This window comes from Heterocephalus glaber, unplaced genomic scaffold (genome assembly GCF_053883595.1).
Source record: "Heterocephalus glaber isolate CG9 unplaced genomic scaffold, H.glaber_assembly_v1.0 deba00001226, whole genome shotgun sequence".
NCBI classification, from domain to species: Eukaryota; Metazoa; Chordata; class Mammalia; order Rodentia; family Bathyergidae; genus Heterocephalus; species Heterocephalus glaber.
Genome location: NW_028258219.1, coordinates 214683 through 676969, shown reverse-complemented (window position 1 = coordinate 676969; position 462287 = coordinate 214683). Strand labels below are relative to the sequence as shown.

At 50.5% G+C, this 462287-nt stretch overlaps 9 protein-coding genes, 2 long non-coding RNA genes and 1 pseudogene across 62 annotated transcripts; 5 read left to right on the top strand and 7 right to left on the bottom strand.

The window, feature by feature from the left end:
* Positions 1 to 26900: 26900 nt before the first annotated feature.
* On the bottom strand, positions 26901 to 28076 carry LOC147828211 (uncharacterized). Its single transcript, XR_015451161.1, has 2 exons — positions 27959 to 28076; positions 26901 to 27244 (listed from the first exon to the last, which is right to left on the bottom strand). It is a non-coding gene; the product is annotated as an uncharacterized LOC147828211 (long non-coding RNA).
* Positions 27482 to 46687, top strand: Stk25 (serine/threonine kinase 25). Of its 4 annotated transcripts, none has more exons than XM_004868490.4 (12): positions 27482 to 27598; positions 27783 to 27865; positions 40771 to 41001; positions 41486 to 41542; positions 41987 to 42095; positions 42892 to 43049; positions 43137 to 43322; positions 43579 to 43724; positions 44051 to 44165; positions 44450 to 44521; positions 45583 to 45719; positions 46058 to 46687. In XM_004868490.4, exons 2-12 carry the CDS (start codon positions 27836 to 27838, stop codon positions 46095 to 46097), a joined length of 1281 nt encoding a protein of 426 aa, XP_004868547.1. In that variant the 5' UTR covers positions 27482 to 27598; positions 27783 to 27835; the 3' UTR covers positions 46098 to 46687. The 4 variants fall into 4 exon arrangements, with proteins under 4 accessions (XP_004868547.1, XP_004868548.1, XP_004868546.1 ...); XM_004868491.4 differs by having other exon boundaries at positions 27498 to 27592; XM_004868489.4 differs by having other exon boundaries at positions 27502 to 27657.
* A 181-nt stretch (positions 46688 to 46868) lies between these two features.
* On the bottom strand, positions 46869 to 171635 carry Farp2 (FERM, ARH/RhoGEF and pleckstrin domain protein 2). 12 transcript variants are annotated; one of them, XM_004868482.3, is made up of 27 exons: positions 171479 to 171635; positions 151896 to 152106; positions 120652 to 120756; positions 119642 to 119684; positions 118107 to 118185; positions 110038 to 110135; positions 107585 to 107699; positions 104113 to 104260; positions 95058 to 95153; positions 90319 to 90482; positions 89580 to 89648; positions 88560 to 88617; positions 83165 to 83426; positions 70056 to 70234; positions 65364 to 65453; positions 64780 to 64913; positions 64067 to 64148; positions 59375 to 59612; positions 56668 to 56798; positions 53229 to 53297; positions 52454 to 52543; positions 50137 to 50219; positions 49465 to 49589; positions 49135 to 49298; positions 48053 to 48160; positions 47571 to 47722; positions 46869 to 47409 (listed from the first exon to the last, which is right to left on the bottom strand). In XM_004868482.3, the coding sequence occupies exons 2-27, from the start codon at positions 152076 to 152078 to the stop codon at positions 47295 to 47297; spliced, it is 3180 nt and encodes a 1059-aa protein (XP_004868539.1). In that variant the 5' UTR covers positions 152079 to 152106; positions 171479 to 171635; the 3' UTR covers positions 46869 to 47294. The 12 variants fall into 12 exon arrangements, 11 of the variants coding, with proteins under 11 accessions (XP_004868539.1, XP_004868545.1, XP_004868544.1 ...); XM_004868488.3 differs by having other exon boundaries at positions 47571 to 47596; XM_004868487.3 differs by having other exon boundaries at positions 49516 to 49589.
* On the top strand, positions 123248 to 126150 carry LOC106008015 (nuclear distribution protein nudE-like 1 pseudogene; annotated as a pseudogene).
* Positions 171636 to 174443: 2808 nt separating the features above from the next.
* Septin2 (septin 2) lies at positions 174444 to 216276 on the bottom strand. 4 transcript variants are annotated; one of them, XM_004868476.4, is made up of 13 exons: positions 216070 to 216276; positions 207521 to 207550; positions 205563 to 205683; positions 192961 to 193047; positions 190573 to 190696; positions 189369 to 189503; positions 189069 to 189186; positions 183589 to 183690; positions 183047 to 183192; positions 181265 to 181348; positions 178769 to 178826; positions 177137 to 177239; positions 174444 to 176395 (listed from the first exon to the last, which is right to left on the bottom strand). In XM_004868476.4, the coding sequence occupies exons 2-12, from the start codon at positions 207527 to 207529 to the stop codon at positions 177138 to 177140; spliced, it is 1086 nt and encodes a 361-aa protein (XP_004868533.1). In that variant the 5' UTR covers positions 207530 to 207550; positions 216070 to 216276; the 3' UTR covers positions 174444 to 176395; position 177137. The 4 variants fall into 4 exon arrangements, with proteins under 4 accessions (XP_004868533.1, XP_012922358.2, XP_087066962.1 ...); XM_013066904.3 differs by lacking the exon at positions 216070 to 216276 and adding an exon at positions 215751 to 215861; XM_087210836.1 differs by lacking the exon at positions 216070 to 216276 and adding an exon at positions 211605 to 211722.
* Positions 215922 to 278571, top strand: Hdlbp (high density lipoprotein binding protein). Of its 11 annotated transcripts, none has more exons than XM_021247352.2 (29): positions 215949 to 216110; positions 216940 to 217051; positions 247544 to 247608; positions 248875 to 248987; positions 250877 to 251034; positions 251466 to 251681; positions 257371 to 257577; positions 257730 to 257945; positions 258591 to 258797; positions 258991 to 259098; positions 259804 to 259908; positions 260282 to 260360; positions 262193 to 262332; positions 263787 to 263891; positions 264115 to 264228; positions 265401 to 265487; positions 265604 to 265735; positions 268738 to 268956; positions 271118 to 271339; positions 271417 to 271635; positions 272122 to 272260; positions 273699 to 273844; positions 274620 to 274724; positions 274915 to 275049; positions 275854 to 275997; positions 277314 to 277499; positions 277574 to 277690; positions 277870 to 277998; positions 278087 to 278571. In XM_021247352.2, the coding sequence occupies exons 4-29, from the start codon at positions 248912 to 248914 to the stop codon at positions 278171 to 278173; spliced, it is 3798 nt and encodes a 1265-aa protein (XP_021103011.1). In that variant the 5' UTR covers positions 215949 to 216110; positions 216940 to 217051; positions 247544 to 247608; positions 248875 to 248911; the 3' UTR covers positions 278174 to 278571. The 11 variants fall into 11 exon arrangements, with proteins under 11 accessions (XP_087066949.1, XP_012922354.1, XP_021103011.1 ...); XM_087210820.1 differs by lacking the exon at positions 215949 to 216110 and adding an exon at positions 216429 to 216554; XM_087210821.1 differs by lacking the exons at positions 215949 to 216110; positions 216940 to 217051 and adding exons at positions 243524 to 243604; positions 245149 to 245207.
* LOC101714495 (uncharacterized) lies at positions 235133 to 243319 on the bottom strand. The gene is made up of 2 exons (XR_206242.3): positions 242863 to 243319; positions 235133 to 236178 (listed from the first exon to the last, which is right to left on the bottom strand). It is a non-coding gene; the product is annotated as an uncharacterized LOC101714495 (long non-coding RNA).
* A 14824-nt stretch (positions 278572 to 293395) lies between the features above and the next one.
* Positions 293396 to 310177, bottom strand: Ppp1r7 (protein phosphatase 1 regulatory subunit 7). Of its 6 annotated transcripts, none has more exons than XM_004868471.4 (10): positions 309970 to 310177; positions 306942 to 307070; positions 303167 to 303222; positions 302487 to 302552; positions 301849 to 301979; positions 300549 to 300711; positions 298949 to 299065; positions 297915 to 298019; positions 294840 to 294926; positions 293396 to 293702 (listed from the first exon to the last, which is right to left on the bottom strand). In XM_004868471.4, the coding sequence occupies exons 1-10, from the start codon at positions 310019 to 310021 to the stop codon at positions 293526 to 293528; spliced, it is 1083 nt and encodes a 360-aa protein (XP_004868528.1). In that variant the 5' UTR covers positions 310022 to 310177; the 3' UTR covers positions 293396 to 293525. The 6 variants fall into 6 exon arrangements, with proteins under 6 accessions (XP_004868528.1, XP_004868530.1, XP_021102957.1 ...); XM_004868473.4 differs by having other exon boundaries at positions 306960 to 307070; XM_021247298.2 differs by lacking the exon at positions 309970 to 310177 and adding an exon at positions 309498 to 309641 and having other exon boundaries at positions 306960 to 307070.
* Positions 310178 to 310781: 604 nt separating this feature from the next.
* On the top strand, positions 310782 to 342431 carry Pask (PAS domain containing serine/threonine kinase). Of its 11 annotated transcripts, XR_015451153.1 has the most exons (20): positions 310782 to 310900; positions 318368 to 318593; positions 319424 to 319656; positions 320548 to 320718; positions 321898 to 322038; positions 322587 to 322721; positions 324593 to 324850; positions 325223 to 325364; positions 326376 to 326532; positions 328204 to 329615; positions 330541 to 330722; positions 331053 to 331253; positions 331855 to 331980; positions 332081 to 332215; positions 334669 to 334868; positions 338143 to 338276; positions 340112 to 340258; positions 340684 to 340913; positions 341919 to 342167; positions 342263 to 342431. XR_015451153.1 is itself a non-coding variant. In XM_087210818.1 (18 exons), the coding sequence occupies exons 2-18, from the start codon at positions 318401 to 318403 to the stop codon at positions 340845 to 340847; spliced, it is 4098 nt and encodes a 1365-aa protein (XP_087066944.1). In that variant the 5' UTR covers positions 310782 to 310900; positions 318368 to 318400; the 3' UTR covers positions 340848 to 341662. The 11 variants fall into 11 exon arrangements, 3 of the variants coding, with proteins under 3 accessions (XP_087066944.1, XP_087066942.1, XP_087066943.1); XR_015451152.1 differs by having other exon boundaries at positions 341919 to 342431; XR_015451154.1 differs by lacking the exons at positions 340684 to 340913; positions 341919 to 342167; positions 342263 to 342431 and adding exons at positions 337286 to 337484; positions 337569 to 337683.
* A 525-nt stretch (positions 342432 to 342956) lies between these two features.
* Mterf4 (mitochondrial transcription termination factor 4) lies at positions 342957 to 349663 on the top strand. Its single transcript, XM_004868469.4, has 4 exons — positions 342957 to 343227; positions 344372 to 344870; positions 347933 to 348117; positions 349045 to 349663. The coding sequence occupies exons 1-4, from the start codon at positions 343132 to 343134 to the stop codon at positions 349408 to 349410; spliced, it is 1146 nt and encodes a 381-aa protein (XP_004868526.4). The 5' UTR covers positions 342957 to 343131; the 3' UTR covers positions 349411 to 349663.
* Positions 349664 to 352074: 2411 nt separating this feature from the next.
* On the bottom strand, positions 352075 to 410320 carry Sned1 (sushi, nidogen and EGF like domains 1). Its single transcript, XM_013066898.3, is given in 32 exon segments — positions 352075 to 354638; positions 355340 to 355358; positions 355361 to 355422; positions 359578 to 359665; positions 360197 to 360313; positions 362736 to 362840; positions 364116 to 364198; positions 364276 to 364420; positions 365418 to 365699; positions 366242 to 366354; positions 367514 to 367697; positions 368587 to 368883; positions 369213 to 369326; positions 369777 to 369890; positions 370112 to 370225; positions 370729 to 370842; positions 377870 to 378043; positions 378270 to 378383; positions 378510 to 378626; positions 378840 to 378956; positions 380540 to 380656; positions 381193 to 381306; positions 381513 to 381614; positions 381836 to 381961; positions 387484 to 387597; positions 387688 to 387801; positions 389408 to 389521; positions 389751 to 389876; positions 391556 to 391718; positions 392131 to 392271; positions 392851 to 393138; positions 410072 to 410320. Coding segments are annotated over 32 exon segments (4242 nt in total). The 5' UTR covers positions 410285 to 410320; the 3' UTR covers positions 352075 to 354601.
* A 1770-nt stretch (positions 410321 to 412090) lies between these two features.
* Crocc2 (ciliary rootlet coiled-coil, rootletin family member 2) lies at positions 412091 to 462036 on the bottom strand. Of its 10 annotated transcripts, XM_021247331.2 has the most exons (31): positions 461564 to 462036; positions 455455 to 455605; positions 454731 to 454879; positions 453450 to 453556; positions 452195 to 452360; positions 449321 to 449424; positions 448714 to 448911; positions 447545 to 447641; positions 447347 to 447460; positions 447060 to 447248; positions 446783 to 446982; positions 446433 to 446564; positions 446030 to 446174; positions 445567 to 445713; positions 445117 to 445347; positions 440454 to 440647; positions 438080 to 438207; positions 437583 to 437752; positions 436970 to 437125; positions 433008 to 433121; positions 431011 to 431154; positions 427537 to 427754; positions 426887 to 427046; positions 426403 to 426570; positions 425575 to 425932; positions 425235 to 425413; positions 424556 to 424676; positions 424112 to 424245; positions 416414 to 416518; positions 415725 to 415802; positions 412091 to 415044 (listed from the first exon to the last, which is right to left on the bottom strand). In XM_021247331.2, the coding sequence occupies exons 1-31, from the start codon at positions 461639 to 461641 to the stop codon at positions 414958 to 414960; spliced, it is 4722 nt and encodes a 1573-aa protein (XP_021102990.2). In that variant the 5' UTR covers positions 461642 to 462036; the 3' UTR covers positions 412091 to 414957. The 10 variants fall into 10 exon arrangements, 9 of the variants coding, with proteins under 9 accessions (XP_021102990.2, XP_021102989.2, XP_087066938.1 ...); XM_021247330.2 differs by lacking the exon at positions 426403 to 426570 and having other exon boundaries at positions 461564 to 462035; XM_087210812.1 differs by lacking the exons at positions 426403 to 426570; positions 461564 to 462036 and adding an exon at positions 456139 to 457053 and having other exon boundaries at positions 453450 to 453550.
* Positions 462037 to 462287: the final 251 nt, after the last annotated feature.

Here is a 462287-nt window from a genome sequence, read left to right as displayed (position 1 = left end):
CAGGGTGGCTTCCCTGTTTCCCTAAGGGACTGGAGGAGTGGGCTCCCTGGGGGTGGGACCAGCCCAAAGTACGGCCCCCACCCCTGGCAGCACCCTTGCCAGCCCTCCATGCTGGAAAACATTTAGAGTCCAACAGGCCAGAAAGGATACAAGGGTTGCCCTTATCATTTAGGACACGTGGCTGTGCATCCCCTCAAGTTCTCCCTCCCTGGAATGTACCATCCGTCGTTCTTGCCACTTTCTGCAGCACTTCTGCAAGTCCTCTTTTCTGAATGGGGTGTGATAAAAACCCAGTGACTGCTGTTGCCGAGCGCCTCCCGATGGAAAGCAGCTCATAAAAACATGACGCTGTGTCCTCCTCCACCTTATTCCCCAGAGCTGGCACCGTGCGACTTCCGACTCTGCCCCAAGGTCAAAATGTCCAGGAAGGAGAAATGTTGTGCATCAGTTCAGGTCATGGAGGCAGCCAGGACAGTGCAAGTAAAGACTCTCACAAAAGAAGATTCCAGAGCTGCTTCCGAAAGTGGCAAGCATGATGGAACCGGCATGTTAGAAGCAAGGGGGATTCACGGTAATGTGTCTTTTTTTTTTTTTTTTTTGGTACCGGGGATCGAACTCGGGACCTTTCGAGGCAGGTGGCAGAAGCACTGAGCTAAATCCCCAGGCCATGGTAATGTGTCTTTTGCTGTAATAAAATTTTAAACTTTAAACACACACAGTTCTTGTCGGTCGCATTGCATGCCACAGTTTTAACCCCCACTGCCACCAGGGCTGAACGTCCTCCTGTCCCTCCTTTCTCACTGGGACTCTTGTCCTCTCTGGGCATAGAATTTGCTCGCTTTCCCTGGGATTGTTTCTTTTCTCATTGAGTTGTTCGTATTCTTTATATATCCCGGATATCACCCGTCATTTATTATAAACACTGCAAACATTCCTCCCCCAGCTTACCCCTTAAGCATTTCTTTTCTAGCACAGAGCTTGCCCATGTATCATGACAAATGTCTCCCAGGGCCTTCGTCTGGACAGGGCTTCCCTAACCCAAGATCACAGTCTGCTCCTGGGCTGTGTTCCTGGACTCACTATGTTGTTTTGTTTTTTGGGGTTTTGGGGTGTTTTTGGTACCAGGGATTGAACTCGGGTCCTTGCGCTTGCGCAGCAGGCAGCTAAATCCCCAGCCACGATGTGATTTTTAAAGTGGTTTTGTGAGTTTGCTTCGTGTTTTCTTCCTTGGATTGGCTGGTGGGCGGTGCAGCACTTCCTGCAGAGGCCGGCCTTCCCTCCAGGGCCTCTACAAGGCCATGGACCTGGCCCTGCGTCCGCCCACCTGCCCTGCTCCGCTCCTCATCTGATTGCTCCGCTCCTCACAGTCTGATGCTTTATCACTTGCACTGACACCAGGACTGCAAGTGCCACCCTGTCACCTGTTTATTGTGCATTTTCACCCAATTTATGTCTTAAAGACTCCAAAAGTTGCACAAGACTTTCAGTGAAAAGTGACTGTTCCTCCAGCGTCCCGGGCGCTGTTTTCAGCTCTGATCTCGAGTCACCACGTGGTCCTTAGCCGGGGTCCACGCAGAAATCTCTTTGCTTCCCATCATGTTCTGCTGACTTCCCCACCAGAGACAGGAACTGCACTCCCAGCTGCCCACTCACTTTCTGCCCCCCCCGCATCTCCCACCTGGGTTTAGGTTGCATTTGGATCTCTCAGCTTGCAGATTGCCCACGGTCACACACCCACCAGGTCACACACCCACCAGGGGATGCTTTGTCTCTAACATCTCTCCTCCGTCCTGCTACTATCTTTCTTTTCACTTTCATTTTCATTCATTCATCCTTTTTTTCGGAGACATGGTCTCACTATGTGGCCCAGGCTGCCCTTCACCTCGCAGAAGTCCTCTGCCTCAGCCTCCTGAGTGCTGGATGACAGGCGTGTGCCATGGCGAGCTACACACGGTACCTTCCTTTGTCTGAGGACGGTCGTCTTAAGGGGATTTTTGGCGGTGGCATTTCCACGTTCCTTGCCTTGCCCCTCTTTCTCCCAGGGTGCGTCTCTGCACCTGGGTTGCCCTCTCTGTGAGTTCCCCTCGGCTGCCCTGTGCATGCTAAGTCCAGCAGCAGCCTGGGGCAGTTGCAGCCTGTGCGGCCTGCATTCCGGGGCCCTGAGGAGATTTTCATCTGGGCAGCTTGCTCCCTCGTGGGAAGGCTTCTGTCCCCCCCTCCCTCACCATCATGTCCACAGCCAGCACCCCAGATCCAGCTTCCCCAGGGAGGGAGGTGCAGGGAAGGGTGCAGGGCTCCGACCCCTCCTGGCACCTGTGCTGTGCCCTGAGGCTCACCTTGCACCTGGGGCTGTGGCAGGTTGGCAGGGACAGGTTTCCTTCCTGCCTTGAGAGGAAGACCGTCCCTGCTGCAAATGTGGTGGGGCTGCTAACGCATGGGCAGGCCGGGTGCCAGGGTCATCTCCTTTCCCTCACTGGAGAGCACTGCTCCTTCCCCTGGTCTGGGGATGATGTGGTAACAGGGTGTGACATGAGCAGGGACATGATCCAGGACTGACACGGTGCCTAGGCTGGAAAGAAGCCTTGGTGGGAATGTTTGTTACACAGCAGGCCTGCTGTGCTGGCCACTACATCTGCCCAGCCAATGCCATTGCCAGCCCTCAGTTCAAGGTCGTAGAAAACATTATAATCTCTCACTCACGCTTGTCGGTCACCAACCTTCTTTGTTCTTATGGGGTCCCCTTGTTTAAGATCCCCTCACTGTCACAGTAGAAGGCTAAGGAGCCACTTTTAAATGGGATTGTGGCTACCACTGCCCACATTACTTTACGTCAGCCCCTGTGCAGACTCTACACCTGCTTCACTGGCTTCTCTGCCTCCTTGCCCCTGGCATGCCACCTCTTCTGGGTGTGACAGTGCTGTCCAGTTGCTCTCAGAGCCGGCTCATGGGAGCAAAGGTCTGGACCTTTGTGGGGTTGCAGAAACCTGAGTTCACCCTGCTGCTCAACAGATCATGGCTCAGGGTAGATTTAAGCCTGTCACGCAGGGTCCTGATGACTGGTGACACACAGCAGCCTGGCTTCTGCTCCATGCTGCCTCATAACCCTCCTCCCATCCCTTCGTGCTGCCCCTCCTGGGTCCATTTCCTAACAGACCATGCAGACCTGGACCCAAGGATGACAGGCTCTGGGAGCCAAGACTGGGGCAGGGCCCTGCTCTCTGGGAGGCAGAGGAATAGCACGGCCTGTCCTCGCTCTCTGCCTGCCAACAGCCCAGACATCCCTGGGCTGGTAGCTGTGTCACTCTGCTCCCTGCCCCTCGTCACATGGCATCCTCCCTCTGTCTCCGAGTCCAGATCTCCTTCTCCTTATAAGGACATCAGTCCCTGGGCTGAGGACCCGGCTAACCCAGTGTGACCACATCTCAGCCTGATCACACCACAAAGGCTGCTTCCAAATAAGGCCAGGGTCCCAGGTGCTGGGACGAGATCTTGGACACATCTTTCTGGGGGACACAATTCAACTACAATTCAACTACCCTTCTCGGTTTTTAGGATTTGACTTTCCACTCAGAGCTCTGAAATATAACCATAATGTAAGATGGCGAGATTTGGTTTCTCCCTTGTAATCTGAAAATGTTCTCTTCAGTTTTGGGGAACATTCCCTCTGTGTATGTCTTTTGTTTCTGTCCGCCTGTGTGTGTATGTAGCATGTGCAGTTAGTTATGTGCTTGTGTGTGTGTCTGGGATTTTCTGTGCCATGTCTGGGATTTGGATGAGTGTGTCTGTGGGTTTTTTGTTTTTTATTTTTTGAGAGAGGGCCTCAAATTGCCTTGAATTTTCGGCAATTGTCCTGCCTCAGCCTCCCTAGTGCTTGGGTTACAGGTGTGCCCCCCATCCCCAGCTATGCATCTGTGTGTCTGTGTGTGATGGGCCGTCAGTGTGGCTGGTGTCTCCTCCACTCCGTCTTCTCTGCTGGCCTCCTGGAGCTCCTGGTGGGTGAGTGTTAGGCCTGTGTCTTTTCATTGTATCTCTTAACTTTTCCTTTACATTTCTGTTCTGTAAACTGCTTCTCCCACCCAGGAGATTGAGCCCAGGGAGCACTGAGCTATGGCCCACCCCTTTTTATCTTTTATTTGGAGTCTGAGTATGCTAAATTGCCCAGGCTGGCTTGAACTTTCCATCCTCCTGACTCAGCCTCCTGAGTAGCTGGGACCACCATGCCAGCTTAGAAAAATTTGTTTCTGGACTCAGACTTCATCTCGTAGATCTTCTTATCTTCAGCTGCTTTGGTTCTCAGCCCATTGACCGTGCTGTTTTATTTCCGGTCACACTTTACAGCCATGCTCATTCCGCACGTCCACACAGCATTCCTGGGCTCTCCCCGGACATCTGCATGTGTTCTGGAGCACTCTGGTTGCTCTCTGTGGCATTTTCCCAGGGGTGGGAGCAGGGGGATTTCTTCCTTCAGTGGGGCTGCTGTTTCCTGTCTGTGTTGGCATCCCTCCAGCACTCAGTGTGGCAGGAACAATAATGGCCCCCATGCTGGCCTGGCCCAGGTCCCCAGATAACTTCTGTGACAAAAGGGACATTGTAAGTAGAGTTAGGGCAGGGCTCTTGAGGTAGGGGCTGTCCTGGATTTTTGGGGGGCCTCAAGGTCACACAGGGCCCTTGTCACAGCTGTACTAGAGTCCAAGAGTTGCTGCTAGGGGGAAGCAGGTCAGACGATGAATGTCGCTGGCTCTGTGGCTGAGGAAAGGCCACACACCAGGAATGCAGGGGATTTGAGATGCCTGAAGGACCAGGAAACAGATGCCCCAGAGCCTCTATAGGAATCTCTGCCAACACCTGATCTTAGCCTACTGACTGCTGCCTTGACTTCCATCCTTCAGAACCACAAAAGTGTGTTTATTTTATTTTATTTTTGGTACCAGGGATAGAACTCGGGACCTTGAGCTTTTGAGGCAGGTGGTGGCCCCCCTGAGCTAAATCCCTGGCCCAACATGTGTTTGTTTTAAGGCATTAAATTTGTAGGGCATTTGTTGCAGCTCAAGCTGGTCGCTCCGATGTGAACCAGTGTCCTGCTGCCATTGTAACAATTCAGCCTGCTGGAGAGGAGAGGAGCACCATGGGAACCACAGGGGTTGTTTTTTGGGCCCCTCAGAGGCAACTCATGCATGAAGACAATGGATCTTTTTTCTTTTGGTACCGGGGATCGAACTTGGGACCTTGTGCATTTTTTTGTTTGTTTTTTTCATTCTGGGAATGGAAGCCAGGGCCTGAAGGTGCTGGGTAAGTACTCTACCACTGAGCTTTACCACAGCCCTAGATATTCATTTTAGAACATTTAGAAAATAGAGAAAAATATAAAGAATTTGCACAAAATGCTCATAATCTGGTTCACAGGCAATGATTCCACATAAACAACAATTTGATGGCTGTGCCATATAGTCCCTTGCATGAATGTATTAGTTGGTTACTTACATCATTAGGTGTTAACCCATTTGCACATTTTCACTATTGAACTGGGCTACCATGTGTCTCCTATTTCCTAGCAAGGACGCCAAAGCAGAGTTGCAAGGTCCGAGCCTGCGTCTAGAGCATCTGATGGAGGAGCACTGTCCTCCTGGGTCCCCAAGCCACGGAGGGCCAAGGAGTCTGTGCTTTGTCTGGGGAGGGGGGACAGGCAGGTGCACAGCTGAAAGCTGATAGGATTCCTTGGTGCCGAGAGAGAGGTGCTGGCACCACAGGCAGGCTTTGGGAGGAGGCTCCTCTTGCAGATGTTGTTTGGCCTCTTATGTGGGTTGGCATCTGAAGCCATCCAGGGCCCACAAAACTGGGTTTGAATGTTTCCAGCATTTGAGTTCAGTCCCAGAAGATGCAGATCAGCCACTGGTGAGGACAGGGGTGACCCCAAGGCACTGCCCCAGCACCACCTCCTCTGGAGTAGCCTGTGGGGACCGCCCAAGGCAAAGGAGGGTCTGGGCTGTGGCCCCAGAATACAGGGAGGAGGTGGGTAGGTCCTACCTCCAGCTGGTCAGGTGATCATTGGGTTTTGTGACGTACACATCCATCCATCAGCCCTACTCTGGCAAACCCAGTAGCCCTGCTGGAGAGCCTCAGCGGGCACCCTGGGCTGGTAGGGTTCCCCGGGGGAGCAGGCCTCTGGCAGGGAACAGCTAGGGAGGACTGGCCTCCCTCCACCGCCCTTGGATGCCTGGCACAGGCCCCTCCCTGGAATGGGAAACTGAGGTTTGGGATGGGCGGGGCCACAGCTGGTCAGCATCCCTTGGCACCCCAGGTCTGGGGTCTCTGCCGTACAGAAAGGTCCCAAGGGGCGAGGTGGGACAGATAAGCAGGGGGCACATGTCAGCGGGGGACAGGTCAGCGGGGGACAGGTCAGCAGGATGGCGGTGCCAGCAGCTGGGATCTGGCTGGAGCCACGGAGCGAAGGACCATGATCCCTATAGGCGGGGGATGGCGGGGATTGGGGAGCAAAGGGCACAGTGTCACGGAGGAAACGCCGCCTACCGGGCTGGAGGCCGGGTGCAGCTCCGCAGACCAGGCCGACCAGTACACAAGTGCGGACCGCAGCCACATTCTCACCTGGGCGGAGGCAGCCCCGCCCTCTGCCCGGGCCCCGCCCTCGCCCGTGACTCCGCCCCGGCCGGGCCGGCTCCCGGATGTGACCACGCCCCTCTGCGGTCCCACCCCTGCGTGTGGCGCGGTCCCCGAGGCAGGCCCTGCCCCGGGCCTCAGAAGTCCTTCTTGGCCCTTTTCGACAGTCTCTCGGATCAAATCATCACAGGCGTGGACCTGTTAGGGGCAGAGGAGGAACCTCGCCGTGCCGAGTCGCAAAGCCTTGGGGCCCGCTGACCCGAGCTGGGGTCCCTCCCCGGGGCCAGACCCCACCACAGCCGACGCAGGTGGCCCCGTGGGCAGCCTGCTCCCTCTCCCGTGCGTCACCCCCTCCTGACGTCCCGCCCGCTTTGTGCACAAATGTGTAGTTTTAAGCAGTCAGCATTGTTCTGAGATTTCAAAGTGAGACCCGCAGCCAAACACAACATAGTTTTCACAATATCACAGTAAATTCTGGTGGTGCACGCCTGTAATCCCAGCACTCTGGAGGCTGAGACAGGAGGGTTGCAAATTCGGGAAAACGTGGGCTACATAGTGAAACCCAGTCCCCAAAAAGCAAAAATGATAAACTGATTGATGATGATGATGATGATGATGATGATATGATAATTACAGAATCCATAATCACTGAGTGAGCACAAGGAGCAGAGTATTAAGGCCTACTTTCAGTTCAAATGAGTATTTGCATTTATATGAAATGAGCGCACGTCTGAAGCCTGACTTTCACTGCTACTGTCCCAAGCGCGTTCCTGTGGCCTTCATGTTCTTACAGCTGTGTGGCTGGGCACCCACACCTGGGCTCTTCACGCTCTGCTCCCTGGCAGCTCCGCCTCTTCCTCAGTGTGTGACCACAGCACATTGGCAGGAGAGGTGAGGCCTTCCGGGAGCCTGGAGGCTGCCATGGGTACCCCGCCCTCCAGCTGGGAGGAAGGGGGCTCCAGGTCCCTGCAGGACAGCTGCATGGCCCAGAGAGAGGAGGACTGGGCCTGCACCCGGCGAAGAGAGGAGAGGGGCAGGCCTGGTGGTTGGTGGAGACGAGGGGACTGGCAGGCGCTGTGGGCTGGCAGGACCCAGGAGCCCCGCAGGGTTCCAGCCTGCTGGGCCCACAGGTGGGGTGTCAGGGACTCTGGGGACCTCGTCGCACATTGGGCCCACAGCTCCCCAACTTCCAGGGAGCCTGGCTTCCTGTGTCTCCCAACCTCTCATCCCTCAGTTCCCTGGGCCTGTTAGCGGTGGCACCAGGGAGGACCAGTGGCCCTGGGGCTGTGGTTTCTCCAAGCCCAGCAGCAGCTTCTGCGGGTCAGAGACATCATTAGCCCCTGGGGCAGTTGGACAAAGGTGACCTCGGCCTGTGGGAGGCAGCAGCCTGCGGCACAGGACCGTTGCCAACTATCAGTCCCAGGAAAGGGCACAAGGAATGGTCAGACAGCTCAGGAGGGTTCAGCCAGCCCAGCTGGGGCTGTGGTCACCCACAGGGCAAGGAAGGCAAGCACAGCAGACAGACCTCCTTGGGGTCTCGGATTGAGCAAACTGTGCAATCTTCCATAAGAAGTCCTGCATATGGACAGCATTTGGGAGGCTGAGGCAGGAGGATGACCACTAATTCAAGGTCAGCCTGGGCTACATAATGAGTTCAAGTCCTGCTTGAGCTACACAGGGAGACCCTGTCTCAAGAAACAACAAAAAAAAATCATATTTGATGGTATTCAGAAATTTTGTTAATTTGAAATTTTTATTGTAAGTTAACATATGGTAGAACTGATTTTTCTGTGTTAAGTTCTGCGAATTCTATATGGTTCACATAGCCCCCACCATAATCAGGATACAGAGAGGTTCTGTCACCCCACACAGCTCTCAGGCTGCCCTGGCTCCTGCAGACCACAGCTGCCCTTCTCGCTGCTTTGTCTCTTCATTCACATCTTGTGGATGGAAACGTGGTCTGTAAACTTGAGAAACTGGCCTCTTCTCCCAACTGCCTCTGAGGTCCCCACGTTGTCACCCGTGCCTCTGGTTGTTCCTTCCTGCTGTGCTGTGGTGTCGCAGTGTGCAGATAAGCTGCACTTTGTCTGCTGCTTCAACAAACATAGAGGCCGTCTGGGGTCTCTAGGTCTTCCTGCTACGGTAGACACTCTGCAGACATTTACATACTGGGTTTTGTGTGAAGAAAATTATTTCCCCAGAATAAATACTCAGGGTGGAAACACTGGTCACACATTGTTGAGAAAGGGCCCAGCTGCGTTTGGAGGGCTCCCCTCGGCATTGCAGCCACACACTTCGAGAGTTTCCCGCACAGGTGCTCAGCCAAGGACCACAGACTCTTCTGGGACTCAGGACTTTCAGTGCCAGCACCAGGGAGTTCCCAGACAGACACAGACAGCTGACCTTTACCTCACTGTGACAACTGGTTTTGTGTCATTTTGGCTGGGCTAAGGAGCACCCAGAGAGCCAGGAAAGCTTGATGTCTGGGCATGTCTACGAGCAAGTTTCTGGAGTTGGCGAGGATTTGGTCAGTGGACTGACCCCCAGGCAGCATCCAGTCCTCTGAGGGGTTGAGTGGACCGAAAAGCAGAGGAAGTGTGAATTTTCTCTGCCTGAGCTAAGATATCGGTCATCTGCCTTCAGACACCCACCCACCAACTCCTGTGCTCATTGGACTGAATCACATCCCTGGTTTCCCTGCGTCTCCACTTTGCAGATGCCGCTGTGGCCTTTCCAGCCTCCGGTCACATGATCTGATTCCTTGGTAAATCTCTCGCCTCTCTCTTCTCTCTCTTCCCCCTTCCCTCTCTGTGGGTGGTCCTATGGTGCATGATGTTTCGGTCAGCAGGAAACCACATTTTACACAATATTATATCTTCTAGTGACTCCATAGCATCTTAGCTTGTCTAAGTCTACACTATGATGTTCCCACAATGGCACAATTGTCTAATGATGCATTTCTCAGAATGGATCCCTATTGTCACGTGACCTGGCTGTGTATATTGCTTCCCCTTATCTGAAGGGATGTGTTCCAGTGGGTGCCTGACACCCTGGAGAGTACTGAGCTGAGGCAGATTATAGCTTTTCTTATACATACACATCTGTGAAAAAGCATAACTTATAAAGTAGGTACCTTAAGAGATTAACAGTAACCAATAATAAAAAGAACAGTGATAACATACAGTCACGAACATTATGCAAACATGTTCCTCAAGTATCTTGCTCACCCCTCTCCCCTCGTGACATGGTGGCATATATATCTACCCTATTGGTTCAGTTTCTCTGGAAACCCTGACTTAGACACTTGGCATTATCATATTTTTAAAAATTTATTTTAGCAACTCCAATGTGTGTGGAGTCAGCCCTTCCACCTGGTTTGGTGACCATCTCCCCTGTGCTGCCCATGCTAGGTGTCCGTTTACAGGCTCATCTGTTGTCCTTCCTTCCTCTTTACTGAAGTGCCTGTCCAAGCCTCTTCTCACTTTTCTCCTTGTTGTTTGTTTTCATTGGGAGTTCTTCATATATTTTTTGTCTTGTGTTGTTTCTTTGAGGTAGGATCTCATTATAGGTTCAGGCTGGCCTTGAATTCACAGGTAGACCAGGCTGGCCTCACATTTGCAGCAATCCTCCTGCTTATGCCTTCCCAGTGCTGGGATTACAGGTGTGCATCACCACATCCAGCTTCTTTATATATCCTCCCCTCCCTGCCCTGTACCAGGGATGGAACTTGGGACCTTGCGGTTATGAGGCAGGCGTGGTGCCACTGAGCTAAATCCCCAGGTTTTCTTTATATATTCTTCATACACATCCTTTGATGGCTATGTGATCTACAATTCTGTCTTCCACTCTTTTTTATATTCATTTTTATTTATTTATTTAGAGATAAGAGTCTCACCATGTAGTTCAGGCTGGTCTTGAATTCACTGTTTTTTGGTTTTTGGTTTTTTTGGTACAGAGGATCAAATTCGGGTCCTTGTGCTTGCAAGGCAGGCGGCGGAACCACTGAGCTAAATTCCCAGCCCTTGAATTCACTCTGTAGTCCAGGCTAGCCTCAAACTTTCAGAGATTCCCTTGCTTCTGCCTCCCCTCCCCAGTGCTGGGATCATAGGTGTGTGCTACCTTGCCCAGCCTGTCTTCCACTCTTTAGCTTGTCTTTCCATTTTCTTAAGTCATTCTTACAATAAAACTTCTTTGATTTTTTTTTTTTTTGGTACCAGGGATCGAACTTGGGTCCTTGTGCTTTTGAGGCAAGCGGTGGAACCACTGAGCTAAATCCCCAGTCCACAATAAAACTTCTTTACAGGGCCAGGGATTTAGCTCAGTGGCATTGCACCTGCCTAGAAAGTGCAAGGTCCTGAGTTTGATCCCCGGTTCCACAAAAAACAACAACAACAAAAAACTTCTTTACAATAAAACTTTATCATTGCTTTTCTTTTTTTGTGGCAAAATTTACATAAAGTGAAATTCACCATTTTAACCATTTTTAAGCACACAATTCAGTGGCATAAGTAAGTTTATGAAGTTGTATAGCCATCATTGCTGCTTCTGAAACCATTTGTCGCCCCTCACAGAAGCCTGGAGTGTTAGGAATGTTTCCCATGACCCTGTCCCCCAGCCCTGGTAAGTTCTGTTCTACTTTCTGTCTCCACGGATTTGCTTATTCTTCATATTCATGTGAGGGAAATCATGCAATAGTTGACCTACTGTGTCTGGCTTGTTTAATAAACATAATGTTTTCAAGTTCACCCATGTTGTAGCATGTACCAGAACTTCACTACTTTTTAATTTCTTTTTAACTGTGGCAGAATACATGCCACATGAACTTTGCCATCACCATTTTCCAGGCCAGTAGGGATGATTATATACACATGGTTGTATAGCCAATCTCTGTAACGCTTCATTTTCTCAAAATGAACCTCTCTCCCCATTGAATATGAACTCCTCACTCCCCCAGCCCCTGGCAACCTCCATTCTACTTTCTGTCCCCATGAATTTGAGTGGAACCACATAGGATCTGTCTCTTGTGACTCCTGATATCTTCGAGGTACGTACATCCCATCCATGACGTATGTAGCATGGGCAGAATTTCCTTCCTCTCTTAGGTGGATGGGAACATTTTGTCTCTCCACAGACATTTGAGTTGCATCTCTTGGCTACTGTGAATAATGCTGTAGCGACCATGGGGAAATATTTCTCCGAGATCCTGTTTGCAATTTGGGGGGGGGGGGTGACAGAGACTTGCTGTGACATTCAGGCTGGCCTTAAACTCACAGTGTAGCCCAAGCTGGCCTCAAACTTGCAGCAATCCTCCTGTTTCAGCCTCCCAAGTGCTGGGATTACAGGTGTGTGCTACCACATCTGGCTCGTGTTCAAATTTTGGAGATAAAGCCAGAAGTAGAATTTCTAGATCATGGAATAATTCTATTTTTACTTTTCTTGAGGAATGTCATACTCTTTTTCATAGTAGCCGCACCATTCTGTGTCTACACCAACAGGATCCCAGGCTCCTACTTCTTTCTCCATCCTATTTTTTCTTTGATGGCAGCTGTCCTAATGAATGTGAGGTGGGACTCATTAGTTTTTTGGTTTTTGGTTTTTGGTTTTTTTGGTACCGGGGATGGAACTTGGGACCTTGTGCATGTGAGGCAGGCGGAGGAATCACTGAGCTAAATCCCTGGTCCTTATTAGTTTTTTTAATTTTGATTTTGGTGTAGGGATTGAACTCAGGGCTTCCACATGCCAAGCATTATTCTCTGATCTGCACTTCCAGCCTTTCATCGGTGCTTTGATTCACGTTTCCCTAAGGAGAGTAACACAGAGCGTCTTTCTGTGTACCTGCTGGCCACTGCTTGTCTTCTTTGGAGAAATGTCCACTCAAGTCCTTGGCCCATTTTAAATTCAGGCTGTTTATTTTCTTGTTGATGAGTTGCAGGGGTTCTTTATATACCCTAGATATTAAAACCTTATCAGGTATATAATTTGTAAATATTTTCTCCCAATCTGTGGGTTTTCTTTTTATTCTCTTGATAGTGTCCTTTTTTGACAATATTTTGACATACTATTTAAGAAACCATCACCAAATCTTAAGTCATATAGATTCCTGTGTTACTCTTTTTTTTGGCAGAGGTGAGGTTTGAAATAAAGTCTTGTTATGTATTCCAGGCTGGGCTTGAACTCATGGCAATCCTCCTGCCTCAGCCTCACCATCATGCACAGATCTTCTGTTATTCTCCTATGGCTTGTGCTTTTGGTATCAGGTCTAAGAGCTCTTTTCCCAGGTTACAAGGATTTTAGATGTTTCCATCCATTTTAATAGTGTTATATTTTACATTAAGACCTATGAGCCATTTTGTGTGAATTTTTATGAAGGATGTGGTTCAAATTGTCCCCCCTCCTGTACACCAACATCCATTTGCTTCAGTGCCCTTTGTTGAAGAGACTACTCTTTCTCTATTGATTTGCTTTTGCACCTTTGCCAAAAACCAACCATCTTTTGGAGGCTCTGTTTCTGGATTCTATTGTTCCAATGACCTAGATGTGTATCACTTTGTTCACAGTGAGCCTCGAAATCAGAGCATGTGATTCTTCTAACTTCATTTTATGTTCTCAAAATTGTTTAGGCTGTCCTAGTTTCTTCACTTCTCCAAAATAAATGTTAGAACCAGCTTGTCTGCATTTATTATAGCTTGTCCAGACTGGGAGATGCCAGACAACGAGGACAGTCCAGTGGTGCTTTCCTCTCCCACCTGCTGTGGCTTCCTCTCCAAGCGCTCGAGCTCTGCGCCAGGCCTCTGTGCAGCCTTAATGGCTGCAATCCACAGGAAGGCAGGTGGACTTTGCCCACTCCTCTGTTTCCTGGAACTGGAGCCCTCTAGTTAATTTTTAATAATGTGATAATGGTAATATGGTTCCATTTCAAAAGACTTTTATCTTTTAGACATACAAACGGAAGTATGTATGATTAAATGATTTTTAAAAACCACAGTCACAGAATGTTTTAAAAACATAGCAGATTAACAAAGAACAATTTGATAATAGAAAAGCAGCCTGAGACAGCAGTTTAGACACTGTCTGCAGCCACCTTCTCGGGGTCCAATCCCAGCTTCACCCTGGCCAGAAGGTGGCCTTGAACATGCTGACCAGCCTCTGTAGCTGCCTCGGATCATGATAAAGCCTTGTGCCAGGTGTGGGAGGACCAAGTGAGTCACAGTATGGAAGCACTCAGAATTTGTTCCATGATGTAAGCTGTTTGCGACTCACCGGGGCGGGCGGGGGAAGACAGCTGGTCTCACATCAGTTACCATCAGGAGGGCGAGCTTCACAGAGGACAATTTCACTTCATTTAAATCCTTCTATTCATCCATCCAGTTCCCTTCCAGGAAGTCTTCTCTGTATAAGTGAAATTACTGCTGGTGTCACAGTACAGCCACGGTTAGGATACCACCCTAAGCGTTCATGCACAGTAACCCATTCCATCCACGTGGTACAGGCCAGTTTATTCAGGGCAAAAGCTATTGTGTTATTAGAAAGAATGGGCAGGCCTCAACCTTCCTGTTGTGGGGATATCTGTGTGTGTTTAGGTGCAGTGGGGTGGGGGTGGTGGGCGACCCTTTCTATAAAAATAAAGAATGGAGTACCTTTTCTTACTTTCTTTTTTGTTGTTGTTTTTTCCTTTGGTACCTGGGATCAAACTCGGGTCCTTGTGCTTGCAGAGCAGGCAGCAGAACCACTGAGCTAAATCCCTGGCCCACCTTTTCTTACTTTCTAACTTTTATAATCTCTACATAGGTATTATTAATGGTTTTAATAATAAGGAAATAAGACAGTCCATATTACCCAAAATGATTTACAGATTCAATGTAATGCCTATAAAAATTCTAATATTATTTTTCATAGAAATGGAAAACAAATCCTAAAGTTAACATGGAATCACAACCAAAAAATACCCAAAAAAACCCTAAATAGCTAAGGCAATTGTTACCATTAATAGTGATTATCAACTTGACTGGATTAGGAGACACCTAGCAGATTAGTAAAGTACACTTCCAGGTGTGTCTGTGTCATTCTCCCACGAGTGACTGTATCTGGCTCCTACCCCTTTCTTTTCTGTGCACTTATCAACCTATTCTGCTTCCTGGCTGTCATGAAGTGAGAAACTGTTTCTGCCTGTAATCCCAGCACTTGGGAGGCTGAAGCAGGTGGATCAATTTGAGTTTGAGGCCAGTCTGGGGTACATAGTGAGTTCAAGGCCAGCCTGAATTACAAAGCGAGACTAGTCTCAAAAAACAAAACAAAACAAAAACTAACACAAAGAAAGAATGGAAGGAAGAAAGAAAGAAACTTTGTTCTGCCACACTCTTCTGCAATAATGTTCTTGCCTTGGAGCTAGCCAAAAATGGACTGAAATCTCTGAAGCCAAGAGCCTAGCCAGGGAGTTAGCTCAGTGGCACTGCACCTGCCTCACAAGTGCGGGGTCCTGAGTTCGAGCCCTGGTACAGAAAAAAAGAACTCTGTTGGAATTTGAGTAAGGACCATTCATGTTACATTCTGGCAAAGAACAAAGAACTTGTCTACATCTGGTCCATTTCCTAAGATTTTTCATGGGTCTGAATTTCATTATGGGAACTAATTGATTTGGCAGAGGAAATTTCATGGCAGCCCAACACTCAGGTTGTGGCATGGGTACTGCTGGCTTCTTTTAGCCAGACTTATAGTGAAAATTAGGAGTAAATGAGACAGACATGGTGGTGCATGTCTGTAATCCTAGCACTCTCAGAGGCTGAGGTAGGAGGAGCACAAGTTTGAGCCCAGCCTGGGCAACTCAGCAACCAAGTAAGACCCTTGTCTCAAAATTTAAAAAAACCCAGAACAAAAAACAAAAGCTGGGGATGTAGCTCAGTGCAAAGGTCAGGGATTCATTCTCCAGTACTGTCAAAAAAATTTAGGAACAAAAAGCAGAACAGATTGCCTTGAAAAACTTGAAGTTTGGCTCAAAAATGACCATGTGTTAATTTGTGGTCAAAGGAGGTGTGTTTGCTGAAGAGATTAGTACCATTAAAAAGACTAAATATTTTGAACAAGGACAAGAAGATGCTTTGAGAGCATCTAAGGAACTCACAAGACCCCACCCATCACAGACTCAAGGGTACAAAAGTATAAACTTTTCATTTGAAAAGAGAGCTTGATGGGCCAGGGATTTAGCTCAGTGGTTCTGCTGTCTGCCTCACAAGTACAAGGACCCGAGTTTGATCTCCAGTACCAAAAAGAGAGGGGTGGGAGAGAAGAGCTGGGGATTTAGCTCAGTGGTTCCACTGCTTGCCTTGCAACCAGAAGGTCCTGAGTTCGATCCCTGATACCAAAACCAAAATAAAACAACACAACAAAAAAAATCCAGAGCTTGTTGGAAAAGAGGCATCACGGGATTCATTTCTTCATGCTCAGCTATCCAGGCACTCAGAGGCCACTGCTTCCATAGTCCAAGGAGTCCTGGCTACTGGCCAAACTAGGGACATACCTTAGCATCATCTGTGTGAGGATGATTTTTCAGGCATGCAGAATGTAAGAGTTGTGGGACCAAGAAGCTTTCACTCAGATTTAAGAGGAAGGTCTCGGAGTTCCAGAAAAGAAGCCACTGAGAGGGCAGTGCATAAAACTGTGGGAATGAAGCCAAAGTTGTAGTGGAGATCCCAGGAGTTTGGAGGTGCCAGGAATGTGGAATATATGCCAGAAGAAGGGCACAGGCCACAAGTGGAGCTAGCCGAAGAGACCAGCCATGTGGGCTACAACCAGCAAAGCCATAGCCGTGAGGCCTCCAAGCCCTCACACATATCTCCTCACCCTGTGCCTGGAAGCTGGACCTGGAACTACTGGATTTACTGTTTGCCCCGCTGTGTTGCAGTCTTTTTTTTGGTCTTATTCTTTTTTTTTTTTTCTCTTAAATTCTTTTATCTGTACATTTTAGGTATACAATACATTTACATTCATCAGTAGGAACTTGTACCTTTACATGATGTATCTTGGTTCTTTTTTTTTTTTTTTCGGTCTTATTCTTTTCTATTCCCCTATTCATTTCTTTTGGAATGAGAATGTTAACCCCGTGCTATTGTATATTGGGAATTAGTAACTTGCTTTTTTAATTTTATAGGGGTTCACAGGTAAGAGTTTGCTCTTAGTTTCAGAAGAGACTTTGATTTGGACTTTCGAGCAATGCTGCAACTATTGAGTTTTTGTGGAAGCAATTATTGCATTTTTTGGTTGACACAGGATAGTTGTATCATGTTAGGTGGAATTATGAGACTACTTATGGTTTAAGGAAATGTGCTTGGTTGTTGTCTTCATCACATACTTGTCTTTCAGAGAAAATACCCATAATCCATAATTTAACAGAGGAGGAAAGGTTTGTTTTGGCTCACAGTTTCAGAGATCTCAGCTCATAGTTGGCTGGCTTCAAGTGAGAAATGGCATGGCGGAAGAACATGGCAGATGAAAAGCTGCTCAACTCATGGTGACCAGGAACTAGACAAAGAAGGAAGAAGTCTGGGAGGAAGATATACCCTTATAGTTTATACCCCCAGTGACCAGCCTTCAACCAGGCCCTACCTCCTAACAGCAAGTCAGATATAGCACTCCCATAATCCTATCACCTTCCAAAAGCCCCAAAAGTCTGAACATATGGGGCTTTTAGGGGACATCTAGATCTAACCTACAACAACTGTCCAGTTGACAAGTTGTAGATTGTGACCATTCACCATGATTGTCAACTTAACTGGATTAGGAGGTGCCTATAAATTTGGAAAGCACTGTTATGTTTATTTTTTCTCACATTATGGTTTATATCTAGATGTTCCTCCAAAACCTCTTGTGCTCAGGGCAAGATGATTAGATTATGGGGGTGGCATAGCTGTCAGGAGATGGGGCCTGGGAAGACGGAGGTCACTGGGGGCACGGCCTAGAATTATATATCTCTTTCCTGGGTCCTTGCTTTATTCTTTGCTTCCTGGATGTCATGAGGTAAGTAGCTTTCCTCTACCCAGGCCCTTCCACCATGCTGTTCTACTTTAGAGCCAGCCAACTATAGACTGAAACTTCTACAATCTGTGAGCCAAAATAAACGTTTCTTTCTTTAAGTTGTGGGTGTTGGGAATTGTGTCTCAAGGACAAGAAAGTAACTAAGCACACTTCTGGGTGTATCTGGGTTGAGAACGGGGGTGAGACCCTGGGGATTGTAACTGATTCCTAGCCCTTGCCTCTCTAGTACACTTTCCAATATGCTCTACTCCCCAGCCCCCATGAAGTGGGAAACTCTGCTCCATCAATTCCTTCCACCATGACATTCCTTACTTGAGCCAGCCAGTCATGGAATGAAATCTCTGAAACCACAAGCCAAAATAAACCACTCTTTCTCTGAGTTGCAGGTATCAAGAATTTTGTTCCAGGAACAGAAAAACTAACCAATACAGCAGTCCTGAGGAGGAAGAACAAGTTGGGGAGGGTGGCACATGCCTGTGATCCCAGCATAGGGAACCTTGTATCCAGCTACTCCACGGAATCTGTCAATCAAGTCTAGAAGTCTTTTGGAGGAGTTTTTTGGGTCTTCTATGTAGAGTATCATATCATCAGCAAATAATGACAGTTTAACTTCTTCCTTTCCTATCTTTATTCCTTTTATTTCTTTCTCTTGTCTAATTGCTGTGGCTAATGAGTCCAGAACTATGCTGAACAGGAGTGGTGATGGTGGGCATCCTTGTCTTGCGTGAAAGTTTTCAGTTTTTGACCATTTAGTATGATGTTGGCTGTTGGTTTTTCATAGATAGCCTTAATCAGGATGAGATAAAGACCTTCTGTTCCAATTTTCTGTAGGGTTTTTATCATGAATGGGTGTTGGATTTTGTTGAATGCTTTTTCTGCACCTATTGAGATGATCATATGGTTTTTGTCCTTGACTCTGTTAATACAGTGTATTACATTTATTGATTTACGAATGTTGAACCATCCTTGCATCCCCGGGATAAATCCAACTTGGTTAGGGTGTATGATCTTCTTGATGACCCTTTGTATTCTGTTTGCCAGTATCTTGTTGAGGATTTTTGCATCTGTGTTCACTAGGGAGACTGGCCCATTGGGTTGGGTCTTTCCCTGGTTTTGGAATCAAAGTAATACTTGCTTCCAGGAATGAATTTGGAAGCTTTCTTTCCCTTTCAATTTCCTTGATAAGTTTAAAGCGTAATGGTGATAGTTCTTCTTTAAATGTCTTGTAGAATTCAGCAGTGAAGTCATCAGGACCTGGGTTTTTCTTTGTTGGTAAATTTTTAAATTAATTTTCAATTTCACTCATTGCAATTGGTGTGTTTAGAATTTCTATATCTTCATTTAACTTTGGTAATTTGTATGTATCTAGGAATCTGTCCATTTCTTCTGTTTTCCATTTTATTAGAGTACAGGTTCTCGCAGTAGGTATTGATGATCCTCTGGATTTCTGCTGGATCTGTTGTGACTTCACCTTTTTCATTTTTTTTTTTTTTTTTTTTTTTTTTTTTGGTACTGGGGATCAAACTCGGGTCTTTGTGCTTGCACAGCAGGCGGCGAAACCACTGAGCTAAATCCCCGGCCCAAGACTTGAGGGGTTTTTTTGTTTTTGGTACTGGGGATCAAACTCAGGACCTTTCACTTGTGAGGCAGGTGGCAGAACCACTGAGCTAAATCTCCAGCCCTCCTTTTTCATTCTTGATTGCATGGATTTGAGCCTTTTCTTTCCTTTTTTTGATAAGATTGGCCAAGGGCTTATCGATTTTATTTATTCTTTCAAAAAATCAAGTCTTTGATTCATTTTTTGTATTGTTCTCTTAGTCTCCATTGCATTGATTTCTGCTCTCATCTTTATAATTTCCTCTCTTGTACGAGCTTTGGGTTTGTTATGCTCTTCTTTTTCTAGGAGCTTGAGGTTCTGCATTAGGTTATTTATTTGAGTTCTGTTTTCCTACTATGGGGATTCACTGCTATGAATTTCCCGCTTAGAACTGCTTTCATTGTGTCCCATAGATTCCTGTATGTTGTACTGGCATTATCATTTACTTGTAGAAACTGTCTAATTTCTTCTTTAATTTCCTGTGACCCTTGGTTGTTCAGGAGGGTGTTATTTAATTTCCATATGTTTGTGGGAGTTTTGTAGTTTCTTACATCATTGATCTCCAATTTTATTGCACTGTGGTCTGATAAACTACAAGGGGTAACTTCAATTCTTTTACATTGACTTAGACATGTCCTATGAGCTAGCATGTGGTCTATTTTGGCAATGACCCATGTGAAGCTGAAAAGAATGTGTATTCTGATTTTGTGGGGTGGAACACTCTATAAACATCTATTAAGTCCATTTGTTCAATAGCTTGGTTCAATTCTAGAATTTCATTAATTTTTTGTCTAATTGTGATAATGGGGTATTGAGATCCCCCACCACAATTGTATTAGAGCTTGTTTTTTTATGTTCATTAATATTTGTTTTGTATAGTTGGGGGCATTCATATTTGGTGCATATATATTTAGGATTGTCATCTCTTCTTCTTGGATTGTTCCCTTCACAAGGATGTAGTGACCATCTTTGTCTCTCTTAATTAGTTTTGGTTTGAAATCTAGTTTGTCTGCAAATAGAATTGGTACCCCTGCTTTTTTCTGAGTTCCTGTGATGTGGAGAACTGTTTTCCATCCTTTTACTTTCCATCTATTTCTTTTTGAGTTAGGTGTTTCTTGTATACAGCATATTGTTGGATTTTGCTTCTTAATCCATTCTGTCAGTCTATTTCTTTTGATTGGTGAATTGAGACCATTAACATTGATGGTTATAATTGATAGATACTGATTCATCCTTGTCATGATGTTTCATTATTGTTGGTTTTTATTTCTTGGTTTTTTTTCTTTTTTTTTCCCTTTCCCTTTAGTTTCTTACCTTGCCTGGTGGCTTCCCTCTGTTGGGCCTCATGGAGTTGTGATCTTCATTGCCTTTTTCTAGGATATGGCTTAGGATTGTTTGGAGAGCTGGTTGGTGTTCATGAAATTTCTCAGGTGTTCTTTGTTGTGAAAGTATCTAATTTCCCCATCAATTTTGAAAGATAATTTTGCAGGATACAACAAACAGTCTAGGTTGGAAGTTATTTTCTTTTAGGGCTTGAAATACTTGACTCCAGGCTCTCCTTGATTTGAGGTTTTGTGTTGAAAAATCTGCCATGATTCTGATAGGCTTTCCTTTATAGGTGATGTTTCTTTTCTCTAACTGCCTGCAGGATTTTGTTCTTCTGTTGGGTTTCTGGGATCTTATTATGTGTCTAGGCATAGATTTTTTTTTATCATGGCTAGTTGCAATTCTATATGCCTCACCTATCTGTATGTCCAATTCTCCACCTCTGACTGGGAAGTTTTCTACTATTACTTCTGTGAATAGTTTTTTTTATGTCAATTGTATTTTCTCCTGTTTTTCCGCGGACTCTTATCAGTCTTGCTATTCTTCCTTGCATCATCTAGCAGCTGCTGGATTGATTTCTTATGGTTCCTTATTGTTTTTAAGAAATCTGTTTTCATGGTCTTTAACTGCAATCCTGTCTTCTATATCTGATATTCTATCTTCAGCTTCCCTTAATTTACTATTCATGCTTTCAATGGAGTTTGTAATCTCCTGAATATGTTTGAATCTGTTTCATGGTTTCCATTTCTTTCTTATGCTGGGGATTCATGGCTTCCAGCATGTTTCTGAGCTCATCTATTTTTTTTAATGTTTCTGTTCTAGAGGCTCTAATTATGTCTTTCACTCTGCTCACCATCTTTGTAGTTATCTGGGAGATTATTTCTGCTTTGAATTTTTCTAGAGCCTCATCCGTTTTCATACTTCCTGTGCTATCAGTTCAGGGTGTCCAGGTGGTTATCAGACTTCTCCACCTTCTTTTTCTCAGAAATTGCCTTTTGTGGGGTGGAAGTCTGAGTTTGTGACTTGCTTAAATGTCTTCTCATTTTTGTTTTTGGTACTATCAGTTATAAGACAATGAGTCTCAGTAAGCCAGTCACAGACCCATGAGATTCAGGCAGATTTCTGGCTGCAAGTCCCAAATTGAGCTCCCTGTCCTTCTGCAGGGTTGAACTCTGCAACTCTATTACAGGTTCCAGCTGTCTTTCCCCTGAAAATAGTCCAGGTTCAAATGGGAGGTGATGATCCCTCCAACTTACCAAGCACCGTGGTCTGGTGTGCCTATATTGCAGAGATTCTCTTCACTTTTCCAGTGCGCTTCAGTTTTCTTCAGGGAGCCTGAGAGAGGCCCTCTGTTGTTCACTTTTGCAACTCAGGACAACGGCCTTTATATTCCCCTGTGCCTCTGTAGTGTGGAACTAGGTAGTTGCACATTCAAAAGGCCAGAGGTGGTGGTGGGGTTTGGCTGTTGTTACAGGCGCCCGTGCGGCCAAGCCGGCGGGCTGGTGGGCCTGCGTGGTGTGTGTCCTCACCGTCTCCTGGATACAAGTGGGCGGGGCAAGCCCGAAGGAGCCGACGGACCAGGGCTCAGCCACCCGCGTCTGACCACAAGGCCAAGGATTGAAAGTCTTTAGTCTATTCTAGGACCACATGTAAATATTTCATAGCCTATCTGTAGAAAAATCTTAAATGTTCAAAGTCAAAATAAAGTGATTACGTGCTTATGACTAAGATATTATTCTCTCCTGAACCCACAGAACCCATCATGTGATTTCCTCACTGGGGTCGTGTCTTCTAAGGAGATAAATCACACAATCTCCTGGGCTGGGGCCTGGCTCAAGTGGTGCAGCGCTTGCCTACATGTACAACCCCTGGGTTCAATCCCCAGCCCCACAAACAAATGCATAAACTACTTGTTGTGGTTTTGTTTGTTTTTGGTACTGGGGATCCAACTCTGGACCTTGTGCTTGCAAGGCAGGCAGCGGCACCACTGAGCTAAATCCCCGGCCCTACTTCCTGTGTTTTATACTCTTCTTATGATGTGATTTCACGCTCTCTCCCATTAAATCAGGGTGAGCCTGTTATGATGGCAGAGCAGATGTTACTTGCAGACATAGATCACAAGAAGGCCATATGCTTCTGCCCTGTTCTATCAGAATGAAGCCCTTGGAGGGCCAGGGATTTAGCTCAGTGGTTTCACCACCTGCTGTGCAAGCGCAAGGACCCGAGTTCGATTCCTGGTACCAAAAAAAAAATGAAGCCCTTGGAAACTCTTGCTCAGTATTGGCTTGTGCCTTCCTTCCTAAGTCCATATGCCAAAGAGCAGCAGAAGACTCCAGAAAGCTCCTGCTGTCTGCAGCAGGAAGCAGCCATCTGCACAGGAGAGCCCCCATCCCTAAGCTGAATTGGTCACTCTTGACCAGTGGTGGTGAACCTATGTCTCCAGTGCCGCAGCCGGCTCCCTGTCATCCCTGAAAGCTCTAAAAGGTTCACCATCACTCGTCTTGACCTTGACTCTCCGAATTCCAAAACAGTGTGAATTAAGTTTCTTTTGCTAAAGCCACCTAATTCACGGTGTGTTGACCTTCCCACCCCTTCCACACTACCATACCAACCAAGGCTGCTCAGCAGCTAGAACAGCCCTGGAGGCCCCGGTCCACAGCCCTGGGGGGGCACCCACCTTTATTCAGCACTGGAGGCAACTATCTGAGTCACCCTGGAGTGTAGCCCTGGGGACAGGAATGGGCTATGCTCATCAAGATCTGGAAACTGCAGATTCTTGTGCAAAATACATGGTGTTGTAAGCAGTGGAATTTTGGATGTGTTGCTATGCAACAATAGATAACAGACATAATTGCTTGTAAGTATCTTGTTTTCCTGAGTACTACAAATGTGAATGCATCTGCCCTGGATTCTTGAGCTTGGCAAACATTGCTGGGTTGACAGTCATATCACCTCTCAGTGTTGAATGTGTCTCCCCTGTGCTCCTCCAATGCTGCTGATGAGAGGCAATTCCCTGAATCCCCAGCCTTGAAGAGCCCTCCCTCCCTCCTTCATGGGGCGTAAACCCAGGGCCTTTGCACTGAGCTACATTCCCAGTCCTTTTTATTTATTAAGACAGGGTCGTGGCCCCGGGGATGTAGCTCAGTGGCACCATGCCTCCCTTACAAGTGCAAGGTCCTGAGTTTGATCCCCAGCACACACAAAAAAAGGGTCTTGCCAAGTTGTCCAGGGTGGGCTGGAACTTGTGATCCTCCTGCCTCAACCTCTCAGAGTGCTGGGATTACAGGCACTCACCACGACACCCAGTTCCTTGAGTACATCTTTGTGTTTTCTCTTCGGATGCTTTCAGGCTCCCTCACAGATCACTCCCCTCCTGGCATGTCAGTGATGTGTCCTGCTGCAAGTTCTTTGCTACTCGTGGTATGGGGTGCACAGTGCTCCTTTCCACCCTCAGGGGACAACTTCCAACTCTGGATAGCATTCTAAGATGCTCTTGGAACATTCTTCCCCTCTGGAATTCCTGCTAGTTTGACTTCTAGGGTGATTTCCTTACCTTTATCTTTCTACTCAGCTTTTTAAAAAACAAGTTGTTGTCATCTTTTCTAGCTCAGGGGTTGGCCAAGTCCAACCAAGAGGTCTTCATGTAGCTTCCGTCAGGTGTCAGCTGGGGCCAGGGCCGTCCACAGTCCACCTGGGCTGGGCTTCTGTGGTCATACAGGCATCGGGCATGGGCACTGGCACAGCACCAAGTGCGGTGTGCCCCCTTCATGGGTTCTCACATAGTCAGGGGTGATTCCTCAGAGCTCATGATCTCTGGGTAGATTTCCTAGGGTGACTTCTCTAGCAGTTAGCATACCAGTGCCCACTTAAAAATAATTTGTTGTTGTTTTTTGTGGTAGCAGGAATCGAATTTGGGTCCTTGCACTTGCACAGCAGGTGGCGAAACCACTGAGCTAAATCGCCAGCCCTGTTGTTGTTTTTTGAGACAGGGTCTTACTATGTAGTTCAGACTGGACTTGAACTATGTAGCCCAGGATGGCCTCAAACTTGCAATGATCCTTGTCTCAGCCTCTTGTGTGCTGGGATGACAGGTGTGTGTCACTGTGCCTGGCTACTTTAAAATAATTTTAACCTATCATAATTTTATCTTCTAGCTTTTCTTGGGTGGTTTCTTGAAGCACTGTGCTTGTGAGTAGGGGATATTTTCAACCCTCTCTGATGTCCTTAGGCAGCTCTGGAATGCTCATTTTTCTGTATTTCTTGTTTTCTCTTTGGTCACTTTTTTTTTAAGGAGATAGGGTCTTGCTGTGTTCCCCAGGGTGACCCTGAACTCCTGGATTCAAGCAACCCTACTGCTTCAGTTCCCTAGTACCTGAGACTACAGGTGCACACAGATACACCTGGCTTAGGCTATCTTTTTGATTTACGTTGGTCACTTTTGTTGGCAATCTTCCCAAAATACCCTTAGCTGTCTGTTGAATCTAAGTATCTGGCAACAAGTAGCAGAAATAGAACTTACATCCAAGAAGAGGACTTGCTCAGTGCTCAGCAGAAAGCCACAGTACAGAGACATTCCACACCTCTGGGATGCTGCCTGCCCCTTTCCAATGCTCATGCCCAGTGGACTGGGAGCTGTGACTGTATGTGAGGGTACAGAGGGCTGGAGAGTAGTGGAGCTCTGCTGATTCACAACCTGGTCTCCTCTTGCCCCCAATTCTGGGGCTCTGTACTCAGCAAGGGGCCTGGAGGCCAAACTTCCTCCCCTGCCCCACTGTCACCAAGCTTTGCCTGTGAACATTTGGGGCCCTCACTCTTCACTCTGCAGAGTGATCCCATGGGCCCGCTCTATCATCTCAGGCCTAATCGGAGCCTCGATCTTGACCCAGGCCATGCCAGTGGACCTTACCTCTCTCTGTGCTCCATTTCCTGTCAGACAGCAGGTGGCCTTTGACCTGCAGTGCTCAGAGGTGGGCTCACCCGGCCCCAGGTTCTGTCACTACTTGGAGCATCACCTTTTCCCATGTGGCCATCGACAGGATGCCCCAGGGCTCTGTGGGTGCATTGGAGCCTGGCCGTGCTGTTCTCACAGTGGCCTTCTCTAAACATGTCCTCCATGAGTCAAGGGCAGCTAACTTCCCTGCCTGACTTGGAAGAGAGCTGAAGCGTCCAAGTGACAACCTCAGGGTCCATGTTAGTTACTTTTCTCTCACTGTTGAGACAAAATATCTGATACCCAAAGTTAGAGGGGAAGGGGTTTATTTGGCTTACAGTTTGTAGAGGTTTCAGTCCATAATGAGCCAGCTCCAAAGCAGGGATGGCAAACAGGCATGGCAGAGCAGAAATGTGGCACACACACAAGGCAGCAAAAGGTAACGAGAGTTAACAGCATCTCCCTGCCCCTTTTATCTTGTTCAGACTACTTAGGGTGGGCAGCACTCACACCCTTAATCCTAGTTCCCTAGAGCCTAGCATTGCATCATGAATCAATTTCAGCTTCACACACTCTAGATCAAGTCTATGACCACATGAGGCTTTGGGGGGACATCTAGACCCAAACCATAACAGTCCCCTAACGAGGGAAGCCCAAGGTCAAGACTTGATAATGAGCAGTCCCTCTGGCAGTCCAAAGTCAGTCTGTGCCAACCATAAAAACAGCAATTTTCTGAGTACCTGCAAAGGGCCAGGCCCTTCACATAGTTTATCATTCTTAAGGATCTACAAGGAAACTACTATTTTCATATTCCCAAAGGGAAGTGGTAGAAAAACTAAGATTAAAAATAGAATTGGTAACCAGGTATGGTGTTGCACACTTGTAATCCCAGCACTTGGGAGGCTGAAGCAGGAGGACTGCTGAGTTCAAGGCCAGTCTGAACTTCACAGTGAGATCTTTCCTCAAAAAATAAAAACAACAACAAAAAGGACTGTTTAAACTGGGCATGGTAGGACTGGGCTGAAACCTCAGCACTCATGAGGCTGAAGCAGGAGGATATCCCGGACAAGGTCAGCTTGAACTGTCAAACAAGATCCTGTCTGAAAAAACGAAAAGCACACAAAAAGATCACCAAGTTAGTAAGGTGTAGCAGTGCACACATGTAATCCCAGCATGCTAGGAGGCTGAGGCATGGGGATCACAAATTTGAGTCCAGTTTGGGCAACCTGGCAAGACACTGTCTTAAAATTTAAAAAAGGCATAGGATGTAGCTCAGTTCGAAAGCCCTAGGTTCAATCCTCAGAACTGAAAAACCAACCCACTGCAAATGGCAAACCGCACCAAAAAAAAAAAAAAAAAAGAAAAGAAAAGAAAAAGAGAGAGAAAAGAAAAATTTCCCAAACGCCAAGTCACAGGGAAAATATTAAGGTGTGTGAGACGGAGAGGCAGGGACACAAGGGGCCATCATGGATCACAGCCAGAGAGGTACCCTGTGGAAAAATACACCCTGGTGCAGAGTGGAGGCGAACACTCGGAGAGGGGCGCGGGTCTCCTCGCGGGCACGCGGAGCCTGGCCCGCAGCCCCTGACCCGCAGCCCCCAGGCTCGTCCCGCTCCCGCCTGGCTCGCGCTGGGGGACAGAGAAACGGAGGGGCGAAGCACTCGCCCGAGCAGGGGTCCATGACCGGCGGCTTCTCCAGAGTCTGCGATGCTCGGCGAACACTGAGGGTCGCGCTGAGGCCACCGGCCCTGAGGGAGGAGAACCGGGCAGGTGGGCGCGCAGGACCAAAGGACCAGGGGAGGCGCCCCTGCACCCCAGCGCGGCACGACTAAGGCCCGTATCCGACCTTTCTGGAGCCGAGAGGCGTCCCAGCAAGCCGCTGTTGCGCCTGCGCCCGCGCCCGGCCGTCGCCCACCCCCGCCGCGAGGCCTGCCGGGAGTTATAGTCCGTCGCCCGCGGAGTCCGGGTATCGGGCGGGCGGTAGGACTCGGACTCCCAGACAGCCACGCGCCCGCCACGACACCGCCGCCGCCGCCGCCCTGGCTCCCTCCTCTGCCTCGCGGGCTGGGAGGCCGGGGCGTTCTGGGAGACCCAGGGTGCGGGTAGGATCCTCGCGGGTTCTGCGGAGCGGGCCGGAAGGCGGGAATGGAGCCCCCCGGAGGTGGGCGCGCCTCGGCGTGCTGGGCGGAGCTCTGGACGCGGCCCGCTGAGCGGGCTGGGGGTGGCGGCGGCGGGTGGGGATTTCGTGACGACCCCTCTGACCGCGCGGCTTTCCGTCCCCCGCAGGGACCTGAGGCGAGCGGGCGCACGGACTGACGGCCGGGCCGCGGCCCGCGGACATGGCTCATCTCCGCGGCTTCGCGCACCAGGTGAGGGCGCGGGCGGGGCTGCGCCGGGCCAGCGCCTAGTGGCGTCGCGGTCCCCGCCCCGGGTAACTGAGGTGTCCAGCCTCTCGTGCTCACCCAGCGGCCCAGGGCGTGCCGTGTGGAGCGGCCAGCGGTGAGGGCCGCAGAGCCGAACGCGGAGGGCTCCGCTGTTGGTGTTTTCTTGTTTCTCCGAGGCGTCTGTGAGACGAGTGAGTGCCTTCCTCTGCTGAGTGCCCTCATCCAGCGCTGGGCTTGGCTGTCCCCGCGCCTGGGCCGGGCCCTCCCGTCGTGCGTGTCCCCAGAGCCCGGGGCCTCTGCCCTTGTGTATTCCCGCAGCCCGGGCCCCGGCCGTGTGTGCCCCAGAGCCCGCCCCGCGCCCCGTGTCTGGGTAACCCTCCACCCCCGTCCGCCCTCTGTCCCGGGAGCTCGGGCCTGGGGCAGGAAGCGTGTCCGCCCCGCGGCCAGGAACTGGAGTCAGGCAAGCGCGACACCGCGCAGCTGTGGGCAATCTCCCGGACCAGCCGTGTCCAACAGATGGGACCCTGGGCTTGCTGAGGGATGCTGAATGAGACTGACACATTTTCTTTTGGTTTTTGACATGTTGTACCTGGTAATTACATGACTAAGGCGCTTTAAGATTTTTCTAAGTAGAAAAACTGTTTCTAGCTCGTTTGTAAGAGCTACAGAGTTAGTTCCTGTGGACCACAGACTAACAAATGGGAGCTGCGAGCTGCCCAGTGGGCGGGGGCTCAGGGGTGCTGACATGGACCTCACCGGGAGGAAGTGTCCTGTGTCCTATCAGAGACTTGGTTTTTGACAGTGAAACCCGGTGAGGCTGCTGTTTTCTCCTCACGGTTGCCATGGTGTCCTGTGACTTGTCCCTTTGTGGGATAGTAGGGTAGACTCCCCCACAGCCTGTGCTTCCATATCGGACCTCTCCCTTCCAACTATCAGTTCCTGCCCTGACCTGGAAGGCCCAGATGGCTGTGGTGGAGCATTGTGTGGTGGTCGGGATGTCTCTGGTTTTGTGCATTTGGTCCCGTCCCCCCCCCCCCCCCCGTGTTGTGGGGTGAGCCTAGCAGCAGACATGGTGGCAGGCAGTTAGAGGCCTCAGATCTGGCAACCTCAGAGCTGATGTAGGTAACTATTGCCGGTTGAGTAGCCTGAGTGATTGGAAACACCACATGCATCACCCAGAAGAAGATTGCAAGGTCTATTTAGTTTGCTTTTTTTTTTTTTTTCCTCTCCTGGTGTAGGGAACAGGGGAAGGGGACGTTGCCAGGACCTCTGCATTAAGTCCTATTCTCCTGTGAGCCATGGCAGCACACAGTGAATTACAGGAAAGGTAGACAAATGAGACTGAGAAGAAGCTGAGCTTTGGGTCTGATCAGTGCTGCTCTGGGCAGCAAAGACAAGAAGCCCTAGCTTGCAGCACCTTTTATTTAGTACATCCAAAGAAACAAATGTAACAAATGAATAATGTAGATTTCAGTATCACATTGGGATGGGCAAGGTGTAACAAAAGACTGGGTGGGGGCGGTGGAAATCTAAGAACAATGAGGAACTATGCAGATGAAGATTTAGTTCTTCCCAGGGCGTCTCCCGCAGGTGTGGTCTTGTCCCGGAGCGTTACAGTTACAGCATCAGCTCGTGGGATCATTGAGATCTCCCTTGTGACCTGAGGCCAAAATGGAATTATGTCTTGGAGTGTTATAGCTGGCCTGTAGGCAGGAGAACTAGGCCTACTCAAATGATTTTTCCCTAGAATTATGTAGCATTGCTCCCAACATATCTCCCTTTCTTTTTGTCTCCCTTTCTTTTTGTTTTATGTGAAGGTGTTTTTAGGAAAAGTGAGCACACCCAACAATAACTTGACCCTATATATTGTGAGGATCTATGTATAGTGTGTTTGACTGACTTAGCTGTCTATAAGCATAATTTCTATTAATTGGGGCTGTAAAAGGATGAAAAATCAAATAATAAATTTATTATTTTTTAAACAATGTTGGCTAAAAAAACCTTAAAACTTCTGCTGAACTCAAGTAGCTATTGCCTTATATAGTTATACTTTTCTACAGGATGTTCAAGACCAAGTTACAGTGAGACCTGTATTAAATAAAGTCAGTCTCTTGCTATCTAACAAGGTCAATTAAGTCTCCACAGGCACTATCTTGGAATCATGCATAGAGCCTCTTAGCTCCTCTGTCAGTGTCAGCCATCAGGATATGTCACGCCCTTGCTTGACCATGTTGCTTCCTGTGAAAGCATGGGAGATTTTTTTCCTCCAGGTGACATTCCTTTGGCACACTTTTCATTGGATCTTTACTGTTTTGGTGTTCAGCAACCTCCCTGCTCAGGAGGTTGGGTGACTCACCAAAAATGCAGGATTTTGGAGATGGTTCCCTCATGTCCTGGATCTTATTGTTGCAGTTGACCTTGGAGGGCCGGGGCCAAAATATTGGCTGCCTTTTTAGTCCAGCTACCTCTTCAGTTTTGGTCTCTAAACTTTGGTTGTTGAACACCCAGAAGAGAAGATCAATAACATTAGCATTGTAAGAGGAGTAGTGAACTCAACTATTATAATTTTACCTGGATATAAGCATTTTGGAATAAAATATAGTTAAACTGTTATTATTGCCAATGATAGTTGCTGTTGGGGTTGGATCCCTGAGTAGCTATCTTTTTATAGGACGTCATCTAAGGAAAATAAATCAGCATACAAGTGTGCCTATTATCATAGGTGGCTGGAGCATAAGAGAAGGGCAAATACCTGAATCAAAAGATTATTACCATAAACAATATGTTGGAAGACCTATACAATTAGAGGGCATGAATGAATACATTTTGAACAACAGAAAAGGAGCAGTAATAAGTATCACAGTTACATAAAACCTTATGTTCTTCACTGTAGTTTGGTACCAAAACCATCTTTGTAATAACACTCCCTTTTAATGACACAGAAATTAAGCTTTTGAAGATGACCAATGTGGACATATTACAATAACATATTTAGAACTTAACTGATGTAAACATTTTACAATAACATTTAGCGTTTAAACATCAATGATAACCAATGTAATCAATTTATAACATATTGAGACAATATTTGTTGTGGTGTGTCTCCCATAAGATTATAAAAATTACTAGGGGGTCCTTTTAGTGAATTAAGACCAGAATAATTATTTTCTGGGTGGCCACTTCTTTATTCACCAAAGGGAGTACCCACAGTCTCTATTTATTTTGACAAACAAGGAATAAGAATATATATATCTTCTTATTTTACAACTGCTTTTTGTAATTTGATTATTGTATGTAGGTGACAATGCACATTGCTTTTATAAAATAAATCTCGGTGGCACTTTGATCAGTTAGCAACTTGGGGGAAGAAAGGCGTGCCTTTAATTTAATAATATTTACCTGTAAGTCAATCCAATAACAGGTGAATATCTTTTAAGGAAAAAAAAATTTTTTTTTTTTCAAAAGGTGGAAAGGAAAAGAGAAAAAAAATTGAGCTCAACTGTACAAACAGACAGACAACAGACGAACATATAAGACAATTTATAAAATTAGAGTGCACGCAAATATATTTGGCCAAATTGAATTATAATATCCTTTTTATGATTATTAGATTTATAATTGAATGACCGGTCAAAAACTTTGGAATAGTCAATTAACAGAGATCTCTTGAGATTAGAATCAGAAGGAATGAAAGCACTTTTATATCTGTAAATATAAAAAGAGCATTTTGAAGTTGTCCCCCACCTTTATAAATTTTTACCATAAATCTATAATTATCATTCCTCTGGGGGCATCATCTCAGTCCTGGACCCTGCCATGGATTTATTGGTTGTCCCTGGTGAGGTGGATCCCTGAGGTGCAGCTGGCTCATCGCTTTCAGCCAGGGTGCTATCACTCATTTTGCGAGATGTTGGCGTTTCCACCAGCGTGACCCACGGTCTCACGTTCTGGGAAGGCAGCCACAAGGTTTTCTCATTATCTGTTAGGACACAGGCAAAACCTCTCCCCCAAGTTATTAAGGCATCGGGGCCATTCCACTTACCTGTTTGTACATCTTTCCAAAGGACTTGTGGTTTTTGAGTCTTAACCATGCCATCCATTTGCCAATGGAGCATAGCAGGTGGTTGTGTGGACCTGCTACAGGATTTAAAAAATTGAGTACAAAAACAGCTAGATCTAAACGAGCTTGTGGAGGCAGCTGATTTCCTTGTGATTGTTTAAGCAATTGATGTTTGAGGGTGGCATGGGCCCTTTCTACTATGGCTTGTCCTTGTGGATTATACAGGATACCAGAACTATGCTTAACATGCCAAATAAGAAAGAATTTTTGGATAAATTTATTAACATATGATGGACCATTGTCAGTTTTAATATTTTTGGGCACTCCCATGGCAGCAAAGGCAGACAAGCAGTGTTGTTGAACATAGTGACCTTTCTCACCAGAGTGACATGTGGCATGTATCATGTGTGAAAATGTATCTATAGAGACATGTACAAATCGAGACTTTCCGAAAGAGGGGATGTGTATCACATCCATCTGCCAAATCATATTGGCAGCTAGGCCTCGAGGGTTAGTTCCCTCAGGGGGAATGGGCTGTGGAATCTGCTGGCAACTAGGACAAGCCACAACTATCTGTCGTGCCTGAGCTCGAGATAGCTGAAAATCATGTTGTAGTGCCTTGGAGTTTTGATGGAAATAACTATGTGATTCCTTAGCCTGATCAAAAGCATCAAGGAATCCTATAAGCTGATCTGCTTGTGCATTGCCATAGGAAAGTGGCCCAGGAAGGTTTGTATGCGATGGAATATGTCCAATATAAAAGGGAGCAGTTCTTTGACGTATGGCCTTTTGTAATCTTAAAAACAAGTTTCATAACTTGGGTTCTAAGGTAGAGTGGACCATAGCTCCTTCCAATCTTTGAGTCAAACAAACTGCATAAAAGGATTCACTTAAAATATTGAGGGGTTGGGAGGGAAAGTTTTCAATCACAAATAAAATGGCTAGCAACTCTGACCGCTGAGCAGAGAGACCAGGTGTAGGCAACACATAACTAAAGGAAGAGCTCCAAATTGCTGCTTGGCCCTTTGAGGAGCCATCAGTGAAATAGGTTGAGGCACCTTGTAATGGCTGAAATTGAGTAATCTTGGGGAGAATAAATTCATGTCGTGAAAAAAGCTGAAACAGAGGATCACTAGGGTAATGATTATGTGTCCAATGAAATCTGCAAAGGCTACTTGCCAATATAAAGCAGTCTGTAGCAGCATCTGCATTTGATCCTTATCAATTGGGATAATGATGAAATGAGGGTCAGCACCAAATAATTGTCGGGTACGATTAAATCCCAAGGAAACTATTTTTGCAATTTGTGGTAGATATAATTGTAGAGATTTCACTAACTGATTAGATAAAAACAACCATTCCATGGGAAAGACCCGTTTCTCGTACCATTGCCCTATTAAGCCTGTAGGTGAGTGGGGGGGTGTTAAGCACAAACAAATAAACTGGATAATTAGAGTTGATATGAAAAACCTGACGGTTATGTATGCTTTGTTCTATTAATTGTAACTCCTTTTGTGCCTCCAGAGTTAATTTTCGAGGGGAATTAAGATCAGAATCTCCCTGTAATATTTTGTATAAATTTTGCAATTGAAAAGTTGCTATCCCTATCTTAGGCCTAATCCAATTAATATCACCTAATAATTTTTGAAAATCATTTAATGTTTTTAATTTGTCTGTCCTAAATTGTACCTTTTGTGGCTTAACCGATCGTTCTGATAACAAGGTACCCAGGTAAATATAAGGCTCAGATAGTTGAACTTTTTCAGGTGCTATGCACAATCCAAAACGCACTAAATCCTTCTTTGCAACAGCAAAGGCCTGTAAAAGTAGCTGTTGTGTATTTGCAGAGATTAGTATGTCATCCATATAATGTGTTAAATTTACAGTAGGGAATAATTTACGAGTAGCTTGAAGAGCCTGTGCTACAAAAAGCTGACACAATGTGGGGCTGTTAGCCATTCCTTGAGGAAACACAGTCCATTGAAAGCGCTTCATTTGTTCTTTAAAATTCATGCTAGGTACTGAAAAGGCAAATCGAGGTTGGTCACTTGGCCACAAAGGAATGTTAAAGAAGCAGTCTTTTAAATCTATAATTATAAGCGGCCACTTCTGGGGGATTGCCACTGGGTTCGGTAAGCCGGTTGCAGTGCCCCCATTGGAATGAGGCTTGTATTACTTACTGCACGTAAGTCCTGAAGCAAACGCCATTTGCCTGACCTTTTAGGAATAACAAAGATAGGTGTGTTCCAAGGGCTCACAGATGGTTCTAAATGCCCCTTGTTAACTTGTTCTAATATGAGTTGTTGTAGAATGGTTAGTTTCTCCTGTGGTAGGGGCCATTGATTAACCCAAATGGGATCATTTGATTTCCATTGTAAAGGCAAGGCTGTCTTGGGTGGAGAAACTACTTCAATAGCCCCAACTAAAAATTTTGATCATATCCAATTCCAAAGCGATTATTTTTTTGTTTCTGTTCTATAAGCTGTGTTGTTCCCTGAAGTTGCTTGCCCAATCCTTTTCCTGGTTCATATCCCATTTTAGACATCATCTGTTGGGCCGGTGAAGTTTCAGGGGGCAAAGTAGTCACTAAAATTTTCCATTCTTCCAACAAATTTCTGCTCCATAAGTTTACAGGTATGGGAGCTATTTAAGGACAAATATATCCCAATTGACCATCAGGCCCTTCATAAGGCAGAGGAATGGAGCTTTGTAAAACTTGTTGGGGGGGGTGCCAAGGCCTACCAGAGATGTTTTAGTTGGTTTTTTCCCCCAAGATGATGGCCAAAAACATGTGCCAGTCACGGACACATCCGCGCCTGTGTCTGTCAATCCTATAAAGAATTTGCCATTCAGTTTAATTTTGCACATGGGGCGGTTTTTGGAAATCACTTGGGTGAAATAAATTTCTTCTTGAGGAATTTCTGGCTGAGGACCCTCTTGGGAATTTTTAAGGCTAACATTATTTAATTGTGGTTTAGGCAAGAGCAACAATTGTGCGATATAATCTCCTTGTTCTATTACCCAAAGTCCTGTGGAGCTAACAGGAACACACAATTCCAAGGTACAATCAGAATCAACAATAGCTGGAATAACAGTAATGCCTTTCAAAGTTAGAATTTTCCAATTATCAAACCAATGGTTCCGGGGGGGTGGGGGTCCATGAATTTTTGTGGGGATAGATACCGGAGTCTCAACTCCCAGTAGGTGAACTCTCTGAGCAGCAGGAAGATCTATTCCTGAGCTCCCCAGTGTTCCCCTGATGAGGGAAGAAATGTCCCTCCGGACACCCGTGCTGTCTGATTTTGTACTTGTGCATGGGTCTTAACTGGGTACTGCTGATTCAGGGGGACTGGAGCCTCCTGGCCCTGATCTCCTATAGTTTCCTGGGCCTAATTTCCATTTTCCTCGCAGCAGTGTGCCATCCTTATCATATTTGGAGTGGCAGGCTTTAGCCCAGTGAATGCCTTTTCAACAGCAAGGGCAAAGGCCAGGTGGTAACTTATTTTCTCTGGATGCCTGACTCAGTGGCTCTGGGTCAGCTTGTAAAGCCACTTTTATTTTGCAGTTTTTTCTGAGATGCCCCATTTTTCCACAGTTAAAACATTTTAAATCACTGTGTGTACTGCGTAAATGTTGGGAGATGGCTTGAGCCATCAGAGCTGAATTGTATAAAGGAGACCCAATATTCTGGCATGCCTTAATGTATGCTCCAAGATCTTTAGAGGAGCAAACAGGATTTATTGCCTGTTTGCAATCCATATTAGCATTTTCATAGGCTAGCTGTAAGATCAGGATGTCTGCTGCCTGGGAATTAGAAATTTGTCTCCTAACAGTTTGTTGTAATCTTGCTACAAATTCTGTGTAAGTCTCCACTGGCCCTTGCATAATTTGAGTAAGATTCCGTCGGCGCACCCTCAACTGGCACAGAAGCCCAAGCCCTCCGCAGGAGGTCCTCTAGCTGGTGGAAGAGTAATGCTGGGCAACAGGCCTGCCTGCTTAAATCCAAAAAGTTACCTGTGCCCAATCTCGACTGAGCAGCTCCCTGAGCATTTTTATGAGCCTGTTCCCTGATTAAAGAACCAAGTTCCACCTCAAAGTGGAGATACTGAGCTGGGGATAGGTACGTTTTTGCAAGGTGAAAAACATCATGAGGAACCAGAGAATAAGTCTGAAGTACATTGTCCAACAAACCTACTGTATAGGGGCTTTGGACACCATTAGTTAGCACACTCTGCCTGAGGTCCTTTAGGATGTTAAAATCAAATGAGGTGTGAACATACATGTCCACCTCTGAGTTGTCAGGATCAGGCAAAACTGAGACAGGACAGCACAAAGGGTCTCCCACTGCCTTGCCTGATGTCACAGCCTTTTGCAGGGTACGGCGATAGGGAGTGGCCCCTGAAGAGGGCTTCACAAGAGGGGCAGCTAGACCTTTGTGAGATGGCTGAGGGGCTAGAGAGCTAGGGTCTTCCTCAGCACACTGTGGTGGTGGAGCAGAAGCCGCAGTGAGATGAAAGCAAACTGGAGAAGAAGCCGAACAAGGGGAAGCCTGGACAGAAGGGTTGGTGGGGGGAGGGGTAGCAGAGGTTTCCTGAACTGAGAGAATTTGAGAGCAGAGTGGACTAAGGCCCAAGTGGGGAGCATTCGGGGGGAGAGACGATCACCCCTTCACCGAGCCTCACGGAGAACCGTACCTACACGTTCCCATGCTATTAAGTTGTCCCTTCCTGGGGAAAAGATGGGGCATACATTTGTATGTCTTTTAACAAATCTATCACAGCACCCTTAGGTACTGGGTACATAGCTTGCTTTAACAGCGACTTAAGTAATTTTGCAAAGTTACGCTGTTCTGTTGACAGAGACTGACCCATAGTTATAACTCAGCAAAGATAGAAAATTACCCCCAGCTGGACACTCTTACCACCAGTGTCCCTCGTCTGAGTCCGGAAATCGTCCTGGGAGATCTGTGTGTTGTCTCTTTTACTCCGAGTTTGTCTCACAGGCGAGTTCACTTGTGGATCCGATTCACATCCACGTTGGGCGCCAAATGTAGGGAACAGGGGAAGGGGACGTTACCAGGACCTCTGCATTAAGTCCTAGTCTCCTGTGAGCCACGGCAGCACACAGTGAATTACAGGAAAGGTAGACAAATGAGACTGAGAAGAAGCTGAGCTTTGGGTCTGATCAGTGCTGCTCTGGGCAGCAAAGACAAGAAGCCCTAGCTTGCAGCACCTTTTATTTAGTACATCCAAAGAAACAAATGTAACAAATGAATAATGTAGATTTCAGTATCACCTTGGGATGAGCAAGGTGTAACAAAAGACTGGGTGGGGGCGGTGGAAATCTAAGAACAATGAGGAACTATGCAGATGAAGATTTAGTTTCTCCCAGGGCGTCTCCCGCAGGTGTGGCCTTGTCCCGGAGCATTTCGGGGATCATTGAGATCTCCCTTGTGACCTGAGGCCAAAATGGAAGTATGTCTTGGAGTGTTATAGCTGGCCTGTAGGCAGGAGAACTAGGCCTACTCAAATGATTTTTCCCTAGAATTATGTAGCATTGCTCCCAACATCCTGGTACTGGGGATTGAATCCAGGGCCCTTGTACTGAGCCACATCCCCAGCCCTTTTAATTTTTTTGGACATGGTCTAGATAAGTTGCCCAAATTGCACTCTAGCTTGTTATTCTCCTGCCTCAGATCTCTGCCTCAGCCTCCAAGAGTGCTGGGATTACAGGTATGTGCTGCCATACCCAACCAGCTTTCCTTTATCAAGTTGGATTGTTAACAGGGCTCTTCCTCGCTTGTAACCCAGGCCAGAAGCACAGCCAAGAGGTTCCTGTCACACTGCTTCAGCCAAGGCTTACCCACACTTGTGGTGTCCAGAATTGTGGGACTTAGGGGTCAAGGCTTTCTCTTTCCCTGCTGAGCCCAGAACTCTGACTTTTGGGTCTGCTGCTTTGTCCTCCGCCAAGGCAGTGGGGGTCTGAGTACCTGGCCTGGCAGTCCTCTGGGCTGTGGTCTCTGTGGTGGGCTAGGCCCAACCTGGCCTGTGTGAGGAGCAGTGCAGGGACTCAGCAGGGGACAGACCAGAGCTGTAGGATGTGGGGCAGGAGACATGGAGTGGGACAGTGTTACCAGGCAGTGTGGCTGTGCCATGGTTCCACTTCCAGGTCCATTCACGCTGCGTTAGAAGGCAGGGGACTGCGTCCTCAGATTTGTAGGAGGATGCACCCTCAGGAAGTCCCTGGGGCTGAGGCTTGGGCTTGGGCTGGGCAGGCCTGCAGGCTGGCAGCTTGCTGGGTACCATCCTGGGGTTGCTAAGAAGGGACTGGTGCACTGTGTGGTGGAAGGGGACTTGAGCGGGGCCACTGGGCCTGATGGAGGAGAAGCTGCCAAAAGAAGTACTGCTTCTCAGCCTTTGTCTTGTACCTGGCATTCAAGACTGAGCATGGAGTAGGTGGTCCCTACCTAGGAGAGTGGTTACTCCCTGTCTGCACCTAGGAGCTGGTGAGTTAGTGACATTTTCTAGCCTAGAGGGCCTTCATCTGGGACAAGGCCTGGCTCTGACCCATGGTGCTGCTCATCTCAACCTGAAAACAGCTGGCTGACTCAGCAGCTGCACTGAGTGAGTTTTCCTGGCCTTGGAACACCGGTCAGCAGGAGTGAAGAGACTGGGAGTGGATGCCACCTAGGGACACCTAGCAGTGTGCAGCCTTCTTTCTCCAGCCACAGTCCTGGCTTGGGGACTTCCTGGCAGCAGGTCAGCTCTAAGCATCCCTTGCTGTCTCCTCATGTGCACCATGGGCTCGACCAGCTGCCTCTTCCTTTGTTGGCTAAGCTGGGGCACTGGTGGACAGCAAGCCAGCCTGCTCAGGATACCTGCTTGGCTGCTCACAGAGGCCAGCTTCACATGCCCACATCTCACCCCACCAGCCTGGCCAGGAAGGGTTAGGTGACTTCTGTGTTGAGTGGCTTCCATGCTGAGAAGCCACTTTTGGTCCAGGGACCCTTCCCCAGCTCCCCCGCCACCCCCATGCTCACTCTTCGGAGCTCCTGTCACCTTGGAGTCTGGTGCTCAGTGTCAGGTAAAAGGGCCGAAGACCAAGACCAGACCAGGCCACAACAAGCCTTTATTAGGGGAATAGATCTGCCGGGCTGTCTCTGAACAAAGGAGAGACAAAAGCAATATGGCTGGGGCAGGGACAGTCTTTTATAGAGACTGGGGTGGGGTTTGTAGGGGCTGAGGCGGGGTTGAGTGAGGTAGTGACTAGGGAATGGAGGAGCCGGTGATGTCACTAGGTGGTAGGAGGTGAGCGAGTATTAGGTTACTCTCTAGGTGGGAACAGGGGCATACTGGGAAGAAGGGTTTGTTCTTTGGTGGGAGCAACCATCTTGGCATGACATCACACAGGGGAAGGGGCAAGGCACCATAGGAAGAGGGCAGCTACTATACATAATAGCTGCTGAGGTGGTGGGAGACCTATCAGAAGGGTGTAGAATGGCTGGTGCCATCCCCTTCTTCCTTTGTCCTTGGTTGCAAACCCTGGGAAGGCAGCTATTTGACAACTTCAGGTTGAAGTGTAGTCTCCCACTGGTCCAGTCGAGTCCTACACCAGCCATTCTGGGGGGTGGCAGTGCCTGAGGCTACCTGTATGCAGGTGTCCCCAGGGGAGTGGGAAGCTGTGTCCACTCTTGGAGGACAGGCCTTGGCCTTAGCATGGCATGGCAGATGCTGGAGCAGTGAGCATTTATGTCATGTAACAAGGTGTACTTTTGCCTTTTTATGCCTGGCCACTTTTTTGTGGCACCAAGATGCTGTACGGGATAGGCGATGTCTACTGGAGGTGAGACCTGGCAGAGCTGGACAAGACTTGAGGCCCCCAGCCCTGAACAGCCTACTTGGGGCTGCTGAGCCTCTGGTGCCCTCTGAGAAGATGTCAGTCTGTGGTAGAGGAAGCACAGCATTCTCAGGAGCCTAGGAATGTTCGTGGGTGGCTCTGGCAATGACCTTGGAGGAGCTTTGTCGTTGCAGTCATGGCCAGTACAGAGGCTCTGTAGCCATCTCAGCTTAGTCCTGGCTCAAAGTCCAGAGCAGGATGTGGGCAGAGCATACACAGACCTTTCAGACTATATCCTGATGCTGGTACCTTTTCACTGTGTGCTTGGCAATTCTGAGGTCTCACTGGTTTAAACCCTGATGACCACCCACATTGGGCAGTGTGTTGTTTGAATATCTAAAATGAGTACGAGAAAAAGCATTGCTTTCAACTCAGTGCTGTTGCAGAGGTGCAGCCACTGGCTTAGAGGTGTGGCTTTTCAGGGGTGTGGCTTTTAGGCCTATAGAGAACATAGTTGATTTATGCTGGATTTTATCTTTAATAGACACTTTTAGAGCAGTTTTGGGTGTATGGCAATTGTAGGCTTGTAGTTAACTCATTACTGATGTCTGGTGCTGGTGTTTGAGACATGGTCTTTCAGGATTTATTGTGTCACACTTGGGATTTTGTTTTTTTGTTTTTGTTTTTTAAGGCAGAAGTTTGCTATGTAGTTCAGGCTGTCCTTGAACTCACTGTGTAGTCCAGGCTGGCCTGGGACTCAGAGCTCCTCCTGCCTCAGCCTCCCTAGTGCTGGGATCACAGGTGTGGCCACCATGCCCAGCTAGTTTGTTTTCTAAACAAGGCATAAAAAGAGAAACCAGAGGGAATTGAACTGAGCTCCTTTGGGCTCCTTGCCTGTGTTTTGCACTCACCCAGCAGGGTGGCCTGTGACACTTCCTCTGACCAAGCACTGCCTAACTTCTGTGTCCCATGTCTGCCCCCCACACCTCTGCAGCACTCTCGAGTGGACCCCGAGGAGCTCTTCACCAAGCTTGACCGCATTGGCAAGGGCTCATTTGGGGAGGTGTATAAGGGCATCGACAACCACACCAAAGAGGTGGTGGCCATCAAGATCATTGACCTGGAAGAGGCTGAGGACGAGATCGAGGACATCCAGCAGGAGATCACCGTGCTAAGCCAGTGTGACAGCCCCTACATCACCCGCTATTTTGGCTCCTACCTGAAGGTTCCTGCAGGGAGCAGAGGGTCTGCAGTGGTGGGGAGGGGGCTACACACTGTGTGCTGGGCCCTTTCTTCCTCTCCAGAGGAACTACATGATCTGCCTGGGGTCCCACACCGGGTGGTGGTGCTCTGGCGCACAGGGGCCTCTCAGAGGGGACAGAGGCCCTTTGTGTGGAGGTCATTCATTCTGAAGTGGCTGTGATGTCTGGGCTGCCTGTGCTCACTGACTAGGCCAGTGAGGCCAGTGAGGCTGCCTGTCATGTGGCTGCATTGGACCAAGTGCTTGTCCTGCGTGCCATCTTCCCCGACCACAGGCTGAGCCTCTGGCCTGGGTCTGATGGCACTCAGTCTGTCTACCACATGTCTGTGCAGGGATATGGCGAGAGGGTTCTCTGTGTGACCCAAGCCCTGGCTGCCTCTGGGGTGTGTGTGCAGGGCCTCCTGGGCCCACTGCCTGCTGTCAGGCACTGATGGGTTCTCGTTTCCAGAGCACCAAGCTGTGGATTATCATGGAGTACCTGGGTGGTGGCTCTGCACTGGACCTGGTGAGTATGGACTGCAGCAGTGGGAAGCTTGCTGTGGGCATGTAGTGGAGTGTCCCAAACCCTCCAGCCACCTTCTGTGTGTCTTAGAGCTGTAGTTGTGAACCTGCCCTTGTTGAGAGGGGTGAGAGGGGTGCTGGGCCTCTGCTGGCCTCGGGACTGACAAGGATGGTGTCCTGTCACATAGGATGGGGGAGCAAGGAATCTCTGGGTATGTGGGGCCCTGCTCTCAGCTTTGTGTGCACAGAAAGGGTGAGGGTAGCTTACATTCTTTAGAAATAGCCTCTGACCCACTCCCACTCCCGGGGTGTGAGAGTGTTGATCCAGAAGTTGTTAAAGGAACACAAGCCCAGCTGTCTTAGGGCACCCTGGCCTGGGCAAGGTGGTGGAGCTCAGGGGCGGATGTGGGTGTAGGGGCTGAGGCCCGGCCCTGCCACCTCCCTCCAGTTGAAAGCAGGCCCCCTGGAGGAGACCTACATCGCTACCATCCTTCGGGAGATCCTGAAGGGCCTGGACTACCTGCACTCCGAGCGCAAGATCCACCGCGACATCAAAGGTCCTGCGGGGTGGGCACAGCTCTGTTCTGTGCTGGGCCTGCTGACCTAGAGAGGTCAGGGTGGGGCGAGTGGCTGTATTGCCTGAGGTCTGGGATGCAGGGAGCCCTGCGGCCACCTGGAAATGGTGCTGCTGTCTTGCTCTGTTTCCAGAAGATGTTGCCCTTAACACAACCTTTTAAAAAATTTTTTCTGTGGTGCTGAGGATGAAGCCTAGGCCAGTATTGTCCCATGGAGCCTCTCCTGAACCTTTACACCCTTCTTAGTCTCCCCTGTGCTCTGGAGAAGCCAGCTGTGTCCATAGGGTGGCAGGGCTGGTTGAGCCTGGGCATTGTATCCCTGCCTGTGTGGCAGGGTATGGCCCTGCTGAGCACACCAGGCTAGGCTGCCCCCTCCCCCAGCATGTGCCCAGGGCCTTGTGGCATTTCAACACTGTGGTGATGCTGCTGGCAGAGGCAGGGACTTTCTGAATAGTCCCTGTGGGCTGTGGGCTTGGGTCAGGGTCTCTCCTAGGAGTCCTGTGGCTGCCCTGCAGTTGAGATGTCATGAAGGCCAGATGGGGAGGCCTGAGCTCAGGTGGGGTCTCTCGGGATGGGGCCCCTAGCTTATGGGCCCTGCTGCCCTGTGGCCCAGGATTGCCTGATTCGGAGTGGCAAAGCAAGCAGAGGTCCCAGGACAGCCTTGCTGAGTCCCCAGGGACCAGGTGGACGCCCTCCTGGCAAGAGTGGCATCTGCTTCCAAGCAGGGCTTCCTGGGGCATGTGAAGCCGTGGGTGACAGCCCCGTCCTTGTTGAGCAGCTGCCAATGTGCTGCTCTCGGAGCAGGGAGATGTGAAGCTGGCTGACTTCGGGGTGGCAGGGCAGCTCACTGACACACAGATCAAGAGGAACACGTTTGTGGGCACCCCCTTTTGGATGGCACCAGAGGTCATCAAGCAGTCGGCCTATGACTTCAAGGTGGGTTTGGGGTAGGGGGCCCAGGACTTCTGAGGCGGCCAGGTGGGGTGCTGCGTGCCACAGCTGTCCCCGTGCTGCCCCCTCTAGGCCGACATCTGGTCCCTGGGTATCACAGCCATCGAACTGGCCAAGGGGGAGCCGCCGAACTCTGACCTGCACCCCATGCGTGTCCTGTTCCTGATCCCCAAGAACAGCCCACCCACACTGGAGGGCCACCACAGCAGGCCCTTCAAGGAGTTTGTGGAGGCCTGCCTCAACAAGGATCCCCGATTTGTAAGCTTGGTTCCTGGCCCTGGCCGGCAGGCAGGCTGTTGCTGGGGAGGACACTAACCTGGGAAGGGGCAAGGCCCTCAGGCGTAGCTTACCCCCAGCCTCCTTCCTCCTAGTGACTTGTTACAGTGAGGGCCTCCCACCCTGACCCCCATGCCCACCCAGCTTGCCTGTTCACGCTAGCCTGCAAGGGCGGACCTCGGTTGTGCTTGGTACCTGGCTGTGCCTGGCACCTGGTGATCAGCGTGCACCCTAACAGCGGCCCACAGCCAAGGAGCTCCTGAAGCACAAGTTCATCACACGCTACACCAAGAAGACCTCCTTTCTCACAGAGCTCATTGACCGCTACAAGCGCTGGAAGTCAGAGGGGCATGGTGAAGAGTCTAGCTCCGAGGACTCGGACATGTAGGGGCCTGGCTTATCCTCGGGGACTTCTGCTGCATGCTCACCCCACAGCCTGGGTTGTGCAGGCCGGGTGGGGTGTGTACTCCAGAGGCTGGGGCCTGGTGTTGTGCAGGGGCCCTCGGCTAAAGCACAGGCCCTCTTGTGGCCCCACTCATGTGCAGCACACACCTGCCCCAGGAACAGAGGGGATGTGCCCCAGTAGAAACAGGTTCCGTCTTGCTGTTTCCAGAAGACACTGCCCATAACACGACCTTTTTTATTTTTCTGTGGTGCTGGGGCTGGAGCCTGGGGCGCTTCTGGCCCTGCTGACTCAGCCTCCCCTTTAGAGATGGTGAGGCTGAGGAAGGGGAACAGGGCCCCATTTGGACATTCCCCCCGACGATCCGGCCGAGCCCACACAACAAGCTGCACAAGGGGATGGCCCTGCACAGCTCTCAGAAGGTCTGTCCTGGGGTGTGCTTTGGGGCTGCAGGGTGAGCTGGGGTGAGGCCTGGGCCCCAGTGAGGAAATGGGGCCAGGGTGGAGCAGGGGATTTGGAGCCAGGAGTGTTGTCGGGCTGGCTGCAGTTGCTCTGAAGCCTAGGCCAGGCATTTGGGGAGGATGAGGCCCGTTGAGCGCTAAACTTGGGTGAGACCTACAGGCTTTGGGGTCCTGGGGGCTCCAGGCTGGGCAGGAAGCCAGTCTTCTGCCCCCACTCACCCTGTGCCTCAACTTCCTCCTTACAGGCTGCGGACCCTGTCAAGAGACAGCCTCGGTCGCAGTGCCTGTCCACACTGGTCCGGCCCGTCTTTGGAGAGGTGAGGCTGGGGTTGGGCCTAGGTTCATCCCGGGGTGGGGGGTGGGGGGGCTCTGTCCCTGCAATGCCATGCTCAGTGTGCTGGCCCTGCCAGCATGGATTCTCCACACAGCTAAGAACCACCACAGGCCCCTGGGATGAATGTACTTCCCTGGCAGAACCCTTTTTTGGTTAGTTTTTATACGGGGGATAGAACCCAGGAGAGCCCTACCAGTGTGCTCCAGCCCCGCTTTTAGATATTGAGACAGGGCTTGCTAGATTGTCTGGGCTGCCCTAGTTGGCATGCTGCATCAGCCTTCTGGGTAGTAGGGGGTCACAGTCGTGTACCCCATTCCCAGCTCTGGCAGTTCTAGCCCCCTGAGATAGTCTGGAGTCTCAAGGTGCCTCTGGACAAGAGCTAATGTTCTGTGACAGAAGACATGGAGGCTGGTTCTTGGTGCTGGGGTCAGTTCCAGGGCAGGCAGCCTGAGGATGACTCCCTGGTGGCCCTGTGGTCTCTCATCACTGCCACCCACTGATGGGAGGTCAGAGCCATCCCCAGATGTATGATCCAGCTGGGACCCTCGTGTCTGGAGTAGGGGCTTCTTGGGCAGGGTCAGGCCAGGCCTCCCTCCAGGGAGCACCGGCTCCCACTGCTGAGAGTGAGGAGCTCCTAGAGGGGGCAGGGAGGACAGGGTGTAGGTGGCGTGTGGACAGGAACACTGCCCCATAGACTGCTACAGGAAGTGTCTATACCTGAAGACAGCCATGCAGGGACATCCGTGTCCTGGGCAGCCTGTGGGTCTGGCCTCAGCCCCAGCAAGAGAGGCCTCCATAGAGCTGACACCCGAGGGTGGCTGCTGCCTGCTGTGTAGCCCAGTATTGGATCTGGGGTGTGTGTGACTGTTCCTGCCTGGGGTCTGGGCTGCACTGTACTAATAATCAGGCTGGATCTGTGCGATGGGTGATGGGACCCTCTGCTGGGAAGAGGGAGTGCGGAGGCTGGGGGTCCTTGTCAGTGCAGTGGGATGGGCTGCCTGTGCCACACCACTACCTGCCGGCTTCCCGGCCTGGTTTTTGCAGCTGAAGGAAAAGCACAGGCAGAGTGGTGGCAGTGTGGGCGCACTGGAGGAGCTGGAGAATGCTTTCAGCCTGGCCGAGGAGTCCTGCCCCGGCATCTCAGACCAGCTCATGGTGCGCCTGGTGGAGCGTGTGCAGAGGTAAAAGGCAAGTGGCTGCTTCCATCTGTGGCCTTGAGCCCCATAGGGTGGGGAATGATGGCCCAGGCCACAGTGACTTCCTGGAAAGGCCTTTGGCTGAGGGACAGGGATGGGTTCAGGCTTCCTTCCCACTGCTGTACTGTCCTGGGGGGGCCTCCTTGCCCTCTGGGCACTGATTTCCACTCCCATGAGACAGACGACCCACCTACTAGCCCTGGCCAGTCAGTGCTGCTCCCAGGACCTACAGCACCACAGACATCTGCAGACAGCACACCTGTGGCTATGGGTCTAGCTGCTGGGGCATGTGCAGCACAATGCTCGGCCTTTCTCCCCTGCAGGTTCTCACACAGCAGGAACCATCTGTCATCCAGCCGCTGAAACTGCTGCTCTTCACGGAGAGGACGGAGTCTGCTCTGCTGCTGTGCTGAGCATGGAGAGAACCATGACTTGGAAGTCCCCCATCCCATGCTGTGTTGTGACTGCAAGGAGGTGTCAGCCTGGGGCCTCACAGGCTGGGTCACCTTCCTGGCCAGCATAGCGTCCAGTGTCCCTCTACCTGCCTGGCCAGAGCTGTGCCTGCAGCAGAGCCTGTGAACAGGTGTCCACTGGCAGCCACAGAGCTGTCTCAGGCTTCCCCCAGAAGCAGCCCCATGGCTTTGAGGAGCGGAGTGACTGTTGGTCAGCTCTGACCCCTTCCCTTGGGTGGGTTGGGGCAACAGGGCAGCCTGTGGGGCACCCCAGCCTACCTTCCTCTCCTTCCCACCCCAATGCTGACTGCGGGGGCTCAAGATGATCCTAGATCTGCATTGTGGTGTCGGATCCGGTACTGTGTTTTCTCATAAGTACTCGTGTCACCCCAAATGTGTTTTTAAGAAGATCGAGCTGTTTCCCTTGGTGTCCTGAGGGTAAGGTGTTTGCTTCCTGGAGCACTGAAGGCCCCCATGCTTCCAATAAAGACCTGGATGGGAGAGGCTGGTGTGCGGGCCTGCCAGGTGGGTTCCTGCAGTCACCCTTGGCTCACTGCTCCCCAGCTGCTGAGGTGTCCCAGCTGGCAGTGACTGCCGTTGGTCTCCCTTCTGCATGTCTGTGTGTAAGCCCTGCGGGCTCCCTAGAGAGCACAGCGGGCAGGGCAGAAGGCGCACAGGCAGGTGAGGGGTTGACATTTATTTATAATCACATGCCTAAGCAGGAATCACGTGTTTGCCATGGGAAGCTAAGAAGGTGGAGGCCCCACCCTCCCAGGGCTGCAGAGGCTTTAGTTTCCTCCTCTTCAGAGATAGAGGGGATGGGAACGAGAGTAGCTTTTGCCAGACTTCTGGCTTCCTCTGACCTGTAGACCAAGCTCTGCGTGGTCCTGCCTAAAGTCCTGTGGTCCTTGTCCCCAGCCCAGGCCAACTGTCTCTCCCACTGAGGTCTCAAGAGCGAGACCTCCATGTCTGTCCAGGCCTGCCCTGCACCGAGGGTCACCCCACTGTCTGTGCCACCTCTGTTCCTCAGCTCAGCCTGAGGACAGGGATAGCCATCTCTGGTCCGTGCAATCCTCTGCAGCAGGTCCTGATCTAGCTCAGGTGGGCTTTACTCCTCCTTCCCCTTGAGCGCCCCCTCCAGCCCTGAGCAGGGCCATGGGCTGTCCTGTGCCGGGCTCGGGGCACCACACGAGCTGCTGGCGCTCTCAATGACCTCCATCCACCTGCAGGAAGGGCCAGCTCATCAGGCCAGTGGGCTTTTCTCACAACTTCTCAAGAGCAACCCAAAGTGTCGCTCAGTCCTTGCTTTCCAGAACTGGAAATTTGCCTCCACCCGCATCCTTGGAGGTACCAACCAGACCCAGTCTGCTCCCTGGGAAATCACCTCTTGAATGTGTACTTGCTCTCAGCCTGGAAGAAGTAGACATGGGATTTGAACTGGAGCTTGAAAACGTAGTCCTTGTGGATGCCATCTGCTTCCCTGGGGACGCTCACGCTGTAGCCCAGCAGTGGGAGGCTGGCTAGGGGGTGGTCATCCTGTAGGTTGGCATAGGGATGTGGGCAAGGCCATTGCTCTGTCCCACCACACCCTACAAAGTGGCCCCCTGGATACAGGGACCCAAGGCAAGGGGGCCTTGATTCCTGTTGGACTCAGAAGGCACTGGGAGGGTGGGTAAGCAGTGGGGAGCCGGTGCCCTGAGCCACACAGAGGACACGGGAGAAGGGTGTGTCCTCAGCCCAAGGGCCGGGGATTTAGCTCAGCGGTGCCTCACCTGCCTTGCAAGTGCAAGGTCCTGAGTTCCATCCCTGGTACTGGGGGCGGGGGGGGGGGGAGCCAAATGCTGGGCCCCAGTGCAGTGCACATACCTGGTGAGTCTTGTAGAAGAACAAACAGAAGTTGGTAAAGACCACCCAGAGCTTCTGCCAGCCATTGGTGTTCTTGAATTTTCTTAGCAAGTATCCTGAAAGCTGGTTCTGTCAGGAGAAAGCACACCCCAGGCCCATCTCCTGACACCCATCCTGGCTTCCACTGCTGAGGCCTGGGTCTTGCCTGCCTGTACTGTGCACAGCTTCTCCCTGCAATGCTGTGCTCAGGTGTAGTCTTTTTTTTTTTTTTGGTACCGGTTTTGAATTCAGGTCCTTGGGGCTTGTGCAGCAGGCGGCAAAACCACTGAGCTAGATCCCCGGCCCTCTCAGGTGTAGTCTTAACAGGCTGCTGAAGTTGAGAATGTTGTCTCAGGTGCTGAGTGGGACCATGAGAAAGGCCACCACCTCAACAGCCCACAGACCCACCCAAGAGCAAGAAGGGAGACGAGGCTCGGGTGTCCAGGGCGGGGGGGGGGGGGGCACCCGAGTGCCACACACGGACAAGGGCCCCTGCTTGGCCTGTCGTTGAGCCCAAACCCCATGTGGAGTGGCAGACCGTCCCCTGTCCTGCCCATGAAGTCTTGTCCCTCAAGAGGCTCCACACGTGTGTTGGCCGTGGACCCCTGCCAGCCTGCAGAGTGGACCCTGTTCTGACAAGAGCCTGTGACCTGGCCAGGGACCCGCTGGCTCTGACCCACAGCAGTGGCACTAAGCGGGAGGTCCTCTGCCCTGACTCTGGAGAAAGCAGGTACACAGTGGGGCCAAGGGAGGGAAGTGGGGTCCTGCCAGGAGGGACGAAGTCACCCTGGGCTGGAGGTGGGGGGCCATGTGACATGCCAGGAAGCCACTGGGGGCCAGGGCCCAAGTTGATTCTTCTCAGCCCCCAGATAGCTGCCTAGGCTTTGCAGGCGAGCTGTGGTCTCTGCTGGATTTCTTTCCCCACAGGACACCACACATGTAGATCTGGGGGTGAAACCCCAGTAAAGGGACTTTTCCAGACTGACATGCTGGGGGACAGCAGGAGGCAGCAGCACCCATGGGTGGGCAGCATCCACATATGCTGGCGATCGGCATAGTCATACCTCAACGGCGGCGCTGTGGTCTGCCCTGGACACACTTGTGTTCCGGTACCAGCACACGTGTATCGTGGTGTTGGCCCGGTGCTGGCCCAGTCCTTCCAGGGAGCCTCCAGGGCCCTGGGTGGGGTCTCCTGGCTCCTGCTCCAGCACGACCTCGTCGGAGGACCCTGGGGGAGTGGGTAGTGCTGGACACCCTCCCCTACAGCTGCTCCCAGGGGGTCCTGGGTGCTCAGGCAGCGGCTGGCACAGCAGAGCCCCATGGGCTTCTGCCTGTGACCAGAAAAGCTTCTGTGGGTACTGAGGAGTTGCCCAAGGGTATCAGCCAGGACTCACTCGGGGAGCGCATGCACAGAGGACTTCCTGGCAGCCCTGGGGACACATCACCTCCGCTGCTGCTCTTGGCTGCCTGGATTGCAGTGCTCAGGTCCAGCACCCACTTCTCCTTTTCCTGCCGAGTGCTGTGGGGACAAGGATGAGGCTCAGTGGACTGCGTGGCCTGTTGCGTGGCCCTCGGGGCCGGTCAGGGCCCTTGTTCCATCTGTCCCACCTGTGGAGTAGCAGAGAGAAGAGGGAGAGGGCTAGCTCGGACTTAGAGTCGACCTCCCCAGGGCTGGTCTGTTCCTGAGACAGGGCTCTTAGGGTCTCTGAGGCTGAGACAGGCTGGCTGGGATGCATGGTTAGCTTCGCTTGGGGAGGGGGTGGCTCCTTGCAAGTCACCTCGCGTAGCCACAGGCCCTGCCCCTTGCTTCAGGCCAGAAGCCCTCATGACCTGCAAGACCAGCCCCATGGGGCCTGTGGGCTGCCTGTCCTTGGAGGCCCTCTCCTGTGAAACTCCAAGCCAGCGAGTGTTGCCTGCCCAACAAGACAGGATGTGCCTTTGGCTATGGGACTGGGAAGTAGAGCTGAGTCAGACTCTGAGAGGCTCCAAGGTATCCAGTTAGCACAGGAAAGCCCTCACTCTTGTGCTGGGGCCCACTTGGGATGGGGACACAGAAGGTGCTTTACCTGGCTGCCACCACGATTGTTTTCTGAGCTGCATAAATGGTGAAGCAGTGAGGAGCAGGCCACTCATTCTCGCTCTCTTCTACCTGTGGGTGAGAAATGCAGATGTCTCATAGGCCTGGCTGAGCCTGAGCACAAGAAAGGACACAGGTGATGACCAGCACCACTAGGCAGGTGCAGCCAGCTTGGAAGCCCTGTGCTGTCCAAGTCTGCACAACTACAAGGATGGCCACAGGAGGTACACTGGTGTCCCCACACTATGGCAGCTGATAACCAGGAGGGTGAGCTCTAAACTAGAGGATACCCAAGTACTCACTGGTGGGTCCAGCACTATTAGCTGAAAATCGAGCAAAGGAGAAAATGTTGAGCATTTTCATTTAAAAAGGGAGTTGGGGGCTGGGGATGTAGCTCAGTGGCACCTTGCCTGCCTGGCAAGTACAAGGTCCGGAGTTTGATTCCCAGTACCGGAAAAAAAAAGGGAAGAAGGAAAAAAGAAAGCTGGCCACCAAAGCCCCATCTGAGCTGGGGTCGGGGAACAGTTCAGTTATGAATCTGGCACCGAGGATTACCAATGTGAGATGCAAAGAAAAACCATGGCAGACTAAGGTAGACATGATTCTATGAAATAATTCCAAAGTAAAGCATTTCCAGACCAAGCCAAGTACAATACAAGGAGTTGACCCTGGGCCAAGTACAGTACTGGAGGAACACAGGGATGGCTTGCCCTTGGAAGCCATCAGCACCTGTGACCTGACCACACTACTCAGAACCGAAGAGCCAACACCCCGTTCTGTGTAGTCAGGAGTGAGGCCCATGATGTGTTCCCAGGACTACCAGGATGCCAACCACCAAGCCTTGAACTGGCAGGAGGGAGTCGAGTTCTGCAGGAGAAGGCCAAGTTGCAGGTGGAAAAGTAGTTCCTACCTGTGAGAAATGGGACCTGTAAGTGTTGGCTAGCAGTATGGTATGTGGAGGTTTCACAGATGTGTACCAAAAGACCATAGGCCTTTGGAGACCTGGGCCACAGATGGGGACACAGAGTGAAGGGACAGTGTCCTGCGTGCTGAGCCATGGGGTCAGGAGCAGTAGAAGGGATAGGGCACAACCCTTTCCAGGCTGCAGGGCAAGTGCACCAACAGCCGCACACCAAGCCTTTGCCTGCGCACTGTGCGCTCTGGGAGCCATCCTGGGGGACCCCAGGGACATGGCGGGAGGCAGAGGCCCAGCAGTGCCTTGCATCCTGTGATCGGTGACCAAGTGAGTACCCTGCAGCATGGCTCCCTGTCACTGCTTGCCTCTTACACAAGAAGCCAGAGTGTGAGAAGATGCTTGTGATGAATCCCAGAAAGTGACTCCACTGTGGCAGCCAAAGTCACAATGCATGACGCTGGAGGTTGCAGGTAATGGGGCTTTATCTTATGTTTTCAGATCATTTTTTTCTATGATAAAATGGTGTTTTGAAAGGAGACTAAAATAAGGGGCCTGCTGCCAGTGAGGCAGAGGAGGCTATTCAGACCACGTGTGCTAAGCCAGCAACAAAGCCAGGCCAAATACTATAGCTGCATGGAGCCAGGGCCCCACCACAGAAGCTAAGCAGAGCACATGCAGGGCAGACACTGAGGAGGGCAGAGGGAGGAGGGCCTGCTGTGTGCGGCAGTGGTGGAGAGTGGGCTGGATAGAGGAGGCCACTGCAACAAGGCATCCTGGACCGCTGGCAAAGCTTCAGTCCCCCATCTTACTGCGCCCTAAGAGAGGAGCCATGTGAAACCTACAGCCCCCAGATCTGCACCTTTCTGTGACCTCAGGCAGGTTTTTCATCAGCCATGAGCACTGAACCCCAGTAGATCACATTAAAATGAGGGGTGTCTGCTCCTCAAAAGGCAGCACAAGAGCACCAGTGGCCCACAGCTGGCCCAAGGAGATGGGAGGCACATGTGTGATGTGGACAGAAGGCTCTAGCCTAGGAGAAGGGACAGAGATTGTGACTGGGGGACAGGATTCCATTCCTTGGGATGGGCAGAAAGCAGCTGATGATGCCTGTGGATGAAGGTAACAAACATGGGTGGCCTGTGGAGGAAGCTGGCCACCAAAGCCCCATTTGAGCTGGGGGTGGCCAGGCTGGTTCTGCCTGGTGCTGCATCAAAGGATCTGGCCAGCCTGGAGGGCCACATGCTGGCTGAGGACAGGAAATCCAAGCATCATCAGAACAACCTGAACGTTGAAACCTAGAGAAGCCCTGAGGGTCCTCTGGGGCAGTGTGGCCATCACAGCTGGGTATGAAACTGCTACCACATGAGGGGAGCAGGGCAGCGCCACTCACCAGCATGCCACGCAGTGGAAGGAGGCCTCGGAATCGGAAGTGGCTGCTCCCCATGATGCCCTTGCTTGTGTACAGCAGCATGTCAGAAAACTGAGGAACAGAAGCCTCAGATAAGTTAACTGTGAAAGCACAGGACAAAGCTTCAACACCCAGTGAAACTCCTGGGTTCCAGGTGGCCATTACATGATTATCAGATCTGTGTGGCTTGCTGCCAATTTCTGGCAATAAAAGGTATTTGATCATTTTTGACCAGAGGTAAGTAGTAAGCACACAAAGCAGCTGGCCTGGTGGGCTGGTGTGGGCGAATGCTGGCTGGGCAAATGTCTTAGTGACCTCACCCACATAGTTCAGGCTGGAACCCCTGTCTGGGTCCCAAAACTGGTACTAGGAGAGCAGCCTGGCAGAGCAGGACACACTGGCAGGCACTTGGCCCCGTGGTGTTTCCCGGCCAGCACTAGCCTGTCTGCCACTGGGTGCTAGAGCCTTCCCCAGCCCCACTGTCCGGACGCCATGCCCTAGGCCTCTGCTGGATCTGCAGACAGTTTCCTGGAGTGTGGAACAGGGGAGGGACCAGCTGGGTGGGTGGGGCAGCTGCTTTCTCTTCCTCACCCTGGGGACCTCCCTGGCTGCCCTGTGACTCAGAGCCAACCACTCAGACTGAGGCAGCCAGGAGCTGAGAGGCACAGGTAGGCGGGCAGGCTTGGACTGTGCATAGCCATTCTGGCAGATCCATGCCCCTTCCTCCTGGCGTGTGGGGCTCATGCTGGGAACCTACCAGGAAGAACATCCTCTGCTGTAGGCCCTTCTTGGTGAGCTTGTGGAGGCAACCCTCACGGATAAACTCCTGGAAGACAGGCGAGGGGCGGCCAAGGATGAAGACAGGCTTTACAAGACTCTCCATGGAGACCCTGCTGGGGTCCCTCCACCCCCCAACAGTACCCTGGTCACTCACGGCCCATCTGGCTCTGACCAGCAGTCCCCAGCTGTCTACTGAGCACCTGCCCTGGGCCAAGTGCTGGGGCCCTGGGCCATTGACACCGAGCAAAGGGTAAGCACTTGCTATGGAGAGGACACCGGAAGCTTCAGCCACAAGGGTATCAGACCAGGTGTGGCAAAAGCTGGGCAGAAGGGGCGTGAGAATGGGCAAGGGTCTGTCCCCCACATCCCTGGGCAGTTTGGGTTACCTGCCCCCATGGCAGTAAATAAGAAGAATCCTAATATCGCGGAGTCTTTAAAATCCCAAGGAACGAGGCTATGCTGAGGGGATGAGGGGTGTCCATGTTGTGTCCTGGGTAGTCCTTGGTGCAGACTGGAGAAGCTCCGCTGCCCCTCTGGGGAGCCCTGCCCCTCACTCGTCACCTCTCTGCCTGTTCAGGGGGGATGAAGCAACAGTCCTGGAAGTCCCAAAGAGCCCCTCGCTCAGATGGGTTCCAGAGTGCTCCTTTCAGACACAGGAAGAGCAGCTTGGGGGCCCTGGGGATGCGCCAGGGCTGCCTGCCCTCGCTGCCCTCCGTGTCCCAAGGACCAAGAGGGAAGACAGTACAGAATGTGAACAGTGCAGACGGGAAGGCTGCCTATGGGTGCACATGCACTCCTGTGGGGCTGGCTGGGCTACTAGGCTTGCATCTCCACGCAGCCCTGCTTAGAGGCCCTAGCCATACATTCCCTCAAGGCCGAGGAGCAGATGGGTCCGAGCGGTCACTTTGCCCTGGTGGCAGCAGTGAGTCCCTCTGCAGAGCTCAGCCAGCTTCTCCTCAGAGACCCTGGCACTCCACTGAACTCCTGAGATGGGAGCAGTGGTGCATGACTGCAACCCTAGCTACTCAGGAGGCCGCGGCACAAAACTGCAAGTTAAGGGATGGGGATGTGGCTCAGTGGTGCAGCACCTCCCTGGAAAATGCATGGTCCTGAGTTTGATCCCTGGCACCGAAAAAAAGAATACAGAAGATTGCAAGTTCAAGTCCAGCCTGGGGAATTTAGTGAGATCCTGTCTCAAAAAAATTAAAAAATAAAAGAAAACAGAAAGAAAAGAAAACCTCAGTGGTAGATCACCCCTGGGTCAATACCCAGTACTTCAAACAAACAAACAAACAAACGCACTCTGGAAGTGAGGAAACCTGCCTGCATATTCTGTGATTCATTCCTTGGAGCTCACACTTACATCCTCAGTACTTTCAACCGAGCTAACACAGAAGTACAGCTGATGTGCACACTACACGCATTTGTACTGAGAAAGGAAACATCACCATATAATCTTTGAAACAATTTTCTTATGTTAACAGTACTGAGTTCAAAGAAAAAGGCTTTGGTGACAGAAAGCAGGCAGTCAATAGCCATCCAGACCCATGGAACAGAAGTGAGTCCACAAACCCCACACAGTTACGGTCCATGGATTTTCTTATAAGGGTGACAAGATAGTTTAACAAATGGGCAGGAAACCCGGGATATCTGCAGGCGAAAGTATGAAACTGGACCCCAGCATGCCATATAAAAAATTAACTCAAAATGCATCAAAGGCCTGTATGTAAGAGCTAAAACAAAATACTAGAAAAATACCTGGGGGCCGGGGATTTAGCTCAGTGGTTTCGCTGCCTGCTGTGCAAGCGTGAGGACCAGAGTTCGATCCCTGGTACCAAAAAAAAAGAAAAAGAAAAGAAAAATACATGGTTACTCTTCATACCATGGGTTGGGCAATGGTTTCCCAGACACAACACCTAAGGCCCAAGCAACTAAAGATAATGACTTTGAACAGCATCAAAATTAAAGCCTTTTGGGGTGGGAGATTTAGCTCAGCAACACAGCACCTGCCTGACAAGTGCGAGGTCCTGAGTTCAATTCCTGGTACCAAAAAAAAAAAAAAATTAAAGCCTTTTGTATCATAAATGATACCATCAAGAAAGTGAAAAGACACAGAACCCATAGGAAATATTTACAAGTTATATTCTGATAAGGGTCTAGTCTTCGGGACAGCTAAAGAATTCTTAAAACCCAATCAGTTGCTGTCTTACTCCTGAGTTATAGGAGGTTTTTATATATTCTGAATAAAATAAAAGGTAGGTCAAAGGATGTAAACAGGATTTCTCGAAAGAAGTCATAAAATGTCCAACAATCGTTATGAAAAGATGCTCGGCATCAGTAGCCATTAGGGAAGCACAATTGTAACCGCAGTAAGATGTGACTTCCCAGCCACTAAGATGGCTGGAACAGAAAGACAAGGTGTGGAGAAACTGGAAGCCTCCCTGGCTGCTGTGGGAATGCAACGCAGGGCAGTCACTTTGGAGAACAGCCTGGTGGCTCCTCAGAATGTTAAAAAGTTCCTGTATGACCCAGCAAGTCCATGCCTAGGTATGTGCCCAAGATTGAACACACATGTTCATACAAAAACTTACACATGCTTACACTGGGAACGGTGGCACATGCCTGTGATCTCAGCACTTGAGAGGCTGAGGCAGGACTGTGAGCTCAAGGCCAGCCTGGAAAATACAGCAAGACCCTCGTCCCCAAAACAAAGGAGTAAATGCTGGTTACAACAGAGATGGACCTGGGAAACTTGATGCAGAGTGAAAGAAGCCAGACATAAGAAGCCACATAATGTGACTCCATGAACATGAAGGGCCAGAATTGGCAACTCCTTACACACGAAAGTCGATAGCATTGCTGCCAGGCCGGGAGGGCCACAGAGTGTGGGGTGCAGCTTCACCTGGTGATAGCCGCCTGAGTTGTCCCCACCACGATCACCCGAGAGGCCCTGCCTGTTTCCCTGTGCAGTTTCCTGTTGCACTATCAATAAAGCATCAGAATGGGACCTGGGCTGCAGGACAGGACAGACCTCGGTGTGGTCAGTGCCACAGGTGTACTGATGTTTGAGGGAAACCAGGTGGGCATCACATAAGCCCCTTCCCTCAGGCCCAAACAGGGCTGCACTAGTCCTCACGAAGCTGTGCTCTGCGGTTCTGGGTCTTCCTACCTCTCTCCCTCTCATGGTGGCTTGCGGGTGGCTCTCTACCAACGGTTTTCCTGGGACAGAGAGTGACTACTAATGGCTCTGGGGATGAAAACATTCTGAATTAGTGATGATGGTTACATAACTTTGTGAATTCACTAAAGACCACTGAATTGCACACATAAAATGGGTCAATTTTGTGATATGTGCATAAAGTCTCAAAAAAAAAAAGGAACCAGCTCAAACTCTTTCCCAAAATACAGCCACTCACCCTGCCAGGAGCGATGAGGTTCTCCACCCCGACCAGGTCCCGCTGCAGCTCCATCAGCCTCTGCAGGTTCTCCAGCTGGATGAGACTGTGCTGGAGAGTAGTGGTCACCTCCGTGATGGTCTCCAGGGCATCTGTGTGAGAGGCCCCTCAGTGCAGCCCTAGACCCCGCCTGCCACCATACACAGGAGCTGGCATCTCCAAGGTAGGCTTGGAATAAGGTACTGCACCAGACTCCCTGCAGGACAGCTGCCCTGGCCACGGCACTCCCAGCAACACCAGGAAACCTCAGCCCTGCTCTCCCACACTGCTGATGGCCGATGCTGGCCCAGGAGAAAATGGTTTATTGTGCTTTGAAGGATAAATGCTTTGCACCTCACAACAGATGGAGAAACTGGTGCCCATCTTATAGTTAAGAGGTTCCTAATCAGGAAGGAAAACTCGCACAAAACGAAATCACACTAAGCGTGGCCACCCGGTCCTGAGCAGGCCATGATGGGAGGAGCTTCTCGGCCACCCAGTCCTGCCTCTGCATCTCCCTTACTGGAACCGCTCTTCAACTGCTCACCCGCTGTGTGGGCCGGCATCTCTGCTTCCCACAACCTGCCTCACTGGGCCCTGCCCCATTCCTGGCCACTTGAAGCTTTCAGAGGAGGAAGCAGGTGAGTGGGAAGCACTCGAGCAGGTGGCGCTGATGACGGGTAAAAGTCTCTCACCAGTGACGCAGCATGGCTCTGGGCACACAGGGAGAGCTCCAGAGGTGCACCGTGACCTCTACACACGGTGCCCTCCCAGCCTGGCCATCCTCAACACCAGCCTGAGGCTGAGCCCCTTCTGGCACCCCGCTGGGCAGAGGCTCAGCCCTGCACAGCTGCCCGGCGCCCTGAGTTTGCCCCGGACAGTGCTCGGATGCCAAGTCCACGGGCAGAGCACTGGGAGCCTGCACTGCCACATGGGTTCTGAGCACTGGGGCCCTGGATGCAGTGGCAAGCTGGGCTCGGGATTCAGACCTGACGGCACTGCAGAGTGACACTGGGGCCCGCAGAGCAGGTGAGTGACGCTGGCAGCTACACTGCACACCCAGCAAGGGCCAAGCACTGCTGGGGAAGGAAGCCCCATCAAAGTTAAGGCCAAGCAAGGATGCCTTCTCCAGGCGGGGATCTAGCTCGGTGGTTCCGCCGCCTGCCTTGCAAGCGCAAGGACCCGAGTGCAATCCCGGTACCAAAAAACCAAAAACAAACAAAACAAAACAAAACAAAAAATGCCTTCTCTAGGCCCAGCCTCAAGTTCCCCTCTTCTGAGTAGAGTTCAATGCTGAGTTCTCAAGAAGCTCTTGCGGGTGGCGCCTAGAGACCATGCCTTTCCTAACAGGCCCCTTCCCGACCCAGGCCTGTGGCCAGGGTGGGTCGTGGTCAGGAAGGGCAGCTGACAACATCTGTCGTCTGTCGCCTCCTGACGTGGCTGAGCTCAAACGAGTTGTATCACAGCAAGAGTTTACAAACCCTTGCAGAAATAGCCTCGTGCTGTTCTCCCATCTGCCTAAGAAACTGGTTTTACTGGTGGGAAATGGCATGCTGTGAGGCACAGCTACACATCCACAGTCGCATGTCCCCCAGGCACGCAGTGGACGTGAGCCACTTCTCCACACCTGGCATGTCTTCCTGGTCACCTGGAGCCCTGGCCATCCTCTCCTCCCAGCTGCGTAACTACTGTGGGTTATGAATGGTGATGAGAAACATCTTAACCATGCTGTGATGATTTCACATGTCCCTCAAATGCTTGGAATTTTTTTTTTTAATGAGATAGGGTCTTGCTATGTAACCTTGCCTGGCCTCAAACTCACAGCAGTCCTCCTGCCTCAGCCTCCAGAGTGCTGGGATAGTAGGCATGTGCCACCATGCCTGGCAGCAAAGTTTTTAATAATTTTCTTCTTTTTAACAAATATAATTTGGAATAAAGGGGAAGAGAGCTGTCAACTTCCTATGATTCATTCTGTTTCTTAGGAGACACCCTTACTTACACACATGCAAAGCTATAGAAACCAACTAGAAGGAACTGCTATATGTTTTTTCATCTCTACTTTTTGTAAGTTTACTTCTAGACAATTTCCTGCACTGGAGTCCTACATGTCAGTTAAAAAGGTTCAGGGCCAGGGATTTAGCTCAGTGGTTCCACCGCCTGCCCCACAAGTGCAAGGACCACAGTTCGATCCCCAGTACAAAAAAAAAAAGGTTCAGACTTCATTTCTTGTCCCTTTAACACAAATCGAAAATGACAGTCCAAGCACTCAGAGGCTGAGGCAGGAAGGTTGCAAATTTGAGGGCAGCCTGGGCTAAATAGTAGTAGCCTGGACTACGTAGTGAGACTCTGTCTCAAAAGAAAAAAAAGGACAAAGACAAAGTCCACCTATGCCAGAAGCTTCTAACAGGCCACCTGGCCCAAGTGTTTCTCAGGCTTCCAAGATAGGAACACCCATGGGAGTCAGGTCACTCTGGGCTGGGCTGTGGGGAGCCCTGGCAGCAGGAGGCCACCCTGGTCACAGCACACACTCCTTGTGTCCTGCTTAGGGCAATCAGTTCTCCTCTGTGCTGCTGGGATCTGCTCCCCTGCAGGAGCTGAGGGGAGGAGGGGAGAGAGGGGAGGGAAAGGCTAGCAGATCCCCTCCTACTTCCCAGGCCCCCAGCCCGGAGCACACCGCTCCCACACTCACTGACACAGTCGGCATAGTCGTGGTGCCCGGGCGTATAGTGCCTGCACAGCCGGCTCAGCAGCAGGCGGTAGTGTACCAGCCGCTGGATGGGCTTCAGCAGGAAGGTGTTGAGCGGCAGGTAGCAGACTTTTTGGAGCTCGAACTCTTTGTACACCGCCTCTAGCTTCGTACCGTGCTTAGTGGCCTTTTCCAGTTCCGCCAGGACTTTGTCATGTCTTTGGAAGTAGCTGGTGAAGTCCTGCGGGGGCACAAAGGTTTAGGTGAGGAGACCTGCAGTGAGGGTCTGCCTGGCAGAATGCTCAGTGTGGGCAGCTGGTGATCCTGACAGGGCAGAACAGGGATGGGCAGTGCAGCCAGAGGCTCTGCAGCCTCTTCTTGTCTTTGCCATCTCAGACTCCACTCTGACCTGCATCTTATTCCAGCATGGGGGTCAGGGCTTCCCGATGCCCACTGCTCACTGCCCCAACGTTTCGGTGTTGAGTGACCAAGGACCTTCTTTCCACCTTGGAGATGAAGGATGGAAGCCAGGAGGGCTATAGCTCACCTCATGGTACACAGCTCAGCCCAGCCAGAGCTTGACCCAGAGCATCACTTGCGAGTGGGGCAGAGCAGTCACACTGACTCAGTTACTGGGGGCAGTGAGTAACGGGGCCTGACATCTTAGCAACACGTACTGATGTGCCCACACGTGGACTGTGAGTGTTCCAGACAGACTCACTGGTCCCTACTTCGAGAAGGTTAGATTCCTATGTTTAGTGGAACACTACAGGTGACCTGTGTGGTAGGATATGCTGTATGAAACAGATTCGTACGTACGTTAATTTTAAATCAGTGTGAGTGGTTTTGGGCTGAGTAGAACTTTCTAGGTAACAACTGGCTCAGAAACCCAAAAAAGAATCAGGACCGGAGGGGCTGAGCAAGACAGAACTCTTCAGGCAGGGTGTTGTGTAGACAGGGACAGGGGAGGGATGGGGAGTCACCGGGAAGCAGTGTGATGCATGCAGGGTTCCACATCTTGAGGCTGCCATGCGGTGAACTTGCGTGCATGGGAGGGGAAGGGGAGACCTGGCCCAGGTCTACGTAGCAAGAGCAAGGCTCTGGGCAGCGACTGCATCACCTGTGAGGTGGATGTGAACCCTGGCGGTTTTAATGAAGCGGTGTCTTGCTTCTCTTGTGGTGCTGACTATGGCTATCTACAAGTCGCTTCACTCTTGTGTTCCTTGGTACACTGCCTTCAGGGGTGCTAACATGCTCAAGAAAAAACCCGAACCATGAGCCCAGCACCCCAGTCCCATAGCAGATATAGGAATGCTGCTCTGAGGGGAATGTTAAGATGGGAATATCGCTCTCAGGCAAATGAAGTTCTGAGAGGAACCCTGATCTGGGGAACTCTGTCCTATGGAATGATGATCTGGGAACCTTGTCCTGAGGGGAGCAATATTCTAGTGGACGCTGTCCTGAGGGGAACATTATTCTGAAAAGAAGCCAGCATGAGGGAAATAATTTGCTGAGGGGGACAGTGTACTGGGGAACCCTGTTCTGAACAGAATGCTGTAAAGGAACCCTGTTCTGAGCAATGCTGTTTTTCGAGAAACCTGGATGGAAGGGGAACGAATTCTGAAGGCTAACCTGTCCTGAGGAGCACCAGTTCTGAGGAGATCCTGCCCTGAGGGAAATCCCATCCAGGGACACTATTCTAAGGGGAGTGCTCTTCTGAGGGGCACCTTATCCCGAGTGGAACTCTATACTGAGGGCAAGAGTGCTCTTCGGGGAGCCATGTTCTCAGAAGAACAGTTTCAGGGAATGCTGTTACGAGGGGAATGCTGCTCTGGGAAGATATTCCAAGTTGAAACCTGTGCTGAGAACTCTTGGAACTGAACTTGAGACCTTGCACTTGCCAGGCAGGCGCAGCGCCACTGAGCTGCATCCCCGGCCTGGGAAACCTGCTCTGGCGGATATCTGCTTCAAGAAACTCTATTTTGAGAAGGAACCTGCTCTGAAAGTATCACTGCACAAAGGCAATGCTGTCCTGAGGGGAGCTCTGTTTGGGGTACCCTGTTCTGAGGGGAACTCTGTAGTGCAGGGAGCCTTCTCTGAGGGGGCCCTGTTTCGAGAGGAATGCTGTGCTGAAGATGTGCTCTGTGAGGAACTAACTCTTAAGGGGTACAATGTTTCGAGGGTAACTTCTGATGGGAACCTTGTTCAAAGAGCACTGTTCTGAGGGAAAGTATGTGCCAGAGAAAAGCACTCTGAAAGGACCTTGGTTCTGAGGGCACTTCCATGGGGGCATGCGATTCCCCAGGGAGACACATTTTGGGGAATGCTCTTCTGAGAGGACCCCTGTTCTGAAGGGAGACTTGCTTTGAGAAGCGCTGTTCTGAGAGAAGCAATGCTCTGGGAAAAGCTATTCTGAGGGGAACTATTTTCTGGGGAATGATGTTCTGAGGCTAAACATGCTTGGGAGACTCCATGCTGGAGTGAATCCTACTGAGGGGACACTGTTCTAAGGAGAATTCTATTCTCAGGGAGGGCTGCTCTAGGGGGAGCAATGTTCTGGGGAAATGTTAATGGGAAGCCCTTTCCCCTTTCTGAGAAACATTTTCTTGATGGAAAATTTCTTATGTGAGAAATGCTGCTCTGAGGAGAACTTTTTTTAAAAAATAAGAGCTCAGTTCTGGAGAAATGGTCCTGAGAGGAGACATTTTGGGGAATGGTGTTTTGAGGAAACCCTTGTTATAGAGAATGCCCTTCTGAAGAGAATGCTGCTCTAGAGGAATCTTACTTAGAAAGGAGCCCTGTTCTCAGGGGAACATGTTCTGAAGGGAGTTCTCTTCTGAGAGGAATAGTATTTTGAGGGAGGATTTCTTCTAAGCAACTCTGTTCCAAAGTAAGTCTGTCGGGCCTGGGATTTAGCTCAGTGGTTCCGCCACCTGCCCCACAAGCACAAGGTCCCAAGTTCCATCCCCAGTACCAAAAAAACAAACAAAACAAAGTACGTCTGTCAAGGGGAAAGATTTTCTAAAGGGAAGCTGTTTTGAGGGGAACTTAGTCCTGAGGAATGCTGTTCTGAGAAGAAGCATGTTTTAAAGTGTGCTATTACAGCAGAATGTTATTCTGAAGAACTCTGTTCTGAAGGGAACCCTGTTCTAAGAAAAGTGCTATGAGGGGAAGACTGTTCTGAGGGAAATATTGCTCTGAACAAAAAGCTGCTTCTGAAGGGAGTGCTGTATGGAGCAACCTTCTTCTGAGATGAGCTGTTCTGAGTGGAATCTTATTCTTAAGGGACCCTTTTCTGAGGGAAACCCTGTTTTGCAGTGAGCTCCGACCTGGGTGGAACACTGCTCTGGGGGAAGCTATTTTAAGGAGAACTCTACTCTGAAAGAACCCTACACGAGAAGAGCCCTTCTCTGAAGGGAGTACTCAAAGGGTGCTGTTCTGAGGAGGATTTCATTCTAAGCAATGCTTTCCAAATGGGACCTTGTTCTGAGGAATCCTGTTCTGAGGGGAACTCTGTATTAGGAATTACATTCTGAGGTGAAGGCTTCTCTGAGAGGATTGCTGCTCTAAGCACAACTCTGTTTTGCCTTTTTTTTTTTTTGAGACAGGGTCTTTCTATGTATTTCAGACTGACTTTGAACTCACTGTGTAGCCCAGACAGTCCCTAAACTCACAGCAATCATCCTGCCTCAGCCTTCCAGTGCTGAGATTACAGACGTGTGCCAGTATGCCTGGTGGGGCAACTCTGTTCTGAAGTTAACCTTGTCCTAGGGAAACTCTTCTGAGGGGAACATTTATTTCTGGGAAAAGCTATTTTGAGAAGAAATCTGTTCTGAGGAGAACCCTATTTGAGGAATACTGTTCTGAGGAGAATAATGTGATAGGGAAATATACTTTGAGGGAGTCCCTTCCGAAGGTATGTTGGCCTAAGGGCAACCTTGTTTGGAGGAGCGCTATTAAAAGGAAGGCTGTTCTTAGGAGAACACCACTTGAAAAAACTATTCTTTTGTTGTTGTTGTTGTTACTGGAGATTGAACTCAGGTCCTTGCACTTGCAAGGCAGGTGGCAGAACCACTGAGCTAAATCTCCGGCCCAAAAAAACTATTCTTCGAGGAACACTTTGAGGAAGGTGGTTGAGAGGAATGCTATTTTGAGAGAAAATGTGTGCCCAAGGGAAACCTGTTCTGGGAGGGACCCTGTTCTGAGGAGAATGCTGCTCTGAGCAGGATTACTGTCCTGGGGAATCCTGTTCTGAAATGAAGTACACTTTGATTGGAACTTTGTTTTGGAGAACACCATTCTGAGGGCAACTGTCAGAGTTCTAAGGGGAAGGAAGCTTGCTCTGAAGTGAGCACTGTTTTGAGGGGACACCATTGTAAGAAGGCTGCACTTAGTGCCACTCCATTCTGAGGGAACACTGCTTTGCTCTGAGATGAGTTGTATCCTGAGGGAAACTGTTCTGTGGGAAATCCTGTCTCAGGGCGTGATGCTCTGAAGGAAATAGTGCTCTGTGGGGAATCTTCTTCTGAAGGGAACCCTGTTGTTGAGAATACTGTTATGAGGAGAGCTTGTTCTTGGGGATGGTTTCTGTTCTGGGAAATGCTGTTCTGAGGGCACTACAGAGGAGAATAACAGATCTGTTTTCACCCACACCTTTCATGCTAGGCCTGGAGTTACAAGAAAAGCTTGACCTACCTTTAACTGACGCATGTTTTTGAGTAGGATGTCCCCAATTCGTTGATGATCATCTTTCGTATGGGCAATGGAGAGCCCTTCCCTGGAATAAAGAAAAACAAGAGGTTCAAACCCTGTGGAAGCTGGCAGAAAACACCATGATCTGATGGCAGCTTTACTAGCTGCCCTATTCACAATCATATGAATGATGGGATACTTTGAGGTGGAAGGGCCTTTACTGGACAAAAATAATTACTACATATCTGGTGATTCTCTAAAAAACATTCATAATCAGGTAAAAAAGTTCACCCACTTTTTTTTTTTTTTTTTGGTACCAGGGATCGAACTCAGGTCCTTGGGCTTGCGAGGCAGGCACCGGAACCACTGAGCTAAATCCCCAGCCCCTAACTTGCTCCTTTTACTTTTTTCTGAAAAAGGATGAGTAAAGGTTATTGTTAAATTTCTACATCTCTCCATAGGACTTAAAAATATACTTCAGTGAAATGATGGTTCCTCTGAATTAGTTTCTAAAGTTGGAAAATTCTTGAGAGCAGTGATGCTAATGAGAGTAGGGGCCTCCCCATGGGGCCAGCACTCAGGGACTGCCCATGTGTGGGTCCAGGGCAAGGGGCTACCAGCATGTACAGTAGGACTCCCAGAAGTGGGGGCCACCCAGGTGAGGGTCCAGAAGGTGGAGGTCTGCTATGTGTGAGTCCAGGATGCAGCATTTTTACCAGACCGCCAGCCTGTGTTCCACCTCATGCAGGAAGCCTCTGTGGAATTCATAGACAGGATCAATGTTGGAGAAAAGCAGGGTCATCAGGGCTGCAGGCATGGCATCCTCCTTGACTACTGCGCTGCGGAACCACTGTGGGAGGAGCTTGGCGTGACAGGAGGCATGGCCTTTGCTGGGGACCAAGAGACCATGCCCCTGAGGGCCTATGACCACAGGACACCCAGCCAAGACCCTCCAGACACTGCCTGTGAAAAAGGCTCAAGCTAGCACTCCAGCCAGTCCTTTGCTGACCATCCAGTCTTCAAATATAGCAAACAGTTCTAAGTCAGAAGTTTTGAATGGACACAGTCTCAGGTTTACAGCTTCACAAAAACTTGGACCTAATATTCTGACCCTAGACATCATGTCTGCACTTGATCTTAGCCAAAAGGCCAAGAAGCTTAGACATCATGTCTTAAGAGAGATACAACTTAAACTTTAGACACGTAGCAATGATTATCAGGAGATATTTCTCAGGATGGAACATCTATGTTTAGAATTAAGACATATTAAGAAAATTAAACAAGGACTGGGGTTTCATACCACAGTAATAACTTCTAAATCCTTTAGGTATGTTCGTTCTGTAGCAAGAATCTCCTTTGCTATGAAATAGGCCTCATCTTCTGGCATGTGCTGAAAGAAGGGGAGATGACCATGAGCACATCACCCTTTGGGTTCAGGGAAGCTCTGAAGTCTTTTTTTTTTGGTACTGGGGATCGAACTCAGGACCTTGTGCTTGCGAGGCAGGAGGCAGAACCACTGAGCTAAACCCCCGGCCCAGTTCTGAAGTCTTTAACACTTGCTTTCTTCTGCTCCAGTAAACACCAGCATGGGATCTTTGGTCACAATTCCTGAAGGGATTTACTGTACTTGTAAGCACAGTCACAATTAAGCCCAGGCAGCTCCTTCACATGTTTTTCTCTTTATGTTACCCTTTGGAGAAAAGAATTGCTGTTCAAATATTAATATATGTAAACAGGGCTTATTATTAGTTTTCTGATGAAATTATTGTTCATCTGACACTGCTAGTGGTGCAGCTGGTTAACAGACAGCAAGCCTCAAATATGTGAGTATGGCATACAAGTTTGTGTGAGATGATAAACAACTGAACTCAACTTGTAAGTCACTAAAATGGCCAAACAGGATATGTTCTAAAGATGCCTATAGCAGAGCACTAGGCTGGCTGATGCACTTTCTGAGTATGAAGTGGACCAGACCCCAGAACCCAGGCTCAGCTTTCAGCAGCTCTGTTTTCTCCAGGGTAGGCCCAAGATGGATTGTCCAGGCAGCTCCAAACTCCCCATCAGGGCTGCCTGTGCCCAGCCCGCGGTGCCTGGCTGCCGAGTTAGCCATTGACCTACTCCACACCTTGCCCACTTGGCAGTCCTGGCAAAGCACGAGCCTCACCTGGCCTCGTGGTGCTGTTTTCTGTCCTCAGAGGGCCTCTCCCCACCCTGAACCCCTCGTCCCTCCTCTGCCACCTGCTAGAAACCATGGTCTTGCTCTATCCCTGCATAGCTCACCCACTCCCCTCCCCTCTCAGATTGTGGATTTCTTTAGGGCAGCTGGTCTATGTGTTCACTGTGCAAAGGTAGGTTTAGCATGTCAGCTCCAAACGAGCACCGGGGACATGTCCTTGAGCAAAGGTCCCTGCTCCCGCTCCCCCACCCCTGGGGAGCTGGCAGCCAGCTAAGAGGAGGCATAGAAAACAACACAGACGAAAGGGGGGAGTCACAAATCATGGCAGAAAAGTGGCAGAGAGAATACAAAGCAGAGCAGGGATGGTTTGCAGCCTCGCTTGGAGATAACAGGGTGGGCTGTGCACAAGGCAGAGGCCCAGAAGCAGGGGGAGTGTGAGGGTGGTAAAAGGGGATGGAAACAGTTACTCCAGGGGGAATGTGGGCCATTTGCCTCTGGGTGCTTTGGGCTCTCGGGGTCTCTGTCAATGCATTTCATGTGTCTGGACTCAAAGATGCGAGCAGACAAGGCCGGCCAGGGAGGGGCCTTAGCAGCCATGTGCTCCAGCCATGTAAGATGGCACTGTGCATATGGGGGACGGAGCCAGCAAGGTGGCAGCAGCAGGTCTGGACCGGAGCCAAGGGAAAGATCAGTCGCCATCACGCAAGGTGGGGAAGGTAGGGAGAGTTTGGGGAGGAAGAGTGGGAGCCAAGTCTGCACACAGGAGGCTGGGGTAGGCTTGAGAAGCCAGACGGGAGCAGTGAGCAGTTGAGCGGGCAGCTGGAGCGTCCGTTCTCCTCCCTGTGCCTCTGAGTTTTAGTTCAGGACATGCGGGTACCTGCAGAGCACCTCGTAGCTGAAAGGGCGGCCAAACTGCACCCATCCCATGTGTCTTGGGGCCCACTAATAACGCTGGCTGGTATTCTCCAGCTGCCCCAGGAACCCGTGGCCACTGAAGCCCCTCAGAACTGGGTCCTGCTGTCCTCTCCCCCAGAATCCTGTGGCAACTTCTCCCATACTCCTCCAAGATGACTGGCAGCCATGGGATGGCTCTGGTCCCTGCAGTGTCCCCTTAAGAGCTCCTACACTGACCCTGGAGCATCAGCTTCCAGCCTTCACACTTCTATTTTGTGCATGTGTGGTGGTGGTGAGTGCTATCTTATCTCTAGCTGGCTTCATAGTCCTGTGAGCATCTGGTGTTGGAACTGGCCCTGAGGGGCCCATGTCTGTGGTAGGGAGGCACTGGCCTCCCCGCAGCCAAGGACCCGGGGCTTCTGGTTGCTTCCCTGGTGTATCAAGTGGGAGAAACCGGGGCGAAGGGGACCAGCTGCAGACTCTGCTCCCTTGCGGACCCAAAGGGTCAGGCTATTCCTTGCTACTCCACACAGCTAGGCAGCCGGAGGCACACAAAGCTGGGCAGAGCTGACGCACAGGTGGGGCACTGAGGACCCCAACCCCGGTCCTCCGGACAGCACCAGTGAATCCGTCCTGGTGTGGTGGTGAATGGCTGTAATCTCAGGTACTTGCAGGCTGAGGCAGGAGGGCCTGGGCAACTCAGTGAGGCCCCATTTCAAAAAGCCCAAACCAAACTACACAACACAAATGAAATAGTGATTCTGGGGCTAGGGCTCCCAGTAAGCCTGTGGTGGCCTTGCTGGGAACACAGGTTCACAAGGTCAACACAGGACTGGGGTGGGAGGCCACCTTGGAGTCTCAGGGCTGACCTCAGGCACTGGCTCACCCAGAAGCCTGTTTGCTCAGTGACCCCCGAATGCAGGTGATGGGCTGGACAGGTGTTAGTGTGAGGAAGGGCTGTCCCAGCCACCCAGCAGCCCTCCGTGCTCAACACCAGCCTTGTCTGTGGATGCTGACACGGGCAACCGCAGACAGCTGTCCTTGGGAGAAGCGGGAGGAGAAGGCAGACCAGAGCTGCAAGCCTCCAAGTGCTGCCACGGAGGGCTTGTCCTCTGTGAGGAACGGGGGCCTCATCCTGCTGGCCCCAGACACAGTGCTGTCCTCAGGGGTCGTGAATAACGAGTGGCTTTGTTGGTGCCAGACAACTCCAGCGTGCCAAGTAGTCACCCTACAGAGCACCTTACAGTCAACTGCTGTTAACATACTCAATAACAAATTAAATTTAGCTTTAAGGCTGGGGACGTGGCTCAGTGGTAGACTGCTTGTCTAGCATGTATAAGGCCCTGTCTGGGTTCAGTCCCAGTACCGCAAGAAACAAAACAAAAAAACAGGAAAAAATTTAGTTTTAAAAAGATTTCCTCAAGCTAACATTTTTTTAAAACCAAAGAAACAGTGAAATAAGATTTTCATTAGGTTTCTAAAATAAGCAATAAGCTATCCAACAGGACAACTGCCTTGTGGCCAAACAGGCTAAGTGCACAAGTGGCCAGCAGGGGCTCTGCAGGCTGGGAGTCGGGGAGGGACTAGCACAGGAGCAGAGCCAGGGCCAGCAGCCACGCCCATCAAGGGTAGCCAGGGCGCAGGGAGGGGGAGCTGGCCTCACTGCTGCGCCCCTGGGGAGGCCCAGGTTGCCTGGGGCTACCAACTGGGAATCCAGGTCTCAAGACAGGATGTTTTCTCTGGTCAATTCCGGATACCCAGTGCTATGGCTTGGCTCAGAATGCTCCTCACGGGCTCACTGTTAAAGGCTTGGTCTCCAGGTTGCCACTGCGAAGGTGGTGGCAGCTTTAGCAGGTGAGGCCCAGTGAGAGGTCTTAAGATCACTGGGGGGTGTGCTTGGGGGGCAGCGGGACCCCAGCCCCTCTCATCTTTTCTTGCTTACACCTGGGCTGTGGGGTGAGAGGACTGGCTTCACCACACCCCACCGTGACATGTCAAGACAGCCCCAAAGCCATAGGGCCAACTAGACCATGGAATGCAGACTCCACAACCAGGAGCCCAGAGCAAGCTCTGGAAGCTATCTGGCTGTGTGGAGTGGGGGACAGCGCCTCTCCTGTGCCAGGACCCCCGCAGGCCCTGCCCACTTACTTCCAGCCGCTGCTCAGGACCCACACTTCTTCCCTCCGGGCCTTCCAGGGACAGTAAAACCCACAGCTTACTATTTTAAGCTCATTCATTCCCTAAACCTTTCTTTTTTTCTTTGGTACCAGGGATCGAACTCGGGTCCTTGTGCTTGTGCAGCAAGTGCCGGAACCACTGAGCTAAATCCTTGGCCCCCCTAAACCTTTCTTATGTGCCCACCTGCAAAAGCAGACCCCAGATGGACCCCACTGCTTGACCACCTGCACCATGACGCGACCGTGGCGAGGCCACAGGGTGGAGAGGCTGCCTTGGGGTCGTGGTGACCCCTGCAACCATGATGTGCAGGCTTCCGAGTGGTCACTGCAGACTCTGACGTGTGTCACCACCAGCAGCTGGAGAGGTGCTGCTCAGCTCAGCCTTCTGGGCCTACAGCAGCCTCCTGCACCCCTCCAGCCCCGGCCCGGCCCCCCCCATCTTCAGCCTGACCCTAGCACCCAGATCTTGTCCTACCACCAAACTGGCAAAACGGAAGCAGGGAGGGAGGGAGGACCCCAGAGGAGGGAGAAGGGTGAGGCGGAAAGCTCCCCCAGTGCATGGCCTGTCCCATCCCCACCCAGCCCGACACCTGGAACCTACAGGCACTGAAACTGCTTGTTAAATGAAGAGGACACTTGTCAGCACAAGGCACTGGGCATCTGTTTCTTGTGCCTCAGGCTCATGGGGTGTGAGCAGACCCTTCCCTGCCCTGGGCTCCCCAGCAAGCCCATCCCAGCAGCCCACCTTGTGCCTCAGCTCCTCCTGGTCTTCTGTCCTGGGTCCACCAGCATCACTAAGAACAGGGCTGAGCAGGGGGGATGAGGCCAGCTCAGGGGGGGCCAGAGCCACCTGAAACACAGGGCTCAGGCTCAGTGGGCTCTTCTGGCTGGAAGGAGAAGGCTGAGGACTGTCCATCGCAAGGCCTGGAAATGAATGGGGTGGGGTGGGACAGAGATGAGAATGCCATGGGGCTGGCCAAGAGCGGTGCTTCTCCCCAGCACTAGCCTGCCAAGTCTCCCTTGTGAGTGGGCACTCTCTGGGAGGTGCACAGGGAGCCTGTCACACGCAGGTCCACATGTGACATGAATGAAAATGGGCCGATGGTGTGGACTGCCAGGGTCCAGCGGGGGCCTCAAAACTCCCTTGTGTCTATAGGGTTTCCTGTGGTACAACTAACCTCCAAGACTGGAAAGCTAAAGGCAGCACCGGGGCGGGGCTCGGCCCAAGACCTGAGTCCCCAGAACAATGCTTGCTAACCTGGAAGGCGTGGCCACCTTCAGACCACACTTACTGACCACTCATTAAAAAACTGAATCATACAAAACTGTTCAATTCATGACTATTTTTTCTTGGATTTTTCACTAATGAATTTTATTCGTTTACTTATTTGCAGTACTAGAGACCAAACTCAGGACCTCGAGCTTGCGAGGCAGGTGCGGCACCACTGAGCTACAGCCCTGGTCCTAATGAATTTTATTTTGTTTCTAGAATTGTCACAATAAGTAATACTTTTTACCCCCTCCTTAAAACAGTAGTTGCTTTTGAATACAGAAGTCCTAAATTTTCAGCCTAATTTTAAGGAGGCTAAAGATGAGGTATATTTCATCATACATTTCATAATACAAAAATTTCCTTATTTTTTAATTCTCAAAGGTTAATTTCTAATGTTTTTTTCTGTGGGAAATCAGTAATTATTAAGTTCTAAATTTTAAATATGTCTTTAAAAGAGTTTTATAAGAGAAATTTAAATATTATTTAAAAACTGCTAAAGATAGAAATTTACCTTACACTTTCAATAAAACTACTGTTATTTCTAACCATGATTATTGAATCAGCTTACAAAATGCTGAATACAAGTAACTCAATCTGAAGCCCCAGCTGCAAGGACGCCACACCAGGGATCCCCTACCCCGCTGGCTTCAGAGCAAGGTTCTCACACTGCATCACTGGAGTGCAGTGCAGTCACCTGGTGACCAGTTTAAAGCCAAAACTTGGTCAACCTGCCCAGCACACCTGAGCGTGCAGGCGGTGAGTGCAGAGCAGCCTCTTGGGAAACAGGCAGCGTCCTGTTGTCCCTGGGTGGGTTGGCACTGGCCTGCCGAGCTCTCCTGGGGGAGGAAGCCTGTATTTTCACATTGACAAATGCAGAGATCTGCAAGGGCTTTGTCTGCTGTTAGGATTCCGCGCATCTGGGTTCTTCAGACGAACTGCCAATATTTATGAGAGCAGAACTTTCCTCTGGAATTTTCTACAAGATACATTTAAAACAAGAGAACACTGACATAAAAAACCTAGATGTTGTTACTATATGGAATTATTAACAACCAGCTGATTAGAATTTACTTTTATTACACATTTAGTTAAAATATGCTAAACAACCTTAATGTGACATAAAATTCTGACTGCTGTGTTAGTCCCTGTCCTGTAGAGGGCTTCTTGTGTTGAGAAGGGGTGTTTCCAAAGATGTGCTATTTAGGACTTGAGCTCCCAAATCCTCTTTGGCCTTAAGCCAGAACTGAATGATGAGGCCCATTTATGCAATTAAAATTCAGAGAAGTCTTGCAGCTACTAACATCTCTCTGTTCTCTAAATGCTATCAGCATGAAACAGCTATGATGTTTTGAACTCGGTTATGAAAATCAAAGTTTGCCACTTCGGGCCTGTGTCTCCAGGGCTTCACACAGGACCTCACTTGAAAAATGTGCCTCCCATGGCAAGTTCTAGTGGACAAGAGCTGCTGCAAGATCCGACTGCTTTTAGGTAGAAGGAAGTGACACGCTAGGAACTGGCCTTACCCTGGGAAGTGCTGGGGCACGTGCTTCTAGGATCTTGCCAGGGTTAGCCAGCAGGCCACAGCCAATGTGGTGAACGGGAACTTCGAAGCAGAGATGCATTTCTCAATAAGCAGCCCCTTACTAAAACTCATCAAAGGAGGAAACTCTCCTTTAGAATAGACTGCTTGTTTGGAATAAACTACTTTTGATTCAATGGAGGTTAAAAGTCATCGTTTGGTATTATTATCGTAAACAGTTTCTATTTCACCAACAGTCGTCAGTGAAAAATTCAGTGAATAGAGTAAAAGTACCATAAAGTGCCACAAAACATCTAGGGAAACTTAACCTGTTCGCTATAGCAAACCTTAGAAACCATACCTACTTCAAGTTACACAGACACAGACCCTGTAGGAGGCAATCAATCCATGGGGAGTGGCTGGGTTCAACAAAACAAAAATCTATGTTGGGCTATTTTGTCAAGTAAGGGGCAATAAACATGGGACTGTGCACTGTGTGCGTTCAGGCTCCAGGCCCTTGACCTCGTCCCTGGAGTACTTTCAGCTGAAGCCACTGAAAGCACAAGAAAACCAGCACTGTGGTCAGCAGGGTGCTCTCCAGAAGTGACAAGAGACAGCAGTCAGTGTGGTTCAGACTCTACCACTCTTGGCTCTGTGAGAATAAAAGGGCATTTTTTTTTTTTTTTTTTGGTACCAGGGATTGAACTCGGGTCCCGTGTTTGTACAGCAGGCAGCAAAACTACTGAGCTAAATCCCTGGCCCATAAAAGGGCATTTTTGTTTTTTGGTACTGGGGATCGAATTCGGGTCCTTGTGCTTGTGCAGCAGGCGGTGAAACCACTGAGCTAAATCCCTGGCCCATAAAAGGGCATTTTTGAGGGGCCGGGGAATTTAGCTCAGTGGCTCCGCTGCCTGCCTCGCAAGTGCAAGGTCCCGAATTCAATCCCTGGTACCCCCCCCAAAAGCAAACAAACAAAATAAAAGGGCATTTTTTTTTTTTTGAGATAGGGTCTATGTAGTTTAGGGTGGTCTTGAATTCACTGTGTAGCCCACGCTGGCCTCCAACTTGTGATCCTCCTCCCTCAGCCTCCTGAGTGCTGGGATTACGGGTGTGTGACACCGGGCCTGGCCTGTGATAATATAAAGGGCATGTGGCCCAGCATTCCCTGCCTTAGAGAATCCTTTACATTGAGAATGCATTTTCAAATTCATGGGTTAAATGCAGCTGTCCTACAAAAATTTTAAATGTTAAAAGGAGCCAGAGAATATGTTTAGCCTTAATTGATATGGTGAGCAGTTAAAGAATCTTTAAAGAACAGACCCCTACATCCAAGGTACCAGCAACCATAGAGTAGACTCTGTTGAGTTACAGAAGTCCCTATTACAAAATTCCTTTAGACACTCTTGGAGGACACACCTACTGTACACAAAGACAATGCTCAACTATCCACTATATTGTCAAGAATGACTGATTTCATTACATGTCTGGTTTTTTTTTTTGGTACCAGGGATCGAACTCGGGTCCTTGCGCTTGCAAGGCAAGTGACGGAACCACTGAGCTAAATCTCCAGCCCATGTCTGTTTTTTTTTTTAAGGCACTGGGGACTGAATCCAGGGTGTTGCACATGCCAGGCAAGCCCTCTATCACTGACTGAGCTCTTTCCCCAGTCCTTTCTATCATCTTAGAGACAACGTCTAAGTCGCCCACACTGGTTTTGATGTGATCTTCATCCCTCAGCCTCCTGGGTGGCTGGGATTGCAGGTGTGTGACACAGCATGTGAGGAATTCTTCAATTTCCAAAATTAAAATATTTGAAATTGAGAAGTATGAACAGCAGTTATGATTTACTGAGCTGTTTCTGCTGGCAGCAGGTGTGCGTAACTGTTCAGTGAGTGTGCATGGAGGGGCTATGTCACATGGGTGTACTTGGAAAGAACATCTGAGCTGCTCTCAAGGCTACAATGCACAAGGTTTGGTTGTCCTCAAAGGACATCTGACATTTAAAACTCTTATTTCAAACTGTCAACAATGACCATCTCTGGAAGGTGATTTTCTTTGTGGAATTCTTTATTCCTAAAATTTTCTCAGCATTTATCTGGTAACCGTTAAAATGTCACTTAAAATATGCTATACTTTGGTGCTTACCTTCAATTCTGTTAAGACACTGCTTTATTCTCTAACTGGAGATGAAAGATGCAGGCCTATCACGTGCAGAGGGAAAGGCAAACACTTTTCACAACTTGGCATGTTCTTCTTTAAAACGCTATAATGAACAACCCTTGAAAATATCGGCCTAACAATGGATGAAGAATCAGCTCCCGTCAGGCAAAATTCAAGGTAAAGTTGAGGGTTGACTTGAGGACAGGAAGTGCAAAGAGGGCCAACTTTGGCTCAAATAATGGATCAGTCATCCCAGAAAAGGGCACAGCTGAACTGCACGAGACAGAGATAAGCATGGACTGGATGAATTAACAAAAGCTTATTTCTGGCTTCACAACTGGACTAGGATGTCACGGGTCATTTTCATACTCGAGCTGCAAGTACAAGAATGGCTCCTGAGGATGGGTCCAAAAGTCAGTCACCCCCTGCTCTGCATTTATGCAGTGTTCATCTCCCTGCATGTCACTGTCGCCCTCGTCTGCAGAGCAGGTGTGAGGACCCAGTCACAGCGGCTCTGGCCGGGGGGGGGGGCTGCAGGAAGACGGGGTCACACAAAGTTCTGAGCTGGTGCTGCTGTTGTGTATGTAGGTCAGAGCTCAGCCCACAAGTGCAGAGCTCCCAGTAAGCACTTCTCCCTCACGTTTTGTTCTAAATAAACAAGACGTTTTCCTTATTAAGAAAAACAGGCGACCTCTGCTGAGAGTCATGGCTGCTTCCTGCTTCCATGGTGCCCCGAAGGACCTGGTGTTTGACCTCTACCCTAGCTGCTGCTCAGAGCCAGCAGCCCTTCACTGCCACCTCATGGTGCCCTTGGACCACCCAAGGCCGCCTCTGCCTCCTGCCCGGATGGCTCACACCCTCACAGGTGCATCAGAACTTCCTCCAGGATGCCAAGGCTGGCACCAACCGCAGGTCCACCTGGGACTCCACACGCCCCATGTCTATCTGACCATGTCTCATGATTTTGTCGTGATGATGTGGCTTTGCAGAACATCACCAAATACTTTCTCCGCCAATCTCATGAGAGGGGACACACTGGGAGCCAAGGGAGCTGCAGAACCAGCACAGCGGGCAAATCTTCCTTCGGGATGTCAGAAACCAGCTTCGTGACTGGAGAGTGGGCTGACTGCGGTAGGGTGTGCGCTACCGTGGAGGGTGGAACTGCACCAGCTGGCCAGACAAAAACAACCCCACTTGCATGCATCATCGAGACTCATGATCTGCATGAGGGTGAAACCCATCACAGAATAATCGGGGGCCAGGTAACCAACTTGCACAAGCGGGGAGCCCCTGAATCTACCTTGGCAGCATATTTCTCTAACAAGCGTGTGCTGGGAGACGGTGACATGGAGACTGAGCTTTGGGCTAATGTTCCCACTACCAAGGGGTGATGTCCTGGCCACCAGGCAGTGCAATTGTGTTGGGGTTACCTTTGCCAAAGGTGGTATCAAAACATCTCTGAAGTTCTTTAATTTGTACCATTCTTTCAAGTAAAAAGAAAAAACAGGGATACTAACATACAGCAAGTTGCGCCTCGAGTCCCTTGTCCAGATGAGCCACCTGCCAGGTGTGATTTCCTCCAGCACTCAGACAGGTAGTCTGGTGGTTTGACATTTTTGTTCTAATAAAATGGATCCCAGGGGGCTGGAATGTGGCAAGGTGGTAGAGCATCTGCCCGGGACACATAAGGGCCTGGGTTCAATTCCCACTACAAAAACCCACCCCAAAGATGTATTTTTTTTGTCTAAAACTTTGAGATGCAGCCTCAGACCCCAAAAGACTGAAGGTCTGCAGGATTCCTTAGGAAAGACTTCAGAATTGATGCACTTGGAAAAATCTCAAGGCCTTACAGCTTTTACCACTTCTTCTTCTTTTTTTTTTTTTTTTTTGGTACCGGGGATCGAACTCGGGTCCTTGTGCTTGCGCAGCAGGTGGCAAAACCACGGAGCTACATGCCCGGCCCCAGTTTTACCATTTCTATCAGTCACTCTATAGAACTAATCCTAACACCCTTGGGAGCGGTTTCTCGACCTGCGATTGCGCACTGCAGCGCTTCCCCAGGCACCACTCACTACCACCATCACTGCGTCTCTGGGCAGTGGGCCCTGGGTGGTGGAGGTGTTGGCCGGAAGCAGCCCCACAGGATGGGGGCTGCACCTCTTCTCTCTGTGGGAAGGGACTGCCCACCTGGCGCTCTGGAGGGTGCCTGAGCTTGCTCCAGTGGGAGTTCTCTCAGCATGTGCTGCAGGGCAGAGCTGGGCTGCAGGAGGGCTCGTGTGGCCCACCGACCACCCTGCCCACTGGGCTCCAGGTTCCTGGAGATGTCTGGCACAAGCACTGTGGCTCTGCACTCTGAGTACCCAAAGGGTAAGGTAAGGCCTCACTGCTGCCGCCGCCCAGGGAGTGAGGACAGAGTCCCCACACACCTCAAGGCATGAGTGGGGACAGAAGTGTGGACAGCTCCATGGAGGCAGCAGAAAACCTGTGCTGGTCAATGGGTCATTCAGGTTTGGAGCCAAAGCATGCCCAGAACCTGGGGCAGGCCTATTCTTGTCACCTGGGTTGTCTGGGTTCTAGCTGACAGCAACAGGCACCATGTCTTTGTGTTCAAAGTTAAGAAGAGCACTGCTCTGTGAGGAGGGAAGAACGCACCTCTGTGGAGTATGCACCGCTGCCACAGGAGCTGCCCTGAGGCCTGCACCATGGGCACAGACTCTATTCCCTACGAGGCCCTGCTGGAGCAGGAGACGCTGCCAAGCACCGGGACAGAGAAGAGTGGAGGCGCTGTCACCACACCCTGGCAATATGCACGAGTGTCAGGGAGCCTGTTTGGTGCTCAGAAGCCAGCACCGTGAGGAAGGGGCCAGTGAAGAGGCAGTGAGCATTCACAGTGATTCCAAGGGTTCATTTAACACGTGAAATCATCTTTGACTTACATAAATAAAAAACTAAGCAGAGGGGGAAAAAAGCTAAAAAGCCCATTTTAAAATTCATAGTAAATATTTCCTTATTTTATTGAATAAACAATTTAAAAATTCTTGATTAGTACATATCTGCAAGTTTATAAATGGCAATATCAATAGAAAACATATTTATAAGTACCACAAACCAGACAACAGAAATGTCTCTTTGAAGAGTGAACAAGTTCAAATGCATAAGGAAATTCCAGCTCCTTTCTCTTCATTTCTTTTTTTTTGGTACCAGGGATCGAACTCGGGCCCTTGTGCTTGGGAGGCAGGCGGTGGAACCACTGAGCTAAGTCCCCGGCCCTCTTCATTTCTTAGGGAATGCAAGTGCTTTCATGCAGAAGAAAGGGCCTGGTGCATGAGAGCCTGGGCTATGGTGCGGGAGGAGCCAACAGCACCCGCCTGCCAGCGGTGATGGAGTGTGCCGGACACGCAGCCCTGAGACAAGAGCCAAAGTGAGATCACGCAGATGTCTCTCCGTGGAATTAAGAAAAAATGTCAGCACTCTCAATCTAAGTCCCCAAGAGGACACGACATGGTATTTTCGCCTACGAAGTAACTGTTCTAGTGTCAGGTCTCCTTTGGTGTTCCAGGAGGGAATACGAGCACTGGGCAGATACCACATGCATGCGTCAGTATCAATGGCACATGGACGCGTAACAGGAGGACACCGTGCTTCGTGTCGCTGTGTGCTCAGGCCATGCGCGCCGGTACACATGTCCACCAAAGCGATGAAAAAGGACTGCACTGCCTCTGGCAGGATGACAGTAATGGGAATGACCTAACTAATAGGCTTAACAGGTTTTCACGTTAAACCTTTCTGGTGTGCTACTCCCATCCCTTGGTCATTGGCACTAGTTAAACCATAGCTGTTTGCTGGAGCAGGGAATGCTACTGTGATGCATGTAAAGAATTCCTCTGTAACATAAGAAAGGCACACACCAACACTAACGATTTAACCATTACACGGTATACATCGCTGCATCTCTTTTTTTTTTTTTTTTTTTTTTTTTGGGTACTGGGGATTGAACCTTGTGCTTGCGAGGCAGGCGCCAGAACCACCGAGCTAAATCCCTGGCCCCATCGTTGCATCTCTTAATGTACTGTCTTGCTAACACACAGCTGCCGCTGTCAAGGACTGGAAATGTGCGTATACTGGCTTATATAAAATACCTGGATTTTAGAAACACAAATACAAAAACACACTTGATAACTAATAAATATTCCACCCAAGGCAGAATATGTTGTCAGCGGCGGACATACTGGGTACAACAGGCATCGCCTGCTGGTAGCTCTGCACTACGGGAGTTGCTACAGGGTCTCCTCCCCACCTGCGTGCTGCACCTGGCTGCTGTCCCATCTGCGTGCACACACCAGCTCCTGTCACCTCTATGACAGTGGCATCCTGCCTGCTGCCCGTCCCACTCTGAAGTTGACACTGATCAAGGGCAGTCTGCACGGTGGACTCTGCAGCACATGGGAAAGGAGCTGCTCCAGACCGAGGTGCGTCTCAGGCCGTGCTTCCTTCCACCCCAGCTCCTGCCCAGGGTCAGGGTGCATCAGCCACTCCCAGGCCAAAGCGACTGCCCAGCACAGGGACGCAAACCCAGGACGGGCCCTGCGCTGCCTCTGGGCCCAGCCGGATGACCCACGATCCAAGCACATATACCATCTCTCATTCGGGCAGACAAGCAGTGCTTTGGCTCAAGCACCGGCAGGAGCTGCTCCTGGCTCCTAGGCCCAAGCCTGCACTCTGCTTCCCTGTCTCTAACTCCTCAGAGTGAGTCTTGTGACCCCTGGAAGTGGTACGGACTACTGTCATATTCACAACAGGCCATAAGCAGGGATTCAGAAGGCTGATTTTTTTTTTTTTTGGTACTGGGGATCGAACTCGGGTCCTTGTGCTTTTGAGGCAGGCGGCGGCGGAACCACTGAGCTAAATCCCCGGCCCCAGAAGGCTGGTTTTTGACTAGAGTCTTTCAGTACAAAGGAAAAGCTGTGACACTCAAAGTGTTACTGACACTGCATAAGCAAGGCTCTTCACAATTTCTCCAAATTGTGCCAGAAAGTTCAACCTGACCTTGAACGTCATACTTCCACCAGGGCTATCCAGAGCACCTGGCCACACAGGGCCGTGTAAACTGTTGAGTCAGGCACTGTGCTCTCAGCAGTGACCTAGACCCCAGGCATCAGGAGTGACAGACAGGCAGGCTGCCCTGGTTGGCGGCTGCACCAGGTCCAGGCACCTGCAGGGCTGGGCCAGGCGGAGGTGCTGTGCAGGACGTGCCTTCTCCTACGAGGCCCTGGCCAAAAGGGGGTGGGGGTGTGGGCTTGCTCTTCTAAATAAAACCTAACAGTGCGCTGTGCTGGATAATGATCTGAATAAATCAAATATTAACATGCACTGTAAATATGACCGGGAATTTACCTATGTTCGCAGGATTAGGTGATACAGTATAACACCATATTGCAGGGCTACAGGGGAAAGTGTGTCCTGTTTCAGACATCCGTGCAGGAATTCTGAGGAAAGTAACCATTTTCTTTAAAGTACTTCAGTAACAAAACTCAGAAGATGAGAGAGAGAGAGAGAGAGAGAGAGAGAGAGAGAGAGAGATGGAGTGCGTGTGGCCAAGTATCAGCAATGCTGAATTGGGGTGGCAGGGGCATGTTATACTTTTCCTTCTCTTTGTATATTTGGGAAAGTTCAGAACTAAAACACAATACAAGTGTCTCCAGAAAGTGAGATTCTACTAACAGAAAACAAAAGCAACAAACCTACCTCATAGGAGGCCCAGCAGAAAATGGCTGAGAGAGGAATTTATTGCGGCTCTCCAGGACAGGGCCTGAGGGGATCTGCCTGGGGTGGCTCCCTGCCTCCAAAGAAAAGGCTGGCTCCCCACAGCACTTGCTGCAGTATGGCGGGCACCCCAGCCTGGCAGCAGAGTGGTGGTGCCCAGACACGAGGGTGGGCTCCCTTTATGGAAAAAGACAACGTTTGTCACTTCACAGCAGCAAAGGGGACATCTGCTAGGTAACAACAAAGGGAAAAGCAGACATTGGCCACCCTATGGAAACTAAGATTTAGGAAAATCATTTTAATGTAATACATATTAACCCTTCTCCATAACACAATCCCAGTGTTTATTTTTGGAGTGGCACACTGGGAAGAAACAAATTGCTCTCAACAGCCCGGTTCTCACCAGTTGCTTCCAACCACCTCCAGTTCATCACCATCTTCTACCCCAGGCACATAACAGTCCACAGGCAGCAATCAGCCAGCATGGAAAGCTGCACCTTGCTTCAACACTACTGAGAAGATAAGCCTAAATCACGAGGGGACAGAATGAACAACAACTGAACACACAGGAAGCGCTGGCCAAACAGATCGGCAAAGTGATACGACTATAGTTTACATTTAATGAGGCCACAAAAGTGGAAAATTACACGATGCAGTCAGCCTCAAACCCCTTGTTCGTTTACGACCAATGATAATGAGCAAAGAAACACCGGCGTGTACACGATGCCCAAGCTCCAAGAGACTCCGAGCAAGGACTTAGCAAACAGAGCAAATCGTCCAGGCAAAGAACTGGAGTCTTGCACATGAATGGAAAGAGTGCTTAGGGTTTCTGCAGGACATTTTGGGGGAAAACCCCATAAAATATGGTATTACACTACTAGGTAAGATCAGAAAGGACAACCATCACCAACCTGGACGGGACAAATTCAACAGTGTCTGACCAGGGCTGGCCTCGGCCTGGTGTCTGTGTGGCACTGGGCCGGCTACATGGCAGTGGTTTCTCCCCATGTCCGCTGACAGCACTTGCAGTGCACCCTAAGGATCAGCCCAGATCTCACAGCGAGTGAGTGGCTCAGGGAGCCCTCTCCCAACAGTACCCTCAGGACAACCTCAGCACACCGCTCACCGACTCCTCCCCCTGTCTTGGGACACAAGGATGTCCACGACGGCACACAGGGAAGATGGCTGGCAGCGTGTACTGCAAGGCACCTGATGTAAGGGAAACATCATTTCTAGAGAAAGAGTGAGCTCAAGCCATTGCACACTCTGGGACATTCCTTGTATCATTTTTACCTAACAACTCACTGGCAACTTGTACCATGACTCTCAGGCCCACTCATGGGTCTGGGTCCACTTTGCTGCAACTGTATCATGCAGTACATCCCCAGTGAAGATGAGCAGAAGGAACACTTCACATTTACGTAGTGGATTTTAAAACCAATGCTCCTGAAAGCCGACCATCTAAACACAGCATTGCCTCTGGCCTCACGTCAGAAGGGAGAGGAGGCCTGTGGGACTGGGACAGTCTGAAGGGCATCCCTGGCATGCAGAAGCCTGTGGGCCCCCTGCTTGTCCATGGTTAGCAGTCCATGGTTAGCAGTCTACGGAGGCATTCTGTAGAGATTCTGTGCAGTATATTAGCAAGGCAAATCAGAGAAAACCTTCACCCTGATTACGGGCAGCCTGGTTTACCAACAGGCCCAATAGAGTCTGTGAAGAGCAACGTGAGGGCAGGGTGTGTGTGTGCAGCTCAATGGTGCAGCACATGCCTAGCACCTAAGAATCCCTGGGTTCAAATCCCAGCACTACCACCACCACCAAGAAACAAAGAAACCTTAATCAGAGCTGTGTAACATTCAAAGCAGACAGCACCGCTTTTTACTTGAATCAAAATATGTACCAAAAAACCAAAGCCATACAGACTAATTAGCCTCCAGGACTAGCTGGAAATGCTTGTCTATTCTAAACCAGATGTACAGCTTTTAACACCATTACAAGTAAAACTTACTTCACTGACATTCAAAAAAAGGGTAATAAACCAGGAATTAGGAAAAAACCTGAATATCTGGCCTGGACTAAACTATTTCCTACATCTAAAGCAAATGGTTCTCACCCCTAACTGCATGGATTTGGGGAGGGGCCTCTCTACGAAGGAGTCTGAGTGGTCAAGATGAATTTTTCCCTTTCTGATCTCCCAGAGTCAAATTCTTTAGATTGTTCTGAAAATCAAAAGGGACTCTCTCTGTACCTGTCTGTGTGAAAGGGTTGCTGAAGAAAAGGCTCATGTCCGGGGGGGCCTCAGTCTCGGAGCCCCACAAGCTCGAGTCTGTGCTACTGGAATCTTCGGCTGCTGTGGGTGGGTAGCTGAGCTGCTCTAATTGGTCGATGATGTCAGAGAACTGAAAGGCTGAACTGGACTCGGAGCGGACCGAGCAGGCAGGGAAGTTGACCATGGAGCTGGCCTCAGACTGATTGGCGGAGCTGGAGGTGTGCAGAGACAGCCCGCTGTGCAGAGGCAAGTTATGGAGTGAGCTGTTTTCGGACTGGTTGTTTCTGAGTGAGCTAGTGTCAGAAGGACTCAAGAGGCTCTGCATCAGGCTAGCCTGCGCCTTCACTTCAAATAGCTCCGAGGTGTCTGAGGGGTGCGGATTGCCATTGAAGTCACTTTCTTCCCCAAATTCAAAATCATCTTCTGCATTCATGTCCACTGCCTCAGTGGAGTACCTGTCAGGGCTAGACTGGGCAGACTCCGAGTACCGGAAGGGAGGGGATGCAGTGGGCTGGGCAAGGGCTGGGGCCTCTGAAGGGAGCAGAGAGCTGTATGCAAAGGAAAATGCCTCTGAGCCTCCAGCAAAGAAAGAGATGTCTGCTGGGTCATCATCTATGAACTCCTCGGACACCTGCAGCTGTGCATTTGTCAATGTGAAAACAGGGCCCCCACCACGGCGCTGCCGGCCACCCCCGTACTCCCCCCAGGGCAGAAACGAGCCTGCAGGGGCATCGGCCTCCCCAGTGTCATTCCCACCAGCAGCTCTGAGCGCCCCGCCTGCCCTTCCCACACCTAGGTCTAAGGCACTGAGACTCTGTCCCGTGGGACAGACAGAACCACGGCTGCTCATGACAGAACCAAACCCGACACCTGGACTAGACTGGAGCGCAGGGGACCGGGGAGGCTGGGCTGATGGGGCGCTGGGGCCTCCAGCTGCTTCACTGTTCCTCATCATGGCTGCATTCTTGACAGCTGCACTGATGCAGGGAGCCAGGGGATCCATGAGGGAGCTGCTGCTGTCCTTGAAATCAGGTAGGCCAGGTGGGAGCAAAGGGGAGGTAGCAAGTGGATAAGAGGAGGCGTTTGCTGAAGACAGAGAGGCAGATCTTAAGTCCTCGGTGAATGAGATGCTCTGAGGGTCAAAATTAGGGGGAAAAAAAAGAATACAAAAAATTACAAATCACCATTAGAGGTTACAAAGCCAGCCTGGTGTAGTGCTGCACGCCTGTAATACCAGCTGCTCTGAAGGCTAATGCAGGAGGATCACAAGTTTTTAGGCCAGCCTGAGCAATACAGTGAGACCCTGATCCAAAATAAAATTTAGAAGTACTGCAATGTACTTTAGCAGTAGAGCACTCGCATCACATGTACAAGGGCCTGGATACAATCCCCAGTATTACAACCAACAAACAAAAAATGGAAATTGCAAAGCCAACTATTTGTTTGTCTGCTTGTTAGGAAGGATAAGTGATCAGACTGTCCCTTTAGAACAGAAGATTTGTAAATGTGGATGGTGCTGCAAACCAGCCCAGACCGTACTTATAACCCCTTATAATTGTTTTCTTCTCTTATGGCATGAAACTCGCACAGGAAGGAGAACTGAACAAGGGCTGCCCACATCTCTAGCGCACCCCTCGACACCCACGGTTGCCAGCACATGCGTTTGGCATGCAGTTTCACCTACCTGGACAGGAAGCGAGTAATTTCCCTCAGCCAGCAGTGCCTCCACTGCCCCATGCCAATGCCAGGGGACAAGTCCAAGCTTAGAGTCTGAGGCTCGGGGGGGACACAGACCTGTCCACTATGTGTGCAGGGAAAGGCTGTGCAGTCAGTGCACAGGAACCTGGGGGCATCTCAAAACCAGAAGTGAGGCGAGTCACAAGCAGGGCACAGGGACTGAGGGCAGTGAGCAGCCACACGAGGCGTCTCCCCAGTGCCCGAGCTGTGTCCTCCCTGAGATCCCGCACACAGACACAGGTGGGTCCTCTCCCGTGCTAAGCACCCCTCTTCACGTGTGCTACACTGAGATGCAGTCATGCATCAAGAAAGTCCTCCTATATTCAGCACCACAACACCACTAAGAGAGCATCAGACTGAATATGCAGGGGCAGAACCAGCAACTTCTGTGCAGCTCATGTGGGCAGTGCACACACGGACGTGAGCAAAACGCCACGGCCAGAGGCCAGAGCCAACCACTGAGAAAACAAAACAGCATTTATGTCATGGCCTATAAAGTTAAGCTATTATCCAGTGTTTATCATATCATCTTTTCTTAACCATCAACCATTCTCATTTTCTGTGGCTTTTAAAATACAATGTGAGGGCCAGGGATTTGGCCAAGTGGTTCTGCCACCTGGCAAGGTCCCAAGTTCAATCCCCAGTACCAAAAAAACCCCCACCAAAACCCAAAAAACACACAAAAAAACCCCAAAACAAAAAACAACGTAAGCGGGCCAGGGATCTGGCTCAGTGGCGCCCGTGCCAGCCTTGCAAGTGCCAGGTCCTGAGTTCAATCCCTGATACCAACAACAAAACAAAACAGAACAGAACAATGTAAGAGCCAGGGTGGTGGTGCCGACTGCCAGTGATTCCAGTATGCGGGAGGAGGGGTCACTGCGAGCTCCAGGCAGCCCGAACTGCACAGCAAGACCCTTTCTCAGAAAAGCAACATAAGTAATGAGTCAATTAATTTAAAAAGCCCATGTAAAGAACTGAAAGCTTAAACGTAGTTTTAAATTTTTTTCTCTTTTTTGAGTCAGGCTTGCACTAAGCTGCCCAGGCTGGGCTCCAACTTGCAGGCTTCCTTCGTGCCTCAGCCTTCCCCCTCCCAGCACTGGGATTTGAGGCACACGCCACCACGCCTGGCTTTGAGATTTTAGGACAAGGTCTCTAAATACGATTTTTAGACTCTTCATACTTTGAAATTAAATTTGAATTTTACAAAGGAACAATTAATATATTCACTTTTAATTCCAAAGGAATTTTCAAAGACACACCTGGAAGAGTTAAGAGTTCTGATTTAAAAGACCCACTAGAGAGAAGCTAGAGACATGGACTTTAAGATGCGAGGTTCAAGAGGAGCGCCTGGAAGTTCCATGCAGTATAAATGACAGGCCATCAACAAAACACTGCGCAGAGACAAGCATCGGACAAAGGAGACGCCGCAGCCTGAGGAAAGAGAGCCGACAACACTGCCCCAAAGTGGTCAAATGCAATACGCACTCATGCTCAGGAACGCAGGAAGACTGCTGAGATAGGCTAGAACAGAACGGTCAGCACAGGGGCATGGACAGCTGCTGTCTCATTTGGGACATTCCTCTGAAACATTTTTTAAAAAATTTATTGAGTGTCTGTGTGCACATCAACGTTTATCCATACTTTAACAAAGTTGTAACCACGCCAAACACATAACAGCAAGAATGTCCTCACGCTGCTATGCATTTTTTAATTTTTCACTGTTTTTTTGGGGGGCATGCTGGGATTGAACCCAGGGCCTTCATTCACACCAAGCTATAACCCTAGCCCCTTTCCATTTTGAGAGAGTCTAAGTTGCCCAGGCTAAGCTCAAACTTACAGTCCTCATGCCTCAGCCTCCAGAGTGCTAGGATCACAGACGTGTGCCACCACACCTGGCTTCATTCTTTCTCTGCTCTTTACACAGACAAATGGACTTAACTGTGGTAGATCCACACACGCACAGGACGTGCTCTGATCACTCACTCTCCATCCCCTCTGCCCACCACCTGCGCTGTCGCACATTTGGGGGCACATTTCAACGCACCTAATGTGCTCATACACACCACCGACCCTCAGCACCACTCCCCAGCCCTCTTCCTTCCTCCCTCTTGTCTGGTGAGAGCCTCCTTTATACTTTCTTGCCATCTGTTTTAGATTTTACATATTAGGGAAAATGTGGTATCTGTCTTTCTGACTCTTAGTTCACTCAACATGATGGGTTCTGATCCACCCATTTTCCTGTCAATAACAGAATTGTGTTCTTCCTTATGCCTTATGCCTGAATAATACTCCACTGTGCATATCCACCACATTTTCTTTATCCACCCATCTGCTGATGGACGCCTAGGCCTGCTCCGAATCTTGAACTTTGTGAATTGTGCCACAATAAACAAGAGTATGCTGTATCCCCATGGCATGCTGACTTTAACTGCTTTGGATCAAGTGGTAGCTCTAAAGGTTTTGTTTTTTTTGTTTTTGGTACCAAGGATCGAACTCGGGTCCTTGTGTTTCCGAGGCAGGCGGTGGAACCACTGAGCTAAATCCCCGGCCCTGCTCTAAAGGTTTTTAAGGAACTCCATACTGATTTCCACAGTGACTATACTCATTTAAATTCCTACCAGCATCATCACCAGCATGTGTTTCTTATATTCTTGACAATGGCCATTTTGACTGTGATGGAATGGAATTTTAGTGGTTTCATTTGCATTTATCTAATGACTAAAGATGCTGAACATTTTTCATATACTTATTTGCCATTTGTGCTTTTATTTTGAGGAGTGTCTATTTAATTCATTTGTCCAATTACTGACTGCACTATTTGATTTTTAGTGTTACATTTTGGAGTTCCTTATATATTCTAGATATTAATCTCTCTTGAAAAGAATAGCTGGTGAAGATTTTTCTCCATTCTGTAGTCCAATGGCGGAGAACCTATGGCACACATGCCGCAGTGGGCATGCAGAGCCCCCCTCTCTGTCGGCACCTGAGCCAAGCTGCCCCAGGATACCCCCAGCAGCTGAACATTCAGGTTTAACTGCAGTGTTGTCACTTTGTGGTGAGTGGGCTTTGGGTTGCAGTTTGGGGACTTGGTCTCTAAAAGGTTTGCCATCACTGCAACAGGCTGTCTATTCTATTAGTTGCTTTCCTGGCTGTGCAGAAACTCTTTAATTTAATGTAGTCCCATTTGTTGGTTCTTGCTATTATTTCTTGTGCTATTGGAGTCCTATTCAGCAAGTCTTTGTGCCTATGGCTTTGAGTATTTCCTGTGTTTTCTTTTAGGAGTTTGAAAGTTTCAGGTCTCTAGATCTTTGATCCATTTTCAGGTGATTTTTGAACAGGGTTAATGGTGATCTAGTTTCCATGTTCTATAAGTTAGATACCCAGTTTTCCCAAGCCATTTGTTAAAGAGGCTGTCTTTTCTCCCATGTGTGTTTTGGTTCCTTTGTACAGAAATCACATGGCTGTAGCTGCAGTTTGGTTTCTGGGTCCACTAGTCTGATTCATTGGTCTACACATCTATTTTTGTGGAAGTACCTTACTGTTTTTGTTACTAGGGCTTTGGAGTAGAATTGGAAACTGAGTATTATGATGCCTATAACTTTGCTCTTTTTGCTTAGAAATGCTTTGGTTATTCAGGGTCTTTTGTGCTTCTATATGAATTTCAGGCTTGTTTTTTCTAGTTCTGGGAAGAATGTCATTGGTATTTTGATGGGGACTGTACTGAATCTGTAGATGGCTTTTGGTAATATGGCCATTTTGACAATATTAATTTTGCCAATCCATAAACATGGAGGTCTTTTTATCTTCTGGTGTCTTCTTCACTTTTTCTCCTCAGTGCAATGACATTTTCATTGTAGAGGTCTTTAACCTCCTTGATTAGATTGATTCCTGATCCCTGTATTTTATCTTATTTGAAGCTACTGTGAATGGAATTGGTTCCTTGATTTTTTTTCTCTGTCCATTACTGATATATAGTAAAGCTATCTGTTTTTTTTTTTTTGGTACTGGGGATCAAACTCGGGACCTTGCGCTTATGAGGCAGGCGCTGGAACCACTGCGCTAAATCCCTGGCCCTAAAATTTCAAGAACTATACTGCATAAGAGTGGTGAGAGTGAGCCAGGGATTTAGCTCAGTGGTTCCAGCACCTGGCTCTCAAGCGTAAGGTCCCAAATTCGATACCCTGTACCAAAAAAACCCCCCAAAAACCCCAAAGTGGTGAGAATGGATATATATTCTTTAAACAGCCTCAGTAGTGACGCAGAATCCCACTACCTGGATAAAGCCACCATGCAGCTAGAAGTTACCCTGGCAAAAGGACAGTTGTTCAGGACCCCTCGTGGGATCTAAGCAACACCATGATGCACTGTTCAGGGCTCACAGCTTTGGTTTCACTTAGGTCCTTTCTAAAGACAGAGTCCCAGAGCAGGAACTGCTGCAGGAGCAGTTTTGGCATGGCTACATTACCAGATGATTTTCCAGGAGTGCATATAACTAATACTGCTTATGGTTTCACCAGAAAAGACTGACCTGCTTTGGCAGGTCTGCAGTCAGAACATGTATTGATGACCGGGTCTTGCTGTGCCACCTGCAAAACAGAGAACAAACCATGAGTGGCCAAATCTTCCTCACCCCTATGGCCTGTTTCTAGTGCAGCAAGTATGAACTGCATGGGCCGGGGATTTAGCTCAGTGGTGCTGCCACCTGCCTTGCAAGTGCAAGGTCCCGAGTTCGATCCCTGGTACCCCTCCCGCCCCAAAATGTACTGCATCCATGATGAAACGCTCACATAGGAATGACAGGAGAATCTAAGCTGGGTGTGGTGGCATAGAGCTATAATCCCAGCCCTTGGGAGGATGGGGCAGGATGATTGTTTTGAGTCCGAGGCCAGCCTGGGCAACATAACGAGTTCAAGGCCAACCTGAACTACAGAGCAAGGCCCTGTCTAAAAAAAGGAAAAACAGGGCCGGGGACTTAGCTCAATGGTTTTGCCGCCCGCTGTGCAAGCGCCAAGGACCCAAGTTCGATCCCTGGTACCAAAAAAACCCAAAAATGATAGGAGTATCTACCTAGAAATGGGCAGGATAACAGGAAGTAAGAATCCACAGAAACAGAGACCCCTCAAAAGACAAAACTGTATACCCATACAAATGGAAAAATTCTAAATGAATTTTCTTTCAGATTGAAATGTTACCATACAATGTAAAACTATTATATATAAGCTAAGCTATATACTGTAGACTAGAAGCTAAGAAATAACATCTATATATGTATACAACATCTATTTAGAGATATTACAAATCCATCTTTTAAAAAACTAACAATTCAGGGCCGGGGATTTAGCTCAGTGGTTTCGCCGCCTGCTGCGCAAGCGCAAGGACCCAAGTTCAAACCCCGGTACCAAAAAAAAAAACCAAAAAAAACAAACTAACAATTTGAGCACTGAAAAGCAACCTTTTTGAAATGAGTTTTATTCAAGCAAAGATTAAAAATATGAAATTATTAATCTTAAAAGCACATGCTTTAAATCATGAAGACCACAGAACTTACCTTTCGTATGGAATTCTTTTCATCCCACCATCTTTAATATAATCTACTAGTTGCTTCTGTGTTCTTCCACTGTGAATAGAAGTTTAGGTCTTTAAAGAAGAACTAACCCTAATTCACAGCATTAAGTCTTTCAGAGCTAAGGACAGAGGGTAAGTCAAACTTGCCCATCCTCTTATAAATGCACACAGACAGTGGACCCTCGAGTTATGACCGGCCTGACACATCAACAACTTGGGTTATGACTAGAAGTTTAGTTTTAACTCATGACCAAAATCGTGAATGCCGGCCGCTTGTTCTTCCAGATGGTCTCAGATACAGACAGATCTAACCCTTACAGAGTTCTGGACGGAACATGACAGTGTCCTCTCCTGTGTGGGGTTCACTGAGAAATCCTGGGCCAGGGTCTCTCTAAGGACACTGAGATCTGCCTGTGCACAGGAGAGACTCTGAGGGCTGTAGAGGAGCCTGAGCCTTCAACTGACCAACCTGAGTTACAACCAGCCCTCAGGAATGAACTGAGTTTGTAAGTCAAGGCTCCACTGTATATATTTCAGTTATTTTTTATATTTTTAAAGTGTAAACAACTTTGTAGGCAAGCTTTTTAAAAGGCCTGTTTTCTTCCTATTTTACTTGGTATGCTTTCTCCAGCTACTACTGTCTTTTACAAGAAGTACCCATGAATTTGACTCTTACCCTCTCCTGACCATGGCCTACCATGCCCCACTGACAAGGGCCTTACCTGTATCTAAAGGAGGATCCCCGGCTGAAGAAGACGGCTTTGGCCTTTGGCTTAGGCTGGTCAAGAAGCCTAAAAAAGGTGTGGTACTCCACACAAATCTTCCAGAAGTTCTTACACTCATCTCTGCTACCCAGCAAGAATTCTAGTGTGTCCTGGTAGGGTCCCTAGGAACGAAACACAAAGATTCAAGTAGTGACTTCCACAATAAAGTACTGGACAAGTGCAAGCAGATTTTGATCACACAGCAGGCAGTTCCACAATTAAAAATCAACCAGGAAGCTTTCTAAAAATTGTACAAAAAGACTTCTGTCTCTATTTACTGGATCAAGAGCAGCAAAGCACAGTATGTAGATTCACTGTAGAAACACGCGCTGTATCTGATGCCATGCTCTGAGGCATGTCTCTGTCATCACTCTCTTCCCCTGCACCCTTCAAGGTGCTGGATGATGTGTGGTTTGGTTTTTTATTTTTTGAGACAGGGTCCTGTTTTGTAGTTCAGGCTCATTTTGGACTCACTGTGTGGCCCAGGCTGGCCTCAAACTCACAGCCATCCTCCTGCCTCAGCCTCCCGAGTGCTGGGATTGCAGACGTGCGCCACCATGCCTGGCACAACATAGTTTTTAATCTAGAATGTTTGGACATCCAGGAGATGCAGTCTTCCAGCTCACAAATGTAATCATGAGGAAACTACTGCATTCTCATAATTATCTCTTACGACAGGGGTCGCCAACCCTGGGCCATGGCCTGTTACTTCAACTTGGCCACACAGTAGGAGGCAAGTGAGTGAAGCTTCCTCTGTATTCCCAGCCATTCCCCTGGCTCACTTTTTGGGCTGAACTCGGCCTCCCTCAGATCAGCGGGCATTAGACTCTCACAGGAATGCAGACCCTACCGTGACCTACACACGAGGGATCTAGAATCTCATGCCTGATGATCCGAGCTGAGCTGAGGCTGTGACGCCAGCCCTGAGGAAGGGCTGCAAATACAGACCCACACTAGCACAGTGGTTTGACTATGCAGAGAAGAACGAACCCACTGCTTGCAGGCACTGTCAGAACCCTGCCAGTGGGTGGGAAGTGACAGGCAAGCTGCGTGCGGTGGCAGGCTTCACGGTGGTGAGGGAGGGGCTGTGCTTCACTCATGCAGCTGCAGCTGCTAAGGCTTGAGGTCACTCTTACACTTATGTTAGTCTGCGCACGGCCTGTCCATGATTTCATTTACCGCGTCCATCCACATCTCTCTCCCTTACCATGCACTTGGCTCAGTTCTGGTTTATGTAAGCCCACAACTAACCCTGGCCAAAATGAGTGAAAAACAGATGTCACTGGAGAGCTTCCTGGAAAAGGAGAAAGACCCAATGACAGGACAGCAGAAGACTCTGAGATGCCAACAGAACCATGCTGCATTTAAAAGAAAATACCAAGACTCCTACTTAGATTATGGGTTCGTTGCAACAGGTGATTCACATCCTCCAAGCCTGCTCTGCATAACATATGGTGATGGGCTACCCAAGCATCCCACATTAAAAGCAAAACCTTTGGAATGTTCCAAAAGAAAAAATCATGAATGTGAAGAAGAGACACAATTATCGAAGGCCATCAATTCAGTAATGTGTCTGCTCTGAGAGCATCATTCCTAGTGGTTTATAGCATGGTTAAAGCTAAGAAGACCTTTACCATCGGTAAAGAGTTGATCCTGTCTGCTGCTAGGGACATTTATCGTGAACTTTAGGAGAGGCTGTAGTTCAAAAGGGGGGCATGTGCTCCTCTCGACTAGTGCACGAGGATACATTATGCACATTTTTATTGCCAACCAACACCACAGCTGCAGAACTACTCAAGTCTTTTTCCTGATTACACATCAGGAGAAGTGAGCTGGTCATTGTATGTCAGCACATGAACACATGGCACAGGTGCTGTGACTGGATGCTTTCTGGCTTCACTGCTCAGGTCAAAGAGGTCACTTCTGAGGGCTGGGGATTTAGCTCAGTGGTTCCGGCGCCTGCCTCGCAAGCGCAAGGTCCCAAGTTCAATCCCCGGTACCAAAAAAAAAAAAAGAGGTCATTTCTGAATGTGAGCCTACTCACTGTGTCATCCATAGAGAAAGGGTGGCTGGCTGAAAAATGATACCTGGAATCAACAACATTTTGCAGGATATGATTAAAATGGTCAACCACATTAAAGTACAAGCCCTTAACTTATGTCTATTTGTGTAGCTCTGTGAGGAGACTGGTGCAGAGCAACATGTCTTCTCTTATATAGTGATGTGAGTGGCTTTCTGAAGGTAGATCACTCAACAGTTTCTGAGTTATGAGAGCTGCTCCAGAGATTTCTTTTAAAAAACAGTCACCACTGGTAGCACATTTGAGTGACACAGAAAGGGTTGTAAAACTTGCTTACTTGTGTGACATATTCAACCCACTCAATGAACTCAATCTGTGCCTTCAGAGAAGAACAACTGTGTTCAAGTTGGCAGATAAAATGGCTGTATTCAAAGTCAAACTGGAATTACAGGGGTGGCAAGTGAACACTGGGATGTTTTAAACAGCATATATTTTAAAAGAGATTGAACCAGGACCTTCTTGCTTCCAGCTGGTGTGTGGTCACTTATTTTAGCTTTCAAAAGAGTTGGTGCATTACTTCCCAACCACAAAAGACCCTCAAATGGGGAAGGAATGGATCTGTGGTCCATCTGTAAACAAGCCAGGTGAATCAACTTTGCCTGTGCCAGACAGGATCAACAGCTTGAGATCACAAATAATGTTGGCCTTAAAAGTATGTTTGAGACAACTTCAGACCTCAAACTCTGGATTCAAGTCAAGATGGAATGTCCTGAAGTTGCCACAAAAGCACTGACAAGCCTGCTTCCATTTCTAGCGCCCTATCTTCATGAATCAGGGTTTCCCTGCAGTGACAGCAACTACAATGAGATTATGCAGACTGGACATGAGTAACACATTTTGGGTGTCGATGTCCCTGACCAGCCTCAGATGAAACCATGGAGTTGCAGGAAAACAAGCTCGGGGCGCCCATTAAATCTGGATTATGGTGAATTATAAATTATTTCATTAAACATTACAATATAATAATAATAAAGAGCACAATATATGGGAAAATTGTCTTCCCTGAAACCTGTCCCTAGTGCCAAAAAGGCTGGGGAACTTCTGCCTGCCTTAGGATAATTCCTAGAAATGAAATTCTGAGCTCAAAGACAATACACATTTTGGACCTTTCTGATGTGTATTACCAAATTACTTGGCACAAAGACTGTAATACTTTGATTTTTCTATAGTCTTAAAATCTATGTACTTAAGAGATATAAAATATAACTCTGCCAAGTACAAACATGGCCCTGAACTTTGAAATATCATGTAATTCCAATTAATAGCTGCTTTGGTAAACTGAGTAGTAATTCTCTCCCTTCTCAGAATAATTTCAAGAAACACTCTTATAGGTATAGAAAAAAAGTGCCTTTTATTTGCATTTTGTATGTGTGTTTGGTATTCCTAACATGAATATGTATTCGTAACATCATAAAATGAGTTATTTGAATAATAAACAATAAGCTATCCCATGGAGGCTCTACCAAAAGCACAAATATCCACACACAACATGTGCAGCTGGAACCTGACAAATGCCCTGCTAGCCAGAGACCTCTCAGGGGCCTAAGTAGAGCCTTCCTTCTGACTGAATCTGCAACCTAGCGTATGCCTAAGCCACTACAGGCTGGCACCTCAAGCTTTAGCCCCATCAAGGCTCAGCTAATCCTTTTATTTTCTAAATTTATTTGTATAAAGAAAATGCAGGGCCGGGGATTTAGCTCAGTGGTTCTGCCGCCTGCCTCACAAGCGCAAGGTCCCGAGTTTGATCCCTGGTACCAAAAAAACCCAAAAAACAATTATATCCAAACTTTGGGCTGGGGATTTAGCTCAGTGGTTTTGCCGCCTGCTGTGCAAATGCAAGGACCCGAGTTCGATCCCCGGTACCAAAAAACAAAAAAACAAAGAAAATGCAATAAGTTTTTTTTTTGGTACCGTGGATCAAACTCGGGTCCTTGTACTTGTGCAGCAGGCAGTGAAACCACTGAGCTAAATCCCCAACCCAAAAATGCAACAATTTTAAATATTGAATTTTCCCAACTAGGAGACATTTACTTTTTCTACTTTTAATCATTTCAGTAATTCATATGTGATTATAACTTTGCTCACAGGCAATCTTTAATAGGAATATTTACTTCTTGATCATCAAGGCTTCTTCAGTTAGAGCTAGCCTGAGGACAATTTCTGAGCCACAGGGACATGAGACGACTTGCATGACCTCAATTCTGGATAAAAGTTCTCACTGTACTTCGAGGTAGGGCCCATTCCCCCCAAGCGTTCTCTGTTGGCTTCATCACCTATGGAGCAACATGGCTATGATACTATGATAGCCAAGGTTCTTAGAAGCCCTGGGAGCCTGGCAGACACACGCTTTCTCTGGGGTGCAGCCCTGTGGTGCGTGGAGGACCAACTTGCCAGGGGGTCAAGGTGAGGCCTGCTGGGCAGACTGCCCTTAGACCCTTCCGGATGCCAGGCCCAAATCTTGTCCTTAAATTCTTGTGTATTTGGTGCTAAAATGATTTACAAAGCAGTTTAGGAAACCTCTCAAAAAAACAAAACAACAGAAAATCCCCAAACAAAACTAAGAACTTCTCAACATCAACATTCTAGCAGAATGAATTATCTTATAATTTATACTTACATGGACCTCTGGGTGGAGTTTGATAAGAAACCTTTTCCTCTTGAAACTTAGTTTACGGACCTTGGACCAGTTGAAGGTGTTGATTTTGGTGGTGCCCTGAGAAATACAAGAGACTGATGTGGTTTCTAAAGGCACACTCCCTTCTGGTGACCATGAGACAGCCTAAGTTACATCCTTGACAGATGGCACAGCAGCCTGCCTGAGATGTTATGATTTTACTTAGACTGACTCTCAATTAAAAGGCCAATATCAAACATACTTATCTGTTTTAGAAAATGATTAATTTTTTTTTTTTTTGTACCAGGGATCGAACTTGGGACCTTGTGCTTACGAGGCAGGCAGCGGAACCACTGAGCTAAATCCCTGGCGAAAATGACTTAATTTCTTTAATAAGGCTTTATGACACTTTTCAAAAATCAAAGTTAACATTATACATTTTCAGCTGGGTGTGGTGGTACATGTGTGTAATCCTACCACTCTGGGAGGCTGAGGCAGGAGGACTGCCAAATTCGAGCCCAGCCTACAAAATTCAGTGAGAGCATCTCAAAATAAAAAAGAATTTAAAATGGGCTGGAGATATAGCTCAGTGTGAAGGCCCAGTTCAATCACAAGTACCACAAAAAACCAAAAACGCAAACCAAAACCAAGAAAAAGGCCATTCATTCCCCCTTGAAGAGGAAGGTACGGAAGCGCAGTGGTGCCGGGCGAGCGGGCAGTGAGGGAAAGCCTGACGGGGCCCCCAGTGCCATACGGCAGGGAGCCAGCCAAGACTTCCGGCTCCCTGCGTGCGACGCACACACAGGTCGCTCTGAGCAGCTCAGGGCAGTGGCGCCCCAAGGGAGTGGCACATGCAGTGCACAGAGCATGGCCCATGGACGCCACTCTCCACAGAAGCAGCAGGCTCCTTGCAGACAGCTGATGCCAGTGTGGAGTCTTAAACGACAGAGCAAGCCAGAGGGGCCTGTTGAATAAGAGGAAAACAAATACTCAGAAAACGGGGACAGGTCAAAACAACATGGGAGCTGGTGCCAAGTGTGGGACAATCGAAGATGAAGAGGGAACAATACATCATCAGGTGACAGACTTGAGCCCTGAGTCCACGGTGACAAAGCAACTGAAAGAGGCCCTCTTTGCAGCAGCAGGAAGAGTTTAGAGCTGGGCATGCAGCACCAGCCAGCAGCTGACGGGGCGACTGAGGTGAGCGCTATCTCCACTGAACATTAAGCACAGGCCTCTCTGCGCTGTTCTTCCAGCTTTTCTACAAGCTTGAAATGAGATTTTTAAAAGCACTGAGACACTTTCCCAGCACTGTATTTTCTACTCTTGACCACATCACCGTTTACTCTCTTCCTCAAACTGTAGAAGGCAGCAAGGTAGAGGATGTGCTCCCTTCAGCCACAGCTCCAAACTCTGCAGCCGTAAAAAAGAATGAAGTGCATCACAACACAGATGAGCTCTGGGCACAAGAAGAAGCAGTCAGGAACAAGAGGACACACACTGCATGGCCCCATGTGGAAGAAACACCTACAACAGGTAAACCCACACAGACAGACATGTCCTGGTACTTGCCTGTGCTGGACAGGACTGGTGGTGGGGGTTGGGGAATTATCGATACCAAGTATGGGGGTTTGTTCTTGAGAAGAAGAAGATATTCCAGAATTAGACTGGAACTATGGAACTCTGTGAATACCCCAAAAGTAAATGAAATGAATTGATGAGTTTTATGGTATATGAATTAGATCTCAACAAAAACGATCCTGAGTTAAGAGATGTCCTCAAAGACAAAATATAAGCTCTAGGGCTGGGGGTACAGCTCAGTGTGAAGCACTTGCCTAGCATGCACGAGGCCCTGGACTAAATCTCCAGCACTGCAAAAACAAAGCAAAACAAAGGGTCTGAATGCAGACAGAAGCATCCTAGGTCCCAAAAAGTCGCCCAAACACATGGGTACTCTAATTTCTACTCAAAGTAAAATAATGCAGGGTTTCCAACTATGTCTTCAAGTTCCTCTCCTAAATCGCATCCTAAAAGCCAAAGCAAAGGATCAGCAAAAGGAAACAAAACAAGTTCCCATAGCCCAGCTCTCCACACTGCGCTGCACCCCAGGTAAAGTCTTCAGGAGTCAATGGCCAACAGACAGGAGACGTGCAGTCTAATCAACGGCAAGAACCTGTAGGAGCAGCTGTCGAGATGTGCACCTATCTCCAGCTGCTGCCTGTGCTTCCACTTTCCCTAAATCCGGGGGTCTCCGCCACAATCCAAAGACATAAATGGGAAACTCAAGGACCGTCAGGGCCTCCATCCACTGCACCTACTTGACAGAGAGAGATGTCATCCAAGCGCGCCTCAGTGGGAAAGGGCACGTTTAAGACCACTAGAGCGTTTCCTACCCTGAGACCACGCTGCCTGGCCTTTGGTCACCATCGCGTCCTCAAACCTACCCTTCCCCAAGCTGCCCTAGTTGTCAGTAAAATTTAAGTGTAGCATTCATATCATCCTCACTACCACCATCATCACCTAGATGGAGTTCCAACGCGCTGCCCAGGCAGGGCTTGAACTTCTGGGCTCAGGAGAACTCTCCACCTCGGTCTCCTAAGTAGCTGCAACACTGCGGCCTGGGCGAGGCCAGGCTCCAGTGCTTAGGTTGCCAACAGTATAAGTACTGTGTGTTAAGTTGGGCCAAGGTGAATTATAGCTATACTTGGCTTCCTATTTTACTTTGAACTTTTCATCAGTTACTAACGGCCTCTTTTTACTTGTTAAAGTTCATATGTATACATCACCAATTCAGCCCAAGCTTCCTACGAAACACTAATATTCTCCAGTATGGGCTAGCACAAGACATATCTCAGGGAAAGCAGGCATGCTACTGAGCCAGGAGAGTTACAAGTTCAAGGTGAGCCCTGGCAGCTTCATGAGGCCTCATCCCACAATAAGGCGCTGGGTTCAACCTCTATCTCCTCAAAAAAAGAAAAGAAGAAAGATAAATAACGCCTGGGTCTCTCTCTGGCAGCTGATGCTGAGAAACTTCTCTCGGCTTGGGCACAGGTTGTGCTTTCCTGTCCTGTCGCTCACATGGGCCTCTTTCTTCAACTCTCACTCTCAGTTTATTCTGTCCTCTGGTGATAACCTGAAGAAGGGTGTATAGAAGTTAAATTTTCTTAAATTTCCGTATCTGAAAAACACCTTCTTTCCTCGCTGTACAAAAGTCACATTAGACAGGACACAGAATTCTAGGTTGGAAATAATCTTCTAAGTTTCTGAGGTTTGTTTGTTTTTTTTTTGAGACAGGGTTTCACACTATGTAGTTCAGATTGGCCTTGAACCCACTATGTAGTCCAGGCTGGCCTTGGACTCCTGGCAAACTTCCTGCCTCAGCCTCCTGAGTGCTTGGATTGCAGGTATGTGCCACCACACCCACCCCATGTCTTCCAGTCTCCAGGGTTGCTGCCGACAAGCCAAGGCCATTTTAATTTTTTTTTTTTTTTGGTACTGGGGATCGATCTCAGGAACTTGTGCTTGTGAGGCAGGCACCAGAACCACTGAGCTAAATCCCCAGCCCCCATTTTAATTTCTTTTTCCTTTCCTTTCTCTTCTCTTCCCTCCCCTTTCCCCTATCTCCTCCCTGGATCGTCCCTGCTATCCTGAAACTTCTCAATGATCTATGCCAATCTTGGCTCACCGTCATACTGGGAACTTGCAGGCACCTTCAAGCTGGAGATCATGCTTTAGTACTGGGGATTCCTCCTCATGTGCTTCCTTCAACAGTGTCCTCCCTTGCCTACACTGTACTTGCCTCTGGAATTCCTGTACACTGGATGTTGGACCTCTTGGGTTGCTTTTTTCATTTCCTTTACCCTATCTTTCTTCCTTTTATCTTTTAATCTCACTTGTGGTGATTTCCTCAACTTTATCTTGCAGGCATTTTCCTTCTGCCAACTGTTCCATCAGCAATCCTATTTCTTACTCTGCAAGCAATTCCCTGTTCTCCTTTTGCTCCTGTTCCAGCATTCTGCTCTTATTTCAGAGATCAGCATCTTCTACTTCTGAGTTTCTGAAAAGGAACTGTGGCAGTACACAACTGGGCTATCAGTGAGGAGTCTTCCTCTCACTCTTCTCCCAAAGCCTAAAGCTGGAGTCACCCTTCTGGGGCCTTTACTGTCCCCAGCTTACTCTGTACGGAACACAGTGTGTGTGGGTAACATTTCCCCCCGAGCAGCACCGCATGCACTTCTGGATCTTGTGTGTCTACAATGACGTATCTGAAAGAATGTTTCATGCGTCAGCATCTACACAGAGTCCCACCCCCGCCCCGGCCCCGGCAAGGCAAAGGGTATTCAATATTTTTTTCCATTTAGTTTATTGGTACATTTTAGGTATACAACAGTTATATTCATCACTGGGATCTTGTACCTTTACATGATGTATCTTGGTTCTTATTTTTTCCCCAGACCTCCCTTCACCCCCTCCACTATTCCCTAGTTACAAAGACTTTGTTTCCTTTTCTATTTTTTCTTGTCCCTTCTTTCCTTTCCCCTTCCCCTCCCACTTCCCCTATTTCTTTAAACATTTTCTCCCTATTTCACAATATCAATTATACATTTTGATTCTTACACTTTCAGTTTCTCACAGCAGAGAAACTATTTGGTATTTACTACACATGTGTGTCCTATTTATTTCACTTAAGAGTGCATCCATTTAGCTATAAATGACTCTAGCTTCTCATTCTTTATGGCTGAGCAGTACTCCATTTTATAAAAAAACCCCACATCTTCTTTATCCAGTGGATGGGCACTTGGGCTGTTTCCAAACCTTAGCTATTACAAACTGTGCTGCTATGAACATGGGTGCACAGATATCGCTGTGGTATGATTCTTTTAATTCTTTGGGGAAGATCCCCCGTAGGGGAATAGCTGGGTCAAATGGGACTTCCAATCCTAGTTGTTTGAGTTATCTCCATATTGATTTCCACAGTGGTTGCACTCCCACCAACCATGGAGGGTTCCTTTCTTCCCACACCCCCGCCAGCATTTGTTGTTGGTTGATTTCATGATAGCAGCCATTCTTTGTGGGGGAGGTGGAATCTCAGCATTGTTCTCAATTTACATCTCTCGAATGACCACTGATGTTGAACATTTTTTCATATGTTTATTTGCTGCTTTTACTTCTATGACTGAGAAACGTCTGTTCATTTCAGATGCCCATTTTTGAACTGGGTCTTTATATTTGAGGAGTCTGATTTTTTTGAGTTCTTTATATATTCTAGATAGTAGTCCGTTGTCTGAGGTACAGCTGGCAAAAATTTTTTCCCACATTGTAGGCTGTCTCTTAGCTCTGTTGGTGGTTTCTTTTGCAATGGAGAAGCTTTTTAATGAGATCCTATTTGTTGATTCCTTGTGCTAGTTCCCGTGCTGAGGATTTGTTCAAAAAGTCCTTTCCTAAAGCAGTGTTATTATCTGTGAATCCACTCACTCCTGACTCATTTTTATATCCTTGTCACAATGTCACTTTGGTACTTGCAATTGAATCTTTCGTACTGTAATCAAGTTTTTAATTGATCTGTAATCAATTTTATAGAAGACTGGTGGTGGAAAAAATAAATACAGCTTTTAATGTCTCAAAAAGTCCTTTCCTATGCCAATGTCTTTGAGAGTTCTACCTAACTTGTCTTCCAGAAAGTTTAGTGTTTCTGTTTTAGTATTTAGATCTTTAATCCACTTCGATTTTAGTTTAGTGCATAATGAAAGATATGGATCTAGTTTTAATCTTTGGCAAGTTGAAATCCAGTTTTTCCAACAACATTTATTAAATAGGCTTTCTTTCCTCCAGTGAGGATGGTTTGCTCCTTTGTCAAAGATGAGGTAGCTGAGTATGTCTGCAGTTGTTTCTGCATCTGCTAATCTATTCCACTGATCCCTGGGTCTGTTGCTTTGCCAGTACCATGCTGTTTTTATCACAGTGGCTTTGTAGTGCAGTTTCAAGTTGGGGATTGTGATACCCCCTGTCATGACTCTGTTGCCTAGAATTGCTTTTGCTATCCTATGTCTCTTCTGGTTCCAGATGAACTTTTGGATTGTTTTCTCTAGTTCTGTGAAACATATTGTGGAATTTCAATCGGTATTACATTAAATCTGTGTAGCAGTTTTAGAAGTATGGTCATTTTCACTATATTGGTTCTTCCTATCTAGGAAAAGGGGATGTCTTTCCATTTTCTTTTTTTTTTTTTGGTACCGGGGATTGAACTCAGGTCCTTGTGCTTGCAAGGCAGGCGGCGGAACCACTGAGCTAAATCCCCGGCCCTCTTTCCATTTTCTTATATCCTCTTCGATATCTTTTTTCAGAGTGCTGTAGTTCTCAGTGTAGAGGTCTTTTACTTCCTTCATTAGATTGATTCCTATATATTTCATTTTTTTGGATGCTATTGTGAAAGGGATTGTTTCCCTAATTTCTCTCTCACTGAGTGTTATTTGTGTACAAGAAGGCTACTGATTTTTGAGTGTTGCGCAAGGACCCGAGTTCAATCCCCGGTACCAAAAAAAAAAAAAAAAAGAGTTTACATGATTTTTGAGTGTTGACCTTTTGTATCCAGGTACTCTACTGAATCTGTCAATTAAGTCTAGAAGTCTTCTGGCGGAGGTTTTTTTGTAGAGTATCATATTGTCAGCAAATAATAACAGTTTAACTTCTTTCTTTCCTATCTTTATTCCTTTTCTTTCTCTTGTCTCATTGCTGTGGCTAATGTTTCCAAAACTATATTGAACAGGAGTGGTGATAGTGGACATTCTTGTCTTGTTCCTGATTTTAGCATGAAGGTTTTCAGTTTTTGACCATTTAGTATGAGGCTGGCTGCTGGTCAGAGTCCTCATTTTTTGTACAGCTGCCCAATGCGCCATCATATGGGTAACTGCCATTTATTTAACTGGGTTCCTAATGATTAATTCCTAATATTTTATTATTACAAAAAAGGCTGGAATAAAATCTTTTTTTTTTTTTTTTTTGGTACCAGGAATGGAACTCAGGGCCTTGCGCTTGCCAGGCAGGTGCTATACAGTGTAATAAAATCTTACAAAATAAAAAGTCTTACATTTCCCATAAAGGAATGCTCCTACATTTCATGAGCATAATACAAGATCAGGCAGGGCTGGGGATTTAGCTCAGTGGTTCTGGTGCCTGCCTCACAAGCCCAAGTTCCCGAGTTCGATCCTCAGTACCAAAAAAAAAAAAAAATACAAGATCAGGCAAATTTCCAGTCCTGACACAATCTAATGGATGAAAGATGAACCCCCTGAGGAGAGGGTAGATTATTGTTCTGTTTTTCCATCTCTTCTATCCTTGGCACGGTCCAGTTTTTTCTGAATAAATTTGCCACCTGTCCTTCACAACGCAGACTTTCCTCAGGCAGTGGCCACTCCCTGGTCATCCTTGTGCCTGCAAGTGGGGCCCCTGGAGAGCAGGGGCTGTGATCTCCATGGTCAGGACTGATTCAGCCAGAGGCACTGGCAGACCTGAAACCAGGAGGAACCGCGAGGAGGGTGGATGACATGTTTGTGGTCGAAAAGGGTCTCCATAGACTGCTTACCAGTTCATGGAGATAGGCACTAACTTCATAGTGAAGTTCCAGGAAACCCAGGGGTTGAGGTCCGTGTCACCAGTGGGGACGGACAGTTCATGGTGCCTCCATGTGAGACAGCCTGAAGGTCACAACATTTTGTGGGGGTCCAGCTGGAACATGCCACCAAATCTAATCACAGGGAGACATCCATCACACCACAGACACATACACTATTAACAATAAAAGGGCAGCTCTTTTAATACTGCACTGCTACTGGGGCTAAAGGAAAGGCCGTGAAAATGGCCCAGCACTGAGGAGACCAGAGACATGAGGGCTAGATGCCCCACCAGGCCCCAGCCTGCAACTGGCCCCAGAGAACAAAAGCTATAAAAGGACACCAGTGGGCCTTCTGACAAAACTGGAAAATAAACAACACAACAGATAAAGAACCAGTGACGACCTCATTGTGGATGTGTAAGGGAATTGCCCATTCTCTGGAAATACAGGCGAAGGGACTCAGGTGAAGATGTATGCCACTCACTTCCTAACACTTGAGAAAACACAGGTGTAAGGCGGGCAGGGGTATGTGCAGGTGGGAGGAAGCACAGGTCCTGAAGCAAGGGGACTGCGTGCTGATAAAGAGCAGGTCTAGGCCAAGCCACAGGGTAGCTCTGTGCTGTCCTAATTTTCTCAGCTCTTCTATGGGATTGAGAGTGTGCATGAGGTCTTTGACCACGGGGGGTGGGTGGGGGTGGGGTGTGTGTGTGTAGGGTGCACTCTCCCAAGCTAGAGGCCACCTACACAGGGCCCAGTGACGCCTGCAGGTTCCCATCCAGCTAGCAGACTTGCAGAGCAGCCAAGACATGGAGGCTGCCCCCGCTCCGATGGCTGCAGGCTTTCCTGAGCCTGTCCTTTCAGGGAGTCGCCTCATCCCTCCTCTGGACTCACACCTGCAAAGAGACCTTGACTCCTGTAGCAGAGGGAGCAGCCGCTCCACCTCCTGTCTGAGCTGCAACAGCTTCTCACACAGGTAAGACCAGGCTCTCTGTTTCCAGTTCCAGCACCCTGGCCATCCGAGGTAGCCAGAGTCCCTGTGACAGAGCTCTCACAGCCTGGCAGTTTCACCCTAGAAATGAGACAGAGCCCAGGGGAAGAGGAGAGCTGCAGTTTAGGACTCGAAGGGAATGCCTTTAGTTCAACACCAGAATGCACACTGTGAAGAGATGGGCATCCTGGGGCCAGGGCAGCCTGTGGGGATCAGTGGGTAGCTGGGAGTCTGGGGGCTCCAGGACAGTGAGAGTAATCACACTGTGCTAGAGAAGGACAAGAAAAACCATTTCTCTACCTGGTGAAAGAGAGCAGGCATCATGCAAATTTCATCTTCCAGATCTAACATCTTCTTCATCAGACAAAAATTTCCCAATAAACATAGCAGAAACCTGACCAAGCTGCATTGTCTCACCATATCACCACCCCGCCATGCCCCTGCCCCTTCCTGCCTACCTGGAACACAAGGACACCCATGTGGGAAACAGCCAGGTTAATCTTGGTCCCCTCCCTGTCGGAAGCTGTGTGAAACCTGATGCCGTACATTTCCAACTTCCGAGCAATTTCCAGCACCTGGAAATCTGACTCAGCAGGCGTCTGGCCCCTGCAAGGAAGGACAGCTTGACTGTTATCAGTGAAACACTAGGTTTCTGAAAGAACCAAAACACATTAGAGAAGTGATCAGGAAAACTAAGCAAAACAAAACCAACTGACCAACACACAAAGGAGACTGTTTTCAGAGAGTAGATGGTTTACTCCTTTGTATTTACCTACGACAAACAACACGCCACACATGCAGGCCAATTTCCCTCTACCCCTCTCTATTCCAACTCACTCACTAAAATGCAGACTGTCTCCTGTGGCTATAGTTTGCTTGAGTGACGTGGTCATGTGCAAACTGTATACTGCATGCAGCTGTCAAGTTTTGGTTGTTTTTTTTTTTTGAGACAGGGTCTCACTCTATAATTCAGGCTGGCCTCGAACTCACTATGCAGCCCAAGCTGGCCTCAAACTCACAGTGATCCTCTGCTTCAGCCTCCCAAGTGCTAGGATTATAGTCATGCGCCACCATGCCTGGCTGTGGCTGTCAAATATTAAATAGAGGAAAAGCCACAGATGATGCAGTGTCTTATGAAGTCCATTTTAATACTTTTAGAAGTTATTTTCATAACAACACTTCCAGCCATTAGAACACAGTAAAATGAACTTATGAAGTTGAATGAAAAATAATGACAAAGCGAGTGGTTTTATCCACAGAAAGGTCTCCCTTGTGCAACCTGAGGTCCAGTCACCAGAAGACAGAAGCGAGCCTGTCCCGGGCAGTGTCAGCCTCCAGGAGTGATGCTCTTGGGGTCTCAGAAGGGCAGAGGGAAGGTGCTCCTGCCAGGGTGCCCATGTTTAGTGCCTGAACCCACACATGAGATCTTCTCATAACATGTTTTTCCTTCTCTTTACTTCAAAGGCCTGAGCTTTGGAATCTTTAAGAAACAATGCAACTATGTGGGTTTCTTTGGTCCATGATTTCCATTTAGGGATTAGGATACAGAAGCCTGGTTACTGACTTACAGAGGTTTTTTTGGGGGGTGTGTACTGGGGATAGGACTCAGGACCTTGCGCTTGTGAGGCTGGCGGCAGAACCACTGAGCTAAATCCGCGGCCCATCTGACTTACAGTTTAATAAGTCATCACTGACAAGAAAGAATGCTCAGGATGAAGTTCCAGTTCTGAAAGTTACAGTTATTAGTAAAGCCTTCAGTGAACATTTTTAAGACTTTCATTTCTACCATTTAATGCATGATCAATAACCACTAATGGAACTACTTGGGAGGCTGAAGCAGGAGGATCACTAAGTTCGGGGATAGCCTAGACAACTTAGCAAGACCCTCTATCAAAAATAAAACGGGCCGGGGCTATAATAGCTTTGTGGTAGAGTACCTGCCTAGAATGTTCAAATGAACCCTGGGTTCAATCCCCAGGACCACAAAAAACAAGAATTAAAAAATTCCACAGGGCCAGGGATTTAGCTCAGTGGCACTGCACCTGTCTCGCAAGCGCAAGGTCCTGAGTCGGATCCCCAGTACAAAAAAAAACCCCCAAAAAACCCCAAACAAAACAAAACCAAGCCAAACCCACCACAAAGTACAACGGACACTTAAGGAGAAGACTCATGAGTTTGGTGTCTAAAGGAGACATGGGCTCTAACAAATGTAGATTTTGTTCCTCCTCCCCCCTCCTTGTAGTCTTTTGTGCAGTATTAGGGACTGGACCCAGGGACTCATGAAGGTAGACAAGCACTCTACCACTGAGGTACATCCTCTGTTAAAATTTTATTTTGAGACAGGATATTTAAGTTGACCAGGCTGGTCTTTACCAGGGATCGAACTCGGGTCCTTGCGCTTGTGCAGCAGGCGGCGAAACCTCTGAGCTAAATCCCCAGTCCAGGCTGGTCTTAAACTTGTGACTCCCCATCTCAGCCTCATGAATAGCTGGGATTACAGGCATGTGTGACTATGCCCAGTGGTTTTGCCATTCATTTCATTAACTTTGTACATCTAATTGAAACAGTAGTCATCATTATGAACTCCCAAGTGTGAGTAGTCAACTTTAAATTTCCTGTTGTTTCCAAGATTCAAAATACACATGGTAAAGTCAAGAAAGACACTTCTGTAACATCCCATCTAGTGATTATAAAGGTGTTTCCAGTGGGTCATTAAGAACTGTTAGAATCATAAGATAAATGTACACTATTGTCTTTTTTTTTGGTACCGGGGATTGAACTCAGGACCTTGCGCTTGCGAGGCAGGCGTGGTGCCACTGAGCTAAATGCCCGCCCACTATTGTCTTTTTAAAAACCTACACAAAGAATAACTAAAATAAGCAAAGGATGCACAACAGCTTTGGATGCTGTGGTAGACAAGTTAGCATCCAGAGACAGGGCTGCACTTCCTGCCACTCGGGTGTGTGTGGCACTGAGCCTGGCTGCTCGCATCACCTGGCACTGTGTACACCAGTCCTCAGCTGCAGCTGGCAGCGTCCTGCCAGACACCCCCCACCCCTGCTGGTGCTCCGCCTGGGTGCCGCCTGCCCTTTCATCTGCCGGGCCCTCAAAGGGCTCTTCCACCTTCACTGCACCACCCCACTGAGTGGGCACTGCCCATGACCCCAGCTCACGGTGCAGGGGCTGTGTGATCCTTGTACTGCAGGGATCTCGCTGGCAGCTGTACTCATGCACATTCACACACAAAGTGCCTGAGCCAGGCACTGTGAGAGGTGACACGCACCGAGTCCATCTCACAGGGTAGACAAAGGCCAGCAGCCTCAGTCTGTGCTATTCCAACTGCCCTGCCAGTGCCGTGACAGGGACCAACCTGCAGCAGTGGCAGGCATCCACACGAGGCTAGGGAACAGAAGGGCCATCAGGAGGGTCCAGCACAGCATCACGCGGGCATTATCTAACAAAGCAGACTTGCATCTTAACAGCCCCTTCACAATGGCAAAGCAACTGTCACAGGCGGACCTTCTGCCCTGGCAGAGTCCCAGCCCACAGCAGCCCCTGCTCTCGGGACACTACTCTCCAACTGCTTCCATCCCTCCAGAGCACCAGGGTCAAGGCGGATGCCAGTGTGGTGGACACTCAGTCGTGTTGCATTCTGCACAGCATGGACAGGTTCCACTTGAAGGAGGAATCTTGCCATGCCGAGGACCTGGCACATCTTTCCAGCTTCCTTTATGCTGGGAGCAGCTCCTGCCCCGGCAGGGCACTCTGCTTGCCAGCATCCTTCTCCCCAGGCCCTGAGGTCCTTGCCATCCCTTCCTAAAGCAGCAGGGCCTGCAGGAATGACTGCACACTGGGCCCTGAGGCCTGGGTAAGGAGAAGGAGAAGCCCTCTGGTCACACACCATTCACAATAGCGTTGAGAGCGACTCACGTGTGCCTCCGATGGAAGGCCAGGATCTTCTCGAAAGCCTGCTCCTGGCTGGGCAAGTACACATTGGCTTTCAGGTGCTCTCGGTCCAGGGTTTCATCGTAATCTCCTATTTCCGCTGAGATGAGACAAAGAAAGTCTGTCACTTCGATTGTGAAATAAATAACAAGCATGTGCATGTCAAATGTGCACATTAACAGTAAAAAAGTATCACTAAGCCTGCAATAAAGTATGTACTACACTGCTAAAACCCCCAAGATTCTGTATTTTTCCTTTTATGGTGTTCAAAGCAAATATAATGACAAATAAAAGGAATTGTTCTTAATTCCCGACGACTCTAGACAGGGGCTCTGGGAAGGTGGATAGCAAGCCTTGAGTCTCGTGTGCAACCAAGCCATCAATCAATCATCGATGGTCCTGGGGACTGAACTAGGACCTTCACACTGACTTACATCCCCAGTTGTTGTCTTATTTTTTTAGACAGGATCTTGCTAAGTTGCACAGGCTAGGTTTGAACTTGTAGGCCTCCTGCCTCAGCGCCCCCAGAGCACTAGGATTACAAGCATGTGCTACCATACCTGGCTTTCATTATTTTTTAAAACTACACTTTACAGGGGCCAGGGATTTAGCTCAGTGGTTCCGCCGCTCACCTTGCAAGCAGAAGAACCCGAGTTCGATCCCCAGTACCAAAAAACCCACAAAAAACAAAAAAACCTACACTTTACATTTAAGTGCAGCAGGGCATGCTGTACACTGATGACTATTACAACCAGGATAATGCACTGTTCTTTCAGGTAGGTGTATTTTTTAATCTATGTATGCATTTATTTAGAAACAGGGTCTCACAATGCAGTTCAGGCTGACCTTGAACTCACTATGTAAGCGAGGCTGGCCTCAAACTTGTAGCAAACCTGCCTTATCCTCCTGAGCACTGGGATTACAGGCATGCACCACCATGCCCAGATCAGGAGCATGTATTTTAAATCGTATTTCTCCTTCAGGGCCTTTCAAATTATGTGTTTGTAATTTCATCTATTCTAAGTCTACAAATGTTTTTAACACTTCTACCCCAATGATTTTAAGCAATATACTTTTCTCATTCTCATACAATTCTGAATTTGCAGGAGGGTTGCAAGTGCAATGTGGCGCTCGCTCCCTGTGGATCCACTGGAGAGACCCCACGACATCCAGCCACTGCAGCTTCTGTCCCTACCAACAGGGACAGTCTGACCCAAGCATGGCACAGCCATGCATTTCAGTGAGCTGCCCATCCCAACTGAGATCCTGTCCACTTTGCCCCTTGCCCAACTGTCTCTGCAGCAGGAAGACCAGCTCAGATGCTGCTACAGGACTCTGCTGCCTTCCACCTAGGCACACTCTGAGGTAAGGCTGTAGGCGGACGAGGCATTAAGAATTGCAGTCCAACCAGCCTTCTAGCAAGCGGACCCAACCAGCAGTGTGCAGAATGCTCTGAAAATCTGTCTATCCAAGAAGGCTTCAGGCCCAAAAAGAAAAAGCCAAAGTCACAGTGAAAGCACTCGTTAGCACAGTCAAGTCCCACTGCACAGGATGGCAAAGCCACAGGAAATGTGCTACCTGGAGAGGGTGCACCTGAGGAGGACTGGGGTTTACAAACAACCCTACACTTGCTGGTTCCCAAAACTGTCTGTGTCAGATGTCCTGCATTAAAATCTTGGGAAAGTCAGGCTGCTGAGCAGGATGTGCTGAACTCCAGTCCAGAAGCAATGTGAGCTGATCCCTCCTCCGGCACGACAGTCAGCAGCCGGACGGGGTCCTGGGCACATGCACCGCTTCTCAAGAAATCTCCACTTCTTCATCTCTGAGGCAATGAGAGTTCTTCACACCCTCTGCATTGCCTCTTGCTCCATGTGAGGTACTGAAGGAATGCTTTCATCTTCCTTCATGGTTATACCAGTCAGAGCGGACTGTGACCTTTACTCCTAGGAGGCCCCTTTCTGGATAAGCTGAGACTGCCTTATGGTCTGACTCTCAAATGAAAATATACTGTTGTTGTTGGATTGATTTGTTTTTTAGTTTCTTTGAGACAGGGTCTCACTACATAGTTCAGGCTGGCCTTGAGCTCACTATGTAGCCCAGGCTGGCCTCAAACTCATGGTTAGTCTCCTGCCTCAGGCCTCAGCTTCCTAAGTGCTGGGATTAAAGGTGTGTGCCACCATGCTGGGTTTTATATTGTTAAAATGTATAAAAGCACCAATGAGAAACAAGCCAAAACAATGTGGCTACAGATTTTGGCCTTGAGCCTCTGGATAGAGACTACTTGCCACAAGGAGTTCGTTTGCAGAAGTGAGCTGCATGCAAACTGAAATGCCCCATTCTTTAGCCAGGCCCACTCCCTGTCTGCGTGTGCACCTGTAGCCCAGTGTGGCTCTCTGAGGTGTGGTGCAGTGACACTGCCTGGCGGCTGCGATACAAACCCTGCAGCAGGTGGGATGTGAGCAGGGCTGCAGTAGTGGCGGCACAGGTCAGGCGCTCCTCCAGCAGGTCTCTCTTGAGCTGCAAGGCGAACAAGTACCTAGAAGGGGTCCACAAGGAGACAGGGGTCAGATCCCAGCATCTTCTTACACGGCTCAGGCGCATCTCAGCAGTCAGAGAGCACAAGGGACCGGGAAGCAGCAGGAGAGAAGTGAGCAGCATGCAGGGCCCTCAGCAAATAGGCACAAGCACGATGGGCTTTTCATGCAGAAACTGGGACCAGGTAAAAAGCAGGAAACTAGTGATTCAGCAGGCTGAGTCACACACATCAGAGAGAAGGTACTGAGTACACAGGCACTTCAACACACACAGAAAGAAAGGGAAGCTGTCATCCACACCATACACTATCTGCAGGAACACTTCAACAAGAGGAAGCTACAAATTCATATTACAAAACTGCACTCACAATTCTGGATGAAACAGAGAAATATAAAATTAAGACACACCCTCAGAATACCAGGATTAGAGGTCCCATTTGACCCAGCTATTCCCCTGCTGCGTATCTTCCCAAAAGAATTAAAAGAATCATACCACAGTGATATCTGTGCACCCAATGTTCACAGCAGCACAGTTTGTAATAGCTAAAGCTTGGAAACAGCCCAAGTGCCCATCAATTGGAGACTGGATAAAGAAGACTTTTTTTAAAAATAAAAAGTACTACTCAGCCATAAAGAATGATAAACTATTCTTTATTTTTCTTTTCTTTTCTTTTTCCTTCTCTCGCCTGTGTCCTCTGGCCTCACTGCTAACCTTCCCCTATCCTTCTACTATCTATCTCTCCCTCCCCAACTCCTTCTAACTCTCCATCCTGAAGGGCAAAGTTGATATATTGAAGACTTTATTCACTATAAACATATGTTGGGTTGGTCCTCGATTTTGATTTAATTCACAGTTAAAGGTGACAGATTAATAGCTACCACAAATTGTCATTTTCTAAGATGTACTTGATGCTATGGTGTTGCTGATTGTATCACTTGGGCTAAGGTGTTGTGATTGATCTAATCAGTTGTCCTTCCTGGTATAATAAAAATGAGATAGACTCAGAGTCATTAGAGACTCAAAACCTAAAGACCAGCTATATCTGGAAGACACCTCTGAGAAGCAATCATTCCATAAGGGTTCTAATTATAAGTGACAAAGACACTTACAATAAGCAATTTCGAAGTATCAACCCAGGAATTAAACCAAGGACAGTACCAAAAACAGAAATGAAAAGACATTTAAGAAAGGCTCAAACTCAGACTTCCACCCCACCAAGGGTAAATTCTGGGGGAAACAAGGTGGAAAGGCTGATAATCAACCACCTGGACACCCTGAACTGATAGCACAGGAAGTAACAAAACAGATGAATGAGGCTCTAGAAAAATTCAAACCAGAAATAATCTCCCAGATGACTACAGAGATGGTGAGCAGAGTGAGACATGATTAGAGGCTCTAGAATAGAAACTGATTAAAAAAAATAGATGAGCTCAGAACCATGGCTTTTTTTTTTTAGCACTAATACAGTTGTAGTGGGGGACCTCAATACCCCACTATCACAAATAGACAGATCATCTAGACAAAAAATGAACAATGAAATTCTAGAACTGAACCAAGCAAATGAACAAATGGACTTAATAGATGTTTACAGAGTGCTCCACCCCACAAAATCAGAATACACATTTTTTTTTTTTTTGGTACCGGGGATCAAACTCAGGTCCTTGTGCTTGCGAGGCAGGCAGCAGAACTACTGAGCTAAATCCCCGGCCCTGAATACACATTCTTTTCGGCTGCACATGGGTCATTCTGCAAAACAGACCACATGCTAGCTCATAGGACATGTCTAAGTAAATGTAAAAGAAGTGAAGTTACTCCTTCTACATTATCAGACCATAATGCAATAAAATTGGAGATCAATAACATAAGAAACCGCAAAACCCCCACAAACACATGGAAATTGAATAACACCATCCTAAACAACCAATGGGTCACAGAGGAAATTAAAAGAAGAAATTAGACAGTTTCTACAAGTAAATGATAATGCCAGTACAACATACAGGAATCTATGGGACACAATGAAAGCAGTTCTAAGCGGGAAATTCATAGCAGTCAATGCCCATATTAGGAAAACAGAGAGAGTTCAAATTAACCTAACGCAGAACCTCAAGCTTCTAGAAAAAGAACAGCGTAACAAACCCAAAGCTCGTATAAGAGAGGAAATTATAAAGATCAGAGCAGAAATCAATGCAATGGAGACTAAGAGAACAATACAAAAAAATCAATGAATCAGAGTTGGTTTTTTGAAGGAATAAATAAAATTGATAAACCTTTAGCCAACCTTATCAAAAAAGGAAAGAAAAGGCTCAAATCCATGCAATCAAGAATGAAAAAGGTGAAGTCACAACAGATCCAGCAGAAATCCAGAGGATCATCAATACCTATTGCGAGAACCTGTACTCTAATAAAATGGAAAATACAGAAGAAATGGAGATTCCTAGATACAAACGAACTGCCAAAGTTAAATGAAGAAGATATAGAAAGTCTTTTTTTTTTTTTTTTTTTGGTACTGGGGATCAAACTCGGGTCCTTGTGCTTGCGCAGCAGGTAATGAAACCACTGAGTTAATCCCCGGCCCAAGATACAGAAATTCTAAATACTCCAATTATAATGAGAGAAACTGAAAATGTAATAAAAAATTTACCAACAAAGAAAAGCCCAGGTCCTGATGGCTTCACTGCTGAATTCTATAAGACATTTAAAGAAGAACTATCACCATTACTCTTTAAACTCATCAAGGAAATTGAAAGGGAAGCAATACTTCCAAATTCATTCCTGGAAGCAAGTGTTACTTTGATTCCAAAACCAGGGAAAGACCCAACCAAAAAAGAGAACTAGGCCAATCTCCCTAATGAACACAGATGCAAAAATCCTCAACAAGATACTGGCAAACAGAATACAGAAGGTCATCAAGAAGATCATACACCCTGACCAAGTTGGATTTATCCTAGGGATGCAAGGATGGTTCAACATCCGTAAATCAATAAATGTAATACACTGTATTAACAGAGTCAAGGACAAAAACCATATGGTCATCTCAATAGATGCAGAAAAGGCATTCAACAAAATCCAACACCCATTCATGATAAAAAAAACCCTACAGAAAATTGGAATTGAAGGTCTTTATCTCATCCTGATTAAGGCTATCTATGAAAAACCAACAGCCAACATCATACTAAATGGTCAAAAACTGAAAACTTTCATACTAAAATCAGGAACAGGACAAGGATGCCCACTATCACCACTCCTGTTCAATACAGTTCTGGAAACATTAGCCACAGCAATTAGAAAAGAGAAAGAAATAAAAGGAATAAAGATAGGAAAGGAAGAAGTTAAACTGTCATTATTTGCTGATGATATGATACTTTACATAGAAGACCAAAAAAACCCCGCCAAAAGACTTCTAGACTTAATTGACAGATTCAGTAGAGTAGCTGGATACAAGGTCAACACAAAAAACAACAGCCTTCTTGTACATAAATAACAGACTCACTGAAAGAGAAATTAGGGAAAAAATTCCTTTTACAATAGCATCCAAAAAAAATGAAATATCTAGGAATCAATCTAACAAAGGAACCAAAAGACCTCTACTCTGAAAACTACAGCACTCTGAAAAAAGAGATCAAAGAGGACATAAGAAAATGGAAAGGTATCTCCTGTTCCTGGGTAGGAAGAACCAATATAGTGAAAATGGCCATACTTCCAAAACTACTATATAGATTTAATGCAATGCCGACTGAAATTCCAACAATATACTTCACAGAACTAGAGAAAACAATCCAAAAGTTTATCTGGAACCAGAAAAGACATAGAATAGCAAAAGCAACTTTAGGCAACAGAGACATGACAGGGGGTATCACAATCCCCAACTCGAAACTACACTACAAAGTTACTGTGATTAAAAACAGCATGGTAATGGCAAAGCAACAGACCTGAGAGGATCAGTGAATAAATTAGAAGATGCAGAAACAACTCCAGACATACTCAGCCAACTCATCTTTGACAAAGGAGCCAACCTCACAGAAGGAAAGATAGCCTATTTAATAAATGGTGTTGGAAAAACTGGATTTCAACTTGCCAAAGATTAAAACTAGATCCATATCTTTCATCATGCACTAAACTAAAATCGAAGTGGATTAAAGGTCTAAATATTAAAACAGAAATACTAAACTTGCTGGAAGATAAGTTAGATAAAACTCTTGAAGACAATGGCATAGGAAAAGACTTTATGAACAAAACCTCAGTAGCACGGGAACTAGCACAAAGAATCAACAGCTGGGATCTCATCTTATTAAAAAGCTTCTGCACTGCAAGAGAAACCACCAACAGAGCTAGAGACAACCTACAATGTGGGAAAAAAATTTTAGCAGCTGTACCTCAAACAAAGGACTACTATCTAGAATATATAAAGAACTGAAAAAACTCAGACCCCCAAATTCAAAGACCCAATTCAAAAATGGGCATCTGAAATGAACAGACATTTCTCAGACAAAGAAGTAAAAGCAGCAAATAAGCATATGAAAAAATGTTCAACATCACTGGTCATTTGAGAGATGCAGATGAAAACAACACTGAGATTCCACCTTACCCCAGAAAGAATGGCTGCTATCAAGAAATCAACCAATAACAATTGCTGGCGGGGGTGTGGGGAGAAAGGAACCCTTCTCCATTGCTGGTGGGAGGGTAGACTGGTGCAACCACTGTGGAAGTCAGTATGGAGATACCTCAAAGAACTAGGGCTAGAGGTCCCATTTGACCCAGCTATTCCCCTGCTGGATATCTTCCCAAAAGAATTAAAAGAATCATACCACAGCGATATCTGTGCACCCATGTTCATAGTGGCACAGTTTGTAATAGCTAAAGCTTGGAAACAACCCAAGTGCCCATCAACTGGAGACTGGATAAAGAAGATGTGGGTTTTTTTTTACAAAGTGGAGTACTACTCAGCCATAAAGAATGAGAAACTAGAGAAATTTATAGCTACATGGATGCACATTGAGGCGACACTCTGTCCTAATAAATAGGACACACATATGTAAATACCAAATAGTTTCTCTAGTGTGAGAAACTGCAAGTGTAAATAAGGATTAAAATGATTACAATGAGTAACTGGTAATTTGAAACAGGAAGAAAAGGTCCAAAGGGGTTGGGAAAGTGGGAGGGGAACAGGAAAGGAAAGAAGGGAAAGGAAAAATTATGAGAAAAGAAAAAAGTGGAAACGAAGTCTCTGTAAATAGGGAAGGGTGGAGGGGGGGAACAGAGCACGGGGAATGGGAAAGAAATAAGAACCAAGATACATCATGTACAGATACAAGCACCCAATGATAAATGTAAATGTACTGTATACCTAAAATGTACCAATAAAAGAATTTAAGCAAAAAAAAGAAAAAGATAAACTAGAGACATTTATAGCTAAATCTATGCATATTGAGGACATATTATTAAGTGAAATAAATAGGACGCACGTGTAAATACCGAACATTTTCTCTGGTGTGAGAAACTGAAAGTGTAAATGAGGACCAAAATGTATAATCGATAATATGAAATAGGAAGAAAAGGGGCAAAGGGGAAGGGGAAGTGGGGGGAGTAGGGGAAAGGAAAAAATATGAGAAAAGGAAAAACAGAAACAAAGTCTTCGTAAATAGGGAGGGGTGGAGGGGTTGAAGGGAGGGCAGGGGAATGGGGAAAAATAAGAACAAAGAGAGATTATGTAAAGGTGCAAACTCCCAATGATGAATGTCATCATACTGTATATCTAAAATGTACCAATAAACTTAATGAATTTTTAAAAACATGAAATTAAGACGGCTTGAAACGTGCCTGAGAACATTTTTAATATTTGGTCTTGACTAAGATCTGAGAAGCAGGCACTCTGGAATACCACTAGAGGGAATGTAACTAGAGAAGGCAACCTGAAAATATTTACAGCACTATAGGGTGGGGGCACATGCCTGTAAATTCAGCACTCCGAGAGGCTGAAGCAGGAGGAATACAAGTTCAAGCCCAGCCTGGGTAATTTAGGGACTTAGTGAGACCTTGTCTCAAAATTTAAAAAAAACTCCCACCCAAACCGGCTGGGGATATAGCTCAGTATGAAGGCCCTGGACTTGCTGAGCCTGTGTTATTATGTTCCAGGTACTCTTCTTAGAGCTAGAATACAATCTACTCTCATTGGAATTTACACTTTAGCAAGTTATTACAATTTATTAAATTCCAAAAAACAAAATTTTAAAGTGGGCACGCTTTAATTCAGCACTTCATTCCTGTAGCAATATTCCCCGAGTTCACAAACAGAAGTGGACAATGAGATTCTTCACAGTGTTTTCAGAGAAAAAGTGGAGACGATAACCCAAGATATGCTAATGTGAGCAGGACTAGCAAACTGGGTGACAGCTGTACATGGGCATGGTATAATCTTCGGGGTGGTGGGGGACAAGTTGCTGTCAGTGGGCCTCAGGAGCGCTGCAGCCACCAGGGGGCACCTGTGCCAGTGTTCACCTCACCCAGAGAGCAGGGCGAGTGGGTGGGGCAGGGAGCGTCTGCTTTTTATTCTACATAGCTTTATCTGAAAAACTTTTTCTTTTGACACAAACATGTATTTTGAGGGGGTTAAGACAGGGTCTCGCTACGCAGCTCAGGCTGGCCTTGAACTCATTACGTCGCTCAGGCTGGCCTCCACTCACAGTGATCCTCCTGCCTCAGCCTCCTGAGTGCTGGGATGACAGGCGTGCACCACCTCTTGGGGCACAAATGAGGACTTCTAATAAATTAAAAAAGAACCTTCTATATAAAAATGAGAAAGAAGGAAGTGACTATAAAACTAACTTCTAGTCCGAGTCCTGAAACTAAGGTCCAGGGATTTTCAATTTGAGGACATTTTCTGTTTTCCATAGTTCCCAGGAGTATGCACTTAGTGACCTCATGCTGTCGGGGAGGCTCTGTATCCACGCATGGAACACTTCTGCTGTCCTGAAGGTGAGGTCCCTCCGCGGAACGGTAACAGCCCGATGGGCTCTCCCTGCACCTCGCAGTCAACGCTCCGAGACTGTGCTGTTGCTGTCATCTGCAGACCTCCCTCCCTCCCTCCCTCTGGAGGGGGGTGCAAAAGATGAGGTGGTTTTCTCAGCAGCCTGTTCCAGCTGGGACCTAGGGCTGAGTCACTCTGCTGCCATGGTGGCAACATCCTCTCTTCTCTTCACCTGCCTCTGGCCTGAGGTTTCCAGGTTTTTATATTATTCCCCAGGAGAAAATTAACAGATGCAGGATATAAAAGTACAGTAAAAAAATCTCCATAATCCTATTGCTCAATGAGTACTTTTAACATTTCTTTCAATCATTTCTGCAAAAAGGCAACCTTGAATTAAAAAGAGGAGCACAAAACAAATTACCCAAAATAGTTTTATTCTATATATTCATAAGGACTTATCACACAACATACTTCTCCCAATTACGTGGATTTTGTCGATACATAAGTAGGTAGGTGAACTTTTATTTTTCAGTACTGGGGATTAAACCCAGGATATTCACAGGGAGCTATATTTCTAGTCCCTTTTTACTTTGAGACAGGTTTCATTAAATTTCCCAGGCTGGCCTCAAACTTGCAGTCCTCCTGCCTCAGCTTCTGAAGCGCTGGGATCACAGGCATGCGTGACCACACCTCACCTGGTCCTAGGACCTCTACACACATGCTTAAATCCAAGCACATCTGGAAATCATCTGTTGAGCATCACCCTAAACAGCATTCCACTTTTCATCCTCAAGTCTGCATCACAGACCTTTCTTCTAAATTCTGCTGCACATCTGAGCAAAAGTCAACTGCCAAAACGCTTCTTTTAAATTACTTGACACTTACTACTTTTTATGTGTACACGAGCTCATGTAACACTGTACAATGCCACTGCCTCGTAATCATTCATGACAGATGAATGAACGCAACCCCAGTGATCAGCAGCTCCAGTTCAGCTCAGCTCTTTACCTTGTATATTCTTCTTGCAATTGGCCAGGATCAGGTGGGAAAAATTTTACAGCTAGGCGAAGCACTGCATTCTTTGGCCCTACAAAAACAAAAAATTTTAAGCTTTACAAATAAAGTCAATCTCTATACTCTCTCCATATATTATTACAAGGCTAGTGTTTTCAAATGAACTGTTAAAACAATTTTTTTCAAATAAGATAAAAAATTTCCTATGCATAAATTTATGAGTCCTAAGTGCCAATCACATATATCAAAGAGAAATTTCAAATCTTTTGTTATAAGTAGAGATGATGCAAAAACCCTTAAAAATAAGTTGAAAGCTGCACATTAAAATTTTAAAATATAGGCTTGGTGGTGCAGTTCAGCAGTGCAGTGCTTGCCTGAGGCCCTGAGTTCAAGTCCCAGTACTGAGACAAACAAAAACAAATTAAAATATATGCCTATTTATATTTTAGGGTAAAATGATAAAGTGAAGGTATTTATACCAATTAACTGTAGTAATAAAAAATCCATTATTTTTGAAATCTTTCTATACGTAAGTAAAAGAAAAATGTCATGACTCCTTACTATAATGAACCAGAACAATCTGACTACTATAAAGAAAAGACACATGGGATAGCTGGTTTCAATATCCTCATGTCATAGAAATTTAGTAATAAGATGACCATGTGATTTTCAGCAAAAAGAGCTATTTTCTAACATGTGATGGCAAATAGCCTTAGCTTATCAGCGCACAAATTACTTTTACATAATCTTTTCTCATCAATTTAGTTCTCAAAAAAAAGATTTAGACAACTACATTTGAGTCTTCAAGGTAATATAAAACTCGGTAGCATTACTATGTGCCTTAAATTTTAAATTTAATAAAGAAACATAAAATTATGCTCACAATTCTGCTTATAATTACACAATATTAATAATTTTATTAAAATAATACTTAAAGGTGGGCCGAGGATTTAGCTTAGTGGTTCCACTCCCTGCCTTGCAGGTGCAAGGTCCTGAGTTCGATGCCTGGTACCAAAAAAGAAAAAAAAAAAGGCTCCAAAAGACATTGAGATGCCTTTAAATAGTTTTTTTTTTGGTACCAGGGATCGAACTTGGGACCTTGCACCTGCAAGGCAGGAGGCGGAACCACTGAGCTAAATCCCCGGCCATAGAAATTGCATGTTTTACCTACTGGTAAAAAACTAGAACACTGAACAATATATCCTGTGACTTTTCTACCTCTATTTACTTTCTGGTGGAACTGGGTGTCGCCTGTGCCGGGCAAGCTTTCTGCCACCGAGCCCCAGCCCCACACATCTGTGGCTTCTTAGTCTGGATGGAGGCACTTGGAAGCTCTAGTTACACTGCTGCCCTCACCCACCCACTGCAGTCTGAGAACTAAGCAGCCAAGGAACTTCCGGTTACCACTGCCAAGGACCACAACCATGTGGCAGAAGGGGATGACACATACGCGCAAGTGGGAGTTGGGGCATTCCAGAAGAAGGCATCTTAAGTGAACGCAATTGTAAAGAGTTAAACACAGAACTTACTTCGTATTTGCTTAATGACGGGTTTCATAGGTTCAAGCCAAATCTAAAGGGGATTTAAATAGGAGAGAAAAACTATTAAATAATTTCTCCCTTTAATAAATATGCTACGAAATACAAACATACTTATAATTAAGAGAAATATTTATGACAGGATTTTTTTTTTTTTGAGACAGGGTCTTGCTATGTAGTTTAGGGTGGTCTTGAACTCACTATGTAGTCCAGGTTGGCCTCAAACTTGCAGCAATCCTCCTGCCTCAGCCCCCAAGGGCTGGGATCACAGGTGTGCACCACCACACCCGGCAGAGGTATGACAGGAAGATTCTAACTCTTCTCTCATACACAAGGCAAGTGTTGATACACTGTCAGGAAAGTCAGCAGAATGGAAGGACACGGAAACTGCTGTCAACCTGGATACCCCATGCCAACAGCACCCCGCTTCGCTATGCAGAGCAGGTCCCAGTACCAACGAGGGGATGTGCACTATCATCACACAAGTTTGGAACACACTGTATCTGTAAACAGCGACAGAGCAGAGCCTCAGGGAGGCACAGCTATGCAGCAGAGGATGGGTGTACGACAGCAGCAAAGGGCTTTCTGAACAAAGGGGCTCACAGTGGTTTCTTTGCAAGAATTACATCTGTAAATACCGAAGCTGCACAATTTCTAAGGTTACACCTGTGGAGCAAACTGAGGCAGAATCAGTCTGTCCACTCAAGAACCACTTTCACAGTGCTCATGGGGTAGGCGAGGGGAAGGACCAGAGCTACTGTGGTAACTCGTGCTAATGGACAGGTCGAGGGGCACAGATTCAGGCTTAGACTGGAGGCAGACTTACGCATTCCCAGTGGCTGAAAAGAAAACATTTTAAGAGCACAGTTTTGATGAGAATGATGGCCAATTACCAAGTACCCTGCTTACAGTAGGTCCCCAAAGGCTCTGTACCAGGCCCACCATGAATGCTCTACAACACAGCTAGAGCCCATTTCCAAAAGTAAATCAAAAACTCATACCCAGTAGGACTGGATGTTTTGAAACTCCAACCCGAAGTAGTCGCACTCGATCAGATTTAAATGCTTCCACAGCTGCGTCAGCAGAACCTGGCCGTCGCACTTGGGCTGTGAGGGAACAGGCGAGAAGCAGTGTGAGGGCAGAGGACAACCAGGGTGAGGGAGCATGGGCACATCGCCACCCTCACCAAAGCCTACTTAGCTGCATGCTCTGCTCCGCCTTCCAGTAAACAAGATTTACGAACTATACAAAGCAAACACATGAGTATCAGGCATTTGTACCAAGAACCTGATAGCAAACTACACAAAGCTAAAAATCTTCCATTTCACATTCTTAGTGCTTTTGTTGTGTTCTTTTGTTTTTTATGGTACTGGGTCTTGCACTGAGCTCCATCCCCAGTCCTCTTTTCATTTTGAGACAGGGTCTCGCTAAGTTGTTCAGGCTGGACTCAAACTCCCAATTCTCCTGCTCCAACATTCCAGAGTGCTGGGCTTACTAGTGGGTGCCATTACACCTGGTGCTCGTAGTGTGTTTTAAGGCACATTTCTTTATAACTGAAGGCTACAGGAACCATTCTAAGTTTCAGTAAGCATCTTATCAAGTAATTTTTATACCTGCTATAAAGCCGAGTCACACAGTCTGTATTTACACAGGATCCCAGTGAAAGATTTATTATCGATAGCCGGGGATTTAGCTTAGTGGTTCTGCCACTTGCCTTGCAAGTGCAGGGTCCTGAGTTCAATCCCCAGTACCAAAAAAAAAAAAAAAAAAAAAAAAAAAAGATTTATTATCGATAGTGTTCGCAGCAACAAGAAGAGAATGAACAGTTCAGAAACAAGCATCTCTATCAGAAGAACCATGAAGAGAGAGTCTGTTTTGTACTTGCCACAGCAACAAATTCCAAGAACTAAAGACTAGAATAAAGCAGAGGAGGTGATACAACTCTGGGAAGAAGTCTCCTTAAGCAGAGCACAAAAGCAGGACAACAGACTGGCTACACAGAGAAGGGACAAACACAGTTACATTCTAGACTCACACTGAAGAAATAGAATTTACCTCAAGTTCTTTTGAATTTAATGAAGAAATAAAATGGCCAGTAGGCATGAAACAGTACTAAATCCCGTCCTAACAGGATTGGTTAAAGCAGTGAGACTCACTGCTCACCCAACACAGAGCACTGGAAGCACGATGACGGGACAACCACTGCCATGTGGTTCCAGGACAGTTAAGTCAACCTGACCTCTTGGGGGAAAATCTGAAAATACTTTAAAAAATGTAAAGCACGCATTTCCCTTTCTCCAGGAAGTCCACTTCTAGAACTTTCCCTACATACAGTCTCATAAACTGCACAGAGTTAATTATACAAGGGGAAATTCGGTAAAGGACGGGTAAATAACAGACACCTGTAAGGGAAAATTGTGGAGCCCTGAAAAAGAGACCTCTCTGGGTACCATGGAATGAAGTCCACAACATACAGGTCAGTGAGGAAGAAAATTAGAAGTCTCTATTTCTACACACCCACATACAATTTATACACTTATATAATAAATTTGAAGGCTGTACATCAAACCTGTAAAGGTAACCACCATCACAGGACTGAACCAAGATGGGAGAGGAAAGGGCTTTTGTATTTCTTCATTTCCTTGATTTCTGAATCAGTAGGCCTAATCTCAAATTAAAAGCTACATTAATCAAAACATTATGGTACTGGCATAAAACTAGACAGAAAGCAATGGAATAGAACAGAGAGACCAGAAATAAACTAAGGCATAGCAGTCAGCTAATTTTCACCAAGGACACACCCTGAGTCAAGAATGAGCTCTTCAATAAGTGATGCTGGGAGAGCTGATGTCCACACACAGACGAGTGAAACTAGACCCTGCCCTAACACACCACACATGGAAATCAAGACAAAACACAGTAAAGACCTCAACATATGACCTGAAACAGTAAAACTCTGAGAAGCAAATACTGAGGAAAAGCTCCCTGATGTTGGCCTTAGTAATAACTTTGTGGATACCACACCAAACTCACAGGCAACAAGAGCAAAAATAGGTGACAAGTGGACTACATCAAATTGAAAAGCTTCTGCAAAGAAAAGGAGACAGTCAACAGAATGAAAAGGCAGCCTATGGATCAGGAGAAAATAGTATCATGTCATAATCTGCTAAGGGACTGATACTCAAACTATATGAAAACTGACAACTAAATAGGAAAAAAACCCAAATCAGTGGATTAAAAAAAATGGACAGAGGGCTGGGGATGCAGAGCAATGGTGGAAAGCTTACATAACATGCACAAATCCTGGGTTGGATTCCCTGTACCAAGAAAAAAAAAAAAATGGCCAAGAAAATTCTGAGAAAGAAACGAGGCCCACATGTACCTAAGAATTAAAATTATTGTTATTTTTTAAGACAGGTTCTTGCCATGTAGTTCAAACTCTTCTTGAACTCACTATATAGCCCAGGTTGGCCTCTAACTCCCAGTGATCCTCCTGCCTCAGCCTCCATGTGCCGGGATTATAGGTGTGTGCTATCATGTCCAACCAATAATTAAAATTACTGAAAAAAATCTTAGTAATTAAGAAATGTGGTAGTGATGAATGTCTACACAGGCAAATCAATGCAACAGAACAGGAAGTGAAGAAATGTATACTCAAATATATAAAATACAGACATGTCTGATAAAAGTGATGTTTAAAGTCAGTGGGGGGAAGCCAGGTGTGGTGGCACATGCCCGTAATCCAGCACTCAGGGGGCTGAGGCTGGAGGATCACCATGAGTTTCAGGCCAGCCTGGGCTACATAGTGAGTTCAAGGTCAGCCTGACCCACATAGTGAGACCCTATCTCAAAAAATAAATAAATACATACATACATACATAGAAACAAACCAAAAAATTAGTGAGGTGAAAAAGAGATGATTTAATACTACTACTACTGGTCTGGGGGATAAAACGGGCAGTATCCTTACCTCATCCTTTGTAGCATAATACATTAAAAGTGAGTAAAATAGTTAAACAAAAACATCTACTGAAGGTACTGCAATGAGCTAATTCTGTTGGATTCTCCAGTGAGGGAGAGGGCCATTTCCAGTGTACACCAGAAGATAGGAGTCACAGTTGGAGGCCTCAAATTAGACCACACAGGGTAAAAACAGAAACCTCTGGGGCTGGGTGTGGTGTTGCCTGCACTGTAACCCCAGGCTAAGGCAGGACGTTGTGAGTCTGAGGCCCTGTGTGCAGAAGCACTGTAACGTCAAAGACTTCTGCAAGGACAGAGGAAAGACATTTACAGCTCATATCTCAAAGAGCTAATTTCTTTACAACATACTGGACTGCAAGAATCAGCAAGGAAAAGGATCTCACACCAAATACAAAGCCGGGCAGCATGTGGGCTGCTGACCACACTGGCGGAGCCGGGGACTCTGGGGCCTCCCTGTTCTTCTCTGTCCAAACACAAAAGGAAAGAGAAAAAGGAAAGATGGGCAAAAGGATAGGCTGCTCACAAAAACAGGAGCATAAATTATGCTCAGCACATAAAAGCAGCTCACTGAACTCATAATTAAGAGATACACAAATCAAAATTATACTAAGATTTTTTTTTTGTCTATCAGACTGGCAAAACTCAAGAGTTTGAATGTACTTTATGTTGGAGAGTGTGGGAAACAGGTATGCTCACAGGGCGCTGGTGAGAGAGAGCAAACTATAAGGCCTAGTGAGGCCAGGCTGATACTGCCCACCAAAATTGAAATGTTCATCCATTGTCTCAAGAAGCGGACACCAGGGCAGGGGATGTAGCTCAGTGGCTCCGTTGCCTGCCTCAGAAGCGCAAGGTGCCGAGTTTGATCCCCGGTACCAAAAAGGAAGGGGGGGGCGGGGAAGAAGTGGACACCATTCCTAAAAATTTCACTCCTAAAATATATTTCCCAGGTTAGATATGTTATGTTCATGTACCAACTCCTCATAATGAATGTAATCATTAAGAACCGCAAATATATACTAATAAAAATTTTTTAAATCAAAAAAGTATTTCATAGGTGCAAAATCATGCACATGAAAGTGTTACAGTAATAACTCTGGCAAACAGTAAAACATACTCTAACTCTACCAGTATAGAACTCCCTAAGAAATTCTGGCACAGGTAGACAATGAAGATTCCAGGCAGAGTTAAAAAGAATAAAGCTGCTTTCTATGCACTCAAATGGAAAGGTTGGAGTCACAGAATGGCCTCCGACACCTAGGCAGCCCCTGACATGTCCGGGAGGAGCCAGGCGAGGAGGCTTTCTTGATCCTGGAGTGTGAAGATATACCAGAGTTTTCAAATTTAAAGGAAGAAACTGGGGCCGGGAATTTAGCTCAGTGGTTTCACCACCTGCTCCACAAGCACAAGTACCCGAGTTTGATCCCCGGTATCAAAAAAAATAAATAAATAAAAAATAAAGGAAGAAACTGCTTATTGGAAAGGGCTTTCCTTGAAGAGCTTTCCTTGAAGTACAAGCAAAGCTTCCGGGAAGCTCGGGATGAGCGAGTTGAATTCCAGGAGGAAGCAGAGAATAAGAAGCAGAGTTGGAGGCACAATCAGAACAGGCAGAGCAAAGAAACAGAGACCTGCAAGCTGATAACCAAAGACTGAAATACGAAGTGGAGGCAGTAAAGGAGAAACTAGAACATCAGTACGCACAGAGCTACAAGCAGGTTTCTGTATTAGAACATGATTTAAGTCAGACCAGGGCCATTAAGGAGCAGTTGCATAAGTACGTAAGAGAGCTGGAGCAGGCCAATCATGACCTAGAGCGAGCAAAAAGAGCAACAATAGTTTCACTGGAAGACTTTGAACAAAGGCTAAATCGGGCCACTGAAAGAAATGCATTTTTAGAAAGTGAACTTGATGAAAAGGAATCTTTGTTGGTTTCTGTACAGCGGTTGAAGGATGAAGCAAGAGATTTAAGGCAAGAACTAGCAGTTCAGGAAAGACAACAGGAAGTGACCCGAAAGTTGGCTCCCAGTTCTCCGACTCTGGACTGTGAGAAGATGGATTCTGCTGTCCAGGCTTTTCTCCTCTTGCTGGCTATGCCTGTTGGCAAAGGAACAGAAAACAGTTTTCCTTCCCCAAAACGCTCTACCAAATGTTTTTTAAAACCAGTCCACTAACTCCTTCAGCTAGGAGGTCAGCACCAGACATTGTGGGGGACCTCTTACAGAAAGTAGGGGCTTTAGAATCCAAGTTAGCAGCTTGCAGGAATTTTGCAAAGGACCAAGCAGCACGAAAATCTGATATTTCAGGGAATGTTAACTGTGGAGTGATGACTAGCAATGGCACAAAGTTCTCTGGGTTCGACAAAGGAGCTGATCTGCACTGGGTGCACCAAAGTGGTTACTTGCTGAGGAATGCTCCCCTGACCAGAGGAGGCCAGGAAGAGCGCCCTGGGCATCTGGAGGCAGGACCCCTACTTCTCCACTGACAGCTCACAAGGGGGTTTCCTCAGCTATGTCACGATGGGGATGAACCTGATATTTCTTAAAAGCCCATCAGTCTAGAAAATGCTGGTATCCTGCCCCTAAACCTGTGTCTGGAGCCACCCTTGTGGTTGCTTCCTCTGCATGCTCTGGTGAACAACGTGCCAGAATCTTCTTGGCAACCCAGAGCACTCCTGCTCTCCGCTGGGTTTCTGCAGTGCAACCCAGTGCAGTGACCTGTGAGGGTGGGAAACAGATCCACACATGGAAGCTGAGGCCATTCGTCCAGTTCTTCCTGAGGACCCTGGGAGAAGCAGGTACCGGGGAGCCCGGGACTAGCCAAACAGATGACCTATGGGCTCACTAGGTGAGCACGACAGTGGCACACAGGATACAGCTTCTGCCTCAGAAGAGGCGCAGGCAGGGAGACCTGGGAGAGCGGACAGGGGTGATTAAAGGTGTTCGTATGAAGCATAAAAGTCAGACCTCCCTCAGCCTAAAAAGGGACAATCCAGGCTGTCCTTCACTGAAGTAGAACAGTGTACATCAGGGAGAAAGAACATTTATCAGAGCTTTGCTCTTCGTTTCTGTGTGTGTGGCTTGATTTCAGATTCTGAATATGGTGTGTTTATTTTGAGACAGGAACTCAGTTTCTGCAGAATAGCCAGGGGTTTTCTGTTAAGTCTGCATGCCTTAGCTCTTCAGCCTGACACTACAGTCTGGGCAGGGATGTCTGGCTCCACTTTTATTTTTTTTTTTGGAGAACCTCTTTCCATGCATCTGTTATGTTCAGCTCCCTGGCCCCTGTTCAAGCAGGGTGCTGGGGCATGGCCCCCTGTGGTTGGCTCTCTTGCCCCAAGTGGCTACTAGGCCAAATTCTCCTAGGAAGTTTTTCAGGACGGAAAGGCTGAAGTAGCCCCAGAGAGGTCCAGGCCCCTTCTTTCCTCCTTCCCTTTGTGGCTTGCCGCTCCCTGTGGCTGTGCTGCCATGGGGCTGGGGCTGGGCACTCCACCTGACGCACTCTGGTGCTAGTGCTTGTGTAGGGCTGGGCTGCCTGCATATTTGTCACAGAGGAAAGGCTATTTTGTGTTGCTTGCTAAATAGTTTGTAACCAATTATTTTTCTCTTCCTTAATATTTATGTACATTGTAAGATATTTGGAAATAATAAAGTATAAAGTAGTAGAAAAATTAACCTTGAGGGAAAAAAATAAATAAATAAATGGAAAGGTCCCCAGGATGTGCCGTTAAGAGAAAAAGTCAGGTACAGAAGAGCACACATGCCACCACGTGCGGTGAGAGTGTGTGTGTGTGTGCATGCAGGTGCGTGTGAGTGTATGTGTGATGGGGGAGGAGAAGCACCACACGGCTGTGGTGGGGAGTGTGCGCACACTTGTGTATGGTGTCTGTGTGTGCAAGTAAAACTGCAGGCTCTCTGAAGACCACAGTAAACTGGGAACAGTGGCTGGTTCTAGATACCAAACTGTTTAACTGTATATTCTTCTATGCTTTTCTGAAACTGTACCATGAACATGCACTAAATCTTTTTTAAAGCCTATACATTAAAAAAAAACACAACAAAAAAACAAGGCTGATATGGTGGAAAGGGCTGTGCACATACAAGCATCAAAACAGGGTATGGGGCCAGGGATTCAGCTCAGTGGTTCCGGCATCTGCCTCGCAAGCACAAGGACCTGAGTTCGATCCCCGGTACCAAAAAACACAACAACAACAACAACAAAAAACAGGGTATGGGGCCAAGAGGCTGAGGCTGCGGAAGCAGTGGGCAGACCCCTGAGGGAGGGGCTGTTCCTGGAGGGCAGTCTGACATGGAGGGCCAGAGCCCCAGCTCTGCCCATGGAGAGTCCTGGGAATGGCAAGACCCCAAAGCAAGGAGCACAGTTCACACACAAATGCTTGGACAAAGGTCGGCAAAGTCCGGGGCAGGGAGAGACCGAGACTAGCTTAGCCGATCCTGAGCCAGAAGCAAGGAAGCCTCACTGGGATGGAGATGGGTCCAAGGATGGAGCAGTCCTCGTGGGCCAAGCCTGGTATAGACGATGGATCACAGCATGTAACAGCAGGATGGGTGAAACCCCCCGAGCAGTCCACACTGCTACAAGTGAATAAATTCAAAGTCTGAAGAGCAGTGAGTTGTGTAACTGGCTTCAAGAATTTCCTCACTGGGCCGGCGATTTAGCTCAGTGGTTTCGCCGCCTGCTGCACAAGCATAAGTTCGATCCCCGGTACCAAAAAAAAAAAAAAAAAAAAAAATTCCTCACCGTGGAGAAGCCTGTCAGACGCCTGCTGGTCTAGTGGACCCAGATACGGGTCAACGACAAGTCTGTGCAACGTAACAGGACTGTGAGGACTCAGCACTCCTTCTGTGCTACCCCTGCCAAAGCTGCATGACCCAGTCCACCTGCAAGGAAACCATGAGGCCAAACTGAGACTCACCTAACAAATAACTCTGTGACCTTTGTATTACTAGTCAGCTTCCTGTTGATGACAGTATACAAGAGACACTTCATTTATAAAGAGAAAAGGTTCACTTTGGCTCATGGTTTGGGGGTCCTAAAGTCTAAGGATGGGGGGTGACGCCTGGGCCCGAGGAGGCAGAACATCATGACAGGAGAACACAACACAGCAAGCTGCTCACCTCACGACCAGAAAGCAAAAGGAAGAAGAGGAAGGGTCCAGGGTCCCACAACCCCTTTCAAGGTCATGCTCCCAATGATGTAAGGACCTTGTGCTAGGCTCCCCCACTTTCCAACAGGGCCGCTCTGGGGACCAGGCCTTTAACACATGGCTTCTGAGAGATGTTCATCCTTGCCAACAGAGACAGGGATGTGACTGTGGACTGTAATAAAGGCTGCTACTGGAGTGCGCGGGGAACTGGGACAAGGCCTGAGCTAGGTTGCAGCAATGGTTCCATGTTAACATCCTGCAGTAGTGCGAGGAAGGGCCTCCTTGTGGGCAGGAACTACAACTACAGCACAGGAGTGTGTTGGGGCACAGCGCAGGCAATTCACTAAAGCAGTTCAGCAAAAGAAAAGGTTCTTGACTATTCTGCATCTTCTTGAAATTGCTTCAAAATAAAAAGTTAAAAAGATTTAAGATACAGAATCTACACACAAAATGTTAGCATAAATTTAGAAAGGTCACAGAATATCAATACATAAAAGAAAGCAATGCCACTTGTACAAACTGCTACGCTAAGTATCATAAAACACTGTTGAGAAAGTTTCCACACTGTAAAGATGGTACCCTCCCTCCTGCAGACGCCATCTCCCCCAAGAAACTTGTCAGTTCAGTGCTGTTCCAATGAAAATTCCAGCAATGGTGTCTGCAGAAGCTCCAGCGCATTAGAAAACTGCACCAATCCTGGTGTCACCTGATGCTTCTCGCAGGAACAGGAAGTTCTACACAGGCAGGGCGGTGGGGGGCGGTGAGCTGGGCTGCCTGTGCCTGGACAGCCAACTAAGCGGAGCCACCATGTCATTGCCGGGGCTGGACTGCAGCACTGTCTTTCTGCCTTTTTTTGATTTGGGTACCAGGGATCAAACTCAGGACCTTGCACCTGCAAGGCAAGCGCGGCACCACTGAGCCAAATCCCCAGCCCACTTTCTGCTTTTTTTTTTTTTTTGGTACCGGGGATTGAACTCAGCTCTTTGCACTTGCAGGGCAGGCGGCGGAACCACTGAGCTAAATCCCCGGCCCCTTTTCTGCCTTTTTTAATGAAGAGGACACAAGCTTGGATTATCACTTGCAAATCTTCAATTCTAAATGAAAGAGATCTAGCTGGGCACAGCGGCACACACCTGTAAGTAATCCCGGCACTCGGGTGGACTGAGGTAGGAGGACTGCAAGTTAGAGACCAGGCTGGGCAACTTGTCTCAAAAAAAGAAAAAAAAAAAAAGGACTAGAGATTCAAAGACCCTGAGTTCAATCTCCAGACCCAGAGGGGTCAAAAAAACCTAGAGATCTGTGGGAATCCTGTGACTTGATAATGTAAAAGACATCACAAATTGGTAGCAAATCTTCCAAAAGACTATATTCAACTATGTCACCAAGGTGAGTATTTTTCCTAGTCATTGTAAGTTATTTGAGATGTTAATAAAACTGTCAGTTTGACTACTTTTCTGGACAAGTTTTCAAATATTTCTGAAGGCCTGAGTAATTATTCTATCATAGACGAACTTGGGAAATAGTTACCTTGTGAAGTACTTGGAAGAAATTTCACCTAAGAATAAAAAAAAAAGTCTAAATGGTCAGAACCCAGGCTCTTTTTACTCCTAAAGAATTCTTAAAAAACAATTTTTTTTTCTGGTACCGGTGATGGAACTCAGGACCTTGTGCTTGGGAGGCAGGCGGTGGCACCACTGAGCTAAACTTTAGTTTTTAATAGATCCACTGATGCCTTCCAGGACTTCATGGTGGCATGTGAAACCATGACTATGTGACTTCATCAACATTCAGACCTGAGAAAGGGAAGGCAGCAGGTTGCACTGGTGACCCCAGCTACCAAGGGCAGCCCAGCACACCCAGCTACCCAGCATTCTTTCCTCTTGGAACTGGCCTCGCTTTTGGAGGCTTACACTGAAATTCTGAAGAAAGAACCAAATCTTTAAAGGCAGCTGAAAATATACAGATTAATGAAAAGGATAATCAGATGAGTATATTGCAAAGGAAGTGTTTCAGAAAGTGTGACTGTGGCTGCTATCAATACTGCACCTTCACATACTGGCTGCTAACTGTTCCTATTTGCTTTGTAACAGAGTAGCCTTAAACAAGTTCCTGTTCTGTCACAAGTGGCAAAATTATCTGTTCTTGCTACCCATGACTTTACATGAATGATTCATAAATTGGAACACAGTTTTTTATTGCAAAACTGGCACTGAATCAATTATCTGTGAAGAAGAATGCATGGAGCGGGACTATTTTCAGGGCTGGAGAGTGCTGGGGTCTCACTGATGGGAGAGAGCACGGGTCCCAGCTCACACTCAGCCGTTGCAGGGCTCCAGAAAGACCACCCAGCTTTATTTTTCAGTGTAATGTGCAGCCTGCAGCCACCCCGGTCTCTGCAAGTAAATTTCAGCCTGGATGGTGGGGGTATTAAGTTTTTCTCAAAGGGACCTATAAAACAACCTTTTTTTTTTGGCCCTGGGGATCGAACTCCAGTCCTTGCATTTTTGAGGCAGGCAGCGGAACCACTAAGCTAAATCCCCGGCCCCCTAGGAAACAATCTTAAAAACAAAAACTCAGCGTATGAGCAGCTGTTTGACATGGAAAGCAATGGGAACTAAGTGGCTGGAGCAGGCACGTAGCTTTGTAGCTGTTGATTAATGAGGAGTCGACCTCAGTCACTTCCTAACATATGCAATGTGATCAAAATGTACAGTGCACGTTTACATTGAGAAAATTATTACAGTAAGACACACTGCCACTGATCCCCTCAAACACTCCCCTTGCTGCTGCAAAGGCAGGGAAAGAAATCAGTCGGACATAAGTCCAGAACCCTCCCTGCCCAAGATGCAACACAAAGGCACCCCTGAAATCCAGTTTGGGAGGTGCCCTTTCCACAAATGGCGCCAGGGGAGATGCAGACCAGACGTGCTCCATTCATTCACAGGGGCCACGGAGCGCGAATACGACGAGCTCAGGGTAAGCAAGTGGCAAGTGTTTCTCGAACCCGACACAAAAAACCCTAACAATGGAAGACCAGTAAACGCTGGGTTTGTAATCCCCACTCCGAGAGGGTGAGGCATGAGGCTGCAAGTCTGAGCCCAGCAAAGGCAACCCAGGAGACTTATCAGACCCCGTCTCAAAGTAAGAAGTAAAAAGGGGCTGGGGATGTAGCTCAGTGAGAAGGCCCGGGTTCAACCTTGGCACTGCCAACCCCTCAACCTCAAACGTAAAAATAAAAAGTTTAAAAAGGGTAAAAGAGTCTTTGGAGTTCATGAAAACCAGTTTTTCACCTTTGATAATAATTCCCTCGCTAAAATCTCTAAAATGTCAACTTAACATACCTAGAACTCAACTCTACCAGGTGGCTGATCCTGCTGTTAAACAATTTTGCTTGGAAAGAACTCTTAGCCTTGGGTCAAAATATCTCTCCAGCTTCTATGTCCCTAAATCCTCATCTGAGGAAGCTCCTCGAGATACGGCCTCGTTTGCCAAGGTTCCTTTTAAAAGTCAGCCAGATCAGAACACACTATTAGAGACACCAGAGGAGAAGGGTTCAGTGCTGTACCTACACAGGGGAGTCCAATCACCTAAAACAGACCATTGTGTGCAAACTGAGTTACTGGACAGTGATTTTTATATTCCACAAAAGCACATATTCCAAGGACAGCATGTATAACAAAATACACACTGATCTAGTTTAGTTTTTAAAGAAATTAATTTCAAAGTGCTGAGGGCCAGGGATTTAGCTCAGTGGTTCCGCCATGTGCTGCGCAAGCGCAAGGACCTGAGTTCAATCCCTGGTCCAAAAAAAAAAAAAAAGTGCTGAATGTAAAAAAATGAGACCATTTTTTAAGACATAAGTTTCAGGAGAGCAGGAACCATACTCTGAACTCTGTCAACACTTAACAAATCAACATACATGTGGAGAGTTGCAACAGAATGAGTTCTCCCTTCAGAATGATGCTAGGTAATTCTTTCCTTCTTTCTTTCTTACGTGTAGTTGGCCTTGAACTCCCGGGGATTCTCCTGCCTCAGCCTCCCAAGTGCTGAGATTATAGGCATGGGCTGCCACAGCTGGCCAATGCTAGGTAATTCTTGAGATTTCAACTCAAATGATAAAAAAATCAGCCAGAGATTCTCAGACTCACAGAAGTTCTTTTTACATGGTAGACTAATAGATGTCTATTAGTGAAGAAACAGATCACTGAAAAACTAGAAGCAACACTTCAATTATGTTCTTCAATACTGAATTCAATGTAAAATTTTTTTGGTGTTTTTTGAGACAAGGTCTCACTATGTAGTTCACACTGGCCTTGAATTCACTATGCAGAACAGGCTGGCCTCAAAACTTGTGGCAATCCTCCTGCCTCAGCCTCCCAAATGCTGGGATCACAGGCATGTCCCACTACGCCCAGCAATCAATGTAATGAAGATGGCACAATTCATTGTGACCAGAAGTAACAGGTGGCATATGAGGTACACTGGACCCACAAGAGGGATTCTGCACACTGGGAGAGTTCTACATGGGCCTCGGTGGCCACGGGCTCCAGGCCTCTCCTGGGCTGCCCCGTGGAAGACAGAGGTGTGGTTTCCAAGGATACTTGGGATTTTAGGGTGATGGTGACTGAATCTAGAGAGCAAGCCAGAACAGGTCTGATCTTTAATGAGACAGAAAAGTAAGGCAGAAACTGTCTTCAGCCTCTGGCTTTTGGGTGTCCGGTCAGGTCATTTCCAAGCTGCACGGGCAGAGGCCACCCAAGGCAGTCACCTCCTGCTCCACACTTCATCACACAGTCACGAGACGAGGGCTATGGAGCTGGACTCCCGCTGGTTTCTACCTGGTAGGTAGTGCAGGTCTCAGTTTCCTCACTGAAGGATAAACACAGTTCTCATGAGAGGGTTTTGTGGGGATATAATGAAATCATGTAGGAGACTGCGTGGCACCACGCCTGGCACAAGATGGTCTCCAGCGTCCAAAGCCGGCCTCACCTACAGTCACATGGTGCGGCGCAGCACGCATCACAGAGGAGGAACATGAACATCCGCACACAGTGCACCCAAGCCCCTCCCATGTGGCTCCCTGAGGAAAGCTCCTCCAGTGTACAAGCTATCTTCTGCCTGCGAGAACGTAAGCCAACAGGCGGGACGGGCAGCCCTTCGGTTCTGCAATAGGTACAGTACTCGAAATGGCCTCCCATCAATTCTCCTGCGAGTATGTATGTAAGACAGGGCTGAGATGTAGCTCAACGGTAAAGCACTTGCCTAGCATGTGCAGGGCTCTGGGTTTGATACCCAGTACTGCTATATAAAATAAATATATGTCTACAAAACACAAAAATCCACTACCTTTTCCATGACATATTTTAAAGATACCAACTTTTCAGAGTATTTTGAACACTGCTTGTCAAAATAAATGTTCAGGGCTGGGGATTTAGCTCAGTGGTTCCCACGCCTGCCTTGCAAGTGCAAGGTCCCGAGTTTGATCCCCAGTACCAAAAAAAAAAAAAATTTTCAGTTTCACTCCTGCTATTTTTATAGATCCCTGACCTGGACTATAGTTATAGTTCATTAAATATTACCATCAGTTTTATAATCAGTGTCATTTGTACCAGCCACATGTCATTTTTACCCTCAATCTTCTATACTAAAAACTTATTTCTGTTCCTAAAAAATACAGAAGCTCAGCCTCAGTTGGGCTGTAATACCCACTGCATGTTCCCAAATTACCAAAAGATCAGATGGAACAAGACTCTCCCTGGACTAAGCGGCAAGGCCTCCTAGCCACTTACACCCTTCGTATCCCAATGAAGAAAGCCTGCACCTGCTAAGCTGCACCACAGCCACATCAGAACTGTGCAGTCCAGCTAACAAAACACTCCCTGGCAACACCCTCACCTTGCCTGTGGGCTTGTTTGCCTCAAACGCCCACTTACAGCTCACGTGCCAAGTTGTGACTTCCCCTCTGTCAGGAGCCCCTGTATTTTTAGCGTCCTTACAAGACTTTCTTGTTTAGTAGTTATATCAACCTCAACCCCCTTCTCTGTGTAACGACAGTAATCTTGAGAGCTCACAGGAAACTAGCTGCGCTGACCCTAGACTCTCTCAAAGGTTCAAAGGTCACCAATACTTTTTTTTTTTTTTTAGGGTACCAGGGATCAAACCTGGGACCCTGCGCTTGCAAGGCAGGCGCCAGAACCGCTGAGCTAAATCCCTGGCCCCTGATACTTTTTGATAGGCATCTCACTTGCACTGGGGCACACTTTCAAATCTTAGGTTCTTGCACATTACTTAAGTACTAAACTCTTCACTGCCTGCACTAAGAGCCACAAGGACTGGTGTGCAATCTGGGAGCATCCACATGGCTACTTTCACTCTAGGAACGACTCTGCCCTGCTTGTGTCCCCTCACCCTGCGTTCTTAGACTAAAGAAACCAATGTGCACACAGGTGTGGGCAAATATGAGCGTGCCTGCCAACAGACCCTTGATAAGCTAATTCTTTTAACAAATGGTTTCTCTTAAACTACTCAAGGAAAGTACAAAGTCAAAACCCCCAAACTCAGACCTGTGATACAGGCCAGCTATTTACTGCCCAGCTTCCTGGCCTTCCTGGTGATGCTGGAGCAAGACCCCGTGGAGACTTCTCTTCCACCAGCTGGCTTGCCATCAGAGGGTGCTAGAGGGGTACCATAGGAAGGGCTTCTCCCTGTTTCTGGGGCGTTCTTAACAGCTGTGTGCAGGACAGCCCTGGCTTCTGGGACTGGTCCTCTAGTCGTGGCCTTCCAGCCTGTTCCTGCAACACCGTAGTAGACCTCTCTGCTGTCCAGTGAACTCCAGGGATAGGGAGGAAGGCTTTCCTGGTTCGCTGCTTCCTTGGGTTTCCTTGCCCTCAGCCCTAGGAGGACAGCTGCTCCTGTTCTTGTGCTCTTCAGTAGCCTCCCTCTCCCCATAGCAGTTAGTCCCCGTTACAAGTTAATATTTATTTCTGTTAAGTTTCTCTGTTCAAATTACTGGTACAGTTTCTGTCTCCTGCATGGACTCTGAAGAATTCAATGGACTCTGGAAAATGCCCACAGACAGCATGGCCTTAGCATTCTTAGCTTACAGAGAAGGCCCCAAGTATGGGGAAGAACACCCAAGGCACATTGGTGCTCCTGCGAGTTGTCTAACTCAAGCTGCCAGCACAGCTGCAGGGATCTGCTGGGAGCAGAAGCTCTGCACGAGTGAGCCAGGCTTAGAAGCAGGAGGGCAGCAGTTACACAGAGGTGTCAATAGGTGTCGGTTCTGCTAGCTCTCTACTCATACCCCTAAATCCTTCAGAAAGAGAAACTCGCTTGCCAACATGTGGGAAACCGGACTTGGAGCCAAAGAACTGTGATGAGCTTCCTAACAGAGGAACCATGGGAGTGTGGTGGGACAGGTCAGTACAAGGTGCTGTGAACTGCTCTCCCATTAGCCCTGAGGAGCTGCTCAGCTTCTCCGCCTTAGAAGGGCACATCAGAAAGCCATGTCCCAAAGTGATCAGGGCTCAATCACTGCAACCCTGTTTCCAACACATACAGTACGTGTCACATACCAGCAGCCAGAGAAGCAACCTGCTGTGTGCTGATATGCGTAGGTGCTGGGCGGCCAGCACATGACTCTTCCTAGTATTGGTCCTTCACTTGGCATCAGGGGAAGAGAAAAACAGAAGAGCAGCATAGCTGAGCAGTGAAATTTCCTGGGCAGTGGGCCACATAGGTCGTTCCTTTCCTCCTTGCCAGGAGAAGGCTGCCTGTCATTACTTGCATGCACTTGTGGCACCTCACAGAATGGAAACCAGACTGTCAGCCTGCCCTGCCCACTCACTTGCGGGGACAAGGACGAGGACACTGCCCACCCCCTTGGCCAGCAGCTAGGCAGCAGCATTCTCGAAAGGAAGACCTGCTGGGAAGTCAAACCTCAGCCCTTAAAAAGTCAGTAAGACCAGCACCTACCAGCTTGGAACCTCATTTGCAAAACTACACAAACAACTAAGAGTGACCAGACACTTCTACTGAATCCTAAACCACAGACACCTATCTGGATAGCACAGCAGATGTGCTACACCTAAGAGGAAAAAGAAAAAAAATTTTGAGACAAGGTCTCACAGTGTAGTCCAGGCTGGCCTCAAACTCCTAGCAATCCTCCTGCCTCAGCCTCCAGAGGGCTAGGATTACAGGCGCACACCACCACGCCCAGTAAAAGAGTTAAAAATTAGATCCTTAAAATAGTCAATGTAAGAGGTCAGTGTATTCATAACATAAAAGAGAGCTTAAAACAACCAAACAATAAAGAAGGGAAGCTAAAAAGATGACTAGAAATTAGACCTCCACAACAGCTGGACAGATTTGAACTGAAGTAGTGGTGTGTAAAAATAAATAGATGTATTTTTCTAGATATGGAACTGATTAAAAAAAAAAAGTCAAATTCTGGACTCACAAACATGTCCAATAGGAACTCCAGGAGAGAATGCTACAGAAGACAATGGGAGTATGACAATCCAGTAAATACTGGGCAGGTCCAACTCTGAGGTAGGCTAAGCTGTCATCCCCTTGGCCATTTGCTGGAATCATTAAAAATAAAAAAGGAGACTAAGAAACAAAAGCATAAGCTCCATTTCCAGTGAAACTGATAGAGGCACCTGCAGCCGGAGTTGGCCCCATGCTGTGGGCACTGCAGGGGTGCAAGCAGCCCCCAGGGCAACTCAGCAGGGCCTCCCAAGAGCACACCGGTAAGGGGAGGGTGCAGCTGCGGCCAAGGGACAAAACCTAAGTGCTTTGTTGCCACAGCGAGGATAGAAGGCGGTAGAAATCTGTGTTTGAGGAGAAGAGGTGAAGAACTGAAAAAGCCAGATATAGACACACACACATCAACCTTGAGACACAGAGACATTCCAAATTTCAACCAGTTTATAATCAGCTCCCTCAAGAACTCTCTTAGCCAGGTGTGGTGGTGCACACCTGCAATCCTAGCATTCAGGAGGCTGAGGCAGGAGGACTGCTGAAAGTTCGAGGCCAGCCTGCACTACACAGAGAGTTCAAGGTCAGCCTGAACTACACAGTGAGATCCTGTCTAACTACAACGAACCTTCTTCTATCTCTCAGCTCATCTCCTAGGAAAACTATACTTTTTTTTGCATAAAACATTTTAATTATTAAAGTATGTGACACTCAATATTATTTTGAACAATTTCTTCCTATTTCACAGTATGTATCATACATTTTGGTACTTATTTACATTTTCAGTTTCTCACACCAGAGAATTTATACATGTGTGATTAGCAACTGAAAATATATTCTTTTAGACTGTATATCACACCATGATACACTGTATTTACCATTGTTATTCTAATTGCTTTGTAATGAAAGTTTATTTTTCATAGAAAAAAAAAAGAACCTTTTTTTTTTTTTGGTACTGGGGATCGAACTCAGGACCTTGCACTTGCAAGGCAGGCGACAGAACCACTGACCTAAATCCCCGGCCCAAAAAGAACCTTCTTAAAGTAACCAATCCATGAACAACTTATCTGCTTCAGAGATGGGTGATCAAAATAGAATAGGCAAGCTGGGCATAGTGATACATGCCTATAATCCCAGCACTTGGGAGGCTGAGGCAGGAGGATTGCTGGGAGTTTGAGCTCTGCCTGGGCTACATAGTGAGTTCAAGGCCAGTCTAAACTACACAGTGAGACTTGGTCTCAAAAAAAAAAAAAAAGGAAAAAAAAGAAAAGAAAGGAAGGAAGAAAGAGCACTGTGAATATTAAATGACACTGAAGATAAAAAGAAGAAACAAAAACTGTCAGGACACTTGACCAATGGTTCTTGTAAGAGATGAAAACTAGGACTGAAATTTCACCATGAAATTAAGCTAGTTAATAATAACAGCAATTGGCTCGGTAATGCAGTACACAAGGCTATGATGAAGAGCTCTAGAAACAGAAGGAAAGAACAGTAATCCGTTTCTGTCTTCCTGTGTATTAGCTGTGTAGTCTCTGGTAAAATTTTAAACTTGGTTACTTTTTATTACTGAGCTGTCCAGTGACTGTCGCTCAGGATGCTGCTGCAGACACAGACCACAGAGTGGGTGGATCAGCCAGTACTGACTTCTCAGGGCTCTGGGCAGGAGCCCGAGATCGAGGTGGCAGCACACAGGCTGTGTGCTGAGGTCCATTTTCTGGGCTCTAGGCAGAAGGAAGAGAGCAGGGAGAGGAAGCAAGCTCTGTTCCGTCTCTTCTCATAAGAGCAACTGTTCCTCTGTCCTTGTCCTCCTCCGCTACCAGCAGCTTACCACGTGTGCCTGCACATGCCCTCCGGCCACGTCCTTCCCCTGCCCCCCAAAGAGCACAGGGGGCTTCAACCCATGGATTTTAGGGGGACAGACATTCAGCCCATAGCATAAGTTTTTTATTTTTATTTATTTATTTATTTGGTACCAGAGATCAAACTCGGGACCTTGCGCTTGCGAGGCAGGTGCTGGAACCGCTGAGCTAAATCCCTGGCATAGTTTTAAAAAATATATTCTGGATGTTAAAACTTATCGGATGTCTCACTGGCAAATATGGTCTCTCGTTATTGTTACTTTCTTCATAGTATCATTAGCAGCATTTTTTTTCTTTGGTGGTACTGGGGACTGAAACAGGGCCTCGCATAGGCTAAGTAAGTACTCCACCACTGAGCTACACCTTTTTATTTTGAGACAGGGTCTGCTAAATTGCCCAGGCTGGCCTTGAATTTGTCATCCTCCTGCCTCAGCCTCCTGAACAGCCAGGATTACACCAATATTCCAGGCTGTTTCTTATTTTAATGAAGAGTAACTTATTTTTCTTTGTCTCTTGTGATTTAGGTGTCACATGTAAGAAACCACGATTTAACCAAACTCAAGGTCATCAAGATTTGTTTGTAGGTTTTCTTCTAAGAGTTCTGACACCGAGGTCTCTAGTACACTTGAGTCAGTTTTGCACATGGTGTGAAGCAGGTAGGGGTCCAATCTTACTCTTCGTATGTGGACGCCCAGTCATCTCAGTATCATTTGTTGAAGGCTATTGGTGCCTCAGTGAATTGTCTTGACACTGTTTTGAAAAACGCCAACCGGCCATAAATGTGAGGGTTTGTCTGTAGACGCACTTCCATCCCCTTGAGCTACCCATGATTCTTCTTACGGCTGAACTACTCCCTCCATTACCGATGCTCGGGTTAAGCTGTGATACAGGAAACGCTAAGTCATTCAGCTGTCTTCTTGAGACTGTGCCCTTTGTAGTTCTTCCCATCTCTTAGATTCCATATAAATTTTAGAGTCAGTTCTCAATTTCTGCAAAAAAGCCAGCTGGGGTTTTGGTGAACACCATGGCGAATCTCTTCCTTCACATGTGGACACTCTTTCTCCTCTCGACTTCTCCTTACCTTCTTCCCAGTTGCCCTGGCGAGAGCCTGTGCTCCTGGGTAACTTCGACAAACTCTCCATAACTCAGCTTCCTCAAGTAGAGACCAGAGCGACTAAGAGGTAGCAGTGGGGACTAGATGAAAGAACATTCAGTAAGTTCCAGAATAGGCCTGGGACATGGTAAACACTCAGTGTTAGTCACCAGGTTCAGGTCAAGAACATTTAAACAAAGGAGTCAGAATGGTTGAAGATAAATGACACAGGTACACCAGGTATACTACAAACAAACAAAGCAAAGGAACCTGGATTTGATAGAACGAATGATTGAATTTAGGTAAAAAAGGCACAAAGTGAGAGAACAAAAAAGAGACATTCTATAAGAGGAAAACAGTGCTATCCTCATCAAAATACAACAGTTATGAATATCTGTGACCAATTAACAGTGTTGACATTCATAAAATAAAAATCGTAAGAGGTAAAAAGAGAAACAGACATGAACACACTGACAATGGAAAGATTAAGTTTGCTCTGGAAGCTGTGGGTGCACACGAGGCACGCAGCAAGACACAGGATGTCTGTAGAACCAGGGGTGACAAGCCCACACGTCCAGGCTGATGCATGTCCCCATTCTTCCCTGGGGACTGAGCTCAGGTAGCACTGAGCCATGTTCCCTGTCCTCCTTATTTTTTGAAATAGGGTCTCACTAGGTTGCCCAGGCTGGCCTCAAACTTACAGTCTTCCTGCTTTGGCCTGAGTCGCTGGGATTACAGGCATGTGTGCCCACCTAGGGGGCTGTTTTTTTATTTTGAGTATATTAATTTTGTAACTTGGAAAAAAACATGAAAAAAACTTTCTAGGGTGGAAAGCATAAAACATACAACAAAAATACTATTTTATAAATCCATTTCATTTGAATAATTTAAAACAGCAATAGGCTGAGGATATAGCTCAGTGGTAGAGTGCCTGTCATGCACAAGGCCCTGTGTTTGATCTATAGCACCACAACCAAAAATAAAAAAGCAACAAATTTCTAAAACTAGTATGCCTTCCTTTAATGCTCTCAGTTCTCTAAACTTGCTTTCTCCAAGTAGGTAAGAACTGAAAATTTGTCATAAGCTCCTGCACTCTCAGCAAGATCTAACGGAAGATCCCAAGATGTCTATTTTTATTTTTTTATTTTTTGGGGGGGATTGAACTCAGGACCTTGCGCTTGCGAAGCAGGCAGTGGAACCATTGAGCTAAATCCCCGGCCCTCTATTTTTATTCTTTACCTTAATATGCTAACAAGTTCCATTGCATACAATGCTGGGACAGGTATAATTACAACTACATTTCTTAATATGATATGCATGCATAATTATACTTAAAATATGTTACTGTTTCATGTTTTTAAAAGATGTAAGGTTGACATTATTAAAACCAAACACAAACAGCTGTAAAGCTCAGCACCACTGATACAATGTGGGTGCAGCACAGCAGGCCGCCAGACTCTGAGGGGCAAGATGAGTGTCCCAGGACCGCTCCACCCTCCCTAGCACCAAGGCCCTCCAGACAGCGAGAAGCCCTGGAGAAGAGAAGCTCCCAGGAACGCACGCCCGCTGGCTGCCCAGGCAGCCACTGATGGCTGGGGCAGTGCAGGGAGCAGCACTGGAGGATGCCACGCTGGAGGCAGTGACCAGGGCGGGCTTGCAGCAGCTCAGTCACTGGCCCACGGGAGGCCAGGCGCAGACAGCAGGGCTCTGCAGAGAACAAGTTTCTGGAGAGCAGGAAAGGGGCACAGCAGCATGGTCTGATGCGACCCGAGAGGAGAGGGGCTGCGGCTGTGGCACCTGAACGAGCACAGCCGGTTTCCGGAGTGCCCCCGCATCCTGGCAGGGCTGAGCACAAGCCCAGCCCACGACCTTGGCACGCGCACGCACACACACACACACACACACACACAGAGTGACACATGAGAATGCGTGTGCAATCCTGCCCAGCATAGATGAACTATGGCAACAACCTCACTGCTCACCAACAGAAACAGGAGGAAGTTCCAGTGCACTGAAGAGTGGCAAAATGAGCCACGGTGGCCCACGCCAGCTCAGGTCACTGCAGGTAGTGTGGAAAGCACTGTCCCTGCAGGCATGTGCACGGCAGCTGAAGAAAGCCTGCAGAGTGGAACCATGCGCCCTCTGACCTCTGACCCCAGGGAGCCCCCAGTGGGAACAGAAAGGAACCACTGGCACCCCACACCTAGCTGCAGGTCCAAGAGGGACACTTGACCACATCTGCTCCACCCTCCGAATTTGCAGACTGAAGAGATGCACGTCGGCTCTGCCTGTTCTGATCGGCCCAGATGGAAGCCAGGTGCAGCAGGTACAAGCACCCAGGGCATGGACGCCTAGGAGAGGAGGGGCCTGTCTGGAGGCATCACCTGCTCCCTCCTGCTCCAAGGGGCAACCTGTGTGGGGAGTCAGGTCAAGACAGCAGGTAACGGTATAGGAATTTGGCTCAGTGGCATAGAGGCTGCCTCAAAAGTGCAAGGTCCTGGGCCGGGGATTTAGCTCAGCGGTTTCGCCGCCTGCTGCGCAAGCGCAAGGACCCGAGTTCGATCCCCGGTACCAAAAAAAAAAAAGAAAAAGTGCAAGGTCCTGAATTTGATCCCCAGTACAAAAAAAAAAACCCTAAAAAAAAGCAGGTACCTGAAATATCACAGAGGGACGAAAAGAGCTGAAAGAGGAGGGCAAGCCAAAGGCAATGTCAGGTACACTACACATGGCTCAGCTTTTCTAGCCTCCTACCCACGAATCACATTTTTTCTGGGTAAAAATGGGGGCACTACAGAGGTAAGAACAGAACGTGGGGTGTCTGAGTCGGGCTCACAGCTCAGATGGGTCATCTACCACCTGCACTGCTGGGGGCATCCCCATATCTTCTGGGGACTGCTGTTGAGAAGGGATAAGCTGCCCGGGTGCTGTAACTCTTAGGTGTTCAAGGGATGCAGTTACAAGTCAAGGTTATCCAAACGACAAGTTTCTTCTCCATCCTCTCCTCTGCTGGGATCCTGAAGTAACAGTAGAACAATCTGTTCTACAACCGTGGTTATGGGACTTTCTGTGACAGTTCCCTGTTCTTTCCATCTGTGAGCTGAACTTCAGCAAGCATCGCCACTTTATGGATCTAGCCTAGACTGTGACACACCAACCCAGCTGTGTGCACTGGGGCATGATGGGAGCAGCTGCCACTGGCAGCTCCACTACCACAGCCAAGAAACTAAGGATAAAAACATGCACATTTCTGCCACGTACCACCCTACCACATTCCTGGGCATCAGGGTAAAAAAAAATCATTTTTCCATGATAAAATAACAGGTTTTAAAATCTAGGGCAGAGTCACATAATAACTGTGTATCCCAGAAACACAGAAGAGCTTTTGTATAAAACCTATATTATTCCCAAGTTTCAGATGCTGAATTAGTAGCTTTTTCATTTGAGGTCAGGCCAAAATAAGTTCTAAGGCAGTTTATTTGCCATATTTAGGGCATTTATGTGGGAGCGATGACAAACATCTGTCTACGATACTTTCTGGAATTCTATTTCTTCCTGGCCAGAATGAAAACATTAAGCTTTTACTGAAATAGCAAGTTAAAAGTCTCCTAGTGTGGAACTTCATAACTGAGACTTTGTCCTATTTGTCACCTATTTAAACTAATGCTTCTGCAATTCTTAAAAGAAGAAAATGAAAGCCCACCCTAAAAATGCTGAGTGTACTAAAGGAAAGGGGAATGTGAGTAAATCATAAAGAGAACCATCATGCTCGCTAGAACTTGATTCCTACTTGCTACTGGAGGCACAGAACAGTCACTCTCTCAGGCACTCGTCGGCATCCTAGACTTATTTTTTTACAGTGCAGGGATCTGGACCCAGGGCCTCACGCATTCTAGGCAAGTGCTCTACCCTGAGCTACATTCCCCACCCTAGACTGTTATTTTACTCATAAACACCACTTTTGACATAGTATTAACTTTCAGACAGTAGAAAAACTGTAACTCACATTAACTTCTAACTTCCAAAATGGAGAATTACGAGCTAGTGGAGGTGTAGCTACCCCAGACAGCCTGCTCTCTGAAGCCCCAGAAGACTCTGGGGTCTCTCCCTCCACAGCACCAGCAACAGAGCTGGACATCTTTCACCCCTGACACAGCCAGACTGAAAACGTTTCTATTCCACAGCTTAGCACACGGACAAGGTAAACTGGCACACAACTTCCAGTTGATTTTTTTTTTTGGTACCCGGGATTGAACTTGGGTCCTTGAGCTTGTGAGGCAGGCGGTAGAACCACTGAGCAAAATCCTCGACCCATTCAGCTGATTTTTAAAAAATTTATTGGTCAAAAACAAGACTCTCTAGAGTCAAGGTTGGAATTCATTTAATCAACTGAAGCAATTCAAGACTTTACTAAATTAAAAAAAAAAAGCCACCAACTGACCTTTGGGTGGCCAAATATTTCATCAATATATGTGAAAAGTCACTTAAAGCAAGACGTAACAGGGCCAGGGATTTAGCTCAGTGAACTGCCCCTGCCTCACAAGCCCAAGGTCCCGAGTTCAATCCCCGGTACCAAAAAAAAAAAAAAAGGAAAAAGCAAGACATAATGGATACCTGCATTCACACACAGGGCTTACCCTAAACCATAAAGCTTTCTGTCCCTTTCTCTGCACCACTACCACGCATGCCCTTTCACACCAATAGAAGTACTTCAATCTGGTTAGGGTCATTACAAAGAACTACAACGCATATCTTATTTCATTATCTTACAAAATCCTAGTAAGTCTGAATTTGTTCAGCAAATGATTTATACAGATGAGGGTGATCATAAATTCTGACAGCTAATACCTATAAATGAGATAAATACTGATTTAAAAATACAGTGTCAGCTGGATGCAGTGGCGCACACCTGAATTCCAGCTACTCGGGAGGTGGAGGCAGAAGGACTGCAAGCTGCAGGCCAGCACAGGCAACTCAGCAAGATCCTGTCTCAAAAACAAGGGGCTGGGGTGTAGCTCAGTGGTAGGGCTTCCCTGGGCTCCACTAGCAGTACTGTTGGTGCTGGGGGCAGTGTCAAGAAAAGTCTATGTGACACTCTAAAGACTTTAAAATGTTTCTAAGATTACAAGTAGGCCTCTGCCTTTGTGCACACACGCAGCTGTGTTTTCTCCACAAGCTTCAGAGCTTTGAGCTGCACACACAGTATCCTTGATTGCGGTGACCAAGCTCAGTGGCAATGTCAGCTCGGTCCTTGCTCACAATCTACTCCAGGAGACACCTCCAAGATAGCGTCTGTTTTCCCTGTGGTGCTGAGAATGGAACCCAGGGCTCCATGCAGGCTAGGCAAGGGCCCTACCACTGAGCTACTCTCAGCCCCAGATAACTTCTTTTTTCAAGACCCAGATAATTTTTTAATGATAAAATTCTCATATTTTTGGCTCAGAACCCTTCCTTCTTCATTCACTAAAAGTAACCTTTAAATATCACTTTAACCACAGTTCAGATAAACCCAGGGCCAGGGATTTAGCTCAGTGGTGCTGTGCCTGCCTCGCAAGCATAAGGTCCTGAGTTTGATCTCCAGTACAAAAAAAAAAAAAAAAAAAAGACTAACACAATAAGATAAACCCATTAGGATGGATGACTAGAATGAAAAGGGTAGAAAATATTTAAGTACTGGCAAGAATGTAGAGAAATCAAAACCCTCCTAACATTGCCAGTACAATGTAAAATGGAGCCACCACTTTGGGAAAGATCTGGAGAGTCCTTTAATGATTAAAATTTAGGGTTACCACATGGCCTAACAATTCCACTCCGGAATGGGAGAAGGAATGAAATGAAAAAACATGCCCCCACAAAAACTTGTTACATGGATGTTGATAGCAGCATCCAAGCTGGAAACAATCCAAATGTCACCAACTGAGGAACAGATAAACAAAATGTACATCCATACAATGGAATTTTATTCACCATGAAAAAGAACTAAGCACTGAACTACACATGCTACAACATGTATGAACTTTAAAAACATATTAAGTAAAAGACTATACACGATCCCATTCATATGAATGTCCAAAACAGGAAATCTACAGAGATGGAGAGTAGATTAGTGTTCACTTAGAGCTAAGGGGAAGAAAAGAAAATCAGGTGATAGTTAAAGGACGGGGGGTTATTTCTGCCAAGATAAAAATGGTCTAAAACTGACTTTGGTGATAGTTGCCCATTTCTACGAATACCAAATAGTGCTGAATTATGCTGCTTAAATGAGTAAATTGTATGGTATGTGAATTATACCTCTATGAAGCTGTTAGAAATTTTTAGCTAAGGGCTGCGGATTTAGCTCAGTGGTGCTGCGCTTGCCTGGCAAGTGTAAGATCCTGAGTTTGATTAACAGTGGGGGGGTTGGGGGGGAGAGAAAGAAAGATATTTTTAGCTAAATTGGGAATGTGGTACACACCTATAATCCCAAAACTCTGGGAGGCTGAAGCAGGAGGATTGCAACTTAGCCATAGTGTCTCAAAATAGAAGTAAAAAATCTATTAAAAATCCAAAAAATTTTTTCAGCTCCACTTTACCCTTCAACACTAATAAGCATTGAACATGTAAGAGTGAACCTAGCTCTAGCTTCAAAGCAGTTTTGCTCAAGGGTATAAAAATGAGGCAGGAACAAAGCCCTGCCCGGTACTCAGTCAGTGCCACTGATTTCTCTGCCAGCAGTCTTCGATCTGGAACCATTTCACATTCTTGCAGCCATCTGCAAGCACAGGAAGCACCTTCTCATCTGCTCCCTCTGGGGGATGGGTAAGACTGGGACTTTCGGGCTGGGGATGCAGCTCAGTGGCACCGTGCCTGCCTTGCAAGTGCAAGGTCCTGAGTTCGATCCTGGGTACCAAAACCAAAAAACCAAAAAAACCAAAAAACCTGGGACTTCCAGGCTCACCTTTCTGAAGGAAACTGAATGAGGACAGCAGGACTGCCTGAAGACAGACGTAAGACAGTGTGGACAGATGCGAGCCTGGCATACAGGGCTTCAGGCTGCTCCGTATTTTCACAGCAGCCAAAGAGGACTTGAAAAAAGCCACTGAATGTCAGATTCTTCTCTAAATTAAAATGGTCCTTTAAACTTTCAGTATCAACGAGGGGATCTGCACACCCCCACAGGATGCCAGGGCTTCAGTCATCTGTACACAGCTTGCCAGGGGCCATGTTAGGTCCCCTCCCTAGAAAACCACCGCAGCTTAAGACTTGACTGAAAGAAGAAAAAGTCAAGCAGACAGACAGAAAGACAGGTGCATAAGACCAAGAATCCTCACAACAAAACATAAGTGAATCTGAGGTTAGACAACATTGTGATAGAGGGAAAATGGAAACCCTCTTAAAGAAAGCACGTTAAGGGGCTGGGGATTTAGCTCAGTGCTTCCGGTGCCTGCCTTGCAAGCGCAAGGTCCCGAGTTCAATCCCCGGTACCAGAAAAAAAAAAAAGAAAAGAAAGCATGTCAACCAAGTCTAAGTTCTGATTTTACTCCTCTGATGTGTATTTCCTAAGCTAGGCCTCTCCCCTCCCAGAATGTGTCCTCCAGAGAGAAAAATCAACCAGATGGCCAGGACCTGCTCCTGCCTGAGACACACGTGCCCAGCATGGTCTCACTGGTCTGTCTACCCACTCCCTGCAGTGCCTAGTGTGCCCCAGCCTACAGGCTGGAAAAGCTACCAGACCACAGCTTGTGTCTCAGTTTAAACATAAGGAAGGGGCCATGAGAAAGAATATGACTGACACGAGCGGACCAGGGACGGTGGCCCAGGGATGGAGGCCTCAATCCAGAGATGGGCCGTCCTGGGGCACAGTGTGGAGGAAGAGACAGGGCAAACTGCCTCTCAGGCCGGGAGTTCACTCTACCGAAGAGGGGCTCCTAGGACCAGGGTGTCAGTGTTACTTGCAGAGGCTGCATTCTTGCTTCACCGGCAGCTGTTGCGGTGGACTGTGAAAGATGGCCACCAATCCCTTGCCACTCTGCCTCCTCACCCCTTGAATCTGGACCAGCCTGGAAGCTTGCTTTGGTCAATGGAACATGGCAGAAGTGACACTGGACAATTTCTAAGCTGCGGCCCCAAGACATCTTGCAGCTCCCACTCCTGCACTGAGAATGTTGCCATGACCAGTTCACAGGAGGATGAGATCCACACAGAGAGGCTCCAGCAGGGAGGGTCCCAGGCCTGTGAGGTCAGCCCAGGCCACCAGTGCCTCCCAGCCAGCTCAGCCTCGAAGAACTCCCAACCAACAGTATGTGGGAATTAGGAAGTGCCTTAAGCCACTCAATTCTGGGGTGGTTTGCTACTTTGCAAAATTGACTGCTACATCAAGGAGGCCATGGCATCTGAAAGCACAATACCACTAATTTGTTTGGTGCCCTGGTTCATGAACTTGATTCTTTCCACGATTCTGGTTACAAACCAAACTGGACAAGAACCAAATCAAATTCAATGGTTAGGTTCAATGTTGACCTTATGGAGAAATCTGATTCATTTTGCAACCAGAAATGTGGGAAGAATTAAGTTCATGAACTGAGGTACCACTCTAATATAATATATGGTATTTTAACTCCAAAAAGTGTGCATCAAGTCAGATGCAGTAGTGTATGCAAGCTCTGGACAATATATTGAGATCCTGTATCCCCGCTGCCAAAGAAAAGGAAAGGAAAAAAGAAAAGTATGTATCAATGAGTAACACAATGTAAAAAGATGTAAAAGTACCATGGACAATTCAGGATATACAATAATAATTTGTTCCAAGTGAAATTCTTCAATTTCTGGTAACTTTGCTAGGTGTATCAAATACCAAAGACAGACTGGACTAATAGAAACAATTTTCAACGTATCAAAACTCTAACAAGCTCCAAATATTTTGAAACATTCACAAAATGGTACTGCTGATTTTCTTAGGTATAAAGCACCCTAAATCCTTGGTTACAGCATTACAGAGGATTACATCTTATTTATGATCAACCTTTGGATCCTAGATTTACTTGATAAAGACCATTAAACAGGACAAATAAGACATCTAAAACCAAACCCTGAATATTGTAAATCTTTTTCTTTCTGTTTTGTTTTTAATGTTGAACCTGTTATAAGCCTTGACTCTGGGCAAATTCATTTGCCGTAGGATGGCTGCATAATGGAATTCTTCCAAATATCTGACTGGAAAAGATTTGGGAACCTAGTTCAGTTCCCAGATCTTTGACCCATTTCCTACAGAAGAGCCATCCAAGAGGTGTCAGAGGAGCAAACAATACCACCTCTCCTGGGCTCAAAGGTCACTGCTAGGATTTAGAGCCAAAATGTCCCCCAAAGCCAGATATGTTCAGAGCGAGGCTTTTGGAAGGTGGCTGGTTCATGAGAGTGCTAACCTCATCCACGGATTAACCTACTAAAGAGTTCCTAACTATGAACGTCCTGTTACGAGGTGAGGTCTGGTTGGAGGAAGCAGGTCACCGGGGACATAACCCAGAAGAGTCTACTCTTTTCCGCAGCCCCTCTCTGGCTCTCTTCCTGTTCTTCTCTACTTCCCGGCCGCTACACAGTGAGCAGCTTCCCTTCACCATCCCCTTCCAGTATGATGCTTACGCCTCAGAGCCTGCCAACCACACACTGGAACCTCTGAAACTGTGAGCTGAAATAAATGTCTCTTCGCTTAAACTGACTTTCTGAGGTACTCTAGTCACATATGATCAGCACTGCAACAGACCTTCCCCAAACAGGGTGACTGCCAAAATAAAATATTTTGTTTCCTCCTCAGATAAGACCTTCTGAAAAGCACTGGGTCCCTTGGAGTTCTTGAATTGTAGCACTGGATACAGTACTTGATATCTGACACTCAAGGACAAAATCATCTTCTCCAGGGCTCCCGGCAGAATGACAGACTCAGGCCATTCCATCCAACCTCACCCACCTGCCCAACACATTCTGGAATAAAGCACCACTAGACCATCCTCACAGCTCAAGCCTCTTATTTTCTGGGTAGCATCTTTTCATCCTCAACAGAAATATCCAAGAACAAATAAATCTACTGCTAGAAGTTAAGATCTGTCTTGGTTACTTTCTCATTGCTGGGACAAAATACCCAACACCCACATGTTAAAGGACCAAAGGTTTATTTTAGTTCAGTTTGCAGAGGTTTCAGTCCATAGCCAGCTGGTTCCAAGGCAGGGCAGCACGGCAGAGCGGTATAACAGAGGAGAAACAGTCCATGGCATGGCAGGCAAGAGGCAGTAAGCCTTCCTTTTCCTTTTTTTTTTTTTGGTACCGGAGATTGAACTCGGGTCCTTACACTTGCTACACTTGTGCAGCAGGCAGCTAAACCACTGAGCTAAATATCCGGCCCCTTCCTTTTCCTTTTTATTCTAATCAGGCTATCAGCCTATGTTGATGCCATCCACACCCAGAGTCGGCCTTCCCATTATCCACACCTAGAACCTTGCTGAAGTCACCAGTGAATTAATCTGGTTATCACACCCATAATCTAGTATCACATGCTCTGATTCAGCCACCTCCAAAAAGCCCCACCTATGAGCGCATGAGGCTTGGGGGTACAAGGAGATATAAACCATTACAAGATCATTCTGTTATCCTCACTTCTGTGACATTAAGAGTAGGAAAGCTTCTAAAGATGCTCCTTTAAGCCAATATACAAATCTTAGAAAAAAAGAGAATGGACTTAGGCATTAGATGAAAATAAATTAGTAATTTTAAAAAAGTATGGTCCTATTACCATTTAAACAGAGAAAATGTTTTCTAATATATCATGTGAGTCTAAAAAGTAAGCAGTGTTATATACTGAAATATACATACATTTTTACTATATTCAGTCATTTTTATCAACATTATCAGTGCAATCTACAATTAGGGAATCATTCAAAATGAAAAATTTATTGCTGACCTGGAACACCCTATACCACCTCCTGTATACCAGGCTTTCTACATGGTATGTGCTCCATGGCACACCAGGCAGCCTGAGGTGTAGGAATCGACCCATGTTTCAGACAAGGACGCTGACACACTCTGAGGCCAGTGCTGTCCCCTCATCCAGGTGGCCAGGAACCCAGGTGGCCACACAGGAAAAGTTCTAGCAAAAGCGATCTGGTTGCACTGCACCCTTCGGCAGTTCTCTCAGCCAGCCTCTCAAAAGAGAAGCTTGGGAAGACGAAGTCCCATCAGAATTTTATACCTTTTATTTCCCCTGGTATTAGGGATTGAACTCAAGAAATTTCCACTGAGTTACAGACCCAGACTTTTTTGAGACAGACTCTTGCTAAACTGCTAGGTTTCAAGGTTAAACTTGAACTTGGTAACCTTCCTGCTTCATTCAGCTTCACAAAGTTCTAGGACTATAGGTGTGTGTTGGCAACCTGATGTGAATAACAGCTTTCACAAACTAAAAGAAGAACTCTTTTTTTTTGGTACCAGAGCTTGAACTCAGGACCTTGCACTTGCGAGGCAGGCGGCGGAACCACTGAGCTAAATCCCTGGTCCCAAAGAAGAACTCATATTCACTGTATCCAGGATTTTACTGTGTATTCACCAAAGCTGCCTTTGGTCACCTGGACAATATGCAATATCTAACCAGCAAAATGGAATTTTGTATGTGATAATTGACATTTAGAAGATAAAGGCTGTGCTTCTTACCTCAATGTCAAATATTTCCACCGTGTTGTCCAGCAGCTTCACTCTGACACGCGCGTGCTTCTCCTGGACTCTGGGTGACAATATCTGTCCTGGCTCAAGGGTGCTCACGCCCATGGGGGTCTGGACACCCAAGCGCGTGCCTGCTGTCTGCAGGACCGGGTACGTTCCTTCTATCTCCCCCATTCTTCATCAGTTAACAGTGAAAGAAACACTAAAATAAAACAAAAATACATCAAGGGATTGCCAACTTATATAGATGTTAAAACAATGTAAAAAAATCATGGGGCACACAAGACTCGTTATATTATTTTTGCAACTTCTGCGACTCTTAAGTTACATCCAAATAAAGAGTTCAAAAAAGGCTATACACACATAGGTGGAATGTAAAATAAGAAAACAGGAGGCCAGGGATTTAGCTCAGTGGTTCCAGTGCCTGCCTCGCAAGCCCAAGGTCCTGAGTTCAATCCTCAGTACCAAAAAAAAAAAAAAAAAAAAAAAAATTAAAATTAAAAAATCAATCAGAAAACAGGAGCCCCAATAACATTCCTGGGTGCTCTGAGCCAGCATACACATTAACTCCTCAGCTCCTCAAAGGCCCCACTGGTGAGTGAGCGATGTCATGCCATTCACCTGACAGGGCTGAGGCGCCCTCAGCAGCACACCCTCCCTGGGCCACCCAGTCCCCATACCGACAAGCAGTGCCGACTCTAGCAAAGATGACAGGCACCGTGAGGTGTGGCATCAATGTGTCAGGCAGCAGCTGGCCTGGTCTGATGTAGCTGTGCATCTGTCTCTCATCTCCGCCACTTGTGTGGAGGAGACAGCTACCCAGGGTAGGGAAGATACCGAGAAAGGTATGTAAAGACCGCCAGGCTTGTCTGTGTACTCCTTGGTTTTTCTAATTTGCACCTCACTGGCCTGAGTGGGTGCCATTGTTTGGGGAGGTAATTTCAGGTATGGCACGGAACGGCATCCTGGATGTCCCCGGATAGCTGAGACTTGGTCAGGAACACCGCCCCAGGCCACGCCCGTCCACTCCTGCCCTGCCCCAAACTCAAGATAACCTCATCGCCACCCATGGCCCCAGTAACAGATGACGCTGAGAGTCAAAGAGGGCCAGGGAGGAACTCATGTCCTTTCCAATTCTTCTTGCACCAAAGGAAAGGTCTCTATTTTTAAGCCATCCATTGTTTTAACAAATATCAGTTACACTCTTCTAAAAGAGGCTTGTTCTTTATTGTATTTATTATTATAGTTACCTACTATTTATGGAAATTTTCCCTTTTTGGGGTCAGTACTAGGGATTGAACCCATGGAGTTCTGAGTTACAGCTCCCTGCCCCTTTTTTCTTTATTCTGAGACAGGTCCTGTAAGTTACCCAGGCTGTCCTTGAACTTGTGATCAACCTGCCTTGGTCTCCCATACAGCAAGGCACACAGACATGCACCACCACGCCCAAGCTCAATTTTCCTTCTCAAATGTGTTATTAAGTTTGAAAATCAACTTAAATGAAAATATGTAATGGTAAACCATACTATGGCAAAGGAGCTGTTAAAAGTGGTGAGGGTTAGCTCAGTGGTGCCGCCGCCTGCCCTGCAAGCTCAAGGTCCTGAGTTCGATCCCTGGTACCAAAAGCAAAAGCAGTGGAGGTGAGATTCAAATGCCAGTTAAATATAATCAGTAAACGATGCAAGACTGTAACATGTACAGGTGCAGAGAGAGGCACACACCTGTAATCCTAGCTGTTCCAGAAGCTGAGGCTGGAGAATCACAACTTGGAAGCCAGCCTGGACCACTTAGCAAGGCAAGACCTTGTCTCAAAACAAAAAGCTGGCACGTGGCTCGGTGGTAAAGCACTAGCCTAGCATGCAGAAGACCCTGGGCTCACCTCCAGCACTGAAGAAAAATAATCATTTCAGTCAATTCCCACCCCGTCCTCTCTGCATCAACTCAATTGCTGCTGGTCTCCAGGCGCTCTTGTCTTCTTCACACACGTTTTATTATCAAGAAAAATCAAAATCAAGGACCTTTCTATATCTTGTATGAAATTCAAAAAGTTTCAAAAACTCATTGCCAGCTGTGGAAAACAGTAAGCTCTGTCTTCTCTATCAAATGGGACTGTCTGTATTCTGGGCTCTCGCTTATCCTGAACAGCCTTTCCTGAACACACAAAGTTGCTTGCTCAGTTCAAACCGTGGGAACACAGCTAAAAGCCAAAGACAGCTTATCAATAGTCAGGACTTTCTGTTCGCTACACCCCCTTCATTCCTCACCCCTTCCTCCTCAGTAACCCTTCTGATTCCTCCTGCGCTGCCCACCGGAATTCCGTTCGGGCCAGAATGTGAACCTCCCACCAGCCAGTGAGGAAGAGGTCAGCTACCCCTCCTCCATTCGGGATAAAAGAGCCAACTCCATGAGTGCCCACCGCCCTATGTGTCCTTCTGCAAAGGTGAATTTTGCCTTGTCGAGTCCTCTTGCTTGTCATCTGAGTAAATATTTTTCGGAACCGACAATTTGAGTCCGGGGGCCTACTTCTAATACAGCCAACTCCTACTGCGCACTTACAACCCTAGTCCCACAAAGACAACCTGTTCAACCCATCTGGGTGAGCTCAGCCACACATGAACAGCTTATCAAACAAGGAAGCAGAAAGCCAGAAAGCTAAAATCCCCAGAGAAAGCAAAGTGAGCAACAGACGCAAAATGATGAGGTGGCGCATCATTCTGCCCAGTGTATCTCCCTCCTTGATTTCTGCACAAAGCCAGTTCAACTTCTCCCATGAGAGTCCCAACTGGCTGTGACCTATCTATCACCTTCAGAGGTCTCCAAGCTCCCCAAGGGCGGGCTGGACTCTTGCTGGGTTGTCTGCTGAGTACTGACATAACGTCATTGGCACCAACAAACACACGCTGCCTCCTCAAGCAGGGCACTGGACAGACCTTGCATAGGAGGGCAAAGACTGACCACAGCAGAACACCACTAACATTAACAAGAGGCATGCAAGTTTTAGAAACCATAAATAGGAGCTTTTTCATTTTAATTTCACAAAATTTACTTAATGAGTAGTTAATCCAAAAGCAAGAAACAGGAATGAAGACTTCCACCTTTATGATACTCCAAAGTTAAAACAGATGAAATACAAATAACCTACAAATAAAGAAACCCACCCACCAAATAACAATCTCTAAAGCTTTTGGTCAGTTCACAACATTTACCAAATACTGAACCACCAAGACTGGGTTCTTCCCAAACAAGATATATGACATTACTTTGATCGCTGAAAGTCTTTCCTTCAAGTAAGGCTACATATCTGAAAACATGTACAAAGTCAAAATACATTTGTAAAGGTCATGGCTCTTATTTATTCTACTATACAATTTTCAATTATATTTTTAATGCATATATTTTTATTTATTTAAGGACAAGGTCTCACCATGTAACTATCCGGGCTGGACCCAAGTTATCTCCTGCCTCAGCCTCCCAAGTGCTGGGCTATAGGCATGAGACATGGCTTAATACTTTCAGATGAGGAAATATCTCCAGGTTGTTTCTCTTCTACGTGTTGTAAGAAAGTTATGTCTAAACATGTAATTCTAAAAAAATGGGAAAGGCTAAGCATAGTGCCTTAAGGTATACATCTGGGTGACAAAAATGTAAAAAGAAAACACAAAGAGTTACTACTGGAGAAGTTAGGATAATGGTCCCCCTTTGTGGGAAACAGGCTGTCACTGGGATGAGGGAGGCAGAGAGAAGAGGGTCCTGGGGCGACCAGCACAGTTCCATTTCCTGACCTGGACAGTACTTATGAATATTTTGTAAATCATTAAGCCACACATTTGATTTATGCTACATATACCTACAGATGTTTATGTAATAAAAAAATTTTTTTTGGTACCAGGGATCGAACTCAGGACCTTGAACTTGCCAGGCAGGCGCTATGCCACTGAGCTACATCCCCGGCCCTAATAAAAATATTTTAAAAACCGTGTACTTTTTATTTAACTTTGCTTTATCTCTCATGAGAACAAAAGACACAGACAAATGGAAAACACTTCTCTTGGCTCAAGGAATAGCAAAACTCTCTCCAAAACTATGGCTCACAAAGGAGAAATCAAGATGAGATATTCTGCCATAAGGCATGATGTTATCTTGAAGAAGACAAATTCACTTATGACAGAATGACCCCTCAGGCACCCTGCTGGTGATATTCCAAAGAAAAATCTGTTTGCTATTACACAACAATAACTGCTTGCTTTAAGACAAAAATTTAAGATGATAAAGACTTAAGTTTAAGACTCCAAGGCTAAGCTTATCACTAAGTTTAGGAAACCTTAAAAGAACTTAATAGGAAACTGGTAGGCAATCTCAGTACTGTGAATGTGGGTTAACATTGGTCTCAAAGTCGATCAACTTGGGGCCGGGGATTTAGCTCAGTGGCGCCGTGCCTGCCTTGCAAGAGTAGGGTCCTGAGTTTGATCCCCAATACCAGAAAAATTTAAAAAATAGAAAAAGTCGATCAACTATTTCAGAAGCATCAAATAACTGGACACTTGCTGTAGAAATGGCAGGCTGCTCACTCAGCATCATTTGCTACATCCCGATTGACTCTCCTAGTGGGAAAAAACAAAAGGAAAAGGGTATGCACTGAACCTGTCTTACATAAGTTAAGACCTAATAGAAACTTTGCTTTGTGTGCCTGTAATATTTGTTTTGTTTGTTTGTTTTTTGGTACTGGGGATTGAATTCAGGATCTTGCGCTTGCGAGGCAGGAGCGGTGCCATGAGCCACATCCCCAGCCCATGTGTGCTTGCAGTATTAGAGGAATAGGGATACACCAGCCAGACCAGCAACACACAAGGCCAGTGCCAGTGCTGGGAGATTGTCGTCCATCGCTGCCCACTCTCTGCTCCTGCCAGGGAATGGCAGTATGCAGAACCAGGGACCAGGGAACTCTCCTTTCCATGTGAACGGAACTCTGCAGTCTTCAACCCTAAAACTACCTCTGGCTGGCTGGATACCATTTCTACTACTGACTTTTAGTACTGTGTACTACAAATTCAGCACCTATGGACATGTTCTCATTTAACAACAATAACTCGGTGACATGGCATTTCTTGAAGTCAGAAAATTCAGTTCTTAAGTCTGCAGGAGCTTTGGGAATGTGGTGAAGCACACTGATGGTGGGAAAGGTGAAGGCAGATGGTGAATGGGAAATCTGTTCTTTCTGCTCAATTTTTCTGTGAACCTAAAAGTGCTCTTAACGGACAAAAGGTCTGAAATGACAGATCGGCCCAAGGGCCCAGACCTGGTCATTTACACCCTTGCTCTTCTGCTGGGAAGTCTGCACATGGCTCCCTGGACAAAAGCACAGTCTTCTGCCCACAGTAAAGGGAGTCGGGTGAAACTGCTGCTGGCAATGAAAATCTGCCTTCCTAGAAATGCTTATGGACTGGCTCTTTTTGGAAAACCAAAAGCTAAACCTCCGTATTGACTGTTATGGTTTAGATCTAACATATCCTTCCAAATTCTCATGTTCAGAGGTGGCGACCAGTTGGAAATGGTGGATAACTGGGGGAAGACTTGGAAGGGTGTGCTCTCTTTATGCTTCTTTTTTTTTTTTTTTACTAGTACATGTCTGCCATATATAATGATCACATTCATCATAATCATCATGTTCAAAGCAGCATGATTTATAGTAAGATTTATAATTTTGGAAGGGTGTATTGTTGGTCCTGGCTCCTCCCTTCTTCCTCTGCTTCCAGGCTACCATGTGGTGAGCAGCTTTCTTCTACCATGCCAGTCTGCCATGCTGTTTTTGCTTTGGAGCCAGCCAACCAAGGACTAAAACCATGAGCCAAAAACAAGCCTCTCCTTCTTTAAGTTATGGGTGTTGGGCATTTTGTCCCAGCAACAAGAAAGTGACCAATGCACTGACCAAACAAAGCAAGCAGAATATGATGTCTGTCCTTCATTAAATACGTCTAATATGCCAGAAATCCCTCACTACTTTCACAGCTGGTAACAATCAAATGGGCTCTTGCCGTGTGTGACTTTGGCTCATTTCCTCTTCGCTACAGTATAGCAAGAGATGGATCCTTCTTTATTCTCTTTCTAAGCATGCCTGCTATTTTTTAGAATAAGCAGTTAAGTAAATTAATGAATATGTGGAAGTTGAGTGAGAATGTCAGGTCTTCGACGGCAAGGCCAGGCTCAAAGAACTGATGAGAAACAGCTGGTCATCCACACCCCTCCCAGGACACACACCTCCTCCCTGGACATGGCTGCACTGCTCTCCAGACGCTGTCGTGGCCTGTGTGTCACAGAAACCACATCTGGCACCATTCCCTGCAGAAAGCCGAACAACTGGTGGTGCTGGGAAAACTGCCCCTCAAACCCTGGGAAGGCAGTCATTACTCAAGAATGTCTGGTGCTGGAAGGGCAGCTTACCAACACTCGAGAAAGGCAGGCACTTGTGGGGAATGAGGATAGAGGCATCCGCCTTGGCTTCAGAAGCCCAGAGCCAGTGCACTGGGGTCCAGTTCCAACTCTGCCCTTGATAAGCCCAGCCAAGTCTCTCCTCTCAACCTGCTTTTCATATGGAAAACAGCAGGGGCAGGGGTGGGATAGCAGGTCTTTTTCAGCTCTAAGGATCCATAATTCTTTTATGAGCAGTTCAATATGAAAATAAACTGGAAGGTGATCGGTTCTTTTTTTGTTTTTGGATGATGTGTTCTTAATTGCAATTTATTTATATCATTATTTAAATGGAAGAATTTTAGAATAGTTTCAGACTTACACAAAAATCTGCAAATACACATACTTCAGACAGGTCCTAAGGTCCTGTATATCCCATATCCAGTTTCCCCTAGTATATCCCATACCACTGACATTTTATTTGGTACTACAAGTAATCTAGACATGATTAAAATTTGCAGGACAATATATGCTAGCGGTGGTAAACCCATGGCACAAGTGTTATCTGTTTTTTAAGACAAAAGATGTTAATGCATGAGTTGCTTTTTCTGAACTGAAACCTCAGTATTCAGGTTTAACTACAGTGTTCACATTTTGCAATAAATAAGTGGGTTTTGGGTTGCAGTCTGGGCTCTCGTCTCTAAAAGGTTCGCCATCACTGGTACATGCAGATTAAATACAACATCATTCTATAAAGGAGATTTGAGCATCCACACATTTTGGTATTGAGGTGGGGGGTTTACTGGAAACCAGTTCCCCAGGATTATCCAGTGACAACTGCAGATGACCTATTATTCTTACAATATTACCTAACAACCCAAATAAGTTCTACGAGGGCCAGGGATTTAGCTCAGTGGTTTCGCCGCCTGCTGCGCAAGTGCAAGGACCCAAGTTCGATCCCCGGTACCCCCCCCTCCCCCCAAAAAAGTTCTATGAAGCAAGCGTGAAATTATTCCTCAGAATTGTCAATTGTAGTGATAGGATGTGAAAGCAGCTTATAACTAATTATACATTTATACATTATATGTCTCCATTTGGCTGTGATTGTCTAGGTACAGCCTGTTAATCTGGTATAGCACCTCTTTTGCTCCAACTGTGTTCTGGTTTGAACTAGAAAGCATATGGTCACCTTACTTGCTCTTTTAAGGAATATTATCTCAAGCTAGTGTAGTAGTGACTAATCTACATAAAGAGTACCAAAGTGATTCTCTAGAAAACGCTTTAGTACATAAGAGTTATTACTAGTACAGTTACTTCAGGGGAGAATAGATTGAAAGGTACAAACCTTTTGGAGATAAGGCCATATTGACATCACAAGAGAAAAACCATACTGCTGAGAAACATAGTAAGATGAAGAATCCTAATAGATCTCCATATGCTCTTACAATGCTCTTCAGATTCTATAATGTTCCATTCTCTGCTTCTGGGTGTGTGGTCCCCAAAGAACAGCTCTTGTTCAGCCTCAATCCTCAGGCTCACCGTAGTTACAGCCCCACAACTCCTGCCGCACCTACCCTCTCCTCTAATTTATAATATTTAGCAGTCAAAAATTACATCGGGTGTGGTGGAGTAGTCTTGTAATCCCAGCACTAGGGAGGATGGGGAAGGAGGACTGCTGAGAGTTCGAGGCCAGCCTGGGCTACAGTGAGTTCAAGGCCAGCTGGCACTACGAGGGAGACCCTGTCTCAAAAGAAGAAGAAAGAAATTCAACCTCATAAAATTTTGTTATCACAGCCTTACTACCTCAGAATATGCAACAGTGGCTACAGAAAGGGAGAACTGCTTTCAGACAAATTCAATACCACAGTACAGACTATACTTTCAAAGAGAATTTTTTTGGACATAACTAGTATTTGCCAACCTTGTAATTTTACTTTCACTTTTTTTTTAAATTGCCCAAATACCAAATAGATGTATTTCTTTCTCTTAGAGTATACTTTAGATCTTCTACTACCAGGCACTCTGAGTTTACATAAAACAAAATTTTATAAACTGAAAAAAAGAGCTACAATGAATCTAGATAAGTGGCTGAATCTCTGCAAGCCACAACACTGCAAGCGAACAGTAACAGCTTTATCAAGAGAAGCAGTAAGATCTTTGTATACTACTTTGTGAAAGTGAAGAAAAGCAAGGCACAAAACCAGATGCAGGGCATGTTAACTCCAAAGAGGGAGAACATAAATATATGTATTTGTTTGCATTCATAAAAATAACAATACTGGAAGGATAAACCAAAACTAACGAAAGTGGTCACCTACCCATGAGGGAGGGAGGAAGGGAAAGAGGCAGAGAAGTTAATGTCGGGAACTGTATTCTAGAACACGTTTAACACATTCCCACCAGCTTGGACCAGCAGCGGTACATGCAGGACTGTCCCAAGCCACCGGATGGGAAGTCATGTATGGTATGTACCACCAATGGTTCAGAGACACCTGGTAACAAGACATATGAATTATGGTCATCCTGAATATGTTAACAGTTTTGAGTCTGTTGCAAGATCCTATCACTTGGGCCGGGGATTTAGCTCAGTGGTTCCGCTGTCTACCTCGCCAGTGTAAGGTCCTGAATTCAATCCCCGGTACCAAAAAAAAAAAAAAAAAAGAAAGAAAGAAAAAAGAAAAAGAAAAGATCCTATCTCTTCATTTATTGGGGATGAGAGGTTTCTGCCTACTTGGCCCAGTCCCTGGTTCTTTGGCTGGCCTATAGTATTTTTTGAAACCCTAAGGCAATCTCAGTCTCGCTATACCAGAAAGAAAAGCTGATGAGCACAGTTATATCACCTTGGCTAAAGTGGCACAATCAGCAATAACAGTACATCACACAGCCTAGAAAATGACAAACTGTGGTAACAATTAATCTGTCATCTTTATCTGTATGAATTAGATTAGTAGTTATATAACAAAATCTAAAATGAACCAGAAAATTATATGCAATAAACGAGCCCTCAATATGGTGATTTTACCCTTCGGGGAGAAGATTTAAAAGAGGTTACAGGGGTAAATACAGAGAAATAAGAGAAGAGGAAGAGATCAGAAGCAAGGCTGGAGGACAAAGGAAGATCACACAAACTCTGGGAAACTGGTGAAGACGACAGGAGGGAAAGAGAGAAGGGAGAAATAAAAACAAGAACAGAACAGAACAAAAAAAACCTAGAAACTGAGTTTACACTCATGTAAAAACAATTAACATGCAATCAAGAAAAAACAAAAGAAAACAAGAACAAAAACCAGAAAAGAGGGGGAAAAAAGAAAAAGAAGAGAATAAGGAAAAAGAAAAAAATGTCCAATTCAAGGTATGTCTGCTGTTACTGGTAGACAATGTGGGCAGTAACCCTGTCTAGAGCCTAGATCTGAGCTAACTGATCCCAGCCAGCCAGCAGCAGATTTACATTGGGGTAGTGGATAACCCCAGCAAGCCTGCGACTTTCCTTCACTTAAGTGCAGGCTGGCTTCTGGCTGTGAGGTTGGAGCCAGATTTGCCGAGCCTGCAACAATCCCTGTGCCTCGTGCCAGCTCAAACTCGGCTCCGTGAAGTCCTGCTCAGTTCAACGTGGCACCCTCACCGAGACACTGGGAGCCACTAGACGGAGCTGGCCTGCAGCTGTTCAAAGCTCAGAGCTCAGTTGGCCCCTCTCCAAGATGGCTACCAGCCAATCGCCCTCTCCTGGCTGAGGTCTGAAACTGAAAACTCACCAGCTGCTGCAGTCCGCTGCATTCACTGCTCCATTCCACTGATGCATTTCTCCATGGAGGCCTCTGGGGTTGCCAGGAGTCACTGTGCCTCTGCAGGTCCGACCCTGTCACCTGCCTTTTCACTGAAGTCTCTCTCCCCACAGACTTTAGTTCTTGCTTCAGATCCTCCCTGGATCCCAGGGACCCACTTCTTTCCTTCTCCTCACAACACTATATTCCAGTGTCAGGACACCACTTCTCAGAGGCTCTTTCTCGGCTGCTCACCACTCCACCAGCTAACTCCACCATTCAAAAACTTCTAATAGTGTTTTGTAGACAGTTTTGAATTGGGAACTTTGTGAATATTTTTATATACTGTGTTTTCTTGTTGCTTCCTTCTCTCTTGGCTATAGGGGTCCAGTGCCTATGAACCAAATCCCAAGGAACAACTTCCCTAGGCCCCTGCCATTATGAAACATGGTGCTCTAGGAGTTTCCTCTCAAAGCAAAGACTTTCACAAAGTCTTGCAATTTTGACGCTACAAAGGATGGAGTCCTGCTGCTTCTTGTGATGTCCTCAGCCATCTTTTCTATTCTCCTGTTCCTTCTCAGCAATCAAGATCTCTGCTCTATCTCTGCAGTCCACAGCTTTACTGGAGCCTTCTTTCTGGCCGAAGTGAAAACATTTTAAATCATTCTGCTGGTCTCTTTGCTCTTGACTCTCAATATATATCTGGCTAAAAGCCCCCAACAGTAGCCATGCCATCGCCTCAACATTAGACTGCCTTGAAATTTCTTTTGCCAGATTAATTAGTCCACCGCCCTTAATCTCAGTCTCAGGCAAAGTCTCTGGACACAAGCAAAATGCAGAATAACACACATCATCTGGAGTTCAGCAGCCATCACAGTCTTTCTTCCCAACAGAAACCTCCTGAGCTTGGTCTTTACCAGCAGAATTTCTATCAACATTCTGGTCTCCTGAGCTCTGGCCAGTACCTCTCATCAGGTACAGCCTCAGGTGCTCCAGCTCTACTTTCTCAGCCGGCATTTCTGAGCCTTTCCAAACTCTTTTCATAAGCCAGTCCCAAAGGTTTCTGAACCACATGGTCAGGCAGAGTCACAGTAACAACCTCACTTCTCTGGTACCAAATTTTGTGTTAGTTACTCTTATTGCTGAGACAAAACACCCAACACTCAAAGTTAAACGAAAAAAGGTTTACTTAGCTCAGTTTGTAGAGGTTTCAGTGCATAACCGGCTGGACAAAAGGGAACAGAGCTAGCAGTTACTTTAAAATAATCCAATGAGTTAAGGATGAGTGGACGGAGTACAGGGAAAAAAAAAAAAAGACTGCCCATGTGCTGATCAAAGCTGGAGGCATGGGCTTTGATACCTTTTTAGTTTTGTGAATGTTTGGAATTTTCCACAGTTTTTAAAAAAAACAAAAACAACCTAGCAACAACTTGATGTGGTCAATAACTAAAGGAACCCTTTGGCTAATTCACAGCTCACAGAGACAGAGGCTCCTACTTGGTGGATGCCGGCCCAGTCTACACTTTCCAAAGGTAACCACAGCCCTGAGAACAAAGCTACTTGCTGAAGGCCACAGACCCAACCTATGGAGAGGCAAGATTAGCACTCTGGATCTTGGCTCCAATCCAACAGGCTATGATGCAAATTCCTCAAGACTAGAAAGACAAACAAAAAAACCCTTTGATTTAAAAACTGTACATTATAAAGTCCCTTGTCACTTCCACTGTATTTTTTACTACAATTCCCACTTCATTCTTCGTATTTCCTATATTTCTGCCAACTCCATCTATGTTTCTGCCTGTTTCAAAAATAGCTGAAATATTCTAGTAACAGTTGCTTTTAAAGGTCAGATTTTTATTATAGCCTTAGTAAGCTACCAGAAACTTAGCTTAAAACAACAGTTCCCCCATCAGTACTGTAGACTGAAACCAGCGAATGCTGAACTACTCCCTCATCTATTTGTATTTTGAGACAGGATCTTGCTAGGTAGCCCAAGTTGGCCTTCGAATTTGCGATTCTCCCACCTCAGTCTCCAAATCTGCTAGAATTACAGGTGTGAACCACCACAACCAGCATAATAACAGCCCTTTATTATATCATTGTTTCGGTCGGTCAGAAGCTGGGGTGCAGTGAATTCACCAGAGTTCTCTGTGCTCAAAATCTTAGTCTTAAACCAAGGCGTCAGCTGTGCTTGGAGTCTTATCTGATCCTCTGTGGGAGCAGGCACTTTCAGAACCCTCATGCATTCTGCAGGTACAGGACTGAGGTCTCTACTCGCTGGCTGTCAGCTGTTGGTCACTCTCAGCTTCTCCAGGCCATCTGCATTTCTTGGCTGATGGCCCCTTCCATCTTCCAAGCCAGGAGCAGTGCTTTGAAAACTTCCTATGTTTCTAGTGCCTCTGCAGCTCCCATCTGAAACCAGGTATAGACAGATCCTTGCTTCTAAGGGGCTCATGTAATTATATGAATCCACCTGGATAATCCAGGTCAGCCTCATGATTTCAAGGTTAGCTGGTGAGTTACATCAGCAAAGTGGTAATGCCATGTAGAATAACATAGTCCAGGATAACAGAGATGAGGCCAAACACAGTCTCTGTCAGATCAGTCCAACTTGTATCACATTAGCGTCAGCCTGTCTCTCGTACTGTGCTACTGGACCATGTGGATCTTGCTTAAGTCCTATGGAGAATGTTGGTATTTTTGCTGAGCAGGCACTGACCTGCTCAGGCCACAGGTCCTGACCAGCCTTCTGCAGGAAGTGGTCTGGGTCACCTTAACAACATTCCTCAACAACACCCTGTGTGCGCCCCATTTAGCCAAGGGGAGCTGGCTGGTCTATCCCTGAGCTGGATTCTCAGTCTTTAACAAGCTGGTCAGGGTCAGACCTGCACAAGCACAGCTTAGTGTACCGAGCCCCAAAGTTTGTCAACGTTAAGGAACTGCTTACCCAAGCTCCCCTCTCAACCTTCCAGCTATACTTTCCAGTCTCCTAGGGTTCTTCTTTCAGTCCTCCAGCCAGAAACCTGGGGCTTTAGTTACCCTGCTCTGCAATACACTCTGAATATTGCCTAGGATGGAGCTATAGGACAGAAGAGTGTTTTTTTTAAAAAAGCAACTTCCAGGGCCAGGGATTTAGCTCAGTGGTGCTGTCCCCTGCCACGAAAGCCCAGGGTCCTGAGTTGATCCCCAGTACCAAAAAGACAAAACAAGCAACTCCCATAGGAATGACTGGATGTGGGGAGAAGAGAGGAAAAAAAATGGTGGCTTTCTTGCACTCCTTCCTGGAGCCCAGAATAGAAGGCTTCCCTGCAGCCCTCCCTGTTCATACCTGGTGTCCTCCAGGCTTGGACATCCTGAGTCCAGACCAAGGGGTGCTGGAGGCAACACAGAAAGCTAACAGCTGGTGTACTGGTGCTTCTAACTCTGGACTAGTCCACCACAGCTGCTCTTTGCACATGTGCAAGAGTTACACCTGGTCAGAGAAGGTGCAGGGTGAAGAATGGTTCATCCACCTCCTGGACCATGCTCCACATCTGTGCATTTTAAAACATGTTTATGGTGGTTATCTCTGGGAGAGGGAAGAGGGCTAATTTTTATTTTCTTATTTTCAATTTTCTGTACTTTCCAAACTGCTTTCAGTGATGAGTATGTTACCTTTGAAATCAGACAGTTTCCAGAAGTTGCCTATAATGCTGCTGGCCTCAAATCCTTCCTGAGAGCAGTTATCCAGGTCACATCACTCACTGCTCACCTCCCAGAGAAAGCAAATTACTTGTTCTCCTCTAAGCGTTGTATTTACTCTTCTTTCTAAAACAGTTCGATTAAAAAAATGTAGTATTGGGCAGGGGATTTAGCTCAGTGGTTCCTCCACCTGCCTTGCAAGCGCAAGGTCCCGAGTTCAATCACCAGTACCAAGAAAAAAAAGTAGTATTCTCTGGGACTGATTTCTTATTCAGATATTGGGTTTCTTCCCCAATTTCCTTTTATTAACTACTACTGAAGAAAGTAGAATTGTAATCATAAAGGGATAAAAGATTTAGTAAAGCCTCATGATTGAAACAATTTCTAAAATTTTTTTCTCTTCCTAAACACATGCCCACTAGCTGCTGAAGATGTACAGAGTGCCCTCACCTCACACCCTCACAGGTGATCTGGCATCAAGTGTGTGGCTAGGAAACTGCACCCACAACACAGCTTGAGTATACAGCTAGTGCGGATCATGAAGCTAATGTTTCTGAGCCTCTCATACAGAATCCTTCCATGTTCCTAAGAAAGGCCCTAAGCAGTGTCTCTATGGTCATCTACTTCTGTAAAATTTAGCAAAAATATTCTGATTGCAATAAATTAGGATAGCTGCCTCTTTCCACTGTGTGAAACTCTGCCTTTGTCTCTCTCCCCTGTGTGCCAGGCAGACTGGCAGGCTAAGGGAGACTGAGGCAGGAGCATATTTATGTTCTCCACACACCTGAGTGATTACAGCCATTTCAGCCAGGTAAGGCTCCTTGGATAGAACTATCACACCCAGTGTCACCCAGGGCTTTGTGCCACAGGTGCAGGATCTGGGATCCTGAGGCAACACAAGGGGGTTGATAGCACCTGGCATGGGAAGTGCCCAGGGAGTGGAAAAGAAGGTTGAAATGTAAGAAGCCAATCACTCATTTGGGAAATTTACCATCAGATGTGCTGAACTGCAGGCAGAGAATTCAGCTCTCCATAGTCAAAACAGAAGTCCTTGCCTGTTGGGAGAGAACATCCATCATACTGCAATATAATTATAAGTGTGCCTCAGGTGTATTTTCTTTCCTGGATAGAACTGTCCTCACTTTGGCAGCACATATAAAATTGGAACTGTACAACACGGAATTAATCAGAACTAAGGGGAAGAGGACCATGAGATAGAGCAAAGGGGGAGGAAAGAGGGGGAAGTGGGAGTATAAAGAATTATGACACGTTATGCACATGTACCAACTTCCCACAATGAATGTAATCATTATGTACTGCAAACATAAACATGTACCAATAAAAAAAAACTTGAAAAAGCAAAACTAAAAATGAAAAAAAAAAAAAAAAGAACTGCTTTTCTGGGACACATCTGAGCAACACTAGAAACAGCAAGTATGTCTGTATGTGAAATCATGTTATACACATCTTTTTTGGGGGGGGTACCAGGGATCGAACTCAGGACTCTGCACTTGCTGGGCAGGTGTGGCATCACTGAGCTACATCTCTGCACCTTATACACATCTTAATGAAAATTTAGCAACTATGATAGAGGAATCAATGAATTCTATTCTCTCACTGTCATATGAAAAGGTGATTAAAAATACACAGCTAAGAAAAAAGTATTATAGGTGTCACTCAATTAATTGGAGAAGTAGGTCAAGTAACTAATGTACTATTTTTCTTAATTTAGTTATATTTGCATTATTGGTCATTTTTTCACATCTGTACTTTTTTTTCTCACTCTAAATAATTTACTTTGTAAGTTAAATTTTTACTTGCGTATTCCTTTTTTTCTCTCTCTTTTTTTTTTGTTTTGGTACCGGGGATCAAACTCGGGTCCTTGCGCTTGCCAGGCAGGCGGTAGAACCACTGAGCTAAATCCCCAGCCCTTATGTATTCCTTTTTGTTTTGTTTTCCTTGAGGTAGGGTCTTGGGTGATTCACACTTTGTGGGCTCAGGGCTCAGCCTCCTGAGTAAGTGGGACTACAGCCAAGAACACTCAGCCATATATTCTCTTCCTTAAAGAGTCTCCCTTCCCCCAAAATGTACAGTATATGCTTTAGGCCCCACAATAAGATATGATTGATGCATTCAAACATTTGAACACCTATTCTGAGTTAAGTCTAAACACTTATGGACACAGGAGTTTATAAGAGAGAAAATTCCAAACAAAGAGGACAATATGTTAAATAGTGTGGTCAGTTCTCTGGAGGAAATAAAATGAGGATGACCGAAAGGAACCTGGCAGGTGGAGGGGTAGAGAGGAGGCCTCACCAAAAAGACTGCAGTCAAGCCCTCTGAATGTCCTGGTACACACGAACACCACTGCTAGGAGGCACATGCCAAGCCCTTTGCTTACACCATCTCAGTTACTGCTCACAACACTTTGTGCAATTGGCTTCATGCCCACCCTACAGATCCGGAACTCAGGTCCAAAAAGGTTGGCAGTTATTCAGCTCACAGGCGGCCTCAACCCCACCCTGATTCCATGGCATGCACGGGGCACGCTGTGAGAGAAGTTAACCCAGAAAGTGAGACGACCGTAGAAGCAACTAAGGCCATCTGCAACTGCAGTCACAGAAGAGAAACAAAGAGGAAGGGACCACTGCTAGCCTGTCCTGCAGCAGCTCCCAAGCACAACAGTGGGGCTGGGCCCGAGCCCGGGCCTGACAGGGTCAGGCAACAAGGAGGCCAAAGGGCACAGAAGAGGAAAGGTTAGTGTGGTCTCAAGACAGCTGAAGAGAGGCAGCTTGCAGCTAGGCTTTGAGGGACCCAGTAGGCTACTGGGTGGGACCAAACCCAAGCAGGTATGCAACTGGGCGTCACAGCCATCAGGAGGACAGGCTGAGGAGCAGAGATAGGATGAAACAAGATTCACCACTGCACCCTAGAGCACTACAGTATCGTTCTGCTTTTGAATTTATTTTATTTTTGTACTAGGGACTGAAACCAGGGCCACTGCACTGAGCTACACTTCCAGCCCTTTTAATTTTTATCTTTGAGACAGGGTCTCACTAAGTCAGCTGGGCTTGAATTTGTGATCCACCTGCCTCAGCCCCCCACAGCATGCCTGGGTGCTTCTGAATTTCAAAATGGCAATAATCTCACACATCAGTAGTAGCACTTACAGTACTATAACTTCCCTCTTCATCCTGTTCACATCCTCACTTTTTTGGGGGTGCCGGGGATCGAACTCGGCAAAACCACTGAGCTAAATCCCCGGTCCCTCACATATTTTTTACAATACCATAGTTGCTGTGTCACACATCTTTTAGGTTAAGGCATATTTTAAAACATATATCCATGGGTCAAAATGGTTTAAATTTTGATTGGAAGGAAGAACAGGAATGGGTTAGCCATGAAGCATGTTTAACTTATGGACATAACAAGGTTTGCTATCAGATTGTTTTCAAAAGTGGAATTCCAAAATCAAAATCTTTATCACACGCTTATAGCTGCTCTCCAAAAACACTACACCAAAGTTACTACCAACATAAACACTCCCCCAGAAAACCACCAGACATTAGACTTTATACTAAGTTCTGAGGAACCCTCAACTTTTCAACTTCCGTTGCCAAGGTAAAGCCAAACCCCAACACTGACAAATATACTACGGTGAAATGACTACACATCCCCATCTCAGAGAACAGAACCACAGTCACAACTTTACAATGGGATTCTGTCTCTACACCTAACACTAAAGCTCACAGTAACTGAAGAAAAGGGGAAGCTGGCAAGCTAACAGGCAGGTAGGTGGGTGATGGAAAAACATGAAAGAACTGAAGAGTAAGCAGCAACAATAAAAGACACCTGTTACTGTCTGAATACAGACGAAATGTTGACGTGACTAAAGCAGGAATGTTTGCAAAGTAAGGAGGAAAGTGAATTCCTTGGGGCTGGGATTTCACTATGATGCATGGAATCTTCTAAGCATTATTCTTTGCTTTGGCAATGCAGCTCTCACCTTTTCCTCCCCGCATGACAGCTCTACTTCATTATTGCCTAATTCATTTTCAATTGCCTTTAAAATTTTTTTAAAAGCAGTACAAAAGACTAAAACAATGAAGCACTGAGCTGCGTCCTCAGCTCTTTTCATTTATTTATTTTGAATTTTAAGACTCTTGCTAAGTTCCCAGGCTGGCCACAAATTTGTGTTCTTCCCGTCTCAGTCAACTGCTTTTATAAATAGGGCTGGAGTTCCACAATCTGCTCAGGTTACTCTTCCACCTGAAAATAATCACTACCATTTATTAGGAACTTACCATTCACTGGGGCTCCTAATACTCCCAAACCAGGGCTGGGGATCAAACTCAGTGCCTCAAACACGCAATGCTAGTGTTCTAGCACTGAACTGCACCCCTAGCATCAACAGCTTTCTAAAAACGATTCTTTGTCAGGTGGCCTCACCTGCCTTGCAAGTGCAAGTTCCTGAGTTCGATCCACGGTACCAAAAATAAAATAAAATAAACAAGATTCTTTGCACAATAACCCTAAAAGGTAAGTAAATTTTAAACCCATTTTGCAGATAAGGAATCAAAGGCAGATATAAAACAACATACCTTATATCAACTTCCCCCTTGGGAAAGGAATTAGTAAGTAGGAACATGAAATTCTACTAAGGACTGACAGCAGTTCTACAGGCAAAAGAGCAGAAAGCCCTGCAGTTCAGAAAAGTGCATCATCAGCACCTAGTTCACCAGCAGCAGCTGGGTAATAACCATGTGCAGAAAGCAAGGGCAGAGGAGAAGCGGGGGCTGTGACTGGCTTTGCAAATACCCCAAGGTGTCACCCTAAACCGGCAAGTCAACTTCTCTGACCCTCCCTTTCCTGCAATTTACAATGGTCCGGGTAACTCGGCATGTCTACTCCAACGACTTTGGAATCAACAGGCACGATGAAGTGCTTCACAAATGTCTTCTGGTGTCCAGGCACTCCCAAGAACTTTATTTCGGCCACAGGTGCAGTCTCTCCATGCCTTCCTACTTCGAATATCCCCTCCTCCCACGTCTCAATACGCTGTCGGCACCTTGGTTATCAAGTATTTCCACAAAAAACAAAGTAAAACTTAGAGAAAAATCCCCCTTTAAAGATTTGACCCTGGATCTTAACTTTCTATTCTTTCTCAACACTATGTATTGAGACTATTTCCTTCGATGATTTCTGTTGTTTTTCACAGCCACTAATGGACCTGAAAGGTCGCCCGTGGTTGCTTTCACCTGTGTACACGGAAAGATACTCAGAATCCAGGTTGTGCAATGTACTGGGGTGCGCTCTAGTACCCGATTTCAGTGGTTTTCCCTCAGGCGGCCTTCCACTGGCTTGGGACGGTTTCTAGGCCCTAGTGGGGTAAGAATATTAACAGCTAACACAGATTCCCACCTTGAAGGTAAAACTTGCGACACGCACGCAAGGAGCGCCTCCACACTCGCCCTTCTGGACTCCACCTGTGGCTCGGGGCCGGGCTTCCGCAGCTGCCTCCTCCGCGGCCGCCCCGCATCCACGCGGGCCGCGCAGCCCGGCCCCGCCCTCCGCGTAGGCTTCCCACCCGCGGGCGTCCCCCACCGAAACCTCGCGAAGGCCGCAGAGCCCGGCGCGCTTTCTCCAGTGGACCGCGACCTCCCCACGCTGCGAGGCCCAGGACAACCCGGTCCGCGCCCCGCACCCCCACGCCCGCCACGACCTTACCCCGCCTGTCAGGCCTGCGCCGCCCACAGCGGCCTCCGAGCCTCGAGCCGCCGCCGCCCTCTAGCAACCGCCGGCCGGCCTCCAGCCCCCGCGCCTCGCTCTCGACGTGACACCGCCCTGGCCGCGGACGCACCGCCGATTGGCCTGCGGCGCACTGGGGCGGGGCCTCCCCTGTGCGCCTGCGAGCGCGACACCGACTTGTGATTGGTGAGCAGACGGAGGCGGGGGTGGGGGACGACGCCGAAGTCCAAGCAAACCTGTACAGCAACCGGGCTCGCTGGGCGGAGCTTCGGCTGTCTCGGCCGTCTCGGCCTACTCGGCCTGGCGGCGGAAACCGTCCCCTGGGCGGGGCCTAGTCTCGCTAGGCGGGGCCTCTCTCGCCGGGCGGCCTCATTGGATGCGTGAGCCTTTGCTGGGCGTAGCCGCGGCGTCCTGGACGTGGCCTCCGCTCCCAGCAGACTGGGCCTGGTGGGTGGGGCCTCGGCTTGCAGGGTTGTTGCGTTGGCACCAAGTGCGTTTTCCCTCGCCATCTGCCCGCTTCCTAACCCCCACTCATCGCATCCATTCTGGGTCCAGCCTAACCGTGGTACACTGGCGCTAGGAGCCACTGCCGGAGGGAAAGGCATAAATATGAAACAAAGGCTTTGTAAATGGGGGGGTGGAGAGGTTGAAGGGAGGGTAGGGGAAGAGGGAAAAAGAACCCAGATAGATTATGTAAAGGTGCAAACGCCCAGTAATGAATGTGTCAGTATATTGTACACCTAAAATTAGTGTACTTTTTAAAAGTGCTGCAGCGAAGACAAGGCAGAGCAGAGGCCTTGGATGCTGCTCCGCATACAGGCAGTCTCCGCGGTCCCTCTCCGGCCTCGGCATCCCCGCTGGCAATGGAAACGTGCGGTCAGATCCCAGGCCTTGCACGCCTGTGACTCGCAGCAGCACACTCGCCTCCTTGAGGGGTTCACTGAGCGCAAATCCTGCCCACCGTGCCTGCGAAGCCGGCTGATACGAGCTGTCCCAACAGGGCAGTTGAGCTAATCAATCCAGCAGCTACTCGCACACGTCCTCAGACTCCCAACAGTGCTCTGCTCTCAAGGAGGCCGGATGGTTTTCCACTAAGACAAAGCGAGAGGACCTCTGACCTACGAGGAGGAGGACGTAGGGGACGCAGAGACTGGGCTCGGCCCTGCGGGGAGGTCCCCTGTCTCCCAGCACTAGAGGGTTTTCCTCTGATCAGTCACAGCGACAAAGACCCCAGCTTTGGCGACAACCAGCTCCTGGCATGAGCCCAGTGGACTGTCCTCGCTACAGAGGCAGACCCCGGAGTGGCACACTCGTCCAGGGACCCGGGCCCGAGCAGGGGAGCTCCGTACCGTGAAGCCCGGCAGGACACAGCACAAATGGGGTCCAGGAACACGCAGAGAGCTCAATGGTAAAGCTCCACTCCCCAGGGGTCTGGGTGCAGCTCCGAGAGCACTGACACGAGCCAGGGACAGGTGCCCTGTGGGCTTCACTGACGGCCCAAGGCTGGGGTGGAGGCATTCTGCCATCCAAAGTAGGATAAGGTTCAGGTCTTTAGTTTCCTTTGATAAAGTTGTAGAGCTTTCTCATCTCATCTCAGAAACACGGAAGATAACTAGAAATTCCTTAGATACAGTGGACTCATTCATTTATATTTGCCTTTACAGTCGTTGCTACACTTTTTAATTGGTGAACATGTATCACTGAACTCTTTATTAGCCCAATTTTTTTTTTTTTTTTGGTACCAGGGATCGAACTCGGATCCTTGAGCTTTTTACCAGCTGGGTCTCAGAACGTTCCTGGCAGATGGTCTGAACACCTGTAAACAATTCCAGCCTTTACATTTTCTTTTGGGCTGAACTTTCCAACAGTTATGAAGTCCTGATGTCACTGATACAAATCATTCTTCCTGATTTCATGCCTGGATACTGTTGAGGCTTTGAATGTTCCCCAGAAACCACACTCCATCTCTGGCCATTAGAGAAATGCAAATTAAACAACACTGAGATTCTGTCTTATTCCAGAAAGAATTTCTATCATTAAGAACTCAAGCCAGGGCCTGGGATTTAGCTCAGTGGTTTCAACGCTTGCTGCGCAAACACAAGGACCCAAGTTCGATCCCTGGTACCAAAAAAAAAAAAAGAACTCAAGCCAGGCTTGGTGGCCCACACCTGTAATCCCAGCACTTGGGAGGCTGAGGCAGGATTGCCTTGAGTTCAAGGCCAGCCTGGACAACACAGTGAGTTCAAGACCATCTTGAACTACATAACCAAGACTGTCTCCAAAAAAATAAAAAGGAAAAACAAATGCTGGCAAGGATGCAGTGAAAAAGAAATGCTTCATTGTTGGAGGGAATGTAAACTATGGAAATCAGTATGGAGATTCCTCAAAAAACTAAAACTAGAAATTCCATTCCACCCTGCTATTCTCTCTGTATCTTCTGCAAAGAATTAAGGACACCATATTACAGTGATACACGCACACCCATGTTTATAGCAGCACAACTCATAATAGCTAAATTTTGGAAGCAGTATACATCCATAAAAAGCAGAATGGATAAAGAAAATGGTATTTATACACAATGGAGTACTACTCACCCATAAAGATATATTAGAGTTGTTAGTAGGAAAATGGATCCACCTTGAGATCATGCTTATTGAAATAACCACAAAAGGTTAAATATCATGATTTCTCTTATATGAGAAACCCAAAGTATAAATAATGTAAAGAGCAAAATAAAAGATAATAGAAAACAGGGAGTCTTTTTGCAGATTAGAAGAGGATCTAGAGATGGAGAGAGACCAGGAGGGGGAGAAGGGGAAGTAAAAAAGATTAAGATTCCATGTGTACAGATACCAACCCCCACAGTGAATGTATTCATTATGTATTACAAACATACACTAATCAAAAAGTAAAACAAGAAACAATAATTAAAACTACTAAAATATCTAAGCAATAGTGCTTTATTGAATACAAAGATTAGTTTAAGTGGATACAATATTGCTATGCAAAGTGTTTTAAAAATACATTTCTATAAAGATTATCTCTTAGTAAAAGAACATGTATGTTTAGACTTGGACAGCAAAGCAAAAGCGGATTTAGAAGTGTGACCAGGTGTCCCTCCCAGCCCACACTGCCGTCACTAGGTGCCAGTGGCCCCCAAGCAGACCCTACTCAGACATACACAGGGCTGACACTGACACCTTGAAAATGCCTTTTGTTTGTATACTTTTTAAAGCAGTTAATACATGTCAAAATAACCCCAATCACTGACTTTGCATGAGAGTATTCTAAAGTCCAGGACACTTTTCTCTGTAGAAGCTTCACACAATGAGCTTAACCATTAGAGCCTTCGACTTCACAACCTTTGTAACCCCTTTGGACCATCTCACTATGGATTTTTTTGGCCAAAACAAAACATCCCAAATCTCTGTATCTCATCACGAATCAAGCCTTTTCTTCAGCACAACTGCTCCTGTTGCAATAAAATGAAAATACTGAACCAGTACAACTGCTGTCTTCCTCACACTTCCATTCTTTCCTATGGCCCAGTTTTGTAAGGTTATAAGAAATGCGGAGATGACTCGAAGGTGAACTACTGGGAGATGGAGGAGGAAGGGCAGGAAGGGGAGACCAAGGCCACAGTGTTGAGAAGACAAACCAGATGCAGTTTTGACTGTGGGTACCTGGCTACCAGCCTGTGGCCCAGATTGGAAATGCCTTTCACTCCATAGGACATATGGAGAAATCTGTATTGTGCAAAATGAAGGGAATGACAGTGGCTGAAAATAGATCACAGTCTGCACATAAAAAATAAGACAATTGCTATTTTTATCCCAACAGAAAATTATTCAAAAAAGGAACAATGAAGGAACACTCAAATCAGGAAAACCAGTCAGGGGTCTGGGCTTCATGGGGCTACGGCATTCTAACAGGACAACATCCAACACCCAGGCTGGGGCTGGGAGTGTGCTGAACAAAGTACTCCAATTTCGACTTCTCAGGAGGGTTTTCACACCTGCAGTTACAGATGATACATTAAAGTGCAGCATAAAATACAAAAAGGCTGATTTCTTTAAAAATGGTTTCTTAATTTAGTTGTGTAAAAACAGTTTACTGACTCTCATTGTGTAAAAAATTACTGCAACATGAAGCTGGAGCTCACAGCTGGTTTGGTTTTCTTGGCAGCACAGCATAACCAGTAACCGTGGCGAACACGATAAAAAGTGCTCATGATGAATTCTCTGCAGAGGTTTAAAAAATGACTTAGGATGAGAATCTACCCTAAAACTCTGTTTTTAAAAAGTTACTTATATAGAAGCAGGTTATCTCATTAGAAAGTCTGCTCTGTTTTATTCTGTTAAAGGTAAATGTGCATAGGAATTAACTATCGGTATTGAACTGTAGCAGCCAAGGATTCGGGTGTTGTACAAAACCAAAACCAAAAAAGGTAACAGGCTCCATACAGTGCAAGCTGGTAAGCAAATGCCCTGGTACCAAGTTCACGCAGCCTTCTCGGTCACAGGTACATGTCCACACACAGAAACACTCTAAACCTGGATGGTCTAGATGTAAATCAAGAAGCTACAGCAAAGCAATTCAATACTCACTATACATGCTGGCTGATTCTCAGAAATCAATTCTAACATTAGTGGTTAGTTAAGAGGACAGAAAATGAAAACACGAGCTCATCTCACAAATTATAAAGTGTAACATAGTAATGAAATACAAATGTTAAAAGTACTTCATACAAAAAAAAGACCCACATCAAAAGTTTAAAAAATTGAATTCTTAGGCACAGGTACTACATATGAGAACGGGCACCCTTCCAAGGATCTCATGAAAATCTGTAGCAATAACCCTCAACAGGAATGTGTTCTTTTTATTCAGGAGGGATTCCTAGAAAAACAAAACAATGTCATTTATGAGGTACCTGGAAAATTGAAGCACTGTGAAACTGAAAAGTATGCAGAGATAAACATTAACTTTACGTATCTAAAATAAAGTCTTTATAATTCCTTACATTAAAAAAAAGAGGGCCAGGGATTTAGCTCAATGATTCTGCCGCCTGCCTCGCAAGCTTAAGGACCAGAGTTCGAGCCCCAGTACAGGGAAAAAAAAAAGAGAGAGAGAGAGAGACACAAATCAGAGGAAACAAGTGAGCACCTATCACTCTCTCCTAGTCAAATGCATCTACCTCTGAGCAGGCCGCATTTCATTCCACTCAGCAAGAGCCACGGCTGGCCCATGCAGAGCAGGAGGCTCCGTCACCGATCACCTGTTAGATGACCATAGGCTGAGCATTTCAGACTCTTACAGCAGCACTGACTCCTTTATTCATCAGTGTGAACTTCACACTCATCTTAGGACTTTTTCAAAGTTCCCATGTGATAATCAAAGTAAAGCAACCAAATCAAGAACCAGGTGGGATAAAGAGAAAAAAAAGCCAAACAATGGTAAGACTTCAGAAGTAGGAACCTGTCACATTCAGCCAATGGGATCCCCAGTAATAGCTGCCCATTTTCAAGGCTGATGGACACCAGGGTCAATCTCTAAGACTCACAAGTATGCAAGCATCATTTCCTACATGGTGCCCGAGAGCCCAGGGACTGCCTCTGACTTATGCATTCGTGCACACACCTCACACATGGTGCCCAAGAGCCCCACTGTCACCGTCGCCACCCTGCATCTGCATCTGCATCTGCGCCTGCATCCTTGCGATCATCTCTTGCATGCGGCGGAGCTGTGAACACAGTGCATGTTGGGCACGTTACTGGCATTCCGTTTGTCATCCCTGAACATTATTTATGAATGTTCTGTGAGCCATTAAACTTTTTTTTTGGTACAGGGGATCAAACTCAGGACCTTGTGGTTAGCAAGGCAGGCACAGTGCCACTGAGTTAAATCCCCAGCCATGTAAGCCATTAAATTTTAACTTCTATGTTTTTCTAACATATGACATGGTAAAATAAAAGGCATTCTTATAGATCAATAAAAAGACCAACAACTCAACAGAAAACCAGGTACATGATAAAAATATGCAAGTACAATAAGACACACAAATTATCAATAACTAGAAGCACATAATTAAAGAAAAATAAGAAAATGCTATTTTTCTTTACCCCAAAAGGTGGGAAAGAGACAGGTTACCTGGTAGGTAGTGAGAAATGAATGAGAATGATTCAGCTTTTGTGGAGGCCAATGAGGTGGTAGCCTTGAAAACAGTCAATGTTGGATCTTTACCCTTACCAATTCTTATCACTGTGCCTTGTATGTGTTCAGAGAGGCCACCAGTAAAGTAATGTGAAACATTTACTCAGATTTTCTTCAGGTAATCTTGTGGCTATGGCTTCAACATTTAACTATTGGATCTACACTGGCTTAATCCAGTTAATCCCTGGTGGCCTAGATAATCCCTAGATATCTGCATCCAGGTCTGGGCGCTCTCCGGCCATGACACCGCCATGCTGCTTGTCTCCTGCTGGACGGTGGCCTGCATGACCACCGTTCTCAAGGGTTTCTATAATATGTAAAGCAAGCCTCGTCCCTGTACTTCCCATGCTTACCTTAACGGTATTAGAATTACTGGGAAGGAAAGAAAGAAAAAAACTCAGCCAGCGCACACAATTCCTGTTGGGAATTTTATAACTGTACTAAATCTACACATTTAGAGGAGTGTGAGCCTTTATTGATTCTGTGCCACCTACAATGTCATATGTCTCTGTAATCTTTTTTTTTGTTTTGTTTTTTAAGGTAAGGTTTCACTGTGTAGTCCTGAAAAGGCTTGAACTCACAATGTGGCCCCAGGTGGACCTATAATTCATGATCCTCCTACCTCAGACTACTGACTACAGGAATTACAAGCGGGTACCACCAACTCTGGCCTACTATAATCTTTAAAAAATATTTTCAGTAGTTTTCTAATTTCTCCCCCCATATAAGGCCTATATATTTCATCTCAAATTTTTGGTAATGGATGCAAATGGCAGTTTCACTTCATTTTTCAATTGGTTACTATCTATTCATGGGGCAAATGATCAATAACATTACTAAGTTCTCTTTCCAAGTTTTTTAGCTAGCTTACTACTAGAGGTAAAATAAGGTAATATATGTGTAACATGTATATTATGTATTTATACAAACTATTGCATACAGTTATTTATATTCCTTCTCAAAAAATTAAGGAAGAAAAACCATCAGAAGCTAATTACAAACTGTGTTGGGATATAATCCAATCGACTTTAGTCATAAGAATAGTACTTTTCTGCTTACCTCAGCTTCCTTTTCCAGCAGGATCTGGTCTTTATTCATGTCCTCATTCTCCACTTTCCTAAAAGTGGAAAGAAACTATAATTACAATACTGCAACAAATATGGTGAGTTCTGATTACAGATAACCAAAGAAAAATATTTACTTTTAGAATTCTGAGAAGAATCTGTTTAAAATTACATACATTTATTTTGTAACTAAAGACACAATGAGGAAGGGAACAGACAAAAATAAAATGAAATAAAAAATTTTTTAAAAGAACAGGAAACAGAATGAAGAAAAAGGACAGGGCCGGGAATTTAGCTCAGCGGTGCCGCCACCTGTCTCAAAAGTGCAAGGTCCTGAGTTTGATCCCCTGTACCAAATAACAAAACAAGGACAAATGCCACAACTAGGAAAGTCAGCAGACTTGTGTTCTCACGCTGGGACAGCATTTCTTTCATTACTCTTGCTCTTGTGACTGCAGACTGAATGCCTCACAGGAGCAGCAGTGCCTGAGTGAGGAGGCCAGCCATGCAGACAGAGGGGTGCTCCCCACACACACCAGACCACGGTGCACAGCAGCAGATTCCTGGCAGGCTGCTGCTTATCCACCTGCCACTGGCTCTTAATGTCTAGTTCCCAGATTAAAATACTGAATGCACACAGAGATTGAACCGAGAGCCTCTGCCAGTGAGCTAACTGAGCTATATAACCTTAGCCTCTTTTAATTTTTTATTTTTTTGCTACCAGGGATTGAACTCAGGTCCTTGCACTTGCGGGGCAGGCCTCTTTTAATTTTTTGAAGACAGCATTTCACTACGTTACCAAGCCTTGAAAAAATATATTTGGGGGGGGGCAGTGTTTGACTTAGGGTCTCACTATATAGTTCAGGCTGGCCTTGAACTCACTATGTAGCTCAGGCTAGGGCTGGGGATTTAGCTCAGTGGTTCTGGCCCCTGCCTCAAAAGTGCAAGGTCCTGAGTTTGATCCCCGGCACCAAAAAAACCCCAAAACAAAACAAAACAAAACAGCCATGTAGCTCAGGCTATCCTCAAACTCACAGCTATCTTCCTGCCTCAGCCTCCCAAGGACTAGGACTACAGGTGTGTGCCACAAGGCCCACCTATCCCTGAATTTATAATCCTCATGCCTTTAGCTGGGATTACAAGCATGTATCACTGTGCCTGCCAAGTTAAGACTTTAATGTGTACCTCAGTCATATCAACAAACCTATTGAAGTTATTAAAATATGAATACTTTAAATGAGCTACTATAATTGACACAGATCTCTTATTTGTTCATTAAGCTCTATTCTGAGCAGAGATGGAATTTTTTTCAGATATAGATTGGGTCACAAAATACAGATCTCATATAAAAACACATTAGGAGAGTGGTATACGTCTGTAATTCCAGCACTTGGGAGGCTGAGGCAGGAGGATTTCCACAAGTTCAAGGACTACATAATAGGTTCAACACCAATTTGAACTACAAAGCTGAGAACTGATGTGTGTCTCTCTCTCTCATATATATATGATAAAAGGTAAGAGAGGGCGTCACTGTGAACCTGCAGAGCTGCTGTTATGATGACACCCATGGTGGGTTCACCCTTGCCCATGGAGCTGTGGTTCTTTTTTTTTTTTTTTTTTTAATATTTTATTTATTCTTTTGGTACTGGGGATGGAACTCGGGACCTTGTGCTTGTAGGGTAGGTGGCAGAACCACCGAGCTAAATCCCCGGCCCTGAGCTATGGTTCTTAATGGCAAACATGTTTGTCCTTAACCAGACAGAGGGATGCTTTGGGAGATATTCTAATACAAGCCTCTGGCCTTATTAGACTACTTTTCATGTGTACTTTATGGAACAATTTTTTAATAAGCCACAAAAGCTTGATTTAACAAGCAGCAACTTTCTCCTAACAGTTTTTGAGTAGGAATCCAACTTTTTTTTTGGATTTTTTGAGACAAGGTCTCACTAAGTAGGCACAGGCTGGACTCGAACTCGCAGTGATCCTCCTGCCTCAGCCTCCCAAGTGCTGGGATTACAGGTGTGTGCTACCATCCCCAGCCAGGAAGCCCACTTTTAAGTACCTCCTTAGTGGTCAAGAAGGCTGAGCTGAAGCCAAGTGTGATGGTGCATGCCTAAACTCCCAGCACTCTGGGAGGCTGAAGCCGGACTGTTGAGTTCAAGGCCACCCTGGTCTACATAGTGAGTTCAAGGCCCCCTGAGCTACACAGCAAGGCACTATCTGAAGAAATCAAACCTAAACAAAAGAAGTTGGATGTGGTGGCACATCCCTGTAATCCCAGCACTTGGGAGGCTGAGGCAGGAAGATGGCAAGTTTGAGGCCAGCCTAAGCTATAGAGAGACTTTGTCTCCAAAATAAAAATTAAAACAATAAAATAACAGAACAAAAATTTAAAAATAATAACTAAAAAAAGAAGGCTGAGCTGGACACACAGAGGAGGGGAGAACACAGCTTGAAACATGATACAGAAGAGCTGGGATACTGTGATAACCTGCCGCCTCTCTTAAGCCTTTCAGAACGGAAGTTTTCATAGTGAAGGTCCTGGGTCACTTCCTGGAGATCCTGCATGTGGGTGCTGAAAGAGAAAAGCAAGGACTGAAGCAGCTGTGCGCCTGTGATTCTCACAGGAAAGCACAAGTATACAGAGCACCCAGCAGTATACTAAACCCTCCCTAATACTGGCTAAACTGTACAAGGAAGTTGCTACAACTTCGGGATGAAGGAGTCTGGCCATGGTAATGTCTAGTGGGACCATGGTAACATCTCCCTTGTTACCACAGTGAATGACAAGTCTCTATGAGTCTTTCTCACTGGACCTCTGCTACCACACTGCCAGTCCCCGCACAAGGCCATCACCACTGGGAGGCAGACAGACAGAGGTGTGAACAGACTATGAGGTAAACAAGGTCTGCACTACAACACACTTCTGAAAGATCTTATGGGAAATATGCAGTTTAAATCTTGATGACTTAGGCTTGAAGTTTACATATTAATCTTACATCACAAAGAGTTGATTAGCATAAGCTATGGACAAGACCATGAAGGGAAGCCCACGAATGCTGAATTAAAGCTTCTCTTCATTTTATTTCCAACTTTTTTTTTTTGGTACCGGGGATCAAAGTCAGGACCTTGTGCTTTCGAGGCAGGTGGCAGAACCACTGAGCTAAATCCCTGGCCCATCTTTATTTTATGAAACCTTCATGGCTTGTGTTTTTGCCTGGCGTTTTCAAGAACTTACACATTCAGAGCCGTGGATTTAGCTCAGTGCTTGCCTTGCAAGTGCAAGGTCCCGAGTTCGATCCCCAGTACCAAAAAAAAAAACCAGCCAAAAACAAACTTACACATTCAGAGGAACAAACACTATGGTACATTTCTGTTGGGACAGTGTGGATGTGAACATCTTACTCATTTCCATTCACTAAGAACTGTTAAAGTGAGGTATTGGTGGCATATACAGCAATCTTCAGCTAATTAAAATGTTACTTTATACAGGGAAGTTTCTCGTTGAACTCTTCTCATTAAGGAAGTGTACTTTATGAAGAACTACAAGACAGGAGCTTGAAAGTTTCAAGCATAAATGATGAGGAAATGGAAATGTGAAGTACCCTGATTTCATTAGCACGTGCTGGAGACATGTTGAATTATCATAGTCACCCATAAATGTGTATAATTACATTTTAATTAAAAATAAGGAAGTGTATTAAGTAATATGCTTTCCAATAGCCTCTTCTTTTTTCCTAACAGGATCACTGGAGTGAGGCTTTATTTGAACAAACCCTGTGGTGCAGCACAGGGACAAGAGGGAGTCCCCCTAAACCAACCCCTAGCCTCTTTAAGAGTAACAGCAACACGTGTATGTTATTATATGTAAAATGCATTTTTAAAGGTAGTCTATCTATTTTTGTAGCCAAGCTTGTTATAATTGCTAAAAATGGACTGAAATCTCAGGCTTGTAGAGACCATGCAGTGACAGCTAAGGCTGATGATTTGGGGTGGCTGCTCAGTGCCCACCAAAGGCCTGCCTCACTCCTTGCCAACTCTGGGGGCTCTTGGACCATGTCTAGGTCTGGAGTCCCTGTGGCATCAAAATCTGAGACATTTAGGAGGAAGAAGAACATGTACTGAGCTGCAGGCCACAGGAGGAAGAGGCTAGCTGGTGCTGGGCACTCAGCACCAGCCACCTGAGTGCAGCATGAAGGTGTTGCAGATGCGCCTGAGGATGATCACCATGCACACCCACAGCTCGGCCAGAGGTAGGACAGCAATGTCTTACATGAGCATTGTTCTCAGCTTCAGAAAATCGTTATGTTCGGGGTTCTCAACCTCCACAACACCCCATGGGTAGAGGCGACCTCTGACCTTCTTGCCTTTCGCTTCAATCAGCTGGTTGGATCCAACCACAGAGAATGGGATACTGGCCTAGAAAGAGACACAGGGCAAATGTGCTCCACAAAGGGAACCCCAAATTTTCATGGCAAATACAATAACCAGCAGTTTTGGCCCACTGCTGTCAACTACAAATTTTAGCTGACAGCTAAAGGCATACATACATGCTTTACTTCCAAGTATCAGATAGCTTCCGTGTGGAACAAATCAGAAACAAATTAAAATTGGAATAATATTTCCAGGCCTTCAGTGAAAGCTATTTTTAACATATTTGAAGTGAAAGCACTCTGGGCTGACCCCACCCAGACCATCCCTCGTGGGTCAAGCCCTCTAAGACCCAGCCCTTTGCCCAGTCTTCCCTCTAAATTGCATGCGCAGGCAACAGTGAGCAGGAGGTGTTCACACTGTGCACCCACAGCCAGTCCTCACCTTGAGGAGCCTAGTCTGCTCCTTAAAGTCTTCATCCTCATCTGATTCTGCATCGGGTAAGTGATAGATTTTGATGTTATGTTCTTCAATTTCATCGAGAATCTGAAAGAATGGCAAAATCAAGATCAGTGTTAGCAAAGTGAATATTATTTTAACCAAGTCCAACTAATTACATTAGAAATATCAGAATTATACAAATGGTAATAAAGAATCAAATTGATTCAAGTTATTGTCAAATGATTTTATCAACTGCTACAAAGGTATTTATTCTTGAATTCTGAGAGCTTTTCAGGGCATAACAATAATTTTAGCAGTAATACACTACCACCTTCAACGTGCAAAGCGCTAAGAGTCTATGGCTGATGGCCCCAGCACAACAGCCTCACTGAAAAGCACCTCGCAATCAACCTCAAGAAGGGTCAGGGACAGGAGAGACGCACAAGAAGTCCCTGGGGAACAGGCAGGAGCCTCACAGATGGAGAGGAGAGAGAACCAACCTAGGCAGAAGAACCACCTCATGAAAGGCCTGGAGAGGAGAGGTGTGTTTCAAGAACAAGAATTCTGGAGGGTGGATTCTAAGACATCTAGATAAATATGAGAACAAAGCCTGGTGGTACCAAGTGGAGAGTTCCTGGAACACCAAGTGAGGGAGCAGGGCTTCTGATTTAAAGGCAGCATGCAACTAGCAGTGAGTCTCACAACTGGATCTGTCAACGAGGCCCAGAAAGGAGGAAAAACTGGGCTGGAGCAGCACTTAGCAGTCATTTAATAGCCACTGGTTAAGACTCAGGCCAGGCAGCCACTGCAGCCTGGAGTTCTGCATATTTTCACTGGGACCTGTGCCACCAAGAGGAAGGACCAAGGCAAAGTTACAGGAAATACCCTGGCCTCCACTCTGCACAGGACTGGCTCTTTGGTCATACAGATGGAAGTCCTTCTGGGTCCTGCATGACCAAAAATCTGTCTTTCCTAATTCTGGACTACAAAAAGGCCCACCTCTCCATATACTTTACCTCCAAGCCAGTACCTCCCTCTGCATAAATCCTTCTTCCTGAATAGGAGGAACTATTTCACCTATGGGAGATACTGAGCAATAAGCACAAACATGATCTCTGTCATTACCTCATGGTGCCTTTCCTGGCCTACTGTCTATCCCTGCCGATCCCATATGTTGGTCTATGCTGTTCTCATAAAGATAGGGCTCAGTGAGCAGGAGTTGAGCTGGGAAATACCTATGAATGTCCCCAAAAGGTTCCTGTGTTGAAGGCATTGGTGCTGATGGGCTTAGGGAAAGTGACTGCATCATGACAACTCCTGACTTGATCAATGATCATTCCACTGATGAGATCATAATTTGATACCATTAACAGGATGTGACAGAAACAGGAGGTACAGCCTATTAGAAGGGCATGGATAATGGGTGTACAACTTTAGGGACTGGCTCTGGCCTCTGGCCCTTTCTTTTATGGCTTTTTTTTTTTTGGTACGGGGGATCGAGCTTGGGTCCTTGCGCTTGCGCAGCAGGCAGCGAAACCACTAAGCTAAATCCCTGGCCCCTTTTATGGCTTTCTTACTCTTGCTCTTGCTTTTATAGCTCTCTCTGTCTCTGCTTCCTGGCTGCCATGAGTTGGGCAGCTTCCCTGGGACATGCCCTTCCACCATGTTTCTGCCTTGTCACAGACTTAAAAGCAACAGAGCTACCTGACCAGGTACTGAAACCTCTGACACTGTCAGGCAAGATAAATATTTCCTCTTCTGTCATTCTCAAGTATTTGAGAATTTGAGTATTTGAGACTCAAGCCACAGCGAGGAAAAACTAACACAGTAGATCATTTATAAGTGGAGGAGAGGAGTTAGAAAGTGATGACCTAAAACCACGTTTTCAGTCTGGGTGACAGAACTGCACTATAATTTAAAGACAGGGAAGTTGAAAGGACAAGAGCTCATGGGGTGGAAATTGGACTCCTGGTTGCACATGCAGCTCACATGAACAAAGAATATCCTTGGAAGGGAAAAGCAAAAGCCACAGAGCTGATGTGAGCACAGCAGGATCAGGAAAAACTGGACTCAAGGGGTCAGGGAGGCGCCAGGTGGTGGAATAGACAGAGTACAAGGCACACTCAGTGCCACAGCCAAGTAGGGCAGGTGCACTCTAAGGGCAGAACTGCTGGCAGCCTGTGAAAGGAGAGCTCCAGCTGGATAGAGAGAAACCACAGTGCAACAGGGTGTAGAGAGGTAAGCAACAGCCAGGAAGTCGGTGCCCCTGTCAGGATGGGAAGAAATATGAGGACGAATGCATGCACTACAGTGTTTCAGTTCCCCTCAGACTTTGTAACCAGGCCCTGAAGGCTTTCCATACAGGATTAGAGATTACAATAGAGTCTTCTAACTGTGGAGTCCCTCTACTCTACATCAATGAAAATACATTTTTTTTTCTTTTTCTGCAGTACTGGGGATTGAACCAAGATGTCCAGGGGGGGCCTCAAAATTGTGATCCTCCTGTCTCAGCCTCTCCAGGCTTATCCCATCACACTCAGCAAATGCCTAAAAATTTAAGGAATATCATGAATTGGTAAAAAACGCACTAAGGTAACACCAACTGGCAGTGCATACAAGGATAGACACGCCCTCACCAGTGGTCAAGAAGACATAAATCAAAATGAGATCCAACATCTACAATGGGAAAACACTTACAAAACCTGGTAACCTACCCAGGAGAGTTCTGAGAGTGGGGTGGAGAGCAGACGACACTTTGGGGAAATACTTTTTTACAAGCAGACTTTTTGGGGAAATTTAGCTAACTTTTTTTTTTGGTACCAGGGATCAAATTCAGGAACTTGTGCTTGTGAGGCAGGCACAGAACCACTGAGCTAAATCCCCAGCCTGAAATTTAGCTATCTTTCAAAAATTTAAACAGGCATTAATTTCCTTTTGAAGAATTTCTTTACTTATACAATTTTGAATAGATAAATGTGTGACAATGTTCAATAAAGCACAATTATTGTGTTCTTACAATGTGCCTGGTAGTATTCTGAATGACTGGAAGAAAAGAAAATAAAGCGAAGACCCTTGATATCGGGGACTGGGGAAAGCAGTGAGGAGAAGCGACGAAACATACTGTGAAGAAATGTTTTAGGTCATGTGCTGGAGTACTGTAAGAGGAGTATTTATGAAACAGGGAAAAATCACATGGTCAGGTTGGACATCTGGGAGAAAAATTTTCTAGACAAAAGATATCACTAATAGGGCTGCCGTAGCACTGCTCCCAGCACAGAGGAGGTGAGCCACGTGGGTGCCAGCAGCAGCCCCCCACACCCCCCATAGAAATGAGAAGACACGTAAACAAGTCTCAAAACTAGACTTCCAAGGGCTGGGGATTTAGCTCAGTGGTTCCACTGCCTGCCTCGCAAGCACAAGGTCCCGAGTTCAATCCCCGGTACCAAAAAACAAAACAAAACAAAAAAACCTAGACTTCCAGATCACCTACAGCTACCCCAAAGGGAAATGAGATGGACAACTCTGATATACAACCACCTGGACTCCCTGAACTGACAATGAAAGATGATCTGGAAAAAATGAAATCTGAAATAATTTCTAAGATAACAGAAGAGATTGTGCCCATAGTGCAAGACATGATTAATAAATCTAGAGAGGACACGGCTAAAAAAAATAGAGCTGAGGAACATGATGGAATCCGAACATAGGAAACAAATTTTTTTTCTAAAATGGAGTACTACTCAGCCATAAAAAATGAGAAATTAGAGACATTTATAGCTAAATGGATGCACACTGAAGTGATACTCTTAAGCGAAGTTAACAGGAAATACATGTGTTAATACCGAACAGTTTCTCTAATGGGAGAAACTGAAAGTGTAAATAGGGACTAAAAGGTATAATAGATAATGTGAAATAGGAAGAACAGGGTCAAAGGGGAAGGGGAAGTAGGAGGGGTAGGGGAAAGGAAAGAAGGGAATGCAATTAATATGAGAAAATGAAAAACTGGAAACAAAGTCTTTGTAAATAGGGAGGGGTAGAGGGGTTGAAGGGAGGGCAGGGGAAGAGGGAAAAATAAGAACCAAGAGAGATGATGTAAAGGTGCAAATTTCCAATGATGAATGTCATTATACTGTATACCTAAAATGTATCAATAAAATTAAATTTTAAAAAAAAGATATCACTAACAAAAAATATCCCAAGGAAGAAACATTGAGTCTGAGGAAGAGCACAGGGGAAAGCAATTGGCAATTTGGTCAGGACAAAAGGGGGCCAAAACAAAGCAAAAAAGAGGCCAGGGATTTAGCTCAGTGGTTCCGTCGCCTGCCTTGCAAGCACAAGGTCCTGAGTTCGATCCCTAGTACCACTCCACCCGCAAAAAAAAACTGTCAGCAAAGCAAAAAAGAAGCCAAATATCAACAAAGACATGAAAAAGCAAATTACAGTATATTCTTACTGTGGAATAGTGTCTATCTGGTCAGAACTGCAGTAGAACCTTATATGATGAGGTTTAAATCTATTTTTAAATTGAAAAATTGCATGACGGTATAGTATTATATGATTCCACTCTGTAAAAATAAAAATATACATAAGCTATGTTCTGGAAGGATAGTGCCTTAACTGTTAACATTTGCTGTTTCTGTGGGTAATTAAAAGTACTCTTATTTCAGAGGTCAGCATGCATAGACTGGACTTTCTCAAGGAGCATAATTTTAAAATGTAAATAACCTCTAAAAATATTCAGCAATGTCAACAAGTGGCTTCACAGAGATACACAGGAATGGGCACTAAGTCAGGGCACAGAGCCAAGCAGCCAGGAGGTGAGATACATCAGCTAGCAGACAGCTGGGGCAGCATCTTCACAACCCAAGCAAGGAACTGCTCTGCACGGATACACCCTATGTCTCTGTGTTGTTGCTTTGCAGTACCCAGGACTGAACCCAGGGCCTTCATACTGAGCTACCACTGTATCTCAGCCCTTTTTATTTTTCATTTTGAGACAGGGTCTCACTTAGTCATTAAGTTGTGCAGGCTGGGCCCAAACTTGTTTTTCTGCCTCAGCCTCCCCCAGTGTTGGGATTACAATTGTTTGCCACTGTATCTAGCTTAAATATACCCTTAAATGGACCTCTTGCTGTACAGTGTTTGGGTAAAACACTAGAACCTCATGAAGGGACAATACACCCACTCTCTTACTCAACACACAAGGGACCTACTGGCACTCAGCCAACTCCCACTAGTTGTGGGTACGATTTGCCTATGGGGAATTTTCAGAATAGAGATTTGATACTTTCATGAAAACAAAATGTTAAAACTAGCAAAAACTACAAGTTTAGGTTTTTAGAAATTCCACCACCAAAATGTAGGGAAAAAAAATCAGAGCAAATTCTACAGCCCAGCCCTCGGCACCGGCAGAGGCAGCACCTGCCAGTGCCCTTCCCCCTGCTCAAGTACCCGGCAGAGGACTGCCAGCTGCTTGCACTCACCCTTTTCTTCAGCCGCTCACGCTCCTTTAGAGTGAGGGTGTCGGCTTTCGCGATGACAGGCACAATGTTTACCTTATTGTGTATTGCTTTCATAAATGCAACATCTAAAGGCTTCAGCCTAAAAACAATTGCAGAATAGTCACATACAGGTATTTAGGTATCTAGGAAAAGAACAGGAAGATCACACAAAATTTTTTCTCTCTCAAAAGTCTTCGCAGTTCTTGTATTCCAATATGCAGTTTGGGGGAAACTTGCAAACTCATGCAGGAAATCAGGTCTCAGTGGTAAACAATTCCTTACCCGTGGCCAAAAGGTGAAATGAAGTAGAAGCAGCAGTGCACCCTGTTGTCAATGATGTGACGCCTGTTCAAGCCACTCTCATCATGCAGGTAGCGTTCAAACTGCTCATCGATGTAGGAGATGATGGTCTTAAAACTAAAACACAAACCTCAGTAGTAATTTGGATATAAAGACAAGAAGTCCTCAACTTTGACAAAACAAGTTTTACTGCCCCTTCCCACCAAATACATAGACTCTAACAGTTCATTTTAAAAATAAGAACAAACTGACTCAACTTGGCAAAACTGAAGTTTCTCCCAAGTATGCTGAGCATATCTTCCTCCAATGCTGGGAGTCAGCAGCCTGAACATGTTATAAAGCGTCCAAAAACGGGAGGTGCAGGAGACCCTCAGTCCACAGCAGGATCTTGTGAGGTGCAATGAGGGCAGCACAGCTCAGGGGACAGTGAAAAGGAGGGACTGCTGCTACAGGGAGACAAAAGAAGCACCTTCCCTTTCCTGCCTGTCATCTAGTGCTGCCAACTTGATCCTTTAGGGTGACAAGCTCAGAATTAGGAAGGAGTTTATACAACAAGAGTGGGATTTTCAATGTGGCACAGGCAGCAGGCTGCTCTACCTTCTTTTATTTCACCTCCTTACATTAAAAAATAATGCCAGTAAACAGTTATTTATAAGCACCTTGACTCAAGCAACTTGCAAGGTCTCACTTCCTCCTACAAGAAGGGATACTTATCTGCTAGCCATAGTTAAAATTAAGCTGTTTCCTTTATATTAGCAATCTATGGACAGGTGGCTTGTGTGTGTGTCTGTGAGGGTACTGGGGATTGAGCCCAGGGTGAGCTACATCCCTAGCCCTTTTAAAATTTTTATTTTAGAGAAAGGGTCTTGCTAAGTTGTGCAGGCAAGATTTGAACTTGTGATCTTCCTGCCCTCCTCTCCCAGACCACTGAGATTACAGGTGTGCATCACTAGGCCTGGCAGCAATTGCTTTATTCATCTCAGATCTCACTATGGTGCTCTTAGCAAAAAAACACTTATTCTCCCTATCATTTCTTATTAAAAATGTATTTGTTTTAATTTTCATACTGTTTTATTGGATACAGCTACTCCCAGTCTAATGACTACTCATTAACATAAGTTTAAATCCCAGTAAACACATGTAGAGTCCTCGGCACTCTGGGCTCTGTGACCTCTTGGGTGCTTACCAATCCCTGCAATTGATGGCATCCCCATAGCCAGGCGTATCCACCACCGTAAGGCGCAGCTTAACCCCACGCTCTTCAATCTCAACGGTTGAAGCCTCAATTTGGACAGTTCTTTCAATTTTCTCTAGAAAAGAAGTAAATTTAATAGAGAGTGTACCTTAAAATTAAGCCACTGTACAAAGAGGAGAAATTAGCTATTTTTAATGTTCCCACAACAAAAAACTTAGAAGATCACTACCTCTCTTTGGAGGAAAGGTCTCAGAAGAACACAAGCATACAATGAAGAGAGGATGCCTAGCTGGCAGCAGACCTAGGCATTATCCACATGGTGCTGGTTTTAGGTGCAGGCAGAATGCAAGAGTTGTGGGGTCAGGAAGGCTTCCACCCAGATTTCAGGAGGAGCCTGAGAGACAAGATAGTGTGCCCAAGAAGGCAGTGTGTGAAGCTGTGAGTGCAAAGCTAAAGATGCAGTGGAGACCACAAGAGGTTAGAGAAGCCAGGAATGTAGATCATCTACGGAAAACTCCAAGGGGGAGCAGAACCAGTCCAACAGAGAAGTCATAGGAGCTACAACCACCATCAGTGCCATAAGGCAGAGCCACCCAAGCCTTTTGGAGTTCACATCTTGCCACAGATTGCCTCAGATGCTACATATGCAACTACAGGATTTAATGTTTGCCCTGCTGGATTCTGGACTTGCTTTATTCCCATTCCCCTCTATCCCTCTCTTGGTACCTTTTGGAATGGAAATGTCTATCTTGTGCCATTGTATGTTGGACGTTTAACTTTGTTTTCATTTGTACAGGGGCTCCCAGCTGAGAGTTTGCTTTAAATTACAGAGAAGACTTTGGATTTGACTTCTCAACAATACTGCAACTGTTAGGACTCCAGAAACTCCCTGAGATGAACTAAATACCTTTTGCATAAAGAAATGTACATGAACCTCTGCGAGGCCAGGAATGTTATGGCTTGTATCTAGTTGTTCTCCCTAAGCCTCATGCAGTTAGTTACAGGTAGGGCTTTTCAGAGGTGGCTGGATCTAGGGTATGTGACGCTAGGATCAAGAATGCAATGGTAGGATTAAGGGTATGTGTGCTATCCGCCTTAAGAGTGGATAGCCTGGATAAGATATCAGGGACAGAAAGAGACTTGTCACTTACTTTGCTACCTTCTGCTGCCATGAACTGCTCCTTTTCTGAGATACCCCTCTGCTACGGCACCCTGTCTTGGAGCCAGCCAACTCTATGATCTGTGAGCTAAATAAACCTTTCTTGATCTAACCTTGGGTGTTGGGTTTTTGTTTTTGCTTGTACCGGGGATCGAACTCAGGACCTTGCGTTTGCAAGACAGGCGCTGGAACCACTGAGCTAAATCCCCGGCAAGGTGTTGGGTATTTTGTCTCAGCAATGAAAAAAGTAACTAAGACACCTGTTACTAATTTTCTCACAACAACTTAGAAGATTGCTACCTCTTTCTGGAGGAAGGGTCTCAGAAGAGCACAGGGACTGTGTAAAAGGAAACCAGAGACATCAAGGGAAATTTCAATGCTAAGATTAACATAACGCAGGGAGAGGGATTTAGCTCAGTGGCACTGCACATGCATGCCTAGCAAGCACAAGGCCCTGAGTTCGGTCACTAGTACCAAAAAAAAAAAAGATTAACATACTGCTGGGGAAGGTTAAACATGTCAATAAAAATTACAATGTTTTAGGGACAAAGAAAACAACATATGGGGCTGGGGACTTAGCTCAGTGGTTTCAGTTCTGCTGCCCGCACTGCAAGTGCAAGGACCCAAATTCAATCCCCGGTACAAAAAAAAAAAAGAAGGAGAGAAAAGAAAACAACATATGAATTTTAAAATGCTAGCAAAAAAGAACTATCTGCCCTTATTATGGCAGCCCAAGACTCAGCCTCCGACTTTGTGTTCAACCCACCGAGTCCCCAAATATTCATGGATGCTGCGTCCTATACTGGAACACTCAGACATTAATTTCCACGGTAATTTTTTATGTATGTATCCCAGGCAGGCCATAAACTTGCAATCTTCCTGCCTTAGCTTCCCAGCTGTAAGTAGCATTTTAACAACATAAAGCTCTCACTTGATCCTCCTATCCACTGTATAATACAGGCAGAAACTACACATAAACTCACAGAAAGGAGAGACACAGGCAAATGCATGAAATTCTACAACCAAGACCCCAGGACCTCCGGTGCAGCACGCTTGCCCCAGGTGATTTTCCTGTGTTCAAGGAAAACCCAAGAAGAGACTAAATAGCTAACAAAAGTAGTACATGTAGCTAAAGAGCATATGCTAAAAACAGTGTAACAAAAAGTTATGCAGATGTAAGTTTAAAAACTTACACACAGAATTACCCTCACAATAGTTACCTGCAGCTCCGGGTATGATTCTTTCTGGATAGAGGTCAGTCAGGAACAGGCTGTTTATCAGAGTCGATTTTCCTAGACCCGATTCACCTTGAAATAGAAATGAAAAATCTTGTCATGGCCTTTCACACATGACCGTTTTTGTGTTTATTCCAGGCCTGGTAGTGGGTTTAAGTATCTCACAAACATTTGGTGTGCTTGATATAGTCACCACAGATTGCACAGGTGCCACTATTCTGCCTTCACAGAGGTTCAGAGGACAGTAACTACTTGAGGTGAAAGAGGTGGCCAGAGCAGGGCTCTGATTCGAATACAACTCGGTGGGATTCCAGAACTTGCATGTTGTACAATCAGAAACATACTTTCACCTCTTTTCCTTTTTTCACAGCACTGTGGATTGATCCCAGGGCCTCTGTGTTGAGCAGTATGCCCAGCCCTTCTTATTTTTTGAGACAGGATCTTGTTAAGTTTCTAAGCTAATCAAGCTGGGCTCAAACCTGCAAATCCTCCTGCCTCAGCTTCCAAGAGTGCTGGAATTACAGGCATGCACCACCATGCCCAGATTACTCTCTATATTTTTAATGTTTGACATTTACCTTTAAGAAGATGGACAAGGGGACAGGGATTTAGCTCAATTGTTCCGATGCCTGCCCCACAAGTGCAGGGACCCAAGTTCAATCCCCAGTACCAAAAAAAAAAAAAGATGGACAAGCCAACAATTACATTTTATATTGGAGCATGAACAAATTCCACTCCTTCCTTGTAGGCTATCACCTAAGGCTTCATTTTGCAGAGATGCTCCTTACCTCGATACTATATTGCACTTGGTGCTAGACCTTCCCTGGGCACTTCAGTTTAAACCACCTTCTGCTAAGTCCTGCACAGCATGAGAAAGGAGTCTATCAAATCTGTTTTACAAATCACTATTTCTAGGCAAATCAAGGAAATAAGTGACCTTGAAATGTGTAGACATATAAAATTGGGACTGTACTTTATATTGCAATTTTTGTGGATGAAAAGGACAAAGAAAGCTAGAATTATATGTTGAATATGGCCAAGTATAAATGTAAAAGCATCAACTAAATGTCTATTATTCCAGAGCTACCCTTTGAAAAAAATTGTTTAGCAATGTCCTTTACGTCTTTACTACATGTAATGGAGGTTTGTTAATTCCTTTCTGTATGTTTGGCACAGATAGCCATGGGAATGTGACAAAGAGACCAGGACAGAGGAAAAATACTAAACAAAATCACCACCACTGATTACAAAGCAGTGACAGCTGTGGGCAACCCACCCGAAAAGGGATCAGGCACAGGAAATGCCTGAGCAGAAGTACCTGCAATGCTTCCTTTAAAAACCACTTGCACAAGCGCAAGGACCCAAGTTCAATCTCTGATACCAAAAAATAATACAATACAATACAACACAATACAAATACAATACAAATACAATACAATATAATACAATACAATACAATACAATACAATACAATACAATAAAACCAACTGTGGGCCGGGGATTTAGCTCAGTGGTTCCGCCACCTTCCTCGCAAGCACAAGGACCAGAGTTCAATCCCTGGTACAAAAAAAAAAACCAACAACAACCAATTGTGACATCCCAGGGCTACTTCTAGACTATGAACTTTAATTTTACAGGTATACATGCTATTTCACACGGAAGAGCTTTCAGGCAACGTCTACAAGTGATATGCTTACAGTCTCAGAATACGATGCTACCACAAAGCTGACACTGGGAACCACGGGCCTTGCTCTGTCTCCCTCTCTCACTAGCATCTCCGTCTTGGCTAGGAAGTTCTCAGGTAGGTGCCACCAAACAGAAGCAGCAAGATTTATAAGAGATTTGGGCAAGTGTAAAGCACCACCATCCAAAACTGTTAGCCAAGCACATTGGGGTCAAACTGTCTCATTTTCACTATAAGTAACAAGAATTTTTTTTTTTAAGAACTAGACTAATATCCTTTAAAGAAGAGATCGGAGAGGGCTGGGGATTTAGCTCAGTGGTTCTGGCGCCTGCCTCGCAAGCGCAAGGTCCCAAGTTCGATCCCCGGTACCCCCTACCACCGCAAAAATCACGAACTCGGAGGCTGATTGGGATGATAGGTATCCAGAATTTATAAAAGTTTGAATCTTCTGGAATTAGAAATATAAGCTTTGTTTTATGATACAGTACTATTCTGAAGTCCCACCATGTATAAAGTGGCACAGAAGTTTTAGATTTTAATCTGAAGTTTAAAGTTTTAAAAATCTAGACTTTTAAGATCTGGGTACATCTCTCTTCATATAATTTTTTCAGTTTTTCACCAACACAAGAACGAAAGTGCTTTATTAAACAATGACGGTAGTATTCTAAGTGCTCAGTACTCCTGCCCCTTCATACATTCCTGTCATGACAAGCTCAATGCAAAGGGAGGAAGGGAGTCAAGGGAGGCTCAGCAGGCCCCTCAGTCCCAACAGCTCTTGCCCTTGCTTTCCTACATTAGGAAAGCTTACCCCTCACATGTGCACCCTCACAACATGCGACCTGCAATCAATTGAAAGTGGTTTTGCTTTTAAGGCCCACTTTTTTTTTTGTACCAGGGATCGAACTTGGGACCTTGTGCTTGCAAGGCAGGCGACGGCAGCACTGAGCTAAATCCCCGGCCTTTGAGGCCCATTTTTATTATCGCCACCTAGTTCTTAAGTACTCTGTCTGAATTCAATCACATTAAAAATCCAGCATTCTGGGCTGGGGATTTAGCTCAGTTGTTTCACCACCTGCTGAGCAAGTGCAAGGACCCGAGTTCGATCCCCGGTAAAAAAAAAAAAAAAAAAAAAAAATCCAGCATTCTATCAAGTAATACTAGGCAGTAAGTTTTTTCTTAAATTTTTTATTTTTTAAAATCTCCTTTTCTTATAAATTAAGCAATCACTCCACGAAAATGTGGGCCAGACAACATGGTACTATTTTTCACAATCTGACTCGAAGCTTCAGCCGTGTGATCACAAGGTTCTCTCACAACAATCTGCCCACCTGGCTTGTCCCTCGAGGTTTAAGTCCTTTTCATAACCCCTTGTTTTCAATCAGGTAGGTTGGGATCTTCTGATATAATGTTTTTCTTGTGCTAATAGGTTGACTTAAAAGTTGATGGTACTTGTGATGAACTTTCTAGTTCTCCACTACCCACTTCTTAACTACCTACCTGTGTTCTTTTAAGCAAGCCTTATAGAGGTATGATTTACATGTGTGTGTGTTACTGAGAATTAAATCCAAGGCCTTCACAATGAACTATATCCCCAGCCCTTTAATTCTGAGACAGGGTCTCACTAAGTTGACTAGGCTGGCTCAAACTTGTGGTCTTCCTACATCAGCCCACGAGAGTACAGGGATTACAGCCTATTCCAGAACATCTGGTTAAATATATCCATTTTAGAAAACTGTACAGTTGGATTAGTTTTGACAAAGTACCTACTCAGATCAACAAACTCCACTCAACATAGGGATACTTCCATTAACCCTCAGGAACTCCTTTGTATGACTTATTCAACTCTATCGTCTATAGCCCCCACTGCAGGAAAACACATCTGCTACTTATTGGCTTTGTTTATTCTGGAACTTCCATATAGAGAATCACACAGAATGGCCTCTTTGTGTCTCGCTGCTTTTGCTCAGCATGGCTGGGATTAATATGTGTGGCTGCATCTGTCTGCAGTCTGTTTTTTTGTACTACTGGGCAATATTCCAATATATGAACACACAGCCATGTGTTAATCCACTCTTGATACGAGACACCTGTGCCATTTCCAATTTGACTTATTTTGAGAAAAGCAGTTGTGAATGTTCATATACAAGTCTTCATTGAGCAGGAGGACTGCTGGGACACAACCATTAAGAAAGGTCCACAAGGGCATGGTGACACAGGCCTGTAACCCTAGCACTTGGGAGGCTGAAGCAGGAGGATTGCAAGTTCAAGGCCAGCTTAGGTGACACAGTGAACTTGAGGCCAGTCTGAGCTACACAGCAAGACTGAGACATCCCTCCCCCCACTTCCAAGGCACCAAACTGGTTTCAAAGTGGTTCTAGCATTTTACTTTCTTGCTGGCAACTGGGATAGTTCTAGTTATTCCATATGCTTATCAACAACTAGACTGCCAGCCTTTAAAAACTGCAGCCCTTTAGTGGATATGCAGTGGTGCCTCACTGTGATTTCCATGTGTATTTTTCAGATGACTAAAGATGTGAACCTCTTTACATGGATTTTTTGGCCATTTGTGTATTTTCCTTAGTGAAAAATAGAAATTAACATGCTGAGTCTAAATTTTAAATGTAAATGCAAACACCCTAGAATTGATAAAACAAGTTAAAGATTGGAGCTGCCAAGCACAACATCCCAAGTTCGATCCCCCGTACCAAAAAAAAAAAAAAAAAAAAAACATATTGGAATTGCCAGGTGTGGTGGCAGACGACTGTGATCGCAGCACTAGGGAGGCTGAGGCAGGAGGATTGCTGTGAGTTCGAGGCCAACCTGGGCTACATAGCAAGACCCTGTCTCAAAAAACAAAACAAAAAATGAGAAAACACTACTAGGTTTCAAGACTGAGCACAGTGATCAAGACAATATGGTAGGGGTATACACAGAGATCAGCTCAACAGAACAGCTGCCCAGAAGTAGACCCATGGATATAAGGTCCATTGGTTTTCTGACAAAGACGAGAAGGTAATTTAGTGATGGAAAGTTAAGTCTTTCTACAACTATTAGCTGAACACATAGGGAATAATAACTTCAACTTCCACATAGCGTACCTCAAAATTCATTTGAATTGGATCATAAACCTAAATGTAAATCTCAAATTTCTAGACAGAAATGGGCAAATAATATTTCATAGGACATGAAGAACAGCAATTACAAAAGGAAACAAATAGATTGTGCTTTGTTAAAATTAATTTGGGCCAGGGATTTAGCTCAGTGGTTCTGCCGCCTGCCTCGTAAGCGCAAAGTCCCGAGTTCGATCCCCGGTACCAAAAAAAAAAGTGAGCCAAAGAGGCAGACTGAACTGCATAAGACTTTGTCTCAAAAAAAACAAAAATAGGGCCGCGGATTTAGCTCAGTGGTTTTGCCACCTGCTGTGCAAGTGCAAGGACCCAAATTCAATCCCGGTACCAAAAAAATAAAATAAACTGCCCAGTCTGTGTTATTGTCATGACAGCAGGAAATCACCTAAGACACCACTTAGCATATGTAAAAACATTCTGCTATCTTGTTTTCCACAGGATGAAAGTTTTGAGTGTTGTGCTCCTATTTTCTCCAAAAGCCAGTGGTTTTTGCTACATAATTTTTCAATATCACAGTAATTTTTTAGCAACACATAGATTATAGACCTGACTGCTAGTAAGCCTTTTTACATACAGTATTGCTGGGCTTGCTAAAATCGGAAGGTGTCTGTGTTTGGGCTTATGAATATTAGTCTGTATTTCTCTTGTCATTTGTAATAGGGTAATGCCGGCATAATAAAATGTGTTAGGGGTATTTTTTACTCATCTGGTTTCTGAACTTTATATAAGATTTGTATTATTTGTGCCTTAAATATTTGCTGTAGTCTGGTAATAAAGCCATCTGAATCTAGAGTTTTCTTTTAAGCTTTTTTTTTTTTTTTTTTTTTGGTACCAGGGATCAAACTCTGGTCCTTGAGCTTGCGAGGCAGGTGGTGAAAGCACTGAGCTAAATCCCCGGCCTAGAGTTTTCTTTTTCTTTTTTTTTTTGTTTTAAGAAAGTTTTAAGAATTATTTGACATATGACTATTTAGATTTTCTATTTCTTTCAGTTTTGTGTCCTTCGGGGAATTTTTCTATTTCACCTGAGCTGTTTATTGCCAAAAGTTGTTCATACTATCCCATCAGTTTTTCAACAAAAGCAGGATTTGTAATGATGATTTCTTCATTCCCAATATACAGTATTGGTATGTGGCTTTCTGCCTTGTTTCCTCAATCAAGACAGAGGCTCATCGATTTTACCAATCTTAGCTCTTGATTTCATTAATTTTCAGTATTGTCTATTTCCTCTTTACACTGCTTCTTGCACTTTATTATTTCTTTTTTTTTGGTACTGGGGATCGAACTCGGGTCCTTGCACTTGCGGGGCAGGTGGTGGAACCACTGAGCTAAATCCCCGACTGCATTTTATTTCTTTCTTCTACTTATGAGTTTATTTTGTTCTTCATTTTCAAGTTCATCATTAAAAATTTCAGTGGCTAAATTGAACCTTTGTGTTTCTGTACTTTCATACCACAAATTCTTTTTGTTGTTGATGTTTAGTGTTTTTGTTTTTTTGGTACCAGAAATCGAACTCGGGTTCTTGTGCTTGCGAGGCAGGCAGCAAAACCACTGAGCTAAATTCCTGGCAGCTGTTGCTGTTTTTTGAGATGGGGTCTCTTTATGTAGTTCAGGCTGGCCTCACACTCACAGCAATCCTCCAGCTTCAGCCTCCCAAGCACTGGGATACAAGTATGTGCCACCAAACCCAGCTTCATACCACAAATTCTGCTATGTCTTTCATTTTCCTTCAGCATAAAATATTTTGACTATTCTATGATCTTGGTCCCGTCATACTGAGCCTTTTCACAGCTCACAGGATGTATATTCTACAGCTGTTCAGTATAATGCTCTACATGTCGATCAGGTCACGCTCTTTGATAGTATTATTAAATATTCTATAAACTTGCTGAATTTCTAGATTACTAAGACTATTAAATATTTCTGTAGTACACATCTCTTTCTACGGTCAGATTCTGTATTGCATTTTGAGCTCTTATTACGTACACATACATCTAACATGATACACTGCGGAAATAATAGATTCCTTTATAATTATAATACATGTTTACCTTTGTAGTACTCTGGTAATAGACCTGAAGCATCTTACCCTTCATATAGCTGTTTCAGCTTTGTGTGTGTGTGTGTGTGTGTGTGTGTGTGTGTGTGTGTGTATATATATATATATATATATATATATATTTTTTTTTTTTTTTTTTTTTTTTTTTTTTTTGGGTACCGGGGATTGAACTCAGGACCTTGCACTTTTGAGGCAGGTGGCAGAACCACTGAGCTAAATCCCCGGCCCTGTTTCAGCTTTGTTAGCATTGGGCTCACATAATTTTTCTTTTGTTTATTTATTTATTTTTTTGGTACGGGGGGGGTCGAACTTGGGTCCTTGCGCTTACAAGGCAAGCGGTGGAACCACTGAGCTAAATCCCTGGCCCTCTTTTGCTTATTTTTAACATATTTTTGAGTTTCTATATTGAGAATGTTCTCCTTATAGACAACTTAAGGTAATTACTCATTCCGATAATCTGTCTTTTATACTGGAGGTACAATGTTACCTTGCTCAGTTCACGAACTCAATTCTCTCCACAATTCTCGTTGCAAACAGAACTGAACAAGAACCACATCCCCATAAGGTCAACACTGAACCTAACCTGTGAAATTTGATTCAGTTCATGTCCAGCTCAGTTTGCAACCAAAATCATTGAAAGCATCAAGTTCGTGAATTGAGGTACCACTGTACTTGGCTCCTTCATGTATAATTATGGTTGTATCAGTTACTGTCTCATCTATTCTTTCTTTTCCTGCTTTCTTCTGGATTAACTACTCTTAATACTCTAGTTTATCCATGCTATTTACTTTTAGTAAAATCTGGGCTTCCCCTGGTAATTGCTCTGGAATATACATGTAACAGTAACACAGCAGTCTTCAAATAACATTCTACCACTTCACATAAAAGACACCAAAAGCTTACAAAATCATGCTTCCTTCCACCTGTTTTTTTTTTTTTTGCTATCAGGGATTAAACTTGGGTCCTTGTGCTTGCACAGTAGGCAGCAAAACCACTGAGCTAAATCCCCGGCCCCATCTTTTCTTGTTTTTATTGCTAGCCTCAATTTTATTTCTACATGTTAGCAATTATTTTTGTTTTATCTTTGCAAGAAATTAAAAAGCAAGAAAAGTCTTTCCTATTTGCATATTTGCCATTTCTAATGCTCTTCATTCCTTAATGTAGATCGAGTTTCCATATTTTTCTTTCAACCCGAAGAATTTCATCTGAACTTTCTAGTAGTGCAGAACTGATGGTGATAAGTCCTCTCAGCTTATTTATCTGAAAATGTCTTTTTTTTTTTCTGTACTGGAGATTGAACTCAGGGCCTCTACACTGAGCTACATCTCCAGCCTCCTTTTTTGAAACAGGGTCTCACTAAGTTGTCCAGGCTAGGTTTCAACTCGAGATCCTCCTACCACAGCCTCCTGAGTGCTGTGATTACAAAATGTACTACAACTGGCTTCATTTTTTTTTGGTACCAGGGATCGAACTCCGGTCCTTGCGCTTCTGGCTTCATTTTTAAAGGACACTTGTGATGCACACACATTTCTAGGCTGATGGCCTTGTTTCAGTACTTTAAAATGTCATTCCCTCATGTGCTGCACTAGTCTTGGTGAGTTAGTAGCCATTCTTTTTGTGTGTATGTGTGCTCCTGGGGGTCTGAGCCCAGGGGCTTTGCACTGAGTTAAATCCCCAACCCTTTTAATTTTTATTTTGAGACAGGGTCTAAGTCCCTAAATTTCCCAGACTGTGCTCAAACTTTTAATCCTTCTGCATCAGATTCCCAGGTGTGTGCCATCATGCCTAGCTATTTTCACCTTCAATTGTCACTATATAATCTTTTCTTTTTTCTGGCTACTTGTAAGATTTTATTCTGCTTGATGTTTTACCACTAGTTTTTTTCAAACTGTTATAATGTGCTTTGGTATAGTTTCCTTTGTATTCACTCACCTGCTGCGTGTTTACTCACTTGGATCTGGGGAAACCTGTGCATTTATAATTTTCATCAAATACGGAAAATTTTCAGGCATTATTTTTTCAACTTTTTTCTACCCTTTCTTCTCTGACTCTAGTTAAATCTGTATATTAGAGGGGCCGGGAATTTAGCTCAGTGGTTCCACTGCCTGCCTCACAAGCACAAGGTCCCAAGTTCGATCCTCAGTAGCCCCCCCCCCAAAAAAATCTGTGTATCAGATTGCTTATTGCATATCACAGGCTACTGAGGCTATGTGCAATGTCTTTCCTTTCTTTCAGCATTTTCTTTCCTGTGCTTTAGTTTAAATACCTTACTATTACTCTTTCCTCTATCGTATACAATTTGCTATTACATTTATCCTGAAATTTTTTCATTTCAAATTTTGGTATTATAATATCTTAAAGTTTCATTTAGTTCTATTTTGTATCTCCTATTTATCTCATTATGTTCATGTTTTTCTTTAAGTACAGAAGCATATTTAAGACAGAGTTCTTAAAGCTGGCCATGACAGTGCAGGCTCGTAATCCCAAGTATAGGGAGGCTGAGGCAGGAGGATTTTGAGTTTAAGGCCAGGCTAAGGAACATAGTGAGAAGTCATATCAAAACAGTTCTTTGTCATCTATGGGTATTTTTATTGCGGGATTTCTCTCCTAATTATATAGTACATGATATTCCTCCTTTGATACACACAAATTTGTGTTGGATGTTAAGATATTGTGAATGCCCTTCTGCAATGCCTGGAGTTTTGTTTTTTGAGATGTGTGTGTGTGTGTGCATGTGCATGTGGACCTGAGATATAACCTAAGGCCTTACATGTGCTGCGCAAATGCTGTGTCACTGAACCATGTCCCAGCCCTGTAAATGCCTGGATTTTGATGTGTTCAGCAAGTGATGGTTTCTGTCTTGCAAGCTGTTAGCTTGTGAAAAACCCTGATCCTTCCAGGGCTTGTTTCTAAGTTCTGTTAGCTTTTGCATTGAATTTGGGCCAATGCCAAGGCAAGAACTCTGTACCGTCTCCCCTGAGCACCCTGGATGTTCAGTAGGGTTTTCTCCCCTTCATCTAACTGGAACTCAGTCTCTCCTGACTGCATGTGAGCTTTCCAGCCTGGCTCAGTCTCCAAGTCAGCTCAGCCTCCTAGTAGCTGTATCTTACCCAGATTCAAGTAATCTTACCTGGCTCGAGTGCAAGTCAGTGCTCAACACATACCTCCAAGGGATCCCCAGTGCATATTTCTGGAGTTCCTTTTCTTTTTGTACTGTGTCCTGCTACATCAGGTTTCAGTCACCTCAGCTTCCCTGAATTATGAGGTCTCTTGGGCTCTATGAGACTGTCGTGTCCTTGATTTATTCCCACCCTTGCCTGCAGCACAGACAGGTAAAGGGCAGAAAGCTGCAGTCACTCAAGTTGCACCATTACCTCCCTTCTTACGGGTCAAGCTTCTGTGTTACCCAATGTCCACTGTCGTCAAAAAGCTGGTTCATATATTTTCTCCTTACTCATGGTAGGACAGCCAGTCTGGTTATTTCCAGGGCTAGCAACTATGGAATTCAGTTCAAATCCCGTCCACTACCTGTTCTTGTAAATAAAGCTTTACTACATACAACAGGGCTATGCCTCTTTGTGTACATGCTGTCTGTAACTGCCTTCCCACTGTTAAAGTAGAATTGAACAATTGTGCCCCAAACTGTATGGGATCACAAATCTAGGGTATTTACTATCCCACCTGGTATAGAAAGAGCTTTTATGGCCAGAGATAGATGTCATGCTATTTTTGAGTATTATAAAACTAAATTACAGACTACATTGGAATTCTCTTTTCTACCAGTAACTTAAATTTGTATTATTACTACTACCCTGTTACTGTGTTCCTTAATACATGTTGACAGCTACCTTTCTGCACCAAAGACTCCACAATTTCCTTCATTTCAGGTCTGTGAATGACTAACCCTAAGAAGCAATCATTTGTCCTCATTCATGAACATCATAACCCTCCTACAATGCTGACCCTCTTTTGAGAATTTTGCAGTTACTAAGAATTAACTAAATAGTTCATCATTAAGCTCTAGGGACATGCTGAAACACATTATACACTATAGTCCAACTTCAAGAAGTTTTAACAAAATTATACAGTAAGGACTGTTATTTGTTTCAAATATATCCATTATTGTCATTTTAGGAGTTAGTAACTTTCTCATTTTTTAATAAACTTTAAAAATTTTTTTTGGTACCGGGATTGAACTCAGGACTTTCTTTGCACTTGTGAGGTAGGCACAGTGCCACTGAGCTAAATCCCCGACCCAGTTAGTAACTTTTTAAATGAGAACTACAATTCTAATCAATGAGTACTATCAGTATCTGCTAATATCTGACAGTTACTACAAAACTTGAAGGCTATAACCACCACAAACAATAACTCACAGGCTTTTGGGGTGAGAAATCTGAGTGCGGCTAAGGGGGTGGCTCTGGCTTGGGGTGTCTATAAACAGCAATCAAGCCTCGGAAGCCCATTTGGGGCTGGAGGACCTTTGTGGGGTAGTCTCCTCAGGCTGTACAAGGTTCTCTCCAAGGGAAGCAGGCCTCCCCCAGTGAGTGACGCAAGGCAGGTGGACGCTACACACTGTGTCATTTGGGACCCACTCCTGGAAGCAACACACCTTCACTCTGCAATGTCCTAGTACACTAGTAGACCCTATTCAGGGTGGAGGTGGTTGTGAGCCCAGGAGGGAAGTATGCTTGGAGGCCACTGTGGACGCCAGCTGTCACAATGAGTGCAGCATTCATTACCTATGGTAGTGAAAAACTGTCCTACCCACCTAGGGGTCTCCATCTTGAAGTACCCCTCTCCCATCTAGCTGATCAGTGGCTCTCCCAGGCTCCCCCACCAGGTGCTGAGGCTTTGTGCCAAACTCCAACCTAGCAAGGTCAGCCATCAGCGTAGCTGGGCAGTGCTTACTAAGACCGACACAATTTCATGATGAAGAGAGGAACGAAGCACACACCACTCTTCCTGGGGCCTTTCTCACTTTTGCTGTTTTAATTAGTGGCCTATGACACTAACACCCTAAACCAGGGGGTGACTCTGGTGGTGCTATGGGCCAAGTTGACCGCTGTGCTATATGTAAACCCCAATAAACTCAGCTATTTGCCAAGCAGGACTTGCCCAAGCTCGTCCCTGGACTGCTCACCCCTCTCACTTTGGAGACAGATGTTTCTTCTGTATCCCTCCATGAAACTTACACAGCATGTAGAAACAAGGAAACAACCAAAAAAAGGACAACAGGCATGGTGGTGCACATCTGTAATCCTAGCACTCTGGCAGGCTTAGGCAGGAGGGTTGAAAGCTCAAGCCCAGCCTGGGTAACTGAGAGCCTATCTCAAAAAAAACAAAATGTAAAGGGTGGGGATAAGGCTCAGTGTGAAGGCCTTAAGTTCAATGCCTAGCAAGGGGGCTGGGGGTACATAATCTTACTGTTGGGCAAAAACGTCTAACATATGTATTTTTGAATACCTGTAACAAATATGTGTGTGTATAGTTTTACACACATACATAATATATATTCAAATTCCCAAGGTATTTGGTTTTGACAACAAAGAATTTTCACTATTACAATACAGATCACACTACTATATCTGGAAGTCAAAAAAGGAGACAGCCTATAAATCCATTTCTTTTTTTTTTTTTTTTTTTTTGGTACCAGCGATCAAACTCAGGCGTGGTATCACTAACCTAAATCCCCGGCCCCTGTAAATCCATTTCTTACCAACCACCATCAGCGTGAATTCAAAACCTTTTTTCACTGATTTTCGGTGAACTTGATTGGGAAGGTTTGCAAATCCAACATAGCCAGGAGTTTCTGGATTTATAAACTGAGCTGGTTGTTGCTAAAAGATTAAAAAAAAAGAAAAAAAGCTAATAAATACCATATTTGTTGCTTGTGACAAACATAGGTAATCAGTTCTTACAAATTAAAAAAAATTACACATTAGTCAACATGGGTAGTATTCACTTAGTAGCATTAAAAGAAGAAAAATCAATCTAGTGTAATTCTTTAGCTATATACTGGCCTAAAATTAACATTTAATCAATATTCTGCTTAGCAATTTGGCAATACAAACAAAACACAAGTTTAATTCATCTTCGTGAAATTTCAAATTCTGACAAGATAAACACAGTCACAGGAAAAATCAAGCTCACAATTAGTACCAAAATGACAAGTGGATTTATTCAACAAACTTGGCCAAAGAAGTCTGACCAGGTATCAGGTATTGTGCACTTACAAAAAGTATCCATGAGGGCTGGAGATTTAGCTCAGTGGCACCACACCTGCCTGGCAAGCACAAGGTCCTGAGTTCAATCCCTGGTACAAGGGTTGTGTCCAGGAAAAGGTATTTTTCTTGCTACTCTCCTAGCTTTATGGGACAGAGCACCACCAAAATAACTCCAGTGATTTAGGAGTGGGATGTTGAGTATCTACTGTCAAAGATCAAGGAAGATCATGGCAGATAACTCTGAAGCACTGATGTTTCCTGATGGAAGTATGTCTGATAAGAGATAGATGATAAATCAAGAATAAAAAAATAAAACTAGAATCTAGGTAGGACACAATGAAAATAAAAAACATTTTAATGTATCAATTAATTGAAAAAGGCAAAATATAGCATGGTATCTCTTTTAAGATTACATTGTTTTTGTTTGTTTTTTGATACAGGGTCTTGCTATGCAGTTCAGGCTGGCCTTGAACTATGTAGCCCAAATTCATGTGTCCTCAAAACTCGTGAAAATTCTGCTTTGCTCAGCCTCTCCAGTGCTGGGATTATAGGCATGTGCCACCACACCTGGCTAGGATTACATTTTGCAAAAGTACATATACACATAAGGTAAAAAGAGAGCCAGGCTTGGTGGTGCATGCCTATAATCCCAGAACTCTTAAGAGCCTGAGGCAGGAGAGTCTCAAATAAAACCTCTCTGGCTGGGCAATTTAGCAAGACCTTCTCTTAAAAAAATAGGAAAAATATATACAAAATGTTAACTGTTTTGGGGTGGTGGATAAAGGCTAATTTTCTTTTGTGCTTATCTGTGTTCTACACTAACACTTGTAAAAAGTAAAAACTGGTATAATGATTTTTTTCCCACAGGCTCAAAAATAAAGGCAACAAGAAGTAACCTCTCACTTTTAATCACTAGTTCCACTTTTCTCAGCATATGTGCTTTAAGAAGCAATTTATCTCAGGGCTCTGGGCCAATTTATAAGGGCAACCTAAACCAATTTATCAAGTTTAAGAAGCTCCATCAATTTCATCATGATTAATTATTAGAATTTTAAATTATGTGACTGGTCTGCTGGGAATGACCAAAGAAGGCTAACTGGATTATTACTGACATATTCAGAAAAAAAAGAAAAAAGAATCTGAAAAGAGAGCTCAAAACTTTTAGAATGACAATTAAATCAGAACTCTGAGTGAATCAAATGCATAAATCCTGATTATAAACAGTCTGAACAATCACCGGGCATGATGGTGCACACCTGCAACCCCAGCACTCAGGAGGCAGAGCCAGGAGGATTACCACGAGTTCAAGGCCAGCCTAGACTACATCGTGAGCTCAAGGCCAGCCTGAACTGCATAGTGAGACTCTGACTCAAAAACAAAACAAAACAAGTCTGAAAACATACAGCAGTTTCTCTTTATACTATAGATAAATGATGAAGTGTGATCTTACCTTAGACATCTTCCGTATTGTTTTCTCTATCTGTTAAAGCAAAAAACCCCAATGTTTGTATACACATCACATACACATTTTACAGCATGAACAGCCTGCAAAGACTCATACCTAGGGCATCAGCTGATGCCTGTCCCATTTAGCTTCTCAAATACTCCCAGGAAATGATGAAACAACCTCTTCTCATCATCAAGATAAATTAGGGTTAAAATCTGGAAGTTGATGAAAGCAACTGTATATACATATATGCACTAATACATATTGTGTGTATTCAATATTTACATTTTTTCCAGTAGTAATTATATGCTAAGCGCTAGGGATGCAACAAGAGAAAAAGACAAACTCCCAGCCTCTGAAAGTAGATAATTTCTCTTCATTTTTTTTTTTGTACTGGGGACAGACCTCATGACCTTGTGCTTGCAAGGCAGGTGTGGTGCCACTGAGCTAAATCCCCTCTTCACTCTTCAGAAACCTTTCAAAGAGGCAGGGATGCCCCTAATAGAGCACTATGGTCTGAACACAGCCGGTATCTGCTGGAGGTCTCTGGATCACCCTAAGACCTGACACCGGGGCGCAGGGCACAATGTGAACTACATTTACAAGCTGAAGGACTGATGAGACCTGAGTGTTTGAGAAGTGTGACAACAGTTTTATTTTTTATGCAAATAGAACAATTAAAAACTTCCAGAAACATGAAGTTTGTTGGCTAAACTTCAGTGACAAGATCAAGAGCTGTGACTGCAGTCAAATTTGATTCCCTCTGGAGAGTAGAAACTTAGTGAAAAGTTTATTTCACTTTGTTTTCCATTTTTTGCAAACCTTATCATTCCTGAACATTGCGCAACCCCTGATCCCCTTTGGAATGGAAATGTTCCCAAACATCTTGGGAGAAATGAGGTCTTCACGCTCCAATGTATTTGACCTGGTTAGCCAAAGTAAGAGAGTGGCAGTTGGATTCATAAGCTCTTAACTCTACAATATTACATCTCATAGAAAACCTAGATTATAGTTTTGTTTCTCCTTTAGTGATCCACTGTAAGCTCTAATCTTGAAAATATAGGAAGCCTACTTAAAGTTAACATCAGCAGTTCACATCAACAGTTCCCACAGGAGAAAAAGGGATAGATGGAGGAAAATAAGAATAAAATTTTCCTGAGAAAAATAAAGAACCGAGTCTACACATTAATGAACTATCTGGGATTGTGTATTAGAGTGAATTAAGGTCTCATGAATAGAAAGGACATCCTAGAAAAATTGCATTAATAGACTTGAATTAAAAATATTAAACTAGGGCCAGGGATTTAGCTCAGTGGTTTTGCCGCCTGCTGCGCAAGAGCAAAGACCAGAGTTTGATCCCCGGTACCAAAAAAAAAAAAAAAAAATTAAACTACCTCAGTTAATAAAATCTAACAGTTGGGGGCCGGAGACAGATCACAAAAGCAAAACATTTTTTTCTCAATAATGGGGATTGAACCCAGGGCCTCATGCATGCTAGCCAAGTACTCCACTGCTGTGGTACATCCTCAGCTCCTTCTATAAATTTTGAGATAGGGTTTCCCTAAACAGCCCAGGCTGGCCTTGAACCTGCAATCCTCCTGAGCAGCCCAGATTAAAGGTGTGTGGTATCACAGCCTTCTAAGAAGTAAAACTTTCTAAAGGAAGAGGTAAAAGATCAGATGGACTATGGGCAGTTTTGGCAGAAGTTAAATAAAATAATGATAAAGAGATAAAGATATGCTTATGAAAGAAAAGGTAACCATTAAAGAAACATTACAGCAAAACCTCCAAATTGAGAAAAATTTGTAACAAACAGCAACTTAATCAAACAGCAAAATTTAAGAAAAGCACTAAGAGAAAACAAAATCAATAGCAATCCTAAATCAACCCTTAAGGGATGAAATTCTAGAATATCAGTCATCAGTATACATGCAAGAAATAAATTCACTCCTTAACAGAGATAGTCTGTAACTAAGTGGTGCAGTACTGTATTTGCCTAGCATGCATGAGCCCTTGGGATCTATCCCCAGGAATAAAATAAGAGGAGGTGCACTGGGTTAAAACAAACAGATCACCCCAACTATATGCTATGTGGAAGAAATACTCTTTAAAGAAAGTTATCAAAGAAAGGCTGAACAAAGGGACAGGCTAAGAGATATCAACCAGATCAGTGCAAAGAAGGCAACATTATTATTATCATCCAAATGGGATTTAAACAAAAAGGAACCAGGGGGTGGGGGATTTAGTCGCCTGCCTCCCAAGTCCAAGGTCCCCAGTTCAATCCCCAAGTACCAAAAAGAAAAGCAAAACGAATCAAACAAAATAACTACAACATTAAGTGATAATGAAGGAATAATTTACAGCCAAGATATAACACTTATAACCCTGTGTATATTCAAATAGTTATTGGACATAAACATAAGCTGCAAAGACAAGGAAAAATACAAGATTAGCTTAACATAATTCAAAGGAGGAAACTTAAACTCTTTCTAGAATGGTACAGACTCAGTAAATACAATATGAACAAGGGCACAAGCAGGACTGAGCGGTACAGCCAGTAAATCTGACTTCACAGATGTAGAGAACCACGTCTCAATAGAATAAAGAAAATTTTTTTAAAAATTTAGTGCAGAAGACTGAGTCAAGGGCCTCACTGCTGGAGGGGAGTTTTGTTTGTTTCCGTTTTTTGAGGCAGGGTCTTTCCATGTAGTTCAGGGTTCCCTTGAACTCACTATGTACCTGTGCTGGCCTCAAACTCTTAGCCACCCTCTGCCTCAGCCTCCGGTGTGCTGGGATTAGAAATGTACCACCATGCCAGGCTTCATGGTTGGCATTTTTTAGATGGGGTCATGGTATGTTACTCAGGTTGTTCCTGAACTTGAGCTCAAGTGATCCACTGATCACTTCTACTACTGTAGCTTCCCATGTAGCTGGGGATGCAGGTGAGTGTCAGCATGTCTAGCTAAAAAAATTTTTTTTAATTGTGTAACTACCATTTAAAAAAAAAGTCTAGCTAGGCATAGTGACACATACTTTTAATGCTAGCTACTCAGGAGGCTAAGGCAGGAAGATCACAAGTTTAAGGCCAGCCTGCACAATTTAGTGAGACTTTATCTTACAGTGAAAACTTACAAACTGCTGAGGATGCAGCTCAGTGGTAAAGCACTTGCCTAGCACACTTGAGGCCCTGGGTTCAATCTCCTATACTATTAAAAAAATCAATTTTAAATACTTTTATAGTTGATAATGTCAAACCACAGTATGTTTTTACCAGAAAGGTAAAGGTAAAGAAGGATTCAAAAGCAAAACTATAAGCCTCTCTAGAAAGCAATGGACATAGGAGCAAAATTTATGGGACACCGTAAAATACTATCCTGAAATAAAGAGAATAAGTCAAAAGAAAACATGAAGAAGAAATTAATAAAAAGAAAAACTGAAATGATGAGAAAAAATACAAGGGTAAATAAATTCAAGAGCTGATTCTCTGAAACAAATTCCTCACAAGCCCAATTAAGGAAAAGAAAGCAAACACAGCACACAAGGCATAATCACAGATGTGGGAGAGTAAACACAGCCAGATGATGAAATCAAAAATGTGGAAGAGGGCTGGGGATTTAGCTCAGTAGTTCCTCCGCCTGCTGCCTGACCCCCGCAAGCGCAATGGACCCCAGTTCGATCCCCAGTACAAAAAAAAAGTGGAAGAAATGGACGCTGTCCTAGGCACTGTAAGCTACCAAAATGGAACAAAAAACTGGCCAGAACTCACCAAAAAGCTGATTATACCTAGCAATGAAAATGGACCAAGACCAGAAGGAATTAGAACTAGATTCCATGTGACCCTGAACAGATGACAAAACGGTCATTTAACTATTTTAAGCCACTATAAACAAAGAAGGCAGTACCTCAGTTTATTTCATGAAGACAGTACAGATTCAATAACAAATCCAGATGGAAAAGGGAGGAAGGAAAAAAAAAAACAAAAAAAAACCCCTCCTCAGTAAGGAATGAAGGGCCAGTAAGTCAATTTCACTCATTAATACAAAGGTAAAAATTCTAATAAAATATTTGCTAGTAACCAGAAACTTACTATAAAGATCTGTCAATATAAATCATTACAACAACAAATTAAAAGAAAAGGGCCGGGGATTTAGCTTAGTGGTTCTGCCGCATGCCCTGTAAGCACGAGGACCAGAGTTCAATCCCCTGTACCAAAAAAAAAAAAAAAGAGAAATGTGTAAGTAGATGTTGATGAGGTACACAATAAATTTCAGCAACCAACACTAAATAAGCCGCTTAAATACAATTGGAATGCTAAACCTATTTAAATTATAATTAGTAATTAGGCATCATAATCATCACAACAAAATACTATCCAGCTCCAACAGTCAGCAACTCAAGGCCAGTAGCAGTTTGTGTACACAAGCACTTCCTCCTCCTACCCTTGAGCTACTGAGAAGCAAAGAATGGGATACATTTCACTCATGTTTCAATATGCATACCTGAAAATAAGGGCTCCTAAAAATGACAATGTCTAGGAAAAACTAGTAAGTTCTTTAAAAATAATAAAAAAGAATTCTAGCCAGCACCCTCCAAGGCTGAGGCAGAAGGGTCACAAGTTTGAGTTTAGCCTGGCAACTTAGTGAGACAAAACTGGGATGCAGCTCAGTCCAGAGGCTCTCAATTCAACTCCAGTAATGAAAAAAAAAAAACAAACCACCTCAAAACAAACAAAAAACTCATCCAGGCATCTCCCCAGCTGTTTGGGAGGAGGATGAAAGAGGACCACTTGGGCTCAGGAGTTGGGAGGCCAGCCAGAGCAACAATAACATTGTCTCAAAAAAAGGAAAAAAAAGGAAATTTTAGGATAAAATAATCTAGTATGGTGTCTAGATACAAAAAAGATAAAACGTCAAAAGGTTTTGGTGGATGTGGTGGCACACATATGTAATCCCAGCACTCTGAGGCTGAGGCAGGCAGATTCCAAGTTTGAGCCAAACGTGTGCAACTTAGTGACTTAGGGTGACCCCGCTTCAAAATAAAAAAATAAAGGTCTGGAGAGTAGCTCAGTGTAAAGGCCCTGCATTCAATCACTAGTATTAGGAGAAAAAATAAGTACGAAAGTTTCTGTATCACAGCAGTAAGTATTAAAGAACGAAAACAAGGCTAAAATCTCACAACACAGCAAAAAATTTTAAACACATAACAAATTTAGAAATAGAGAAATTGGGCCCTACATAAATCAAACTATTTTTGTTTTCCCCAAGTTAGTATAATTTAGGTCCAGTTCTATCTGGAATCCCTAATGGCATGGCTTTTTCTTAAGATTGGGTAATAACCTTCAAGTTTACATGGATTAATGAGGAAACTGTGTCCAGCTGCCTTAACAGCTAATTCATATAACAGATTTCAAACCAACACAGCACGACACTGTGGCATTGTGGAGCCCCTCTCCTGTACCTCCAACAGAACCTCAGCATTGCTGCACAAGGGGTCCCTAGCCAAGCTATCCCCTGGGAGGCCCTGCATTGGCTCTGAGGAACTTCAAGTGAGCACCCAAGAGATGCTGCACCTCAAACTGCCCTCAATCCCCTTTGGTTTAACAGGGCTGAGGGCGCTCCTGAAGGAGAAAGAGGTGACTTTCCTATCAGTCTCAAGATCTGTCCCTGAGGCACAAGTATGGAAGAAGACCTTCAACTCTGCTTTAATTTTACCAACTTTCTCTTGCCATCTATTTTCATGGGTTTTCTAAAATATAACTTGATCCAAAATGGTTTCCTAGTAAGTGATGAACTAATGTAAAATGAAAATTGAGAGGAGACCACTGAACTCCAAAGAGCAGGTTTTTAGTACACAGACTGTCAAGGACAGCGAGTAACGTGAGCCTTGGGTGCTGACCAGCTAGGTCTCCTAAACCTCAAAACTGTGGTCAAAAGGGGCCGGGGATTTAGCTCAGTGGTGCTGCTGCCTGCCTCGAAAGCACAATGCCCCGTGTTTGATCCCTGATACCAAAAAAAAAAAAAAAAGTCAAAAAAAACCTTTCCACGTTGTGCTCATTCCAGATGTCAGAAATTTTTTTTTTTTTTGGTACCAGGGATCAAACTCAGGCCCTTGAACTTTCAAGGCAGGCGGCAGCACCACTGAGCTACATCCCCAGCCCAAAAATTTCTTTATCTTTAACCCACAGCTTCCTTCTTCCACAAAATTCTTGTTTTAATTTACATATATTAGAAAGCAATTTTCATAAAAGATGGACAAAATACCCTTGGCATTATAACCTAAAATAAGGTTAGCAAAATAGCTAGTAGTATTTATATTAATGGAATATGCACTCATAAACAGCAACTACTATTCATTTACATTTGAGATTTATTCTTATATCTCAAATTCATAAAATGACCCCACCCCCCAGTGTAGGATCCTGAGGTTCATCATCTCTTATCCAAAACGCTTGGGATGTTTTGACATAGAGATTCTTTGGATTTCATAGACACACGTACAGTACAAAACATGACACTCTCAACTGGACCTGGGGCACCCCACAATCAAACTCTCTGTAGGGACACGTGTGACCATTAACACAGTGGTATAAATGCAGGCTAAATAAATTGCCTCACCTTAATTCTTTGGTCCAATGAGTGTGGGTAAAACTTTGGGGCAGGGGATGACAAATTTTCCTTTTATAGATTCTGTATTTATTTATTTACTTATTTATTTATTTATTTTTGGTACCAGGGATCGAACTCGGAGTCTTTGGGCTTGTGAGGCAGGTGGTGGCAGATTCTATATTTTAGAACTGGGAAAAAAGGAGCTGAACCACATTCATGAATGATAGAAGAGCCAAGTATCACCTCCTTTTCCTAGGACACCCTGCTAAATCGGAATGAGAATCTGATCTCATTTTAAAGCTCTTGTTAAGGCTAGGCATGATGGCCTGCCTATAAAACCAGCTCCTGGAGATGGGAGCAGAAGAATCTCCAAAGTTTGAGGCCAACGTGGGCTAAACAGTGAGTTCAAGGCTAGCCTAGATTACACAGCAAGACTCCGACTCAAACAACAAAACACGAGAAAAGCTCTTGTTCTTTACTCTGAACTATGACAGTGATTAGAGATTAGGGTAAAAATGGGAAAAATAAACGACAGCCTTTATACCTAAAAAGAAAATCAATCTCAAAAGTAAATATAACTATATATAGCCAGTTAGGATGCTGGATACAAAGAATTCCTGAACGGGAACTAACAAAAATAATCTCTGAAAATAATGAACCTCAAATTAGAAGCACCAACACAGTTTTCGTGATCCTTATACCATTGTATTTTTCCTTATGATGACCAAAAGTACTTTATAACGTTAAATATTTATCTTAAGTATTACAATGACTTGGTCCACTTAAGAAATACTTGAGACTCTAACTGCGTTCCAGAGAGAAGGATGTGGGCACAGGCCAGTGGTGTCAAAGGCCACAGGAGTTTGAACTAGCAGCTCAGAGCCGCTGAGCTCTAGGTCAGTGTTGGCAATACAGGCACCTAGATGGTACGGACGAAAATGGGACCAGAAGGTAAAAGCAGCCTGTGCCTTGTCCGGGTACGGGGACCGCGTCAGCGTTGGGACTTCACTGCTTCCCACCATCCCTGCGCAGAGCCCCCGACAGGGCCCTGACACACACACCGCCGTGGTCTAACATCACCACTGCCAGCGGAGCGCGGAGAGCCGCCGCGGCCAGGCGGCCAGGGCACGGTCCTCCATCCTCTCCTATCCTCAGCGTGCGGTAGCTCGGCTCGGGCGGGCTACGCGACAGGCGAGCCTTGAGGACGTCGCGGGCAGCTGGAGCGTCGCCCTCCTCGCCAGGACAGACGGCACCGTTAAAATGGCAAGATGGCCACGAGCCGCAAAGGCCCAGCGGGCCCGAACCCGCATCTTCCCTCCCCCACACTCCCGCCCGCCAGCGGTCGACAAGCCGAGGCCCGGGATTAGGACTCTGCCCTGTAACCCGGCCCCAGGCTCGCCCGCCCTTGGGGTGGGAGCGCCCGCTCCGCCGCTCACTTCGGGACCTGGGTCGCGCGGGTCAGGGGGCGCCCGCTCCTCCCCACGCCTGCCCCGCCCCGCCCCGCCCGCCTCCCCTCAGCGCCACAGGATGCTGCCCGCGGGCTAGGGCGAAAGGGTCGTAACCACACCACCAGGGAGGGACGAGCCTACTACTCCAGTCCCGCCGTAGCTAGGACCCCAGACACTCACCAGCCCGTCCGCCGGAAAAGAGGAGCCGACAATCGCGCCGCAGACACGCCCCGCCCCACACGCAGACAAATGCGTCATCACGGCGCACCGCCCCCTGCCAACTCCTTCCTGGCCCAAGCGGCCCGCCTTCCTCCGCCCTACTCTGGCCGGCTCCCAGCGCGCAAGCGTAAACGCTTCCGTCTCGTCCGCGTCTGCGCAGTCGCCGAGCCCCTCCCACGGCAGTTGGCCATATAGAGGCTGGGGGTGGGGGGGAGGTCAAGCGTAGCCTCTTCTCCTTTACCAACATGGCGTCTTGTCCGTGTTTCGCCACAGTTCCTACCTTATGAGCTTGGTTTCTTCACGCTAATAAGATTGGAACAGGTAATGAGATTCTTCGCCTTGTGGGTAACTAGACTGGGGGGAAGGGCGCCTCTCTAGCAAAAGTCAGGTGCCACTAGGATAAGAGGCGGCCGGGGGCGGGCAAGTGGCGGCGTGAGTGCCTAGCAGTGACAAGGAGGTGGCTTTCGCCTCTGCCCTCTCCTCCAGGAAGATGGCGGCAGCAGCGAGCTTCGAGCGCCGAGCTGGGCGGGGTCGGGGCCGGCGAGCGCTGGCGGGGCTGTTCTAGCCGCCGCCGCGGCCGTCTCGATGGTACGTCGCCGCCTCGGGATTGGCTACACGCGAGTCAAGTGGGGCACCCCGGACGCACACCATAGAGTCGCGCGGGTTCCCCGGGGACGTGGCCTTCTAGGTCCGGCCGGGGCCCTCGCCCCGCCGGGGAGGGTGGAGCCGGCGCGGCCCCTCGCTTCTCTTGGTCTGGGGTGCGAGGTGAGACCTGCAGCATGACCCGCTCGCCAATCTCTCAGCGACCGCCTTGGGGGCAGGAGGGTGCCGTGCCCGGTTTCGGCCTTCCCGGGACGGGCGCGGCACCTCGCCAGATGTCCTTTCCTCCGTCCCGGGCAGCCCACAGGCCGGGCGGCTGTCGGAAACTCGCGCCTGTGCCTGGCGCCAAGACCCCTCCACAGGAAGCCTCCCTAGGGTGTCCTGATGGAAAGGGAGCACTTCTTGCATCCCTCATGGGTAACAAGTACGGTGTTGGGACCCTGAGCTGTCCGACACATGGCTTGTTGTGAGGGTGTTTTCTGCGTAGCCCCTTGGAGAAGTGGTCAGGTACTGATGTGTCTCTGCCTTGTTTTCTCTCCACCCGACGTAGAAGACGAGAGCGTCAGACTTGACATGGTGTTGCGTACTGTGCAATCCAAAGGAGAAACCGACCTGTGTTTCATTAAAACCTTACGGTCACATGAAACGCCTGGAGGAACTTGGTGTGGTAATCTTCATTCATGGGATTTCTTGCCCTTCAGCTTTGGGTTTGTTCTGTGTATCTGCAGGTTCATAGCCATCCCAAACCCTCTGGTAATGACTTCACACATTGTGTTTCATGTTTAAGGAAAATCCGTCGCTTTCTTAGCGGGTAAATTTTGTAAAACCCTTTCAGATAGGATTTTGTCTGAGGTTGCTGGTGACCACACTGTAATCTCATTATGAAATTAAACCTGGAATACTGAAACATGGGATGAAACCTAGTGCTTAGGTTTATATTTTGATCATGTTGAACACTCGAAGGGTTTGACCCCAAAGTAAACTCAATTTTAAATATGGGATACACGGTCCGGGGATTTAGCTCAGTGGCACCGAGTCTGCCTTGCAAGTACAAGGTCCTGAGTTCGATCGATCCCTGGTACTGCAAAAAAAAAAAAAAGTATCGGATACACTAGAAAACCTGGGAGCAATGTTTTGAAGTAGCTGAAAAGCTGTTTAGTTAAGAATGACTACCAGCATGTGAATTTCCACCTTTTTGGTTCTGAAACCTCAACCACTATTAGTCTATTTAGAGTTTTAGATTTGGAAAAGTGGAGCATACCTCCTTAAGTTTCGGGGGTCAGTTAACTCACAATGAGGATTAAACTTTCTTGATAGTATGTTCTGCTGTGTGTCAAGCACAGTTGAGTCAAACTCACCTGAGAGTGCCTCAGGTGTAAGGGAGCACTAGGGCAGATTCACATCACTGACCTCTTTTCATGAACCTCTGGTTTCTCCCATTCTCCTGATGGGAAAATTTCATGAATATTTTTTTGTTTGGCTTTGTTTCAGTTTTCTGATTGACTTCCATCTCGTGCTAGGTGTGGTGGTGCATCCCTAATCCCAGCACTCTGGGAGGCTGAAGCAGGATGATCACTAGTTGTAGCTCAGCCTGGGCAATTTAGTGAGACCTTGTTTCAAAATTAAAAGGGCTGGGGATGTGACTCAGTATGAAGGCCCCCAGGTTCAATTCCTGCCATCACGTACACACGTAAAGAAAATATGTACTGGAAATTACCAGTACCAGGCATTGTTAGTTTCTAGGGCTCCAACAGGAAAAAAAGATAATAGATTTTTTTCTATAAGTTCTATAATCTAGGACATTCACTTTTAAGAGAAAACCAGTGTGATAAAAACAATAATAGAAATATGTGCAAGGTGTGAAGTTAGGAGGCAGTGGTTACCTCTTGGAAAGTCTTCCAAAAGAATGTGTCCTTGTGGAGTTGGCAGGATGGGTATTCTAGACCCAGTGGTGCATATAGCAACAAAGTGGTAGACTGCTGATGCTATGAGTGGTAGAGGGCTTGGCTGAGACTGGAGTAGAGGGGCCTCCTGACCTTCAGTGAGTCTCACCTAAAACATTCTGACTTGAGTAGGATTTTTGTACTGTGATGACTTACAGTCTTTCATGGGTCAGATAGCTTCTCCACTAGGGCCTTCCAACTGGAAGTTACTTAGCAAAAGAGCTTGAGAGAAAAAGTACTCGAGTACATATTGCCGTGCCTCCTGGAGTGTGCCTCCTTCCCTTGCCAAGCAGTGGTAGGAAATCCTTTCTCTTTTTCATTATGCAATAATGAAACTCTCAAAGACTTCTAACACACAGCTATTTCTCAGTTGCTAAGTTACGGTGACACAGAGTCTTAAGATGCATGTAAAGATTTTTGACCAAGAGGAAAAGCAGACAACCTCAACCAATATAAGTTGTCAGAATGCATTTTCCTTTAAATTATAAAAGCACCACAACATTCAACATTTGGAAACCACAAAAAATGATGAAAAGGAACTCTTTACATGTATAACATTTAAAAAACTGATGCATGTTTTTAATTTCTAGAATTAGAGACTTGTTAAAGATAAAATCCCTAGTAGACCCCTGGTCTCCTGGGCTTGCCACAGTCCCTTCCTCTGTTCTGAGGCAAATCTGGAAGTCCTGTTGTGTTAGTCGTCATGTTGACACTTGCTATTGTTAATCTGGTGTTAGTACACTGACTATGCCTACTCTACTATTATTGGCACCCTTACTAATTTTAAAATTAAAAACTTACTTCAAATCAAGAGTATAGCTCCATGAGGGCCGGGGGTTTAGCTCAGTGGTTCCGCCACCTGCCTTGTAAGCGCAAGGCCCCGAGTTCGATCCCCAGTACAAGAAAAACAAGTATATCTCCATGTAATGTACAGAGTCACTTGATGTGTGAAGGAAAAGTCCCAAGGCTCTTCCCCTGTCACATTTTCTTCCCTGCAGAGTATGCTCTTAGCCTCGTAGCAAATCCCAGCCTTGGCTTCCAGCGCCAAGCTTGCTCCCCTGGCTTTTGTGCCTCCTGCCCTGATTTCACAGATCATTTCTTCACTTGGCACTGAGAGCAGATGTGAAGTTGAAGTTTCTAGCCTTGTCTCACTCCTTTGCCATCTTTACCCTACTGCCCAAAGTAGCTAAAGTATATCCTTAATCTTGTTATTTCAGTATCTAGTGCTTGTTATACGTAAGGATGTTATCCACATAGTGCCTTGCACAGCTGGGCCAGATGGTATAATAGTAGTTTTACTTTACAGAGAGTCTTTTCTTTTTCCTGTTGTTATTACAAATCTTGTTTAGTTTTTTCTGCATTTGTCATTAAAATTGAGACCCAGATTTTGCATCATCTAAAGTCTCCTTTTAAGAAATGTAGTCCAGGGCCGGGGATTTAGCTCAGTGGTTCTGCCACCCACCTTGCAAGCGGGAGGATCCGAGTTCGATCCCCAGTACCAAAAAAAAAAAAGAAAAGAAATGTAGTCCTTTGTATGATGAAATGCAGTATTCAGTGTCTCTGACCTCTTGCAACCTTGACTGTACCTGGAATTTTCCTACACATCTCAATGTTCCCTCTGCTGTAGTCTTGGTTTTCTGGAACCCACATCCTCCTGTCTTGGTTTTATTCTCATTTTGGTGACACACACCCTCCATCGGTTGCCAGAGAAAAAGAAATTTTGAGATCCTTTTTTTGTCCAAAAGTGCTTTGTTTTCTTGTACCTGAGTGAGAGTTTGGACCTGATTTTGCTCCTCCCCAATTCCCAGGGTTTTGGAAGTCTCCAGCCATCCTGAGTCTTGAGCCTCTGTGTGGTTATTTTCCTTGATGAAGCTTGAAGGCTTTTCTGTCTGAAATTCGCAACTCGAAGCATAAGGTTGCTTTAGAGTCTCTCACCTGTTGTCTTGCCTGCTCTGCAGGCCTTTTCATTTGGAAACCCATGTTCTTCAACACTGGGCCTTTCTCTTGGGTTACAGAGTGATAAGTGTGGTTTATGAATATGATGTGTCATAAAAGATCAAGTAATATATTACCGCAAATAGTTTTTTTCAGGTGAAGCATTTGAAATGTACTCTTCGCAGTTTAGAAAGGTATGACATTATTATGTACTGTATTCATCACATTGCAATGTCAATTTTTTTTAAAACTTATTCCTACCATCTATTAAGGCTTTGTACCCCTTTTTTTTTTTAGGTACTGGGGATCAAACTTGGGTCCTTGTGCTTGTGAGGCAAGCGGCAGAACCACTGAGCTAAATCCCCGGCCCTGTACACCTAGTTTTAAATTTTTTAATTTATTAGGACATGTTTGGAGTACATAGTGATTACATTCATTGTGGGGAGTTGATACATGCACGTTACACGTTCTTTTTTGCATCCCTTTCCCATTCTCCCCTCTTGTAACCTTTCATATTTGTGTCATGGATGCAGCGTCTCTTATGTCTCTGGATCTAGAGTTTTTGGTTAAGTTTGACTTTTAAGGTTACTGTTACTTCAGGCTGCTTTTTGTTTGTTGGAGGCTTTTAGCTTTCACTGTAGAGCCTTTTCTGGGCAGTCCATTTTACTTTCACAGCTGCTTATGTGTCAGAGGGCCTCTGAGTCTGTAATCGTGGTCTGCCTACTGCAGCTTTCGCTTTCCTCAGATAGCAGCCCTTACTTCCTTGGGTCTCTGCATATTCCCAGAGAAATGTCTGCTGGCCCTTGCCTGACTGCTTTGCTCAGCAGCCACATGAGGAACAGACCTGAGATCGCAGCATAGCTGAGAGGAGCCTTCTGCCTCTTTTCAGAATAGACTCCCACCCACCGCTGTGCCCCCTCTTCAGAGATTCTGTTTCCCTTTCCTGAGAAAACAATGGCAGCCTTTGGCCAGGGCAGGAGAGGGACAGTGCCCAGCTGTGCAAAGTTTGATGTGAATCTCTTATGTCTCCCTGGTTTTAAGTTCTTATTTCTGTTTCCAACCCAGATTTTTCTCCTCCCAGTCAGGTTGTGTTGGCCTTCCCATGGCTGGTATAGGATTTTCTACCTTTCAGCTCTTTGTAGTTAATAGCCCTCTTATACTTTAAGGTTTTTATTATCTCTACTCCAGTTTTTTGTGCTTTGTGTCTTTAACAACAACAACAACAAAATCCTTAACCTTTTGCTGCTGATTTAGGGACAGTGAAATAAACATTGACCTGACAACTTTTCGACGTGCCAGATGCTGGTGTAGGAGATGGATGCCGTAAGGAATACAAGTATGTTTTGTGAAGTCTTTGTGGATGTCACAATTTAGTGTGAGGAGACAGACCAGCAAATACTTGGCCTATCAGTTGATAAGGGGAAAGAAATGAAATAGCTTGGGGTTTAGAGCAGCAGGAGGCAGTTGTACCTGGCCAGAGCTACCTTGGGAGCCCTTGGTGATGGAGTGACACCCCTTTAAGCCTGAAGAGAGTGAACAAGCATGGACGGCTTGATCATTCTGATCTTCCCAGTGGAAGTAGAAAAGAGTGGGGTGGAAATGCACTCAAACTGTGGGGGAATGTGGGGCCCTAGATATTGGAAGACGGGGGAGCACAGCCAGGGGAGCCGCAGGACAATGATCCTTCTAAGAGCCTGAGACAGAGACCACAGCGAGTTGCAGGCCAGAGTTTGTGCCTTCACTGTCATCTTCCTGCCCTTCACCACCTGTCCCTGTCCTCAAAGTCCACCATCCATATAGAGGGCTGTGCACCACCACACCCAGAATTTAATACATGCTTTATGGCACGCTCTTGCAACCAAAATTATCTTACTGGAGAGTTTCTCCCTTACAGCAGGGTGGATTAATGTTTGCAAATGCAGCAGAGCTCTGATGGGGGTAGGGTCTCAAGATCATCAACCTGTTTTGTCTACAGTGTGAGTAGTCAAGGAAAAAGACTCACACACAATAGGCCGGGGATTTAGCTCAGTGGTTCTGGTGCCTGCCATGCAAGCACAAGGTCCCGAGTTCAATCTCCGGTACCAAAAAAAAAAAAAAGACTCGCGCACACACACAGCATTAAGGGTTAAATCAAGGCCTTTCGCACTCTAGGCAAGCACTAAACCACTGAGCTGCAGCCTCAGCGACACTGTCCTTTTCAGGAGTATTTTTTTTTATAAGTTTTGTCTCCATATCCTTCCACAATTTTTTTTTTAACTATCCTACTGCTGTTGACTGATTGCATTTTGTTTTGTTAAAAAAAATGTGTCATGGAAGCTCAGGGTGGTCATACGTGGCTGTAATCCCATCACTCTGGAGACTAAGGCAGGATTCCAAGTTCCCAGCCTGGGCAACTTAGCGAGACCCTCTTTAATAATAAAAAAATTAAAGAAGGCTGGGGATGTAGCTCAGTGTGAAGGCCCTGGGTTCAATTCCCACTTCTGCAAAAAAGGGCTTCAGAGTCAAGAAATTCGGATATCCAGTAAGCTAATTAGGGTTTCCATCTCATTAGTGACGAAAGAATTGCCCTTAAAATCATATTTCTCCCTTACCAGGCTGGGGAGAAAAGACATGACCATTATAGTTGTTGTCAGGTGACAGAGAGGTGTCCTCAGAGTTTGTGACTGTAGGTAGTTCTTTGGAAGGACAGTTTTACTCTGCCAGCATGGATTGATGCATTACCATGTGATTCTGTTTCTGGGAATTTATTTTGTGGAGGTTTAGGCTCAAGTGAGCAAATTTTTCTTTCAGCACTTTTTATATTGAAAAAAGAGAAGAAAATCAAGCATCTCCATAGGAAATTTCTTAAGTTATGTTCGCTCAATTTAGCAACATGTGGTTAAGAAATGAGGTAAATATACATGTAAAACTTGGGAAGACTTCGTGGCCTATTTTAAAGGGAAATGGGTATGGCAGATGGGTGAACAGTGCATATAACGAGGTCCTGTTTTTATTTAAGCTATGTATTAATATGTGCGTAAGGCTAGCTGGAAAACATTAGACAATTTATTTTATTGGTACATTTTAGGTATACGATATAATAACATCACTGCAAATTTTCACCTTTATGTAATCTCTCCTGGTTCTTATTTTTTCCCCATTCCCCTGCCCTCCCTTCAACCCCTCCATCCCTCCCTATTTACAAAGAATTTGTTTCCATTTTTTTATTTTCTCATATTAATTGCATTCCCTTTCCTTTCCCCTGTTCCCCTTTGCCCCTTTTCTTCCTATTTCACATTATCTATTATACCTTTTAGTCCTTATTTACACTTGCAGTTTCTCACAATAGAGAAACTATTTGATATTTACACATGTGTGTCCTCTTTATTTTACTTAAGAGTATTGCCTCAATGTGCAGCCACTTAGCTATAAATCTGTCTAGTTTCTCATTTTTTATGGCTGAGTAGTACTCCATTTTATAAAAATACCACATTTTCTTTATCCAGTCTCCAGTTGATGGGCAGAAGGGCTGCTTCCAAGTTTTAGCTATCATGAATTGTGCCACTATGAACATGGGTGCACAGATATTGCTGTGGTGTGATTCTTTTAATTCTTTGGGAAGGTACCCAGCAGGGGAATATCTGGGTCAAATGGGACTTCCAGTCCTAGTTCTTTGAGGCATCTCCATACTGATTTCCACAGTGGTTGCACCAGTCTACACTCCCACCAGCAGTGGAGCAGGGTTCCTTTCTCCCCACACCCCCACCAGCATTTGTTATTGGTAGATTTCATGATAGCAGCCATTCTTTCTAGAGTGAGGTGGAATCTCAGTGTTGTTTTCATTTGCATCTCTCAAATGACCAGTGATCTTGAACATTTTTTCATATGTATATTGATATTTCTACTTCTATGTCTGAGAAATGTCTGTTCATTTCAGATCCCCATTTTTGGATTGGGTCTTTAAGTTTGGGAGGTCTGATTTTTTTAGGTTCTTTATAGATTCTAGATAGTAGACCTTTGGTTAGACAATATTTTTTGAGACACTCCAGGAAGACTCCTAGGAGATTGCCAATTTTACCTTGTACGGTTGGATGGTATTTTATATTTTTATGTTAAAAGTCCTGTTCCTTGGTCAACCACCACTAGACAAGTACTCTGTAGTACCAGTATATTACTTCTACCAGTATTAATTAAACCAGCATTAACATAGCCCCTTCCTGTCCTACCTCAGGCCCTGCGGTGACCAAGTGCTCCTCCCACAGGTTTGCAGGTAGCAGTGAGCAATCAGGAGGAATTCTTTTCTTTTTTTTGCTTAAGTTCTTTTATTGGTACATTTTAGGTATATAATACGTTTACATTTATCATTGGGTGCTTGTACCTGTACATGATGTATCTTGGTTCTTATTTTTTCCCCATTCCCTGTACTCCCTTCCCTATTTACAAAGACTGCTTCCATTTTTTCCTTTTCTCATAGGAATTCTTTTTCAATTAAGTGCTTTCTGGAACACTGTTTCTTGTGTGTTGGTATTCTCAAAAGTTCCCGGAGGTGGACTGGAGACGGTACTTGATGTCTTTAAATTCACACTGCCAAGTGTCAGTTCCTGCTCCCCATCTTGGCAAAGGCTTGAGTTATTTATGCAGGTGAGGAAGGTGGTGTCTAAGATGTCTGCACCCATATTTGGGCCTGTTTGATTGTGTTTTGTTTTAGTTGTTGTTGTTTTGATTTTTTGAAAAGGGTCTCACTGTGTAATCTAGGCTAGCTTTGAACCCTCTGTGTTGCCCAGGCTGGAGTCAAACTCAATCCTCTCCTGCCTCAGCCTCCAGAGCCCTGGCATTACAAGCATGCAGCACCACACCCAGCTTGGGCCTGTTCTTAATCAGCCTTGTGATCAACAGGACTTTAGCTTGTTCCTTTGAAGATAAGAAAGCTGAGTCTCTGAGTGGGTTTGCCCATTTGTTTTTGTGGCTCTGATAGCTCAGAATCCCTGATGAACTCAGTGGTTCTGGGTTTTTGGACCACCATAAAATGAGTGGGGTCAGTCAGTGAGTGGCCTCAGGAACCACCTTTTCTCCAGAGGTTTGCATGTACCTGGATTAACAAACTGTCGGGGGGAGGGGCGAGGGGAGTTCAGGTTGCTTGGATCAGTGCCTGTGTGACTGGTCCCAGTGTTCAGAGTTTGTTGTCCTTAGTCACTGTTCTACAGTTAGGTGTAGATGGTGTGAAAAGCTGTCTTTTGCATCAGGTTAAATGCTACCTCTTTCCTCTTATTTATTCATTTTCTGTACTGGCACCTTCATCAGCATAAACCCTGACCCTCACCATCCTATCTTGGGACTGTGGGTGAGACTGGGAAGCAGCGTTCTTGGCCTTGCTGTGCAAGGTGAGAGGATGCTGTGCACTGCTGGGCTAATGGAGGAGCCGCTGGCCCCTGCGGAACACACTGCCTTCTGGGTCAGGGCAGTCAATCTTCCTTCACAGCAGGCTTGGCTGGCTGAACAAAATGCTGCTGCTGCTGATTTCTTTCTGGAGAGAAGTAATGCAGTCAGACCAATTTGTGTGTGTTGTCTCTCTGTGCAGAAGCTGTTCTCAGTGCTTTCTGGGTGCACGGTTGGCTGTGCGGGTGTCATGTGTCAGGCCTGCCCAGCACTTGGCCCTGGCAGCTGGGTTTGGGTTAGTGGGTATCGGGAGGGCACTGTGAGCAGAGACCCTACCTAGAGTGGCTGAGCTCCCCTACTCAGGGCTCCTGGGGGAGAGAAGGCTAGCCTCTGTGGGTTTATTGGCAGCAGTGTGTGCAGAGTGGTCCGGCCTGGGAGGCTTGCAGGCCTGCAGGGAGCCAAGTTGCTCCAGAGGTTGCCATGCAGAAGCCTTGGGCAAGTGGGAGCTGGAGAATGGCCTGTGACCCACAGAACAAGTACAGGTAAGGGCAGGAGGAAACAGTGCAAGTGCAGAATGAGGAGACATTTAAGTCACGCTTCACAGAGGGTTGTTTTTTGGGGGGAGATTTGTTTTTTGGGGGGTTTTTTGGTACTGGGGATCAAACTCAGCACCTTGTGCTTATGAACCGGGCTCAGTGCTGCCGAGCTAGATCCCCGGCCCCACGAGAGGGTTGTTCATTTGGCTGGCTTTGAAATTGAGATGGAGGCAGTGACTTTCTGAAGGGGCTCCCTTTCTAATACTGTATAATATATGGCTTCTGACTCCTTGTCACAGAATGGAAAACTTTTTGCCCTCTTAAACTTTCTCTTTAAAACTACTTTTTTCTTTTGAAGGGAAGGACGATACCACCTGCTGTTGGTACCTGTTAGGAGCTGGGTTGCCTGATGATGCCTCCTAGTTGATGGAGGTGGATGAGCAGAACTTTTAAATTTACTTTTTCCTTCCCTTTATGTTCTTAGAGATGGTGCACAGGCTCCTAAACATGTCTCTTCAGATCATTGCAGTGCACACCCTGCCCAGCATTTCGCTGGCTAGCGTGAAATCAAATACACAGCACTCTCTTCACCTGTGTTGTTTTGTAGCAATATATATTGCTCTTAATTTCACTCTTTTGTGATATGTTTCCTAGTACTATTAATACTTAGCTCATTTATAAGTGTTTCAAATAGAATTATGAATTAATCTGCTTGTTAAAATTTTTTAATTTTTTAAAATTAGGTGGTCTTACAGCATCGCTTTAATCAGTGTGTGTATGAAAGTTCAATTTGAAGAATACGTATTTGTTTTTCTTATGAAACAAGAATTCTGTTTTGACATATTTGCTCATGCTAGGATCTAACTTGCCAGCTCCAGAGACCAAAGTTCCCTGTTGCCTCTATGGCCTGCACAGTTTGCTCAACAGGGCCGAGGAGCTACCAGGCATAGGGCTCCTGGCCTTCCCACGCTCAGCCCAGGGAGGGCCAGGAAACTTAGTTAGGGGCCATCCTTAATTTACCTAGGGCCTGGACATGGTTGTCAGCATGTCCCTTTGAGAGACTGTAAGTGAGAAAAAAATGGTGTTATGTGGGAGAGACAACAGTTCGCACCATGGTTCATCCTCCCTTGACCCTATGAAAGATGCGTTTGCTTTTGGAGGGCTGTGTGCAGTGTGGATGTTAACATGGCCAACCTCAGCTTCCTGTACTTGGTTGGCTAGGGCTGGGGGATCTGCCTAACTGCTGAAAATGCTGCTGGGGGGCGGGGGCAGAAACTTCCAGCCTGTGATTTCTTTCTGTGCTTTATGTTAAGGTTTTAAGGCCAGATCTTTATGCAGAGGATGATGTGTAAGGACTGAAGTGGTAATGGAGGGTCTTTTCTTTTCCATCGAATCTCACCCATTAGCTCCTACAGTATTTGGCTTTTGCTGTCAATTGGACTATTGTGGCATACTGAGAACTTGCCATGCATTAGGAGTCTTATAAGAATATTTTGATTCTGGTGTGTACTTCTGCTTGCCTTATTTTCTGCCAGACCTGAAGCAGCAGGGTTGCATGTGTGTGCATGTATCTGTATTTCCCCCTGCCCATTGGTGATTGACACTCTCTCTTGCCCCTTGGGTCCGGTTCCTTGTGTATGCATGGGTTGCCCTGTCTGAGAATGTCCCTGAAACTGGTATCTTGCTGTCATTTACGATAGTCTGTGACTGGGCCCAGAATTTAGTGGCTGGCCCCAGTGGATTATTGCAGGTACAGTGTTTAAAGAGCTTCTTGGGGGCTCTGACTCCTGCCTGTTCCTGAGGGGTATCTCCGTGTGGACCCTGAAGCTGCCCACAATATGCTTCTGCATGTGTCTAGCTGAGGTCTCAGTAGCTTCCACAACACTTGCTGGTGGTTCCAAAAATCCAGTTTCATGAACTTTAACAAAATAAATGGGTTAAAAAAAAATGGGTAACAGACTTTAGTATCGTAGCAGTGTCTTTATGTTTGTTATACCATGTGAAATGTGGGTAAAATGTGTGTTGATCTTAGTACTTGAACCATGATTGAATTTATAGACAAAATGTGGGTTTTGACTTGAACTTGAAAGGCCAGTGTTATTTGCCACCCCTTTTCTATATTGATGTGTTTATTCCAAATTAAGGAATTAGTTTTTCTAATTATAACTAGTATGTGTTCTCCATTAATCCTTTTTATGATTATCTTGAACTTACAGAGGAATTTCAGGTAGGGCCCATCACTTTCTATCTGAACCACCAAGGTGCTTTCCTCCTTAGCCACAGCACAGCCACTGAGTACACTGCTGCCTGCTGACTTCAGACCCATCCACTTCTCTCCAAAAGGACCCACTCAGGATCCCCTGTTAACATGTCATTGTCAGCCCTCTTTAGCCTTCAAACTGTAACATGGTTCTCTGACTTGACCTTGACACTGAATCATTACAGGTGGATACCAGATTTTGTAGAGCATCCCTCAGTAAGGTTTGCCTGGTGTTTCCCTTGGATTCGATGTAGGACTTGTGTCTTTGGCATAAATAGCACAGAAGGGATGCTTGGTTGTCTGCATCCTGTCCCATGGTGCAAGCTTTGAATTTGTCACATCACTAGTCGTGTTCACTTACTCGATTAAGGTGAGGTCTGCCAGGCTTTTGCACCATGAAGTCTTTGTACAATGATTGCTAAGTAGATTGCATAGATGTGTGGGGTACTTTTGAAACGAAATCAAACTTTCAGGTATTTCAACTACCAAAATTTCAATTCATTTACTTGTATCAATATTGGCTCATGGTTTCCCATTTCACTCAGTGGGTTATCATCTTTTCTTGGTATCATTTTATTTTGATACTTCCTTTGTCCCAGGTTTGGTTTATGGGAGCCCCTCAAGCCAGCTCCTGTTATCCTTCTGAATGTCTCCCTTGCTCTCTTTCTTGCTCTTTGGGACTTTAGGCTGTTCTGAACTCATGTTCTTTGCCTGCCCTAGTCCTGGAGTCTACCTTTTCTTCAAGGAGGCTGCTTCCTTTTCGTGGCATTTAATACTCAGAGCAGCATGGTGTGAGTACCAGGTAAGTTACTGGAATGTTGCTAAACCCCGGCCCTCTCAATCAGCCAAGCTATATAGGGTGAGCTGTGTTTGTGTGGCCACGTGTGCATGTGCACACCCCTTCCATATGATTAACGCCCTCTTCCAGCAGTGATGATCTTAGACCCCAGGGTCTCTAATATGTTTACTTCCTTGACTAGTTGCCCTGTGTGTAAGCATCCTCCTGCTGCTGTCCCTCCTATGTGCTGCCACAGAACAGGAGACTGTACCATTTCCAGGCTCTTAGAGGAGCTGTGGCATTATTGCTGGTAACAGCATGTTTAAGGTGGCCAATGGTCCTGCCAAGTAGTTGCCACATCCTTATGAGGCACACTTGTGTTCTTCCATGCTCTTTGCTTGTAACAGTGCTGCTGTGAGCACCTTGTGCCTATTACACCTGCACGTCTGCATTCTTCTGAATAGAATTCTGGAGAGAAGCTTTTTGGCAGTATAATTACTGAACTGGATTGTGCATCTCTCTCTTGCTCTGTCATCCTGTCGTCATCGTCGTGTGTTTGTGTGTGTGTGTGTGTGTGTCCCCAGTATTGGGGATTGAACTCAGGACCTTGCTTTTGCCAAGCAGGAGCTACATTCTTGGCCCTCTTGCTCTGTGTTTTAAAGTTCCCTTCTGCTTTCATACACCTGACCAGTAGTAGTCTCTTCCCTTCCCATTGCAAAAACTTACACAATCACTTTGCTAATCTTTGCTGATCTCACTGAGTAAGGGCTGCTCCAGAGTGAGCATGGGCAGTTTGATGGATTTTCTATTACTTTGGTCCATCTGTCTTAGCCTATTGAGATGTTTTCCAAAGAGCAAAAAATTGTTTGTAATTTAACTTCTATATTAGCTGCTATATATAAGATTCTTAAACTCTGATATGTTCAAATGAGTCAGGATCTTAATGTGTTATCATGGCTTTTTGTGCCCCTAAATCATACCCAGATTTTCCTTCTTAATCTCCCAGGTCTTCAAAGCTTGATTGTGTGTAACCACGGCTCTCTAAGCTAGCTCAGATTTAGTTTGTTTTTTTTGTTTTGTTTTGTTTTTTAGTACCAGGGATCGAACTCAGGTCCTTGCGCTTCCACAGCAGGAGGCAAAACCACTGAGCTAAATCCCTGGCCCATCAGATTTACTTTGGAGTATGGTGTAAGGAAGAAATCAAACTACTACAATTTTTTTGTTTTTGTTTTTCAAAATGGATAGCAGATCGGCCCAATTTTGTTTTGACACCCTTTCTTGCTGATTCAAAATGGCACTTGAAGGGCCAGGGATTTAGCTCAGTGGTTCTTCGGCTTGGCTCACAAACGCAAGGTCCCGAGTTCGATCCCTGGTACCAAAACCACCTGCTGCGCAAGCACAAGGACCCAAGTTTGATCCCCAGTACCAAAAAAAAAAGTCACTTGAATCAATTTATAAATTTATAGATACTGCAAGTCTGTTTCATTGATTTGCCTCTTCCTTAACCAACAACTCCAAGTGGTATACTTTTGCTAAGTTTAGGTCAATCCAACCTTTTTCTCTTTTTATTTTTTTTCAGGATTTTTTAGGCTGCTTTTGTTTTTAGGGGAATTTTGAGAATCCTTTTACAATTCACACAAATACTATTGGATGATACGGTGTTAATTTCCTGCGGCCACCATAACAAATCACCAAAACATGATAGCTTACAGCAACAGAAATGTAGTTTCTCACAATTCTGGAAGCTGGAAACCTGAAATCTGGTGAGGCCACACTCCCTCTGATGGCTTTAGGAGAGAACTTGTGCTTTGCCTCTTCCAGCTTCCCGTGGCTGCCCCACATTCCTTGGCTTGTAGCCCTGTCACCGAACTCTGCCTTCCTCTGCATAGCTTTCTCCTGTGTGTATTGCTAGTCTTTGTCTCCATCTCCCTTCTCTCTATACTGTCACTTGTGTGATAGCATTAGGACCCACCAGAGTAATCCATGGTAATCTCTTCATCTCACTGTCTTTGTCTTAATCATTATCTGAAAAGATTTTCCAAAGGTATTTGAAAGTTTCAAGAAGTTGCACCTGAGGTCTCTGGGTGGCATTATGCAGCCTGTCAGGGGTGGTACTTGGGGTTTCACTGAGTATGTAGATGACCTTAGTGGAGAGCAAGCATCTTCGGTGATAAATCTCCTGGTCTGAGGCTCAGCGTCCTCTCCAAGGTGCAGGCTGCCTTGTGAGTGGGCACATCCACTCGTGTGTATGTAAAATTTAGGCTTTGCTGACATGCTGGAAGTTTCCTTCTGTGTTCATAGGGTTTCCTTATGATTGAGGTGTCTTCTTGCTTTATTGTCTCCTTAGATTGCATGTTTGACTGTTTGATGATAGTATCGTCTTTTGTCATTTTATTTTAATATAATTTTAAATTTTCACTAAATGCAATACATGTTATTTCAAGAAACTATTATTCATAGGCCATTTCCTAATGTGAAACTGAAAGAACTAAAAGCTGAGTTTCATCAGTCTTTTGAGTATTTTACAGTTATCGTCTGCCAGTCATGTATGTGTATTTGTCCTCCTTTGAGCTGTAAGTGTGCATTTCCTCATCTTAAATCATTACCGCATCCCTAGAACAGGCCCTACTGAATTATGGTGTCTTATTCTCTAAATTTTGTGGGGTTTGGGGGGGGGGGGTTGGTACCAGGGATTGAACTCTGGTCCTTGTGCTTGCACAGCAGGTGGCAAAACCACTGAGCTAAATCCCCGGCCCTAAATTTTGTATTTTATTGGGCTGGTGTTTTGTGTAAAATTTTACATGTTTGTAAAATGGGCTGTAGTCAATAATCTTTTCTCCGTAGCATCCATTCATTGTTTTGGAGACACAAAACAGTGCCCTTGTTTCCCTCTGGGGACCCTCTTTTCCCCCATACAGGCCCTGTGTTTTGGATAGACCAATTCAGCAGCTGCATGGGTGGATGCTGGTTGGCTGTGCCTCAGATGTGTTGTGTCCCCTTAGGCCTTTGACTACAGTTGTTGGTCCCCTAATGGGCTCAGAACCCAATTACTGCTAGGGAGATACAAAAATAATTTGTGAGGCCCCTGTGGGACAAAGAAAGTCTTACTTCCTTGGGAGCTACCAGAAGATATAATTATTGCCAGTTGTTAACACTGTTCTTGTTTCAGAACCAGGAAAATAATAACCTGTATCATTGTGTGTGTGCGCTCATGTTCTTTGTCAAACTAAAACTTCAATTGCTTTTTTCAGAGAAAAACTGATTTTTTTTTTTTTTTTTTATTACTGGGGATCGAACTCGGGACCTTGCACTTGCGAGGCAGGCAGCAGCACCACTGAGCTAAATCCTCAGCCCCTGATTTTGGTTTTGATTGACCAACTCAACTGTATTTCACCAATTCTTTCATTAACACATTCCTGCCAGCTTGAACCACTGGTGGTATATGCATGACTGTGCCATCAGGCAGCTTGTATCACTGGTGGTACAAATGGATCTAATCTCTTTTATTGGTCTTTTTACTAATAAAATTAATAAAATGTTGCCTGATGGGACAGTCATGCATATACCACCAGTGGTCCAAGCCACTCAGCAGTGAGATGTAAGAATAACAGCCCCATCGTGAATGTGTTCATTCCTTCTCCTTTCTTTGGTTTTTACTCTTCAATCTTGCCTGGAATGCTCAGTTTATTTATCCTCATTCTTTCCTGTAATAAAATTTACAAGTTTGGCTCACCCTCTGACTACCACTTTAACAGTGTCCTGGAGACTTTGATAAAGTGTTCTCTGCTCTTTTTCTTCCTAAAATCTTTTTGTTAGGAAAACTTTGGAACACTCCAAAAACAGAAGAGAATAATATCTCAGATGCCTATTACTCAGCTTTAACAGTTACTAACATTTTACAGTTTTGTTTTATATATCCCTACTCAGTCCCCATATGTTGTATTTTTTCGTTTGAATATTTTTAAGCAAATCTCAGTTTTGTTTCCTCTAAAAACATTAGTTTGCATCTTTAGTAGTTATGAACTTTAAAAAAATCATAATCACAATACCATTATTGTACCTAACAAATTAACTATACTTTATTTTTCAGTACCGGAGATTGAACTCAGGACCTTGCATTTGTGAAGCAGGTGCAGTGCCACTGGGCTAAATCCCTGGCCCACTATACTTTCTTTTTTTTTTGGTACTGGGGGTCAAACTCGGGTCCTTGTGCTTGGGCAGCAAGCGGCAAAACCACTAAGCTAAATCCCCACCCCTATACTTTCTTAATATCATCTAATATTTATTCTACTCGGTTTTATCCAAATGTCACAAAATATTTTTATATTTGCTTTACATGAAAATCTAAAGGTATCCATGTTGCATTTGGTTTAAGCCTTGTAAGTTCCTTTGAAAATCTTTAACAAATCCTCCCTTTTAAAATTTGTCTTTAACATGATTTATTTATGAAAGCAATTAGGCATCTGTGCTGTAGGATATCTGCATTCTGGATTTGGTTGAGTTGTGGTGTTCTTCAGCATGCTTCTCTGATCCTCATTTCCAGTGAATTGACCGTTGGGTCGAGACACTTTTTTGTTTCAAGTTAGATTTCAGGGGCAGAGAAAGCACCAAAAGTGTTTGAAAGATGGTGCTGACTATCTCACTCTGATTCACAAGGTCTGCTGTTAGGAGGGTTCAGTGGGTACAGTGTCAGCCTCTGATTCCATGCTTCCTAGGGTTCAATATCAAGCAGTCATCTGATGGGTTTGAATCTTTTTTCTTTTTAGCATTGAGAACTGAACCCATGTACTAGGCAAGGCCAACTGCTGATGCTACATCTCAGCCTACTAACAGCCATTTTGCCTGTTGCTTGGATCCATTCTGACATCAGTGTATTAATTGCCTATTGCAGTTGTTCGAGTGTGGCTGAAATCACTGTTGCTGGGCTGAGGTCAGTGTCACCAGGACTGGCTTCATGAAACTCTAGCGGATATCTTTGTCCTCACCTTTTACAATTTACGGAGTCCATTATTTTGCTGTGCCCTACCTCCATCCTTAAAGCACATGATCTAAGGGACACAGGACATTTGTGACTACCTTTAAGGACCACCCCAAAGTCTAAGGTAATCTGTCCATCTCAAGATTTTTCATTCATCTGTAACATTTACAAGTTCTAGGAATTAGGATTTGGGTATCTTTGGGGGCCACTGTTCAGTTTACAGTTGGCAATTGCAAGGTGCAGATTTTTTAATTCTATTTTTACATTTATTAGTTGGTGTTCATATATGAAGAAGGTTTCACTTGTTAATTTGGTTATCCTGACATATGGTTCCTACTAGAGGGAAAGGAGAAATTATTTCTTTCTTTCTCAGTGTTTAGAGTGCATTGGGACTAGAAGCTTTCAAAGGTAAAATGTATTTTTGTAGCTCTTACCCCTCCCCCACCCCCCATGTGTGCTAGAAGTACAATGAACGTGTTGGTATGTACATAGCTGTGTTTCGGCCCATTGAAGCTGTCTTGCGGGACTCATGCTCCCAGGTTGACTTCCCTGTTCCTTGGTCTGTGGCTGCTTCTGTACTTTTGTCACAGCAGGCCTGTCCTGTCCATAGCTGCTCAGGCTAGAGTTCGCTGTGTCCCCAAGGAGCCTTGTGGAAATGGAGATGGCCATCACAGTCTGTGCCCGCGGGGTGCAAGCAGCCATAGGGATGCCCCACATTTAAGAGAAAAAAGGAATCATGGGCACGTTTTTTATTCAGATCAAAATTTACAGGTATTTCACTTCCGTCTGTATGTTTTTCTTATACTGAAAATCTTAGTTTTTCATGATATAATCTTGGTTATGAAGCCACTTTAGAGGACAGTAATCATGAAGGGAAGTGTGCAGATCGTTAGTGGGTAGAATTCAGTGAATTTTCATCTGCTGAACCTACCCATGTAACAGTAAGGAAGCAGGCATATTTCAGCTTTAGTATTTATTTCTAGAGTTTCTTCTTCCCCAATTTACATGGTTCTAAATGCAAAGCTACAAATAACATTTCAGATGAGCTTGGCTTCCCTCTGTGTACCCCTCCCTCCCTTTGTCTCTTTCCCTGTCGTTTCCTTCTGTTGATTCTTTTTGAAAATATAAACACACACATGTCCCTTGGCAGTTTTGACTCTTACAGAAAGCAGCGAGCATAGTCTGCAGCTGCTTTCTCTGACCATGTGTCCTGTAGAGCACACACAGGAGCGTGAGATGTTCTCTGCCTGTTGTGTGATCCGAGCATGGTTTATCCAGCCACCCCTTCAAGCTTTTTAGCTCTGTTACTCACTCTTGGCTCTTGCCCTCCTAAAGTTCATTCCTCCTCCTCGAGCTAGATCACCTCTTTATCACATGCTCCCCCGAGCACTCTCACCCACCTGGCGCCTGATGCCTGCCTCAGGTTGCTTCGGAGGGCACACCTGCCTGCCTTGTTGCTGATCCTCCCTCTGCTCAGATCCTGCTTCCCTCCTTGGCTCCCTTTGGAGCCTTCAGGAAGTGCCTGCATCATCTTACCCTCTTTGTGTGGTCTTGGTTTTCAGGACTTGGTTTACAGGACAGCAGTTTGTTCTTGTTTTACCTATCTTGCTCACTTGGCAGATCAAACATTCCAAGTTCCTGCTCTCCAGTTGCATACTGGTTTTTCTCTTACATGGTGTCCTAATCTGTATTTCAACTGTCTAACTCAGGATAGAGGAAAACACCTCTGCTTTGTTCTAGATATTGCACCAGTATACCTACAGCTTAATGCTGAATTAGCGCTTTGTGGCGTGGCGACAGCTAAATCATGAAGGGTTTCCAGGAAGTCCTTAAATCCAGAAGGGAAATGTACTCTCTGAGCGTAAAACCACAGAAAGATAGTACTGGAAGAGATGAGGCAGTCCCAGCAGCTCCTTTGAGAAATGCAGAAACAGTCTGCTGAAGTAGGTGCTGTGCCCAGTATCACCAAGCAGCTGGCACCCTCATTGCTATGTGCTGTATACCCTGAAGAGGAGAGAACACAAACACTTGTTTTTGTGATGTTTATTTCCTCCTTTTTAGAAGACTATTATATTCCTATTTGGATGGGACTTAGTCCCAAGATTAATCAAATTCCTAAGTACTTCCGCCCATGGCTTGAGCTAGCTCTGCATCCATAACAAGGTGTTGTTTTGGGGTGTTTTTTTATAATCATGAGGTAAGCTAAATCTAGCTCATAGAACTTTGTAGGAAGAAAATGTAAATTTTAGGAATTGAAACAACCTGTGAGTATAAATTGTTGCCCTTGGCCAAACTTCACATTATTTTGTTTCTTATAGTTCAGTGGGATTTATAGTAGGAGGATTAAAGGTAGGTACTTCCTTAATTGTAGAACAGAGGGAGAGCCCTTCCATCCCCACCCTGCCCTTGCTGTCCTTCTCCCAGAAACTACATTTGTGGCAGTTAGGGTGGCGTGTCAACATGATTAGCTTTGGGATTTGCCCAAGAGATTGGCAAACCTCACTTTTGGGTATGAAAAGCAGGGTCATGAAAGCGTGGCCTTAGGGTCTAAGCAGCTTCCCTCCACCATGCTCTTTGCCATGATGTTCTTGGCCTAGAGTCAGCTGACCATGGAGTGAATACCCTAAAACGTGAGTGAAGTAAACCTCTCTGCCTTTAAGTTATGGGTGTAGGGTATTGTGTCCATCAACAGGAAATCTGACTGATGCACCAGGATAGCTGATGGGAGAGGGGCTTCCCTGGGACCCAGGCCCATGGTGAGCAGTGTGTGTCCAGAGTTGCTGTGATGCCCTCTCTGCAGTTCAGAATAGTTCCCATGGCATTCGTAGCTCAGAATGGTGGAGGAGCCCCTGAGAAGACGTGTGAGGAGGGTGCCTTCATCACTTTCCGGTCACTGGGACACAATACCAGACACCCACAACGTAAAGGAGGAAAGGTTTATTTCGGCTCACGTTTTAGAAGTTTCGGTTCATAGCTGCTGCTTCTAGGGCAGAAGTGACAAGAGGGAGCCCCTGGACAGAGGAAAGCTGCTCACAGTGGTGACATCCTGGCAGAAGAGAATGGGAAGGAGCTGGGAAGGAGACACACCCCGCCAGGCCATGCCCCCAATGACGCCTCTTCTGACAGGAACCCCACGTCCTAACATCACATTTGGCCACAGAGTCCCCAGTTCAGTAACCTTCCACAAGCCCCACCTCTTAGCGCATGAGGCTTGGCCAGGGCCTTCAGATATAAACTGTAACAGCAAGTGATCACCGTGCAGTCCCCTCGGGTAGGCAGCAGCTCTGCTCGCTGGTTCCTGGGGCAGCTCACACCCCGGGTTCTCTATCCCAAGGTAAGGTGTGTCTCAGCAGGCCACTCTGTTGTTCCTGGCATTTCAGCCGGACAGAAGAAGCCCTCGCTGCTCTCCAGGTTTTCAGAGACAGCTGTGATACCTGCCCATGGTTCATGGGTTAGAGTCAAGTCACATCCTTCTGTGGTCACCAGTCCCTCTCAAGAAATCAACAAAAACACTGAGTTCTTGCTAAACACTCAGTCTGGTGAGCACCTGAGCAAAGGTACCCTGAGCCTGCCTCTCCCTGATGCAGGGCTGCTTCTGCTGAAGCACCTCTCCTCCTGAGTGTGAAGTGTTTGGCAGCCATGTTTGTGTGCCCATTCAAATACTTTTTTGGTGGGCAGTGTATGGTGTTACCTGTGTGCTACCTTCTCAGGCCCATGGCCTGCTGCCTCCCTTACAAGTCTCTTGTTCAGCGTTGCTCTGGACATGGCTCTGCACTCCCTGTCCTCATCAGCTTCCCGTGACTGCATTGCACTTCCAGATGTCAGGATCTACAAATGCACACCTGTCTCGGACACAGCTGGTGGTGAAGTGTCCAAAACAGCTGCCTCTTTCTTGTTGAGTGGCACTGGTGTAAGGATGAAGTTCTCTCACCTGACCTGTAGTTAAGACTGACATTTCCTCGCTTGCTGAATGTCTGATAGATAGCTGAGGCCCCAGGGCTCCCACTTGAAATGGGTCTGCTAGTTTGGATCTGCTTATTCCTTGTGAAAACACAATTTTTTCCCAGTACTGAGGATTGAACCCAGGGCCTCCTGCACACTAGGGAAGTGCTCTTACCACTGAGCTTCATCCCCACCCAGGGTCTGCTTATTCTTTTGTCGGGGGTGGGGTGGGGGGGCTGTGCAGGGATCAAACTCGGGACCTTGCACTTGCAAGGCAGGCGGCAGAACCACTGAGCTAAATCCCCGGCCCTGCTTCTTCTTATATAAATCAAATTTACAATACATCCTGGGGTTTTCAGTATTCATGTAAGTGGATCAAGAACTGAGAAACTTGCACAAGGACCTCAGTTCTATCCCCGGTACCAAAAAAAAAAAAAAAGGAATTGAGAAATTTGAGCCAGTTGTGTGTGATGGCACACACCTTTAATCCCAGCACTCAGGAAGCTAAGGCAGGAGTATAACTGAGAGTTGGAGGCCAGCTTAGGGTACATAATGAGTTCAAGGCCAGCCTAGAATAAATAGACCCTGTCTCAAAAAAATTAAGAAATTTATAATTAGAATGTAGAATTTTCTAAGAGCTTAAAGATCTTTCTTCCCAAATCACAAGTTTTAAAGTTCTTCCTGAAGATTTCAGTATGGTAAACAATATGCAGAAACATTTCACTCATTTCATTATTTTGTACTAGTTTTATTGTGTGGTGCTGGGAGTTGATCCCAGGGCCTTGCACATTCTGGGCAAGCAGTGTACCACTGAACTATGTGGTTACCTTTAACAAGCAGGTTTATTCTGACAGGTGACATATAAAGTCTGGTTCATTCTATTTTTCATTTGCATTTTCTTTTATGCAGATTGTTTCATGGATTTCTTTGAAAGCCCATTTATATCTTCTGCTCATTTTTTTCATGGATTCTCAAGAGTCCTTCCAAGAAACACTCTAAGCTCAGCTCGTTTACCTCTTCCTTGGGAACCCTGTGCCCCAAGTGTGCAGAAAGGGAGATACTGTCACAACTGAGAGGAGCAGCATTTTGTATTCTTCCCTTAATGGAAACCTACTTGTTATAAACAAAAGGAAGTTTATTATTAAGGGAAGAGCCTCCTTTGTCAGATGTTTTGGCCTTGGTTTGAAAGAATAATCACTCTATAGCACTGCCGCTGGATAAAACTATAATATTGAGCCACGTAAATCATTTAAAAATTTAGTTTGTTTTTTGTTTTTTCTTTTGGTACCGAGAATTGTCGAGGCAGGGATGGCGCCACTGAGCTAAATCCACCCCACCTTTAAAATTTTTGTATCTGCCTTAAAATATCAAAAGAAATAAGTAACATTACTATGTATTTTGTTTCACCAAATGTTATTTTGTGACAATTTGTAATCGATATAAAAGTGGTTAAGATGGCTTACATTGTGTTTTGTGTTGGGTCATTCAACCTGGTGTGCATTTGGACTCGGGACCTTGTACTTGCGAGACAGGTGGCAGAACCACTGAGCTAAATCCCTGGCCCACCCCATCTCTTTAAAAAAAACATAAGGTGCCGGGGATTTAGCTCAGTGGTTTTGCCACCTGCTGTGCAAGAGCAAGGACCTGAGTTCAATCCCTGGTACCAAAAAATAAAAATAAAAAGATGTAATAGCTGAGCATTGTGGTGCAAGTCTGTAATCCCAACACGTGGATGGGGAAACTGAGGCAGGAGGCTCTCCACAAGTTCAAAGCCATCCTGTACTAAATAGGGACACCCTGCCTCAAAAACAAAACAAAAAGACATATTCATCTGACAAATTCTTGAATAGGCTCTATATAAATATTCTTTACTCAGCTGCATAAATAGATGCTGGTTATTTTGGTATTCATAAGATGAATGTTGTAGAGTGCTACATTAAATGAATTCAGTTAGTGGAATTAAATGCTAGCATTCCCAAACAACAGGCTACCTACTGTAGATCACTTTCCTTTAGATGTTGCTGTAACTCATGGGGAAAGCCAACAGAGTTTACAAATGAGAAATGTAGACATTGAGAGTTTCAGCACTTAGTGAGGGTGACCCAAATTATATCTGAGTAAGATTCCAAACTGAAGAATCTTGCAGATTTGATGCCCCTTGTGCAGTCTGTTGGCACTAGTGGTGTCCACAATGACTTAGTTAACACAGGTCACATATTTTCACATTACCTAGAAGCACATCCCCTAAGAAATGTCAGAGTAACAGTGTCATTGAAGAAAACAGTATGCTACTCTCTATCACTTCCTGAAAAGAGGTGAAACTGACAGAATTAGTGGAAAAAGACAATGTGAAGGTTGGTGCACACCTGTTATCCCAGTACTCTGGGAAGCTGAGGCAATAGGATCACAAATTTAGGCCCAGCCTGGGCAACTGAGAAACTTATTGAAACCCTGGTCTCCCAAAATATAAAAATAAGGGAAGAGGGCGATGTAGCTCAGTGCAGATACCCTGGGTTCAATCCTCAGTACCACCAAAGGGGTGGGGCCAATATCAGGGGTGAAAACATTTTTCCTGACCTGCTCACCGCTGTCGGTGTGGGAGGCTGCACTGTGCCGAACATTCCCAGCCTTTACCACTGACCGCAAGTGTGTTTTGATGCGGATTAGCTTACACTCTCCTGCTGGCCACCTGTCCTGTCTTACTGGGGTGTTTGTTTTTGTTTACTGAGACAGGGTCTCACTGTGTAGTGCTGCAGGCTGGCCCTGAACTCACATGATCTTCCTGCCTCAGCCTCAAGAGTGCTGGGATTATAGGCATGTGCCACCACACCCAGCTGTTTGGTCTAGAATTTCTCAGGTACTTTTCTCCCAATATTTATTTGCCATTTTTATCTTTTCTTCTGGAACTCACATTAGGCATGTGTTGGACTGGCTTATTCTCTATTCCATGGTTCTTAACCTTCGCTCATTTGTTCTCGTTTTTTTTTTTTTTTTTTTTTGGTACCGTGTTCAAACTCGGGTCCTTGCACTTGCGTAGGAGACAGTGAAACTACTGAGCTAAATTCCCGGGCCTGTTCTCTTGATTTTAGTGCCACCTTTCTGTGCCTCTCTTCTCTTGAAATCATCTCTCATAATTGTCATCTAAAGTTCTTGGAAATAATCCTGTTTCATTTATCTTTTAAAAAGTATGTGTGTGTGTGTGCACGCGCGCGTGTGCTTGTTATGCTGGGGTGGACTCCAGGGCTCCACACATGCTGGACCAGTGGAGTACCACTGAGCTGCGCTTTGTTTAGCCTCTACGGTGCAGGTTGGTGTGGTTCTTGGGTTTTGGGTTTTTTGTTGTTGTTGTTGATTTGTTGTTGTTCTTTATTTTGGTACCGGGGATCGAACTCGGGACCTTGTGCTTTCGAGGCTGGAAGCAGAACCACTGAGCTAAATCCCTGGCCCCTCGATGTGGTTCTTTTTAGCCTGGTGTGAGGTTTATTCCTGAATGGGCCTTTCTGGGTTTTTTCATTTCTCAGTTTGGGCTAGAGGTTCCTGGTCCAAAGGAGGGGTAGGAATTTGAGTTCTAGTCCAGAGTTCCTTGCTCTTCAGAGAGGCTCTCACCTCCCTCCACAGTGATGGGATTTTCTTTTCTTTTTTCTTGGGATGGGTGTGTGTCTCTGACCCAGCATCTTCCCTTGAGGAGACCCAAAGCTGCTTCCTTCCCTTGAAGGATGAAAACCCACATGTCACAGACCTGTGTGACCTTTGGAGGCAGCCAGAGAGTTTGACATTATCTGGCCTGTTACTAGCATGGAAGTCTTAAGTCTGCCTCTCTGAAATATTGGTTTCAGTGTACTAAAGCAAGCTGGAAATAAAAGCGGGTCGTAATTAGTAGTACAGAAGCTTCCTGTGGTGTTTTATAGCACAGATTTAGCCCTTGATTTTAGAACCTCTTTTGTTAACTTTTTGTTTTGTTTTTTAACACACTCTTGAGTTCTCCTGTGTACCAGGCAATATACCAGGTCCTACGGTGTTGACTTTCTAGCGCCACTGAAATCCCTCCACAGTCGACCTGTTGACTGTTCTGAATAGGAACTTCCTCATCTCCCTCTCCACGGTGCTGAGCCCTCAAAACAAAAGGGCAACAAAAACCGCAGTTGTTCCAGTGGCTAGTCGGGTAATCTCCCGGGAAAGACCCCCTGCAGACCAGAGTAATAACCCAGGAGGGAGTGCTGAGCCTTCCTTGGGGCTCCAGGAGCCTCTCCACCTGCTCAGTTACCATGCTGGCGACGCTGAGCGCTGCTCTCACGGAGATGCCCTTGGCTCTTCTGCTTCAAGCAGTGGGTCTTCTCCGCCCTCAGTGACTTCGCTCTTCGAGTTATCAGGAGGTGCTGTGGCGTTCCTGCCAGCTGGGCCTCTGGACCCTGACCTCAGCGTCGTAATGTTTCCTACCCAACACCCTGCCTGCCTGTCTAGGGCACCTCACACTTTCCACTCGGCATCAAACTGCTCTGCCTCACTTTTCTTTAATGTCCCCAGCTCCTCCCAGCCGCTCAGGCCAAGAGCCTCTTTGCCTTTGTTAATGTCCAACATGGACCACACCTGTTAATAAGGGACCTCTTGGGCCGGGGATATACCGCAGTGGTTTCGCCGTCTGCTGCGCAAGCGCAAGGACCAGAGTTCGATCCCGGTACCATAAATAAATAAATAAATAAATAAATAAATAAATAAATAAATAAATAAGGGACCTCTCCGTGTTACCTTCCAACCATATATCAAGCTTGGCCACGTCTGTCCACTGCTGCCATCTCTCAGGCACGCCCTTGTAGCTTTAGACTGGACAAACCCCACGAGCTTCCCTCATGAGAAGCAGCAGTCTCAGGCTGCAGGCTGTGCCGCCTGTCTGGCGGAGGTCGGCCTGGGCGCGCTCTCTACGGATTTCTCGGGTTGCTGGCCCACTGGGGAGGAAGCCCCGAGGTCAGCATGTGCTCTGTCCACTCCAGGTGCACTCCCAGCCTTCGCCTGCTCGTAGAGATGGAGTCCAGTAGCTGAGGATTTTCAGAGAAGTGCGGGTCAGAGGAACAGGGCCGTGCTTCCCCCGGGAGAGGCTTTAGGCTAGTGCCACCCCTCGCCCAGTTGCGCGCAGCAAGTGGCTGGCCCGGCTTTGGCGCGACGTCCTTTCAGGTCCCATTTCTCTTGGGACGCTGGCGTCTGGAGCAGCGCCCCTCCCACGCCTTCGATGTGGCTCCTGCCCGGAGCCAACTTCGCGGCCACAACTCCAGCCACCAGGCCGCGGAGCGGGAGGCCCGGCCGGGACCCCGGCTGGGGCGGGCGGGGCGGGCGCGGCCGGTCTGACGTGTCTCGGCGGGATTGGAGCCGCCGCCCTATATAGTCGCGGCGGCACGGGCGCCGAGCCTTGGAGCCCAGCTTCTCCCGCGCGGCGCGGTGTGGTGTGGCGTGGCGTGGCGAGGGAGCGGACGGACTCGGGACGCTGCACCCACGAGTGAGCGCGGGGCGGGCGTCGTGGGCCGGGGCGGTGCTCGGCTCTCCCGGCCGCCAGTCCCCTGCTGGACTCCTTGGGCGGGGGCCGCTACGTGTCACTCCGCGCATGGCCGCGACGTGCAGGCGCAGAAACTTTCCCAAGTCTGCGCCGCAGGCCGGCGGTCGGTTGGCCCGTCCCCTCCCGTCCGGTCAGGTCTGGTTCCGTCCGGTCCTGTCCGCAACTCGGCGGCTCGGTGGGGGAGGGGCGGCGACCTGGCCAGGTTGGTGACGTGGGCGTCTGAGCGCCCCTCCCCCCGCCGAGCGCTCTGCGGTCCCGGTCCCGGGCGCCCAGGGTCCTCACGCTGCAGTCGAACCTCCGGCCCCGTGGGCCAGGGTCGGAACCGGGCCGGGCCTGCCGCACCTCCACCTGCCACTTAGCGTAGTGTGAGCAGCGGCTGGCTCTTCGGCCCGAGTGCGACTTGGACCAACCCCAGGGTCCGCGGATGAAAAACACATTACGGAAAAATACCGAATTTGGATGAAAAGCGGGGAGGCAGAGTGGGCGGCTGTCCCTTTAAGCCTGTCCCCGCCCGCGGGCGCTCGTGGCTGTGGGAGGGCCGTGCTGAGGTGGCATCTGCGAAAGTTCCTCCGCAGGCCGGTCCAACTCCTAGAGCTTTGGGCCTCTCAGCGCCCCGCGCCGAGCCCGACACCCTCGGAGTCCGACTTGCTCTCTTTTCTGTGAGCAGGGTTAGATTTCACCCTGCAGTTTGTAGTGCTGAGTACTTTGAAAAAAAAGTTCCTTGCAGGATTTCTGTGAGCACGAAGGTAAGCAACTTTAACTTTGAAGAGACACCTGGGTCTCAGCCGGTCTGGCCTGGTATGCAGAGCCCTGGAGAGTTTCAAACCGGTCTGGCACAGAAGTCATCCTCTCTGCAGGCTGTGCCCCTTGTGCAGATAGTTGCCAAAGCTTAGAAAGGAATCAAATTAAATACTTGCTTGTGCAGCAGTACAAAAGTTGAATTCACTTCGGGCCCTTTGAGCGTCCACCTCTCAGCACCAGGCCTCCACTCTCACAGCTGTCACAACCTCGCTTTTCTCTGCCGTAGGACTCCTGGTGGCCCGTTCTTGAGGTAGAAGAGGAGGCTGTTGGCTTTTACTTTACCTTCTTCCTTCAGTTCTTGTTCTGTTGGCTGCTTGGTTATATATTAAGATACTACTCTGTCTCCCCCGTAGACGTTTACACACTGGAAAACAAAACCTGAAGTCCAAGTTGAGAATAGTTTGAGATTTGTGGCCTTCGATGCTGTTTCACCCCAGCTCCCTGTGGGAGGAAGGCAGTTTCGAGCCACCCGTGGGAGCAGGGCTGCAGACCAGCTCTCTGGACCAGATGGGGAAAAGAAACCTGTAGGTTTTCTCATCCATCTTTGGTCTTGTGCAGAACCTTGACAGCCACACAGAGGGCTTGGGCCCCACTACGCCTTGCCTTTCTGTCCCTGGTGGGCCTGAACCTGGTGAAGGGATGTCCACCAAGTCAGACCGGCTGAGGGTCTCTTTCTATCCTGACAGGAGCAGTGTGGCTGGCTCAGTGAGGATCAGCCAAACCCGTGTTGGGCTGTGGTTCCTTGGTAAGGACCTGCCTCAGGTCTCTTGGGAAGTGGCAAGTGGAGGAGCATGGCATGATGGAGGCGTTCAGCTGTGGTCACTGCTGTGGGCATTGAAGACCCAGGAGCAGCTGGATGAGCCCTTGGGAGTTGTCAGTGGAGGCAGGGCCAGCACAGTGGGTGCAGGTCGAGGTGTACCTGGGCTGGTCTCCACTGAGCTGTGGCCTTGGGAAGCGTAAAGATTCTTGCTCCAGAATCCGGTCTGCATATATACATAGAGCATCAGACATGTGTGTGTGTGTGTTTGTTTGTTTGTTTTGCTGCTGGGGATGGAACTGTGGACCTTGCGCTTTCGAGGCAGGCACCAGAACCACTGAGCCCCTGGCCCATCAGACTTGTGTTGAAGGTGATTCTTTCCAAACAGGAGTTGAGATATAAGCAAAAGCCCTGTTGGATGATGCCAGAACCCTAAGTATAAATGCGTCTGGTTGTGGTCCATTCTCGCAAGTGCTCAGATTGCCCTTGGAAGTCTGGAGGCCAGGGCCCCAGTGTGTCCTGTCAAGCCAACCTGGAGTTCTCTGGAGGTCCATTCTGTGTACCTGGCTGCACAAGGGCCTTTGCACATGAGAGCAGTGCTGGAGCCGCTGCTGCGGGTTCTCCTGGGGTAGCGGCCGTGGGCTTAGCTGTGTAGACTTCATTCTCAAGCCAGTTGGACTGAGGAAGGCAAAGTAAGGACCGGTCAGTGTTTATTCTCAGAAGAGACTGATAACCAGTGCAGCAGGGGAAGGGCCTCACACAGCTTCACGCAGCACCTTGACATTGCGCTCGACGCTGCTGTGGCTGTCACTGAGCACTGAAGACTTGCGCAGTCCTGGAAGCAGGGGACTTGTGAGTGGCAGCACAGAACGAGGATGTGGGTGTGGTTAAGGTCACATAGGTGAGCCTGGCTTGGTAAGGGGGTGGGCTGCCGGGTTTAAGAAGTGAATGACATTGGAGCCTTAGGCCACCTAGAGTGGGAGGCCAGACTGTGCTGGGCAGTCGGCGGCCAGGCCCTTGGAGGCCTCACAGGGGGACTGTGAGGCAGGGTTGCGTGCGCAAGGCTAGAGATTGTGCCGTGGAGTGCCTGGCAGGTCCCCCAACACAGAGAACCCCATCTTGTTCCCGGGCTGACTCCATGTGGTCTGGCCGGACATGAGATCCAGCATGGGCATGGTTGTGTGAATGTGCTACTGTGACGGTGGTTTAAGAGTTTTTCTTCTTTACCTTAATCTTTTTTTTTTTTGGTACCGGGGATCAAACTCGGGTCCTTGGGCTTGCGCAGTGGGTGTCGAAACCACTGAGCTAAATCCTCAGCCCTCTTTACCTTAATCTTTAAAGTTCATAGGTTAGAATTCATTAACAGTACTCTCTAGTACTCCCAATCAGTTTGTCCTGTCTCCCCCTCAGTCAGGCACATTAGTGGGTAGCAGGAGGGGTCCCCAAATCAGCTCCGGCCCTGAGCTTGTAGCAATTTCCCCAAGTGACTCAGGCCTTAATTTTAAAGTTTTGAAAAATCTAGGCCAGAGTGGCCATACTGACATGGTACTTGTCCACGTTTCCTGTTGCCCTTAACCCCAAGTCAGCTCCTGTGGGGAGTCCATGGTTACTTTGGTCATAAGGGACAGTGCTATTGCTGCTGCCTGTTTCTCCATCTCCGACTGAGGGCTCACACCCAACACAGAGCCCACTGTTCCCAATTTGAGAAGCACACGGGGCCCACCTGGGGTCTCACCATCCACAGTTCCCTGGAGGCAGAGTCACCTGCACCCTCTCACTTTGCAGAATAGTTTTTGGTCCTTCCCACAAAGACTTTCAGGGTTTCTTCCCATAGGACAATGTTATGTCCTGGATTCTGTGTCCCCAGGGGGTTAGGAGGGACTGAAGGACAGATGAACTGCAGCTGCAGCGTTACCAGGACTCCTGTGAAAGGACGTGTACTCTGGCTGTCTCAGAGCTCAGGAGCCCAGATGCCCGCATTCTGCGTGCTGATGGCAGCACTTACGTGGGTGCAGGGAGGGTGGGGTCACCCACAGGACGGTCTGATGATTTCGCTCCCAGATGTTGAGATCTGAAAGCATCGGCCCTAGGCATTCCGTCCTCGGGCCCCTGGAAGACTTGTGCTCAGCAGGTCTGCGAGCAGGGCTTTCATTTCTGCCCTGAGAAACTTGCCAGGCGTTGGTAGTGCCAGCCAAGGTGTAAAAATTTTGACTTTTTCTGGTTGGGAGGTAAAAGGAACTGAGTATTGAGAAGCGAATTTTAAAAAAGAAGGGAATAACCTCTGTGTTTTCTTCCCTGTTCTCTCCCTTTCTGTCTTGTATCAGCAAAAGCTGGCAGGCTGACGGAGGCGGCCTCAGGACGGACTTTCTGGCTGTTGACCGTTTTGCTGGTAAGTCTGACAAGGTTGGGTTTCTTTAGCCCCAGTGTTCATCTTTGGTACCTGTGGACCTCGCCATGGCAGCGTCCCTGCTCCAGCAGTCTTGAGACCTGTGCCCCCTAGCTGTGACCTCTGCTTTCTCTTTTTCTTCTTTTTTGGGTTGATGTCAATTGTGTTTGGTCAGAATTATCCTAATTGGAATGTTGCTTGACACTTTTGGGATGCACAGTTTAGTTTTCTGAGCTTGGGAAGAAGTCTTGTTATGTTGTAAAAATTAAGCAAAAACTCACTTCTTTAAATTACTTGCCAGTGTTATACTTTTTGCCAAGTTGTTGCAAGAAAGACAATTTGGTCCATAGTTGGGTGAAGACAATGGGGTCTTCCATGTCCTGGTAGTAGCAACTGCGGAAGAGAGGGAGAAGCCAGACTCTTACCTCAGATTGCTGAACTGCAGCCCATCCTCCAAATAAGGGAGCTGTGGCCTCCAGGGTTCAAGTTCCACGGAACGCATTGGCTGTCCTAACTGAGGAACTCTGCCCTGAGCCAGGTTCCCCCTAGAGAGTGAGTCCCTCCCACACCTGGGAGTCAGAAAGGAGGAAAATGACCAGTTCACAGGTGTCAGGGACACTGAGCATACCGTGTGGCCTGTTGTGTTGTTACTACAAAGCACTTTGACACTGCCTCTTCCCGCCGTGCCAGGGACCCTGAAGTGTTTCTGTTTGGGCCCCAGTGAGCACCTTGTCATCCAGGTTGGCTCTTTGCACAGACTGTCATGTAATAGATTTTGGTAAGCATCAGGAGGCCTGCAGTGAGCAAATTCACAAAATAATAGAGAGCTCGAGGTAGCTGTTAAGAGAATGATCTGGTTTTTGGTCTGTGGCTGGAAGCCCAGTCGAGCAGCTGGAAGGTTACAGTGGTCCCAGGGTCCATGCCATTTGTGGGGTGCTATAAGACTGAGTCTCTGAGGCCCCTGGGTTACAGGGAGGGGGGCGCGCAGTTTCTGGGCAGCCCTTGCAGACTAACCACCAGTGCTCTGGGGTTGAGTCTTCTGACCAGAGCTTCAGTCTCCTCAGTGACAGGCAGCCTTGCAGAGGACCCCCCTTTACCTGCATTTATCTGTTAATGAGAGTTTCAATATCGGCTTATATCCAAGATTGTAAGGAAAATGAAAATATGTAGTTTGCTTCGTTAAAACTCTTAGGTTAACAGTCTCATAGATAATTGAGAGTTGGCCGTATTTTGACTTTTTCTCCTTTGATTCCTTCTCCCTTGTTGTAGTGGCTTACCCGAATCGTGTGTGGGTGTGATATCAACCATGAGCTCTGTTGCAGTTTTGACCCAAGAGAGTTTTGCTGAACACCGAAGTGGGCTGGTTCCACAACAAATCAAAGGTGACAGCCCCTTCATGTAGTCTTTCTTAATAATTTCTCAATTCTCCTTCCAAACTGTTGCCAAATTCCATGCCCTTCATGGAAGGACTCTCCCACCGGGCATGGTGACACACACCTGTAATCCCAGCACTCGGGAGGCTGAGGCAGGAGGATCACTGGGAGTTTGAGGCCAGCCTGAGCTACATAGTGAGTTCAAGGCCAGCCTGAACTACACAGTGAGATCTTGTCTCAAAAAAAAAAAAAAAGGACTTTCCCATCCAATACACACCCTCTTTGGCACTGCTGGGTGTGCTGGAGGGATGTGAGATGTAGACCCAGTGAATTTGGCCATTGGAATCAGTAGGGATCTTTGAGTTGCTGCCCTAGTTGTGGATCACTAGATCTGCACTCCAACACATCCCAGAACACTTCCAAGCCTCGTAAGGCAGAGGCTGGGCCTGGCTTCTGAGCTTTAAGTGGCATCTGGCAAGGATGAAGAGCAGAAAGTAACAGATGAAATTAATTTTAAAGTATTTTATTTAACCCAGTATGTCTAAAACTCTATTCCTACATCTCTTTCGTGTATTAAAGAAAAGGCAACCAGTACTATTTTATATTCTTTTTATTTCCCTTAAAAATTTTGTGCGTGTTTATAACTACAAGCCATTTTTATTTGGATGCTAAATTTTCTTCTAAAAATCCTTTATTTGTACTTAAATTTTCCAAAATTTTTCCATTGAAAGAGTACACTTTTCGGGCCGGGGATTTAGCTCAGTGGTTTCGCCACCTGCTGCGCAAGCGCAAGGACCTGAGTTCGATCCCCGGTACCAAAAAAAAAAAGAGTACACTGTTCTACACCACGTTGTTAAAAGTTTTCTAGGAAGTAAATTGAGTATCCGTTCTTGAATTTAAAATGAATTGAAATTTAAAATTCACCTCCTCAGTCATGCTAGCCATGTTTTACTGCTCATTTCTGGGGCCTGGGTGGGCATTGGAGCCCTGGCCACTGCTACTGTCCTGGTTCTGAGTGCCTAGCAGGCCTGGGATTTTCTTGTTCACCTCAGCTTCCATGTGAGCTCTGCAAAGGGCCGGGGCCTGATGTTGGCACTGTCCTGGGCGGCGTGGCCTTGGGGCTGGCGAATGTGAACCTGGACTCAGACATGGGCCCAGTTCCAAAGGTCGCCCCCATTCTATCGGTGTGTACACACACTCACGGGGTTTTCACTGGGCCTTGCTGGACACTGCTCGACCTTGAGCGTGTGGGGCATCCAGAACAGTCATGGCCTTCCTTTCCTGTGACTGTGGTTCTGGACAAAACCACATGAACATGTGCTGTGAAAGATGAAAGTGATGACTAGCTAGGGACTGATTTCCCTAAGTCCTGTTCTTCTCTTCTTGGGTTGGGGGCAACAGAAGCAACAGCAACTCCCATGGGAGTTAACTCTGCATTGTGCATCACTGTTGCAGAACAAGTGAAGCATTCCTCGAGGGCAGCTCTACAGGCCGTGTTGGGCAGCACCATTATGTTGTTTTGCCAATTTAAAGGCCTGCTTAGTGCTGGAGACTTGTGGGTATAGTATTAAAGGCTTTGTGGCAAGGCCTTCCTTCGGGGGGCTGGCTCACCCGACAGGGAGTGGGGCTTATCGTGTCTGTGCTTGTTTGTATGGGACCACATGGGGAACAGGACTGAGCTGTCAGGGGCTGGGAGTCTCTGGGCCCTACTGGCTCACACACTCAGAGACAGTGCCAGGCCCTTTCCCAGCACTGAATGAGGAGAATCCAGGAGGAATGTTGTTGCTCAAGCAATTGGCATTTCAGGGGAGGGTCCTTAAAATGGGGTTTTTTGAGGGGGGATTTTTGTATAATATTGAAAATAATGTCTTGCTCTTAATCTGTGTTGGCTGGTCCAGTGGCCACTTTAAATTCAGAAGAGGAGAGTGACCCTCCAACCTACAAGGATGCCTTCCCTCCACTTCCTGAGAAAGCAGCTTGCTTGGAAAGTGCCCAGGAACCTACTGGAGCCTGGAATAACAAGATCCGGCCCATTAAGGCCTCCGTCATCACTCAGGTAGAAATACCATTCTTTATTACCCTGTCTTTCCTTAGGAAGCAGTAGGGTCTGGTGCAAGGGTTTGAACATACAAAGCCGTGGGCTCCTTGAGGAAACACCTTCAGACTAAGCCAGCCCTCACCTCAGGGAGGCTTGGGAAGCACAGCTTCTGCCACACTCACCAGCATCCCTCATACCCCAAGACTGGCCCACAGTTGGTCAGAGGCAGCATTTATCAGATTCTTTGGTCCTGCGTCCATTTCCCTTCACTGAAGTCCAGTCTCCGTTACTGTCCACATCAACAAGTTTGTCAGTCTGGAAGTAGTTAACTAGTTTCTTGATTTTCTGTGGGATGGTGAATGAAGGTGTATTCCTAACACTATTGACTGTTCTTCCTTCTCTTTTTTGGTATCTTAAAGCTCTCCCTTTTTTTGACCTTTTCTGAGCAGGTGTTCCATGTGCCCCTGGAGGAAAGAAAATATAAGGACATGAACCAATTTGGAGAAGGTGAACAAGCAAAAATCTGCCTTGAGATCATGCAGAGGACCGGTGCTCACCTGGAGCTCTCTCTGGCCAAAGACCAAGGCCTTTCCATCATGGTCTCAGGGAAGCTGGACGCTGTCATGAAAGCCAGGAAGGACATCGTTGCTAGATTGCAGACTCAGGTGACTGTCCCCAGGCCTGGTGCTTCTAAGCAGCTGTGTGCTGGTGCCATTTGCCAGCTCTTCCTGGTGTGGGCTAGAACTTCCCTGGATTCTTCCTACCAGTGGGACAGTTCAGTCACTTGGAGTTAGAACAGCAACCTTTGGAACCCCTGGCATTTTAATGAAAGCCCACAGGGCTGGGCACTTAGCTCAGTGGTTTTGCTGCCTGCTGCACAAGCACAAGGACCCGAGTTCGATCCCCGGTACCAAAAAAAAAAAAAGTCCACCAAGTCAGTGATAGAACTCAGACACCTACCACTTCAGCCATTTGAGTAAGCACTGAAAATTAAAAGGCTTATCTCAGAGTGTGAGACACTCAGTATATGCTGGGCTTGCTGTGTAGTGGTGTACAGATCAGCAGTTCCCAGGCTTTGCATGAGAATCAGCTAGTGCATGTATTGTGAATAGCCATTGCCAGACCCCAGACTTGGAAGACTACAGATTCAGATTTTATTTGTTTTGAGCCCATTCCCTACCCTTGGTAGTCTTATGCCAGTACTTAGAATTTAGTTGAGAACTACTGGGGTAAGTAAATCTATGATAACATTCTTCGCCAAGACCAAGAAAAGGGTAGAAGATCTTGAAATGTTGCAGGACAGCTGTTGCACTGAATGGATCTGTTCAGAGATGGGGTTCCTCTTTCTTGCCGCTGAGCTTCCAGGAGCCCAAGTGGGTGCTGGCTCTAGAACAGAGTGGCTAGAGGGGAATCTGACCCTGCTCGGCCACACGAGGCCTCGGGACAGTCCCAAAACCCACCTGGCTCCAAAGAATTACATTTTTTGTGGTGCTGGGGATATTTTTGAGCCGGGGCCTCACTAAATGGCTTAAGTTGCCCGGGGTGGGCTTGAACTTGTGATCTTCCTACTTCAGCCTCCCAGATGGGGTTGCAGCAAGCACACGACACCCAGCTGAATTAAATATTTAAATGCCATGCAGGTGAAAATGTTGCTTGTTATTGTTTAGCATTGTGGTTGGTGCCTTACAGGTTCTGAAATTTCTGCTGTTACGTGATTGTCTCACTCTTTTTCTTTTTTTTTTTGGTACTGGGGGTCGAACTCAGGTCCTTGCACTTGTGCAGCAGGTGGCGAAACCGCTGAGCTAAATCCCTGGCACTTACGTGATTGTCAATAGATACTTGAGTGTCACATCTTGTGATTGGACACCAGAAGGAAGGGACATATCACTGGGTCAGGTGAAAGCTCTCATCCCTAGATGACTCCCTTGCCCTTCAGTTTCCCCCAGGAATCCAACTCAGGGCCTCATATGCTAGGCAAGCACTGGGCAGTAAGCTGTATCTCTGGGCCTCAGGTATTTTAATGCAAAGCCCAGGTACGTTATTTCACCTGTGAATAACATGTTGCCTGTGTATAACTGTTGTGCCGTTCTCTCACATAGAGGTGCGAAGATATTTGAATTTGACTCTGTGCTAGGTTTCTCATTGTCCCAGGTATCTTTTCCAGCTGATTCGTTCCAACCAAAGTCTAAGCACCGTGTTGTTTGGTTGCAGTGTCACAGACCTCTCGCTCCTTAGCAGCGTGTCCTAGCCTTCTTAATGCCATTGCTTTGTGGGAAGGTGATCTGTTCTGCCGTCCCTCATGATTTCCTGCTCACCAGTGTTAGGTCAGGGCCTGGTTACTTTCACATTCAACTTGTTTGGCAGGGAAACTTGGTCAGTATGCTGTGTCCTTGGTGTTGTTGCATGGACTGATTCTGAGCTTGGCCCTTAGACTTGGATGTCTTCAGCTTGACCCATCTCATATAAAGTTCCTTGTTGGTGTTTTGCTTAGTAGTTTTATCATTCATTGGTGACCACTGTCTAACTTCATTAAGAATTGCAAATGACGGTTTTCTACGTCTCCCTGCCACAAGTTGGCTGGTACTCTAGGGGAAGGTTCCTGTGTTGGCAGTTGAGTGGGAAGTTCCCGACCGATACTCCTCCTCCCATTGTCACTGCTCATTCTGAGTTGGTAGTCTGCCATCTGCTGTGGTGCTCAGAGGGTCTGAAATTGCCCCATCTTTGCTAGTGACACTGCTTCAGGTTTGTGAGAAAAAAGGAATCATGGGTTCAAACTATATCTAGTTCAGATGAAAAATGGCAGCATTTTAAAATTGAAATTACTCCTTTCTTCAGGGCTTTCCTGTCCTGTTATGAACCTGTTAGGTTCATTTGTTTTATTTCAATTTTTAAAGGCTGCATGTACATCTATGTGATTGTAGTGGCAAGAGTGTATGATAAGGTACATTCCTGGAGCCCCTCTCCTGGCTGGTGGTCTTCACCCTGTCCCCAACACTCCTTATTTTTTTAAATCTTATCCTATTCCCCTCCTCCCCCCAAGCCCCCTCCCATCCCTTTTTACAAAAGCTTTGTTTCCATTTTTTCCTTCTATTTCCATTTTTCTTCTTGTCCCTTCCTTACTTTCTCCCTCCCTCCTCCCTTGTTCCCCTTCCCATTCCCAGTATCTATTATACATTTTAGTCCTCAATTCCGCTTTGAGTTTCTCACACCGGAGAAACAAAATGCCATATTTAAACATACGTGTCTGATTTTTTTCACTTAAGAGTATGGTCTCAAGGTCCATCCATTTAGCTATAAATGTCTGAAGCTCATCCTTCTTTATGGTAGAGTAGTACTCTGTTGTATTTTTAAAAACCCACATCTTGGGCCAGGGATTTAGCTCAGTGTTTCTGCCACCTGCCTCACAAGCATAAGGACCTGAGTTTGATCCCCAGTACCAAAAAAAAAGATTCTAAAAAAACCCCACATCTTTATCCATTTATCGCCAACACTCCATATGGGTTAACATTCCTACCTAGTCCTTGGCTTATTCTTCATTGTTCCTATTTAAGAATAGAAGCAAAACAGTTTGCCATAAACTGGTTTTGTACCTGACCTTCCTTACTGTATTTTGGAGGTCTCTATATCAGTAAATAGTGATTAAGCATATTCTGTGGGTATACTGTAATTTATTCAAGCCTCCTATAGAAAGGCATTTGGGTGGTTTCAAGACTTAAGCTATTATCGATTATGTCAGTAAAAATCATGTGCATGTGGTATTCATTCCTGTTTCACCAAGTGTATTTTGGGATAAGTTATCGTTAGGTCAGAGCGTGACCACCTATGTAATTTGAGTACTGAAGATCAGTTCTCCCCTAAAAGATGTGCATCTTGCCAGATATCTTAGTTTCTTTCTCATTGCTCCAACAGAATACTTGACATTCACAAGTTAAAGGAGGAAAGGTTTGTTTTGGTTCATGGTTTGTAGAGGTTTCAGTCCACAGTCAGCTGGTTCCTAAACAGAGAGCCCTGGCAGAGAAACAGTCCATGGTGTGGCAGGCAGGAAGAAGTGAGCCTTACTTCTTTCCCTTTTTATTCCATCCAGGCTACAAGCCTATTGGTTGGTGCCACCCACACCCAGGGTGAGTCTTCTATTATCCACACTCAGAACTACGTTAAGCCAATTAATGGATTAATCCAGTGTTGCACACTCATGACTCCCAAAAGCCCCACCCATGATCACAGGAGGCTTTGAGGGGACATCTAGATGTAAGCCATGACACCAAGCATGGTAACACACGACTGACTGTAACCTCAAGAAGGATGAAGCAGGAGGATGACAAGTTCAGGACCATCCTGGGAAACTCTCAAAAAATACAAAGGGCCAGGAATGTGGCTCCATGGTAAAGTGCTTGCTTAGTGTGAGTGAGCCCTTGGGTTGCATCCCTAGTACCACAAAAAGGAAAAAAGAAAAGTTATGTATCTTGTGCTCTAATCAACAGTGAGAGCGAGGCTCACCTAATACTTGAGTTTTTGCCAGTCTGAAACAAAGCTGAACATACTTTGTGCATTTGCAATTTTTTTCTGTGAAATGTCTGTTCTAGTCCCCGTTTTTCCATCATGTTATTCATCTTGCTTAGTTTTCAGGAGCTGTTAGTGCTTTTAACAGCCATCAGTAATTAAAAACTATAAATAACCTTTTATCTGTCATTTGTTTTTGATCTTGGTGTGTTTTGCTCTATGACTGTTTTATTCTCGTGTAGTCACATTTATTATTTGTATGGTTTTGAGCCACTGTTAGGAAAGTTGTTTCACTTCCAAGTTGCAAGAAAGTTTATCCAGGGCCAGGGATTTAGCTCAGTGGTTCCGCCACCTGCCTCGCAAGCGCAAGGACCCGAGTTCGATCCCTGGTACCAAAAAAAAAAAAAAAGTTTATCCGAGTCAGGTGTGGTGGCACTGAAACAGGAGTGGGGGTGGGGTTGGCCTTTTGCAAAGGGGACTGAGTTTCACCTGTTTCCATACAATTGTCACTACTGCTTTTAAAATTCTTTCATTTTTTGAAACAGGGATTCACTAAAATTCAGACTGGCCTTGAATTCACTAGCATTGGCTGGCCTCAAACTTGAAGTGATCCTCCTGCCTCAGCTTCCCAAGTGCTAGGATGGGCATACACCACCACCCATGGCAGCACAATTTTTAGAAGACAGTCTTCCCCAGTGATTGGAGCATTTTATTATGTCCTAAATGTTACCAGTAGCCCAGGTCTGCCTCTGGGTTTCCAATCCTGACCCCTTGGTTAAATCTCTTTGTGCTAATGTTTTCCCATTTTATTGGTGTCTGGTACCCTTATTACCACCTCTGCCTCATATCTACTTTCTTAGGGTTTTCTTGTCTATTCTATTCTTGTTTGTTTTACCATGCAAACTTTATAATTAGCTTTGAGCTCAAAACTTTAGTAATTTTTTAAAATTAATCTTACAATAATTGACATCTTTATGCTTTAAACATTCTTTTGTATCTTTTAAGGTGTGTTTTCTTATAACATGTTGCACTTTTTTTTTTTAATTGTTGTTTATGTCTCCCCATTTTTTTTGTCTTATAAGAAATGTGCCATCTTTTCTATTATACTATTATGTGGGCGTTTGTATGTGTGTTTCTGGGAGTTGAACCCAAGACCTTTGCACTGAGCTACATCCCAGATCCTTTATTACTCATTTTGAGGGGCCGGAGATTTACCTCAGTGGTTCTGACACCTGCCTCGAAAGCGCAAGTTCCCGAGTTCAATCCCCGGTACCAAAAAAAAAAAAAAAAAAATCATTTTGAGGTAAGGTCTTGCTGAATAGCCCAGAATGGGCTATAAATTGCAGCCCTCCTGCCTCAGCCTCCCAGAGTGCTGGGATCACAGGAGTATGCCATCATGCCCGGCTTTTGTGTGTGTATGTGGTGCTGGGGATTATACTTTTCTAGCTGGCTATTGTTTGTTTAAGGCTTTTGACTTCTAGAGTCTGTTTTCTTCATGTTATAAGGAGGGAAAGTAGTACAAGAAAGGAACAGAGTGGTACAAGAAAACAGTAAAACAGTTGTTTGTGCAGGGTTTCTGTGTGTGCAGTCACTTGCCTCCTGACCTCCTCCATGGCCGTTTGTCTCCTCCCCTCTCCCCTGAAGGCATAGGTTCCATTCGGGGGTGAGCATGGACCGGTGTCCTTGAACTGGACTGATAGGGTCAGACTGCCCCACAGCATGGCATGCCATTTCAGCTCACACCCTCCCACCACATGGGGTGGGTTTGATTGCACTCCAGTGAGAGAGAATATCATGGAGAAATACGCTTTTTCATAAACACAAGGCTTTTTTTTTATTCTCTTTCTGCTATAGGCCTCAGCAACTGTTCCCATTCCTAAGGAACACCATCGCTTTGTTATTGGCAAAAATGGGGAAAAACTGCAAGACTTAGAGCTAAAAACTGCAACCAAAATCCAGATCCCACGCCCAGATGACCCCAGCAATCAGATCAAGATCACTGGCACCAAAGAGGGCATTGAGAAAGCGCGCCATGAAGTCCTTCTCATCTCTGCTGAGCAGGTGAGGCCTCTGATGCTGAGTCCCTGCCAGCCCCCCTGTGCCAGCCTCACTCCTGGTGGCCGGGCAGTATAGCCTGCCTGCCATGCCTCTCTGGCCCTGGAAAGCCCTGTCTGTCCCCAGCTGTCCTTACTAATCCATCCTGTCCTCTCTAGGATAAGCGTGCTGTGGAAAGGCTTGAGGTGGAGAAGGCCTTCCACCCCTTCATCGCAGGGCCGTACAACAGGCTTGTGGGCGAGATCATGCAGGAGACAGGGACGCGTATCAACATCCCTCCACCTAGCGTCAGCCGGACAGAGATCGTCTTCACTGGAGAGAAGGAGCAGTTGGCTCAGGCTGTGGCTCGCATCAAGAAGATTTACGAGGAAAAGGTGTGCACTGCAGAAGGCAGAGGCCATGGGTGGGAAGAGAGGGCAGGATTTTGCTAGAGATGGGTTTTAGGCCTATGCTACCCTCGTCCTCTTACCTTGGACACACAGCTTAGTACAGAGTGTCCACGGTCAAGGCTAGCATTCTCACATCCTGTCTGTGTGTGCATCCTGCCTGGGCCTCTGGCTGCATCAGGGGTGGCATCTGTTGCATAGGACTGCATCTCTGTATCTTTGGTTACAGCTGTTAGCTCAAGGCAGCCAAGCTCTCAGGTTCAAAATTCGCTCCTTAACTTGGAGAAAGGACTTGATGTTTTCATGTTTTCCAGATTGACATTATCATTCAGGGTGACTAGACACAAGGGAAGTCCAGTCCTTAAAAAGTGGGTTTCTGGGCCAGGGATTTAGCTCAGTGGTTCCACCGCCTGCCTCACAAGCGCAAGGTCCTGAGTTCGATCCCTGGTACAAAAAAAAAAAAAAAAAAAAGGTGGGTTTCTGGGGAGGGTTGGTCACAGCCCCACTTGGGGACTGGCAGGTGTGGTCTAGGGCCCTTGGCTCACTTTCTACTCTGTTGGCAGTGTTGTCCTGTCCCCACTGCCCGCCTCCTCCGCCTTCCCTGCTGACTGCCCTTGCGATGCTCTTAATTAGAAAAAGAAGACCACAACCATCGCGGTGGAGGTGAAGAAATCCCAGCACAAGTACGTCATCGGGCCGAAGGGCAACTCGCTGCAGGAGATCCTCGAGAGAACAGGAGTCTCTGTTGAGATCCCACCTTCAGATAGCACCTCTGAGACTGTGATCCTTCGAGGCGAGCCTGAGAAGCTGGGGCAGGCACTGACCGAAGTCTATGCCAAGGTAGCCACCTGGAGAGCGAAGTACGCTTGGTTTGGTGATTTCTGGGGGCCCTCAATGGCCAGGCCTTTGCCTGGTGTATCCTGAGGGCCTGGGCTCGGTGATGTGTGCCCCGGTAGGGTGAGCAATCTTACTTTGGTTTTAACGTAGCCTTGAGCACTGCAAACCTGTGAGCCTGTTTTTCTGTTTTTCCTAGGCCAATAGTTTCACAGTCTCCTCGGTCTCTGCCCCTTCCTGGCTTCACCGTTTCATCATTGGTAAGAAAGGGCAGAACCTGGCCAGAATCACTCAGCAGATGCCAAAGGTAAGGAAACATTTTTGGTCTATGGAGTTTGCCCCACATTGTTTTGCTGTTGCTGTTTGTCCTGTTAAATACAGCCGGTTCCCACGGGTGGTTACAGGAGAGCACAGTGTGTTTAGCTCTTGACACCAGTCACTGGCCTTTGCAGCGAGGGAGGATACTCATTACTCACTCACTGTCTTAAGAAACGTAACACTTAGGCATTATAGTGTGAGGAGAAGAAAACATATGTAAACTGTTAAATGTGAATTTAATGGGACTTTCAAAGGGGAGACAGCAGTGCCTATCCAAGGAATCTTGGATAGGAAAGACGTAGCAGAGAGCCATGCCTGTGTTGTTGAGACCAGTGTCCACTCTCCGTGCTCCACCTGCACGCTCCGGGCTCACCAGACACTGCTGGATCCCCCTTCCTCCCCAGCCACGCTGCCTCGCCTGTTATGAACCAGGCAGGGCGGCAGCCTGGCCCTGTGTGAGAGACTCCCAAGGCAGCTGTGCTTGTTTTAAAATCTTCCCTGCCTCAGCTTTTTGTGGCAGTGGTGGGTATGAGCTCCTCCCCTGCCAAGCACTCATATGAAGGACTTTGGGGCCTTCTGCCGCCCTCAGGAGGGCCGTGAGCTCCTGAGACAAGCAGTCTCACGCAGAGGGCAGAGGGCGCTGGAGCTTCAGCAGTTCTCCTCAGTCGCTCCTCTGCTCATTTATGCCTGGCAGGTTCACATCGAGTTCACAGAAGGTGAGGACAAGATCACCCTGGAAGGTCCCACAGAAGATGTAAACGTGGCCCAGGAACAGATCGAAAGTATGGTCAAAGACCTGGTAAGCGCCCCTTCCGCAGGCTGTGTGCTAGAGGCGCAGGAGGCTCTGGCCAGCCGCGGGGTCCCAAGACCTCCCAGGGGCACGGGCTCCAGAGTGCAGCCTAGCTGGTTGGTTGTAGATCCTGAAACAGCCAGAAGCTGGCCAGAGGTTTTTTAAACTTGCTCTGGGTTAGAAGAGACTTTATTTTGAAGGCGAGGCCTTCCAGGGGCACCAGTCGGACAGTCTGGCAACAGTTCCTGCCACTGAGTGTTGAGAAAAGGTAGGAGTTGGTGTTCTCTAGGCTGGATATTTGGCTCCTTGTCTGAATCCCAGCATGTCCCAGGGCCTGAACCCCGGTCTCTTGCTGACCTGCCTTGGGCTCCTCCTCCCTCAGATTAACCGGATGGACTACGTGGAGATCAACATCGACCACAGGTTCCACAGACACCTCATTGGGAAGAGCGGCGCCAACAGTGAGTGAGCTGCAGGGTGTGGTGCAGGCCTTTGCAGGGTTCCCTAAAACGCTGAGGTGGTCTTGTCAGCTGTGGGAAGGGGCCTCAGGGTGAACAGCCCAGGCCAGCACCGCTGTCACGAGAGTTTCTGATGTGTGGCCTCCTCCAGCTGCTAGGAGGAAAGAAAAGGAAAGGAAAGGCTGTGGCCGATCTTGGGGTGTTTGGCCTATTGCTAAATTGGTACTTTGGGTTGGGGATGTAGCTCAGGGGTGTAGCACCTGCCTGGCAAGCTTACCCTGAGTTTGATTCCCAGTACCAAAGAAAGAAAAATAAATAAATTGTTACTTTCAGAAATCAACCTGATAGGGCCACCCTGAAGGCACACACAAGGCAAGGACTATGTCCTTCTGTTACCCCAGTATTTGTAGTGCTTGTGCCTGAGTCCCAACTTGGGAAGGGATGCTGTTCAGCAGCCAGTCACGTGTCAGCGTAGGCTCAGGGTTTGGCTTGTCTGGGGCCAAGTGTGGGGACAGCCAGGATGGTGAGGCTTCAGACATGTTTGGGTTGAGCCCTTGGTAGCGTCCCTCCCCTTCACCTGGTTTAACCACGTGGCCTTGCCCACACATCACGCTGCTCATGTGTTCTGGAGACAACTCCCTGCCCTGGGTTTACCTTCAGGTGGCATGGGAGGATTGACACGTCCCTATTCCTAGATCACTCCATCAGCAGAGGACCCTTTCTCGGTTTCCTAACAGCTGACAGCCATTCATTTATTTATTTAGGTACTGGGGATGGAACTCAGGACCTCACGCTTGCCAGGCACATGCCATTTGTTTTTGTTATAAGTAAATAAAAGCCTGTCCCCTCCAAAGTGGGGAGACATTTTTGTGACAGGGAGCGGAGTCTCCAGTGCTGCTTGACACACACACACCATGGACTTGCTTCAGTGATTTTGCTTTTTGTCTTGGTTGACTGTGGTGTTTACCTTAGAAGTGTGAGGAATTACAGTAGAATAGTAATTTCTGATTTGTCCTTCCTAAGGATTGCAGAGCCTTTTAGTGTAGTGTGAGCAATAGTTTGTGTTTGTTCTGTTTTCTTCAGATTTAGTTCCTAACTGCATTTTCTCCTATGATCTAAAATCTGGTGCCCTTCTCTGTCTGCTGCTCTTCTTGTCCCGTGTCATCCACTTGGAGCAGCTGTCTCTTCATGCCAGACCCAGCACACCCTGCCTGCCTTGTCACTGCCTCTGCCAGTGCGGTTTGGAACATGCGCACAGTGGGCAGATGGCTGCCTCAGTTCATGGTGATGAGGCTTCTCCAGAGCTCTAGAGGGTTCTGGTTGTGTCCAGGGAAGGTAGCTGCAGGTTTGGAGCTCCATTTGCTTTGCAAAGACAGCAGTAGGCTCAGTTTGGATCTGGACTGATGCTGAAGCCTCTGGACAGTAAAGTGGCTCTTATGAGCTTTTAGGTGGACAGTGGGGGCTGCTGCTGTCTTAATGTGTGTAATCTTTTTGCCTGAATCATTGTTCCCAAACCTGCTTGCACATTAATCACACCTGGGGTGTTTTAAACGTTCTAAAGCCCAGCCACACCACTGATCAGCTGCATCTCAGGGCCACGCCAACTTGCATGCGAGTCTGGGAGCTGGTGCCCTGGAAACCTTGCAGGCTGGTGAACACCATGACCAGTTCTGATTTTAGACAACAGAAACTCACCTGGAGACTAGCTGTGCTGTTTGGTTTGTGGGAATAACTGATTGGGACTTTGGGGGCTTGGTCTTGTCCCTCCTGGTTGGCAGTCATTGGTGGCCATCCTAGCTTCTGTGTCCAAGATGTGTTTCCTTTTGTGTCCCAAGTAAACAGAATCAAAGACCAGTATAAGGTGTCCGTGCGCATCCCTCCTGACAGTGAGAAGAGTGACCTGATCCGCATCGAGGGGGACCCACAGGGCGTGCAGCAGGCCAAGCGGGAGCTGCTGGAGCTCGCATCTCGCATGGTGAGCCCACCAGCCCGCAGGGCCCACCAGGAGGGAGGGCCTAGGCCTGTGTCTGGGCCACACCTAAGAACAGCATTGTTGGGGGGTGTGGTCTTGGAGAATGGAAGCTACAGGATCCCTCACCGAGTCGATTTCCAGGGCCACAGTTCTTCCCTCCTCCTCCATCACCAGCACATCTTGTCTCCTTCAGCCCCTGACCTGTGCCAGGGAAGCACAGGGGCTCCCAGGGATCTCGGATGTTTGGCTGCCAACCCGAGATTGTGATGCCATTCCTGTACTTTGAAAGGACCCCAGGTGACTGGGGTGTGGCCAGACTTGAGGATCACTGGGGTGATCACTTTCCACCCACAGAAGTACTACACTGCCCTGGGCTACCTGACATCTACCTTCTGCTTACCCGAAGCTACCGGTACTCCTGCTGCTACACATCAGATGCACACAGCAATGATCCTCAACGTGGCTGCACATGAGGGTCACTGGGTACCTTTAACAGTCCAGAAAAAACAAAGATGGCACAGTAAATAATAGCAGCAGCTTATCCCAAGGAGTCGCTGATGCTGTCTCTTCGCAGTGTTGAGAACCCAACTGCATCCACAGTGTGGTCCAGCCTCCTGCCACCCTGTAGCCACCCTGAGCTCAGTCCACGGTCCCAGGTCCCTGCCCCACCTTCTGCCACGGTGATGTCCCCGAGTTCTTCTGCCAGACAGTTGCTGAATCCTGCCATCTGATGCCAGTCTGCACTGTCAAGAGCTCTTTAGAACGTTTGATAGGCTGATCTTTCCTTTTAAAATGTCCTTTTGCAGGACATTTTAAGGGCCTGTGCAGGAGATTGAGACAGACCCCTGTGGGTTCAGTGCACATTGAACCATTCTTTCTTAATCACCCATGCGGGGACAGTGGTTCAGGAGGGAGCACTCCTTGCTTTGCAGCGTGCTGAGCCTCCAAGTAGCAAAGTTGGCCTCACCTCCAGTTCTCTAGAAGCAAGGGCCAACTCCACAATCATCACTGCCCTGAAAACGCCTCTGGGTGAAGGGTCCTGCAGTCAGTTCTTCAGTTGTACTTTCTTCAGGGCACTAACACATGGTCAGCATAACTGGATTGTGACTACTGTTGGAGGGAGCAGGTGTCAAATGGGCACTAATGAATGCCCTATGGCTCCCAGGAGTAACTTAGGGAGCCACCTGGGCACCACCTCACCCATTACTGGCACCAGCTAGGCTATGTGGTGGTGGTCCTCTGGCTCCCAGTGCCTCCTGGTTTGTTTTTGGGGTTTTTTCTCATTTGGTTTTTGGTTTTTGTGTGTGTGTGTGGTACTGGGGCTTGAACTCAGGAACTTGCACTTGCAAGGCAGGCATGGCACCACTGAGCTAAATCCCCGGCAGTGCCTCCTGGTTTGTAAGGGAGATTCACTAGTCTGCTTGTGATAAATGACATCATCTGCTTTATATTTTTAGGAAAATGAGCGTACCAAGGATCTAATAATTGAGCAGAGATTTCATCGCACAATCATTGGCCAGAAAGGTGAACGGATCCGTGAAATTCGTGACAAATTCCCAGAGGTAAAGGTTTCCCAAAGACATTCTTTTTTATTGTATTATTTATTTTGCAGTGAACTCAAACTCAGGGCCGACATGCTAGGCAAACTGTGTTACTGACCCACACCCCAGCCTGAAAGGCTTTCTCTACTTGTCTAAGAGTGGTCTACTTTGTACTTAAGAAGATAGCATTCTGGAACCCAGTCCTAAGGATCAAACTCAGTCTCCTGGTGATGATTTGTTGTAGGTTATCATCAACTTTCCAGACCCAGCACAAAAAAGTGACATTGTCCAACTCAGAGGGCCCAAGAATGAAGTGGAAAAGTGCACCAAGTACATGCAGAAGATGGTGGCAGAGCTGGTAGGGGACTTCTTCTACCCTTTGTTGTATAGCTGCTGGGAATGATGGGGGTCACATCAGAACTCCTGATTCTGCCTCTTGGAGCCCGGCGTTGGGAATTGTCTGCGCTCTCAGGTGTGGGAACAAGGTGGTGGCGGCACCTCTCCCAATACCGAATATTCAGACTGATAATAATTGCCAACCCTTCTGTGTTGTGCAATTCAGGTGGGAGATTTCTCCTTTCTCGCGCCCTGTAACCTTGTTTCCTTGAGGGTCTTCAGATACCTAGGTAGAGAAACTGTTCCATGCAGTAAGGAGAGGGAAGTCGCACAAGTGAAATGAAGAATCATTTATTATTTATTATTTTTTCAAACTCTGAAACGAGAACAGTGTGAAAGGGCTTACTGGAAAGGCTGTAGACTGCCACTCTCAGTGGTCACTCAAGGGGGCTGCAGTGTGTGGGTACTGCCCTGAGAGGTGACAGTGAGCACCCCTTAGCTCCATGAGCTGTCACGCAGCCGCATGCTGGATTCCTCTCGCGCTCAAGCTCAGCCTTCCCATTCCTGGGACAAAATACCAGATACCTGCAACTAGAGGAGAAGAGGTTAATTTTGGCTCACAGTTCCAGAGGCTTCAGTCTGTGGTCAGCTGGTCCAAGGCAGGAACATCATGGTAAGAGGCGTGTGGGAAGCAGAGCACAAGAGGATGAGGCCAGGGATCAAACGTATCAAGGTCATGACCCACCCATCCACCAGAAATGTGCTTTACTAGTGACCTAGGCGGCTCATGGCCCATCAGGTTGACATTCGCGATGAGCCATCACCATTCTCAAGAGCAGAGGAGCTGAGTGCTGCTTTGATGTGGGCTCTGAGCCCTTCCTTAGCCAGAGCATGGAGGAGGGTACCTGGCAGACAGGAATGGTGCTGATTGTAGAGCATGCAGCTAGCACACTGCAGATTCTGTTCAGTCCTGCTTTTCATGAAGGAAGGGACTTTAGATCGTATGATATACCATGCCAGCTTGTTCAGTTGCTGCACAACTTAGCTCACTTATCCTCATGCCAGACCTCTGACCGTGAGGAGGAAAGGAGACTCCAAGTCCGTTTGTCCATAACTCACCCTGTCAAGTTCTGGTGGAGAAGGAGGCTGCTCTCTGGCATGAGTAGTTAATTATGCTGTCATTTTGTCCTTAAGGTGGAAAACAGCTACTCGATTTCTGTTCCGATCTTCAAACAGTTTCACAAGAACATCATTGGAAAAGGAGGTGCAAACATTAAAAAGGTGACCGGCTTGTCCCCTTGGCCTTAGCTGCTCCTGCCCCATCCTTCTTAGCCTGTTGTTCACAGGAAAGGCCTGGGACTCAGCTCATCTTCTCATGTTCCTCTCACTTCCCGTAGATCCGTGAAGAAAGCAACACCAAGATCGACCTTCCAGCAGAAAACAGCAACTCTGAGACCATCGTCATCACAGGCAAGCGTGCCAACTGCGAGGCTGCACGGAGTCGGATTCTGTCCATCCAGAAGGACCTGGTAATGGGGTGTTCCGCGAGCCTTGCCCGCCTCCTGTGATGGAAAGCCTCTGGCGGGGCCTCCAGGGCAAGCAGCAGGGCCCCAGGGCCCACGTGGCTCATAAACTGTGGCTTGAACAGGCATTGCTGACAGACTGACACCTCTTGGCCACTTGTCTCATGATGCCATACACTTGACCCCACGGCCATGCCATGAGGACTTGCTCTTGTAGGCATTTGCTTTCGTTCGGTTGTACAACACTTGAAAATCACATCTAAAAGTGCTTACTATCTTTTATTCACTTTTTTAAAAACTAGCATAAAATAAGCTACAGATACATACAGTGCGCCATTTGATACTCCTGATATGTCCACCTGAGGAGCCATCCCAATAAATACATCCATTGCCTGGAGAAAGCCCTGCCCCCTGCACCAGGGCCACCGCGCCCTGCCCCGCCCCTCACTCACCTCCCCACCCCAGGCAGCCTCTGACCTGCCCACAGCTTCGTGAGGTGCTCCGCACTCTGCGGGGATCCTAGATGGTCTGTGCTGTGCCCTCTTGGTGGCAGGATGGCATTTCCCTGTGTGGGCGGATCGTCCATTCTGCTTGGTGTTAGTGTCTGTGAGGGGTTTCCTCCAATAGAAGGGGTCACATCCTTGAGCATGAAGTTGATAATGTTCCCGTGTGACCCTCACTGTCCACACTGCTGTTGCCTTCATTCAGGGTATGTGCAGTCTGTATCGCCATAAAGTGACTTTTTCTCTCAAAATATTCTTTGTTCTGAAATCTGCTTTTTGTGATATTAAAGTGGGTTTCTTTTCAGCATTTTGTTTCTTTGAGTTGATTTCTGACTTTTAAAATGTGCTGTTTGCATTTATATTTGTTATTCATTTAGTGTATCATTATCTTTATATATTTAACAAATTTGGTTAAATTGCATTTGCTCTTTCTTTTTTAATTTGGTGAACTGAACATACCATAGAATTTACTATTTTAAACATTTTTAAGTATAATTCAGTGGCATTAAATACATTTGCAGGTGTGCAGCTATCACCGTGTCCATTTCCAGAACTTGTTTCATCATCTTTTTTTTTTTTTTTTTTTTTTTGGTACCGGGGATTGAACTCGGGTCCTTGTGCTTGCGAAGCAGGTGGTGGAACCACTGAGCTAAATCCCTAGCCCTGTTTTTCATCATCTTAAACAGAAATTCTGAGTCCATCAGACACTAACTTTCCTCCCCCTCCCAGCACTTGGTCCTTGCTGGGGCTGTTTTGTGTGATTGGGTTTCTGTCTGCCCTCTCACTGTTTTCCATGTGTCCTCTTTGTTCTTTCTTTTCTCTTTGAGCGCCTTCATGACCTGCCACTCCATCACTGGCACATCAGGTGTAGCTTGGTCTCCCACCGTCACCGTGTACCTTCAACCCTGCACTGCCTCATTTGCTCCAGGCCCTCCCTGTTTCCATCTTGTATTATAGACCCCGTTGAACATCGTTGATCTTTTGTTTGAAGTCTAGTTCTTTGAAGAGATTGAAATAATAAACAGTCTTCACATATTTCCCACTAGTCGCCATTCCTAGAGCCCTCGGCTGCTTGTTGCCCCTGTTTCAGCCTTTCTCTGTAGAGGTTCCCCGAGCGTTTCTCAGGGTGTGGGCTATCTGCCCCACTCAGTCTCTCTTGTTTCTGATGGATGTTCTGCTGAGTTTGGATTTCTAGGCTGGGTTTCTGTCCTGTCCCTCAGAACTCCACTCCAGGCCTGCTTACCGACTTCATTCCCGTGAGAAATCAGTGCTGCCGAAGTTCTGTTCTTTGTACATGCTGAGTCTCCTTTGTTGATCTCCAGCTTTGAGCAGTTGTGATGTCCCTGTTGTTTTCTTTTTGTGTGCTTGGTGTTCATGGAGCTACTTGGATGTATAGGATTAGAGTTTTTATCAAATTTGAGGTTTTGATGGGTCGTTCTTTGCAAACTTGTGAGCCCCTTGATCTCCTTGTTCAGTGACCGAATTCCCTGGATGTTACTAGTCCTTCCCCTGAAATCCATTAATTCTCTGTAGTGTCTAAGCGGCTGTCCTCCCATCTCTGTATGTGGTCATTGTAGATACTGTGTCATCTGTGTTTTCAGTGCTATGTGTGGTTGGTCTTTCCTCTTTTTTTTTTAGTCTAGGCTAGTCTTGAACTCACTAAGTAACCCATGCTGTCCTTGAACTCATGGCAATCCTCCTGCCCTCTGCTAAGATTACAGACGTGTGCCACCAGGCCCAGCTGTGCTCTGGCTCTGGCTTTTGACCATAGACACATGTGGTTACCTGTCCTCTACCTTTGGTCTGCTGACCCTAGTACCCATGTCATGCCTCGGTAGTTCCTATTTTCTTTTCTCTATTCCAGGTTGTTTTGGCCTGCTTCTTTGCAAGACTGTTTGTTGTTGTTTAATTCCACTAAATATTTTTAAATGAGCTTAACTGCACTGGAGCAGTGTGTTCCTTTTGGGACGTGCTTTAATGTTTGTTAGGTACGGTGGGAGCCACGTTGAGCCAGGCCCCGTTATCTCCCACTGCAAGGGAGGCCAGGCCCTGCTGGGCGGCAGGCTCGAGTGTCAGGGGTAATGTCCAAGCCTGCTGGCTGTGTCCCGAGGTGTGTGAGTGCTGCCCTCAGCTCAGGTTCTCTGTCCATACTGTTCCCTTTGGACCCTGGCTGCAGCAGCAGCTGGGAAGTCACCAGCTCCCCCGTCTCTGCTTGTCACCAGTGTCTTAGAAGGCACCTGTTCAGGTAAGGGGTGAGTCCAGTGTGCTCTGCTTCATCTTGGCTGGAGGCATTGACAAGAGGCGTTGTCCTGAAGCTCTGCCACTGCCTGAGGGGCCAGTCACAGCTTCCCTCCCACACCCTGTGTCCTGCTGCCATCCCAGCCCACTGCACCCCCATGCAGCCCTGGGCCCCTTGGTGAGGCGTCTCCCACCCGGCCACACACCCCGCTGCTGCCCCTTCCTGGCCGCACCACAGTGACCCCTGCTACCATGCTTTGGTTCCAGGCCAACATAGCTGAGGTGGAGGTCTGTATCCCCGCCAAGCTGCACAACTCCCTCATCGGCACGAAGGGCCGTCTCATCCGCTCCATCATGGAGGAGTGTGGCGGTGTCCACATCCACTTTCCTGTGGAAGGTTCTGGGAGTGACACGGTTGTCATCAGGGGCCCTTCCTTGGATGTGGAGAAGGCCAAGAAGCAGCTCCTACACCTGGCTGAGGAGAAGGTGAGCCTCAACCCACATTCCTCTGGGTGCGCACGCTTCCTTCCTTCAGGTCAGGAAGCGGCTGCGTGGCATCTCTCTGCCTCCGGGATGTTGCCACTCCCAAGGGGCCTCTTCACGTCTGTCCAAATGTCCATGTTACTCCTTGGCTTATTTAAGGGTTTTTTTTGAGAGGAGGAATATTTTAAAGTATGATTTACAGTAAAACTCAGATTCTTTTTGTATAGTTCTGAGTTTTGACAGTCACGTGACTACAAATAACTTCAAAATGTAATCGGGCCGGGGATTTAGCTCAGTGGCACAGTGCCTGCCTCGCACCTGCAAGGTCCTGAGTTCGATCCCCAGTACCGGGAAAAAAATGCAATGCCATCACCCCCAGGAATCTCCAGTGAGTCACCTTTAGCCCTTCGTTGACAGCCACCTGTGGGTGGCTCTGGGCTCTTGTGCTCTGGCAGCACCTTGGGTTCAGGATGACTGGCCTTGCACGAAGTCTGTCAGCTGGTGTAAGTCCTCCATCTTTGTTCCTTTTTTAAATTGCTGTGGCTGTTCCAGGTCCTTTCCCTTTGTTTTTGCATTTAGGAATCAGCCTGTCAATTTCTAGAAATCATGCTTAGGTCTTGGTTGGGGCTGAGTGGAATCTGGAAGTGGGAGTGGTGAGGCCAGACAGCTCAGCAGTCATGAGTCTTCAGGCCCGTTTCCCTCCAGTTTTTCAGCCCTTCGAGCCTTCACTGGTGCTTTGATTTTCAGCATACAGATAAAGCAGATACGGCATTGGGTTTATATCTCTGTGTTTAGTGATACTGTAAATGGGACTTTTTGTCCATTTTCCAGGGTTAGCCTGTGATACGTTTGTATCTGAATTTATACAGGGACCATTTCAGAGGCTCATCCTTGTAGACTCTCCAGGTTCCCCCTCTGCATGTGGAGATAGCGTTGCCTTCCTGCTCTCTGTCCACAAACTCCCTTCTTGTGCGAGTTTGTGAGGGCTTTAAGGGGAGTGGTGTTGGATTTTATCAGGCACTTCTCCAGAATTTCATGTGGTTGTGGTTTTTGTTATTATTATCATCATTTTGATGTCTTGTTGGTGGATGATTAACTGAGCTTGCATTTCTGAAGTAAACTCTCTTGGTTTTGGTGTTGTCTTTCACCATATTGCAGGCAGGGCTGTATTTGCCTGATTCTTTGGCCTTTAGATAATGTTATTATTTGTGACCGTCCAAAGACTACAGTGGTACCTCAGTTAAGGAGCTTAATTTTTTCCACAATCCTGGTGGCAAACCAGGTTAGACAAGAACCAAATCAAATTTCCCCATAAGTCAACATTGAACCTAACCATTGAATTTGATTTGGTTCTCGTCCAATTCGGTTTGCAGCCAGAATCGTGGAAAGAATTTAATTCCTGAACCGAGGTACCACTGTAGTAGATTCTTGTGATATTTGGTGAAACCAGCACTTAAAAGATAATAAACTTCTACCCAGGCATGGTGGTACACGCCTATATTCCCAGTCCTCTAGGAGGCTGAAGCAGGAAGACTGCAAGTTCAAACTCAGTCTGGGCAACTTAGTGACTTAGTGAGACCCTACGTAAAAATAACAAAGGTTTGAGCTGGGGATTTAGCTCAGTGGTTCCAGCGCCTGTCTCACAAGCGCAAGGTCCCGCGTTCGATCCCAGGTACCAAAAAAACCCCCAAAATAACAAAGGTCTGGGGATGTAGCTCTGTGCCTGGCTCTGGAATCCATCCCCAGGACCGCAGAAAAAGCGCACCTTCTGTGTGCTAGCTGATCATGTCCTCCTCCATATCCCTCCTCAGGTCTACAGGAAGCAAGAGGTGCCCCAGGGTGTCTGGCTCTTGCTGGGCCTGGTCCCTTGGGGTCACACACAGGTCTTGCGCTGCCACAGACTGAGAGCCCTCTGCACACTTCGGCCTGGGCTCATGCCTCCAAACTGTGGGCCAGTCTGACACGCTGGGGGAGAAGCCCTGGCCCGGAGTGCAGATTGCAGTCTGTCAGGTGCTCCCTGACGTGAGGCAGCCCATGGGAGTTGCTGTAGCAGGAGTCTCAGGGCTGAGGGCCCGCCCCAGGCCATTGTCGTCCTCCAGCGCACTCTTTGCGCTGTGGTCCAGGCAGGAGGGGTGGGGCTGATACACTTGGGGTGTTTCTGCAGCAAACGAAGAGTTTCACTGTGGACATCCGAGCCAAGCCAGAGTACCACAGATTCCTCATCGGCAAAGGGGGCGGTAAAATCCGCAAGGTGCGGGACAGCACCGGAGCCCGCATCATCTTCCCAGCTGCAGAGGACAAGGACCAGGACCTGATCACCATCATAGGGAAGGAGGATGCTGTCCGGGAGGCGCAGAGAGAGCTGGAGGCCCTGATCCAGAACCTGGTAGGTACAGGGCCTCGGCCGTGGGCCCTGCCTGAGCCCTGCTGGGTGGCTCATCCCCCGTTCTCTGAACACTGCAGGACAACGTGGTCGAAGACTGCATGCTGGTGGACTCCAGGCACCACCGCCACTTTGTCATCCGGAGGGGCCAGGTGCTGCGGGAGATTGCCGAGGAGTACGGAGGCGTCATGGTCAGCTTCCCTCGCTCCGGCACGCAGAGCGACAGGGTCACCCTCAAGGGCGCCAAGGACTGCGTGGAGGCAGCCAAGAAGCGGATCCGGGAGATCATTGAGGACCTGGTGAGTGTGGGCTCCCTCCCCACCATGCCCCTTGACAACGGAAGGCCCCTCTTCTGGCCGCGGCGGCAGAAGTCTGTAGTCCAAGCTATTCTGGAGGCTGGGACAGTAGAACTGAGTTCATGGCCAGGCCAGGCAACTTAGCAAGGCCCTCTCTCAGAACAGCAAAGGGGAGGAGCTGGGGATGTAGGTCCAGGCAGAGCACCGCTGGGTTCCATCCACCCCAGTACCACAGAAAAGGTTTCTTCTCAGCTGACACGGCAGTCCTGCCCCCGGGTAACGCAGCTAACGCAGCGTGGTGACAACGGCCAGGCACGGCTGCTTTCTGTCTATGGGACCCCCTCCGGAAGAAGGTCCCCCACCCACCCAGTCACAAAGAAGGGCTGGGTTCCCCTAAAGTGGGGACAGCTGTATGCCAAGAAAGGTGGGGAGTGCTGCACTGACCTGGGTCATTCACCCTTCCTTCCTCCTCTCTGTGTCCGCTCTCAGGAGGCCCAAGTGACGGTGGAGTGTGCTATTCCCCAGAAGTTCCATCGATCTGTCATGGGCCCCAAAGGTTCCAGAATCCAGCAGATCACCCGGGATTATAATGTTCAGATCAAGTTTCCAGACAGAGAGGAGGCCCCTGGTGAGTCCCGCCAGTGAGTCAGCGTACACAGCCTTGTGGCCCCCGAGCGAGGCTCAGGGCCGCCTTTGGCCTCTGAAGGTGGGCCGTGCAGGCCCCTGGGCAACAGGCTGGGAGCCTTGCTTCAGTCCCGCTGTGTCTCGGGCATCGTAGGATTTGATGTGTGACAGCACTGGGGGCACAGCCCCACCAGTGGGACGGCGGCTCTCCAGGGCCTTTCCACGCCAGGTGACCCACTTGGGACAGGCGGGACAGGCGGGAGGAGCAAAGGGAGCGGGCGTGATGGAGGTCTGTCCCTGTGCACGCCTCCCGGGCTCAGCCTCGCTGGCCTGCGGCCCTGCTGCCCTGCCGCTCTCTGCTTTTCGCTGGTTTGCCGACCACAGAGCTCGTTAGGCACGGTGGTTGCAGCCCCTCTGTCTTCCTGAGAAGACAGCTGCTTTGTGTAGGAAACTGTTCAAAGCATCCTGCCCCATTCATGCTTCATGCTGGAGTTTAAACTTTGTAGTTTTGACACAGCTTCATACTTCGAGAAAAAGCTGCACAGAGCAGTGGAAAGATGGACCTGTTTTCCTCTGTTCAGAGTCACAGGTTCTCTTTGGACCCCTCCCCTTTTACACTTGTCTTTTCTTCTGAATCGTTTGAGTCTCAGTGATGTTTTGGTTTTGGTTTGGGTGGGGAGTTTGTTTTTGAGACAAGGCCTCACTGTGTAGCCCAGGCTGGCCTCAAACTCTCAGTGATCCTCCTGCCCCAGCCTCCTGAGTGCTGGGATGACAGGCGTGTACCACCCTGCCTGGTCTAGGGTAATATTTAGGCATCTTTACCCCTACTTCCTAAGAATGAGGACACTTCCACAGCCACGGCACTGGTCAGAGTCAGGCCTGGCATGCAGCTAGCAAGCTGTTACTGCCGCTTTGCTGGGTGGTGACCCTTGGGCAGCGCCTTCTGCTGGTCGCACTGTGCATCACGAGACTCCGGGGCGGCCTGTGGCTCCCTGAGCTTTTCCTCCCTCCGTGGCACTGGGAGCTTCGGGCTTGTGCTGACCTTTTCCTCACGGCCCCTCGCTGGCTCTTGGCTCACCTGGCCCCAGCCGGTGGCCCTGTCCTTCCCGGCCAGCCCTACCCAGAAGTCAGCGCACACGGGAGCTGCGCACTCCTCCTGCGGCTGTGTGTGCTCCTACACCTCTGAGGTCGCTGCTGTGGGTGCCATAGGAAGGAGGATCAGAATTTACGGCTCCCAGAGGCTCCCAGTGCCCCGTGCTGGGGAGCCCCATGTGGGCTCTCTGCCCTCCCTGCCCAGACTGCGACCTCCTGGGGACAAGGGAGTCACCCCTCCCTTCCCCTCAGCATGAAGTAGGTGCTGAACACGGGATTTCGCATGCAGAGCAGAGCGTGCTGCAGGCCAGGCCCTTGGGGCTCTGTCAGCTGCCCTTTTCCTCTCCTAGCTCACGGCATGGAACCTGCCATCCAGGAGAACGGGGACGAAGCTGGCGAGGGCAGAGAGGCTGACCCTGGCTCACCCAGGAGGTGCGACATCATCACCATCTCTGGCCGGAAAGAGAAGTGTGAGGCCGCCAGGGAAGCTCTAGAGGTGTGTCTGCCCTTCCCGAGTGCCCCATGCCCAGTGCCGCCTGGCTGGGGGCAGACAGCGGGTCTCGTCACTGGGTCCTGAAGTACAAGCATCTGGCCATGCAGAGTGTCTAGCGGAGTAGAGCCCAGGGAGGGCTCTTCCTTTCGTCAGTCCTGGGGCCCAGCCTCTTGGGCCATGGACAGGGGTGAAGGTGACCTCCCCCTCCCAGGAGGTGGAGGTAAGCCAGCCTAGGGTTACTATAATGGTGAGCCTCGAGACGGAGTGCCCAAACTGCAACCCCAAACCCACTTGTTTTTCGCTAAGTGGTGACACTCCAGTGAAACCTGAACGCTGAGGTTTTAGTTTAGAAAAGAACAGCTGTTACCCGATGCTCAGCTGTAGGGCAGCGTGGCCCGAGTGCCATAGGTCCACCGACACTGGCTTAGGTGTTGGGCCCTGCTGTAAGCTCCCCCACCACTGCGTACAGGCAGCACCTGTGCAGTGGAGAGCTTTGGGTCCCCAGCACTTTGCACATGGTGGGTGCCGTGGAAGAGGGCTGCAGAGGCAAATGGGATGGGCGGCAGTTAGGGTTAGGGTCCTCGTGACCTCAGGGACAGCCGGGAGTCGGCCCAGTACCCAGCACCTCAGCCTGCTGTCCAGGAGGGCAGATCCGTGTACCCAGGGTGAGTTCCTCCCGTGCTGTTCCTCCTGAGTTACGGGCAGCCTGGCAGTGGGACATGCTGATGGGTTACAGAAAGCTCACTGGTGGGCCACTCCGCCCTCATCTCCCCTCCAGGCTCTGGTCCCGGTCACCATTGAAGTGGAGGTACCCTTCGACCTGCACCGTTACATCATTGGGCAGAAGGGAAGTGGGATCCGCAAGATGATGGACGAGTTTGAGGTGGGCTCCTTTCCCTAGAGACCTCGGCCTACGAAGGAGGGCTCTGCCTCCCACCCCACTGGCCTCTTCCCAGGTTTCCCTCAGCCTCTGCTCTGGCTCCTGCGTGCGCCTCAGGTTATGGCCCAGGACCAGACAGACGCAGAGTTGTGCTGGGGCTCAGACACCAGGTCTGCTCTTCTCCCTGACGCAGGTGAATATCCACGTCCCAGCTCCCGAGCTGCAGTCCGATGTCATCGCCATCACGGGCCTTGCCACCAATCTGGACAGGGCGAAGGCAGGGCTGCTGGAACGCGTGAAGGAGCTGCAGGCTGAGCAAGAAGACCGGGTGAGTGGGGACAGGGCTGCCCACCTGGGGCGGGGCGGGGTGCACCCAGGGTGCTCTGGACTCGGAGCCCAAGGTTTTGCTATTGGTGCTCAGGGCAAAGACACTCTTCTCTTAATGTAGAAGAGCCGGGGTTGGGCTGTTGTGCTAATTTGCAGTTCAGCCATATCAGGAGAAACACCCTGGTGGTTTAGACCCTGCAGGAAGGTAGGGACTGGGCCCTAGGGTGCAGGCTGGCATCCAGTGGGTAAGACGCTACCCTGCCCCTGCAGAGCCTCCCAAGAGCTAGGCGCAGGTGTGCCTGGGTCCTGGGCACATCCCCAGGACAGGGTGTTTTTCAGGTCCCCGCAAGCCTGCTGCCCAGTGTGAACGGGCCCTGAGCAGACCTTGGGGCTGTCTGTCCCTGGACACTCCCAGTGCTCTGATGTTCATGCGTCTTCTGTACCCAGCCCTGACAGACTCAGATTCCTCAGATCCTGACTCACAAATGGAGAAGCAGGGCCCAGAGCTCAAGCAGCTCACTGCCTGGCCATGCCAGGCATGAGTTCAGAGGCCTCCATGCGTGGGCAGCAGTGGCCTGAGCATCCTTAGCTAAAGAACATGCGCCTAGAGGAGTGGGCAGGCCCTCTTAGTCCCACACAGCAGGTGCCTGAAGGTGGCCAGGGCCAGGCAGAGACACCTCGCTCCTCTGGGACACAGAGGGTCATGGCTAAGGACCTGGGGGCAGCGGGCCGTGAGGCACCTGGCCCAGCTGCAGATGGGGTGCTCCCCTGGGTCAGGCCTCATGGTCGCTCACCTCACTTGTAGGCTCTGAGGAGTTTCAAGCTGAATGTCACCGTAGACCCTAAATACCATCCTAAGATCATCGGGAGGAAGGGGGCAGTGATCACCCAGATCCGCTTGGAGCATGACGTGAACATCCAGTTTCCTGATAAGGATGATGGGAGCCAGGTAAGGACCCCCGGCTGAGGCACTGCGGTCTGAGCACCTGGGGGGGCGGGGGGCACGGAATCTGACCTTCCCTGTCCTCTGCAGTCAGCCAGCGGCAAACTCCTGTGCTGTGGCCAGAAGGAGGCTGTGTTGGGAGTGAGTGGCTGGCCTCAGATTTTGGTTTCGGGTTTGGGCTGTCTTTGGCCTTGCCAGCTGGGCGAGGCTTCTGAGACACCGTGGGTCACCTGGGGCCTTGGGGCATTTTCCTCGATGCCCACTGGGTCACTCCTTGGTGGGCAGCAGGGTTCCAGCCGGATCCCTCCTGAACCATCATGCCTGCAGGTGCAGACTGTCCCCCAGCTGTCTGAGCCCTGACCAGGCCCCAGTGGCTCTGGGAGGCAGCCAGCTGCGCGCACCGCTCCAGGACACCAGTAGGCCAGGGTCCCCTCAGGGCCTGCCCTCTGCTCCCTGGGCTGCTCCCTCCGTGCATAATGCTCTCAGTGCCTTTGTTTGCCTTTACCTCTGCGTTTCTAGTGGATGTGTTCACACCGCTATTTCTTCTAACTTCAGTTCTCAGTCGTCTTCGTCTTAGGACTCGGGCTCGAGCCTGTCACCCTTTCGCTGCCCTGTGTTAAGTTTTACCTCTGCACCTGAACCGTTTTAGCTGATGCTCCAGAGTGCCACAGGCATGTCCTTTTCCACACGCAGCCTTTGCTGTGAGTTCTGCCGCTGGTAGCACTGCCCTCTGGCCTTGCTGCCCCACCTCCTCTCGGGCCCACCTTCGCTGTGTCCCAGGCTATTGGTTCTTGTTCTGTGGCCCTGCTCCGAGTGTCCTGTCTTTCACGTGACCTGCCATTTTCCCAACTGTCCTGAGGATTAAGGGTTATGGCTGCTTTGTTTCCTGCAGTCTGCACTACATGTCTGCAGTGCATAACGATTGTAATCATGCAAAGCTGGCACGTGTGCACAACGCATCTCAATTCTTTTTTACATTTCCTTTTCCTCCCCTCCATTTCTTAGTCCCATTCCCTCTTTAAAAAAGATCAGTTTAGGGGCCCAGGAATTAGCTCAGTGGCTTCGCCACCTGCCTCACAACCACAAGGTCCTGAGTTTGATCCCCGGTACCAAAAAAAAACAAAGGATCAATCTCCTGTTTCCTGTTGATCTTTTTTTGTACCAGGGATTGAACTGAAGACCTCGTGAGTGTGAGGCAGGCACGGTGCCACTGAGCTGCATCCCCGGCCCTTTCTTGTTCTTTATTTGTGCTATGGGTTTTCCATGTAGAAGAAACCATGCAGTACCCAAGCTGTGTGTCTGAGTGCCCTCTCCATTTTGAGCCTCAGGACCAAATCACCATCACTGGGTATGAGAAGAACACAGAAGCTGCCCGAGATGCCATCCTGAAGATCGTGGGTGAGCTGGAGCAGATGGTGAGTGAGGACGTCCCCCTAGACCACCGTGTCCACGCCCGGATCATCGGTGCCCGTGGCAAAGCCATCCGCAAAATCATGGATGAGTTCAAGGTGAGCCCTGCAAGCCCACAGGGGTGCAAACTCACACCCTCCCCAGACACCCAGCTGACAGCTGCTGCTTCCAGGTGGACATCCGCTTCCCCCAGAGCGGAGCCCCGGACCCCAACTGCGTCACTGTGACGGGGCTCCCGGAGAATGTAGAGGAGGCCATCGACCACATCCTCAACCTCGAGGAAGAATATGTGAGTCCTGGGTGGGCAGGGCCTGGGGACCCCAGAGCCTGCCCCACCACAATCCTGAGGTGACAGCCAGGTAGTGCAGGCCCAGGTGGGTGGTGGGTGCCCTCTGCAGCTCCCCGGGAGTGCCACACAGAGGGCCAGCCACCTTGGGCTGCAGACAGACACACCACCCCTGCCCACAGCTGGCTGATGTGGTGGACAGTGAAGCGCTGCAGGGTCACATGAAGCCCCCAGCGCACGGGGAGGTCAAGGCCCCATCCAAAGGCTTTGTGGTGCGGGATGCGCCCTGGACAGCCAGCAGCAGCGAGAAGGTCAGTGCTCGGCGACGCAGTGAGGTGGTGGGCTGGTGTGCGGCGGGGGGCATGGCTTGTCCTGAAGTCGCGTCCTCCGTCCCCACAGGCTCCTGACATGAGCAGCTCCGAGGAATTTCCCAGCTTTGGCGCGCAGGTGGCCCCCAAGACCCTCCCCTGGGGCCCCAAACGATAATGCTCAGAAAACAGAAACCTTTCCAGCCTGCTGCCCTGCACCCGCCTGCACCGCGGTTTGTCTCCACCTGACCCAGTGGCCGGCGGCCCCTCCTCCCCTCCCTGAGGTCTGGCAGCGAAGTCTGGCGGGCCGGCCCCCAATGGCCGCTCCTCCAGGCAGGGTCGGCACCCAGCAGCTCGGCGTCAGCTGCGACACTGCTCCAGGACAGGTGCCTCTGTCTAAACACTAAGTCGAGGCAATTGAGCACCGTGACCACACAGACTGCAGCGTCCTGGTCCACCCGGCATGTGGTCAGCACTCTGACCTCCATTACCAGAGCTCCGCAGCAGCGGCTAGGAGTCGACTTCCTGTGTCATGACCTCAGGAAATAAATTTCCTTGACTGTACAAAAGCCAAAACGTTTGCCCTCTTCCTTTCGCACTGCCTCCTGCCTGCCGCCTGTGATCCAGACCTCCTTCAGCCGCCAGATCCGCCCGGCGCCGGGCTTGGGGCGGGAGGACGGGCCGGCTCAGGAGCAGAGTCTGAGCGTCCTGGAGCTGGAGGAGTCCGAGGCCGCCGGTCCCGATGACACCCGTCTGGGGTCTCTGCACACCCTTGGCTCCTCAGCCTGGAGCACAGCGCCTGGAGAGGCCCTGCATGCCACCTGGCTCCCCTGTGCTGCCACAGCGGCCTAGTGTGGGCTGGGACTCATAGGGCACGGGGACGAGAATGGGTGCTTTCTCCTCAGTGGGGACAGCTTGCCTCTCTTCAGTCCGCCGAGGTCCTGTGCCCACCCTCCCACACACCTCTTGGCCAGTTGCCTTCTTTCTACCTCAGCCCACCAGTGTACTCGGTCTCCCGGGGGCCAGAGCTGCCCGGGTGGGCTGTGTTGCAGGTGCCCACCGGGTTGGGGTGGGGGTATGCCGAGCTCAAGGCCAGTGCCTGCCCTCAGCCCAGCGGCTCGGGGCTGGTCTAGAGTGGGGTGCTCAGGAGCCTGTAGGCACAGGCGTCACAGTCCTGAGGACAGGCTGTTGCTTAGCCTGGACCAAGGAGTGAAGCCGATGAGAACCAAAGGACCAGTAGCTGGGAGCCCTGCAGCCGAGGGGCCCGCTCTTCCTCAGGTGTGTGGCAGGTGACTGAGTCCTGGACCACTGCCTGCGGTCACTCTGCAGGAAAAGGTGGTCCTGAGCAGAGGCGTCTGCCCCGGGGGCTGGGCTGGCCTGATTTCAGGTTGCCTGGGCCACTAACAAGCCATTGGTCCACCTACTCAGGTTCCTAAGAAGACCAGGTTACCCATCTCGGGCTCTGGGGCCATCACTTCCGCTAGGACACCTTCCACCAGGTCTCCCTCGGCTCAGAGACTCAGGCTTGGCCATCTTTAGACTGCGGAACTCCGAGTGGGCACTTCCTGTGGGCCTCGTGCTTCTGCACAGGCTGTGGCTCTGCTTCAGCCAGCCTGATGGGCCAGGGAGAGAAGGCAGAGGGCTTCTTGCCTCCCCCAGGGGCTGTCTCACCTCCTGTCAACCCTTCCATCTCCAGGAGTCTCAAGGCTTCTTGCAACCCCAACCCCACCCTGGCCCTCTGCCTCCCTGATACCCATCCCACCCTCTTCTCTTCCTGGGTCTTTTTTCTACAGCGTCCCCCTGAACCTCCGGTCCCTGCCCTTCCCTGTAGGTCAATTTTAAATTCTCACAACTGGATTTTGCACATCTCTACCTACTTCTAAGTGCTGTAGATTCAAACCCTGCCCTGAGCTGTTCAGGGTTTTCCTTCCTCCTTTTTCGTCATTGTTAATGACTACCAGGTGTCTCCCTGCAGCCTCGCAGCTGTCCAGGGCCCTGGGCAGGAACCCGGGAGTGTCTCTCTCCCTCCTTGTTGAATGTCTTCCATATCCTGTGTTTCCATAGCTACGTCCATTCCTTGGCCTTAACTTTGGAATTTGGAGATTATTATGCAAACATGTGTAAAGGCTCATGAATATGGATGACACTGGAATTTTATAAAGTCTAAAATAAAACCAGAAACCTGATGCAGTGTGCTGGGGCTTGTTTTATCACATGTGCATTCTTGTTCCTGTGGCAGTGCCAGTCTGTGTGGTTCCCCCGGCAGTTATCAGCACTGCCACTGCCACCCCCCAGCCAGGAAGGGGAGACCCAGCTATGGGGCACAAGCTCAGGAGGTCTTGCCTGTCCCTGCACCCACCCTGTCCTTCAGCTATCACTGTCGAGGGTGGATAGCCATACTTGGTAGGCAGCAGAGTTCTTATCAAAGGTGCCCCTTTAGCTGGGGATTCGGTTGCCAGGAAAGCCCACGCCAGTCCCCGTGTGGTGTGAGGGAGCCTGTGGAGGACCAAGTGGCACCCTGGCACTGAGGCCCGGTCCCCCCCGAGGCAGGCACGCCTGTGCCTGGTTATGCAACAGTTCAAGTCCCACCAGTCCCAAGGAGGTGCCCAGGCACCTGCCATGTCCCCTTCAGGGACTCAGCAGCCAGGAGGAGCCACTGGAGCACCACAGATGAGGCCCCGGTGATGGTGGGAGGAGTCGCTGGGCTTCCCTGGCTCTGTCCCTGGCTTAGGACCATGGTGGGGACTGCTTTGGGTAGAGACGGTCACCAGGGCTCGTGTAGGCAGGGGCTACCCGCAGGCCAGTTTCAGCAGTGTGTCTGTGCAGCAACCTATAGTCCCAGCACTTTGGAGGCTGAGCCAGGGGGTCACAAATTGAATATCAGCCAGAGCACTTCAGCAAGATTCAAAAGATAAAAGGCTGCAGACGGGGTCTAGTGGCAGGGTTCAAGCCCTAGTACTGAGGGAAGAAGAGCCTGTCCCTTGGGACACCTCCAGCGCACTTGAAGGGCTGCACCTATGGAAATGGGCATCGAGCACAGCGTGTTCCAGCATCACCCACAACGAGGGGAAGAGGAGGTCTTCATCCCCACCATGAGGCACAGCCACGCTTGGAGATGCGGGGAGAACACCCCATTACCCACATGAGCAACAGAAACGGAATGACAAAGCAATGGGTCCTCTTGCCCAGGTTGGAGAACAACTGTGTATAAACATGGAAAAATCTGGAAAGGGGCCTCCAGGGATGGCCAGGGGTCCGTCCCAAAGCCTGGCTGCGTGGGCACCTGCTGCCTCCTACCCCTAGCCTAGCCCAGAGGGCTGATTTTAGTCTGGTTGCCCAGGACACTACAAGAACACAGCCAGACATCCCCGACCGCGGCCAAGGTGGAGAGAGACAGCAAATCGAGGGCAAGTATTTGGGGTGCAGGGACGGAGCGGGGCCCCGGGTGCAGGCCTGGTCTGCCCAGGCAGGTACAGTCAGGAAGTTGGCAGAGGAGAGGACAGTGGAGGGCTCCCAAGGATGGCACCCTCTCCCTCACGAGCATAGCAGGCGCGAGGGTACCAGAAAAAGACTGATGATGACCCTGGGCCTGAGAGGCCAGGACTCCAGAGTCTTCCAGGCCAGTGCTGTAGTCAGCAGGATTTGGCAAGGGGATACATTAAATACAGGACACATAACTTACAAGATTATTTTAGGATAATTAACCAAACAGTCAAATGCAAAGGAGTGCAAGAGATTAACCACACACTAGAAGCCCAAAGGACTCAGCCAAGGGACCGGATCCCAGCAGTTTCCCACACAAGTCCAGCTAAAGGCAGTGTCCTCCTTGAGTCCAGCTAGTGGCCTAGAGCCCACGGCAATCTCTCCTGCTTGTCCTTATTAAGGATCTGCACCTGGAAGGCCCAAAGGCCAGTGGTAGAAGCCAGAAAACCTGCGCCGGTGAGATGAAGGATCTGTGCCACCAGGCTGAGGAAGCCACACTGGAGCCAGGAAGGGATGCTCACGGTGAAGACCAGAGCTCCCCTGATGAGAAAACAGCAGCCGTTGCCAGTGACAGTGGGGCCCGAGCCCCTCCTCCGATGAGAACAGCCAAGTTCACATCAGGAAAACCATCTGCAGCAAGCTTCTCGTAGGAAATCAACAGGCCAAGATCCTCCCCTCCAGCTCTCTTTTTATGGCTGTTGTTAACAATCTTCAGGTGGGTCTTCCATGCCCAGGCCACGCTGATTCAGTTCAGCTGGGCGTTACAAGTTGACTGTTAGTCAGCCCACTACAGCCAGACTGGCAGAAGAGTCATGTCCGAGTGGAGGGTTCACAAGCCTGTGTGGCCAGGGAGACAGCCTCCTCTTGGTCAGTGTGGACAGGGACCCCTGGGCTGAGATTTGGGGCCCTGCTAGGGGGTGAGAAGCTGGGGACTGAGGCCCAGGGAGGACAGGCTCATGAGCAGAGCAGCCAGGCAGGCAAGGGCCACCAAACCCAGCATTTCAGACAGGGTCCTCATGAGGTGGGGCATGGGTGGGGGTAGCAGGATCAGCCCCCAAAGGCCACCAGATACCTGGCCTTGGGGACCCCGAGAGGAGTCCAATAGGGAAAGCAGGTTGTAGGAGCAGGGCCCGGGCTTCTAGGAGGAGTGAGGGGCAGGGGCTGTGGGCCCTGAGTGAGTGGTGAGCTGCCCCTGGTGTTCAGTCTCCTCCAGGCAGGCCGGTGACCCTGCTGTGGCCTCCGAGAGGGAACAGGAGGCCACTGGGCCCCGGTGGCCATGAGCCGAGGGCTGGCCTGCAGGTGCTCCTGCTTTACCTTCATAGCCATGGCCTCTGGGATGTCAGGCACCAGGAGGCCAAGACGCGCCTGATGGAGAACACCACGTGGTGGAATGGAAGATTCCAGTCCCCAGCCAGGGATGTGGCTCGGCGCCACACCTGCATTGCAAGCACAAGGTCCTGAGTTTGATCCCTAATACCAAAAAAAAAAATGGAATGGAAGACAAACGCCCAGAGTGGCCTCCCGGTGACTGCAGGACTGGGTGGGAGAGCAGAGTGGCTATGCAGGACAGCAGAGTGCTGGAGCCCACCCCAGCCACAAGGTGCCCCACCTGGCCCTGCAGCCCACCCTGCCCCCAGAAAACCACAGCACAGAGCAAGAGGAAAAATGAACTCGAGGAAGGCGGTGTGTTCGAAAACACTGCACCACACAGGTTCACAAGGTACACCAATAAACCTGATAAACAGATGACTAACAAAGGTCTCTCTCTGTGCTTTGTTTTGTTTTGGTACCAGGGATCGAATTCGGGTCCTTGTGCCCAGGTTCAGTCTGGAAGGGTGGAAGGGGTTAGAGGTGGCTTCCCTGTCCCATAGCGGCCAGGGGTGTCCCCAGGCTGAGGGCACACTCTCCACATTGCTCAACTGGCGGGAGACCCTGCTTGGTGCCTGGACAGCCTGCTGGTCCTGGGCGCTGGGCTCCCGGCCAGATTCTCCTCTCACCCCTCTGGGGGCAGCTTACAGGAAACTGCTCTGTGCAAGGCGTTCCCGGGTCTACTGCAAAATCGCTAGGGAGAGCATCAGGTCCCGCTGTCCACGTCCGGTGGAGCGGGACACACACTGGCAAGTTCGCTCTCCACCTGGACTTTTCTGCTCACTTTTATCCATAGAACGATGCCACTACCATCACCCTTTTTGCTTTGGCTGCCAGGAAGCTCAGGATTGTTTGTTTGGTTCAGACACAGTGCTTACTAGACTAGAGCTAAACCAAGATTCTTTTCACTTCTTTTTTTTTTTTGGTACCTGGTATTGAACTCAGGACCTTTGCTTGGAAGGCAGGCACAGCATCACTGAGCCACATCCCTGGCCGTCTTTTCCCTTCTGCGCTGCAGGCCCTGCCCTCATAAAGCCCCGACCCGTTCCGGCATCAAGCCATGGGCACAGCCCTCCACCCGGCCAGGGCATCTCTCGGGCCTGAGCCTGGGAGGATGCTGGGGGCGCCCCAAGCTGCCTGGTGTCTCCAGTCCTCCCCACTTTCTGATCCCTCCACTCCAGCCCCACCCAGAGCGCCAAGTGCTTCAGGGCGTGAGGCAGGGGAGTGCCAGCCTGAAGCGTCTTCTACCAACTCCAGGTACTGGTGCAGCAGCCCCTGGCAGGGCAGCAGCTCACAGTGCACCTCTCAGGGCACTGGGCCTCCCTCCCTCCCTCCCTCCCTTCCGTGCAAAGATGGCCAGCAAATGAGGAAGGCTGGCCCAACACATTCCTGTCAGGAACTCGACCGGAACCTAGGGAACACTGGCAGGACAGGGAGAGAGATAGGCGACCAACTTCCAACCAAGTCAGGGCGCCTGCCTATGATCCCAGCACCGTGGGAGGCAGAGGCAGGAGATCACAAGTTCAAGTCCTACTGGGGCAATTTAGCCACTTAGTGAGAACTTGTCTCAAAATAAAAACTGAAAAAGGGCTCAGGGGGCCGGGGATTTAGCTCAGTGGTTTCGCCGTCTGCTGCACAAGCGCAAGGACCCAAGTTCGATCCCCGGTACCAAAAAAAAAAGGGCTCAGGGCGTTGCCCAGTATGAAGGTTCAATCCTCACAAAACAAAACAACAAAAACAATTCTTAAATGGGCAAAGATGTTGAAGAGACCTTTAAGAGAAGATGTAGGCCTGGCGTGGTGGCACAGGCCTGTAATCCCAGACCTCAGGAGGCTGAGGCAGGAGGATCACCACGAGTTCAAGGCCAGTCTGGGCTACACAGTGAGTTCAAACTCAGCCTGAACTACACAGCGAGGCCCTGTCTCACAAAAGAAAAAAAAAGAAAGAAAGTAAAATGGGAGTAAGCATATAAAAAGATAGCCAAGCTAGGTGTGGTGGTGCACGCCTGTGATCCCAGCACTCAGGAGGCTGAGGCACGAAGATTGCCTGGAATTGAAGGCCAGCTTGGATTACATAGTGAGTTCAAGGCTAGGCCGAGCTACATAGCGAGACCCTGGCTCACCTCCCCCACATACCCAAATCATAAAACAAAAAACAACTTCATGCTAAGCAAAGAAACCAGTCACAAAAGATGCTGGGACACAGGACTCTGTTTTCACGAAACATCAGAACTGGCAGGTGTGTAGATCCGCGGCCGCCCACAGCAGAGGACAGGCCACAGAGGAGGGCTGGGAGCGACTGCTGGTGGGTTGGAGTTCCTTCGAGGTGAGTTTCTCACGGGAATGTCACACACAGGGTGTGGTGAGGAGGACACAGTGTGGACGCAGTGAGAACCATGGGACTTAGGCTGCAAGGCAACTGCAGTTTGTAAATTATACACGCTGGTCCCTTGACTTATGAACTCAATTCGTTTTCCAGGGCTGACTGTAACTCAAGCTGGTTATAAATCAAGACAATTTTTCCCATAAGAAACAGTGGGAATACCCATGTGTTCCGAACCTCCCAAAGCACCCTAACCTTTATATAATACAAAAAGTGTTATATAATGTTCCTAACTTACCAGAAACACCAATAATTTTCCTAGTATATCCAGTTGTAACCCAAGTTGTTCGTATGTCAGCCTGGTCATAACTCGAGAGTCCACTGAATCAATAAAGCTATTTTTGTTCTTTTGAGACGAAGTCTCTGTGTAGCCCAGGCTGCTTTTGAACTCATGACGATCTTCCTGCCTCAGCCTCCCCAGTGCTAGGATCACAGGCGTGAGCCACCACAGTCGGAAACTCCCTTGTTTTTGAGAACCTGCCAGGGCCTCCACAGGAACGACCCTGACTACTGCGGAGGACACAGCCCCGCCGACCTTGCACCAGGCTCCACTTCTGAAAGGGCTCCCACCTCTTGCCAGGCCACCGTGGGGACCAGGTTTCCAGCACCCCAACCCCTGGGGCTGCCATTCACCTTGGCCGGCACTCACTCGGCCTGACAGCCTTGGTCCATACCCAGGCCACAGTGGAGACCCACAGCGAGGAGATGACACGAGACAGAGACGAGGGCCAGAACACACTGGGGTGATGTCTTCCAAGAGGTCCTCAGGATCCCCGTCCGGACGTCACGAGTAGTGACAGTGTCCTCAACACCAGGGCAAAACACAGGGGTTACAGGGACAGAAACGGAGGAGCCGTGGTCACCAGGCTGGGCTAACAGAAAGGCAGACGGGAGTTCTCCAGGAGGAAGTGCAGGAAGGAACGAAGAGCCTGGGAGAGGTAGATAGGTGGATGATTACAAATAAGCAGAAAGTAAAATGAATAAAGCTTTGTGAAATCCATTGGCTGCTATGTTCAGACATGTATTTCTGAAATACGTGCGGAATGAGGTGTGGTGGCAGGGGGATTAGAAGTTCAAACTCAGCCTGCGCAGCTTAGTGATTAGCGAGACTCTGTTTCAAATGCAGAATTAAGAGGGATTGGGGATGGAGCTCTCTGGCAGACCTCTTCCCAAGAATGTGTGAGGCCCTAAGTTCAATCCCCAGCGCCACGGGAAAGAGTGAAAGAGGGAAAGAGAGAGAGAGAGAGAGGGAGAGGGAGAGAGGGAGAGGGGCAGAGAGAGAGAGAGAGAGAGAGAGAGAGAGAGGTGGGGGGAGAGGAGGCGCGGAGCTGGCTGTGGCCCTGCACACCGGCCAGGGTGGCCCTGGGCTGCCGGTCTGGCCTGGGTACCCAGGTCCGTGGAGGGCCCCCTCTGCGACCTGCTTCAGGGCCTTGGGCGTGGGGAAGGGAGGGGCTGGGACTCTCCCGCCCGCCCTGCAGCCCCAGCCCAGTCTGCCCTTCCGCCTTGCTCTGCGGTCTTTTGGAGCAGCTCTCCTGACTCAGTGGCCAGTGGTGTTAGGCCTCTGCTGCACACTTCGCTCCCTCCTGCCAGCTGGCCTGGTGCGGGCTGCTGCGACTCCCCGGGGCAGAGAGCAGGACTTGGAGGTGCTGTAGGTGGATGGGATGGGCAGGTTCCCCAGCCTGGCCCCAGTGAAGGCCTCCCAGGCAGCCCACTCTACCCGGCACTGGGAAGAAGCTGCCTCCTGGGAGACGCGGGGGAGGGCAGGCCTGGGCTCCTCCGCCCTGCCCCTCCTACCCCAGGGCCTCCGCCTGGGCCTGGTGGGCAGGAAGGAGGGCCGGCCCCAGGGTGCCACCCCACAGCCTCTGGGAGGGAGGGAGGCCGACTGTCCCCATGGGCCTGGAGGGCAACCCGGCAGTGGGCGGAGACAGAGGGGTTCTGAGGCCTCCCCGTTCCCATGGGTGGGGCTCCGCACTCGAGCTGCCAGGGCAGACACAGGGCCTGCAGGACAGGCCCTTCTCACGGGCTCCACGGCCCGGCTGCCCGAGTCTTCCCCAGCCCAGTGTGGGCCACCTATGGCCTCCCAGTGTCGGGGCCCAGAAGATGGCAGAGGCCATCTCTGAGCCCAGGCAGGAGCCAGTGCTGTGCTCCCGGATTTGACTCGGGACCAGCATCTGAATCTCAGTGACCAGAGCTGAGGCTGCGGCTGCTGCAGAGACCGGAGGCCCCCGGAGGCCCCCAGGGTCCTGCGGACCTGTGACACAGGTGGGCCATGACCTGTCCCGGGTGCTGCCCACCTGGCCCTTTATAAAGACACCTCGTGCAGCGTGCAGCATCACTGCAGGTTGGGTCCCCTGATCCATCCCACCCCGACTCACCCCTGACCCCTGCAGCGCCTCCCTGAGGCAGGACTTTGACCAAGCCAGTTTGGAGGTAGGGACAGGCACTGCGTCCCTCCACGTGGATGCTGCCCTGCAAGGGACCGAAATACCGACTATGCCCAAGGCGGGCTGTGCAGAGCTAACCCCACAATAGGGTTGTTTACAGAGGTGAGTCGGGCTGAAGGCTGCGTGCCCCGGTCAGAGTCACTCGAAGCCAAATTCCGTTCCCACAATTGAAACTTTCTTAACTAGAAAGACAATGCTCTAATTACAATCACATATTTAGTCTGTTCTGTTCCTAATTTGAGAATGCTCTGTCTTGTCCCTTATGAGCCTTGACTGCATTAGTTTCCATAGAAACCACAGGGACTGCGCATCTTTACCTGCAGTCCTGCCCTTGCACATAGTTCACCTTTACCCCAGTTGATTACCAATAAAAATCAGTGGCACCAGGGATTCGGCTCAGTGGTTCTACCACCTGCCTTGAAAATGCAAGGTCCTGAGTTCGATCCCTGGTACCAAAAAAAAAAAAAAATCAGTGGCTTGGACTGGCCAGTGCCTTTGTCGCTTGCGCCGGCCTTGGCCATCCTGGCCCCCGCTTGCTCAGGCCTGCGTCATACACTGAGCAGGGGACTGGAGCCTACTGCAGAGGTTTCCGGTAACGCTTCAGGGATTTTCAGTACTGTCCCTCTTTCTTGGGGTTAATTTTGAGTTCTCAGGCAATAAAACATCCAGGGCCTAACAATGACCCACTGCTCCTGGGGCCACTGCTGGGTGTGCAGATGTCGCCTCCTGAGTGCCAGGAGCCAGGCTCCACCTGTCTGAACATCATCCCTGGGGTCCCTGAGCTGCAGGGCACTGGAGGGACCCGACCCTACCCTGCCTCTGCTCTCCTGTCCCCTCCCCTTTTCTTCTCCAAACACCAATGGTTCTGTCTGTCCCCGTGGCCTTCCAGGTGGGCTGAGGCCTGGGTGTGGCCAGGATGTGTGCAGGTGGACAATCCCTTTGGGGGCTCCAGGCCAAGGCAAGGCACAGCCCCTGGGGGCTCCCAAGTTTCACAGACACCTGGGGTTCCAGAGCCTTGGGTCCAGGGACAGGGGACCCCCACTGCCGGGCCACTCACCTGTGGGGAGCGGGCCTTGCTCCCCTAGGGGCCGCTCCCTTCCACCTGGAGGACGCCATGGAGATCAGCATGGTGTTGTCCTCCCCCTGGGCTTGCAGCCGCTCCTGCATCAGCCAGGCTGCCAGTGACAGAGGGGACACGAGTCACCCCGCAGCCCAGCCAGCCCCCCTTGCAGCTAACAAGACAGGGTGGCAGGACGGGTGGGGACTGTCCCTGAATGTGTGTGGCCACCTCCCCACTGGAGCCAGCCCCTGGTGGGGGCGCTGTCCACCCACCTGCCTGTCCTTCCGGCGAGGGCTGAGTTCCCTGCCCTGGGCACTGTCCCCTCTGCATGGGGACAGGGCATGGAGGCCCAGGAAGGTAGGCTTGATGTGCAGCCTCTTTCTCCTGCACCTGCAAGGGGCTTGTCAGTGTCAAGGGGACAAGATGGGGCCTGTAAAGCCACCTGCCCTTGCTGTGCTGCTGGGGGACCTGGGCCAGGACCCAGCAAGGAAGGCACAGTGCCCAGGGCCCCTGGGTCTCTTCCTGGGAGGACAGCGCCCCATCGCTGGCAATGGGGTGTATACATGGTGCAGAGGGAGTCATGGCTGAGGAGACGGCTTCAACCAGGGGTAGCACTGAGGGCCTCCGGTGTCATCTGCTGCATGGGGACTCGCTGGCTTGGGGGACTGAGGCTGCTTAGGCCTGAGGACCTGGCCAGAGCCACACGCATGCCCGTCCCTTCTCCCCTGCCCAGGTCCTGTGTGGCTCTGCAGCGCAGGGTGCTGCGGCAGTGCTGCCTCAGCCTCCCCAGTTCCTCCACAGGCATCGGGGACTGGCTCCTACCTGGCACAGTGGCTTTGGGGAGAGGCCTTGGAGGTGACGGCCAGGACCCCAGCACCGGCTCGGCCCAGCCCAGCCTCTGTGGCAGTTGGTCCAGCAGGGTGGGGCGGGAGGGCTCTGTGCTTGGCTCTGCCCAGATGGTGGCCTGCCCCCTCCCCGGGCAGGCTCCTCAGCTCCCAAACAGGTGCTGCCTCTTTGGAAAGGGGGTGCGGGTCTCCTGCTGCACACCCAGGCAGCACCCTCCCTCTCCCTCCTGCAGGCAAAAGTGCGCCCGGTACCTCGTCTGGGGCAGCTCCAGCCACAGGCTCTGCCTCAGGGTGGGACTGTGGCAGGGACAGTGACAGGTGTCCCTCACCCGGCGGTCCCCTGGGCAGGCCTGGCAGCTCCACTCCGGGGGGTCAAATGGGGTGCTGTGCAATCCATAGCTGTGTTGAGCATGGACCAGGGTTCCGAGGCCGCAGTGCAACTCTGCTGGCTCCCAGCGCCGGCCTCCTCCTCCAGGTCTGCCCCATGCCCACGGCTGTCCCTGCCTGGGTGCACAGCTAAGCCGCTCCATCCTGTCCCATGGCCTCTCCTGACGGCTGCCATCCCTTGAGTCAGACCCAGAGCCACCCGGGGGCGAGGCCAGCTCTGGTTCCCAGCCTGACGCAACTTTATCTGCTGCCCACCCGCCTGTCCTCTCCTGAGTCCTCACTGTGGCCCTCTGTTCCTGCCCCCAGTCCCTCATCTGGCTGGTCTGCCCCCTCTTCCTTAGGGTCCCCCCTCCAGCTCTCCCACCTTAGGGACTGACAGGGGACCCTGGGGTCCCGCAGCATCCAGGACTCCTCCTTTGCACCCCCTTCCTTTGGGGTCCTCCCAGCCAGGTCCCCTGCTCTTCCGGTCCAGCCCCAGGTCAGGTGTAGCTCCTCCTCCTTCTCCCTGGCCCTGCCCCAGGGCCCTCGCCAGCCTCCCTGGCAGAGCTGACTTCTCTCAGGCGTCTTCCTGGGGCCGCTGATCAGGAAGATGCCCGTGCCAGCCTGGTTGCCCGCTCATGGCCGAGGACACAGACGGCTCTAACAGTATTTTCAGCTGACTGTCAACGGCTGCTGTCACTGTGCCTTGTCCTGAGCCTGGCGCTGCGTGCAGAAGCATGCAGTGGCAACCCTCGGCCTGCGGATTAGTGGCCCCACCCTTGCAGTGCCTGGCCATGGGCTCCCCACACCCAGGCAGGAGCAGTCCCCTTGAGGGAATGGGGGGTTTCCCCAGCGGTGACTTCTCTGATGACCCAGAGGTCACTGAGCAGGCAGTCGGCATCCCCCGCCCTCCCTGTGTCGTCCCCATTGAGCTGCACGCCGTGGCTGGGGCCCGGCTGAGTATGCGGCCATCTTCCGGACCGCTGCACTCATCCAAGCCCCTTTCTGCACGCATCACTGTCTGTCTCCCTGGCGGGCACCTTAGGGTGGGTGACGGGTGCAGGGGAGCCGCCACTCTGCACCCCGCTTGTCCTGTGGTCACCAGCAGTCAGCAGAAAGGGCCCTGCGTGAGGGGCTGTGCTTCCGGCCTCCCGGGTGCTTTGAGGGTCCTTGCCTGGCAGCCGAGCAGGCCTGGCAGTGTGCAGGTGGGGACCCCATGGGGAAGCTGTGAGGACAGGGTACAGGGGCTTGCAGGACACGGGGTCCATCTCTGCATCCAGCAGCAAGGGAAAGGGAACTATTCAGATGCCACTCGCTGCCGTGCTGGGCGCCAGGCTTTGAGGGACTGGGCCTGGGTGCTGCCGCGGGTCCTGCTGCGGAGATGAGACGCCAGCACAGCTCGCCTGCTCCCTGTGAGCGGTCCCTCCCGGGACTCCGGGGCTTTGTGTGCCGTGTGCAGCCCCGCCACATGGGCTTCCGGAGGCCCAGGGGGAGGGACGCATCTTCCCACCGGCTGAGGGTGCTGTTCCTGCTCATGGCCTCGGCCCACTGGCTGCCAGGCAAGGGCTCCACCTGCCTCCACGTTATACTCAGTCCCAGTACGAAGGCCTGCTGCTGTCGGGTAGGTCCCAGGCACTGGGATCTGGAGATTGAGCCCAATGGCTCTACCACTGAGCACCCCCCCACCCCCCCGCCACTTTTGGAGACAAGGTCTCACCATGTAGTCCAGGCTGCTTCAAACTTGTGACCCTCCTGCCTCAGCCTCCTGAGCAGCTGGGCTTTTGATATTTTTTCCTAATTCCTTCTTGGTTATTGGTCTTCTGAGAATTTTTTTTTTTTTTGGTACCAGGGATCAAACTCAGGTCCTTGTGCTTGCAAGGCAGGCGGCAGCACCACTGAGCTAAATCCCCGGCCCTTTTTTCAGAATTTTAACCCAGTTTGAGATGATTTTTTTTTTCTGGTACCAGGGATTGAACTCGGGACCTTGCGTTTGTGAGGCAGGTGGCGGCACCACTGAGCTAAATCCCTAGCCCTCCTACAACTTTTTTAAAAAGGTTATTTGTATCTCTCTTCTCATTCTTAAAATTATTTATCTTTTATCTGTTTGACAAACTTGCTAGACTTAGTTTGGACTACATGAAAATGGAATTTCTGCAGGTTAAAAACCATTGCCAATTTCTGTGTATCTTCTGATTTAACATCTGTTTTGTGTGTTCTGAGCACAATGACTTGATCTCCATTTCTTCACTCTACTTAAATTACCAACAGGTCTTCCTACTCAGGTCAGAAAGTGTCATGGACACTTGTCGCTTGCCCACCCTCAGGAATCGCGCCTCAGGGCTGAAGCCCACTGGACTGGGACCACTCTCGGGGGGCCGGCCCCGCCCGAGGCCGCGCTTCCCCACTGCTCTCCGCTCTGCCTGTCTGCACCTGAGGTCAGCATGGCAGGGGCTAGAGCTCCTGTTGGCTGCTGCAGGCACACACACACCTGCGTGCAGACGCTTGTGCCTCAGCCTCCAAAGTGCGCATTCCTCGGGCCTCCCGGGGCTGCCCTGAGGGCTCCTCCCCAGGCCCCAGCCTCTCCTCCTGTTGCCCCTTGCCCCCTCCCTGTCCACCAGCTTGGCTGTGGGCAGAAGCACAGCGCCCACCCTGAAGCCTGGGGCCTGCACAGCCTTGCTGAGCTTTGCTTTCCGCTTGCTTCAGACAGCGGCTGCTCCCCAGACCTAGGTCTCCGTCTGTCTGGAGAGGGTCAGAACCAGGAGTGGACGCTTGGTCCCAGCCTCGCAGCGCTGGCCACAGAGGCAGTGCAGAGCCCAGGCTCCAGCCCAGGCTCCAGCCCAGCGACCCAGAGAGGTGTGGGCCCTGAGAGCTTGCAGTGTGGAGGCGGACAACTGCTGAAATCCAGGTGGATCCTAAGCAACTGCTGTGGGTGGCAGTGAGGGAGGCCCCGCACCTGTCAGCGCAAGTGCAGCCGCTCCTGGAAGTGGAAGGACTCTGGTGGCCCTGTGGCATGGGGGCCAGCGAGGCCCCGAGGGACGCCGCAGCCTGCGCTCGGTCCCGACCCTGCCCGAGTGAAGGCGGCGGCCCTGTCTCAGGCTGAGGTGCAGTGAGGGGCACTGGGGCCACCGCTCCTCACCACCACCCCTCACGCCAGGGTTCTGTTTTCGATCTCCAGCACCTGTCCAGAACTGGCACCGACTGCCCTGGACTCAGCAGCGCGACAGCTGTAGGTCAGGGCTGCTCACACCTGCCTGCACCCTAGGGAATGAGGGCCTGCTGCCCCCACGCCGGTCCCTAAAGCACACCCAGCCTGTCATCGACACGGGTGGACGAGACCTGGAGACCAGGGCCCAGCCAGCCACAAGAACTGTGTTCTGTCCACTGCTCGCCAGGGACAGCGCGGCAGGGCTGAGTGGCACCCGTGCCCGGCGCACGTGGCATCGCACGCTAGCTACCGTCAGTGCCTTTTATTGCCGTGGGGCTGTGACTTGAGAATGACGAGGTCAGGAGCAATGGCTGGATTGAAAACCTGTGGCCAGGGAGTTCTTGTGAGGAGAGGGGCAAGCGAGGAACCGGGCGGACTCAGAACCTGACGAAGGTGGCGTCGATCTGCCGGACGGACGGCAGGGCCAGCATGACTTTCCGCCGGTACTGTGGGTCCCTGTGCAGGGGGTTGCGCTCCAGGTACACGGTCTCGAGGCTACGGGCACCCTTCAGCGCGTCCAAGTCGCTCCAGCTCTCCAGGAGGTTGTCGTTCATCTGGGGATAGAGTGGCCGTGCAAGGAGGGCAGCCCACCCCGGCCCAGGACCTGGACCTGGCTGCAAGGCGCAGGTCGCTGTGGGTCGCCCTCTGCCCCGCCTCCTGGCACCTGCAGTCCCCCGGGGACTTCGCAGCGGCAGTGCACAGATCTGTTCACCCCAGAACTGGGCCGGGAAGCTGCCTCCCACAAGCACAGGGCTCCACATTGACAGGCCTGCTCAGCACTGTTCCCAAAGCCGGACTGTGCCTGTCTGTGGCCTGCAGGCCAGAGGCCACCCTCCTGAGCCTGCGGCTCCTGCCCTGCACCAGCGGTCCCTGAGGACACCCCACTCGGAGCTTGCTTCACGCTGTGACACAGGTGTGAGGCCATGGAGTCTTGCTTTCTGTGGCACTGGGCTTGGACCCAGGGCCTCTGCACTGAGCTACATCCCCAGCCCACTTCTATTTTGAGACAGGCCTTGCTAATTTGCCCAGGCTAGGCTGGGACTTGTGGGCCCACTGCCTCAGCTTCCCAGAGTGCAGGGATTGCAGTGTGTGGCACCTGTACAGGTGTGTGCCCCCAGCAAGGGGCAGGCTCACAACCCTGGCCATCTACCCCATCCATACCACTGAGCTACACCCCCGCTGCCAAAGGCCTCTCTCACGTCTGGACTCCTCCCATTGGCTCTGCAGCGCTACCCCAGAGCCACATCACGACCTCGGGGTGAAACAGTGGATTCCTGGGTGGCTGTGCCCGCAGTCACCACCCTGACTTTCCACGGAGCTGGGATGTGGCTGTGCTGCACGCGTGCACCCCTCCTCCGGGTTTGAAGCCTTTAAGTCAAACGCCAGTTCCAGGGCCTGAGCACACACAAGTCGGGCCTTCTACATGTTCATCTGCACCTGGTTCCAGGCAGACGCTGTGTCTGGGGCATGGCAGGGCCAACTGTGATCCTGACCAGGATCTGCAACTCTTACAGATGCTGCCCTGTGGCTTGTACTCAGGAGCAAGGGCAAAGAAACACCAAACCCTGGCACCCCAATGCCCCAAACCTCCTCAATGCTTGGCCATACCACCAAGGCTCACTGGACCAGAGGTCTTGCGTCAACAGGACCCGCTGAGCCACAGCACTACCCAACCTGAGGTGTACACTTACCCAGAACTCCTGCAGCTCTGTTAGATGGCTGATATTTTCAATCTTTTTGATTCTATTTGATGCAATGTCCAACATCGTAAGTTTGTTCTAAAATAAGAAAATAAAAGTTCTCCTGGATTACCACCGTTCACACGTGATTATGTGACCATGCAGTATGAAGCGCTGAGCTCAGGGCTGCAGGACAACCCAGCCTCTGCTTCAGGGGCACGACTGCGGAAACTGTATTCAGTGGTTACCACGAGGAGACGCACAACAGCACAGCACACACTACACGAGATTCCTCTCCTTGCTAGAGCCAAGAGCCCGGGGCTCAGGGAGGGTGTGACACTGCCTGGGCACACAGCAGAGGCACGAGGAGGTGCCTAGTCCCCCGCCACCCCGACAGAGGCCCTCGGGCTGGGATGAGGCCATGGAGCCACGCTGAGCCCCACTGGGACTACAGTGATGGGCGAGAGGGGCAGTGGACAGTCACGGAGGACCATGTCCCGGGTGAGGGACAGTGCACACCCAGCAGGACACATTGCATTTACGATCAGGTCAGATGCCTGCAGTACAGATCAGGTGCTCAGCCTGGGGGGTTGTTTCAAAGCTCACAGAATTTCAAGATTTAACAAGAATAATTTCATGGTGGAAATTACATCTCCCATAGCTCCTACTGCTTGCCCCTGTAACTAATCACCCGGCAAGCTTTTCTAAACTCAGAGGGAATCTTCCCACCCAATGCTCTCTACACTTCTGAAGGTCCCTGTCTTCTCTTCTACCAGGTTCCTGGCATTCCCATTCCAAGTCCTCTCAAGTTTTAAGGGAAAAGCTTACACAGTCCCAGCAAAATAAGAACGAAACCCACAAACACACATGATGCCCACCAATGGCTCTGCAGACGAAAAGGCTCTGTGGTGCTGGCTTCCGCACCTATGCCATGGCAGCACAGGGCACAGGTACCCTGAACACTGACTGGGACTCAGACAGTACGAGTGTGAGGGCCGCCACACCGAGCAAGTTACAAGGTCAGTGTGACGTGTCCTTCAATATGGGATAAAGGCACATAGCTGAGCTGGGTCCTGCAAACCACCCCATCTCACTGCCTGCCACATCCACCAATGTAGTGAGTGGGGCCATGTTCCGGCAGTTCAGGGCCTGCAAACCGCGGAGAGGGGGCCCGTGGGCAGCCCAAGGACACAGAGCGTGGCAGCAGGGCTGGGACAGGCTGCTCCCCAGCACTCTGCACCTGTCCTGTGATGGTCACCTCCTAGGAGTGCAAGCCCAAGCGGATGAGGGAAGTGCAGATCTGAGCCCCATGAGGTCCGACCAAGGCGAAGGTGCAGCCCTCGGCATGCGCTGGTGGCAGCACAGCTGTCAGGCCCAGACCCTGACCTCCCAGCTCAGGGTCTTACTCACACACTCGTGACTCCTGCTGTGGTTTATAGGAGGAGCTAGACCTGTCTGAAAGCTCTTCTAAAAGCAAACCAGTAAACTACTTTTAAAAAACGAAAAGGAAAAAGGAACAGAGCAGGCTGGCATCCTGTGTCACGATGTAACACCTGGTCAGGGGCCAGCATGTTCTGGACCCCGGGAGGGGTGGGCAGAGCCAGCTCCAAACAGGATAGGTGTCGGGGCGGGAGGCACCGTCTGTTGAGTGGGTCGGGGCCGGGCACTTGCCAGTTGGGAAAAGGGACATATCTCCTCACCTCCCATTGGAGAAATACATTCGCAATCCATTAAGAAGTAAAACGTGCAAGAAAATGAGGTAAAGTTTTGATTTCTGGTAAAGAAATATTCCAGAGGAATTTTGATAGTCATGAATATTACAATATCGTAATTATCTCTAACGCAGTGCTTTTGCTGTTTTGTTTCAGAGGCCGGGAATGACCTGGTGTTTAACCACGATTGAGCACAGCGGTTGCTCGCCCTGGGAGATCTGTGCTGAGGCTTCCCCTTCGCCTGAGGCCTGCTCTGTCTGCTGGAGCCCACTGTGGGGGTGTCTGCCTCCCAGGGGGCACTGGGCTCCTGGGGAGGGGCTGCCAATGCACCCCGCCACCTCATGGCCTTCTGCGAGGTGCCCTGTGTCAGCCACAGCTCCTAGGGGGCCTCAACTGGTTCTCAGTGGGTGTGAGCACCTGGGGTTTTTTTTGTTTTTTTTTTCCGGTACCGGGGATTGAACTCGGGTCTTTACGCTTGCGCAGCAGGTGACGAAACCACTGAGCTAAATCCCCACCCCAAGCACCTGGTTTTGTAAACTCCTAATTCCACTGAGGTTGAAGCAAAGTGGCCAAACTTCTCCCATGCAAATCTAACTTTCCTAATTTTCCAGAGTCTAGTGAAATGAAATTCAGACTCTGGTTTCTCTTCCAGAACAAATCCCTAATGGCAACCAGGCTACAGGGCAGAGGCACAAAGGCCAAAGGAGCCTGTACTGAGATTGAAATGCTTTGTCCATGGTAACAGAAAGTAACCCATCTGGTTAACTTTGCTGGGAATTAAAACAGAAAAAAAACAAAAAAACAAAAAAAACAAAAAAACAGTAAAATTGGATGAGAAAAAGTACTTTATTTATCTGAAACCCTGCACTGAGTAAAAGCAGGCCGAGCTGGAGGCCACTGCGAGGGAGGGAGCCTGGCCCCTGGCCCTTGGGCCCTGCCCAAGTGGAGGCTCTTCCTGAGTGTCAGGCCAGGCATCGAGGAGGAAGACAAGACCTCCAAGCTCCAGGAAAAGGGCTGAGGAACAGGGCTGCTGCCCCCTTCAGAGCACCTGTGGCCCCCCCAGGCCAGCAAGTAGGGCAGGAAGTTCAGTGACTGGGAGGTGGGGACATCTGGAGGCCAGCTACCCTTGCAGGACAGGGTAGGCAGGTTTCCCAGATCTTTCGAAGGCCGCAGCACATGATGGATACATACAGCACCCTGCCCAGGAACCAGGGCCCCCATGGACTGTGGCTAGCATCCCATCCTGCATGCGCCCCTGATGCCTCCAGGATACACCCCCCTCGGGGCAAGGTCTACCTAAGGCCAGTCCTGGGGGGGGGGGCGTGTTCTCCTGCACCCAGCCCTGGCCCCCCTGCTGCCCCACACTCAGTCTTACATTGTTTTCCAGACCCTCGATGACCTCGATGCCATTGTGGCTGAGGTACAGCTCCCGCAGGTTCACCAGGTTCTGCAGACCCTCGATCTTTGTCAGCCGGTTGCTCTGCAAGAGGGGAGGCCACATGTCAGGGCTACAAAGAGGGAGGAACAGAGGGGATGTGGGAGCTGGGGCTTCTGACTACTACCCCAAAGGGCCCTGAGAACAGGGCTTTCATCTAGAACCTACCAGAGTAGGGCTTGTGCAAAAAAGGGGACTGAACTTCCAAGTCTGCTCTACCGTTCTTAACTGTTTGTTTTGAGACAGGGTCTTGCTATGTAGTTCAGGCTGGTCTTGACCTATATGGCCCAGGCTGGCCTCGAACTCACAGCGATCCTCTTGCCTCAGGCTCCTGAATGCTGGGATCACAGGTGTGTGCCACTACGCCTGGCTTAACTGAACAATTTTAAAATGTCAAAATTACTGAATATTTTGAAATAAATCTGCATGTTTAGAGGACAGATCTTAAATCAGACCTTAAGAACTTCTTTTTCAAAGCAGTCTGCAAAACATCGGTCACTTAGGATGAGTGGTTTCCCACGCCCGCTGCTCCTGCTGGTGGCTGGGGGGGACTCACCAAGCCAGGCTGTCCCCAAGGCACCATCACATGTCCCCTCCCAGGTCCAATCCCACTAGTTTCCTTAACATGAGAGGGAGATGGAGCCCAAGCACCTAGTGTAGCCAGTGCCTGAGCACTGCAGCTGACAGGAGGACCAGGTGAGCTCGCCCTTCAGAGTCCCATGGCAAAAGCCATCCAATCAGCCTCCTCTCAATGGGCAAAGGAACATGACCCAAAACAATGAAATGTTTAAAAATAAATTTCAAAAAATTATATAGAAAGGGATGGAGTTTTGTGTGGATGATGTCCATGTTTTCTCCACATACTGACAGTGAAACAGCGTGGCCCTCAGGATGCAGTGGGGGACAAAGGACTACAGTTAGGTGTGGTGGTTCACACCTGGTGGCTCTGGGGGCAGAGGCTGGGACGTCAGTACCTGCATACTGAGGACTGTCAGGTTGGTGAGGGCATCCAGGTTCTGAAGCTTAGTAATTTTGTTTTTCCCCAAAAACAAACTCTCGAGGTTGGTTAAAGTGTCGATGTTTTCAATTGCCTGTGAGAAGGACAGAAGAGCCATCAGGATGGTAGCCCGTGGCTGAGCCAGGTTCAGGGAGGGCTCCGGAGCAGGAGCCATTTGGACTTGACCTCTGCGAGCTTGGGCAACTTCCTGACCTGCTCTGAGGATTTCCAATGCCATCCTACTTGGAAGTAGAGTACGAAAACCAGGAAGCTGGTGGGAGGCCTGAGGCCTGACCTCTTGGGTTCCTTCCCAACCCTCTTTTTCATTTTCTGAGCCCTGGAGTTCTGGGGAGCACAGCTGGAAAACCCTGCACTAGCAGATTTATCACGTCCCTTCCTGAGGTAGCACGTCTGTCACCCTACACAGTGTCCAGAACAGTGTGTTCCCCACAACTGAGGTCTCTGCAGAGTGCGATGCTGAGAGTCTGCCAGGTCTGTGGGACCTGGGAGCCTGAGGACCCTGGGGCAGTGACCTTATGCCATAGCTTCTCCTTGCTCCCATTATGGGGGCCTCTGTCTGGCCTCCTCAGTGCCTTCCCCATGGCAGGTCAGTCGAGCTGGACTGACTTGGCCTCAGTTTCCCTCCTGCTCTCAGAGCAAGCTGATTACTTCACAGACAAAGCCACCAGACCAGGATGCTCACAAGCAGTGCACCAGCCAGTGAGGGGCGCGTGGCTCGTCCTGCCCACTGTGACAGGACTGGGCACCCTTCGGAGCCACAGCTGTGCTCAGGGCTGACAAGCCTCCTGGAATGCTCTGCAGGGAGAAACTTGGTGAGAGGCTGGCATCTGGACCCCCCTGGTTGTGACTGTGCTGCTTCGCTGTTTGGCGTGAGATCTCTAACAGTGACCTTCAAGAGACTGCTGGGCCCAGCAGGACTGGCATGGTGTGTTGTAATACTTCCAGACCCATATGGTGGGTGCTGCCAGTGCAGGGTGGGTGCTATGTGCTCAGAAACACCAGCCTCCACTGCTAAACAAGGCCACAGGTACAGCGGCAGCGCCATGACCAGAGAGAGGTGATCAGATGTGGGCTCAGGGTCTCCTGGCTGACAGTCCTCATTTCTGCCTGGGAGGCCCGCCCCAAGTCAGGCCTCATGCGACCCCTCTGAGGTTCCCCTCCGTCAGATGCCAGCGACTTCGCAGTGGTCATGAATCAGCAGTGACGGGCTCAACCTTGCTTCCCTGGAAGCTCGGAGGCAGTGCTTGGGCTGGGGGTTCACCATGGCAGGCACAGCTGGGGATGGCTGGAGGCAGGGACAGGGCTTGGATGGAGAGCAGCAGAAGTCCACATGGGGCACACATTCTTGACACTTACTTCCGGTAGCATTTTTCCTTAAAAATAACCTCCCTGTTGGGCCAGGGATTTAGCTCAGTGGTTCCAGCGCCCGCCTCACAAGCACAAGGTCCCGAGTTCGATCCCCAGTACCAAAAAAACCCCTTGTTACTGAAACACCATGGCGCCAGGCCTCCATCCTATGCACACTGCTGATCATACAGCCAGCACCTCGAACCTACCCGGATGCGGTTGGATCCCAGCTCCAGCATCTGCAGCTGATGTAAGTTACTTAAGTTCTCAATTTTACTGATTTTATTGTTGACCAAGAAGAGTTTTTTCAGCTGAGTCAACTGGTCAATCCCTTCAATGTTTCTCAGCAGATTAAAAGAAATATCTAGAATCCTAGAAACAAGCAAAACATTTTTTTTAAATGGACATGAATTGCAGGAGTCAGAAGTTAGCCTAGAGACGGCCTCCCTTCTGGGAGGCTGCAGTCCCTGTGGGACCGGATCTGAGCACACCCCGCAACCCCCCCCCCCCACTGTTAGGTGGACCGGGACACTGCCAGGAGCCTGGCAAGTCCCAGGGCGGCGTGCAGAGTCTCCATTCTGCCTCCCAGGGCTGAACTCAAGACAGAAACCAGGTTTCATTCACACTGTGTCCACAGCAGGACCCAGAACCAGGGAATGCACACAGAAGGCACCTGAGACGTGCTGAATTAACAACAAACAGCTGGGTGTGATGGCATAGGCCTGTAATCCCAGCTACTCGGGAGGCTGAGGCAGGAGGACTGCAAATTCAAGGCCAGCCTGAGCAACTTCGACCTTGTCCCCCCGCCCCCAGAGGAGGAGGTTCCAGCTTAGTGGTGGAGCATTTGCCTAGCACGTGTGAGGCCCTGGGTTCAATCCCTAGTACAGTACTGGGAAAAAAAAATCAAGGAAAGAGGAACATTAATCCAAATCATCTCTCCTTTTCGGCAGTACTGGGGGTTGAACCCAGTCTCACACACACTGGGTTAGCATCTACCACTTGCTACATGCCAGTCTTTTTTGTTTTTGGCAGAACTGCACGGTGATCCCAGGGTTTCACAATAAGCTACACGCCCAGCTCTTTGTATTTATTTTGTATTTTGAGACAGGTTCTCACTGAATCAGTAAGTTGTCCAGGCCAGGCTTAAATCTGTAATCCTCCTGCCTCAGCCTTCCTGAGCATGGTGATTATAGGCATGCACCATCACGCCCACCCTCAGTCCTTGTAAATTTTTTTTTTGTTTTGAGATAGGGTCAGTTAAGTTGCCCAGGCTTTGAACTTGCAATGCGCCTGGCTTCTCCATGGTTTTGCAGAATGGAACCTAAGCAGGAGCCCTGTTTCAGACTTCTAAGCGAGTGTGTCCAGCAAGCTGACGGCCCATGTGAAGCTGCCACACCCCGCTAGAGGCAGGTGCGGTGCAGGGTCCTGCAGAAGGGTGAGAGCAGGAGGGTGGTGCTTCAGCGGCCTGGCCACCCCTGCCCAGTCGTCTCCTCCAGTCTCCCAACTCACTCCAACTCGGTCAGTGCCTCCAGGTTCTCAATCTTTTTGATCTGGTTATCATAGAGATCCAGCTCACGAAGGCTCTGCAGCTCCTCCAGGTTCTCAATGCACTTAATTAAGTTCTGACGGAGGCAGAGTGTCTGGGGATAGGAAGAGGTGGTTGGCATGGGCGACGCAGGGGCACAGGGCCATCTTCCCCCTGGGAACATGTGTCTTCATTCTCCCAGTCTCCTAGAAAGGCAGCGGCCTTTGAGAGGCAGGGGCAAAGGTGCACACAGCTGGAGTTGCCCTGTCCCACTCGAGGCCAGGCAGGAGCCCTCAGAGAGGACCTGCTGGGCAGGGCTGGAGGGAGCCACATCCTGGCAGAAGCCAAGAACCCTGTGGGCTTCACGCTGAGAAGCAAACCCAGCTGCAGGAGTGAGCCCTGCACACCTGGCTGAGTGTTGGCCTGGTGCTGAGCCTCAGCCCTGAGGCCGGCTGAGCTTCAGGAGCCTTGTGGACTCCTCTGCTTCGGCCAGACCCTGACCACATCCCAGACAGAGCTGGGTGGCAGGGTCTCCACACAGGTTGGTGCCTCCCACAGGATGGGGACAAGGGCTGTGCCCCACCTCCATGTCACCGGGGATGCAAGGACAGATCCCTCTCACCTTCACTTTCTTCAGCACCTCAAAGCCTTCGATTTTCCCAATTCGATAGTGATTTAGATCCACATCCTGAAATGCAGAAGAAACGAGTACCTGTGGCCTGTTCCCTGCAGCACGAGCCGGGGAGGGGGACCTGAGGCTCAGCCAGATCACATCTGTGACTGAGAAGTGACGGTGTCGCAGGGAGAGCTGGCAGGCACTCTTTGGTTTAGCTATGACTTGTACTCGTTATGTAAAATGATCGTGACAGCCTCTGCTCCCCTGCCACTCCCTGAGCACAAAAGCAAGCCCAGCTCCGTGGACAGGCACTGTCACCTGGTCACCAGTTCGTGCTGTGGGCTCAGGAGAGGACCCCAGCCAGGCATCTTCCAGCCCCGGGCACTGGCCACACACATGTGACTCTGCAGGGGCTGGAAACGGGAAGGCCCAGGACACGCAACGCAACACGGGCCTACGCATGTGATTTGTGAGCCAAAGGTATCGCACCTGTCTTCTAGGCCTCACAGAGTTTCAATCACTGGGATGAAAACAGCAGGAACGTGGAGACTGACCTAACCAAGAGAAGCCTAGGCAACTTCTCTCAGGAAACCACTTAGCAATCTCTCACCTTCATAAAATATAACCTGACGGTGAGATAGCCTGGCACCACACACTCTGAGGCTGGGCAGGGCAGGCAGCATTACCTCTGCATCTCGGTCCAGGCTAATGGTCTCCATGTCCACAGCCAGCTCATGCTCCTCTGAAAGAAAGGACGAGGAGGAGACTCATTCAGGACTCTCCACAGGAGGCAGCGGCCCCAGGTCTGAGATGTCTGGCTGGCAGCGCCCACTCAGCGTGACTTGACAAGGGTGATGCTTCGAGCACTCTGAGTTCCTGAATTCAGTGATGGACAAAGGTTTCTAAACTCTCATCTGTGCCTCTGAGCTTCTCAAGAAGGCAGATGTAAAGGCCAGGGATTTAGCTCAACGGTTCCGCTGCCTGCCTCACAAGCACAAGGTCCCAAGTTCGAGCCCCGGCATCAAAAAAAAAGAAGGCAGCTGCAGCTTGAAGCTGCCGGCAGAAATGAGGGCAAGGAGTCTGCCTCTGTGTGGTGAGCCCATCCCTGCCGGGAAGCACCGCTGTGAGGCTACCGCCCGCCCTCACCCAGCCCTTCCCCTTCTTGTCTGTGGCAATAAATCAGGACGTCTGAATACAGATCATGATGGGCCTAGCACATGTTCCAGGATGCGCCTTTCACTGCTTTGGAAACTGGCCCAGCATCTACAAAATCTACAGCATCTTTTTCTCTGCAAAAAGCAAATAAAATGAAGTGCAGCTTAACAGATAGGACCAAAGAGCCTTGATGAATAATTTAGGCACACTTCTCAGCTGAAGACTGGTGAACTAATTTCAGCAGAGAGGCCCACCGCAAGTCCACAAGGACTGTCCACCGGGAGCGTGCCTTCCTCCACATGGGATCTGGGAGCTGCTTCCTGGCCATGTTCACAGCCTCTCACCAGCAGCCCCTGCTCTCACTTCACCAGAGCCATATCAACCCGAAGGAGCAAAAACAGAGACACCGCGCATGCAGACACACACACGTGCAGGCACATGGTGCACATGTACACATGTATGTATGCACACACTCTCACCACACTTTAAGAGTACCAGTATTTTCTCCGTATCACCAAATATCCAGCCAGTGCTTACTTCCCAAGTGTCTTATACTTTTCTTCTTGTTTGCTCGAGGTAAGATCCAAATAAGGTTATATATTGTGACTGGATGGTATTTTTTTTTCTCTTTCTCTCTCTCTCTCTCTCTCTCTCTCTTTTCTGGTACTGAGGATCGAACTCAGGACCTTGCGCTTGCTGAGCTAAATCCCTGGCACTCTCTTTTGAGACAGGGTCTTACTACGTAGTCCAGACTGGCCTTGAACTCACTATGTAGCTCAGGGTTGTCTCAAACGCGATCCTCCTGCCTCAGCCTCCGGAGTGCTGGGATTACAGGCCACCACACTCGCCTTTGCATGGCATTTTCTTAGGACCTTTTTTCCCCTTGCAACTTTTGGTTAGCAGAAAGTGAGCTGCCTGTCTTGTAGAGCTTCTCTCAGTCTGGGTTCTGAATTGTATCCCCGGGATGCTCTCCCTTCTGCATTTCCTGTGAAATGGCTGTCACTGTTAGAATTTTACTGGGGCTCTTTCTTCTGTGTCTGTCCCACAGGCCTACCACTGGCTCCCTGGGACAAGCGGAGTGGGTACTGGCAGCCTGTTCCTTGGCTGGAGGTCTCAGAGACCACTCGACGTGGGACCAGTTTCACCAAGAAGCATGGCTGGGCTTGGCCGAATCACTTCACTGTGTTTTCATGATGCCTTTTCTATAATGATCAATCATGGCCATTTGAAAAAAAACAGTCACAGTTTACCTGGAACTTTATAGGGTACCAACTGACCTAAGAATTGAATAAAAGAATCTGAGATAAACCAAGAGACAGGTCCAAATTCTCCCACCAAAAGATAGCACTAATGCACTGTCCTGGAGCTCAGGAAGTTGTGGCAAGAGGTCCTACCATTAAGCCAAGGTGCCCATTTGGTACCCAAACCAGGACACTTGGAGACTACAAGAGGACACCACAGAGTGACACTGGCCAGCAGATGGGACCGGGGGCTCTCCGAGGTGCCTCAGGACACATGGCTCATGGTCAGGGGCTGCTATTTGCAGTCCACCTAGCAAGGGTAGCCCTCCGCCTTCCTGAGATTCGAACTTAACCTAGAGGGAATTTACTAGAACATCCTTCCAAATGCATCATGGTCATATTTTTAAAATAAGTTAGGGAAAATAAGTAGACAACAGTAAACATGTTTGAATTTGTTTTGTTTAAAGATAAAATGTAAGTACAAACAGGAGCCAGTCTCAGTTTCTCAAACATTAGAAATGTGAGTTCCCAGGGCCGGGGATTTAGCTCAGTGGTTTCACAGACTGCTGCGCAAGCGCAAGGACCCGAGTTCGATCCCCGGTACAAAAAAAAAAAAGGAAAAAAGAAATGTGAGTTCCCTGTGAACCTATGATCAGCCAGCACCTGGAGGAAAGAGCCTAGGCTCAGGCAAGCTGGACTTTCCCACCACCAGCAAGTGCCCTGGGGCAAGCATGGGGAATCTCTTCCCCCATCTACTGTGCAGAGGAGCAGGACCACAGTGCTCCATTTTGACACCAGTCAGGGGAAAGGAACCCAGAACCCTGCCGCCCTGAGTTCCCAGTGCACCCCAGACCTTGATGTGTCAGCAGCACAGCCTGAGCCTGCCTGTGACTGCATCAGACGGCAACACCTATGCTCTTAACCCACCTAGGCTCTTCCAGAACCTCAATGCTAAAGTTCCAAACCAAATGTGACGGGTGCTTCTGTGCTGCTTCTGCTTTAAAATTTGGTTGCCATAGTTACCAATCATCCTTGCTGGCACAGGAGGCACAGTGCTATTTTAAAAATTAGCTTTTTTTACAAACTTATTTTTACAAGGGTAATGTATAATTACAAATATCTGAAGAATTCATACACTATATACAAATCTGGAAATGCAGAAGCCAGAGGTCTCTCTCAAGCCTGCTGTTCAGAGACCCTCGGTAATGCTGTCTTCTTGTTGGTGCGGCATTAAGGATTAAGCCCAGGGTCTCCTGCATGCTAGGCTGCTAAGCAAGCGCTCTACCACCGAGCTATGCTCCCAGTCCTAAATTTTGAGACAGGGTCTCATTAAATTGCTCAGGTTGGCCTTGAACTTGTGATCTTTCTGTCTCAGGCTCCCAGATAGCTGGAATTAAGGCAAACACTATTGATTCTAACTTTCGTTTTTCATGTAAATTTTTTTCCCCTTGGTGGGGCATGAATTTATAATCTTTCTGCCTCAGCCTCTCAGAATGCTGGGCTTACAGGTACTGTATGGCTGGCTTGAAAACTGATTTTCTAAGCAAACAAACAAGGTGTGGGTCATCAACGGAGGTTTGGTTATTTCCACATAAGATGATCTTAACACCTATATACTTGAAAAGTTGATCCTCAGGCCACAGAAGTGGCAAAGTAGGATCAGAAGTGACTTCTGGAAGACATTAAGCATTACTCTTGCTGTGGCAGCATGCAGAGGCAGAGTTACCAGCCATCCTTTGTATTTCAACTCTTTCTGAACCCAAGGTTGAAGACCCATTTTCTGATTCTATCCCAGATAACACACTTGTGCCAATATGATCAGCAGAGCTACTTGCCTTCAGTGGAATTAGGTAAAACTGCATCCCTCTGGCAAGTGCCGTAAGCACGTCAGTCAGCTGGGGGACCTCCCGAGGAGAAGGCTGCACCTGGTGAGCACAGCCACCTGCCCCAGCCCACTGAGAGGCCCTGAGGAGCAGACTGGCCCTTTCTGAAACAACACAGGACCATCACCCCACCCGGCTCGCCTCCCTCTGGGCAGGGCGAAGGCTCTCAACATGCCCGGTACCTTCTGGGTCCTCCTCACCCCGCTCCACTCCATCCTTCAGGCTCTGCTCACTGAGGTCCGCCACGATGCCACTGGTGTGCTTCTTCCCCTCCTCGTCACCCGACTCCTCAGACTCGACCCGCCTGTCGACTGAACCCACACATGTCAGTAAGAATGGCATCTCCTTTGCGTGACTCTCTGAGGAACACACAAGATACTAACACACAGCCGTGAGTCAGCAAGACTTTGCTCAGAAATGGTGGCCGGACTCAGTCCATGAACTTCTGAGTCTCCTGTGTCCCAGGCACCATCTGAGGCACACAGCAGCAGGGATAACTGGAGGCAGAGCAGAGGCTGCGTGGACATTTAGGTGAGTGACACCCTGTCCCCATCCTTAGTGGGCTGAACTGCCAGGTTTTCTGAAAGCCTGGGGATACTCTCTGATCACAGGAGTCCGGGGGCACCACGTGGTGTGGGGCCTCCTGGGTAGCCCTCAAGTTTGGCCTGGCATCCACCTCAGAGGGGGCACGGCGATCTTCCCGCCACATACCTTCATCCACGCTCCACTATCCATTTGGCCAAGAAAACCAGCCCAGTTCACAGGCCCATGTTCTGAAAGAAATCAAGACTAACTCAAATCAGACTGTGGGCAGGAAGGAGCTTAATGAAAAAGAATAATGTGCCAAGAGCGCCAATGCCCCACATGAAGGTTACTGATGTCAAACGTCACTGGACATAATGTTATTACCTCAAAGCTTTTAAAGGCTGGTAGAGAAGTATTTCAGTTAATGAATAAGGCAGTACTAAAGATGGCAGTTTGGTAAAAATTCTTTGGCAAGGCTGTTAAGTAGTTATCCTTTTCCATAATTTATTGTGACTTCTCTGGAAGTCCGTCTTGAGGACTGAGGGCACTAGCATATTACTTGGAATTCTCAACCACCGTGGAAGCGTTTTCCTTCTGGACTGTGGCTTAGCTCCAAGGAAGCGTGCCCCCGGAGCGGGGAAGTCCCACTCATCTTTGCGTTTCTTGCTGTGCCTAGCAAATCACATCCAGCAAAGAACTGCTGAATAAAACAAATCTTTCTAAATTCTACCTCCAAAATCTACAAATCCATTCCTTCTTTCCTGACCTGGCTTGGTTACTTATTACCCAAGGCCCATGTTCCTGCCTTTCCTGCTCACCGGCTTCTCTGTGGTCTCTTGCTCATTTACTTTATTCTCTAGCACCAGATAATTTGATCTGATTCTAAAGCCAAATCTCATCTGTGTTTTCAAAGATATTTCTGAGATGCCAATGGCTCTTCTGAGTTTGCATCTCGCCTCTAGAGACACAGCTCTGGCAAATAACTTCCTTTTCCAAGCCTCAGTCTCCTCATCTATAGAAGGGCACTAGTAGTGCCCATACCCGAGAAAGCTACTGTCAGGATTAAGTCAGAAAAGTCACAGGAGTAGTCAGCATGTGCATAACATGCAGGGCTTTCTGTCGTGAAGGTTCAGGGAATGTGGGCTCTGGGCCTGGCCCTGAGCATTCCATAGGAGGGGGAGGATGGGGAGCCAGAGGGCTTGCACATCTATTCTGAGGGCAGCACAGGGTCTGGATCATGGGACAGTGGATCAGCATGCAAGAAGGTGACAGTAGAGCGCTGGGTATGACAGGCTGGCAAAGACGGGAGATAAAGTTACCACAGAAGAGGGAATGTCTGAGCTAAAGTATTGGCAGTGGGAATGGGGGCGTTGAAGGTTTGGAGCTACTGAAACAGTGGAAGTGTCAGATCTGGTAATGACATGGGTGGGAGTGGAAGAGAGAAAAGCCTGGCTTTGTATTTGCCCTTTATCAAGAAACGGAAACAGCAGAAGGAGGACTGTGCTGGGGAGTGGAGGAAGAGGTAGTTCTTTGCTTAAAAAGATGCAAGGGTCTCCACACCTGCTGCTAAGTGCAGGGTCCTGAGTTAGATTCCCCACGGCGGGGGTGGGGTGGGGGGGTGCAAGGGTATCAAAGGCAAGGACCCTAGGTGTGATGCTCCCTGCCACTGGCCACTCATCATATATGACTGTCACTCTTGGAAAAGTCTCCTCCAAACCCTTTGCCTGTGACTGGGTTTTCTTTATCTGCAATAATATTTGATTACCCTCACCCCACCTAGCCCCAACTTGGTTGATAGCTAGTGATTCTTCAAGGTCCAGCTCAGAGCCACCAGCACCACCTGAAGGCATCCAGCCCTTCCTTCTGCACCCTCTCTCCTAGCTCAATGTCCTTCTTCCTCCTAACTTTTCACAGGAGACTGACTGCTATACTGTAGGTTTGTACCACTCACCCAACCGCTGGAGGCACAAACATCTACGCGCTGAAAGACATGACTGACTCTCATCGGGGACAAGTATGTGTATGCCTGAGTCTTTACATGCATGAAATGAGCATGCAAATATGTATACAATTATAGGAAAATACGTTTACATGTATATATAATACATAGACATACATACAAGTACGTAGTAACGTAATAATTCCATCAAGTGGAAGAGGAGTAAGACAGCTGAACTGAGTCTTTTTGGGACTATAACCCGGCAATCACTCACTGCCTTGTACAACTCGATCTCCGGAGCTCCTTGTCATCCCTGCGTCACAACCTACTCGCTTTCCACAGCGGACCCTTCTCCGCCCCCGCCATGTAAACAAGCAGCAGACTCTGCAGGTCTCTGCACCCAGAGCCTCAGTTTCCCCGCGATCTGACAGAGCTGCCCCCTCCCCACCTGTCAATCTCCGGCGTTCTGGGCGAGGCTCCCACCGCGCCACGTCGCCGTCGGCCCCCGCCCCCGGTCGGCTCACAAAGCGCCCTCCCCTCCCCTCGACTCCAGTTGCCGGGCCGCTGCCGCCCACGGACCGGGATGCCCGGGTCCGAGCCGCCCCCGCCCCGCAGAGCCCAGAGGGCAGCTGTCAGAACTCAGCCGATGTGGTCGGAGGTGGGATGCCGAGGTCCTCCCGGGCAAGGGGCCGTGGGGGCCTGCTTCTCCCATCCGCCACTCCCGGGGGCCCGCATGGGCCGCTCACCCTCCATCATCTCCTGCGACTGTTGCTGCCCCGCGCCGCGCTCCGCCGCCATATTGGCTGCTCTTCCCCTTTCCGGAATTTGTCGCCTCACGGCCCTCAGCCAATCAGATCTCCCGGCTCCGAACCAGTCAGCCAATGAGGCCCCGCGCAGCGGCTCGGGCCGACGCGCCTGGGCAGAAGCAGTGCCTCACGGGAGTCGTAGTTCTCCAAGAGGCCCGCCCCCGCCCCGCCCCACCCCCGGCAGGTGCTCCAAGGACCGGCAGCGTCCGGCAGTACGGGTGTTCTGGGCTTGCGGGTTCACGTCTGTCCGGTGCAGCCCTCGGAATCGTGGAGGGGTCGCGGCCGGGCGATCTCTCGGCGTGCTGCAGATGCAGCCAGTTGCACGTGCATCTCCGACCTCGGGAGTCTCGCTGCCCTGTGTGCACCATAGGCCGGACGGCCAGAGCGTTCACGTCTCCCGCCCCCGCGCGCGGATTTACCCGTGAGAAGGGCCGCCCCCAGTGGCAGCTTAGCGCTGGGCGGGAGGCGCTGCAGGCTGGCTCCAGGGCGCTCGCTGGTCGTTCTCAGCCCACCAGGTGCTGCTTCCCGCCCCTTCTTTTGAGGACGTGGCCACCGGTAGGCGAGCCGCGCTCTGCTCACCGCCTATCCCGAGGCGGGAGGAAACGGCGTCCGCAGAGCCACAGGGCGGAGGCGCCGATGTTAAATGGCGCCTCTGAGGCGCCGTAGGGGGCGTCCGGTGCGTCCCTAGCAACCGTTCGCGCGGGCTCCATGGCTAGCCGTCCCGAGTCCTACCCACAGGTATTCGTGGTTGGCCTGCATTACCTGTCAATCATTACTAGTTGTTCTGCGATTGGTCCATGCTGTAGAAGCGCGAGTCGGTTTCCTCGGTCTTGTGAAGCGATCTTGGGTCTCTGATCCTCCCCAGCTCTAGGTGAGGCCCTGGGGCTCTGGAGCGGTAGCGGAGGGCTGCAGCTAAGGACGGCTGGTGGCCCTGTGTGCCGGCCCAGGGGCCCTGCCGCCTGACCTTTGCCCGAGGAGCCACGCCCCTCGCCCAGCGCGGGCGCCGCGCGGCGGATGGTTCCTGCCGGGCGCTCAGTCTTCTCCCCTGCATCAGTCGTGAGCGGTTTGTCCGTCTGTTCGTTGTCATTCTACTAGGTGAGGCGGAAGAGAGCCACGTCCTGCGCGCGCTGCAGCCGGTCCGCGCCTGCTGAGATGAGTGAGCGGCGGCGCTGCTGCTGCTTCGCGGCCGCTCCCGGGGAGGCCCCGTGCTCGCGTGGGCTTCGGCCTTAACCTTTTCTTCACTGCCTTTTCTTTTGCCTGAGCCAAACTTGGGATGCTGTGTTGGCCCCTTTTACCCACCACGGTGTCCCCACGCAGCAAATCCAGCTAAGTCTAAGTCGATTTTTCTTTTATTCGTCCCTTCTCTTCATCTTTCTACCATGGTCTGAAGGACTTCACAATTTCGGGCCCGAGTTACATATTCTTTCCTTGTCCCATCCTTGCGCCTACATTGCCCTGGAATGATCTTTGTCAAATTCATATCCGGTCATGTTTAAGTTTGGAGTTCTTGGGGCCGGGGATTTAGCTCAGTGGTTCCGGTTCCTGCCTCGCAAGCGGAAGGTCCCGAGTTCGATCCCCTATACCAAAAAAAAAAAAAAAGTTTGGAGTTCTTTAAAATTAGTCTTAGGGATAAAATCCAGATTTAAAGAAAGAGAGATTGAGTAACTTTTAGGAAAGGAAACTTTTAAGATATTGTCAGGTCTTCTCAAGATTTGGAGCACTCCCCAAACACTTGGGTATACTAAGTCATTGTGTGAACAGAGCGGACCAGCCTCGGGGGCTCTTGGAGTTGAGCTCTGTTTCTGTAGGCCTCTCTCCACCTCCTCTCCTGTACATTGTCCTGCGTCTGCCTGGAAGGCTCCTTTGCCCAGCTGTGCTTGGCTCTGCAGGTGTCGCCTCCAAGGGTGTCTGGGAGGTCCCCTTTGTGCCTCTGCTTCATCACAGAAGCCATTATGTGTGTGTTCATCAGGACGGCTTGATGCTAAGAGCTGTGGGCTCAGGCTGGCTCTAAGAGTGAGGAGAGAAGCACTTGGCCTCCAAACCTCAAGTCTAGAGGAAGTGAGGTTTTAGGGTGGACTGATTCAGTAGTTCACAAGTTTCCAGGTCCTTACCATTTTCTGTTCTACTGTCTACTGTTGGCTTCACCCAAGATTGATTCTGTTCTCTGTTGTACACAGGCAGCGGAAATAAATGGAGCTGTTTATTCCTAGCTTTTATCTGGTGGGGATGTAAGATTGCTTCCAGATATAAAAAAATTATTCTGAAATTGTAGGCCTGGACTTAACCGTAGGCATTTCTGGTTAACATTTGAGTCAAAATTAAACCTGTGAAGAGTGGAGAGATCCCTGGGCATGTGAAGCCAGCCTCTGTGCTCTCAGAGGCTGGGTCTGTCTGCCAGGGCATTAGTGGGGGCTCTGCTCCGTGGTGCTCAGTTGGCTCATGTGACCTCTTGCAGCACAGGAGCCACCGGGGGAAAGGGATCAAACTTTCCTGCTGGCCTCCCTCCGCATCCCCATTGTAACCTTCCTCCCTGTACACCATTTTAAACTTTAAAAAAAATTTTTGTTTTTGGTACCTGGAATTGAACTCATGACCTTTTGCTTGCCAGGCAGGCGCGGTGCTGCTGAGCTACATCCCGGCCCCAGCATACCATTTTAACTGTCATTAAAGTAATTAAGCAGCCCCTTCTTGCCCTGTGCACTTCAGACTGTATCTTCTCAGAAGACAGCTTCCCTGCACTTACCCTCCTTTCAGATTTCCTCCCTCCATTTTATTAGTAACCTTCTGTAACATTGACAGTGTATTCTGAGGAGTTGTATTATGCTTTGTACAAATTAAGGTTTAATAACATGGTATTCTGGTGTTCTTGTCATTTTTCTTGGGCTACGTGTCTTTAAACTTTGTAAATGTTAAATTACTTGCCTTTAAAAATTGTTCTGTGTCTTCTTTGTTGGTTACATATATGGTATGTACAAATACCTTATCCTAAACTACAACTTGTTCTCTCCTTGTCCCCTTTTGTGGTGTAGGGCAGTGGCCTTGGGCTTGAACCTGTGCTGTACCATTGAGCTGCTTCCACCATCCCGCTTAGTTTTCTTACAAGAGATAGACTCTGCCAGAGTGGCTCAGGCTGGCCTTGAACTTTCGATCCTATCTCAGTCACCTGCGTAACTGGCACCGTAGGCACACACCACTACATTTAGCCTCATTTCTTTTTGTTTATGGTATTTCTTATGGACATGTGGTCTCAATTTTAATGTTAACTTTATCAATCTTATTTTATAGCTAGAGCTTTTTGTTTCTCACTTAAGAAAACTTTTCCTATCCAAAATCTTACAGATAGTCTTTTGTATTTTCTTTGTCTCTTAACTTTGCTCTTCATATTTTCATCTTTTGTCTGTGTGCATTTTTTTTTTTTTTTTTTTTTGGTACCGGGGATCGAACTCAGGACCTTGCACTTTCAAGGCAGGCAGTGGAACCACTGAGCTAAATCCCCGGCCCTCTGTGTGCATTTTGAATTATTCAACTATATCTTCTAGTCATTGCATACAATCTTTCCAGCTGTGACTATTTGCCTATTTTATCCACCTATTGGCATTTTCTTTTTCTTTCTTTTTTTTTTGGTACCAGGGATCAAACTCGGGTCCTTGCACTTGCGCAGCAGGCGGCGAAACCACCGAGCTAAATCCCCAGCCCCACCTATTGGCATTTTAAAAGTTAAATTTATTGAGATATGGTTTTATACACTGACAAGGACCCACCCTGAGTGTGGAGTGCAGTGAGTTTTGAGATTTATGTACAGCCCCGAAGTGCATGCCTGAGAGCATTCCTAAAGCATCCCTCTGTGCTGGTTGCCGCTGCCCTCCATGCTGTGGGCCCCAGAGGCCCAGACGGCTACTCCGGGTTTGTGTCAGTGGATCCCTCGGTACTTAGTGTCTTGTGCCTGGGAGTTGGGCACAGCCCAGTGGGGCCGAGGTGCATCTGTATCTGTGTGTGTCACAGCGCTTGGCTTTGCACTGTCACGTGGGGTTCCTTTGGTGGATAGACTGCCACTTGGCCTTCTGTTCTGTTGATCACAGACATTTGGATCACTGCCTTGGGAGCTACTGTGAATAGGCTGTTGTCAAACCCTTGTAGGTTCTGTGTGGACATGTGCATTTCTTCTCTCTGTCCTGGGGTCATTGGAAAACTGCTTTTTATTTTATTTTTTTTTGGTACCGGGGATCGAATTGGGGACCTTGCGCTTGCGCGGCAGGCGCCGAAACCACTGAGCTAAATCCTCGGCCCAGCAAACTGCTTTTTAAAAATAATTATTATCATTATCATTATTATTTGCTTTTTTGAGACAGGGTTTCATTGTTTAGTCCAGGCTGAGCTTGAACTCACTGTGTACTCTCTTGAATGTGTGGCAGTCTTCCTGCCTCAGCCTCCCGAGTGCTGGGATTACAGGCGTGGGCTATGACACCCACTGGCAAAACTGCTTTCCGAAGTTGGTGTTCTCCCCACTCAGTTCCTCTCTTTGATGATGTAGTTTTCTGGTGCTCCATGTCTTTGCCAACAGTCTGTTTCCATTCTCGTACGCTTTGGCCCCTCTAGTGGCTGTCTAAAGGGCACTCACTGTGGGTTCAATCGGTGTCACCAAGGAAGGAGGATGGATGCTCAGTCACGCGCTTGTCACTTGCCTCTGGTGAAGTGTCTCTTCAAAACCTTTGTCCACTCTTTATTTTTTATGATTTTTAAAATAATATTTTATCCTTCTATTGGTACATCTTAGGTATACAGTACGTTCACATTTATCATTGGGTGCTTGTACCTGTACCTGATATATCTTGGTTCTTATTTTTTCCCCCATTACCTGTGCACCCTTCACCCCCTCCACCCTTCCCTATTTACATAGATTTCGTTTCCATTTCTTTTCGTCTCATAATTTTTCCTTTCCCTTCTTTCCTTTCTCCCACTCTTTAAAGCTGGGGTGTTTGTCCTCTTGCCACCTACTTGTGAGAGTCCTGTGTTCTGGCCACACGCTGTTTGCCAGGTGTAGATGAAGTGAGTATTTTCTCCTGTTTATGCCTGTCTGTTCCCTTTTTGAGTGGTGTGTTTCACAAAGTGATGGGTTTATTTTTTATTAAGTGTTTTTTTATGGTTCATGCTTTTTGTGTCTTCCCCAAGAAGAGGTCAACACTGAAGATTTTTCTCTCAGTTTGTTTTTTTTTTTGGTACTGAGGATCGAACTTGGGACTTTGTGCTAAATCCCTGGCCCCTCTCAGTTTTTTTTTAGAAGTTGTTCTGGACTGAATCACGTCCATGTTCCTGTTCTGAAGTCCTGACCCTGGCACCTCAGAACGTGACCTTATTTGGAAGTGAGGCCTTTGGGGAGATCATGACTGAGGACGAGGTGGCCCAGCAGCAGGGTGGGTCCTCATTGATGAGACTCTGTCCTCAGGAGGAGATGGCACGGAGAGGCAGACGCACAGGGAGGAGTGTGACAGTGAGGCAGAGACCGGGGTGACACAGCCGTATGCACAGGGCACCAGAGGTGTCCGCAGAAGCGAGGAGAAGGCAAAGAAGGTGCCCCGGGGTTTGCAGGGGGCACAGCCCAGCTGATACTTCAGTTTTGGGTTTCTAGTGTCTGGAATTAAGACAACAGACTTCTGCTTGTGGACACCCAGTTTGTGGTACTGTTATTATAGTCCTAGGAAACTAACACAGAGGGCCAAGAAAGCAGTTCATTTCAAGTTAATTTTTACAAGGTGGCAAGAGCTAACAGGCAAAGTTGTTTTTCCCCCCAATATTCCACCTGTATCTAGAAAAGACTACTTGTTCTGTATTGAATTACCTTGATACTTTTTTTTTCTAACAGTACTGGGCATTGAACCCAGGGCCTTGCACATGCTAGGCAAGTGCTTTCCATTGAGGTACATTACTGTCTCGGGGCACCACTTCTGATTATACTCAAAGCCCGGAGACGTAAGTGCACCTGAGGACACTTAAGAACACAACTCCGCTCTCAGGGACATGCACACAATGGGTCACGTTTATCTCAGAATGACCTAACATACTCAGCCACGCGTGTGCAGCATGGCCAAGGTCACGCAGCAGGTGTTCTGTCTCTCCATGTCCCGCCAGCTGATAAGGCACTGTAACTGCTGTGAACTGCAGAGCACGGTCACCTTTGAGTAGCTGTTTCGCGTGAAGACAGGCAGCTCCTGAGCTCTGGGACTGCAGCTTCAGCTCTCCTGCTCTGATGCTGCCCTGATGCTGATGACTGACTCTCTGTGCCTTGTTCTTTATTGGGGATTAATCAGTTAACTCACAAAGCACTCTGTGGACTACACGGACACCTCCCGAGGTGCCCTTCCTGTTGTAGAGGCTCAGCCTTGCCTTGACTCACACCATACCATCTTTAAATTTTTATTTTGAGCCAGGATCTTGCCAAGTTGCTCAGGCCGGCCCTGAACTTGCAACCCTCCTGCCTCAGCCTCCTGAATAGCTGGGATTACAGGCATCCCATTACCCCCAACACCATGATAACTTTTATCAAAAATTTATTTCACCATACGTAGGTGGTTTTACACCTGGATGTTTTCTATGTTGCATATTTATTTTCGTGCCAATATGCTGTTTTGGATAGTGTTGCATTGTAGTTAAGTCTTCAAATCAGGGGCATAAATCTGCTAGTTCTTTTTCTTCAAAATTTTCTAGATTCTTCTGTGTTTTTTGCCTTTTTCTATAAAATTTAGAATCAGCTTTTTCAGTTTCTACAAAAAGCCTGCTGACATTTTGGTTGAGATTGTGCTAAAGTGTAGCTGAATACTCCACTGATTCCCTGATGACTGGAAATGGGATGTCCATTGAGGTATGCTTGGCTCCTATACATTTATTGGCCTGTTTCTGAAATTCACTGTGTTCTACTGTCTGTTTATTCTTTGAAGAAGTAGGGATTGAAACCAGGACCTTTTCCACTGAGCCATATCCCTAGCCCTTTAAAATTTTAAAATTTTTAACCAGGGTCCCACTAAGTCACTGAGTTGTCCAGGCTGGGCTCCAACTTGCCATCCTCCTGCTATCTCTGTGTATGTAGCTCTGTGGCGTGTTCTGATGCTGGTATTCCCGAAGGAGCTCTCAGCGAACCCTGCCTAAAGGCCCTTGTCTTGGGGGGTCAGTGCTGGCAGCCCCGGTGGGTGTGGTCAAGCCCTCAGACTCAGGGCAGGGGTGTGAGTATGGTCGCATAGTTATAACCAGGTTCACACCTTTAATTGCAATAGATTCACCCCTCCTGTCTTGGTACATTCATCTTTTTGATGACCTTGAAAGCCAGGATAGAGTGGAAGGCTGGGCTCCTTGCAGTGCCTCCTGGAACACAGTGGTGTCAGTGGGGCCACCCCCAGCCCCCCCTCTCAAGGCCTCCCTTGCATTAGGAAGGGCCTGTGCACCATGTGTTACCTGCTAGCTTGTTCAAGCATGGCTTTCCAGCGAGGCCACTCCTCAGCCAGTTCTCAGGTGCTGGTGTGGGGTTCCCGGGTAGGAAGAGGCTGCTGTGGGCCTTGGGAGTGGCTTGAGGCCGTTAGGGGGAGTCTGCCTCGGGTCTTGTGTGGTCACTTGCTCTTGACCTCGTGTACCCTGCGATGATTAGGTGGGGCCTCTCCTAGCAGAGGCCCTTTCTTCTTAGTGGCTGTGTCCAGTGCCTTGTGTGCACAGCACTGGGCAGTGTGTGTTTGTCATGCACATGCTTGCCAGCAGTTTGGAGCTGTTCAGTTTCTTGTGTGTGTGAGTGTGCATGTGTGACAAGTCCACACACACGAGTGCAGGTAAGTGCCCACACCTTGGTTTCCTGGCTGTAACTCTACTGCAGTTAAGGAAGGTGTTGCCATTGGAGGACATTCCACGAAGGGTGTGTGGGATTCTCCTGTGTTGCTTCCTTAAATCTGCATTTGAATCTACACTTGTATCAGAATAAGAGTTAAAAGCACACAGCTGCCTCCCGTGCCAGGCCCATCCAGCTGAAGTGGCCTGTCAGCTGTGGATGTGCTTTTGTCACCTGTGCTGGGGAGGCCTGCAGACCCAGTGAGCCGCCGTTCCTGTGGCATACGCATGGCTCTGGACCCTGGGCTCTTCCTATTCCTGTGGACCCTGCTTTTCCTCCTGGCCCCTCCCACTCCCTCTTTTTCTTTCTCACTCTAGCATGCCTTCCTGTTTTCCTCGGAAGGAGCTTCTTCACTGCAGCTCAGGCTGACTGACCGGGGCGGCATGGGGTGTCTTTTGGGGCTCAGTATAACTCAGCATGGTGAGGAGTTTGGTGGCTAAACCGCCTCTGTGCTCTTAACCTTTATTTTTCCAGGTAGGGGCTCGGCATCTGGCCTGCTGGCTCCCCATGGAAGACCCAGGCCCCCCGGCTGTGGACAAAGATGGCAAGTGCCTGTCTGGCAGTGTCTCTGTGCCTGCGCCTGCCAAGGGTCTGTCTGCACAGGCTGCCTCTGATCCCAGCAAGCCACTCTCGGCCCAAAGACACCTGAGCAGGAAGGATGGGCTCTCCAGGCTCTGCCAGAGCAGGATGACGCTCTCGGGTACGGCCTTCTCAGTGCTGCGGCACCAGCCTTGCAAGCTGAAAATGCAAGATCGCCGTTTCGTTGGTGACCTTAACTAGTTCTGAATTCCTGCAAGAGCAGTTGTTTTCCAAGGTGTTTGGGTGTGCTGCTGAGGACAGCAGAGCCCTTTCCTGCTGTCTGTGTTCTTTCTGCTGGGACCTTGGGCCTGCAGGTCCCTTTCTGCTGGGACCTGAAGTCACCTCCAGGGGCAGATTAGAGCAACTGCTGTTCTCACCCAGAGTGTGCCAGGACGCTGTCTTAGGCCAGGCTGCTTTCCTATCAGCTCAGAGGGTTTCCTGATCTGTGCAGCAGGGGTGGGTTTGTTACTGGGTGGTTTCTTTAGAAGCGGCTCGCCAGTCAGAAGTATTCCAGCTCCTTCTTGCGTCGAACAAAGTGTTGGATGAGACAACCCAAAAATGGTGCCAAAAGATTTATTTGAAAAATGCAGGGTGAATGGGTATGGGAGAGACAAGCCCTGCAGAGTGAACTTGGGCAGAACAAGAGAAAAAAAAGATAAAAGCAAAAATAAAAGTGCACCCTCCATCTGGGAACACAGCTTGGGCCATGGTGGGAAGTCAGGATAGCGGGCTCCCTGTGGCATCTTGTCTCTTTCATGCCATCCACATCTCGTGGGAGCCTGCGAGAAGTTGCCCATACAGGGTCCTGGGAATTATTTGGCACCATCCTGGGCATGTGACTTACTCTGCAGGTTAACCAGACCTGTGGATCCATGTGGGTTGTGTGCTTTGCCTGCATCAGAAGTGCACTCCTGGCTCTCCAGTGCTCACACTATGTCCTTCCTTCCTCAGAAGACAGATGGAGCTCCTACTGCCTCTCATCCCTGGCCGCCCAGAACATCTGTACCAGCAGACTGCGCTGCCCCACGGAGCCCGAGGATGGGGACCTGGCTGCACCCCTGGGCAGTGCATCCTGCTGCTCCCTGCTGCGTGGCTTGCCTTTGGGGTGCTCTGTGCACCTGCTTCCAGCCCCTGTGTCCAACCCCAACAAGGCCATCTTCACCGTGGACGCCAAGACCACAGAGGTATTGGCTTTGGGGTGGGTGTGGCCCAGCTGTGGATGTGGATTTGGGGTTTGTGCCTTAAACCCAGAACCTCAACTCAAAAGCCCAAGGTCCCGAGTTTGATCCCCGGTACCAAAAAAAAACACCACAAAACCTGAAGCCTCAAACAGAGGTGTGTGTTGTTTTGGGTGCAGAGATTGAACCCAGGACCTCATGGATGCTAGGCAATTGCTCTATCACTGAGCTACGGTCCTAGCCCTTTTTTATTGTTCACTCTGAGTCAGGATCTTGCCAAGTTGCCCAGGCTGGCCTTGAACTTTTGATCTTCCTACTTCAGGCTCTTGAATAGCTGTGATTCCAGGTGTGCACCACGGCACCTGGCTGGACTTTGTGTGTTTTATAAGTGTATCGGAAAAACATTTGATTCTACCTATGTAGTAGCAGAAGGATAAGAATTCAGAGAACTAAATATGAGTCAAATAGATCAAACTGACACTCCTCCCGGGGGGCGCGGTTCCAGGGAGGGTCACGTGTGAGCTGTCACCAACCCAACCTGCCCAAGAATGGTGCTCAGTGCTCTGTGAGGCGCCAGCGCATCGCGCATATTTGAGTACACAGAGCTGACGGAGGCAGACAGGAGTGGAGTTTGGTGTGAACGCCCATGTTTTCCTCGAAGTCCTGGTTGTCACATGCCCGCTATGGCTGGGGAAGGGTCCTGAAGGGCTCAGCACTGACTGTGTCCGGTGTCTGTGAGGTCGAGACACTGGGTGCAGTGTGTGTGTCGCCTCCTGAGACCCTGGGCAGAGAGCAAGGAGGCCCCGGTGGGAGGGGCTGGGGCTGACCCCGTGGCTCCTCCTGGGACTTAGAGAAGCTGCTGGTGACACTGTGTCCTGCTCCTCTATGCTCCTTCAGATCCTGGTTGTTAACGACAAGGCCTGCGGGCTCCTGGGGTACAGCAGCCATGACCTGATCGGCCAGAAGCTGGTGCAGTTCTTCCTGCAGCCAGACTCCGAGGTGGCGGAAGCCCTCAGTGAGGAGCACGTGGAGGCCGATGGCTATGCCACGGTTGTGTTCGGCACAGTGGTGAGCAGGCACGGTGGGGCCTGGCCCGGCTCCACAGCTGGAGCAGCATGCAGTGGGGAGGGCTCCGCCTTCCTCTCCCGGGCTTTGCCCTGATCTGCGCTGTTCAGGGCCCTGAGCACCACAGCTTCCTCTGTGAGAGGGGCGGCACCTTGAAAGGGAAAGCTCAGACAGGCCTGCACCGTGGTGGGACTGACAGGGCTCCCAGAGTGCCCCAAGCTGTGTTTGAGGAAGAGGTGTGGCCTGCGGTCCGCAGAGCTGCAGGCAGCACTCAGGATTCCCAGAAAAGCCATGGAAGGCTGTGACTCACTCCTGCATCTGAACCCACCCATCTCTTTGTCTGGTTGGTGGGTGGTGTGGCCCAGCCTCTTTCCCAGGAGAGTCTCGATCCTCTCACCTGTGCCGCGGGGGCCAACCTGAATGTGGATGTGAGCTGAGCTCCTAGGTGCCGAGGTCCGAGTCCTGGGGTGGAGGGAACTGGACAGGGCCAGCTGCACCTGGGAATGACTGGCTCAAGAGCTGACAACTGCAAAGAGAAAAACCACAGTACCGGACAGGCATTCGTGGCTGTTTAAAAATAACAGATACTGCTTTTTTCCCCTCCTAAATACCATGAAACTGAGTGGATTGGCCAGGGCTCACCTGGGGAATAGAACCAGTGATATATGTGAAACTCTAGTAGCGGATATATTAGGTTGGGTTGTGTAACCTGAGGCTAAATGGTCCCACAAAGGCCATCTGCAAGCTGGAGAAGGAAAGCAGTAGCTGCTTAGCCCAAGATGCTGGAAGCCCTTGAGCAAGAGGCCCGGCGATGCGCCCTCTCTCCCAGGCTGCAGGGCAAGGGGCCCTGGATGGTTGCTGGTGCCAGTCTGTGGCAAAGGCCACAGCAGAAAGTGCTGCTACTCGGGCCCCTTATGGCTATGCATGCCCCTCTTCTGCATTTCACTCCATGCGGGTCCCTAGCCCACGGAGGACCCTGCCCAGGCAGGACAGGTCTTCCCCACGCTGCCCACTGGCCACATGCCGGAGGGTGAGTGTCTCTGGGAACACAGACACCCAGGCCTGTGCGCTGCCGGGTTGAGTTCACAGACATGCGGAAGCAGGAGGGCCTCTTGGGGCATAGGCTCCCACCGTGCTGGTCACTCAGGTCCTCCACGCTGGAGCAGCTGCCTGTGTCTGCAGGTAGATATCGTCAGTCGCAGTGGGGAGAAGACTCCAGTCTCGGTGTGGATGAAGAGGGTGCAGCAGGAGCGTGGCCTGTGTTGTGTGGTGGTCCTGGAGCCCGTGGAGAGGATCTCGGCCTGGGTCGCCTTCCAGAGTGAGGTGAGTGGGTTTGCATCTTGGGTGTATGCAGCTCTGCCTCGGGGAGCCTTGGGAACCCCAGCAGCAGCACTTCAGCCAGATCTCTCCTTGCCTCTCACCTGGGGAAGACAGAGCGCCAGGTGTCTGCCCCTTAGTAACCATCTATCACCTGTGCCTTAGCTGCTTCATCTATAAAATGCAATCTAAACCTAACCGCCCATGGGATTGTTTTTATATTTGAGTGAAATTACATATGTGAAACCCTCAGAGCAGTGGTGGGCATTGCAGACAGCTCGCAGCCATGAGCTGGGCATGGTAACTGAGGAGCCTAGGTGTGGGCCAGGGCCTCTGAGGAGCACTGGAGACAGCCAGCGGCTTTCCTATCTGGAGCAAGAGGGACACCGTGCTGTCCTGGTGAGAGAGCACATTTGTGTGCCTCATGCACTTCTGATTTGGAAGTCATGAAAATGGCCTTGCTTTTAGCTTGCAGACGCTGAGGTTTAGTGAAATTGAAAGCTAAGGAGTGTGATCCTTTTATTGTAACACTCATGATATGGGCTCTTTTCTAGGGAACCATCACATCCTGTGACGATCTCTTCGCTCATCTCCATGGGTTTTCGTCTGGGGAGGACGTGGTTGGGCAGCACATCATAGACTTGATCCCGTCCTTGCAGGTCCCTCCTCCTGGCCAGCCTGTCCCAGAGGTAGGGCCTGCGCTGCCTGCACCTAACCCGACCACAGGGCTGTCCTGCAGTGGGATGTGCTTGAGGTGTGACTGTGGGATGGAGCCTGATGCTCTCTCGGCCACCTGCTCTTGTTCCCCCTCTTTGACATGGAGTAGGGAGGCCTGGCTGATGCAGGGTATCCCCTGGTGTTGGTTAGACCTCCCCACACAGAACCAGTGGGAGAGATGTGTACAGATAAATGAGGGGATCTGGAGTGGAATTGACTTCCACGATAATGCAGCAGAGAAGTCCCTGAGAGGCCATATGCAAGCTGGGATTCTGGGATGGCAAACGGCTGTTAACTTGAGGACCTACAAGACAGCCAAGAGGAGAGTCTTCAGCCGTGGTGTGCGGTCACTGCTCAGGTTCCTGAGTGTGGCTCACCCCCAGGCTGAAGGCGGTTGCCTGTGTTCAGGGGCAGGGCAGGAGAATGGATCCCAGCTCCAGGACATGACCAGTTCTCCTGACCTCTGCCAGTGTTCTTGCTGGGTCCCTGGCTGACCGGATGCTGCCACGAATACTGTGTGGTTGTCCTACTCGGTCTGCAAGACACATGCCAGTCTCCTCTCGAAGCACCTTCACAGACACACCCAGAAACAGTGCTTCCCAGCTCCCTGGGTCCACATGTGAAATCAGCCACCATGGCCCTAGGGCCAGCACGGCCGAGGCCTACAGCAGGTAGGGAGCAGAGGCCTGGGGTACAGGCAGTGGCTGTATCCTATCTGAGCTCTTGGATCTCCCTTTTCCTAGCTAGTGTGTGGCCTTCGTTCAGGGGACCCAAATGCTGTGGCTTTACCGATGTCACATCCACATCTGCAGTTAGCAGCTGCCTGGACTGAGTGTGCCCTGCTGCAGTGAGGGTGATGGTCCTTCCAGGATGGCCCAGGCCATGGTCCTCAGACTCAGCCCCTGAGCCGTGGTTCAGGGTGTCACGCTTTCCAGGGAAGCTCAGTCCCTGCCCCCAGCCCTGGCACGCTGCACCCTCTACTCTGTCCTGAGGCAGTGCCACTTGGGCTGTTCAGCCAGCAGGAATCTGCTGCCCTATGCTGCCGTCTGACCCACAAGGTGGTGCATGTCCTGAAGATTTGTGGCAGAGCCCCCTGTGAGCTTGACCCCATGGCAGCAGGTGGAGCCAGCAGAGGGGATCTCCTTGGGGCTGGGGTCAGGGAATATGGACGGGACCTGGCCACGGCCTGCAGGGACAGCTGGGCCCCAAGTTCCGACTTCAGTGGGGTGCAGTGCTCTGGAGGAGGTGTCCCTGCATTCGAGGGGAGCAGAAAAGCCCTCGCCTCCAACAGAGCCCTGCAGCCCTCCGGTCTTGTGGGGTGGGGGAACCCATGAACAAAGCGGGGGTGCAAGGGCCTGGGTCCTGCTTACCAGCCTGAAGCCAGGGCCGAGCCTCACGTCTGGCCGGGAGCCTTGTGTCAGCCAAATGTGCCCGGACATGGCGCGCCTAGAGGAAGCAGGGGGAGCTTGCTTCACGCGGTAGGAGGAGCTGAGTGGCAGATGGGGACAATTAGGACACTAGGAAGCTGGTGCTTGGGAGTAGAGGAACAGGAGATGGGTGAAGGGCCAGGGCTACCCGCACAGATGGGCCTTGGGGACACAGTGCAAGACCAAGGCCTCTGCAAGGGTGGCACAGCACGCTGCCTTCCTCCCTCCACAGATGAGGCATGGACACAGGCCCTGGAGGCCGGGACACTGTGGTGGCTGACCAGAGCCCCGTCGCCTTGCTCCCCTGCAGATGTGTCCCCTCCCTGGCCCTTTCTGTGGCTGTGTCAGTGGAGCTGGGGTCCAAGGTGGCGCAGCTCAGTTCTGGCCATGTGATGAGCTGTCCGTGTCTCTTTCAGAACCTGGAGATTCAGAGGTCTGTTGGGAGAGCCAGGGATGGCACCACCTTCCCTCTGAGCCTGAAGCTGAAACCCAAGTGCGGCGGGGAGGTGGCCGAGGGTGAGGTGGCTCCCAGGCAGGGCTACTGGGCATCCGTGTGGGTGTTCTGCACCATCAGCGGCCTCGTCACGCTCCTGCCGGATGGCACCATCTATGGCATCAACCACAGCTTTGCACTGATGCTGTTTGGCTACGGGAGAACCGAGCTGTTGGGCAAGGTGGGGCTTCTGGCTGCTACCTCCCTGTCCGCTCCACGCAGCCACTGTGCAGGTGTCGCAGGCCCCTGTCCCTCCCCATGGCTGCCCAACACATGACTGGAGGGACGTTGGCCCTGGGGTGGGCACCCCTGCCCACAGCTCCTCAGGTTGTTTCCCTGGACTCTCCGTCGGGGGATGGAGGGAGCCCCGTTCCCAGTGGTTCTTGCTCTGGCCAATGGTCGAGGGCCTCAGGCTGCCCCAAGGGAACCTGACCTTGAGGGCGCAGCGTTTGGAGGTTGCTTGTGCTGCTGGCGCTGCTTCTTCAGGAGCACGGGCTGCAGGTTGGCGTGGGCCTCCTTTGGGGCTCTGAGGCCTCGCCACTCTGCTTCCTAGAACATCACCTTCCTGATTCCTGCCTTCTACCATTACATGGACCTTGCCTGCGACAGCTCTCTGCAGCAGCCTGACCTTACCAGCTGCCCAGACGTCGGCAGTGAGAACGGGTGTGGGGAGATGAGCTCCGACCCCTGCCAGTGTGAGACTCGGCCTCCTGCTCCCCCAGTGTGCCCAGCCTCACCTCCGTCCCAGACCAAGGGACAGAGGCTCCAGAGCGTGGGGGCAGGCGGCTGTCCTGGCCTGGTGTTCCCTGGGGCCAGGGCAGTTGTAGGTTATTCTTACAGACTGTCAGCGTGGAGGAGGGGACTAGAAAGTCCTCTAAGACCATGTCGCTTATGCCCATGCCTGAGACACAATTAGCTGACAGTCCCGTCATTGTAAGGAGAGTTTACATACCCTTATACAGCATAAGCTTGAATTGATGTAGCACAACAGCTTTGTTTCTGTGTTAAATATTCCTAGCGTATTTGTTGATCTTGTTGTTTGTCCCCATAATTCTAGTTGAGCACTGCAAGCCATTTGGATGAGGTTCCTGGACCCGATCTCACAAACTTGTAGATGGGTGGTTTGTGGAGGCAGTGTGAGTGCCCAGCCTCCTGTCCTGAGGGACCCCAGGCTGAGGGTGCCGGGAGGGTGTGGAGCCCACCGATACCCACAGAATCCGTGTCTGTGCTCCTGGCAGCCCCACGGTGCAGCTGAGCAGTGAGGAAGAGCTGGCAGCTCTGCTCGGAGGCCTGCCGCACTTAGCCGAGCTCTGCCCCAAGTCCTGGCCTGCTGGGGGTGGTCCTGGTGGGACCTGTGGAGCCAGGGAGCATGGCAGGGGCACGGGGCAGGGGACAGAGGCACCGAGACAAGGGGACCAAGGACAGATGTTAGCAGAAAGTGAAGTGTGCCCTTCGTGGAGAGTGCTCTCCCACGTACTGTCTCACACGCTGGAATGCAGGTGTCTGAATCAAGTGAGGTTCATTACTGGCCCCAGGGAGACCCCTTTTGTGAGTGCAAAAGGCTCTTTTTTTTTTTTTTTCAAAGGGCAAGTATTTTTTTTTCTTTTCTTTTTTGGTACCGGGGATCGAACTTGGGTCCTTGCGCTGCGAAGCAGGTGGCGGAACCACTGAGCTAAATCCCCGGCCCCAGAAGGCTCTTTTCTTAGATCCGAAGGTCGGTCTGGTGCTTGCTAGCGATCATGCCCTGCCGCAAGACGAAACCCTGAAGCTGGGGGGAAGCCAAGAAGTCTCTGGTGGAATGCAGATGGAGCTGGAAACTGGACGCTGTCTCCCAGCCGCCCGCTCCCTGCAGCCCTCGCCAGGGTGAGTCCTGCTGGAGAGTGGCAGGTTTTCGGAAGGTTGGGGCGGGTGGCAGGTGGAGGAGGCCATGTTCTGCTCTGGTCAGTGAGGACAGTAGCAGCTGCTGTGTCCACCCTCGATGACAGGGCCTCAGCTGCCCGTCTCAGTCCTCACAGCCTCCCTGAAAGGTGCCCGAGGTGTCACTGTCCATCTTATGGGCTATTGGGAATGCAGCAATGTTTGGGCAGATTTCAGAGAACTGATATTGGTTCTGGAGAGTTTTGAGACTCATTTGAAGCTGTTTTCTTTCTACATATTTTTTTCTTTTTTTTTTGGTACCGGGGATCAAACTCAGGACCTTACGCTTACAAGGCAGGTGCGGTGCCACTGAACTAAATCCCCAGCCCTCTTTCTACATTTTAAGTAAGGTACAGTGTACTATTAGAGTACAAGATGCTTCTATTAGGTAATTTGGAAAAGTGAGAATCAAAAGCTCATTCATTCTGTTTCCGTTACCATAGTCATGTTGTGCCTAGTGCTTTGGTGTGTTCCTTCCTGTTTTCTTCCTTTGAGAACATTACTTTCATGCACATGCTGTCCACGTCTTCCTGGTCCCCCCCGCCACTCCGCATGCTGGCCCTGGGTGCAGAGCTGTGGTCACAGTCCTGCCCTCGAGCTTCCTCTGTGCTGCGCCTTCTGGCTGCCTCCTCTGTTCCCCATTATAGTTCTGAGATTTACCCACATTGTTGTATTTTTCAGCTTTGAAATTGTTTTTAAAATATACAAATGTGTTTTTAAGCACAGAACAGTGGTAAAGTGAAATCCCCGTGACCCTCCCCCAACCTCCCTGTCCTGTGCCCCGCTCTTTCTCGAGGGCATGGCTGAGCAGTTAGCGCCTTCCAGACCTGCCTTCCTGTGCAGTTGCGTGTAAATGTGTGTTATGCATGTGTGTGCGTGCTCTTCTGTCCCTGGAGCAAGGCCAGGGGCCCTGTCTCTGTTGTCCTGTGTGTGGAACCTGTGTGCTCGTTCCCATCCCTGGTCTTCCGAGAGCCAGGACCTCCTGGACGGCGCCATTGCTCTGGAATATGGCAGGTGCTTCCTTCATTGGCCTTGACTCCCCACCTTCTTCCTGTCTGCCTGTGGGATGTGCTTTGGACGGTGTAGGAGAAGCTTGTACTCTGTCTCTCCTTGCTGTGAGCTCATTGGCAGGTGAGGAAGGAGAGCGAGAGTCACCCAGGCTCACTTGTGCCAGCCCCAGCGCGTCCCAGGGCCGGTCTCTTTAGGCCCAGGGCAGGTGCATCTGGGAGTGGCCCTCTCCTTTCGTCCTGCACCTGGGGCAGCTGCTGCATGGCCCTCTTCTCGGTGTGGCTGGCAGGAGCCCTGGGGCCGCCGGGGTGGGTGCTGCTGGAGCCCAAGCGTGTGTTCCTCACCGCCTTGTAGGCTTCCAGTAGCATTTGCGGAGAAATCTTTGCTGAATGTGGATTTTATGGAAAATGTTGGGGAGTATTTTGTTTTTTACTGGATTACAAAATTTAGTCTTTTCTATTGCACATTTGTGGTGTGATATGCTTTGTACTTGTCTGTTGTGGTGTGATATGCTTTGTACTTGTCTGTCGTAGAGGGGCAGATGGTGTGGTCTCCTGTTGGCTCTTCTGTGGCCACTGGTGACACTGTCATCTGAATCCCTGTTCCCAGGGCAGACAGTGTCCCGGAGTGGCACTCCCTGACCCAGGACGAACGATCGTTGGCTACAGACCAGCAAAGTATCCCAGAGGGGCATGTGCCTGCCCAGGAGAAGCAGTCACTGTCTGAGAACCAGCAGGATGTCTCAGAGGAGAGCCCGCCCCCTCATGGAGAGTGGGGGTTGCCTGAGGACCTGCAGGACAGTGAAGAGGGAAGCCCTGCAGCCCACAGTGCATGGTCACTGCTCACGGACCAGCAGGTCATTGCTTCGGGGAGGGCAGAGCTGGTAGCAGCACAGACCCCCATGCAGGGCCTTTTGGGAGAAAGCAGGTCTGGATCAGTGGACACAAAATCATTTGTTTCCTGTGAAGACGCTGGTCCTCTAGTCCCAGCTGAGGACAGGAGCAGTGGTTTCAGAATGTGGGGCCTCCATCAGGAGGCTCAGCGGGCACTGACGGGTGCCAGCAGTGCCAGCCCTCAGGCCAATGCCACCATACCCAAGCCCCATGGTGCAGGGCAGCCAGCAGGAGGGGGGCTCCTGACCTGCCCCCACTACAGGAGCGAGTGGCTCCTACAGCAACCAAATCCAGACTTGGCACCCAGCCCCCCAGGGGTGGCCTGTGTCTCGTTCGGGACACCTACCCTGGATGAGCCGGGGCCGGGAGGGAGAGCTGACCATGAAGAGCTGCAGGTATGCTTGGTGAAGGAGCAGCTGTCCAGGTTGAGTTTTGAGGGAGCTTGGGGCATCTCCTGCCTGGAGCCTGTCCTCACAGGGGACTGGCCCTACAGTGCTCCCCTGTCCTGTGATCTGGGGGGCAGAGACCTGCATGGCAGCCACCTGGGCGGCTCCCCGGCGTGCTACGCTTTGGCCACTGACCTCCCCAGTGTCCCGGAGGCGGCGGAAGCCTGGGAGGCCGCTATGAACTCCTGCTCCTGGAGCCTTAGGGAGCTCCTGCTCCGTGATGAGATGGACGGAACTTCCTCCAATTGTTCCTGCGCCACGTCTGAACTTGAGGGGACACCCTCTCCCTCAGCAGTGCACTCTGATTTTGATGTAGATGTGCTCCACAGGCAGAGGCCAGATGGTCTGGGTGACCGGGAACGGTTTCTGCTGACTGGAACCTATTTTGACCTTGGCGAAGGTGGAGGACCCCATGAGAGCTGCCCAGAGCACAGGCCGACAGAACCGCCTGAGCTTTATTTGTCCCCTGAACGTTGTGAAGCCAGTGACACAGAAAGCCCCGACCGTGGCCTTCCTACTATGGACACCAGCCTAGAGGATGCACACCCGTCTGCAGAGGACCCAAGGCCGGATGCCTGGGTCACCTCTACCCCTGTGACGCCTGGGGCTGCCAGCCTATGTCTAGAGATCCAGGAGGGCACCTACTCGGGGAGCTGCTACCACCGAGATGGCTTGCGGCTGAGTATGTCCCCAGCTGTGGGGGGGGGGGGCACATGGCCAAGGGTCAGGGAGGCCCAGGGCCTGGGGGGGCCCTGCCTTTGTTAAAGAGTCACATGTTGTCCATGGCTCTCAGACCACTCTTTATGATAGCCAGGGAGGCCTTGCCAGGCTCAGAGATGGTGGGGCTTACGACCCTGAGGTCTGTCACACTGGAAAGCTAGGATTGCCGTTTGTTTCTCATCAGGTGTTTTGGGTGCGAGGCTTCTCAGGTCTTCCCCAAACCCCACTCTGTACAGGGCCTGAGGACCAGGCTGGTGCTGTCTGCCTTACTTTCCTCATTTCTTAAAAGGGCCGTATTATTTTGGCCAGCTGTTTCTACATCACAGTTTGAATTGTTGATTGCTATGGTTCTTTTCCTAAATTAAGAAAAAATTACATAGGTAAAAATAGTATTTGTAGAACTATTAGAAAACATGAACAAAAAAAATAAAATTAGCTACAAATGCTCTGCCAAAAACCAGCATATCCTAGGAGGCTACGTGAGGATGCACCGCATGTGTACAGAAATATGGGTGCGTCCTGCCGGTGTGCTGTGGCGGTTTAAGTGTAACATGGCTGTGCATAACAGCAGAACGCATTTGTGTGAATGGTCTTAACATCAGCTGAGCAGGTTCCAGTCAAGTTCCTGTCGCCTGAAGGCAGAGGGCTGCTCTGTCCTGGCTTTTCTGAACTGGGGCAGCCAGCTGCCTCCTGCAGGCGTCCTCTGCTCTTGGCTCCTGGCTGCCTGGCAGGCTCTGGTGGAGGTTTCCCTGCTGGTGCTGACAGCTTTTCTTCCCCTCCTTCAGGGCTGCTGGGTGGTCCTCAGGCTGCTCTGGGTGGCAGGCTTTTCGTATTAACGCTGTTGCCTAGCAGGGTCAGCGAGGTGCCTTCCCATCTCTTGCCTGCAGGCATTCACTTTGAGGTGAAGCGGGTGGAGCTCCAGGGCCCCTCGAGCCTATTCTGCTGCTGGCTGGTGAAGGACCTCCTGCACAGCCACCGAGACTCGGCCACCAGGACCCGCCTGCTGCTCGCCAGCCTGGCCAGCTCCACCCACTCCATGCCCGAGCCCCCGGGACCCAGCCTTGGGGAGGTTGGTATCAGACCGCTCGGGCCATGTCTCTGCCTGCCACTGTGTGCCAGCTCTTCCCACTGGCACTGCTGTCTGTGCCCGGATGGGAGTAGGGTCTGCTTCTGGGTTTGTGGCACTGCCTGCTAGGGTCCTGTGTGATTCTAAAGCAGATGTAGGACGCCAGATCTGCATGAGCACTGCGTGCACGGGGCCTGGGGCAGTGGTCCTCAGGCAGCTCCCATGGAAGGGAAGAAGGCATTGTGGGCGAGGGTGCTGCTCTGCTGGGGATGCGGTGACGCTGCCCGCCGTCCTCCGTTGTGTGTGACCACAGACCTTCCTTTGCATGTGCAGGTGCTCAGAGCCAAGACCAGGCCCGAGGAGGCCCCCTTACCTGTGGAGCTGGAGGGGCTGGCGGCCTGCGAGGGCGAGTACTCGCACAAGTACAGCACCCTGTGCCCACTGGGCAGTGGGGCCTTCGGCTTCGTGTGGACCGCTATACACAAGGATCGAAACAAGGAGGTGCTGCGACTCCCAGAGGGAGCGACCCCTGCTGTGGGTCCCTGGCTCTCTGAGTCTGGGATTGTCCTGGGGGAGGGGCACTGAGGTCTCAGCCTGGCCCATGGCCGGTGTCTGGTTTTAAGGAGGGTGCTCCCAGCCGCCCCACCCACTGACATCCAGGCAAGGTCCTGTGACATCTTAGATTCAGACCTTGCTCCCACAGGCGCTTGAGCCCTGGCTGGGCTCATGTTGAGGCTCAGTTTGCCTCTCCTGTCCGCTCCGCTCTGAGTGCAGGGGTGTACTACTGTCCTGCTGCTCACATGGCCTGCCAATAGTTTATGGGCACCGAAAGCTTGCTTGTAAAGCTGAACTTAGATCTCCTCTGCTCACCTGGGAAAAAGTCCCCACTGAGCAAACAAAGCAGCAAACTAACCAACAGATCCTTCCCGTTCCCAGGGTGGCCTGTGTGTGGCCCATGCTTGCTGTGTGCTGGGGCCCTTCTGGATGTGCATTCCTCTCCCAGTGAGCCTCAGAGCTTACTGTCCTTCCCTCCAGAGTGCTGTTGGGATGTGTGCTCTTGGCATTCTGTGATCTGGGGGAACTGATGTCGCAGCAGGACTGGTTCCAGTTGCTTCTATCCTCCCATCCCTGATAGGTGGTGGTGAAGTTTATTAAGAAGGAGAAGGTTTTGGAGGAATGTTGGATTGAGGACCCCAAACTTGGAAAAGTCACTTTAGAGATTGCAATTCTGTCCAGTGTGGAGCATTCCAATATCATCAAGGTAGATGGTGATTTCCTGTGCAACTTTGTCCCTGTAAAATTTGCATAATTTGTGGATTGAAGATATTTCAGCAGAGCTGGACTTGGGATTCTTTTTCCAGGTAGTGGATGTGTTTGAAAACCAAGGATTCTTCCAGCTGGTGATGGAGAAGCACGGCTCTGGCCTGGACCTCTTTGCTTTCATTGACCAACACCCCAGCCTGGACGAGCCCCTGGCCAGCTACATCTTCCGACAGGTGAGATGGGCTGGCATTGTGCTGGGCACATGTGGTCTTGGGAGACCAGACTGGTGGCTGCATGGGTCAGTAGTGCAGGCTCAGGTCTCTGTGAGTGGATTTAGCCTTCAGCTTTAGGATCTGACGGAGTAAGACATAGGCTCTGAGAAGAGAATTCTGTGGTTGAAGTAGAGAAAGTGAGGTTGGAGAGGAAGGAAGAAGCCAGCTACCATCCTGCAGTGAGCAAGAAAGTGTTTCTGGTGATTGAGGTTTATTTATAGACGTACAGGGGCTGTGTCAATTGCAAGTATTAATACGGTTGTCACACTGAGTTGTGAGCTCTGTGATTTTGATCTGAATTCTTGTCTCCATAGCCATGAGACCTGGGGGAAATCATTGCTGTCCCTCAGCCTCAATTTTTGGTCTGTGTAGTTGGATCACTGTGATACTACATGAAAAGGGCTAGGACTAACCAGAGTGCCCCTAAGACAGGCATATGGCGCAGTGTAAGTGCTGTTAATTAAGTAAGCAGCAAAGACGAGATTTCGGCAGTCTCGTTTCACAGTAAGTATTTGACTTATCTGTTTTGTATCTAACTATGTGCTGATCTATGTCCATTGATATTTTATTGGAATGGGAGAGTGATCAGTAGGACAGAAAGTCACCCTAGAAGAGGGAGGGTGGAAGGGAACAGTAGCTGTCACTTGAGTCATGAGGAGAGGGGGTGGTTCCACCCAGACTGCTCCTAGCTCCCTGGAAAGGGTGGAAGAAATACCAGAGAGGGGCTGTGTGAACAACACGGGTTTGCCCTTCCATTTTTTTTTCCTGTGAACGACTCATTCTTGGTGGCAAGTTCCATATGTGAACTTTTCTTCCCTCAAAGTTATAAACTTCCAGAAGTTAGTGGATTTTTGAAATTGAGTTTCTCAGGCATCTCCTTGTGCGTTTCAGGCTTCGTGGTTATGCCAGAAGAACGTCGCCTGTCTCCCTCTTCCTGTGTTGGAAGATTATGTATTTGCTTCAATTTGCGGCAGAGATTTGCGTGTGAAACCTTATGGTGCAGAGGGTCTGTGTGGTGACCTCTGGAGTCACGTGGGGGAAAGCTGGGCCCTCCCCACTATTAATTCTGGGCTGATGACACAGCGCCTTCTGGTGGTGTTTTTTGCAGTACTGAAGATTGAAGTCCTTTGCATGATGTACTTCCCCAACCCATTTTATTCTTTCTGTTTTGAGACAGGGTCTCACTAAGTTGTCAAGTTGCCCCGGCTGGGTTTGAATTTGTAATCCTCCTGTCTCAGCCTCCGCAGGTGCTAGGACTACAGGCGTGCACCACCATGCCCCATTTATGATGTTTTATTTGTTAAAATTTTTGTTAAAAGTTTCTGTGGCCCCTGTGCAAATACATATACATACATGTGTTGTTACATGTAAATAGAGCCCTGTAATTTTACATATGTGCACATGCACAGCACTGGTGATCAGCAGAGCGGCTCTCAGCCCCTGGTCTGTCAGCTGCTCAGCAATGGGCTGGGGCTTGTGAACGGATCTGCCAGGCAGCTCTGAGGGTGCAGGCCAGGGCGGGGCCTGCAGGAGGGATGGCTTCTCTTCCGAGCCGGGCACCAGTCAGCACAACTCGCTGAGATTCCCCGTGTGGCAACTGTAGTGTGGTTTCTGTCTCCTGCCTGGCTCTGCTACGAATGTGTCTATGTATGTGTGTATGTGTGTTGAGTGTATCTATGTCTGAATATGCACCTACACACATGTGTATGGAGGCAAAAGTACATGTGTGCACACGTACATGTGTGTGCAAATGTAGACGTGGATAGACAGTTTTTTATGTATGTGTATGTAAATATTCCTTTTTTAGTTAAATGTCAGTCAGTTGGTTGGGCCTAGTTCTCCTGCCATTAACCATTGCTTCTGATTCATTTGTAAGTATAAAGTCACCTCAAAGATCAAACTGACTGACTGATCTGAGGTCGCGAGGTTAAGAGTCCAGGTGTTGTCCCCCCCCCCCCCCGTACTCCTTGCTCGGGGACAAGGCTGACCTGGTGGACCCCGGCCCCAGAGATGCAGAGCAGCAGGCAGACAGGCATGCGGGCGAGTGGCATGCCCCCTGGCTTGCGGAGAGGAGCCTGTTCCAGAGCTTGCTTTACTCCTTAGCGGTCAATCTGCTTGCTGCGGAAGGACGGCAGGCACTGCATGCACTGAAGCCATGCCGCCCCCAGCTGCTGCCTACACTCTGTGCTTGCCCCTGTACGTCTGTCCACACCAGCCCACTGATCGCACGTGTTTCTCAGCGTCTGCTTCATGGCCTGTCTGGTTTTTCTCCTGTGATGCTTGGAATCACATCTCCACATCCAGACTTAGGCACTGGGAAATGTCTATTTTTCTTTGTTTTCTCATCGATGTTTCTTTTAAGCGTTGTCTTACTGAACTACTCTTTGAAAAGCCCCTTCTGGCTCTGGTTCCAGCTGGTGTCGGCAGTCGGGTACCTGCACTCACAAGGCATCATTCATCGGGACATCAAGGACGAGAACATCGTGATCGCTGAGGACTTCACAATCAAGCTGATAGACTTTGGCTCAGCTGCCTACTTGGAAAGGGGCAAATTATTTCACACTTTCTGTGGCACAATCGAGTACTGCGCCCCCGAAGTGCTCATGGGGAACCCGTATGTACCACATGTTCCCTGCCTGTCCTTGCCTCTCCTGCTCGCCCAGTTGGTTTGATTCTGGCGCAAGATAGCTTCAGTTTGTGCCTCTTTGTGTCAGATGTTGAGCGATAAGGGTAATGCTTTGGAGAAAAGCAGAGTAACAGGAAAAGTAAGATTGGTCCCGGGAAGCCAGGCAGCAGACACTGGGTTCATTCTATTAGTCTCTCAACCTTTGTGTATGTTCGCAGTTTGCTATAACAGAGAGTTAGGAACATGTGATGGTAAAGATGAGGTGAGGAAGAGACTTCCCGAACTGGTTCATTGATTCTGATGACAGGAGTGTGCAGGGTGTCTCCGTGCGGGTCTCAGCTCTCAGGGACCCTCTCAGTGACAGGGAGGGTGGGATGTGAGCCAGCCCAGATGAGGGCCCTTCATCTTGGAGCCAGGAAATGCGGCTGCAGTGTGTGGGCTCCCAGGGTCCGGGAGGCCCCTGTGAGCAGCTCCTGGACTCTGCCAGCTGCAGAGCTTGGGGGAGGCCAGTGGACTCTCCCTCTGGGACCCCAGAGGTGTTGGGGTGGCTTCAGGAGGCCTCGGGGCTCCTCCTCAGGTCCGGCGTGGTTCCCCTGGCACCCAGCGAGTGTACATGGCTCTGCCCTGTTCTGCAGTGGCTGCCTTGTCCTCGGTGTGGGAGGGCAGCCGCGTCCACTGCCTGCTGGCCCATGACGAGTGCTTCCTGGCCAGTCCCGCTGCCCACTGCCTGGTTGCCAGCAGCTCAGGGCTGCTCAGTGGCCTCTCCCCACCTGGCCTGTTCCCCAGACCTGCCCTGCTCTGTGGGTCCTCGTCCCTCCCTTCAGCAGTGCAGCTGTCTGCCCTGTGCGGGCCTCTGTGCCACAGGCTTGTCTTATGAGCCCCTGTGTCTCCCTGTCCTCTCCCCACCTCACTGGGCACAGGGCTTTCTTACAGGAACTTTTGTTGTTTGGTTTTCCTGAGAAGGGATCTTATTATATTGCCCAGGCTGGGCTCTTACATTGAGATCTTCCCGCTTCAGCCTTGGGAGTATGTGGGGTTACAGGTGCGTGCCACCTCACCCAGCTGGGCAGAAGGCTTTCGGAGCTCTGATCTTGGTTCCAGTTGCCACGCTGAGCCCCATTCCTTGTGGGGTTTTTTGTGGGTTGAACCCAGGGCCTTACTTCAGGGTGCATCCCCAGCCCATTTTTACTTGTTTATTTGAGACAAGGGCCACTAAATTGATAAATTGAAAACTCTGGCCCTTGGCCAAATCAGCCTGCCCCTCAGCGTTAACTTTTGCTGTGGTCACAGACATAACGTGCAGTTTACCTTGACCTCTGAAGTAGGCAACTGAGCAGCACGAAGTACACCCGACGACCACCTTCTACTGTGCTGTCTTTTTTTCATTACTGGGGTTGAGCTCAGGGCCTTTGCACTGAGCTACATCCTTACCCCTTTTTATTTTTTGAGACAGAGTCTGGCTAAGTTCTGTATATCGGGCTTAAATTTGTGACCCTCCTGCCTCAGCCTCCCAGAGTGCTGGGCTTACCTGTGTGGCACCACACCTGACTCTTGTTTCTGGGACTCGGACAGCTCTAGGCCCCTCATGTAAGTGGACTCTCATGGCATTGTCTTTGGACTGGCTTCTTTCATGGAGTGTGGTGTCCTTGGGCTTCACCCGTGTTGCACGGTGGGTCAGAGTCCCCTCCTCCTAAGGCCCCACCCCTTGCATGTTCTGGTCCCGCTCTTGTTAGGGCTGTTGGTGGACTCTGGGCCTGCTGCCCAGCTGGCTGCTATGACCAAGGCATGTGTGCTTGTTTGCTTTCTTCCTGTGCAAGGCTGCTTTGTGCCACCACGGCAGAGCTGAGTAGTTGGCATGGACCACATGGCCCACAGGCCTAAACTTACATTACCTATCCCCTTGTGGAAAGAGCTCCCGACCCCCGTTCTGCTCCATTGGATCTTTCTCTATAAACCAGAAATGATAGAGACACAGGCTATCTGACTTGATTTTCTTGCTCCAGCTCCTATAATTTCTTGCTCTTCCTTGTCCCTGTGCTGACCTGGGCCTGTGGTGCTTGGGCCCCCCCACCCCCTCCTCCACGTGGAGCCCCCTGCCTGCCTGACTTCAGCCTCCTGATGGCTCCGGCTCCCCACAGAGGGCTGAGTCCCGCACCCTTCTCAGTGCTATGGCTGCTGTGGGCTCCTGTTAGACACTGGGGCTCTGGCAAGCAGCCATTGCTTCCCACATGGTTCTTCGGTCAGGTCAGGCTCCTCCGAGCACCAGACCCTGAGACTCAGCACCCTGGCAGCCCTGAGTTCGGTCACCCAGCTCCAGGTCCCTGGCCCCACATTGGGGTGCTACTGTAGCTGGTTTACCCCCAGGCCTTACTCTGGGACCCAGAGCTGCTACTTTGTTCTCCTAGACCCAGAGGGCGAATGAGGATGAATAATAGAGACGTGGGATCAGCTCAACGTGTGGACAGCCAGGGACCTCATACCTCTAGCAGGCAGAGGAGCCCCGAGCCCGTGGCTCACCTCGCTTTTATTCACCCAAACGCAGGCACAAGCAATCAAAGTAACACAGGATCCATCTGGTTTCCGATATCATTAGTACAGTCGCTGGTAAACAACTTAAACTCAGCTGTCTTAGCTTTTCCCTAATATGCAATCACCCCTGAGTGCAGCTTTTCTCCTTTGTGCTCACAGAGGAGACCAATTAGGCCTCAGATCTCCTCTGGTCCTCAACACCACTTAACAGCTCCTCCCGCTCCCCAAGCCGCCTGCTCTTCTGTGCAGAGTGATGATGTTCATCTTGCTCCGTGTAAGGATGGGTCTTATACTGCCCAAAATGCTAGGTAGAGCTGGTGCATGGGTGAGGGTTCCGAGGTCAGGAAGTAACCACCACAGCCCTGTCTTCTCCCGGGCCTTGTGCTTCAGTGGCCACTCCCACCGACCTGGTCATTCCTTTTCTGTTCCTTGGCCATGGCTGCACTCTGTCCTGCTGAGTTTCTTCTGCTCCAGTCACACCCTGTCCCATGCTGCCCGTGGTTCCCGGGGCTTCCAGGCAGGGAGGCTTAGTGACTTGCTGTCCCTGCTCTGCGCACCTCCTGCAGGAAGCCTGACCCCCCCACCCCCATCAGAGGGTCCCTGAGGCGCCAAGCCTGCTGCCCCAGGTGGCTCCGAGTGGACTTTGAGGTCACCAGTCCATTGGGACCACGTGGCTGGCTGGGGGGGCCCAGTGTCACTGTGAGGCTCTGAAATGTCCTTTCCTCCTCAACAGTTACAGAGGGCCGGAGCTGGAGATGTGGTCTCTGGGTGTCACACTGTATACGCTGATCTTCCAGGAGAACCCCTTCTGTGAGGTGGAGGAGACCGTGCAGGCCACCATCCACCCCCCGTACCTGGTGTCCCAGGGTGAGCCCCATGCACAGGTGGCGCTTGGATTCCACTGACCTGAGAACCGGACAGCTCTCTCTCCCCCTCTCTCCCCCCCCTCTCTCCCCCCCTCTCCCCCCCTCTCCTCCCCCCCTCTCCCCCCCTCTCCCCCCCTCTCCCCCCCCTCCCCCCCTCTCCCCCTCTCTCCCCCCTCTCCCCCTCTCTCCCCCTCTCTGCCCCTCTCTCCCTCCCTCTCTCCCTCTCTCCCCCTCTCTCTCCCTCTCTCCTCCCTCTCTCTCTCTCCCTCTCCCTCTCTCTCCCCCCTCTCCCCCTCCCCTCCCCCCCCCCCCCCCCTCTCCCCCCCCCCCTCTCCCCCTCTCTCCCCCTCTCTCCCCCTCTCTGTTTTTTTGAGACAGGGTCTCGCTATGTAGTCCAAGCTGGCCTTGGACTCACCCACAATGGCCTCAAACCCATAGTCATCCTCCTGCCTCAGCCTCCTGAGTGCTGGGATTACAGGCAGTGCCACCAGGATCAGTTCCCTCTTCTCCCTCTCTGTCCATACCAATGACCTCATTCATCTCTCTTTTCTTTCTCCTAATTCCTTGATCTGAGTGTCAGAAAGATTTGAATAGGACTGGAAAACATCTTGATTATGAATTTTCATTGGCGTCCCTAGGACCTTCCAGGCCCTCTGTGAGCAGTAGACTTTACAGTCACGGTCCTTGCCAGGGGCAGCACCAGTAAGACTGGGCATGTAGACCAGAAGCCCTGGCGTGTGGAGGGGTGTCGATGGGTGCTGGGACCTGAGCTTTACATCTGGAGTGAGGACCAGTGTGGTGAGGCCGACGTTGGGTCCGTGGCCAGAGAGGAGCCCACGGGGCTGGCAGGAGGTGGCAGCTGCCGGCTGGGCCCTTCCCACCTGACACTGCGATTCCATCGCAGGCACTGCTGAGCGCCGTGAGGTGACAAGCGTCTTCAGCCAGAGTCTGTGCCTGGGGCCTTGGCTCAGGTTGGAAGCCTCCGTCTATAGCTCGGGCTGATGCCATAGAATCCACAGGCAGGGCCCTGAGACAACAGACATTTGTTCTCAGTTATGGAGCTGGCAGTCTGAGGTCAGCATGCTGGCAGATTTGGGCTGCTAGTGAGGACTCTCTTCCCGGCTCACAGGTCCTCACGTGGTGGACAGAGAGGGACCCTGGTCCCTTCCTCCTCTCATAGGGACGAGAATCCCATCGTGCTGCCTCCCTCAGGAGCTCATCTAACCCTCGACACCCCCCAGTGGCCACCTCCCCTACCATCACATTGGGGTCTGGCTTCAGTATACACACTGCGGGGAGGTACTCAGCCTGGAAGTGCATCTTTGCGGAAGCTCTGGATTGTTGAGGTTCTACCCACAGAGGCTGTTCCACGTGTTCTCTTGCTAGGCTTAAAGGGTGGGGCCCTGGACAGAGAGGCTCGGGTGGCCCTGGTTATGTTGATGCCTACATTGTTGGAGGAAGTGGGGTCCAAATCCAGACCCAAAGCTGCTGCTCTCCGGAGCTCACCATGCTTCCCATAGGCTGATGTGGGGACATCCTAGCCTGCTACTCCTTCCTCTACCTGCCATGTCTGTCCTGAGTGTTCAGGGCTCCTGGGAATGGACTAATTGGGAAGCTCTGGGCCATCTGGTCCTAGTGTGATGGGTTTCCAACTCCAGGCTTTCATTTTGGAGGGGATGAGCTGTCCACCGGCCTTCCCTGAGGGCTGCCAGGCCTAGAGCCCAGGTTCCTGGCTGCCCCTGCTTTGTCAGAGGCTCTGCAGAGGCGGGGTACCTGAGAGCCTCTGGGTCTCAGACATGCTGCCCTGCTCCCGACCTATGTTTTTTACGTCCCCAGAACTCACGAGCCTTGTGTGTGGGCTGTTGCAGCCTGCCCCTGAGCAGCGCACCACCTTGGAGAAGCTGATGACAGACCCGTGGGTGACGCAGCCTGTCAACCTTGCTGAATATACCTGGGAGGAGGTGTACAGAACTAACAAGCCAGGTGAGAGTCTCCGCCCCTCCCTCTCTGTGTGCTGCCTTCCAGGTGAGGCTTCCTCCTTTGTCCTGGCTGCAAGTGTTGGGGCTTGATTCCATGCCAGAGGCCCTGGATGCCACTGGTTCAGTGTGGCTGTAGGATTGGAGGGAGGGCAGCCACAGATGCTGAGGTTGCTGATCTGGGGCTTGGGCTGGAGGAGCAGCTTTTCAGACAAAGCTCTTGGCTCAAGCTGGAACCAGCTCATAGCAGGCAGACAGGGTTGACTGGTTCTGGGCTCAAAGTCCCCTGCTCCTTAGCATGTTCTGTTGCCAGTGGGATTTCTGAAGTCTCCCCCACCAATTCTTTTGTTGTTAGGACTTCTAGTGAGAAACAAAGTGTGTTAGCATCTTGTTATTGTTAGCATGCAACAAAGTGTCTTCTTTTTCCTTTAGAGGGCAGCCTGCTGTCAACTGGGAGTCTGGAGCTGCGGACAGGCAGCAGGAGCCTGAGCGAAGCGGCCGGGGATAGGAGGCTCCACGGGCCCCCTGGGCCTGCGGAGGCTCCCAGTGGTCAGTGCTGCTCAGGTCCTGAGGACCCCTCTCCACTGGTCAGCTGAACTGGTGCTTCCTGCTGCCCATCTCCACTCAGTTCATGGATTTCCGGCCTCTTCCACTTGGAGAAAGTAAATTCTTAACACCTGGTCCCCTTCACCACCTATAAACCCAGGTGCAAGTTTGGTACATGCTACAGCGAAAGCCAGCGGTACTATATTTCTTAAAGGTTATAAAATGGACTTGGAATTCATGTTTTTTTGCGACTTTGCAAAGCATTCTAGGTTATAATTACTTTATACTACTAAAAGGCTTTTGATTTGTGAGCCTCTGGAAGGAAGAGTTTTATTCTTTCTGTTTTTACATATATACATAGGTTTTAGGGTAGCCAAATGACCAGACTATTTCATTAACTGATTTCTTTGAACAGTTTCCAAATTAAAGCAACTTTGTGAATAAACTGTTATGGAGCCTGGGATCATAAATTGTCCCACCTTGCTCAGTGTGAGAAGCCCCTGGTTTCTTTATTTTTGCATTTGTGCACCCTCCTTCCCACAGCGAGAGAGAAATGCAGTCTCATTCAGCACGGGGATCCCTCCTCCAGGGGCTGTACCAGAGATGGGCTGGGGACTCTCAAGCATCTCCTTCTCAGAGGACTTGGGGTGCGGTGTTCTCAGTCCTCCACACACAGCCGGGCAGGCCCTGGGCTGCCAGCTGTCTGCTGTCTGTGAGACTGCTCTCCACCCAGCACTGTCACCCCATGACAGCTGGCCTGGCCCATATCCCTGTCTGCATGACATTTTTGTTTCAGAATTCCTGAGTTTTCTGGTATTCAAACTCTTATTTTCAAGAATGAAATAAACATTTTTCTTTTGGTGTTTCTGATGCTTATCAACTATAAGGTGTTACAGAATGTTTTTCAGACAGATGTGCGTTAGGCTGAGGATGTGAAGTGCTAGCTTTCCAAGAACTCACTTCTTGGTTTTGCTTGTTTTCTTCCACATTGGAGATCAGGTCTTCACATGCATGCAAGCACTAATGCAGAGCTATATCCTCAACCCAAACTGTTGCTTCTTTATAAGACAAAATAGTTAAAACTCATTTGACTGCACGGTAATAGGTATGATCCTTTGCAGGTGTTCTGTGCAGAAAGCACCTGGAGAGAAGTTGTAAGGCTGTGACTGACAGTGTTTCCTCTCCATGTTTCAAATATGCCTCATGAAAGCCGAGTTTTCACAAGCCTGAAGATGCTGCCAATTTTTCCTACTAACTAATTTTTGCTGCTGCATCCCAGCCATCACTGCTTCTGGAGCCAGCTGACCTCTTCCAGTTCCTTGGTCCTTTGCAGGGAGCCACCGTGGCACAGAATCTTCTTAGGTTTGGATGTAAGAACATTAACACTTTATTTTGAGGTGCTGGCAGCTGAGTATTTAAAGAAGAAAATTAAATTTTAAAAAAGATAAACCAATCACTTCTTTAGTTTTATGCAGACTACGGCCTTCCTGTTATATAATCCTCTGTCAGAAGATATGTTCCAACACTTTAGGAGCAGCTCAGTGCCTGGCACGCAGCAGGTAAATGTAGTCCTATCCAAGACTCGAACCCTTATCCTTTTTTTTTTTTTCCTTTCTTTTCTTTCAGCCAAGTCGATAGAACAAGAAATGGCTGTAAACTAAGATTTACAAGTGGAGTTTAGGCAGCTGGGAAAGCAAACCTTTGTATTGTTCACAATTATCACCTCTTGAAAGATGCCTAGGCTCTCTGCCCAAACAGGTCTGGGTCTGAAATTTGAATACACAGTAGGCTGAGGCAGTGCTGTTCCTCCTCAGCGGAGACCAGACCCTGTGGAGGGCTCTGTGACTGGAAAGACGGATGCGCCTTGGTTCCCATCATATTGTTACTTGGGTCATGTGTTTAAAAACGGTTAGAGGGGCTGGGGATTTAGCTCAGTGGTTCCGGCGCCTTTCTCGCAAGCGGAAGGTCCTGAGTTCGATCCCCGGAACCAAAAACAAAACAAAAACGGTTAGGACTTCGCTTGGTGTGTCGTGGCCGGGTATTCACGTCGAGCACTGGGTTTAGACACTGTCCGGAGCTGGCTCTGGGCTCCCAGCTAGAGGAAGGAGCTGGGGGCGCTCCAGGAAACAGCTGAGCGGCGAGCAGCTCTACCCTCGGGGAACTGAGTGTGGGTCCGCGGCGCTCCTTCGAGCTCCTGGAGAGGCTCGACGAGGGTTTAAGGAGGCGGTGCAGCCGTGGAGCCACCAGAAACCGAGGCGCCCGGATGAGGTTGGGCAGAGGCACGTGCGCCCGGAACGTTAACCCCGCGCACCCGCGCTGTCGCTGGGGAGAGCGATGGAAAAGGACCGGATGCCGGAAGTGAGGGGCCGGACAGAGCGCTACTTCCGGCGCCACCTCCACCTCCACGCTATGGCTGTGTTCGGCCGGCAGGTAAGGTCGAACTAGGTCCCAGGCTTCGCCGGGGTGGCGCGCCGGCGGGCGGGGACGCAGAGGAGCCTCTGCGGTCAGTGTGTCGCGGCAGGGCCCGGGGCGACCCGGGAGGTGGAGAGGAGCGACCCGGGGGAGGGTTGGCGCCGCGCCCCGAGTTGAGAGCAGGCCTGTTTTGTGCTTGTGACCTGCTAGCCCGAACGCGGAGGTCAGTGGGGTGTCTGTTAAGGCTGACTGGCAGACTAACGTATCCAAGAGTGTTCCTGGAATGAATTTAGGTAACGAATCTGGAGATTCGTCTGCGATTTAGAATTTCTGAGCAACTGTTACGAAGTGGCCTTGAAATAGTGTAGTAGTTTAGTTAATTTGAGTAGGCAGGCCGAGCAGCTTAAAGATTCGGTCAATAAAAGAGAATAGCCCATCGGGTTAAGAGCTACTTTAAGCAGCTAGCTAAGCTTAGAAATGTAAAAGGACCGGGGATGCAGCTCAGTAGTGCCGCCCCCTGCCCCGCAAGCGCAAGGTCCTGAGCTAATCCCCGTACCAAAAAAGAGAAAAAGAAATGTAAAAGAAGCAAAAACAAAAGAGAAAAGGTTAGGATAATAATAGAGAAAGAAGGACACTAATTAACACCTCCTACCTCCAGACTTTGAGAACTATTAGAAATGCAAAATAACCAGGTACTTTTGAACTTCTTTTTCTTTTTTTCTCTTACTCTTCCTGAGTTCTGCTTATTTGTATATAAGAGCAGAACAAGAAACACAGTATGGACTTCTGTTTGGAATTCCCTCTGATAGACGCCATGAACTTTTTATTATTTCCAGTAAACTCTCTTCAGTTCTTCCTTTGGTTTGAGACTTTGTTCTTGGACTTTGTGAAACCAAGACTCTGTCCCCTTTGCTCCCTGCTGGCCCTGCAGTTAGCAAAGCTAACAGTTCCATGTATGCCTGGCTCTGTTTGTACTTCCATTACCCTGTTCGCTTTCAAGAACTTCTTTCTCTGTAGGTTGTAAGATGAGATGTGACTTTTCAGATTGCTTGTGAAACCTATGCTCGTGTGGGATCAAGGTACTAAATACCTTGGCTCAGAAATCTTATGGTGTTTATTTTACTGGGGTGGAATTGATTCTCTTTGGTTCTATTTTTTATAGGTTCTTGGTTTGCACCACCACATCCCCCTCACCTGGGTCCGTTTGGCTAAACTGACTCCTCACCTTGGAGAACAGAAAAGGACAACTGCTTCTTTGTTACAAAAACTGACAACAGCCTCCAATGGAGGGGGCTTTGAGGAGTTACCCTTGGTTGGACCCAAGAAGTGTGTGCAGCAACTACAATGCCAGGCAAATCTTGTTTATTGCCTCCCTGAGAAGCAGGGAACTTCTGTGGATGGAGAGCCACGGAGACTAGAAAAAGTCGTCTGTTCCCTCCTGGACATGGGTTTCAGTGATGCCCATATTAATGAATTGCTTAGTATACAGCCAGGTCCCAGCCCTCAACAGTTGCTGGACCTCATTTCAGAATTTATACTCCTGGGTGTAAATCCAGAGCCTGTGTATGTGGCCTTGAAGCAAAGCCCCCAGTTACTGAACCTGCCTGTAGTGCAAGTAAAGAAGCGTTCCAGTTACTTGCGGAAGCTTGGCCTCGGAGAAGGTACAAGGAGATGGAGATTTTAAATAGTGTGAGAGGAGTTAAGAGTTGGGGAAAGAATAGCCTAAGGTGAGATGGGTTAGCTCAAGTTTCTGAGAAGTCTGTCCTAGAAGAGAACATATAATGTGGCCTGGAGGAGTGGCCTCTGCAGAAGGCATTGCAGGGGCTATTGGGGAGATTAGGACTAGAAGAGAGAACCAAGGGCCAGGACCAGCCCTGGTTGATGAGTTCACTGAGGATCTCTACCTCCTAGGAGAGTGGAGGCACACAGTCTGTGTTCAGTGGTGGTGTTACTTTGGGGAGGTGACATGTGTGCACATATGTGTAACCTTTGATGTGAAGACCTACTCAGTGCAGTCTTAGCCCATGACTCCATCCCTCATAGACTTAGAGTCCAGCTAAGTGTCTTGATTTACTGTGGAACCTGAGAGATATTGGGAAGATGGCAGAGTGGACTCCCTCTGGCTGTCTCACCTTCCTTCCCAGAGTTGTTCACACTTCAGAGATCCTTGAGATTCCTTGGATCTCTTTAGGGATCTTCTGGAGAAGGAGGATAGGACCTATGAGGATGTCCAAGGACCTCTATCCTCTTGACCAGAGGAGTTCCACTATTCTTTCTTTTTTTTTTTTTTTACTTTTGTCTAAGTTTATTGTTGTTGGGGGGGGGGTGTTGTTTTTTGGTTTGAGACAGGGTCTCATGTAGTTCAGCTGACCTTGAACTCACAGGGATCCTCCTGCCTCAGCCTCCTGAGTGCTAGGATTATGTATTGCCCATGTGTTTTACTGTTTCCCTGAGGCCTACCAAAATGACCCAGGAGACTTCTATTACTAGATTGAAATTGAGTAACAGTTCTGAACTGGGGCTTGTTACTTGGTCCAGGTAACCCCCTTGGAGAGGTTACCTTTTTTTTCCTCCCCACATACTAGGCATTGAACACAGGGTCTTTGCCTTGAGCTGTTTCCCCCAGCTGCCCTCCCATTTAAATTTTTAAATTTTGAGACAGGGACTTGCTAAATTTTCCACGTGGGTTTATATGATCCTCCTGCCTCAACCTCAGTCAGTACTGGGACTACAGGTGTGGGTGCTGACTTTATTTTTATCTGTTTCAGGAAATGCCTGATTAAATCTTCAAGACTACTTACTAGCTTTTTCACGTTTGATAAATTCCATAACCTTTGTGTTTTTTCATTTATCAAGTGGGATGTTAACAGCCAGATGTCAGGATTATTGTAAGGTTGTGTGTAGACTACTTTTTAAAACTTTCTTGTAGATTGCTTTGCTCATAGTAAGCATTCCATAATTATTCTATCATTGTGATGGAAAATTCCCTGCCCTCCAGACCTGACATGCTTCAGGGACTTATCTGAAAATCTCCACAGGAATTTGGAACCAGTATCTCAGTCCCAAGAGTGTTTTACAATCAAATTCAACTGGCAGTGTTGGTCTTTTCTGATCTTTTTGAGGGAATGGACTGGCTGCCTCCTACCACAATGACCCTCCTGCTCTGGAATTCCTGAAGTTAAAAACCAGCCATAGGCTGGGTATTTAGCTCAATGGTGCCACTGCCTGCCTCTCAAGCACAAGGTCCTGAGTTCGATCTCCGGTACCAAAAAAATAAAATTTAAATTTAAAAACCAGCCATGCCTAGCGTGGTGGCACACATCTGCAATCCTGTAATCCCAGCACTCAGGAGGCTGAGACAGGCTGTTCGAGGCCAGCCTGGGCTACATAGCGAGACTCTTGTTCCCTTACGCAAACAAAACGGTTTGGTTAAGTAGCTCAGTACGAAGGCCTTATGTTTAACCCAAGTACCGCAAGGAAAACAAAACAAAAACAACCGAAACGGTACACATGCCCTCTATGGCCCCCATTTCTTGGAGCTTCCTAACATCCCTCCTCAGATAACTGAAGACAAGTTAGGTTGAAAGCAGGGAGTCCCGCAAACTGCTACTAACGTGCACCCTTCTTAAGTTCTGCATTATGCTACTGAGGAGATGGGGGGAAAATACCTCTTTGGGAATGGGACTCAAAGTAGAGCCATAGCTCTCGCCCCATTTCCCACCTCAGGAACAACGACTACAGCCCAGGGCTCAAGTGAGGTGCGCGCGCCAGGCAGCCTCCACTATTATTTCTTTTATTATTGACTCTTCCTGGTAAGATGCAGGTGGGCAGCGAAGGTTGAGGGCTCACAATTTCTTAGGGTCTCTACAGGCTTCCTTTAGAAAATAAGTAAAAGGATAGCCTAGTCTATTTCTCTTAACGGATTATCTCTTAAAATGTGATCTGAAGCCTAAACGTGAGAGGGTATGTGCTGTTGTTATTCACTAGCAAGCTTGGGACAGCTTAAGAGATGAAGATAAAGCCTAAACTACTGAAATCCATTCTTCACACATTTTAGTGAGTTTAGAAAGTGATTTTAAATTTCCATTTGCTAAATTTTGCCCAACTTTCCATAGTAAGTGTGCCCTAATTTGCCTGGGATAGTTGCATTTCACACCATTTGTCTTAATGGATTTTTACACTCACGTGGGCCTGGTTTGGATAAAGCACATGGGTTCCCAGGCAACTAAGATGTTGATATTTGTGATGTACATCAAGATGCTATTATTCCCATCATCAGTGCTCCTTACCACTGAGGCAGGGTCCCAGGTCCCGAGAAGGTTGGCTGTGAATGCTACGGCGGCTGTTTCAGTACTAAGGGAAGCAGCAACCCAGAGCCCTGCTGGGAGGGAAGCTACTCCCATGTTACTAATTCTTCCTATAAACCTCTGGGAAATTCTTGTCGAGGGGATGAGGGAAAGGGGAGAACCTGGAATTTGAAGTTAACGTCTTCAGGTGGGAGGCCAGAAAAGGCAGGGGTGCAGGCTGGGCTGGTGAGTATGTGGAGTCATTCCCATGGTGCTGTGTGGAAGGTGAGTCTGAGGTCTGCACTTGTCCTCTGGATCGAGAGGATCTCCAGTCATTTCTTAAGCTAACTAACTGGTCTAAGCTCCGAGGCCAGTTAGCCCTGGGTTTCTGGAGTATCCTGAAATTATATGCTTTCCTATCCTTAATGCCATTGCAGGGAAATTAAAGAGGGTGCTTCACAGCTGCCCTGAGATTTTCACCATGCGTCAGCGGGATGTTGATGAAGTTGTTCAGGTCCTCAAGGAGAAGTGCCTTTTCACAGTGCAGCAGGTCACCGAGATTTTGCACAGATGCCCCAATGTGCTTCGGGAGGACCCTAGTGAATTGGAATACAAATTCCAGGTGAGAGCGACTGATAAGAGTGATTAGGCAAGTAATGGGAACATTTTCAGGGTTTTCAAGTGGACGAAGGTCAATTCTGGGTGGAAAAACCTCAGCTGGGGGTGTTGGCGCCACACGCCTGAAATCCCAGCCCTCTGGGAAGCTGAGGCAGGGGGTCACAAGTTCAAGCCCAGCCTGGGCAACTGAGTGGCTTACTGAGACCCTATTCCAAAATTTATAAAGGGCCGGGGGTGTAGCTCAGAGTGAAGGCCCTGCAGTACTGCAGTACTGCAGAGTGAATAAATAGCTGGCCTCGAGTGGATGATAAAAGGCTTTTATTTTCTTTGCACACACTCCCAAAACCAGTGGTCTCTGGTTTTTTCCACTTCTTTAAACTGTTCTGCAGCACTTTTCCTTTACAGTGAATGGCCCAGTCCTGTTCTTACTGGAGTCCATGTGGGAACTCTGAAATAGGAAAGTTTTCCTGTCCTTAGAACCTGTTTTGCATGTTGATTTTGAAAATTGTGACAATTATATTAATATTTTAGTAAGTTATGTCTACTTATGGCAAATTCCTAGATGTCTTATGAATTTTTTTGCCTATTTTTCCATATTCAGTTTTCCTTTTCTCCATTTAAAGAAAAATAAGTTTTCTTTCCTGCCTTTTGTTTTCTGCTGCATTTTTCTCAAAGTGAATTTGAAAATGCTTTGAAACTGTCAGCTATCATACAGATGTTAGTATCATAGAGTGAATATTCTGTAGTTAATTAGGCAATTCTTTTTTTTTTTTGGTACCGGGGATCGAACTCAGGTCCTTGAGATTGCGCAGCAGGCAGCGAAACCACTGAGCTAAATCCCTGGGCTGGACAGCTTACATTTTTATGAATTGTGGAATGAGGGTTTTCAGATTCTGTGTGTGGGATTTGTAAACATATTTGTGTCTTCCAGTATGGCTACTTTAGGATGGGAATTAAACATGTGGATGTGGTAAGGACTGAGTTCTTTAAGTACTCGTTAACCAAGATCAAGCAGAGACACGTTTACCTGGAGCGCCTGGGACGGTACCAGACACCGGATAAGAAGGGGCAGACACAGATTGCAAACCCTTTACTCAAGGACATTCTCCGAATTTCAGAGGCTGAGTTTTTGGCCAAGACAGCTTGTTCCTCTGCTGAGGAATTTGTGGTTTTTAAAAAGCTCTTGGCTCTGGAGGAGGAAGAGCTTGAGAGCAGCATGTCTGAGGAGGAGGAGGAGGAGGAGGACGAGGACGAGGAGGAGGACGAGGACGAGGACAAAGATGAAGAACAGCTGTGATGGAGGACTGAGGCCAATAGGGCCCAGGGACCACAAAGAACTTTCTCTCATTCTCAAAGCTTTTGGGAGCTTCACTTGCTTGGATCTTCCCAAGTATTTCATACTAACACTGACCTTTGATGAAAGAAAGAATTATATGAACCACCGAAGATGTAAACAGGCCAAACCAAATAGGGGTGCTTTGGTGTGATTGTGGGGCTCTGTTGGGAGGCCCCATTCAATCCTAAATAAAATACTGAGCTGTTAAAATCAAGGGAACTCAATGCATCCAAATTTGATTTTCTTCTCTGTTAAAATATGTCGATGCTAAGTCCACGATGTGTGAAAGACAGGTGCTGACTTCTCGTTCAAGAGTCACTCTATTTACTTTAGAGGATAAAGATAGAATCATGAGGCAATATGAGATTTTAGTACAGGATAGCACTTTATTTTATGAAAACAAGTAGGTTTCCAACAAAAATACCTGTTTTAAATCCAAAATATTTATTTCCTTCCTAATTGCATTCAGTGTACAGAGTAAAAGGCAGTTAGTTGATTAGAGATGTGTGTTTAGTTTTGCACAGCTTCTTCAAGCCAGTAAAGCACAGACACCGAATCTGGGAAGAACTGGCCTTTCCTGCTCAGGCAAGCTGACTTCCCTGTCTGTCCCTGGGCACCGGTCACTCACAGGCCTGGTGTCTATGGCGCATGGCCTGTGCTGCCAGATTGTGCTGGCTTGGAGAGTGCCAGGGCTGGAGGGGTTGGAGAGTTTTCTTCTTCAGTCGTCCCCTATCGTGTGATGGATGGGCCACTGAGGACCAGACAAGAGCACAGGCCCAGGACTGATGGTGAGTTCATTCCAGGGAGCTCTCCAGACACCCAGTGTGGGCCTCACACTGGGGAGAGTGGTAGGCTCACGGGGTGGTGTGGGATGGTGGGAATGGGGATGGGCTGTGCTGTGCTCGGGGCTGTGCTTAGGCCTGGCTTTGATGGCAGAGTGCTTAGCCTGAGGACTGGTGGCTCCTAGAACATTCCCCTTCCTTGGGGAGCTGCACAGAACTGGTGCTACAGAAAGCATCTTTGGTAACCAAAATTTGAGTCTACTTGGTGGCATTTTAACAGCCACCTGAAACTCCGCTGATGCTTGGCCTTGTTCTTCCCACATAGACCACGTAAGAATCTTGTAAAGCCACAGCTCTTACCTGGAGACAGCTTTGACCCTTGGGTGGAGTGCTACTAGGATATAGTGGGTAGTGGCCAGGGATCCTACAAAATACCCTACAATGTACAGGGTGGGCCCACGACAAAGGGTGATCCATCCCCAAATGGTGCCAAAGCTGTGAGCCCACTCTAAGGCCTGGTCCAGGGACCGCTTCCCATGGGTTGTTAATGGATTCTCAAGAATTGTGTTTATTTCTATTTAAAAATCAGATCTTGGCAGATCTGAGCTGTGTTTTGTTGTGAGGATTCTGCACTCTTGCAGGCTCACGTTGGAGCAGGACTGCAAAGAGAAGCAGTAGCTCTGTGACGCCCCTGTGAGTGAGTCGTGGTGGCAGCAGTTTGCCAGCACTGCAGGAGGCTGGCAGACTTGGGGCCCCTGCCTTTGGGCTCTCCATGGGGGCAAGGTACAGCAACAGCATCCTGTTTACACCTGGCAGCCCCCAGTCGATGGGGGAGGGGAGAGTGTCCGTCTGGTTGTTTCTGGCTAGGGGCAAAATAGACGATGCAGATGCCCACTCTGTACCTGTGTTCCTGCTTTCTCCTCCACTTTGAGGCATCCAAGTGACTGTCATCTCCCTGAACCTTCGGTGTTGTTCTTGGGGAGCAGGACTGAGTAGGCCCTTAAACCTGAGCTTGGTTAGATGGTCAGCTCATCCCATTTTGATTAGTGAATGGTAAACTCCATGACTCATGATGGCTTCTTTTGTTTTGGCACAAAAGCAAATCTTTATATCTTGATAGTTTTTGGATTCTCTTTTGACTCATTTGTCTGGCTGAACTTTGAGTGTTTTCAGAGAGGACATCAGTCTTAGGAAGGACATGTGAGAACAGCAGTGGTGGCTCCTTTGACCAGATGATGGTGATAACCTCAGCATCGGACCCTTTGTTTGTGAAACATCAGAATGGGTTGATCGCATGACCACACCGCACAGCACCCAGTAGCTGTCTTTTGCTCAGATATAGTGGCTTCTAAGCTAAAAATTAAAGCCAGGTGTGATGGCATATGCCGGTAATCCCAGCACACAGGAAGCTGAGGCAGGAGGATTGCCATGAGTTCAAGGCTAGCCTGGGCTACATAGTTCAAGGCCAGCCTGAATTACACAGCAAGACCCTGTCTCAAAAAACCAAAAAAACCCCAAAAAAACCAAAACCCCAAAATCTGCATTTGCCTAGTGGCTGAGGGCCATGAGGTCACTGGCATGGTACAGGAAGTTGCATCTGCTGTTCAGTAATGTCCGTTTTACCAGTCACTAGTGCTGCTGGAGCTTATGTGGAGTGGGCAGGACAGACCCTGGTGCTTCAGTGGAAGTCAGCCATGTGTATTTGTGGACCCGGTCACTCCGCACTCCGTTCACCCTTCACCAGTCTGCTCTCAGCTCTCTGAAGACCAGGCTGGGTTTCTAGTAGAGATTTCTTTATGGCTGTTCCTCCTTTGGAAATGACAAACTGCATAATACACAGACATGTGCACACAAAATTTAATAAAAATAGATGGCCTAAAATACAACTGTAAAGAATGTTTTTATAAATGAGTGAGGCCGCTGGGGTGTGGTCTGGCTTTTTGAGCGAGGGTCTGGGTAGCTTTCTTGTGAGTGTCCGTGCGAGTCTTTTTTGCTTTGGTGGTGACTTATCCAGGGCGTGGTTTCCTCCAGAGTCTGCAGCCTAGGTTACCTCAGATCACGGGCCAATCTGGCCACCACCTGCTTTTGTAAATAGATTTTTATTGGAACAGCCACGCCCATCCAGTTGCACAATGTGGCTGTTTGTGCCCATGGCTGAGCCGAGTGGTTGCCACAGAGGCCTGCAAAGCCCAAAAAAACCCGCGTGAACCTTTAAGAAAAAGTGCCAACCCCGGTGTAGACTAAAATGGTCTAAACTCCACTTTAGTAGTGATTGACATTTTGTTTTCATCACACAGTCCATACAGCATAACCTGGAGGCGTGGAATGGGCGGGCTCCCTCACGTCCACCCTGTGCGTCCTGCCGGTCTCTGCTGTGGAAGCTGGCTGAGGTCTTGTCTCCTCCATGTGTGAGGGCTCAAGGGAGGCTTCTCGACCTTGGAGTCTGAGGGCTAATTTCTGAGTGCTGCAGGAGCCCTGCCACCCTAGGTGTACGGCATACCATCTCCACTTGGTACAGAGTACACCTCCAGGAGACCATGTCCTGGCTTAAGTCGGGAGCTTCAGGGCCTCACAGGTGACTGGGACTGGAGGAGTGCCCAGGTGTGCTGGTGTGTGCAGCTGTCTGTTTTCTGAACGTCACAGAAGGGGCTTGGGGCTCTTCATGATCTAGTTGTTAGACCTCATCTTTCTGCTTTTAGCAACGTTTGAGATGGGTAGAGTGTGACAAGCACTTCCCAAATCCCTTGAAGGAAAAACAGGCATGGGGAGCAGGACAGCACACTCCTTCCTTTTTACACCACTGCCTTCTTCCGGAGGTTGTTGGCACTGCCCCCAGAGCACCCATATTCTCCCAGAGTCAGAATTCCAACCTGCTGTGGTGTGGAGGACAGCATGGGAGTGGAGGCCTGGGCTCGGCCTGACTTCAGGGCTGTGTGGGCTCAGCCTCGAGTCTTGCATTTGAACCACAGGCAGCTACTCCTCCACGCTCTTCCCCTTGGTGATGCTGGGTCTCTTCACTGGGGCTGCTCTGGATTGAAAAGAATTTTTGGGTGGATGTATTTCTGTTTCTTGTTTATGCTTTCCTCATCGTTTCAAAATAAATGTTCTATAAGTCAGTATTGGATAATTAGTTGTGGGGTTCGCATAGCTTTTATAGAAACATTTGCTAGATGAGTCTTTAAAAGATACACATTAACATTTTGGGTGCTCTGCCATAGAAATATTTCAAGCCCTGAGGATGTTTGTGAGTTCTTGGTCCCTACCAGGATTGAATTGCTTGCACACCTTGGAGTACTTTGTGTGTCTTTAGAGGCTGAAGTGAGAGGGGACAGGAACTGAGTGCTGTCAGTTGCTCTTGACAGACTTCATATCTGCACCGGTTTGGCTGGGTTAGGTACTCTGTCACATAGGCCTTCTCTGAGAGCTTGTTCTTCTGATGCCTGTGGAGCTGCACCCCCACCCCCATTGATGTGGACCCCTCCTTGGTATGAGACAATCCCAGAAGCCCCTGTGCTTCTGGCTGGTCTATGGCCTTTGAGTGACATTTCCACTTCACCTCATTGGCTATGGGAGAGAAGGGAGACTGTGCCCAAGGTGGCTCCTGACAGAGGCACCCCTTGCCCTGCAAGGCCAGCTTGTCTGGGGCAGCACAGGCAGCTGCTGGAGGCCATCAGGCTTTCATCCCAGTGACATGGTGTGGCTGAGAAGTTGAGTGTGGAGCAGACTACAGGCTGCAGGTGGGTTTCTGTGGTTCCACCCAGGATTTTCCAAACTCTTGTGAATACCAGTGTTCTTTAGGAATTAGCAGAGCATGTGGGCGTGAAGTGAGGGTGGTACAGGGGTTTATCTGCCAGAAGAGTTTGGGAAATGCTGGATCAAACAAAGGTAGCATTTCTTTGATCTCAGGGTTCATGATATGTAGAATAACAGCATCCGCTGTCTTCAGGACCCCTAAGGCCCCACCCCATTTCCTTTCCAGTAGAATCCCATTTGCAGTAGGGTGCTCTTCTGGCACCCCTAGGGTTCTTGGCCTCCCTCACCCTCCCACCACCTGATCCAGTCTCCCTCCAGGGGTCCAGGTGGTCTTCTGGGAGGTTGCCAGCCTCCTTGAGGGGCCCCATGGTAGCTGCTCTCCTTCCCCTTGAGAGAGGGACTTATTTCCACCTGAAGACAACTATGTCCAAGGCTGACCAGGTTATGCCTGCTGGGAGGTGTGGGTCAGGATTCCACAGCCTCTGTTCAGGGTTGTAACAGCAGCACCTACTTGCTTGCTGTGGCAGAGCCAAGAGGAGCTGCAGTGCTTGGCCTGGGGCAGGTGAGCCCACCTTTCCCTCTGGCCAAGAGCTCTCAGGTTGGTGGGGTAACATACCTTAAGGTTTCTTCAGTGTTTGACTGTTGCTTTTTTTCCTGAAATAATTAAGAAAAATGCTTTAGGAGGAAGAGACTTATATACCTTTTACCATGCATGCCCTCTGTCCAGGATGGTGCTAGAGCCATCTGCTGCTCACATCTGCTCCAGTGGTGCACAGGCTAACGTTTCAGTGTGGGACACCTGCCTGGCTCCAGATAGTCACCATGGGTGGAGAGGACAGCAGCTGGCTGGATATGTGTCATGGGGAGGGTGTGGGGGAGGGTGTGGAAGAGGGCGGGCAACAGTTGCCTGGGGAGATGGACCAGCGCCCTAGGTGAGGCACCCTGCAGGCTTTGCCTGGTCCCCCGTCATGCTAACAAAGGCTATGTCTATGGAGGGGTAACTGAGAATCAGACTCCGCTGTGAAAGCAGTGAAACCCCAAACAGCAGTAATTCTGTGGCCACCTCAGACCCTTTGAGAAGGAACCTAGGTGCGAGCACAGTAAATGGGTTTCCTGTATCTGCGGTTACACATTTGGACCTATTGGCAACACCACGCCTTGTCACTGTGGCTCCATGGCCTGTGTGAGTGTGCAGACTCCCCATGCCTTCATGCCCAGCCTGGCTTCTGAGCAGGCACTGCTGTGCAGGGTGAGCATTTCAGGGCCCAGACACCTGGCTCTGCCAGCCCCATCACCACTTTTTGCTCACTGCCTTGTGAGCTCATGCAGGCCTCAGCCGGGGTTCCGAGATGCACCTGTTAGGGGTTTCTCGCGGCTTATGCTTTCACAGCGCTCTTTGAAGCAGACATCTTGGTGGGTTTTGTAGACTCTTTTATACCTGTTGTCACAAGAGAGCTCAGTGAAACCAGACACCGAAGTAGAATGTTTCCCAGCTGCTTGGCCTAGGCTCTGCTGACCACCCACAGGTGAATACCAAGGTGTTTGAGGGCCAGATTACTATTTTCCTGAAAATCTTACCTCCTGTGAGTACATGCAAATGTCCAATATAAAAGTCATGTGAGTTTTTAAACATTATCTTTACTAAGTATAATATATGTAAGATACACCCATTTTTGAGTGCTTTTTTTTGGTACTATGGATCAAACTTGGGACCTTGCAATTTCAAGGAAGGTGCTGGAACCACTGAGCTAAATCCCCAGCCTTCGAGTGCATTTTTTTTTTCCTTGAGTGCATTTGGATGAGTGCTGACAAAGCTGTGTGGTATTAGAAGCTACAATGTGGCATGACTTTGCTGGAAGGAGGCCACTTTGAGGCCTTGGGAAGGGGTGACCCCACTCTTGTCCATTTGGGGATTTCATGAAGAAGACCGAGAAGTCTACAGATGGGGACAGTTGGGACCAGGAGACTTGATTCCAAGCCTCCTCTTCCATTTATCAATCAGGCTACTTTGAGTAAGACCCTTTGACTTGTACGTCTCAGTGCTATGTGAAGTGGGAGTCCTGCCTGTCCCCTCTCTCACAAGCTGATAGATGACACGGATGGAAGAGGTTTGAGTCTAAGCCATACAGTAGCTCGGTGGCAGTGCTGTCACTTATGCCGAGTCTGGTGGAAGCTTTGTTAAGCCTGGTGCTTGTGCCTCCAAGGGTGAATTCCCAGTGTGCACAGAATAGGAAGTGTGGCTATCCAGCTGGATGTCTACCTGATTGGCCTCAGAGCTGCCTGGGGGTGAGTAAAGCAGACTTCTAGGGACGTCTGGGTGGGTCAGGAGGTGCGACCCTGGGTACTGTGTCTGGGCCTCGGCCTCCTCTCTGCCACCTTCACAGCCAGTACGGCCTGAGCAGCTTGGCTTTACACTGCCCCTTTCCACCATGATGCTTCTACACTGGAGCCTCCCAACCCTGGACTGAACCCTCTGAAACCATGAGCCAAATTAAACCTCCTCCCTTGTGTTGTGAATGTTGGATATTTGGCTCCTGCAATGGGAAAGCTGACTAATATAAAGTAACTATTTCCTGATGTTAGAAAACAAACAACCCTAAGAAACAGACTGCAGACCCTTAGAAGACAGAAACATGAGATGAGCCCTGTGGTCACCCTGCAGTTCAGCCTGGAGCATCATTAGATTGGACTGCAGAGAGGGAGCTGGACAGCGGTCATGCTGAGTCGAGGAAACAGATTGCAGTGAGGAGGTACAGGTGGGTAGGAGTTGTGGGCAGTGTACTGGAGAGGAGGGAACTCTTCTAAGGAGCAGCCCCACAAACCTGTGGCTGCAGGTCGAGCTATGCATGCACACGGTGGAACCCACAAGGCTGGGTGAAAAGGACACAAGGAGCAGTGTTGTACTACAGCTGGAGTGGACAGGTCTCATTTAATAACAAGGGGCAAAACTACCCTAGAATAAGGCTACTCTGAGGAAGCCTCAAGAGGATCAAACTAAACTAAAAAAATGCCTTGCAGGAAAAAAAAAAATGATCTGGAAAAAAATCTAGCACTCAGTAATGTAAACTTTGTAGTTCAGGATCTGGTGAAAAATTATAAGACATTCAAAGGATCATAGGAAAATAGGACCCATAATTGAGAGAGAAGAAAAGACAAAGAAAAGAGAACGATGACAACAGGCAAGGACCCTAAAACATTGTCGTGTGCTCCATGTTTGGTGACTGGAAGGGCAGTGTGAACATAATGAGAAAAACGGAGGCTCAAAGAATTCAATGAAACTCTAGAAAAGATAAAACTCAGTGCCGGAAATGAGATTTTTTGGAATAGGAATAATGGCAGACTAGAGGTGCAGAAGAAAAGATTGATCTTGAACACACAGCAGTAAAATCTGTCCAAAATGTCCAGCACTCTTCCAAAAAGTGAAAAGGCTACAGTGATCTATGGGACAATATCAGTCTAACACACTTGGAGTTCCAGAAGGAGAGGAGTAGGAATGGAAGGACAAAAAATATAAGAAGTAATGGCCTTGATGTTCCTAATTGGACAAAAATCTAAACCCCCAAAGGTATAAAAAGGATAAGTTTCAGAGAGTAAAAACATACCCATAGCAAAGCATATCATATTTAAGTTGGCCAGAAATAGTAATAAAGAGAAAATGTAAAAGCAGCAATGGGGTGGGGCAGACACATTAGGTACAGTGCAGCCCAGGTGAGCAGGACTGCAGCCTTGTCTGAAACTGCAGGGCAGAAGACTAAGGAATGACATCGCTAAAGTGCTAAAAGAAAAGGCACAACCATCAACCAATGATTCTACAGTTAGTTCACTTTCCTTCAAAAATGAAAGTGAGGTAAAAACTTTTTCAGGCAAACAAAAGCAGAGAATTCATTACCAGCAGACCTGTGCTGTAAGAAATGTTACTGTATGTTGTTCAGGCAAAGGAAAGTAATACCAGATGGACAGAAGGTCCATACAAGTATTAGATGTGGCAGATATACAAGTAAATGCAAAAGACTTTACTTAAAAAAAGATAATTGTTGAGAACAAAGTTAAAATACTGTGACGTCCACAGCATATGTGGAAGTAGAAAGCTTAGTGATAATTCAGATGATGTGGGAAGCGAACCTCTGCTATTGTAAGAATGCGCCATGACACTAACGGTGGACGCTAGTAACTGAAGATATGTGTTGAAGTCCTGGAGCAACTGCTGAACAAACCCACATCAAAGAAGTATCATCAGTAAGCCAGTGAAGGTAAAATGGAATCCTAAACCATAATCAAAAATTAGGCAGGAAAAGAAAAATTTAAAAAGAGCAGATGGGACAAATAGAAATATGGTGAATTTAAACCCAGCCATGTCAGCCATTATGCCAAGTGCAATATAAACAGCCTAAACTTTCTGATAAACGCAGGTTGAATGCAGGTTGTCAGACTGGATGTAAGGCAAGACTCAGCTATCAGCTAAATCCAAGGTCACTTCGGACATGCAGATGAGTGGGAAGGAAAGGAGGAGCAGCGCTCTCCCTAGCAGGCCCTGGGGTGCAGCCCAGCAGCAGCTCCCTGCCAGTGCTGCCAGTGGGGTGGGAGGGGGAAGGAGCTGTGCGCATGGACAGTCACTGTAGAGCCCAGGGTCACACTTGGGAGCGCTGCCTGGGTCAGAGGCTCCTGATTTTCCTGCTGTGATGGCACCTGGCCTGTTCTGAGCGCCTGAAGTTTCCTGCTTGCCCCCTTCCCATCCTCCTCGGAGCACCCAGTGTGGCTGGTGAGATGTAATCACACATCTCTCCTCAGCTCAGAAGCCTGCAGCAACCCCTCATTTTGTGGAGAACAAATGCCACGGTCCTTCTGAGGGTCACCTCCCCTCCCACCACTCCGTCTCACTGGCTTCAGCCCTGCTTGACCCCTGCACGGTTTCTCAGACACACTGGGGATGCTGGGAGGCAGGGCCTTGGGGATGGACAGTCTGACCTTCTGGAACTTTCTTCTCCCAGATCCCCACCTCGTCCGTGTTTGTGCAGTGTCACCTCCTCCGTGGGACCTACTCTGACCACCGTGGCTCTCCAAGCCTCACCTCTCCCTTCTTCTTAGCACTCTGCTCAGCATGCCTGCTCTCAGGCTCTGTCCTGCGTCTGCACTGAGCGTCTTGCTGCTCATTGTTTGCCCCGGGGCCTGGAGCAGCCAGTGTACTGCACGTGGTCAGTCAGGGCTCTGAAGCTGAAGCCTCTGTGAGTGCGACCGAGCCACAGATGTCAGCAACAGTGGTCCCCAAAATGAGCTGGGCAGCTCTCCCTCCACAGCCCGCTGTACAGATGGGGAAGCAGCCTGAGTGATTTGCCCAGGGCTCATTGTGAGCAATGGCAGAACTGGGACCGGGGGTCTCATGTGCCGTCTATTTTCCGGGGGGGGTCTGAGGAAGGGAAGGGATGGTCAGTCCTGATGTCCATGTGGAGGTAGCCCGGTGTCCAGTGGGGCCCGGGATGTGGGAGAGGGGGCTGAATGCGTGGAGTTACTCAGGCTTGCTGCCTCAGGTTAGTCAGAAAGCAGTGGGGAAGTGGAGCTCTCCCCTGCGGGGTGAGGCTGCGGGCAGACAACTTACACGCGGCGGCAGACGCCTCCCTCCCAGACTGGAAAGGACTTCGTCTCTGAGAACAGCCTCGTGCAGGGGCGAGGCACCTTTTCACAGGCTGTGGGCACAGAGGGGCAAGTAGGTGTTTAGGAAGAAGCTCTGGGTCAGAGCAGAGCTTTCTTCCCGCCCCTCATGAAGCTCCCTTGGGGGAACCTTGGGCTCTGTACTTCCTGCTTCCTGGGACAGAGGCCTTGTCCCCAGGGGTGCTCAGTGCCCACAGGAGTCACCCTGGCTTGGGCTGACCTTGCAGCCAGTGGCCCTGGGATGGTATAACAGGGTGGGATGGCCACCCGTGGCATTCAGTCCAGACGTGGAGCCTGTCCTCCTGTAGGTTCTGCTCCTCACCTCTACTCTTGCCCTGCAGCCGTGCTGTGCTGTGGCTGCTGCTGTCAGGCCTCACTCACCTTTCAGTGGCAGCACCTTTCATCCTGGTGCTCTGGTGGCTGTCCAGTCCCCCATGGCTCCTGGTCACCTCAGAGGTCCTTGCCATCAGCCTCTGGACCCGGGCCCCTCCCCCAAGCAAGCCCACTTGTGCCCATCATGCCAGGACCAAGTCCCAGTCCCTGCTCCATGGCCAGCCCTGACTTACCAAGCTCGCAGCGCCTGCCTTTGAACCCCGGCCTGCAGTCACAGCTGTAGGTGTCGGTGCCAGGCACGCAGGTGCCTCCATTGTGACAGGCCTCTTCTGAGCAGCTTCCCAGGGCACCTGGAAACAGCTGGGGGAAGTCAGCTACCAGCATGCAGGCTGCCCTCTAGGTGACCTACCTCTCGGTGCCCGGAGGCTGGTCTCATGCCAGGTGTGTGCAGAGAGGGCACTGCGAGGAGGCAGCTTCCACAGCCTGGGCCTGACCTCTGACTTCAAGGAAGGAGGAGGGGTAGAGTCCACTGGGCGTCCGTGCTGAGCCCCTGGCCACATGCCCCTGCTCGTCTGCTGACTCTGCCCCTACCCAGGCTTGCTTCTGCTTGGAACCCGAGGCCCTGTCCGCACATCACTGCTTTCAGGGCAGGGGCGTCTTCCCTGTGGGGCCAGCCCAGGCAGACCTCTGTGCTCGCGTCCGTGCCCTGTGGGCGGCCGTCTGCCCACCACCCTGTGTGTCCCCACCACACTGTGACAGCCTGGCCTTGCCCCTCAGAGAACCTGCTGCCCTTAGCTTTTGTCCTGTTTCAGCTTGGTCAACACATCTCTTGACTTGTGTTTTAGCTTAAAAACCATTGAAAAGGATAGAATGAGAATTACGCTCTGCCCACCACATCCAGTTCAGTCTCCCTCAGTGTGGAATCTGGTCCTCCCCCAGCCTGGGCTCACGGGGCCCCAAGGACCAGTCCCAGGGTGCCAGGGCAGGCCTCAGAAGCTGTTGCTGGTCACGGCTCCCTTGTTCCCCACCATTCCTACCCCCCCCCCCCCGGCCGCCACCATATCTTGTCCTCTGGGGCTTTTCTTTTTCTCTTCATTACTGGATCACTGGGGATTGAACCCAGGGACTTCTCACTGAGCTATACCCCGCCCCCCTTTTGAGACTAGGGCTTGCTACGTAGCCCAGGTTGGCCTTGAATTGGAGCAATTCTTCTGCCTCAGGCTCCCGAGTGCTAGGATTACAGTCCTGCATTACCATTCCTAGCTGGTCTTGCTAAATTGCTAAATTGCCCAGGCTAGGGTTGAAATTTCCATCCTTCTGCCTCAGCCTCCCAGAAATCTAGGATTACAGGTATGTGCCACCATACCCAGCTACAGGGGTTTCTTTTGTGCTTAAAATGAATTGTGGGCTTAAAAAAAAAGACCCCCCTGCTTTCCATACTGGGGAAAGAACTCAGGACCTTGCGATTGCGAGGCAGGCGGTAGAACCACTGAGCTAAATCCCCGGCCCGAATAACCCTTTATTAATTATTCTTAACCCTACCACATGTTAACTGTGAAGAACCTGAGTAACTCAGCTTTTACCTCGTCTCTTTTGTGCATTCCCATCTTTCCGTCACCTGTTAAAGAGCTGCAGAGCAGTTCACAGATAGCATTTCTCCTGTAAGCCCCTCGGGTGTCTACACCTGAGGACCTGTGGCTTAACCACAGGGCCATGGTGACAAATCAGCACTTAGGCCACATTCAGGTTTCCCTGCCCACCATGTGGTCATCCCGCACCCCTCGAGAGCCTGTGTGCCACACGCTGGCACACACTACAGGCTTGCAGTGAGCTTGGGGCCAGCGAGGGGATCAAGGGGAGCAGCTGGTGTCCGTATTTCTCAGTTCAATGAAGTCGAGCACCAGTACTTAGGCTGATGTAATGCACACCATCTGATGGGTGCCTGCTCTGCTGCACTCAACCAGCACCGTGAGTGTGCACGCAGGGTGAGCTGTGAAGGACGTCTTCCTTGGTGGTTGCTCGCTGGCCTGCCCTCCTGCCTCTCTTGAGCCAAGAGTTGGTGAGCCCTCCTGCAGTGAGGGGAGGCTGCTGGCAGTGGAGCCAGCATTTGCAAACACCCTCTTTGCTACTGCAGCTGCCCTGGGGGACCATCCTCTGGGCTCATGCCCTTCAGTGTACTCGGCCTTCTTTGGGGTCAGGATGATGGGTGAGCCCAGCTTGAGCCTGTGGTGTGACTCAGGAGAAAGGGCCACTGGTCCTAGCAGAGCCTTCTGGGCAGGGCCAGAATCTGACTGTGTACAGGGCATCATCTATCATGCTGTCCACAGAGGAAAAGCCTCCCTGGAGGCCTCCCTGGCCATGGCTGTTACAAGGCAGAGTACTGGACCAGGGACAGTGCAGGCACTGCAGGGCCCACGTGCTGGCCCAGCTTGGGTGGGTGTCCCTCAGGCCGGGCTCGCACTGTGCGTGCTCCCTCCACTGATTCCCACCTTCCTCACTGAACACTGCCCCCTAGAGAAGTGAAGGTGTGGGGCTCGGTGGGCAGGGGGAGGACAGCTGATGGGGAGGCCACCTTCCAATGCAGACCTGGGTGGACTGGGTGGGTCCTGCCCCAGCCTGCTCACTGGGTGGTGTGGCTGGCCCTGCCCGCTCCAGGAGGGGTGCTTGGCTGCCCCTTGGACAGGTCCCGTGGCTCTAGACCCCTTGACATGGGATTCCTCACCGATGACCCAAGTGCGGGCAGCCCCCAGTCCCTGAATTGTGCTGACTTACTTTCTCTGTCCTTGTCGCTGCGCTCAGGGAGCGGGAGGACCAGGTGGACCTGCTCCAGGGCCGCCTCCGTGTTCTCCAGTGGCAAGCTGGTGGGTTCTGGGAGAGCTGGGGTGAGCACACAGCAGCTGCTTTGTGCTGAGGCCTGTCCTAGGGTGGCCCTCTCGAGCAGCTCGCTGCCACCCACCCATCCTCCTGTGCTGTGGAGGAGCAGGCCCCACCCTCTTGCCACCTGGCAGCAGGACCCACCCTTGGCGCTTTGGGGAGGCTCCAGTGGCCATTTCTCCAGGCCCCACCCTTCTCACTGCGGATGCAATGGCCCCTCCTTCCAGGGGTCAAATCCGCTCTCTGTCCCTCCATCCCCTGGTCCTGGGGGTGCACCACCTCCTCCTCTGCCGCCATTCTGTGCAGGCTGCACTCCCAGCCCCCCACTGCAAGTCACCTGTACCAGTCCTCACCTGTGTCCCTAAGCATTTTATATTTGCCATCATGGTTGCAAGTCCAACGAGCTTTGCCCACCGCTGGATGTCCCATAGGCAGCCCAAGAAGCCCTTGTCCCCAGACACCTGGCTCTGTTCCCTTTATGTCTTAGGGCCTGGCCCCCTGCCCTCCCCTCTTCCTTCTCTGCCCTCCCCTCTTCCTCTTGGAGACTCACTGCATGGGTGATCGAGTGCTCTGCTGAGGAGCACTATGAGAACAGGTGCCTGGGCCTAGGTGGGAGGAGGGATTGCTGGGACCTCTGCGTCAGAATCACGGGCAGAGCCCTGGGCCCACCAGGTGAGCCCAGTGGGAAGGGTCTGGGCATCTGGGCCCATATGCCTGGTGCTGCTGGGCCGACCTTGGTGGGGACAGTACTTGGAGTTGGACGTGTCCTGGGCAGGGTGGAGAGACCAGGGATCTGCTCCAGCTGGCCCCACTGGTTGGGACTTTGCTTCCAGAACAGGAGTTCTTAACTGAGCTGAGCCTTAGGTTTCTGGGACAGTGGCTTTGACGTGAATCACCCTCATATAAGGCGGCAGCTCTGGCTGGGTTCTGCACTTTTGGGAGCTCTCAGGCAAGGCTATTGGTCCAATGACAAGACTTTGAGTAGCAAAGCAAGACTGCCACAGCCTACTGTCTACTGTGTGCTTACAAAACGTGGAGTCCTGTCCTGGCAAGTAGACTGCGCCTGCTTCTAAAGGCCTTATTTTCACTTCCCTGGTGTGCCTTGTCTGCAGCCTGTGTCTCTGGCCACATGCCGACCGGGTGGAGGCTCTGTACCAGCTGGTCCCTCCCAAAGCCTTGGCTGGGGACAGGGTTGGGTGCTGGGGACCTTTATCCCCAGGTTGTATGGGGCAAGGGCGAGTGGCAGTGAGTCTGTCCCAGGTAGGCTGCAGTACTCACGTGGTTTCGAGGTGATCGGTTTGCTGGGTGAGCCGTCAAACCTGGCGCTCACTCGTCCCCTTCCATCCACGAGCTCCAGGAACCTGCAAGAGCATGAGGTGCCGGTCACGGAGGCTGAGCACCTTTGCTCCACGGGCTGGTGGCGGGGGGGGGCGGGTACCTGGGGGGCCGGGTCAGGGTCTCAGGGCTGCTGCGGTCGCTGAGCAGGCGCAGCTCCGGCAGGCGCACGGGGGGCGGTCTGTTCCTGAGCACCCGGGGGTGGCGTCCTCCCTGGTGCCAGCGTCTGTCGGTGCCGTCCCTGGGGGCTGCAGAGCAGGCAGGTGGAAGACAGTGGCCCGGGGCTGGCCTGGGCTTCCCGGCCCACACTCACTCTTCCTGCTTGGGGAGGGAGAGGTGCTGCTCTCCGCCTGAGAGGCCACATCACCCATGGTGTCCCTTCTGCATTCAAGCCCTGGCTGGACACAGGACCTGGCCCAGGTCACCTGGTCCACTCAGCATTCCTGGCAGCTGCCTCAGCCGAGGTCCCTCCCTGGCACAGGCCGAGGGAGGGCATGGTCCATCACCCCTGGGTGTCCTGCAGCTCCCAGGCCAGGTGCTTCCTGGTCCCCTCGCCCTGGCCAGTGAGGGCCACAGAGCCCCAGCCTGCCTTTCCATCCAGCAGGTCTGCCTGGAGCCACACTGGGAGATGACAGAGCCGGGGAGTGGAGGGAGCCCCTCCATCTTCAGGCTCTGATCTCTGCATTGGGCCTACGTGTCTCCTGCCCTGTTCTGACCCTACAGACCAACGTTCTCACAGCAGCTTTGAGAATGCAGTCAGGAGCGTGTGGGACACTGGCGGATATTGGCAGGGCCCCTCTGCCTGGGGAACAGATGCTGGTGCTTAGGGGTCTCCTCAGCCCTGTGTCCAGCTGCTCTCCTCTGCTGTGCAGAGCACTTCTCCACCTCCCAGGCCCTGGGCCTCCTGGTCCCTCTCCATGCTCATGTCCAACAGCTCCTGTGGGTTAGGGCAGGCTGCAAGGTCACTTCTGGGGTCTTCCCCATGCTGCCCACTTGGCACCTGCTGCAGGGTGATACCCTGTGCTCCCTGCCCCACCTGCTTGGGTGCAGTGCAGGGGCACAGTGTAGGGGAGGCTGGGCATGCCTGCTTATGCAGACTGTCAGTGCCCATGGATGAGCCCGCCCCTTCCCGCGTACAGAGAGCCACACACACAGGCTTCTCCACGCTACCTCTTCTCAGTTCAGGTGAGGGTCCTGGACAGGGCCCACACCCCAGCTTACCACCCCACCTGGCAGGGCACTCACACGTGATGATGTAGAGGTGCGCAGGCTCACTGTGCAGCTGGCCCTGCTCTGTGCCCTGCACAGCTGTCACCGAGAGCTGGTACCGCTGCCCAGGCAGCAGGTCGCGCACTGTGTAGGACACCAGCTTCCCATTGGGGACATAGCGGCTCTTGGTGCTCTGGCTGGTGGTCACGTTGATGACGTAAGCCTCCAGCAACACTCCTGGTGTGGGGGCATCCCAGACCACGTGGGCAGAGCTGGCTGTGACACGGGCGGCAGTCAGGTTTGCAGGCGGCAGGGGCCCTGGACAAGGCGTGGGCAGCAGAGAGAAGTGGACAGGTGGAGGGCGTCTTAAGGAGACACAGCATAGGCCTCCCTGAGGCCTCCCTGGATGCCAGATCTGGTTATTGTGGACAGCTGGACAGTCTTGGGATGGCGGGACAGGACAAAGGAGGCTGTACTGGGAGGAGTCCCTGCCACACGGGCCTTCCACTGCTTCCCCGAGGTGCTGTGTCCAAGGGGCACCATTTCCCCATGCGGGAGGTCCTGTACAGACCATTACTCCTCATGGATCCGCCGTGACATCCCTCTCCGTGTACCCGTTCCTGCCCCACATGGTGGGGCAGGTTGTGGGCTGGTGATGCTAGGGAGCTTAGGCAGAGTGAGCCAGCCACACGGTCCCAGGGGCATCCTCAGCCCGGTGTGCTCTCAGCCCCTCCTGGTGGCCAACGGGAAGGGACCGTGGAAGGCCAGGGGTAGGTTCCTGGCACATGGCCACTTGGAGGAGGAGGAGGCCAGAGCACTAGGAGGACGTCATGTGAACATGGGGGCCGCTGCCTACTTACGGGTCCACACGTGCAGCGGTGCCGAGCCCCGGCTCTCGGTGAGCCGCTCTGCTTCCCCCGGCCCACTGAGGGCAGCCACCCACATGGTGTATCTCCTTCCTGGCAGCAGGGCCCTGCAAGAGGGAGGAGGAGGACAGGGATGTGTGGGGCCTGTGGCCAGCTCTGTGACCAGGGCAGGGGGTGTTCTGACGCTGGGGACCAGGCTGCTCCATGAGGCCTGGTGTCTAGTCGAGGGTCAACAAGGCTCTGGTGCTCTGAGGGCAGCCAGAGTGTGGTCAGAGGGGCAAGGCCAGCAAAAGGGCAACAGACAAGATCACTGTACAGGTTTGCATGGCCAGCCTGCAGCTGTGTCTGGGGACAGGGACTTAGGGGGTCCCCACTGCCCTGTGGGTGAGAGAGGCTCCCTGTGCTTGAACTGTCTCCAGACACTGTGGTTCACACTTAAGACCCTCCTGGGGCCTGGAATTTCCATGTGCACCAGCATCGGGTGCTGTGTCACCAGCCCTGAAGTAGCCTGGCTGCAGGGCTGACGGCTCAGGTCCCTGAGGAGGGGCCTGGAGCTCACCCTGTCCCCTCTCTGTGGTGGGTCTTCGTTGTGGGAGCCACTCTGTGTTGAGCGCTCCTGGTGAACCTAGCTGGGGTGTCTTGGGACCACCACAGCTGACATACACGCTCCCGGGGCCCCCCGGAATCTTCTGTAGGCCACCTTAGACCGTTCTCTGGAGGAGGCTAGGACCGTGGTTGTGAACCTACAGCATGCATGTCGCAACTGCTGTTTGTTATCATTAAAAGCTCTAAAAGGTTCGCCATCACGGGGCTAGCGTGTGAATCAAGACAGGGGGCAGCAGGTTCTGGTGGAGACAGTGAAGGAGGAAGTAGGGGCCTCTGCCTCCCAACCGCTGCACTGCAAACATGACTGTTTGGTAACTGGACTCCATCAGAGTCTGTCGGTTTCAGCTCTTCACACAGCAGCCCCTGTGCTGACTCAAGGGGCTCCCGTCAGAGAGCACCTCCTCTCCTTCACTTCACCCTGAGCCCGCGGCACTGTAGGAACCACAGGGAGCTGCTGACCAGAACCCTCCCACCTCTCCTCTCTCCTCCAGCACTGCCCGCTCCGACTTCCTCTCGGGCTGGTGGCCACCACACAGGGTCCATCGTGGGGCCCTGGACGAACCCTAGAGCTGAGGTTGGCTCCCTGGGCCCCAGCCCCATCCAGGTGGGGGCAGCAGGTGCACAGACACAGGGAGCACGAAGCCTGGCGTCTCTGCTTACCCGAACGTGAGCTGGTCCACACTCCTGTCCACGTCGGTGGCCTGGGCCTCAGGAGCCTCTGGGTGGAGGATGGACAAGCGCACCCTGCTGACGGTGGTGTGGTGGATCCTGTGCAGAGCCCAGTGCACCGAGATGGCGTTGGCTGTTACATTGGTGACCTCGAAGTCTTCCACAGGGTGGGGTCCTGGGGACAGCAGGGTGCTCAGCAGATGCTGGTCCTCCTTGCTCCCAGGGGAGGGGCCCCAAGACAAAACAAGGGTCCACAGGGTGCAGGGGTCCCAGAGAAGCACAGGAGAGAGGCACCCTTCAGCCACCCAGCAGGGACTCGGGTGGTGTCCAGGTGCCCCCTCTGGGGGTGGTAGCTGCAGAACAGCCACTATGGGCACTGCTCCAGGGCAGCCAGGGCCCCAGAGCCAGGCCGAGTCTCTGACCCACGTTAGATGTGACAGGGATATGCCAGAGGGGGGCTTTCTGAGCCCAGTTGACCCAGGCACGCCCCTTTCTTTGTGCTGGCTGCTTGGCGTAGCAGTAGACACCTGGGCATGGTTGGACAGTGCTGGCTCAGAGGCTGGAAACAGCAGCGTCCTTGGGGACTACAGGGAAGGGGCACATGTGACTTCAGTTCCTTGTGTGTCTGGTGCTACTGCACAGACACTGGAGAGGACTGGCCCCAGAGCCCAACTGCAGCCTTCAGCCCCAGTGGGTGGGCATGGAGTGTCCCTCTCACACATCTGGTCTCCTGTTGGCGACCCCACTCTGGTGTGCCCAGGGAAGCCCTCAGCTGCTCTGCAGTTTCAGGGGTCCGGGCCCACAGCTCCAGGAGGGTGTCCCAGCAATGGCACTCTTGCTGGAATACTCCCAGAGCTAGGGAAGGCGCCTCCTTTCCCCACCGCCCTCCCTCCACCATGCCTGCCCAGTGCAGAGCCCCCAGCAGCTTCAGTCCCTTTCACTCAGGAAAGCTGCAGGGCCAGCCGCCTGCCACACTGCCCTCCTTCCTGTCCCTGATGTCCTTGCTCGTGCCCCTCCTAGAGCAGTGCCTGCCAGGCCCCTCCCTGAGGGCTGGTGCCACTCACGTGTGTGGGTGAGCAGCGCTGTTGGCCGACTGATGTCATTCTTGTTGTTGGTGTTGCGCTTGACCGAGAAGACAGAGATGTTGTAGGCCCGGCCAGGCACTAGGGCCCGCAGCTGATGCGAGGTGCGGCTCCTATCCACAAAGTCTGTGCGGCGGTAGGAGCCGTCGAAGGAGACATAGGTGACTGCGTAGCCATCCAGCACCTGCCTGGCGGTGGGGCTGTCGGGGGGGTCCCAGGAGATGGAGACCCCGCTCTCTTCCACTCTGTCCACCCTGAGGGCCGTTGGTGGGAGGATCTCTTCAGGGTTCCGGCCAGGACACAAGGGAAGGGCATGGTCAGCTGTCCGCTGGGGAGCCCGGCTCATCAGGTGCCTTCTCTGGTCCCTGGGGTTAGGCAGCCGGGCTGCTGCAGTCAGGGAGCCCTCTCCTGCCCGGGTTCCTTTCCTTCGCCTCCACCAGCCCCCTGGAGGCTCCTGCCTCTGCACCCTGGCTCTGCTGATGCACTGGCCCAGCTGGGTCAGTGTCGCCTGTGCCCTTGCCCTGGGGACTGCTCTTGCGCGGGCCCTGCGGAAGGAGAGTCACGCACCCCGGCTGCCTGTTCCTCACATAGGTGCCTCACCGCCTCACCTGTGCCACAGTCCTTGCCCGTGTAGCCCACTTTGCAGGTGCAGCTGTGGGACCCGTTGCTGGCTAAGCAGTAGCCGCGGCCTCCACAAGGGCTGGAGAAGCAGGGGTCACTCACTGGAGGAGGAGCAGAGAGTGTAGGGTTTCGAGGGGGCCCTTGCCTGGTGGGTGTGGGGATGGTGCCGTGACAGTGCCTGTGCCTGTGCCTGGCCCGGCCTCAGCACATCCTGGGCCCCACCCCAGGGGCTCCTACCCTAGCAGGTGGGCTCCGTGGGGAAGAGGCAGTTCCAGGGCAACTGGAGTGGCACAGGGAACGCTAGATGGGTGGGAGGGATCCACTGCGGGTGAGAGGCCAGGAATGGAGGGGCGGAGAGCACGGGATCCGGGGCTGTGAGGAGCGTGGCCTGTCCCGGGGATGGGGGGCCGTGGCCTGGGCATGCGGGGGCGAGGCAGGCTCCCTGGGGAGGGAGCTCCGTAGGTGAGTGGAGGCACCATCATGGGCCAAGAGGAGCAGGGGAAGGGCCACGGTTCTCAGGCAGCGGCTCTGGGGAGCGCCCACGCCCCTACCTGTCTCACAGTGATAGCCAAAGAAGCCTTCCGGGCAGACACACAGGTAGGCCCCGCCACCATTCTCGCAGTGGCCTCCATGCAGGCAGGGGCTGGAGTCACAAGCGTCTACCTCTGGAGAACAGCCAGAGTTGGCCCGAGCTGGGCAGGGGGTTCTGGGAGAGGGGGGAGGGGACAGCAGAAGAAGGGATAGGACAGCGAGGACAGAGGCTGGAGGGGAGAGGGCAGCTTCCCTCCTCCTGAGGCAGCCACGGCCCTGGGTGCCCCTCTCCCTGGGTGGTTTGTCTGCCTGCAGCCTGGGCTCTGCATGTCCAGACACCCAAGGGGAGCCCTACCTGTCTCACAGTGGACTCCAACGAAGCCTGCGGAGCACTGGCAGATGAAAGCCCCCGGGAGGTCCCTGCAGGAGCTTCCGTTTCTGCAGGGCTGTGCCCGGCACTCATCTGTTTCTGCACAACAAGGCACCTCACTGACTGGACCCAGAGCCCCTGCCCGTCCCAGGGATTCTGTGGCCCCGAGACTTCAGCCTGGGGTCAGTACTCTGGGCCCCAAACTGGCTCCTGCAGCAGGGCCCCATGCCCAGGCTGCTCCTGCACAAATGGACACAGTGCCAAGCCGCCTTCCCCGGTGGCCAGCATCTCTGTCTCAGGGAGCAGGCCACATTCAGCACCAAGGACTGAGGGCAGGTCCAGCAGTCACATGCTGAGCAGGCCTCCCCTCCGCTGGTGGGCAGTACCAGGCCAGCGGTCAGGGCCAAAACCTGCTCACCTCCCTGGCTGGAGGAGGCAGAGATGTTTGCAGATCTCATCAGAGCTGAGAGCAGCCTGAGGGAGCAAGCCGTGGCCGAGCCGGCTGTCCAGACAGTGCTGTCTAGGGGGAAGAGCGGCTGGCAAGGTGGCCACAGCCAGGGGCCCACGTCTTCCGCTGCCACCCTGTGGGCCAGCCCTCTTACCCAGCTCGCAGCGGGCTCCCTCGTACCCTGCACTGCAGAGACAGTGGTACCCCGAGGTGTGGCTCTGGCAGGAGCCCCCATTCAGGCAGGGCTGAGACTGGCATTCGTCCGCTTCTGGGAGAAAGGAGACCCAAGAATAAAGCCACATGGCAGTTGCTAAGACAGGCACAAACGAGGTCTGAGGAGTCTTCTGAGTCCACGCCGTCCCCTTGGCCCTCCGAAAGGCCAGATCCAGGGCTGGACACCTGGGAGGGGAGGGATCAGGCCTGGCCTGTGTCTGTCACCATCCCTTCAGGCTGCTCGGAAGACACTGTGAGGTTTAACGCCTGTGGCCATCAGTGGACAGGCCCAAAGGCTCGGCAGAAATGGCTCGTGTCTGGTCTTGCCATTTCTATAACTAACAGTTGGGTGAAACCAGTACATTTGGGGGCTAATTGGTATTTTTTTTTGGTACCGGGGATTGAACTTAGGACCTTCGACTTGCGAGGGAGGCGGCAGCACTGAGCTAAATCCCCGGTCGGCTAATTAGTAGTTTTAAAAGATTCACCATAGATTTCTTTTAAATCAGGAGTTGTGCTCCTGAGTTTAAAAGTCTAATTTCAATGTCCAGAAAGTAAGTAAATTAATGGTAATGACCTATGAGCATCTGGGACCAAGCCCCCCAGCCCCACCCTGGAGTGTGATTATTAGGTGCTCACCTGCCCCTCCTGGGATACCAACTTCTGTAGTTGTCACTTCTTTGCCTTTTAAAAATTAGTTTTAAATTTTATAAATTGCTTGTACAATATATGGCAGTTTTTGAGTTTTATTAATAGGATACCACAATATATACTCTCTTTCACTTAACACTTACTGCTAAGAGATCTCTATGTTGTTTTGGGTCACAGCACTTCACGATGTTCGCCGCTGTGTAACATTCTGTCATGAGCACTTCCTACTACATCTGTTCTCGTCTGGTGGACACTGTGTTGGTTCTACAGTTCTCTAAACGCTTTCACATCCAGTGTGAGTGTGCAAGCTTTACTTAGCTATACCTAGAAGTGGGACTGCTGGGACTCAGGCTGTGCTGATGGTGACCTGTACAGGAAAACTACTGAATTATTTTCAACCTGCTCATGCCAACTCCCATTCCCATAGCAGTTCGTAAGTGATCCTATGGGCCCATACCCTCGCCCACGTAGGCTGCTTAGATGTTAGAATTTTGCCAACCAAATGTACCGTACTGTACTTTTGACTTGCATGTTCTTTATTACTGATGAAGTAGAGTATTTCTTCTTATTTCCTTGGCTTATGTATGTCTTCTTCTGCCTGTTCATGTTTTGCCTATTTTCCTGTTGGGTTATTTTTTTCTTATTGATTCGTTGGTGTTCATGTGGTTTTATAACCAGTCATATATACACACATATATAATGCTCACCTATACATATATACATATGTATACACACTCCCAGGTTCTAGCTTGTATTTCATTTTCTTCTTTAGGAGTTAGGGATTTAAGTTCCTAATTTTTATACAGCCAGGTTGGTCCATTTATTTCTTTTATAGTTTTTTTTTTTGTGACTTCTCCTACTCAAAAGCTATTTACCTATATTTTCCATAAAACATTATATAGTTTTAAATTTAAGACTTTAATCCATTTGGAATTAATTGCCATGTATGGTGAGTAGCAGATAAATGCATTTTTCCAAGTGCATAACCATTTTGTTGTAGCTATCGTGAATATTTTCTTGTATGCTCTTTTTGAAGTTTCTACTGTGCAACTTTTACGCTCATGTCTATAATTCATCACACATGTTGAAAGTGTATCATCGTTTCTTTGTTGTGCGATTGTTGTGCATAGTACAATGGGTAGAAGTATGACATGGGAATCAAATTCATTCTCATGTTGCCCTGTCTCTTATGACCAGCTGAATCCATTTACTAGCCCATGGCTTCTGGGAGCTCCTTAGAGAGGTCTCTGTGCAGCCTCTATGCAGACAGGTGAGTCATCTTCTGCCTTTCTCTGCCTTCAGGGGCCACACCTTCTGTTCCACACTGTGGCACTGTCGAGGGCCTCTAGGAAGATGCTGGGAGGGATGAGGACAAGGGGCAGCTGGCCTGGTTCCCCATCACAGGGCAAAGGCTTTCGGCACTGCCTTCTGTTAGCTGGGGATCTTCATGGATGCCTTCTATCAGACTGGGGAAAATGCCTCTACCCTTGGTTCATTAAGAGCTTTAAATAATAGTTAAATTTTGTCAAATGCTTTTTTGTGTATCAACTGAGATATCATACAGTTTTCTCTATCTCTCAGTATGGTGAAATAATGTACATCACTTAATTTTCAAATGTTGGGCCAACCTGTGTTCTTGAGATAACTCTCACCTGGTTGTGACTATGTTATCCTTTCTATGCAGTACTGGGTTTGATTTAATAATATTCTGTTAGGATTTTTGTGTCTATAATCATAGTATTAGCTTGTAATTTTAAACTCTGGAATGTCTATGTCTCGCTTGGGTGTCAAAGCAGTACTGTTCACATCAAGTGAGTATAGAAGTGGTCCTTCCTCCTATATTTTCCAAAAGAGCTTATGTAAGGTTGGTATTTTTCTTTTCTTAAATATATGAGGCCTGTAGGCTGCACTGACAGGTATTGATTATCTGCTCTCTGGAAGTCTATAAAATACTGCAATGACCTGTTTCTTGGCAGTTGGGTAGAATTCACCCATAAAACAGGCCGGATATAGTGGCTCACACCTGTAATTCCTGCTGGTACTCCAGAGGCAGGAGAACTCTAAGTTTAAGGCCACCCTGGGAAACTTAATGAGACACTGTCTCAAAACAAAGCAAAAGTAATTTCCAAAGGACTGGTATGTAGTTCAGTGGTAGAGCACTTCTCAAGTATCAAGAGGCCCTGGGTTTAATCCCTAGTATGGGAGAAAAGAAAAGAAAAAAAGATTTAGGCCCACTGTTTCTTTATGGGAGAATGTTTTAATTACTGCTTTAATTGCTTTAAATAGTCATAGGATATGCAGGCATTCTACATTTTCTTGAGTCACTTTTGTTAAGTTATATTTTTCTATGAATATCATGTCCATTTCTGTAAGACTTCAAATTTATTTGCATAGTGTAGCTGATAACATTTCTTTACTATGTTTTTAATTTACTGTTTATGTGGTTACAACACCATTTTAATTGGTAAGGGTTTTTATTTGTGCTCTTTGCTTTTCTTGATCAGTGTTTGTGGGATTTGTCCATTTTATTAGACTTTTCAAAGGCTAATGGCATTATATTCTCTTTGGTATCTTTGGTTTCTGTTTAATTGTGCCTTTTACCTTTATCACTTCTTTTCTTCTACCTTCTTTAGTATCATTTGTTACTCTATTCCTAACTTCTTAAGTAAGAAATTAGTTAATAGGTTTTGAGCCTTCCTTCTTTCTAATGTGGATAGTGAGTCTGTTCTTGTCCCAGGAAACCCTGCTTCTCCTAGACTGCACAAGTTTTGATACACGAACTCTCCACTGTTAATCATTTAAAAATTTTCAGCCTCCATTATTTCTTCTTTGACTCATTAGCTATTTCAAAACATTTTTAAAAACATCTCCAGTCTGCATAAATTAGATTTAAAAATGTGCATTCTTGTCATTACTTACATTTTTTGTGTTCAGAGAACGGTCTAACTCCAGCCTTTAAGTGTGTTGTTCAAATCTTCATCTTGCCAATTTTTTCTTCCTTAACCTGCCACTAATTGAGTTAGGTGGCCAGAATCTCCCAGTGCTCAGTGAATGCCAGTCTTCTGCAGCCACGGGTTTGTTGTGTGGGGGTCAGGACCCCCGCGCGCAGTGCTGGGTGTTGGGTGTCTTCCCTCTTAGTGCTGGTTTTCATGGACAGCCTGGTTTTTTTGATAGTGGTGCTAGTGTTCCAGCTTTCTTTTGTTCACCTGATACTTGTTCTTGACTTTTACTTTTGGTCTTTCTATGTCCTTATGTTTTCGGAGTATCTCTTGTAATGGCATATAGCTTGCTTTGTGTGTAATAAATCTGATGTTTTACCTGGAGAGGTTAGTATATTCGCATTTGTGTTTTTTCTATCGTATTTTTTTTGTTCATTTTTTTTTGAGACAGGGTCTCACTATAGTTCAGGCTGCCCTCAAACTTGCAGCCATCCTCCTGCCTCAGCCTCTCAAGTGCTGGGATTACAGGTTTGCCCTGCCCGCGTAATAATTCTTTTCAGTCTTCATATGTGCCATTTTCCCGATTTCCTTTTCTCCTTTTGGATAGTGATAAGCCTTACCAATATGTAATAACTCTTTCTCTTACTGGATTTGCTTATGATTTAAGTACTCTGTCCAAAAAAATAACTTTTTCTGCTAAGCCTCTGAGACTATGTTTGCATGAGAATACTTATTATCTTCCATATTTGAAGAACAATTTGGATACACATTTTTGGGTCTTAACTTTGTTTATTACAATATTTGTCCTGTTCAGGGTTTGTTGAGCTTCATGGATCTACAGATTGATATATTTCATTTTTAGAAAATGCTCAGTAATTATCTCTTCAAATATTTCTTTTGCCCCTTCTGTTCTGTATTTCTGGGACTCCAGTTTGGGGCTTATTTGCTGTTGTCCCACAGGTAACTGATCTCTATCTTATTTTTAGATTCATTTTTTCATAATTCGTAACTCATCTTAAAATTAATTTTCCTCTCTCACCTGCAGTTGAGATAATTTTATTGTCCTGAGTTCTATGAATTTTTCTGTTGTATCCTTTCTGTTGCTAAACCTGTCGAATTTACTCATTTAGAATATTTTATTTTCCGTTTTAGAATCTCTGTTTTTCCTCCTCATCCTCCTCATCTCCCTTCTCCCCTCCCTTCCCAGTTCTGGGGATCGAACTCGGGGCCTTGCGTGTTCTGGGTGAGTACTCTGTTACTGAGCCACACCCCCAGGTTGGCTTTGTTACTTTTAAAACTCTTCCTTTCTCCTCACATTCTCTAGTATCTTGTCCATTTTCTTTCTCTCTTCCTCCGCTTTCCTTAACACATTTACACTGGCATTTTAAAGATCCTGTCTGCAAATTCCGAAGTTGGGCAGCTGCAGGGAAACCTGTTTCTGTGGACTATTTCTTTTCTAGATCATGTGTCATAATTTCTTGCTTCTCAGACACAGAGTGTACAAGAAGAGTAGTGACTAGAGTAGGATGCTCTTCTCCAGGACACACGTGCTGTCCTCCGCCAGGCAGCTGGCCGTGTGGCTGCTCTGCTGATGTTGCTGGGAACGGACCTGGCTGGGGCTGGGCCACCAGCTTGAGTGCTGGAATGGCATCTGCCTCCAGTGAACTCGGGGTCTCTGCCTTGGGAGACCATGAAACCTGTTTTCTCTCCTGGCCCTTGGGGTCACACTGTACTTGGGGGGCAGAGCGGGGCAATGAGGGTGCTCAGCACTTGGTCTGCACCTCGGCAGTCAGCTGGTGTGTGTGCCCCACAGCATTCAAAGCATGCCTGGATTTCTCTGGGTCCTCAAGGCACCTGCCCTTGCTGGTCTGGGCCCAGGGACGAAAGCACCACCAGCCTTTCTTGCCTAGGAAAGGGCTGCCCGAGCTTCCCGGATGCTCAGCTCTTCAACAGGTTAACAGCTGGGAGTCCTGAGGCCTCATGGGCTTTCCTGGATGTTACAGAGAGAGTGACCATCTCCACCCTAACCCAGGGGTCTCCTCTTATTTAAAAGCACCTTTCTGTCATCTGACAGCAAGGCTGGTGTCAGAAGTCTGATGCCAGTCCCATTCTTGTCCCTTGATGGGTGATCTGTTTTTCCCTCTATGAGTCCACAACATTCTTACATTTTACTACACCATGTTTCCTTTTTCTTCTGTTTGGGGTTCTTGGGGCCCTTCTGACCCATCATTCACCTGTCACTCGGGAGCTGAACTCCAGAGCTGCTCAGAACCTCGTCCTTAGCATCTGCTCTTCTGTTCTCTTCGGCATCTTCGCCTTGGTGAGAGCACAGGTTCCACCTCAGCTCCTCTGTTTCCCTCTTCATTTGTGTCCACTTACAAAGTATGCTTGTTTTTTCAACTATTGTAGTGCTTAATCCTTTTAAGGATTATTTTCTTTTAAAAATATTGATCCTGTTTTGTATGGGCAACACAGTGCTCATTTTTATATGCCTGTCACTTTGTGTGGCAGAATGTAAAGTCTGTGTGATGTGTGACGTGAGACATGCATGTCATTCTCTGCAGCTGTTCCCCTTCTGTGCTTCTGCCTCCAGTGGTGGCTGCTGTCTGGACTTCAGACTACTCCCTGAGGTGGCTGTGCTTCTCGGGGTCCCTGATATATTGCTGGGGTGCCCCTGTCCTCTGAGGGAGCTGGCTTCTTACCTGGCAATGGCTGGGAGAAGCAGCACTCAGAGGGGTGGGCCCCCGACAGCCTGCACAAGTCCTGGGCTTGGAAGGACAGGAGAGGACAGACGCTTCAGGCCAGGTGGTCTTCTCATCCCAGAATCTTGCAGCTTTTACTGGGCAGGGCTGACAGGCGAGTAGGGCTTTGTGGACATTTAGAGACAGCAAAGCACTGTGTGCTCCATTCACCTCTGGATGCTGTCATCCCACCCCTAAGGTTGTTTAAAAATCCTTGTTTTCTAAGCCTGCATGAATGTCACACAGCTTTCCGATGAGCAGAGTGTGCATGCTGTGGCTCACTGTAACATGCCTGCCCTTGTGTTAAGGAACTCCACCTCCAGGGCATTGGGCCAGGCACACCCCACAGCTCTGGTGGGGTCTTGAGGGGGCTCTCGGGAGCAGTGCCCCTCCAGTGCTATGTGCTGGGGTCCTAACCAAGTGCAGATTCTGGTTCCACAGGCCCAGGTGGGAGCAGGAGTAGGAGACAGCCCTTGGCCCAGATCTGCCTGTTTTAGACTCTGCACCTGCGCGACATCATGGCCTCAGTTGCTCCATCTACAGAGTGTTTGGCCCCTGCTCTAGGCTGCTCTAGGGACAGGAACGCCCTGAGTGAGAATGGTCCAGAGTTAGGCTGACATGGTTACCTCATCGCCACAGGATTTCCAGCCTCGATCCACAGAGGGCTCAGCCCTTTGCTCCTCCGTGTGGCTGGGTGACACGTGTGCAGGCAGGCCCTGGCCACCCCACCCCTGAGGGCCCACAGAATCACCGAGGCACTGAGGAGGCTGGCTCCAGACACCCTGTGGCTGGCAGATGCGGAAGTGGCGGGGGGCATTCAGGCTGTAGCCATCATCACACGTGTACAGGGCCACAGAGCCCATGCGAGTCCCATTGAAGCGCATCGAAGCGTGTTTCACCTCCTCAGGCCAGCCGCAGTCCACCTCTGCAAGGGGACAGAAGCCTCTCTGAGCTGTGGGCCTTGCCCAAGCCCTGCCCATTGCTCTGTCTGACCTGCTTGCAGGGCCCGGGGGGCTCAGCTCCTGCTACTGCCCATCTAGGGTAAGTTGCTGGCCACTTCTGAGTCTTCCTCTTCCCACCCCTGCCCTGCCTAGCTCTTAGGGAATCAGGAAGAAAACTTGTGCCCACAGACCATCCCCTGGGTCTCTCACCTGCCTGGCATCGGCGTCCTGTGTACCCTGCTTGGCAGCGACAGGAGAAATCTGTGCCCAGATCCTCACAGGTTCCCCCATTCAAACATGGGCTCCGGAAGCAGGGGGATGGGACTGCAGAAATGCAAGCATCCCCGTCACCGTGGGGTGTCCTGCTTCCTGCCCCGGCAGGGCTGGGCCAGCTCTGCCCAAGTGGACTGTCTCACACGTGCAGAGGAGTGTCCCTGGTGCCCCTCTTACCTCTCTCGCAGTGCCGTCCAGAGAAGCCTGGGGGACAGTCACACTTGTATTTGCCAATGTAGTGGAAGCAGGTGCCGCCGTTGTGACAGGGGCCAGAGGCGCAGGAGTCTGGCTTCCCTGGAAGCAAAAGATACCCAGCAGGGTCAGGTACCACAGTCTGCTACCCCTCCCCGGTTCCCCAGCGCCCCGGCTGGGGCCTCATGAGCGTGCTCCTGAGAAGGAGATGCACGGTGGTCAGGCTGCCGGTCAGGGCTTGGCTCCCTCCCGACACTACCCAGCCGGCTCAGCCCCGCTCAGGCCTTGCCAGTCCCCTCCACCCTGGGGCCTCACCGATCTCACAACGCCTCCCAGTGAAGCGGTAGGGGCAGCTGCAGTGGTACTCGCCACCTGCCTCCTTGCAGGTGCCCCCGTTCCGGCAGGGCCCTGAGCTGCACAGGTGTGGCCGGGCTGTGTGGAAGGACAGAGAGGTGTGAGTGAACCCTGGCCAGCCTGCTGGGTGCACAGAGGCCTTGTCACCCGGCTTGTGTCTTCTCAGACCCCTGGCATTGGGCAGGCCCAGCAGGTCAGGCCTGCTTCTCACTGAGCCCCAAGGCCCAGTGCAGCAGGGGCCACCCCAGAAGGCACATGCAATGGGGGGACTGCAGACCCTCACTCAGCCCCTGGGTTGCTCTTCTCTGCCCCAGACTCCGAGCAGAGCTGGCTGTCCTGGGGGAGAACTGCACACGTGCTCCTCCTTCCTGCCATGGTGCCTGGCATTTGACCACAGGGTTCTGAGCAGCAGCTGACATCAGCATCCACAGCAGTCAGCGCAGGCTTCATGTTTCCTGCCCCTGTGCTGGCATGGGCGCACCTTCTCTGGGTCCCAGCATTTCCTGTGCCCTAAGGAGCTCAGTGCTGTGAGGCAGCCTTAAAATGTACACTTAAAATGTACACTTGATCATAGCCAAAAGGCCAAGAAGCGATAACTTACTTAAAATGTAAACCCTGTGGCATTGACTACATCAGACACATCTGTCTGCCCTTGACAAATCAACTTTTCGGGCCAGTGAGGTCAGAGTCCTGGGACTCCTCCTTGCTCTGGGAGGAAGGTGCAGCAGAAGGAGGCCTGCTTCTCCCCACACCTCGCTCACCCTTCTCCCTTCCCATTCCCAGGGGCCTCACAGGCTGCATGTCTAAGCTCCGCTGCCCCACCTCAAGAGCAGCCTCCTGTGGCCCCTCTGTCCTCTGGGCTCAGAAGTGTCCACACTGTCTGTGGTGGTTCCAAGAACCTTCGGAACCCTTCTCCTCTACTGGGGCTCTTGGCCTTTGTTGAGAGGTGCCGTGGGCAGGCTCCTAGGTGAGGCTGCGGCAGTTCTGGCTTCCAGGCAAGCTGGGGCTGTGGTATCAGCAAAGAGTCCTGAGCCGGGAGCACAGGCCTCAGGTTTGCTCAGCAAGTCTTCCAGCCACCTGGGAGCCGGTCCTGGGGTGCCTATGCCAGGGCGGTACGCCTGTCTGCCATGTACTCGCCGAAGAATACATTCTGAGTGGTCAAGTGTGGTGACACGTCTACGTTCTCCACGTTGAATTAGATTTAACAAAACCCTAATGGAGTCAGGGTTTTTTTGGGTTTTTTTGGTACCGGGGATCGAACTTGGATCCTTGCACTTGCAAGGCAGGCATTGGAACCACTGAGCTAAATCCCCGGCCCTGGAGTCAGTTTTTAAAAAATAAATTCCATACCATGATTCTAAAATCTATTTGGGAAAACGCTGAGCCCAAAATGAACCCCGTTGTAAGGAATGCAGATCAGAATAGGGAAAGAAAACAACGGTCAAGTCCGTGCGGCTCTGCCCCAGTGTGTGGACGAGAACACAGCAGCAAGGCGAAGGGTCAAATAAAAACCGGAGAGGGAGGGCCCTGCGCCTGAGCGGAGCCGGCCTACGAGGGCGGGCGCTCTCCAGGGTGCTGACGCAGGGTCTGCCCTCCTGGCTCAGGAGCTCCCCTGGCCCTGCACCCCACCTCCACCCCGCAGGCGTGCCTTTCCCGCACACCTTTCTCGCAGTGCCTGCCCTGGAACCCGCGCGGGCACTCGCACGTGTAGGAGTCGTCGTGGGCGTCACAGGAGCCTCCGTTGAAGCAAGGGTCCGAGTCGCAGGGTGATGGCAGGGCTGGGGGCAGAGGGTGGTTCTGAAGCATGTACCCTCCAGGGTCAACCAGACAGCCATCTGCGACCCGCCACTGAAAACACACTCCCAGGGCATCTGGATTCTTCACAAGGGCTCTCAGGCCCCTCCGCGGAGTATCTTTCTCCTGATTTTAGCAGAAAGCACCACTGATCTGCGACATGTGAATGTCTTCTTACCACTGTCCGCGTGGATCTGTATCACACATCACATATGTGGTCATCTTTACACTAACATACGCAGTAGCAGAGGTGATTACAATAACTGTGAATGCACTAATTATTGAATAGTCTGGGCTTTGGGCTGAGGGAAGAGGGACATGGTGCTGGTGGCTGGGTCAAAGTGCTGTCCGACGTGGGACTCCTAGACATCCCTCCTACCTTATGAGTGGGTCGTGGGCAGAGGCCTGCACCTCCACCTGCAGATTCTCTGGAGTGACCAGGGTGCCTGCCTCACTCCCCTTCTCTGCCAGACACTCCCCCACCCCGCCCCGTGAGCAGCAGGGGTCCCCAGCCACTCACAGTGGCTGATGTTGTGATCCGTGTGGCAGACGCACAGGTAGCTCCCACCGTACTCCATGCAGTAGCCCCCATCTGGGCACTGGGTGTTCATGTTGCAAGGCGTGGCTGTGACCCCTGTGGAGAGAAGGGGAAGCCCTCCCTTGTCCCCTGCTCCTCTTGTGTCCTGACGGGGGGGTGACCCCACCAGGGTGACTGGGGGACTCCAGGGGCCACTGCCCACATGGGGGTGGGGGTCAAGGGTCTGAACCATTCATACCCTGGTTATGGGGACACTCAGGGACAGGACAGGACGAGTGCCCACCCCCCAGCCTCAGACCTACCAAATTCACAGAGGAGCCCGAAGAAGCCCGGGGGGCACTGGCAGAGGGTAGAGTTGGCACCCAGGCACCTGCCTCCATTGCGGCACTCACAGTCGTGGGTTCCTGCCATGGAGTGGAGGAGATGTCCTGTGGGGTCCAGGAAGACCCCATCCTGGCCGCCCTCCCTTAAGAGTGACAGTGCACACACACTCAACACTCCGAACACTTTCTCTGGTGGGTTTCCTGCATGCACGACCCACGGGGGACCCCCCCGGTTCTGCTGCCACACACAGGCCCCGGGTCTCCCACCCCACCCTGCATGCCGCCTGGCAGTCCCGACGCACTCTCCCTGCAGTCCAGCCCCATGAAGCCTTCTGGGCACTCGCACACGAAGCCCTGATCTGCATCCACACATGTGCCCCCGTTCTGGCAAGGGGCCGAGAGGCAGGCATCGGGCACTGGGGGGCTTCCTGCAAGAAAGAGAGTGGTCGCCAGTGGGGAGAATTTGAACCTGGGCGAGGAGGAGGGGCTGCCCAGTTCCCCCAACAGCTGCTGCGTCTCCACCTCAGTTCTCAATGCCCAGTGGACAGCAAGGGAGAAGTTTTCCTGCAAGTTGATTTGTAGCTGCTCCGACCCTTGAGGGTCAGCTCCTAGGCTCCTTGCTTGGAAAGAACGAGCAGTCGTGGAGGCCACTAAACGCTGCGGCCCCCAGACATTCCTACTGGCGAAACACTCAGGGGGTTCCAGGCACCTTTCTATGGATGGCTGCTTTTACTTTGCTGTGGTCAGAAAACACAGTCTTCTTCAATTGCTGAGCCTCATTGATTTTTAAAAATAAATTTTATTTTATCCCATCCTCCCCTCCTTATATATAAAAGCTTTGGGGCCGGGGATTTAGCTCAGTGGTTTTGCTGCCTGCCTCGAAAGCACAAGGACCCGAGTTAGATCTTGGGTACCAAAAAAAAAAAAGTACACAAAAGCTTTGTTTCCTTTTTTCCTTCTGTTTTCACTTTTTTCTCGTCCCTTCCTTCCTTTCTCCTGCCTGTTCCCCTTCCCATCTGAACACCTTCTTCCCATCTCCCAACATCCATTATACCTCTCAGTCCTCATTTCCACTGTAGGTTTCTCACACCCGACAATCAATGTGGTATTTAAACGTGTGTGTCCGACTTATTTCACTTAAGAGTATGGTGTCAAGGTCCATCCATTTAGCTATAAATGTCTGAAGCTCATCCTTCTTTATGGCAGAGTAGTACTCTCTTGTATAAAAAAAAACCCCACGTCATCTTTTTGTTTTTTTTTTTTTTGGTATTGGGGATCAAACTTGGGATCCTGCACTTCCCAGGCAGGCAGTGGCAACACTGAGCTAAATCCCTGGCCCCAAACCATGTCTTCTTTATTCACTAATCAGTTGATGGGCATTTGAGCTGTTTCCAAGATTTAGCTATTACAAACTGTTGAGCCTCATTGATTGTGCTGCTTGGGATTGAACCCAAGATCTTCACACTGAGCTACATCCCTAGCTCTTTTATAATATTTTATTATGAGACAGGGTCTCATTAAATTGCCCAGACTGGGCTCCAACTTGAGATTCTCTGCCTCAGCCTCTCAGTGCTGTCTCGTTTTATGGTTTACAGTATGGCCTATCATTGTGATACTCTGTGAGCACTTGAATGTTTAGACTCTTTAAATGTCTGTTAGCCCAAGTTTAAGTGCAAGCCTTATTGATTTCCTGTTTGTGTTCTATGAATTACTGCAGTCTCCACCTGTGAGTACAGATGTATCTGTTTCTCCTTGCAGTCTGCCAGCGTTTACCCCACCTATTTTAATACATGTTACCAGGTATTAGGGGGGACAAGTGTATTTAGAATATGTCCTGATGAACTGACCTCTTGATAGTATAAGAGTTTCCTCTTCTTTCCTGCTAGTGCTCCTTACTCTAGAGTTCAAGTTATCTGATATTAAAGTAGCCACTCCAGCCTTCTCTTGATTAGTGTTTGCCAGCGTTTCTCATTGAAAAAAATTTTCATGCAGATTAGAATGCAGTATAACTGACTTGACTTCGGTGCACACAGTCATGACTTAGCACATGGACAGGTACGTGGAACCCCAGCCACAGCCATCTCATGACCCCAGAGTCTCCCACTTCTCCTTTCTTCATCATCTCAGACCCCTGCCACCCCTGAGGCCCTGAACTACTGGCCTGCTCACCACCATGGTGCTGCCTTTGTTTTTGTTTTGTTTCTGAGACAGTCTTGCTATGTAGTTCAGACTGGGGAACTCACTGTGTAGCCCAGGCTGGCCTTGAACTCACAGCAATCCTCCTGCCTCAGCCTCCCAAGTTCTGGGATTACAAATGTGCGCCACCTCATCCAGCCCATGGTGTTGCCTTTTCAAAGATGCCCTGTAAGTGGAACCGCACTGTGAGGGTTTGATCTCACAGCTCCCAAAGGCTCCTGTGTTGAAAGCCTGGCCCTCAGCTGATGGTGTCATTAGAGGTGTTGGAAACTTAGGAGTGGGGCTAGTGGGAGAAGGTGGTCACTGGGATGCGCCCTTGAAGGGTACACTGGGTGTGGCCTCTTCCTTCTCTTTCTCTTTGCTCCCTGGCTTCCAGGAGGTAAGGAACTATCCTCTACCACATCTCCCACCATGATGATCTAGCTTGCCATGGCCCAAAGACCACAGGGCCAAGTGACCATGGACTGAGAGCCAAAACAAGCCTTCTTCCTTGTAAGCTGATCTTCTCAGGCATTCTGCCACTGTGCTGGAAAGCCAGGTAACAACATGCGGAGTGTAATCTTCGGAGAGCAACGGCTTTCAAACAGCACAGTGCCTCTGAGATCCAGCTGAGCTGTGCACAGCAATACTTAGTCTAACTTCAGTTTCTCTCTGATCTCGCCAGTCTGTGCAGAGGGCCCTTTGGCAGTAACACGTGGTCTCCATCACGGTAGCTTTATAGCAGACCTTAACACCCAGCAGTGCGATTTCACAACACTGACTCTCAAAATTGTTTTGTTATTCAAAGTCCTTTTCCTTTTCACATCAATTTTAGAATCAGCTTGTCTGTGTCTGCAAACAAAATCCTGCTGATATTTTGGTTGAAATCAGTTTAAATCCATTAATCAATTTAGGGAGGACTGACATATTTACTATGTTGGGTCTTCTTTTCCATGAATATGGTATGTCTATCCATTTACTTAGATCTTTGGTTTCTTCATTAATATTTTCTAGTTTTCAGCATGTAAATTCTGTACATGTTTTATTAAATTCATATCTAGATCTTCTACTTTTGGGAGTATTACTGTCTTTAAAATAAAATCTTGGATCAGATTATACATGCCCAGCTGGGGCAGCTCGAGAGTTCATAAATAACTTTCTGGAGTTGCTCTCCCAAGACCACCCTCTCTACAATCTCCAGGAGCTCTCTGGGGCTCCCCTTTCTGGTCCTCTGGCAAGAAATCTGGGGCTTCAATTGCCTTTTCCTGCCACTTGCTCCTGGTGGCTGCACTCATGGCTGCACCAAGCAGGAGGAGGATGGAGAGTTTGCCCCCCTGGAAACCACAGTGCCCCCAACTGGAGAGGAAGGGGCCTGCCTCCCACTGATGGTCCTTCTTCTTGAGCCTGGCTGGGACCTGGCTATGACCCTCTCCTGACCTCTGTCTGCTGTGGTTCACTTCTGGTCTCAGAGGGCTCTGAGTCCAGGCTGAGGGGATACCAGAGCAAAAAATGATAAACTCGCCACCTGCCTGGTGGTTCAAGGTACATCTTCCCCCACTTGCTTCTATTTACTTTTCAGAGTCCACACCTCTGCCCAGGCCTTGCAGCGACATCCAGTGGAGAGAGGCTGGAATGTGCGTTCTCTGCCTTTCCAGAAACCCGGCCACTGCTTTACAATGACCCAACCTTTGTGTGTGCAGAAGGTTTCTTTTGACTCTGCCTTTTGACCAGTGTGCTTAACCCTTCACATTTTAATGTGCTGCAGATGTGAACATCATTTTGATGTTCCTTTTATTTGTCCTACTTCTTTGTTTCTTTTGTATTCTTTTCTTGCCTCTGGATTGTATATTTTTAGGAGTCCATTCTACCTAGACAATTGGTTTATTGGATATAACTTTATTTTTAAAAAATTGTTGCCGTATGGCTTACAGTGTTTATCTTTTACTTACACCACTTCAAACAATATTACACCACTTTCTATGAGAACTTTACAACATTAGACTTTGATTTCTTCCTATCTTTTATGCCAGAGGTTGATAAACTATGGCCCATAGACTGAATCTCGGCTGCCATCCGTCTTTAACAATAAAGTTTTGTTGGTACACAGCCACAGACTTTATTTGTGTACTCTCCACAGCTAGCTGCTCTCACACTGCAACTGCAGAGCTGGGCAGCTGTGTGGCTTGCAAGGCCCAAAGTATTTATCTGGCCCATTACAGAAAAAAATATCATGTGTTTTATTTCTATATATTCTATCCTTTATTTTTAGAATAAAAATGATTTTTTTGTTTGTTTGCTTTGGGTTTTGCTTTTTTTTTTTGGTACTGGGGATCGAACTCGGATCCTTGCACTTGCGCAGCAGGCAGTGAAACCACTGAGCTAAATACCCGGCCCTTAAAAATGATTTTAAATGTATCTTTAAAGAGTTCTTTAAAGAAAAAGTCTCTTATCCATATTTGGTAATTTCTAACACTTCATTCATTGATTAGATCCATATTTGTAATATTTTTATTCTGTCTAAAGAATTTTCTTTATCATTTTTTACAACACAAGTATGCTGATACTCTTGGTTTTTGTGGAAAAAAACCCTTTCACTTTAATTTCTGTTTGTCTTTTTGGTACTGGGGATTGAACTTGGGACCTTGCGCTTGCACGGCAGGCGGTGGAACTACTGAGCTAAATCCCTGGCCCCCCTTGTATTTGTTTTTGAAGAGAGTCTCCCTATGGTGCCTGGGATGCCCTTGAACTCCTGGGATCAAGTGTTTCTCCTGCCTCAGCCTCTGGAGTAGCTGGGAATATAGGCATGTCCCCCTGCACCTGGCTTGTTCTATTTTTATTATTGTTATTCATTTCTACTTGGATTGCTATCCTATGCAAAACGTGATTTTTTTTTTTTTTTTTTGTACCGGGGATTGAACTTGGGACCTTGCATTTGCAAGGCAGGCGGCAGAATCACTGAGCTAAATCCCCGGCCCTGCAAAACATGATTTTATGCAAAAATCTTTGGAAAGCACTTATCTGTTGTTTTTTTTTCCGGTACTGGGAATCAAACTCAGGACCTTGTGCTTGCCAGGCAGGCACAGCACCACTGAGCTACATCCCCAGCCCAGCACTCATCTGTTTTTGATCAGTATTCGGTGAAGTATGTGGTTTTTAACCACCTTGGGAGAAGCAGAGCCTGGAGCCCCACCCTCTGCAGGCGGCCTCCCGCTGACAGGCCAGAGAAGGCACGGCCCACAGGTGGCCGATCTGCAGCCCAGAATTGTCCTCCTTGGTTTATGACACAGAATGGATGGGAACAGCTTATTTCCAGCACCGAGGCAGCAGAGCCTGGGAGCTCACCGATGCAGGTGTGGCCTGGCCCTTGGTGTTGGCCAGATGCTAAAGGGATTTGGCTGTGTTTTTTCACACTTTGCTTTTCTGACCTCCAGCTGGCTTTCACTGATCAAGAAGTCCTAACCAGCATTTAAAACAAAATGAAGCAGAACAGGAAGAGAGAGGCTTGTCACACATAGTAAAAGGCAGTTTTTTTCTGATTTCCATTCTTTCCCCTGCACAGGGAGTAGGGAGACCTTAAAAGCCAGCAGTCTCAGAGCTAAAGGGGCCCTGGGAATTCTGTCCCTTCTCCCTGCACATCAGAGGTGGAAACCCGGGCCCACCAAGGAGAGACCCTGGCTCAGCCACCACAAACAGCTGGGCGGGGCAGCAGCGTCAGGTGGAAGGGGTGTGGCTGTGCCCCAGCATGGTCACCGCGGGCCGAGGTTTGTGGCACTACCTGAGTCACAGCGGGGTCCCTCGAAGGGCTCCACACACACGCAGCTGTAGCTCCCCACCAGGTCCACACAGGCGCCTCCGTTTAGGCACGGGCCAGAGCCGCACTCGTCCACGTCTGGGGCGGCAGAGGCAGGGGCTGGGTGGGAGCCAGGCTCTGATCCCTGTGCCCTGCTCCCCAGCGACAGTCCTGAGGGTGGCTACTCACCTGTCTCGCAGGTGGTCCCTGTGTACCCGGCCGGACACACACACACTGCAGAGCCGCTCTCGGCCTGGCACTGGCCGCCGTTTTGACACTGTTTGTCTTCGCATGGGGACTGGGCTGCAAGTGAGGAGGAGTGGACAGGACACTGCACTCCCAGCTGTGGCTGTCCGGTGGCAGAGGCCCTGGATACACCCACCCAGGCCTATCTGGGTTTACTGCACAGGTGAAATTTGCTGTCTCTAGGGTGGCAGATGGGGAGGGGAGCATCTGAATTGGGTCTAATTCCTCCAAACCAGTGTAGGGGAGGGGGTGGGGTGGCTGGAATGCAGTCCTTGGCCCGTGAGGGTGGTTTGGGGATGCAGAACAGACCTGGAACCAGGCCCCTGCTCCAGGCCAAGCATCCTGGTGGGTCTTCTGGAAGGCAGAGTGACCCCAACAACATGTGGTTCCTGCCTGCTCCATGGCCATCCTCGGGGCCGCTCCCCCAGGCCCTGTGCCCTCCCTGGCCAGCAACGCACAGGAAGCGCCTGCTGAGAGGGAGGGTGCGGACCCGAAGGCCTCCCTGAGCTTCTCTGCCACGGCTCTTGCACCATGGATACTTTATCCCCACAGGCTCATGGAGAACTCTGAGTAACGGCAGGGCCAGCCTCTGCCTGGAGAAAACCTCTCCGGAATGTGTTTCATTCTCTGACCCTTTCCCGCGCTGGCTGAGGGGTCACCAAATCAACTGATGCTGTGATCTTTAAACACTACAAATGAGCCCTGCTAGATGGACATTCTGCTTTCCCCTGTGCACCTTGAAATCATGTTCCCGTCCTGTTGCTTCTGCACAGTTTCATCTTCGTGCACTTCCATGTGTAGACCTTTACTGTCATTCAACTGTAGTTCTCACCAATAAAGGTGTGTGTCTGCGCTGAAGTGAAAGACTGAGCTCCTTATGGCCCTGAGGCTCCCACAGAAATTGTTTTTCTAGACTGAGATGTTGAGATGGCTGCTACTCGAACACACTTGATCTACACAGTCTATTGCTGTATACATTTTTTGTTTTTGTTTTTTGGTACCGGGGATCGAACTCGGGACCTTGCGCTTGCAAGGCAGGTGCCGGAACCACTGAGCTACATCCCCGGCCACTGTACACATTTTTAATGAAGTGATTGTTAGACGTTGGTCAGTGTGCTCAGGATGCATGTCTGGCCATGCTCGGGAGTGGCAGTCACAGGGACAAGGTGCCCTTGGCCCAGCTCCCTGAGTGGCACCCCCGGTGAGGCCCAGGCTGAGGGGCTGAAGGGCAGGTAAACAGGTGCTGTGCCTCATGGCAGCTGCTTCAGAGGAGGTGGGCTCTGACGCCACAGGGCCAGCAGCATTTTGGGAGTGCAGTGATGACGGAAGAACCCAGCCCACACCCAGGTGAGGAGAGCAGGGGTGTGGGGCACAACACCCTGTCCTTGGAGCAGCTGGGCAGGGAATGGCGGGAGCATGTCCAGATGTGCTTATGCCCATCCACCCTCAGCTGGCCCTCCAGTGCCAGAGCCCGCTGCTGCCTTCCCCTGGTCTCTCATCCCGGGACCCAGCCACTAACCACCCCATGCTGGCTGCAGGTTGCTCCCCTGCCCACACGAGTGGGGTCTTCCCTCTGGCACTGCCTCTCCCACCCCACCCACGGGCCTCTCTGGGCTCCCACATCTGTGTCCACAGGCCCATGGGGCTGGTGGGCTTCTCCTACCTGACCCACAGGTGGGGCCCCCGAAGCCGGTCGGGCACTGGCAGCTGAAGCTGTTGACCCCGTGTGTGCAGGTCCCGCCGTTCTGACACGGGTGTGAAGCGCACTCATTCACGTCTGAAACACAGGCAGGCCAGGGCCTCGGCAGAGGACACAGGGACAGATGGGTGCCAGGGCAGCAGCACTTACCCTCCCTGCTCACTTCCATGGGGCAGCTGCACATCACGGGGCCTGGCACCCTTCATGGGGCCGTGGGCCACCATCTGTACCCACAGTTCCTCCTGAGCCCAGTGTGGCCAGGGGGCCCTTCTGTGGGGGTCCTGTCCCCACCCGGCCAGGGACTCACCCCGCTGGCACCTCCGCCCCGTGAAGCCTGCGAGGCAGGAGCAGGTGTAGGAGGGGTTGCCGGTGACACAGTCATCAATGCACTTGCCGCCGTTGAGGCACGGGCGCAGGGCCAGGCACGCTGAGGCTGTGGGCACAGGAAGGAGCTCGAGCCTCACACGCTGCCTCCAGGGTGGAGGCAGCAGAGCCACTCACTGTGGCTGCATCTCCTTTCCCTCCCAAGCCCAAAGGGTCAACCTGCAGTCCCCCTCAGGGCAGCGTGGTCATGGAGTCACTGCAGAGGTCTACGGAGGGGAGCCCAGCGTGGCTGGTGGGCGCTGCCCATATGGGTGAGCCTGAGCGCCACTCTGGCTTCCCGTGGAGCAGACATCCCAGAATCACTACACCCATGGCCGCTGCTTATCCCTCCCATCCTTCCCAGCTTGGCCATGGACCCTTCTAGAAGCTCAGCCTGCTCGGCCACCCTGCCTGGTCTCCTGTATGGAAACAGGAGGGTGGCACTCAGCTACCAAAGCTGGGCTTTCTCATGGCATCGCTGCCACCAGGGAGGGCTCCTGTGCTCCCTGTGTCCTGCAGGACAGGCAGCCCCAGCGCTCGGTTCCTGGACACCAGTCCCCGGAGCAGCAAGGCTGCTGAGGGGGAACTCCTACGCACAGACTGGCCGAGTGTTCTGAGCACTTGGACGGCTGGTCCTGGGAGTGCCCTGGGGACACTCCTGAGGGCAGGCTGCAGTGTCTCCTGGAACAGCTTCTACTCCTCTCTTTCTGCTCGCTTAGCTGTGTTGGGCCTGCTCTCCGGGCCTGTGGCTTGGCCACTGCAAGAGCCATGTTCTCTGGGGCTGGCCTGCAGGCGGGACCTCACTCTCAGGCATGCACCCAGCATCCTTCCCGGGGGCCCTGCTCATGTCACCTCAGAAGCCTCCCTGAGAGCCTGCATGGGTGGGTGTGGCCCAGCAGGGGCTGTGTCCCTGTGCCAGACCCCGTGGGCACTGGGAACAAGCCCTCCACTTTGGGCTGGGGTCCCAGGCTGTCCATGCCTGCACTCCACCCCTCAGCCACATACCCCACGACTGGCCACCGGTGGGTGCCCTGAACTCACTTCCCCATGAAGCCTCAGTAGAAGTAGCCTGAGCCACCACCACTCAGCACCACCTAGGCCCAGGCCAGGTGGCCAAGCAGGCGCCCGGCTGCAGGTGGTTTGTGGCTCTGCACTCATTAGGTGCCTGGATCAGTACTTCCTGCCCTTTGAGCTCAGACTCAGGCTGGGGGTGATTCATGCCCAAGTGTGTGGGCAGCCTGGGGCTCCCCAGGCCTCTCTCTGTGGTAGCAGACACAGGCCATAGCACTGAAGTGAGTGCTCCTGCTGGGCGTATGCATCCTCCTCGGCCTCCATGATGCCCACACCCTGCAGCTGGTCTGGGTGTCCCCAGGGCTGTTTGCTGTTTGCAGCTGGGTCCCTGTAGCCCAGACTGGGTCAGCCTGGTGGGGAGTAGCCCTCTCAGGTGCCTGGGTGGTCTCTGGATACCCCGAGGGCCTGGTTAGCACTGGGGTCCAGCTTACTGCAGGTGATGCCAGGCCATCTGCAAGCCACAAGCCCAGTGTCCGAGACCCAGAGGCTGGCCTGGGGGTGGGCAGAGGTGAAGCACTCTTCCCTCCTCTGAGCACACAGAGCTGTGCACACCAAGGCGCCATGGCCCTGCAGGTGCTCGGAGGCCTCCCTGAGGGCCTCTCCCAGGCCCGGCTTGGCCCCACCCCTTCCCACCCTGGGTCTCGCCCTTCCCACGGAGCCTTGCACCCGTCCTCTTACTTGTATGGCCGCAGCCCCCCACGCGCACCTGGGCATCATCGATTCTGAACGCCCAGCGCCCGGGCACGCCCACATTGGTGGTGGCCTCCAGCTCGGCCATGTCTGCTGTGCGTGAGCCTGGGATGTTGAAGTAACGCCGCCCATCACCCGCGTTGAAGCCTGCCTGGGGTGGGGAAGGCAGGGTGGGGGTCTCCTCATGGCTCCAGAACCTTGGGTCCCCAGACGGCCTTGTCAGAGGGGCCCTGCAGATGTTGGGGTGCCCAGACAGGTCCTGACTAGCCCTCCCCAGGCTCTGGGCCTCCCTCAAGCCCAGAGGCAGAAGCGACCCAGGAAAGCAGCGGGTGGCATGAAGTGAGGGCCCCTACCCCATCTGCAGCTGTTGCCAGCCTGGGGCCTGGGCAGGGGTCAGGCCAGCAGGTAGCTGCCATTAGGCCTGTGGATGCTGTGTGGTCCAGGGAGTAGGAAACCTGAGGGTATCTCACGATATCCTCTGTGCGGAGTCAGGAGGCTCTGCCTAAGGTGACCCCCGCCTTGGGACAGACCTGGCAGTGGGGAGCAGGGCTCCAGAAGCCTACCTGGGCCGCGATGCCCCCCAGGCCGGTGCTGTCACCCCCACTGCTGGCATGCATGCCCGTGGTCCAGGTGATAGACTCGTAGTTGAAGATGGTGAAGGAGGCCTTGCCGTTGGTGATGAGTATGGTCTGGAATGTGTTGACCTGCCCAGGAGAGAAGGCTGGTGGGGCTGCCTTGGTGCCCAGCACCTGGGCCTGTCTCCCTTGCTGGCCAGTCAGCCAGGCAGGACCTCTGCCCGCTTGCTCTGACCAGGCTGTCCCAGTGTCCAGCACAGTGCCCGCTGCCCAGAGGGTCCCTTCGGAAGTGTCCACTGAAAGTGAGCAGATGCTCTGCGTGGGCTGCCTGCACCCGTCCTCCACCTGGGAGTTGGCATCAGCCTGGGTGGGTGTCGCCCACTACACCTAGGCTGGGCATCAAGGGAGTCAACCCACTGTGCCCACCAGGCTGGACAATACTCTGGCTCCCACATGAGCGTGCCTGCCGCCTGGCATCAGCCAGGAGAGAGCACTGGGAGGCAGCAGAGCCCCTCCCACACCGTGCTGTCCCAGGGACCCTGTGGACCCCATCTCCCCAGGTGTGCGCCACCACTGTGGGCATCTGGGTTTCACCACAGCTGGAGAGTGAGCCGTGAGACTGATCTCAGCCAGGTGAGGGGCAGGTCCCCAGGCCTCTCCCTCTCAGAGCCAGACCCCCTCCCTGCCAGGACCAGCAGCTGCACTCACTGGGGAGGAGGTGCTGCCGCCAAAGAAGGTCACGCGGTACCACGTGGCAATGAAAACCCAAGTGGCTGAGAAGTCCAGGAGCTCAGGGAAGTAGCGCCTGACATCCTCGGTGGCTCTGTGCAGAGTGGCAGGGTCTGTGGCCTCCCGGTAGTACACGTCACCGGCACGCCGGTTGTCCACGTCTGCCCAGAAGGCTGCCACCACGCAGCGGTCCTTGGCGATGGGGAAGGCCACGGGTGTGAACTGAGAAACCTCCTTCAGGAAGGAGATGATCCCGTTATTGTTCACCTGTGGGCAGGAAGCCAGAGGCAGCTGGGCTGGGCGCTGTGGACGGCCTTGCCTGAAGCACACAGTCCAGGCCCGACTCTGCCACTCCCGGGCTGTGCTTCCCAGAGGCACAGCCATGCCTGGTTTTCTTACTTGTGATGCTTGGCTAATACAAGCTGCCATGGTCTGAACCACCGTCTCCCCCAAATTCATGTTTGAAGTCCTCACCCCCAAGGCGATGGTGTTAGGTGGCTTTTAGGTCATAAGGGTGGGTTCTCATGAATGGGTCTGTGCCCTTGTAGAAGAGCCCAGAGAGCTGACTTCTGTGTGTGACAACACCATCACAAGACCCATCTAAGAGCCGAGAAGCAGGTCTCCCTGGTCATTGACTCCGGCGGTGCCTTGATCTTGGGCTTCCTGTCTCCAGAACTGTGAGAAACAAACCCTGTTGTTCATAAGTTGCCCAGTCTAAAGCATTTTGTTACAGGACCTTGAGTGGACCAAGACAGCAGCCCTGAATCACTGCGTGCTGGGCGGTGGAGCATGGGCTCGTGGTCACAGCATAGACTCCAGGTTATTTGTATCTGCTACTGGGGAGAGGGGTCAGAACTGGGCCTTTAGTGAAGGTGCTGGGCCTCCCTTGGGTGAGAAAGTACTGTGTTGTTCAGCTCCTCAGGCCACCAACAGAGAGCAGGACGCAAGGGTGCTTCAGGTCCTGTAGACCCCTCTCTCATGGGTGTGGACCACTTACCCAGGTGGGATGGGAGGCTGGGTACCCACAGACAAGTGTGGAGGTGGACCCTCGCTATGCTACAGATGACGTGGACTCCAGAGACAAGAGATCCAGATGCTCGGCAGGGGCTTTTGGATGACACCAAGGTCACTGGCAACACGAGAAAACATCACGAGACTAACAACAATGTAAAAAGTCAGCCCACAGGAATGGGAGAAAATATTTGCAAGTTATACATCTGGCAAGGGATTCATATCCAGAATGTAGAGAATTCTTAAAATTCAACAACAAAAGATAAACAAGTTGATTCAAAAGTACAGAGAACTTGGGCAGACATTTCTCCAAAGGAGACATGCACATTGTCAGCAAGCCCATGGCGGGATGCTCACCACCACTCATCATTAGGAAGTGCAAACCAAAGCTCCAGGGAGATGCATCTCACATCCCGGGAAGGCGGCTAATAAAACACCCGCAGTGCCGAGATTCACCAGAGTTGCCCTGGCAGTGGAGAAACCAGAAGCCTGTGCAATGCTGGTGGGATGTACAATGGCGCAGCCACAGCGGGAACGGTATGGTGGCTCCTCAGCAAAGTGAAGACAGAATCACCATATGAAGAAGTCTGTATTTATTACCCATGTCCACAACATCGTTATTCACGGTAGCTAAAGGCTGGACACAACTGAGGTACCCACGGCTGAGTGAATGAAGAAGCAGAATGTGGCATTTGCAAAGAACAGGGTGCTACTGCCTTGACAAGGAGGAACACCCTGATATCTGACCGCGTGGGTGGGTGAGCCTTAGACATCACGAGTGTCAGAAGCCAGTGATGGGAGGTCAAGGCCTGCGTGATGCCGCTTACGTGAGGTCCCCAAACCATCAAATCCTCAGAGCCAGGAAGTAGAAACATGGCTTCCAGCAGCGGAGGGGACAGTGATGGGGGTGATCACTGAATGGGGACAGAGTTTCATTTTTACAAGAGAAAAGATTCTGCGGTGGTGCTGATGGTGGCACAGTGGTGTGAGCGTGCTCAGTAGCACTGGATTGCATATGAAACTGGGAGGGCAGCAAATGCCAGCTGTACTTTACCACAGTAAAAATGGGGGGTGGCTAGGATGAAAACCATTGGAAGTGGTAATTACAAAAGAAGACATTTCAGGGCCGGGGATCTAGCTCAGTGGTTCTGCTGCCTGCCTCGCAAGCGCAAGGTCCCGAGTTCAATCCCCGGTACCAAAAATTAAAAAATAAATAAAAATAAAAAAGAAGACATTTTAAAGGTTCAAATAAATAGAATAAGAAATAAAATATCAGAAATTAAGACAAAAGGACAGATTTAAGAGCAGATTGATGCAATTACAGAAAAATGAGGGAACTGGAACTAAAACACAGGTCAGAAGAAATGACTCAGAATTCAGAATGAACACAAAAAGATGGGAACACAGAATGGAGGATGAAGACAGAACACAGACTGGCACTGGGGCCCCAAGCACCTGCTCTGATCCAGGACAGTGGAATGGAGCAGGGCTGAGAGCACCCAGACCTGACAAGCAACATCGAGCCATGAATTCTGCCGTCCCAGGGACCCGCTGGCCAGAAAAAGGAAAACCCCAAACAAATGCGGAGATGCAGAAAGCCAGTGCCAAGGAGACAATGTGCAGAGGACAAAGCAGGGCGCTCACCACCAAGGGCTCTGCAGGTGGCACAGGGCCTAGGAGCTGCAGTGTGGAGCTGCATCCCCCGTGTACCAGAGGAAAGCAGAGCCCACAGAAAGACTCACACCCAGGTGGAGCATCCTCTGCTACTGAAGCCCAGATACAAATGATTCTGACAAGTTAATAATGATAAATAATAGATAAGCGGAAGACCCACACTTAAAGAAGTTGCGGTGGGTCACCTTCAAGTTGAAGCAAAGGGTAAGGCTGGACTTGCAGGAAGGAAAAAGGGCAAAGAAGTCATGAGTGTCAGTCTGAGTGGACAGTGGCCGTTTGCAGAAGTAATACACGATGCCTTGTGGAATTGTACTGCGAGTCTACAGAATTAAAATTCAGGACAACAATAGCAGATAAACAGAGAGAACGCCTCATGTTAAAGTCTCCCAGGTCACTGCCTCCTATGGGGCCGGGGCTCAGAGATAACAGAACAACTGGCATCCTGAGTTCATGGTGTCATACCATCCAGGGCAGTCACTGAGGGAATGGAAGTCACACACGTTCTTGAGAGAGGCTGAGGTGGGATGATTAAAACACAACTTGGGGCTGGGGATTTAGCTCAGTGGTTTCGCTGCCTGCTGTGCAGGCGCAAGGACCCGAGTTCGATCCCCGGTACCAAAAAAAAACCAAAACACTCAACTTTAAGCACAGTAAGAGAGCAGAGATAGAAATGTAAAACAGAACAAATAGTGCAGAGAAGATGGTAAACTGAAATACAATATATCAGTCATGCATTCAATGAACATGAATTAAATGTTCCAGTTTAAAGATAGCTTGTCTAGGTGCTAACCAAAGGACAGCTGGTACAGTGACACTGCTATCAGATAAAAGAGACCCTGAGGTAAAACGTATTGCTCAAGGGAAGCAATCTCCCCATCTCATTCCTAGAAGCAAGCATTACCCTGATACCAAAACCAGAGAAGGATCCAACCAAAAAAGAGAGCTACAGGCCAATCTCCCTAATGAACATAAATGCAAAAATCCTCAGCAAGATACTGGCAAACAGAATGCAGTAAATCATCAAGAAGATTATGACCAAGTAATAGGGATGATTATGACCAGGGATGCAGGGATGGTTCAACATATGCAAATCAATAAACATAATATACCATATTAACAGAGCCAAGGACAAAAACCACGTGATCATCTCAATAGATCTAGGAAAAGCATTTGACAAAATCCAACACCCATTCATGATGAAAAAAAAAAAAAAAAGCCCTACAGAAAAACTCTACAGAATAGATGGTCTTTATCTCAATCTGATGAAAGCCATCTCTGGCAAATCAACAGCCAACTTCACACTAAATGATCAAAAACTGAAAACTTTCACTCTAAAATCAAGAACAAGACAAGCATGCCCACTATCACCACTCCTGTTCAATGTACTTCTGGAAACAGCCACAGCAATTAGACAAGAAACAAAAAGAATAACAATAGGAAAGGAAGACATGATACTCTATATAGAAGACCCCAAAAACTCCACCAAAAGACTTCTAGATTTAATAACCAAGTTCAGTAGAGTAGCTGGTTACAAAGTCAACACTTAAAAATCAATAGCATTCCTTTACACAAATAACAAACTCACTGAGAGAGAAATTGGGGAAACAATACCTTTTACAATAGAATCCAAAAAAATGAAATACCTAGGAATCAACCTAACAAAGAAAGTAAAAGACCTCTACATTGAAAATGACAGTACTCTAAAACAGGAGATCAAAGAGGATATCAAAAAATGAAAAGATATCCTCTGTTCTTGGGTAGCAAGAACAAATATAGTGAAAATAGCCATATTCCCAAAATTGTCATACAGATTTAATGCAATCCCAATCAAAGTACCAATTGCATACCTCACAGAATTAGAGACAACAATCCTAAAATTCATTTGGAACCAGAAGAGACCTAGAATAGCAAAAGCATTTCTGGGCAACAAAGGCATGGCTGGGGGCATCACAATCCCTGACTTGAAATTATACTACAAAACTACAGGCACAAAACCAGACCTGAGGACCAGTGGAACAGATTAGAGGATTCAGAAACAACTCCAGACACACTCAGCCACCTCATCTTTGACAAAAGAGCCAAACACCCTCACTGGAAGAAAGATAGCCTATTTAATAAATGGTGTTGGAAAAACTGGCTTTCCACATGCTGAAGATTAAAGCTAGACCTATAACTCTCACCATGCACTAAACTAAAATCTAAATAGATCAAAGATCTAAATATTAAAACAGAAACACTAAATCTGCTGGAAGATAGAATAGGTAGAACTCTTAAAGATATAGGTGTAGGCAAAGAGTTTATGAACAAAACCCTGATTGCACAGGAAATACCACAAAGAATCAACAATTGGGATCTCATCTTATTAAAAAGCTTTTGTACAGCAAAAGAAACCACCAACAGAGTGAAGAGATAACCCACAGAGTGGGAAAAATTTTGGCAGCTGTTCCTTAGACAAAGGACTAATATCTGGAATATATGAAGAACTTACAAAAAAATCAGACCCCTCAAATTTAAAGACTCAATCCAAAATTAGGTGTCTAAAATGAATAGACACTTTTCAGATGAAGAAGTAGAAATGGCAAAAATGTTCATCACTGGTCATTCAAGAGATGCAAATTGAAACAACACTGAGATCTCATCTTGTTCCAGAAAGAATGGCTGCTATCAAGAAATGAACCAATAACAAATGCCAGCGGGGCTGTGGGAAAAAGGACCCTTTCTCCACTGTTGAAGTGCAGACTGCTGTAACTACTGTGGAAATCAGTGTGGCGATTCCTCAGAAAACTAAAACTAGAGGTTCCATTTGAGCCAGCCATTCCCCTTCTTGGTATCTTCTCAAAAGAATCAAAAGCATCCTACCCAGGGATATGTGCACATCCATGTTTACAGCGGCACAGTTTGTAATAGCTAAGTCTTAGAAACAGCCCAAATGCCCAGCAACTGATGAATGGATAAAGAAGATGTGGGGTTTTTTTATACCATGGAGTATTACTCAGCCATAAAACTTGAGACATTTCTAGCTAAATGGATGCATCTTGAGTCCCTACTCTTAAGTGAAATAAATCGGACACGTGTTCAGACATCACATGGCTTCTCTGGTGTGAGAAACCAGAAGGGTAAATAAGGACCAAAATGTATTACAGATACTGTGAAATAGGAAGAAAATTTTCAAATGGGAAGGTGGGCTAGGGAGGGGGAGGGGGAAAGGAAGCAAGGGGAAAGAAAAAAGAATAGAAGGAAAAAATGGAAACAAAGTTTTTGTAAATAAGGAGGGGAAGAGGGACTGAAGGGAGAGGAGGGGAATGAGAAAAAAAAAGAATCAAGATATATCATGTACAGGTACAAATTCCCTATGAGGAAAGTTATTATGTATATCTAAAATGTACCAATGAAAAAGAGAAAATCTAACTTTTTATATAATCATTCAGAATTATATAATCATTGAATAAGTGTTCAAAATTTTCCCACTAAGAAAGCTCCTGGTCCATATGATAGCATCGTGGGTCCTACCAAATGTTTGAGACGGAATCCAGGGTGTCTCGAGGCTTGCCCAGGCCGACAGTGACGTTTCACAGGGCGGCACCCAGGCGGCCAGCTGTGTCCGCCTCATGTAGAGTTCCCAGAACCTCACCCAAATCGCCAGCAAGCTGAACCCTGCAAGACGTAAACAGGGTGAATTACTCATCATACCAGCTCGGCGTTGTGGTAGGAATATGAGCTTGCTTTACATTAGAAAACCAACTCATTTAATTTGCCATTAATCTCATGAATTTAAGTTACTGATTTAACAGACTGAAGGAGAAAAGTCATAGAATCATCTTAATGGACACAGAGAAGGCATTAATGAAAGTCAGCATCTGCTGGTGATAAAAGCTCTGAGCACTCGGGGTACAGGGAACACCTTAATCTGACGAGGCGGCCTTCAAAGGCAGCAAGAGTTGGGGCACACCTCTTTGAGATGCGCAAAGGCCCCAGCGGCAAGAAAAGCAGTAAAAAGTCAAAGGATCAGAGAGAGAGCAGCGCAGCCATCCTGAGGTGCACACGAGGCAAGCGCATGCGGAAATGCAGAAAAATCTGCAGATGGCCACTGCATTAAAAGGAAAGATTTTCTTTGGATGTTGGACAAAAAATGAAGAAATGCAGAAAGTCTACTGTGATTCTGCTGCACACTGGCAATAAACAGAAAGTAAAGTCAAAGAAAGGACACTATTTACAGCAGCATAAAAACCACGTATCTCAGAATCCGTCTAAGAGAAGATGTGCACGACTCCACAGTCAGTTTTCTGGTTTTGGTACTGGGGATTGAACTCGGGACCTTGCTCTTGCAAGGAAGGCAGCAGAACCATTGAGCTAAATCCCCGGCCCTCCACAGTCAATTTTCAAACCTCACTGGAAATGCAGAAGGTGACCTGAATACAAGCAGAAATGCACTGTGTCCTTGGACAGCATGATGGTGGCTTGGCAGGAGCACAGGTAGAGGCCCAGAGCAGGGTCCACCTGAGAGAGGTGGCATGGGGCTGATGGGGTGCCCCTGGGTCTGCGCAACATTTGCTGCTCCCTGTGCATTTATGTCAAGAGCCCTCGTCTGCAGTGTTAGAGGCCACAGACGGGGAGGCTCCTCTGCGTGGGAGAGGAGCCATGTCCACATCAGCTGGGCCCCTGTCATGAGGTCCCCAGGGGCTGACACGGCCACCTGCAGGGGAGGGCTTCCCTGTACCCACCTTCCCGCATCCCTCTAGGTCCTGCCCCGTGCCCCACACCAGCTGTCCTGCCTGGCCCTGCTAGCCGTGGGTGGTATGCACTGAGCCTCTGCCCACCGCACTGCTGCCCTCCCCCGGGCTGGGCCAGGAACCTGGGGGTCCAGGAAAGAGGCAGAACAAGCCAGCCCTGTTCCCCTGCCAGGACCGGGCAGTGCTGGGACCACAGCGGAGTGGGCAGTGGGGCCCAGGCACCCGGCTGGCAGGCTCCCTCACCTGGGCAGGAGCGTCCCGGGCGTCCTCCCTGCAGATGAGACAGCAGAGTGGTGGAGCAGGTGCTTGGGGCAGTGGAGAGGCCCCTCTCCAACCAGTCCGGGGTCCTTCCCCTCCCCAGAACATTGGCTTTACTGATGTGTGTTGGTGCTTGCATAGCACTTTGTAAAACATGCAGTCCAGATACGGAAAACCAGAGGTCACAGTGAGACTGCGTCCCCCACCAGATGCCCCGAGGAGAGGCGGGATGGGTGCCGGGCGTGGAGAGGAGCTGTGTGTTTAATGCCCAGCCCTGACCTCCAGAGGTGTCTTGCTGCCTTCACTGCCTGGCACCTCAGAAACCTGACCAGAGCCTGGGTATTCACTGGGGTCCAGGGCCCGGCCTGGCCCCATGGGACCCTCGCAGAAGCACAAGGCCCCCAGGGGACCTGCTGCCCCAGGCAGGGAGGGAGGGAGGACTGTGCTCCTCACATCGGTCCGCAGGCTGGGGACCCTGGGCTCAGCACCCTTGCCCTCCAGGCTGCCCGTGGGCGCCTTCCTGTCTCCCCCACCCAGCTAAGCACCTGCTGCTGAGAAGGAGCTGTCACCGGATAGCACAGCCCAGGGTCAGCGACATAAGTCCCTAGACGGACTCTGCATGCAGCAGACAGGGCCTGGTGAGGCCACAGGGCCGGCAGTTCCTGGGCAGCCCTCCCTTTGCAGGCTTCAGTCACGGCCAGCCGCAGGGAGGAGTGTCCTGTCCTCTCTGAGTGGGTGGTGCTCAGCTGCCCTGCTCCATCAGGAGGCCCCAGGCTATGAGCAACAGGAAGCTGCAGTGCTTTGTGAGCACCAAGGTGGTCAGCGGAGGAAGGGAGGTGCAGGGAGTCGTGCTGGTGGTGCTGCCGAGGTGGATGCGGCCCAGCAAGTGTGGAAAGTCCTGGCAAGCTCCGGAGGCAGGCATGCCATGGGCCCTGTGCCTGCACCCGGCTGGCCTGGACCCTGAAGCGAGGCCCGGGGGGGGGGGGGCTCTGGAGAGGGACAGGGTCCCCAAGTGGCCTTGGAAGGACCCAAGGAGCCCCGAAGCAGCGCCCAGGCCACAAATGTAGATCAGATGGGTGTTACCTCGGTTCCTGGCTTTGATTCCTCTGCCAAAAATCAAACAATAAACCCCCTGAGGCATTTTATAAGCTTGTTTTGAAAAATGTGCGTGTGCCTTTTATTTCCTGGCAGCTTTCCGGGTATTAGGGTCCCTCCGGCAGGCACAGCGAGGGCTGGCAGGGCGGGCAGGGCCTCAGGGAGCCCCTCACATCCAGCCCTGCAGGAGGGGCTGCACAGCGGACGCAGAGGGGAAACGAGTCCCAAGAGTCCCCGTGACTGGAGAGGGTGGGGAGCACCCTCTGGGGCCTTCTGGGGGACCTGCTGGAGTGGGGGGGAGTGGGAAGGACACGGCCTGAAGGCCAGCGCTGCCTGCCCTCTCAGCTGTGTCCTCTCTCCTGCCCTCTGGTTTCCACAGCAGCTCTGCTTTGGGCCCTGACCCTCAGCCCGGGCCAGGGTGGATCTGGCCCTCCCCGTGACCTGTCCCTAGCTGTCCTGAGCATCCTTGTGCAGATACTGCTCCTGCCTCACTGTACCCCTGGCCAGGGGCCCTCCAGTCCAGTGTACCATAGGGCTGCAGCCCCTAGCGGCCCTGGACATGCCCACCGGGACAGCAGCCCCATCTTGCCCAGGTGTCCATGCCTCCTCTGCCTCCACCACTGGCCTCTCACAAGACCTTATGCCCCCAGCCTGGCTACGTTTTGGAGGGAGGGGCCTCTTGTGGCCACCTGTCTCTCTGCAGCCACCCAGGCCCTGGACCCTCTAGGCTGAGCATGACATGTCCCAACTCACCCACACCTGGGACCCTCATCTACCACCGGACTCCTGGGGACAGTGGCCACTCCTCTGGGCCCATCCCAGCACCGGGGGGCCTCTGGGGTCCTGTGCCTGCTCCACTCCCCACACTGTCTGCTTCCCAGAGTGGGCAGCAGGGAACGGTGGGCAAAAGTCAGGTTCGGGGCCTGAGGGGCTGTGCCTGACCCTCGACACGGCTCTACATGAGCTTAGAGGACATGTGGGCCAGGGCCACCTCCACAGTGGGGGTCAGGGCTGGGGCCTGTGTGGCTCTGTCCCATCCAGATGGGACTGCAGGGCCCAGGGGAGGCTGAGCAGGTGCTGGCTCCCAGGCGCCAGGGAGTAGGGCAGAGACTGTATATAAGAGGCATCTCAAACAGACCTGGCCAGCTGAGTGAGTGGCTTGCTGACTCAGGCTGCGCACGCAGCACCCTAGAAGAGTACAGATGCCCCCCGGGTGCAGGGGACAGTAAGGGAAGCTCCCAGCACGCCTCCCAGGGAGTTGGCTTGGAGAGATTTCAGTCCAGCGGGGCAACAACAGGGCCCGCATGAAGGCGCCCACGGGACAGATACGCACCACACATTGTTGGTCCAGGGCAGGTGTGGGTGCCAAGTTGGCAGCCAGTGATGGGTTAGGCCTGTTAGGGTGCAGCTGCATGGTGAGACACCATGTCCTCATTACAAGCACGCCACCACAGCAAATTCAGGGCACGGGCAAACACTGAAATATGCAAGCTTAGAAATCTGTATGAATGGCAGCCCCAAGTTGGTTTTGTAAAACTGTAAATAGCTCAAAAACAGAGGAGACACTGGGGGTCTACATTTCTAGGTGGTGGCATCACGGATGTGACATTGCAGTGATCAGAAAACGCACACCAAGTGTTTACTGTGCAGCTTCCAGGAGCTGGCACTGTTCTGGGTGCCTGGAACAGGGAATGGAAGAGTGAAGGGAAGAGATGAAAATGACCTTAACGCTAAAAATGAGAGGCACGGCCGCTGCTCAGATGTGAGCTCACCAAGGCCTTGGCGAGGCTGAACGGGGAGGAGATGAGTGAGGCCAGCAGGGGCCTGGAGCAGCCCCCGGGGGCGGGGGGGGACACCCAGCACAACAAGCCAGCCACGTCCTGGTAAGAATGTCTGGCTTCACACTGTCACATGGAGCCGCGGAGCGGGGACTCTTGAGCTGTCGGTGGCCAGGCAGGCGTGTGGCTAGGGTGCTCTGGGGCAGTGTGGACACTGGGACTCTTGCAGAAGGCTCTCCCTAGGGCCTCCGGTTCGGCAAGGTCATGTGTTGGTGTGATGTCACACTCACACTGGAGCTGCAAGAGCTCTCTCCGCACTCTAGCATGTGCTCGCTGGCCACTCCTCCCTCACCTTCACCCTGAACACTGTATTGTGCATGGGCCACGAGCGAGGACACTCGTGGAAGCAGATAAGCTTGCACAAATGCCCAAATCGGCCAGCTAAGAGCGGTGCAGTGCTGAGTACTGTTCTCCCCGGTCACGTGTTTAATGATTTATTCACTTCGGTCGGTGTGACGGCTGGACTCCTGCTCCGTTCACTGTCACCACCCTTATTTATTCTGATGTCCACATCATTCCAGACTTGGCCAGGGCTCCCCTTCCGGCGGCCTCTGGGTCCTCCCAACACCTTTCCCTTCTCTGAAATTCCCTGCCGTGCGGCACAAGGTGTACTTTCCGTCCGCACTAGAATGTCCGAGTCGCTGGCCTTTTCAGTGGAGACTGGTGTTCAGCCCCGGCTGAGCACTCTAAGAGCTCAGTGACAGTGGTGTCACTGCTTCCCTTCCTCTTGGGCCAGAGCCAGGCAAGAGCCACACGCTGCTCAACAAAGGGCAGCATTCTAGGCGGTGCGTCATGGGCAATTTAGTCGTTGAGGAAATGCTACAGTGTGCACCTTCACAGCCCTGGGCGGCACCAGCCAATCCCTTGCCACAGGCTGCTGGTGCCAGCGGGAGACGCAGTGCACGCGGGGTGAGTGTTCAAGGCTGTTACCAGGGCAACACAGTGCCTGGGTGTACAGGAATTTTATTTTATTTTCTAAGTCAACAAAATCCATCTAAAATAACAATAAAAGTATAGCACAGTACATACATAGATCAGCAACATGGATTTTATTACCAAAGTCCAGCACTATGCACAGTGCATGACTGCATGTACTGTTCTTTTCTTTTTGGTACCAGGGATTGAACTTGGGTCTTTGTGCTTGCAAGGCTGGTGGCAGAACCACTGAGCTAAATCCCTGGCCCCAACATGTGCTATTCTTTTATAAGACTGGCAGTGTGGGAGGTTTGCTTACACCAGCACCACCACAAACGCACGAACAGTGCTTGCCCTAGAAGCCGTGAGGGCTCCGCACTAGCAGGTGATGAACTCTCAGCTCCAGGGCAATCTCACAAAGCACAGTGCACACCTCCATCTAAACTCTCCGCCAGGCTTTCACACATGCATGCGAGTGTTCCCTGGGTCTGAAACAATTTGCCCAGACCCAGCCCAGCCTAACACAAAGCCACTGCAGGGCCCTCCTGTGCCTCCTCTTCTCCACGTCTGCAGCTCTGTCTTCCACAGGAGGCTCACATGACCTCCATGCTGCTCAGGGTTACAGAATCACACACTTGTCCATACCACCATGAAACTACAGCTACCCCTGGATATATGCTTACCAGTCTTTTTAATTTACTGTGCAGGTATACAAAGATTGTATTAAAAATTACTTGCAATTGTGTAGGCAACAATTATAAACTATTATAAATACTAAAAATACGCTCAGAACTGAGTGGGGAATGGTGCTACACGTCTATAATCCCAGCACTCAGGAGGCTGAGGCAGGAGGGTCAGGACAAGTTCCAGGCCAGCCTGGCTACATGGTGAGTTCAAGGCCAGCCTAGACTACATAGTGAGACCCTGTCAAACAAAACAAAACAAACAAATACATGTTCCGAATATAAAAGAAAACATCAACACAAGGAGGGGAGAAACAAAAAACGCACAAAAGATCTAAAGGACTTCTATAAAAAATTGACATGAAAATATGGTGAAATGAGATGAACAGGAGGTTAGACACTGCAGAAGAAAAAATTTGTGAACTTGAAGACATATTTATAGAAATAACCAAAATGATCGACCAGGGACAAAGAACTGAGAGAAAAGAAGCAAGTGTCACTGAGTTCTGGACAGCCATACACAGTTTGATGCACGTATAATTTGAGTCTTCAAATGAAAGGGACAAAGAACTGAAGAAAAATATTTGAAGATGGCTGAGAATTTTTCCAAATTTCATGAAAACTATATACAGTACCTACAAATCACAGGTCTTAATAAGCCCCAAAGAGAAGGGAAAAGAATCTTTAAAAATGCACCTAAAAATGAAATTGCTGAAATGCAGTGATAAATTTTGAAAGTGATAAGAGGAAAAAAGACACATTACACAGAATGAACAAAGAACAACAGCAGACACCTCATCTGGAGCAGATCTAAGGACCATGAGTAGCAGGTTTACAAAAGAAAAAACAAAACTCCTCAAACCACACAGCCAACCTAGAATTCCACGCTGATTCAGCAGACGCAGCTTTCAAAACTGAAGGTAAATAAAGAAATTTTCAGATAAGGTAACTTAGCCTGGCAGGTCTGTACAACTGAGAAACACTACAGGAAGTCTTTCATGCAAAGCGGACTGGTGTAAAATGGAAATGTGGACCTATGGGGACTAAGAGAGACTGGGAAAGGAGAATATGTGGCTAACCCTAAAAGGCTTTGCTCTCGTCTCTGTTTTACTATTTGAGACAGGCTCTCACCATGGAGCCCAGGGTGGCCTCAATCTTGTTCTGATCCCCCTGCCTCACCTCCCAGTTGCTGGGATTGAAGGCTGCACCTCACACCAGGCTCTAGGCTTTCTAGTTTTTAAATCTCTTTAAGTGACAATGTGTTATCAGTTTTGTAATATATGTAACGTTTATGACAACAACATGAAGGCCAGAAGGGGGTAATAGATTTATATTATTTTGGGGCTCTTATTTGAAGGGGCAGAATATTTAAAGATAGACAATATGATAACCCTACAGCAATCATTGAAAATAGATACTGATAAGCCAACAATCGAGATAACACGAAATCCTTTTTAAAAACCTCCGAGAGAAGGAATATAGAGAACAGATGTAACACACAGGAAAACAACAGGTTAAACCTCCACCATGCGAAGAACACACGAAGGATCAATGGTTTAAACCCTCCAATTAAAGTGATTTCCAGACTGCTCGAGAAGACTGAGGCCACACTCCTGCCCTCGCCAGAGAGAGAGCCAGGCCCAGTCAGTCAGGTGCTGAGGGGCGTCGCTGACGGTGCTGTTGGAGAAGAAGCCCTGTTGGTCCCTCAGGCTGCAGCGAAGCAAAGCAACGTTGCTCGCACCCAACATGCCCACCCCACTGCTTCCCTCGTAACCAGACACCGCTTCTCTTGGGGTCCTGCTCCCCCCAGGCCCACCCCCGTCTAGAGTCTCCCCCTCTGTTCACACCTCAGCCTCTCTTTCTGCATGCTGGGCAGTCCGGCCCTGTCCAGATGAGGGGCTCCACCTGCCACCCGTATTCCGCTCCTGCAGTGGGAAAGGGCTCACCAGAGACCAGTGCCCTCAGGAGGCAGACGGTGGTGCCAACAGCAAGTCGATGGTCTCTGTCACCTTTACCAGCTGCTGTGCTGTGTGCCCCCAGGCAGGCTCACCTGTCTTCACACGCGCATCACACTTGCACCCCTGACCTGGCTTCCCAGTGAGCCCCTCTTTCCACAGGTCCTACGGGGGTGGGCTGGGCTGTGTGCAGCAGGATGCCTGCCAACCACCAGCATCCGGGCCAGCATCTGCAACTCCGGCCCGATCCCACCTTCCCTAGTCCAGCTCCCGCCATGCCCATGCCTGTGACGTATGTGCAGCCATCATCGTCACCACTGTGCGGCCATCAGCTCTGTCCCGTGGAAAGTCTGCTCTGAGCCACAAGGACAAACTGGCCTGAGTGTACACAGCTCTGGTAGCGGCACAGGAGAGGAAAGCACTGCCCACTCTGAGAGGTGGTAAACTGAGGCTTGTGGAAGGACTAGCAGAGGTCACCAGCTGCCTGTAAGCAATGACAGCACGGAGGGCAGGGCAGGGCCAGGCCTGGCTCTCAGGATTGGGAGGTGGATCCAGGCTGAGCAGACAGGCAGGGGGACATGTTTGTGCCTCAGGGGGCCCCAGAGGGCACTGCTGGCCAGCAAGCGTTCAAGGCCAAGAGGCCCAGTTGATGGCAAGTTGCCTGTGGGCTCTGCAGGGACACAGCCCGCCCCTGACCCCAAACCCTTCTGCCTCCCATTCAAGGCTCTTCATTTCTTGGATTGGCCCCAAAGCTTTCCAAAAGACAGGAGGTGAAGAGTTTCTAAGATGCAGTGGTCAGGCGTTGTCACAATGTATGAGCCCACTCTAGAGGCTCAGGTTGGACAGGTAACTAGTGGGCCACCTACCTCCCTGCCCCAGCAAGAGGATGTGCTCTCTAGGCCCCAGGGGCTTCTGGGGCCCAGAAAACCAGTTTTCCTGCGATGGCTGCACCCCATGCCTCAGCAGCGTTACCCTTGCTGGGGTTCAGAACCGTAGTAATCAAATGTGCTCTCGGCCATTTCAGAGCCTCACACCGTGCCAAGTACAGCCACTGTGACACGAGAAAGCATGGTGGGTCCCTTCTAGACAGGTCCACCGTGTGAAAAGTGGCACACTCTGGGCTGCTCCCCATGGCCCAAGGGGCACTGGTCTCACACAGGGCACATCTAGCTTCTGTGTGACAGTGGACAGCACAAGGACAAGACATTCTCTTTTATTCCCTCACTCATGTTCTAAGCCTGCTCAGGCCAAGCCACAGGCTAGGGACAGAAGGCACGAGAGGCCAGAGCTGAGACCCTGGTTCACCAGACACAGGTGCTGGGCTTGGAGCTGTCCATGCTGCACCTTGCTGACCATGTGGCACTGCACTTCGGGACAGGGCAGGGATGTCCGGCCTCCTTTACTCCAGAGGAAACACCTCCCTCCTCTCTGTCAGGCTCTGCCTCTGTACCCTGCACACCTCTGTCCTGGCCAGAGTGCTCCTGGCTACGTGACGCCAGGTGCCCTGGGCAGGGCTCCCTAGAGAATCCCATTTCTTTCCTGCTAAGCAAACGGAAAGGTGGAGTGCCACATAGTGTCCACATCGACAAGTGTTTCCTTAACACTATCTCTGTTTCAGGAAAAAGCTCTTATGGAGACAGGTGCTTTGCTAGCAGCCAGAGGCTCGTTTCTGATGAAACCATTTATTTTGTGAGTAGATCTTTCCATTCAGAACAGCATCTCCCTGTGTACAATGACACCAGGGAGGATTTTGGCAAGGGTAGCTGTTTTTGGTGCGGCTGTTCAGAGGATCAACTGTTTTAATAATATTTTCACCTGTGATTTGAGTGGTAAGGTTGAGCCTGGCTCAAATGCCTAAGGAACGTTTGGACAGAGATCTGTGAGGGTGGTGCCAACACAGGCTCTCCCATTCCTAAGACATTCTGCCTCTTCCGGCTGGACAGACCCCGAGCGGGCTCTGCCTGCCCACTTCACACTTCAGGAGTCCACCCTGCCCCTCTGCCAAGTCCTGACCCAAAGGGACTTTCAGGAAAGGATCTACACGCACACGCACGCACATGCAGTCACGTCACCGCCTGCCCTGACCTGAGTGGGCACAGGGAGGTCAGGTGGGGTCACAGTGGCGGGCGCTGTGGATGTGCTGGTGCTGCGGGGTGCGGGGTGTTGAAGGATGCGTTGGTAGTGCACAGGCCCGTGGACATGGCGCTCAGGACAGTGACAACAGTGCAGAGGCTGTGGCTGGGATGGTGAGGGCGAGGGTTCGGGGGATGGAAAGCCAGTGCCCACGGAGGAGACCATCCCGGCGGTGTGAAGGTGCGGGGGCTCACGGTGACGGGCGCGTGCGTGTGTGTGCGTGCGCGTGCGCCTGTGTGCGTGTGTGTGCGCGTGTGTGCGCAGGAGCGCGCGCTAACCATGGGACCTGGTACAGCCAATGACAAGAACGGCGGTGGTGATGGTGCTGCACGTGGCACAGGTCGTGGCTGGGCAACATGTTGGGGTGACTGCAGGCCAGCTGCCCATGTCTCCACACACGACCCGCAGGATTCAGGCACCCACAGTGGCCCCTTGCCACATTCCGCCCCCAGGGCGGCCAGGGTGGCGGCTTCCTTCCGTTCCTGCATGCATGTCCCAGGCCCCAGACGGGTCCTGCGCAGGTCTGAGCCCGGGTGGGCGCAGGGAGAAGGCTCAGGGCAGAGCCCCTCCACGCTGCCAGAGCCGCCAGCCCCGCCCAGCCCCGCTCTGCCAAACAGGGGTGCCCGCAGGAGCAGGGTCGCAGCCTCCTGCCCCGGGCCTCCAGTGTCACCTGGAGACTCGGAAGCGGCCAGAGGAGGGGCCGAGACTCTCCTAGGCCAGGTGCCCACTCGGGACCCCAGAGCCGAGGCCGTGCGGCCGCTGCCGCCCCGCCCGCCGCGCCTCTGCCCTGCCGGCCGCCGTGCGCCTGGCGCGGGAGCGCTGTCCTCACTCAACCCGGCACCGCCGGGCGCCCAGACGCCGCGGTGGGGAGTCGGGGCGGGCGACCCTGCCCGCGACGCGGTACTCACGTAGAGGCCGGAGTGCTCGGCGCCGAAGAACGGGAAGGGCACGGAGAGCGGCCGCAGCCCAGAGCCACCGTCGTCCTGCTTCGGGGTCACGGCGTCGCCACGCGCCGCGCCGAAGGGGTAGAAGTTGGCGAGCGCCACCGACCCGTGCGCCCCGCGCGCCCCGAGCCCCAGCGCCGCGGCCAGCAGCAGCGCCCAGACGGCGCCGCGCCGCATCTCGATCGGGCACCCCGCAGTCCGCGGGCAGGTGGCCGCACCGTCCAGGCTACGCGAGGTCGCCGGTGGGCGCCTTTAAATACACTCGCGGCGGGGGGCGGGGAGGGGGCGGGGCATGCAAATGAGCGGCCCTTAAAGAGCCAGTTCCAGGCGCCCCGGCCTTGGCCTGCCTGGGCGCTGGAGTGAGCGCTCCCCTGGGCCCAGGTTCCCTGGGTCGGCCTAGGGGAGGCTCCCCGCCCCGCAGCGCAGTTCCAGGCAGACCTGGGTCCCTAAGATGCCTCACTGCTGGGGAGCTGGGGCTTCAAGGCATCAAGCAGTCTCCACGGGCACAGCCGCAGCAGACGCATTTCAGGGGAGGTCTCCTGCTGCCTGCAGGAGAAAATGCCTGTCCAGGCCCCTGGGTGCAGCAGACCCCCTGGGGAGACTGTCACTCAGGCCCTGGAGCCCACAGATGCTGCAGTCCTGCCTGGCGGGAGGGGTCCCCAGGCGCTCCTGATGTGGACTCCGGGTCCCCACCTGCGGCCGCCCCAGCTGGCACCCGGGGCATCACCCTGGGTCTGTCCCTCTCTGGGGGCACCTGGTCCACCTGTGTCCCTGGGCCTTGGACTGCACCTCAGTGCCCACATCCTGTCTGCTCTCATATCCCAGTGTTGTACCAAACTTGGGCCCCAAAGACAAGAGTGCACCCCCAAAGGCGGGCGGAGAAGCTGTGCAGTGACAGCAGCTGCCCCCAAGGTGGTAGTTTCATATTTAACTTTTCTTTTTCTCCACAGGGTTTCCTAAAATGTCTCCAGTGTGCCCATGCAAGAAACATTCGACCTTACTGCTAAGAGGCAGGGGAGGGCTCTGAGCACCGCACTGGTCTTCCCGGATGGGCCCATGGTCCCGGACTCCCAGCTGTGGTATCAGAGCTGAGCACAGGATTGGAGGAGGCTCTCGGCTGGCCCCCCCTGCACCAGCATGACCCTCAGAGTGAGATCCTGCACCTGGAGCCTGGCTTGTCTGCCTCCATCCCCCCTGCTTTGTGGAAGGGTAAACTGAGGTTGGGGAGGTGCCAGCCCTGGCCCACAGTGGCTGTGGGAGAATCATCCCCAGGCCAGGCTCCTGACTTTGAGAGCCCATGACAACAGCACCGCTGTGGTGTGGCAACCCACACACTGCCAAGAGGGTCAGGGTCAGGACATGGTCCCCACACTGGAGGCTCAAGGCCAGAGTTGCCAGGAAGCCTTGTCGTGTGCCAGGACCTAGGACAGGCTTTTCTGTGGCTGCCTGGCAGCCTCCACCCTCTCTGCAGTGGGCTGGGGCCTGCTGGCAAGCCCTGCCCTTGGTGGTTGGTTTTTCGGGGTGGAAGCTCAGGGCTCCCACAAGGCCACAGCACGGGACACGAGGCTGCTCTTCCTGCCCACAGCACCAAGGGGCGCAGTGCCACACTCGCCCTGCATTCCTGCTCGGCCTCCTGTCCTGGGGACATCCTCGATGGGTGCTGGGAAACCCACTGGGCTGGTGTGGGTCTACCTGGGGGCCCAGCTCAGCGGCAGGCACGTGCTAGTGCTCAGTAGATGTATGGCCGAGCAGCTGGCCCAGGTGGGCGCCTGGCTGGCTTGTGACCCCTGGAACAGCGGCTCGGGAAGCAGGGCCCAGCTCAGAGCCACCCGGGCCCTGTGTGTTGACCGCCACCAGCCTTCGCCTGTGCAGATTTCCAGCCAGGCCTGGGAGACTTGGGGTTAACACAGGCCCCACTGCTGCTGGGCATTGCATTTCATTAACAGAAAAAAACAAAAAACCAAAAAACACGACTCCACAGGCAAAAAGGAGAAAAAAATGTGTTTTTTTTTCAGGTGCTAAAAATATGATCAGGAAATACTTTTCAGCACTGTGCTGTTTTAGGTCCCTCTGGGCTCAAGGGCGCCTTTGTCTCTGCCACAGAAAATCCACATTTATCAAAACCAAAGTTGCTTTATCAAGCGGGCTCATGTTCTGTGGCAGGAAACTGGAGCCTGCCCCGTGGCCCTGTGGCACTTTAATTTAGGGCCTGATTTGTGTGCAGCATAGACAGGGAGCCCCGGAGCCACCCCAGGCCACTCAGGACTTGGGCACCCGGTGGGAAGGGAAGGAGAACTGGGCTTGGTCCCCAGTCCCACAGGACCAGAGGTGGCGGCGAAGCAAGGGGCCCCCAGCTGGTCCCACCAGGTGGTCCCTGGCGTTCCCACCCCATGGGTGCAGCCAGAGGTCCGGCCCCCAGTAAACCTCCCCAGTCCAGGGGAGAGAAGCAGGACAGGGGAGAGGGGACAGCACCTGTGGATCCCCCACCCGTGAGGCTGTGTGGGGCAGGCAGGGGACGGCACAGCCCGACCCGCTCCTCACCGTGTGCACTCGCAGCCCCATGCCTGCCACCCATGCAGGACCTCAGCTCCTCCTGGGGAGGAGCCAGTGGGGCTTGGCATTTACTTCCCCAGAGGCGATGTTGCTTGGTGCTGAGGAAAGAGGGAGGCAGCAGATGCTGCAGGTGGCACAGGCGCTGGTGCTCCTGCCCTCGGGGGATGGAGACCCGAGCCTCCTGAGCACTGGCTCATCCCCTCTGCCTCGGCAGGGGCTGCACATGGGGCCAGGGTGACTGGGCTCCAGGAGGCATCCTGGGCCCTGTAGAGACAGTCCCGTCTGTTCTGCTTCCCTCGTGGTCCCTGGAGCTAGCTCGGCTGACAGTTGTGCTTCAGAGGCATTTTTAACGACATGGAAAAACCCTAATCTCATTACAACAGTAAAACTGGCTTTCAAAAGGTAATGTTCCAAGTAGCTCACAAGGTATGACCTCAACTGTCCCACGAACCTGCATGCTAGACAAAGGAAAGAAGGGGCCCTAAGGCCTGGTACCTGCAGGGAACAGGCCACGTGGGGTCCACCTTGATGTTGGGGTTGGTTATGATCTTTATGTTCTGATTCTCTGTGATTTATTTTTTTGCAATGCCAGTCCTGAGCTGTGTAAGGGTGGGAACATTGAGCCTGAGCCACACCTGGGGGGTGGCCCCCAAAGATTCGGTTTGGAGCTGTGAAGGCCCCCGAGGCCACCTAAGGAGCCGCACATGGGCCCTAGGGCGCAAAGCTGTGTGGAAATCCAGTGTCCATAAGGCACCCTGGGGCCTGTCCCCTGCAGGCACCAGGCCTGAGGGTCACCTCGGAGCCCCGCAGACACCTGCGAGGCTGCCCATGCTTGTGGGATGAATGTCACTGTGGCGGCCTCTCGGAGGCCGGGCCCCGCTTTCTCCAGAGTTCTGGGGAGCAGGCCACTGTGGGGCTGTCACGGTCCCCTCCCCTCAGACTCTGGGTGTGGCTCAGGGCAGGTGTCCAGGCCTTCTTCCTCCTTGCCCACCCAGTTCTCTACCCTCACCTCCCGGAGGGCCCTGCTGTCCTCCAGGTGGGTGCAGAGGGAGGAGGCAGACAAATCTGCCACATGCTGTGTTTTGCAGGACACCGCCTGGCACCAGGGCAAGCAAGCTCTGCTCCAGTGGCTCACCGCTGCCCATGCCTGGCCACTGTGGTGGGCACATAGCCATCAGGGCATCCTGCCACCACTAGCTCCTGTGCCTGGAGCCTCCCATCAGAGCTGGGCTGAGCTGTGGATCCTTCTTACTCTGCCACTGATGAGCGAGCAGCGTGGACAGGCCAGGGGGCCTCTGGTCACCTGCCCGGCCCTGGCTTTGGGGACTTAGAATGTGTCACTCCCTTACTAAGTTCAAGTAGGTCCCAGGGCTGACCAGAGAGGACAGCCTCTGACAGCGTGGTCATGGCTCATGGTGGGCAGAGTGGGTGGCATCCCATGCCCGGGCCCTGAGGGCAGCCTGGGCCAAGGCACACAGGATTTTCCTGTGGCCTGGTGCCTGGCCCTAAAGGTGCTGCTTACAATGTGAGAGCAGAGGAAGGTGCATCACTGACCAGTTCCTTGGGGAGACCAGGGAAGAGGCCAGCAGGTGGCTGTAACAGACCCCTGTGGCAACTCACAGGAATTTTCCCAGTGTCTCCCCACTGGGGATGCAGGAACCTCTGGAACAACTTCAGATTTCACACTTTAGTACCTCTTGTGGCCAGTGAGTCACAGGGACTCGAATCTGAGTCATTTCCAGCCACCTGCCACCGTGACAGGAGGCAGTTCCTGGACTCAGGAGGTTCCACAGCCTCTGGACGTGGGATGTGGCGGCTGGCCTTGCGGGACATTGTGTTTTTGGCTCGTGTTGGTGGAAATGTTTCCCACGTGCTTCCCGGTGTTTACAGAGCGAGGCTGGGAATGCAGCCTGTGGCCAAGGAAGCCTGCCTGGCAAGACCCGGCCACCAGGTCCTGGCAAGAACGGCAGGTCCGAAGCGGAAATGAGCGCCACGCCAAGGGCGGGCTGAGGAGGCATCCACAGCCTGCTCCCTGTGGCAGGAAGGGTGCTGGAGAGGAGTGACCGGCAGCCGGGCCAGCCCAGCCAGCGGCAGAGCCCCGGTGGGGCCAGAGTGCCCCAGGGAGTGGGTAGGCAGCTCTGGCCAGGTGCCTGTGTCCCTCCTGCACTGCCCCCTCTGCAGCACCGCTGAGCTTTCTCAGCCCAGGTCCTCGGCCGCCTGGGTCCCCTGCCCGGAGGAGCCCGTGTCCGGCTGCTCAGGGCTGCAGGCAGCCGAGCTGTGCAGTGTCTGCAGTGGGCTCACTGCCTGGCCCGGGAGGCCTGGTGGAGGTGGCCATGTGGCCGTTGCCGCACTTCCTGGTCCAGCTGCTCCTTCAGGCTGGCCACCTGGGGATGGCAGGGAGCCTGTCAGGCGGGGCGGGTGGTGTTCGGCCAGGCCCCGCGCATGGTGTGGAGGGCTGTGTACCGGGAGGGCTGGCAGGAGGCTTTCGTGGAGAGAAATGCCAGGATGGGCTCAGCAGCAGCCAGAGGGGATGCAGGGGCCCCTCACCATGACTGCCACCTATGGCATCCTGGGGACAGAGGCCACTGCCCACCCACAGTGGTCCATGTAGACCCTGAGACACTCAGCGACAGGGAAGTAAAACATGGCTGGAGGCCCCGGGACGGTGACAGGCTGACCCTGGGCAGTCTCTGGGCCTCCGTTTCCTTGTCTGTAAAGCAGGGTTCTGAACACAGGGCTCTGAGGTCTGGCAGCTCTGAGGCCTACGGCTCAGCCTGGCAGGTGTGCTGTGTGTGCACGTGTGTGATGCCACGCACACTCATGCGGAGGCCCTGTGTGCACCCTCACCCTGAAGGACCGAGGGTCCACTGTGGGTTCCCAGCTCCCACCCTTCACACAGCCCCTCTGGCCACCCCACTCTATGGACGGGGCAGTGCCCAGAGAGGTGATGAGCTGCCCTGGAAGCCATCCCCACCTCCCTCCTGGGTGTGGGACAGACGCAGCCCTGAAAGGGCAGCAGGACAGGGTGCCCAACATGTGGTCCCCTGGCTTGGCCCGGACCTACCTGCTGCTCCAGCCCCTTCATCCACCGCTGGTGGATCTGCTCTCGGGACGCCAGGGCCCGTGTGGCCTGCAGCTGGGCCTGCAGCAAGCGCATGGGCCTCTCGTTGCCTCTGCAGTGGAGGCTGCCCAGGGTCCTCCCTGTCTGGGGGCACTGTTCCCTTCCCGGTTGGACCCTGCTGGACCCTGGCCTGGCCCGTGACAGGCAGCAGAGATGCGCTCGGCACACACTGCCACAGGCCAGACCCAAGCCACGGCCTTGGGGCGTGGAGTCTGTTCAGGGGCACCCACTTTCCTGCTGGCCCTGCTGGGGTCCTGAGAGCCTTGAAGGGAGCACTTGCTCACCACTCCCCCAGGTTCTTGTCTGGATGAGTTTGGTGACAGAAGGGGAGACTGAGGCCTCTGAGCCCCACCTGTGGTGTCAGCCCTGGCCTGGGGGACCCCTCAGTCTGTGTGCCCCACGGGCTTGCCTGTTCCCCCTTCTGCCAAGTCAGGCCTGTCTCACAGGGGCCCCTACAGGCCTCACACAGCCATGGAGACTTCAGTGTTTCAGGAGGGCAGGGGCCCTGGGGAAAACCCAGGTGTGACCCCATGGGGCCCCCACAGCTGTACCCTTCCCACGGACTCAAGCCTGCTGGAGCCCACCCTGCTCCCCACCAAGGCTGCAGAGCTCCGTGCACTGGGCCAGCTCACCTGCAGCCGCTGGTTCTGCCGCAGGGCCCCATCCACCTCCTGGTGCAGGCTACTCAGGGACTGGCCCAGCTGCCCCTTCTCAGTGGCTGGCACTTCCTGCTCCATCTGCAGAGCAGGGGAGGACTTGTGGGGGGCTGCAGTGGCCTCTGGGCAGGGATCCAAGGTCTGGCCAGCCTGCTCTTGGGGAGCCCGAGTGCCGTGGGAAGGGCACTCAGAGCTTTGAGGCCCTGGAGCTGGTGGGGTTGGCAAGGGTGCTGCCTGCTGGGGTTCCAAGTCTGCAGTCAGAGTGGGCGCTCAGGAGAGCAGGGCCAGGAGCTCACAGAGACCCTCGCAGGGACCTCTCTCTCCAGGTGGGTGGCACAGGAAGCCTCAGCTCCTGAAGCTCCCTGGCCTTCAGCAAAGTGCTCCTACTGAGGCATGCATGCCCAGCCCCAGTGCACATGCCGACCCTGTCCCAGTGAGTCTGCCGCAGTGGCATCACCCTCCTCGGGGTCTGAAGCTGCCCTGGCAGTGCCCTCCTTAGCCACAGGCGGTGGGCTCAATGCCAGGAAGCAACCACTCCCTAAGTGCAAGTGGAGGCTCCGTGGCCCTGTGCCACACCCTCGGGAGGACACCCCTGGATCCCGGATTCTCTCCCTTGTGTGGAGATGGCCCAGAAGAGGAGCCCTGCCGGCAGCCCTGGGAACCTGGGTATCCTGCTGGGCCACCTCACAAGCTCACCAGGTCCAGGCAGGCACCAAGCCAGGCCTGGCACCAAGTCCTGCTCACTGCGGTCCAGTGCCCGCCCTGGCTTCCGCCTGCTGTGGCCAGGAATGTTCTCGGGGCAGGGGCAGCAGCGGCCTGAAGTCCTCCCTCAGGGCTGGGCGGATCTGCTGTCCTGCCTATGCCTGGGCCCGGGACGTGGTGGGTTTGTACAGGCAAAGTTACAGGGTCAGTGGACCAAGTTTTACAAAACTAAGGACTGCTTTCTCCAAGACCAGAAAAACAAAGAGTTCCCTTCCACTGGAAAAGGAGCCTGTTTCTTTAAAAATCCAGTTACAGTCCTGCAAGCGCATGTTATAAAGAGAAGAGAAAAGTGAAATCCAAAATAAATAAATGGCCACATCCGGGTTTCCCCTCCTGAGACACCAATAAAGGGTTTATGGGCTGTGGGCCCCGCACAGCTGACCTCCTGGAACTCATTAGCTGTTCCCGCCCTCCCCCAGGGGCCCCAGGGACCCGGGTTGGGCACAGTGCCCACAGCTGGCTCTGCTGCCCGGGCAGTGACATCAAAGCTGGGATGGACATACAGCCCTTCTGCCCCTGTCCAGGGCTGGGCCTGCACCTCAGGACAGCGGCAGGAACCTGGTCTTGGGGCCCTGCTGGCTGCTTCTCCTTCGTGGGAAGACAGGTGGCCTTTGGGGACAGCTGGCCGGTGGCTTTCATGACTGTCTTGGTCAGCTGGCCTCCATCCCCAGGGCGGGCAGAGTTGTGGCAGTGGGAGGCCGTGGGAAAGCGCCCTGCTCTGGGCCCTGCAGGCCCCTTGCACCCCCCGCTCTGGCACTGCCACTTCCCTGTTTTGCAGAGGGACACAGGGCTCCTCGGGTCAGGTGCTGGCTGCCAGGGTCCAGCCACACGTCCTTCCTGCCTGTACCATTGCCGGCTGTATGCCGCCCTCTGCCTGCCTCCTCTGGAGTCCTGGACCTGCTCTGGGGCCATGTCCGCTGGAGGGGCTGGGAGATCTCGGAAGCCAGGGACCCAAGCACCCAGAAGGGAACACAGGGTGGGGGCTGGAGGGACCTTGTGCCCCCGCAGGAGAGGCTGTGGTGTCTGTAGGGGCAGGGTCTGGGCAAAACACATTTCTCCTCTACAGTGTGCATCCCAGGGGACCCCTTTGTCATGAGGGTGCTTACTGTGGGGCAAGAAACCAGCCCTGGGCTTCCCTGGACGCCCCCAGCCTCAGTTTCCCCGCTGCCAGCTGGAAACTGGATGCCGGGCAGGTCGGGTCTGTGTGCATGTCTCCACACCTGCCCAGGCCTCCCTCCCCGTGTGCGGCCTCACTGCGCGTCCCAGCCCTGCCCTCACTTCTGCCCGGTGGCCTTGGTGCTTCCCCACTAGGCCCAGGCTGTGCCTCCTACGCCCCTCAAGGGCTTGGTGCAGCACAGCCAGTTGCTCCTGGGGGAGGGGACACAGGGCTGCCTGGAGATACAGGTGGTGGACACGGGCCATCCACCCAGACCTGGACTGCTGTGGGTGGAACGGCTGGGAGGTGGACAAGCAAGTATGCCGTCAAGGACAGGCTCGCCGCACCGATGAGCTGGTCGGCACAGCCAGGTGTGCTAGCACACGTCTGTAATCCCCGGGCTCTGGGAGGCGGGGGGCAGGAGGATGGAAAGTTTGAGCCCAGCCTGCGCAACTTATCGAGACCCTGTCTCACAGTTGAACAGAGAAAGGGCTGCGGGCACAGCTCATGGTGAAGGGCTGGGGTCCAGCCCCCAGTACAGAAGAATCCAGCTTGTGCCCCTCGTGTGCTGTGGCAGTGTGTGGACTCCGGGAGCGGGAGCTGGGCGTCAGCGTCAGGAGGCCTGACAGGAGGCCTGGTGTGGGCAGAGGGTGGGCCACAGGGTCTCCAGAGCCGTCTGAGGAGATGCGTGGCACATACACCCTGCTCTCAGCCCTCAGGGCCCACTGTCCTTGGACTGAAGCCCCCACAGGCTCTCCGGGCGTACGGGGCAGTGGGGCTCAGCCTCACCTGCTCTCCTCTCTGCCTTCGTGTCCTCCTGGCCCCATGTGCCCCTCCCTACCCTACAGTGGCCTGGACACCGCTGATCCCAGCGGCTCGGGCACTGGGACGTCTGGTGCACACTGCGGCAGGTCTGGGGTATCCACAGAGACGGGGAGGTGGCTGGCACAGGTGTGGCAGAGCTCAGACCTGAGGCCTAGGCACTGCGGGCCAGGAGGGAATGGCTGCCCCAGGAGAGACCCAGGCCGGCCACAGGGAGGACTAAGGAGGAAGAGGAGCCGGTAGCCCAGAGCACGGAGGGTGCATAACCCTGGGAGAATGCTCAGTCCCCAAGGCGCAGGGGACACGGGCCTGAAGGGCCTGGAGGAGGGCAGTGACCTCTGCAGTGGGCAGAGGGTGTGGGGATGGGAGCCAGGGTGGGCACAGGGTGGGCGGGACAGCTGGGCTGGGATGGGCGGGGAGGCAGGTGCAGGGACAGGGCCCTGGAGGCCTCCCAGCTCCCTGCCCGACGGTCACCAACTGCCAGAGCTGCTGCTCTTGGCTGCTGAGGAGGACGGGGGCAGGCAGGGGTGACAGGGCCTCTAGCATGGGGCTGGGGGAGGGGAGGCCTGGGTGGGCCCCCAAACACTCTCCGAAGTACCTGACATGTTATTACTTGCAGCAAGAAAAAGGAGGACCTAAGATTTCCATGTTTCACTCTTCCGTGCATGTTTGAAAATTACAGTTTTCTATTGCTGTACCTTTTCCAGTAGAAACGCAGATGTTTCCTTCAAATATGGCTTAAATATTTCATGGTAGTTTTAAGAGGCCCCAAACCAATTACACGAAGCATCATGCTCCTCTGTAATGACGAGAATTTACGGAATTCAAATTAACCATCGTAGCTGAGCGGGGCACCCTCGGCCCCACTGAGTGGGTGGCTCTGTGTCTGTCCTTTGGCTCCCCGAGCCTGACCCTGAGTGAGGCTGGTGGGCAGCGCAGCTCCGCGTCTGCCCTGGCCTGAAGGCTTAAGCAGCTGCAGGAGAGGGAGGCCCAGCCTTGCCCCAAACTGAAGGCCAGCACCTAGGGCCACCAGGGCTCCCTCTGGGAGCCAGAGGGGAGGAGCGAGGCGTGGGCCAGAGCCTTCTGGCCTCGGTCTCCCTGTCAGTGCCATGGGCGTGCTGCAGCCTCAGGGCTCTTGTGAGGACTGAGAAGGATGGGAGGACAGCAGGGGAGCTGGGGGCCCTAAGACATCCTGGAGGCCGTGAAAATGAGGAAGAGTCTTCCATGGACCCTGCCCTGGTGGAGGCCAGGCTGGCCTCAAGCACAGTGGGGACAGAGGCCTCCTTCAATGTCCCTTGGCTGCACGAGGAAGGACAGAGCAGGCCATCCACGGCCTGAATCCCTCCCCTGGTCCTCAGTGCAGTGCCTTTATATCCACCGGTGACAAGTCCCATGGTGGGTGAAAACCTGCTCCTGCCTGGACACCACAGAACAAAACTGGGTCTAGAAAGCCCTCAGATGCAGAGTTAAGCCTCAGTTTACCCAGTGGGAGCCCTGGGTCTGGAACTGGTTTACGGCAGACAGGCCACCTCTGGACTCTGGTGTCCACTGTGTGCTGTAGCCAGCTTTACTGTTCTTTCTTACATTCTCCTGCCAGGTCACTAACATCTCTTCTTCCCCATGCACTGCAATCAACCTGGCCAGCTTCCCTCTAAACACACCACAGAGAAATGGACAAAACCAAACCAAAACAGTGGTCAGCAGGCAGCCCACTGAGATGCCCCGGGTAGCCGCTTAAGAGCATTGGAGGGAAACTGCTCCCAGTGCCTGGCGGGAGCAGAGAGGCAGAGTGATGTTCTCTTTGGCTACCCTCGGGTTGAGGAAGAGGTGAGGACAGAACTTCCCAGAAACCTGGTAGAAAGGAAAAGACTTCATATTAAAAACCTACGCTACACACATCTAACCGCAGTCAGGGAAAATTTGATAACATTAAATGTTCTTAGGACTGAAAGAGAAAGATGAAACACGAATGAGTCTCTTATTCCATTAAGAAATTAGAAAAAAGACAACAGAAAGAGAAAGTTATAGATTTAGCAGCCGGAATGAGTAAACTAGACAAAAACACGAGACGGTGAGCATGTCAGAGGGAGGGGACAGACGCCGTCGGTCAAGGACAGACGTGAGGGCGATGGGGGGCAGGGAGGACAGGGCAGCTGCAGACGACCTCCAGCCCACAGTGTGAAGCAGGTGTGGGACGTCCGCGACAATGCACTTGCACATGCAAACGGCAACCTCCTCCCGCAAGACCCAAGCAGAGGAGGGACAGAGAGGGAGCCCAGTGCTGTTGAGGACGACAGGAGCTCCGCGGAGTTTATGCACAGTTCCGTGCATCATGAAGAGTCAATTCCTGTAGTACTGGAACTATCCCGGTGACAGACAGAGAGGCGCGCTTATGGATTCATTTCCCAACCTGAAATATTCTTAGCATCTAGAAATCTGAGAACTATGGCACATGAAGGAATTAGGGGAAGTAAACATTCTCAACTAAACAGGCGGAATCGACACCCGCTGAGGCCCCAGCACAGGCCCCAGGCGTGTGTGTCCCCAAGCCAGGTGACGCACTGTGGCTTAGCCTCTGGACTCTGGGTGAGGGACAGGCTGGCAGCCGGATGGCAGAGCCCGTGGGGCTGGGTATGCTGGTGCAGCGCAGGGCAGGGGCTGGCGGAGTCCAGGGATACAGAGCCCCTCTGAGCTGCTGGGCTGTGACACACACCCATCTGCGGGCACATGGGCAGCCTCTTGGGGACACAGAGGGCGTGGGGCACAGCTGGGTGGGCACCGGGCCCGCCCTGCGCAGATCCCCGCCAGCTGCGTGCGGCCGGGCCGTGCTGGGCGCGTGTCCCTGGGTGGCTGGCTGTGCACTGTTGCTCTGCTGGGTCCCTGGTCGCCCTGGCAACAGGGAGCTCTAAACAAGAGTCGCACTGTTCGCACAGCGCAGCCTACCATTTAATTAGAAAAATATGTTTTTAATTAACTTTCTCTTGACAAGCACGCTGGCTGATGTGCAACAGGGAAGCAGACCTCGAAAGTGAAAGAAGCTCCATGGAGGGCAGAGCTTGCTCTGGATCACCCTGGGGCTGTGGGGGGCTGTGGGGGGCCCAGGGCCAGGCCTGCCCTGCTGGCCACTGGCCTGGCTGCAGTGTGGCCACGTCCCCAGCCCCAGCCTGCTGGAAACACTGGGCCCTGCATTCTGGCCTGGGCTTGTCAGAGGTGGGGGTCTCAGGAAGACGGCCACATGGCTGTGCCTGAACCCCAGACACCGCCGCAGGGACCAAAGGCTACAGAGACTGGGAGGCCCTCCTCAGAGCTGCTGACCAGGGGCTCTGAGGGTCCTCGGGAGCAGACAGAACTAGCTGGCCCCTAAAGAGGACAAATGGCACTTGCCAGAATCCCAAGAAAGAAGTGACAGAATACGGAGGCGGTTTAGCATACCTCACTAACCATCGGGTAAATTCTGCAGGGAGCAAAGGATATCTAAGCAGCCCTTTTACCTGCTAGGGGAGCACAACCCCTGGGAGCTGGGCCGGGAAGGCGGGCAGCGCTGCCCCTCACGGCCTGACAGAGGTCCCCAGACCCTGGGTACAGGATGAGGACCCTTGCTCCGTCCTTGGGGCTTGGAATAGGGGACAGGACCAGTCAAGTCCAGATGGCTCCTTCCCATCCCAACTGTGAGCAGGATCAGAACACCCCGAGTTACAGGCCGGCTAGGGGAAAGCACCACAGAAGACGTGGCAGTCGGAGGAGGCAGACCAGAGCGCCTCTAATCGAAAGAGCTGTTAACAGACACGGGAACTGACCTTCTCAGGTCAGAGTGGACGATCAGAGAAAACACCTGGGAACCAACAAAGGGCCTGGAAAAAGCCCACTAGACACAGCTGGCAGGATTAAGGCAGAGTCCTCTCGGACATGGGAGACAAGGGAGAAGGAGAAACACGAGGCAGGCGGGAGTGCAGGGCTGGAGGGCGGGGATTCTGGAAGGAAGGCTGAAGGTTGCCGGCCGGGCGGGCCAAGGAGAAGGGAGAAGGGGCTTCTGAGGTGGAGGGAGGAAGTAGTCCGTCCTCAGGCTGGCAAGCGAGAGGGCGCCCGTGCCTGCCACAACTCCACCAAGAGCCAGCGCCAAAGCAACGCCTGGATGACGTTTCTGAATTTCAGGAAAAGAAAAAAGGCAAGGAAAAGGAAGGGAAACTCCCTTCCTTCCCTCCTTCCTTCCTTCCTTCCCTCCCCTCCCTCCTTCCTTCCTTCCTTCCCTTCCTCCCTCCCTCCTCCTTCCCTCCCTCCCTCCCTCCCTCCCCCTCCTTCCTTCCCTCCTTCCCTCCCTCCTCCCTTCCTTTTCCTCCCTTCTTCCTTCCTTCCCTCCCTCCCTTCCTTCCTTCCTTCCTTCCTTCCCTCCCTCCCTCCTTCCTTCCTTCCCTCCCTCCTTCCTTCCTTCCCTCCTTCCTTCCCTCCTTCCTTCCTTCCCTCCTTCCTTCCTTCCCTCCTTCCTTCCCTCCCTCCTTCCTTCCCTCCCTCCCTCCCTCCTTCCTTCCCTCCCTCCCTCCTTCCTTCCTTCCCTCCTTCCCTCCCTCCCTCCCTCCTTCCTCCCTCCCTCCTTCCCTCCCTCCTTCCCTCCCTCCCTCCCTCCTTCCTTCCTTCCCTCCCTCCCTCCCTCCCTCCCTCCCTCCCTCCCTCCTTCCTTCCTTCTTTCTCCTTTCCCTCTTTCCCTCTTTCCCTCTTTCTCGTCCTGGCTGGCTGTGCTGCCCAGGCCAAGACCTCTGTTTCCCAAACTGTGAAGTGGGGGCTAGGACCACTTCGCAGCTGTCCAGCAGCAACAGCCCCTGCTCTGACGGCCTCCTGCCACCTGGTCCACAGCCTGCACCTTGGCTCAGCAGGGAACCTTCTCGCCCACCGAGCCACAGCCCCTTACCTCCCGCCCCGTGGCCCCTTCAGGTCCCCACCTGCAGCCGCCGCCTGTCCTGAGCCGCCGCCCGCGTGCTGGCCAGGTGCTCCGTCTGCAGCTTCAGGAGGGCCTCCTTCTGCAGGTCCCGTGCTGCCTGGGCACTGCCCAGTGCACCCTCTGCCTGGCGCAGGCCTGGGAGGGCAGGGCCGCGGTCAGGGGTGGCTGCTGGCAGGGGCCTGGCTCTGTGCCTCCGGCCTCCCACCCCTCTCCACTGTCCTTCTGCCTCCTGACCCACGCCGCCTCTGGCAGCTGGGGCGGTGGCTGTCGTATGTGGGGGAGGCAGGCAGGGGCCTCTCCGGGGAGGTCACGCAGGTGCTGGGCGGGGGTTCTGGGCCCGGAAGTGCTCGGAGTGGGGGTGCTGCCCCCCAGTCCTCTCCTCCTCAGACCCCGCACCATGGCAGGCAGGGAAGGGGCCGGTGACCCTCTTGGGATGGGAGGTCACCTTCCTGGGCCTCGGCCAGCGCCCTCTGCAGCTGCCGTATGCGGCCCTGGGCTCGGGCACGCTCCCGCTCCGCCACACTCAGCCGGCTGCTGAGGCCGGCCACCTGGACTCGGCAGTCGTCCTAGGGGAGGGACTCCAGTCAGTGGGTGGCAGGAGGCGAGGTAGCCCTGGGGCACAGAAGGGCTGGAGGGGGCTGGAGAGTCCAGGTTGGGGTGGCAGGGGCCTTGCCCGTGGGCCGGGGACAGGCAGAGGCGCCAGCCAGCACACAAAGCGAGGGCTGGAAGGGGCCAGGGAGCAGCAGCCAGTGCTCTGGGATTGTCCATCTCTTCTGAGCCACTGGCACCCACTGCCGGGAGGGTGAGCCCTGGGCCAGGAGCCCGGGGGAGCAGCCGCTGGGAGTGAGCTGGCCAGTGTCCTAGCCTCTGGGAAGAACTAGCTCTTCGGGGACAGCATGGGATGCATCGGGATGGGATGGCCAACTGCCGTGGGAGGCCACGTGGTTGGAGGGCTGGCGGGGATGCTGGCATCCGTCACCGTGGACAGAGGGTGGTCTGGACAGTGTCCCACAGGGCCCACCAGGGTCTCAGCAGGCTCGGCATGGACAGACGGAGGGACACTGGTCCGAGAGAAGGGCTGCTGTCTTCCCCGTGTCCCACCCCAGGGCCCTGGCTGGCCTCACCCGCTCCCGCTGGGTGTCCCGAAGCTTCTGCACCAAGCCCCGCAGGGCGTCCTGCACCGAGGCCACGTCCATGAGCTCTGGGCCAGGGTCTCCGGGTGCAGGTGATGGTTGCAGGGAGCAAGGCCCAGCGCAGGTGCAGGCACTCTGCTGCTCGGGGTGGACCCGGGGGCCTCCGGAGCCTGCAGGAGGGGACAGCGCAGGGGACCAGGCACTGACACAGCGGCAGACGTGGGGCGCCAGGCCTTCTCCACACCCCAAAAGGCTCTGGGAAGGGTCTGCCCCTCCCGGAGGGTACGAGGCCTGGGTCGGGCTGGGGAGCCTGGCCAGGGGCACAGCTGACCTCTCGCTGGGGACCCGAGGTGCTGAGGGGAGACTGCTGTGCTCCGTCCCCAGAGCCCCAGGCTGTGGTGAAGCACAGAGCACAGCCGGCCCAGCTGAGACTCCGCATGCCGCTGGGCGGCCTGGGCTCCGGCCAGCTCTCGCTCCAGGCTGTGCACCCGGCCACAGGCATTGTCCAGGCGGCCCTGGAGGCTGTCGGCCCGGCTGCTGGCCTGCTGCAGCCTCCTGGTGGCGCTGCGCAGCTCGGCCTGCAGACTGTGCGTGGCCCCTTGGCTCTCAGAGAGCAGCCCCTCCAGCTTCCTGGCCCGGGCTTCGCCTGTGACCTTGGCCTCTGCCAGCTTCCGCTGCAGGCCCAGGACCTGCGGGAAGGGGCAGCTCAGATGGAGGCTGTGTACGCTCGGCGGGGGGGCAGGGCAGCAGGGACCCCCAGCCCCTACCCTGCAGTCCATAGCTGGACAGGACCTCACATGTGCCTCCCACCCAGGACAGCAGGGCCAGTCGGCTTCAGGAGCTGGGGCTGCACTAAGCCCTCAGTTGTGAGCTAGGGCTGCGTGCGTGTGGGAGCAGGGCAGGTGAGAGTGCCTCGCCACACACAGGATGCGGCACCCTTAGGGCACGATTGCCTTTTCTGCAGCCTGACTTGCAGCTGCAGCTGGGCCCCACTCTGGCTGCACAGTCACTTTGGCTCGCGTGTGTGGACGGCCCCACAAGTGCCCTTGGGGTCAGAGGTGAGTGCCTGGGCTCCCGGCATGGCGTCCCAGCTGCCTCCTGGCAGGCCTGTCTGCCCCTGCACAGCCCCCACCTCCTGGGGAGCCGGCCAGTGCCCTACCTCCTTCTGGGCATCCCTGAGGGCAGCCTCAGCCCCTGCCACCTGTCTCTGCAACTGCAGCGCCGCCTGCTGGCTCCGCTGCTGTCGCTGGGCATCCTGTGGGCACTGGGCCTGCAGCACGCTCACCTCTCTGCTCTGCCTCTGCTTCTCAGCCTCCAGTGTCCTCACCTGGAGTGCGGGGGCCACTGTGGCGGGAACTGGCTGCCTGGGCCTCCTCCGTGCTCACCTGTCCACACTTGTGGCCTTGGGCTGAGTCGGACCTGGGTGGGGCCTTGGTGTTCCACACACCTGCCACCTCCTCTCTGGGACAGGGACGCTCAGTGGAGCTGGGACGGGAGGGCTGGGTGGGTCGGGGACCTGGGTCTGAGGTGCTGCGTCACCTGGCCCTCAGCAGCCGGCCACCCGGAGGGCAGGAGCAGAAGCCTGCACCTAGAACACGCTCTGCGGTGGCACCAGTTGGCCCGAGGACCCGCCCAGCCCTCACCTGCCTGCGGCACGCCTGCAGCTCCTGACGGGCCTCCCCCTGTGCCCACGCCAGGGCCTGCACCCTGGCCCGCAGCTCGCTGGTCTCCTCCTGGGCTGCTGCCTGGACCTCGTCCTGCGCTCGCAGCTTCTGCTCCTGCTCCTCGTTGGTCCGCTTTAAACTGAGCGGGTGCCACAGGCTGGCTGGGCTCCCAGGGCTGCACTTCCCTGAAACCCTCACAGCTGCCGGGCAGGTCGGACCTCCCCAGTGGAACCAGTCCAGGGCTGGCCTCGGCAGAGCTCCCTGAGCCCTCAGGAACACTTGTATCCGGGTTCCTGTGGCCGGTGTGGCCCTGCCCTGGCCACTGGCCACCTCTTCAGCCCTCCTCAGCCCACCTGCTTCCACTCGCCTGCCTTCCAGCCACCCAGAGACCCTGCGTCTGGCACCAGCCTGCTGTCCTGGCCAGGCCCCAGCTCCCCCAGCTTTCCAGCCCAGTCCAGCCTCCCACGGGCCCTTGTGGCCCTCTGACTGCTGTGCGGGGCTCCTCGAGGGCAGGGATGGTCTGCTGTGTCCCCAGCCTCCTGGACAGGCTGGCACCTGTGTACCTCTCCCCCACCTGTCCAGCCCAGCTGTCCAGGGCTCTCCTCATTCCCTGCCTCACCCTGCTGTACCTGGCCTTGTCCTGTTCGGCCCTGTGGAGGGCGGCCCGAAGCGCGGCGTTGGAGCACTGCAGCGCATCCTTCTCATGGGCCTCGTCACCCAGTGCCTGGTGGGCTTCCAGGGCCTCCCTGCGCAGCCCCTCGAGCCTCTCCTCACTGCCCTGCAGCTCCAGGCGCAGCCTGGCCTGCGCTTCCTGGGCCACACTTAGCTGGGCCTGCAGCTTCTCGGCCTAGGGCGGGGAGAGCTAGTGAGAGGGGGACTGGGGGCGGCATGGGGCTGTGTGTGGGGCCCCTGGGTGGCACGTGGCTGGGACCCTGGCCTGGAGGGCACCGGCGTCCCACCCAGACTCAGGTCCCAGTGCTGGAGGAGAGAGCAGGCCATGAGCCTCATCCACCCTGAACATCGGCCCTGCCTACCACCACTGAGGCTGAGATGGCCCTTCCCGGCCGGGCCCTGTCTGGCATCCCCCTTGGGCTCGAGGACACTGCCAGTGGTCAGCAGGGTCTGCCGGACACAGTTGTGCCCACATATCAGCACCATTTCCCCTGCACCCAGCCGCCACCGCCTGATGGCCCTCCACTTGCCGCCCTGCTGCCGTGTCTCCCTTGTGGCCACTGCCTGTCCTTGGAGGCTCTGGCCCTGAATGCTATCGGCTGACTGCCCCTGGCCTCCTTCCTCCTGTCCCCATCTGTTTATTTATTCTTGTTTATTTTTGAGACAGGGTCTCACTATATAGTTCAGGCTGGCCTCAAGCTCACCTCGATGCCCCTCGTCTCCGCCCCCAAGTGCTGGGAGGATGGGTGTGGGCCACCGTGCCTGGCTCCCATCCCATCTGCATGGGACACAGTCCAGCACCTGAGCCTTGGAATCCTCTGCACACTGGGGCCACTTGGGTCAGACCACCCAGCTGCAGGACACTGCCCCGTCCCGGGAGCCCTCCACGAGGCTCAGCCCAGGGAAGGAGGCCCACAGTGGGTGGGTACATCCAGGAGCCCACACGGCCAATGTCCCGCCCCTCCTGGCCCTGGGCTGCTCCACCCCCGAGAGCTGCCCCAAGGACGGCAAGAGGCCACAGTGAGTCCTCGTCCCCACCAGGCCCAGCCCTGGGCTGAGCCCACTCTTGGTCCCTGACCAGGGACAGCAGGGATCTTGGGCACTGGGCTCCATGGGGCCCAAGTGGAGGCTCTGGAGGGGAGGCCAGCCTGGCAGGCTCAGGCCTGGGCAGGGGCGGCCCTGTCCTGGCTGCTGGCTTATGTATCCTCCGGAGTGGAGGAGCCTGCAGGGCACAGGATCGACGTCAGGCTCCTGCTTGCCAAAAGCAGACCCTCTTTGCTGGCTGTTTTCACGGGACGCTGGCCAGGCCCCTGGCCAGCCTGGCTCCGAGTCGGCTGCTGTTATTGTTGTTCTGTTTTTGGGAAGGGCCCAGGCCTCCCCTGTCCCCCCTGCCCCCCACATGTGGGAGCCACAACCGTGCCGAGCATTTTCCGCGAGCTCAGCAGAAATCCACCCAGAAGGTCAAGGCCCAGCAAAAGGGCCAATCCATCATAAAAGCAGCTCTTTCCATTTCCCAGGGCAGAGGAGAAGAAAACAAGCAAAACAACCAGGGAGGCCCCCAGCCCGGGCTCAGGAGAACACGCTTCTCTTTGCAGGAATTTTACAGCCAGATCGCTTAATGTGATTATAGTAATTATTTCTTTACTAGAAATTGTATAAACAGCCTCTTTTGAAATCTCCTGCAGGAAGGCAGCTCCAGCTCTCCATTGGGGGAGGACAACAAAGGAGACAGGGAGGGCTGCTGGGGCCAGGCTGCGTGCACATGTGTACTTGGTGTGCACATGTGTGTGCATGTACATGGAAAAGCATGCGGTGTGGGGTCATGTATGCAAGTATGAGCATGTGCATGTGTGCATATATGTGTGACACATGCCCTCACATGCACATGATGGGTGTGCATGTGTGTGCGCATGCCTGCTGTTCAGCTTCATGCATGCATGTTTCGTGGTGCCCACCTGTGTCTACTATGTGAATTCACGGTTGTGCATGTGAGGGGTCCAGTGTGCAGCAATGGCTGTGGGTGTGCATCATACAGGCATGTGTGGTCTCGAGCTGGCACAGTGAGTGTGCATGTATGCATACAGGTGAATGGTGCCCATGCACGGGTTTGTGTGTGCGTGCACACACACCTGTGTGCACTCAGGTGGGGCTGCCAGAGCCTGGAAGTTCCTCCAGTGTAAAGACTAAAAAAAAAAAAAAAGTCACGGTTTCCATGGCAACACTGGCCCAGCTTGGTACCTGGGAGGGCTCTTCTGCCTGCTTCTCTCTGCAGCTCGTCCCCTGAGTTCCTCTCCTTTTCAGCCTCCTGTCACCCCCCCTTTCTGGGGTCCCCATTCCCTGTCTGGAGCGAAGCCTCTGTGAAGCCCTGGCCCTGCCGTGAGGCCCATGCCTCTTCCCCTCATCCCCCCAGAACAAATGTGCCTCCCTCCTGCCGCCCCCAGTTCTGAAGTCTCACTTTGCTCCCCATGTGGCCGAGACCAGCCTGCCTTTGAAATCTGCTGGAGGGAGCCCTTCCTCTCTGGGGCCAAGGTAAACAGCCCGTCATGTTAAATCACACCCGCTTCCTCTCCCTGCTCTATGGGCCGCGGGCTGTGCCTGGGGGCTGCATCCCCTTCAGCTTGTGCTTCAGGCCTTGGCTCGCAGCCCACCTTGTCCTCATAGGTCCCGCGACCCCTGCTGCAGCCCAAGTCCTCCTGTCCTCCCGCAGAAGCCTCCCACCGGCGCCCCTGTCCTCCCCGAGGCCCTCAGGAACCCCTTCCACCTGTCTGCGCCTGCAGGGCCCACTCGGCCTCGCCGGCCCGCTGCCCTGCCCACGACTGTCTTCCCATCCTGCCACTCGGCTTCCAGCCTCCAGGTCACCACCAGGGCCCTGCCAGGCCCACGACTGCCTGGAAATCCTATTCATGCCACCTCTTCTCCAGCCCTTCCAGACAGGCCTGCTCGGAAGCACCCCACCTGGTACCCTACCCGTCACTGCTGACGCTTGCTGGTGATGCCAGGTCTCCCCTATGCAAGGCACGGCCGCTCCCTCAGGCCTGGGGGGCAGCCACAGTCACTGTGCCAGGAAGTAAGCACCCCCCACTCCTGGTTCTGACTGTGTGAGGAGAGGTCATCTTCTCTGAGCTGCCCCTGGGTGCTGTTCCCTGACATTCCACCAAGAGCCGAGTTCTTCCATGCCTGGCAACACCCACCCAAAGCGGCCCGCAGCACCACGCTGTCTCAGCCATGACCCACTCAGCCCACTTCCCCCTAACTTCCCCCGTTATGCCTGGAAACGTGACCCCCTTCTCCCTCCGCTGCTGGTGGCTGGAGCCAGGTGCCAGGTGGCGCTGGGGGAGGGCTGTGCAGGTGGGCATCCTGTCCCCACCCTGGCCTCCTCCTCTCCCAGCTCTGCCCCACCCAGCACCTTTTTCTCAGTCTTATGTACCTACCTCTCTCCGCACGTCACTCCGCTGGGCTGCTGTCTCCCGGAGGCTTTCACTCAGCTCCGTGGCCTCTTGCTGATGGGCGGAGATGGTGCCCTCGAACTGGGCCTGCAAGGTCCTCAGCTCCTCGGTCAGGGTACTGATGGTGACCTAGGGTGGCAGTGCCCCGTGAGGCCATTGCTGTGGGGCGGAGGCAGGTGGGGGCTCCCCAGGAAGGGGTTGGCACTCCTGGCCCCCAGGTCCTCACTCAGGACTTCTTCTCTGGGTCCCCAGGCTGCTGGACCAGCGCAGGCAGGTGGAAGGGCCTAATGGGGGCCCAAGCAGCAACCCTTTTCCTGCCCAAACCCCCTGTCCAGCCACTCAGCCAAGCGGGGAAGGGACAGGGACAGCCCTTTGGCACTTGAATGACCCTGCCCTCGATGACCCTGGAACTTTGATGGGTGCATGGGGCACCGAGGAGCCTCAGGTCCTGCAGCTGCCCCTGTGGTCAGCGTGGGGTACACCCCTCCTAGACAGGGTGCCTCTGTTGGGCTGGCTGTGTGGGGAGGGAATGCAGGGCCCCAGGGCAGAGACGTGGCCATCTGCCTGTGTCCTCAGCTGTCAGGCAGGTAAGGTCAGAGGACGTCGCGGTCCCTACTGTGACTGTTCCAGGAGCCTGGTCCCATCCTTCCTCACACTGGGTGTGACCTGTGGTACTCAGTGGGGCCCACGTCTGCTCGCCTCCCGGGAGATGCGGGCCTTGGTACCTGGAGGGCTGGGCCTCTCTGCCCGACAGGCCCCACTCAGCCCTCCGCATCCATGAACACTGCCGAGCTGAGTCCTGGCCTCCTGTGAGGACCCCACCCCTGGCCTCTGGTCCCGGACCAGCATCCTGGTTCTTGCCTCTGAGGGCCATGGTGCCTGTGGGTCTGGGTGGAGCAGGGGGGTGGCAGGTGGGGCACAGGCCCCCTTCAGAGCTGGCATGGTGCTGTGGGAGGCATGGTGCCATATGGGGTCACCAAGCGGTCCCCTCTGTGCCGCAGGCCACGACAGGGCCTCCGCGTGGGGCGTCCCCACCCCTGGCCCCACTGGTGACTGACAAGAGTCACAGGGGATGGCAGGTTGTGGCTCTGTCTGCAGGGCCCAGTGGGGATTGGCCAGGGCGGGAGGCCCCTCTGCTGGCTTTCCCGTCACCCCTGGTGTCCCTGGCTTGTCTCCCCACCCTCCCGACTCTAATTTCCACGTTTTGAGCTGAGGTGGCAAAAGAACTCTGATGAGCTCCCCTGGTGGGCAGGCCAGCCCCGTTTGGGGGCCCAGGAAGCCACGCTGACTCCTCCTAGGCATCTGTCTTGGGCCCTCGGAGGCCTTCCTGGCTCCCTGCCTGCATGGGACAGGGACACAGCCCAGCCCCTGGCCAGGCCTTGCGTCCCCAGAGAGAGGCCGTCCAGGCACCAGGCAGAGCCAAGCAGGGCTGGGGGCTGGGAGCCAGCGGGACCTTGGGGGCAGGGAGGGGGCCTGGGATTGGGCTGAGTCACGGGGAGCGGCTGGGCACCCCCAACCCCTACACCCCCTACAGCCCCTATACTGTCCGGCGCCCTGGGAACCCAGCACGGGCCCCTCTCCACCATCTGGGTGACCAAGGGCTTCCCCTAAAGGCAGCAGAGCTGCTTCCCGGCTGGCCAAGGGTTGTCTTGCGGGCAGCGTTACCTCCTTCAACTGGGACCCCAGGTGGTGAGTCCCCAGGGCCTCTGCGGTCCCTGGCTGTGCTCTGCTACGAGTACAGAGAGAGGCAAGGCTGGGGACCTGTGGCTGGCCGAGCAGGGCACGTGGGTCTGGGGCCCACGTTCTCCAGCCCTCTGGTCCCAGTGGATCCGCTGGCAGGGCTGGAGCATGACCTCGCCTGCTTTGGCCTCTCCCGCCCTCAAGACAGCACCTCTTCCCAGAAGGAGCCCTGGAGGCCTGGTGGGAAACCGAGGCTCAGGAAGGCACGGGGAGGGCATGAACCTGGCTCAGGCAGCGCTCACCTCAGCGTGGACCTGCTGGCCCTGGGCCTCCTGCTGCACCCGTTCCAGCTCCTGCATGGCCCTGGAGTGCTCCTCGAGCAGCTGGTTCTTCTCCACATCCTTCGCAGACAGGGCCTGGACACAGCAGGGCTTATGAGGGCGCTGGTAGCTGGGCCCGAGCACTTGCCCCTGTCCCTGGCAAGTCCTGCAGCCTGGACTCTGCTTGCAGTCGCTTCGTGGCTGCCCTGGGCCATGCTGCCCAGAGTCCTGCCCTTTCCCTGCCAGGCCTGGGTTCAGGACTCCTAGTCCCTCCAGGCAAAGCTCCCCTCAGCGCATAGGAAGGACACACCGGAGGCCTTAGGGCCTCAAAACACTCATTTCCCTGGGCGAGAAGAAGGGGGCACCGGCAAGCTAGGGGGAAGTGTCACCCCTGGCTCCCGGCGCCCCCTGCCTTGTAAGGCTGCTGAGGGATGGGTCATCCTCTGCAGGACGACCCGAACGCCCTCTCATCCTCGCCGGTCACGACACTGCTGGTAACAGCCCGGCACATGGCCCAGGTGTGTGGTGACACCAGACCAAAAGTGCAGATCCGTGAGCCCTCAAAGGTGGGTGCAGAGGAAGAGGGATCTCCAAGCTCCGGACACAGCTGCGAAGTCCCCAGGATGTGGTGACCGTAAGCACTGTGTGAGGGATGAGCATTCAGGAGAAACTGTACTGTGCTTAGGCTTCTGCATCTGACCGTCTCCCAGCTGGTGTGGCCCAATCCTCTTGATGTGGGGCAGGGGCCGCATCCTCTCCAGGGAATGGTGGGTGTGACAGCCACGCTAGACTGGGGATTTCCCGGGCCAGGCCCACTCTCAGTGTTTCAGTTTACAATGGGGTTTTCAGGCTGTAATCCCCAGGGTGCGGGCGGTCAGTGCACTCCCACCGCAGGCAGATGTCCCAGGACGCTGCAGAGTAGACTGCTCTTCGTGCTGGAAGGAGCTTCCTAACTGGAGCTCCCCGTCATTGTCATCGGGGGCTGAGACCACTCCTGGGCTCACGGTCAGGGGCCGACTCGGGGTGGCGCGGGCTCTGGGCCAGCTGTGCACTCAGAGGTACCAGCTCCACACAGCCAGTCACGGTGCTGATCGTGCTGGAGTGGATCGGTGGAGTGGCCACCAGTCGGGAGCCTGGAGCCCAGAGCTCAGTGGCCGCCTGGCTGTGGGCGCCGTGACGTGCTGGGAAGGTGACGCGCTGATTCCAGAGGGGACTTGGCCTCCGTGAGCTCCTCTCACCTGTCTCTGCTTTGGGCCGGTCCTGATGTGTTGGCTTTGTGCACTGCAGCACTGAGGGAATCACAGGAACCCCCACAGTTGTCGTTGGTTGCCTGCAGACCCCCAGACTTTTGGCTAGCATCTTACTGGGTGGTCATGTTGGAGACCCTGTGCTTAGCCTGAAAATCTGCACGCACTCTGGGGTGTCAGTACCCTGCAGCAGTGATGGTTGCTGGTGTGGGAACCATGTGGGCTCTCCACGTCAGAGAGGGGTTTCTAAAAGCCAGTGTGCCCGCCCACTGCCGCGCTCGAGCCCAGACTCATGTTCTGCTAAGGCCCCTGAGCTCTGCACAAATCTGCCCATCGGCCTCTGAGGTCTGAAGACCAGCTCTGTGCCTCTCCCTCTAGGGCCTCACTGGTGGGCACGGTGGCGAATATTCTTGGTAAAGCTCCAGCGAAGACAGAAGTGTGGGTTCCCCAGCCGAGGGCTTCACTCAGTCCCACTCAGGCCCCGTGGCCATGGAGAGTTCTGGTGACAGTCTCTGCAGCTGGGGCTCAGATCTTGACTCAGTTTCTGGTCCTTGCTGTGTCTCTGGAGGACAGACTGAGACTGAAGTCACAGCTCTCCCAGGAAGCTGTGGGCTCTGCCCAGTCCTTTCCCTTCTCTGCTGTCTCACACTGATGCCTGATGTGGGAGAGTGGGCAGGACAGGTGGGGCCCAGGATGTCCACTCACTACACCGTGACAGCCGCCCCCAGGCCTGGCCCTCTGTGTCACTGGGCTACGATGTCGAGGTTACAACGTGGCCCCCAGGGAAGTCTGGAGAAGGGCGCCTGCCCACCATGCAGGCTGCTCTCCTCCCTGTGTGTGGCCCTGGAAGCTGTGACTGTAGAAATGGGGTGTTCATGTGGCCTTGGACCAGTGCCCATGTGCCCTGTGTGCTGCTCCCTGGGGGCTCCTTCTCGGGGATCCCGGGAGAGGTCCACTGTGCCCAGGGGTCTCCAGATCAGACATCTCCTGCTCGGCTGGTGCTGGCTCAGGCCCCAGCCTTTCCCTGTCCTCCAGGCCCAGGCCTGCTGTCTCCCCTGCTGCAGCAGCCTCGGCTCTGTCACCTGGGCCCGCATGAGGAGCTGCAGAGACAGCCTGCCATCCCTAGATGCTCCTCAGAGGCCCCGACCGCCTTCCTCCATTTCAGTTGTGGAGTACTGGCAGGTATGAAGCTGAGCCTCAGTGCCTGGCAGGTGCCTGAGGTGGACCTCAGCTTTCTCACCAGTGAAACGGGGCTCCTAAGAGCATGTGCCTCAGAGCGTCGTGAGGACCAAAGTAGAAACTTCGGACAGTAACCCTTGGCTGTCACAGCTATCACAATTCCTCCCACAACTTGTAACTTGTGCTGATTTATTACAGTCCGTGTCACACTGTGGAATGACACATATGACCGTGTTTACTTGACTGCTTCATTCACTCAACATGAGCTCTTTAGGGTGACACAGAATGCTGAAGAGATCTGGACTGAGGGTGGCCTTCCAGGCTGTGTATGAGTCTCAGCCTGTGGGATGGAAGGATGGCCAGGAGGGTGGCTGACAGTGTGCCTAAATTGGAGATCAGGGTGGATACACTAATGAATGGTGGTATAACTGGCCAATGAGGTGGATGGATGGAGGGTCAGATAGATGCACAGATAGATGGAGTCAGACACACGGCTGGACGGATGAGTAGGTAGGTGCATGGGTAGGTCTGTGTGTGTGTGAATGGGTAGATAGGTGGATGTGAGGATGGAGGATGAATGGGTGGGAAGATGGGTGATGTGTAGATGGATAGATGAATGGATGGATAGGTGGGTGGGGGTAGATGGATGGATAGTTGGGATAAATGAATGGATGGGTGTGTGCATGGATAGGTGGGTGGGTCGGTGGATGGATGAGTGGGTGACTGGATAAATAAGTGTGCAGATGTGTGGATGGATGGTTGAATGGATATGTGAGTGCATGGATGAATAGATGGGTGGATGGATAGATGGATGAATAGGTGGGCAGATGTGTAGATAAATAGACAGTTGGGTAGCTGTATGGATGGGTGGCTGTGTGGATGGTTGGATGGATCTATGGATGGATCAATGGATGGATGGATGGGTAGTAGGTGGATGTGTAGATGGGTGGATAATTGGGTAGATGTATGTATGGATGGAGGTGTAGATGGATGGATAGATGGATGGATAGGTAAGTGGGTGGATTTGTAGATGCATGCATGTATGTATGTATGCATGTATGTATGAACAGATGGACAAGTGGGTGGATGTGTAGATGGGTGGATTGTTGGGTAGATGTATTATGTATAGATAGATGAATGGATAGGTGGGTGGATATATAGATGGTTGGGTAGATGGATGGATGGATAGGAAAGCAAGTAGATGTGTAGATGTATGTAAACATACACGTATGTACAGATGGATGGACAAGTGGGTGGATATATAGATGGGTGGATAGTTGGGTAGATGTATGGATGTGTGGATGGATGGATAGATGAATGGAAACGTGGATGGATGGATAGGTGGATGGATGCCTAACCATCAGAACCACGGTGGAAGATCAAAGTTGCATCAGCAGTAACTTGGAAAGGCTACATCTGCCTGGGGAGAGGGTGAATGGCCCCATGCAGCCCTTGTGCAGGGTCCCAGGAGACAGTGGGGTGGGCATGAGGATCCCTTCCCTCCCATCCCACCATTACCTGTTGCATCTTGTGCTCCAGCTGGAGGAGGCTCTCATCCCGCTCCTGCTTCAGCCTCTGAATTTCTTCCTCTAGAGCCTCCCTCTCGGCTGTACATTTTGCCACCAGCTCCTTCTCCTGCTTCTGCTGGTGTGCAAGGCTCAGACTGAGAGTCTCCTGGCCGTGACAAAGGACAGGCTGGACGGTCAGGCCAACTGCCCTCCCTTTGTCTTCTCCACAGGTCCCCAAGCAGAGGCTGGGAATGTCCTCTCTGCATCTCAGCATTTGCCATCCTGCCTCTTACATCTCAGGTCTTCAACAGTTCCTAACCCTCTTCCGCCCGCCATTGACAGGATGGGGCATAAGCACAGTCAAACATGGCTTCAGGGGCCTGGGACCAGCGGGACAGCGCAGATCGGAGCCAGATCCCCCACCCCACTCCCGAGCCCTCACCGCTGCCAGGGCAGTGGCTCCAGGCTGACTCTAGGCCCTGCAAGGGCTCCAGGAAGGCCCCCCCCACCCACCTGAATTCCAAGGTGTGAGGATGCCCCAGCTCTACCCCCGGCCTCCAGGGCCCTCCCCCTAGGGAGGACACAGCTCCCGGAAGCAGCCAGATGGGCCCAGGGCAGGCAACCTTCTCCCTCTGGAGCCAAGCTAGGTCCTCCTGGTGCATCATCGCCTGGCTCTCCAGGGCCAGCTGTGTGTCCCGCTTCTGTTGGGCCACCTGCTGCTGCAGCCGCCCTGCATCCCACCGCAGCCTCATCGCCTGCGCCTCCCAGTTGCTCCGCAGCTGCTCCATCTCCACTGGGAAGTGATAAGTGTGTCAGGGTTGGCCACAGGGCCACCTGCCTGGGCACCCCATGGCCTTAGCACAGCCCTGAGGAGAGGTGGCTGCTTGGTCTGCTGTGGCTAGCACATGGCAGGGGCGGGGGGGGCAGGGGGTGGACAGGCAAAGGCACAGGAGACCATGGCACTGGGCCTGGAGCCACAGCCCAGTTCTGAGCCCGGGGGCGGGAAGGTGTAGACCACACTTATATCCTCTGGGGCCTGGGGGAGGGAGCAGCACCTCTAGGGGCTGAATTCCAGGTCAGACTCAGCAGAGGGCAGCGGGCCCGGCCACCAGAAGAGCACCTTGCAGGGCCTGGTGAGCCAGACAAGTGCTCAGGGCCTCCTCCTCCAGCTGCTTCTGCTCGGCCTGCAGCTGTGTCACCAGTTGTTGGCTCTCAAAGAGGCTGCTCTCCAGAGAGTCCCTCTGGGCCCTGCAGAGAGTGACAGACAGGTGTGTCACCCACGCATCCCTGTGACACAGCAGCAGGAGCCCAGGCCAGGCCCGGAGGTCAGAAAACCACAGGGCTCCTCATTCATGCAGAAGCTCCAAGAACAAGTTGGACACTGTGCAAAAGATATCTTTTGGGTGAATAAGAAACTAAATTCAGAAACAAAACAAAATCAACAAGTCACAGCTGCACAAAACTGTAAACATGGTAGAAAAAAACATGAAGCATATTTTGTAATCTTGAGCAAGACACAAAGCCATGCGACAAAAATAAAGAGGCCAACAGAACTGAACAGGTGCAGAGGGAGGGAGAGTGTTCCTCCTGCAGAAGATTCGTAAACCAACTTCAAAGACCAGGAATAGACATGGAGGCACAAACACATGAACTCATAAACACACCCATCACACACAGAGAGCCCTACCGGTCAGCGACAGGAAGTCAGCCAATGCTACAGGAGAGGAAAACGACTGCTATTTACAAAGAAAACACAGCCGGCCAAAAACACGGGGTTCGCCTGTCCAGGCAGAGTCCAGCCCCAGACGCTGCTAGACAGGCGTCTGATCAGCAAATGCCGGTCAGGGACCACTGCCACGTTGGCTGGGGCCATCCTGGGTGGGGCCTGAGGGACTGCAGTACCGGCTCCCCAGGAACACACGTGTGCTGGGTCTTCAGGGGACCCAAACAGGAGGCTGATGCAGCACATGCATGGCGTGTCCCGTCTCAGGAGCACCGTGCAGTGCCTCTGTTCTCTTGCCCGGAAGGAGTCCCTGAAACACCCTGCTGGGTCAGAACTCCATGTGGGCCCAAGTGAGGCCCTGCACACCTGCCCACACTTCTGAGAGGGTAATGAAAGGGTCTAAGTTTCTGGCCCTGGACTCACCAGCGTCTGCCCAGTCCATCACCCACAGTGCGCAACTGAGGTTTCTACAGTCTGCCGGGGTGGGGGCATTTGCCGTCAACCACATCTAAGCAACACATGATCACACAAGCTCCCAAACACAGACACTGTACACACAGAGAAAATGGACAATCCCAGCAGAAGGGGGAAGGCTCGGGGTCCCTGGGTCAGCCCAAGCAGCCCACCTCAGCCTCCTGCATCTCTCGGGATGCCCTGCCATCTCTGCAGGGACAGCACATTGGAATTGGGGGTTCCAGGGCTTCTGATGTTTTGGGAAAGGGGTCCTCTGGGTCTGGCTCAGACCCTCTGGAGATGCTGCTTGCTGCCACACGGTGCCGTGTTGCAACTCCAGTTTCCACCCCTGTAGCTCCCAAGCGCTCCACATTCCCTTGCCAGAACCCTCTTTTAGCTGGGTGAGCAAAGAGCCTGGAACCAGCCTCCACCTAGATGCCACCTGTCTCCTCTCAGGGCGGCCCCCTGCCACTCATCCTGGAAGTCCGAGGGTGCCTCCCATCTCTCTGCACTCAGAGCCCTCCGAGAGCATCTTCCCAGCTTCTAAGACTGGAGGTGTAGGCCCATGCCGCAGGCTGCCCAGGAAGGGTGAGGCAGCTCCAGCATGGTGTGCTGCGGGGAGCCTGGTCCACTGTGCTGGCTGAAGAGGAGGCCAGCACTCTATGGACAGAGGGAGCAGTACACCAGGATGCAGCCTCCTCAGGGCCTGGGAGCAGGGGCTCCCCTTCCTGAAGCGGAGCCATGTGAAGTGGTGATCAGAGACTCCAATCAAAATCCTGAGACTCTGGCTCCCAGGATTGCTACTGGGGTGTCTGGTGGATCAGGATGCACGGTGGAAGCAGCTAGGGGGCCTTGTTGGGGGAAATGTTCTTGTATCTGGGGTGGTTGCTGTCCATTTTGCCCCATCTCAGTGTGAGAATATCTAGGAATGAAATCTGAGTCAAGCAGTGCAGATGGAAGGAGAGATGGGATTCTGAACACTATGGATGCCTGGGTCCAGCCTTATCTGAAGACAGACTCATCTGGAACCTCAGACCCATGAGCAAGACATCCCACATCTTCCTCCCACTGCTTTGACCTGGGTTTCTGCTACTTGCTCCATGTCTTCAGGAAGGTGACCCCAGGGATCTTCCTGGATGCACCTCCTTTAGATGCTCTGCCATCCCGAAGGCACTGTTTCCTCTCATTCACAGCTCATCCCTCACACATGGACAGGAGACACACTTCCCCTGCCTTATATTACAGTGCCTGCTCCAACCATCCACCACACTGTGGGCTCTCCAAGCCGGACTTGCCCTGGTTGGCAGGCCCACAGCACCTGAGATCAGCTGCCTCCTCCGCTGAGAGATGGCCTTGCCTCTCCAGGGCCTCCTGCTTGGCCAACAGGTGGGCCCGCTCCTCAGACAAAGCACCCTTCTCCTGCAGGGCCTGCTGCAGAGTATCCATCTGGGCCTCTTGGTCCTGCAGGCTCTGTGCCAGCTGCTCCTCCAGGGCTTGTTTCTTGCTTGTGACCTAGGGATGGAAGAAAGGGGACAGTGTGGCAGAACAGAGAGAGTGGATGAGGGAGGGGCCTCTTGAAGGAAAGGAGGGGCCACATGCAGAGTGGCACAGAGCAAAGGGAGAAGGTGGGGCACAGGCCTAGGTACAGAATGTGTTTTATAGTAGAGGGGAGGTCTCTTCCTCACACTATGGCAGAGATGCTACTGAACTGGGCACTTCCACTGCCAACCTCAGTGGCAACCTTCAGTGGCAAACTTTGTTGGACCACAATTGTTCAGAGGAGAGGACACATGGCATGGAAGTGGCAGTAGAAGGTAACAGAGAACTGGCATTGCACACCATTCCATCTACCAAGGATGTCACAAGCATTTAGACAAAATGCATCCCAGGAATACACAGGAGGGCTCAGGAGCTGCAGAGACAGCTCAGACTGAAGATGCCAAGCTCTTGGAGAGGAGGGAAACAGAAGAATGAGGCCATCACTTGGGATCCTCTCTCCTCAAACATTTGCTTATTTAGAGTTCAGGCTGAGAGACTGAGATGCCAAGGAACTCACAGTCATCAAGTATACCCCAAATTTCAAGTTTTGTTCACAGAAAAAGCTTGATTCTGGTCTGAATGGTGAGTCAGAAATAGACCACCCCTCCTAAAGACTGAAGTTCAGGTGAATCACCTCAGCTCCTCATCAGATTATGATGCTCATCTCCTCCCACTGCTGTTGGAATCAATGTAAGTCTTCTCTGAAACAACAACAACATCATCACTATTCTCAAGTTATTCCTATAATTTCTCATACATGATGTCTGTCATTTAATATGACTAGACACACTAAAGGACAAGACCACATGACAAAAAAACCAAAAACCAAAGGCAAAGACAGAAAATAGAGATATTTTCTCACCCCCACTGAATGTCTAGATTAGAGTTATCAGGCACAGGAGTTAAAATAGCACATTAATATGTGCAAGAGGAGGATATAGAATTTAACAACAGAACTGGATACTAAGTATGAATAATATAATTTTAAAATACATTAATCAAAATTAATTAATATATAGGCCTAATGGCAGATTAGAATAGAATACTAATAACCTGAGAGATAAAACTGAAGGATATTCAGAACTGAATCACAAAGAGAAAAAGGTAGAAAACACAAAAAAGAGAATAATACACTTAGAGGACAAAGGAAAAGTTCCATCCTATGTATAATTTGTCAAATTCAAATTCTAACAAAAATATTGCCAAAAAAAAAAATCATAGACAGGCCCAGGGATTTAGCTCAGTGGTGCTGCCACTTGCCTCACAAGAGCAAGGCCCTGAATTTGATCCCCGGTACAAAAAAAAAAATCATAGACAAATATTCCCCATGAATATAAATGCAAAGATCCTTAACAAAGTATTATAAGTTGAATCTAAAACAATCAAATAGATACTAACTTATGACCAAGTAGGTTGTCTCAAGTGTGCAGTGTTGGTTTAACAATCAAAATATTGACCAATATAATCTATCACATTAATAAAATAAGAAAAAATAATAACAAGATCATCTTAATAAAGGCAGAGAAAACATTTAGCAGAATTCAGGATCCATTATTCCTTTTAAAAAACCACGTGAAGAATAAAAAGGACTGTCCTGGATTTGATAAAGGGCACTTACGAAGAGCACAGAAATAACATCATGGTTAGCAGAGAAATACTGAATTATTCCCTGTGACTTGGTTTAGTGGGAGGATGGCCACTTTTCACTTCTGTTCAAATTTGTTCTGCAGGTCATAGTGCAATAAGAAAAGAGACGGTATTGAGATGGGAAAGGAAGTAAAATAGGTGTGACCCAAAAGAACATTATGTATATAATTTGTCATATTCCAAATCTATTGAAGAGATTATAAGGAAGGAAAATTGCAGACCAATATTATGCATAGATATAGGTACAAAAATCCTATAAATCTAAAACCCTAGTATTTATAAGTGAATCTGTCAAGGTCACATGGCTCAAAGTCAATACCTGAAGCTGTACTTTCCATACCCTACTGATAAACAATAGAAAAATGAAATCAAATCAGAAATACAGTTTACAGTATCAAATCTAGGAATGAATCTAGTCAAAGATGTGCAAAACTTCCATGCTGAAAACTCTAAAGCATAAGCATAAGAAATGACATAGTAAAGGCTCTCCAAGTTCACAGATATACTATGTTCATGGATAGAAGACACAATCTAGTTAGGCTGTCCAGTCTCCTCAAATTGGCCTATAAATCAGACACAATCCTCATCAAGGTCCTTGTGGGCTTTTTGAGTGGGGAGATGGTAGAAACTGACAAATGGACTATAAAATGTAGGTGGGTCTGCAAAGGGTTACAGACAAAACAATTTGAAAAAGAACAAGGTGGGAGGACACATAGTACAGAATTTCAAGACTTCCTAAAAGGCTATAAGACAGTGTGGTTTTGGTGAAAGAATGAATAGACTGGTTTGCATAGATCAACAAGTCCCACATGTAAAATCAAGTTATTTTCAACATGTTGTCAAGGTAATCCAAGGAGAGTCTCTTGTCAAAAAATGGTGCTGGAACAACTGGATATTAGTGTAGGAAACAATGGGCCTCCATTCCCACTTCATCTCTCACACTGTGGTCTCAGATTTCAGTGTGTGTTGAGATTGCCTGGCAGGCTCATTGAAATCCAGGTTTCTGGTCTTCCCCATGGGAGAGCACACAGTAGGTCGTGCATGAGGTATAAGAATGAGTCGTTTCCAGGTCCCGAGTGGTGCTCATGCAGCTGGTCTGGAGAACAGGCTCGGAGAAGCACAAGTACAACTTGGAGTGGATCAAAGACCTAATCTGAAAGCCAGGTGAGTATACAGGAGGCAACAATTCCCCAGATAGGACCTAAACATACTAATCAAGAAAACAGAGATTTGCTCAAGTTTTATGCCTCTCAAAAATATTATGAAGAAAATAAAGGGCTTGGGATGTAGCTCAGTGGTGGAACACTTGCTTGCCTAGCACAAGAGAGGCCCTGAGTTCAACTCCCAGTATCACAAAACTAAACAACAGAAAAAAGAAAATGAAAAGGCAAGACACAAACTTGGGGAAAGTACTGGCAGTACATCTCGCTGGCAACGTACTTGTGCCTGTGATATATAAAGAATTCCTATATATTGCAGCCTAAACACAAAAACCCAACTTAAAAAATGGACAAAAGACTTGAACAAACATGAATATTCAAGAAGCACATGAAATTGTGCTCAAAGTAACTAGGTATGAGGGAAATGCAAATCACAACCTTGGTGATATATAACTTCACACAGAAAGAATAGATAAAAATAAAAACAGACAATGTCAAATGTCAATAGGGGTGTGGAGCCACTGGAACATTCCCGTACAGCTGGCAGCTCAGTGAGACAACACCTCAACCCTGGAAATCTGCCTGGCAGCTTCTTGTGGAGCTCAACACACTCCTACACACCAACTCACTCCTGTGTTACTCAGGGAGAATGAAAACCCATGCACATAAGCTGTGCAGAAATGTTCTCAGCAGTCTTACAGCCTGAAGGTCCAGCAGCAGCTGAAAGGGGCGGCTGTGGCTTCTTCCCACACAGTGTGTCACTGCACAGCGGAGGGACGTGCTAGTGCAACTGGCCACTGGCAATAGTCTAGAGAGGCACAAGGTACTGACAAGCCCTCACTGCTGTTCCGGCTGCCACACATCAGCACAAAGGCTGCCCGCCCGTGGGGTGGGGATATCTGGGCAAGACATCCCACTAGGGGCACAAGGGAACCACTGGGCTGGAGACATGTAACCCATCTTGACCACGGTGGTGGCTCCACAAGTGCACACAGCTGTCAGGGTGTGGTGCATGCCTGCCATCCCAGCATGCTGGGAGGCTAAGGCCAGAGGGTCGCAAATTCAAGGCCAGCCTGGGCAACTTAGCAAGACTCTGTCTCAAGATAAAAATATAAAAAGGATTAGGGATGTAGCTCAGCACTCTCTGGATTCAATCCTCAGTACCACAATAAACAGACAAACAAAAGGTGAAAAAGACGACCAGAAAAAGGACCGGGTCTGAAAATGGAGAGAGATGGTGTTGTCCCTTGTGTGCTGGGGCTGCAGTGTCGAATGCCACTGGGGGCCGAGGCCCAGCAGGGACAGGGTTTCTAAACAGACAGGCAGCATCGGAAAAGACCCAAACTGCCGGACACCCTCTGCGCCGAGTGGCTTCTCCTCTGTAGAAGACTGGGACACAGGAGAGGACACACGTGAGCAGTGCTGGAGAGGTCAGCAAAGATGTGGCCCAGGAGAAGCAAGATGGGGAGGGCAGAGCAGGGCCCTCTGGGCTCCTCCTCAGGGTGCCCCTGACCCTGGGTACAGCTGGGCCTGCCGCTGCTGCAGTCCTCGCAGAGGACAGATGTGGCCAGGTCTCCAGAACTGCAGTTAGCAGGGGCAGGACCAGGACCTGCAACACGCACACGGTGGCCTCACCTGGCCCACCTGCTCCTGGAGCTGGGCCCTCTCTCGCCCGAGCTGGGCCACCTGCCCTTCCAGCTGCTCCTGCTGCTGCTCCAGGCGCCCACATGCCTCCTGAAGGCCTTGCTGCTCGGCCCACACACGCTCCAGCTGCTGCTCGGCCCTCGCCAGCTCCTCCGCAGCGCCTGCCTGCCCCCGCTCCAGGGTCGTCCTCTGCTCCCGCAGCTGGTCCCGCTCTTGCTCCAGCTGCCAATGGGCGAGGGTCATCACCCAGCCCGCACCCCACACCCCTCAGCCCCAGTGGGCTGGCCACCGTTTGCCCCGGGCACTGCCCCCTTCTACAACACCCACTCTCAGAGTGCATGGGCACCAGGCTGGGAGAGACCCAGGGACCACTGAAAGAAGCCCCCCAGCTGCCCTGGGGAAACTGAGGCACAGGGCAAGCCACCCTGGCCTCTGCCTCACCTGGAGCACCAGGTGGTTCAGGGAGCCTTTATCCTCGGCCAGCTGTTCCACCAGGGTGGCCATCATGGCCAGCGAGTCCCGCTGCTCTACCCCCTCCGACTTCAGCCGCGTCACCAGCAGCTCCAGGTCAGCATTGCTGGACTCGGCCTGGGGAGGACAGGGGTCACTTGGAGGGGATTCCAGGGAGGGACTTTAGATCCCGCGGCAGAACTGAGGTGCAGGGCAAGAGTGAGGCTGTGTCACGGATGCGAGCCAGAGTCTGGGACGCGGTGCGAGGACCCCAAAAGCTCCCTGGAGGAGGGGCCGCAGGGCCCAGTGCATGGATAGGGGAGGCAGTGCCGGGGGGAGCTTTGGCCGGGGCTGAGGCTCCAGGCAAGCAAGGAGGTGAGGGCAGCGAAGCGTGGGCCCGGAGGGGCACAGGGGTGCAGGAGAGCACACGGGAACAGAGCAGCACGGGGAGTACCCGGGCCAGGGTGCCACGCAGGCTCTCCCGCTCGCTCTCTGACATATCCCTCTGCAGCTGGGCCACGCTCAGCGCCTCCTGGGCCGATGCTAGCTCCTTCCTGAGCAAGGAGACCTTCTCCTCCAGCTGCTCCAGGCGCCCCTGGCTGAGGCCAAGGCCAGAGGGCAGAGGGCAGAGGTCAGAGGTCATTTTAGGGTGAACTAGGGTCACTCAAAAGACTCAAAGGCAGGGCAGCCTTCGGCAGGGAAGCCTAAGAGGAGTGGGGAGCCCCTTGCCTCACAGATGAGACTGGAGGGGAAGTGGTCCCACTCCATGGGACTCTGAGGCCCAGAGGGGATGCGATGGCCCCGGCGTGGGGGGCAGAGCCAGGGCACCGGCTGTGGACCCGACCTGCGGACCCCACCTCCGCTCTGCTCGCAGCACCAGGCTCCTCTGCAGCTCCGCGCTGGCTGCCTCCAGCCTCTGCCTCTCTGCATCCAGGATGCCTGTCTCCCCTCTCAGCTCCTCCACCTCCATCTCCAGGGCCACCTTCTCCCTGGGGGCAGGCAGGGGCCGGGAAGGCCCAGGCCACAACTCAGGGAGGTGGAGGAGAAGACACGCTCACCAGGGCCTGGACCATGAGCTAGAAGCCGTCAGTAGGTGCAGGTGGACATGGGGCTGCTGGCAGGCCAGGTCTTCCGGAAAGGCTGGTCCTGCCCCGGCCTCTGCCCACCTGCACCCTCCCCTCCCCACCAGCCCCTCCCGGCCTGGCACCTTCCCAAGAGCTCAGCAGACGTCTGGCAGCGCCGCGCCTCCTGCTTCTGCACCTCCAGCTGGCCCAGGAGGTCCTCGTGCTCCTGCGCCCTGTCCTGCAGGAGCCTCCGAGAGGCCCGCAGCTCCCGTTTGCACGCAGACAGCTGCTCTCGGAGCTGGGCAGCCACGGCCCGAGAGGACTCCAGCTGCAGGCGCAGCTCCTGTGGGGGGTGGGTGTGTGAGGGGCCTCTCCAGGGCCATGAGGCTTGGTCTTGGTGTCCCTGGGCCGGGGCCCCACCTGCTCTCGCTGTCTTCGCCTCTCCATGGCTGCTCCCACGACCTGCAGCGATGGGTCCAGGCTGGCTGGGGAGCAGGCCTGTGGAGGGGACGGGGCTTGTGGGGGGCTCCTCTGTCGGCCCCGCACCTCCTTGCCTTCAGCGCCACTGCTCCACGCCTGCTCCGGGCTCCCGGCGTCCGCCTGGACCATCTCCAGGGAGCAAGAGGGGACAGAGGGGACAGAGTGCAGAGCCACGATTAGATGGGGCTCCGGGCCGCCTGGCCTGTACCCAGGGCCGTGGGCCGAACCTCCTCGATGCTGGTCAAGACGCTCCGCAGGGACTGCACCTCGGCCCGCAGGGACTGGACCTCGGTCCGCAGGGTGTCTTCTGCCAGGCGGCCCCCGCTGCGCTGCCAGGAGTCCTGTGGGCGAAGCCCCTGAGCCAGGCAGGTGGACACCACCACCCCTGCCCTCTGGAGAGGCTCCCCCTCCACCGCCCTACAGACCAGGTTCTGGACGTCCGGCCTGGGGGATGCGAGGGTCCTCTCCCTCCGCTCGCTCTGCTCCGTGAGCTCCTCCACCAGCAGCATCTGCTCAGAGAGCCTGAGGGGAGCCCGAGGGTGCCCTGGCTCTGTCCCCTGCCTGAGGTCCAACCTCAGCCTCTCTTGCTATCGAATCCCAGTGGGTCTCGTCGCAGGGGTAAGGCACCCATCCTGGCCTCAGCGTCCAGGCCTTACCTGACCCAGTCCGCCCGGCAGCCCATGTCCGCGCTGGCTGAGGCCCTGCTTCCTCCAGCACAGCTGGGGGCGCTGTCTCCACCCCTGCCAAGCTGACCTCTTCCTGGAGCTCCCTGTGCCATCGGCCTGACAGCGCTCCTCCCCGGGTCCCCATCCCCAGCCCTGCTGCCCATGCTGTCCGAAGCTGGCTACCTGGCTCTCTGCAGCCCACACCCACTGCTCTGGAGCCAGGCTGGGGTCTGCCTGACCCGGACGCCCCAAAGGCAGGAGGGCTGTGCCTGTCAGCCCTGTGGGTGTCTGGCCAGGCCCCTGCTCTGTGGAGTTGAGCCCGTGGCCCAGGGCGGGCTCCTATTTCTTTTCTTTCTTTTCTGCTTTTGTTTCTATTTTTGTTTTGGATACAGGACTTAATTATGTAGTTCAGGCTGGCCTCAGACTCACTATGTGACCCAGGCTGGCCCTGAATTTGTAATCTCCCTGCCTCAGCCTCCCAAGCGTTGGGATTATAGGTGTGCACCGCCACAGCCAGTTTGTCTCTTTTTCTGCTGCTCCAGTCTTCTGAGCCCCATGTGCGGGCTGTGGGTCCAGAACCCTCCACGTTCCCCATGGGGCTCACAGACCCCCAGAAAACCGGCCCTTGGCCTCTGCTCCTGCCCAGGAAGACATTTCTGCCTTTGGACCTGACATTCCAACCCTTGGGTTCCAGCCACAAGAAACAGTCACACGCCACACGCTGTCCTGAGGTGCCCGCTGCGATCCTCGACAGGAGAGGCAGATCTGCCCCTGGGACAGTGGCTGAGGACAGCATGTGGCATCAGCAGTGTAACCTGGTGTCAGTCTGTGGGGGCAGCAGGACCCCAGCACAGGACCAGGTGGTAGCCCCTGGGAAGCCACACTGGCTGGCGGGCAGGGCCCTGCTGGCCTCCCCGGCCGGCACCCACCTGGCCTGGAGCGCCACCTTCTCTGCATCCCAGCGGCCCTGCAGCTCCAGCGTCTCTCGGACCTGCTCCCGCAGCCGCTGCTCCAGGGCACTGGCTGCACTGTCGGCTGCCAGGCGCAAGTTGGAGTCCAGGCTGAGGCAGGCCGTGTGCAGGCGCCACGCTGTCCTGGCCGTGTCTGCTCGCAAGTCTGCAAGACCCCTGGGGAACGAGGCGCACCCTCCCTGAGCCCCGGGCCCTGGCTGCGGCTGGGGGGCAGAGCAGCCCCCATCCTCGGGAGAGGCTCTCGCCACCCGGCATCAGACATCTCCGGTGCCACGGAGCGCAGGGCACAGCTGGAGAAGGTGCCGGGCAGAGCAGGCAGGACGGTCTCCACGGGACACCACCCTCGGAGCTGCGGGGTCCTCTGTGCGAGTGAGGAGACTGGGGGCCCAGGCCAGACCCACACGAGGCACCGGCCAGGGTGGATGTGTCCCCTGAGCTCCAGGCAGGCCGGTGCCGCTCTGCCTTGCCTCCTTCCCTCTCCCTCTGCCCTGTTCTCCCCACGGGCCTCTCAGCAGCCGACCTAAGGCTGGGCCAGAGCCAGAGCCACATCGTGAGGGGGGCTCACCTCTCAGTGGCCCCCCGAAGTTCTGTCAGCTGTGCCTGCAGTGCCACAGCCTGTCTCCACAGGAGGAGCAAGTCCTGGGGCACCCTGGGGCCTGGCGGCCGGGCCTGGAAGGAAAGGTCTGTGTCCACTGTGGGCTGGCCTGGCTCCATAGGCGCGGAGTTTTGTCATCCAGCAGGTCCTGGAACCCTGATGCCCAGTGAATGAACCCTGCCCCCAGGCTGTGCCCACAGGGAGAGCGCCCTGCACTTGCCAGGCAGCTCAGGGGGTGGGAGGGACCTTCTTTGCCCCATACGGCGGGCTTCCTTGGCTCAGCCTGGGGCCCCTCTCTCCCCTCCGCCCAGGACCACCGCCTTCCTCTACGGGCGCTGCCAGCCTTCCAGACACCAGCCGGTGCAGAGCCCTGGGGTGCAGGAACAGCTCTGCCGCAAGGAAGGGGCCGAGACCAGGTGGGTGGATTAGAGCCACCAAGGGGAGCCGGGCCGAGGCTCCGCCTTGCTGGGGACACAGCTGTGGCCCAGCACAGCCCCTGCCTTCCCACCCCGCGCTCAGCCGCCTCCTGCACGCTGGCCTCGCCCCGGGCTGGCCCAGTCACCTGGCGGCGCTGGCCATGTGCAGCTCCACCCGCTGGCCAACGCTGTCCAGGGCCTTGACAGCCTTTTCCTCCCGAGCTACTCGGAGCCCTGCCAGCCCCGGCCCAGGACCACTTCCGCCCTCGGCACAGCGGGCAGGAGAGATGCCAGGCCCAAGCTGGTGCGGAGCAGGCCTGGGTAGTTGCGGGGAAGGATCCCAGGCCTGGATAGGCAACTGGGCAGCTTCCTGCCAGACAAAGCAACTCTCACACCTTTCCCAGGTCTGAGGCACTCCAGGGACAGTCCCAGGTGGGTGACGCCCCTGAGCTTCGGGTGTGTAGGGGTGCTACAGAGGGGAGGGGACTATGGGGTGGGCCAGATGCCTCCAACACACCCACGCCACACACCACATTCACACACGCCAGGCTTATGCATGGTCATGTGCCACATTCATATGTACACACAAGTACACGCCACACACGCCATGCTGTCACACACCACTCTTGCAGACTCACGTGCACACTCACACACACACACCATACCCATGCACTCTGACACACATGCACACTCACACCCCACTCCTCTCTTCTGACATAAACACGCACTGCACACATACCACATGTACATATACACTCACACATGTGTGCCAAAGCAGGAGACCCCTGCCTGTCTAGAATGCTAGAGGTGAATAGAGAGAAGAAAATCTGCCCATGGATCCAGAGCCACAAGCAAGACATCACACAACTGCACCCCCACACACACAACTTCGGCATTCTCAGACACACTCAAGCTGAAAAATCTACAGGCACCCACTGGAAGGGAATATCCCTTTTGGAAATACTACATTCACTCCATATTTCAAAGAATTTTCAAAAATTCCAAAGAAAACAAGCACCTCTTAGCTAAAACCAAAAATCACCCAAGATACAAGGAGACAAAGCAGCCAGGTAAGGAGCCAGCAGAACAGCAAGTCCATCTTGACATCGACACACACCGCAGAGCCGCAGCTTTCCAAACACGCTGACCCCTGAGGCTCGGAAACACGAGCCAGGAACAAGGTATCTGGGGAAGACAGCCAACACTTCCAAAGGCGAGAAAGACAGCACTCAGAGCCTGTGCTGAGCAGCAGACGCAAGATCAGACATCAGAAGAGGACCCTGGAGGACAGGAGGTGGGTGTGAGGACATCGCTGACTGACTGTGTGTCCAGCACGGCACCAGGCCCAACTCAGGGCAGAAGAGGCACAGGCCTTGCTAGAGGCGGGGAGAGGGGAACCAGGCGGCGACTACGGGAGAGGTGGCCCTTCCACAAGTGACAAAGGCCAGAGCTTGATAAGCCACATGCAGAAGAGACGCAGGGCTGTGACGCTGCTGAACACCAGAGCTGAGCTAGAAATGGCCCTGGGCCTCTGCATGGGGTCTTGAGGGGGTGCACGGTGCACAATGCAGCATAGAAGCTGGAGGCCCAGGAAAGACCTGCACAGCGCTGGAGCAGCAGCAGCTGGGAGCGCATTCTCCAGGGAGTGCTGACTGGAACCTGTGACACAGCGAGACTGTACCCGTGGTTGCCACAGACAAGGCCACATGTGTGACATCGCCACAGGCCTGTGCTCAAGCCCTACATCACAAGGCAGGGTCCTCCTCGCACCTCAGCAGGCTCATCTGATGCCCTGGGCCCCTCTGCTCCCGGTGGCAGCTGTGCAGCTGCTGACCTTTACCTCTACCCACAGCTGCTCCCTCTGCCTTACGGGGGGTGAGGAGGCAGTGGCAGCCTCCCAGGTTGGGCGTTTGAGGGGACTCTTTGGGGAGCCTTCAGGGGAGAGGAGTCCTGCCAAGGGTCTCTGTGGCGGACACTGGCCGTGTGTCCAATCCCTTTGATGGAGGGCAGTGGGGACATGCCAGTCCTGTCGGAGACTTCCTCAGGCACAGAGTCACGTCAGCCATGGCCACACTCTGCTCGGTGGGCCCCGTGTCCGGGGCAGACAGAGCATCACACCTGGACATGTTGTTCCCACAAGGCCAAAGCCTGGGGCCCGGGGCCTGGCCCCTCAGGTGTGACTGGCCAGGCTTCCGGCTGTTAGAAGTGAGCGGCCCAGGCCCAAGGCCCTCCCTGTGTCCCACCTGGACCAGGCCTGACTCATGCCCAGGGCCTCCTCCCCGGGGAAGAGCCTGGTGTCCCCAGTGCCACTGGTGTGCCAATGCCAGATGGAAGGCAGAGCCTGCCCACACAGCCCACTGAGCCTCTCCCTGCCCCGCGCCCACCACAGCAGGCAGCCCCTGAAGGCAGCAAAAGCGGAGAGGGGCACCTGTGTCTCGGCCCAGCGCCATGCCCCCCTCAGCTCCAGCTGCCGCTGCAGGTGAACCACACTGCCTGCCACCCTGGCCAGCTCCTGGGCCAGCCTGTCGTTGGCCTTCTGCATGTGCTCCAGCTGTCCTCGCAGGAGGGCATTCACCTGGGCGAGGCCAGCACTCCTGGATGGGACAGACAGACCCACGCGGGTGCATGCTGGGTGCTGGCCACTGAGTCCCAGCCCCAAATGGAGAGCTCTGTGGAGCCCTGCACAGCGCTGGCCTCCTGCACTGGGCCCCGAGGATGCAGCAGCCGGCACACTCCTTCCTGCTCCGCCCCAGCCCTCCAGGCTCTGCCCCACCCTGGCACCCACAGTCTGGAAAGCAGGAGCCCTGCAGGGCCCTGGGGTGCACAGGGAGGGTCCCTGCAGGAGAGGCCCCCAGCAGCGGGTCTGCTCTGGCCCAGGCTGACCCTGCCCTGCTCTAGGCTGCACGGGGCTGCTCCCCTCAGGACTGGTGTTCTCGGCGCTTCTCAGCACCGCTCCTTCCCGAGCCCCGAGGATGAAGCAGCTGTGAGGACTGCTCCCTCCCAGGGCTGGGGCCTGGGGATGTGGCCTCCTGGCTGCCTGCAGAGCCCGTCCAGGGCCGGGGGTGGGCTGCTAGTGGGAGAGCAGGGGTTACAGGTGGGGGTGCAGGCTCAGTGCTGGGTTGGTGCTGGGGTGCTGGTTTTGTGGTGGGACACAAAGGTGAACAAAAGAGCGTCCGGCCATGAAATCAGAGAGGCTCAGAGCCCGGAGGGTGGGGAGTTGGCACTGGTGCCTGGAGAAGGGGAGCCAGTGTGGGCAGCAGTGGCCCTGCCACCAGCCTCAGCAGGCATTGGGGGCTGGGAGCCCCGCAGCGGGGTCTGCCCTGGAGAGGCCACCCTAGGCGGGGGAGGCCTGGGCCAGGCATTGTCACCCCCACTTTCAGGGCGTGAGGCTCCATGGTAAGGGGCCTCTCCTGAGCCGGGGGTGACTGGAGGCGCCTGTGCACCATCCTCCCCTGGGCCTGGGCAGCCCCAGAGACCCGGCTGCGTGGTGCCTGGCGGAGGGGTACTGGTGGCAAGGCCAGGGTCTCCCTCACTTTCCCTCTCAGCCCTCTCCCAGGGACGGGAAATGGGGGCTCCATGGCGAGCAGGTAGGACGGCTTGGGACAGCGAGGGCTCTATCCTGACTCTCACTGGCCACAGCTCCCGGGCTCGGCTGGCTCCCTGGCCCTGCTGCCCAGCCTCACCTCTGCTCCGAGGCCTCCAGGCGGCCCAGGGTCTCCTCCAAGTCCACACTGTGCTCCAGCTCCGACCTCTGCAGCCGCGCTTTGGTGGTCTCCAGCTGGGCCTGCAGCTGGGGGCCAGCAGTCCATCAGGGCCCCACAGCTATGCAATTGTCCCACCTGGCCCTGGGGACAGACCTGGGAGGCAGGACTCTAGAGGCCCCTCCCGATTCCCATGCCTGCATTTCACTGGCAGGTGGGTAAACTGAGGCTTTGATGTCCCAGGGGCCCTGGGTACCCAGCTGACAGGGCAGGGGGAGGGCCTCAGGGTCCAGCTCAGCCACACGGGGCAGGGTGGGTAGCTACAGAGGGCACAGGCTGGGCATCCTCCAGCCTGGGCCACCTCCCATCCCTGATGCAGAGGGGCCTGGGACACACGTCCTGTCCCTCAGCAGTACCCTGGTTGATCTGGGCCCAGTGGAACCGGAAGACACAGCAGGACCCATTGCCCAGGGCTATGGGGAAGCCCGGTGAGGGCTGAGGAGGATGGCACCCCCTCAGCAGGATGGGAGAGGGGCTGGACCCAGTGCAGTGTCACCCTGTCACGCTGGGCACCCAGACACTTTGCCTGCCTGGAGGTCACTGGCATCCACGCCCAGGAGTCTGGGAGCTCAGATCTGACTCAGGCTTACTAACCGCAGGGCTTTTACAGCCACTGCCCCCTCGGGCTGTTCCCAACAGCTCCACCCTGTGCTAGGAAGATCCCACCCCTGCCTGGCCACCACCAGTGTGAGCAGGAGGCAGCAGGCTTGGCCGAGCTCTGGGTCAGGATGGCCTGAGGGAGAGCTGTGCGTCCATGCAGGGTGGGCACAGTGGGAGGGTGGCAGAACAGGGCTCTGTACAGGAGGGTGGGACCCTCGGGATCCCGGGGGACTCGCAGCAGAGGCCCAGGCCTGAGGGCACCCGGGGCTGCTCACACACCAGGAGGCACAGATACGCTCAGGCCTGGGCCTGTCACGGTGGGCTGGCCCTGGGCAAGCACAGCCCCTCTGAGCCTGTCTCCTCAGAGCTCACGGAGGCCTGAGCACAGCATAAGCAGTGGGCAGGCGTGGGGCGCTGACCCGAAGTGTGGGCCGTGCCTTCACCTGCACCCACCAGACATCCGTCCTGCTCAGAGTGGCCAGGCAGGGCCTCAGCATGGCTGCAGTTTGCCCGTTTGTCACCCAGGGTCTGCCTGTGTCACGCTGCCCTCTCTGGCCCCTGACAGGTGACCCTGCCTCCAGGGCAGGCTGAGCCCGCACTCACCCGCGCGCTGACCACGTGGCACCTGCTGGCCAGGTCCTCCCGCTCGGCACCTGCCTGGGCCAGCAAGCCCTCCAGCCGGGTCAGCTCCTCCTGCAGCAGCTCGCTCTCCTCCTGCACGCGGGCCAGGGCAGCGGGCAGCTGCTGCACCCCTGCGAGCCCAGCCCGTCAGCCCCACTGCTGGGTGGCCCCGAGCCCTCTCCTCCCATCCCAGGCGTCACCACGCTCGATCCCTGCCCTGCTGAGCCCCCACCAGCAAAGCGTGTCTGGTGGCTGGACACTGGGTCCCAGGACGGCACCTCACCCCGAGGGAGGAGCCCGTCCCTGCACACGGGTCCTTGCCCTCGCCCCTCACCGCTGGCTCACAGATGCCCGCACTTCCTTAGCAAGCAGGACAGACTGCAGGACTGGGAGGGCACTGGTCACCCTGGGCGGGACAGCCTGGCTGCTGCATGGCCTGGCCTGGGGCCACCCCCCAGGCTGGCTCTCCCTTTGCCTCTGACAGGAGGACACTGTGTGCTGGGTGCTGGCCGAGGGACACAGGCGAAGCCCAGGGCGTGTGGGGCGGGTTTGTGCGCCCCATTCACCATCAGCTGTTGGGGTTCTCATGCCAGCGAAAAGCGCAGAAGGAAGCAACTACGATGCTGCTGCTATAGATGCCAGGCCTTCGTGCCAATGGTGAGTGCCCTGAGGATGCCCTGGGGAGGGTCGGTGCCCCGCTTCTCACCTTGGGCTGACTCGCCGCCCAGGCTGCTGGCCACAATCTCGCGGATGCGGGCAGGCACGGGGGTGGGTGAGGCTTGCTGCCCCTCCCCACGCACAGTCAGCGCCCGGTCTTCCTTGCTGGCCTTGGGGCCCAGGATGGTGTCCTCCAACCTCTGAAAAACACTGCGGAGTCACCCGGGATCCAGGCAGACCCTGGACAGCACCAGGCAGCCCACATAGGTCCGCTGGATTAGTGGGGGCCACTAGCGGGTCACCCAAAGGCAGCAAAGGGCCCGGAGAGGACAGGGCCAGGCAGGTCCCTCAGTTTTCCCACCACGGAGGGGATGGCACCTGGCCCTGCTCCAGGCACCCTGGAGGAAGTGGAGAGAAGGACTTGGTGCGGGACAGCCCCAGCCCAGTGACTTTGCCGCTGGTCCTGTCCCCAGTGCAGGCAGCTCACAGCTGGGCTGACTGCAGAGCAGGACCAGAGCAGGGCCGGAGCCCTGTGGATCGAGGCCCCAGCTGCCCCTCCCTTCCCAAAGGAGGTTGGGCATGGCCAGTGCCTATGGGCTCCTCTCCGGCTCACAGAGGAGGGGCCAGCCAGGGGCACCCTCCTTCCTGGTGAGTCCTGAGTGGCTGAGCTGCCAGGGAAGAGACCCATACAGGCTCAGATCGAACGGGGCACGGAATCCCAGGGTCTGGGTACCTGGCGCTGGCCCTTGGAGTCTTGGCTCTGGGCAGCTGGACCTGGACAGGACTGGCTCGCCAGGTCCCGGGGTGGCCCCTTCCTCATCAGCAGGGCACAGACAAGGGAACAGACAAGATGCTGAGATGCGAACAGGGTACCCTGCCCCCTTAAGTGAGTTTCTGCTCCAGGGGGGACCCCTGGGGGTGACCCTGGGGTGGCAGCGAGTCTCACAGTCCTGTGCTCCGCCAGCTCCAGGCCATCACAGGAGGACCCTTGTCCTTGAGGTCTCCCTACACTGGGGGACCCCTCCCCACTGGCAGCTTCTGCTTGCCTGCTTTTCCCAGCTCTGTCCCGTGGCCCTGGCTCTAACCCACAGCCTGGGCTGGGGGCCTCCTGGGTGTACCCCAGCCCCACCCCTGACCAGGCCTGTGAGCTGTGGACCCCAAGTACCGTGCCTCAGTGCTCCCTAACCTCTGCATCACCCATCTGGACCTGTCTGCTCTGGAGCTGTCTGCTGGGGGCCGGGACTTCTTCCGGATCACCAAGACAGCCATGGGGCCTGGCGCATGGCCTCCAGGCTAGAGCATGTGTGTACATGTGTACATGTGTGCGTGTGCGTGCGTGTGCACGTGCGCCTTGAGGCAGAGCCTGTATTGCCCCCGAGGTCTTGGGGAGGCGCCACCCTCATCCACGCCCCCAGAGGACCACAGGTGCTGGGGCTGAGCAGCCTCCCCCGCACCAGGGCAGGGAGACAGCGCGTGCACAGCCCCCTCTCGCCAAGCTGGGGCCGGGCGACCCCAGGGCCCCTCCCCCCAGGGGACGGCGGGAAGACGTCCAGCCAGGTCCGTCCTGGTCCCTCGCTCTGCACAGGGGGAAACTGAGGCCCAGCAGGCGGCGGACAGTGCTGCAGGGCACCGATTAGGGGCTGGCGACCTGGCCTGGCCCCTTGCCCCTCCGTTTCCCTCCCCTCCCTCTCCCGCCCGCTGCTCCCCCAAACACCCGTGGCGCCACCCGCTAACGGGAAGGCGGCGCGCGGCTCGGACTTGACTCATTCCAAGCGTTCACAGAGGGTCACTTATGAGCTGCGTCCCGAGAGGCGCAGGGGCGTAATGGGTTCCAGCTGCGGCCGGGTGCCGGACCGCCGAGCCAGGAGGGAGGGAAGGAGGGAGGGGCAGGCGGGCGACGGGGGGGGGGGGGCGCTGCTCTTCAAGGGACCGCGGAAACGGGGGAGGAGCAGGGCCTGTGCTGGGCGGTGTCTCCAGGCCTGCACGTGACTGCGCTCCCTCCCGGACGCCTCCCTCCCCTCTGTCCTGTGCCTGCTGCTCCCAGGCCCTGCAGCCTGAGGGGCCGCCTGCTCCAGGACAGGGTCCCTCTTGGCCAGCCGGTGCCTGTCGGGTGGTGAGGCAGTGGGGAGCTGCTGGGAGGGCTCCCGGGCAGCCTCAGAGTTGGGGGAACCAGGGCTGGGTGCCAGGTTCCCGAAAGACCCCCACTCACAACTGAACCAGGCTTCCTCCTGCCCCCGGGAATCTCTTCCTCCACAGCCCGGCCAGGAGCGCTGGGAGCCAGGTCCCGCTGCCCAAAGGACTCTTCCCACAGGCCCTCCCTGCTCCCAGTCCCCGTGTGAGGGAGCACAGGCCTCCTCTCCCGTCCCTGACAGACCAGGACCCCTCGCAAGAGTCCTGGGGTACGGTTTCCCTGTGCCCCAGTGTGCCGCGGCCCCCCCGAGCCCCTGTCCTGCCTGTGGCCCCTCCTGGGCCCGAGCCCTGGGCTGCAGGTCTGCGCAGGTGGGGTGAGTGCTACACCCCCTCTCACTTGGGTGGGGCTGTCGGGGGCTGGGGTGGCGTCCTGGGGCTGCTGCCCCGTCCCTCACCCCGTCCTGGGGATGGGCCTCAGCTGCGGGCTGGGAGGTGGCCAGGGGTCCCGACCCGGGGTGGCAGAGGCTGCTTGCGCGCCCCTCTGCCCACGTGGTGACCCCGCAGCTCCTGGACACGCCCCGGTCCCAGCAGCACTGGCCATCCTTCGGAGGAGCCGCGGAGCTGAGGGCAGGCCCCGCGAGGCAGAGCTGGAGACGCACACAGTGGGAACCACGGCCTGCTTCCCGCAGCAGCCTCTAGCGTGCAGACAGGTCTGGAGCAGCAGAGGCCGCCCAGGGCACCGCCCTTCATTTAAAATCACGGAGGGAGGGAGGGTCGGGGATTTAGCTCAGTGGTGCCACTGCCTGCCTCGCAAGCGCGAGGTCCTGATTTCGATTCTCGGTCCACCCCCCCCCCCCCCCCCGCAAAACCATAGAGGGACCGGGAGCTGGGCGAGGAGGCTGGGGTCTGCAGGGCGCCTTGGAGACACTGCCCCCGTGTGGCCCCGCGGGGAACTGCAGAGAGAGCCGCGGGGCGCGCGTGGTGGGGCAGGTCACCTGAGTCGGACGTCGGCCTCTGCGTGGGTGGGGAGGGAGGCTGGGCAGGTGTGGGACTGCTCTGGTCCCCGCCCGTGAGTCCTGTGCCGGCCGGGAACCCACCCGGGGCCCCAAACACCGCAGTCATGGTTGCAGGGCCTCCAGCCCTCCTCCCTGGGCACCCAGGACCCAGAGCCCTGAGCCCTCCATCCAGCCAGCTCCAGCCTGGCGCTGCCCCTCCTCGCCTGGCCGGCTGCAGACAGCCCTGGGCAGGAGGTCCCCTGCCAGCTCCGCTGCCTCGGAACAGAGCTATGGGCCGGGCAGTGCCCACCTTCCCCAGGCTGCACCTCCACTGCTGCCCACTCCACTGCTCTGGGTGCCAGCACGCCAGGGCAGGCACACGCTGCTGGGGAGGACGGTTGTTCCTCAGCTAGTAATAAACCAGGTGATCCTCGAGGCTGGGCACTGGAGCAGGCATGGTGGGAAGGGGCAACTTCTGTGTCCCCAGCCCCAGCAGGGCCTTGGTGCACAAACAGGTTCAGACACTGTTCATGACTCGATGGCCGGAAACTCAGATGGAACTGCCAAAGGTGTGAATCACAAACTGCAAAGTGACTCATAGCAGAGTTTCGGAGGGAGAAGATGGTGTCTGTCTGGTCTACCCCTGTGCCCCTGTACCCACACAGGCTGCCTGGAAGGTGGCAGGCAGACTGACCAACAGTGCGAGTGTGGGTCTACACGTGTGCATGCGTGTGCGCGCGCGCGTGTGTGCTTGGGTGCAGGAATGGTATGAGTGAAGCAAAGGCCCAGGGTGCAGTCTCTGGGGGCCTGGGTGGGGCAGGGAGAGGACAGCACGGGTTGTGAGGGCCTTGAACGCCCCATGGAGGAGTGTGGGCCGATCTGTGAGCTGGGGGAGTGGCCTACAGGTTAGTGCAGGGCCGCCTGTCCCAGCAGGTGTCCCAGGAACCTTGCACGAGGCCAGCCTGACCCGCAGCTGGCTCCCAGGTGGTGGGGGCTGGGAGGTCGCTCGAGGCTGGGCCCCCCTCTGGCCATTCCTGTCCCCATGGGGCACACTGTTGTGGCCCTGCGCCCAGAACCTTGGGGAATAGGGTCTCCTGTGTGCTAATGGGACAGCTGGGCTGGGGGCCGGTTGCTGGGGTGAGCAGGGCAAGATCAGCTGCTGGGGCTCCCGCCTGGCCTATCAGACGCCGGGAGCAGCGATACAGTGGACCAGCGGGGGCCAGAGACTGGGTCAGCCCTGTGGCGTGATGGAGCTCCCCAGAAACCCTAAGTGAGGCTGTAACGAGAGCCCAGGGTGCCGGGTCTGGGTGCCAGTTCCTCCTGCTCTCGCCCTGAGCATCCCTTCCATACGCCGGGAAGAGTGAGGCTGTGCCTGCTTCTGTGAGCTGCTCGGGGTGGCTGCTGACCCGAGATAGGGCTGGGGACCCAGCTGCACAGTGCTGCTGAGGGCCACGGGCCCCTCACGGCGATGGGCCTCGGACGTGAGCCCGCTGCCCTCTGCTCGTGGTCTGCACTCACTCTGGCAGCGAGTGGACTGAGCGCACCCAGTGGGATCCAGAGAGCTGGAACCTCAGTCAGCTTGAGGAGATCCACACCTCCGGAGTCAGCAGAGTGAATCAAAACCATCCCTGAGCTAGCACCTTGCTGAGCAGGAAAGGGCACATTAGAAAAGGGCAAAGCCAAAACGGGAAATGAATATGGAAAACAGGGTGGCATCTCCTCAGAAAATAGGACCGCCCTGTGATCCAGCATGCCCCTTCTGTACACCCCCAAAAGGAAGCCAGAGACTCAAGCAGGTTTGTGTGAACCCTGTGGATGGTGGTGTTACCTGTCTCCTTAAGGAGCACCCTAAGTGGTCCTCAGGGTGAGGAGTAAAGCAGCATGAAGCCCATCCATATAATGGAATATTATTCACCCTTGAAAAGGAGGGAAATTCTGGCCCACCTGCCACATGATGGACCCTGAGGACATCATGCTCAGGGAAAGGAGCCCGTCACAACAGACAGTAGTATCTGATTCTCTACTAGGAGGTGTCAGGTCCACAGAGACAAAGCATTCAGTGGTTTCCCAGGGCTGGGGAGGTACAGCCCCACCACCCATTCCCGAGGGCCCTGTCTGTGAGCAGCCTGTTCACCCGGTGTAACTGCTCTGTGCTCCCAGGCACCACAGAACAGTGAGGCTCTCAGGTGGCAGCAACCGGGGACAGTGGGGTAGGGGCAGGCGGAAGCACCAGCCACTGTCTCCCACCACCCTGTGGGTGCTGGCACCACCCTGCGCCTCTCCCTCAGGTGGTGGCCCCGGCTGCTTTGTCCACCCTGGACCCTGGGTTCTCCAGAATGTGAAGGGGCCGTGGGACACAGGGCTGAGAGCAAACCAAGCGCTGGCCGCCTTCTGGGCACTCACCAGCCCGGCTCCTCTCCCAGGGTCTGCCGCGCGCGCGCTTGCGTGTGTGTGTGTACACATGTGCATTGATGTGGCCCTGTCATTCAGCCACCTGGCACCGCCTTGGGACAACTCCTCCCGGGGGACAGTGCTGTTTATCTAGGGCTACACTGGCCCCACGGCAGGCTCCCGAGTCTGAGGGCTTGGCTGACAAACACTGAGTCACTGGTCCATGCGGGGGGGCACCGGGACCCCAGGGCATGGGAGCTGCCTGGCTCTGGTGGCTGGAGCGGGTGACAACTGCAGGGGAAGCAGGATTTCCAGGCAGGGCCATGGGGGCCCAGCAGGTCAAGGTGGGGGAGTGGAGCTGACAGTGTGGGTGTTGGGAACCTTGTGGCAGCCTCGGTCCAGGAGGCCCAGCTGCTCCCATGCCTAGCACAGGAAATCGGAGGGCAGGTGGCTGAGCCCCGACTGCTGGCAGAGGGGTCCGTGCCCCGCCTGGCCTGTCCATGTGTGAGCACCTGAGCACGCCTGCCCCTGCACGTACACATTGGTGTGGATAGGTAAGCAGGCAGGAAGTGCCCCTGGACTCAGGCGAGCTGCCGAGTCCCCTCCATGCTGCGTCCCCCAGGGCAGCAGCCACGCACTGACCTGGATTGCAGCGTCCAGGCCCAGCGGGGACCGCTCGGCGGAGGCCCCGTCACCAGGCTCGCTGGAGCAGGAGCTCATGGCTGGCCGGAGCACAGCACGGCCGAAAGTGCAGGCGTGGCTCCCTGGCAAGGCTCCTCTGCCCTGCCTGCCGGCCAGCACCCTACTCAGCACACCTGCCTTGCACCTGCAGGAGGCTCGGCTCGTCCTGCTGTGCACAAAGCTGCCCGACTCGGCTGGGGAAGCCACATGTCCAACCAAGCCATGGCCGTTGCTGTGGCAACTGGGTTTCCCTGGAAACAGGGTGCAGTACTCAGTCTGAGACTCAGGAACGTTGGGCAGGAGCAGTTTCCCCGGAGACTGGAGGGAAGCTGTGCTGCACCACACACCTGGGGGTGGCCCTCCCCACCCTGTTCACTCAGGAGGACCCCTGTGCACCCCAGGCTGCTCTTCACCAAGAATCCGGACCATGACGTTCTTAAGCGAGGGAGCTGGCTGGCCGCCTGAGATGGACAGAGCCGTGGGAGGGGAGCCCCTCAAGGAGCAGAGGGGCCCTGACTGTCCCCACCTCTGCTCCCCTCCTTCCTGGCTCCCGCCCAGCTGGTTTCTTCCCACTCGCAGGAACCCCAAGGCACCACCAGGGGGCGCTGCCCCACCCTCAGGGTGGAGAGGGAAGGAAGGTGGTGGGCTTCGGGGCCAGGGAGGACTTCCTGGGGGCAAGGGCACA

What these genes read in the sequence shown, in the direction of transcription:
- Stk25 (XM_004868490.4), top strand. Translation starts at nt 27,836, where the DNA reads ATGGCTCATCTCCGCGGCTTCGCGCACCAG. An exon ending in AGTCGGCCTATGACTTCAAG is followed by an intron (nt 43,050 to 43,136) that starts GTGGGTTTGGGG and finishes TGCCCCCTCTAG; the next exon opens with GCCGACATCTGGTCCCTGGG. An exon ending in AGCTCCGAGGACTCGGACAT is followed by an intron (nt 43,725 to 44,050) that starts GTAGGGGCCTGG and finishes CCTCCCCTTTAG; the next exon opens with AGATGGTGAGGCTGAGGAAG.
- Farp2 (XM_004868482.3), bottom strand. Translation starts at nt 152,078, where the DNA reads ATGGGGGAGATAGAAGGAACGTACCCGGTCCTGCAGACAGCAGGCACG. An exon ending in TTGCAAGAAGAATATACAAG is followed by an intron (nt 110,136 to 118,106) that starts GTAAAGAGCTGA and finishes GACCCCTTCTAG; the next exon opens with GTACTTGTTCGCCTTGCAGC. An exon ending in TCTGTGCATGCGCTCCCCGA is followed by an intron (nt 49,299 to 49,464) that starts GTGAGTCCTGGC and finishes CCACTCCCCCAG; the next exon opens with GGTCCTCCGACGAGGTCGTG.
- Septin2 (XM_013066904.3), bottom strand. Translation starts at nt 215,828, where the DNA reads ATGACGCATTTGTCTGCGTGTGGGGCGGGGCGTGTCTGCGGCGCGATT. An exon ending in CAATACGGAAGATGTCTAAG is followed by an intron (nt 205,684 to 207,520) that starts GTAAGATCACAC and finishes TTAATCTTTTAG; the next exon opens with CAACAACCAGCTCAGTTTAT. An exon ending in GTGAGCGGCTGAAGAAAAGG is followed by an intron (nt 183,691 to 189,068) that starts GTGAGTGCAAGC and finishes CCATTCTTTCAG; the next exon opens with ATTCTCGATGAAATTGAAGA.
- Hdlbp (XM_013066900.3), top strand. Translation starts at nt 248,912, where the DNA reads ATGAGCTCTGTTGCAGTTTTGACCCAAGAGAGTTTTGCTGAACACCGA. An exon ending in CCGCCAGGGAAGCTCTAGAG is followed by an intron (nt 273,845 to 274,619) that starts GTGTGTCTGCCC and finishes TCTCCCCTCCAG; the next exon opens with GCTCTGGTCCCGGTCACCAT. An exon ending in TCAACCTCGAGGAAGAATAT is followed by an intron (nt 277,691 to 277,869) that starts GTGAGTCCTGGG and finishes CCCTGCCCACAG; the next exon opens with CTGGCTGATGTGGTGGACAG.
- Ppp1r7 (XM_004868471.4), bottom strand. Translation starts at nt 310,021, where the DNA reads ATGGCGGCGGAGCGCGGCGCGGGGCAGCAACAGTCGCAGGAGATGATG. An exon ending in GCCTGGACCGAGATGCAGAG is followed by an intron (nt 302,553 to 303,166) that starts GTAATGCTGCCT and finishes TCTGCATTTCAG; the next exon opens with GATGTGGATCTAAATCACTA. An exon ending in GAGGCACTGACCGAGTTGGA is followed by an intron (nt 300,712 to 301,848) that starts GTGAGTTGGGAG and finishes GCTTGTTTCTAG; the next exon opens with GATTCTAGATATTTCTTTTA.
- Pask (XM_087210816.1), top strand. Translation starts at nt 318,401, where the DNA reads ATGGAAGACCCAGGCCCCCCGGCTGTGGACAAAGATGGCAAGTGCCTG. An exon ending in GAGCTCCGACCCCTGCCAGT is followed by an intron (nt 325,365 to 326,375) that starts GTGAGACTCGGC and finishes CTCTTTTCTTAG; the next exon opens with ATCCGAAGGTCGGTCTGGTG. An exon ending in CCAGCTACATCTTCCGACAG is followed by an intron (nt 332,216 to 334,668) that starts GTGAGATGGGCT and finishes CTCTGGTTCCAG; the next exon opens with CTGGTGTCGGCAGTCGGGTA.
- Mterf4 (XM_004868469.4), top strand. Translation starts at nt 343,132, where the DNA reads ATGGAAAAGGACCGGATGCCGGAAGTGAGGGGCCGGACAGAGCGCTAC. An exon ending in TGGCTGTGTTCGGCCGGCAG is followed by an intron (nt 343,228 to 344,371) that starts GTAAGGTCGAAC and finishes TATTTTTTATAG; the next exon opens with GTTCTTGGTTTGCACCACCA. An exon ending in AATTGGAATACAAATTCCAG is followed by an intron (nt 348,118 to 349,044) that starts GTGAGAGCGACT and finishes TGTGTCTTCCAG; the next exon opens with TATGGCTACTTTAGGATGGG.
- Crocc2 (XM_021247331.2), bottom strand. Translation starts at nt 461,641, where the DNA reads ATGAGCTCCTGCTCCAGCGAGCCTGGTGACGGGGCCTCCGCCGAGCGG. An exon ending in GCCTGGACGCTGCAATCCAG is followed by an intron (nt 455,606 to 461,563) that starts GTCAGTGCGTGG and finishes AGTGTTTTTCAG; the next exon opens with AGGTTGGAGGACACCATCCT. An exon ending in GCTGGCCGAGGCCCAGGAAG is followed by an intron (nt 424,246 to 424,555) that starts GTGACCTCCCAT and finishes CTGCCCTCCCAG; the next exon opens with GCCTGCGCCAGGCAGAGGGT.